General features: G+C 44.1%; 14 protein-coding genes and 2 long non-coding RNA genes across 38 annotated transcripts in view; 7 read left to right on the plus strand and 9 right to left on the minus strand.

Moving 5' to 3' along the window:
• Positions 1 to 8,159: 8,159 nt before the first annotated feature.
• On the minus strand, positions 8,160 to 264,293 carry LOC139103462 (synaptogenesis protein syg-1). 4 transcript variants are annotated; one of them, XM_070658153.1, is made up of 16 exons: positions 263,973 to 264,293; positions 259,610 to 260,119; positions 225,205 to 225,243; positions 79,445 to 79,574; positions 53,840 to 54,048; positions 48,983 to 49,093; positions 46,899 to 47,105; positions 33,380 to 33,534; positions 25,540 to 25,684; positions 23,869 to 23,999; positions 22,413 to 22,572; positions 21,009 to 21,308; positions 20,479 to 20,778; positions 16,296 to 16,538; positions 13,511 to 13,677; positions 8,160 to 10,782 (listed from the first exon to the last, which is right to left on the minus strand). In XM_070658153.1, the coding sequence occupies exons 2-16, from the start codon at positions 259,668 to 259,670 to the stop codon at positions 10,393 to 10,395; spliced, it is 2,748 nt and encodes a 915-aa protein (XP_070514254.1). In that variant the 5' UTR covers positions 259,671 to 260,119; positions 263,973 to 264,293; the 3' UTR covers positions 8,160 to 10,392. The 4 variants fall into 4 exon arrangements, with proteins under 4 accessions (XP_070514254.1, XP_070514255.1, XP_070514253.1 ...); XM_070658154.1 differs by lacking the exon at positions 263,973 to 264,293 and having other exon boundaries at positions 16,296 to 16,520; positions 259,610 to 262,919; XM_070658152.1 differs by lacking the exon at positions 263,973 to 264,293 and having other exon boundaries at positions 259,610 to 262,919.
• LOC139103464 (uncharacterized) lies at positions 28,363 to 47,829 on the plus strand. The gene is made up of 3 exons (XR_011545894.1): positions 28,363 to 29,566; positions 29,682 to 29,725; positions 47,420 to 47,829. It is a non-coding gene; the product is annotated as an uncharacterized lncRNA (long non-coding RNA).
• Positions 71,343 to 133,789, plus strand: LOC139103465 (uncharacterized). 2 transcript variants are annotated; one of them, XR_011545896.1, is made up of 4 exons: positions 71,343 to 73,859; positions 73,955 to 73,998; positions 106,630 to 106,669; positions 133,461 to 133,789. It is a non-coding gene; the product is annotated as an uncharacterized lncRNA (long non-coding RNA). The 2 variants fall into 2 exon arrangements; XR_011545895.1 differs by lacking the exon at positions 133,461 to 133,789 and having other exon boundaries at positions 106,630 to 110,803.
• Positions 264,294 to 349,479: 85,186 nt separating the features above from the next.
• On the minus strand, positions 349,480 to 357,071 carry Dnapol-alpha180 (DNA polymerase alpha catalytic subunit). Its single transcript, XM_070657902.1, has 22 exons — positions 356,596 to 357,071; positions 356,251 to 356,454; positions 355,754 to 356,072; positions 355,330 to 355,663; positions 354,881 to 355,243; positions 354,461 to 354,811; positions 354,183 to 354,384; positions 353,815 to 354,083; positions 353,596 to 353,712; positions 353,309 to 353,492; positions 353,106 to 353,231; positions 352,854 to 353,029; positions 352,546 to 352,786; positions 352,341 to 352,480; positions 352,032 to 352,237; positions 351,676 to 351,940; positions 351,403 to 351,577; positions 351,156 to 351,322; positions 350,738 to 350,986; positions 350,573 to 350,648; positions 350,253 to 350,492; positions 349,480 to 349,742 (listed from the first exon to the last, which is right to left on the minus strand). The coding sequence occupies exons 1-21, from the start codon at positions 356,609 to 356,611 to the stop codon at positions 350,272 to 350,274; spliced, it is 4,401 nt and encodes a 1,466-aa protein (XP_070514003.1). The 5' UTR covers positions 356,612 to 357,071; the 3' UTR covers positions 349,480 to 349,742; positions 350,253 to 350,271.
• A 1,212-nt stretch (positions 357,072 to 358,283) lies between these two features.
• Positions 358,284 to 368,481, plus strand: LOC139103356 (G protein-activated inward rectifier potassium channel 3). The gene is made up of 7 exons (XM_070657930.1): positions 358,284 to 359,147; positions 363,611 to 363,725; positions 363,831 to 364,063; positions 364,200 to 364,473; positions 364,536 to 364,728; positions 364,813 to 365,034; positions 367,631 to 368,481. The coding sequence occupies exons 1-7, from the start codon at positions 358,882 to 358,884 to the stop codon at positions 367,678 to 367,680; spliced, it is 1,353 nt and encodes a 450-aa protein (XP_070514031.1). The 5' UTR covers positions 358,284 to 358,881; the 3' UTR covers positions 367,681 to 368,481.
• Positions 361,240 to 393,326, minus strand: Elk (Eag-like K[+] channel). 5 transcript variants are annotated; one of them, XR_011545870.1, is made up of 17 exons: positions 388,859 to 393,022; positions 386,235 to 386,345; positions 377,307 to 377,540; positions 375,700 to 375,831; positions 374,731 to 374,858; positions 374,025 to 374,253; positions 372,037 to 372,200; positions 371,157 to 371,370; positions 370,352 to 370,531; positions 369,933 to 370,132; positions 369,519 to 369,768; positions 369,045 to 369,304; positions 368,516 to 368,667; positions 367,670 to 367,838; positions 367,089 to 367,473; positions 364,864 to 366,300; positions 361,240 to 364,758 (listed from the first exon to the last, which is right to left on the minus strand). XR_011545870.1 is itself a non-coding variant. In XM_070657904.1 (17 exons), exons 3-17 carry the CDS (start codon positions 386,308 to 386,310, stop codon positions 366,098 to 366,100), a joined length of 2,976 nt encoding a protein of 991 aa, XP_070514005.1. In that variant the 5' UTR covers positions 386,311 to 386,345; positions 388,859 to 391,223; positions 393,223 to 393,326; the 3' UTR covers positions 365,725 to 366,097. The 5 variants fall into 5 exon arrangements, 4 of the variants coding, with proteins under 4 accessions (XP_070514005.1, XP_070514007.1, XP_070514006.1 ...); XM_070657904.1 differs by lacking the exon at positions 361,240 to 364,758 and adding an exon at positions 393,223 to 393,326 and having other exon boundaries at positions 365,725 to 366,300; positions 388,859 to 391,223; XM_070657906.1 differs by lacking the exon at positions 361,240 to 364,758 and having other exon boundaries at positions 365,725 to 366,300; positions 375,718 to 375,831.
• Positions 393,241 to 398,430, minus strand: Nop17l (Nop17 like). Of its 2 annotated transcripts, XM_070657916.1 has the most exons (5): positions 397,833 to 398,430; positions 396,570 to 397,763; positions 396,051 to 396,493; positions 395,477 to 395,884; positions 393,241 to 393,339 (listed from the first exon to the last, which is right to left on the minus strand). In XM_070657916.1, the coding sequence occupies exons 1-4, from the start codon at positions 398,355 to 398,357 to the stop codon at positions 395,491 to 395,493; spliced, it is 2,556 nt and encodes an 851-aa protein (XP_070514017.1). In that variant the 5' UTR covers positions 398,358 to 398,430; the 3' UTR covers positions 393,241 to 393,339; positions 395,477 to 395,490. The 2 variants fall into 2 exon arrangements, with proteins under 2 accessions (XP_070514017.1, XP_070514016.1); XM_070657915.1 differs by lacking the exon at positions 393,241 to 393,339 and having other exon boundaries at positions 394,343 to 395,884; positions 397,833 to 398,429.
• A 550-nt stretch (positions 398,431 to 398,980) lies between these two features.
• On the plus strand, positions 398,981 to 401,369 carry LOC139103362 (uronyl 2-sulfotransferase). The gene is made up of 6 exons (XM_070657940.1): positions 398,981 to 399,214; positions 399,715 to 399,915; positions 400,065 to 400,231; positions 400,312 to 400,386; positions 400,554 to 400,714; positions 400,828 to 401,369. The coding sequence occupies exons 1-6, from the start codon at positions 399,038 to 399,040 to the stop codon at positions 400,974 to 400,976; spliced, it is 930 nt and encodes a 309-aa protein (XP_070514041.1). The 5' UTR covers positions 398,981 to 399,037; the 3' UTR covers positions 400,977 to 401,369.
• Positions 401,282 to 409,156, minus strand: LOC139103357 (obg-like ATPase 1). Of its 2 annotated transcripts, none has more exons than XM_070657932.1 (11): positions 409,014 to 409,156; positions 407,153 to 407,334; positions 406,793 to 406,853; positions 405,541 to 405,668; positions 404,781 to 404,956; positions 404,094 to 404,171; positions 403,908 to 404,005; positions 403,691 to 403,831; positions 402,243 to 402,339; positions 402,011 to 402,133; positions 401,282 to 401,936 (listed from the first exon to the last, which is right to left on the minus strand). In XM_070657932.1, the coding sequence occupies exons 2-11, from the start codon at positions 407,331 to 407,333 to the stop codon at positions 401,826 to 401,828; spliced, it is 1,194 nt and encodes a 397-aa protein (XP_070514033.1). In that variant the 5' UTR covers position 407,334; positions 409,014 to 409,156; the 3' UTR covers positions 401,282 to 401,825. The 2 variants fall into 2 exon arrangements, with proteins under 2 accessions (XP_070514033.1, XP_070514032.1); XM_070657931.1 differs by lacking the exon at positions 409,014 to 409,156 and adding an exon at positions 407,674 to 407,823.
• Positions 409,157 to 409,196: 40 nt separating this feature from the next.
• Positions 409,197 to 566,069, plus strand: LOC139103361 (uncharacterized). The gene is made up of 16 exons (XM_070657939.1): positions 409,197 to 410,013; positions 413,519 to 413,961; positions 414,053 to 414,160; positions 414,277 to 414,322; positions 437,196 to 437,316; positions 437,487 to 437,526; positions 474,312 to 474,350; positions 507,167 to 507,205; positions 555,371 to 555,414; positions 563,903 to 564,251; positions 564,381 to 564,506; positions 564,580 to 564,690; positions 564,961 to 565,216; positions 565,316 to 565,507; positions 565,599 to 565,747; positions 565,828 to 566,069. The coding sequence occupies exons 10-16, from the start codon at positions 564,001 to 564,003 to the stop codon at positions 565,958 to 565,960; spliced, it is 1,218 nt and encodes a 405-aa protein (XP_070514040.1). The 5' UTR covers positions 409,197 to 410,013; positions 413,519 to 413,961; positions 414,053 to 414,160; positions 414,277 to 414,322; positions 437,196 to 437,316; positions 437,487 to 437,526; positions 474,312 to 474,350; positions 507,167 to 507,205; positions 555,371 to 555,414; positions 563,903 to 564,000; the 3' UTR covers positions 565,961 to 566,069.
• Positions 414,202 to 416,998, minus strand: LOC139103358 (ubiquinone biosynthesis O-methyltransferase-like). Of its 4 annotated transcripts, none has more exons than XM_070657935.1 (6): positions 416,478 to 416,998; positions 415,944 to 416,279; positions 415,555 to 415,643; positions 414,994 to 415,468; positions 414,747 to 414,927; positions 414,202 to 414,615 (listed from the first exon to the last, which is right to left on the minus strand). In XM_070657935.1, exons 3-6 carry the CDS (start codon positions 415,617 to 415,619, stop codon positions 414,485 to 414,487), a joined length of 852 nt encoding a protein of 283 aa, XP_070514036.1. In that variant the 5' UTR covers positions 415,620 to 415,643; positions 415,944 to 416,279; positions 416,478 to 416,998; the 3' UTR covers positions 414,202 to 414,484. The 4 variants fall into 4 exon arrangements, with proteins under 4 accessions (XP_070514036.1, XP_070514034.1, XP_070514037.1 ...); XM_070657933.1 differs by having other exon boundaries at positions 416,448 to 416,998; XM_070657936.1 differs by lacking the exon at positions 415,944 to 416,279.
• Positions 462,096 to 494,248, minus strand: Sp1 (transcription factor Sp9). 3 transcript variants are annotated; one of them, XR_011545871.1, is made up of 4 exons: positions 490,980 to 494,234; positions 465,667 to 466,690; positions 463,582 to 465,598; positions 462,096 to 463,510 (listed from the first exon to the last, which is right to left on the minus strand). XR_011545871.1 is itself a non-coding variant. In XM_070657924.1 (3 exons), exons 1-3 carry the CDS (start codon positions 491,064 to 491,066, stop codon positions 464,742 to 464,744), a joined length of 1,968 nt encoding a protein of 655 aa, XP_070514025.1. In that variant the 5' UTR covers positions 491,067 to 494,234; the 3' UTR covers positions 462,096 to 464,741. The 3 variants fall into 3 exon arrangements, 2 of the variants coding, with proteins under 2 accessions (XP_070514025.1, XP_070514026.1); XM_070657924.1 differs by having other exon boundaries at positions 462,096 to 465,598; XM_070657925.1 differs by lacking the exon at positions 462,096 to 463,510 and having other exon boundaries at positions 464,952 to 466,690; positions 490,980 to 494,248.
• On the minus strand, positions 544,584 to 561,520 carry LOC139103351 (uncharacterized). 6 transcript variants are annotated; one of them, XM_070657920.1, is made up of 8 exons: positions 560,580 to 561,520; positions 556,407 to 556,567; positions 554,260 to 554,417; positions 549,484 to 549,640; positions 549,105 to 549,401; positions 548,662 to 548,975; positions 548,245 to 548,597; positions 544,584 to 548,159 (listed from the first exon to the last, which is right to left on the minus strand). In XM_070657920.1, exons 2-8 carry the CDS (start codon positions 556,558 to 556,560, stop codon positions 547,409 to 547,411), a joined length of 2,184 nt encoding a protein of 727 aa, XP_070514021.1. In that variant the 5' UTR covers positions 556,561 to 556,567; positions 560,580 to 561,520; the 3' UTR covers positions 544,584 to 547,408. The 6 variants fall into 6 exon arrangements, with proteins under 6 accessions (XP_070514021.1, XP_070514023.1, XP_070514024.1 ...); XM_070657922.1 differs by lacking the exon at positions 560,580 to 561,520 and adding an exon at positions 557,246 to 558,828; XM_070657923.1 differs by lacking the exon at positions 560,580 to 561,520 and having other exon boundaries at positions 548,245 to 548,347; positions 548,423 to 548,597; positions 556,407 to 557,043.
• A 131-nt stretch (positions 566,070 to 566,200) lies between the features above and the next one.
• LOC139103355 (acetyl-coenzyme A transporter 1) lies at positions 566,201 to 570,480 on the plus strand. Of its 2 annotated transcripts, XM_070657929.1 has the most exons (10): positions 566,201 to 566,872; positions 566,964 to 567,253; positions 567,349 to 567,503; positions 567,800 to 567,993; positions 568,066 to 568,250; positions 568,324 to 568,441; positions 568,516 to 568,731; positions 568,815 to 568,990; positions 569,939 to 569,982; positions 570,122 to 570,480. In XM_070657929.1, exons 1-9 carry the CDS (start codon positions 566,660 to 566,662, stop codon positions 569,958 to 569,960), a joined length of 1,569 nt encoding a protein of 522 aa, XP_070514030.1. In that variant the 5' UTR covers positions 566,201 to 566,659; the 3' UTR covers positions 569,961 to 569,982; positions 570,122 to 570,480. The 2 variants fall into 2 exon arrangements, with proteins under 2 accessions (XP_070514030.1, XP_070514029.1); XM_070657928.1 differs by having other exon boundaries at positions 569,939 to 570,480.
• A 127-nt stretch (positions 570,481 to 570,607) lies between these two features.
• LOC139103354 (cationic amino acid transporter 4) lies at positions 570,608 to 575,737 on the minus strand. Of its 2 annotated transcripts, none has more exons than XM_070657926.1 (10): positions 575,613 to 575,737; positions 575,282 to 575,552; positions 574,780 to 574,932; positions 574,124 to 574,372; positions 573,601 to 573,933; positions 573,093 to 573,339; positions 572,561 to 572,951; positions 572,245 to 572,470; positions 571,996 to 572,157; positions 570,608 to 571,891 (listed from the first exon to the last, which is right to left on the minus strand). In XM_070657926.1, exons 3-10 carry the CDS (start codon positions 574,919 to 574,921, stop codon positions 571,707 to 571,709), a joined length of 1,935 nt encoding a protein of 644 aa, XP_070514027.1. In that variant the 5' UTR covers positions 574,922 to 574,932; positions 575,282 to 575,552; positions 575,613 to 575,737; the 3' UTR covers positions 570,608 to 571,706. The 2 variants fall into 2 exon arrangements, with proteins under 2 accessions (XP_070514027.1, XP_070514028.1); XM_070657927.1 differs by having other exon boundaries at positions 575,017 to 575,552.
• Positions 575,738 to 576,203: 466 nt separating this feature from the next.
• LOC139103360 (armadillo repeat-containing protein 1) overlaps positions 576,204 to 576,716 on the plus strand; it is a 2,191-nt gene continuing 1,678 nt past the window's right edge. The window contains exon 1 of the mRNA XM_070657937.1: positions 576,204 to 576,666. Within this exon, the coding sequence (XP_070514038.1) occupies positions 576,535 to 576,666 (132 nt within the window). The 5' untranslated portion in view covers positions 576,204 to 576,534. The remainder of the gene's footprint in view (positions 576,667 to 576,716) is intronic.

Raw genomic sequence — 576,716 nt, forward strand, 5'->3', positions numbered from 1 at the left:
AAACAATTTTGCACACTTAAAAATTAATTAATTATTTCATGCAACGTTCGGTATATGGTGAACGGTTACCATTTATTTAAGGACTGAGTTATTTAATTGTACTTAGGACTAGATTGTTTAAACGTGTAAGAAAGGGAAAAAAAAGATATTAATTTTGCACGCTTTAAATTTAATCTATTATTTATATAGATTAATTTTAAAGCGTGTAAAATTATTATATATTTTTTTTTCTGTGTAAGAAAGGGAGGAAAAAAAAAATATATATATATATATATATATATATTTGCAACAATGTCAGCTATTTCAAAATTAAGAAAGATATTTTTTCAAACCCAATTTAAAAACGCCGCTTCCTCCTCGGTCGCAAGTGTATCTTACGTTTTGCTTTGCAGTCTTATTTGTCGGGCTTCGGTCGAGCCGCGGAATTTAAAGGCTAACTTGCATAATTTGGAGCGTCCTCGATGTGATGGCGACATATTTCATTTCGGGCAAGCGTTCTTTCCACCACTTTCCTGCACGAATTATCGGTACTTCGCCGTACACGGCACGTAACGTGCAACTGGCTCGTGACTTGTGCGTATTTTATCTTGGCGTATTAATTAACTTTAGAGCGTCGTCGAGGTTTTTACACCGACCGGCTCGCCTCGCTGCCGCAAAGCATCGCGAAATTCACTTGAGCGATTATAAATGCGTCGGGATGAGACAAATAGAGGACAGAGGTGTTCTGCAGCATTTGCGAATGCCGCCGAGCTAGATAAGCGATTATCTTCCCCTTTATTTATTTCACGCGGAGTAACACGTAGATTTGTGTGCGCGTTAAATATTGTTCATTAAAATAAACACAACGTGATAACCGCATTGCGTTATTTCTGTGACAGTTGCATCTCGTTTTCATATAATTAAAGCAAAATGCAAACAATCAATGATGATAATCACTTTGCACCGGTATCATTAGAGCGATTCTTTGGTGTTCTACATTGCTCAGTCTATGAATAAAACTCGAATAAATCTAACTCCGCAAACAACAATGTAATCCATTTGCAGTATATCGATACGCAAATAACAAATTACAGTGGATATCAAATTCTACGTTGTTGTTTTATATTTAATGCGCGTTTGTATATTCGACAGCAATTTTTGAATACGTCAAATGGGAAACCCCACGAGAAGCTTGTTTGTATTTGAAATGTGTATTGCCCTGCAATATTATGTAATTTTTCGGTGATTCGTTACTCGTAAAATAAATATATTTGCCGATTACGCGTATAAAACGACACTGATATGATCGCTGCCGATTTGGAGGGCCGCGGGTGTAGCTGCATCAAGAAGCGCAATGCGTTGTCATCTGGCAACCCAATTTGTTGTTTTAACAAAATAAATTGCAAATTCGCGTAACGCGATTCTCTCGCTGAATTGGCAGAACCCCGCCGCCCGGTCGGTCCACCCTCGGGTGTGAACTGCTGTTCAAATTGAATAATGAATCGCGCCCTGCGCTGTTTTATTTTTCTTTTTTTTTTTTTTTTTCTCGCTCCCCGGGAGCGCGTCGCACTTCAAGATTAATTAAAAAGTGTCATTATTTATTTAGCGCGTAACTGCGCTCATACTTCGGACGCAATTACGTCGCGCGCGCGAGCGAGCCCTCGGACAGGCTGGCTGTGTTTAAAATCCTTTGACGCTTAATTTCTATACTCGTTGGTGGAGGGAAAAAAGCGCCCGGGTTTTGCTAACGCCCCGTAATCGGTGTACCGAAAGATTTACATCGATTTTGAATTGTACATCGCTCGGCTAACGACGTGACAGCGTCCGGTCATCGAGCGAGCAACCGTGCGCGATAAAAGATCGAAATAGGATCGTTAAATTGTAAGAAGTTTTTCGACTGCGCGCGGAACGAAAAAAAAAAGAAAAAAAAATGTAAAGGGGGAGAGAGAGAAAAAAATGTTCGGTATCTGAACTCTCAGGCAGGGAGCTGAGCTCGGAATAATTCGTTCTACTGCGAGCTCGGGGGTAACTTAATACCTCGTCGCGTTGTCGTTGCGGAAAGTAAAGAAATCCGACGTGTACTTAATAAGTTTTCGGTAATAACCGCGAAGCTCGGATCTCCGCGGCGAGACGCCTGACTTCGCCGACTTGCCACGTCGGGTGCCCTTATTACCCTCCCACTTCGCCAAAGCCCTTTTCGCGCCGGAACGCGCAATCTTAATAACTGCCGAGCTCGGGGCTCGGGCAATAACTATCAAGTGGAATTTACTCGAGATGTTTTTAAATTGCGAAGCGATAGCGAAGTTCCGACTCCGGCGAAGCTGCCGCTCGAGATGCGGCTCGAAAATCCAGCCGTTGGCCCTTCAATTCGGCCGCATCCCTCTCGACGGCGACATAATAATTTTCTTTAAGCAAGTGGCGCTGTAGACGTAACATATATATTCGCGATATTGACGACAAGCGGCAATTTAGCGCGAGCCTCTTCAGGATAAATTATTGTGGGAGTTACGTGGCGCAGATACGCGCCCGGCATCTATAGGGAAGAAAACTCAGGTAGGGTACGTAAGGATCAAAGCCCAAGTTCTTGCCCCGGGTAAATTTCAGCGTAACGCCGACTACGGCCGGCGCCGCGGAACAGTGAAATATGAATCTCGGTCGGCGAGCAGTCAACGAAACCGAGATAATCAAACGCCGCTATCTACCATTGCTCTCTGTAAATCCCAGAAGCAATAAAGTTGCGGTAGGACGAGACAGGGAAGCAGAGAAATGAAATGGCGTACTTCCGTTACCTCCTTCGTCCACGGTGGAATGGCTGCCGCAGCGAAATGGAAAGAGACGAACGGCAGGGAGAGAGAAAACGGGGAAGGTGAGAGGAGAGGGAGAGAGCGGGAACGGTTTTCTCGACGATTTTTTAATTACTCGCTCGCAATCTCGCGTCTCCGCTCGACGTAAACGCCATTTCGCGAGAACGGCCGGCAGACAATTGGCGAGAGAGACGAAAGGCCGAGCGCGGAGATGCCTGTCGGAACGATCCAGGATTTATGTTATCTCCGGAGGACTCGCGGGACGCACGGTGCACGTGTCGGGGAAACCGGATTGGCGGGAAACGGGGAGGGGGAGGGTGGAGGATAGGCGAGGGAGGAAAACGTGAAGGTCGTTCCGGCCGACGTATATACGAGAAGGGAGGAATCTCTTTCGGGGGCTCTGCGAATTCTCACCTCGTCCGCCGTCCTCGTAATCCTGCAGCCTTCCCGGGAGTCGCGTATTACCGCGCGTACGCGCGCATATAGGCACGATAAATGAAATAATGAAACTGAGCGTCTCTGGCTCCTCTCGCGCTTCGAGCGCCGCGTAATTAATAGAGAGGAAACACGACAAAGTATTCGTTACGACAGCACCGTTTCTAATTTCACCGCGGTGTAATACGCGGTATTAATTTTGCTCGCTTTATTATGGCGCGAGTTTTTAATAACGCCCAACGCAGATTTACACTGCGTGCATTACGTAATTGGCTGGATGACAGAATCTTGCCTGTTCGGGAAAGGCGTCGCCTCAAAATCGAAAAAGAATTGGGACGCTTGTTACAGAAATAAGCCGCGTTAATAATAAACGATGCCGATGTCACTTACCTGTAGTTAGATTGTGATAAATTTTGGGATGTATGTATATTTTAACAGGGAATTTAAAAAATTGATGTCTTGGCAATCTTTGGTTTGACTTTAAAAATTAAAAAAATATAATTACGAGCGTACAAAAATGACAGGAAAAAAAAGAAGATTCTTTATTGTAATTAGACTGTTAACTTCAAACGAGAGAAAAATTTTTAAAGCCATCCAAGGATTGACGCGGTCCTTTATCTCAGTTTTTATATCAACACGTTTATTCTGATTACGTTGAGGTGTGTATATATTTATAGAGAGAGATCTATAATTATTGTAGATACACGTAGTATGGTCGTCGCATTTCAATTTTTTTGACACACTCGCGTTTCTCTCGTCAGACTCGCAAAGTAGAATTTCACGAAACACTCGTACAGACATACGTACACTCATACACGCGCACGTACTTCAGAAGAACATACAAACGAACACGCACCCGTTCGATCGCTCAAAAGATTATATACAGTTTCAACTAAGACGCAATTCGCCAGTCTCATTGTCGCAATTCTCGTTACGCAAACAAATATAAATATAATAGTCATCGCTGTTCGACAAATTTTTCATCGTTGAGTTAGCGAGAGCATCATTCAGATTTAAACCATTTCTTACTTGATCGATGTTTTTCTCTTCTATTTTTCAATTGCCTGTCGGTAATTACGCCGATAATTAAAAACATAATTATGTCTTACGTAATGCAAATGAAACAAAGTACCCGATTCGCGAGGGACGTCCGGAGTGAACGAGCGAGAAACGAGCGAACCTCAAGCGTGCTCGAAAGTCAGGAGGGAGGAAATTTTGCATCGTGCCACGTAATGGACAATTAGTGTTCATTCCGTACTCGAAAATTCGGACACCGCGGTTAGGTACACTTCGATATCCGATAGATATTCAAAAAGAACTTCAATGGGATATTTGCGCTGCGGGGATTGCTCACGGATTTCGAGACGTCACGGAGAATTGTGCAGGGGTTATCGTGCCGGTGAAACGTAAGCGTCAATGAATATTCTGTTACAGAAGCGACTTTTTGATGTTTTATAGGGCTTTTGGCGCTTCCGGTACAAGCTAATAGACTTGTGCCGTAAAGTCCAGCCGTGGAGGCGCCGCGATGCGGAATTGACTTTCATATTCGATAAGCCGATGCGGATTTTCATGTAGGGGTTTCTTTGAAACTGGCAAAACGTGGCGGTGGGCAGATCATCGTTTGGCCCCAAGAGGCTTCTCTCTTGCGAGTGCATACATACCGCAATGCAGGCTCCGTACAAAGTGCAACTGGGAGGGCTGTGATGAAATCAAACGAGTCCGTGGCGAAGGCCACGTTCTTATTTGCAAAATTTTTCGTAAACGATTTACTCCCCCGTTTTTATTATCATTAATTTAAAAAAATATAATATAAAACAATCCATAAATTCTAATGTATATCACGCTAAAAAAAAGTAACAGTAAAATATATTTTTAAATAATAGACCGTGACCTGATTGGATTATTGGAATACTGGATTTCCGAAAATAATATTCAATAACTCAATAATGACTGACGTTTTAAATGTACATCCACCTACATTTTATAAAATCCGAATATAATATAGCATTATTAAGAATGTTTCGATCGATAAAAAAATAATTTATAGCGCGAGCGCAACCAGAAATTTGCGCACTCGAAACTACTTAACCGTCAAACTAACTAGTCGGAAGCACAAAATCGCACTGACGTGTATCAGCCCGTAATTGCTCATTACGCGCGTTCGTTCGTTTCGCCGCGCAAAATTGGGGCCGCGTCGCGAAACTCGCGCTCGTCCGTCGTTTCTTTATCGGCGTCAAAATTTTCGCGGCGTCGAGGGGCCGGCCGCATTCACACGTGCCCTCGGTATTTGACAGGAAACGTGGAATGTATTGCAGCATGCGAGAACCGGGAGTTTAGAGAAGAGGCGCGGAGGAGAAGCGTGCGCGATCGTTAACGGAGCGCGTGCTTAAAATACCTGCGAAACCGGAAGGACTCGGGCAATCGAACTTTTGTACATGTGTACAAGTACGCCGCCATACGTACCGGGTGATCCACTGCGGCTACTGCACTGCAGCTATTGTATTCGTCGTACGTGATGCGAGTGACAAGTCATGATTTTATCAGGTCGGAACTGTAATTATATCGCGATCAAACGTGTGCACGGATGCATAAATACTTGGCGCACTAGGACGTAAAAGATTTTCGAACCTCGTCGAAGACGAGAAGAACTTTAACTCGAGAGTAGACTACACGTCGTTCGCTGTCGCGCATAAATTTTTTTTTTCTGCCCGGAAGGAATACGTAATTACGAAAATAGCGTTGCTACAGGTAGAAATGAGAGATTACGCTTTATCTTCGGTACAATAGAGCGAGATAGGAAAAAAGGGAACAACAGTTTAAACGAGTCAATGTCTTACGCGTCGAGAGAAAAATCGATCTTACAGAGATTCAATTGGAGCACTCGAGGTATAATTCTCTTTTCTCTGTCCACTTCGATCTCGTTCGAGCGCCGGACGAAAAGGAAAGGAAAAAGGAATAAAAAAAAAAGAAAAGAAAAAGAACGATCTCGACTGAACTCTTTCGTGAATTCTTGAAAATTCTTTATATCAACGTAAATAACTGCGACACTCTTAACTGCAACGAAAAGAAAAGCGTGAGTTTCATTTGTCTGAAAATAGCTCGAGTGTAATGTCATTGTTCGATGGGTTGTGTGCGTTAGTAAGATATTTTCTTATTGAATTAAAATGATAAAGAAAAATCGGCGCAAAACTCTCTTTTATAACAATAAGCCACAATAAGGGACAAATGAGGAAACGACGGTATAAGCGAATATCCAAACATATAACATCTCATTTGTTTTAATTATCCTTAATTCTCGATCGCTACCACCACAATTACCCGCACGTACACGCATTGAGAGATTCGCGTGTTTGCGCTCGCACGCAGGCACACCCGCACGCATACACGCGCACGTACATATACATATATCTTTATCTTCTTGTCCGACCATTAATCGCAATTCGGTCGTTTAATTACACAGTTCCGCCCCACTCTTTAAACGGGCGCCCGCCTAATTGGGCGACCGATACTTCACGATATACGCGGAGGTATTGTATTACGCACACTCTGAAAAAATATCTCGGCGCTGTACATCGGAGCATATATCTTACAAATTACGAAGGGCGGGCGTTAACACGAAGGAGCGCTGTCGCGTCGCTTTTAAGTCGGCCGACCGACGACCGGTGACGATAGCCCCGCCGATTATATACGTTCGTCGATGCCGATGAGCCACGAGAAAGAACGGCGGAAGTGCAATTGGGAGTGAAGATGTAATTTGACGCGCTTGAATGGAAATGAGAAAACCGAGGGATAATCTATGGCGAATAATCGCGAAATTCGGAGCCACCGTTTTCGAGGGGAGGAAATTTAGCACGTGTCAGGGTCGTTACTCCTTTCTCGTGTACCGGCGTTATATGATTTCCCTGCGAGCGTACCTTGTAACGTCGTTAACGAATTCGTCGATAACGATCCTTCGTGCCTGTTCCGTCTACCCCTCAGACCAGTGGGGGGTTTAACCTCGGGTATCTCGCGAATAAAGTCTCTCTTTTCTCGATATCCCTATGTACATGGTATTTACACTCTGTCTTCGCGGCGTAAATGCAACGAGGATCTATATGTATAATATATGTATATATATACACATATGTATATATATATATATATATATCTCTAAGATGTACACGTGTGTACATTTGTACGGTGCACAGCGTACGGCGACGCGCGAAAAATACTCTTCGATCGCTCTTCGTCATCTCGACGGTGAACTCAATGGAAATGAGCGCGACATGGCAGTTGGGTTGTGCGCATTTTGGCAGTTCTAGGATACACATTTGTCGACAAGATTTCATTTCGCACGTCACGTCAGTCTGCGTGTTGAGGATTAAATGAGAAGCAAATGTTAAAAAAAAAACAGAAGAAAAAAAAGTATTAATAAATTTAATAACTGTGACCGCCACAAACGGTCAACGATATCGCGACTGTTGCTTCGCGATTTGATTTAAATTAAGTATGACATCGCGATGGCGAATTGCATTCAAATATATCCCCTTGTATATTTCCGAACGCTTCTTTTAGCAATGGATTTTTTGTAGAAATTTAAACGATGCATTGCAAATTTAGACAGTCGGTATCGTTTCAATATAAGAGATTTCAAGTAAGATTGTCTCGCCAGGGAGTATAAAAAACTCGATAGCCGATTAAAAAATGAAGCATTATTCTGGGATTGAGGTATTTCAATAAAATTCAAACTCCAGTTAAGTTTCGTGGAACACAACGCGATATAATTTACCGTCGGCGAGCCGCTTTCAATTTAACAGTGCTGCAACGTTATTGTCTCCGATCCCGTCGCAAAATATTCTTTAATCGAACGAAACGCAATTACGGATAATGCATAGATGCACGTCGCTATTGAACGATGCGCAATGTACAAGGTACGTTTGTTAATTAGAATTAATATACATATTTTTTTTTTTTTTTTCTTATTTTTCTTTTATTTTCTCCGGAGCGTAGCCGGCTCTTTATCAACGCACACCGTAATTTTGATAATTATAGTCTAAAGTTACTCCGTGCCCTCGTCTCCTCGAGGAAAAGTTGCTATTTACAGTGCCTTACGGGTACGAGGATGTACGTCAGGTCATCTTGGAAGAAACTCCTCTCGCGTTATTGTTAAAATTCGACTTTCCCTAAAATTCCCCTGCGCTAGTATCATTCCGCCCGCATGCCGCGCGGTTAAACGCGAAAAGTCGCGCAAATAGACTAGAAAGTTGTAACGACGGAGGAACGAAGAACGGATTCAGAGCGCGGAAGAGGAGATCGGTAGTCCGGGTAATTTTACAGCTAGGAAATTTTGTTCTTACCTTGTAAGTTTCCGGCAGTTTGCGGTGGTACTGTAAATGATTAAAAAAAATGTCGCTACATAGAGATCTATTAGTAAAATCAGTAATGTTTTATTCCCGTAATATTTTATTCTGGGCTTTTATGTATTAAGCACCACACGTATCAAAGTAACGTAATAGTTAAATAATTTCATACGTGCGTTGAAAAAAAAAAAAAAAAATAGAAAAAAATGAATATTGATCGATCGAACAGCAGCAGGATCGAATAGCACCTATTTACGAATATCGTTACGCTATGATAAAACCGGGGAATCGAATTGCTCGCAAAATTGTATTTTTCAACGGGGAATAAAATCAGATGGTAATGGAAAAAGGACGAGAACGTGTCCGACATTGAGAAAATCTTCACGTCGGATTTTCGTAACTGCCGTACTTTATACGGCGCGCTTGTTTCGCGTCGCGACTGCCGGCGCGGAAATATTTTGCGGATTTTCACGGAAATAAGTCGATCTTTCTCTCGCGGCTCTCGCGAATCTTCCTCCCCCCGTTCTCCCGAAATTTACTGTTGCACTTGGCGCGACGTAATCGGTACGATACGACATCCCGAGAAAAAGGGAAAAAGAGAGACGGAGGGAGCATATCGTCGATAAAGACGCGCCATTCTACGAAAATACACTCAACGCAACGATCTTCTTTATCCCGGTACCTACTTTGTAATACAAAGTATACTCCCGGGATAGAAAATCTACATTCGCCGTTACGAGACATAGGTACATCGATTTTTCCTCTCGCGGCAACGTGAAACGCGGAAGTCTAGGTTTTTTGGACATGTTTTTTTCTCCATTCCATCAGCCATTCAGTCAAATCGACGGAATCTCGGATAAATATTCGGTAGATTTTTAGACGCCAATTTTAGAATCAAAACGATAGCATGACGCGGCGATGCTCTGTTATAAAAATTTTTTTTACAATCGTGTAACATTTTCTATTAATTCGTCCGTCGGTACATTAACGCACATACATCTCCCTTTGGCTTTTTTATTTATAAATGTAAATTATAATATATATATCTCGGGAATGTATACGTTTTTGTTCTTGAAATCTAAAATTGTGCTGTAATAAAATTTCTGATTCGCTATAATTCACCTTTATTGAATTTTATTAACTTTTTTCTCTTTCACGTACTTTCATAATGTCTTGCCGAGGCTAAAAGGAATTTCGAAAAATCGGGCAGTGATAAACTTGATATATTTTAGTTATGGCTTTTTGTATCACATGATACATGTTGCCGTATATGCATTCGGAACACAATGGAATGTCGAAACGAAGGAATTTGGTTGGTGGTATGTTATTCGATATTGGAATCTTTCGATATGTACTCTTGAAGATTATTTGGTCAATACTGAACGTTTGTATCGTTAGCTATCTCGATAGGATCGTAAACCATGTAATAGATTTCGATACAAAGACATCCGGCTTTCTCGTTATTTTACTCTTGGTACATTGACGTAAGTCTTACCGGAGCGTAGATATTCGATCATTTTCCTCGTTGCACGTCGTCGTAGGTCACGATCAGAAGTTCGTCCATTTCAGACACGAGCGATGCCACTCGCCGGTCGCCGTCGAGCCGAAAGTCCGTCCCCGACCGACCAAAGGCGAGCGATCACGTCCTCGCGTCCGGACGAGACGCTCATAATTCACGTTAGGTATACCTTTTCCCGGAGAACGCTACCGGGGAAAAGTACCGCGAGTCCTGAAATCGAAAGGTCGCGCACCATAAGGACGCGCACGATCGCCACGAGTCGGCGGCCATATCAGACGTAGTACTCGTTGACGTTGAGCGCGTCGGTGTCGCGTCCCTATACGCAGCTCTCCTGGGTCGAGATCAAGGGTGTGCGGACGGTGACTACCTCTCTCGCCGGATGATGCTGCTTGCCGCTCATGACGGTCGCGACGGTAGAATCCTGGAGCACATTCGCCGTCGATAGAGGGGTGGTCGCGCATGACGGCGCGTTAGAGACGTCCAGCTTCGGTGGCCTGGCGTTGTGGTCAATGCAGGCGTATACTGTGGCTTCCTTCGTGTACGGTTTGCCGCCCACGATCACCCCGAGACCGCCGCCGTAACCCTGAAGACCACCCAGACCGCCAACTCCGCTGCCGAGACTAGCTAGCTTGGCGTCGGTCGCCAGAGTCGACAGGGTGGTGGGTCTCGCTAGGCACAGCTCAGCATACGTCACCTCTCCCGATAACTAAAAAAGGAAAATTACGACGTGCTACACAAAAGACACGAGAAAAAGAGACCGTTGGAAAGAAAATTTTGTCTTTTTTTTTTTTTTTTTTTTTTTTTTTTTTTTTTTAACGAGATTAATTTATAGCGGTGGCCGTTTAGTTTAAGCAGCTAAAACGCTAACGGGAGGGTAACTGCGTGTACTTGGAGTGATGAGTAAGCTGCGGCGGGGAAAGAAAGACACTTTTATGCGAACTTGAGCTGAATGAGCTTCGTTGAAACACTCGATAATCACCGGGTTCAACATGAGCCTTGAATCCGATTAGGGATTAAGTACGTGTATTGTTTCCATCGATCGAATTCGCCGTGTATTATGCAACAAGTCCGCTTGGATGTCTAATGACACGTGGGTAACAGGAGATTAAACCAATTTCAATACATTAGCGTTGGTTTATGGATGTGCGCGCGAGACGTAATCCGGTAAAGTAAATGCGGCCGTAATACCGCGGCGCGGACGACTGGACATTTATATAATCCCGCGTTCGTGAGACGAGTAACTTTCGCGATAGGGCCGGGACGTTTCCTAAGAAACCTAGGGCGGTTTACGCGTCGCATTTCCCTTAGTCCCAGGACTTAGATAATACGGACAGGTCTAACTTTCGAAATTTTCACTCTTGAATATTCCCGCGGGACCAGCCTCGACTAGTTGGCTCGTATTACGGAAACTTTTGACGGCGGGAGTTCCTTCGACTGTTTAAGACGCCCACTCGAGTGCTCGACGCCACTTCCTATAAATTGGACGCAAAACAACGCGGGGAATGTTTTCTCTTCGCGATGGAACGCAGGGGAAAAAAGTACGACGCGGACGAAGCTGTTCGCAAGCGCGAGGCAACTCGTTGGATTTTATTATGTACAGATTCAAGAAGGAGTTGCGAGTTCCTTAAATTTTCAAAGCGCAAGCTTGGTTTTCGCGCTGCGATTTTCTATGGAAATCTATATTTTATCGAGAGACTTAACGAACTCCGGCAATTTTCTAAGAGTCCTTACGGTTGCGAGGAGCTCGCTGATAATCATCCATATCGCCAATTCTAAAAACGTTTTAAAATTCAGCGGAAGGATTTAAACAATTGGCACTTAAGGAAAAAGCAACAATTATCCGAGGGGAGAGCGGAATACGAAAATCCTTAGCGATAATCAAAGTTTTCCACTCTGGAGTTTTGTTCCTGCCGAGGTTTTGCTAACAGAACTTTAGATCCCCGCGGTAATTAGCAATTAATTTGGTGTGAAATTGAGGGTGAAGTTCCAGCGAATCGTGACGAAAGGAGCTCGAAAGGAGGATCGGAGGGAATTTGAAAGGAAGACCACGCGGGTGTAACGAGAGGGTGGGCGGCCACGATTTTGACCGTCCGTCCTCGCGAATTGCCAATGTAAAGTTCCGTTTTTCGCGTTCGCAGTCCGCGAAATAATTTCACTCGGAAAGACCGATTATTTCCAATCGCGGCGCTCGAGTTTCTCCGATCTCACCTCAGAATGTTTCCCCAAAATCGAGAGGAGAGACGTGGACAGTGCAATTTTCTAGTTTCGAACTGTTGGAAGCGTTGCTTTCCGGTTGAAACTTTGCGCACTGCCATCCTCTCCGGATGGATACTGTTATTTCAAACTACACCGCTGCAGGACTTTCTTGAAAACGTCGGTCGAAGCTTTTCGCGAAGCTCGAAGGGAAAAGGGAAACGACGCGACTGTACGACAACGGCGCGATTCGGCGAACTGCTTCGTTTCTTCCATTTCTTTGCACTCCACTTCCTCAGTTTCCTATCTCATCGGATGAACCTATTAACTTTATTAAAACGCCCTCCGCTCGCTTGACTAACAAAATTTCCGTGATTTAAACTATCGAGTTTAATTGTTTAAAGTCCCTCTCTTTCCTGCGAGCGGCTCGTATTACATTCATTTCCCTCTCATGAAATCAGAACATTCATTTACACGTAATGACTATAGCAACTGTGCCATGGCGTATAGTCGTACCGGGACAACAAAGTATAATTTAACGTAGGTTCTGGAGGGAATTGTTAGAGTTTGTTCGAGAATTGGCTTTTGCATTTAGCGGCTATTCACTAAAGTGTTTGGTAGGATTATAATACGGTATTCAATTTTCACGTTATGTTTTATATATCTATTGAAATATAATTAATACTAAAGCAATTGGCTTTAAAAATCAGTAAAGTAATATGTTCTTCAACCCTACGCATATGCATAAAAAAAAAGAAACATAAGACAGTAATTCCGAAAATCTTAACATATGAATTTTTATGAAATTTTTACTGACATTCTCGATTTTCGTATTCGCTATGTTGAATTTGTCAATTTGGAATTTCATCATGTTTGACGTCAATGACCGTAAAAAATTTTATATATGCATTTTTATGAGATTTTGATAAAAAATTTTGTTTTTGCGTCCATCATATTGTCATCTGTCGTTTTGAGTTTTGAAATTTAAACCTCGTATTCGACGCCAATGCAATTTGCAAAATATTTATATGCATTTCTATAAAATTATAACTTCTATTTTTATTTTTTCTTACGTTTGCCATATCGCATTTATTTCTAAATTATATTTACCATTATTTATACATTTTTGTAATCAACTTATCATCGAATTTAGTTAAATAATTACAGCGCATTGTATATCATCGAATATCCTTTGGTCGGTGTAAAGCCGAGGAAATTAATAAACTTTCAACGGTACTTACCGGCAAGGTTGGATAATTGTTATAGTCGTTATGCGAATAGGCGGGAAGTCCTTGTAGGTGATTATTCGTCTGCTGGTTCGGAAGGGACGAGGGTGGAAGGCCATCCGGTGTATTTTGCGTTGCTAACGGGGTGCCGGAAGTCGAGCCGGTCAGCTGATAATCTGAATCTTTAATTTTAAATACATAAAGAAAAAAAGAATAACTTTCGACCTGCTTTGCAAGAAGATATTATCGACTATGGTCTCGAAAAGTTTACGTCTACTTTTTAAAGAGATCTTGACAGATCTTGACGTATCGATTAGAACTCGTGTATGTATATTAACGTGAACTTTTCAAGCAGCACGGTAAAAGTTGCACGAGGCAACTATCAGAAATAAAAATGTATTCTTGACATTTATTACAATACTATTGTAAAATAAATAAAGGCAACTTTTCTTGGCTTTTAAATAATATTTAAATAAATGTATACGTACATTTTTGCACAAGAATACGAAAAAACAAACCTTTTATCGTCACTCTACTAATTAATTATGACAATTGCATTATTTCTAAGATATTTTATTGATTCGCTTCATTAAGAATTAATTAGATATTGCAAAGCGCCATAGCTGTGCAAATTATTCATATGACTCGTTGTATCATTCATTGAAAAGAAAACTGCGGTATAATGTGATATTAAACTGAATCATTAATTCACATCGCAGTGATGACGCACTGAACTTTATCGTAATAAACTACAAGGCATTAGTAATGTACCGATACCTGGCTTAATTCATCGAGGAGCAGTATGCTAATGCGATATGTTAATTGAATAGTAATTTGTACATAATCAGATATCGTTTCGATCGTGATTAAATAATTAACTAAGTAATATCGCGTCCAGAGTAATTTTCTTCATTAAGTTAACATTATATATCTCATTCAGACGAGCAAATTAGCGTCGCGGATATATTTCGGTCTCGGTCACTAATATATAGTATAATGATAATTACAAAGGAACTAATTTGCTTTTTTTTTTTTTTTTTTACAGAATTCCGTGCTGACATTTTCCTGATCGTGTAGAGAAGTCGAGAAAAAGGTAAGTTAACCAAAAATATTTTGCATAAATAATACGTATACGATTTTAATAAGCCCACTGGCGCGATCACGATTGCTCGAACGTTGCGTATCGGTAATTCGCGTAAACGAGCGTGATGAATAAGTCTTTCCCCTTTCGTAATCGGTTGAGTAATTTATTAACAAGCCCGGGGTTAAGTTCGACGATTACTAGCTGTACGCTTGACCATAACCACGCTCGCCAATGCCATTTCCCCGCGATATTACTACGCGCGATGTAATGACGCATAGCGTAGCGTTGCGCGATGCCGTTAACGAATCGCGGTGCGATAGAGTCCGCCGAATTTCCGGTCTCGAGTACACTCGGTCAAGTGTTCTCGATCGCTGTCAATCAGATATTACGCTTGAAAGCCACCGGCGGGCAATGTAGCTGATAAAATTTCCATGTCGAGTCGAATGTGAAACTCTTGGCACAGCAACGGGAATCTGCTGTTTTCCTTCTCGTTTTTTTTTTCTCCCTCTCCATTTTTTATGTATAAATTTAGTTTTAGTAAACACGCAATTGTACATACAAGATTTATTCGTTACTCCGACCAGATATTATTTACCTTTATTGCATTGAAAATTTTTTATTAAAACAAATGAGGATTTTTATTGAAAAAATATATTTTACAAATTTAAAGTTTAAAACAATAAAATTAAAAAAAAATTTAAAGCAACGCATACAAAATTGTTTTATTAAAATACAGATAGATCGCAAAGTTGTAAAAGAAACAAGAAGATTAAATAGAAAATTCATTTTGGTACGACTGATTCTTTTTAATTACAATCCAAATTGGAAGCCCGACGTTTCCAAAGTAAATTCGCTAAAAACGTTTGCAAAGAAAAGTGAGATAATCAAACATCACTCTTCATTCGTATGATGAGAGTAATTAAGCGTTATCTAATTTTGAAGACAGAAAGATGAAAGAGAGGGAACTAAAATATTATTCACATGCAATTAGATCTTAATTATAGTACTTTGTTATTATCGACGGTACGAAATCGTAAAATCTTCTCGACATCATTGTACCTTATTTATTTCCGTCATTTACAGGGAAAATATTTAAGAATAAATTTAGGTAGTTTTTAACTTTGTACGGTGAGGAAAGCTGCGGATTACTAAAATTTGCGAGAAAAGTACGGAATTTATTTTGCACGAGTGGACGCTTTTGAGCTATCAGAAAGATTGTGTTTTCAAAAAATAACGCATCGACAGGCACGTATTCCCGTTGTACCTTGCTCTTAGTTGTGGAGATGCATATGTTGAAAAATTTAACGCGATTTGAGTGCACGGTGATCGACATATCGCGTAACGATATGTGTTACGCGCTATTCGTCGTTGTGTACAGCCGGGCATTGCGTTACTACACGCGATTTACGCGGCCAAATAATTTCGCGCATTGTCCGTACTCGCGCGAGCGTACCCTCCGTGTCGGATGCGTATAGAATACTTCCGAATTTTTTATTTACGCATTTCCCGCATAAAGCGTGCATCAAACGACGCAAATATTAAACAGCTCGGTAATAAAACTGGCAGGCGTGATATGTTTGATCAATGTTGTATAGCTTTTTATACGCGCGCACAAGCACCGGACACACAAAGCATTTGATGTTCGCTTTTTATTTTTTTTATTTTTTTTTTTATTAACCATTTACGGTGTCTCGTTTTATGAAAACAATTTCCTACCTTTGTTGGTCGGTACGACGTCCGGATTTCTGTCGTCCGCGTCGTAAAGGTCCTCCGAACTCGGTGCAGTGGCCTTCTTTAGAGGTAAATCGCCGGGCCTTTGAGCTCGCCTTTCGCTCCTCATTTTCAACGCGGCCAGAATGGCGACAGTGATGAGCAAAAGAGCAGCGACCACGCCGATCAGACTTCCGAGTAGCGGCGTGAACTCGAAGGGTACCGGAGTACCTGTGAACAAAACGCGCACTGCTCTCGTGTAAGTACGTCGATGCAAGGTTTTTTTTTTTGTTCGGAAATATCGCGATCATGTACGTATAACATAATAAATCTTTCTCGCGAAATCTATCCGAGCGAGATCGAAGTCAGCGCGACGAACGTGTAACGGCGGTATACGTTTAGAAATTAATACGGATACGGTCGATCTTGTTATACGGCGCTCTCGTGCCGTCGAAAATATATCATTCGCGTGAAACAATAAACCAGCACTCCGAGGGAAGTGCCGGGCGGAACAATTTTCCGGACGGGCTGCGAGGGCAAACGGGTTAAACGAGTTAAAGTCGCATTACGCCGTAAAAAGATTCGAGATATTTGGCCCGCGCGAGAATGGAGCCATCTGACTACCTGCCTACCTACCCATTTCTAAGATTAATGAATTCGAATCCTTTTGATATCTCTCCGCGTTTAAACACCGCTCCCGGGCGACGTTTAATTTTCCACGCGGCCCGTCTTCCGCTACGTCTTCCCTCCGTACTTGCGCGCCGCTCGCTATCGCTCCGCCCGTCCGTTTTTTAATCTCTTTCCTTAGCCCTGGACCCTCCTGAGAGACATCGCTCGTAATTGCCACTCGTTTTAGTCACGAGCGACCGAGTGTTTTTACTCCGTGCTCCGATGCACATCCAAAGTGCACGTTAATTTTTAATCAAGGCGAAAGTGCACCGAGGTACCCATGATATTTACCCGCCATCTACCTTCCATCGTCACCTCTGCTTTTCCCCCATTTCCGTTCTTAACTTGAGTTGATTTTTAAAGACACGTTTTTGTTTCGGCGATTTCTTCCCAGCAGCTCCGTCCGCGAAATTCATTTTGAGACGGATCTGCGATTCGCGCGACGTTCCAAAAATGAAAAGCCACTAAGTAATTTTGTGTCCACTTTTCGGCACCCTTTACGAGCGAACTTTGAAAAATTGTATAAAAATCATAATTGGAAAAATTTTTTTTATCTTTTCCATTAATTGGAGTATGTCATGTGAACGTAAGATTACCATTACAAAGATATCGCTAAATGCTCGTGAAACTTTGAAATAATAAATGAGTCAAGTCAGCTTGCACGCAAAAAGAAAAAGAAAAAAAAATGCATAACCAGTTTAATTGCAGGAATAATCTATTTCTTATATCATACTGTACCGAGTGTTATCGAGTTACAAAAGAAGATAAACGGGAGCGATATTTATTGATAATGTTTTTCTTTCTGTTCGGTCATCGTTTTGTTTTATGGAAAACTCGGTTAATTTAGTGATTCGATCAATTTAAATGGCTAGTTTTATTTGCAACCATCGTCATTTTGCCAATCGGTGTTTGACTTTCCGTGCGCGTGAATGTCGTACACCGCGGAAATCGTACTCGAACAACCTGCCGAGCAAATATCGCGCGTTATCGTTAAATGCCGATGACATTGCCGCGCGTGACGAATTACAAATTACATTTTGTCTCGTGGATATCGAATCTCGTTTGTTTTCCGTAACGTGAAAAAGAACTTTTAATATACACATTGCCGCCAATAATATTTGCCGAATCGCGCGATACGGCGCGGCGCAGTCGTAAGCCGGAAATTTGCACATCGCGGAAGTTTGCGTACGCGGTAAATGGAATTAAGCCTGGCTCGGCTCGCGAGTATTTGATCGTATCGCGGAAATAGAGCGCGCTCTTCGTTTTTTTTTTTTTTTTCTTTACCTTTACCCCCTGGATCGATCAAATTAAAAAGCGTGGCAGAGATCTCGTCCGGTTCTCTTCGCGCGTATATTTATATTGTGGGACCCGCAAGGGAAATGGAGCCCGCTCTGCATGCAGGTTAGATGCTAATTTGTATTTCACACCGCGATGCAATATCGGAGGAACGACGGTCCGAGATTTCAGATGTTCGTGCAATCCCGCTTCAGTTAGCACGGTCGTGCGCGCGTTCATGCGGATGCGCAAGATCTTTTCGCGTGCGAGGCGCAAGAGCAAGAGAACGGCGATGCATAGCCGACCAAGGTAGATGGCTGATCCCAGAATTTTATTAAAGTTTCACACTCGTCCGGCTCTCGTGGCGAGAGGATCGATTTTCGAACCGACTACTCCACCCGCATACGTACACCAGTTTATATACCCGTTATATATACACCAAGAATAGTGTGTGGCGCGATGGTTGCACTCGCCTGAATCGCACCGTGGAAACTGACCGAGAGAGCAATTTCACTTGTAAATTCGTCCGTATATATATATATATTTATATATATACATATATATATTAGTCTATATATATATATGTATATACGTGGGCGTACACATGTGTATGTACGCCTGAGTGGAGTATATCCATTCTAAAAGAGCAGTAGATCCCGAATCTCTCTGCGTCGGTCGAGATCCTACCGCCCAGAAATCTACGGAATGAATGCGACGGGCGAGGGATGAATTCGACGAGATCTATCCTCCCGGCTGTCTGGACCGAGATCAACCACGTGGGATTTACCGGGGTGGCGGCGGGTTCGGTCAGCGCGCGGCTCGCATTTCTTCCGGACGACGTAAGTCGACGTGCCATTCCGCAGTTTACGAAATCCCTTTGTCCCTGGGCGAACCACGCCGTCCGGCACTTACGCTCGGCCGCGTCGTAGAGTATGCGAATGATTACTCGCGAGGTTTGTTAGGAACTCTTTCGCGATCGATGTCTCGTAAAGCTCATATCAATTTTCCGCGATTTTACAGCGAATAATCGGCACGCTACGCCGCCGCGGAGGCGATTACGCCGCTCGCGGGAGCGGAAAGTTTCACGTTACTCTCGCGCTACAGATCTCTCCCACTTTCGTAATTACGGGTTGACGACGAGATTAATTCTCGTAATTACTTGCAATATACCTGCCTGTGATTACTCGCGCCCTGCAAATATTGTCCGTTTCCTCCTTTCTCTCAGAAGCGTGGAATTTCGCTTCGTTTTTACCGGGGTACCGGCACTCTCGCCTCCTTGGCGCGGTATCGAATCGAAAAAAATAAGCCAGCTCGAACGAGCTTCGTTTCGAAGGGGCATTCCGCGTTTCGAAGGGGGGCACGAAGTAAATCTGGCCGTGGCGTTTTACGCACCACCGGAACTGCCACCAATTTTTGGCCGGAGCCGTTTCGTGTAAGTGGATTGGAAAACGTAGGAATAGATTACCACTCGCGGCAGGCGGACGGCCGTTTCGTAGAACAATCCACATACACCGACGCACACGTGACGTGGACATAACTTGCGTAATATCCAGCCGGGTGATTGTGTGCGTATCCGTGTGTTAGTCTGCGTATATGCGCGCCGCCGATTGAATTTCTCAACCCAGATGCTCAATTTTCGCGGTGAAACCTTTCGTATGGTCCAAGTGCTCTTTAGCTGCGAGAAACGATCGGCCGGTATATCGAGTTCGACTCGGGGATTCGGATCGGATGAGCGGATTAAAACCGTTACATCGACAATCCGCGCGGGTCCGTTCGATTTAATTCGTTAATTCGATTAGACCCGTCGTTCTCCGGCCACTCTCATAATTTATGGAGTAACGCTGCACCGGTAATTCGTCCGTATACTCGTATCAAATTACTTATTTCGGCGATGCAGAATGCGATCGATCGCGCTGGACCCGATGCCCGACCAGCTGTCTAATTCCGGCATTGTCAATCATCATTAATCTCGGCCAGACTCAGTGTCAATTATAGATCGAGGTGACGTCGTCTCTCGTATTTCGCGGGAATAAAGATTTCTTGATGGATCTGTTGTCCCGTTATAAATTATACGCGCTGGTATTTTTTTTTTTTTTTTTTTTTTTACGTGCAAACTTTTCTGCGGCGGTATAATTTATTTCGCCATTCGTAACTAATATTAATCGAAGGACAAACTCTTGCCGGTTTTCGTAATTTAATGGATGGGAGGGAGGGGCGGGGGCGGAATATTTCTGGCACAACTTACCAGTCTGCTTCTCGGCGACTTTGAGCGTGAAGCCCTCGAGCAGCGCAGGTTCGCTCTTTCCCTTCGCGTTCACCGCGTACATGATCATATTGAGCACCTTGCCCGGTTCCAAACCCTGGACAGTGAAAGCCGCATTCTCTCTGGACGTTACGTTGGCCTGCAGGATCCCCGTGTGCTGATCGAACACTTCAAGGAGGAAGTGTTGAGGCTGACCACCGTCGAAACCAGCGGTGCATTCCACCGAGAGTGATTCGGTGGTCTGGTTGGTCAGCGTGCAGTTGTACGGCGCTTCCGGTTTGCCTACACGCGCCATTAACATTGTTTACAATTCCCCCTTCTCTCGTCCCGACTCAATGAAAATTATTTGAGAGATACTGATTTAGCAACAGGCAACGCGGTTCCGGCGCGGCGCTACGAAACGCCCGGCATGTAGATTTGCAGAACGCCGCGCCGCCCGGAACTTTTCCCGGAAATCCTTAGCGACTCGGGTAGGATGGCATTGCCGGTGTGCACACCGTGTGCGTACGTACCCGCAGGAATGATGTGAAATATGCAGGCATTCTTCTGCTGGCCGGCCGTGTTGCTCGCCCAGCAGAGCACGGTGCCGTAGTCCATTTCCGTGACTGGCCGGTATGTAAGGATGCTCTGGGTATGTCTGGTCGAGTTCTTGTAACGCGCCTGGGGCACGTCCTCCATCTCCTCGGTATTGTTGAAGGTCCAGCGGAAGCTCTCCGGCGGCGGATACGCCTCGACCCTGCATATCACCCGAGCGTCCTCGTGCCTCGCCACCCCGTAGATCCGTTTTTGATCCGGCACGCAGATCGGTTTATCTAGAAAACAAAAGATAAGATTTTATTAAACCCGACTGGCGCAAACCTTAGCCCGTTCAATTTTTAAAAGTATAAAACACTTTCGGTCAAGTTTATTTTTTTTTTTTTATAAGTTTTACTTATTCTTACATTTACGCTGATAATGAAACAATTTATTTTGCTGTTTTGCTTTAAAGAATATTTAAAGTCTAAGATATTAATACCACTGATACATGAAAAAGATCGAGCCTTGCAGTTGTACACGTCGGACGGAGACAACCGCAACGTACGATATGGAGATCGAGAACCGAGAAGTTTACGCGCATTTATTAAAAGTGCGAGGGGAGCGGCACGAAGCGGGATGACCGCCGTCCGGCTTTTCGCGAACGGGGGGGAGATCGATGGGCATTATTCGCTCGCCCGCTCGAATAGTTTCCCCATTTTTCGCGGCGGAGTGAGTAAACGATGGTAGGAGGAAGGGTACGGGGGAGGGGAATCCCAGTTTGCCGGTTTGGAATAATTTGTTGGCTCGCTGCGAATCGTCCTATTTTTCTTCCGCCTGGCCTCCCACGCCTAGCATTCCTTCCCCGCGCCTCCTCTCGACGTGTTTTTAATGAATAATCATGCCGACATCTTGATATTTGACGAGCAACTCGCGAATAATGTTTCCGAAGGCTCGTAAACCCAGTGGACGAATTGCGAGACTAGACTGCCGGCGAGATACCCCAAAGTCACTTCGAAGGCGCTTAATAACGTTGGTATTTAAATGTCAGTCATCGGTTACGTTACCGTGTCGTTTACATCGTATTACGGTGAAATATTTGCGACGTTGAGCACCGCTTTGACGGGCAAAATAATTACGGGGATTTCGAGCGGAAAACGGAGTAATCGAGGCTGGCTTTATAAAGAGCGAGCGAGGAGGCAGAAACGTTATTTTCGGCAAAGGAGGTCGAGTGCAGTGTCGGAGAGAAGATTTAAAGTTGCTCGAAACGAGATTCCTTTTCTGTACAGACGACGCGACCGGCTTACATCGGCGCTCATTTTTATCCGCATTTTTGCTACGCGACGAATATACTTTTACGCTCTACATACGCGATATCAATGATGGCGCGCGGGGGTACTCACACATGATCTTCAGCTCCACGATATTGCTGTAGCCGTCGCCTTCGACGTTGCTGGCAACGCAGGTGTAATTTCCGGCCTGGGACCGATTCACTTCTCTGAGAGCCAGATCGTATTGCTGGACTATCACGCCGTTCTTCGCGTTATTTTGAATCACGTTCCCCTGAAACAATACACTTTCGTGATTAGATCGAAAGGCCAAAGCTTTCTCTCGGCTAGTATCTTCATTTCCACTCAACAGATAATACCGTCGTCGAAGTATCGTAATTTTTCATCTCGCACGCGTGAAGGTGCTCGGATCGAGCATTAATTGTACGACCACTGGACTTCTCGAATCAACGTGGTGAACCGCGGTCTCGTAAGACACACATAATTAATTCTTGCTTGGATTCACGTTGAAGGGGAAAGTAGCTTCGTAATAGATGGGCTTTATTCGGGGACGAAATTTTACTTAATTAAATGGGCTTTTATTAATATCGAGTTAATTAACTACTGTGCCAACGACGGCGACGGTAAAGTTGGACGTTTCGCGTATTTACAAAGCATTTATGGACACCGTGCCATAATATAACGTACTATATTAAACAATACACAATGACGTCAGCGACGTGGAGAAAGGATGCGAAACGTGAATAGATATTGTCGGCGGAAAGCGGAGAGAAACGACGCGTAATGAGATCTGCGAATATAATGTCGATGTAAAAACGGCGTCAGCGGAGCGAAAGAGTATTAAACCGCCGTTTACATCGGTACACCGTTTAACGTCGGGACATCTTCGAAGACAATCTTCGAGAATGGAGGCTCGAGCTTTGCGTGCCGCGCAAAAAAATTTCCGCGATACGTCCGAGACGAAATTTATAAAAAATTGATAACTGCAAACGTTATTTTTATTCGGAAAATCACGCCGCAATCATTTTAAGTAAACATTCGCGAAATGGCGGCACAAAAAAGAAGCACGTCCACTGCATAAACAGAAATTTAATTAAGGTAAAGGATGAACTAATTTTATAGATGCACTTAAGATTACATCAAAAGGTACTCTTTTGCGTAATTGTGTTATGTTTGCGTTATACTTCGCGAGCCGAGTATTTAGAGAGATGGAAAGTGGTTTTAGGCATGCGGAAAGTTTGTTTCCTATTTGTTGACTGCAGGTGCAACGGCCGTTATTCTGAGCCAACAGTTTTAGAAACTGTTTAACCGTAAATATATCACTCGAGGGAATCCAAGGGTCATTGTTCAGGTTCAAACCTGAGCTTCCGCGCAATTCAAATAATGCATTTTTATCTGCGATTTCAACCCGTGCAAAGTTTCTGCTTTTTTTTTTCTTTTTTGTTTTTTTTTGTTGCATTATTGTACTTAAAATTTTTAACAACACATACCCGAGCACGGATTACTACACAGCAGAAAGCTTTTTGTACTTTGTATTTCATATTTGGCACACTCGACAGTGTTGACTTACATTGTGCTTCCATACGACTTTGTAGGCACCGGGATTCGCACGAACTTTGCACTCAAAGTATACGTCATCACCTTCCTCGATGTCATCCGGGTTCATGTTCGAACCGAGTTGCAGGTGCAACGACGGAATAACTGTAAAAAAGAAATCGTGTTTGACTGTTTCATGAATCTTGCTCGATGCGTTATTTCTTTAAATTATTTTAATAATCCGCTTAAACTATTTTTTTCCCACTACCAACGACGAAAATATATTTTCCATCAACCGACTTTAAACTTTTACGTGTAGGATATCTGCAGGCGTACAAAAAGATCAAAATGAGGTAATTTTGTTAATGAATTATGACGTGACCGTCGTTTACGAGAATTCGACACGCTCGTCAGAAATAGCGCGCATCGGAACTTGTTTCGCACTAAATTTTCAAATTTGCGAGTGTTGAGATGCCGCGGCGAGCAAATAAATCGGGTCGCGCTGGTCAGCCGCTGCCGTGCCGAACGTTCCATTTTAGCTCCCGTCGTTGACGTCTCGTTATTGTGATTACATTCGCGTTTGCGCGAACGTAATCTATATCGACGGCCTTGTTTCGGCCTGCCAGGCTTTTAACCCGTTTACCGTGCTCGATATACACACGGACGGCGTATGGTGCTTGCACGGTCAGCGTACACGTTATGTACACGTGCGCGCGTTGACGTACGCTGCACGCGAATTTTCCAATGTGTCGATTGCGCGAAAAGAGACGGCACCCGCGCGACTCCCGCTTATGAGTTTACGGCTCTGATGAATTATTGCCAACTTGTTTTTATGCGGCGGCGCGGACGGACGTTCATTGTGCGACAGTCTGGATTTAAATTTCTGAAGGGTGTGCATCCTCGACTACCCTCCCACTGAAATCTGTTAACGTCTCTCTTATAAAAAAAAATTCCAGAAAAATATTCGCAACGAGCGCTGCTAAAATGCGATGTTTATATTACGTATATAATTTTATCTCCAGTGGGCTTAATATTTATTTTCACAATCATACATAAAAAAAAGAAAAATAAATGAATAAATAAATGTGCATTATAATAAAATCTGCATATACATATACATATTTTTTAGTATTTGTTTTACGCTGAAAGATATTATTTATTCCTTCTTATCGCGCAGAAATTGTAAAAAGGAAAGACGGCTTGTCAGATCGCTTGTTATTATCCCTTAATACTGATCAAATACTATTGGTTCGCTCGCATAATATTGATGTCGGTGTGTTAATGAATAATGATATCAGTGATAATAATGCTGGCTCTGCAGAGCATATCGTGTTGCCATTACTAATATGTAAACTCGTGGTCTACCTCAGCCATCGGTTTGCGATCTGATATTATCCTCGTCCAATTTTTTATTACTGCCGCGCGTATACCAATCGTATACGTAGCGGATGGTAATTATTCCAATTATGCATACGATAACACACGCACACTCCCGGAATAATATCCGACAAAACAAATTATGTTATTGCTATGCGTTAGATATATTGCTATGTGCAAGACGAAATGTATCATTTGGCTAATTTATACAGCCGAATATCGCTTTCCTCACTGTGTCATCATTCTGATTGGAAATCGTCGGAAAATCTCTAATTCTCGTTTATACGTATGCGGTACTATCTCACACGTTCAGCTTGTATATACTTACAAAAAACGTTTAGCTTCCACGTGTCTTCTACTACGCCACGCTGGACTTTATTATTTTCAGCCCTGCACGTGATAACTTTATCGTGGTCCGATACCGTAGGCCGAAACGTTAAAATGGAGGTCGTCATATTGCCGTCCTGTGACACCTGCAACAGTTAAAACGTGACATACATTTTATTAGCGCAACTAATCAATGATTTTATTTATCATTGTCTGAAAAAATATTTTGCATATATTAATATCTGTAGATAATTTAATTATATTCTAATCTAATTTCACAAAAGCGGTTAAAGAGAGGAATTTATGTGGAAATTAAAAAAGAAAAAGGAAAATAATAATTTTACTTTAATTTAATAGCAAAGTAATTCAATTTGACTTCGTTATTCGAGATCAAAATTATTGGAACTAAATCTGTCAATTTCAGAAATTTTTGTGCTCGGTTTGTCAAAATTATTTAAGTATTAAATACGATCTTTTTATTATCGCAATGGTTTAAATCCTATTACGAGCGAAATAATTGATAAAAATTGTTAATTTAATATTATATTAAATTTTTAGCAATCTCGCGTTTAGTATCGGATTTATGAAAAATTATACCCATAATCGATACTAAAATTATAATTACATATTACGCATTTTAATGTACCTTATGTCGCATCCGTTAATTGCTTTCCCGATATTTTTTGCCATGGCACGCCTATTAAAGTGTGCAACGTACGCAAGAACGAGTAATTAAATCACGAGCACTGTAATATCGACTAATACTTAATATCAAAATACTATTTATTCGTTAATCGGAATAACAATAAATGAGCAACTTGCAACAACAGCATCTATATCCACTCGTTGTCAGTTACGATACGAGATCGGCGTTTTATCGAATATTTCGCGCATATTGTTACGGGAATTAATTTGCAGGCGCTTCATTAAAGTTTCGCTGCTAATTAGTGTCGGTACCAGGTATCGCGATATGATAAATGTGGAAATGCGATACATACATTTTAACGCGGGCTGCTACGTGAAAAGAAAGCGATTGCATTGAAATAAGCCGTTCCAAGCGCCTCTTTGCAATTCTATAAATTATGCGCGGCCCTAATTTTGTTAAAAAGGTAACTTTCGAAAGGATAGTTCTAGCGGGTATAATTATTCGTACTCGCGCGAGGCAGCGTGCGTTTGAGGTAAGAGCTTATAAGCCAAGCGTTAATCCGGCGATAAGTCTTAATGACCGGACGAGTCAGTCCAAGAGGCGTTTATCACCCACCTTTGCGGGCGGTGTAATAGGATCTGGCTTTCACGTGAGTATTTCACCCTTACCGCGGACGCAACTTTAACGTGCACGAAACCGGCTACTGTATTTACGCAAATGTACGCGAGCCTGGGTGTCTCGTCAGAAAACACGTAATTATCAAACATGTATGCACGATTATTCCTTTGATGCGCGATCTTGCTCTTCACATGTAAGAGCTCGCAACGCTCTGCAAACAGCGCATTAAACTTTTAATGTCGCACTTACCCGCCATTCGATATTCGTGTAAGTTACGAGGATAACACAAAAATTCATTAACTTTTTTTTTTTTTTTTTTTAAGTTAACCAAGTTAGGAAATGCTATCCTACATGACGCACGTTGCCTTGCGATGCACATGAGTTATGTATATATATATGTGTGTGTGTGTTTAGTGCAAACACTATTCGTGTGACGAAACTCGAGCATGTAAGATGATGACATGAGTCGTTCGATGATGTATCATCGCGTTACCCATCAAAATACGAAAGCGACAAGTGCCAGGAGGTACCTAGACATGATCGGTTTCTACGATCAATTAGCGTTTACACGTGGTTAATTAATTCTCTCTATTGGTAACTTGCGCCGATGCTATTTTTTTTTTAAGTAAATCTCTCGCTTCGCTTCAGCAACGCGATCAAAGTGCTGAAAGATAGGAATTATATATTATTGTTTCATTACACAATTTACAGATAATAATTATTTGTTTAATGATATTTGAATTCGAACGTACTTCGCATTCAGGCTCAAAAGTTTTCATCGATTCATCTCTGTAATTTGCCCGTATTTTCGGATTAAAAGCGCAGAGTAACGCACGAACCGCCGGATCGAGTTATTCAAGTAACAGAAAAGCCCTGGCGTATCAATCATGTATTAATAATACACGGGCATTCTAAATGCGCATTCCGCGGGCAATACTGGATTTTGATTGTGCATTTTTCGACGCTTTATTACGTCTTAATTAGCCGTGAGCTTTATTAATCGCGTTATATACTGCACGCGGTATCAGAATAAAATTGCGTTTACAAATTTTTCGGTCATTAACGGGATATCGAGGGTGTTGAATGGATCAGCTCCGATTTCAATGGTGTTACAGAACGTTTAATTAGCTCTATTGTAATTAACTCCGTATTTTAAATTTTGTCAATCGCGCACGATACAGCTGAGTTCGATGTTTATCTATCGGTAATTTGATAAAATTTTTCACTGAAACGCAATACAATTGTATCAGCAAATTTACAATCTGGAAATAATCGATACTAATTTATTTCGGTTCAGTAAGATGTACAAAGTTTGCAGTTGTGATTAAAAATTATATCGGCATTTCGTTTTTATGCAAAGCTAGATATTACAAAATGGGCGTCATTTTATATCGTTGCCTTCTAAGTTAAAAAAAAAACTCTGTTTTAACATTTATTAATTTTCGACAATAAATTGCGAATGTATGTACATCTTATGGTACTTTGAATGTTTTTGTTTTTTCAAATGTAATTTGTATATCTATATCGAGATAATAGAATTTTAAAATTGGTACAAAACAAATTTTCTAACTGTAAAAAAAAAATTAATCTTTTAGAGCTTTTATTCGGATAATAAATAACTTTGGTTTTAATTGATTAATTGAGAAACTTATTAGAGACGCGGACATTTTTTTTTTTTAACACAGCAAATATTTTCATCTCTCTACAAATAATATTTTTTATATTTGTTGCAGAGTCGTCACGGCTGTACAACTGTGCTACTGCGGATCGGTGAGTAATATTTTTTTATAATGTCATGGTGATGGGACATTGCATATTATAGATACATAGGAAAAAAAATATATAAATGTGTAAAATAATTATGGAATTAAAAATAAGCTATTTTTAAAATTATCGTAAAAAAAGGACGAAAGAAATCTGTTTAAAATTATTTTTATGAAATAAATATTTCTAATTTCCAAAAAAATTTTTATTCGAACATTTTCCCATCTTAAAAAATTGCTGTGTAACGTGTAAATTAGTAAAAAAACCAGGTCGGCGATTTTGAGGTTCAATTTAATTTTAATATTTAATTAATATGTCCAGGCAAAGACGGTCTTGGCGATTTTCGAGATCGAGGACGACCTAGTGGAAGTACCGTCTTTGTCTGGACATACTTATTAAATATTACAATTCAATAGAACGAGAGTAACGAATAGATAGTCGCGCGAGGGTGACGGGGTGACGGGGGGAGACGGGGGGGAGAGCGAGCGCGGGCCTACGTGCCGCGCGCTAAGTATATTCCCCCACTACTCCCACTCTCGCTCTGTCCTTCTCCAGCGGTCGCGCGAGCACACACGTACTACACACTGCGCAGCGAGCACGTGTCTCCGTACCGAAAGTAATTCGCATTTCCGTTTAACGAAAACCCATCCGGCACGATAACTAAGATTAAACTTGACATCTCTTTCTGTTACAGATCGACGCAGTTGCTGTCCGCTGTTCGCTGTCGTCAACGAGTGTCGTCACCGTCGATATTAAGAATTATACGAACCGCAGTCGGTTCGTCGGTCGTCCGGGAGTTCCGCTAAGTATTCGGACGGCTTTATTGTAAACGCGAGTGCCGAACAGAGTCGCGCGTAAGTGATTAATAATTTTCGCGATTTTAACTTTACCCGGTCGCGTTCGCGAGTGACTTGTGCGCGGAAGGATGGCTCGACACGTCCCATCTGAGAGGAGGAGCAGGCCCGGGACGGGCATCCTGCATCGGCGGAGCAACTTTTAGGTGAGCAGCAATTTTTTTAATAAAATCTTTAATAGCAAAAAATTTACTTTTTTATTAACTCTATTAATTGATATATCAGCATCTCTACATTAATATTTTGCATTTTATGTTACAGTCACCGGCAGAACTCTTCAACTCCGCTGAAGCTCATGCAGATGGGTAAGTCGCATAATTTTTTTGTCGTAGTTTGCAATTGCGGTCTCGTAAAAAATAGTGCGCGCATGGTTTCTTCTAGTCTCATATAAAAATCACGCGAGATTCACCATACTTTGAATTCTTCAACATTCTAGAATTTTAATATCTTATAATATTTCGGGAAAACTTAAATGTAATGCAAAACTTGGATCGGATTTATACATATACGCTAGGTTATACTTATCATATTAGTTAGATCGTTCCATTATTTATCCTTTTTAATAAAACTTGTATTGTCCTAAATTTAACGAATATATATCGAGCGTGTGCAGCACGAAGTTAGGATTTTATGTTCTAGAAATAAAAAAAGAGATAATGGTTTTATACATGTAATAAAAATGCTACCGGTTAATAAAATGACCACCTCATGCCATTAAAGGTATTAAAATTTACAATCTTGCAATTCTCTTAAGAGCGTAATTAAAATCATATTAATATGTTTTTTATAAAGCACGCAACATTTCAGCTATTTTTCTAGAAAATAGGCTGTAATAAAAACGTGTTATAAAAGCGCGAGATTATTTAAACAGAAATGAAAGGCACACCGGTATACCGTTGAATTTATAACATGCAACTGAGGCCCGTTCGCAATTCCGTACTTGCAATTCCTGGCGTATGCGATATTCTTCCCTCGTAAGAATACGGCGCTCATGATGAGCAACAGTGACATATTGGAGTAGATTGCTCCGATGAAAAGACCGAAACTTTTGGACCGTGTTGTACGTACTGGGCAAAGCCCAGAAACGAAATTGGCTCGAAATTCGTGCGACGGTCATAAATCGGCGAAGTCGAATCACCCACTGCCAACTGTACTGTCCACCCTCTCTTTCACCCCTGCTGCGATTTTCCTCCTGCGTTCCACTCTCGTCTCGTCACTACGCTCTCTCTTTCTCTCTCTCTCTCGTTCTCTCTCTGCTGTGCTGTGCCTCGATATGTCTGCCGGTACTGAACTTCATTCGACACCGCGATATTATGACGTATAACGCGAGATAGCGCGAACGTGTCAGAACTGGATGCTGGTTGCCTGGCACCGGCCAACAACGGTGATCGTTATTTGCGGCGGAAAATATCAGCTCTTTGGATCTCCGGTGCTGGCGGATCATCGTCGATCACGGCCGGTCGCGCGACACCGATCGAATCGGCAAAATCGTTATTGCAAAATCCACGCGTATGAGCTTACCCGGCGTAACCGGAGCTCTCGCGTACCCGCCGCTCATTTTTCATTCGGAAGGTTTTACTGCATCTCGATTATGCACGAAATAGCCGGCGAGAGAATAGCGTTACGTGAAATTCCCGCGCGCGGAGATTATGTATCTCTTTAACGTTTCCTATGTTGTAATTTATTGCGGGTTTATTTCTTTCTTTTTTTTTTCTTTTTCTACCCTTCGAACATTTTTCATTGAAAGAAAAAAAGGCTTTATACCTTCAAGATTGCGCAAATTATCATGTAAACGTGATAGGAAAACAAAACTATTTGTCAATGTAAAGTAACGCTCGCGAAATCGCGCTCGTAGAAAGCGTTGTGAATTTTTTCAAAGAACCATGGATAAGACAGTGACAGAGGAGAACAATCGAAGTAGATACGGTTAACTTTCCAGTGCTCGTTTCGATTTCATCTGACGAATTGCGTTCTAGAAGGATTTTCTGGTAAAAGCGTTCAACGGATATATAATGATAAATCGATGCTTTACGAGAGTTCAAGTACGATGGCAATTTCATCAACGTTGCGCAAAACGATCCCGGTAAAAACCGATGCTTTTCAATCGCATATTTTTAACGATAAATTAAAATGCGTTCGATAACGAAATGATTAATATGTAAAATAATATTTCCAAAAGTATTGTGTTCGAATTATGCTTTATTTTTCGTTTTATAAATAATTTAAAACTCTTTTTTTTTTTGTAAAACCCCGGCAGAGATTGATTGAATGTCAAACTGAAGGCACTTTCTGAACTTTAATAAAATTATATTTAGAAGTTTACGGAAAACAATGTTAGCGACCAATGTTAAATCTGAGATTGCCATCTCGCGTGATAACGAGCTAAAAAATTATTTGCGAAGGAAATAAAGGGCTAATTAATAATGAAACGTATCGTGCGTCTGTATTGTTCTATTCTCATTAATATACGCATACATATATCTCTCTCAACATTCGGATCTGTGGAACTATTGACAAGTCGTAGGATGATGGATGGTGGCCATTGCGCCATAGCTACATATGTACTATTATATATTGTCTATTAGGTAACTTCGTCCTGCTCTTATGTCAAAGAGGCTTACTTAACGCCATTTCGAAATCGCATTAGTCGTTGCTGGAACTAGCGTGATTAATTGGAACGGAAAGTTTTCGCTGTGAAAAACAATCGATTCGAATTATATACGTTTGCAATCCGGGAGAAACACTTAAAAACTTACGTATCCGCGCGAGACGGGCGGCGGCGTGCACGTCGAGATTCGAAACGCAGCTCGGTGAGGGAGGAAAGCGCGGCGGGCCAAAGAATCACGTTTCAGGAAGAGTTTCACCGCGGAAATGCAAGAAGGGCGTAGATCGATGTTCGTACGCCGGAGTTCGAGTACGTATAACGGAGGAGTTTCCGCGTCGTCTCGGGGCGAGTGAGGATCCGAAGAGCGAAGGGAGGAAAGGGGTGGGTTCAGCGCACGAGACAGGGACGGGGTATCGAGCCGGGGGGTAAGTCGGAGCGAGACCGAGAGATCACGAAAGCATCGCCGCTATCCGGTAATTGCGCCATGGCGTGTCAGAGGGGATGCTTAATGGCAACGATGCAAATACCGATACCGGCCGTTAATTCCAGTGATTTCGCGGAGAACGATCGAGGAAGAGACCCCTCGGACACGTAGACGCGCGGTTTTCGGAATTTTTCTTCTCCCGGTTAGACCGTTAAACCTTAACGGAGCGCTGCCCTTTTTTTTTTTATTCACCTCCGCGAATTGTTCGCACGCGGGGGATGCTACATGGGAGGCGACGTGCACCCGCCGACGTTGAATCATTCCGCGGCAGGTTGGCGTGACTTCCCCGGGACGAAACGTGAGATCCGCCAAGAAAGAATTTCATACATTCCAGATACGCGATGTTACAAATAGAAGATCGACGTAACACGAGGAAGAGATAATGGAGATCGATCGCTCCGCTATCGATGATACCATTAGCGTGGCGCGAGTTAGGTGGCGAGAAGGAAATAGGCGCAACTACGGCGGGGCTGTTTTTATTATTATTCTTTTTTTTTTTTCTTTCGTTCCGGCGAAGGCAGAATAGGAAATTATTTCACGGCTCGCGTCGTTTGTTTCCCCTTTTCTGCCCACCATTTTTCCGACGACACTTGTCGCGATATAACCTGGTTTCGACGGCGCTACCGTTTTATCAATCGAACCCGAAACGAATATCGAGTATCGAGCGTTTTTCCGCACTCGTACCACCGAGGATGGAAATAGAGTTGTAGCGTACGTAGAAACGCGAGTCAACATTTTTGCTTGCTGCGAGCAAAACCTTCAAGTGCCTTGAATTAATTACACGTAATTACCTGTATCTTAAAACAAATTTATAATTCGAGAATTAATCGCGTCGCGAGTATCGTTCTATTAGCAAAAATAAGTCCTTACCTTTTCCGTGGCGTTGTCGAGTCTTTTGCCGTCCATGTACCAGGACAGCTTTGCTGGCGGCCTTGAACCCACTGTCATGCAATTAATGTCGTACTTCCGATTGGCGCTGAGGGGCGCGTGCTCGCTGCTGAGTATCGTCACCTTCAGCGGCCTCACTGAAACAGGAAAGGGCGCGCGATCACAAAAGCGTACAAGGGCGAGTAAAGCGGTCGAGGGCGTTGATGGCGCTTGATCAAAAAGCACGAACAAGAATTGCGGCAGCTGCGGAATTGCGGTGCTTAGAGTGGCCGCGGACTTGTACCGCCGTCCGCCCCTGCCACCCTAATGCGTTTTAAACGAGTGGTACCGCTGCAGTTACCACCCCGAACGTATTGCCGCAAAACCTACACTCTGATAGCTTCGGGGGAGGGTAGTAGCGCGTTCGCGCGGACCGCACCTCTCATAGATTAAGGCTGGTGGGCGTACGTGTGACGTTTCATGTTGATTAATTGAGACAGGTATTGAATAGTGCGAACAAAATGGAGTTTAACATCAATCTTTAGCCTAATCGCGAGGTTGCAAAATCGTAATTGCCAGCGCGTAACGACGCTCGAATATCTGTCTTCAAGTTATTAGTAATTTCCGTCACGATAATACTAATAACTCTCCTTTTAAATCGATCGGAAGATAATTAGAAGACGGAGGTTCACCGAAAAGAAATTTAGATCAGATACAAATTGCGGGTAAGAAATTTTACGTAGATAATTAATTACATTAGAAACAAAAGTGACTCGATATCAGAAAATCAGCGTTTTCACTTTGGAAAAATTGAGAAAATTATTTGCTGAATATTCTTATAAATGAAGCGCGGCGCTAACAATGTTTACGAGACATTAAATTGCCCTTCGTAAAAACGACGCGATAAGTGGCGGTATTGGCAACTCGACGAAAGACGAGCGTGGATAAAAGTGCCGATGTATTAGTCGGTCGATTCAACCGCGAAATAAGTCTCGGTTAAATCACTCGCGCCCGGCCCTTCCATCGAATTTAATCGGCAACGCTTCGCCAAAGGAACGTCTTTCTTTGGCACGCCGGGATACGGAAAATCGCGAAAGCGACGGCACGACGGAGGCAGATAGGAGACGAGGGTGAGGGAGGGGGAGGGAGGCGGGATTGAGCGGAGGCAGAGGAGAGAGATTTTTCATTCAAGCCGCACCACGCCCCGAGAGTCTGGAATTAAACTTTCAGTACGCCGAACTTTTGACTCCAATGAAAAATTTTCCTCTCTTTCCCGCTTTTCCGCGTCCACCATTACCTTCACTTTCGCTACCTTAATCCACCGGCTACAATCACGCTCGCCGCTTCATCGTGTTGAATCGGCATTGGTGCTAAAAGCACGATTACCAGCATAAGCCGCCGGCACTCGAGCGTCAATACAATCGTGTTGCATATTCGCATCACGCAATTCCGTGCTCACACGGCGAGCGCGGCATCGTAATTCCGTCTTGAACGCCATTCAATTTTCCGATCTTCAACCCTGTTTAAAGAGCTATTAGGTTGCGCGCATACTCACGGCCCCTTCGGCGGCCGTGTATTATTCCCGATCGTATAATTCCCTGTATCCGACAAATTTAATTCTTCCGGGTGTAGGAGGGAAATTTTTTCGGCTTTAATTTCTGCGAGCTGGTCAGAAATTAGCGCTCCCTTCGTTCGTGCCTCCGGTGCGGTGCTTATTACGCGGGGGGTCGAGCCTTTTTATCTCGTCCACCTTTTTCTTCCATCCCTCCCCCTCGTGTTTATTATTTCGTTATTACGAGTAAAATAACGTGCGCGTTTTTTGCTTTCTCGTCGTTACGCGAATGAATGGACCAAGGGGAGAGAAAGAGAGAGACGTGACCGAGAGCAGCATTCTTCTCACGTTGTATAAACGTTCGTCAGCTTTTTCGCCCGTTGTATTGTATACGTTCGGACGGACGGCCATGACGAATAGCGCCGTGCGAAAAAGTGCGTCGGTGTCCATTAGATGACCACTGAGTGCCCCATCGTGCACGCGAACGCGTTGTGGTCACGCCGATGGTCTAATGGGTGTCGTCTGACGGATGATGTGTTTCGCGCGCGGATCGGATTTATATAACAAACAACGCTTCCTGCTCCCCGTGGATTCATTAGACGATTTTTCCGCCGACCGCCGGAGCGGCTAATAATTTCCACTTCACTTTTCGCGACGATATTTCACGGTTCGCGAACCGCTCGTGAGAAATTATTACGATTAAATTCGGACGACTGTTTAAACTTTCTGAACTACCTCGCCCTGGAGTTTTATAATAATATCGTACCCCCGATAGATTTTATTTAGAAGAGATAATCGCCAGGGCGCGCGAAGTCTAGCTTAAAAAAAAGAAAAAAAAACGGGTCTCTTTTAATTGTTGTTTTAACAGTGTTATACTTTCGATCGGGAAAATTCTGTATCATTTCCATAATGAATCTGTGTGTATCCTCGGCTAAATAGAAACGAGACGTCGTCGTCGTTTTATCTCGTGAAATAAAATTTTAATTGGAACTCGGTGAAGAAGGGAAAATAGACTATTACAAGAAACCGATAATACAATGGGAAGTATCTATCGGAATGCAATTTATTCGATATTAAAGAATACTGATAATTCCGATTCTGGCAATCATTGTTTTTACGATAAGCGTATAATACTTCTACGTACCTGCAAGGGTATCTGGGGGCTGCTTAGACAGACAAACTGAAAATAACGCCAATAAAGAACGCCGACGGGCACGAAAGACGATTGTTCTTTGGGATTGCCGCGACAGTCGCAAAAGGATTCGACACGTTTCGGGTAAGAGACACGGAACGGCGGAATAAAAACGATACTAACGAGATCGAGGTGCAAAAAGGGGTTAAAGAGAAAGGGTGGAGAGCAGGACGGAAGGGTGCGAGAGGGAAAGATATAGAGGGGAAAAAGGTAAGAGAAACAGATAGATAGATAGATAGAGAGAGAGAGACAGAGAGAGAGAGAGAGAGAGAGAGAGAGAGAGAGAGAGAAGAGAAGAGAGAACGAGAACGGGTGAGTAACGAATGAGCGGACGAGGTTGAACTTATTGCTATCGCGAATTGAAAATACGTCCGTGCTTAATCCGGCGGGGCTTACGGTCGCGTTTGCATATTCCGGCTGCCTACCTTCGCCCAGATATCCCGCACCGCCATCGGTAGTTTTTGGCGACTCCGCCGCGCCATCGCCGGTCCTTTCTCTCTGTTTATTCGTACTCGCTTTATTACGTTCCCGGATTAATTCAAAGTTACAGACAAAAAGATTGTAGGTATTAAATGTACCGGCGCGCACTCCGCAAAACAGAACTGCTCCCCGTATCTGAGCGAATAATGTTACGTAGATGGACCGAAAACGGCCCTCTTTCTCTCCCTTCTGGTCGTGCGGCTGCATATCGCGAGCCCGCTGGCTTTTTACTGCGCTGCGAAAAATGCAAAACGATCTCCCTTCAACGTGTGCCAGCAACACCGTGTGTCATCCCGGACAGGAAGCTGTCCTAACGTGACGCACTGTGAAAGATGCACGTTAAAATGCCGCCGTTCAACCGTGCTTTTTAAACTTTGCCGTTTAACCTGAGTCATTAGACGACGGAAATCGCTCTATAAAGCACAATTCACGGATCTTTTATTAGTCACAATTTTTTTTTACGCGATAAGCAAGCAACACGACATACGTGTTGGTAATATTAATTTCCATTACGAAATATCCCGACTCACGATCGCGGTAGGATTAACATTTTTGCTGATAAAGATTAATACCGGGATTCTTCAATGCGCCAAGATAGAAAGAGCGATTTTTTAATCATGCTGTTTTTATATATACGAACGCAATTGCGGGGGCTGCAATTAGCATCGGAGTTTGCGGAATTGCAATATTACATTGTGCGCATTGGCGCTCTAATGAGTAACTCCCGGCAACGCGTCGTGTAAATTTGTTGGCCGACTCGCGCGCATTAGTAGTAACGGACGGAGGGAAACGCTAATGAGTAGGCGAGGCGGGACCGCCTGAGCGTGGACGCTGTTTGAATAGAGTGGAAGACGAAGTTAACTCGAACTGGGTGGATGAAGAGTCCGCGAAATAGCGCCAGCGCAGCGCAGGGTGCGGTGCGGCGGCGGTCCGTCGGACAAATTAACAGCGCGGCGACTCTGATTCTGTTTGCAAGGAATCGCAATTGTAGACCTCCGAATCGCGCAATTTCGATCACCGAAATTTGTCCGCGCGCCCTGCCACCCCCGAGTCTAAAGCTCATCCGACGTGCTCCGAAACTCGTAGAGGGAGGAGGGGACAAGTTTCGCGATATTAACCTGGTCGCGACGAACGGAGCGTTTCACCCTGGCTGTACAAAAGCGCGCGTCGCGGTCGCGCTTTTATTTGCGTTCATTAGCCATCACGCGTGTTATGAAACTCTATATAACGCCGATCGAAAACGCGCGAGTTTCTCGAAACTTTGTTCAATGGCCGAGTTCGTAAACCAATTACTCGTTATTTCATCCGTGAAATGATTGCGGCCGCACTTGTGTAAGTTTCGCATGGACGCGTGTATCGATGTTACTCGTGTAATTTATTTATCTCGCAGTGTTTACCGGTACGCACGATACGTTCTGCAAATCGAGAAATCCGAGAATTTAACGTTACGCCAAAGTCCCGCCCGAGATTTCGTGCGAGTGAACGCTCTCGTAATTCACCCTCCCGGTAACGGTTATCGTTAGTATTCGCTTTCGGCACCCTGGAGTCGTTCTTGCGCGTGTGGCGCATAGAATTTTTGGGAGATAAAAAAAAATATTTACGCGAACTACTCTGGTGGCCGATTCGCCGGCGCGACAGTGACAAGCCCGAGGAATGTTCGGAGTATCTTGACCACTTTCCTTAATTCCGCGTTCCCTCTGGGCAGCATCTATCCCGCTCAACAATGATCGCCAATAACATTAATCAAGAACGTTCCTCCGCCACGCCCGCATGTCGCTCGGCAATCCCGCGCGGGTTACCCCGTCGGTTCTCGGGACATTTACGGCTCTCCCGTTACGTCGTCTCGACGATGAGCCGGCGACGAGGGCGAGGGAGGAAACCGAGGGTCGGAGCGTTTCGTGGGGAGGGAACATTTGTAAATGCACGGCCGTCGTTGTACGCGGTCCTACGACTGCGAATTGTTTGCGAGTAACGCGGCCTTGTCCCGGGGTCACACGAGACTCACTCGACTTCAGTCATAGTCTGAGAGGGCTCTCCTGTCTCCTTCAAGAGCACCGTCTCCGGTATACAATCAAGCTTCCCCCAGTCGAGTTTCGAGGACTTGGGCCTCTTTCATCGCTCTTTCTCTCGCCTCCGCCCTTATCTCCCCGCTTGCATCTTTCTCCCGCTTGTATGCGCTCGATCTTCGGGTGCCCTTTCATTCTCATCCGGTGGCTTTACTTCGTCCTGTCATCATTGTAGTCGTCAGTGGCAGTTGTCGTCGCGGGCTTATATCGTGTCACCGCGCCATGGATGTCACAGAGGAAAAGCGCAGAGGCCATCTTGTCGTGGCCCTTAACTATCTGTGTGCGACTCGTATTTCCTACTTTATCCTTTCCTCGCTACCTTTGCGCGGCTCCTTTCCAGTTCCTTCGCTGCGCGGTTGCGTCGCGCCGCCTTTGTGAATCTCTATGCATTTCTCGTGGGTAACGTCGTTTGCTACCAACGAAGCCGAGAACTTTGTAAAAGGTCGAGTTTTGATGCCGCGGCAATCTGATTTCAAAATGATTACGAAGTGTATTAAGCTCGGACAGAGAAATACGAGGAATTAGGAACGAAATGACTTTTAAGTCGATTAATATGTAGAAATGTTTATTTAGTTTCTACGTCTGTACAAACATAGCCCTGAATTTTTTATAAAGATTGAATTTCTAATAGACTTAATCAGGTTCGTGATATTTGATTTTATTTTTACAAAAAGTTGTTCGATAAATATAAAATTTGTAAAATTACATTTGATTGCAAATATAGAACGACGCTAAAATAATTATTTTATTGTGCCGTATAATACGATATTCATAAATTCGTTCTTTTTAAATGTCTATCTTAGGAAAACTTTGAATATGTAAATTTCGAACAAAACTTTTAATATTTCAAGCCAAATGTATGTTATAATTACGTTTAACCAATTTTATTTTATATTCCACTTTGATCGCATAACGATTATTTTTATGTGAAAACACAAAGTTTTTCTAGCAAAACCAAAAAAAAAAAAAATTGTCAGAACGGAAAAGAGGAAAAATTTCGAATAAAGAAATCGCGCCTAATCTCGGGAAATGATATCGCGGATTCTCGCCGACGTAGTGCGCCCGAGAGAGCCGCAAAAACGACCCGAACAGTCGCTGATCGGACGGGGAATAAAACGGCCACATCTCCGCTCCCGAGAGAGCCAGCTTTCCAGTGAACTCTTCCCCGAAGAGTTTCTCAATTTTCAATTCCATGAATACTCGCGCGCAGCGTCCCCTGCCCAAAATGACTACCGTGAATCCCCCATCGATGTGAATCTTTTTGTCTCGCGCGACTTATCAGCCGCGCTTCTAGGAGGAAGCCGCATTGAAAAATCGCCGATTCCATTAAAAGTTCAGCGGATTTCCGGGGCTCGGTGTGATTTTCACCCGCCTCACGTCACGACCTGAAAGATCAGCTCCGCGCAGCTGAATGCTCGTCCCGTGTCGTAGAAACCGACTTGATCACCACCGGCCGATCCCAAAAAAGCTCACGCTCATCGGTATTACCAATTTTTTTTACTCGATTTTTTTTTCGCCCCGTCTCTCTCTCTCTTTCTTCCTTCCTCCCACGGTCTCATTCGCAGCGAGCTTTTCCGTTCCGCTCGACGCGAGTTAGCTCTTCTTATCCTCATACTCCTCGGCGACCAATTTCCAAGTCTCTCACGCTGTAAATCAGGCCCACCGTTACCCAATTTCGCAGGCTGACTCCATTACTAGCCTGCCCTCTAATTAGTCAGGCTCGATTAGGTTGGGGGTGGGCTGGGTCGAGCGAGGTAGGTTAGTGTCGGGTTTGTTCTCCATTCCCCTCGAGAGCGCCGATTCAATCCCAAGGTCGTTCTCATCCTCTTCGGAACTTCCATCGCCTCCATATTATACGTTCTCAATCTCTTCTGTTTCCATTCTCGCTTGCGGTGGCGACTCCATTCTCTGTCGCGTGTAATTCTACTCTCTCTCTATATATACATACATATATATGTTCTCTCTCTCTCTCTCTCATTTGCTCTTTCTCTCCCTTTCACTATCTTTCCACCGTTTCACGTTTTAATGAAGCGATAAAACGTACATGTGATTTCGTTTCGTCCGCTATTCGCGTTTGCTCGCTTTTGATAATCCCTCATTTGTATTGCGCTCGCATCTCGACATTGCGCTCGGCTTTTTGGTGCAGTGACCGCTTATAGCTCCAGCTAATTAAATTTCCCCGAATATGTGTGTATATAGCAAGTTGGTGATCATACGGATGGTTAATATTGTTATTCTAAATATTCAGTATATCGTCCAATGTAGAATCGCGGAGGATTAATTCCGCATGATTAACTTCGTTTAACGCAATTGACATGTTAAGCGGGCTGCTCCACGTAAGATCTCCCGGTGGTATATAGCGCTCCGTCCGATCAGATAAAAGCTGTGCGAAATGGAAAAAGAATCGACCCTTGTTAAGACTTAACAAGGGTATCAACTTATCCTCATAAGTTCCCATAGGTCGGAATATCACGCTCGATTCACGGCAAATTCAATCAAACGTTAGTCAGACTGATTCCATTACATTAATCTTCCCAGGTTTCTCCCCTTTTTCTTAATAAGAGGTTGACTTTCCTTCCGCAAGCAAGATTGAAACCTTTCACCCCGTGTCCGGTTCCATCGATTCGGATTACAGATATGTATGAAAAATTGCCGCAAGAGGAAATTGCGAGATTTGTTACCAATTATAAGTACGGGATATGAAAGGGATGGTCGGACATATATAGATTTATACTACTTGCGTTTGGAACGCCGCGTGTTTGTTTCAAGCAATTACATTTATAATAAAGAGGAAGTTTATATTCAAAAAAAAAATACTACTTCCACAACCCAGAGAAATGAGTTTAAGAGAGGTCGTACTTTACAATTGGCTAGAAGAAAAAAGATACAGCTCAGTTGAATAGCTTCGAACTTCTCGACTACTCCGGCGAACAATAAATACGGCTTTTTTTTCCTCGCCCCTTAAAACCACAACGACGATGAGGAAGTTTTCAACGAAGTTATCATTACGAGAAGATTTCGCCGCGTGATGTCCGCGTCAGCGCGACAAGAATAACCGAAAAAAAAGAAAAATAAAAAAAAAAAAAGAAAATACTCGTAATTATTTTAATTTCGCGCCGCGTGTTGCATCGGCTTTCCCTTCGCGATTCGCGCGGTTTATTTCCATTTCTCACAGCTGCCAGTGAACGTGCGTCCCGGTGAAAATAATTCGGGCGATAAACCCCTGCAGGGGGAAAAATATGCCATTACCGGGCGCTCCATTTGTAAATGCGACGATTTTCGTGCGCGCAAGCGTTAAATATTAATTTTCTCGGAATAATGGGATTTCAAAACCACGGTACACAACTGAATGTGACACGCGATGTACCGACTGGCGGCCGGTACTTCGGAATTCGCGCAGAAAGACTCGATGAACCGTGAAATAATAATGATCCGCGATTAAACTGCGTTATACGCGGCCATCGTTCAGCGCGCCGTGCGTTTTGATAATTTATTTCGCAGCGTACGTGCGCGCCCTCCTGTCACGGCTCATATTAACGGCCGCGGTTTATTTATTATGAAACGTTTGCTGGCTGACCGAAGGGCCAGATCGATTCACTCTTCGATAAGCACGTCGAAAATGTGCTTCTCGCCCATAAATCCGCCTGAATCTGGTAGCGGCGTGCTCGCCTTGATTTCCTTCACAATATCGAACGTTGCATCGATGTTGATATTATATTTTGTATGGAAAACAATATCCATTAATTTGCTTCAACCCGTGAATAATTGGACGAATGTACAAATTGTATCAACGTTCGTGAATTTCTTGTAAGAAAAAGATGCGATTAAGAACAGAAAAAAAGGGTATTAATTCAATTTTTTTTAATGATTTTAAAATGATTTTGATACGAGAGATACAAGCCAATGTATATAAGCTGGGAATAAATGCGTAGCATTTACAACGTTCTCTACAAAACTCACAACCAGTTAAAAAAATATTTTTTAACCTTTTTTTTTTTATTTGGGCTTTATGTTGAACAGGTGGTACAATATCCCATCTATTTTCTCTTACCGGACAAAGAAAACCCAATCTATCATCAATTTAGCGCGCATAATTCAATCTGTTATAGAATGCCGGTAGATCTTTTCGTTGCAACAACGCGAGATCCAGATGAGTTTTCGCGGCCGGGAAATTGCATTTTCCGCGCCACTCCGCGCGGTGAAAGCCTTCGCGGCGTTAAGCGAATACTTTCTCGTTCGTTCGCGATTCGCAATCCATCCGGCGTGCAGTCATGCAAATAACGCTTCGAACGTATGTCCATAGGAATCGCACGACCAGTACTCGCGAAAAAGAGGGAGAGAGAGAGAGAGAGAAATGAGAGACGAAACGGGATATCGAGGGGGGGGAAGCTCGAGGGGGATGGTAGAAAGCATAAAGTCGCGTGGAAATCGCTCTCGTTTGTCGAGTCGTCCGTAAAAGGCGGCGGAGAGGCGGACGTAAGGCCGCATACCGATAATTCCACGGAGCACTCCGTGGAATTTATGAGGTTTAATCCTTTGCGGAATCCAAGAGAGGCGGCGTCCTCCCCCCTTGGTATCCCATGCCACCAGGGTAGACGACGGCTCTAGGGGGTTGGGGGGAGACCGGGCATGGCTCCGACGGCGGGGGCCGCACGCCGGAGACGCCGGGTTCAAAGTGCACAGGGAAGAAAGCTCGCGTTCTCCGCTTCTCGGCGAAAGAGCCCGGGGGCTTTAACGCCGGGCAATAAAACCCGTGAAGTGGCGTAATGCCTATACGAGTGTGATGCTCGTGAGTATAATACCTGGGAGATACGTATACTTCCTCAGCCCTCCCCCTCGCCCCCGTCTCTTTTTCCCGCGGCAGGTGCACGGCGGGGTTGATGCGCTTATTTCCTGCGTTATTCGGCAAAACGTAAAGCGGAAATTAAAGCTGATAGACCGGGTAACGGCCCAGTACGGATAATTATGTTCGCTCACATCTTTCCCTTTGGCGCGAATCGGCGGGAGCGCGAGGCTATTTGCATATCACCCCGAGTCCGTCCTGTATTTTTGACGTTGCGCCGGCCGCGCGTATTTTTGGGCGCGAGGGCAGACGAAAACGTATGATAATTTTAACGAATAATTATTTCCGACATCAAAACTGTTGCTATTAATAAACGGCCGTGACAAAAACGTGATGATTTAAGCTGTTGAATTATACCCGAGATGTGAGGTGCATTTTGGAAACGAATGGAGAGGGCTTGATGCTTTGTTCCTCCGCGTAGTTTCGCGTACTATCGTCGCGCGAATTAGCGAAACATCTTTTCCACGCGATCTCGATTGATATCAATAAGTACTGAGCTGCTTTCCACTTAACGGCTCCGTGCGGGATATAACTTTCCCGTCCGCGTGCATCGCAGCTTTTTTTCTCTTCCCTTCCCCCCCTTTGGACACGTTGCGACGCAGGCTGCAACTTCCTCGCCCAATTAAAAATAATTGAATGCAAAATCCGCTTTAATTCGCCAACTTTCAGACGGCTCGTGATAGGAGCTCGTAATTATGCGCGCAGACTATATAAGGTGTGCGCGTGCTTCGCTAAAAGCGCCCGTGCCCTCGCGTTTTTACCATCGTGCCTTTATACTTTTACGACAAGTATGCATCACTCGGCCATGACGGATATACGGCAAAAGATACGGGCGTGTGTCGAGCTTTTACGCAAAAAAAAAAAAAAAAAAAAGGGGGAGGATCGTGGAGCCGGCGCGATAAAAGCGACTCCGGGAAAGAGCGAAGTGCTCGTACGCGATTTATTGTAATCACCACTAAAACACGGTACGCAACAATTTGCAGTGACGTTCAACGATGCGAATTCGGTGCTTCATCGATCGCGCTCCCAATACGGGATCGGATGGGATGACGGTTACGGCGGAGTTTGCTGTTAATACTTCACGCTTCTTGCGGGTTAGAAAATAAAGTAAAAAAAGAAAAAAAAAGAAGAAAATGAGGAAGAAGAGAAAAAGAACTGCGATGCCTTTACGATCGATGGCGAGCCTATCGTTCGCTCGTCGCTCATTTACCGCGAGAACGGCCGCTCGATACTGCTCGCTTGGTGCTCTGCCAATCGCGAGGGTGATAAGGATCGGCGCGGGGATATCATTTATGTGGAAGACGCGCTGCCCACAATAGGCTGCACCACTGATGCGCCATTACTCGAATATTTCAGCGACATTGAACCGCGACGCACGTACGCCCGATATACGCATGATGGAAAATTGGGTCTCTCCAGGGTTTAATTGAACGACCGCCGGCGCGGTCTCCGAATGCTTGTCCGTAACGTGAAACGGCGAAATGATAATTGACGGCCGCTTATAGCGCACTCGTTGCGAAACCGTCATACGCGTAAAAAAAATTACGCCCGCTTTTGTGCCCACACGACGCAGTTAAATACACGCACCCTGTAAAAAGAAATCCGATCTTTCCCTCCGGCGCTTTGTCGCGAACAAAAAGAAGGATGGATTTTCGATAATTTCCCGAACGTAGATGTCCGCCAGCGTTCGACTTTGCCCGCCCCGTAAATCTCGTTTCCCGACGAAAATCGTACTTTCTTTTTTATAGGGGAGGGTATACATTATCACTTTGCTGCAGAATGCAGTCTATATTTTTATTACCTCGTTATATATGGCACGTATACGTCATTGTTGCGTCTCTTTTTAATTTTTTTTAAAAAAGGGTTACATTCTTTCGGCTGTTTCCACGACAAAAGAGATTTTCTCGTGAGTTACGGAACCGCGTAAAAATAAAAAAAGAAATTTAAGTAACGATACGAATTCCGCCCTTACACTCGCGCACCTTCGACAGATGGAAAGCTCTTTCTCCACCAGAGCCATTAATTCTTCTCACGGACGCGAGGATGGCTTTCCGCCGGGCTTGAAACATTGAGAAAAGCGGAAGGAATATCCAATTCAGAAAAGATAATAAGGCCGCGACATTGTCGATGAGCGTCAGCGAAATGGGGTGAGCCACTTTTAGAAGCGGCTCGTCGCTTCACGGCGAAAACGAGGTAAAGCGAAGGAAACCGCGATGACTTTCCGCGCGACCTCCGATGCCCCGAAGCCCCTCTTTCTCCTCGGAATTTAATAAAAATCCAAGAGAGCTTTCAGAATCGAGCTCGCGACCCGTCGCCGGGCTCTACAGGGGAACATTATGCGTTTCGACTCCCTCCCTCCCCCCCCATCTCTCCGGTGCATCGCTCGTCGATTTTATTTCGTCTTACTTTCCCTATCGCGTTCCTGGCTTTACCCATGCGTGTTCTTTTCTTACTTCCTCTTGTCTTCTCGTCTCTTCACCACATCACATTTCGTTGAGACGTTTCACCCATCTCGAGTAACTTCCAGACAAATTGCGTCGCGGAGTGGTGCTTGGATCGACTGTGTCGAGGGAATTGAAGTATTTGTTATATAACGTGTAATATTGGCAATACAACGCACGCTCCGCCGCTCGATTGATTGATTAATTGCACGTCGTAGCGCCAAGACCGAACGGTTAAATACATTGACATAAAAAAAAGAAAAAAAATTATATTAATCATCATTGGCCGTCTGGCAAATTTAAAATTGCTCGGCGATTTTTCTTCGCGACCCGAAACTGGAATAACGCGTTGTCTTCGCCAAACTGCCGAGAGAAAGAAGAAATGGAGAGCACGTGGCCGCGGAATAAACGGGATTGCAAAGCCAAAGTCGGGGCTCTAGGTTAAATACTTTCCCGCTTCGGTATTCAGCTTCGTTTACTCGACAACGCAGATTTTCCCTTTGGCCCGATTCGCAAATGCATTCCTTTTGCGCCGATTCACAGAGGAAAGCGGCGAGCATGGCTGGGCGGATCGATTGTACCCTTTGGATTTATCCTCCTGAGAGACCGCAGGCGGTGTTACACTTTGTAACTACGGCGCAACAACGAAACTACGAAGCTCCATGAGTTTCAGCTATCCGCCGGCCTTTAGGTTTTGCACGTAAAAAAAAAACGGGGGACGCGCTCACTCGTAATATTTTGCAAGCTATCTATATGAATTTAGATTACTTATGTACGCTATTATTCAAATGTGTTTGATTAGAATAAGTTGCGCAAACGTTAGAAAAAAGTTTTAGGAAAATTGCGTCGAATTAAATATTGATTTACAATTTATTAAAAAAAAAAAATAAAAAAATAAAAAACCTGGAAATATAAATAATTGCACGAGATATAAATATATGAACTTACGATGCATTTCAATCGCTACCGACGTTGACACGGGCTGACTGATGTTGTTGTTGGAAGCCTGACAATCGAACACCGCGTGAAGATCCGCTCTCGATAGTTCTCTGACAACCAGGGTGTTTCTGCGAAGAGCAGGAAACTCGCCTGGCTCGTCTTTAGAATCTAAAAGCGTTTCTCCGCGCCACCATCTCACTTTAGGCTCGGGGCGACCTGGAAATAAGTGCCATAAAATTTGTTAGAAATAATTCGTGATACTAAGCCGGTATAAAATAAAAGTCGAACTTAAGGCTAAACAAGTTTGGGTTATTAAGATTTAAACGCATATTCGCAAGTTTAATATTTATCACAACTTCTATTTTCTATTTTCGCTTACTCAATATTTTATCATCGACTCTTTACCACAGAATTTAAATCGTAATTTGATAAGTGAAATTGATTTATTTAACAGATTATAATGAAAACAATAAAATATGTATTTACTGTGTTTAAATTTTTGCTAATAAAATATAACTTATTTGTTTCAGATGATAATCCAGAGGAAGACTTTCGTCGAAGAAGCACCAGACTGAGAGGAGGAGGAGAGCCTAGGAAAGGCATCAGGCACCGGCGGAGCAACTTTTAGGTAAGCATGAATTTTTTAAAATAAAATCTTTATTAAAAAAAAAACTTACTTTTTTTTTATTAATTTTATTAACGAATATACTGGCATCTCTACATTAATGTTTTCCATTTTATGTTACAGTCACCGGCAGCATTCTGCAACTCCGCTGACATCATGCAGATTGGTAAGTCATTTAATATTCTTCTCGCGAGAAAACCGCGTTGCAATAGCATCGAAGAATTCACCACGCTCTCTCATGTAACGTACCATCGCAGGTTACTTTCTGTCTCGCCACTTGTCCGCAAGAGTTTGCCAAGTCCCGTGCATATACGTACATTTCGCCCCCTTTGCCCGCCCACATCGGCATAGGCTGCGCGGTGCGCGTTAATTCATAATTCATAATGGTCGTTGCGTGCGGATAATCCCCCGGGGGTGAATATCCCGTTAAAGGGAGGCGGCGAGTCAGAGGGGCGGTCTAGCTTGTACCGGAGCGACCTCATTATTTTTTACCGGACCTATTTTCGTTCAGGAGGGACAAGCAGAAAAACACGCGCGGTTGCGAAGGGCGAGGAGGGGGGAAGGGGAGGGGGGGAAGGAGGGGAAGGGAGCCGAGGGAGTCGCGCGGGCGGTGGCGCCGGGGGTTGTAGGAGTAGAGTGGAATTGTAGGCGGTGGTGAAGAGCGGTATAAGAGAGCACTGTCGTGTCCCTCGGGTGGCGGCATGCGAGGTAATAAAAATAAATTTATTATCGTTATTGCCTTCGCCTTGCCGACACAGCGGCGCGCGCCCGGATATTAAAATGTAATAGAATAAAGGGGAGCGCCGAACGAATGCATGTACCGCGATCGTTGTTAAAGCGTCCGACGTTTTGTCGAAGCGTTTAACGATCCGGGCAACGGTGTACGCTTTTAATTCCGTATTTACACGATGGTAACGCGCGCGACGGGATGAATGGCAATTCGAAAAATCTGTACGATAATAGGTTACAGTAATAGCCAAGCTTGATATTTATTCGTTCCCTTTGCGAGAATCTCGATACGCTTTCGTTCGCGACGGCAACATGTAATCGAACCACTAATAACTGTGAAATCGAAGAGAGAATTTTGTCAGACGCGATGAAGAGCGCGACGTTGAAAAGTCTTGCCGTAGGGTTTGTAATTTTTGGAAAATATTCGCGATCGCGCCGTCAAGAGCTTAGAGAAACGCTCTGTAGCCGCAACATCAGAATACGGTTGCGTGAAGTTTTAATTAGACGCCATAGCTAAGAATAACACGGCCCTCGGTCTACGGGGTGAATGAGATCGCGGGCTGTTTTACATGCGCAAGCGAGAGAACGGGTTATGGAACCAGAAAGGAGTCCATTCCCACCGGTCGTACCAATTATTCTACCGGCTCTTTCGCGGCGTATTTACGAGAGCAGCCTCGAAAGAGAATATTCAGGCGTATTTTCATTCGACCCGTCTCTTATTGTGGAAAGTAGGACTTACCCCCGGAGACGAGGCACTGCAGTCTCATGTCGCCACCTTCTTCGTAAGGGCCGGCCACCGCGGGGACAGTCTTGCCGCGTTCGTCGATAATGTTCGGCTTTTGTGGCGGTACTGTAACAGAAAAAAAAAATTTAATAGAATACTAATCTTCTAAAGAATAAGTAACTTTGAACGCATAAAATAAAGAGCGGAGTAATTATCTTGGACCGTTAATATTTGCAGAATTTTAAAGAAAAATTATAAATAATTTTAATTAATAATAAAATAATAAAGCTTTTCTTTTATATTTTAAGATCGACAAGTATTTAAGTATGCGCCGTGTGTCGTTTAGCAATGCAAAAAATCAAAAATTTATATAGAAAATATTGATAAGCTGACAAGAATTATATTGGACCGAAATAACTTTGCTTTCAATTTATTATTGCGTTTGTATCCCGCGATTCTATTTTGTATATTAACAATACTTTTCATTTGCTAAACATATAAAATATGTGTATAATACACTCCAATTACAAACTCATGGATGGATTCGAGCCGTCTAGCCTCGTGTATATTATACGTCAATCTAAAATGTAACAATATTATCTTTTATAACATTAACGTATATCGGTCGACGATAGATTATGTATTATACTGCGCCGCGTAATTATAATTGACGCGATGCGCGAATCAAGTTTTCATTTTCACGAGTTAATTTCTCGTCGCGAGTTTATCGCAGTGGAAAAACTGCTTGTATAAGAGATAACGTTATTTCGAGCCTCGACCGCTTTTTGGCGTGCGCACTCCAATCGAGATACAACGCCCGGCCGATCGTTGGAGCGGTTTCGAGTTTGACCGCCTCTGACACCACTACGAGCTATTTAAGCGCAGATAGGAAACTTTCCTATCTGTATGTAAGTCAGCGGCGTCCGGGGAGGAGTAATTCACGATACCCGTGCCACGCGAATAGTCGAACAAGCAGGTGTTACAGGTAACCGCTGGAAACTCGTGCGGACGAGCCGGGCACGAAGGTGCGATCCGGGATAGCGCTTTGACGAAAATTTTGCCCCGATATCCGCGAGACGAAGAACGTAAGCAATACAGGGGGGCCTTGGGGTAGGTCGCGTCCCGCCACCGTCGCATTTTCGGTGCGTTAATGATGCACGCTAATTAACAGAGTTTAAATTTTGCGCGCTGTTTTTCCCGTACCACTTCGGGTTTTGCGGAAGAAACGACAGGAGCGTTCTTCGTAATTGGATCGGTATCAGCCACGATCCTTCCGAGATAGCTCGCAACCTCTTATTATGTTGGTAATTCGTACACCTACCGCGCGGCAATAAAGCATTTTGCGTGCAAGGAAACGGCGCGCCGCCGAGGTATCAAAAGGGCACGTAAGGGGAGTCGCGCGGGAATCCTTCGGTCGTGTATAGTTCGTTCCGACATGCGGATGGGTGGAAGGGTCGGTCTATCGTGGCGTGTAAACGCTGGCAATTGAATATCGGAAATAGCGGCGTGTCGGAACGTCAGAAGGTGAGTGGCGAGCGTATTGCCTCGAAGATAGGCTGCAGTCGCGGTCGGGATGTCGGATGTCCGTCCAAACGAAACCGGCTGCCCTATGAAAATTCACGATAGCGAGGAGCGGGAGTTTTGGATAAATCGATGGTAACCCGACCTGATTCCGCGTCGCTGGAACAGCTTTTAATCTTCCAGCATTTTCAATTTTAACCGAAACCTCTGAAACCCGGACGTTTTTGCGAAGCATTTTACGTTGGATTGAATTTTATAATTTCTGAAGTGTTAAATAATAAAGTTTCTTTTTTTTTTTTTTTTTTGTACCTCGTGTCGCTGCGAACGATGTTTTTCATCATTATCATGCGTAATTGAGAACGTGACCTTAGAGGACATTAGCTTTTACATATCTCGGGCCAAAGTTCATCTGTTCCCTCTCATAATTATTCACACGTACGCATACACGTGGACGGTGTCCGCAGGACAAATTGAACCGGCGAATCGAATGGGAAATAAACTGGATTAACACGGATGCGCAAAGTTAAGCCGTCGGTCACGATATCATGCAAGTGAGAAAGCCTCGACGTGAAAACGTTACTCGATACCATCCGGAAATAACGACGAGTGAAGCACCTCTGAAAATAGGATTACCCGCACCCTCTATATTTCGTATCGAGTGTAATCGATATATTAGCGGATCCTTCGGTATTAACCGCAATCTCTCTTTCTCCTGCATACACATGCTAAATATCAGCTTAACATACGACTACGTACGCAAACTAAATTATCAAAACGCGTGCTGGGAAGGTACTTGACCTCTCGCGTTTGCAGGCGACGCGGATTGCGCCGTGGATAACGGTCGGATAATTGATTACGCGAGAACGTAATAAACTGGGCTGTGTTCTCGCGCTTTTAACTTAATACGTTATTATAGTATCGAATGATCCGGCGTCTTATCGCCGGTCGCTGAGGAAGCTGATTAGAAAATGTAATCCTCGACACCGCAACAGATAGAGAATTACGCATTTGCGGAAACGTTATCTTAACTCGTGGCAGGAGAATTTCGTCTACAAAATTAAGATTCTTTCACAGAGTATATTTAATTCTTAGATCGATGGAGCAATTAAACTTGTGTCATGAAATTTTTATTTATATTACAATGACTCTATTCTCGTGAAACGATGTAATGCGTTTTATTAATTTCTGCGAAGCTTGAGAAATGGTCTTGCGCTGGCGAGCTGCTACCATTGTTCATGAACTTTGTGGAAGAACGGGACATTTCCAACGAACATTTTCGCGTGACAAATGACACGGTGGAATTTAACGGGTTAATTTGTAGCACCTAAGTTTCACATCGGCGCGACTTGATGTGTCCTCGCAGATCACGTTTGGAACGTGACACGGGAGAGAAATTGTTAGAGCGTATCGCTCGCTAATATAAGTATTTCGATAATATAATACAAAGGTACGTTACGACAGAGGCAAAAAAACCGAAATTATTCCTGCGCTGCTTTAAACGGTATTTTAATATTTTCTTCGCAGAAATTTCTAACGTTGATATTTGACGTTCATCTAAGTTCGTTCATAAGTAAAAATATAACTTAGCACTTGTTCGTTTCTCCTGCATATTTTACCTAAAATTCGATACAATTTTTATCAAAAAGATAAAAGTTGAATTAAGTATGTTATTGATTAACTATGCGCACGTCAAATACCTATCAAGCTATTGGAACGGAGTGCATGTATAATCTTGGTAAAAAACTGAACGAATGTTTAATTGATCACGGCCGGCTATTGTCTCGACGTCAGGTAATTTATATAAAAAGGTTTTATCTGTTAATGTAATGGTAAGATTTCCCCAGGGACTATCCGTATTACTAGTTTTTTTGAAGGGGTACTGCGCGAAGTGAACGCCCAGTAAATTGAGGAATCATGTAACGAAGTCCTTTTCCTGGAGAAATGCGCTTTGCACGGAAAAGTATCCTTTGCCGAAAGAAATGTCCAATTCCGAGGTGGACGTTGCTTTTATAAAATCTCTTGTCTTTTCTTTCCGAGATACATTAAGTTTCGAGGTGTATAGTCGACGTTTTAAACGGAGATCAAACGTTCTTTGTAACAGATAAATGGTGTTGCGTCAACGACTATAAGAAAGAAGAGTAAAAGAAACATAAATTGTAATATAAAGGATTCTTTCTTACAAAGACTTTCTTACGGAGTAAGAGAAAAAGAAAGAGAAAAATAAAATGCGTGCTGTAGATATATATTTAGAAAACAACCAGCAAAATATATAATTACATTGCATTACATCTAATAAAAGTCACGTGATGGATCGTTGATTTTTCTGAGCGGCGAGGAAAAAAGCAAAAACCGACGTCATCTTTGTAATAAAAATAATTTCATAAAAATTAAAGTAAAATTCAGCAGAAATTACACGCGTTTAGGAGTCGAATAAGTAACGTGTAAAACAACGTAATGTTGGAACGTTGATTTTGCCAGATGAAACGCGGATATATATCACGACGCCTCGTTAATTGCACAGAGAAAATGCATTGAAGCTTAATTCTCGGGTCCGGTATAATAATAGTTGATTTTAACGTACGAGAAGTTAAGAAATACGAATGATGCAGCACGAAAAATGCGAGGCAGCGAACGAGGCAACGAGGATTGCGTGCTCAACTATCTTAACTATGTGAAACTGACTAGCGGAATTTGCTTGCACATTGTTTTCCGCCGAGTATGAATTTTCACGAGTGGCAGCGTAATGGAATTGTATCAAAGTTCTGTTGAAAATAATCGATAAATATTACGTCGCTGGTAATAACGGTAAAGCCTCGTTTTAATATTCTTTAATGATCGCGATATGAAGTTATTCGTTATTAGATACACAAATCTGTTTTAAAATATATCAAACAAAATTACATTAATACGTGAAATGCAATTTATTCGTGCGATCATTCGAGTTAATCGATTCACGTCGCGCTATCTAAAATATTGACACGGTGCTCTGCGCATGACGGTTGAATCAATGATATGCTGGCGTGAAAGTGAACATTGAAGCGTGATGAAAGTTTCGGCGATTGCCGCAGAATAAATAACGAAAATAAAAAAGATATAAATTATGTTAAATGAGATCAGGTCTTTTTAATCGCATAGAAAACCGAATTAATTAATAAATTAAAGTTTTATTATTTATGTAAATTTTGTAAATGTATTTAACTTTCGGTTCTCAATGATGTTCATACAAGTTACTTAAATTATTAAAAAAAAAAAAATGTAGAAGCTAAGAATGACACATTGACATTTTTTAAAGGAAAATTTAACAGATTTAGACTATCGCGCGAATTAAACTATTAAACGAGATATACGAACCTATCACCGTCAATTGAATTCTGGAGTTTCTTGTCGGACTTGTGGTAAAATCCACCCGGCACCTGAATTCACCTTCGTCCTGCTCCTGTACGTGGTTAACGCTTAAAGTTGCTGGTTCCGTTGTTGGCCTGAATAACGCCCGATCGCTGAGATAGTCCTTATCCTGCCAGTGCAATGGTTTTTCTGACTGCTTTCCGCGCACGTCATAACTGAAACAGATTTCATTTTCCCTTACTTACTTTAAATTCTTCACATTGTACGCGAAATACCAGACTTATCTTATCTATTTTAATTTAAATCTTTAATTTACTCAGTCGTACACATTGCAGTCAAATATCCGTCTTTGTCGTTGCTGTATATAAATTTATAAAAATAGTTTTTTTACAAGAAATAATTCCGAAAGGATATATGTCGCTTTACATTTTTTTTGCTATAGTGCGTCGAGAGTAGCGTGGATCACGATGAAAAATAAAGTGAAACAAATGCAAAACTTCAGAACTAATATCGCGACAGGAAGAGAATTTCGTTAACTCTCCATTTTTTTAATGCACCGAACGCCTCGCGCATATTTGATATAGATGACAAAGTTGGATAATAAAGAACGCGCGCGATATAGTAGAAGAGTATAATTTCGTTAATTAATTAAATACGATATGAATCCGCTTTTGGGAGATAAATTTCACATTTAAAATTATTTCAACTTTATTGTTGGCGCTAAAAAAATTGTAATATATTTAATTGAATACAAAGTTCGTCTCTCTCCTACGTAAATCGCATTATATTATTCTTGTCGCGCGAGATAATATCAGTAACAATATTATTTCAAACATTTTTTAGGAGATCTTATAATTTCGCGGCGAAGATAATGTCAGAAAAATAAATATCAGAATTGATTTTGCGTTCGAACAAATGTTGGCTGTCAATTATACGCAAAAGCAGCACAACAAAGATTACGAATTGCGTTGCATAATTTTTTTTTTTTTTTTTTACATGCTAATTAAGAATGTATCGGTCCAGCTGATCGTTTTCGCCACACTCGGGCGATCGGTTTTACAAGTGAGCTGCAACCGTTCCGAAGCTTCACCGCAGATCGCCTCGCAATGCGATCTTCCCTCGCATACCTCGCTACCCCTGAGACATCGGGCGAGCATCGAATTTGCGGAAATACCACGAGTACCTCGTCTGGTACCAGATTCGGCCACGCGTAGAGTCGAAACGGGATGACCGGAGCGAAACCGGGAGGGCCGGCCAGGGGAGGGAATGGTCGCGAAGGGATGAACGCGGTTAGGGCGTCGGCAGAAGGGAAGGGAGGGAAGGTAGTTGCGGCAGCGGGTGTACATTCCTCCGGTGTATTACCGGAGCCGCCAGCTGGCAAAGCGTATACCTACCGCGCGCGATTGCATGCCCTCCGTGTATGCTGGACCGAACAACAACAACCCCCTTCGCCACCGGTACTTCCGTGGACTACGCGGCGCGCATTCTCCCGTTGGTTGCATCCGAACACGTATGCGACGTAACACGTGTACGGGCACGTTTACACATGCGCTCGCGCGCATTTCAGTGAGCGGAGGTAGCGGCGGACGAAAGTTAACCGAAACGGGAAAGTTGGCGCTACGCAATGGCGCGAGCGGACGATATAGAGCGAGAAACCACCCTTCCGTGCACGATCGCGGGCAACGGTCGAGCACGAGGATTCCAAACAACCGTCTGTTGGGGATAGACCGACCGAAATGCTTACTTATACAGCCCGGTACGCCCGCCGTGCCTGCAAATTGCACCGCACGTAGCACGTCGTTCGAAAGTTACGGAGCGCCGTAAGGATAGTGCGCAAGCGGGTCAAGGGATAGCGTATATTACCCCTTGAATTTGTCAGGAGTACTTATGTACGCAACGATGGTTTTAGCTACATTGGCGTGGCAGGACTTTTCAATGTTCATTCTTCGTATTTCTCTTTAATCTACCCGATACTTGCACTTTAAGAAATTTTATGGTAAACGAATATACAATGTAAAGAAATATTTATAATAGAAATCTTCTGCAAGAAAATAATGGCAAAAGTATACTAAAATTAGTCTAGTTAACCATAAAAAAAGAAATACATTCTTGCGTGGAAAAAGTGAGAAATTAATATCAATTAATGGACGAGAAGTAATCGCTGTAATTAATACAGATGTAATATTTTTTGTACAGAAATTCGTAATACACGTAAGAGATGAATGCTTGATTATAGATATTGCAATGCATCGTGACGTCGTGTTAACGGCGTTGTATATGATACAGGGTATAACAGATTAGTGGTCGGACGTCCGTATCGGGACGTGGTTATGCCTGTCACAAGCCAGGGCGACCAATTATAGCTCAACATCTCGTGGCTCTCCATCAGAATGCACTATGTAACGTTTCCAGTTGCGCATGTACGCCGCGATTGTGCAAGAAAGTTGGCCGAGAGTTTGAGATCAATCCCTCGTATAAGCAAAATACAGAGAGTTGTGGGAATCGTGATGGTATGGAGGGACAAACCGCGTTTAAGCAAAATAGATTTTGTACCACTAAATGTTTTCCTCCCTCTCTCTTTTTCTCTCTTTTTCTCTTGCTCTTTTTCTCTCTGTATAAGTACGATCGTTATCCATTCGAAGAGAGACTAACAATAGATAATATTTTTTAATTAAAAAAAAAAAAAAATTAAGCCTTACGTGTCTTTACAAATTTTTTATTTAAATCTTTATCGCGCTTAAAATGAGACCACGTGATAACTTCGTCGTACATACAGGTGTACGGCACACTTTATACGCTTCGGAATATAAAATCAGTATGAACAGAGGAGACACGATAGCCACATAGCGTGTGATTACGGCGTGCAGTAAAAAGAAACAAGCGTACGTTACAACCCCGACGAACGTTTAACAGCGTGTCACGCACGATCGCTTATTTGTATAACAATTTACGTTAGATTTATGCTTGTACCGGACGCCTCCTGCATTTCATTCTCGAATCAATACTTTTTGCAACGGAGATTTAATGCCGAGTATAAATTAAAACGTTTCAATATTACGTCCGTCAAAATTATCGGTGGCGGAATTAGCTCATTATAAGAAAGTTTGGCGAAATATGCCGCGACAACTTACTCCCGAGAGGTTTTCCCCGTTTGAATTCAAGTCGACGGGAGGTCGACTGCGGCACCGGGCGCATTTTCCCCAAGAAAACCGTGTATGGTTCTTTAAAGCTGTAAATTCTAATTTTCAAGACGCCGGAAGTTTATGGCGCAGTACGCGCCATCGGCTCCGCGTGAAGTTTAAGCATCGCCGCGCGGCGTTACAAAAATGCGCGACTATTTAATGCGTATAAATTTAGTATAGCACGCGCGGCAAGAACTTCCGGCGGCGGAAAGTGGAGTCTGTTTGCGCGCGGCATTTCCGAAACTACCGTGAAAGTTTTGAGCTGACGTAGGAGAAGGTAGAGGGGGGGGGAGGGGGCGAAAGGGTGCAGTTTGCAATGGTACAGCAACGGCGTTGGACCGGATCGAGCAGTAGCTCTGTGGTGCCTTGTCGTAAATTCCTACAAATGCTGTAACAGGTCGGCTCGCTACGACGACGCCCTGACGCCCCGACGCCCCTCGTTCGTCGTTATTACGGCGCTGTACGTCGTTATGAATTTTATGATCCCGCGCGATATAAGTAATGTTGGAATTTATAATATCGCGCTTTTGAAAGGACCCCGCGCGGCCCTCGCGAAAATTCGTCCGCGCGATCATTATGCGGTTGAAAATTTTTGGGTTACACAGCAAACCGCTAATGAAAAGATTGCGCGTGCCATTCGACATTAATGAGAAGCTTCCATTCGAGCCGCCGGCTCTTCCGCAGCGCTTTACAAAACAGAGCGCGCTTATTTTCTAATTCATACTCTCTATACTCCCGGACTGTGTGTAAACTCGTTAGAAAATTTAGAGTAGCACTCATTAAAATTTATCTTTAATTAATTAAAAAGCAGTTAGTTTTGTCTATATAACAAAGTATCTATATTTTAAAAGGTTATCACATACATATATTCACAGTATTGTTTTTACAGAAAGACAAATATACTTTTTTTTACTTTTTTTATTAATATGAGATATAAAAATTAATATTACAGGATCAAAGATCTTTTCTATTTTAGGTCAATAATACCAAAAATATAATTAATACTTTAAGAAAATTTAATGAGCTCCGTTGAACATTTTTTTACGACAGGGAAAATAACGTTACGTATAATAACGATGTTGCATCGTGCAGCGAGGTGAAGTATCTATTAAATCAAGGCAAGGTAATCCGACCTTGTTCGAAATTACATTTCTCCCGTGTAAATCGTATTATTAGCCTGCAGTGAGACATACATACATATATCTGTCTCGATATGCCGCGATCCGGCGAGGGCCAGTTCCGTCAAAGCCGCTTGATCCCATCCGGAGGTATTAACCGGAAATCGTCGACAGATGCGTCCGGCCGGTTGGGTCGTAGACTCGCGCGCGGATTAATAACCGAAGATCCCTCGAGTTAATTAGCGCTTCAGCTTAATACGAAATGCCATCACGGCACGTGTCGCGATAACTCGCGGTCCCCGAGCCGCCGGCATTTGCAGCCGGTCGGAAGTCCGTTTTCTCTCTCTCTCTCTCTCTCTCTCTCTCTCTCTCTCTCTCTCTCTCTCTCTCTCTCTCTCTCTCTCTCTCTCTCTTGCCCTTTCCCTTTCTTGCTCGCTCTCTCATTTCTCTGGTCGCATGGGTTTGCGGCGTGCGCACCGATTCCGCACGCGTTGCACCGCACGGACATTGGACGTGACGATCGTGCATTCTCAGTGCGTGGCTGGTCGGTGCATAAAGGACGTGGCGGGTCTGCTGTCCGTTGTACCCGTACACCGGAAGCCAATCCGATAGAATGCGCGGACAATGAGGAGGGCTTCTCTACCGGAGGAAGCTGGCCGGCATCGCGCCGTCGGCTTCGACGCGCCCCATTGATTGGTACGCGCACGTACAGCCGGCTCCCTTTGTACCCTACCTTGCCGCTTGCGCAAGGTGCATTCACCTTGGTCATATTACGGTTTAATTGAAGTTGATGCCAGCCGCGTATAAAGGCCCGGACGACGATATATCGCGCTCAGGGATCTTGGGAAATGTAATTCGCGAGATTAAAGTGGAACGCGGGTCAAAGGGGATGTTAATCATTTTTAGTGCCGAACTCGATGTCCCAAATTGTCCCACTCTTTTTTTCGTACGCTCTCGAACTCAATCGCGGCGACCACGCCGATCAAACCAAGATTTCGCGCATGCAAGAAAACGCGAATTTCCGCGGCTACTTTTCTGCATGCGTGGTGCGAACGGATAAAACGTCTCCGGGTTCGCGTGCGCAAAGTGAAAGACGTTACGCGTATAGTAATATGTAAATTTTTTATTACCCCAAGTAATAAAATCTTAAACGCTCGTCGACGTTATTTCAATTTTTGTATAACTTAGTCCGTCTAATATTTGCGAGTTTTTATTATTTATACGGGATATTATTTGTCGCGATAACGATGGTCCATCAATGTAAAAAAAATTTTCACTAACGATTGAATACCGCATCGTTCAATATATGAAAAGCCGATTAAATCGAAAAGGTCAATGAATCAATTTAATCGAAATAGTGGAAAATACGATTGTCTTTTCGATTATCCGAATAATTCGATTTTGGAAACTGAACGGTTTTCTGACCAGTTATCAATCGAGTAATGGCCGCCTCTAAAAACAAATTCGGTAGAGCGTGAATAAATCCGTAACGAAGCGCCCATTTAAATTTTCATTAAGAACACGTTGCGCCTGCAAATTTATCACATTCCTACTATTAGTTCTCGTGTAATGCAACGTCAGCGGCAGACGATTCTCCTTCAATAAAGTCGGCGAGCTTAAAAACGCACGGTACAACAGTAACATAATTAAACGGGAGAAACAATTTCAGCAAAAAACGCGCGCTCTTGTATAATTCCGCGCGTGATGCATGACCCTGAAAAATTGGCAAATTTTTTTTTTTTTGAACGTAATTATTTTCCTGACGGCGGCCGGCGGCTTTGAAGCTCAAGATCTCATTAGTTTTCATTTAAATCCGCCCGCCCCTCCGCCTCCCCCGCGAGATGTACGGGCCGGTCGCGCGGGCGGAGTGGCCGTTCCCGCGTCCGGAGCCATTATTCTTGAAACATCCCTTCGGCGAGCTCGTAAAAATTGATCCTTATCGCGGGAGAGCCACGTTCCGGCGCGGTGCTACCGGATATTCAATTAAAGCGGCCCGTTCAAACGTCCGTACGCGTGAATATACGGCGCGCTTGGATGTGCAGACAGTCAACGGTCTATCCTGGCATCGCGCACGCATGCCGCCGCACACAACCCGCGTCTCTTATCGATTTCGGTGATATCGGCGGCTCGCGTTTGCCCCGCGCGCCGGTCTACGGCAATTTCCGCGTTCTCGTATCCATTTGAATAGCTAGGATAACTTTGGGAGCTAACGTCGACGGAGAGAGTGCATTACTCGCGCGCTCACTCGCGCGATCGGTATTTTGGTGCTCTCTCGGCCGAACTACTTCCGATCGAGAGGGTGGAGGGTGAGCGCGGGTGCTGCAGTCGGGGTGGGCCTTGGAATTCATCGACTGCCGAGGCGCGTTAAGCGTATCGCTTCCGCTCATCTGGAAACAGCCTCGATATAAATCGAGGCCATTTCTACCGAAATGAACTCGTTGCGCTCCGAATTCCGTACATATTTCTCGCACGTCTTCTTCGGAGATTCATATTTTTGTGAGATCGCTCGATCGGGTATGTGTTCTGCCGCCGCCCCTCCCCACGCCACGCTAGGGAGAAGTATTGCGGATAATCGCGCGTCAAAAGCTAGTTTTACGGGGGCGCATCCACTGCGAAAGCGAGATAACGCAATTTCGAGGAAAATGCCGTGATTTCAAGTATTAATAAAGATTCTGACTATTATTAATATACGAACGGTATGTTATCAGGAAATTGTGTATGTATAATTTAGTCCGATAGCAAATTAAAAATCAAATTTAAATCAGGAACGAAAATAAATATTACTAGAGTGAAATGGAAATAAAGTTTAGTCAGTAAATTATAAAATGTGCTACTTTTAATTTTATTACGTATAAAAAAAAGAATAAAAAGCGTATATATGGTGGAAAAAAAAATTTTTAAAGCTATGCGGCTATCATTAGAAGCACATTAAAATCTATCAGACATGCAAACGTGCTATAACCACAGTCGCGAGATAGGCACCGTTCGCGATGCCAATCTGAAAGGGGCGGAAGCATAAAGACCGCTTTTAAGCATATTGACATTTAAGGATGTTGCACGCCGCGCACGTGATCCGGCATTAACAACGCCGCGTTGAATTTTAATTCGCTGGTCAGTCAGATAAAGTGCTTCGATTTTTCCCCGTGATTTCCGCGCGCGAAACGACGAACAGGCGTTTAACCGTACTTGACTGCGAAGCTGCCGGGGCTGCTTGGTAAACGTCGAGAAATTTCAATTAAACCCAGTATTGGATGCCACCGCTGCCTTCGATCAAGGAGGTCCTATTGACCGTCCGTTGTGTCTCAGGCCAATCGCATTTGCTGTGTGAGCATTTAAAGTCGATGCGCGCCCGAAGGAACACGGCGAATCCAACCAAGTTTTCGACGACCTCTCCGAGAAAGGATTCAAGTTCGCTCTCCAGCGCTCGCTAGCTCGCGTGATTTTGCAAACAGCTGGCAAACCGAGATTTCTTCCGGTATAATTCTCCAGTTACTCACGTATAGTGCCTATCGCTGAAACGAGGTGAGATTCAGAGACAGTGCACCGCCCGTATATAAACTATGTAACGCGCGACAATTCTCTTCAGGACAATTTCGAGCATTCGCGTGTTGTCGGAGTGTCGTGTAGTGGCGTCGGGAATTTTGCAGGCGTCGCCGTTAGCGGCACCAGCAGCCGCCAGCCATTACCATCATCGTGTCACCAGAGGCAGTAGTAACAGCCAGCAGCAGCGGCGGCACCAGTAGCGGGAACGTCACTTCTATCTTCCCTCCTTCGGGCGAGAGCATGGCGAGCGAGGTCGGGGGAACGATTTGCATATTCATTAAACACCCGCGGAGCCTACATATAGGTGCCACTCGCTTCACACCCGTTCGTCTCGTGCGCCAAGCACTTTTGCATCGCCCGCGGATGTTCTCGTACGGAAGATGGAGAGCCCGCGTAACGGTCCGACGAGTCGTGGAACGGGCTGAATAATAAAGGTGGCAGGACCAAAGGGTTGTCGTCGCCGATAAGAACACCGACCGGTGGAAGCGAGCGCGTCGCCTGCCGTTAACGAGCGAAATTTAAGACGTATTTGCATTCGGACTGCTGCCACTTGGCGCAAGTTGATAACGACTCGATTCGCCGCCGCCAGCCCGGGCGCCGTTGCAACCAGCTTGGACGCGCCCATAACGTCGAGTAATCTATGTTCGCGGCAGCGTACTTGCGCCCAGGACGGCGCGGCAAGAACGCCGCTTCTATCTTCCGCGACCTGACGTTGCGAGGCGGCGCCTCCACGCCTTTCGAACGAACGCTCACCTCTGCTCGTAATTAATTCGGGAGGTTGCCGTACGTATCGCGTTCTCTTCGCCGGCAGCCGGAAGTAAGTTCGAAAGTGAGGCGAAGGAGCAGGGCGTACCGAATGGTGAACGTGGTACAGAGGCGGCCAGAGGGTGCCGGCGGGACGAGTAAACGCAAGATAAAAACCGAGGTAGGGAGGGAGGGAAGAGTCGACTTTCTGCCTGCAAGACTTCGACTACGACGGTGGTCGGCGAGTACCGGGGCCGAATTATGCATTTTCTTGTCGTCCCGTCGAATAAGAGCCAACTGAATATTAATGCCACCGGTGTAATAGTTTGTAAACTAGGTCTCCGGCTGTTAGGAGGGATCGTCGTTCGCGTCGTTAGTGCGCATAAATGTGCGCCCGTGGGCGCCGTCGTCTACGGAATACGACATCGCGGCGAATGACTGATATCATCAAGCTCCTGGAAATCCCAGGACGCATTGATTATTTAGATAAATAGACAAAAGAATTAACTTCGAACGTTAAGTTCTCTCTGAAATTTTCCTATTAAAAAAAAAGCAATGGTACGTTACATGATAATTAGCTGTTAATTGTTGCGGTTTTTTCGCGACGTTGATTGATTTTCATGCTTAGCTCACTTTATGCTAAGTGAGAGTAAACGTCAGTTATCGATGTTACTGTATGTGATTTTTTAAGAAATTTAAATTTTGTTTTCAGATCGAGCACGACTTGATGGAAGTAAAAATCGTAAAAAATCGCCGCAATAATCCACCGTCATTCTTTCGGCCGTTCGTCTCTCAAGTAATAGTGATTATAAAAAAAAAAACAGAGCAGCGTAATACAGTGTCGAGTAATATGAAGTGCTACAACACGTCAAGATAATCCAGAAACTGCCACGGAAGGAAGGAAGGAAGGAAGGAAGGAAGGAAGGAAGGAAGAAAGGAAGGAAGGAAGGAAGGAAGGAAGGAAGGAAGGAAGGACGGAAGGACAAATGGAAAATAGCCTACCCTAACCTAACCGAAAGCTACAAATGTAAGTAAATCAGCAACACGCCGTAGATTACTTAATTCTAATTTCATTAAAAAATTATTATAATTAATTAATGTCCCTAATTACAATGACGCGCGCGAATTGGAATCTTTAGAAAAACTGTGCGCGCACAGTTTTTTTTCTAGTCTTAATAACTTGCGACAACTATCAAAGATCACTACAGTATAAGTTGAAAAAAAGGTATTAATTTATTCTGTTATTAAAAAATTGAAAGCTATACTAAATACATTATTTCTTGTCTGTATAATAAACGTTTCGGCAAGCGATTCGCCTTGTACAACACCGCGACACGGGTCGTTGCAGCATTGTCGCGATAATTTCGACAAACCGAAGTGGCACGAGACACTTTTCCCGTCGCGTAATACATAGGTGCAATCCAGAGAGTGGATCTCCGCGTATTATGCTTCATAAGATAATAAGAGCATCCGTTCGATATGCGGGAACGATCGCGGCGGCCATAAGTACTCGCTGATAACGCTCAACCATGTTTTCGATCATGAGCAACTACGGCCTGTCATTTGCAATCCCATTTCCTACGCTTCCGCATTATCTATCTATTATGTCCTCCCCCGGCAGCCCTCCTTCGTCTTTCCGCCGGATCCCGACGGCGCTCTCTCATGTTTCGTTCCTGCCGACAGTCGAACAGCCCATACAGCTCGCGACGCCCATTATTCATACCTATTTCTGCATCGCCACTTTCCATCTTGCAAATGACTCTCCACTTTCCGACGACACATCCGCGCCTTTCTTTCTGAGTTTCTTTCGTTTTTGCTCGCTTTTCAAAAAACGTTATTGTCCGATAAAGAGAGAGAGAAAGAGAGAAAGCAGCGGGGAAAAATAATCGCGCGATGCGCTCGCTCGACGTAACATAAAAAAAAAAAATTGCACTCGAGAAGTGAATTTTGTATTATTATTTCACATTGAAATGCGTAACCAATATTTGTTCGTTAATTATAAAAGCATTAAAAGTTCCAATGTGCATAGGTTTTAAATTATAAAGCAGGGAATTTACGCGCACGTATTACGAGGCAAGATATGTATTTTATTAATATCGGCTGCGCTGTGCCTTAAAATCTCGAATTGAGTAACGCGCGAATTGCCGAGGTGAATTCGCTCGTCCGTGTGTTTTTAGGCCACGCTCTCTATATCGCGCGAGAGACGGACTTTACGGTAAAACTGGTGTTTGTAGTTAGTGCCGTTACCATACCACGCTGCATAATAATAATAGCACATTCGTGTGGTTCGTATTGTGTTTTCGGACAGGTATTATTACATCTGTGTTCTCTACGAGTGGCCGACGTTATTACGTTACCGTGACGTAAAAGAGAGTCCTTGTTTCGCCCGAGTTACGCGTATGACAAACGATTTGTTTCACATGTCGCGTATATTTATTTACATGTAATTAATGCACCGCACGCGGTTGACTCTCGGATACTTTACATCGGCCGTTTGCTCTTTATTCTCCATTATTTCACTTTGGACAAGTCACCGCCGCGTCACGTTGAGCTATCTGATGATGGAATATTTCTTCTTTTTGCGTCATGTATCGTGATAAATATTTTTTGCGCATGCCAGCCCTCGCGTTTGACACGATATACTTGTAAAATATAACCGGACGTTCCCTTTTCAATTTTACCCCGATATAACAAACTGCCGTACGTAATACAAAAACATATCCATTATTTTGAAAAAGAATACTCGAATAATACGCGATAATTGGTTAAAAAACTCTTCTTTTTTTAATCAAGATTAATTCACTCGTGCAAATTTATGTTTTTTTTTTTTTTTTCCTCTATAAAAATAGCACAGTATTTTCTGCGCTAAAAAAAATTTTTGTTTTTTAAATTTTAGCTGTATTATTAATTTTAAATGTAGAAGATAATGTAGCAGAGAAGTATGCAGGTGCGAGATTAAACTTTCACGAGCGGTTTAGAACGTCGGTCGTGTTTTCCTGCTGGCCGAGGCCCTTTTCGTGCGGTACGGAAACTGCAAGGGTTACTCGTCACGCGCGTAGTCAATGACCAGAAACTTATCGCGTGCATGCCGCATATGTGCTTCTTCGGAGCTTTCGAAAGCTCGTCGCGGGCTGCACGTTCGTGCGCATACGTTCGTTATACCCGTGGAAACGGGACGAATACCGCCGAGAGAAGGATTCTACCTATCGTCGTATCCCATTCCACATTGTCCTCGAGGACGATCGTTAAGCCGCCACTCTCTGGTCACATTAACACGTCGACTTCGGTTCTGTCATCAACCCGCGGAGTTGATACGTCCTCCGAACCCGTCCTCGCCGCGGAGAACACTCGTAATCCTCAACAACGAGCGGTGGAACCGTGATTAACCCTTCGTTGCAATCTGCAGACCTGGTTTGCAGATTCGAATTACCTCGCTCTCTATCTCCATCTCGCATTTTTGAACAGCTATCACGTAACACGTGTACCCTTAATCAAGATTGCGTAATAATTGTTTGAATTTCAAAGTTTATAATTATGAAAAGCAGAAGCAACATTTTATTTTATTTAGACTTAATCAATTTTATTTTTTTTTTTCTTTTGCTTTGCTTTCTTTCTTTTTTCGCTTACTAGATATACGTAATGATTTAAAAGTCAAACCGCTGCATTAATTGCGTTAATTAGCAATAGAAATCGATATCTCGAGGATTAGGAAATTAGCGTGATAGTAAGCTCCAATTACTTGTGTAATATTATTAAACCAATTTCTGGTTACTATACTCTGTGTTTAAAAATTGAATCACGTAATATAAATGTCCGTTTCTTTTTTCTTGGACGTTATTTTTACGCAACACGACGTTATTGACTCTCAACCGAAACAATTATTTTCATTAATTATCTGTGCATAATTAATCCATTATTTGGACGTGTACTGATAACAGTAGTAGCAGGCACTTGTGAAAATATTAAATATCTCATCCGCGATTGATGGTAATTTTCTATTTGATTGATATAAACATGAAATAGCATTTGATCCGCTGGGGGCTTGGAAAATCGGGCTATTTTCAATCATGCAATATATTTCCGCTGGAAAATACTCGCTTCAGTTTCAGATCAATCCGTTTCGCCGGGATATGACCGGCGTATTCAAAATAATCGGTTTGCGCGATTTTAATTCACACTAATAGCGGATCCGCGCTACGGCTCGGGCTCCGCTATATCACGGACGTTGTTGCGTCCGCGAGGCGTTTACCTCCCGGCGTTTACCTGTTGCCGGAAAATGCGCGCGTTCGGTTAATCGCCGTGGAAATTAGCCCCGAAATATCCCAAGGCAACAGCTGCCGGGAATGAGGCGTAAAGGCGCGATTATTCGTTCCTGTGACCAGCAGCCGTGTAGTTATGATTCCGGGCCAGCGTCTTCCCCAAGTTCGCGAGTACTCCGAGACCGTGGGAGGCAAGAAAGTGCGAGATGGTGGCGCGCGGGGGCGAAGAAGGGAGCGAGGAAGCCCTTTTGATCGTGGTCGGTATACCGAGCCTTTAATTTCGAATACGAATGGAAGGGGATAACCCGGAAACTTCTCCGCTCTCCCCTACTTCTCTCTGTTACTCTACCTTTCGCCATCCACTCGACCGCCTCTACCCATTTACACGCCTAATACGATGGCTGGTAATTAACTCACGAATTACGAGACCGTGACGCCGGAACTTTCGCGGTTGCAAGTCGACTCGAGGAGCGCGCGGGGTTTATAACTACGAGGAAAGGAGGCCGGGCGAGGCGAGAGCGGAGGATGAGGGAACGCTTTAAAGTCCACAGGTGCGTGCGTTTCGACGAAATGGAACGGAAATGTTGGTATCGATAAACGATTTGAAAATGAATCGCCGATTATGCGGGAGAAATTCTTACTACACTCCAAGAATCAGAGTCTTCTGTCGCGAATTGCCGTATGGCGCAGATGTTTGAGGGAGGGCTGCTCCGACTGTTAACCCACCTTTCGTTTGTCTTATCTCGCGCAAATTTACGCGAGGATAATGAATTATTAAATTCGATTTTAAAATCCGCCTTTCCTCTATCTTACGAAGAGAAACCGCCGTACGTCTATCAAACGATACTTAATTTTCACCGAAAAGTGGATCCGTTAATTAATTATGTAGGCCGCGCCGGTAAATATTGCTTCCGTTTCAATCTGCGGAAGTTGGAGGACGCGAGGCGTATTTCACCCGCGTGCAATTACGGTTTAAAGAGAACCGATGTCGCGGAGGTAATACTGGTTGCGGTGACGATGCAGGTGCAGGCAATAAATGGCGAGGAGGGGCGAGCGCGAGAAGCGGTGGAGAAGCTAGTTGTGCCAAACAAGGCGTAGAGACAGGAGCATTGTCCCTCGCCTGTATGCAACTAACCACCCACGGTATAATGTACTCCACCTCCCCGTCCTCTCTTCCCTCGGGCTGGGTGTCGCGCCAAGACGGGAAGGGGGAGGTGCACCTTACTCTCGCAACCGTACTGCGGATCCAAGCGCCGTTACCTTCTATTATACCGTTCCTATACCGGGTAGCGTCGGTGCGAAACAACCGGGTAAATGAAGACACATTGCTTTCATTATGAGCTACCTAGTATGCGACTCCGCCGCCACTGCCGCACGGCTGACATCGCGGCCGACCCTTTCCGTTCCCTCAGGCCTTACCTACGATTATCTTTAGGAATGAGCTAGCCGGCAGATACACAAACTCCTCTTGTTAGGATAGCGTCCCGCAGGGTGTTTCAGAACCGTCGCATAAATCTTCACCGACAGACCCTCGACTTGATGGCGAAAATTCTAATGCCGAAGTATCGCAGTCTGCGATAACAGCCGAGCGACAGGCGATTAGACGCGGACGTGATTTAATCGAGTCGCGAGATTACACGTAAATCTTTATATTGCAATTTAATTACATTGTTATAACAGAATCACAATTGCAGTCGATTTGATCACATTTATCGGTAGAAATGTCATAAAATTACGGGTCAAGAAAGAACTACATTTTTCACTCACAGTCTATGCGAGCGTTGGTAGGATTTGAGCAAAGATAAATTCGTAGTGTGCAGCGGCCAAAAAAGTGCGCGTCGAAACCTCGATAAAACCGCGAGCTGTCAGAAACAACGAATGTCTTTCGCAGACCTTTCGTCCGCATCCCTCGCGAGGGACACGCGCGCTTCTTGCTCCCGTCGTTATCGGCAACCTTTGTGCTCGCTTTCGCGTCGGCTCTCGTCAAATATAAACACGCGGGGTGTCCGCCGCTCGCCCCGGCATTTTGCATTTCCGTGGGAAAGCAATTTATTAACGCGCAAAAACGGGTCTTTAAGAACGGCGGTAAGATAGGAAGCTGCGGGGAGAAGGCCGCGAGAGGGTGGCCCCGCCACCGAAAGACATTTGTCTTATTCAAATGGCGGCGCGCGGAAGAAGTTGAGGAAGAAACGCGGAATACGAGCGAACGCGGTTGCGAGAGATTGTAGGGAGAATGTGAAACATCGCGATGCTCTTGCCGCTCGTCCCCCGGACCATTCCTCTCCGCCCCCTTGCGCGATATTCCTCTGGCTATAGCCTCCAGGTACCACTGGTTCCACCCTCCCTCGCCCCTTTGTCGTCGTCTCGTCGTCCGCTCGGCATACTCGTCGCTTACAAGCTCGCCGCTGGGACCGACTCTGCAGTTTCCACTGTTTTTCACGTAATTAGAAGCCGGATAATTTATTTAACAACGCTCGGCGCGCGGTCGCGGAACTTTTATTGTTTCGTGACTCCCGGCGGGGCCGACGGCCGGGGGTCGAGGACGCAAGAAAACTAGATTGCGACGTGGGACGCCATCGTGCTGCTCGGCGGTGCTTCGCGCGCTCACCCCTTTGGCATTCACGGGCGCGCCCGCCCTCGAGGGCGACAAGGTATACCGCCGGTTCAACCTGGAAATGATTACGAGGGATACGGCAATCCGGATTACACTCGCGTACCTGTGTAATACGTGTGGCTTTTTCTTCAGGGGAACAGTCACCGATTGCTGAATCGCGTCCGCTTTTAACGAGCTCAAAACAACGCGATCCGCGCGGTCTCTCGTGTATCTAAAAACCGAGATATTTCGCTCGATGCCGTTTCAACTTTTGAAAGCAAGACGGTGCGTTGGCGTAGTTTATCGGCCGTTCGTCTCGGCTGTACGCGGCGAATTGAAGTCCCTGTCGAAGATAATCGCCGACGTTTCACTTTTTACACCGCGGGTACGGCGTATCCGGGCCATAAAACGTGTGTCCACGCGCCGAATTGAGCAACGGGCTTAACGTCGACAACGCCGCGTCGTTACGCTCTTCTCAACCGAGTGTTTTCAGCGCGCTCGTTAACCGAGCGTGAAAATACACGACGTCGGTCCGCCGCTGGTGACGAGGCAACTCTCACGCCGGCCCGCAATTTTTATTGTTTTTTTTTTCTCTCTCTCTTCTTTTTTTTCCCCTGCAACGGGGCTCCGATTTCCCGGCTAAAGCCGGACTTTATAAATATGCATGTCGGAGTAACGCAGGCGGATATGCCGGCATCGTCAGATCGGTCGGCCGATTGTTAGGTCCGCACGGTGGCTGTCGGAAGTGCGGGATAAGGTGAATGCAATGCGAACGTCGGTAATAATTTGTCAACCCACCCCAAAAATTACGACGACAATTCTTGGTCCCGCGATTTTATTTCTCCAGATACGTTTCTCTCAGCGCTTTCTCTCTCTCTCTTTCTCCGTCTCTTTCTATCTCACTTCGAGAAAGCTTTGTCCAAATCCACTTAGCTTCGGCGATTACGTTTTCAAGTATAAGCGGTAATGGTTATACACCGCCGTTCCGACGTCGTAACTTTATTATGTCAAATGACCGCCGCGCATTTTATCTCGCGGGCGGCGATTACATATTTCGTCGCTGTGTACATTGAACGAACCACGAGATCGAGAGGTCCGAAAGGGGGAAACACGGCGAGTAACTATAACCGTGACTTTTGCGAAAGCCGTAATTGTGCCCGGCTGGCAGTGCCGCGATAGCGCGCGACCTCCGCCGTCTCCGTAATTATCCGCGAGGCAAACTGCCGGACGGCAGATATGGCCATACCAACGCCGACTTTCTCGGTTTGCCGCCGTTCTTACTCGCGACGTTCGGCACGCCGACCTCGCTTTCATCACGTAAGTGATGCGTGCGTTCTCTTCAATTTGCGGCGCTTTTTTCTTTTTTTTTTTACCGAGTGTCCGGCAGAGTCTACTTTTCTTTTTCTTCTCGACGCACGTGATGCACGTCACGTCATCGTCGCAATGCCGAGGCGGATAATAGCGTTACTTCCGGCGGTATAAACGTAATGCGAGTCGTCGTAAAATTACGATACGCCACCTTCGCGATTCGGTGATATTTCGCGAGGAATTACTGCGGGCGCACATTTTTTCACCATTACGCGCGAAGCATTTTATCAAAGGCTTTCAATAGTAAATTCAATCAAAATCCGTCGATCTAGAGCGACTGCGTGTACAGACGACTAGACGGGCAGCCTGGCAGTTTGTAGACGGACAAGCATGGCCGGGCTAATAGCAGTTACGAGGGCGAACCCGGCCCCGCGCAGCGTGACTGAAAAAACGTGATGAGACTACCAAATGACGTTAGAGAAAGAGTTAAGCTCGGAGTTGCATTTGAAAATATCGACAGGCCAGTTTCGCCGAGAGTTCCGAAATCCCGTGAGTTTGAGAGTTCAATTAAACGATTTTGTCAGCGATGACACTACAGATGTATCGGAAAAAGGAGAGACGCACCCTACCACCGTAATTGTCTTAATCATTATTTTTATTTCACTCATCTTCATGGCGGTATTTTTAATTATATATATATATATATTTTTTTTTTTTTAATTAGTTCTTCCCGTTTAAAAAATGCGTTTTTCCTGCACGTTTAGTAATGCGACTAATAGAAATAGAAATTAAAAGCGTTTTATTTTCGTCAATTTTAATCGGTTAAAAAAGACTAATTTAAAATGTAGATATTACAACGTTATTTGAGATGCGAGAACTTTTTTTCTTGAATTTCTACGATATTGCAATCCGGTGATTTAAGGCTCGATTCTACAATTACGTCTAACTACGTTTCGGTCTTACGTCGGAAGAAGCAAACATTGCTTGGCGCGGTCGATCAATACGCTTAAAGACTTAAGACTTACATTTTGCATTGCCTGGTGGACTTAACTTCGTCCAAAGTCGGCCTCTAACTCAATCCGTTATAGCATCCACTGTGTTTGCCTGACTACAAATTCGGTTCTAGTACTGCCGAAATCTTGACTAAGGTACACCGACGTAACCAAACTACTCGTGTATTGAACAAACATGCACGTTTGCAGAAAGATGAGAAAAAGCGCGTGAAAAATAACAATGTAGCATGACGTTGCGTTTTTGTTTAAAACTTTTCAGACTGGCGAGTATTTTTGTAATAATATACATACATATATCGTCCGAGTAGGAAAAAAAAGTTTCGACGATGTATGAAAATGACATGATTATTTATTTCTTATTTGTGCATAAAAATTGTACATAAAAATACAGATTCGTGCTGCGCGGAATTTAATTTTTATTTCCGTGCGCTCTTCGGCAAAATTCTCCGGTGAAAAATATTCAAGTACCTAAATTTTTTAAGTCTTAGACTCAAATATTTAAGCTGCTGAACAGTTTGGACATTAAATATAAAAGTAGAAGAAAAAATGATCAATAATGATTAATATATGTAATATCTTTGTCTGGAGTAAATATAACTGAAACGTATATAATGAGATCGCCGGACCTTTTAAAAAGCACGTAGCGACATGAATAGAAATACCAATACTTCTTTAAGTATCTTTCTCGAGTATGATACATTAACCATTACTTACATAATGAACTTGTAATGTCGATGTTAGCTTTTCGTTTTCATTATGAATTTCCTCTTTTCGAGCGTACACAATAGACATTATGTATGCGGCACTTCGCCAATTGATTTCTAAGTTATGAAGTTAACAATTTTAATTAAAGCAACAGCTTTTATGGTCCAAACTGGGTCTTTATGCTATCAATTATTATTAATATCATTAGTATGATTATTAATTATATTTTAACGTACATTAGTATCTCAATTTAGCGAGCTGCGCGACCGAACTGTTATTACTTAAATACAGCTGTGTTGGTATTAAAAAAAACTTTTAATTCGATAGCCAACTTTCGACGTAAGAAATGCTAAATAAAATAACAGACATTAGTATATTTAACATGTAACGTTGCAGCGCACGTTCTAATGTAGCAACGGCAATTCTTATGTAATATTTATGCATCGCGGAAGAATTATTACGTCTTTCGTTCAAAACGTCCCTATTCTGTCTACCGTGACCGCTGTTGTTTCTATTTTCAAACATTCAGGTGTATACGATCGCACGTGTAACAGCTAAGGAACGAGATCGGCGATAATTGCCGGTGAAATAGTAATGCAAATGTGCGATAGATTAGCATGTTGCCGTACACCGGCTGGGCGAGATCTGACGCTTCTTCCCCGCATGCACGATACGGTATAATGGCTTTCCGATATTTATAATAGACGCTTGGAAGAAAGCTATAGCCTTAAAAATTTTTATTTTTAATCGTTATATGGATTACCAATTCGCGCTTGTGTAAATTTTACAAAAGATATTAATCTCGTTAGAATTACTTAATCCTATTAAAAAAAAATCCGTGAGACGTTCTGAATTTTATTTAAATTAATTATAATATTTAATTAATATTTCTAGGCACAGAAGGTCTTCGCGATTTTCTTATATCACTCGCAACCAAAACGCGCGCGCGGTGCGATACACAATATGCGCTCAATAAGACATTGAACAGAACAGAATAATAACTGCAATTTTTCTGTTTCAGATAATAATCTACCAACGAAGAAGGACCAACCCGACATCCCGCAGACGTTTTGAGAGGAGGAGGAGGCCCAGGAAGGGTATCCTGCACCAGCGGAGCAACCCCGGGGTAAGTATCAATTTTTTTTTTGGAATAAAACGCTTTAAATTTTTGATAACATTTTTTTAATTATTATTTTAATTAGATATAATATCTACAAAATAATATTTTTATTTTTTTGTTACAGGTCAAGAGGAACTCTGCTGCTGTGCATCGTTCAGTGAAATAAAGTTCCGCACGCCGATATTAATAATTTTACGAACTGCAGGCGGTTCGTCGGTTGAATCGGGAGTTTCGTTAGTCATCGGGCGTCTTTATCACGATTATCTCTTTACGGGAGTGCCGAAAAATAACGCGCAAAAGTGTTCAGTAATTTTCGCGATTGTAACTTCACCCGGTCGCGTTCGCGAGTGACTTGTGCGCGGAAGGATGGCTCGTCACGTCCCATCTGAGAGGAGGAGCAGGCTCAGGACGGGCATCATGCATCGGCGGAGCAACTTTTAAGTAAGTATAAATTAAAAAAAAATTTTTTTTTTTTTTATTAATCTCATTAATTAACTGACATGTCTATATTAATATTGTTTAATTTTATGTTACAGTCACCGGCAGAATTTTACAACTCCGCTGTTGCTCATGCAGATTGGTAAGTCGCATGATTCTTTTATGTAGTTAGTAATTGAATCTCTTGACCCGATAACGCGTCGTCGATAGATAACTCAATTATAATGACGCGTAGGAATTGGGACATGGTTTGTTCTAATGTTTATAAAAAACGAAACTGAGCTTCTTGCGAATTATTTCAAGTGACTGGAAAAATAGTACAAAACTGAACAAAATTCTGTAGGCATTTTAATTCGATAAATTAACGTTGATATAATAATTAAAAAGTAAAACATGGGATTTCGGTCCATCGGTCAGCGGCTCAATTGCGCAGCGCGACTTTATATCGACGTCGATTTCAACACTCTTAAAGCAGGCAAGTTGATACTAGCTGTGATTACTAGATACATAACGAAGCGCGTCTCGTAATAACGCAAAATGCAACGATCGCCACACGCTCGTGCACGAACGTCGTGCGCATGTAGGAGAGATTTGACGTTAATGAAAACGCTCGCGTACGCCAATTCAACTTCAAATTGAATTCGTTTATGACATTTCGTGACTTCACAGAGAGAATGGCACGGCAACGAAAATACAACAAAGAGCCGGCTGACTGTAGCGAAATGGCCGTCGTGAAATGAGGTTGCAATATCAGAAATTGAGATACAACACGTGTTCGCACTAACGATAGGTACACCGGAAAAATAAGAGATTTACGGTGCGATGCGAGATAATAATTCCTCAACGTTGTTAAATCAAAGTTGCGCGACGATCGATAAGCAGCCCTTCTCCATTCGCACCTTTATATCTATTCTCGCGATTGAGAGTTAAAAATTCGAAATTATATTTTTCAACAAAAAGACTTTAATCAGATGAGGTAAAGTACCCGTATAAAAGATGAAAAGTTTTTAGAGGCTGCATGGCTTTTGCGGTTTTCAGGCATTTTAATAACATTAAAATAACGTTGAAATATATATTAACTGCGCCAAAGCGGCGCTATAACAAGGTGCTTTAAAAGTTTGTGGGTTGCAAAACAGAATTGTGCGGTCGCGTGTAATGTAAATGTAACGCGTAATGTGGTCGCGGTCGCTATAAGCTAACTTTATGCGAACAGATTTCAAGCCTTTCGACGTCATTGAACGGTGACTCGGGGAAAAGTCGCAGTTATCAAACGACATAATTGGAACAGTAACGATAGCAACGTTACGAAATTGATTGCTTCTAATATTCGTTACACGCGTGTAATGTATCTTTAATTGGTAACGATTCGTTTAAGCGATTCACGCGCGGCAATGCTAGGCGCCCTCACCTTGTCGAGAGATATAAAAGCGGCATCGAGATTTTGAAGATTAATGTTTATGCCTGCGGCACGGCGTACAGTTGTATCGACTTTCCGTTAATATCGTTTTAATTAAACTTATCTGGCAATCCTTATCGGCGTATCGATTTGTCGGCCTGTCTGAAGTAAAGTGACTGGCAAATTACGTATCCATGAATAAAGCCGATAATAGCTAATACAGAGCAATTTTCGAGACTGAAATGCATTAACCAGGGCAGGAAGATATTACCCGTTGACACGCTCGTTTGGTATCCTAGTTAACATCTAGTTAAAATCTAGTTAAAATCTAGCTAAAATTTTACTCCCGCCCGCGCTCGCTCTCCCTCAGGTCAATCGATCCGTAATAAAAGCAAGGGACATTTATCGTTTTTATGTTTCTGCGCTTAATGCGGAACGCCATTCTGATTTCTATTTCTCAAATGCGTGCAGTCGGATTCGATGTCGACGAAGGTGGATTAGCATTAAATTTACAGACGACATTTACCTTCAACTAAACGCGTAAGCGATGAATGCGTATATACAACGATCTCACATGTCTCTCTTTCGACGACCCGCTTCTTCTTCTTCTTCTTCTTCTTCTTTTCGAAACGTGCGATCGATACGACATACGGAGACGTACAATGTCATCGTCCGGATATATATTTATCGACTTGCGTCAATTTTACAATCTAGGGTGATTTACGAGGCGGATCCTCGTGACGTTTTCAATGCCGGGCGAAAGCTGTTGGACAGAAAATCGGTTACGTGACGAATAACGTACGTACCGCGGTCGTGAAAAATGACCGGCGTTTGACAAAGCGACTTCCCTTAAATCGCGCCTCCGGGCGCAAGATACACTATTATCTCGCGAAATTCCGGAACGTCCCGCGCCTTCCACGCACGCGGTATCGCCCTTTCTCCTTTACGTAACGCGCGCGATTCCATTATCTCACGGCTGCGTTTTAGCGAGGCAATAGCAATTCCGCAGGAGACGACACACTCGAGGCAAGTGGCTCGATAGAATTCATCAAGTGCATCAGCGCAGCCGCGCGCGGAGAACGTAGATGACGGATACGAACGGTTTACGATTGTCGCCGGAGTTAACGGTGGAAGTACATCGATGTTTACTTACGCTTTATGCGCATTGTAATTCCCACTGGCCGCCCCCGAGCTCGCTCTCCATTAGTTGATAGCGACGTTTGCATTATCGTAATGAAAAGAGCGTAGCGATCTTCCCGGCACTTCGAAACGCGTTTAATTGAATTAAGATCCCGGCGTCTTTCAGCGGCCTACAAATTAACGTATACGACCGGGGGGAATGGCCGATTAATGACGCAATAACACCCCGCGCGGGTCATCAGCGCGTATATCGGTGAACCCCGGCGTTTTCCGTGACCCCTTTCGGACTTAGACACGGCAAACAGAAAGTGCAAAACTCTGTCTGCACAACGAAGCGACATTGAATCTAGAACAAGCAACTGCAACTATGGACTCTAATTGTTGGTTTGAAAACGGTTACCTGAGAGAGTCAACCACTCTTGACACTGCAAACAGTAGATTCCAAGATCTAATTTGTATGTATATGCCCTACCGACTAATCCGCGGATGTATACGTGGAACCTAGTATTTACAACACCACTCGTGGTTTCCGCCACGGCGATTCGCAAGCTGAACTTTGCAGTTAAAGCTCTTCATCCTATCACCTCTGACAGACATTTCGTTCAACAATTTTTAATCAAATACAGCTCGATTTTTCATTTTTTTTTTTTTTTACTTTTTTTTTTTTTTTTGTAAATACAGAGTAAATCCTTTCTATTCAAATACGTGCTTTCTAATAACTATTCTTATTTATCATCGTCACATTGAAATTTAAATGTGCAAGAATATATAACGTTTCACATTTTACATTCAATATTTTAATTCTGTGAAGCTCGCTCATTTAAATTAATTAAGTTTTTAGACAAAGAAAACAGATTTTTAGCCTTTGAGGTTTTTTGATACGCCGCTATGAAAAATGTGTGAAATTCACATTTCTATATTTCTCTTATTTCAAATGCAAAGTATTTCTCCCGTTTTAAGCGTAAGAAAACACTGCGCGAAAATGAATGGAATTGACGTAGGTAGGAGCGTTCGTCTTGTCAGCAACCTTGCATGAACGATAGACAGAGAATTGCGTGTCGACGACGGAACATAGAAATCTATCTGACGAGTGAGCACGCCTGCTGATTTGATTGCGGTTGACGTATCGAGGAAAATGTAACAAACAGTCCATCGCTTTTTCATTCGGACTTTCAATTCCGCGTTGTGAATTGTGATCTGGCGATTTTATCCAACTTCGACGTACCAACGAGCAATCTTTTAGTAGCTCGGCTTTCACCCGCGTGCTTTTCTTTGAGCGATCGAAGAATAATATTTGCAGCATTTTCGTCCGACGAAATGGCCCTCAAACTGGTACTCGAGTAGTCGTCTCCGGGAGTGGCGTGCGTTTTCGAACGCGCACTTTATATTTACTTCATTATATATTTATGTTTAAATTCAGTTTATATAATATCAAAGAAGCAAGAGACATTTAGATCCGAAGCTTTCGTAATCGACTCACGGAAAGTTTAGGAAGTCCCAGTATAACCGAATCGTAACTCAGTTACTATTTGTTTTATGCTAACGTAGAGTTAATTACACCGATGCCGGAGTTGATGTTTGAGATGCTTGATTATATTTCGCGGAACTGCGTTTAATTGCATTTTCATGCGATTGCGAGGAATTTACTTTGCTATTAGGATGATGGCTTTTCGGGTGCGTTAATTATTTTCATAGATCTCGAAGAGAAAAAAAATATCGAAGGAAAAATATTTCAACTTAATGTTTTTTTATTTTTTTATTTTTTAATAAATAGCGGACTTACAATTCGAAATTTATAACTTGTTTCGGTTGCGCACACCCTCGTATATAATGTGCCCGCAATAATAATCCGACCGGTGGAATATTTACGGAGAGGTCGTAAATATGAAAGTCACCCTGGTCCTTAGCCACCCTTAGTTTGTATATTTTTTGTCCCGCCGGATTCGTGCACGGGCGAGCTCACATTTTCGCCAAAGCGACTGACTCGCCGCCGCCGGTATCGGGTGCTGCCATCGAAAAATCGACATCCAACCCAGCACACGAAAGCGAGGCCTCGGCTTCGCTCCTCTACACGCGAATACGGTGACCGCACGCGTGAATATCGCTTACGTGGACCAACCTCGCCCGGGACTTCTTCCTATCGTTGCCCTTATCGTGACATTTAACGAGCGCGGGTCACGTTGTATATCCAGAGCGCTTGCTTTTTATACGGCCGTATTGCAATAGTAAGTTAACTCCGATACGGAACGGGGAAGATAAGATAAGTGATAAAAGTAGGCGAATGAGCCGACGGGAAGGAATAATTATCCATCACGCAATAAATAAAACGCGACGGTACTCGACGACACGTCCAGCTCGTTACGATATTTGACAATTGCGCTATGCCTCTCGCTCGGAAGTATATTATACATTTAGAATATTGACTTTTTACACGATCCCACAATAATGGTAATTTAACCCCGATACGGACGGAGAAAAAAAAAAGGACGAGTGATAAAAGTAGACGAGTGAGTCGATAGAAAGTAATAATTAATCATTACGCTACTGAATAAAACATCGGGTCCTCCTCCGTTCCCTTTTCTCTCTCTTATTAATTTTCACACATTAAATCCTTAAATAAAATTACACGTTATACGTTTTAGGAGATAACATAAAATGCACGATACATGATACAGCTGACATTTTAACAACGCGCAAAATTAAATTAAATATTAATAATTATAATTAAATTATTTTTAAAAATGTCATCTGAGAGACCATTTTATCCACATATAAAATCCTAACTATATTAATACAATATATTTCAATATTATAATAGACTCCCAGAGTCTTGAGGAACGTTCTCAAAGAATTCGCTGACAGTAATATAAATTCATCGATTGCAAACTTATTATTGTTCTAACATTACTAAATTATCCAGCGGCGTAATTTAGAAATACTACGGTCTCTCACGCGCGTCTTTTTATTTCAACGGCTTCTCGCATGCGATGTACGTTAGTACTTCCGGAAAGTTTTACCTAAGAATCGTAAAAAGACAAGCTTAAGAGCTTACCTGTAAATTGGAATGACGTCACTCTTGTACCAGACGACCAAGATAGCAGAATCGTTACTGTGAGGTGGACGAGTGTCGCACGGCAGTTCGGCCGTTCCACCAAGGACCGCTCTCGCAGATAATGGCGGCCCTGTAACAATACGAAATATACATTGATTGAAAGATAAACGTCAGCGGGAATAAAATGAAATGGTTTTTCTTTAATGAAACGTACGACGGTTAATTTGATGCCGAGCGATCGCATCGTCGCGACACAATGAGCTTCATGTTTAATAAGATTCGCGTTGTTACCAGCCTTACGCTGCGTCGCCGATAATTCTGAGCGGTCATTTCCGCGACGTAGGAAATCCGTTTTACTTACAAATAATAGGGCTGACTGACGCAGGTGCGACACGGAAGGTGATGGCGTTTCATAGAGAGCCCCCGTTCTTTACCAAGAAACCGTCGTGTATTATCGTTATTATCGTCCCCGTGCACACAGCGTACATCAGCTCCGGTAATTTTCTAAATTATCCTCTCGCATTAATGCCTTCGCGTTACGCGACGTACTACTACGCAGATATGTATCTTAGAATTTTAGAAGATCGATTATTCAGTCAGTCGCTCGATTCTATTTTTAATAGCGGTCGTCTGCGACTACTAGTCCTCGCGTATCCTAAAACGGGTGACTGAATGCGCCCGAGATGAAACGGGGAAAGAAAAAAAAAATAAATCCAGAGAAAGATATCGGCCTTATGCAGAATGGAGAAAGGTCACGTCACAATTTCGCGCTCCAGAAAACGCTGTTTCCACCGGGCACCATCCTGGGCATTCGGTACGGGTTCAGGGTATTGAAGGATCGGCGAGAGTATTTGCGGAGGAGATGGGCGACGGAAGAGAATACCAGGGAGGACAACGCGAGCGGCCGGCCGAGCAGCGCGCCGGAAAACGGAAACGGATGTATATATGCCGGTTGTCCGAGCGTATTAAAACTGAGCGAATAGCGAATGGATTTCCTTTCCAGTCTGTCGACCGTAGGGGAAACGTGGATTCGTACGTGCCCTCTCCTCTCCTCCCGATTACTCTCTCTCTCTCTCTCTCTTTTTCTCTCTCTGGCGATTCAGATTTTTTTAAATTTTTCGGCTCTCAGTTTTCGAATTGAACGTCAAACAAAGAGACTCGTTGAGGTCCCCAAACGTTCTACGATTGATCAAACTTATTCAAAGTTTTATTTAAATTCCAGACAGAGACGGTGAATAAAATAAGCAGCGATGAATTCAACCGGATATTATTGATCCATTTTTTTTTCTTTTTTTTTTTTGAGAGTTATTGATTTTGTAAAACATCACTGTGGATACTGAACTAAAAATATTACTGAAGTTTTTGTAGAATAACAGTTGCGCGAATTGCTAGGAAATAAATATGCTTTAGCTAAAATATGCCTCAAAAATAAATTTGATTTTTGTTTACTTTTTAAACATTTTATTCCAATTTTTTTAATTGCGATATTTATATAGTTAATATAGTGAATCTTTTATTATTTTTTAGAAATTGTAACATGTAGAAGTGACTATAATACATTACATGTATAACATGAACGAAAATTATTACTTTACTGAAAACTGAATAATTTTAAAATTTTCCACTAAAAATATCTCGTGACATTTAAAAGTGGAGAGCAGTTTTTTTTTTTTTTATATTTTAAAAGATTAAAATAACATTTATTTTCGCAAAAGAGTTACACGTCTTCCTTCATTTGCTAAGAACAATGCGATATGCGAAACAAAAGTGGCGGGCATTCCATTATCAAACTTGGCGAAACCTTTATCTTACCTCGTCCAATTTCTGAGTTTCTGTCATAAGAGTCATTTCTCTTCCTTACATTTTCAGCCCCATGAGCGATAGTTCGCGCGGCGCGCATATTAGGTCTCTCGTTCCAAGTTTTGAATTTTTAAGCAGAATTTTCACTCTGTGCCGCCGTCACGGGAGGGAATATATTATGCAGTCCCTAATTTACCGTCCAAGAGCTGGTCGCTTCAGTCTCGCAGAACGGAGAAACGAGTTTACGCGGATGAACAAATGGAAAGGCTCGCCGACGTCTATTTTACCGTTTATTCGAGTATCCCACGGCTGACGATGATACGTCTGAATTTAAATTGGCGAGATCGGCGAGAATGTTGTTACAAGACAGGGCATTGGTTTTAATTAATATTTAATCAATTATATTTGCAATTGTAAGAGAAGAGGAGGCATACATTTTGTAATTACGTCGTTCCCTGCTATATATTTTCATTATGATAATGTACCTCTTGCATAACATTGACGCGGAGTGATAACAGTTAATTAAATTTGACTATCAAAATTTCGGGTCACTTGATGTGTATTAATTTTAACGCGCCTCACCGATTTGGCAGGATTCATATTTTTCAAAATTTTAACAAAAATAATTTTTTAATTAAACCGTAATATTCTTAAATCACAGTACGATTATGCACAAGAAGTGCGTAGGAAAAAATTAGTAATACGCGGATAAAATTACGCATACCTTAAAGATTTTCAATAAGAAGAATTTTTCCAAACAATATCTCAATCAAGAACTTTTATCAAAAGAAATTTAAATATTGGTACGTATAAAAAATCAGCGTTAATAAAAATGATAATCTAATTAGGTGCTCTCCACTAACTCTATTGAAGCGTCGAGACCATTAATAATAAAATCATAGGCTCGTAACTCAATCTCAAATAAGAGAAGGAGACGATTGCGATGGTCGCGAAAATTTTTCACGTCGAAATGTAAACCGAAATGTAAACCGAAATGTTCTAGCCGGTCCAGCTGCAAATAAATCGCTTAAACCAACATGCAGCTTGACACTACCTGTAGTCACACCATATGGGATTCTTCCTAGCTTCGAATCAAGGGCAGTATCCGGTATAGAAAAAAAGTGCATTGAAATTTCACTCTGTGGATTTTAAGCCGGCTCGCGCCGATAGACGCCGAATCCTTTGGCGAATTCGCGATACAAAGGTACACAGAGTCCGGGGATATTCGTCGCGATAGGATTTTACATGCCGCGTCGGCGGCATTGGTTTTCCTGATTAAATCAAAGCCGTATTCAAAATTTCTGTTAACCGACCTCGCGGGACAACGTCGCGAAATATGCCGCGCGTGTACAAACCCGTCTCATCCGGATCATTAGGCGATGGAGTAATCCCGCTGTGTCGGGGTCAACGGATCCCGCGAACAGAAACGCTAATTAAATTTGCAGGTAACCGAAGTGGTACGGCTCCGCCCGCGCGCGTGAGCTACCCTCTTCTTCTCTCTCTCTCTCTCTTTTTTTTTTTTTTCTTCTCCGCGTATTATACATTTATACTTGGACACGGGAAAAGTCCGCGCCCCACAGACATCTTTACCGCGCGCTCTTCCATTTTTCTTGTGTCTCCTCATAGAGTTAACGTTAACGGTGTTATCCGGCGCCGGGAGCGGAAATGCTTTTTACTTTCTCCCCTCTGCTTATCCTCCACCTGTCCCCCTTATACTGTACGTATTCACACATACGTACGTAGGATTCGGTCTCGCGTGTACGCCGGTATAAGCGTACAAAACAACGGTTTTCACGGCGTCCGCTAAATTTCCCTTGGGCTACCCGCGGTGCATTATGTGTCCTGAAGGGTAGCAGGCAACTGTGGATCGCCCCTGTCGTCCCCGTCGTACACCTTGTCCCCCGTGCCACGCGTGATCTTCCCTCTGTTGCCTTGCCGGGGGCAAACGGCGCGCGACAGCCGCGAATCGCACTGAAAAGCGTTTAAAAAAAAGAGAAGAAAAAAAAAAAAAAAAAACGAGAGCTCCTGTGACGCGTCCGTCTGCCTATTTGACATACTTTCGAAAAAAAGGGGACAACGCGGGAGCGTGAATAGCGAAACTGGTGCAATCCCATTCGCTGGTACGCGAGCGGGAATTCTTCCACGGGTTTCGCGTTTCATTGATGATTTTTTCAACGGCGGGCGAACAATGTGTCCGCGGAGATTTCGCGAAAGTTGCATCGTTATCCCGACGAGAGAAAAAGAGCGGGCTTTTGCATTCTGCATTTCGCTTCAAAATCATTTCGCGGTATTAAAATTAATACTTATTGCGAGGAGCGATCTCGTTGTTTTCTTTACGATCGACCTTTATATCGAAACGTTCTATCTTTTCGGAAACTGATTCGAAATTGGGCTTCTACCTCGATGAAAAACAAAATTTTCGTTCCGCACACGTTGTCGGCATGTTGGAGTAAATTTCCGCCTCGACGAGAAAGAATAACATTGCGTACGTGATACCACCCGTCTCTCGCGCGTGAGATAGTTTCTTCTTTTTTTCTCTTTTTTTTTTCCCCCCTCCGCGGGGATCCAATTTCGAAAATTTAATACACCGCGCGCGGCAAACTAGCTCGCGAAGTTTTCAAAGTCGCAGCACCGATGATTAAATTTCGGTAGCCATGAATCACGTCATCCAAGATGTAATCGCGCGGATCCGAGCAAGCCGCGCGGAATAAAAAATTATTTTTGTATCTGCATGAAATGTGTTTTTAATCATTCGGTCGGAATATGCAATACAGAGCATTGATGTGCAAATTATTACGGTATCGGTCGTCTAGTCACTGTCCGGCGCGGACCATGTATCTAAATAGATATCTAAAAGTTTTTTGCCGCATGCTGTACTACGCGTCCTGACCTAGCTAACGCACGCTCGACTGCCGAAATCGCCGGGCAAACCGGTTCTTGCTGTCCGCTGCCCCCGTGTCTTCCACCTCGCGAACTTGGAATGCGAGGACCTGCCGGCCAGATGTAAACACACGCACGTACTTACACTACCGCGGCGGTCGACTGCCGAATTCGCCGGGCAAACCGGTTCTTGCTGTCCGCTGCCCGCGCGTCCTCCACCTTGCGAACTTCGAGCGCAAGGTGCTGGCCAGATATCAACACACGCACCTACTCACTCTATCGCGGCGGTCGGCAGGAACCGGTTATCCTAGCGAATTCGACAGTCGAGATAGATCGCGTTGAGATAGATCAACACGTGCAGTAGACTAGTACGCTGCGAAAAACGTTTAGATATCTAACTTTTCTAGCTCGTTATTAGAGAGCAATAATTGTTTAGTACGTAGACGCTTTGAACGTTACATTTCTAGAATTGAAATCAATTTCCACTCGGATATATAGCTTTCAGGTAATTTTAATTTTTTTTTTTTGTGCAAAGTATACGACTGCAAGAAAGATATCGAGCGGCCACGTATTGCACAACATTCCTACTGCCAATAGGTGGTATCGCGTACATGTATTATGTCAAAGTGACGATTTTTTTCAAAGAATTTACGTCGGAAAAGTGTGCACCGCCAGCATAGATATTTACTATGTAACATGGCCCCCGTCGGGGAGGAAAGTGATACCGTTGACGCAGCGGAAAAGCCGCTCTTTATGAAATGCTGCTGAATCGACAGTGCGGTTTTTATGTACCTGGCACACGGCGGCGGCGAGAGTTTACACAAGTTTCGTGTGCCCTCGACGGGAAATGAGTAACAAAGAAAGGTTGCCAAAATCCGAATGGACGAGATCGATGGCGAACGGATAGAGAGTTCCTTCGTGCGCGGGGGAAAAATCTTTTATCCGTATGAAAGTCTCTCGCCGACCTACATCGAAATCGCGACGAGAAAATAACTCAAAATTTGATAAGCCCTACTGATTGAAGTCCAATAAGTTTATCTGCGAAACCGGGTCCCGCGTGTTATGTTATGTTATGTTACGTTCTGCAGCCGTAATGTATTCGAAGCGTTAATTTACAAGGGTCTCTCTCAATTTACACGATAGTTTCCAAAGCATTAAAGCAGCAACAACGCAAATTAAGAGCTATTTGTGAGCCGACGATCGATATGTGCGTATAACTCGCAACTCGTGATAATTATCAAATCACGGACTATCATTATTATCTCGCGATGTAAATGTCGATCGCGAAATAATTTGCCAAACCGAGAACAGATTTTCAAATAAAAAAAATTAATTTTGAGTCTTGCATAATATTAACCACCTTTTATTGTTAACGAAAAATACAATAAAAAAAGAAAAAAAAAGAAGAAAAGAAAAAAAGTATTATCGCGTATAAATGGAGCTTTGTGTGCACAATTGAAATACGATCGAGCCTAATGATAAAGTCACTTTAATACCTTGTACAATTTCCTTAGATATTTCACGGCTACTAATTTATCTTGCTTAACTGATTAGCGTGATAGCATATTTCGCAGTCTTTACGTTAGCGGAAGGAGCGAGATACGCGAATGTCCCGCCGATAAGGAATACAGGAATGCGGTGACCGCGCGCTGCCGAAGCTAGAGGCCGGAAATCAGTGTTACGGCTACCCTCGTCTCGGCAAGCCCTTACCGCGCGCAGAAATAACCCAAACGGGGGCTATCCGGCTAAGCCGATAATCCGCGGGTCAGACAGTGTCGAGAAGCCGTACAACTTTGCTTAGTTTGCCCTTTACCCCTCAGCTGACCGTGCCCCACGGCCGTTCCACGGAAACCTGCGGTTAGCTGGAAGCTATCGTTTCTGCGCTCCGGCCACACCTCGTAGAAATCAATTTACTCTCTTGGGCGATTCTAAGGCGGATCGGTGGGGAAAGATCACCGCTGAGCGAAAACGAGGATTAAGGAAAATAAATACGAGGATTTCGCGGTATCTTTAATAATCGTGAATACGTCAGCGTCGCGGCTCACGGTTTGCAATTTAAAATTAATTTCGGAGAGCAAGACGCCTCGCAATCACAATTCGGATATAAAGTTCGTCTAATTTTAAAACCCGAAAATTTCGTCATGTTAGTGACCGCTTGTTATTTTTGTTCCAATTACCTTAAGTATTTCTATAACTTCTTCGCGTTCGGACGACGCGGCGACAAGTGAGCCGCAAGTAATTCGTTTAATCGAGATTAATTGCTCGAGCAACCCCTCTGCGTGTCAAATTGTCGGGGACAAGCGTCACGTGTGTCACGTATCGCGCAAGAAAAAAAAAGAAAAGAGTATTTTCTTCTGATCAAGTTTCATATGATCAAACCATCTCAGCGTATTCGAACAATAAAATTGAAAATATTGACTCGCACGCGCGTATGTACGTGTGTGTGTGTGTCTGAACGCGGTCGGGCAAAAATATATACCGTTGTTCCGAGCGTGCAATATCGTCGAGTTTTAGGGTTTTCGCAGCTGTGACAACGGCTGGCCACAAGACGGTGCCCCGATTTCCCCCAAAACTTTCGCCAATATCATCATAACCGTAATTCCACGATTCCATTGGGAACTTTTTTCCATTCGTACCGCGTGGCTCTCGTTGTCGTTCTCATCGTGGGAACACGAAGTATCCTTCGCGAGGGATTTTTTGCGGACAGAGAAACGCGGTACTCCCTGCGGAAGACAAATTATTTTACGAAATTTATCGCTTCCTTCTCTATAGACCGCAATGCATTAGTACATTGGGATACAAATGTCCCTTTCGGCCGTTAATCAATTTCACAAAGTAACAACAATTATTTCGTATCGAAAGTGAATATCCTTTAATTTACGTTAAATAAAGCTCCGCAAAGCTGCACGAGATTGAGTATGAAATAACGAAATTATTCACGTTCGATAAGCGGAGTCCATTACTCGCGTCGATTATCGTAAAATTGTGAAACGCGAAACATTTGTCTTCGTTCAGACATCTGAAGACACGGTGGCGATTTCATACGAGCGATCAAGTATATATTCAGCGTCATGCTTTTTGCAATCTGATTTCCTTTCGCTCGGTGCTCCACTTCAAAGCGTAACGTTTAGCCGCTCTCGGTCGGCAGTAGCTCCGGATACCGTCGAAGGAAAACGCGAAACGAAGGAGAGAAGAGAAGACAAAGGTAGGCAGGCGCGCGATCATATATCTCACATAAATTGATGGGCGCACTTGATCTCGTAATACCCGACTGTTATCAAGCCGAATAACGTTCAGGTTTAAAAGCGTTACGATAAAATGATTAATCTTAGAAAGTCTATTTATAAAGAGCTTATTAATTATTTTAAAATTCGTCGAAAAATAACTCGGCCCTTTCCTACACCTCTATACTCTTCCACTTTTATAAATCTGTAATAACTTGGCAGATTAATTATTTTATTTCGATCATCTCGCGATATATTTTGAGCTGTTTCGCAGAGAAGGTACAATACGACCGTGCGCGATAGCTAGTTTTATTTCTTTTATTTCGCTGGCTTGCTACTCGACATCAAAGACAGCTTGGGCAATTTCGACCAACCTTGTCGTTTACGCGTCGAGTTTACTCGAGGGAAATGTGATGGAGAAAGCGGCGTGCAGAATACACCCGTTACTCGTTGATCCGCTATGCAAAAGCCTACGGAACTTGCGGTATCACAAACTATCGTGTACTTGTTTTCGCGCGTGCCAAACACTGACCTGTGATTTGCGTAAATTACACGCGTCTCCCCCAAGAAACAAAGGACGCCGCACCGTTTCGTCAACATTTTGCTAATAGAAAGCAAACACGGTAAAACAGCAACGGCGTAAGAATGCGCTGAATGACAAGCCAATCAAGGTAAAATAATCGTAGCCATTATTATGTACGCGATATATTTTTCAATCGTAAATAAAATATTGATATTATTTTATTAAAAAAAAAAAAAACGTACGTATTTAAAACAAAATGTAAAAAGTATTGATATAAATCTTTTTAAAAATCTAGATTCAATTATTACATTTGAAATTGTTGTTAAATATTTTGCCGAATACGTAATAAACTGGACAAAAGTCCCGATGGAAGTGCGTGTAGAGATTGAACGTTGATTGAGTGTGTCAATCTGGTTTCTATTCGCATTTTTCAAGGAGGACAATGGATCGGGAGGTCCTCCGAATGAGTTTACGGGAGATTCATACTCGATTCACCGCCGATAAGCTTACTCGTAAAGATAAAGACGAAGATACTAGAAAATACCCGAGGGACTCCGGATGCTTTCAGGATAGACAAGGCAATACGATTTCGAGCGTAATGCTTTTGTTTTAGCGCGAAAAGAGAAAAGAACGAATGCACTTAATAAAGCACTCTATTTTTTACAACTACTCCAGATACTCGGCTTTTTAAGCATTAATAATTGTCGACTGAAAATGCAAAAGCGATGTAAATGCTAAGAAGATGGCTTTAAATAAAATTATAAAAATAAGAATAACAGAAACGAAAGAACGAAATTCGTACAACGGGAACGTATAACGGTTGCAGAGTAAAAAAAGGGAAATCGTGAAAAGCGTTGAAATCAATTATGATTAAGTCAATTTCTAGACTGGAAATTAAGTATTTTGTAACGTAACTTAATAAAGTGTATCGACAGGTTTTTAATTGCAAGGACGAATAGCGCAGCAATTAGCACAGATAATTGCAGGCGTGTTCCGAAGTTTATCGTAAACATCTCGCAATCAAAATTCACGGAGTAAGCTCAATCCACCGTTACATTTTTACCTTTGCCCCTTTCATTATTTGCATGGCGGACTTTGTCAAACGTAAATTTGCCCTCTAATGAGTAACGAAGTTCTTTATCGTTCACGGCGCTTCTTTTATCGCCGACGGTGAGAAAATCTGCTTTCCGCTCTTCTCACCACCCTCACGTATATTCAGTCCTTTGTCTGGTACGAAATACCGGCTGTTGCACGTACTCGCACTTTTTCCGTTCTCCCCTTGTTCACGAGTATTCTCTTAGGTTCCGGAGATTTTCCTCCGTTAAAGCCGAAGGGCCGTTAATGGGGTCGTTAAAGGTCTCATTAACGTTTCTCGCAAGGTGGTCGCGCAGGGGTGGATAACGACGAAGTAATTAAAATTTGATCAACTTCTTACAAAACTGACTCGTCACTTCTTTTTTTTTTCTTTTTTTTTTTCTCAAACAGCGGCACGCAACACGGTTATCCCTCCAGCCTGAATTCCTCGACAGCGTCGAATTAAATATTGAAGACGCAGGGCTGGGCGTAACGATGCTATTTTACGCTATCTCCCTTTCCGCGATGTTTAAGAAATGTTACGAAAAATATCTCTAAAACATTTTCCCGGGTTATTTTAGCCTCCCCCCTTAGCTCGTAAACGGAAGTAATGGGGAATATCGAGCGATTCGCCAACGGCTACGAACGGTTCCTCGGCGATCAGCGGCATCCGCGATATACCTCGGCGCGATTTTTCGTTCGGCAGTTACTTATGAGCCAAATCGGAGTTGACTCTCGACGGCTCGAAAGAGAAATGCCGTAGGTGAGGGAGGATGATGAATAAAAAGAGCGGAGGTGAGAGAGAAAGAGAGAGAGAGAGCAGGCGGAAGGTGCCAGGTCGTAACTGTAGAACGATCTCGCCCGAGGGAACGTCCTGCGCCGTATGTCCTCTGCATACAAATGCCTTTCCTATAGTCGTTCACCGAAGCCATCAGGGTTACCGCGGGGCGGAAGACCGGCTTGCCAATTTTAAAGGCCGTTTGTGAGTGATGTACAACGTCTGCGCACATCTAGCTCGTGGCGCCCGGTTGGTTCATTCGATTCGGTACGTATCGGCGAAGGTATATATATCCGTCGCGATTCCGCGTCGGCAATAAAGGAAAAAGAAGAAGAAAAAAAAAAAGGAGGAACGTATTCTTGCGAATACGCGGACACGGCGATACGGACCAGGTTGTTTACGGTGGAAAACGCCATGTAATAGTTTCGTGCAATTTATTGGCAGAACCGTCTGACCTGGAACGTAACAGGCAATAAATCAAATTCGCTCTTGATATTGGATTTAAATCAATTACGTCTCACTCGTTTAACTCTTAATTTCGCGATTGCATTAAGTGGACGAGTTGGGCAGGGGATATGGGAGTATTAAACCAGATCGTACTTGCGGCACCAAATGTACCTAAAGCGTAACTAGAAACCGAAGTGGCTTTACGCCGCGATTATTTTAAATTCAATAAAAAAAAAAATATATAAAAAAAAAAATTTGATGTATTTTTAAATGAAAAGCAAGAGCGTGCGTAAATAGCGCGCCATATTATTATAATTACTTCGTTTCACTGGGCAGTCAATTATCTTCGCGCGTGGTATAATATGTAAACGCAGAGCGTTATATAATTCGGACATAAACTATATGCGTTAATTAGAGATAAAAATGTTGCTGAAAGATGCATTATGTGTGTCCAAATGCATTACCCAGCTAATGCGCAAATTAATAAGTGATTGCTGCGTGTTGGTTTAATAATTGTAATGATGGCCGAACGTTCCTGATCCGCTCGCGTTAATGATCCGTATCCGAAAATATTTTGCTACTCCACCACGACGGAAGTTTAATGTTTAATTTGGCAGCTTTTCAGAGCTTATTTGATCCGCCATGCGGAACAATATCTATTGTGCAGCGATGTTATAAAATTCGACGTCCCCGGCGAGGGACGTGCTCTATGTACGCACATTTCAATTTTATTAATTTACTAATTAAAGCAGTCGATCGCAGTCGCGCGGTCACGTTAGAGATATACCCGCCCGGATACGCTAGATTTAATTAAGGCACGCATTAATTCGTTTGCACGCCCCGGGAACTTCGGTTTTACAGCTTTTGTTATAGCGCAAATTAAACACGTTAATGATAGTAATGATAATAATAATAACAATGATAATCATTATTATTTGCATAATAGGTATCGATAATGAGAGAGAGAGAGAGAGAGGAGGCGCGGCAACATTTACTTATAAATTCGGGCTTTTAATAGTAATATTTTCCCGGCGCGTTTCCCTCGTCGTGGAAAAATAACGGCGCGTAAAAAAGGATGTGCATGAAACGAGGAGAGTTTGGGCACGCGAACGTAGCGCAGCTGCATCAGCCACACCTGCATTCGCCCCTTTAGATGTCGCGTCATATAGCTGTTGCGACACATTAGATCGCTGTGGAAACTCTCAATAAGAGCGACGTGCACTTTCCCGCGACGGGCGGGGAAGGGATGCGAAACGTCTTGCGGTTAGTTTCGAGGCGTTTCGGAGCTCAAGTTCTCCGGCGTGCACGATATTCACGGCGAGGCACACGGAGCACTCAAAAAGTTTTGCCAAGGACAAGGGGGAAGGCGTTTCAAAGCCGCTTCAAAGTGAAAACGGCATTTCCGAAAGCGATTAGAGTTGCATGACAGACGGCGCGAACGTCGGCTGAGATAATTACTGTCGAGTGCACGCCCGGGAAGTGCGCTGATTTCTTTTTTCGGGTCACGCCCAAAAACTGCTTTTCGTCGTCAAAGTGCAAGCTTTGCTCTCGGCGATTTATTATTAACAGATGTGCGAAGTGATCGCGGGCGTTAGATCGTTACAATTTATTCCGACACGCGCGTTTTACACGCAACAAGGCATTAAAATACCGTCGAGCTTGGATTACGGATCGGCGACGGCGCTTTTATCAGGTGAATGCATTTCGGGAGATGATTGGCCCTTATGCAGGCGGGGCGACGTACGGCCGTACGGAAGTTTGAAGCACGTCGAACTTTCCGAACTATCAGCACTTAGACGATAATTCTCTTGAGGGACGAAGACCGCTCTCAGCGCGACCCTGCCTTCGTGAAAATTAATTACCCTCGTCGATCGCTTTTCATTCTCTCTTTCACCCCGTTCGTGTCTCGGCTCTCTCCCTTTTCACCTCCACTGATGCACGAAACCCACCGTCGGTGTTAGGAAGTTGTATATGCGGGTGACAAGAACGAGAGAAAGTAAGACAAGAAGGAAGGAAGGGAGAAGAAAGTTGCCAAAGTAAAAAAAAAAAATTGTCTTGTCTATAACATGGCATGCGCTAGAAATCAGAGTAGTTTCCCGAAAGCTAACAAATTCTATATGGCGTGATATTCCACAATTTCCACGTACTTGGCGCACTTTGCGTTCTTCGAGTAATTATCCGCGAGTAATTACTCCGTCCCAACTGATATATTTGTTATGCACGCGTTCTTAATATACATATATAGTGCAGATACTTTAATATACATACTGTATACATATATACGTTTGACAGTGTTGAGGTAAAATGTGTTAAACATTCGAATTACACGCGTGGTTGAATATTATTTTTTAACGATTTCTGTACGTGAAGAAAATTATCGGTTTACAGGCTCGGTTTTCGAACAAAAAAGTTCACACACCGAGAAAAAGTGAACTGCTTTATTAGTACCGTTTATTTATCTGATGTTGCCGCCGGGGACTATTGTGTTCCCAGTTAGACAGTATGCATTGTTGAAAATAAGTCAGTTAAACTTTGATGCGTAATGGAAACAGTTTAGAATTATTTCAAAATAGCAACAAGAATCAAACTTTAAAATAACATTGCTGTCAAAACAAATCGAGTTATTACGTCAAAATATGCTGCACTGCCGTCACTTGCGAGCAAATCAAATTACAAATGTGGCTTTACATATTTTTGGAACAACTGGCGTACAAATATTCCTGATATTTGCGATGACATTTTAAACAATACACTCGCGCCTTTTCGACATTAGATTTTAAAAATATCACTTCAAAATAAAATTTTGATACGTTCTCGAAATTAATTTAATACTATAGCTATTGTTTTGAACGCAACTAAAAAAAGATTCGTGGAAAACTTACTGGAATAGTCTGATATAAAAAGAAAGAAGGAGAAAAAAATCATTAATTGCGAATTAATTGCACGTAGCTTCGGCAAAAGTGTTTCAATTAGGACGACGCGAAAAATAGCCCCCTCAGGTTAACATGTTACTTGAGTCATCTGCAAGATTAGATATCGGTGGCTCGCTATTCCGGCTATCGGACGGATCGATTTACGATGTACGGGGAATATTTGGGGCATGTGGCTCGGCCCTCTCGCGAATTCTAATATGCGAATGTCCTCCGGCCAAGAATTCTCGTCACGCGGGTAAAAAACTGCTGGACCGCCGGAAACAATAACTTGCCGCTACGTGACGTCCTTCCCGCAGGGCGCGCGGTTTGGTTATATAATAAATACTTCCCTTATCCATCCGTTTCACTGGGGGCTTTCCTCCCTTCGCGGATCATCTTTCGCGTGGTACACGTAGCGGCGGAATGAAACTAAGAGCCACTCGCCGCCATCGGGCGGAATCATGCTTCTCTCGCGGTTTCGAGCGGACGGCTACGAGGATTTCCGCGAATAATATCATTTCCATGTACCGTCTCTCATTCGCGTACCACTCTGCACGCTTCCCTTTTTCTTTTCTCTTTCTACCTTTTTTTCCTTCTTTTTTTTATCGCATCTTCTACTCTTCTCTTCATCCACTTGGAATACTTATTGCCTCGCTCTTTAAAGTCTACCGCTTTTTTTTTTTTCTTATTACATCATCCTTTCTTCGTGGAAAATCCATGGGAGACTTTGGATTATATTTGGATTACGGGAAAATGAGATAATCGATATATCATAAAAGTCTTAACGAGTGCTCTGCGTTATATGCCGTTCAATTCAAGAACGATGATATAGTCATCGCATAAATTAGAAATAAAAGAAATCGATTTTTTTCGAAATGGTCGCTAAAAAGGCGAAAATAGTTCCGATATAAACGAGCAGAATGGGCGGAAAAAAAGAAGTCTGGCGCTGCGCGTATCGTATTGTAAAATTTCTGGATTATCGGCAGCTTCGCGCGTTTATCAACTTCATAAACGCGTTGAGCTACATCGACACGTTTCACCTCATTCCTACTTTTTATATTTCATCGTTGAATATAGAAAAAAGGGTGACAGCTGAACAAATCGATCTGAACGCCACTTGTGCCGAGGCCACAAAAAAAGGACACGCAAATGAAAGAAAACTATTCTTGTTATTCTTTTCGCTGCTGCGAACTGTCCCGGCAAGTCGCGATGCAAATTTTTCCTGCCGTAAAAAAAAAAAAAAAAAAAAAAAAAAGTCGGGCATCGGTCCTGTATTCGTGCCCGGGGTTCTCTTAGCATATCTTTCGCCTCGTTTCTCTCCTCTTCTCTTCTTTCAACTTTCCAACGTGCTTTTCGAGTGGATGAACCATTATGCAAGTGCATTTTGCGAAGAATCGAGAATAGCCGAACAATAGCCCGGGACTTTCGCGCGTGCAATGACGCAATTACTAGAAAGCCAGACGCATTTGCAGCTTGCCCGAAGTACAGAGTATTAACGCGCAATTTTTTTTTCTCCTCCCCCCGTAGAGGAAGAATCGCATCTCTTAATTTCGTCGGCCAGCGGCGCGAGGCGGGATAGGGTCGTCGAGCGCCAAGATGTGAAATCTGTCGCGGATTGCTCGTCGCTCATTTTTCTCACGTAAGGGGATTATCAGAGACGGCGAAACGCCGGTGGCTGCCGCCGAGGGCGGCCGAGCGCATAAAAACGCGACGGCGGAAAGGCTGCGTCTCTCAAACGGCAGAGCGAGACGCTTCGGGCGATGATCCCGGTAAACAAACAGAGACCGCGCAGCTCGCGCGTCGCGACGTTATCGCCGCCGCATCCCGAATGGAATTACTACCTGGCAAGCGCATTCCCCGTGTTTACTCCGCGTCTACCTTTAACCTTTCGCTTTAGCCGGCCGTGCGCGCTGCTCCTCGGCAGCTTGCTTTGTTTCCCGGCGGAAGCGCCTATTCACGCGGCAATGGGCAAAGGGGCACGGGAAAGTGCCGAATTCCAACTTCGAGTGGTAACAGGGCAGACTATTTCACCCGGCCAGCGGAAAATAATTATCATCGCTGCCTCTCGAAATGCGCCCTAGTATTGTTCGCTTGGGCGACGAAACTCGACGTCATTAAAGTTCTCTGTGTACGCGATTAATTTGTTCGACAATTTTGCAAAAACTCGATTACGTATTGCGCTATAAAATATATAAGGAGTAGCTCGGTCTTTTCTCTTTTATAACTCGTACGATTTTATGTTTGAACTGTAATTTTGTTTTGATTTTAATTTCTTCTTTTTGCGCGTCTCGCGTTTTTCTCGTTGTTTTTTTTTTTTCTTTCTTTTTATTTCATTATTTCTGCACGAAATGCAAATAACCAGAGACGAATGCACCATCGCATTCCTTTCTCAAGCTCGAACCATACTAGTGCCTTTGTATAACGAAAGTGTGGAAGGCATCGCGAATACAAGATGCGCTCCCGATATATGGTAGAACGTGCCGAGTCACCGCAATAACCTCGCAAACGATGATCAAAGCTCGTATGGAAAGCATGGCATGGCACGGCGATCGTTAAATGACCTCTGAAAGTTATATCCTGGAGGTTTCCTTCTACGTTCAGAGGAACCAAGTGACCAGCCGCAACTCTGACTTCGTAGCTGTTCTCGATTGGTGACAGTGTGCCAGGAACATAGAACGCTCGTGCGGAATTAGAAACAATCCACATGATAGAAATAGGAACGAAGAAAGAGAAAAAGAGAGAGAAAGAAAAAAGAATAAAAGGAATAAAAGCGTGGAAATAATATAACAAAAAAAAAAAAATAGAAAAAAAAATGAAAAAAGGGGAAAAAAGAGAGAACGATACGATAAAATAACAAACAGCAGTAAATATACCGCTCATGAAAGTTTTTAACTTTGAATCTGTGTAAGTGCAATTATACATTCGCTTTCGTGAATATGTTTCGGCGACGGCCGGCTTATCGAGCGCGTAAAAATGTCACCTCGTAATTCAGGAAAGTTTTCGCGCGCGCGCGCGAGGGAGAAGGGCGGTAGTTATAATGGTGTATAGGTCGGAATAACAGATTGCTAATTACGAGAACGACGTGAAAACTACCGCGACGTTCATCACATCGGGCACGCTGAAACTGCATCCAAAGTCTAGGTAGTTTTGATTAAGTTTCTAACGGATGGCTGGATTCGTTCTAGGATCCTGTCAGACGTCAGGGAGGTATTCGCGCGTTCATTCACGGCCGACGAGAAGGGTGAAATTGGAGTTGAAGTACCTTCGCGGGGCCGGACAAGTCCGTCAAGGGCCCCCATAGGTAGATGGAAAAGGTCGCCCGGGATGAAAAATAAGAGGCGGGAATCTTTCTTACGTACCTTCACCGTGGCGCGCCGCAGACAGAGGAATTCAGTTCGTCTTACTTTCATTTATCGTTCCTCTATATCTTTTTTCTTCTCGAAACGCGCGGCGTGCTTTTATTTTTCGATTGCCGTATATATTGAGTAAGGTTCGAGGCGATAGCGCCGCATCGATCGCATGGAATTACGATTGCATTGCGGAAAATTTCATAAAAGAGCGAGTACTTATCGCGGATTTTACAATTTTTTTTAACGCTTCTTGATATTTCATAATGGCTTAATGATAGCGTAATAATATCGAACGAAATCTGGCGCATCAATGATTTCTTCCTAAGGAGAATCTCGCAAAAACAGGTTAATGCGGTTTTATCCGATAATCGCGAGTTTACTTTCTTTCAGTCGTGAACCACTCGTCAGTCGAAAACGAGCCGGCGATATATCTCTCGTCAGCATAAAAAAAAAAAAAAAAAGCGATAATTCTATTCAGGTTTGTTCCAAGATGAAGTCCCGTGCCATTTAATTATTTTTCCTGAAGGAAACGGTGATTTTTCGTTGTCTGAGATTCGCGTACTCCTCAATCGCAATCCGAGAACGTCGGAATAGACTCTTGATGGGTCTTGAGAACAGGATCCCGGGCACGGTACGTACAACGTTTCTCGAAAGAGACTCGTGTCTGCTCATCTATTGAGGCGACGTCGATGGTAGAAGCGCGCCGAAGTGACGGAGGGTGAAGGGCGGACAGGGTGGAGAAGCAAGAGCGGAAGACTCGGCGGGGTGGCACGCTCGAACCTGGGACAACGAACCGACGGGATAGACTCTCGCAAAGACAGAGGGTGGGTGGAACGTTGATCGATTCCTCCTGCGGTTTCGTCTTGGGGGAGAACTTATTGACTTTCTGAAGACGTTCTCGCGGAGGATCACCGTACATCGCTGAGGATGCACAGTACGCGTCAAGTACGCAGTTTCCCGCCCGAGTATGCGCTGCCACGATCCCGTAGGTGAGATCACCCATTGTTTTCCGTACTTCTCTTCTTCCTCCCTCCCTCACGTCCCTTCAGGCTGATGTCTCGATCTTCGATTTCGAGTGTGCTCCCGCGACCGATCACCGAGATCCGCGGTGTATACGCCGCGCGAGTGGATCGAGCTTCATCCCTTGCGAGGACGACGCGAGCACGCGCCACCGGATGAACCGGCTAAAACGCAGGAAGCGTAGCTTCCGGGGCGCATTCAAATTCCGCCGTCAAGATCGAATTAAATCGACAAAGCGTCGACGTATCTGCGCGCGACGCGAGAACGCATTGTATTTTGACGAATGGAATTTCCGTGTCGCGGGGGCTCCGCGGACGGCGCAATAAAACGGCGCGGAATAAACATTGAATCGATCAAGAGGGAGACCACTTTCATACTCAGACGGGCTCACGTGTCGGAGTCATTTATCACGAGCGGCGCCCGTGCATCCGCCGCGCGCGCGAAATGCACCGACAAGAAAAGTCATAAGTCTTCCTCCATTGGGTTAATCGCATCCTTCGTGCTACAGCTGAAACGCGCGGCGTTATCATTTTTCCGCGGAATTATTATGATAACGGGCGGAATGCAGCGTGGTAAGCGAGGAGGGGAGGAGGGGCAGAAAGGATGAGCGAGCTGCACGACATGCGAATGTTTCCGCGTCCGTTTTAATAAGAACGTACGACTTGTTTTGATTCACCGTCGGTGGTCGAACAACGAGCGAACGCGAGCCGAAATAGGAGTGCTCCGAGCTTTCAGCGGCGGCTCCGTGTTACAAGATCGTAAAAAGGGGACCGACAGGGCAGAATTAAAGGAGCGACCGCAAAAGCGTGGTCCGACTTGATACCCCGATAATTTCGTATCCTCGCGCGCGCGCGACAGAAAAAGAAAGGTAACATCGCGGCGGAACAAAGTCGGCAGGCTGTACGGCGGTGCCAACGTCGGTGTAACCGGATACCTTACTCGTGCTGGCCGACGGCCAAGGCTCGTAAATCCCAAATTACAGGACGAAAGTACAGATTTCGTCTGTTCGCGTCCACCGTGGGAATTCTTGGCTCTTTAACGTAAAATCCAGTCACCGCTCACTGGCGTTGCCGATTATTTAGCTTCTCGTGATCGATCCACGGCCGCGTGGATATCTACGAAACTTGTTGCAAGCATTATTCTTATACCTCGCACTGGTGGCTTTTATCTTTTTTTTTCTCGCGATATCATCGCGAACCTGCCGTCTTTCATTTTAGTCAGATAATATATCGTTTTTAAGCGTCTATTACAGTCTTTATGCGCATTAATAAAAAGTAATGTAACTCGCCGGCTTCGCTATTACAGAGAACGATCAATTAAGCTTGCCAGGTTTACTCCGGGAAATCAGGTTATCTTGAGAAACAAAACGTGTAAAGAACACGGTAAATGCAACGGTTATAAATCTCGGAGTATTATTTCCAGAATTTCGTAAAATTATCTCGATTATTTCGCTACTCCGCAGGTAATGCCATCGAAGAAATTGTATTTGTATTTCTAGTCCCACGCAGCGATTCATTTTGAGAAATATTCATTATTACGCTGGCAGCGAAAATGAGTAAGAGAGAAATAAAGCGTGAATAACATTCCGGTAGCGCGAGTCGTCGACGTGGAGTTGACGGGAAACAAAATCGGAATGGCTACACCCGACTTGAGTCACCGCATCTAAACAGGAAGTCGGGGAAACAGATGCCGAGGGGATGAAGGGGGCGAGAGGGGGGAAGGCGAGCTTTTCGACTGTACATCAAGCGAAGCGAAAACATAGGAACGCGTTGAAATGATCTAAAGAGCGGGCTTCCGTTTGAGTTAAGCTCACAAATTCGCCTCCAGGTCGAAGAAGAAGAGGAGCCGGCGGATGGGGCGAAAGAGGGGTAGGTAGGTAGATAGGTCGGAGAAGTGTACCACACTTCAACGCGGGGTGACACAAAGGAGGGAGCCTTCTAGTGGTTGAAAGAGGGCTCTGAAGGCACCAACGGCCATTATACCGAGGCGATACATCGCGAACGTACTTCCACCCTCCACCGTCTGTTTCTTCTCGAATCGCCTGCGGATAGCAGCGGAGAATCCTAGTAGATCCCGGTACGAGGCTTTCCAAATAGATGAGGGTGAGCTCTATATACTTGTATAACCACGAGTACGATTGAGGGAGAGGGGGAGAAAAATACCGCGAGGCAGAAAACACTAAAAGCCAATAGCTGTATCGCAAATATGAATTTCTGCGGGATAATAAAATGACGATAAAACGTCACCAAGATATATCAGCGTAATCGTATTATTCAACAGGAACGGCATATGTTCGAAGGAGAAAAAAAGAAAGAAAGAAAAAGTGTATATCTCTTCACCTTTTTGTTTGCCACGCAGCAAATAATTTCCGATCGCGGATGCACTCCGACATTCGGAATTTCCTTTTTGCGAGCGGGAAATCTTTCGCGAATTGCGGAATCGGGCGCAAGATGAAAAGCAAATAGATACGAGATAGCTCGTACTCCTGAGAATACGATTGTTAATATAGCAGTTGGTGTGTAATCCCGTTCGAGCAGTGGAGGTTAATGGGAACACGGATTACCGATTACCGGCGTCGACGATAACCATTACGCCACGACCGAATGACGAATAGTCAGCGTATCGAGATCGGCGCGGGATACATTATGGATGCTGCGCCCATGACGCCCCGCGCGCTCGTACCACCCGTCGCTGCTATTTCCGTTTTGGTAATTTCGTTTCGTTTTGTACGTGGCCAGCGAGGAACGCGGACGGTTTCGCGGCGTGAGAAACGCGGTGTCAAGGAGGATTTCAACATCGTACGCTCCGATATCTTCCAGAGAAAGCTCGATAATACCGCGCGAAGGAGCCGCTAAAGAAACATTCTGGAGATATATCAGCCGACGCTCAGAAGCTGGATAGAATGGCGGCTTTAAAACTCGACGTTCTCTCCCCTACCTTGTAGTTCTACCCTCAGCCTAGACAGTTCCGTCCTCCTTTTCAGACAGATACCTACGATAACCTGCTGCTCCTGGATTCGACATTATAATGGGCATCGTAGGCGTTCCATTTCCGTTGCTCTTAGAAAAATCCCGTTTTTCTTTTGAGGAAGACGTCGCTTCTCTCTACGTCGGTATCGGTGCACTTTCCCCGTTCATTCGGCGAAGCGTTCTCCACGCAAGATACGAAATTCTATTACAATCATTCGTCCACGGATATTCGCAAAAAATTATGTCATTAATTAATCTCATATAAACGATATTTTTAATTATGTAAGATAGTGCTTATCGATGACAACGGTATCTATTGTTAAAAATACGTATTTTGCAATTTGCTTGGGTAACGTTACGTAATTACATAAATGACAAACGGATCAGTATAGAAGGAAGTAACGCAGGAATTTTCAACATTTCCAGGCATGTTATTCGCGTACGAAAGTTTTGCCTGTGAAAGCGTGGCGGGTGCATTTTTCTTGATTCTTGTCTTCCGTTATAAGGAAAGCTTGCTTCAATATACATACATGTTCTCATTTACCTTTGCCCTTTTTGGTCTCCATTCTCCTTGCCTCTTCTGTTCTTTTCAGTGGAGAGATAAAAGGAAAGAAGTTTCTTTCCTAGTAAAGTTTATTTCTATAATTCTCCTCCCGCAAAAAAAAAAGAAAAGGAAAAGAAAAAAGGAAAGAAATGTAACTTTGAAGAATCGTTATTGATGACCAACGAAGGAAATTAAAATCGTTCCTGGATGAATAGTTCTTACAATGAGGTTAGTTAAATCTTCAGCCTCCGATGGTATGTAAATTCCCGCAATTGGCTTTAACTGACTGTGGCGCGTTCGATATGTAGATTTCGTTTAACCTCTTGGAGCATGAATTATGTTCGAACGATAAGAGCACGCCCGCAGTTTGATACTCCACGAAGATTATATAAAGACGATAAGACCGGAAGTTTGTTGACTTACGTATAATAATCGTCTGCTTTTGTTCTAATTCAATGACGTCGCAAATACATGAACGTATAAAGTAATAACCACTACGATTTTAAACCACGTTCGTATCGCGGAAAATAATTTATCCGTTTTCATATTATAACGTTGGTAAAAATAAAATAATACCGTTTTTCAATATAAAAATATTAAATAATTTTTGTGATAATAACGTAACAAAAAGAAAAAAAAAGAGTTTGAGTGTTGTTACAATTTATTTCCTTTTTTTTTTTTGTTCATACGGAGAAATGTACCTTAGCACGCCAAATGTCGCTATTTTATGCGGCACGTGTGAGGCAAAGTTCACGTGCCCAAATGAATTCTGCAACGTAGTGCATTTTGCAGCAGCCTGATTTCCAGTCACTCGTTATATCGCAGCTTCCTTCCGTGTCAGGAATATTCCGAACGTATATAGCATTTAGTGTAGCAAGGCTGCGGCACCTGTCCCCTCCGTTGAGAAAAGCGAAATAGAGTTTTCCTCTGCGTTACAAAAAATAATGCGGCGAAAAACATCTGTGCACTTGTGTGTAACGCCAACGTACTATTTTACCGATGCTGAAATACATTACGGATGTAAGGCAATTAAGATCGTGTAATTTGAGATAATGCGTCAAGCTTTATTATTCTCTTAGCAGTTTTTGTGTATAAATATGATTAAGTTCTATAAAATAGGAAGCTAAATTTACATGACGGACAGAATGGGTTTGCTCGTATACATATTGAACGTTTATTTTAGTGCATTTGTCTAAATAATTTTCCGCTAACGTTAAATACAGGTATCCTCTGGCGTCTGTATTACTATTACGCGGTTATTTACTTCTGTGAGAGTAAATACACCACTCACGATCGTACATGCGTAATGAATCATATTCGGTATGCCATATAGACGATGTGCAATTAGCGCGAAATAGAACGCGAGGTTCAACTATTCCAATAAGCACTTACGGAAATTTTTCAATAATTAACTAACCCTCGTTAAGAATTTTAAGAACGAGAAGATTGAATAAAATTAAATCTTGCATTCGCTCGCTTCTAAATTAAATGAGTGATTCCAGAGTAGGTCGCGGTGATCTCGTATTCGCTTCTTTTTTTATTTTCTTATTTTATTTCATTTTATTTTATTTTTGTGTTTTTCGTGACAAATTCTTCCCGAGTAGAAATTTATTTAGCTATTCTGATTTTACTAGTCTGATCGCGCAAATTAGATTTATTCCTTAGCATTAGCTAGCTTGGTATTAGCCATAGCTTGTAAAAAAGTATATTATTGCGCGTACTGATCAACGTAACGCGCGCTCGACTGCCGCGGCGGCTGACCTTCGGGCCCACGCGTCCACAACCGCGCGGACCGTGCAACATGATAGCCGCCGACGAAAACAGATTCACGTGATCACGGTGCGCGAGGCAGTCGACGGGTCCGGCGGGTGACAGGTCTGGCGCCCAGCTGTCTTGCACGTCGGCCGCCGGACCCGCCGACTGCCTCGCACGTCGTGATCACGTGCGTCGACGGCCATCATACCGCACGGTCCACGTGGTGGTGGACGCGCGGGCGGGCCCGGAGGTCAACGACCGCGGCAGTCGAGCGCGCGTAGAGATAGCTCAGTACGCGTAGTACACTAGTTACGCGGCGAAAAATGACGAATTGGCTAGCTAATTATTAAATAACGGTAGGAATCAATTTCCATTCGTGTTCTTTCGCTGTAAGCTTTATCGCAAGACGCAACATTACTATTTTAATTAGTTCATACAATTTTTATCGCTATTTATTTGCGTTCCAATTTCTTCAAGAAGAATCAAACAGTTTTTGCCGTTTCAAGAATTGGGAACAAATACAAAAGAAAATTTTATAAGTAATAAGTTATCGAGTGATAAAATTAGAAGATAAAAAAATTGAATTAGGGTCATTGTAATTAGTAGATATTGTTCCTTATTTTCGTTGACGACTCTCACGCGCTAATTAATAATTTTTACAGCCAACATTTCGTTCGGAATACAGAAAAGATGTTCTGGCAACCGAGAAAATATAGTAGCTTTCCGATACACCGAATTCTGCAGCGTAGTACATTTTTTAGTGGCGTCGCAGACTATAACTTAGTTTTGCGATTCCGTGTCGAGAATATTTGAGGTGCATGCGACACTCCGGACTGCACGTTATTCGTGCATTTGTTTCGAGGAACGCGATGTTAAATATCAACGTCGCGAGAGGCGCGAAACAAAACACATTGCGGCAAATTATAAATCGCAATCTCACGCGCTTTGCAATCGAGCACACTTAGTCGCGCGTACGTCAACGTCAGTTAAGCAAGAACGAGGGGAATAACGGAGGCTCGCGAATCCGCGTGGGGTGACAAGTTCGGTTTCAGGCTTGTGCTATAATTTGCGACTGATAATGTCACTCCCCCGGTGGAATCAACTTGTTAACCCATCCCAAACCCCCCCTCAAATAGATCATCTCTACTAGAATCGTAGCGCTATACCTGCAGCGCACCGTAAATCTATACCTCGCAAAGATTATGCCGCGCGTATTCAGTAATGCGTAAAGAAGCACGTCAAGTACTTATCTGAGGAATTTCGCGAGCGTAGCTATCCCTCTGGGAAATAATTTTTTATTTATCTTGTTATTTCCCTTCGTGAAATCGATACTGAAATCTCGATACAAATTTCGTTCTCGTGACATTTCTATTTTCAAGTTGTTAAAATTTTTACACTTCCCAAGAGACTGTAACTTAATCGATAACACACTTTTTGCAAATATAAATTGTTCGCGATAGAAAAAAAAAAAATTAAAAAAAGAAAAGCAACTTTTATTATTACGATACGTGTGTCCGAGAGGATTACATTTTGAATCCTTCGGAAATTTGTAGAATATACTTCTTACAAAATTATTCACACGAGAATTTCAATATGCATACACGCGCGTGTTTCGCGAACAGATCACCTGGGTAATTAGTAGCTGGGTTAATTTGTGCTAGTGTCTGTATTGAGGAATTAGCTTAAGAGGTAGACCACGAATAATTGTTAGTTGAATTACAGTGCTATTCTACTGGGCGAACTTTCTGAGGTCGAGCAAACCAACTTTGGAAAGCACGTTGGTTACGCTGCTGAATGCGCGCGTCGCGTATTTCTCGTCAAACGAAATAGTTGAACGGGTATTTTATTTACCCGGTAACGCAATAAACACAGGATAAAACACGAGAATGTCCGGGAGCAACGCAATTATGTATACGAACTCGGACATGCACGTAACGAGACCTTTAAACAATAGGTTGTATTAAATGAAAAATATCTCTCGCTAAGATTTTTCGATTATCGCCACCTTCGATTTGTTTATTCCTTCGTAGCAGCGCCGTGAACAAACAGGTGCAGCGCGACAAAGCCCGGCGAAATAGAGAGATCATTTTTTTATGAAACCTCAAGATAACGCACCTCGTAACAACGTACTACTACGGACGACGATGCTGTACATCCCGGGCGAAGTGGCGGCATCCAGTTATTTTCCGTAAAAAAAGGAAAAAAAAAGAGAAAAAAAAAAAAGAGGAACTGTATTTACGAGCGGCGCGTATAAAGGCCCAATATCAGCTGAAATATCCCTTTTCTCGCCCGGGAGAACGGCCCGCGGCGAAATTCCCAGCTTTTCGACCGTACCATAAGCCAAGCGCGGTTGAATAGCTCGCACGAAGAATATTCGCTGGTAATTGGCAGTTTCGTCGATTGCTATTAGTACGGACGATTATACGTTTGGAGAAGGAGTTGAGTGCACGAGAGAGATGATTGGAGCACATGTCCGCCCGACAGGAATATTACCATAACGACGACAATCGTCTCTAGCCAAAGCAATTACCGGGCGCAAGTTATGGCCGCGTGATACGGTGGATGTACACGTGAGGTCGAAAGCCCCGTACCTACTGGAGATTATTGATCATCGATCGGGAGGTCGGAGTGACCGGGCCGTCTCCGGCCGAATCCGCAAGAACGTCCCGCGCTACAGAAAGTTATTACCCGAGGCGTTCGTTACGAAAATTAGATTGTACGTGTATTTGATCGAGCGGATAATCTATTGATCGGCGTTTATTCTTGGCCCCGACGCCGCGCGAGTGGCTCTCCGTTCGAATCGATAAGATTAAACCGCGGCTGTCGTCGTGCGAGTTTAAAATAGGTGATTTCAGAGCTCGTTTTAATATGAATTACCTTCGATCCGGCCGTACCTTTGGGAAGCTTAATTTCGGAGAAAACTCTAACTCTCCCTATTAAATTCGACGGAGAGGGACTATTAATTCCTTACGTTTTCCGCGAGATACCAAGATAGACTGCGCAAATGTCACGGGGGCGTAAAGTAACGTTTTTGGAGACACCGTGTATCCGCCCTGTGCATGCAAATGAGCACACGCACAGATCAATATCTCAGGAGAGTGCATTCTCGCCGGTTGGGTGACTAGGCGAACGGCGGGGGAGGATTGGGGGGGTGGGGCAGGGATGCATCCTATCCGTTAAACGTCTTTTCTCGGTCGACGATGCCGACGTGGCATCCACCACCTCTTCGTCTTCAGTCTTAATCCTTCCGCGGCGCAAACAGGGGTAAGAGACGCTTATACATCCTGTTAAACCGCATTCAGGCGCCGGCGGTTAAGGCGGGCGGAATTATTGCTGCGAATTAGCTCCCCCTTGCCGTAAACTTCTTCCGACACCCAGCCGTCGCCTCTCGGCGGAAGGAACTTGCGGGCGAAGATAATAACGTTAATGCCACAATGTGCAAGAGGCGAGATACGAATTAATACGCCGCGCGAGTACCGCGCGGCTGCAATTTTATCGGTAACGTTTCGTCTTCTCGCGGAAGTGACCGCGATGCCGATTCCCTCGCGCGTGCATCGTGCAGTTTACATTGCGAACGGCGGGAGTCACGGTGCACTCAGTTAAATTGAATGAATGGAAATCTCGTTGATTGAAACAGAGCAACGTTGAGTTTTACCGAGGGATCGAGCGAGGGCCGCGCGCTACTCTTCGTGCAAACTCCTTTTTGCTTCTCGCGTCACTTCATTACGGCTATCAGAATGTATTTCTATCTGTATTAGAATGCACCGCCGAATGAGTTTATAGCGCTAAATTAATTCATTGCCATTAGTTAAAGAACTAATTAGATTTACGTGTAAACTTAATTTTCTTAAAGTGAACATTATTGTGAACGTTTCTTTAATTAATACATTTTATTTTTGTATGTTACAGATTATCGCAGATGTACGACTCCGCTGTTCAGCATCAACCGGTGAGTCAAAATTATTTTTTCACATTTTTAATGTTACCGGGCATGATACATTGCACGTAAAATAATAATATAAATAACATTTTAAAATAAAGTAATTAATATAAGTAATAAAAAGCGAAATAATAAGAAAGAAAGCAGCGACAACTAAAAATTACATTAATTTAACACTGTGAGTTCAACAGTGCATGGATTCAATTCAGAATGCTAATCTTAGATAGTTATTTCTGATTGTAGGTTACATGCGAGCTAATTATTGTAGATTAATAATATTATTGATTACATATTATTGGATATTATATATTATTGATTATAGATAATGGATTTGCTAATTATTTTGGATTGCTAATTAATGGCAACGGAATGCGATGAAATCCGGCTGTAATTAGTATCCAAACTCAGGTTCATATAATACATTTTTTTCCATACTCCCGAACTTGTCAGCGATTGTGCTATTTCCCGCGGTTTAATAACGTTAATCGAAATAGTTTATACCCGACTATTTCTTTGATAAAATCTCATTTAATCCAGCGCTATACTTAATTATGACTGCGATCATATAACTAGCGATCATTCACACAGCTTGTCGACGGTAATTGACTCTCTGTTTGCGGGAGAGAAAGAAAGAGAGTACAAATTGTATATGAAGAGAGGTATAATAACAACAATGTTGCAACACGACGCACAATTAGCGAACAGAATCGTGCAATATATCTGTTTAATATTTGCAACATACGCATCAAGCTCACTCGCGGTTTCTGCACATTAGTTGCCGCCTTTAATTTATATACATTGTTTTGCCGGGCGCGTATTTTACATGTGCGCTATCGAAACTCGACATCCGAATACATAAAAATTACCCCCCCCCTCCCCGCGCGCGCAGAATTTTTCTCGATAATGTCGCATAAATCACATGCATAAACCTGAGGTCATGCGGCCCGGCGTGTAAACCGATGCGTTATCGCGGCTCTCGAAGGAAAACGATAAATCAGGACGAGTGGGTGGAAGGACCGTACGTAATTTCGTTGGATGTCCAGGCGGGTAGAGGAGACAGGGGATGGGAGGGCGGTGGACGGAGCAAACGCGCGGCGTATCGGTCCATCGTCCCATCCGCTATCCCGTGGTCCTAAAGGTTAATACGCGTCCCTCCCCTTTCCAGACTAGTAGGAATTTCATGGGACTCGAGAATCGAGCGTGCGTCGCGCGCCATCGGGCACGAAGTATCGAGACGCCCGTGGATACGGGGAACGGGAACGTATTAGAAGAGATGAACGTTCGAGGCCCGGAAGAGTCGCGGTCCGTCTAACGGCGGCGTATAGGTCGTGGCCGGTACGCGATCGTCCGGATATAAATCAAAATTGGCAGGTCTGGAATTGCGACGGTTCGCGGAAAAGAAAGGCCGACGATGTGCCGGCAGGGTAGGGGAGTGAGGAAGGTCGCGAGGGCGAGACGGGGAAGGTGGAAAAGATGGTGGAGAACGTCGTCGTGGTATGCGAGAGCAAGGAAGTACGGTAGGCAGTAAATCTCGAGAGGATCGTCGAACGGCTCGGAGAAAAGAGTGTCGGAAAGGTGGCGGTGGGAACGGTGACGGAGGGGATCGAGGGAAGCGAGCGAAGGTGTAGCCACCGGAACGACAACGAGATGGGGTAGAAATGCCACGATAAGTGCGGCACGTTGCGGCTAAACCGAGAAATCGACGTCGAGGGGGTGGTTTCTAAATGAAGGATCCGAAACGGGAAGTAATGACGGTGGCGGGTGTCGGTGGTTTAAATCGTGCCGCATCTGAGGAAGATTTAGCGCCGTCGCTCGTCCTACATGTTTAATACCGGGGTATGTTTTATGCTCCCCTCGATGACGCGAACGCGACGCGTTTCCTAATCCGAGCGCAGATTGTCGAGATAGTGGAAAAACGCAACTTTCACAGACGCGGCGCAGTAAAGGCACCCCCCTGAGGGTCGGTGGTGAATTTACGACGGGGATGGAAAGCTCCCACCTCACATTGTTCCTCTATATATCCAACCGTTATTATTATTTTATTACGGAGCTACGCCCCCGTTACAGGGCGACGACGCGGCCCTATTACACGAAGCATTATGTAATTGGTTTTAAACTTCGCGTACGCTGCCGTTAATCGCCTCTCTGCATCCGTTGCATCGCTCGGTAAGCTTTTTCCGCGAGTAATAAACGCCGCGATAGAAATATATCGCTTCGCCGTACATTTGTATTCGAACCGCCGATTGCCTCGATAATTTCACGCCTTGTATTTGCACTCGTTTCGCTTTCTATTTTAAGCATACCGAAATACGTCAACGAAACACGATACGTTTAAATAAGCGACTAATTTGTGTAACAACGATTTTGACAATAGCTCGCGCTGTTTGCACGCGGGGTAGAGTGAGGGTAAACATTTCTCTCGAGTTACCGATTCCCGAAGAGAATCGCTTCGTTCGCGACAATTTACCGAAAAGCTCATGGAGGCCGCCCGTACCTACTTCCCGACAAGGAAGAAGCGTTTCGCATCGCCGGCGTCGTCGTCGCGCCGCGGCGCTTATGCGAAATTATTCGCGATGGAACGCGCGAACGAGGAAACGGAGTGCAATCGGACGCACAAAGAAAACCCATTAAGATTGCGGGGCGAGCTTTCTATTAAGCTCTCGACAGGAGGTGGGCATTGAAATAAATCGAGCGTTAGAGCGTGCTGAGAATTTTAACCGGCAACGAGGGGGGAGGGAAGATTCCATCCCCCGTCGAAATCGCTTAATTTTTTTCCGCAACACAGGAAATGGCCGTTCTAACAACTGTTTCCTGGGCGGCGGCGGGCAACGTCGTCGCCAAGGACGACGAATCGCGTAATTTCCCGGCGCGATTTGGCTCTCAGCATCCGGAGGCCGTTCTTTACCGTTGATATCGTCGACCCGCCGAGCATCTGATCCCGGGGACACGCGAAGTCAGAACTTAAATCTGGCAGGCAAATGAACGACGAGCATAAATCCCGTACGTAGCGCACGTGCCGGAAATGCCGCGAATATATTTCGCGTCGGGACCCGCCGTCGTCCGTCCGCGGCGAATAAGAGCCGGCTCATTCATAATTAACGCGGATAAATCCGAAATGAAATCAGCCGCTGCGACACCTAAGGCAGCGGGCAATTTGTCCGGAATGCAATCCCGAACCGTTTAGAAAGTTTAATATTTATTTCGCGCGTGGCGCACACATATACGTTGCGCGATAATCAGAATGAACGGAAATCAACGTACCGAGGAAGCAGATTGTCCGATTAAAATGTTTGTCTACTTTGTAAGATATATCTCGAGAAGAATAATGTTTTAATGATTACGCGTAGCGCGCAAGTAAGTAGATTTTGTGACATGAAAAACGAGTAAATGTAAATTAAAGATCATTAAGCAGAGCTTGCGATGCAAATGTGCATTCGCGTTTGAGTGTGGACATGCATTTGCATTCGGATTAAATCTTCATTGCATTCGGCAGTGGCAGAAATATTCATACATTAAGTGGTACGTACTTGCGCTATCTTTTTAAGTCGGTGCAGTAAAATAAATAATTCCAGCGAAACGCTGAATGACTCGAATATATGAAACGTTAAATAGAATTAATCGTAACGGAACATAAAATTGCATCCTGCGATAAGAAAAAGGTACAAAAGAAACCGACGTATTCCAGTGTTTTACATGTAGCTCATTATAATGCACGATTCCAAAGCTACGCATTCTAAATAGAGGAAATTGCGTGGATTACGATTGTTTTTCTCTTACCAACTGTAATCTCGTCGAAAATGCTGAGATAAAATTTTACAATAAACTGCAAAGCAATTTTCCAAAGTTCTTCCACAGAACTTTTTCTTATACCGGTTAATCGCAATAAATTTTAGCTATACATTTATAAAACAACGCATCTTTTTAAATCTATCGATCTCCCTATTTCTCGCGCACTGTCTAATATGTCGAAGCGCGAACTATTCCGATAACCGAGCGATGTAATCCGACGGAACGTCGCAAAGTCCGAAACTTAAAAAATACAGCTTATACGGCGGCTCTCTTATTTACGTGATAGCTCGCGAGCGAAAGGTTGAGGTATACAAAGGGAGGTCGCAGTGATACATTCACCAACTTTTGATGAAATGCACCTTAACTCTTCGCCTTTAATGAACATCCCGGGCAAGTGTGCTTTAATTACGCCGGCCGATCTTCGCAGGCCTTAAAGTTTTAATGACAGCGAAGGGGAAAAAGAAAGAAAAAAAAATAAAAGTTTCCCTCCGAAGATTACAGACCATTGCCTTGAAAGTTTTTCGAAAGCGTGACACGCGGAACTTGGCTTACTTCTTATGACGATTAAAAATTCCGACATGGTAAAAGTGGTGGCTAAACAACGGGTAATAGGGCGCGAAGCAAGCTTTACAGGCTCATCGATATAAGCCGATTAAAACTTTGTTAAAACAATGATATCTTCCGCGGGACGCGCTGCGCGGTGAAGATATCCAGCAAGTTTCAACTCGATCATAAATTTAGCGCGTCACTCGTTCGCATCCGTTTCGTCGTCGTCGTCGTCCTTTTTCGTGTTTAATTAATGTGCGGCCTGTCCCGCGATTTCCGTTACTATAATCAATTAACGATAAGTGCTATCACAATTCTCGGCCGTCTTTTCTACTTAGCGAAAAATAATTCCAAATAAATTATCGGAAAATGAACTTTTCATTTAGTTCTCACCGGGGCGTAGGTACGATCGAAGCTCATTTGTCGCAAGAAAGATAACGCGCCGATAGCGCGCAATCGAGATGCATATTTGCCAGCGAAATAACGCGCAACTTTACTTGCCGAGAACAACTTGGCCAAGAAGTACGTACACGATCAAGCTAATTGACGTTAATCAATTATATCGGCGTAATTTATACACTCTTTCGGAGCTTCGCGGGCAAATCACCGTATAATACAACGGGCATGCTTTCAGAATAATAGAATTTGGTATGCAACGTAGAAGGGTAAATTTAATTTTTCCACGTTTTACCGTCGCTGCTCTATGCTGATTCGACGAATGCGAAACACACGGTACTTTTTTTTTTTTTCTTTTTATCACAGGGCACAGAGCTCGGGCTCGTATATTGACCTTTGTTTCAACGACACGTATGCATCGATGATGCATTCGGCGACATCTGCGTCATTCGGGGGATAATTTCAATTCTTGGAAAGCAATATCGTCCGATCCGTATGCATCCGCTATGTAAAGCAGATATATATATATAAAAAAAAGATATCCATTCAATATCCCGCTGCGAACTCAAAACAAGCAAACTGCACGCGTACGTGATGCAGTTACCCTAAAAGTAACGATAGCAAACAACATGACTGTCCGTGCGCGAAAAGAGTCGTAGCTTTCGTATTTTTCCGTCACGGAGCGTATAGCGCCGCCAAATATCCAGTTCGTCGAAATAAATAATTGTGCATTTAAATTACGTAGAAATTAAATCACGCTCGGCCCGGAGCTTTATTCGACGCGGGAGAATGGCTCGAAAGATTAACGCCTCATTAAAGATTTCGAAACAAATTATCGGAGTTGGCGTTCAATTATGCCACGAAGAAAGTAGCGTGCGAAGAGGTGCAGCGAAAGTAAAGCGTTGGCGGTAAGTGGAGATGTTCGCGAGCCGCTCCATTTAGAAAATTAAACATCGGACGGCAACCGAACCGGCGAGGGAAGCCTCCTCGATGCTCCCGCGATTGTACACTCCGCGCGCGTGATAACGCGAAATAATCGACGGTGTTGTTCGCTTGAATAATGCTACGGCACAAATCGCACGTTTACAAACGTTCAAAGGACTTCCCCAGTGGCGCGCCCCCGTCGTGATTACGCCTCTAAATAGCGGGTGAAAACTGGAGAAAAGCAACGTCGCGTTATTCAAGGCGAACCGGCACGCCGCTCTGAAATTGCTCATGCGATACCGTAAATTAATTTTATTCTCATAATTAAAACCTTTCGCGGCGGAAGCGCGACGGCGGTGTGTGCATCCATCAGCAGAATTGCAAATTTAATCCCACCCGCGTATATTCATTTTTTATTTTTTTTTTTTTTTTTACGGACGTTTGCAGTTCTGTGCGAAAAAAAAGAAAATCACGGGCTTTCCCTCGGGAAAACACACTCAAGGAACACGCAATTATGTATATATATACATCTCTCTCTCTCTCTCTCTCTCTCTCTTGAACTGCTTATACAACAATCGTCAAATTCTACCGCGATGTAATTATCCGCCTGCTGCGTCCCATTTTATTTCTCTGTTCGATAATAATACGTGAGAAAATTACCTGATTGTCCTAACGGTAAGCGCGCCGTGTAATGATCCGCGCGGTTCGCTCAGCGTCTGTCGGATACAATTTTGAAACAAAACATATTATTAACGTAACGTATACGTACGATGGGTACGCTTAGAGAGACTCTACCTCCGCGAGTTTTCAGCTATTTACACCGGTCTTGCTCACGCCCGCCGAGCCCTTAGCCGGCAAAACTTCGGTAGTTGAGACACGTTAATGCTTGACAAGTAGATCCGCGTAATATCCAGGGAGCGTCGCGCCGCCCGTAACCGCCCCAGGGCGTACTCCGCCACCTGGAAATGCGGCTGCGGCGTGTACGCGAGCGAGGCCGCGGAAGCGCACCGATGGCGCCGGCAACACCAAAGCGTTGCAGTAATTCATTGAAATTACCTGTTTCGGGAGCACTCTGTTCCGCGCGGCGCAACAACAATAGTAAGGAATGCATAATGGAGGGAAGCGACGCCCCGCGGCGGCAAGGGTTGCCACCGCCACCCCACGGGGAGTGAATTTTAACGCATGGGGAGCCGCAAAGGGAGAAGACGTCGGCGCGGACGGGGGACCCTCGGATTCCGCGGGAAAATTCCGCGAGGCAGCGCGCTGTCTTATCGCCGGGCGCGCGTGACGAGGTCGAAACGTGACGGGAATCACCGTCGACCGAGATAACGAGGGCTTTTACGTCGCGCCGGTGATACCCACTGCCGCCTTATGAATCTCGCGTTAATTACGACGGATTTTACCCGCTCGCGAGCGCGGGATATGCGAGCCCGCCGCAATTTTGTCCGCCTGTCCCGCTTTCAACGGGTATATTCATTGCACCGGCAAAATGCCACGAGTTTCGCATATTGCGCGAGGATGTTCAAGAAAAGCGTACCTTTTTGACTCGAGGAACGATTTTCTTCTCTCCCGAAGACAACGGCGCGTGTACCACGTAAATCTTACCGTCAAATAGACAACGCGTGGCATTTCATGTAGCCCGCCTGTGCGTTCCATATCTCATATCTTTCCGGTTTGTTCCTTGCCGCGTCTGTTCGCGCGCGATAAAACTGAACTGCCTATCACGGAGAAACGAAGATTTGTGCCGTTTCTCAGCGAGAAGATAAGCCGCGGACAAGCCACTTCGGTCTCCCGAGTAGCATTACACGCGAGCTGCGTCGCCGAGTGCATTGTTATTTTCCGCTATACATATACCTGCGGCGTCTCCGAACGATCGTAGCGACAGCCCGATAGTATCACGCGCGCTTTATTGGAGGAGGGCGCGAGTTAACTTTCACCGAAGGGAAGAATATCTCAAACGTATATATTGTCGTTGTCGCGAGGCTCGCGGTTCATCGAACACGGTTTATCGTATCCGCGTCGTAACTGTTCGCGTCGAGCGAGAAATTTCAGCAAACCCCGATGCGCGGGCACGCGAGAGAATCGACACGAAGCCTCAGAGCTCTCGCGATCTGCCTTCGGGAGGCGAAGACGGAAAGCTAGGGATACAAGGACGGCTGCGACTCTGCGGCGGAAAAAGGGAAGGGGGGTGAGAAGGCGAGAAATTCCTCCAACTTTCAGCGGAGGTCACCATCGGCAGCTATCTTTCGGGAAAGCCAATTCGGGGAAACTTGCCCGATTCGCCACCAAGCGACATGCCTCGAGAAATCCCACGTGTTTTCTCTCAACGCCCGCGCTCGCTTTTATCCTCCCTCGGACAATCTTTCTCCCCCGTCGCTCTTTACTCCTTCTCTACCTCCCCTTTTACCGCCGGCGCTCTCTCGTTTCACCTGCAACCCGTTCCCTCGCGTCCCTTTACCACGTCGCGGGCGACGTGGCTTTTCCAGACCTCTTCAGACTTTATGGATCTTCAAGGCGGAGATACCGCCGGATTGTCAAAGTTTCAGGCGACTGGGTATTCGGCGGAATCGCACCGGCGTCTTCCGCCTTTCGATCGTTTGATCTCTCGGCGGGATGCAGATCACCGCTGAGAAACGGGACATTACCTAGACAAACAAGACTGACACCTTAATAAACTAAGTCGCGCCGGGGAAGCTCGTAATGTCAATTTTATTCTAACAAACGCCGAAATATTCGATGAGATAATAATAGCTTCGGAAACTGACGGCGCACCGTCGAAATCTAATAGAAAACTTGTAGTTGTACTCTAAACTCCGTAGAATGGCAGACCAAAAGATAGTTTATCCCGGAGCTATTTCGAAACTACTTCCAAACTTGATTCGCGAATCACTGATCCTCCGAAATACCCTTGTTCGTTCAGCATTTATTCCACGTTCTAATATTTAAATAATAAAATGTCCGAATGGCTGAAGGTGCTCTGAAAATAGAATTGCGAACTTCCACTAACAGGAACACAAATTTACGAAATATAAAAGTAATCGCTAGTTAGGAAAATTATAAATAAGTAGATGGATTAGTAGAAACGAGCAGATGCGTTTAGTTCAGAATTAAATATACAAAAAAATCTTTTCTCGAGCAAGTAAAAATTCAGTGACAAACATGATCCACAAATTGTTTCTTTTTTTCTGCTTACTGCTGTTTGAACAAAACTTAAATTGAATCTTGTGGAGGAGAAGAAAAAAGAAAAAAACAAACAAAAAAAAAAAAAATAGAAATATCTTCAATATATTTTTTAAAAGTCCATTCCTGCCGCAGTTAAAAACCATTCGCTACGGATACACTGTGTTTCCGGTCAGCGGCTTGATCACAACGGATGGGCCATCTCGCCGCCCTTCCGCGACGTGCACTCTGAAAACGAACGCGCGAAAGTACGTTTACATAACTTTACGCGTACGATTTTCGTTGCGGTAGGTAAACCGCATTTCGCAACGAGAGAAGCTATATACGGATTGCGCCACGCGGTCGGAGGTAACGAATAAAACTTATGCGGGATAAAAACGAGCGGTAATGAGCCCTCGTTGCGACGCGACGTCGCGCTGAGAGAGAAATCAATTATGGAGACATGCCAAAAGTCAGTAGCGCACGTTTCCCGAAACGCGACCGGAGGCGGGGACGATCTTTCGTCTAGCGCCGGGTACTCCGAAACTCGATCTCGAACGTGTAAACTTTCGCCGCCACTTCTCCGCCTCGGTCCCGCGAGTTCGCGAGAAATCATTATCGATACTTCGAAAGTACCGTTCTCGTAATTCGCACTTCAGGTTTACTCTCGCACGGCGTTACGCAGGACGCGACTTTTCTGCAACACGATGCCGCGGAATGCTGGTCATTTTTCGGAGATTACTATTAATTTTAATAACTGGCCCTCGAGCCGGCAGTAGAACTTTTAAGGCTCTTGCCGAACGTCTCCGTGGTGTGCGTGAAAAGTTGCGCCGATGTGCTACGAAACTGCTTAAGGACTCGTTATTTTCAATGAGGTTCTTTCTCGTTTTCCGGTGCAGGTGTTGTAGTTGTCGAGTCGGCGGCGGTGACAACATCTGCATCGATGCAGCGGCAACTTGGGAGCGCCGGTGCCGGCGCCGGAGCCAATAGCCAAAGGATTTTCAGAAATGGTTACCGGGTTTATTGCCGTCGAGTTTTACGAAACTTTCCGCGAAGTGCGGAGAGGAACGCGCGAAGGAGATGTATTAACTTAGTCTCGAGAGAACGGACAAACGCGAAGATTGTACTCGCTTTTAATTAACAGAATCCTTCTTTATTGCACTACGTCGCCGGAAGCGCTCCATCTTTCTGTTCTCTGGCCGTATAATAATACAGAATAAAATCGCGGACATCACCTGAGAAATTGTTGGCCGACGGTCAACGGATTAGACGATGGGGTTAAATATAAAATCGGACGTGGAAATAAAATGTTAATTAATTACTTCTTAACTATTAAATGTATTCGTGTAAAAGGTAATTCGAGATATTTTTGCGCGCAGTAATATTTCACGCATATGTTTCGCGTTACAAAACGCGGGGATAAAGGTTTACTGCAAATAAGAGATTGGAAAATGTTTTGATGAAATTTAATTTAAATTTTATTTCGAATTAAATTTGCGTTTTTTAAATCTAAAGTTCGCCTGAAAATGTGCTATTGAAATTAATACCGCGGCAAGAAATGATATACGAGATAACGCGTTAAATAATAAATTTATAATTAATATTAAATACATTAAAGTGGAGTAAGATAAATGGAAATACGCGCAAAGAAAATACGCCGCGGTTGAAACTCGAAACCGATTGTGTGTCCCTCGTAGAACTGCATATACCGCACGTCATTCTCCGTACAATCGAGGGATATCAGGTACTTTCAGGTATGATAAATCGCGCGTGTACTCTCTTCAAATTGGCCGTGAATATTTAAAGAGCAAAAAAAAAAAAAAGCAGGACAGGTGCACGTCACGATGAAAGCGTAGAACGTCACGCGAGATCCCACTGTTACTTTTACAAGATTCGTCGTCGCAGATAGCACCCGGTTAATATTAGTTTTAGGCCATCGACATCTGGCGAGGTGGATGTCCAATGAACATTGGCAAGTATCTAAGGGAACTACATAAATCCACGGGGTTATAATGGCTTTTCGATAAAGCCCGGTAAAGGTTGCTCCAAGTTCCATAAATCATGATATTCCACGTGATACAATGTTCTCTCTATCGCCCTTTCTCGCTTTTTCTCTGTCTCTCTCTCTCTCTATCCTACTCGTGGTAAAAAGTAAACAGCACACTCGGCATGCGCTAACCCCCGGGTTCTCTCTTTTTGACCGTAGGCGTGATAACTTACACGAACATTGCGTTTTGAATATAAAACGCTTTACTACGCCCCGGTAATGAAGTGCAGCCCTTATTAGACCGTTCTTCTCTCTGTCCCCTCCCTCCCGTGTTGCACAATGAGATTTCGTTTTTGCGGCGTGACAAGCACTCGCATACGCGCGCGCGGCAAGGCGCGCACGTGATCGCGATTGCGTCCTATTTATACTCGTCTATTGTTTCCGCTTATCTACCGCGGGCGAGATTTTTGCGCGAGATGATTTATCGCTTTCGGAGCTCCGTAAAAACGGCAGCGGATCGGGCGAACGCCGCGAATGAATGTATCGGCATAATCTCGAAAGGGGAGGGGAGGGGGAGGTTTCAAGGCGAAAGGCACTACGTACTCCCTCGGCTTCTCATTAACAACCCTTATTTCATTAGGCACCCTCTTCTTGCTCGGTATCTATCCGGCTCCTCCTTGCCACCATACCACCGCCTGCTTCTTCTTTTACACTTCCTTAACTCCATCTGTTCCCCCTCGCCTTTTCCACCTAAGCCGCCCTGGATTTTCACGGAGGCGAGGAACGCCTGATTTATTTCCTGTCGGCGGCCGAGTAATTTCACTCGTTTGTCTCGCTAATTATTTGCCGCTGCGACTGCGTAAATAAGATCGACTGTCATTGTTCGCGAAGATGAACGAACCCGTCGCGAAAAAAATCTTCCGAATAAAAGTGAAAAAAAAAAAAAAGAAATTTCGTCGTCTCGTCTTTTCATCGAAATTCGCCGTTGTTAAGTCGCAACACTATGATTTAACTTGCAGCTTCTGGCAGATATTACTGCAATGGATAATAAAATACGTCTCGCTTATCGCAAATAAAATATATCTTACTTTCTCATTTATAATTTTATTTTATGTCGGGTATAAATTTTGTTTTTTTTTTCCTGACATAAATGCATATAAAATAAAACTTTAAGAGATTGTTTTACTACATTGCTACATGTCGCGAGAAAGAACGCGCGCGCTTGCAAACCTAAACTTCGGAAAACTCGCGTTTCGCGCGAGGAAGCGCGCGATATGAGAGGACCGTCGATTTCGCACTCGGCGTTTCCGCATGGCTTCGTAATGTATGCAGTGAACGCACGTGTCTGGCGGAAATTTTTCGTACGTCAGGGCGAGCGCGCGGGTTCATCGATAAATGTTTCGCACGTCGGAAACGGGAATATTACGCCGAGACAGTGGTTTTCCCGGGGATCCCTTCTATTCGCTTCAATTCTCCGGCGATGTCGCGAGATCTTCACCGCAAAAGTACTTCACTATCCCAGATATCGTTCTTATTTACATCATTTAGAATACGACTTAAAATACCTGTCCGCTTACGGCTCAACGTTATTCTCCATCTGCGTATCTTTCGTCTCGAGACTAATCGTTTTGAGGCTCTCTTTTGTACGGTGTATCAAAAAGATTCGGATGCCGATAGGTGCGGTGAAAAAAAAAAAAAATTTACATTGCGAATAGAACCTTGTATACATTACGCTCGTACGTAGGCATTTCCGTGTTTTTCTCTGCCGTTCTCAGCGAGTGATTAATCGAATGGCGACGGCCCGTTTCGTGAACTCGGAAGTTATCCCCAAAATGGGCGAGATGCAAACTTACTTACGAATCAAAGGTTCTTGCCTCGTAGCGTGTCGTGTAAAGCGAGAGCAACTAATGCTGAAAAAGCCTCTTTCGGTCGACGCTGCGAAGGGTCGATAAATCCCAGACCCCCGAACTGAACTAATGTATCGGAAAGTTACGCTAACCGTATTATATCTCACGTAATTTATTTTCGCTGAAAGTAGTACCTTTCAGCGGTCCCGATAGATATGTATACGAACGTTGCCTCGAGTCCATTTCAGATATGTCCATTTCAAGTCGCGCACGTGCTCGTTCCAGAAACGGCTTTGGACTCCGCGGCACAGATATCTCAATTATCCTTTTAATTCCTCATTCTCTCCTTTCATCTAGTTATCTTGCTTAACGAAGGCGCCCGGCGCCCTTCCTTCGCCGTGAAACAAAGGGACCCGCCGTCCTTTCTAATTGAGCCCGCTGCCGTTTCGCAGTATGAAATTGGTCGCCGGGGAATCGGCGCGGCTATATCGAAATGACAGGAGAGGAGGACGGAAATCGGTATTGAACAAAAACGAACGTCGGCACGTAGCCCGAACGGAATTTACACAAGCTGCTTAATTAGCCGCTTAATTGACGAAAGGATCCCGCGACTAAGTTACGCGACCTGAATCATTGATCCAATTATATCGCAGTTCACGTCACGCTTTGGCTTTCTTACCGATGCTGCGTCGCGCACATTTTGTCAAAGCAAGACTTAAATCTCTCCGGCGAGATTTCGCAAATTAAATATTCGAAATCGTAGCTACTGAAATTATTAAGATACGTACGCCGCCATCGCGTGACACAATAATTATCCCCGCGCCAACGGCGGCAAGTGTAACGTTACGATATCAATTACCGTCTATTATTTCGGTTCGGCTATATACTCGGTAATAAGCATCGATCATATTCGTACGCTGGCAAAATATACGGCTCGTCATATAATCTATCATTTAGCTCAGCCAAGGGTAGGTGCGTTCCTTTTGTTGCGGCCGCTGACCACACACGATCGCGCCGCCGAAAGTTGTGTGTTTCAATTATCGCACCTGAGAGGGAGGCAAGCGATAAATCGCCCGAGATCGCACTGTGCCACCAGCGCGATAACTTCATTAAATCGACGTTTATCGTTCCCACCCGGTATATATTTATCAAAGCGCGCCCGCGCGCAATATACTATTTATTAATTTATTAATGACTTTAACGATGGGCTACCGCACACCGGCGAGAGCTGGCGCCGCCGCGCCGCTCCGATTTTCCATTCGCGGTAATAAACGTATTAAAACACCGCGGATGGAAGTCGTAAACATGAATCGTGCGAGATTATAACGAAGGCGGAGGTTGCAATAAAATATTAAAAAAAAAAAGAATTAAAAAAGATGCGGAAAAAGCAATTTAACGACTCTTATATGAATTTATTTTCTACGTGTACGTTTTGCTTAAAACCCGCGGAAGAGATTTGGAGGAAGGGCTTTCTGATAATCTCGTATTCATCTTGAAGAGAACGCTCGCTCTTCATGCCCCGCGCGAATTCAGAAACGCGTTCTTCTCGGTCTCGTCTAATAATAAAAAGACAGAGATTATTGGAATCGCGCGCGGGGAAAGAATTTTGCGCGGCGTATTTCTTCGATTTTATAAATTCCATTTCTAATTGAATCCGCGTATTAATGCAGACAAATCGCCGAACGTGTCTGGTATATCTACATATTTAATTTTCTTCGATGACTGCGGAAGCATGTTTTTTACATACTTGCCGGCGCGTACCGCGCATTTCCCCATTTCGGTGCAGTTAAAACGCGAAAGCGCGCAGAGAAACAGCAAAAGTACGATGATACCCCTCGCAATCGTTACGACTACGAAACCTCGCGAGCACGCTTATGTTTTCTCTCGATATGCACGAGACTACACTCGGGCTATTTGCATGCATAGCGGTATGCATAAATCCGCCGCAAGTCGCATTTAACGATACAGATGCATCGCGAATAAGTGCCCGGAAGCTTGAAGTAAATTTCGCCGCCGCTACTTGAGGGTCTTTCTTACAGTACACGATGTGCAATTAGCTGGTAGACAACCTTTTTTCCATTTTTTTTTCAAAATTATACCAGTTTAATTAAATGTCAACGTTGTAACATCATTCCGTAATTAATATTGTCCCGTAGTAAGTAGTTTTCGGAGACTTTGATCAGATAGACTGATATAAATCAACTTCGACGAGAAAACTGTTATAATACACGAGATTCACATTTCTTCGATATTGAACGCTTATATGGCGAGATTTTTAATCAAGCTATCAAATATTGATCGATCGAGTCGCACGTATGTTGGAAACTGAACTCCAACCAGCTTACGTCTGTTATCAGACGGTATATTTAACAATCAATACCTTTTATATTCCGCTCGCTCGCGAAAGAAACGGCTAATTATACATATACGTATATTGCAAAGTTAATTTAATTGTCATCAATTATTTGTGTTATAAAATTACTGCTAAATTGTGACTTCCTGATTTTATTTCCACCTACTCAAGGTAAGCGACAATATAAATTGGAAATAACGTATCTAGATTTACTATCAAATGCGCAGCGAACGCTCAAGTGTCGGTATTTTTTACAATGAACATGAGAACGGATCGTAAAATTTAAACATGTTTAAAGCGATCAACATGCGTGCATCGGGCATGCGTGTAACATGCAATTACAATTTGCAACAGATGATAGATTGGATAGTGATGTTTACCTACGAATGTAGATATATATATATATATATATATATATATATATATATATATATATAGATAAGTATCACATTCTGTATTAAAAAGACATTCGTGTGTGTAGCATGATAGAAGTATGTTTAACACGAAGGAAAAAATATTCCATTACTAACTCGATACAGCTAGAAAGTGATTAGGGGGCCAATAAAAAACAATTTCAGAGTAACAAGAGAAAAAAAAAAAAAAAAAGAAATGATGGGCGCGAGAAATATTTTCTCGGAAGTTATAACGACAAGCGTGTCTACGTATACGCGAGTCACTCGAAACTTTGAAATATCGAGTGTCCGCGGCCACTTGACGTCTTCGTAACGGAAGGAACGAGCTACAATTTATGGGCGAACGAGAACAAGCGCGTGGTTGCAGCCAGGAAGTTCTTTCGATAACGATTTCCCGGGGACAGGCAGCCGGTCTTAATCCCTCTCCCCCCCCCTTCCTCGTCAAACGCGCCGATCCGGTGGACCCGACGGTTCCCTCTAAATTAAAGACGTTTGATTTTTGGGTCGGGCGTAGCCTGGAATACGGGAGTTTTACGTTTCTTCTCCTTTGGAAGTAGTTACGCCGCCGATAGCTCAATAAACTCCGTGGTGCTCTCCTCCAGGGAGATCTGATTCCAACTTTCGCGCATAAAGAAAACTTGGGGCGGTTCGAGGACTTTAAAAGATTATATTTTATAATCTAACATTCTCGGGCCGGCGCGCGTGATTTCTGCGCGGTCGGGAAACTCGGCCCTTTTAGTTTTCCGCAAGATAGGACGCGACGAAAATTATGGATCCTCGGATTATTTCACAACGTAGTGGCTCGACCGTATTTTAAAATGTCTACACGTTTGCCTCGCATATTTTCCTATGGCTTGCCGATTCTCGGTCGTTAACGCGTTTCTAATCAAGTTTTCCGCAAGAGAGACGCAAGCCATTTTCGTAGCTGGTTGTTACAAAACGCAAACATAATTCACGAGGTGCAGAATCTCACTTACATTAGCGGATTTATTATTCACGTCGTTTTGCCAATATCAAGTTAAAGCCGATATTACCAGTACGAGTTGGGTAACAGTATTTAATAATAGTTCCCAAGCCGATGCTTAAATTCATAATGTGCTTTCTCGGAAATACTCGGTAGCGGCACATTTACGGAAAATGTTTGCAGTGCAAACGTTTATATTGTAAAACATAAAAGTTACAAGCATACGTGAACGATAAAGCTCAGTGACACACATATTCATCGAACTTATTTTCATATTCAAAATTTTTACATAAGTCCTTTATCGTAATAAAAGTGCGGACGACGCTGTGAAAAATGAAATACGCAGTTGGAAAGAGTTATATTGGTTTCTATATGTAGAGAGCTTCTGATATTCAACGCGTTGAAAATAATTTGAGAAGTAAGTTTCTCTTATAAAATATTATTCAATCACTCTGGCAAATGTTCGCAAATATATACTCACACAATACTTATAACCTAATAATATATAAATATATTTTTCTATAATTCTACATCTATCTAGGTAGAACATTAAATTTACAATTTAACGAACTTGACGGGAGAAATCAACTTTAGCTCGATAATCGCATTAAGTTTTTAGTTAAGTACATTCATGTAGTCTATCAATTAAATTAAGATTGACAATTTAAAATAACTAATTAATTCATTGCGCTCATTAAAACCACCGACTGCTGCATAAATATCACGGAATTCTATTTGACGTTTATATGTCTCATTACGTCATTGGTTTTTTATTTAATTAATTTATAAAGTACAAGCTATACTGTTCTTATATTCCTACGAGTACGCAAAAGTACATTACGTAAGTTCTTTCGAACACATGAAGCACGTACGATTAAAAAAATTAAAAAATAAATAAACTAGATATTATAGAGCGCGCGTTTTGCACGCGTCATTAACTTTTGTTTCTTCGATGTAAAAATAAAAATAGTTTTACGTGTCAAAAAATAATTGTATTTTTATATTACATTTTTTAGTTTCATTAAAATAACGTTTTTAAATGATTACGTCCAATATTAGCGCATTTTTTTATATTAATGAGCTTTAGGGAAAAATAGATAACACATTCTTTTTTTAATAATAATAAAAATTTATTTAAAAAAATAATAAAATAATAAGTATAAAAAATAATTAAAATGAAATTAAGATTTACTATCGCGACACGAAGTGAGTCGAGCGAGAAAACAAATTATGAGATAGGAAAATAGACTAGGTTCTGAAGTATACATAAAAGCATTTACGACGTTAGCTATCGCACGAATAACAATATTCGTGGTTTCATTGAACGACTCGAGGTGCTTTTAGCTAACTTGCATGTTTCGCTATCGCATTAAACTGGTAACGAAAGCAGAGCGAAAAAGGGCAAACGCAGGCTCGCGCGAATAATTGAAACTTTACGGTGGACATTATCGATCTCCAATATTACGCAACGGTAAGGAACCTTATTTCGAATTCCGTTTTACTTCTACGTTTTTCAATTAAATAGAGAGAGAGGAGAGAGAGAGAGAGAGAGAAAAGGGTGAGGGCCGTTAGCGTGACTTCTGTAACAAACACGCCGTAGCGAAAAAGCCGTCCTCGTGAGCATCCTGAAATTTTGACGAGGTCTGTGCCGCCACGAGAGCCGGCTGGCGTCATGAAGCCACTGCCGAAAAGTCGCCGGAAAAATCACGCTCTCTACGGAAGCCGAGCGGCGACGTACCGTAAGCGGTGGAAGGAAGCCGGAGAGAAGGGTCATAGTGGCTTGGACGTGTAATTTTTCAGAAGCGCCCCGTACACCGACGCGACGGCGAACGAAGCGGAAGAAGGGAGGCGCGCGTAAAGAGAGAATAAAAGGGAAGAGCACGGGCGAGAGAAAAAAGGAAAGAAAGAGACAAAATCGCGGAGATGGAAAGAGTGGAAACAGTGGTCGTAACAGTAATATCGCGGTACGAAAGGGAAGCTGCTATACCTCACCTCCGTCCTCCCCTGCCAAGTAACAAGAAAATAATAGAAACGAGCGGCGCGTGTCTGTATAAACCAAGAGTAATGTGGGCTTCGCGCGCCTAGGGATACACGGATTACCACGAGCTTTCTTTCGGCGCGGGGATTCATGCCGGGGGAGGGATAGGGGAGAGAGAGTATCACCCTTTTCTTATCTCGCGAACGACGATAGCCTCGGTTTTTCGCGTATCTCGTTGACCCAAATGCGCGCGCATTTAATACACCCACAGCTACACCGGGACGCGTGCAAAGCTGTCGAAAGATTCGAAAGTATGTTTTTGATCACTGCACACTTGCTTCGATATTACCAGTTGTGTATTGCCAAGCTCGTTTTCTTTTATTTTTTTTTATTATTCTTTTTTTCTTTTTTCCCCTCTCGTCTTTCCGTAAAATGAGCAACAACAATTTTGTCTGATAATCCGCGACGAGATGTGTAGGCAGATACATATAAATATCGCGTGTCGCGTATATTTCATTTGCATAACGCTGCGTAAGCTAAACTGAAAAATGGGACAAGGAAGACCGGCGCGGTGTTTTTATTCGTACCCCTCTTCCCCATCTCTCACACTCTTTCGTATCGTAATAACAGAGTTTCAAACAAAAAGTTACGGCGTGCGGATGTGATGAAACTCGCGCGTACGACACGGTATTTAATAAAATAGGAAGGGGAATGGAAAAAATGCTGTTTTTAATTAAAATTAAATTCTAATGAACATAATTAAACCAAAAGCATACAGGGGAGAAAGGGGGCTATGCTGCGTACAGCATACCGGAATTGAGAGAATTAATTAAAACGCCGTCGGGAAGCATCGATGTTAATCCACACAAACGGAATTTCGTGCAAAATCAGGCAATTGTTATTTGAAATCTCTGGTAGGGGCCCGTGAATCAGCCGCAGAGCCGGTGTTACACCGATCGTACATTTTTCGCTAATCACTACTTTCCGTATCAATCCAAGCTTTACGTGCTCTCGACACCTCTCGCTGCCATTTCCGTGTCAGCGCGCTCGCGCGCGCCTCTTCGCGTTTCACCCCTTTCGAATGAGAGGAGAGCTTTTTGCCCGCGGTGGATTTTTGACCTACTGCCTCGCTTTAAGCGTAGCACATTATCACGGTGACGCTGATTTCTCGCGGTCGAATCTAGGGATGCGATGTCTGGACGAATCGAGCGCGGGCGCCGTTCGGCGATCGCCGGAATTTACGTGAGAGGATTTCAAAGAAATTGTGACTGCCGTCGACTACTAACGCGAATACCTCATGCCTTTATCGGCGCCGGTGGGAAAAGCGAAGGCGGGGAACAGCGGGCCCCATGCACTTGCATTAAAATTGCCACGCCGTTTCCGTGGACAACTCTTTTGCCGGGGGGAGGATGCCTTTTATCGCCGCGCGCTTCCAGCGAGAAAAGGTAGAGCCGAACGCTCTCGCGTGCGCGAGCGACGGAGCCGGAAAATCAGCGAAGAGGATGAGAAAGCGGGAGAGGCACTCCCGGCGGAGAAGAAACGAAGGGAAAAGCGGCAAGTCGGTTTAAAACAGCACGAGTATGCGTCCGTCGTTGATTGGGAAAGAGGAAGCGAAAAAGCGATATAGTGAAAAGGGAACATTCAGCGAAAGAGAAAAAGAGAGAATGAAGAGAATGGAGAAAGAAAGAAAGAGAGAGAGAGAAATTGAGAGAAAGACAGGCAAAGAGACTACGGCGAATGCGGATAAATGGCCAAATGACCACGGAGGCTTAACTCGCGTACTCTTTCCGCGTCGAGGGCCGTAAACGCCAATATTTAGGGGATGTTTTTGCCGTGTACATTGTGCGGTCGAGGCGGGAATGGGAACGGATGCGGTGGCATTTTTTTTCCCGCGGTATTTTCCGCGCGCGCTTCGCACACTGCGCAAGAGGGAAAGAAAAGAAAAAAGAAAAAAAAAAAAGATCCTGGAAATGGGGGAGGCAGAGTATTATGGTGCGACGCGCCGTGATCCATCCGCGGTTAACGGCCGTATGCCGGGGGGCGAACCGCACCGGTCCCCGGAATACTCTCCGCGTAATTATTAATGAAGAACAACGGCGACGCACGGGGCGATAAAACTTTCGACCTTACGTCGTAGAACGGATTTACGTCCCACCGGGCCGGCGGTGATTGTAAATCGCCGGACCCTGCGTAATTGTTCACGAGAGCGGCTCGTTCCGCCAGGGCGAGCCGCCGCGTTTGCCGCTCTTTAAGCTTGGACCTCGTATAATAATTTTATACGCCGTGTATAACGCTCCTTCGCTGTCCGTTGTGGCGCGGCCTGGAGAGTCCGCGTGAGATCCCGAAGCGAGTCCACCTACCTATTTTTCTGGACTTTATTATAGTTATATAATTAACTCGTTGGAGAAGCATTCTCCCGCACCTACATTCTACGATTATCTGCGAAAGCATCGTGAAAGCTTCGAGTAGATTTCATTACTTTATATCTTTCTAGCTCTGGGAGATGTTTGTAAAAAAATTCAGAGAGGTAAAAATAACAAAATTCAAAGGTAAAGATAAACGATCCTTAAGAATAAAATCGCAGTTCAATAGCGACGTAGGCGATGCCGTTCTCTTTCTTTCTCTCTCTCCTTCTTTCTATTACTTCGTTCACGTTTACGTATGTATGCACAAGCACGCGCTAAGGCACGCTCCAAACGACGGATTTAGAGCTCAAAGAGGCGGGAAATACGACGCACTGGCGCACGGAGTCAATTACCGCAAATTGAACTTTCAATTCGGCCTTTCATTGAGTTCAGCACCATGTACGCTTCTCTATCGCTCCTCGGAATTCGTTTAAGTTCCACTCAAGTATCTAGATATAAAGGACTTCAGGCTGCGAGAATATCCCATACGCTTGCGGTTAGTAGGTCGTAATATTTGTTCGACTCCGTTTTGGTTTAACACTCTTTCGTAAGCTATCGAACGATGAGCATCAATCGCTGGCGGTTTTTACGGCGAAATATATCAAATGTATTAAAGTGATTAATGTGATACGCATTTCTTAATTAATTGACGATAATTAAACTCCCGCTGTGGACAGCCAACTGCTCTACATTTTTACAATATATTCCGCTGCGTTTGCATACGTGAGATTTGCTTATGTACTTTCAACGATAAGAAATGCGCGTGCATCAATCTACTTCGGGCTTCCCTGCTTTGCAAATTATAGAACGAAGTGCGCCAGCGTCGAATGCAGCTTGCATTTAATCGCGACTTCGGCGCACTCCCGGTCACATAATTGACTCTATGAATAATTCCGGAATAAAATATCGTTGAATCCGTCGGCGGGAGCCGATGAAGCGACGAGAAAGGAAAAGTAGCACCAAATGCGACGGAACGATGTTAAATTGTGATCAATTACGATAAGAGTGCAGGGAACGAGTCGCGATCCAAGACACGTTACGAGAATGTCTGAGAAAAAGGAAAAAAAAATACAATTTCCAGGTATACGTATAATGCAAACGTTACTATTTTAATATGTAATAAAATATAATAATTAATGTGTTCAATCTGATGAATAAGTTTCCTCGATTTGAACGCTTTGCGTCAGCGAATATTTGCTTTCTTCCTCTTAATTAAATTAATTTTTCATCGAAGTAGCTTACCCCTGCACCGCAGAAATCTTGTACAGTTAAACTCGTCTAATTATCTCGTTCGGGTTACTACTTAACCACCAAGTTCACCAACATAACCGCCGCCTCCACCGTCACCTCAATTGCGGGACAGTATGCCAAACCGGAAACGAATAGGAAATTTAACGTATTACTCAAACCGAACGCCTTGTTTTCTCTCGAATAGCACTCACTTCCAGCGAAATAGATTGAAACATCATTGGCGTAGCAAGATAGCAATAATATTTTATTTAAAACCATTTTTTGCAAATTCTCGTTCTCGTTTTATTAAAAAAAAAATGTTTAATACATAAAAAATAAAAAATGACAATTGGTCGTTACTTAATTGCGCGCGAGGTGGATTATCTCTCATACAGAAAAATATAATCAATAGAAAGATTTAAGAAAAACAGTCGTAATGGTCATTTGATCGCTGATAAGCGGCGGGAAACTATAAAAACGTAAGAGCAAAAAGGTGAGAGGGTGCGATTGAAAGACTTGGTCGAATCGTTGCGAGCGGCTTTCCGCGTGCACGTTGGCTACGCCTCTGTCGGTCATGTACGTACCAACCTGGGGAAATGCCGACCCTCCGCGCGTCTGCGGCAGTCTGCCGGGTAGTATATCCCTTCTCGTATCTACTCGACAAAGTACATACACGGCAAAGTCCCGGGTAGTCAAGGCTGGCTTAAAGCTTCCGGCCGAGCTTTCTCCGTACTTCCCGCACGCTCGCGCTCTCAGCCTTAGCCCGGCGCCCGCAGCATCCCTCGTTTCACGACTTTTCTGTCGCTCTCCGTCTCTCTTTCCGGCCCTTCCTTCCTCTACCGCTTTGACCCGTTCGCCGACTCCCCGGCTTTCCACGCGTAGCCGATGCCCGCGTGTGTGCACACGCGCCCCTTGTAATTGCGCGCGCCACGTGTACGAGGCGCGACTCCCACCGAAGGCGAAACGTTGGACACGTGGAGGTTTCACGTAGCATAAAACGTGTTTATGCATTATAATTTGATGTACCCGGCAGCGATGTACCGGGACGTTTACGCGCGCACGCTTACTTGGAGTTATTTCAGCACACATGGCTCTTTCTTGCGATGAAATTACGTCTGCAACAGTTGCTCGATGACTTTATAATGACCGACGGTACGACCGCGAAACGGCCATCCGTGACCGATGGATATTTCACACTTTTACGTACTCTCCGGGATCTACGTGAGACGCAGATAGCTAACTTTCAAGTATGCGACTGCCGGTGCATACGTATTCTTGAATACCGCCCCGGTCGTTCGATTACTACAATCGCTCGCGCCGCCTTGCGACTGCGTTCTCTTTTCGGAAATGATTTCCACCCGATGGTTCCCGACAGTCTGAAAGGATTTCAACTTGATTTCCGAGAACAGTCAGAGCTCGTACATTCGCATTTCGTGCTACCGCTGTGCACAGCGCTTTCGCCGTTGCCGCGCTCGCTTAAGCGAAACGCGAAGAGGAAATTTCGCAAGAAAAACGAATACGTTGATAAGAGGTAAATTCACAGGCGGCGGGAAAGCCATTGACGCTTTTTCGCCGCGCGGCCGAGTATCACGATGAAAAAGTACACGCGATTCCGCGAGCGTGAAGTTACATCGATATCTTTATGTAGGCGCGAGGCATTTTACTTCGCGGAAGTCGAAAAGCGGTGGATTAAACGCGAGACGCGAAAACAGGCCCTCTTATGATTTTGGATATCGATGGGAACCATTTTAAAACCCGAAGAAAAGAATTAACGCAAGTTCTCGTATAGGTACGTACGTATACGCGACACCTTCGACAAGCAATTACTTTAACACTGCAAATGTAAGCCATCTCTTTCTCGCCAGTGTTCTAATCACGCTTTACCTATCCGTTGCGCATTCCGTATTTAGTTACCCTCATTCCGTTCCTTTAAAACCTAAAACTCTTGAGCAATAATATTTTTAGACATTGTCGTAAGTTCGAAGAAAACGTTGCTAAACGATTTCGCCCGCGATCGTTCCGCGATTTCGAAACAGCGTCTTAGTCTTTTAATTTCCGGAGGTATTTGGATGAACGGCATATTACGATTCTCCATCGACCTCGCGGCTCTGCGTCGTAAAAGAAAATCTTTCGAAATATCTTCGCTCGTAATGTTAACTTTAACGTGGACAAAAATGAAATTTTCAGATGCAAATGTACCTGGAGGCATTACCAAGTGATCCGTTGTATTATTCACAGGCTCGAAGTTCAAAATTTAACAAAGGAGCTGTTATGTAAAATGCACGATTTTAGAAATTTATGACAAAGTTTAAATTTAATTATCCATTGTCATTAAACATACCTACATGTTCAATTCTTTATTCCCTTTCTTACATTTTAATTACATTAATAGATACTTCGTTTAAATTAAATTCATATAGAATTTCTAAAATATAAGATCCAATTACATGTAGGTATAAGTAATCTTAGCCTGCTTGATTGACACATTTCTGCAGTAATTTATATTTACGTAGGTATTAATTTTATCTCGTTATATGGACAGTGTGATAAAATACGGTTTTGAAATCAGTATTTCTAATTAATTAAATTCACGAATCAATCTTGAAAAAGGATTTTCATCAAATTATCTACATTTTATTTATAATTTTACCATTTATTATTGGATTATAAACATGTAGCGCATTGTTTTTAAGCTCAATATTTGCTCTCAATAATAATAAGTATAATAAAAATATAAATATACTTGTACACGAAGAAAATTGAATTTTCTTCGGCTTATTATTTCGGGACGTGCTGCCGCGAACTTCGGCTGTAAAAGTATCGCATCTGGAAGTGCATCCGATCAACGGCGAGACATTGCCGCGCGATATCTCGGGGGAAGCTCAATCGTAAAGTGCATAAGGGCAGCCTTGTGTCACCGGTGGTACACAATAACGGGTGCGTTCGCTCGGCGTCGTGAAAGTCAACTCCATCGGCGTTGGCCGGCGTTAACGACGCCGCGTAGGCTTTACACTTCGTGCAATTGTTAACGACGACGGCCCCGGTCTGTCAGCCCTAGCTACAATCGAAATAATTCACTCGCTCCTATAACCGCCGTCACGTATCCTAACAAACGTGAGGCACCGATGTAAACACCGAAGCTGTCGTCTCGGAGCGGATCGATATCCACGTCGCCCGGCCTTCACCTATCCGTTCTGTCCTTCTCCGCGCCCTGTCCGTCCTCGACGCGTCGCTAACATTTCATGCAACCGTGGCGACTGGCGATCATCTTTTGAGCGCGGCGGTCAAATTACAAAGGATTTTCCGGAACGTGGATGTCGGTTAAGGGACGGATCAGACGTCCCCGAGGTCCGTATTGAGCTTGCGATAAAGTCATCTTCCGCTTTATGACGATGACAGAGTGTTTTTAAAACTTTTCCCCAACGCGACGACTGGACGTTTCACGGTTGAGCAGCTAGTCCTTCGATCTTTCGTTAATATTAATTCGCTCGCAAGACAATGTCCGTTTCATATCCTCGAACCGATGAGGCATTAGCCAGTCTCTCGTCTCGCGGTTTATGGAGAGCAAAGAGAAAGAGAGAGTGCGAGATAAATAGATAGAATAGATAGATGGATAGAGAGAGAGTGAGAGAGAGAAAGATAATCATTACGCAGATACAAACTTACAAACTCTGCGGCCATGTACCGATGGTTGGGATCAAACTGGCTTCCGCCTCGCGGAGATTGTATGTACCGGGATAGAGGAAACGACGGCCTAGTAGTATCTTCTACCATAAGATTTCGAGGTACACTGGGGAACCCTAAGGAAGCCACCGGTAATGGCCGAACCGTCGACAGGGTAATTTGTGAATCGCTGCCGGAGGGATATATACGAACGTGACTTCTTATCGAAGCCCCCCTATTCCTTAACGGAAATACCACCTTAGGTGCCGCGCGCCGGGCGCCACGGCGAAACGGATGAAGCGACCGCGGAAAAGAATCCAGTCTCTGATCCGAGATAAATGGGAAAATTTATGATCGCCGATGAGATCCCTCTCCCGTTAACACGGAATTGTCGGGTGTTGCGTTATCGCGCGATTTAAGATACATCTTTAATGCCGCATTCGCGAAATCCAATCAATTCTTACCCCTCGAAAGTGCTCTTTCAACGCGCACGAACGAGATGAAAGCTTTAATGACGCACGTGGAGACTATCGCGCAGAGAGGTGAATTTTATTATGGGTAATCACACAGTTACAGCGAAGAACGAATAAAAGTCTCACTTTCTTAGTAAAAAGTCGGTTCTACTAATTACACATCTGTTATACCGGTCGAGAGAAAATATGAGTTTAATTAAATTACATTTATTTTAATAGTTATATTAGCCTGCGTGCGGTTTTTAAATCATCCTCATTTAACTTGATAGATTTATGTTAACTTTTTATCGCTAATGAATAATGAAGAAAGTTAAATTAATACATTTTATTAATGTGTATTCCGTATTTTCAAATAGAAAATTTTCGTTTTTCATCTTTAGTACGTCAAACAAAAACAAAAAATTAAATTAATGTTTAATACGTTCATAAGAAAAGTATTAATTTAAAATGGAAATGTATGTGGGACTATTTAATAATGTAATGTTAAAAAAAATCATGTTTTTTATATATTTACTTTTTTATTTAAATAATCGAGAGACTATTCATACATTAACTTCGAGGAGAATTCGGCGGTCGGATGATAGAATCTTAGCGCGCCGACTAATCACAGCGCTCCATGATAACCTGATCGCGACCGCGTGACTACATTAATATTTTTCTTTTTATGTTACAGTTGCCGGCAGAATTTTATAACTCCGCTGAAGCTCATGCAGATTGGTAAGTCGCATAACTTTTTTTCTTTATCTTAATGATGGCAACGTTAATTTTTCGTAAAGCGTATGTGACAATCATAGGCCGCCGCCGCCTCCGCGCGCAGCTGCAAAACGTGAAAGCACGCGGTTAAAAAAAAAAGCCGCGAAAATTTGGCACGGATTTAACGTCGCTCGGTGAATTGGTAACGGGCTGCTCCAATTCCCAGATACGCACATGTGCGCTTGCAGTTACTGCTAAACACGAGAGCGAGCGCGTATATACGTTACAAACAAATTAAACCCTTTACCTACAATCTTTTCAAAAACACTTTTAGCCCTTTCACGAACGGGTCAAAATGTTTTTATCAATATATCGTTAGCGGATACCTATCGTAATTACAACCCTTCCAGGGAAAATAAATAAAAAGAAAAACAAATGTATTTTTACTTGTAAGGTAAATTTTTTTTAATTTATAAAAATTTATACATTTTATTTTGTTTTATATTTTGTTACGATGAACTTTATTTTTAATTTCCCAGAAAATTATTTAAATTAATATTTTCCAATTTGCATTTAAATCTTTTTTTTAATGTTGCTAATATTGAACGTAATCGTGTTTTTAAACTCAATTATACGGAAAGAAGGATTATTTCTTAATGCGACATTTTAATATATTTAAGAGACAAAAAATGACGAATTAAGAACGGTGAAAATATTTCTGCCCGGGGCGTTTATAAACGTATAACGATTTGGAACGAAATAATAATCACGATGCGGTAGGCGAGAAAACGAGGCAAACAAGGTACCCGGTGGTTTAGCCGAAACTCTCTCTCGCGCGTCACCGATCGCTGACGCTTAAGCGCACCCAAGCACGTACGAAATTCACCGCGCATTCCAATTTCTAAGTCTCATGAAGGATGCAAAACTCATTTGCGTAGTAATTAAGAATTTACCGCAGCTGGATATCTCCCGGGTGGTGGAAAGTCGGACGAGGCGTCGCGCCGAGTATAAACTCGACTACGATTTGTTCGCTTCGATAAGCTAAAATCTTGCCGCAAGTGTAAACGCTTTCCAATTGACGTTCCTTAAGGTTTCAATTGTTTTCATTAGCAATAAAATTGGCGTTTTTTCTATTTTTGTGCTGCGCATGGAAAAATGCGAAAATGCAGCACTATTTTAATTGTAAGAGTAAACGTTTACAATTTAATTATACATACGTATACATATAAATGTATGTGTTATATTTTAATGACAGTATATTTTTTTATTTTTTCTTTTTTTGGAAAAATACAAAAGAGATTTTCTACGAGACTATATTTCGACGTTGGTAAAATAATTTATACTTTAATTAATACTAATAAAAATCTAATAGATTTAGAATTGATTTTTACGTTTATAGTACCAAATAATAAACTGACTAAATAACAATTATATTAAATTACCAATCCGAGTTAATTTGCATATATATGTATACGTTATACGTTGAGAATTTTTTTACTCTTAAGTATTTAAAATTTCCAAATCATTATTGACATACGATTCGTTGAAATTTATACGGAAAGAAGAAGAGTGTATAGTAGTAATTGGATATCTTGATTAAAAATGGTAGAAGGCGTGATTAAGAAATCGAAATTAGGGTCCAAATGGAAAGTCGTTAAATGGGTGATAACAAAATAGAAAAAAAAAGGTCTCCCATAAATCTCTCTAACGGTATCGACAGGTATCGACGAACTAAATGTACGTGCCTCTGGTACCGGCTTGTTATGGCTGATTACGGTCGTAAACAAGTCGATCGAGAGGCGTGGACTTATTAAAATATTGAATAAGACATATTGAGAATGCACGATGAGTAGGAGAATAGTACAAAAAATAAAGCAGCGCCGGAATTCGGTTTAAATGTTCAGCTACACAGTCAACTTTGAGCGCAGCGAATAAATTTATTTTTAGGCCATATCTTTTTAATAACAATATAAAATAAATTTCAGATATAATTTTCCAACAAATAATTTTTTAAGCTATTTAAAAATCAAATAATAAAAAAATTGTTCTTTTTTTTTGTTTTTAAAAATGCCGTTACGTAATATCATGAAATATTCGTCAATCTGTACGTAATTATTCCGCACCGTTTAATGCAATTTATCAATGAAGATCCAATTAATAAGATTAAAATTATATACCACCTAAATTGTACCTATGAATCTGTTATTATCGAAAATAATACATTTATAGCGCCTGTATTAAGTATTTAAATCCATACGATAATTAATTTCTCGTTAGCTAATTGATTGTTCAATAGCCGTGTACATTCTCATTTCTGTTGCACGTAACATGTACCGCGTATTACGGCTAGTTTATTATTTCACGCGAAAGCGACGATCCGGCGAGAGGCATTCACGCCTTCGCGCTTCCGTTACTTGAATCGTGACGGAAGTGGCGGCGACGTATTCTCGTCACCGCCCGTCGGCAGCGGGCAAGTCATGTACCCTCGTTTCAAACACCTTCGAAGGAGAGGAAACGGCCGGAGAGTTAACTCCTCCGTCACTTTCAAAAGTCAGATAGTAAACCGGTGAACGAGTGGTTACGGAAAATGAGACCGCCCACGATGTCACGGTGCATTCTCGCGGTGCGGGTGGGTTTCATGACGAGAAAATTTCCTATCATTGAGATTTACGTTACCGCCATTGTTCTCGGTATACCTGAGCGACGAGCGAAGACACGGTTCGTACAAAGTCCTTCGTTTTCGCAAGTGAGCGAGGCGGAGTAACCGACCTGGGAATTAATTTATTTAATGCTTAATATAAAAGGCAAATAACTTCCGCGTTTCCCGTTTACGACGAGACCGAAAGAGGAAAATTGATACGCCGTAAATTGTTCACTAAACGTCTGACAATATTATAGTTTTTGCCGAGCAAATCGTTCTCAAAGTTTTCGTCATCTTTTCACCACGGGGGTTTTTTTTTTTTAAATATATTTGAAGTACTCCGTACTAACGACGAGATTCTGGTCGCGCCTGAGAAGAAACGTCATGATACCGGCAGGATTCTTTCAGGAGTGGTACCTACTTGAATATGAAGTTGCGGTCGGAGTTTCAATTAACTCAAGTTTGCGTCGTAGTAAACGATCCCCGATCGCGCGATCGTCCAACTTGCGGTTAAATTGATTAAACTTTTGCCGAAACACCAGGTGTTAAATTAATTAATAAGCGATAAGCAGGTTTGGCTCATGCCGCTCAGTGAGCAGTGTTAAGTCGATAAGCGACTATCAAACTTGAACGATCTGATTAATTGGTCCGGTCCTTCTTGACAGACTGGTTATTAATTGTAGTAATCGGGCCTCTGCTTTAATGAGCCTGACAGACGTAACGAGCAAGAAACGGGCGCGTGTTTGAATGATAAATTAGAAAACAGCACGATGACTCTAGGCGTATCGCGGAGGAAGATATTCCCTCGAGAAATCTGTGCATCGCAGAATGAAACGGTTTTTGGGGGACAACGACGTCCCTTTTCTCACACGCGGGGAAGCACCGCGGCAAGTCCTCGCTGCTCTCAAAGCTTCCGTCGAGTATCGTATCTCGCGTCTCGCCGTCGTTGCGCGCACAATATCGCGATGCACGCGTCGCGCGCCATAATTTGACGTGGCGGATTCCAAAATCGGATTGCGAGTTTTATAAAGTAAGAAATGGAAGTAGGCCCGGATACGCGAGAATGGATAAACTTTTTTCCCAGCCGCCCGACGAACTTTCCCGCATTACTGCCGGATAACGGGAAGAAGCAGAAGGAAACAAAAGCGCGGAACTATCACGGGGCTGAATTCAGAGCGTAATTTGAACTTACGATGTAGAGGTATTTCATACGTTGTTACGTTCGTGCAGCCGCCCGGAGAAAATTTGTCGCGCTATTTCACGATCTTTTCGGCAATCGCGTTTATTCGAGACACAATTCCCGGTTAGAGTGTATCTTAATACGATTCAGGGCGCCAAGTTTCTTTAGGTGAGGGTGATGCTTATCAATTTTATTATTTTTACTTACAATAAGATTTATTAACTGGCCTTTGTTTTTTATATGAAATTTTTTGTAGAAGGGGCACGCATATATATGAACGGTTTTTCTTTTACTTTCCTTGCAAAGGTATTTTTCAAAGGTACGCCTCCGTTATTTTCCTTCGCGTCTCGTTATTGCTTTCTTCCATTGAGATGCGAGGTATTTCTCTCTCTCAGTATAATTGCAACAATTACGCGCAAATGCTCCTAGCAAGTTTGATCCGCAACTTCCGAAATTGCGTCGTGAAGCGATTAACTGCCATTTTATCCTCGAGTTGCGACGAGTCGGTGAATGAAATTTCGGGTAATCGCCGGATCGGCCGGTCAGCGCGATGAAGTCCGAAGGGAAACGTCAGCCGGCGCGATTCTGCGTTGAAACTTGCCGCTCGAGTTGGCACGAGGAATCGTGAAAGAGAGAGAGAACGAGAGAGACGACAGGCTCCGCAAACCATGCCCGTTGGATCGTAATGCAGGAATTACGCGCCGGTCTCTGAGAGATGCGACATTTATTTCCCGAAATTCGCGATTATCATTCTTGTAAATCCCGCTTTCCACGTATGACCGAGTGACGCGCGCGTCGCTAAACTCGCGAAAAATACAATATATAGCAATTAAATATCCATGAAATTATTTAAAATATTAAAACTCTTTCTATTTTGCGACATTATTTGAAATATTAAAACCTTTTCTGTTCTAAATCCGCAAAAGTAAATGTGTACTTTTCGTACAAGAGATCCAGAAATATCAGATATTATTTTAAGCGAAAGAGAGGGTACGTAAACGCGCGCGGGCGTACAATTGCATAATTGGTAACAATACGTAAAGCTCTTGTTTCCGTGAGGAAAATAACAGCGTTGCAAGAGAAATAGAGAAAGAGAGGGAGAGAGAGAGAGAGAGAGTCAACGTATGAAATTACGATTGTAAACGAATCTCAGTAATGCCATCTTATATATTTTTATCGCTGAGACACCAACATCCCCGGGATAAAATCAACGCCAACGACGGCGAGAGGTGTCTGGCTGGGTTACCGGGATAGGGGAAGGATGGACCAACGTAATCTTGCCCGAAGGAACGGGCGGCGGAATCGGATTGCGGCGGAAAAGCAGGGTAGTACTCGAGTAGCAGTGTGTTCTCCGACAGGGTACATCGGGGAGCTGTAGACGAGCGGTGAAGCCGTCTCGGAGCTGGTGCAAGAACGTACACGGTCATATACATAAAACAGGACGGTGTCCTGTGGGGCATACGCCGCCAGCGTATTCCTGGCGTAACGTATTATCGTGAAAGCTATGAGCGCGGAATGGTAAACGCGAGCCCGATAATGCGGAATAGAGTTACGATCGTCATCGTATCGACACAAAAATCGTAACGCGAGATACGCCGAAAAAAAAAGGCACGAGTAACAGCGGAAACGTTAAATTTTTTTTCTTTTTTTTATTCTTCGATCTAAATGGTAACGCATAGTAGCGTTGTTAAATTTCTGCAACACGTAAGATCCGTATAAAGTCTAAAATTGCACGGGAAATAATGTTATGAGAGGAACCCTTGAGAAATCAAGAGAAAGCTTCACCTTCGGATAATCCGAAGCAGATCTGGTTCTAACGTATTGACAGATTAATAACCCTTACAACTGTCGGCGGCGGTACTCGGGGATAATACGATCCAGACGCGAGAGAGTCGGAGAACCGCTGGCGCCGGGGAGTGGACGCAATCATAATCTGCCGCGTACTCGAAACCCCAGTACCCCTGCGCACCCGGCATGCCCCATATTTCCCATTTCCTAACCCCGTCTCGCCCACCGATCTCGCGCCATCCCTCTGTCCTTTTTAGATCGGGCAGGCGGCCACCTTTGCCGTTTCTTTCTTACGTACGACGACGCTACATGTATCCATCCGCCTCTGCGACGCCTTTCGCAAATACCGGCGCATTGGGTGTGCGTTTACTTCGCACATATACGTGCATATACGGGCTACGTTCCCGTACACGGGGTGGCATATGTGTGCGCACCACATGACTGCGCAACAGCGAGGACATAGAACACGGCGGTTGAGAGTCTTTCCTCGGGACACGTGTGTCGTGAAAAATCCTCGAGAAAATTCCATTCCGGGTTGGTGGTGCGATCCTTCGAAATTGACCCCGACAAACACGAAGCTGACGTTTCGATTTTCATGCCCTTCATTCGTAGAATTCCTCCGCGGCGCGGGGGCGAGGCGGACTTTTAAGTTTGAAGGCGAGCTGCAGGAAGAGTCTCTCTCGCTGGGTAACGCTAAGGAGTATTTTGAGCGCGATTGAACGTGCACGCTCGCTCCTCGAGACGTGCCATTGACGTGCGGAATTGAGTTAGAAATCGTTAGAAATATCATTTTATCCTTTAAAAGGACGGACGCAAGGAAATATCCCTCGAATGTCGATAACCCCTTCAATGGCGGTCTTCTGTTCATCAATAGGGAATTCGAATGAGCGCGTCTCGTGAAATCTACGTGGATTTTGAAAATCTGATGAAATTACGTGGTAAAAGTCACAATTTTTTTTTCCTGCAAAATAAAATTAACAAATGCGATTTGATTATATGAGAATTATAGAATGTCGATATCAGTCTAAATGCACACGCGACAATTATATCATTAATTTATTTTTACCCGATTTCTATATATTTTGAAATTTATAATTTATTCTTCATTCTCTTCATTCCTTTTGGTTTTGCCAAGGCTCCCTTCTTTTAACGATCGGGTGCAATGTGGTTTGAGGGTTTTTGCAACCTTATTTTTGTGTGTCAAAGGGACTTAAAAAAATTGCAGCAATAAAAAAACTAACATACGATGTGGCAGCGATATTCATATACCAAGAGGGATTAAATAAGACGACGATAATAATACGGTCGCGTGCGCTACGCAAGTTTTTAACGAGTACGCGCGCCGCTCTCGCATTCGCCCGTTTCCCTTGGATCGATGATCCTATCTGCTTTTTATAGGCTTAACCCCCGTCTCATTTCTACGTGCAAGCCTTTACGTCGTTTTTATTCCCTTTGCCTGCTACTTGCGACGAAAGATCCCCGAGCGAAAAAACGCGGTTGCACCGACGACCGAGTAGACGGCAGACGTTGTCGAAAAAGCGAGTGCAGGGAGGATGAATTGATCGTGCCATTGTAGCAGAGGATTTTGGAGATTCCCGAGGGTCTTTTAAGAACACCGCTGACAGATGACACGCAGATTATCCTTACATTGTCTAAATTACGAGGCATTGCATCATCCGCGAAAGGAAAAAGATTCTTTCGGACGAAATTTCGAGCGACAATACTTGCGATCAAACTCTCTTCTCTTTAGAATATTTAATTAATTGCAATTAGCAGATATTAAACACATTTAGCAGTTTGTTGGATTCCAGCTCGCGTCAAATAATCGAAAACATTAGTATTCCTAAATACACATTTTTAAAATATTTTTTATACTTTAATTAAAATATATTATTTTTAATTATTTGTATTTTTTTTACGTTTGAAAAATTGCGAGTGCAGTTTTTGATTAGGGAAAGATGTGGGGAAGCCAATTCTTTAAAGTGGCGTAGCTTTTGAGAGTCAATAGGAACGGTAAGGACAATGATCTTGCACCCTTGAATGTAAGCCAAGATTTATTATCCCGAAGACCAATATCGTTAGCCTTTTGGAGAATTTCGAGCGAAACAATATTTACCATTGCATTCGACACATTGGCGCGTGGCGTGCAAACGCGTGCAGGTGTATAGCGCCAACCATACTAAATCTATACAAGCTTACTTTGGTATTCCTGTTTGACATAGCTTAACTAACTAATCTATCAGCTGTGTCTATATCCGGATTTACCGAGCATACTGTTTGCAGATTAGACCGAATATGGTGGTAAGTGTATCAACCAGCCGCGCGCCTTGCGAATCGCTCTCGTCCAAGACCACTTTATATTTAAATACGCGAAACGTAACAATCGCGGCGGACTGCTTTTTGCGGTGATACACTCACATCGATTAACGTCGCGTAAGCTAATGTTGAACATTCGCGTCGAATGTAAAAAAAAAAAAAAAGATTTTAACTCGTGCTTATGCGAGGCGTTACATATGCTCCGTGATGTACGTAGTGACAATCATTAAATTGTTCAAATAAATTAACCATTATTTTAATAATAAAATATAAAAACAAATAAAGTTACTTTATAATACTGAACAATCGGGGAATAAAATAAATTAAATAAGCTAGCTGAAAAAAATGTTATAATTATGTGTATGTGTTTAATTTTACTAGATAAATGTGTGATTTTTTTTTTAATTTATTGTAATAAAAATAACGGGCTTTTTTTTAATAGTATTTAACTCGTTTTATTATAGTCAGTTTAACTTAGTTACAGCAATTTTCCAATTGCCGAATATAGATGTGGAAAATAAATATTTTTTTAATAATTGATCGAAATTAACTGAAGAACAGAGAAAGTCCTGGCGATTTTAAATATATTTACGATTCTGATAGCCCCTTTAAAGCTGTAAATGATAATATAAGTTTAATAATCAGTCGCAGTTATATTTCGTTATATCATGAATATTAAATGTCATTTTCACATTTAACCGGCAGTTCAGTTGAAAATTTTAGACGAAAACGTCCAGAATTTCATTAAAATGACTGTCAACCTTTACAAAATATTAAGAATGTATGAAATGTACATAAATATGTATTGCAAGATGCCCCCCTAAAAAAGGATGATAGAATAACTTGACAATTTACTTGATTCATTGAAATATCAGAAAGGGACTTTAACCGACGTCGTCGAGATAAATCCGAGCCATTCAAAAAATGGAAACGGGATAAATTTCACAAAAAAAGAAAATATGCTAATATAGGTCTGCTTATTGATTGCGTAAATATGAATAACGTGTTTACGGACATGAGATTGTCAAAGTAGCGGGCTGGTAAGACGGTCTTTACTGTAATCGTTTGATTCGCTTGTCGTGAAACGCAAATACGAAGCGCACACAAGACGCAATGGATGCGCACATATACAAAGGGAGAATCAGACTTATCTGTTCGAAGGCTACGGCTTCGATCTTTCGATAATCCGGTCGGGAGTTGACAAACACTCACCTGCAATCAGAAAAATAGAGATATTTCGTTAGTTTAAACCTTGAATAAGCGTGGAAGAATAAAGTTAATGCGATACGCAATGTAGGTACATGCAAAATAATTTAAAGAACTCGATCAAACGGGACGATCGCCGAGGACTGAAACGCTAGGAGAAAAGTATAAATATCGGAAAGAGGAAACGAGAGGTATTGACAGTTTGTTGCTCGAACGTCGCCGCCGCCTGAGAACGAGCTTTTCCCCAGCGATTCCCCGAAAGATTGCTTTCGCTACATAACGACAAACCTCGTTCACATATCCGTCGGTCGCGACGCGACGGTGACGACTTTAGAAAATCTTTTCCGCTCGACGAGCTTCGTTCTCTATTTCCTTGTCATTGTATCAAGAATTCCAGCGTTTTCCCAGCTCTCTCTCTCTCTCTTCTTTTCTCTTTTGCCGTTCTCGTTGCGGAGCTGTTCGCTGATTCTCTTCGCTCGTGTAATATTATATGCTATGCGTATGCAGCAAATAAACGAACGCGTGTCTTCTTTTATGGAGTTTCCGTAACGCGGGAGGCGCGCGATAGTCGATTATGAATGTTTGCAGATTGCCGTGCGACAATTTACGGCGGTATTAGCAACCCATTGATCATACCCCAGGACAGTTACCTGCGCGACGCGGCACCTTTGATATTCGCCGCTACCGCGAGACGCAGCCACCTCCCCCAGTCGGTTCGGAAGTCCTCGAAAATTGGTTTTCATCCCCCTTGATAAATGTCCATCGCTTCCCGGAACGTTTATTTCGCACATTGTCAAAATTCCGCTGACGCATTCGCTGACGACCGCTCGTCCGACGGCTATTTGTTTAAGAGCGAACGGAGTAAGTGAAGCGGGAGGTGCCTTTCTCCTCCTCCTCCCTGAAACGGGCGGCAAACTCGGTTTTCATAGTAAATTGAAAGCGTTTAAGTTATCAACGCGTGGAATTATTTATGGCTGTATTACGTGCTTTCGCCGCAATGAGTTATTTCATAACTCTCGCCGGGCAGAAATACGGTCGCGCGGGTCACACGTAGGTGGAACACGCTCATGTACGTGTGAGCGTTACCTGCAACGGACGCGCAGATTTTACATACGTCACATGCGATCGCGCCGTATCTCGCTCGGCGCGCGTAAAGCGCCGAGCCAACGCGGTCTTACCGAAAATATTTTCCCAACGGGACGCGTCGGGTCCCCTAAAAATCTTTACAAACAGACAGCGTCGCGCGGCCGCTTGATAAAAATTCCTCTCGAAGCCTCGCAAACGTGACGTCATGCCGGATAACACCGGGCGCGTGCTCTTAAATGCGCGAGCGCTCAAAGGACGTCAGTCTGGCGAGCTTCAGGTCTTAAGCTCGTTCTGCATTAATCGCGAGCAGCCGATTGCGACTTGCGACAGGCAATCAGGGTGGAGTTTTATACGTAAAGCTCGATTGGTTGTAAAATGAGTCTCACGCGCGGAAAGCACGACGTTGAAGGGTGATAAAGGGTGAAGCGAGATTTCTCCCGCGGCGGGAAACGGAGAGTCGGGTTGCGAAAGGGGTTGGATCAGACCGCGTCGGGTGCATCTGTATTTATTTAGCGTTAATAAACGGCCGCCACGAGGAAGGAAAACAACTAAAGCCCCATGCTCGAAATTGGCAAATCAATTTAATTTTCTCAGCTTGCGTCACGTTCCGGCTCTCGGGGCCGGTTGAATTCTTCGAACAAATAACGGATAGTCTCGGACAGATACTCTCTCAATGAACGACAGCGGCCACGAGCTGCTAAAATTCTATTTTTCGTGCTTTGTTTGGCGTATACATCGCGGCCGCGCCATCGAAATCAATTTTCGCATGCGCTCGACTCGTGTAACCTACCTCTTCCTCTCCTCCCCCTTCCGCCTCTATTTTTCTTTTTTTTATATATATATATACACCTCGGATTAGCGAACTACACTATTCGTGCGTGTCCGCTCGGCACAACGAAAACGAGGAGCGCTGGATTTATAGAGTTTCAATAAAATAATCAACTTCTCGTCGAGGTAATTCAGGAATAGCGAAAAATATCGACGAACTACCGAGTTCTCGGTGGTTTACTTTCATTTTTTTTTTTTTTTTTTTTTAGTTATTTTTTTCGGTTGCATTGGTGTTGCATTTACAGCTGTAATAAACCGGAGCCGCGAACCGATTATCCGCCCCGGCCGCGCGCGAGTATTATTGCGGGCGTAATCGCGATTACTTTCAACACAACCGCGCCGAGTTAATTTCGATAAATCGGAATAGCCGGGGCGGGTGGAATTGTTGCGGCGGCTTATTTTTATTCAGGAGAAACGAGTTCTCGTGCGAGCTCTCAATGTTGAGTTCACACCGGGTACGTTGGCGTTGCGCAGTTAATTTCACCGCGCCCGCCCTTCGGAAGCGAAGGGACGACGGAATTCTTTTGTAAACGCGTTATTTCAATCCGGGAAATCTCAGCATTGCGGACGGAAAGAGCGAAATACATCGCGTGCTGATCTTTACGGGTTACGTAACGCGCTACCGCGCGGAGCGAGAACGGGAGAACGCGGGCGCGCTTAAGCTGGAACTTGAAACACGCGTAACGTTATCGTGACGTTTCCAGATAATACACATTCTGAGTTAATGTACGATTATGATATGGTTCATTCGTTACGACGGCATTTGCGAGGAAATACTTTGAATTACAGAGGAACGTTATATCGCGACGAGTTTTTCTCCGTTGCTCTTATTAACTGAATATCGTGCTTGAATTAAGCCAGACGCAAAATAAAATTAATATAATTTTGCAATTAACGTCGACTCGGTTCCTCTCTATATCTTTAATTGTTGCCGCTTAAAACCGATGATTAGTTCTCTCTCGCTTGGTTTGCTTCACGCCAAGCGAGAGTCAACGTCGGCTGTCAAGTAGTATAATAATAAAAAAAAAAAACGATCTCATCCTTTTTCATCGGTGCCACGAACATTTAAAGTGAGACGTCTGTCGAGTTTCACGACAGACGATTTAATCTGAAACCCACCAAAACTCGTCTTCGTGAGATATGTAAATAATAAGAGCGTGTTAGGCGAAGTCGTCGGAGTTGCGTATGAACGTATATTTCACGCGGGACTTTTCCAGCATCTCTCGGCACGTAAATTCACAGGATCACAATGATTCGCAGCGGCGGCTCGCGAGTCAGATATTAACCCTTTAGTCGTACTTCTCGTAACGAGAATCGATGTGCTCTTTGAAAGAATCTAATATAAGATATAATTTACATTATTTGCATTAAAAATTTAAAACAAATAAGTTACGCACTGTGAATCCCGCGGGGCTAATTTTCATCTCGAACATTATAAGTCTATAAAATTAACAATTTAAATAAAAATCTATACTTTGAAGACCGCGTTTCATTGTTCGCATATAGCTTGGTTGCGTATATTTTCCAAGTAATATACCTTTCTATTCGAATTTTAAAATCGCTCGGATTAATTTAACGTCGCACGCCTCGCGGAAAGTTAATTAAGTTTTCGATTTGAGTAGAAAACCAGAGGGAAAAAACTATGAGAAATAGTGTTGTGTTGTAAAAAAAAAAAAAAAAAAAATTTCAAGCGACTGCTGGAGGGCTGAGATCTTGTAACGGATTAAGAACTTACGAAAGAACGAACGAAAAGACTCGAGGAAGCAGTATCGATGCCTTTCGCGTTTTCCGGAAACTACAGCTGCACAATCTCATTCGCTTCCTCCCTTCTTGCGTCCGTGAAGTTATTAGTATTTATTCGCAAGGTGCACGCACTGCGGTGAACGGAAAAACTTTTTAAGCTCTCATAAAAGGTCGTTTATAGAATTGCCACGATGTTTCCCGGGCGGTCATCGGCGATCGTAAACTCTCGTTATTCTTCCTCAACTTTTCCGCCCCGGAAAACCCCTGCCCCGATCTTTCTCCCCCTTGCGCCACTGTGTTTAAAAAATATGTATAAACGCGAGTACGTGCGTAATGGGAAAGTACAACGTCGCCGAATGTATTTACGCGTCTTTTTTCGTTATCGCGGATTTCGGTGTGATACGCGATGCTTCGCTCGGTAAAAGCGAACGTTGCACGAAGATATATCGTGGCGCATCGCCCGGGATTTGATATCGCTGATTTGTCGGTTGCAAATTCGTATCATGTCGAGGGAAAAAATCGCGGATCGGACGATCGCGAGATAGCGCCGACGTTTCCATTAAATCCGATGGATTCATCCCGTCGACGTGCGCCCATTCTCTTATAGCCGAAGTTGAAATTGGCGCGGAATTACTTCATCAATTTGCTGTACGTTTCGCGGGCATCGCGGGCTATTTGTCCGAAATCCATTGGACCTCTCGCTGGGAGGAGATCAAAGCGCCGGCTCTGAACGCGGCTTATCTTTGAATTTCCGAGATCTCTGTTTATCGCGCCCGTGTCAAAGTGCCGTACCGCGGGGAGGGAAAGGTGCGACCCGCTTTCGCGGTTAATCGAAGAGAGCGCCAATTTTCGGGATAATTTCATCGCTACCGCGACACTTGGAGTAAACCCTGTCCCGTCGCATCTCGATCCCAACTTTGTCGATTACAGCGGTGATTTCACGTGCGCACGCCAGAGCAGCGCGAAGCGGAGGCGCGTCGTCGCGCGTCGGCTGGATCGGGCTGGTGATAAAATCGGCGTGCGGGTGAGCCTGGACGACACGAAATCGATTGTCACGCGAGCAGGAACTAGCCTTGTTGTCCACAGCAGATCATATCTTCTCCTCTTCCTTCCTATCTCACCCTCTCTCTCTCTCTCTCTCTCTCTCTCTCTCTCTCTCCTCATCGCGCCGACTGGTCCATCATCGAACCCGCTGACCGATTCGCACTTTCGCAATTGCTTGTTTCGGACATCCCACAATAATCAGATGAGCTGGGCGCCGCGCTTCTCGTCAGCTAATAGCCGTGAAAACGCGTCACGCCAAAGCGTTTGCTCGTGTGTTACCCCCATTTCGCGCAAATTAATCTCTGCTCGACGTATATGTATAATCTATAATCGTCACGGCGAATCAAGCGCGAACGTTGACCGCCGCGAGAGAAACACTTGAGGAACCTGGTTACCTGCAGCATTCTTCTAAATACATTAAAGCGCCGATAAAACTAATCGATCCTTAATTCTTGGAAAGTAATGGCTAATCTAACTATAATCGCATTTCATTGGCGACAGTTTCATGAAACAAAAGAAAAAAAAAAAATGCCGCACGAACTGCGCTGTGATATCAGATACGTATAGCAGAGCGTTTTCCAGGGAAAACGTAGTAACGTAAGAACACATTTTACAATCCGCGTTTTCGTGATCGATGAAAAACGCGAGCTCGACCTAAAAATCGGAAGTTCGCGAGCGCGTCGGCACTTTTCAATGCAACAAAAAAAAAAAAAGAAAAGAAAAAATGCGGGGCAGCGGCTTTAAAGTGCGTCGGGTAGTGTAAAATGTAAGAGCACGTCGATTCGAATGTTCGCGGAGTCTAAAGCATCAGCCTACATACCAGTACGCATCGGCTTACGTGAGACTCGTGGATCGGCCGAGAGATTCCAAGCCGATAAATCCGCGTGGAATTATTTTCGCCGGGGTGATGGCGTCGTCGACGACGACGACTGTGGCGGCGGCGAGTCTCGGAGTCATCGATGCATATTCATATGAATTAGCATAGCCTCGCCTTGGGAGGTTACACGACGGCGGAACGCTCGCAAATACGTATGTACGTACGTGTATGGTCGCGCGAGAGTGTGTATACGCGTGTTCTCGGATGCAATTCCGTAGGGATGCAGCCGTAGACTGGCACATATATGCAAATTCTCCCTCTCTCTCCCTCTCTCTCTCTCTCGCTCTCTCTTTTCATCTATTTCTCTTTCTCTTTCTCGACTGTCTCCAACGTTCTCTTTTCATACGCACTTATATCCAAAATACATACACACATCAAAAGCCGAAAAGCTGGAGTCGGCTGGAGATGAAAAGTTGGGCGGATGCTGGATATATGTAAATTGAAGGAATATAAACCCCAGTTTCCCACGGGCTCAGGTGTTTCTTAAGAGCTTTTGTAGACGCTCAACATTTACCCCGTCGATCCGTTAATTGTAAACGATCGTCAATTAATTAGCGCCGTCGAAGGGACGCGTTAAGTTCAGCCGCGATCTGTCAGAACGCAAAGGAAATTGACTGATTATGCAAAACGCTAATATGTTAATATGTCAGCGGCAGGCAAAGTGCGCGTCAGAAATTGAATTAGAAAGCCTGGACGTATGTAAATAAGTGAATTATCATAGCATTATCCGATTGCGTTGGTTATCGCGCGTCTTCGAGGAACGACGTGATTCTGTAGGCTCTTCCCTAACTTCGCGCAAGTCTCGAATTCGTGACTCTCGAAAGGGCATTTTATTAGGCCGCTTGAATCGCCACGAACGATTGACTTGTATTCGTGACCATATTCTCGAATCACATTGTTATGCTCGCAAATTCAAGTAATTATTTATAGCCGTACGTACCCGTACCGAGTTATAGTTCGTTGTCAGTGATTCTCAAGTTTTTCTTACTTCGTATGTATAATAATATCAATATTAAATATGTAAGATCGCATTTACGATACTCACTTTACAGACAATTTAAACTCACGCAGCGTATGTGGCGAATCTTTTGAGCACCGCTGTCACAATTTTCCGCTGCAAATTTCAATTTTCAACATAGACTGACACGGACGGATACCACGGTTGATATCGACTGAAAGGGGTCGGATACAGAGGCGGGTAGGGTGAACCGCGACAATTTTCGAGGAACAGAAACCCGCTCGCGAAATTACAAACATTTTCGAGATCGCGTGTATGGACGCGTAATATGATTATAAATCTAGGTACGTGTACCTGTTGCGACCAGGTAGAGCACCGGGCGCTGGGCAATTTGCATTTTTACCGTAGCTGCAATTTCGCCCCTTCCTACCGTCTGAGAGGTTTCGCGTCCATTACAGGATTACGTTGTTATCGGCTTCAGGGTAATTGTTAGTAAACTTTCGTGATACGGATGATGAAAGTTGCATATCTTTGCTACCTCGCGCATGTCATTTTCCCGCGCGTTCGCGTTAAAGGGCTGCTCGAACAACGAGAGGGAAAAAAAAAAGAAAGAAAAAAGACCCCCTTCTGCCTGTAGTTATGCGCCAAGCACCGCGATAGCGAACCGCGTTGGGTTTTAATGAATAAACATCTTGCGCGTTACAACACATATGTTGCAGAACGCAATACGGAACTCCGATGTATCGCGACAAAATGTAGCATATCGCGTAAATTGTGGCATTGTAATACAGTGAAACTAGAGCTGAATAATTCTTTTAGATAAGTAGATTATTAAATATATTTTAGGTAAATTATTACATAAGATATTTGAAAAGGCTGAGAAAAAGAACTGTTTCCGAATCATTTATTTATATCTCGCAAAATGCGGAATATATTTACGTCTGCGACTGCGAAAAGAAGTAGTAATATGTTTAATGGGCGCGACGATTGTGAAAAGAAGTTGGGAGACTTAATCCAGACAAATGATTCCCGCGTCACTCTGAGGCACGTCGAGGCTTACGATCCAATCGGTTCCCTCTCGACGGAGAAAATCCCGTATCCTTCTTTGATATTCATAAGATCTATCTTCGAGGTGATTCTCCCCTGTAAAAACACTACCGATCGATCCCGGCAAATGAGCGCGACGGTTGCTTCCTTACAGTTGAGGGCGACGGCAGAAAATTTTCATCGCGCCGCCGCCCGCCGTTTGTGGCTCTTGAAATCGACGTGACCTGACCGGGGGATTATCGGAATCCGACAGACTGAAGATATTGAATGAGGTTTAATCCGCAACACAACGGTTTATTGAAATATCTTTAGCCGTTCGACTGGAATATTCATTTTTGATATTTCACTCGCGATTTTCCCTGACGCGAAATGTACGATGGCAAATAATGACTAGACCCTCCGGTTATCCCGCGCTCACGACACGCGCCGATAATAAAAACCACTAATAAATAATTGACAAAAAGGAATAAAACGGGAAGAAGAATTTTATGTCAATCAAACGCGCGTCAATTAAATTTGTGAAATCTAACGGATATCGCACGAAGGAGGAAAATTGAAATCGTAAATATAAAAGGTGGAAATTTTACTTCGTATGCGAATTTTACCTTCGCCGCTCTGCGTATTCGCACTTTTAACATGGACAATTCGAACTGTACTTCAGATTCTAGCGGAATAAAAATTGAATTTTTGAAATACAATTTCAGTCACAAAAAAAAAAAAAAAAATGATGAAAAAAATAAAGATAGGAATAAAATGGTGTTATATTATAAGAAACCGTTCGATAATATAATCGTATGAATAATTTAGATCTTTAATTAAAAATGCGTCTTATTTTTCGGCCAATTTGTATTTTATCAGTACATTAATGGAAGGTACAAATCAGTCTTCCAATCATGGATACGCGCGTATCCGACGATCGTTCATAAATCAAGCATCTCGAAGACAGTAAAACCTGAAAGACAAAATTAAAATATCGTGGATTCGAGCATGCCAGGTGTTCGGCCCGATTAAATCCAGATAAACGATCCGGCCGTCGTTCTGACCGACAGGAAGATTTATCGGTTCTTCTTCAAGATCCATTTTCCCATAAAGAAGGATCTATCTATGGATACCTTTCTTTCGCATCTCTTTCTTTTCTATCTCATGTTCGCCGATTTTCAATAACACGCAAGTGGAGTGTCTACCGTCCCGAGGATCTAAGAAATTAATTTAAACAGGAGATCCGAGTTGTAAAACGCTTACGGGAATTATCGCAAAAGCTCAATAGCACAAACATGAATTTATTAATTTTCTTCAAATTAATATAAATATATAATTTTAAATCTACGTAAGTTAATATTACTTTGAAATTAAAAAAATAAAAGATTAAAAAGCTCTCTCTTTTTCTTTCTCTATCTATCTATCTCTATCTTAAATAATAAATTTAGTTTAATGATGTACAATTACATTTAATGATCTAGTTTAACATTTGACTTGAAACACGAGTTCCATTATCTCGTAAAGGATTTTATTCCTGCTCTTAATTCGCCACTTGACCCCTGCACAATGTAACAGTATCCCGTGTAGATACCATTTCGGCATGTTGGGAGAATTGCATATCGGGTAACATGACGCACGCAGTGCCTGACACGTGTGCTTGTGCGTGCTACCTAAGGCCGCGAACGGCAGCGGGCAGTGTTAATATCTCGCGAGGGCTCCCCTCTGCCCTGCCACTTCAAACGTCATCTCAGATACATCAGGCTCGTGCCAAATCATCGATCGTGCATTCACGGTGGAAATTTACTGATTATGACAGATATTCCTTCCGACGTCGAAAGTGATACCGTTGCTCACGAGACCACTGCCCACGCCGAAGGTTCATTAAGCCGGAAACGGCGCGCTTGATGAGATTATTTGCGCCCCTATGAGATTGAATAAGACAGTGCGTCCGTTAGCACGCAAATCCGGTTTGTTTCTCGAGTCAGCCTTCGATTCAACCTCGCCAGATTCGATACTAACGATGAAAAGGTGTATCTTTCACCTCAGCAAACGCAACAACTGCAGCCTCGCAATTATCGAATTTACAATTTTTTTTTTTTAATATATTTGCGAAAAAGAAAAAAAAACAGCTTCAATTTCACAAATATTTGTTAAAACCGACCGATCATGCAATAATTTTTTATTGGCCTTTTCTCGATAAAGAAATCGTTATTTCCATATTATTTTATAAATTGCCGCAACTGCTGCTCTCTCGTTAATAGGACGATTTATTTTTTCAATACGTTATTAAGCAATTAATTTTACAATTTATAAATCCACACGAAAAACATTTATTAATATTTTGACACTTTGAATAATGGATACTGTCGAACGGAAAATACTAACAATGCACTCTCGCATCGATTACTATCAAACTGCGAGATCATCGCTTTGCTCAATCGCCATCGTGCTGCATTTTCACTACGAGAGTGCGCACGAACAATTCGGGGAACAATATGATTCGGAGAACGAATGCACGCGGATTTCGAATATGCTGTACATATATTGAAATTATGGAACGCGAGTAATTCTCGTAACAAACAAATGTGCTCAAGTTACAAATTATCAACCCCGTGATATCAAGTGGGATAATTATTGTCTCGACAGTCAACAACCTCTTCGGCATACGAGCGCCCAATTAGAGTAATCGTCGCTTTTCGTGAAATATTTAAATGAACTTCGGTGCATAAATATTCCGTGTGGATTCAGAAAATCCGCTAGTGACATTGCAAATTGTGAGATTAAAGAATAAGTTTTATTGTCAGTCGGAGAGAGACCGCGAAGTGTACTCAAGATTTATCGTACGATACAGCTTCCGAGCGACATACGAGACGCAAATAACGACACAAAAGATGAAGGAAAAAAAAAAAAAAAAAAAGAGGCATTAAACGTTGTACGGATGTTGGAAAGCGAGGGCTCGCATTGTGTCACGTGCGGCGGAGCCGACAAATCCAGCTTTATCCGTGTAGGAATTATGTGCGCCGCTAAGTCTACCGCGGGCTCTTAAAATTTCCCACAAAACGGACATTTTACGGACGCGGACCGCCTTTCCGCGAAATAAACCGCTAACTCGGCCGGCGTGAAGCCAGAGTGACGGGAAAAGCGAACGAGCGCGTTGTCCCCCCCCATCGATCGTCGCGCGGAAAATGAGTCCGCGAGTATAAGGTGGGTAGGTAAGAAAGACCACGTTGACCTTTCGTTTGAAAAATATCACCCTCTTTCGGCGGTCTTTCTCTGGCCCTCCGCGCCGGGAAACGAGACCAAGGGGGAATGGAAAATGGATTTGTTTGCGGCGGTCGGCCGATACCACGAAGGACCTCTCGCAGAACGGCGTTTCCGTTCGCCGCGCGGTGGAAAATCTCAGCTTACGTAAACGCCGTCCGGTCGGCTTGGCCCGCGCACTCGATCGTGTCCGCGGCGGGCGTGTGTGCTTCGCGCGAGCCAGCCCCTGTACTCGGCGCGCTCCGGGCGTCATAAATCATGCGAGGGTGAGAGAAAACGCGGGCGGGACAGAGCGGGAGGAAAACCTCTCCGGAGGTAACGCGCGGCATAAAACATACAGAGCCGGTGGGCCGCGCGCGCGGCCGTATATCTCTTCTATACGCAGCAACGCAATACGTATTCCGCATATACACAACGAGATGCAGGCACGGTCGCTCGCGTTTCGTCTCCTTCCATTTTTGCGGTTCATCTTTTTCGTGCCATCGATCCTCCAGCCCCACTCGGCTTCTTTTTTCTCCGCTTTTACCCGCCGCGATCTCTCTCTCTCTTTCTTTCTTTTTTTTTTTCTTTTGAGAAAGCACCTTGCCCTTTTCTTTTTGCACTTTGTAATATTCTCTGAAATTCGATACCTGTCCCCGCAGCGACGGCGCGCCTCGCCTTGCCAAAGTCGCGGCTCTCATCTGAATCTGAATGCGTTTCAATTTTATCGAGGCGTCAAGACTAGAAAATTTCGCAGCTGCCGCAACGATATCCGTCGACCAACGGCAACGCAATGCTAAATCAATTGCGGCGATAAGTTACTCGAAGATTTTTCGAAGTACCGTTCATATTTTTCGTTTATTTTTACACGAACGTTTCTCGCGAACGACTCGAACATCGACCAGCGTGGCGTTGAATTTCGCAGACTGTTGGAGCCATCACTTTCAACGCGAAATGCAATTACTGTTTCAAGGATCCGGGATTTTAATGAAGTCTTGTGGGCGTCTCAGAAATCGATAAATTAAAACATCCGTTAAAAATAAAAAAATAAAAATTTATTCCACAGAAATACAGGAAATAAAATGGTAAAAGCGTACGGCGCTTGTTTGAGATCTTATATCTAATTTCAGTGATATACGGACGTTGCTTCTTCAGCGTGCGTGCCTATTGTTCGCCGCTTGGCTCGATTGTTTTCGCTCGACGCGCAAAGTACGGACTGCATTATTCCCGCATTTACACAAACGAGCGTACGTCGAGCACCCGGTGGTACAGGGCTATCGACGCGTCGGAACTCTCGGCGAGGGATCGGCAAAAGTACAAAGCGGTACGCGCCGTCCGTGGCATCCAACTCCTTCGAGACCGTTATCGCTATCCTCATCGATTCCCCGGTTAACCGCCAGAGACTGTACCATTCGACCAGAGAACTAGAATCGGTTTCCAACTGCCTCCAGGTAGTGGTATCGGGAATTGAAATCGATTCACTACGACGACCATAATGGCGTCCTCGCTGCTAATAGCATGCTCTCGTTGGTAATTCCGCGAATGTGCCAGCACTTTAAACATACAGAGACTCCTTATTTCCTATCCCCGCGTCGCAGGAATCGTTAGGAATCATTTATCGCGACATATATCCATCTTCCGCAAACACGTAAGTAGAATTGTTTATCGTGCGTACGCGTTAAAAGTACTTTGAAGAAAAAAATTAGTAGATAATTAAAAAAATACATGCAATATATGTATATATGTATCATTTATATCACGTATGTATATATCATATATGTACGTATGTGTAAAGGGGAAAGAAGCATGATAATTTCATTTTTCTAATTAAACGAAATTTCATTAAAAAATGAAAGCACATCGTGAAAATTGTTAAATTAAAGAGCATAATATTTGTGCAGTACGTAATAGATTTTCTCCCTTTTATTACGACTGTCCGTATTAATAACGTTATTAGTATTCCCTTATTGTTGGAGATATCTTAGTATTAATTTGTGCACGTTCGATATACAGAAGAGGATGTTCGTATCCAGCCGCACTCGCATAATCCTATAATCTCCGAGAACGATTTTGTACCGGAATTATATCGGGAATTCTAATAGTCGACTCCAAGCGATATCCGATATAACTCAGGCGCCAATACGCCCGCGCGATCAATCGTAAAATAAGCTTCTTTATACGATAGATTGCCTCTCGAAAATACCATCATATTTAGATATATTTCCGTGGAAGGATTTAATTTATCTCCGCTTCTGATGCCGGTACAAGTGCGGGAATTATTTCGTTTCCTCGTCCTCGCGCTCGAGACTTTGTTATTTTTTTTTTTTCGTTCGCCGTTTAACGTGAGTTTGCAGATCGTGAGAAATCGCCGAGTTTTGACTTCCAGAATGGCCAATTCGTAATTCCAGAGCGTAGTCGCGATGTAAGTACAAAGCGCCGATAACAACCAGATTGGTTTCGGTCGAGGCGACGTAACTCCAAGCGGCTGTAACTCTCGCGGGGCAGCGATCGAACCGTGAAGCGTACCCGCGAAGATACGAACTTGAGCACGGCGAAGTCGCGTTCGCGCGGCACGGAATTATACATCGCGTCCCGGTGGTTGCGTGGCACGCTGCTCAATACGAACAAATACGTGCCTACGCGCTAACGAAGTTATTGGATTTCGATTAATGCCTCCCGGAAAACGCCCGGGGGCTACCCGGACTAGAACTCGAGAGTCGCAACGGCGATGGCGGTTAAGGGCCATATATGACGGTTAGGTAAACGGATCGAGGGTGGATATTGCCGAAGGAATATTACTGCGCTAATAGCTTTGCCGTTGCTTGCTCAGGTCACTCGGTCCACCTGGCCGTACCTAGGAGGGTCCGCCGTCGTCGCTGGGACACGCGACCGGCGCACGCTGTGCCTCTAAGTGAAACATGTATACGTTACCGGCGTAGTGGCCCGCGCACAAATATACACGCGACGTAAAGCGAGCAGTCAGCCGTAAGATCGCACGACGCACATATTATAGACCCCTAAGCCTTACGACTTTATTACCGACATATTTTTCGCGTTAATCGCATCGACCATCGACCAGCGTTGACAATAGCGAACAAAGGCCAGCGTGAAGCCAAGGGGAATGCCTGCCACTGAAAGTTTCATAATGAACGGAGCCCTCAACTTATGAAGAAATTTATGTATTTTGTACAGACAATGAAGAGCGAGAGAGAGAGAGAGAGATAGAGAAAGAGGCGCTCTTTGAAATATTTGACGCGCCGCACGTAAAATGTTTAGATATTGTAATTTTATGCGCGCATGTGGGGACAAAAATTGCACAGTAGCGTCCAGATCCGATAAAAACATTACTACGTGACAATTTGAAAGTATCTGATCTTTACGGTCAATTTAGTTAGACTTATTATTTTAAAATAGATAACAAGTTCAATCTTGCATATTTTAATTTTTGGTTATTTATCATAATAACTACGAAAAACAGATTTTTTTTTTGCTACATTATTTTGAACTCTTTTATCAGCGAAACAAAATTTACACCTAAGTCGTAGAAAAATCCGTGTACGTGTTCGTTAATTAGCACGCCAGTTCAAGCTGCTAGGAGCGTTCTCGACGAATAAAGGGACCGGGCAAAGAAAGAATGCGGGATTTGGAAACGAAATTTTTCGTGTCGCTCTCAGTTTCGGAGAAGTCGTGTTCCTGACAAAGAAGAAATGTAAGAAAGCAAACGGAAGAGAGAAAAGGCGGGCCATGAGCGAGAGACATCAAAGAGCCGACGCCATTGTAATGGTCGATGAGAGGCGGACTTGGCAAAATTGGCTCGCGAAACTCGGTCGCGTTCCTAACGCTTTAATTATTCAGCCCGAATCGCTTTGGCTCGCCTCATCTACACCGGGGTCGACTAAAGCACCATTGCTCTTTCTCATTTCAATTTTAATCCCCTCGGCACCGGCCCCGCGCAATGCTGGAAAGAGCCACAAGCCGACGTTTATTAGCATCTAACGAAATGATGAAAATGTCGCGAGCGTAACGGACTGGCTGGATCGTCGTAACTTTAATGCCATCAGCGATAATTCTCGGCGGCAAGTTGGAGAACGGTTGATGAGATAATTGAATTTTGTTCCTCCTCGCCGCTGAAAGATTCCCCACCCTCCCCCTTCCTCCCCCCTTTTCTGCTAATTGAAGGGGTAAGTGGATGGAAGGTGTATATCGTGTTACACCATTCTCGCGAAGTCATCGATTTAAAAGTTCAACTGCGACGCGGCAGCGCGGCCGCGATAAATGCGACGAATCACGAGGATTAGCCGGATGAATAATTTGCGAAAATCAAAATTGACGTGTACGCTATATGCGACCGCACGTCTCCGCATTTACACGTAACGACTTTTATATATAGCCCCGTCCGAGAAACGTAGGCGACGCTTCCGAGGGATCGAAGCGACATGAAACGGATATATCTGTGGTGTTATCAAAGTAACACTTTATCTTTAGATAATAGCGTCATTAATTTCGTAATATCCCCCCCTCTCTCCCTTCTCTCCCGTAAGTAATGCGCAAATTAACTTTCCCGGCTGCTATCGGTTTAACGAGCTGAGTTTGGTACAGGGAGGCGGAGCGTCAAACTCGTTACGCACGTTGCGCGCGATATATCTGCTATACGCTTCTCTCTATGTGCAGACTGTATCAGCCGGGCTGCGCGGCTTTGCAGAAGCTTGTTAACACCATCGCAGACACGGCCGGGCGTACCTCGTTCACAGAGGAGCTTTTGATTTCGAGTTGTTCGTGACGCGCGGTCGCCCGTGATCGGCATCCAACGTAAAGGTAGATCCAGACCGGGCTAAGAGCCCGAACGAGCACGAATGAATGAACGAATTTGCTTCAATGAGCGCGGATAATGCGAGCACGAATGAGTTTGAATTTACGTCGACGAGTACGTTTCGCCTTTTGTACAGCGAAAGAAATGCGCTGCCCGCATTCATTCATCCCTCGTCCGTGAATGTTCTTTCGAAATCGCTCGTCTCTAGTTTGTCTCGGATTCACGCGACCAGATATCTCTTCGAAATTTTCTCGAAATAATTATCGTAGCAATTACAACGACGTAAATATCTATTTATACAAAATTTTGATACTTGTTTTCAGGATGATAAAATTTCGTGATAAAACGGGAACGATCGTCTTCAATATTTATTGTTTCCAATGTTCATTACCGTGCACTCGTCATTCACTGTCTACACGTAGCAAATTGATGACCCCTCAACAACGCGGCAGCCATCATCCGCTGTCATTTCCGGTAACCGGGCATCTCCGCATCGGTATCGACAGCCGCGCGCGTATCTTGGATATGCACAGTTGTTCCCGATAATCAATACCCGAGCATACGGTTTGTCATCTTTTTACGAGCGTCGAAAGACACTGGCGTGTAGCGCCGAATGTTGTCCGCCGAAGGGGACACGGCTCGACACGGACGGTGTAATTTCGGACAGGAACGGCTCGCCAACTGTCGACGGCGGTCTGCCCTGGCCTGGCCTGGCCTGGCCTGGCCTGGTCACCCCCGTGGGACTGTGGACAATGGTGTTGCTCTTGCCACCCTGTCGGCGTTAACCACCGACCATTACGAGTCGCCTCTTAAACCCCCGTCGCGAGAGAGAAAGAGAAAATTCGCGGATACTTTGCTAACAGTATTCCTCATGTACAAACAAACAGTCTCTTTATTCCTGCTTTTCTTTTTTTTATCTCTTCTTTTTTTTCCAACGACGGTAGACGACGGCAATCTTTCTTTCCCTGGGGACGGCCGAGAGAAATTAATTATCACCGATGAATTTTTGCTTCCGGCTCGTCCCGCCGTGACGTTAACAGAGCACCTCGTTGACAGGCGGGCGAAATAAGTAGGGACGCGTTACACCGTACCGCGTAATGTGCAGTTTGTAGCGTATCGAAGGGCGCGCGCGCCATCGTGATAACCTGACGCGTCGAATTACCGTCCCCATGTAACAAAATAATTGTATGCGCTACATACATATATAATTAATACGACATACGTAATACGTGTCATGCGTTCGCGTCGCCAGTGGCGAATCAATTTAATTTATTCGCTCGCACCGACAGCGCGTGAAAACGTTTACAATTGCCCGATACCGCAGCTGGGATAAATGATTTTACGCCGGCGTTCTTTGACAATCGTCAGCACGTGCGGGGCTTGGGTGCAATGCGATTAACTTAGGCGTGGCCGGTCTCCTTTGTCGCGCTTGCACAATTGGCGCACTCGAAATTTGAGTCGCCCCGACGCCTATATACTAAGAGGGAATAGTTATCCCGAGCCTTTTCTCTTTCATCGCGTTGTTCTTCTTTGTCAATCAGTGACGCTTAGATCGGTCATTTAGGGCTTGCTGAACAAGATTGAAATTGCACGAAAACTATAAAGATATTTATTAACGGGAAATGTTAAAATATAAGTGTAATATATTTAATGCCAATTACATAATTTAATGTAATTCTTTTTTATTTTAATCGATTGATTTAATTAGTACGTTATTAAATTTGTATTCACCACACGCTATTTCTCTTAATTTTATATTAAGCGAATATTGAGCGTAAAATATTTTAAAGCTTATAAATTTCTTACAATTTATTATATTATTATTAATTGTATCTGATGTATATTTGACATATATTAATAATTATAAACTTCGCTCATTAAAATTTTCAATATTAAGCTATAAATATAATTTAGATTAAATTTTAAGCAAAAAATGTGAGGGATAAATTAACATTTAAATATTTAAAAGATCCCATTTACAGCTTCTTAATTCGCTATATTATTATTGGCATCATATATAATATTATCGTTCGTATATTCATTTTTCATCAAATTATAACAGTAATTAAAATCTACAAAGAAATCGTCAAAAGTAAAATACTCTGACGGATTTCTCTCTTCAATTATTTTTTTACGCTATTATTAGTTTCGTATATTAATTTCACCATTACATTTATATCATACTTTACGTTCAACTGTATAGTAATTTAGATTAAACTTTTGGAGAGAATAAATTGTGAAACATAATTTTTACTTCGCGCAATGGGGATAAAACATTTTTGAGATATGAGATACTCCACCAGTTTTGGCTGTCAAGTATTAAAAAATTTTTTTTATGCATTTGCATTCGAGAGGATGCCATTGTAGGAACCACTAGTTTGTATCAAATGCTCGTCGAGAAGCAAAAAACGAAGTGGCGAACTTGTGAAATTAATGACGACAATATTTTTGCCTGGCCAAGCCAAATGCTCGGACAATGCGAATAATAGCTCGACGGGGTGTCTGTAAAATGTGTGCGCGCGTTTATATACACATACGTGTTGCGAGTCAGAATCTCAAGAGAATAATTTCAACGTACAGAGCATAAACGGCAGCTATCGTAAGAACCTAGGAGTGTTCGACGAGGTTTTGGCGCCTTTGTGCCACGGTTACCCTCCGCTCCGCCCTTAGTGACATTTAACAGAATTTACGAGCCAGAAATATCGAATGCCTTATTGTCACCGCTCGCACGAGTAGCGTTGCATTCAGCACTGCGGTTCCGTGCATTATATCGCGCCGGCAATGTCCAAAGACCGAGTGCGAACCGAGTGAGATAAAAGAATCAGTCTTTCTAATCGCTATCGCATCGTCATTGTCGGGTGCCAGAGACGTTGGCATCGATCATGTATGCAACATTTCGGTGATTGCGCATTACTCATTGAGATTACGAATTATTTATTTCTTCGTCACGTTTTATAATTTCGATAAACACGTTCAGGCGAGAGACAATTACTGGTCAATGAAACAGTCTCGTGAGTTTGACTTTTGTAAGCTTGTATATTACGTCAGTATTAATAATCACGTAATCGAAAGATATTGCAGCACCGGTTGACGACTGTAGGAAATTTTGGCGACAAAACAAAGACGTCGACATGTCGCCGAAAGTTCGAATTAATATTTCTTTTTACGGAGAGCGTCCGCATTTTCGACTCGAGGTCCAACAGACAGGGATTCATCACGTACGCTGACCCTTCGTGGTTTATCTCTTCTTTGAGGCGCCGGTCGTCTCTCCTCGGATTCGCTCGTGGACGTACGTGAAGCGAGATCTCGTTTTAGGTCGTGCCAGGTTTTATCTATCCCAATCCTCCGCCAGCCGAGTCGCCACCGACGATAAAGACGAAGCCGGCATTCGCCAGCCGAGAGACCGAGCGCGCAAGGAGATGAGAAGAAAGACAGGCGGAAAGGAGGAAAAGAGGAACGGACGGTTTTCTCCCTTACTTCGACCGGTATCGTCGTGCCGGCGGTCGTATCGCGTGCGAAAGCATACCTCGCTGCTCCTCCATCTCTCCGTGTTTCTCTTCATTCTTCTTCTCTGTTCTCTCACCCTGTCCCCACGGCGGCTTGTGCCTCGTGCTCTATGGCGCGGAAAATTACGGAGCCGTCGATAGTGTTTTCCTTCTTGCCCGACCGGCGGAATTTTCGCAGGAGGGCAATACGCGGGTAATAGTGAGCTCGGACGCCGGTGCTCTCCCGACGAAAAGCCCCGAAAGAAAAAAGTAAACATAAAGTAGCGCCGGAGACTGCGGAATACCTGCCCAGCGGAACGCAATCTGCATTTTTCATCGCGGACGGCGAGAGCGATCGTCGATTACAATCTGATCTTCATCTAAATGCGAGGTGGCTCTTTCTGTTTCGAAAAGACGACGGTGATGAAAATGTAAAAGACGATCCATCGAGCGGGATATTCCCTAAGTTTCATAGTTGTTGCTTTCCGCAACGCTGTCGATCGTATTAAAAAAAACGCGGAAATTCGAATTGGTGATGAGATCCGTGTATTGACAGCTTGACATTTATCGGTTGAATATGCTCCGGAAAGTGATTGATTGAGAGCAAATAAAAAATAAAACATGAAAAAATTGGGATAAAAAAAAAATGCATATACGAAAAAAAACATAGTAATACATTCTGCGATCTTTCACTGCTTACAATAACTCGAGCGCGAACGGTGTAAATTTTGATTTCAAACGTAGTCCCCAAATATAATTAACTAAACTGTCTAAACCTTTTAATTCCCCGTCTCCAGACGAGCGGGGAGAGTCGTGAAACTTTAGTTAACTCTAATCACGGGAGCGACTTCAAGAAGCGTTAACTTCGAGTACGAGTAACGTTAGCGTTTCCAAGTGACGGTAAATAATCGTTCAAGAGAACGTGCGGGCTACGCGAAAAGTAAAAGGAACAATCTTAATGCCTCCCAGTGCTCCCGTATATTTTATAAGTCGACGCACTTTGCGGTTTCCAAACGTCGGCACGTCGCGCACGTTTCCTCGGAATTCGAACGATTTCCTCCCTTGATCGCGGTAAGCAAGGGCGCATTTGCAAGTACACGAGCCCGGCTCTCGCGTGCGAAGTCACGCGCTTTCACCTCGGATCTGTTACGTAAGGCCGGGCGCGAAGATCGTCGGGGGTAGCGTCAACGGAGAAAGGCCGCCGTTTATAGATCCTTGTAAGCCGGCGAGATGCGAAACAGCCGCGCCGACACGGTGATTCACGCCGCGCGAATAATTGTGCTGCTCGTCTACGCGCGGGTACGTACAATAGGTCGCCCGCAGATTCCTGCAGGATCACGGGAGATCCGCGCTAATCGCTCCTTTCCGGCGTTTCGAGGCTCACCTCCGTAGCCAAGCGTCACGCGAATAACAATTTATCATTGCCATTGAGCAAGCAAACTTGTACGTGACGTGTGATTTGATCGTACATTCGCGTTAAGTGAAGTACTCGGGGGTATTACGGTCGAAAATAAGGGTGCAAAGCCGATGGGCGCAGGGCTCGAATAATAAAAGCGAAAGACGACGGGAGCAATTAGTCTCTCGCGCGATTATTAAAACTGTAATTTGAGAACGAATGGTAGAGCCAATTGTAAACAGCGTATATATATGCATTTAATTTGTATTCGCGACAAGCGTAATATTTGCAAGGGGAACAAGCGTATGTCGCCGGAACATTTCCGGAAAGAACTGAGAATCGCGCGACACGAAAGAAATAGCCAATCCTACTGTACGCCGGCGTCGTGGCACCATGACGAATCAGAGTCACATTTTACCTTGACGTTCCCGGTAGATGACCGCCTTACCGGCAGTACGCTTTCATTATATCAACTAGGATCAAAGGAGTGGCGGTGATCCTCGGGGCGGAAAAGGCGGGGGGAGGGGAGATAAAAAGTGAAGAGCCGAGCCGGCGAGTTTGATCAGCGGGCGGTAATCGAACGCGAGATGAAGAATCGAAGAATATAAGAGGAAAACCCTGTACGAACAAGAGACAAGTATAACAGGAAGAGAGAGAGAGAGAGAGAGAAAGAGACGGGGGGAAAAAGGGGAGAGACAGAGAGGGAGAGAGGAAGCAAAGTGGAGCAGATGGCGGGCATGAGGAACGATGGCTCGTTATAATCTTCAATGTGCAATACTCCCAGGACACGGGCCATTGTGAACATCGCAAGCCCCGTCAACCATCGTTGGCGTATCGTTCACTTCGTGCTATCATCCCCGTCGCCCTTCTGTCGCTTTCTGCCGATGCAGCTCGTACGTGGTTCAGCTCGTACAAAAACGCGGTCAGAGACACGTTGACACCGGGCTATCGGGAAATTCGGAGATGAAAATTTGTCCCGTGCTGTAAAATCAAAATATTTCCCAAACAAATAATAATTGCTCCTGCAAAAATTATTAACTAAAGAACTAAAAAAGAAAATTTTAATTAATTTATTTTTGACACGATTCTCAATCTTACTTTGCTCGAACGTTTGCTTTTCAATTGCGGTATGTACAGGTCCTATTAATATGGAAAGAAAGTCGCACGGTTCGTGTACAACGGCAAGATATAAAAAGACGTATCGCAATGTAAGTTGGCGTCTCTCGAATTGGCACGATCGATCCTGCCAAAAGTGCAAGGGAGAACCCGAGCGTACAGAATGCGAAAAAAAAAAAAAAAAAAAAAAAAAAGAAAAAAGAATATATACCCTTTTATTGCGTTGTACGTCAGATTCACGGCGGTGGTGCGATAGAGTGTGCGATGCACTCGGAAATCGAAAAGACAAAGTCGAAGCGGCGACACTCGCGCTCCTTCCCGCTTGAATTGTTGAGCGTGGTAGCGCGCAATAGAAAAAATTTACCATCACGCACGAAGGTGTACTTTATGGTACGGGGAAAATTTAAATATTTTCACTCTTCGTTTCCCGGCGATATATTTATATTTCCGCGAAGAAAGTGCAACCGCGGTAGGAGCACTGATATTCGGTCGTGCGGAAAGAACGCGATGTCAATGACCCAAGCGAACAGGAATCTAGTGCTCTCTCGTGCAGTCGACGTCGTTATCCGGCGGCAAGTAAAGTTGCGCGAGGTGCGTCTCGGTGTCATAAAGCCAACGACGTCCCGCTGGTCCTTACGAGTCGTGAGAGCTTTAGGATCGCGGACGCGGAGGCTTCCGCGCCCCTAGAATTCATCGTCGTCGCAGGGCACATCGTGAAAAGGGGAATTCGATGATTTATCTATCGCGCTCACCCAGGCGGTTTTCCCTGATGCGGCACCTCGAATGTTTCTCGGTTTGTTTCGAGTGAAAAAAAAAAATTGACGGGCGTAAACGAAGTTCGTGTTTTACAAGATCGCGGACGTTTACGTACGCGAGAATCGCGGCGGTGGACGAGTATGTAAACACGCTTAAACCGACATACATCGGGCGTACACTTGTGCACACGTTACAACGCTTGGTACACCTGTACCGAGGCGGCGTGGAGCGGGCCGAAGCGCACCCGACCGTGAAATAAAGAAGGGAAAGGAGAGAGCGACGCGTTCCATATGTAAACCCCGAAGAATAGCTTATTTTAAAGCGATCACGGAACGCTTTTCATGCCCAGAAGATGATGGAATCGCGCTTTCATTCGTCCGCCCTGCGGTGAAAAATGATCCGCGCAAACGCTCCTTTTTCCTTTCCGAAATTTCACCGCACGCCCTTCTCCCTTCCGCTCTTTATCTTCGTCTTGCTAGAGTAGATAGAAGCGAGCACCGCCTGCGTTCGTTCCCTCATCCGACGCGTGCGTTTCATATAGATAGAATAAGAACACATCGAGGTAGAGAAGATGACTCGATACTTTCCCTTTTTTGTTCGAGATGGTTCAGCAATTTTTTTTTTTCTTTTTTTATTTTTTACAAAATGTGTAATACGCCCGTCGGCGTTTCGCACATTATTCAATTATAAATAAAAGCACAAAGATATTTGCAAATATAGTATAATTATATGTACATCCAAACGGACTATTGCGGTAAGTAAAATAACTTGAAATAGGTGCGGCCAATATAGCATCTTAGATGGAATTATAATGACGGATGGTGCTGCAAAGTGATGGCACATCGCTCGTAAATAGCGCAGGTACTATTAGAGAGGCGTATCGGTACGTCCATCGTGACACGTCTGTGTTGTGTCACTCCGTGTCAGCTCGACTACGTGACGTTCGGCTTCTAAATAAAATGACACGCCGTGGACAATACGCCGCGCGGATACGCTCGATCACTCGAGCGCGAGCTTCCGTCGCGCTGTATTTCAGATACCATATAATCCGTTCAATTTGGCGAATTGCACGGATCGCATGAATAGCATTACGAGAATCAAGCCCCGCGCCGCGGCATAAATCTTGGCCGATATACCGGGTCATGCGCTCGGGCGGCGTCGATCCTTTTTCCGCGATCGTCCGGCGTTCTCGCGGAACCGCTCGACGGATCGTGCGACATAACTGCCGATCGATTCCGCGGCTTCGATTCGGCCCAGTTCCTTCCACCCCGGTGTTTTATTTCCACGTCTTACGTAACGTACGGGAGAGAGCGGTTTAACGCTGTCACGTGAGGCCTCGCCGGTTCGTGAAAGAAGCACGGTGTACGAGCTGATACGGAAATTGCGGAGGGACACGGTTCGTTTGCCTTTACGGTCGGAAGTTATGACAAATCGTGCGACGCCGCGCGCGACTGCTGTATAAAGTTCCGACCGACTCGCGGACGACGTGGGGTGATTCCCGGCGACACTCCACGATTAACGACCTCCATTCGAGAGGCCGATTTATTATCGTAGTATCTGAGACGACGGGGGACGGCGATACCGGAAGTCAGCGCCGATAGAATCTTCGACTCTCGGCGAACCGGAGCTGAGAATACGTTTAATCGATGAGCAGTCTCGCCGCGGATATTAATTACTTTCAAGAGCAAGCGCGCGCGTCTATCTCATTATTGTTCGCGCAACAGAACGGGAATACACAATGCGCCATGATGACTGGACAGCGACATCGAAATTGAATCATTGATTGGGAAGGGAAGCGCGCGCGGCTTTCACTCTTAAGCTCAAAATGTTAGGTGGGAAATCGGAGTCATGTGAAACCGTCGGTTCTCTGCCTCTGCCGTCCGTCGGTTCCTCCTTCTTTAATTCGCGTTTCCCCGTGTCGTTTCGAGAGATGCGATGACAATACCCGCGAGATTCGTCCCCGTTTCGCAAACTTCGTTTTCGCAACGACCAACGCTTGCTTTCGTTCCCTTCTCGACTGCCACCGTTCGTTCCCGGCGCGGGGTGTTCCTGTACGCCGACTGCCGACAATTATTAGCCATTGTCCGGCGAAAAGCCCGAGAGACCGAATTACGTCGAGTTAGAACCTCGGGTCGTCCCGGTGGTTACCACCCGCGATGTGTTAGATGAGAGAGGAGAAGAAAGAGAAAGCGAAGTGAGAGTGTGTGTGAGAAAGAGAGAGAGAGAGAATCTAATGGCTATTGAGAGGAAAGCGTGTGGCCGAGAGACCGAGCAAAAGAAAGAGGAGAGATCGAAGGAAAGGAGAACCGAAGGGACCGAAAGGTGGTCACGAGGGGGTGGTTAAACCAGACTAGTGGAGGGAAGACCACCCCAAGAATTATCGCTTTCCCCGGTCCTCGTAAAGAGGACCGAGTGATTTACAACGACACCCCCGCCTCGTCTAACGGCGGCGATCGGCGTTATGTACGTCGGAATACGTTTTAATGGTATTCGCTCAGCGTCAATCGCGCCGGCGCGATTTATAATGCGGTGGCACCGTAACAAACGCCGCTGAATTTTCGACGAAAGCCCGCTCTGAGAATAGCCCCTTTGCCAATTCGCCCGCCGTCCGTCGTTCCGCGAGTGAATAATGAATGGCGCTTAAGCAGTCGTTTAACGTCTGCCCCGTTTTGCACAATAGAACGGCAATGTTCGATTTTCTTGCAGGCTGAACGTCTTGATAATTACAGAAGCTATTAACACAGAACTATTTAAGTGAGCATTTTAAATGCCAGATATTTGAATAATACGCGTAATTGTAAGCTAAATCAGTCTCCGTTCTGCAGTATTTTCAGCTCCAGACTTTTTTTTTTTTCGACGTTGAAATGCCTTCGCGTTAGGCCTGTCACATTTTATCGCAAATAAAATAAATTTCCTAATGCGCCAACGTTAAAATTGCGCCGTAGGGTAGGAGTGCGCTTTACCCTTGACACCACCGTCTCTCGGGGGCATTATCCACCAAAAACCATATACATGTTCCGTTCCCGTCTCGACGACGTTGTAATGTTAGACGTATGACCGACACGCGGGCGGACGACCGAAGGGGAGAACATTACGCCATGTCATCCATATTCATATTGCCGAAGAGCGGGAAGCTCTATCCCTCTTCCTTTGCTTGACAGCAAGCACATCGCGCCGAACCTCCAACGTATTCAACGGAAGAGGATATCGTTAATACGTAGGATCGCGGCATTCCCTCCCCAGCCGCAAGGAAGGTTTAGGGGGTGCGCCGGGGGCACGTGGCGAGGTGAGTCAGGGTGGAGGCCGCCTTCAGCCTGCGGTATTCACGTGTCCGTTGGCCGTACACGTAAATACACCGGGAAAGATACATGGAGCCCGGTGAACCGCGCTCAGCGCGGATATCCCCCTCGGGAAACCGCTAGGTTTACCGCTCGCCTCCGATTCAACGTTCTTCTTCTCTCTCACGAAGATCGTTTCTTCCTTTTACAGCCTGGGTCGAGCGCGAGTCCCATCTCTTACTAACGCTCCAATTTCCCGTCGGGCGCGCGCCAGGATTTTCGCGAATCGAAGGATCCGATCTCGTCCGCCTTAAGCCGCTTGTCCGGCACGAAAGAGCCTGGACTCTCTTTTCTCTTTTCCGCCGTATCCGCCGTCCTTTTATCTATTCACTCGCGGCTCGGCTACAAACAAGAAGAGGGCTGTTTCCTCCACCGAGCTTTTAAAACTGGCGGCGCCCATTGCAGGCGTACGTATCGCCGTTCGTGTGATTGGTATCGGTGGGCTCGTATGTAGGCGACTTTCGAAATACACGAGAGAAATGATTTTTCGGTACACAAGTATATAAGTATTTATATTGTATATTTCTATTCAATTTTATTTTCTTTCACTGTCGTCTCGAAATCCTCTTGAAAATCGGTTTCATCCTTCCTGCCCTTCTTACGTCGGTTAACTATGCCTTTAACAGAACCCTTGTTTTCTTGCCAAAAGTAGGATTAGAAAAAGACTAAAGAAAGTAAATTAAACTACGGTTCAAGTTAAGCTCGCGCAACAAGAACTTCCGAACTTTTTGCCAAGTTCCGCCACTCGATATCGAGGTTGCGGAAAAATGAGAAAAATGAGTTTAATTATTTATTGTAATTTTCCTCGCCGATAGAGAAACTCTCTTTGATCAAAGAGCCTCGCTTTATCGCACGTCGCATAAATAATTATCGCAAACACTAGAAATATTAATGAGCCGTGGATTATAAAAAGATATCGCAGCAATGGCATTCGTGATGTGAGGAGATAAACAATCAGCCGGTAAGATAAAATATTCACTCTGCTGGAATAAAATATTCCCTTGTACGTGTCACGAATTGCAAAAACAAATTATATTTTAATAGTTTGGAGCGAAGTTTTAGTGATTAGTTGCAATCGCCGAGCAGGTAACATCCAATATATCCGCGGCATCTATATTTTGTGTAACTTTGACGCGTCGTCGAGTGTCGAAACTAAAAGTTTTTTTTTTTTTTTTTCGCAGAATGCATCCTTTTGTATGCTGTGCATCATAAACAAAGAATTAATTGTATACAGAAACAGAAAAGGGGTTGATCGATATTCTGAAAAAAAGTGCCGCGGCACCGTTCACTCCCGTTATTAAAGGCTCGTGATAATTGAATCGGTACGCTCGTGAGAGATATTCAACCTTCCGATATATAACATAATATCGATGCATAATGCAAAGAAAAAAGTGGAAGACGAGAGAAGACTCTCCGCGGGAAAGTTTCTTTCGCAGAATTCAAAGAGTATACTTGAGATATGTTTCTCAAGTATCCTCGTGTATAAAAGAGAAGAGAGAGAGAGGAGGGACAAAAAGAAGAAGGAGAGGGCCTCCGTCTTTTCCAATATACTTTTAAATCTGTTATTGCCACTTTTAAAGAAATAGACTTAGGGAGTGCCGAGTGTTGCCACCAACGTATACATTTCTTCTCCGGTCTAGAGTCCGCGCCTTTACTACATCGCGCCTTTGATTCACTATTGATGGCGCGCACGCGAAGAAATTCCGATCCCCTTAATGTTTCACGATCCGCGTTACGCGCCGTGTTTTCATATCAGCGTGGCTTAAAACTATCTCAACTTTTGATGCTTCTATTACGAAAACTTTCGAATGCGGTGATTGATGTTTACATTCCACCGGTGGAATTTATTATTTTACGCGTCTTAAGTAGCCCTCGAACGACGTTAAGTCCTACACTTTTTCCGAAACTTTTAATCAAAATTAACGGCAAGTTCCGAGAAAATTCCCGTGTTTTCCGCGGCACGGGGGAGTGATTTTTATTTTCCCCTCGTTCCATCGGACGGGAAATGTATTCGTCGGCGTAGACGGCAACTTCTTGTCCTTTTCAGCGCTAAAGATAATTTGCAGTCTATACATATAGTCGAGGAAGAGAAGCCATTACCTTTCGGCTAGTAATTAAAGTAAAATCAGATCGAGAAGCCGCGCTTCTCGAGCGTTACGATATGAGAGGGTATCGATGTGACCGTATCCCTTTACAATGAGACATAAAACTTTAATGACACGCCCGCGACAACTTTTATAACAAATTTTACGGCACGAGGCAACTCGCGATTTGATATTTTTCGCGATACGACGACGGTATGCCGCTCGGTCTCGGAGTAGTGCCATGGTTCGGCGCGAACGCGACGAGAGCTAGTCGAGCGTTTACGGTCGTGTCGATATTCATGACTCTGCCCGCGCCGTTTGGACGACGACGGGAAAGAGAAGAGAGAAAGAGAGAGAGAGACGGATTGGTGTTGGTGGCGGTTTGCGGAGGTGGCATCGCCACTCGGTATATCCGAGTTAATAATGCGCGGCCTCTCCGATCGTATCGGGATATATACAGCGCGCCGAACGAGCATATACACGTGTGTCACTCGAAATCATTACCTCGTGTACACCATCCGTACTTCGTGCAACCGCCGGCGCCGAATTCCGCTGGAATTCTGCTGCCGCATCTCGCCAATGACCGTTGCGGAACGAGAGCACGGCGAAAATCCGCGCGGCTCGTAATGGCTCGAAATGTGACGCACTTAATTGATAATCGAGTTAAAAGTGTCTCCTCGATTCAGACGATTACGTATATTTCGAAATTAAATTAATAAGCCACATTTACAAAATGGCATAAGCTGATTTGCTAATGAAACGAGAGGTGTTAAAAAAATAAGGATGTATCTGTAAAATATATCTCTTTTCATTTTTTTTTCCCCATATTTATACGCGAACAGATAGATTCTATATTCAGCGTTTAAATGTGTTTCCGCAATGTTCAGATAGCAGGATGCACGAGATTTTGGTTGATGATAAAGATGTTAAGTCACCTCTGTTTTTAAAAATATAATTTTTGCAGCCTTTATTAAATCACCGTACAATTAGAAGGCGTATGGAACTACCAGGATAGATCGCTGCCGAATCGCGATCGCCGCGTATACAGAGGCCGGAATTGATAAATTAAGTTTCACCTACTAACGAAATTATTTCCCTCGTTTAATTATACTTTATACAAACAGTGTAAAAGCGTTTCCTATCGATAAGAATTCTACAACTCCGCTCATGCAGATTCGTAAGCCGCATGGTTTTTTCTAGTATAATTAAAAAAACGTTTCCGAGTATTTCTTATTTTATAAGTGCAAGTACGTAACTCGGCAGCAAGTTCTTCTTCATTTTTTTTTCCTTTTCTTTTTTTTTTTTACACAAGTTAATATACTTAAAATACGAAATGTTAGTTTAAATGTACGTGTACATTTGCGTCTGCACGCCTCTTAAGTCAACGCGCTTTAAGTGCACGTCTGACCATAAAATCAAGACTTAATGTAACCATCGTGAATGCTATCTTCGTAGTGGGATCGCAAGGATTTGGCTCACTTTGTAAGTCATGTCCCGGCAGCTAGAACTTGTATACCACGATTATCTTCCTGCTCGAGACAGTGTGATAGCTGTTTAAAGAACGAGCTCGTGCATTACACGTGTTCGCCAACAATTTGCACGTACAAAACAATTTTCGCACGATCTTTATACGACTAGAATGAAATATTTCAGATAAAGACTTATTGCGATCAGAATACCATAAATGTGAATTTGCGTAAAAGATACTAAAAAGTAAGATTGTCATTAAAAAGAAAAAAAAAATGTTTAATATCTATCAAGTCACTGTTCAGCGCGGAGGTAGGGAGACAATTATTTCGGGCTAATAACGTGCCAGAGAAGCTAGATACCTAAACGTTTTTCTCCGCGTGCTAGATTATTGCGCGTACTGATCAACGTAACGCGCGCTCGCCTGCCGCGGCCGCTGACCTTCGGGCCCGCGCGTCCACTTCCGCGCGGACCGTGCGGCATGATAGCCGCCGACGAAAACAGATTCACGTGATCACGGTGCGCGAGGTAGTCGGCGGGTCCGGCGGTTGGCAGGTCTGGCGCCCAGCTGTCTAGCACGTCGGCCGCCGGACCCGCCGACTGCCTCGCACGTCATGATGACGTGCGTCGGCGGCCATCATGCCGCACGGTCCGCGTAGTAGTGAACGCGCGCGTGGGCCCAGAGGTCAACGACCGCGGCCTTCGAGCGCGCGTAGAGATAGATTAGTACGTGTAATATACAGCTTTATTTTTTTGGATACGTGTATCCGGGTTGCGAGATAAGTTTTAAATAAAGTTTATTTCGCAATTTTAGACAATCAGATGACAGAAATTACATGTACGAATATTAGCACAACGAATAAAATCGGATAAAAGAGTAAAAGAGAGAAAATGAAAAGTATTTCTATATTACAAATTGGTATAACTACGTAAGTTATGTGATAGATTTTTAATCTTGCGCTTTATTATTAAACGTGCTAAGAGAAAATTTTCCGAATAACGAAAATTAGATCGCGTCGCGGTTTTGTAACAGCTCTCGTGAGCGGAAGTTTAACGTCCGCTCGGCCCCGCCGATCTGCGACGTTCGGTGTGAATGCGAAAAGGCCGCACGACTCGACTTATTCAAAATGGCCCTTTAAACGCGCTTATTTCCGCACTATATCCTCGACATTCGAGAGGAGGCGAAAGCCATCGCGGCTGCGTGGCACGTGCGAGACGTAATATCCCGTCCCGCGCCGAGCATACGAATCGTCTTTGCTATTACGGAAGGAAGCGAGGAGTCCTGATCCTCGCGAGGCCCTTTGGCACGTGCGTAACCGAAGGTGCGGAGTCTCGTGACGTACGATGAGAGGAAGAAAGGTGTCGCTCGCACCTTTGGAATTCAAGCCGCGCCGCCTCGTTTATGAAATATTCGATGTATTCCGAAAGCCGAGTGAAATTTCTGACGGCGCGCGATACCTTCTTGAAGAATCCGCCGGCGAGCTTATCAAACTCGGTGTCGGGAAACGCGTCCGTCGCGAGAGGATGTAACGTCCGAGGTTTAAAGCGTGACCTTAGATAGAGAGTTCTCGTTAGACAGTGGGTGTATCTCGCAAACGCAGATTTGCATCATAATCGATCCTTAACCTGGCGTAAAACGGTGCAGCATCCCCGTAATAATGGATTTATCTAGCTATTTTCTTGGCCGCGTGGAGTGCGCTATGAATTATTCAGATTGCTATAGACTATCGCGGAATTCCTGTAAGTATGCTCCCGAAGAAATAGAAGGCGAGATAAAAGGGGAAGGACGGTGATCGCGCGGCAAAAGGAGACTAAGAAAATCGCGTTGCCGAGGATCTGAAGAAGACTCCGCTTGTTCCGCGGGGTAGATTAAATCGTCGCGCAAAACTTCTGAAAGTGACGCTGTACCGCCGCGCTCTTTCCCCCATCGGCTTTAATGGTAAAGACACCTCTCTTGCGGCACGGCTATATGCACTAAGGTGGTAAATATTTATCAAGATTAGTCTCGGGGAATGGGTGCTGCGGCTTTTTGTATTCGTCTGCGAGTCCGCCTTCCTCGCTTTGGCGCCTTTCAGGCTCTAACAAACACAAACTGCTTCATCCTCGACTTCGACCTCACGACTCACCATTCACTTTTCCTCCCCCTTTCCTCCCCCCGTTCCCTATATCGTGCTTCACCATTTTGCCCCTCTATTTTTACTTCCCTCCTGCGGGTAGATCATTTACAACGCTGGTTGCGAGAAGTTGAAGCAGAAGGCGAAAACTTTAACTTCAGACAGGCTCCCATCCGCCTGCTTTTCATCCGGCGCGGAGAGACTACAAACGTAGATGTCGTAAAAATCTCCGCACAGAGAGAAAGAGAAACGACGGCGATCTACGGGCTACATTGAGAAGGAGTTTCGCCGCGACGAACGAGAATAGCGTGTTGCGAGAGACGCGACAAGGGATTTATTCCGGATAAATAAACAGTGGCGAACACAAAGATTTCAAAGTGGGTGAAGTAAGATTTAACTTCGCTCCTTCTCCAATTTTCTTTTTTTTTTTTCTTTTTTTTCACGCTCAAATAAAGCAACGGAGATAACCAGCTTGGCGCGATTCGCCGCAAGGCTGAGAAATCAAACATTATTTTTCAATTACGGCCCCGGAACTAAATTGCCGCTGCTGTCTCAGACTCGGTTGTTTGCGCTGCGTGTTCCGCGAACGTCACGTCGGTTTGTTCGCGCAGTTTGTTGTAACAGCCGCGATACGTTTCGCGGGAAACGCCAAGATTCAACGGTCGAATACGCGACTTCGCCGACGGCCGGCGAGACTTGACGAATAGCCTGGCTCGACCACGCGGGTAATCCACTCGCCGGAAGATCCGAGATCTCATCCATTTTAAGCAACTTCGTCCTACTTCCACCTAGACCGGTGTACGACCTTTCCAACCGGTTCGAGTCCTTCGTCTACGTATAGATATCTCGTGGAATATATCCGCCGGCCCTCGCTCGTTCACCTCCACCCACGAGCTCCCGCATAGCTAGCTCATCCCTCATCCCTTCGTGGCCGTTAGGTCCCGGCAATCCTGCGAGATCCCGACCGGCCTCTCGTGTATCAACCTTTGTCTCGTGGTTGGCGACCACACGGGCGACAGTCCGTACATAGAATTCGGGGCAAACCATGTGACACGAAGGGAATCACTAAGGACATGTTCAATCTGAAGGGATAAGATTAACAGTGATTACCGACTTTGGTCAAAAATCGTATATTATCTCTTTTATTTTATCTCGTTATTTGGGTTATAACATCATTCTTTTTTTCTTTTTTTCTTAATATAAATCATTTATATATTATTTAATCATTTAATGCACGTATAATAATATATATATATATATATAACGATGTGTTACAATTATTAGTAATTATAGAAATGTATATTGAATATTTTATTTGCGGAACAAATACAGATGAATCGAGATCTTCATATTTAAAGAATATTCAATTAAATAATTTATAAATGCGGAATATCGCCAAGTTATATAGATAGCAGTTAATAATAAAGTAGATATATGTATAATGGACTAGACTTGATCGATGAATGAAAGGGTATAATTTTATCATTTGAGAGATGAAGGCAATTTATCGTTCCATCATCGAAGGCAGAGTGTGATCGCGCCTGACATCGTGCCCGGATGTCCATCTCGTACTCCACTATTTTATAAATATCTCTTTAATGTCAAATGTGGAATTGTCACGACGCAAACGCAGCGTCATCGTACAATCTTAATGGAAACGCGAAGGCTAACGTATGAAGGCCGAAATATTTGAACGATAAGAGAAGGTTTAACGTTAAGTGGACTCTTCGTCAACCCCTCCTACCGCTAATATTCAATTTAAATTCTGCCCACGATACACGTAAAACCGGCGAGTCTGCGTTTTGCGTTGTACTCTCGCAGGTAGGTCTCGACCCAAATTATATCAGAGGACCTTACGTTTAATTTAGAAAAAAAAAGAAAAAAAAAAGAGAAAAGAGAAAGACTAATAGGAATCTTAATTTTCTTCGCTGTCTAAGCAAAATATTTCAAAACCGGATAATCAGAAATAATGAAAGAGAGAAAGGAAAAATATCATATATATAAGCGATCACGGGCAGGTCCTTCCGATTACAGCCTAAATAATTTTTAACGAGTCTCCGGGAAAAAAAAAAAGAAAAAATTACAGAACTTGACGGTGCTTACGGTCGATTGTTCTCGAGCGGGAACATATTCCCTCGAAAGTATATTATAAATGTACGTGCAGCAATGTAATAAGGTAAATCGAATATCTGCCAGAGAATCGACACCGAGACATGCAAGATGCATTTCGCTTATACGAGGAATATTGCATTATGCGGAACGTACCGCGTTACAGCATTTTTCGGTCGAGTGGAATTCAGGAAGGGAGGAAGATGAATTTATGCGATCGATAGAAGTATCTCGACCGCGCTCTACTTCGGATTCAGGCTGTGCTTCTCAGCCGCCTTATGATTTTATTGAATCGGATAATACGTCATATCTCTCACGCTCGGGGCGATATGTCAATGAATATTTTCTGCGTGAATACAATCGGCGGGGGATTAATAAAATTATATAGATACGATCGCGTGGTAATAGGTACAGATGGGAAAATCGGACAACGAAATTGAGCGTGGTTGGTACATGAACAGCGCGTGTTCGGTTCGTGAAAACAAAAAAAAAAAAGGAAAAAAAGAAACCCCTTAATTGCAACGCCATAACAATACTCGTTGAAAAAGAATCACGTTTATGTATATAAATAATTTCTAGTGCACGTTATACATGTTGGCAAAGAAGCATGTTACGTTTTATGGTATAATGTTGCTTTCGCGTGCGAAACCCCGCAAGGTATAGATATCGAGTGCGAGCTCGCGTGGTGTGAAACGAGAGATAAATCGCCTGAAGCGGCAAAAATGGTCAAAAATGGAAAAAGAGCGGTAGGTAGCCGTGCGAATAGAATATCTCCAAGAAAGTCCATAAAATTTTGAGGTTTATAATTCGGACTGTGATGAGAACGATTTATCCTGCGCGCATCTAAACTCGTTTACTTTGGAAGCGACACCGTTTTACATCTGTTTTAACGCGCATTCGATATTAATACATCTACGAGCTGTCTTGGGCCGTTAAATTGGCATTAAATATTACCAACAGCATCCGAGTTAAATTTACGAAAATACGTACATACCGGCGAGAGGGGAAGCCGGCGAAGGGGGAGGAGGAAGGGGGGGAGGGATTGGTAGCTGTAGCGAATAATAATTGGTTACGGTAATGCCGGCGTAAATTGATAAATTGAAGTAATTCCGATGGCAGCGAGAGCCACGTTGCTGCGCCACAGCCGCACCAGCCAACGGTACGAAATGCATCTAATTGGTGATCCCGAAGGCGCGAGCAAGCTCGTAAAGTTAGAACAGGAGCAGGACGTTATTCGCAAAGTCGTGCTCGCTGTTCTTGGCAGATAGCCTAATTTATCATTGTTACTGTCTCGTCTTGTTCCTACAATGAGTCGCGTGTGAGAACGCGCTCGAGCATTTTCTTTCCCACCCCTGCTCTCTCGATCCATTACCTCCACTCGGCGGTTTCGTATCAATCAAAAAGATATCATGAGAACTTGTGATTATTAACACACTTTATGTGGCATATTAATATAAATTTCATAAAATTACCAATTGTCATAAATAAGCATGTCTTTTACTTTTTAATTTATTTGTGCACTCACGAAACGTGTAATTTAAATTGTCTGCGCTAAAGTTAGTATGTTGCTTCGTATAATTTTCGATAATTATACCTCGGAGTGCGATAATAGTTCTCCCTTACCCGTGTATCTTCTTCCCTCTTGCCGGCCCTCATTTTCTGTCAATACTTTCTGTAGTCCTTGCGCTTGTTCATGATCTAATTTTCCCACATTTACATGCCCGATCGTGCATTTCTCGTCTCTAGCTGTTGATCCGTATTAGTTACACGAAGGATTTGTTAAAACGAACGCAATCCTCTGCGTACATTCGTGCAACAGACATACCAAAGCTTACAAACGTCCGGAATGTTCAACGAGTCGGTCGGTTCTAATTCACGTCTCTAATTTAGTTTTTTCTATCTAAACTTGGAAAATTGGTTAAGCGGAATATTTGTAGGTATCTATTGGTTGATGCAGTCTGCATTCTATAGATGCGGACTGCAATCTGCAAATTCGGCTAGTCATAAGAAAAAAGAAAAAAAAACCCATGGAAAAAAAAGCAATGGCGTGCTATTAATACAAATAGCACATTGCGAACTTCTTTTGACAATGACATTTACGTTTTAATGCGGAACATAAGAACGCCCCGCTATTGTTACTGTCGTCGTCGGAGCCGAAAAGAATTGCGCGAGTCTGCGATTCTGGCGTTAAACGCCCGGAAGGAATCGACCGTCCTTCTCCGTCCGCCCCCGGTCTCTTTTCACCGCAGAGTTGAATAAAAGAGAAGAGACGGCTGGCGCGGAGGGGTGAGGCGGGCTGCGCGAAGAATGCAGAAGCGGGACGGCTCTTATCGAGCTTCCTTCTGTTTTTACCTCTCGCGGATTTTTGTATCTTTATTTTAGATTGCTGCCAGGGCACCGCCGGCGAAGCTGGTGCAGCCCAGGCTCCGTGTAACTCTCATCTCTCTCTTTCTCTTGCGCGGGGGGATAAGCGGCGAGGAAAACCCGGGGGGATGGGTCGAGGGGAAGGTCGACGAGAGAAAAGCGTCCGGCTGTGTTGCCCCAGAACGGACCGGGCGGCGCGCCGGTGGACGTGAGAAAGGGGAAACGGCAAGAAAACGAGAAAGAACAAGTACCCGCCGGGCGGGAAGGAGAAAGCGGAGTGCTACGTAGAACAGCTCTCTCTCAGAAAGAATGAAGTTTTTAGTTCGTCCCGAGGGAATCACGAGGTAATAACCTTCTTCCGCGAGACGGTTATGTTCCATAAAAAAAGAGGAAAAAAAAAAATAATAAAATAAATAAATATATATATATATGTTTATCGAAAGGGAAACTTGCACCCTAGTGTTTCCACTCCTCGCGAAATAAATACGTGCGATTAGCGAGCATCTCGATATTCGCTCGAGGATATTCTTCTTGTTCCGGTTCACATATTTATTTCGGAGTCTCCACGCTCTCCACTTGCATCTTCTTTATCTCAAATGTCATTCTCGCGCACGGAGTTTAGCGTACGTATTCGCCTGGCGATCGAACGCGCTCTGTCACGCGATCTTTCCTCTTCTGTCTCGCGGTTCTCGCCAATAACAGAAAGCCCAATGGCCTTTTCTCCGCGAGCGGCAAAGCGATATGCCGCATTGTTCGAGGGAACGTACCTATTGTGCGGAAGTCTTTTCGTGGCACGAACTATAAATCGTGAGAAAAACGCTGCCGCTTGTTTGATCGCGGGTGAAAGATAAATGGCACGTGTACGTCTTCATTCATTAATCGACAGTTTAAAGGCGCAATAATAAATGCGGCGCAATTTAGCGCGCAATCTCTCCGCGCGTCGTTGGTTCGGGAGGAAACACCCATTGCCGTGAAAAAGAACGAGGGGGCATCAAACGCCACTAATACCGAGTGGAACGAGCAATGCCTCTCGATACCTTGTTTCGATGCCGATAATACCCGGCGCGGGGTATTACTGGCGGCGGGGCACGACAAAGAGGCCATCACGGCTCGTACAATGGACGCGCTAAGTGACGATGACGGGTAGGCGCATCCCGTCGGGATGGCATGGAAGCGAGCAACGGAACGCCGGTATTGATACCGGTATTTCTCGCGTAGCTCAAGCTCGACCGACAGAATTCAGAGATTCCATTTGGCATTCTCTAGAGACAACGGCCCGGTTGCCGGTGTATGTACGCGAACGTTGGAGCCATTTCTCTCTCTGTCTATCTCTCCTCTCCTCTTCTTCCCTCGTACTCTTCTTCTCTGTCCCTCTAATAGTTGTGCGCACATCCGCGCAACATCCACACATTACATATCTATTCGTCCCGTCGGAGACGCGCACTTACATACGCGTGTCCGAGCGCATGTTCCGCGAGCGTTCCCGTCTCTCTAATGGCAGTTCTGGTTCGTCGTCGCGCGGCCTAGTGCATAGATATACGAGGCGACCACACGTTATAGCCGCGTAGGCAACAATAGCCGGCAGATCCCTGCATATCGGATGATCCAACGGCGACGATTCGCCGCTTGACCGATGCCGTTTAACAGTCGGAAACGGCTTTCTTAGTGTTAGTCGCGGAACCGTCTGCTGACCTCCGTTTCATGTCTTCCGCTCGTCGGTTCGCAAAACGACGTCTAAATGTTCTCCAATACGCGACCTGAGCTTCTGTGTATGACTCCTTGTATCTCCAGCGTCTCCGGAGGCCAGAACTCGCGCGCGTTCTCCATATGCCCTCCAGTCAGAAACAACGGTCCGGGCATATTACTACCATTAATCATACCTCTGTATTGAGTGGGAACACTGGTGTGAGTCTGAGAGAGAAAGAAAAAGAGAGAGAGAGAGAGAGAGAGAGAGAGAGAGAGAGAGAAAGAGCTTGCAATACTCGAGAGGGAAGAAGAGAGATGAGAGAGTGGACAAGTAAGTACCAATCTACTCGCGCTCTCTCGACAAGCGCCCGGGTCAGGTTATCTCATTAATTATTCCAACGCTTCTTTTCCCCTTTCCTTCATTACCGGATATTACAGAATGTCATCGTGTTTTTACACGAGAGCAGAAAACGACGGACCCTATTGCAACGGTGGTGCGACGATGTCGACGCAATATTACGATTGCACTACGTGCTCATCGGCATTGACGGTGAATCCTCCGCCTTCCGTTCAGCTCCGGTAAAATAAAAACAGCGAATTCAGCGCGACATGTGTGTACGTTTGAATTTCACCCGAAAAAATATTGACAGGCCTGCATCGTATCGATATATGTGCACGCGCGTATGATAGCGAATCAATAAATAAGATAACTTTTGGTGCAGCAATCTGGCAGGATTGTTGATTTTACAATTTACTCTCGGTGAATGATCTATCGTCGATTTTATATGGAAAATTCAGGCACCGCACGCGTTAATGGATAGGCGAGTGTGTTATTTTAAAAACTAAAGATAATCGAACGCTGAGTCGCATGCTTTTTTCACAAAGCGTTTTGGAATATAAAATATATTACACGGGTAAAAATATTAATTATTAAAATCTATAAAATAATAAAAATTAACGGAATAATTCCAACGTTAAGCTGATATTTAATGAATTAAACTAGAGAACAAATTAACATCGCGGTAAAGCGGTGACAATTAAATCTCTGCATCTCTTTATTTTAAAATAGAATATACTTAGGTGTAAAAATTTTTAACATATTAAATGCTTTAAATTTTTTAACGTTTCTAAGGAATTTTCGAATGACGTTCTAGGTATTCGGAAAATGTTCAAGTGCTTCAAGCATTCACATAGCTTTCAAAATTGTTTGAAACTTCTAAAAACCACCAATTTAAAATCCACATTTCAACCAATTCGAACCTTTATATGTTATCAGATTGTAGGAAAAAAAAAGAAAAAAAATTAAAATACTCGTTAAAAAACAAGTTCAATTTAATTAATATCCGTTATTACATACTCGTGTAAAATTAATATTCCGCGATCATTTGTCCTTCTTTATGACGATGTTCGTCAACGATATATTCGGGTCGACCTACGATTCTTTGGACACGAGAACCGGTCACGTACGGCACGACCTGGCAAGATGCCGAAATTATGAAATCAGCAGTACGTGCAGGGGATTTCCGGATATGGCGGAGATGAGGATAGCGAGCTGGATGAGGAACGAGCGCGAGAAAGAGGCGTGCGCGCAAAGGGGTTGAAGGCTGGCAGCGCGGACCGAGAGAGGTAAAGCAGTGACAGAGAGGTAGACCCGGGATACCGGGGAAAGACGTATTAACCGAGCTCCCGAGAGTGCCGTAACCCCTTCTACAACGTCACCGCGTTGCGAAGCGCGTATGTACACAGAGCGAGCGTTATGGTGTCTCCGGGGCAGACCGCGTCTTATCAAGAAATATGGAACAACCGCGCGGAAATTGGAACGACCGCAGTCGAGCCGCCGTGCCGCTCGAGAGCTGCGTAATTATTTCTATTCAATTACGACATTGACTCCGGAGCGTCGTTGGTGCAAATTGAATGAGACGCGGCTTCCGTTGCGAGTCGATAATTATTTAGCGCTTCATTTTTTATTTCCGCCTCGCTTCAAAATAAAATAATCGAAAAATTATCCCGCTTAATCCTTCCGGTCTTGTTTTAAATTTCAGTATCGAAAGAAATTGTAGAATAGGCAATTCTATTATTTTTTTTTTCTTTCTTTTTACGAGAGAGAAAGGTATGTTGATAGAACAAATCGTCGATTCGCCGTAATCGAATGCGCAGATACCTTCGAAGCCACGTCGCGAATGTAAATAAAGAAATTGGATGAATGCAGAGAATGCGAGAATAATTAAGGAAAACCGCGTCCAAGTATTTTGCGGGCAAGTGTTATTCGCGGTGGAATATCAACTTCTCTCTGACTCTCTTCCCTCCTTCGTCTTCTCCCGCAGATAATTAACGGTCTTGCAGCGCGGCGTTTCTTCGCGGTAATTTTGTCGCGGCTGAAACTTGGTCTTTGATCGACCCAATACCTGCGACGCCGCGGTAAGAACACCGCCGTTTTTCGGCAGATCGATCTCTTTGTTTCGATAACGGGGGAACGGGAATGGAAAGGATTGCGTCTCGAACCCCTGCGTTCCTATCTCGTCCTGTTCTACATTTAGAGCGAACAAGTTTCGTTGGTAGCCTCTTCAGAAAATGAAATCGAGCGCTCTCCTCGCACTCCAGGATTGTTCCGTCCGGATTGGACGGACGCGAACGTCCCGAAATGTTTGTCGCAATCATCATTTGTCTTCGTGGCCACCGATACAAGCGTGTCTCTGCCCGTATATTCTCCTCCTTGTCTTTTTTTTTTTTTCTTTCTTCCTCCTCCTCCTCACACAAGGATCGTGTTCTTCCTCCCCTGATCCCACTGTTTTGTCTCTTGGTTTTTCTACCTTGATTTCCTACTTGCCTGGCACGAGCCTCGTTCTGTTCCTTCTGCCTTTCGGCGAACGTGCGCTGAATTGTCCGGTTGCGCGCTCGACGGGAAAGACGGAGGAAATCTTGGAGCAGATCGGAGTCCGCGCGAGGACAAACGGGGAAGGGCGCGAGGGCTCTGGAACGTACGTGCCCCGAAGCGCACGTTCCGGAAGCAGGAGACAAACAAGAGCGAGATAAGGAACTAGTTTTAAGGATTGGCTCGGTCACGTAAGATGTTTGCATCGATCTTCTTTACCTGTTCTCTCCTCGGAATAGACGCGCTTTCTCGTGTACCTTTCGCGAAAGTAAGAAACACGTCAGGATGTAAATTGTCACGTTTCGTAAGATCCTAACTTTATTTAAGTTCTAATAAAAAGAATACAAAGTTATTTTTTTTTTCAGCGACACATAGATTTTTCGTCCGTGATTTGTTAAAAAATAAAACATACAAGCATGTTATATATACTTATACTTTGTTAGGATTAAAATTTTTTCAATTTTTCGACATTTTTTACTCGGCCGTTACTCGTCTGCTCGCATTTGTATATATTTTAGTGTTTCGATGAATTAAGATAGTATACGACCGAATTAAACCGTCAATCTTGAAACGTATAACGGAAGCAACTCGAAAAACAAAAGCTAACGATCACCGCGAAATAGGCAGCAATTTTCCACGTCCGACGTGGAAATGGAAAGGAAAGGAGGGGAAGAACCGGACGCAGATTCAACAGATAGACGAGAAACGAATCGTGAATAGCGGGCAATAGAAACCACTCTGGGGAAAAATAGTTGGACTGTAAAAGAAAAAGACGAGAAAGACCGAGGTAGGAAGAAAAAGAGACACCCTGGCTTCTCTCAGGGGAGATAACGTATTTATGCATGCACTGCCAATGACGCGGCGGTGGTACTCTCGTGATTATCGCAAGCTCACGGAGAGGAGAATATATTACTCTTCCTCCCAACCATAATTTTATGACATTTCCAACAATAAATACAATGGAGTCAATTATACACGTAATTGAGTTTATGTCCAAAGGTAACTGTATTTTTCTCTCGGTGCAGTCTCGCTGTTCCGACAAAATTCGAGACCCCGAACGAATTATCGCACTTATTTACACGCTGGGTACTTACATAATTAAGCGCGTAATGCTGAAAAATTGCTTATTCGTTACGTTATAATTTGCGATCCTCGTGTTTATCTCTCTCGAATAATCTCGATTAATAATCCTAATAGTCCGCGCAGTCCGACGCGGGGCGGAAGGCGGAAGGCGGAGAAACGAATTATGTGTACATTATACATGTCGCTATCATATAAATTGCACCGCGCGTGCTTATTACTTCGTAACTGGCGAAATGACGTTATAACAGTGAATGATATACTCGTAAAGAGTATAGCGCGAGGTAGGAAAGTGGAGCCCATTAGATTATATCTTCTCCGGGATCAATACGCCGGCTTATAAGCCGGCTTTCGACAAAGAATAATACCCCGCGATTCCTCAGTTTTATCGTACCTCACCGTTACGTCGTGCTTACACGCGCATAGTACACGCACACGGGCGCATTATTTACGTCGTCAAGTTGCGCTTGTGTCGTTGCAGCCTCTCACGCGCGACAACTTTGTCTCGCGGAGAAACTTATCGATCTTAAGGCCTCTTAGCGCCGCATTAAGACTGCATAATATCTCGCCGCGAATTAATTATATACGTAATTATGCGATATAATAATTATTCTATAATTTAAGGTAATAAAGTGATCGCTAATCACGTTGGGAGCGGCTAATAAATGATTATCTCTGTTTGCGATACGCAAAACGTCATCGATGTATGGCGCGGAAGAGCTCAAGTGATTTCTGGCTCGGATGACGTTCGCGAGAGCTTCACAATGTCGATTCACGCGGCCGGATATAGAACGCGCTGTCGTAAACCGCAAAATCGTCACAAAAGAGAAGCGGCGTGACATTTCGGGGTGACGTTCATTGGGGGTGTTTCAGCGTAGTGCCAAATCGTGCACGCGAGTCAACTTATCACTTATCTCGACAATTGTGCAAGACTGAATCGACAAGTGCATTTTATCCTTTATCAGTAGTCCGAAAAAAATAGCGCCCGTCATATTCGTAATAGTTCGATTGTAAACTTTTTTTCGCGACCATTCGCCTAGGCTACTTCGGATCCATTAAGCATCGGTGACTATCGATTCCGCGGTGTTTCGGTATCGCGTTATCTTTCCAATAACAATCTCCACGCTGGGCTCTTTCCGCAAACGCGCTAAGTTTGATTGCAAGCGCCGGTATAGTTGCGGCATTAAAGCGGCAGGAGATATGCGAGATCTAAAAGCTTTAGATGCGACGATATACACGACCGGTAATAGATGCTTATCCTGTCCCGCGTTCAACGCGAGACCACCGTTTGTCCGGTCTCACGGTTAGTAATCGATTGATTCCTTTGTCGCTTCGCGAGGCAACCGACCGAGCAGGAGAACGTACGTTGGAATGATAAATAAGCAGCGTCTTCCCCTCGCAAACGTCGACACGAGCTGGCATTATACCCGTGATGACTTTCGCGCCGGTAATTTTCGAGAGAGAGAGAGAGGAAATCGAACGCGTAGGAAAAAGATCGTTTGAACGTGGGATTAATTGACTTAATTAAAATCATTTTGCGACACTAGACCCAATGACTTTATCGGGCGGATATACACATAGTGCAACGCGTATCGATTAACGTTTGCGTGTTTAAAAGCGGAAGTATATTCAATGTTCAATGCGATGTTTATAAGCGAACAAGGCGCGTTTTATCTAATGAATCGTTCACCGCTATTCCGAGAGGGCTTTATGCGACACGGTATATTTTCGCGCTCGAAGTACAATGGTAGAAAATAAACGCGCGAGCATAATTAGCCGTGCGAGTTCGCTGAATAGCTTTCATATAATAATTTCATAAATACAGGTTTATTAACTTAATAATATTTTTTGCGGGCTATTCAGCGCGATGTCACCGAATAAACTATCCGTCTGATGAACACGTCGTAAAATCGTGGTAGGTATAAGCACACGAGTAAAGGGGGGATTCTCTTCTTTTTTTATTTCTTTTTTTTTACACGACACAAATCGAATGAGAAAAGAAAACGAGAAATGTGAGGCGGGAAGAAAAAAAAAGAAAGAATTTAGAATGAAAAGGCTCACGCGCCGTTAGGAAACTGATCGTCCCTTCTCTTCTTCTTCCCTGGGGACCAGTTTTCTACCTCCGCTAAAATCGACGGGATCTCCACAGGCAGCTGGACGCCTGTAAGAACGACGTCAACCGATACAGCTCAAGATTGGATGGACGGGAGATGATATTGTACGGCGCCGCTCTCTTCATCGTCATCTCGGATCCTTGGACAAATAAGATCTCCGGGAGGGAAGAAAAAAAAGGAATGTGATATTGGATAGCCAAGCTACGGATACCTGAGCGACGCGAAAACGCGCCTTGTCCGCGTCCACCGTAATATACCTGCCTACGGACGAGTGACTCCGTATTACGCGACGAACGTAGGAACGCCGCCGGGGTTCGTCGACATCTCCGTCATCGGCACGTAACGCGTCGCGGTGCGATAAAGCGGGACCCTGCTGTATGAATCTCGTCGGGACTTAGTTGCCTCCGCGTGGCCAAGAAATTCAAACGTAATATAGTTTCGAAGCCCCGAGTCATTTTGAGGACGATCTCGGCTGGCTGTCGCGTTACGAGGAGATGAGCTCGACCAGCGCGAAGAGGAAATCGAGGCAATCACGAGACTCCGGCGAAGAAAGATCCACTTCGTTTAAAGTATAAACGCGCGCACACATACGCGCGCGAGGGATGCACACTCTTGTATCGTTGGCCCGTCCATTAGGTACGGTTTACCGAAAAATATACGGAATAGTAAAGTATGTATGTCGAGGGTTATCATAGTTTCGCGACGACGATAAATGCGCGAAGGAAGGATGTGAGAAAGAGGAAGGAAGGAAGGAAGGAAGGAAGGAAGGAAGGAAGATAGGAAGGAAGGAAGGAAGGAAGGAAGGAAGGAAGTTAGGAGGAGAAGATGTAACATAACTAGACCATTGCTTTAGATTTCGAAATACTGTTCGTAGCGGCAACGAGTGGCTGGCTCGTTGTTTTCTTCTCCGCCATCTCTCATGTCCTACTCCTGCAAGTTGCAAGCCGACTCCGGCTACCTTCACGAACTTTCACCTCTTTCTCCGTAGCTCTCCGTCTACCATTTCCTTGTCACTCTTTCTTTGCTTTTTCTCTTTCCCATTCCCTCTCTCTTCCTTTTCAGCACTTTCTTCTTTTTACTGTTCAGCCATGTTTCTGCCGTGCGGAAAATTTAAGACCCTGTGCATTATCGTGTAATTTAGGATACGCGAAGGGGCTAAAGCAAGGCAGACGAGGACGGATAAATTATTTTATTTGTCGAGTACGGTGTCTTTGTTATATACCTGGAGGGCATATAAATCGCGAAGACTTATTACGATACGGTGACCCGTCTGAAAGGGCAAAAGCGTTTCTCAAGGCGCCACGTCGTAGATTACTTGCTCGAGATGGATAAAGGCAGGATCTAAAAAGGGGGTGTCGGCGGAATGACTAGTATCGAGGGTATCGAGAGGCATTATGGATATTATCGAGCCCGTGCCCGTAATCCTCGTACCGAAAGCTATAGGGCTCAATATGCGAAAGCTACAAAGTGCGCTCACGCAACCTTCATATTACAATCTATTGTTGAACGCCGCGCTAAAGGTTACGCACGTCCCGATTAAAAATCGTAGAAGGTTAATACATGCAGCGCTATTCGCAGAATGACGTCGAGCGTTTAATTAAACGCGCAAAATGAAATAAAATTTGAAATAGATCCGTTCTCGATTTACGGACTTTTGGTAGACTTTTACTCGACGGTATAGAGAGCACCGCGCGAATGGAAATTTCTGTCGAGGGCGAATCAATGTCGAGCGATATAAAGAATTCGTCATCGGGATACTGTGTCCATCGATTTTGAAATAACCGCGGTACAGAAAGAATTTCGATTGCGCGTTACTTCGTTCGCGGCAACGTAGCGCTTTGTGACGTGCCCAACGGCAAATAATTTCGCAACATCTCGAAGCGAGCCAACGAGCTGGCGAGTGACCGCAACGCGAAACGCTAAACTGTAAACCAAAGCGTTTTATTCCAACTCGTACCGATAACTGTAACGTACGCATCCTCTTACTTCTCGTTTACGCACAAATGCAAGTGCAGAAACGCGTTTACCTCTCTCTTTTTTTTTTCTTTATTAAATATAACTGCTATTGATACTAAAACTTGGAGATTATCTTTAATCAATATTGCCGCTGATAATCTGATATTAGATGTAACATAGCAGGCCCGGTACGAGCTTCCTGCATCGGCGGAGCAACTTTTAGGTAAGCATGAATAAATAAAACCTATATTTAAAAAAACTTTTACCTTTTTTTTTAATTAATTTTATAAATTAATATATTGGCATGTCTGCATTAATATTTTTCATTTTATGTTACAGTCACCGGCAGAATTTACAACTCCGCTGAAGTTCATGCAGATTGGTAAGTAGCTTAATTTTATTTCCACTTGAGCAATATGTCCGAAAAAACACATCCCCTAAAATCTATCTGCCTTTACTGTAAGCACGAACCAGAGAGCGAAATTAGGACAGTCCACTTTAGAATTGCCTAATGTCCCAATAGTTCCGTCGTGTCTCTTTTTATCACGAGCGAACCGGAATCGTCTTATCGTCGGGTGCAACGATAGCCCTGTCATCGTGTTACTTGTGGTCCCAGAATACGATCGCGTGTCTCGTGCGATAAATGAGGTCCATGGCGACGCGTCCTTGAGCTTAATCGTCACGACCCTCGTGTCGTTGGAGCATACTAATTTTCCAGCGACGATACCGATTCCGCTATGCGAAAGCACGGAGGCGGCACGCTCGTGTCCGAGGGAATTTATTTGATGGATGAAGAATATAATATACCTTCTCCCAGCCCTCAAAGATTATAATAAGACGGCCAACAGGCGGTGAACGCCGTCTTCGCTGTCGCCTGACTGCGAGTGCAACAATTTCCCCGAGTTACGACACGCCACAAAAATAACACGATAATGTCTGGAAGGGAAGGAATTTGTTTGCTGGGTAAACATCCACGCGAAGCGTATAAAAACCTAACACCGTAAACGGGCAGATCGCAGAGGAGAGAAAATAATTATTTCGAGTTTATTAAAATGCTACACGAGATTGTTATATCGTCGGCAATTACGACGCGAAAGGAAAGTGTCACGCTCGCATTTAACAAAAGAAGGATCCATCAAACGGGCGTTCAAGGAAACTTACATTAGTCACGCGAGCGTCGTACTTTTACGCGAAAATTTCGGTTAGAATTCTCGTAGCTATCGCTCCGCGGCAATATAGTAATTCTCCGTGAGCAGGTCGCAAAATAGTAAATAAGACGGGTTTGGTAAAACAAGAAATGCAGTTTATACAACCTACAGTAAAATTACAGTTCCATAAAAGTATCGCGACGTAAACGTTCCGGGCAGGCTGACGTTCACGGTGCGCGACGCACACGGCGGAATCGCATCACGTAGACAGATTAACGCCGAATTGGCTAAACGAGCTTCGAAGCGACTCGGCACTACCGGCAATAAAGTCTCGCCGCGTCGACATTTTTATTTGCCTACGTTGTTACACGGCCGGCTATTTCATGCGCGTTTGCATTTTAACTTTCGCCCGTGCCTTCGCGGACACTACGTGCCGGCTAAAACACGATATTGTGGTGATCATGCCCGCTTTGCGAGAAGAATGGTCATTATTCTTTGAAAGCACCGCAAATTTGCGTGCACGCAAGAGAAAGAGAGAGAGAGAGAAAGAGAGACACCGCTTATCCTGTGCAAATCGCACATTGCGCGCATTACTTCTAAATTAAATTATAATTCAGTATATTTTACGTATTTCGCATTCGCGAGACAAGTCCGCCAAATAAAATAATTTAACGCAAAATTTTAAATTGCGGAATACATCAATATATTTGCGAGTAAATCATCAGTTTCAGTTTTCAACGTAAATAAATACTTCGATACGAAACGAAATAATCACGACGATTTCGCTAAATATATAAAATAATGTAAAAAGAAAATATAATATTGAAATGTGCAGCACATTTTGGTATAAAAATTATAAGCGATATAACGATATTTAACATACTTAATTTTTATTTAGATATTAACGATATTGTTCGTAAATCAATTAGGAATCTCTTCCGGTCGATTTCTTATCACGGCTTATTAATGTAAGCCTAACGATAAAGCTAATGCGCTCGCGAGGCAAGTATCCGAAAAATAGATATACGAGAGAAAATTCGATGAGCTAATTCAGCTGGACTCTTAGAGAACGTTTAAAACGAGGAACGAATGTCAACGACAGTGTGTTTTGTGACAGCTCCGAACGAAATATCTCCTGTAGCTACCGCCCGCGCTGGCGCGGCGCGGCGCGGTGGTTTAATGGATAAAACGATTCGTCCAAAACGGTCGGGCGAATCGCGTGAAATCCCGTCACAGATCAATCCGGGTAAAATCTGATTGTAATTAAGAGACGGGCAACACGGGCCGGTGATGGGTGCACGTGCCTTTTGATTAAACGCACGCGGCGGGTGTGCGAATTGAAACGGGCGCGAGGCACGATTTTCTGTTTCTATCAATTCGGGAATCGTGAAAGTTACCTCATCTCTCCACCGGCGGTATTGCGGCAGTTTGATAGAACGCAGCTCAATCCGCTCGATTGAATCTTCCTCCGCTCGATGTAGATAGACAGAGACATCGTTATTAATTCTTCGCAAATCCTGGACGGAATTGGTACCGTGTTAAGAAAGTAGAAAAGACTCGGGACTTGAAGAACTCAAAAAGTTTTCTTATCTGCGAAGTTCGTTTCTTGAGAGACAATACTCGCAATTAAAATTTCATTCTCATCCCGCGACCGATTTTCCCGTCGTTTATTTATCTCACTGCGGGCAAACATATTGTTAATTACAAAATTTCTTCCCAGCCTTCCGCGGCAAGTCGATCGAAATGTAAACGTCGGTTTTAATTTCTTGTTTCTGATCAAGAAGCAGAAGCGTACGGAGGTAAATAGCGCCGCGCGTTGCGTCAGCCGCATGCCTGTTCCACTTACAAACGAGATGAACGCGTCGCTCTTGGGCCCAGGTATTATTAATATCGTATCGTATTGCCGTCCAGTCAACGGTCGGACGGGCGTGTGACGGCAAAAGCGATTGCCGCGGCTATTATAAACAAGGCTCGTAGTAACGAAAGCGCGACACTTAGTCAGTCCCGCAGAAATGCGATTAAATGAACGTCGCGAGCACCGGCTCTGCCACGCCGCCGTTCGCGGGTTTGTCCTACGGGTTGGGTACAACATTGATGCGGTTTCTTTCGCGTAATCCACTTTAGCGCGTACACGCGAGACAGAAAACAGCCGACGCGATGTATGCGCAAAGTGCACTGGCGGTCATCTGCATATCTGCCTGGCCGACAGCGGAAGTATATTTTGTAAAAAAGTGCGACGCGCGCGGTCATTTGGGATCGATTTGTACAAACGAATGGCGTCGGGCTGGCAGGTTTTACGTTGCACTATTATCGGACGCGGCGGAAAGAAGAACAGATAAACGCTTAATTGGTCACCGCGGCGTTATACCAGTATATCACGATTAATGATAGCGGGTATTTTTCTGCGCGATACAGAAATACAATACGGACCGCTTCTGATCGGATATCGCGCGTTTCACTTAATTCGTTCGATAATATTTTTGACGTTGAATTTAACACGCCGCGCAAATTTGTTTTATTTATTATAAATAGTTTTCAAATTGCTCCCCGCGCGCGCATAAAAGTTATTTCATAAAGAAAAATGGAATCGTATTGGTAGAGCGATTAACTGGTTTCCTATCATCCATCTCGAGTACCAGATTATAGCAACGTCGGCTCGATAAAGCCGGAAGATGAATCGGATTAGAGTTAAAACTTGACGCCCCCGCAGAAAGTACAGCGCGCCTGGTCATAAGAGTAACTGCTTCCTGGCGACCAGGTGGATTAGTGAAGTAAGCCCAAGCGAGTGGAAGTGAATCAATAAGAAAGTTTTTAATTTAAAGTCCAATTTCTTCCGCAATTCCGTTTCCACCGTGTACGAAAAAAAGGGACTGATTAACTTATGCTCCCTGGCAAAAAGAAGCCTTAAATTCCCATCGGCAATTCCTTTTCGCAATCTCACACTTGCCCCTCATTATTTGCTTGTAAAATCGGATAATACGAAAGTTTGCCGGAATGAGAATCGCGGAAGGCAGTTCGCGCGCGGCTGGCTTTACATTTTCCGTTACTATCTCATTTCGCGATTGTCTCTCCCTTTGCTCTTTCTTCGCTCTTGATTTCTCTTTTCTTTTTTTTCTCTCTTCTCCCCGTCCCTTGGTCTCTTTTCCTCCCCGTTTCTATCGCGCCGACCTTTAGTCCCAGTTATTGTCTTCCCTGCATTTTTAACGTCTCTTCTTCCTTTTCCGGTGACCGCGGAAATGCGCCGGCAGATTATTACCACCGCAGAACGCCGCGCAAAGCGCCGCGCTTCATTCCATTATTCCAAGTGTTATTCCGGTATAATTTATCGATAAAAACACCGCTAATCGAGCAGTAACTGCGATTTGAAATTCCAAACAGTACATTGCAAAAGCGAGATAATTGCTGTTCTTATTGGCGTACTTTTCTATTAGCTCAAGTTTCATCGAAATAACTTTTTATTTTGCTCGCAATATTTATTCGCTCATTTCGCAGCTTCACCGGCCCACTCGCTGTGTCGCTAGACCTTAGGGAAACTTTAATCGACGCTTCGTAAAACGTTAAATTGGTTAGAAATATATTGCGCAAAATTTGCTGATGTGCGCAAAGAAGCGCCGTTAGACATTCCGATCGTTACGTGCCCCGCAAGAAATTCATGCTACGGCAAATATGCGAGCCGGCTCTCCGATTCTTCGGCGGTTTCGATTTTGCGAAATCTTCCTCTTTGCTCTTGCAGCGCGTTCGAAGCCGCGAGCCGAGTTCTTTTCGGTGCGAGATTAAAGATTCCTGACCCCAATCCCTCGGCAAAGGATTATCCTAGAGATATTACCGTCATCGTCGACTTTTTCTCCTTCACTAGCTTTCATACCGCCTTTCCCGCGGATGGAAGGCGCCCTATTCCCTTTACGTTTAACTCATATTTTCGATATTCTTAGTTCTTTCTCACACTATCCGACTGTCATATGTGATACGGCATCACGTGTGCAATCATTGACCAGTGGCATTATAAAAATTGGAAGAATTTAGCATGAAAATCGTATGCTGTAACGGTAGCAAAATATTTTCTCACGTGGCACAAAAAAAAAGGGCAAACGAGAAAGAGAGACGGTGAGCAAGATATAAAATTATTTTGCAGTGATATATGTATGCGTCGGTTACCTCGCTCGTGATGACGATGAGTCTTTGGCAAGCAAGTCCGTGATTTGCATAATCTTTGTCTTTATGTTGCCTGTCTACATTTACATTCGCCTTTTTATTCCCGTGTATAAATTCTATCTCAATTTAACGTATAATACACATATATATATATATATATATATATATATATATATATATATATGTATAAAAGCATGAAAACAACGTGATACTTTTAAATAGCAAAAGGAGTAAAAGAAAGGACTCTCAATAAACAGCATTTCCCGTCGCGTTTAATGACGCCGGAGTAACGAGATTATCGACAGACGTATCAAAAATAACGGGCATCGCGCACATTGATACGCCGCAGAATAAGCAATTTTTTTTTTATAGAGACGCCTCGATAATAGCGTTAAATCCTATTTTTACGGCGATCAATTTCGGCTGAAGAGAAGCGCACTACCGCGAGGGAGAAAATTCCTTTTGCGGCGAGCGTGGCGTTTAACTTTATCATTTAAATTTCTAAATAATATCAGCCAGCCCTCCAGCCACTCGGTTATACTCGCGGCTTTATCGTGACACTGCGCCTCGGGCTCATACCGTAAACGTAATTGTAAAGACGCCTGGCAAGTCACGCGAATTGCCAATCCCGCTTCTTTTTGATCTATGATCCCGAGTTTGATACGGGAAACTCGCGAGAGGTGAAAAATGAACGTCAATTCATCGATGGCACTAAGTCACCCTCGTTGGAATTCATTAACATTAATCAGCATTATTCTTGATGTTTTTAACTGTGAATAGAGTCCCCATACTGAATTTGATGAAACTGTCATTGCGAGTAAAAAAAAGGCGACGAATAAAATAATTACAATTAAGTAAGCTCGACTTAGTAATTTCGCACAACGAGCGGCTGGATGATAAGATTAAGTGCACGATGACCGGCGGTAAATAACGTGCGGGCTTAATTGGCATTAATTAATGTTTTGTCGCGTGTGCGACGGAATGCAACATCCATTAACCAATGTCAAAAGTAAATTCAGGCTGAGGCTGACGGGCTATCGATTAAGAGCCGATAAGACAGTTTCATATTACGTAAGTTCATGTAATGGATGATTAATGAAACGGAGTGCACGGCCGCCTCCATGGGAGTGGCATTAGCGAATCTTTCCAAAAATCAGGCTCGCGTGCCGGTTGGCCATTCCGATATTAATAACCCGGTAATCCACGGCGATTATTCCTCGTTGTTGCTGCACACGTGTGCGCGATATCTGACAAAGTTTTCATCTCCTTAGTCAACGAAACAACTAATTACCCCGTAGATAAGGATTGCGATCGCCGCTTGCGAGCTCTAATTGTAAGAAAAACAAATGCCCCCGGAGCTCCTGGCAATTACGCGCGGCGCCCCCGTTCCGATGTAACAATGGGCTTATTGCAGCGTAATGTTGACGAATGCTTGAACGTCATTTTCTTTGACGTGTCCGCGTGAGATATTTCCTGGCGGTGGCGCGCGTTGCTCGTCGGCAGCGACGCTGGTATAATTGGCGACTTGTATTACGGTGACGTAACAGCGCACGTATCCGCCCTTCCTGGCCGGGTAGACACGGTATGTCGGCAATTTTGACGTCTGCGCAGGAACGCCGAAATGGCCCATTCGCAGCTTCGCGAATTTAGGTCACGTTGACACAAGATTCTCAGATATTACGATCGTTGGTACCCGCAACTAGGTGCGACCCGAACGAAGCGAGGAACTTCTTGCTTACGCTACGACGAAGAAACGACGATGATTTCTGACGATTCTCTCGCGTAACTCGCGAGAATCGTAAAAGTAAAAGTTTCAAGACGCAACTTCCGCTCTTGCGAGGTCAGACGCTCGTTAACGCTAACGCCATTAATCTTTCAATTAATCTTACACTTCCGCGTCGAAGACTCGTCCGCTTATTTCTAGCCATCAACGACCCCGTGCCGTTCAATTATTCTCACGGGACGTCTAACGGGATAACCGTATCTTCGGCCGAGCGTTCGATCTCGCATCGCCTGATTAAAAGGTCCGCGATGAAAAATAGATTAGAACGCGAATGGGGAACAGATTGCCCGCGGGCACGATTGTGATTGCTTTCCGCGGAACGGACGACAGACGTTATCTATATCTATTCGCACACGTAACGGGATCGCGCGCGAGCTGTCCTCGAAACCGAGTTGCAGAAACTCTCTCACGTAGCCGCGGCGGTTTAGAACGGCAGTTGGTTTTAGCGATCAACCCGCGATGCGGTCTAAAACGTAGGGTAACGGGCTCGTCCGTACGCGAGCTTTCGCTTCCGGTAAGTTTGACCAATCGCCGCGGCTGGCCTTCGGCCGCGCCACAATTTCCGACCGCGAGCAAGGCGAGGAAAACGCCTTTCCTGAAGTTTCCTTCCTCTCCCTTGCGGGTACGCTGGTTAATGCAGGTGCATCGTCGAGATAGGGCGACGGCGCGGAGCACAGGTAGGTGTATTTCGTGGAAGAAGTACGTGCGCCGCCAGAAAGGTAGCTAGCTCCGGGGCACAGCTGCGAGCGGCTACGACCACCATCCCCTTGATCTCCCGATCCTCCGCCGCCGCACTCGTAGTCTAAATTACGGGACTGGGTGGTAAGTGGCGGAAAGTGTAACGCCGACTCAAAGCTTAAAGTAAACTTTGGTTTTCATGGCCGCGCATTTGTCCGGCGCATAATTTGGAGTTCATTCCGCGCGAAATCCCGTCGTATTTCCGTGCGAGATCCGCCTGTCTCCCGAGCTTTCCGTCGATTACTTTCTTTACCTGCTAATCCAGCGCAGCTCGGCCCCCGGTATTTGCGTGGCGGTTGCTCGCTCGAGCGTGTACCCGCTTGGCTTATCATTCGCCCGGCTTAGCGTCGTCGGTCAACTGTGCGAGGACGCGATTAATGCCTCAATTCCCAATGCGATATGCAGATAATCGAAACTTACGTAAGCGCGTTTGGGTCTCTGGACGTTACGGTCGATAGCGCACGTAGACCTTATCACGCACAATAGAACAATGCGTTCAAATGGCCCACGCGCATTGAACGGATCCCTCTGCAAGAAGATAATAAGACAGCGGCTGGGTCGCATTTCGAGCACGTGCTAGCGGATCGCCGTAAACCATTTATTGTTTTATCGTTATGACGAGTGTTCGAAAGTGTGTCGCGCGATTGTGTATCCCGCGGATGTTTCACGCCCGTCCCATGCTTATCCCTCTCACGGTTTGGCTCGGACATACGTCGCGATACATTTCGCATTCCCGGCCGGAGGAGTCGAAATGAGAAAAGTTTTTGCAGCGTAATAAGCGACGGCCAGATCTAAAGCTTCCTTTTTCTTGCGCCCCACCAGTCTTCTTGATCCAGAAGCTGCCATCGGGATTAACGCTCCGAAATGACGATACAGCGCGAGAAATAATAAAAGGTATAAAAAGAGCTGGACGCCGGGGGAAAACGCGGCTCAAAGGAGAATGAAACTCTTTAACGACGCTTCGTAACATCCGGCTAGATACATGACGAAATACTCGCGTTTCATATCGACGCCTTCATTTCGTATCGCAATCTCCTATCGAGAGACGTGCGACTAGTTGTAGAATCGTATGAATTTCAGAAGCCGCAAATCGCAGGTTTTAAAATTAGGTCTTCGAAAAATTTTCTCGCAGGGAATATGAATCACTGTTAGGATTTCACTTTAAAAAAAAATGCAATTAAGAACAGTACTTATTAAAGAATCGCTTGATCAAATACTCTTTACAAAATTAAAATTTTTTTCAAGCATTATAAATATGCGTAATAATTGTAAGAATAAAAAAATTAACGAACGTCTAATGCTTTGCGCTACCGAGAAATCAGACTTTGCTTGAGAACGGAATCCGCTCCGAACAGAACTGAGCGATTTTGCTAATTAATTCGTCCGCGGTGTCCCATCCTAACGTGACTCGCGCGCAGAATGGACGTCTCGTCCGCTTACATTGATCCCGTCTGTAGAAATAAAGAGTCGCGAGAGCAGGGAGAGAGGCAAGATAAGGTAGGTCGCGAGGTAACTACCCGTATACTATATATTCTCGGAACATTTACCATCAGGATTTCCCCAGGTGGCTGCTGTCACGTGCCACTAGGACACGTGCCAGGCGTACGTCCGAAGGGGCTAAGAGCCTCCTCGCGCCTCCCGTTTCCCTCATCCGCTCCAATCTCTCGCTTTTTTTTTTTTTTTCTTTCTCCACCTCCCTATTCGCGTTGTTCTCTTCCTTTTCTCGCGCCGGGCGCTTTCCGCGGCACAGTATCCCGCAGGAGAAAAATGGCGGAGACGGAAGGATGTGCGAGCCGGTAGAGCCGTTCGCGGGTTAAAGGGGGAGAAAGGGTTCAAGTCACCTCGCGCGCTTCACACCCCCGTGAATCCACGTTCATCTCGCGTCCAGCCTTCGCGATTCCACGTTCCTCCGTTCTCTGACTTGGAGCCTCGGACGCTCGTAACGTTGGATTAACGAGTAAACCGAGATTAACAACCGAATCCCCTGGAAATTTATGCGCCACTCGAGTCGTCGGCGTTTTCTTTAACTCGTAAATCAACCGCGCCTTGCCGTAATCTCGTGCAAAATGTCGCGCGTCGATACTCTCGATTGTCGTTCCGATTAAATGACGCGATACAGGAAACGCGTTAAAAAGACCGCGAGTAGCGGCGACGCCGGAGAATACAGATCCCGCGGAAGAAAGAACGTCAACGTTAAGTGACGCATAAAGATAACATTGATATGCGAATATGTATTTGAGCCGCGAGTCCGAAATTCATAAACTTCACGCATGATGGAAACCCGATAATTCTATTCGCGCTTATTCGTATCGACAATCAACGTAAATTTAGATGCGCGCACGATTAAATGAATGCAAGGAAAAGCAGGAAAGGAAAAAAAAGAAGTCGCGGAATCGACTATCGGACACGAACCAGATGTGAAATTTCTACAATATCCCACAGCGCTACGCTTCACCCATATCTCCCCCATGCGGAGAGATTTTAATTAATTCTATCTTTGCTTTTGCCCGGCCAATATTTAGTCAGTAAAATCAAAAGGAACAAATATATCCAAATATTCCGGTTCCGTCGGAATAAAAGAGGCTGCCAATAAAATGACGGGGCTCGTTCATAGTGTCCGACGTTCGCCTCGTGGCGCAGATCTTTTTATCTAATCCGTTTAGGAATTAAAAAACTTCCGCATTTCTCTCCCTTTCCCTCCCCCTCTCACTTTCTCTATCTTTTTCTTCCTCTTGGCGGTGGACCCGTCGATGTGTCGGGCGGCGGCGGTTGCACGATGCACGCGTCAAGAAGAATCGCGAAAGGGTGGAATCTGCGAAACGCCAGGCGGCCGTCCGTCTGGTAAATTTACGGGCGGCGTCGAGCTGAGAGCGCGCGCTCGAGGCGAGGTCCGCCAGAAAAATGGCAGGTAAATGGAACGAGGGGAGGTGGGCGAAAGATTGTTCACGACGGATAGAAAAAGTGACCCGTCTCCAGGGCGCCGACAACCACCTACGTCTCCCTTTCGCGTACGCGCGAGCAACTCTTTTCTACAACCTCTCTTTTGTCACACTCGGCGAGTATTCATATCCCCCTTTCCCCTTTCCGTCGTTGTCGCGATACCGGATTGAGGAATCGGGACATTTTTCACTGCTGCTGTACGAGTAAAGTAATTCTTTTCGCCTACTAATGCACACGCAACGATCAAACGCTCGTGTCTCTGTTACGCCTGACGGAATATTGCCGACGATACGTGCAGCGGGCAGTAAAACGTATGTCTAGAAATTATATCTCTCGAAATATAATCATTCGATGGGATGAGATTTCCACGATATTTACGTATGACAAATTGCACAAATAAAAAACATGCAGAAGTCGTGCTTACGAGAGAAAACGGAAACGAGTTATATATAGAGGAGAAGCGTATCGTTCGAAATGCATACGCGTTTCTCTCGATGCGTATCTTTCAATTTCGCGCGCTTTCTCGCCCCATCTGTTTTCTTGCGCGTTCGTTTCGCGTATCTGTATTGCCCTCACGCTGAGAGTACTTCGTTTCATGCTTCTCAAACTCACGGAACCCCAAGCGAAAGCTGTCAGATTAAAAGTGGGTGCGCGAGTGCACCCTCGTCGACGGGAACTACATCTGCATGGCTGACCCTTTCCCTTCACGATTCTTTCGAAGCCCTCATTCCTTCCATCTCGAGAGATTCAAATAAGCATATCGTTGGGTATAACTGTTACGGCGAATGTTATGACAAACGCTGTAAGTATTATCATTCCTGTCAAGATGTATTCGCTGAATCGGAGAACTTTTGCGCATTTCTCCCGCGCGCTCTCGAGAGATTTCTGCAGAATTACTTAAAAAGAGTAAAGAAAGATATAACTTAGAGGATAACTCTCGCTCGAGAGCAAACTTGTTGGAATTCTCGCTAATTTTATGCGATAAACGAACATTGTTTTCGAGAAATGATGGTTTCAAGACGGATAATGGTAATGGATAAGTTCTCTCTCCCTCTACGTAGTGGCCTATTAGATATTTTATATCAACTCGTTCCGATAGTTCCCATAGTTCTCTTAAACTATGTACCGTTGCGCGCCAGCTTCACCCGTTCTCGTGATCTACCGCGCACAAATTGGAGTCGGGAACTACTTTCCCGAGACCGCTTCCCTTATTGTGCGCGAAGCGAAACTCTTAAAAATGCTTTGAAAATTTGCGAAGCGCGCGCGCGAGAGAGAGAGAGAGACGCCGGCGATGAGATTAATTCGGAGTACGTCGTTTGGCGAGTCTTGCCGCGCGGGACTTTCTTCAGAATAGTTTACGAGCGTGTGTTCAGCCTTTTGCAAGCCTTTAAACGGATTTCACGGTGCGCCCGCATAATCAGATTATTTGCCGCGGTTGACCGTACTGTTTCGCGAAGATCTTTTCCACGGAATTGTGCCGCGAAGACAAACTCGGCGTACGACCCGACCGAGAGCTTTTAACGATTATTAAGGGCTAACGTTCTCCTTGTTTTCTCGCCTCTCATCGACGCGTTTGTCCCACTTGGCGACGAGCATAAAAGAGAAAAGCGAGGAAAAGGGGACTCTCGAACGGATCACGTATTTACTGGATAGCTATCAGCTATCATCACAATTTAGAAAGCATCGTTGTTTAAAACGCAGCTTCGAAAAGATTAATATGTAAATAATTTAGTATTATCGAATATCGTATCACAACTTTGATAAGCAAAAAAAAAAAAAAAAAAAGAAAAATGTAGACGGTGTGATTTTCAGCCCGTTGCGTGTTACATTATTTCATGAATATTTCATCGAGCTGCACCTGTAATGTTGCATCATCAATTATTTCCCTTTCGCACGAGGTAGCGCGCACGTAAAAATAACTGATCAACGACATCAATTAGACGCGATCATCAAGCAATTAAAATTATACGTCGATCGCTGAAATTTCGTCGCGATGTTGAAATACGTTTTAATTCGAGCGCTGCGATTCGCATGTCGCGAGAAACGTTGAATCACCGCCTCAGACAAGCTCCTTCCAATTCCGTTTCGAAAGGAGCTCGCTGAAAAGAGTCAATAATAGGTCATCAAGTACCGTGGAGTGTAAGTAATCGCGTCGTCCCGCCTTTTATTCGAAATTGCGACATCTTCCCGGGAAATGTGAAATTTGATTCCCCCGAGGGCGAGAAAAAGTCTGCCGAGCGCCGTCTTGCGAATCACGACGCGGCGCGAGAAAGGAGAGCCGATGACGCAAACTTTTAAACTGCCAACGTGTCCCGTTTGCGCCCGTCCGTTGACAAGTCGCGGAAAGTCCACGGGGCTTCTCTTCTCCCGCGGGATGAAGTTGCCGGCGGACTGGCGACGAGGGCCGGAAGCGGCCACCGCGATGAAAGGCGATAAATAAGGCTCGATTGGATTCCTGCTGGCGGTCGTGAAACTTTCGCCGCGACTAGGTAGCCCTTTAACTTGCCCCGTGGTACCCGCGCGCTCACCGCTGACTCTCTCTCTAACTATCCATGACTCTCCCCTTCTGTCCATTCGGCCGCTAACTACCGGACTAACTGGATTAACTGACCTCTCTTCAGGCGGAAACGAGACCGCACTTCGCCGTCGCGGTACGACTCGACGCTTATCCGTATTACTAGGCCGCTTGCCATAACGATCATTTCTCGATGCGCGAACGTCGACTTTACGTCTTAATTCCATCACTTTGAGCTCTTCTAAATGCTCCCAGGTTACAAGGAATATGCAATTGCGCTCAGAATTTTTATCTTACGGTATCTCTTATTTCACGTGTTTATTATAGATCAGACTTTTATTTACTATAAATAACATTCTATATCTTTTTAGTATTTCAACAAAAATTTTATTTTTGTGGCAGAGAATTACATATATTTTTTCAAAAATTCCAGTTTTCGTAAATAAAAATAAATTGTTGTATCTCCGTCAGGATTGATTTGCGACCTATATCGATTGGACATTTTTGTTCCGTTCTATTTTTAGCACTACGTGCTTTCTAAATTTTTAAACTATTTTTTAATTATTTTATATAAAAAATAACATATAAAGGTAAGAAATAAATCGTATAATATAAAATAATAAGAATTAATTTTACAATAACTTGTATAAAATTATGTATGTATTTTGAAAAATTGATTTTCTTCTTCTTCATTAACAAAAGTAACAAAACCAAATAAAATTATACCCGACGTTCTATAGAAGCAATTTAATTAATTTTTATTCGCACAAAGATATTTAAAAATTGATCAGCATTATTTTGCATTACATCAAGAATACAGCGTAGGTAACAACAAGAACAAAATTATTCCTCATAAGATTCTTACTCTTTGAAGTTTAATACGGCGGGTTATTTAGAATTACGGAACACGACAGTTGAGTGCCCTGATGCGAAAGTGATGGCTAAGTATGCACTCATTATTTCGCAAAGAAAGTCTATAATTTTGTCATTATGAGAAAGAACAGAAGCGTTCAAGTTTATAAAAATGCAAGCGCTACGACATCCTTATTTCCATAATATACTACCGCATCAGCAATAAAGATAATCGTACAGTTAAAAACAAAAGAGAAAAGACATTGAAAATTCGAATAATTGATTTCTCCGATCTTACGAATAAAAATATGCATTGCATTAAAAATTTCATTACCATATTCTCTTTCAGATTTATTGCAGAACATATTTATTTGAGACATTATTGTATTACGAATTTAATAAAAAAAATTAAATAAAACGATTTTAATGAGCTCTTGATCCCCTGAAAAGTGATTTTAAAGAAGATATTCAGACGTCTGAATATACTTTTCAAGCGAAAGCGTAAGAAATATAGTCAGATCGTTTCGTCCTGCGGTGGGCAGACTCTCTTTAGCGGAGGATTATGACTTTTTATGCGTCGCGAATCTCCCTTTATCGACATGCTCTCGTAAACCCCGGAGCCGACGCGACGTATGAATAGCTCTATTTGAGAACGCGCGAATGCAACCGCCAACGACCTTGAGCCCTTGGAAACGAGCGTAAGGGACGTCGGGGTACGGCGCGGCGGTCCGAGTTTCCATTTATCTCGAGCATCCATTCCCGAAGGGGCCGTCAACGTCGTCAGGAGGATCTCCCTCGAATTACAGCCGCGGGCCCACCCCCGTATAAAGGCGGAGGGCCTCCTAAGGATTGACCGCAGCCAGGATCCCCCGGCATAGAACTCGATCAAATATAAAACGCGAATCCTGGCTTACCGCTCGTCCCATTCTTCGATATCGGAGTCAATCCTAGTTTACAGCCGCCGTATATGTCGCGATAGATCGGGAAAGTCTCGAATCCGCAATGCGATACATACATATTTCAGGAGGAACCCCGGCTCAGGATAAAAGAGTGGGAAAGGGGAGGTGGGATAGAGGTGACACGGAGCCATGATACACCCGCGGCGAGCAACGGCGGACGACGTCGTTTCTTCTTTATCGAAACTTCACGAACGACGGCGGGTTATATGCGCCCATTTCAGTCTCAGCGGGGAATATTAAGCTCGATCGACAATAATATTTCGTAGCGTAAACAAGTTTCCGAGCAATCCGTATCTCGGCCGAGGCGGGATCCCTGGGTTATTGCATTTATAGCCGATGCATTACACGCGAACTCACGAGCCGTTGTCTGGCCGGAATTGCCACTGGCTCGGATGATAAACGTCTATTGAAACACCATCGGATTCACGAGGGATTACTATTAGAAGAGCTACAAGCGCCGGTTTGCACGACTTGCGGAGAATTTGTCTCATAAAATGTCTCTCTCGTAAAGAAGCGACTACATTTCCCACTGATGTATCGCAAAAATAATCCACCCGTGATCCTAAAAACGAAAAAGTCGTACGTGACGTTCGAGATAAACGTATCTTGCGAGATGCCGCTTATCAGAACATTCTTTCGTTCTCTTTTTCCGGCCTCGCCGCGGAAACAAGCCACGTCGAAGCGTTTCGGAAATCCAATTTCATAGTTGAAGGTCCCGGCGACGCGGCCGATCTACGTTCCGCACATGAAGACGAGAGAAAATACAATGTGCCCGCGGACGAGCTGGATTTCCTAAGTGTATTTGGAATACACCCGTGACCCACTGCCGACAGAGATTCCACGTACGAGGGGTACTTTCGCGGCGACACATGCGAGAAAAATTCCGTCAATACCGGATTCTTACGTTGTATTATACATATATTAAATTCCTCGCAGCCACGGGCGGAATAATTGTAAAATTACAATTCCCGATGCCTAGAGTCGAGATTGCAACGCAAAAATTGAAAAATTGAAAAACAAAAAACGATTTATAACCTGTAAAGGGCTTTTTGATAAGTATTAATATCCCCGATGATAACGGTAATAGAATAAAAGATCTCTATCTCTGCGTTTCAAGATAAATCCGTTATACATATAGCTACCATAGAGCTATTATTGTTCTTAAAACTTTAATTTGCTCCGTAATAGCCCCGGGTATTTTTCATCATACATACATTGATGAACGAGGTAATAACGCTCGTTTGATGTTTTGCATCTGGCGCTTTTAAAACGAGACAGGTTTCGGGGAAAAACACTCGCACGCACGCATATACACACCTACCGACAAACTATATAACGCGAGAAATATGACATGTGTTTTTCGTTCGCATAATCCATGTAAATACGAGTTTTTTTTTTTTTTTTGCAATACTATTTCTATTAGTCGGTCAAACGTGGCAAACGCATATAAAAATTTATCTCCGACAGTCTTTCCTAATTGTTTAAATAATGACAAATATTGGGAAATTGATTATTTTACACGGCACGCTACGATCCGTACACAGCGGCGCTTGGCAGTCATTAAAAGTACGCGGTATTTGAATGAGAGCAAATATAAATAGCGGATATGAGCGAGCGGAAAGAAAAAACCGCGTTACTCGGCCGTTTTTGCCGCGAGTACTTTGCGCTCGCAACGGCGCGTTATCGTCTCACTTTTCAACCCTCCCGCCTTACTCCACTTTCTGCGCAACGTAGGCTCGCGTGCGGGGACCAAGCTGACGTTTTAACGCCGACGCTGGAACGGCAATGCATTATTACGCAATTACGCTTCGATAGCGGAATAATCGAGTCGGTTGTCTGAATTACACGACGCTACTTATAACGAGCGTCACAAAGGATAACGTTATCCGCTCGCCGAAAAAAAAAGAGAGAGAGAAAAAAAAAAAGACAGCGTTCCGTCTACGTCGGGAAGAGAACATTCCTCGTGTCGCTCTCTTTTTCCGCCTTGCCGTTCATGCATTCATCGTCCCCATTCATCACGATGAAACATCATCAGCGGAGTAAAGGTAAACTATCCGCCGACGCAAAACCGAGCAGCGCGCGGCGGCGATGCTACGTTGCGGTAATAATTGAACGGTCGTCCGTCATCGTCGGAGCACACCTGTTTTTGTGCCGGTCAGGATATGTCAGCGCGGAAAGGACAACGCGTACTTGCGACGATTACGAGCAGGGCTGTCGGCGAAGGCCCGCCTAATGAGACATATCCGCGCTGTAGCGCGCTTGTATTCCGCGCCGTTGAAATCACCTTCTCCCCCGTTCTCCCCCGCGGACAGATTCGCGCCTCCTGGTTTGCGATTCAAATGCGGTCTCCAACTCCAAAGTGCACCGTCTCCTGCATTACGCCGGCTGTGTGTAACTCGAAACTCGCAGTAAAATCTCACGCAAGAATTACTCGTGTTCTCGGGATCCCGGCGCAAAGGGATACAATCGCGCTCGAACCCACCTCTGTCGGGAAGTGGGATAAGGTATCCCGTTTGTAGTCGGAGCTGAAGAAACTGCAGCCGCGCCTCAGGTCGTATGCCGTCCTTCATCATTCTCGCTCGCGCCCCCAAGTTTGTGCTGACGCCTTAATATTGCGCCGACTCGCCCGATGCTTTATTACACGATTACGTAGCGATGACGGAATAATCAAATGGGCTCGCTGGGAAACGGCTTGACGTAGGAGGGAAAAAGAGAGAAGAAGGGAAATGGAGGAAATGGAAAAGCGAAGCGACACAGAAAGGGGAAAAAAGTGGCGGAGGAAGCGGGACCAGAGAATAGTAAGGAGGTAAAAAGGGACAGTTGTGCGGAGAGAAAGAATAGCCGCAGGGAGAAAGAGGAAGGACAGAGAGGAACGTAGACGACTAGCGGGGTTTATCCAGCGAAATGGAGGGATAGAACTCGTAGCCTGGGATAATGCTACCTGAGAAATAATTGCGGGGCACCCCGACGAATCGGCGATGAGATTCCTCGCCGTCGGTAATTTGAATATATTCTAATGAAACGATTCCTCGGCGCGACTCCTCTTACCCTGCGCTTTTCGAAAGAAAAAAAGAAAGCGCGTCATCGAAGGGAGAGAAATGATAATTGCGAAATCGTCGACGAGGGCGGTGACACGCGAGAAGAGACCGGGTAAAATCTCTTTGTAAAAACGACGTGTGCATCGTTGATTCTCTCTCTCTCTCTCTGTCTCTCTCGTCTCGCTCGTAGACCGGTCGATTCAACCGATCGTTTGGCGAACAATAAATTCGCTAACACGGAATTATTGTCGGCGATAAAGCTCCATCGGTGCCACAAAAAAATGGTGACAAGCGAGAGAAATTATTTTCGGTTGACGGCTCGTTGGCGCCGATGAGACTTTAACGTGAACGCGGAACTTGAAACTACCTGCCGCCGATGTCCCAGTAAACGATTTAATGTCCAACGTAAACGAACGTTAACGTTGAATATTTCAGAAAGGTGCAATGCAGATGCCCTTATATAAATTCGAAATTGTAGAAAAAAGTTATTTAGAGAGCTAAAATATAAGCGCGGTTATTTTGCAAAAGCAACTGTTAATGTTCGAATATAATGGATTTTTAATTAAATTGAATGTCCCTTTTTTTTTTTTTTTTTTAAATTCTACTGAATTGTTGGAGCGCATTATTGTATCGCTTTTATGTATTTGAATAATCAAAAAATTATTTAGAGAGCTAAAGTATAAGCGATATCCATATCACCCCCTATAAACAATTTTACAATTGCACGCCGGTCCGAGTGAATATATGTTAAATTATTACGCACCGTTCAATTGTAATAACGCATTATTGGCGCAATAATAATTTAACATCTATTTGCCTCTCGTGGGAAGGTCGGCGATGGGTATACAATGCAATATTTACAAATCTTCGAAAAGCTGCTAATCGAAATGGTAGACCAGTTTTGTTTGCTTTCACGTTAAAAGCAATTTATCCACGGCAAACAATGAAATTGATATAAATTTTCACGTATCTTCACCTTAACGTCCGGAGCACGGATAAATGTTTAAACGCCACGGACGGCAACGGTTTATTATTTAATATTTTTCACGCCGTCGCAAGTAATAAAACATTGGCAAGAATAAAACGTTGAAAGTCGACGTCCCCCAATGTTATTTCAAGACAAAATAAATGTTCTGTTATACAATTTCGCCAAAATTCAATGGACAGAAAATACAGAGGAGCATAAAATAAACAGCGAGACGCGTTTCCCACAGTGCCTATTACAACGTCAAACAATTCTTGTCACTAAGTTAACAGTAAACGCGCCGGCTGCACGCGAGCCCGCGCCGATTATCCCTCTCACAATGCTCTATTAACTCTCTATATGATTTTCCACCCGAATATGTACTCGAGCGAATTAAGTTAATTTCACGTCGGTTCTTTCGAATAACATTTGATCTCACGGCGGCTCGCACGCGCTTGCACGCCCAAACGCAGGCTTCGCCCCCCGTCTCCACTTATACAGAGTATTAATTTTTTCGCTTTTGGCCTGGAGATCGGTAACGCGCGGCGCATTAAAAACCCCACGAAATACGCCCCGATTATTCGCAGATTCATTAAAACGTATGAACTGGATAATAACAATATTCGGTCCACTTTGCCATTTTTGGCTTGTTCTTGCGACCGCTCGACCGCAACGCAGTCGTTATTTATTAGCATTATTTGCTTTGGCCCGCGCTGCGAGGCCCGCGTCCGTCATTTTCGCCGACGTGCGACGTCGGGACGGGGGAGGGAAAATCAACACTATATCGCGGCACGACGTGCTGACCGTCAAAGTTGCCGATTATTGCGCTAGTTTCGCGGTGGAGCGCAAAAGCGGCGCGGTGAAACGCACGATCCCCGGCAAATCCGCCGTCAATTATCGATAGCGCTGCCACGTTGAAAGTGACACAACCGCCCAGCGTATACCTACCTCGGCGATTGTTTGCCGTTTTCAATACAATCCCGATCTAATTTACAGGCGGACGAGTGAACTTGGCCAAATAGCAAATACACCGCGCGACAAAGAAAACGGCGGAATGCCCGCGGAAAGCGAGGCCACGAGAATCAAGGGTTAAAAGGGTTGTCGAGACCGCGACAAAGGCCGGCCACCGATTAGTTCTATACACAGCGGTCCAGATGTGTTTGACCAACGACCGACGTTGATAACTCTTTTAGCGTTTAGTTAAAAGCGTTATTATTTCAGCGACAACGGCGGCACGTATTACCCCTCGCAATAAAAATTTATAGCGGATATTTACGATCGTAATGAGGTAATTGAATCAGTCGAAATAACATTCCATATCTGCAGTTGCGACACTTCCCGGGAAAAATCGATTAATCAAATTTTTAACCGGATGCATTTAAATTTCTCACGTGAGAAACGGCATTAATAGAAATCGCGGAGACGATTGACAATTTCCTCAGACACTATCAAGCAATTCGATTTAGGAAATCACATTTCTGCCTTAATTATTCAAGCTATTCGGTGTAAAACAAGGACAAGAGACGCGAGACAAACGGTGAGAGGAATGCAGGGAAAATAAAAGAAAACGCGATTAAGGCACGGCTTATATCCGCGAGAAAAATCGCGAGAGAATGCTAATCGAAATAACGCGCTGAAAGCACGTTCGCGAGGTCGCATATCGATTTCACCGTCGTCGGCGCTCTTCGAGACGCGCGATCGCGCGAGAGCAGACCTGAGAAGCCGGTGGAAGCACGACAGAGCCAATTAATTAAAAGCCAATCGACGACGTAGGTGCCACTCGACTCCAATGCGAATAATCTGGGTGAAGTTAGTAGTTAGCCGCGCGTATATACGTACGTACATACGAATTCGCGTACGTATACGCCCGCGCTCCGTGTATTGCACATACATATAAGTGTACCTAACGTAGGTACTTTTCGGACGCGGACAAGTCGATTAGCATAGAGATTGAGTCGCGGCTGTTTATGCAAATGTACGACGATAATGGTGGTAGTAGCAGTAGTTGACGTCGGTGACGACGACGGAGTCGCCGTCGGTCGTCTTTGTCTCGTCTTTGAGCCGCCTTATGCGCGCGACCCTACGGATCATTTTTTTCTCCACCCCTGTTTTAAACACGCCACGTTCTAAGACGCGCTTCCGCCCCGAGCCGTTATTATTATACGAGCTCTACGCCCGTGGTAATGAAAATAGCAGACTATCGCGAAATTACATCGACCAAATTTAATAAACGCTGACCACGGCTAATGTGTTATCATTGATTCGCAATGACGGCAAATTATTATGCCACGTAAATCTCGTTGTTACGTACTGCTCGTTCGCATACTGGCACGCCGTGCTATTTGCATTGTGTTTCGAAAGGAGTAAATTTCGCAATCCCACTTCGAACGTGTTCGCGTTGGGGCGTTCACGACCAATGTTTCGATTTAAATGACGCGAGATTATTCCACACTTATTTCATTTTCTACTGAAAGAATGATGCGAGTGAAATTTTATTTATGATTTAGCTCTGCTCTATATAAAAGAAGTGGTAATATCAATAAATTTTTTTTTAATACATTAGCATATATCTTATCGTCTTATTTAAAATTTTTTTCAACTTAATTAGCTTTTTTTTTTCTTTTTTTTTTTCGCTTACGTTGCGGGCAAACTAACGACAGATTTCTTTCGTTTGGTAACGCGGCAACAAGACAAGCAGCTTCGACTGAGACTCGCTTATCGGGATAGTATTAAATCGCTGATAATCAATTACGAACGAGAACGCGGTACGCGCGCCTGTCGGCCAGTCCATTCGCGAACGTGGATCGCGGCTTGTGCCGAACGACATCGGCGCCATTAGCATTGACATTAGCATTAGCATTAGCATTAGCATTAACGCCGACACCGGCAGTAATGTTACCCACCCTGTCGTTCCCGTCCTCGCGGGCCGTTCTCTATGAACGCCTACATACAGGTCCGCAATATCACTGTCTGTCCTTCAGTCTGTACGCCGATCGTTCCTGTGTACACTGAAATTCCTCTACGTGTTAAATCAGAATTGAGATATCACCCGCGCGTGAAAACGTTAACATTAATTTAAAATAAAATAATCACGGTGAGTGCTCGACGAGATCACCCTTGACTTTTTCAGCCAGCTCGGTAATCTGGTTGTTAAATTTTCACCTGAAATATGCGTAAAAAAAAAAAAGTGCAGAAACACCTCGCTTTCTAGATGATAATTCGTACGGTCGTCGATATCACATGTTCGAATTTCAACATTATTATATATATATGTATAATAATATCGATCGCCACCTCCAATTCCGATGCTCGCGAAACTTATCGCTCCTCTAGCCGGCAGCAACTGCCTCGACCGCACGCGATATTAGTCCGATCGGTCATTTCGCGGTATACTTCGCTTTCTTGTCGGGAAGAGAGATTTTCCGTGGCGTCGAACATCAATATACAAGCGCGCAGAAATAATGCACACACTGCACGCACGTAAAAATTGGCCGACGAGGGAATTATCCGGCTAACAGTACGGCGCATTGTTCAGCCTGGATGTGATCGGAAGCTGATGCTTTGCGACAATGAACGATCCCGGAGAGGCAGGGCGGCGGAGAAACGTGCGTTTGAAAGTGACTTTCGAGCGAGGCTCTATTGTCATGCTGATTGGAAAGCCCCTCGTTAACGAATCGACCGACCGCGTGTGTGGCAACTCCCGATTGGAACTCCTGATTTTTCAAAGAGAGTCGCGTGCGCACCTTGCCGTGAGCCAAAGGAAAAGAGAAAAACGATCGGGCGTAATCCGAGCCGAAACCGCGAGCGCATAAATTAGTCTGTCGTTAACGTAGGTGTTTGGTGTACGTAATCACAAGGGTGTCCCTCGCGCGTTATCGGCGCAATGTGCACGGTACGATCCCGACGTGTGCACGCGCGGTGGCGGCGGAAATAATTAAAATCGCGTATAAATAAATAATAACGTAATACTATAAATCAACCCGGGGACGACACGCTGGCGGGCTCGATTATATTTATCGTCATTATGCGGTATTTGGCACGCGTCCGTGCCGCGAACGGTGCGGCGTATCTTTGATAATCGCGCGGCGCGATTACGATATCCGAGCCGCGACGAAGCGCGGCCGGCGAGCAGTTTGCAGATTATACAAAAGTGGAGCGCGCCTGTTAGCGATGTAACGATTTAAATTATCGTGACGTTTGAGAACGGACGGGGCAAAACGGAGATTCGCGGGCTCCGATAGAGAGACGAGCGTAAAATTCCAGACTGTTCGTTTCCGAGTCAGATGTCATGCTAAATAGCGCGGGACACGCGGGAAAGCACAGTCGCGCCCGTAGGATCTCGCAGGGTAGGTAACTAACTTCGTCGAGCCGCGTTTCGACCGAATCGGAGTTGCCATGCGACAAGCCCGGCAGCGAACGTGGATGCAGCGTGCGCGCGTAAGGTGAGGAGGGTCGTTGCCATTGTGTGGCAAGGCTGGCGGAGCGTCGCGACCATATTGTACGCGCGTCAAGCTCGCCCGTATTGTTTTGCAATATTTCGCGCACTAATTGGCCTGGAAATTGCTATTTCCTGAAATTACAACCAAGCCCCGAGGTCGCCTTCATTCAGAAGACGTAATAGCACCTAGTTTCTCTCTCTCTCTCTTTCTCTCTCTCATCCCTATCTCTTTCTCTATATTTCTCCTTGTAATCGTGGACCAGTCAACCGGCTAACTCATCCTACGGCGACTACTCGTCGTTCCGATGCCAACTTTTTCCTTGTCTCGTTGATCTCGAAAGGGGTTTACGCGGACAAGTGTCACGTTCGTCGGAAAGCGGAGAATAACGGGGCTAATATGTACCTCTAGTGACGAGTCTGATGAAAGACGATTAACTTACGGCCGTGACACGAGCGAGAACGCTAAGGAACAACGGACAGTTTGGTAATATCACTCGGCTCTCGAGCGAAGATTTGCAAAATTCCTTTATGACTCAACGGGAAAAGTTTATGTCGATTCAGCTTGCGCAAGCTGTCACAGATCACGCTTCGCGAATCACCGTTTATTACTTTACAAAAGATTACAAGATTAAACACGTTTAAAAAATCTCATTTCTTACTAATTAAGCATCGAACGCTAGTAGATCGGATTTAATAATAACCACGCTTTATCGAATACAACGGTGACATCAATAAGGTGCGCTGAATTTTTTCAATAGTCTTAATATTCCAGCGGAATTTTTCATATCGAGAATATTCGCTTTTCTCCTGACTCTCGCTATTAAAATAGGCGAACGAAAGTGGAAGGTATCGCCGCGCGCCGGCCAGCCGACGTCAATAAAGGAACACTCGCTCGACGCGACGACGGTGTTGCCCCGAAATCAGAGCGAAACGAACGAAAATGGACGATAAATTTCATACGAATGTCGTTCGGCGCGGCGCGGCGGAGTTGTAAAACGGTGATTTATTTACAATGCAAGCTAATTGATTTACAATCACGGCTACACACCGGCAGAACCGTTTCGCAGCCGCGGTTTGTCCAATCCCTGCTGCAACTGAACGCTGCGCGCGTATGTGCGCTTGTTCCATTTTTTTTCCTTTTTTTTTCTTTTTTTTTTTTTACCTCCCCCTTTCCCTCATCATTTCACTATAATTACAACTAAGCGCGATATCTGTGAAAAAAAGCAATATCGACATATAACAGATGGAAAGAGCATAATTTTTTATATTGGCTTTTGTTTAAAAAATCTTCGTCTAAAACAACGCTCGCAAGTGACGTTCACGAAGTTTACTGAGAGACACAATAACGATTAAATACACCGGCTCGATATTTCCAGATTTCCGTTATTTTAACCTACTTTCTTTCACCTCCTTTGCGATCCTCCCTTTTCTCTCGTCCGCCCGCTCTTATTCTCTTTCTCTTTCTCTTGCAAGATTTCGTGCGCAATCATAAAACTGATATAAGTATATCTCGCGGATCTGACTCGCGTGTCCATCATCATCGTTTGTAAAAACCAGGTTTTTATCTCACACGCGAAATTATAAAAACGTAAGGTAATCGCAACGACCGCATTGTGCACCATTGATGTATAATCACGTTTAAAAACGTTAATAATGTTTTTACTGACAATTTTACCGATAATGAGTTCTCCGTTTATAATGCTGTAAACAGAATTTGCATCAAAATTGTAAAAAAATTCAAAGATATTGATAGCATGAACTAAAGTTCAGAAATAAATTGAAGAAATAGATCGCGAATTGTGTTAAATAAAAATAGGAGGAACATAGAAAAAAACAAATATATTAGTACCGGAAATTAAATATTTTATCGTAATTGATACTAGAATGAGGTCTCCCGATAATAACAAGAATTACATCTACCCATTACCCTTTCTGTTCAACACATATTACTAGCTCCCTTATCAAATATTAGTTTAATCAAATAGCATTTCTTGCGACTGACGCTAAAATTAATCTTATTATTTTATGAGAGAATCGGAGTAACTCGATGCTATCGCCAAATGGAAATATCAAGCTTCGATGTCAATCCCCTGTCGGCAAATGCAAAAAAATTTCATTGTATTTTAACTTGTTCAATCTTTAAAACGGGGTCTCACCCAAACAAGCCTCGGATTATATACATACAACGCAGTCACGCGATCAATATAACCCCGTTCCCCCGATCTTGTAATTAGCGACATACTATGTCGCCGCTGTGCTCTTTGACTCTGACGACGTATAATCTCTTTATGTCCAGGCACGCGAATACGAATATCAACGCGCAGCTCTCTGTGCATTCGAAAAAAAAAATTGCATTACTAAAGTATGCACAACGAATTATGACAATATGATCTTCTGAGAAAATAAATAAAGGGAGTAGATAAATTCAAAATGTACATATTCCAGACTGCAAATGCAGTTTGCGTGAAGTACGGGAAGCTCTTTTTGTCACGCAACCAGACTTACTAATCGCGACTCCGTCAGCTCTCAGGATTAAGCACATTTAAATTACAGTGAGTTCTTGATGACGCGTTCTCGACACGTTTTCAGAAAGCCCGCGACTCGGATTCTTCCCGCGGGACTCGCGCGGTTACGTGACAATGAAACGTCGCCCTACGTCCAACGCCTTAGTTCTGGTTAACGTGTACACGAATTCTGTCGCGGGCTTGTGGCAATTTACAGCCAGGATCAGTGTCCTTTAACAGACAATCGTACTACTGTCGTCCCCTAATCCTCATATATCTCGGCAACTTCGCACGCTCATCCCGCCGTCGCTGGTGAATGTAAGACGACGCAGGTTCGATCTAATCAATTAACCAAACAGGGTAGGTCATTTAAAAGCTCCTAGTCTTTATTAAATTTCTAAATTTCTGTTTCTGGAAAAAATCACGCGAGCATACACAATATGTCTCATTACGAAATGTATATTTTTTTATTTTTGCAAAAATTATTCGATAAAATAAATCACGTAAATTATAAGTTGTTTAGCTTTTATTATTATTATTTTATTTTATATATTTTTTTTTAGTTAGAGGAAAACATTAAAATGTACCTGCGTACACTTTTCAAATGCCTCAACTTTAAATTTATGTCTTTTAAATGACCTGAAACGTAGCTCTCACATATGTATAAGCCGCTGTGCACAATATATGCTTAATCGTAAAGCTTTCCGCCATGATTTTCGCTTACGAAAAGTAATGCAGTTGAAGGATTTTCCACGAGATGAAAGATTATATGATGCACCATCGCACAAAAGAAAAAAAAATATAATAAAATAAAATAAAATAAAATAAAATGATTAATACTATAATTTGCACAATACACGTATAAAACTAATTATAAAAAAAATTAAACGAATACATTTTTTTTTTACAAATTACAACCTTTATATTAGCTTTATATTGCTTGAATTTCTACCAAATTGATTCATATTAATTTTTACAGATTTAATTCATATTAATCAATACTGAAGCCATTAATATTTGTAACATTTTCATCTTCTAAATGAAAAATACATATTTAAAAACCTATACCTTTTTTTAAAATAAAATATAAAAATATATATATATATATAACAAAAACGTGTAATATAATTCTATCGGTGTCAGAAGTTCAGGTTTAATGCGATATTCGATCAAAGTATGTTTGAACGATGTACGTTCGAACGATCACACGAAAGAGGTAATTAACGGAATCAGCACGCTACTAGGGCTAGTGATTGACAAGGCCATTGAATAGCCCGGTCAAAAGTGCATCGGAAGAGCTCATAATGAACCACGCGGCGATCTGAGGGACAGCACGGTTATTAATATCGATTTTAAAAGGACGCAGCCCACTATCTCCGTGCTAGACAAAAGCAGTAACTGGATCACTCCAGAGTGCAAGGGTACATAATTTTTCGATCGGAACTTCCGCTCTTGCGGTTAAATATGTAATGATGAATCGCGGGAAAGTGTATCGGTATATTGCATTATAATAATATAATCGCTGTAGTTTCATCGCGCGCGTTATAATTATCTTCCCCGTTACAACGAAAACTTTGAATTATTTTACCGTAACACCGGTCGAGCTTTCAATACTTGGCGACATTTTTTTAATATATCGCGACCGTTCCGACGTTCGATATTTTAACCGCTGGTATAATTATAACAAACCCGGCGGCGTGCAGTCGTTCAAATGTTCCGGGGAACTTCAACGGTAACGAAGAAAAGACTTGAATTCACCAAGACTAAAATATCTCGCTGTCGGTGGGATAATGGAAACGCGCTTCGTAAAAGTTATTAGTTACGTAAGGCTTCCACGTCTACGAAACGTCGAGATGAAGAGAGAACGTACGAGGAATACTGCATAATCTTAAGCTCCACGGTTAACAGCTTATTCGGACTCGTATCCCCCGTCTGTTGATACTTGAATCAGATGTACGTGAAACTTCCTTTAACTAATCTTTGGTTCACCGCGTAATCCCGCGGAAACTTATCGCGAAGTTTCTTCCTCGCTCATTTAATACTAATTAACGCACAGCCGTCTAAAACGTCGGCGAACATTAAACGTAAAAGTACAATGCCGATCGAACGTCAGTAAACAGCAATCAGAGCTGCAAGGATTTCTACAGTATCCGGGCTCGATCGTAAACCGGAAGAGCTTATTGCGTATTCTCTGAGCAAACTAGATTCGCCGTGTACAGCTAGACCGTCGTCGTAAATAAAAAAAAAAAAGTCGGAAGGGGATATAACAAGTTTCAAAACTTCGATAATACCGGTATTACGAGCGTTGTTTATTACTACTTGAGAAGAATATGGCCTGATATATTAATTTTGCCTTGATATAATATATTCTGACAGACTAAATAAATGCAGAAATAGAAGAAGTAGAGATGCAAGTTTCTTTAAATAATTATTATTTAATGAACAATAACTTTTAAATAAACGTGACAAGCTGCTGGAAATATATTATATTATTTGTTCAATGGTAAATTATATGGTAAGAGAATTAAATTTACTTTAATATTTTACGGATATTCGCTAAATAAAAAGTAGATTTTTAATTTTTCAATGTCTGCGTGTAAGGAAAAATAAAATCAGTAATACGAATTCTGTAATAATAAAGAAAATACAATGAGAATATTGAAGTAAATGGTTTTTATGTCCATTATAGGAACATTAATTTTCTCGTTGTACATTCTATTTCTATCAGTGACATCGAACATTTTGGTGATTGGAATAGCTGACAAAGTAGAAACTGGGTTACCGGATGCATCCAGTCGGCTAAATCGTTCTACGAGAAGACAAACGTATTCCGTTACCTGATATCTAGAATTCTACATAGGTAAGCGTCATAAAATCGTAATAGCAGTTTGCTAAACGTTGCACGAGATCGATCGTTGACGCGAATCGTAATAGCAAAGCAACCAGGGTTATCAATGCTCCAAATCGCGTGACAGATTTATCAAATTATGAATATCGCGTCATTCAACTGGAAATCGCGATCAGGCAGAAAAATTTATCAGCGTGTTGCATATAGACTCTCCTACTCCCCCCCAATATAGTTTTTCATTAAATTGAATCATACATTTTAATCTTATATTTTAATTTCAAAATTATTAAAGGAAAAAAAAAAAGTAATAAGACCAAACAGAACAATATCAGAAATATAGAAAACATTTTGTTAAATAAGAAAATTATTTATAAAAGTATTCTCACAAATGCTATTTAAATTGCAATTCCACGTCAAGTTTTAATTCACTTCCCCTTTAAAGAAAAAAAAATCGGGCCTCAAATTCGATTTTTTCATTACAAAGTTTCATACTCACATAAAAATTTCTATTTAAGCGAGTTTCACAGATATAATTTAAAAGTAACGCTTTTACAAGAAATTTAAGAACTTCTTGTGTATTCAATTTTTATTACCGTAATACCTCAAATGTACGTAAAGTGAAAACTTTGGAAATCAATTTATGCCAATCTCTACGGAGGAAGGAAGAAGCGGGGATCTAAAATAGAACCACATAGTCTGATACACGACGAGATTCGACGGGTTGAAAATCAAAGGTTGACCACGAGATGCCGTGTCTCGGACCAGAGGAAATTCGAGCTCGAGATTGAGGGTGTTCGCGTCTGTCGGTCCGTCGCTCGGATAGTTGGCCAGTCGGCCCTTTAGCCCTTTAGTGAGGCACAATAGCCGGTCATTGAGGGTTCTTAGACGAAACCGAGAACCGGCGCGGCCTCGTCACCGTCTGATTCACCCTCGCAGATAGGTAGAAGCCATCGCTGTCCGCCACTGAGAGCATCTCCGACACTTAGAAAGGGGTGAGAACGCGTTAGCACTCGAGCTCTCGAGCACAACCATCGAGAATCCAGCAGTCCCTCTCTCTTTGTGCCCTCCGGCATCGTACTTGGTCTGGCCGGGTAGATACCTTTACTCGTAGGGCGCCCTCTTATTTTGCACACCCCTTCGGGCGGGTGTGTATCTTGAGCGGTATTGTGATGGAAATTCTCGCCGCGCACGGCATTCACCCGCCAATCATTCGCCACGAAGAAAACACTTATCAGGGGAGGGTACCCGCCACGTCGACCGTGAGGCGCTGAGAATGGAAGAAATCGCGTCGGGCGCGCAGTCCGACGGCAATAAACGGCGCGGTTCAACGATAAAGCTCGCGTTCATTGTCCGCGCTATCGATACCGCGCGAATTCAGTATGGTAAGTTCGCCCGTTTGAAAGAACTTGAGACGGTAACGAGATGCAAATTGACCCTCTTCGAAGACCAGCCTATTAAGCGATCCGGTTCGAGTCTCAGTCGATTCTCGCCATCGTCGCCGGGACGCTCACGTTCGAGCAATAAAACTCAGCCCTGTCGAAGTAACGGTCGAACAACGCGATGGAAATGTTGTTCCGTCAAGTATTGCAGCGGGCAAACTGTATTCAGCCGGCTATTCAGAGTGGAACGCAAAATTAAAAGTTAACTGTATAAAGCTTCAATAAAACGTTCCGCGACCGTGCTGACAGAAGTAAATTGCGCCCAACGAAATCTGCTCGCGACCGAGCCGAGTATTAATTTATTCGCTTTGAATACGCTTCTCAGATCGCGATGAAATAAATTTGCCGCTGCGTTTGCAGCCGGACAAACGTGGAAATACGCTATCCCCACATCCCGGGAACGATATTTAAGCAATAAAAGCTATTTACGAGATGTCGTTGCGCGAACGACCATTTCGTGGACGTGTTCGACATTTGTACAAATAATAACGTGTGATTAAAACATCAATGGAGGGGGGTTTCAGTTACCGAGACTGGCGAGATTGACGACGTCCGGCGGGGCTCGTTCGATTTTACGTAAAATGTAAAAACTCGCCGAGGAGACGCGTATGAATTCGGGTTGCGATCAAACGGAACGGAGTCATATGAATGTCCGCCAATTACCTTTTAACGACGGGCATCGGCGCGGGATTGTAAACATGCCGTCTCCCGCGGAAATTATGTCGTTCAATAAGAACGATCGGGTCGAGTGCCTACTTTCGATGCTGAGCGTGACTCTCGAAGGTACCGCATAAATCCAGGAAGCGTCCTTTACGCGCCGATTCCTCCGTGCTAAACGCCCGGCGGTCCAGATCGGCCGTGCTTTATGGAGCGCAGAAGCGCACTCCGCCGGACGGCGGCAACGGGCGAACGTGAGGCCCCATATTTCCAGCGGATGTAGAACGATCGTGAGTTGGTATCGCAAATGAAATCACGTACCCGACCGTTGAGCACGGTAGGCGTCCTCCCGTATGTTTGCGAGCGTGGATACGCACGTATACACGCCCGTATGGCACGATACGCGAAAGCGAATACGAATACGAAAACGAAGAGAGATGTAGATTGTGACGACTTCGAGAACGTCCGGCGCGGCGCGCGACCCCGGCTAGCACGCCTATCTAAGTGTTTTTATAAGGATTCGCATGACAATACGATTTTTCTTTAATAGCACAGACATTCTATTATTTCCAACCAATTTTTCTTTCTCCCGTTTAATTGTAAAGATAGCTAGATTGCGAGGATAATGCGCGCGAAAGTGCAGTGACAATCGGGAAACCCTGAATAAATATGCGACGTTTATAGCACCGGAACTACAAATATCCCCATATCTGGGCTAATCATTAATGACCGACAATAACGTTAATAAAGGAGGATCGAGATTACCGCGAACTGTCGTACAGGGTCGACCCAGTTTATCTCTTTTTTTTTTTTTCTTTTTTTATTACGGTAAAATTTTCACGAAAAAACGTATATGTGCTACAACTGGGAAATTAAGCGCGCTGACGTTTCGATATTCAAGAAATGATTTATGAACTTCTCGGACGCCTGTCGCCGATACTCCAAAAATCACCGGCACGTCGGCGCTTGTCCGTGCATGTGTGCAGAAGCGACTCGTATGCGCGAATACAGCGGAAAGAGCGGGACGACAATGAAGCAACGTCCGCTCGCCGGTGCAGCGGCCGGGTTTCACCTGCGCTCGGACTAAAATCAATTGTAATCAACACCGATGTATAAATCAAATCGTCCGTAGGGCAGGCAGCTAACGGAGAATAGGTACAGTAGGAACCGGGCAGAGCAGCGCGTTTCCCTTCGAATGATTTGTCGATGGCACGCTTTACGCGAGCCGCATCGCCGGAGGAATGCTCTCATACCGGGAGTCCCTCCGTAACCCTTTCGCGGCCGATGTGAGAGAAGGAGAGAGAACGTACCGTCGGGAAAAGTTTTACCATATCGACGAAAGTTTTACCCCGCTTATAAGGAAATAATACCTATAACAGACAACGCGCGTATCCCATCGGAAATTTTTCTTTTTTTTCTTTCTTCTTCGATAAAAGTATTACTGCACAATGTTATCGGCTTTCTTGGTGGCTCGAGAATTTTTGCAGTTTTTTTTTTTTTTTTTTTCTGCAAGTATAAATATGTGTTGAATAGAGATTAGACTTGAAAGCAGTGGCGTTCGTTGGAATAAGCACGGACATAAACTCGTCGATTAGGACTTAACAGTCACAAATTTATCGCGACATTTTAACGCAACTGTTCAAAATTTTATGTAAAAGAAAAATGAAATAAGAAATTCTCGTTAAGAGTAACGTTATTCCCGAGAGTAATGAGATTCTCTCTACTTTTTTTCATAAAAGAAAGGAAAAAAAATTATTTTTTAAATTGAACACATGACGATACAATAAAACTAACGCGTTTCAGCTGTAGTTTTACACTTAAAAATTAGCTTAATACAATAGAACGTCGGTCCATTAACTAACCACGTACGCCCGCGGTCGAAATTCTGCGCAAATGCAACTTGAAAATTTCGGCGCAACACCGTATTATGAATATTTATTGCGACTCGTTACACGACAATGTGCATTTTACAACATTTGCCACACTAGAAGAAATACATATTCCCGGAGGCATTGTTGTTAAAGTCAGTGGAAAGCAGCGCGCCATACAGTCCAGTCCAATTTAATATCTTCGTGGCCGGTTATTCGTCCGTAAATTAAACCCGCTTATCGCGATGGACTCCGCATTGTACATGAGGTAACGCACAGCCGAGAGATTATTCAAACTCGGCACGACGATGATCGGAGTTGACAGAGTCTCCGGGAGTGAATTTCGCCCGGCGGAACAATGCGGCCGTGTTGTCTGCCGATGCGCCGCCCGCCTCGCCCTTAACGTCGCAGCAGCCCGCTCCCGTCGGGCGCACACGTGTCGCAGTCGCGTGTGTGCGCGATGCGTACCGCTGCACCTGTCCGAGGCTGAGTGCCGTCGCCACGTAACTCGGTAATGCAGTTTTCATCGAGGAAGTTACGGGCGCGACGTACACGAGAACCCGTACTCGAGAGTCGGAGAGTTTCGGTGGAAGATGTCAGGTCCGGGCGACGAACCTGTAGCTTCTCAAATCTCGACGCGGCCCCGACATCCCGACTGCGAAGCGGAAAGCTTTACTCGGACGCAGGTGTCTCCGGCTTCGACGTCTCCCTTCGCCCCGAGAATAAATCTATACCCTTTTCTTCGTTTCTTTCCTCTTCCCGTCTGTCTTTATCCCGACGGCCTGCCTTACGTCCCACGACGAGAGAGAGACGTTCGTCTTATCAATAAATCGTCGAGAAATTACTTCACCGCCATTTCGTTTACTGCGCTCTTCGGAGAGCTACGTTTCCTTCTCCCCCGGATGAAGAGGGTCCAATTATCCTCACGTCTAAACTACCGATAGCGTCCACGTTCTCTGTTTAATAAATTATCGTTTGCCGGAGGGAGACGCCAAGTTCTCACGGAGTTTCTTATGTCAGTAATAATGATCCAAGAAAAATGGTAATGTTGCGTTCGGATAAATTGTATGAAACGCTTCAACGATGTAATAACGTATACGGCATTTGTAAAGTTATTTATTTTATATATAATTATTAGCAAATTTGAATTAATCTTTTCTTAATGCGAATTCATCGTAAAAATAACAAAAATCATATACTTTAATAATGTTAACAAAATAATAGATAACCGCTTAATAATCTATTATTATAAAGGAGACTAATTATAATTTGCACTTCGATTAGGTCACACGTGCAATTTAATTAATGAATAAATTAATAGAAAAGCGAATGTATGTAATTTGCCAAAATTAACCGAAAAGTATGAACACACAGTTGAATGAATCATAACGTGATTACATCGCGTAGTACAATAAAATATAATTATCCACGGGCTATTTCTAATTTCACGTATGATCGTAATATTCCGCATTAATTACTGCCAATTTCCCGCCTAATACTGAAGCGTACCTATTCGCCGGGGCCCTGACAATTAAACGTATTCATTGTGGGTAATTATAGAAGAACCGCTGTCACTGCGGCACGATGAAAAGTTGCGGCATTACAGTTATTTCGCGGGAACCTAATCCAGAAATTCATATCTGTCTCGTTGTTGTATCGTCAGGATTTCGCGGAGCGTATTTTAAATATCAGAATAATCCGCCCGCTCGATGTCTGCCATCCTTCCTCTCAACCTTTATCTTTGCCCTGCCATCTTTGCGGTCGTACGTCTTACCTCGTAAAACCGAGGCGGCTTATAAGCGTAAGCGGGAGAGTAATCCAAAGCAGCCACCCATAATTTAATGACGTTTAATATGCAGCCGCCACGCGACGAACTATTATTCTGATCTTTCCGGCCCGGTGCAGTTATTCCAGAACCCCCCGAAATCAGGTCGCGGCATTATTATGGGTCCATCCGCCGTTCGCCGTTATTACCCCGAAATTTTAAATCGCCGCGAAAGTTTCGGCGACGATGAAACATTCGTTCGGATAACGCCGGCTAATGAAATACCCCGACGAATTACAAAAATTCCATCACAATTTTTATTGCGTTACATTTTACTCAATATGCAATGGGAAATAAAATTTATCGCGCAAATTAGCAGACTCCAAATTCGAATCAAAATTCATGCGGAACTAGACTCAATTATTTAACGTGCCGCATGTTATATCTTCTCGCATAACGAATTCCAATATTTTGTTAACTAGAATAACAATTCGACGTTAACGAGTAACGTATCTGTGGATTGATGCAGTAAAAACCTGTCAGAAACTGTGAAAATTGTATATTCAGTCAATCTCTCGCCTTCCCTTCTCGCAGCGGAGAGATCGCAACGCCAATTTGAATCTTTTCCAAACAAATAAAGCATTTCACGCCTTTCACGGGCGATAAAATTCTGTATTCGAGGTTGCATCATGGAAACGCTTCGTAGGGGATGTAGAGTGCACGTCGGCGAACATCTTCGCCACCGACAGCACCATCGACGGATGTCGTAGATTCCACTCTCAACTTTCGAGACGACATGAGACGAGATTCGATACTCGAGACGTCAATCCGGCAAAAAACCACGTCGTTGTCGAGATCCGCTTCGCGGCGTAAGTTTTTACCGGTCGCCTCGGAGGCGACTTTAAGATTGCGGTATTAACTCGATAACTCTGGACCGCTAATCTATTTGGCCGCCATAAGTAGAGAGATATTAATTCGACTTGTTCCGTTAAAGTGATTGTCATTAGACATTGCGAATTGATATGAAAAAGTGAAACTTGCGTCTAGCATCGCAGATATAAATTAGCAGCTCGATAACAATTTACGGTGCGCCGCTGTTGAAACAATTAATAATTTGTAAAATGTTGGCTGAAAAATATTTTAGCGCGTATCATTTTCTACAGCCATTTAGACAGCTCGATGACAGCGGGAGTGTCATTCTGTCGACGCATACAATTGTCGCGAACATCGTAAAGGTAACGTTTCGCAAAGAAAGGTAAATTACGTAGATCGAACGCAAGTCGTCGCGCTTTGTTATTCGTTAACGAAGCGCAACGTACCTACATTGAAATGAAACTCGTCTACTTGGTTTCTTATTGCGATCGCGTATCTTACCACAAATATACAGCATGAAGGCGGTCGTCCCTGCCTCTTCACCGAGCTTCACCTTAGTTCAATCGACACCTGATGAATAAAATATTAGTTCTCATGCATTATGATAAAAATGTTTAGGCGGCGAGCTCGTTAGTCGCGTTCCTCGAGTATCTCAGTCCAAACATCGGTGTAATAGTAATGGTTTCGATCAATGGAACGGTCTCAAAGCAGCATACGGACAGGTGTATTCGTCTCTCTGGTATTGTGCAGTCGTTCTTGAGAAAACATTAAGACTAAATATTCAATCGGCTATCTAATGGTCATCATTACAGCTAAATATTGAGTATCAATAAACCAGAACGATCAAACATGACGGGATTGCGGGTCATCCCTACGCAACGACACGAACACGTACATACACAAAAGGGTGGAGACGCGCGCATTGACAAGGCACGCACAGATAAGGATCATATCTTAATCATCACATATCTAAACATCGATCAACTAAAGCTAGAGATACGGACCTTCGACAAAAAACGTAAAAAAGAAAACAAAAAAAAAAGAAAAAAAAAAGTAACAAAGAGAGAGAGAAAGAGAGAACAAGTCAATCGGTGTCAATCGAGTCGGAGTGGTGGTAAAGTCACACACTGCTTGATACGAAAATCAATCGGTATATAATCGAATATACACATATCCATATATATGCGTATACATACATCTTGATACGTGTGAGTCTAAGTACACATATGCAAGGATCGAGTCTGCATGTACGTATGTATAGATATATATGCTACGGTTAGTAACGTTCAAAGGTGGTGATTGGTGTTAGCATGGTCGAGCGACGATCGAGGCATCAAGAGAATAAAGGGAGAGGTAAATAGTGAAAGACAGAGATATAGATAGAATATATATAATATATATAAAGAGATAGTAGTAAGAATACAGGGGAAAGACAGACGAGTATTATGTATGTAAAAGCGAAGTCTATACGCGTGAAGAAGAAAGAAAAAGGAGAGGACTAGGGCTTTTAGAGAAAAAAATCTACTGACTAATCCTAATTGCAAACCAAACAAACGAACCAACCTCCTCGGTAAGGCCTAGCCGAAAATGTTCGCGGGGCCCCTGTAACAAAAACATATATAAATCATAAGAAATCATAGAAGAACAAAAAGAAACAACTACTTGACTGTAATGAGTGGCAGACGTTATGTTACAGTATCACATGAGATCGAAAGATGAGGAGAGATCGGCGATCAGGGTGTCAAACGCCGCGCCGATGCTTCACCGACCGAATCGCATTAACTCGCGATCCGTCTCCTTCCGTCACGTCGAGCATCAAGTATATCCGTTACGACAATCGACGTCGCACTTTTCCTCGCTCTCTGTCATTTTTATTTTACAATGACCTTCGTCCAGAAAAAAAAAAAAAAAAAATTATTGCAATGAAAAAGTAATAAAAATCTCTAACGTTCACGCGCTTCCAAACGTTTCCTGCGGAACAATATTAGGCGGGCAATGGCGTAACGTATTTGCCTGTAATTGCGAACGTTTGTGCGGAGAGTTCACGCCGGGCACGAATACGAAAACAAAACTGCTCCCGTTTGACACCCCTGCAGATGCACAGTCAGCTATATACATTTTTTTTATTCTTCTTTTTTTTTTTTTTTTTTTTACGGCCATTGTCGGCGGCGAAGGGTGCGATCGGAGGAAGGGTGGTGCATTGTGGTGGCTGTTGAGCGCGAAATAAAGTTTGCACCGCAAACCCGCTTTTCGCCCGCGATTAGCTGCTATCGAAAGCACGGTCGGTTGACGAATAGCCGGCTACGCTTTCACACAACCGCTCGGTTTAAACCAGCTCAAATCGAACGCGCGATCGTGCAATCTTATTCAGCACGGCGAAATTGGCACGAAATGAATGCGAATTGTTGCGCATCCCGAAGGGGACGGGAGGCGGGAAGGGGAGGAGGAAGGGGGACAACGTGTCATTACACAGGGTGCGTGTGTACACGCCGTCCACCGCGACAATAAACATTGCGCAATGCATAAGTATTTCAATCCCGTAAATGCAGTTTCGACGTGGATGCATAAATAAATTTTCCGGCAAATTGATACGAAAATGCGAATAACGCATCGTATTTAACTTCTCGTGCCGAGATGAAAACGAAATGAGTGGAGGTATAATTATTTTAGCGTTAAAATCCGGCGGTCCGGGGTGAAAGGGAGGGATGGCCGGCCGGCGTGTAAAGCGCGGATGCATTGAGAATGCGACGAGAAATACGGACGTGTTTGTTTCCATCTACATATTTTCGCGAATGCTGAACCGATGATCCCTCTGTTTCGCGTCGAACGATGCTGCGCGCGGATACGCTTGTCGTTCCAATTACTCTCCGATGCGTTAAAAAACTGGAGTAAACACGTGATATACTAGTCTCTATACCGGCGTTACAGTTTTACATACGGTTTGCGGAGCCGGGACGGCGCGCGCGCGCGCACGCAAACGCGAAATATTGCATAATAAATCCTGTCCTTTATTTCCGAACGTACGTACGTCCGGGGGTTTTATTTTCCCTACCGGCGCGCGTAAAGCGATCATCACCCGTTCTCTATCAAAGATGTATGCGCCGAACGGTTACGTCGCGTGTGAAAATGGCGGAAGCGATAGAGATGTACGGTATCGCGCGCGCAATATCTCTCTCGCATCATCGTCGCTACGCACACGGAAATAAGTGTCGTTACGATTTTTTCCTCTCTACGACGTAATCGTACCGGTAATACAGCGAGTTTCTAATTTACAGGCGGCCGCGATAAGAGACCTGATAACGGTGAGGGGAAAAGAGAAAAGGGAGGAGAGAGAGAGAGAGAGAGTGCCTTTTACCCTTTCTGTATTATTCGCATTCATTACATTGCAGAACGCGTTCGCCGGAAGATTAAGTTTCTCCATCCGTTCGCTGCTGCTACGCTTTGTTCCACTCGGCATTACGGTAGTTCATACAGAGAAGCGTATTACTATCGCCACGATGGCGCTACGTAGTAAGTTATACGTAGGAGAAAGTCGATGGATAATGGCCCCATTGTAAGTGGTACACCGAGATAACGGCAAAGCGGATGTGAACCTTTTTGTCGAAAAATTGTACCTCCCGCGAACGTTACGGGGATCAGCGATTCTCGATAAGCTCGCGATTATTCGGAAATTGTTTCTTAATAGCGGCATGAAAGATTCACGAAATAAAAGCAAAATGCCGAACGAAAGTCGGCGGAGCGCTCACGGGGGGTCGGCTTTATCGGGAAGCGCGGCGCCTCCGCGGCCGATTTCCGCTCGTGCCTTTAACGTGAGGCAACAAAAATGTCGATCTGTTGTTTAAACTAACGTAACGCTGTCGAAATGGCTAGGCCGCGCGACGTGATAAACGAGAAAATATTGCTAAGTGCGATCTCACACGGGAATACGGTATATCTCGCGGGGAATAAATCAGACTCGAGATTTCAGACGCCGGCGATAAATACGTGCGCACAGCTGGTTAGAACCCTGCACGACGATCGATACTTATTACGCTCCCGGAGCAGTGCGACTTCACTGAATGTTATGAGAACAGCTGTGCGTGGGCAACATTTTAAAACTCGAGGTCTTACCTGTTGTTTAAAGACGCGGCATACGAGCCGCCCCCAACGTTCTCGTTAGACGCCGAGTCTCTAACGGACGTGTATCTCTTGAGACGAAATTAAAATCGGACATTGGCAGTAGTATCGGAGGGACAGAGGGAGTCAGTCCGGCGGACGTCAGTCTCGTTTCTTAATCGACGCGACAAAACTGCGCCGAGCCGAGCGTTAATTGAGAATCTTGCCGGGACAGTCGGCAGTAACCTCGTGGTGTCCCGAATGGAAAGATCCAGCTAAAGGACGTCCTCGCTGTGGCAACATAATCTCGGAAATCCAACGGGGGTAAAGTGTGGCGACGATGGGGTAGATTGGCGGAAGTTGGTGTTAACGGAGGTGTGTGCGGCGAAGACTGCAGAGGGTCCCAAATGTGCTGGCTTTCTCGTGTCCGCGCTGTGTGTTATACATATGCAGCATACGAAGTATACGTGGAGGAGACACAGGCGTGACCGGCCCGAAAGTCTCATAACACTTGGAAACAGGTGGCGTACTCTCGTCTTATTGCCTCGACTAGTTTGCGCCGAAGACAGACAGAGAAAGAGCGAACGAGAGAAAGGAAAACAGGAGTGGAGAGAAATGAGAAAAAATAAACCAAATAAGAAAGAGAAAGATTAAAGGAGCCAGGGACAGCAGTCGATATTCGCGAATGTAGGGAAAAGGGCGAGAATGCGAGGGACGAAAAAGACGCGCGACGAGCTGCCGGTCAATGGGCAACCGAGGAAAATTACCGATCCAATGTCAATTGAGAGCAAAGGAAAGATGAGATGCACACGAGAGACGTTTGACTGACCGCTCCGGACGTCTCCTTCTCTTTCTCTGGCCGTTTCTTAAGCTGCAAGCTCGAATGTAAATCCCGCTGTAGGAAAAGATGTTACTACTGGAAGTTTAATTAGTAAGACATACCTAACAATCGAGATGTGATTACCTGTGTGACTTTGTAAGTGATACAGGGCTACAATTTCAGGAAGGTGAGGTAATTTGAAATTTCAACACGTTCACATTAATACGTTCCACGCATGCCAAAAACTGTGTTTGCACCAAACGTAACGTTGTGTCGCGTTTCATCACGAGAGTTTTCATGTTTTCGTGTTAATTACGTAAAAGAATGTCAGGCAAGTATTTGTAAAACAAGTATTCGTTCGCATCGCTGGTATGTAAAAAAAAAAAAAAAAAAAAAAATTTTAATAGAAAAATATGCATGGAGCTTCGTTCATCTATTATCGTCGTTGGCTACTTGGCGGCCTTTTGATAAGGTTTTTTCTTGCCAAGAAATCGGAGGACAACGAAATCAAATCAATAAACCGAGATACATAACGTAAAATGTCATCGCATTGTTATGACGAACACATGCCGGCACTAATACGTTTCTGATCACTCGTTTCAGTAGAACAACACCGATGATACGATCAGCCGTCGAATGGCGGCGTCTAGTAAAGCGCCTTTTTCACACGAATCAGTTTCAACCGCGACACTGTGCGCCTGTGACGCTTCGCTATCTGAAAGCTCTCATTCGTACCCGTGTACTTTCAAACGAGAATTTTTTCACAGACACACGAAACAGTGACGCTGTTAAAACTGGTTCGCGCGCGAAAAGTATGTCTACTGCGCATAACTATTCGACAAAGCGACTCCGCAATTTGCCACTCCACGCGTCACATTTTGCCTTCATTTTCGCATTTTGTTTACAACAAAATGGAATCGCAAAGGCTAAATGTGAAACGTAACGCGGCAGACTGTAAAATCGCTCGTGAAATGTCACGTCAATCTAGATACAAAAAAATATATATTAAAAAAAAAAGAGAACAGAGTGATAACAATAATTATTGTCAATTACTGCGAAAAACTGTACCAAAGAAATGTGATAACGATGTGACAGGATGCAAAAGAATAAATATATCGATCCCGTATTTCTACGCGTAATACGCGTCGTTAAATAAAATTGACGATACCAAATATATATAGATAGATATATATATATATTGTATATCTCTCGTGGTCCGCAAACACAAGTACATTCAAGGGAAACATGCTACGGTCAAACAAAACAAGGAGGCAGGCGGTAATCATGCCGAAATATCGGACGGGAGCCGAAATAAAAACAACGGGGTGCAACGACACAGCGACATGCGAAATTATAGCGAGGCACGACGAACGGGGACGACACGGTAATGCGTCAAAAGTGAAGCGTCTCTTGCGCGAGCCTTTGTGCGAGCTACCGTTACACATACAAGCATGCAAGTTGCACCATCTGGCACTGCATGCAAACGCATTTATGAAAGTACGTATGCTCTACCGGTCGGAAGAAAGCGTCGCGCAGCGAGTGCTATGAGACGCCGGACGTTGGCTGTCCCGCCAGCTCTCGAGTGTGTCACACCTGCTCTACTTGAACGCCGCCGGGGGTATTCTTTCACCGAGTACGAGATTTTTTTTTCCCCGCGCCTTGCCCATTCCGCCGACACGCTCGTCATCCAGTCGTCGTTCGCAAACGCCCTGCGTGACTCGATTAATAAACGGCAACGGTAATAATTCCATCGGCGTTCATTCACCAAAATATTTCTCGCTCCCGCGAAGAGGCGGAGAAGGTGCGGGATCGATCGACGTGTCGATACCGCAACAACGATCCCGTCGGCTCTCGCCCGACAAGTTCGATAATTTCCAACCTTTTGCCCCGGCTCGCACTTGGGTGCAACTTTGATTAATGATACTGCCGCGGCAAACTCACTTCGCGTCACTTTTCTCGTTGCGTTACTTCCCAGCCGCCATGTACTGCACGTCGTTATTAGGAAGCCGCATTATCGAGGCGCGAACAAGCCTGTGCATCGAACAATGGCGCAAAGACGCGTTTAGTAAAAATACCGGGATTTTTATTATTGATTGTTTAATTCTGATAAGCGTACAATATAATATACACCCGTTTCATTCGATCAACATTCCCCGGTACATCGCGTATATTCGATTTACGCGAGAAAGGAGATCAGATTTATCAAGGAGGGAATGCAGCGAACGAGGCAAAACGTTGCGAACGAACACCGACCGCGCATTAAATTTCTTTCCGCGAAATAATTGTGCAAACCAATTTTACGCAAGACCACGCAATCAATCAGCGGACGGTTCCGCAAACACAACTTAATTAATTACCTTTCACTTTGCCGTTGTATCAATAGCCCCCACAGATTTGTTCCGCAACAGAAATCAATGATTATGCGCGATATATTAAGAGAAATTTCATTAGTACGCTCGCCAAATTACGGCCGCCGATAAAGGCAAAACTTTCATTACAGGCACGTAGTAATTATTCTATTAATTAGTTAACCTTGACTCGCGTGTGCGCGCCTACGCGCCTGTGTGCGAGCGTTATAAAATTCGCCGGTCATTAACGGTATGCAAGTTTTGCATGCCGCCTCTATGAAAACGCACGTTTTCCTCGTACATTTTTTTTCACACAAGATGCTCCGATAAGTTACGTGAAAAATGGCAATTCGCCTCGCCAAAAAAAAAAAAAAAAAAAAAAAACCCTTTCGAAGTAAGAATCTGCTGCATCGCGCCGGACGCGCCCTTGACGATCGTCACGCGATGTCTTCGGCCATGCGAGGGCGTCGACCGCGACGCGTAATTCCCATATCATCCTCCCACAGCCATCAAACGTTTTCGCGATCGTTACCGACGGCGACGATTCGCACTCGCGATCCCGGATCCTGGCGGGTCGCCAGCTACAACGATAATCGACGGAAGAAGGAAGCGTAGAGTAATTTCACGATTGGCTAAATACTTTGCTCAATTCTTTCTCAAACACTCGCGCTCCGCGTCAGCCCGTAAGAGCGCGTACGTACCTACGTACGTACGAGGCACGTCGAATGTAATCCTGCAGACGAGTGAACTTGGCGGCCGCCACGATGAGCCGCCCTTGTTTTCAGGAAGGTTAAACCGCCAAGAGGTTTGCGTCTCGCTTTTATCCCTCTCGCCCCGCGGCGCCGTGCTACTTGAACTCGACGTTTCTAATCCCGACTCGCACCCACGGCTATCATTTTATCTCGATTCAGTTTATTCCGCTCGCGCGCCGCCAAATGGTAAAGTTTTTCGATTTAAGTAGAGTACATCGATATATGCCGCGGAAGGTGGCTAGGGCGCGGCGCGAGACGCGCGGAAGAGGAGACAGGAAATAGAGAACGACACCAAACGCCCTGTCACAGGACATTTTTGTCCCGCGGAGTCGTCCCAAGTGTCTCTTCACGTTTAACGCGAAGAGGGAAAATGACAAAGTGCTCTGTAATGACGGGACAATAATTATTTTACGCGTCTACAATAAGGCACGAAATGTTTGTTCCGTTAATTATTAATTCGTCATGTTACGCCAATTCGGCGTGCATTTCATCGTGTACGCCGCGAGTTTATTTTGTACGTGTTTTGTGCGTTATACGCGCCACGGTGCGTACGTAAAACGCGCACAACGACCAGCGCGCACAGTAATCCGAAATTCGTCAACCGTATCCGCGTAAATACATCTGCAATTGAAACTCTTTATTCAACGGACTCGAATGACTTCGAATATCATTTAACGTTTATAACGAGCCTCGTTTCATTTGTAATGCGATCTCGCGAGCTAAAAACGAACGTTTCACTCTCACGTCACGGCTGCCTGGCATCGCCGGTTCTCCCATAACGAGCACGTTAGCGCTGGAATTACCATCGCTGAAATGATTGCGCTGATTGTAAATGGACAAATTTCATAAATATCGATCGACGTAACGTACAATGCGCCGCTGTCTCGACGTCTAATCGATCAACCTGCCCGCAGACGAGAGACGACCGAATCTTTCCTCGAGACTTCACTTCAAAGGCGGCACTTGAGGAACTTTTGAAAGAGAACTTTAAGAACAATTTATTTTTATACTTTCTAACAAACTGACAAAGACCATTGCGGTGTGTCGATCGGATTTAACGCTAAATGTATCACGAGACTGTCTTACGAGTGGTAGATGAGTTGAAAAAAAAATTGAACAGTCGTATTAACACAAATCATGTGATACAAACGCGAGTGAAATAATATTTCAACCGCATGGACTGCATTGTTTCGAGTTTTCTTTTTTATTTTTATTTTTTTTTTTTTTTTTCTATCATCACCCGTACGGATAAATGATTAATTAGGATTTTCACAAAAGCTTGTTTGCCTCGTGCATGGTTATTGTTTCGGTTTTCGTTCGATCGTGGAGGCGCGTAGTTTTCTTCTTAAATTGATAAACGCATACGTTTTATTCGTCGAGATAACGCACGCGTTCGCAATCGCGGCTCAATTGAAGCGACAGGCTTTCTCTCGCGATGGACTTGAACCAACCGGCTGGCGTGGAACATAAATCCGGGGGGCTAATGGTAACTTATCGCAAATCCTTCACGGTTTGATTTACGCGGCTTTTACGACTATCTAAACTCCCGCGTCGAGTCATTTTCTTACGTCACCGTTGCGTGTCGCGTTTTATCGCCGCGGTCGCCGAAATATCCGGGCATAGTAGATCCCGCCGCGTATCCGTGGATACGTGATATCAAACTCGCGCGATGTCTTCGCGACGCAAAGGCCTTACACGTCGCGTAAAAATAATCTCCGCGGCAGAGCTTTAGGGGCGCGATAAACGTGACAAGTGTCTACCCCGCGCGACTATTCTAATGGCGCGCCTAACAAATACAGGGACAATGAAAAACAATATTGACTATGAAAGCAGCGTGTTATTCTTGTTCCGAAAAGTTTGTCCGCCCGCGCGCTGCCCTCCGAAAACAAAACTGAGAATCGTATGCGAAATCCACCGTGCAGCCGTCGTGGAGCGGAGGGCGTGTGTGTGCAAATGTCGCGCTGTTGGCTGAGCAAATGTCATTAGACACGGCGATTGTCGGTTACCCCTTAATCGCGGCAAGTACGATTTTCCACAGGAAATCAGTTGCTCGTCGCTTCGGGCGACGGGCCCGGCGGGAGATAAAAGCAGATCCATATGAGAGATCCGGAAAAGACCTTCCCTTGTTTCCCCCCGTTCCCCCTCTTGCCAGCCGCGATGTTGTAAAGAACGATCGAACGCGCGAACTCGCAACTGAAATAAGCTGTCGTAAAGTTTACGATCGTTTTGCGCCATCGTGCACGAACGCTTTGTTCCCTCGCTTTACTGTCAATGATTTAACGATAATTTTATCCCGGAAAATCGCACGTTCCGCTCATTCTTATCTCGCGAAGGCGGACTGTTCGTTAAATTGACTTTTTATTGGCTTTTTCATCTGAATCAATAACGATCGGCGTGAGCTTCTTAAGCGACGGAGTTCCATCCAACACCGATTGTTCGACGGCGATTATTCCATTTCATTAGCCTGCCGTTTCAATGCGACATGACAATCCCGTCATTGCGAACCGTTTAAACAGACACGAGTTTCGAGTAATTAGCCGAGATTACGTCGAACGTCAATAATTATATTTTTTAAAGCAATTTAACGTTTTAAGATTATTCGGAAATATCGCTCTTGTACTAATTTTCGAAACGGCTGTTCAAAACGGGCATTTTCAATGCCGATTATTAAACGTTTCTGAAACGATATTAATATTTGTAATAAACGTGGAATAAATATTTCGGGAGTGCTATCTGTATCTTTTGTGCAAACAGGGCTACCCAACTAATGACCAAATATCCAGAATTAGTGTGACACAAATTTTACAAACGTCCATCGATTTTATATGCCGGCGCTATCGAAATCCAGTTATCCGTGAACAGCCAATTAATTACGTGGAATATTGTATAATACATTTGGCCCATTTTATCACCGGCTTAATAACGCGGTATAATACGCCAAGTGAACAAAGTTGTTGGGAAGAACCGAAGATTGAAAGGTCGGTTAAACCAGAGAAACATAAATTCATTTTTCATGCTCTCCAGCGGCACCGCGGGGTCGCGCCGTGCCCAAAAAAACATTTCAGAGATATTACGGAATTTAATACTGTTTGCCTTTCGTTCGCACCGCCGTCACCGAAACTCATTGTCAGTGACAAAATAAACTCGCGCGAGCGATTACCTGCGCTGAATATTCGATTACCCGCGGTTACCTCGATCGTTATCTCGGCGGTAGCTGTTTTTGATACTTTCCGGGCGGCGTTTTCGCTCGTTTTTACAACGCCGCGAGTTACGCTCAAGCGGCGGAGCAAAAATACGCGCTCTTGTCCTCGTTCTCGTTACGCCTCCGACGCGGTGGGCCTCGACGACGAGCAACATCGAGCTGCCGGTCCTCCGTCGCTCTCTTCGTATAATTAAGGCCGTTGGCCGCGAGGTCGTCGAGCGAAACGCCCTGTTCGCTTCTCCCCCGCGCGCCCCTCACGACCCCTTTCTGTCCGTAGATGGGGCACGATTAATCTTAATTTTCGTCGAGTTATAATCTTTAATTAAATCACCATTGATCCGCGAGCGCCAGGACTTGCCAATCAGAAACTTGGTCGGTGACGAGGAGCGGCGGGGCGCAGAACAAGAGATTAAAAAAAAAAAAAGACCGTGTACAATCCGGAGAATCAATTTTCTGGGCAATAGGGACGACGCGGACGGGACCTGATTATCAATTTACGGATATAAATAACGGGCGGCGCGGTGTCGAAAGGCCACTTTACGAGCGAGACTCTCTCGCCGGAGAGAACGTTAGGGGTTTTCGACGCCTGCAAATTATTTCCACTTTAATCGTTCGGGAGGTGATCGATTCACGGGCCGGGTGTATACGCGCGATTTCTTAGCGATTGTCTAGATTGGGGGAGCCTTCTAATCGGCCCGTCCAGGCACGGGCAGCGCTTCCACCTCGCCGATAAATAATTACTCGTGCTAGCAGCGCGCCCATTATTGGATGAAAATTGAAATTAAGCGCGAGAGGAACCGGGTATTAGTCGTATCTCAACGCAACACCAAACACCGCTTGGATTACGGTCAGATCGGTTCTCTCGTCCGCAACGGCCGCGAAATGAGGGCATGATTTAAGGGAATTTGAGTAATCAGCGCGCGCCCATGAACGTTCGCGGAAACACGAGCGTCGGAGAATCATTATGACGTATAATTTCTCTCAAGCGCGGTCTAATCGCGGTAGACCGAGCGAAGGGGTTGGATGCGAGGTTGACGGAGACGAGTGAGGACAAAAAGAGTAAAATGGAAGGAAAACTGTAGGAGAGAAGGCTCACCGGGGTGTAAGACGAGTAGAGAGCATACCTTCGAGCGAGTAACGGTGCAGGAAGTGGCGAAGCGGCCGTGAAATCTAGAGGGACGCCTTTTCGATCGGTCGCTGAGTGGTCCTTGAAAGGAAGTGTATCCGAGGGCGTGCTCATGGCTTTCTTCACCATTCTCTCTCTCTCTCCCTTTTTTTTTATCTTTTTTTTTTACGAAAAACAACGAAAGCGCCGGTGATTCGATTCTCGACGATCCACTCGTGTTGTATTAAAGAAAAAATTAATTCTCACCATTTCAAGTTAAAGCTCCCATTTCAACTTTTTCGCGAAAATTGCATTACGAAATCATTCGGCTTCGATTGCGGTCGCGTATGAAACGATCAATTGAATGTCGCAGTGCTAATTCTTATATTCACGGGTGTTTGAAAATATCCACGGCATCGTGATGGAAAATGTTATATTTGCCCTGTAATCGCATTTTTGTACGTTTTCAAATACGCGACCGTTTTCCAATGCTGTTACATCAGTACAACGACCCCGAAAAATATTGCAACTTTAATCCTCATAGTTTTATATTTATTTAATATTTCGTTTTTATTGTAATGTACAAACAAACAAATATTCGGGGAAAAGAACTACTGGACAAATACTTTTTACGTATTGTCGCCGACGCAATGTACAAAATATTAAAATAAAATAACATTACCGGGCACAGACTAAACCTTTTATCAATATAATCGGATGATGGTCGGTGTAAATGTCACGTTCTTAACGTGGTAAAGTAACGTGCGAGATCGGGAGACCCGCTCTGTCGTCAAAGGTAAGAAGAGTTCCAGGTTCGGCGCGAAGGGTGCACCGACTCCTACCACTTCGCTCCTAAAAGCGTACAAACGCGAACGCGATATCCTTGCGGTGGAACGATTCAAAGGCCGGATCTCGTTGCCGAGGCCGACGTTGCACTCCAACGCAAGAAACGGAAGCGCAGGTGGAATGTAAGCGCGTGCAAGCGGCACGAAGCTAACACCTAATCCAACATTCCCCGTCTGAAAGCGTCCGCGGCCGTCTTTACCACCGGATACCGCGTCGAGAAGGGATCGTAATTAAGGCCGGCTCGAACGTGCCGCGCTCGCGGCACGATGAAAATCTCATTCCCCCTCCCCTCCCCCCCCTCCGTCGCCACCGTCGGGCCTGCCTAACTCGATTAAGCGGTTACCTCCGCGATGAGAAGGATAAATCTTGAAAATTCATCGCGCGCCCGAGTCCAGTCACGTCGCCGCTCTGTATCGTCGATCTATGCGTTCTCGCGGAGAGTTACGTCTAACTTAGCCGCGCCGAGCCTTCGTGCCTTTCTTCGGAAAACCCAAAGCAAGCAAGCTAAGATTATATTTCGTATTTAGAGACATGCTCGGTGTATTTTTTCACCACGCGCCCATTTCGCATTAAAAACCGTAAGTATCGGCAATCTTTCCGTACGTCTTCATCCGCGGTGTCAAGAGGTGCATCAATTCCGCGATACGTCGATCTAAATTAATCCGACTTATACGACGTGATTTATCGCAAAATAATCTCGCTCACCCTGTCACTATTATTCCGCCTGTCCGAATAAGATTTATAAAAGAAGCCCTCGCGCCGGTAATCACATTCGGAGCGATGAACGTGCACAGTTGATTCGATTTTATCCCAAGTCAGCGGCGACATTGTATAAAAGCTGATTGGACTCGCTATTGTTTTTCCTCCACGCGATACGATATTAACACTCCCCTGTGCGCAATTCGAGTGCCAATTTAAATAAAGGCCGGGAACACAGCAGGTATGTAAATTTAATAAAAGTTCCCTCCGCAGGTGGCAGAAGTTAGAGGTGCGATATTATCGACAAATCCGAGTCCCTGAAGCGACTGCATAATGGATATTTGTCCCGAAAGCTTTATCGTTTCAAAAAGCTCTCCGCTTTCGCCCCGGCGTTCATCGCGACGGTGCATTCGCGCGACTTGCGACAGAAAAAAGAAATTAAGTGCTAAACGTCGTTGCAAAAAAAAAAAAAAAAACAGGATATACGCGATACAAAAATACTTAAAAACGCATTAAGGCCGCGCAAAAATAACGTCGCGACGTGGCAGTTTTATCCTTGTATAAGTATCGCACCCAAACTAATCGCATCATCAGCCATATTATAGGATTAATGAGTCTCCACGAGAAAAGCATAAATGGCATTTAATAAAGAAAAGATAGGGCAGCAAAGCAGGAACACTATTATAGAGGTCATTTCGTCCTTAATGCGAAAAGTTTCGGACTCGTAACAGCAAAATGGAAACGGGTGGCAAAATGTATTTCAAATAGAAAACAATTTCGTTAAAAACAAAAGCAGAACAGCGACATGTGCATATTTTTTTTTTTTTTTATCAACGACGTACCGTGACCATTTCGTACGACAGGGAGAGCTTTGAATTATTACATCTCCCTCGTAAAATTATTATTTGGTGACCACATCTATATTTCATCCGATTAACCGAGAGAGAGAAAAAAAAAAATCTATAATTATATAATAATTCTCGTATCGCCATAAATTTTCGACGAATTCGCGCTTACGTAAAACGCGATGGAGAATGTCGGTCGCGCGCGCCAGGCCGAGCTCCTCGTGGAAATATCGCTGGCGAAACGCGGCGATTACATCGAGGACCATTATTCCGGTTCGGCCGAATGAGCGCGCCTCGAAAAAGGGAGAAGCACCGATATAAGAGAGCGCCCGAACAATGGACGATTAAATATTGAGTAAACGGGGTGTTCGATGGCGTCCAGCGGCGGCCCTGTTATTTATTCAGGCGCCACGGCGTATAATTCGTATCGCGCTCGAACGGCAAGAGAGGAGGGCCGAGAGCGATCCACAGGCCGCTCTGTATAATATAGAAATGGCTTAATTATACGACCGTGCGAGAGAGAGAGTCCTGCGGGCATATCGGGAAACAGTTATAATTTGTCGATGGAACGTAGAAACCTCGGTCGCGCCACGAACCGACAGATCGCGGTGCGCCCGACGGACGAGCCCTCGGCTGTGAATTCGTATAAATAGGTTGCGGTGGTAAATAGGTTACTGCTAGCCCGGTGTATCCTTCACCCCCGGATATGTTTACCGGCGTCTGTCGATGTCTCCTCTCGCCCCCGCACTAGATACGTATCGCGGCCGCGCGCCAAGTCGCTGATGAGAAATTAATAAATCAAAACCGAGCCAGCCGAGAGCGCCGCGCGCCGCGGCGAAATTCCGAACGTAAAAGCACTATCCAATCACGGCCGGTTTAATAACCATGTGGCTTTAATATCGGCTCGCTCTTTCCCTCTGTCTCTGTCTCTCTCTTTCTCTTTCTCTTTCTCTTTGGTTATTGGGTGCTGTTATCACGATCTTCTTACAAACTTTTTTTTTTTCATCCCGTCGAGTCTTTGCCCGCGACGTTCGCGTCGTAGAAACGATTCTCTACGTTTCCGATTGACCGTACTCTCGGTATGTTTACGAGAAGATCGAAAAAGCCAGACGGGGAAAGGGGGGAATAGCGGGATAGCGGTGGTGTCGGTGGAGGCGGAAGGTGTCGGGGTACTTAGGGTGTACACGCCGAGAACTGGAACGAAAGAACCCTTCCTCTCCTTCGCCTTCCTGCCGAAGGCTCCAGTCCACCTGACCCGTGACACGCGAACCTCTCGAATCCTCATTCGATCGATATGCACTGCGCCAGGCCGGTTCTCCGAGAAGGAACTCGGTCGAACGACCCGTCGAATATCTCGTCACGAGCGCGGAAAAAAAATATCTAAACGCGAAGAGAATACACATTGGTTTTCCCCCAACGCTTGCGTGAGTAAAACGGAATTACGGCAACAAGTCCAGATCTATGGACTTAGCACGGCCAATTTCCGGAAATTTTTCCCCTCGATTTTTCTCCAACTAACTGGATGAGGCGGAAGGGCTTGCGTCCGATCACGCGCCGCGGTCGCGAGATTTTTGCGCCGGTCGATGAATCGCGGACCGTATTTTGTCCGGCGAATAATCACAGATTATATTCACGTTGACCCGCTTAAGCGCACGCGATGGAAAAGGGACATTCGATATCGCTTCTTTCGGCGTTTAACCCAGATTTTCATGCGCCCGCTCTGTTTGTCAAGTACTTTGAAGGGTCGCGTGGACGATTTTCGGTACCCTCGCAATAAACGGATTAAACGGATTAAAGGGGAATCGTCAGTAATGGTTGTTGATTTATTATCCACTTTGATATCCACTTAACAATTTCCGCGTGCTGATACATGCAGCAAAAAAAAAAAAAAAAAAAAAGACACATGATTAAAAATTCTAAATTAAGGTTATCGGCCCAAGATATTAAGTCGCTTCAAAATTCGATCGCAAAAATAAAAATTTATATCGCACGTATTTGCCCCTAAACGACAATAGATGCTAATAATATATTGATTTTCCAATCAAGAATTTGACGTGAAATAAGTAAAAAATATCTTTTGCCCGCTTTTCGAAAAAAAACTTGTTTAATATTTAACAGAAGTTATAAAGAATGAATTATCCATTTTAAAGTTATTCCATCGAAACCTCGATAATTATACGCGATGAATAAAACCGCGAAATTTTTTTTTTCGGCGGGTCTTATATCTAGCGGAACGGCAGAGCGTACGTAAGTGATTATGTAAATAGGAAATAAATTTAGTCTGACTCGAGAACAAACGATTCGAACGACAGTTAACAGACGTTGCGAATACACAGGGCTGGCCGAGGGGCATTCGAATTCGCATTCGCGGGATATTTACTCGGACTTCCGATCGTAATTAAACAGTCGCCATAGGGAGCGCATACTTGATGCGGTTCTCCGAAACGGTAATGCGATACAACCGGCAATATAAATGTCTAACGTTCGCTTTTTGACTGCGCTGGACTGCCGATCCTTTCGTTCGATCGTCTGAATAATGCACGCGCCTATTGACAAACGACCTGCGTCGGCTGGCGAAGGCACCAAACTCCACCGAAATGAATAAGAAATGCGGCGCAACGCGGGAGATGCGCGCCGGAACGATAGCGTCAATTACGTGACAGCCCGCTGGGACGATCAAAGGAAGAATCCATCGCGTGGCGTACGCACAATTTATTTTCGTCCCTTGCCGGCGAGTACTTGGCAAATATTTGCGCGAAATGCTAGGAGCCGTCATTTTGATACATAAATTTGTAAATCGTCGCTGCGCGTCAACATTGAAACTTGAACCGGAACTTGGTGAGAGGCTGCCGGCCCGGCGACGTAAAGCCGTGGTCATACTACGGGTTGTGGCATCTGTTGGCGGTTGGAGTTACGTTTGACTATTGTAAATCTTCGCCGAGGTTGTAACCTTTAATTTAAAGCTCGACGTATTACCCAATTTTAGAATTCCACCCGTAACCCCAATCGCAACAAACTCCTCACTCCGTAGTGTGATCACGGTTTGAGGCTAAATTCGTACGACGAGAGTACATCTTTTCCTACTCTTATTCGGAGGTAAACCGTTTATGCACTCGGTGTATGCATATCTCTCTCTCTCTTTCTTTCTCGTAATGTAAACGACATTTATGTATATTAAACGGATTGCATTCGCGAGCTCGCTAACGAAACGAAAAACTTGGCGATCGCGCTCGCTCGGAGTCATGACGAGTCGGGGGTGAATAACGTGGGTAACGTAGCGATACGCGGTCGGCGACGATCCGCGGATTTTCCCCGCTATATTTCCCAAACGCCACGGCGAAGAACGAAAAATCCAGGAGCTTTTGTCGCGTCACGTACACGCGGGTAGTCACCTTCACGTTGAAAAAAGCTCGTCTTTGACGACAAACATCGCATCGAAAGCTTTCACTCGCGGTCGATGTTTGCGCATCCGCGTGTGTACCACGTATGGGTATATAATACACCGAGTAAAATATGGTTTGTACATGTATCGGTGCACGCGCACGCATATCCGCGCGCTCGCTCGTTTATTTGCGCGCGTCCCCGCGTGTGACGCGGTATATCCGCGGTATCGGTCGTGTGACAGGACTATCACGCGAGAAATGGAAGAAATTTATCGTTTGCCCAAGAGCGAAAAGAAAATAACGGATCTTGTAAAAATAGAGGCAAAATAGAGAGCCTCCGTGTCGAAAACTAGAAAAGTAATAAACTTCTTTCACTTATTTGCGCATAGAACGACGCATCTTCCACGATACCCTGTGGACAGCGTCAGAATTAATCTTTTTTTCAAAATTATTTTAGCTTCCATAAAATAAAACTACGAAAAAGAAAAATATATTAAGCGATCTTTTCATTAAATAATTGAAATGTGCATAAATCTATGTTGCAAATGTAATTAAATTTAAAGGTGTAATTTAAGAAATTATGCTATCTATCCTCGTTCAATCAATCTACATAAAAAACCAGCTTATTGAAAGAATCTTATTAAAAGAAGTTTCAGCAGGAAAAGTTTATAACTTCTACGAAGATTGATTAATTCCCCGATAGCCTTTTTATCAATGACTCGAGATACATCGGGGCAATATTAATTTCTCGAAATAAAGTTTACCTATTAGATAAGACTATAATATCGTTAGTTAGATGATTAAGCGGATCCGCGCGCATCATTTATCGCGAAATAGATTCATCGGTTTCGGTGTGTCACGGGTAAAAGCAGGTACCTATCTAAGATGTGATGCAGATAAATATACAACGAGCAACAAAATTGAAAGATTAATCGAGATACCAAGGTGAGGAAAATGTAAATTCGCTACGCAGCAGTGGGAAAATGTAAAAGTCCGACTCGACTTGATATAGGTAACCGATAACTGTGCGGTTTATCCTGCGAATCCGATAGAACCGCCACCGGGAGAAGCTCGAGAGGCGTTGCCGCGGTACTTGGCCAAGTTCTCGCCACGGTCCGGTCGTCTAGAATTTACCGCTGACGCCGACGTCCGTGCCGTCCGCGAGAAATACCGTTTACGCCCTCTTTTTCGTTCGATCGTCCTCGACGAATGGCCGCACGTCCGCCGTAGGGACAAACGATTTCCACGGCGCGAAAAAGACCGGAACGAGAGACCGGCGGAGAGTCGGTTGCGGTATGACGCGCCGGTTGCGGGCCACCGGGAAGAGAAAAGGCGCTGCGAAAACGGGACAGCGGGTCAGAAAGGTCGAGAGAAAGAGAGAAAGAAAAGTGGGTCGCCTGATGTAAAGGAGAACAAGGGCGGCGGCGGCGGCGGATGGTGGCGGTAGCCACGGCACGGTAGAACAGGCGAATAAGGGTGAAAGGGGAGAAGAAGGATTTCCCTCTGCGGAAGGAGTGGCTGTTGTGGGAAGAGAAAAACGTATGACTCCTGCGTGTGACACACAGATTTCTGCGCGCCAATAACAATATTTATGAAACGCACCGATGTGCGCCGCGCGCCTCGGTACTTGTCATCTTGCTGATAAAGTATCTATTGGTCTTTCTCCCTTGCGGAATATATCACCCTCCACATACGATTCATTCGATTCGTTCCGGGCAAACAAACGGTAAAAAAAAAAACCAATTCCTCGGCTTCTGTAATTAACCTGACAGTGATAATGTGGAATTAAGCTCGTCTGATTAATATCCGATAAAAGAATCCGGAATAAAAACGATAACTTTGAAAAACAAAAGAATACAAAATTTTGTGCCCTTTTTTTCAGAATTTTATTTAAAATATACCTCCGCGTGAGCACGCGCACAACTTAAATAATATAATTTTACTAATAAAAAAATACTCTTTGTAAATAAAATAATATTTAATTACCATATTGTGTTGTCATAAAAAAATAATTAAATTTGAAATCAGTTGCTAAAAAATAAATTTTTATATTGATTTTATTATTAGATAAATCTTAACGTCACTCAAATCAAATATTTTAGAACTGTTTAATATATTAAGTGGATATTACTCATAAACAAGTTGGAAATCAAATTTAATTCAGATACATCAAAAATATCGCATATTAATTTTATTAACAAATAGTCTGCTCTGACAGCTTTTAAAATTAGGGATTTATTAAGAAACAAATAATTCATAAAATTTATTAATGTTTAGCGATTGAGCAAAATATTGAATAAAATATCTGTTTTTTAAAAGATTATTCGTTTTGCATTTCTAAAATAGAATATTGTTGCGTGTAGTTATTTGATTTATTTTCAACAAAAAAAAAAAAAAATCTTTATCGCTATTTGTTTTCCGCTGGAAAACACGCTGCCACTTTCAGCTGTAGAAAAAAAAAAAAGCGGTTATTGAACAATATTAATAAACATCATTTAAAGCGATGGGTGGCTTAAATGGCAAATAATGGAGCTTATACCATTCCATAGGTATCGTTTATGAAGCAAACACTGAGAGCCGCATTATCACAATCAAACGTTAATTAACGGATGTTGTTCAACGTAATACAAACTATTGTGTTCCGCCTGTAGACTAAAGTAGGGAGGTTTAATTGTATAATAGCTCGTACACACGTATACCGACTAAATCATTTAAGGGGTTTTAAGTTTTCAAACCCACGGGCAATGCAGAAAAGGAAGATATAGCAGTACATATTATAATAGAAGATATTTCACCGTTAAATTATCCCGTCGTGTACGCCAGATCGGAACCGGTCGTTAACAAGAACCGCGGTTTCTTCGCTTTTCAATCATTGACCATGCAGAAAATGCAATATTTCTATTGCAATAAACGCGGTATTTCTATCATAAGTCTTGGTTCGCTCGATCGATCGGTAGTAGTCAGTTCCAAGCGACGCGGCACGTTCCTTGTGTAAAAGACGATGTTCCAGCCGACCGTACTTATTTCCTACCATTAAAGGCGCGCAGGTTAGTCCTTAGTCGTGTCGTTCTCGCGGAGAGAAATGAATGAGAACAGGTTCGACTAGTTCGGCGTACTCGCGTATTAACTCTTCCCGCGCAATTACAATCACGCGCATTCTCGCAGTCGCAAATCGCCTTTCCACGAACGCGATACCTGTCCGGCCACGTTCCGCGTATCAAATGTCGCCGCTCGTTAACGCGAACGTAATGGGACGAGGGGATCTTTCGTCTTTAAAACTATGTGGGCAGTATCACGTTGCGTCGCGTCGTCTGCTTTAACTTACTAGAGGTGACAACAAAGTCGCGTCCCTGTTTCCATCTCTCTCCCATACTCTCTCTCTCTCTCTCTCTCTCTCTTACCATTCCTCTCGCTTGCGCTGCATATCGGATAATTATCACCTCGCTAGATCGTATGATTATCGATTGCATTATACTATACACCGCGCGAGAGAAGCTATCCACGACGCTTGCGGCATTTCAGGAGCAAACCGGTGATCGACTGATAGCAGCATTACTGAAGGTCGAAAACACTATCGATGAACGAGATTAAAGGGGAGGTCAGGTGCACAGAGCGCGCAAGGTATTAAAAAGGACACGGAGTATAAAAACTGCGGGTCTAAGGAAAAAAGTGCTCTTCTTCTCCCTTCTCTCTCTCTATCTCTTTCTTTCTCTTTCGAGCTAGTAATAAAGAGCAGGCCGACATTTAGAAACACATATCACTAATTGGCGGAAATTAATCAAACGTGCCGCTTCACTCATTAACGATAGAATAGAACGGAAGTCTTGATGTAAGAAAGGCCACGAGCGTTTAAAATAAAAGTTTCATAGAATTACGTGTGCTCGGTTTAACGATATTCCATTCGGTCGCGTCGCAACGCAATAATTAACAACGTAATAAATGTAACGTCATAAACTAAATAAACTTGTAATTTTCGAAAAAAAAAATAAAAAAACAAAAAAAGGTTTACAGCGCGAAATAAGCTATCAAAAAGGAAAAAGCACAAAAACGACGAATACATAAAAATTCGCCTGAACAATGTTCCTGCGAAACGGGTCGATGGGGAAAAATAGGAATGTCTCTATTTATACGTCGCAACATTCGAGTGAAAAAAAAAAAAATAAAACAATGCCGCGTATCAAAAAGTAAAAAAAAAAAAAATATTTCAAACGTGTTCTTAGAGCGGCGTACCCCAACGAGCGATTTTTAATCCGCGCAAATATATTGTGAATTTTTATTGTGGCGATCGGATGATCAAAGCGTACATATATGTATATATATACTATATAGTACATTATAGTATGTAGTATATATTTCATGTATATATATATATATGTATGTATATATGAAATGCACTTCGTTAAAATGAAACGTTAAAATAAAACTGCGCAATTGCTGCTGGGCTCTGCACAATTTCAGAATACGCTGGCACAAATGCGGTATACGTTTACCATCTGGCTTGCAAAAATTTGAATCGGTAGAAATTTGAGTTTCAAGTAAGCCAGTTATTTACCGATCACACATATCGCATTTACGCGATATATGCGAGTTAACAATTTCAATTGCACACCGTACGTACGGAAATTTCAAATGATAAAATGACACTCGATATTGAGGCGTATTTACGAAATTTATAAAAATTACATCGCTACATACCCAATCACCTTACAATTTAACTAAAACCTTTCGACTATTGAATTTATTTTCAATTTACACGCGAAAAATTTTGTCTTACTTTACGTGCAGCATTCACAAATAGAATGTAACTTACGGAAATAAATTTTTGTTCCACTTTGCTCATATTTCTTAGCTTATCGCGTCCCACTTACGAATTCGAACAACTGTGTCCTGGAATAATTATAAATCCGTAATTCCGAAATTACCACGTGTTTCCAAATGCAATACGTGATAATGCTTATCCGATACTCATTGTCTACGACGACGATGGTAATAGATACTACCGGAAACCGCAATACCCTTTTACGGTCCGTACTTGCCCCGGGGCAGTGCTGGATACGCCCCTTAAAGCCTCGGAATCTTCGGTTCCGGGTCAATGCGATCTGGTCGATCTGGCATCAAGGTGGATTTCTCAGCAGACTTTTATTGATGAAAGTAACGCATCAGGGAAGAGAACGAGGGCCGCAGATTGGATATATATATATATATATTTTTTTTTTGTACATATATGTACACAGGTATATACATATATCTCCAATCCGGATATATATATGTTTTCCGTACGTATCATTCATTTAAGATCCCAAAGCGTATCGCGGAACTAACGTACTTGACGTTCGTTAAGCCGGGAGCTGTCGATACGGCCGATTTCTTGGGTCTTCCAACATGCTCCGGCCTTGGGAATAACGACAACGACGAGAAACCAGGGAAGCCTCCATCGGATGTTGAATTTCCAGCTCGCTACGCGACAGCTCCTCGAGAAGGCGAGGATTCGATTTAGATCGTGGCGCGATGCCGATATACATCCGAACGAAACGTGTCCAAAATTCAGCTTCGCGGAACGCTCTCGCGAGCTGAACCGACACGGCGACACAAAAATCATTCCCCGCGAGCATCCAACCGTCGAACTTTGCGCTCCGACCTACTTCGCATTAGACACAAATCGGCAAAGTTTCGCAGGTAATTCACGGAAGATGCGCGAAATCCAACCCAATGCACCTGAAACGGTGGAAGAACCGACGGACGCGGATCGAGAATTAAATCTTGAACAACGGCGGAATAAACGAAACGTGACGGAGTGATATTCAATCGGTAAAATGAGTAAGCCGCGACGAGCCACTTCAACGTGTCATCGGCAATAAACTGACGTTGATCGCGCCATATACGATAGATTGATTTATTTCCGTTTGCTAGGACATTGTTTCAACAATATTCGCGATTCCAAAGGCAAATGGATGCGTCGGCTGGCCGCGCGCGTCAACCCGTTGTATAAAATGATTAATATAATTTATCATGGGAATTTCAACGGCCACGTCGCGATACTTTTCGCGGTTTGTCCTCGTTCGGGGCCGCGTACAATTCACTCGGCCGTCAGTTTGGCGAATTGTTGGATAAAATATTTATGAGCCGATATTTGAAATACCTTCTCGTCCCTTTTTTTTTTTTTTTTCTGTAGAAGACAGACAAGAAACGCGCAAGACGTGACAGTGAAAGACTGCCGAGAGACTCCGGGTTCGCGTCGTCTTCGCTCTTTAAAATTTATTCAGTCATATTTGTGCGCCTCGTGCAAACGCCTGCTCGCAACATTGTTGACGGTGACGAGAGCGATGAGCACGTCAACGGGGAACGACGATAGTCGGCGAAGGTTTCGTCGCGTGCACGTTACCGCGCTCGCTCGCGCGTGTACAGGTATACGTCTACGATATACGATATGATATACAGACACACATCGTACCCGTACACCTGCCAGAAATTTAATTAGACGTAGTATACTTGAAACTGGCGGCGGCGGCGGCGGCGCTGCCTGCCGCGCACGATAGATTTTACTCGGCGGCGCCGACTGTCGAAGAAACTTGGTACGCCCGCGGCATATCGCGCGCTTCGCTGCTTATAGCGTTCTTTAATTAGCGTGGGAGTACTTCGACTTTCGCCAGCTTCCCTCCGCTCTCGTGGAGCAAGGGCCACGGGCGAGAAGGACGCCCTGCGAACCGCCCGGCGTCGTTCCCGGCGATGTCGACGCGGCGCAACGCGATGCATAAGTAGATAGGAAAACGAAGAAGAAAAAAAAAAAAAAATATATATATATATGTAGTATATATATAAGAAAATATATAGATATATAAGAAAGCTCGCTACCTCAACGAGAAATTCAATGCGGTTTATTCCCCGAAACCTTTATAATGCGCCGAGTAGCGGAGTAACGGTAAAGAAGCCGAAACTTTACGGCGAGATTCGAAACGAAAGTTCGAGCGAATGTAAGGAGCCCTACGTGACTTGGGGTCAGAACCGAGTAAATAAATAAATACGCCGAGAATTATACGATGCGGTCTAAATCAATTTTTGTAAAATGGTGAGTATGTGTGGGCGCGGGTGCGTGCCGGAACCACCACATAAAACTAAATCCTCTTCTCGTAATACCACGTCATTGAAATCCATTCGCTGCGTTAATGTTTGAGGCATTAATCGCGTCATTAGTTGTTCAAAAGCGGAATATACACTCGATTGTCATTCGGTCAATTGCCATCTTTCGCGTCAAGCGAACGTGACGATTAAACAGCGCTGCCGATTGAAATCGACGTTACGACGAGCGGAATTTTTCAACGCACAGCGAGAAAAAGAAATTTATCCCACGTAAATAATTATCAAGTAAAAATTAATGTGTCGATTTGCCGGCGCGTTCTATCGCGGAAAAATACGTTTCTATCACTCATAACTACACGACTGCCTGCATCATTTATCGTAAATGCTCGCGCGGCTTGCATTTTCATGCAATTACTCCGCCCCGTCCGCTAAACGATACATCGGTTGGTTGTAATCGATGGATTAAAGGTCAGGTAACGGACGCTTCGTAAGGTACGTCGAAACGATCCCGGCTTCGTAGGTGGCATGTATGCCGATGCGGCACCAAATCGCCGGACACCTGTACCGCGAACGCAACAATACCTCGAAACCGAGTTATGGATCGTAATTCAAGCCGCCTCAAAGCCGGTGGTCCGCGATCGAATTTCTCAAGTGTCGGCGACCGGCCGGGAAAAAGACCGCGTGTTCTCGCGAACCGAGGTCCCCGAGGAGCAATCACTTCGACCCGACGGGGAGAAAATCTCGCGGAGCCGGCGCTCTATCCCTAATTGGACGCCCACCTCCCGCGCGCTTCCCACGATCGTAAATGATGCGCACTGAAATGCCGAACGATCGATTCGCTCCAAGTGGGCAGGTCGAGACACTCACGGTGCTCATTCGGCGTAATTGTGCCGCGCAAACGCACGCGTGGGCGACACAGCTGATAACTCTGAGCTAACAACGCTTGTTTACGTTAGTCTTGGCCCGCGGCAACTCAAAAGCATCCCTTATCGAATGTTTCGAGAGAGAAGTTCAAAACGATCTCTGATTTTTCCTTTCACGCGTAAAGTAAAAGTAGCTTTTGGAAGAGCAGGTTTTTTAGCCCGATTAAGCAATACGCGGCACAGTTGTAGAGTGAAATATCTTCAAGTTAGATTGAAAAAACCATTACGTAAATCCGGTAATTAGGTATCGACATTGAATCGTGTAATGCAACCATAACTCGAAGTCTTTTAAATATCACATGTACTTATCAGTTATGTACCACATGCGCGCGCACGCTCGCTGACTGATCGGTAATAATTCACGTTGATTAATTAATTAATCCGCGGTAATTCCTATTTTGCGCCGGAAAGCCTCGCGTCCTGCATACACGCGGTATTATAAATTCAAGAGGTGCCGCGTGCGAGAGGGAGAAATGAATTAATCTTTGCAAATCATATATCTCAGAGATACGCGTCTCTCACTTTAGAAAAGAGATTCCCCTTGTCAGTTTCTAATAATTCATTATCTGGCGCGCGTTTCAGTATTTCACGTGGAATCAGGCGTAACAAAAACCCGTTATCTTTCGAGGGGGAGGGTCCCCCTTTCCATTTCGACAGCGGGAATCGGCATGTCGGAGCGGACGTTGTCGCGTCGACGTCGGGAGCGAGGCAAACGGGGGATGACAGGGGGCGGTCATCGATCGATCGCGGGGGTGAGGTCCGCGCGATTTATCGTCATCTTCGTCCCGATAAAGCGACAGAGTTCGTTACGCCGCGAAATTTCATCCCCGCGGGAATAAATTTCAACCTTTCGTCGGCGAACGATCTTATCGGGACTCACAACCGGCCAATCGGCCCACCGCGCCGCGCCGCGGCGTTAAATTATGAACCGGCGCGCGAGACTACCGATATTCCGCCTTCGCCGAGGCCCGACAGCAGATAGAAAGCGAGACGGAAAAAAAAAAAAAAAAGGCAAACCCGTACGGTTAAGGATTCGCCGTTACTGTCCATAGTTAAATATGTATGACAGAGAACAATCGATGGGAATTTTCACTTCCATCGCCGAAAACGTTGGCGCGCCAAACGCGGCCGCGTAAAGGTAAAGCGCGTCCATCACAATTTGGCATGCGAAATGTCCGTTTTGTATTTTGAACAGGCGCCGTCATAACTAACTTAGTAATATTCGATCTAATCTACGTTATAACAGGGGGAAAACGCATGGAGCGGAGGAATCTGTCAATAATTTCATCATAATTCCGCACGTCATTCCCCCGAACAGCGTTCCCACCAACAACGTTATCTAATACGTTACGTTGAATTCACATAACGCGCGGCCCGTATCGTCATAATGTTTCGACGTGAAATTCCGCGGCGCCGAGAGTTACAATTATCGACGATTGTGTACTCGCTGACAAGTGTAATGCAGAAGTAATTAAGTCGGCCGTTGTGTTTTATTGGCGCCTCTGCCGTTGTTTCCCGACCGAGAAGATCGGTCACGCAGGCTAATTGGACTAAAAATTAAGCTCAACTCCATCGATTAAAATTGTTCCGTAACTCACGAAGAGGACCGTGTAAACGTCGGTCGAGGGTAGTTGGAAAGACGTCTGATTAATAGTGAAACCCGTCCCACGCACGCCCCGGGGCCGACCCCGGGTTTTTGCCGGCCACGTCCGTCCGTTTGTTCCCTCCCGGGAAGCTCTCGCAACTATTGGGTCTCGTTAATTAAAAGTTACCTAATAAACCGAGTCGCGATTTCGCCGCGAGACGTGCGCCGAACCTCCGTCGCGGAGATATTCCTCGCGCCGTAGGAAGAAAAAATTATCTGTTACACGAGTGACTTAAAAGTGACGTTTCGATTCCAAGTTCAAGCGTCGCGAAATACAAATTGATTGAACAATTAGAGAAGAATAATCTCCACAATTCTCAATTGTGAAATATGGTATTGAAATAAATCATAATCAATAGCGAGGCCTCGCCGATTGATAACGCCTTTCGGTACCGGTACACGAAATTCTAATGACGCTGGAGCAACCAAAGCAAAGCGCGCATGAAAAATACATGAAGAGCGCCGCGTAACAATTTGAATCGTGACAAGGGATAAAAGTACAGCGGCGCCGACCGTAAGATCTCCGTCGACTGCGGCGGTGGTTACAGAGAAAAGGGTAAATTGAAATGCGACGCCGCGCCGCGAATGTCGCTACACCCGGCTCCAACGTGTGGATGGTTCGAGCTATCTAAGTAGCTACCGTCGTCGTCGGCGGGCTCGTGCCAAACAATTTGCAATGCTGAAACGAAAAGTTGTCGGGCTTTAACGCAGGCGCTAGCTCTCTTCCCGCGACAAGTGAAAAAGAGAGAGAATGGAGACCGGGAGGAGATGGCCATGTAGACGGAAGTCGTCACCAACGAGCTCGGAGAATAGAAGGTGGAGGCGATCCCCGTTAAGTAGGCGAAAGGAAGCGGCACGACGAAAAGAACCGGAAGATAGAGAACGGGGCACTTCCAATACGACGATTCAAATTCGCTCTGATACGGCGGTTTGCTTTCCGCGTCGACGTAAGAAAAGTCAGACTTGACATTCTCTCTCGCGTATTCTATTATTCGTTTCCCTGGCCTCTTCGACTTCTCGCGTAGTCTCTATACGCGCGTCAATTTTACGTTTCTCGTATAAGTACGACGGTGCTTTCGATCGCACGGCACGAGAAGTTCTATTCAACCGTCAACAGCTTCGGCTGTTACATCAGAGACTGGATTAACATCATTTTGTCATTTTAATATAGATGACTGACCCGACGATAAAATAATCCCGAGTGATAGGCGCCGTGTATCGGCGCGCCGCATCCTACGCGCTAAAAATAATACACTGAAAGTCGCGTGACCTATCAATTTGTTTTCTTCTTTCTGTTCTCCATTCAGGTTAATGCCATAAGCGTAAGTCGCGGAAGCGTGATCGAGCGCCCCGTAACGCACGGTATATGGCTCGTAAAACGCGAGGAAACGCAACGGCGAACGTACATGGGAATATAGTGCAGCAACCGGGAGCTCGCGTAATAAAGCGGTCGGCATTTTCTCATTTAACATAATTTTTCCGGCTCCGCGCAGGGTGTGACAGAATGTCACGGTCGAGCTTCCGCGAGAGTATTTAATCAAACTCGCGATTAAATTGAAAAATTATGCATCCAAGAGCAAAAGCCAACGGGAAAGGTAGAAAGAAAGAGAGAATTTAATCGCAATAAAATACACATCCAGGGACTTAAACAAAATATAATACTTCTCGGCCGACTGAATATGTCGCCAAAAATACATCGCGCTCGCCCAAAATGTGGGAAACGACTTGAACGATACCTGCCCAGAATATACTTGTCATAATTACACGAAAATTATCCTCGTAATTGATCCAATGAGTCCGTTATAATGTTCCCGTTTACAATTCGCGTATGTAATACACGGTGATATTGAATACTTGATGCAAACAATAGGGAAAATTTAGCTACGCTCGCGCATTATGTTATGCAATACGATTACCTTGCTCACGGCGGATATTAAATTCTTACCGAATCAAATGTGAATTTCCAATTAAATATACGTTTACAAACGTACCTTGCATTTATTTAATCGCCGCGAATAATTTCAGGGGAAAAAAACGCGACTGCCGCTCGAAAGAAAGGTGCAGCCCTTAGTAAATCCGGCTTACGTTCTGTCCTGCAATTCTCAAATCACTCGCAACGTCTCTTTGACGCAAACTATCGATAGAGTAGGCTCCCGCCGCGATAATCGCGCACGTGTAATGGGTCGATTCTGTAGTTGGCGTGATATTTCCTATCGCAATTATAAAAAATGTCGAGGGCGCGCTATCCGTTGGCCTTTTCCTCCTTCGCGATGTCTTTCGGTCGCGGCAACGGCCGCTTTACTTTACCTGTATCGGACTCGTATAAAGTGCCGTACGCGATCGGTATCGGGGCGATTTTCTACGTATAACGATCGCGAGTGGAACGGCGTTAATACGTGTACTTTATCGGCACCGATCGGTGCCACGGAAGGGCTTTAAACTGCGGAAAACTGGAACGGCATACGGACGGAGGGTATACGTGACTGCCGGCGGTGCCAGTAACGCGCATACGTGTACAATTCTCTCCTCGATTAGTTTAGTCGCGGCGGGAACACGTTGGCCGCGCGCGGCGGCTCCTCGGTGCTATACCTTCGCCGAGGCCGAGGTTGGTTCGCGCCGCACGCGTATGCAAATTCGCTGTCGATCACAAATCATTACCGGTACCGATTCGAAAGTTATCCCGGTAATCGGCGATAACCTCCCCGAACCGGCCGTATGGGCGCGGAGGAAATTCACGATGCACGCGGAGCTGTATCGAATCGATACAATTAACCCCGCTAACCACAATGGGGTTGCGCGCCGTTGTGTCGGCCAACACGGCGTTATAATTGCCGGCGCCGTCGCCGTCGCCGTTGACGAAATAGTTTTATTCGCGCGAGATTTACGACGTCTAATTCCGTCATAAAACGCGCGCGTATTATTCCATTCGTCGCTGAAATTAACCGTTTCATTCCGCGAACGTGATGGACGTTTAACAGATTGGTTTTACGAGGATCGACGCGCTTATTCGCGACGTGCGTCGAGTAACGCACGTTATTTCCCCGCTGCACCGGAGCCCGAGCAATAAACGCATCCGGTGTGAAGGAAAAATCGAGCCGCCTCCGCGCAAAGTCCCAATATCGATACGACTTTCGCGAGGAGTTGTACATTAGTTATCAAGTTTCGCGATACGTTACGTACATCGCACTCGGCGGAGAAATTCACCGACTTTCTTCCAAGTAAGAGTAAAAAAACACGTTAATAAGGAAGCAAGATAAAAAGACGGATGCGAAAGAGGCGGGCGCGGATGATACACGTAAATTGGAACTCTGCGACGCGCGCAAACGGCGCTCTCTGCGGCTCGAATGTCGCGGAAGAGCCTGCCAAAGACCGGCGCGTGCATCCCGTGCCGAGCTCTTTGAACACGAAACTTACTCCAGGTATCCCGGAGCTTTAATAAGGCGGACCCGTGCAATGCGCGACGTGAGCGCAACGGGCAACGCCCATCTCGTCCCTATTTCCTCGCTATCATCCGGCGCGGGCCGGCGCAAGGGAAGAAGATCGGTCCACCCCTGCACCGCTTCTCGCCACCCCACGCGCGCGTCTCTCCTGGACTTAGGTACCTCGCACCTGGGCGCCGCGAATCTTGGCAAAATTTATCGAAAGCAATTTGCATCGCTCCGATCGCGCGAAGAGCATCGTCGCTTAATGCTATTTAAACGAAGACTTGTTGCGAATCCATCCTATTTTATTGTTCGATACTCGAGAAAATTTTGCCAGTTTTTTTTTTATGCTCTGCGGATGGCCGATCCAATTACTTCGAGGCGTTGCTCGCACAAGTCGGAACAAATTATGATTATCGTTACCATAGTCGGGTCTAATCTACGCGTAGCGTTGATCCAACAGCGGGATCATCCTCTCGCCACTTTCATCCCGTCGTAACTATTTATCTAATGTAAGACCCGCGCTTTTCTAGCTCGCGCCTCATTATCGCTCGTATAGGGTGAGGAAAAGTCGCGTAATCGCTTAATGGCCGCTCGTCTAAAACTCATTAGTTCCCCGCTTTCCGCAATATATTGGATACTTATGCGCAACGGAATTCAAATAATGATGCGAGAGATAACGATCGGCAAGATCCCTTTGCGAGAACCAGTCAAAAAGTGATGGGTTTATTCGCTTCAGTTTCATGAAATGACGGTGCTGTCGAGTTCGGCTAATTGCCGAGCGATTAAATAAACCAGACGAGAACGGCGCGGGCGTCTGTAAGACGTCACGGGTGCAGCAATTGTCTGGATTTTCGGTAGCTGCCACTATATCTGTATCCGGGACGGCATATCCGATACGTACTCGCGAATAATCCGAAGCGTGATATCTGAGACGGTTACTGGCGGTTATAAACGGCATCACAATTCGCGAAACGTAATAGCCGGCACGGCGTGACGGAGCGGCAAGGGGCGCGGGAGGCTTTAAAGATATATCGCGATTTTACACTGTCGTTGCGTCGCGAAACGCGATACCGGCTTTCGGAGTTTCTGTAAATAACGCGAGAGAAATCCCGTGCGCGCCATTTCACGCGCGCGAATCAAATCCGCGTCGCGACAGGCGTCCGTTATTTGACTTTTAACAAATTACCCATTTCGTCGGTCGGTGATCTTGACTATTCCTAAATCATACCCGCGATACAACGGATCGTATCTCGTTCCTCTCATTTCTCATTCCCACGTGGTTCACGCGCGTTAATTTCACGTAAAAAGGTGGTCCGATCTTCGAATTGTTTCAGGCAAATGTCAAAACACGCGTTCTTTGAAAGAGTCGACGATAAAACTGCATTTTTTTCAAAAAATTAATTTAAAAAAATGTTTACCACCGAGAACCATTTTTTTATAATGCTGGAAATAATTAAAGCTTAAATAATAAGACGACATCCTGCTTATTATATTAGTGTAACGCGTCTAATCGATCGTACTTCCGACGGGATCATCTCGCTGCGGCCCAAGCCAACGTTCGAACATCGAGAGAAAGTGAGAGAGAGAAAGAGAAAGGAAGAAAAAGAAGAAGCGTACAGCGGATGCGATACTTTACGCCATAAAACGTTGCGCTCGCGAAAGAAACGGGATGTCGCGTGTCTTTTGCGTAACAAAAAAAAAAAAAAAAAAAATTAGAGAATAGAAACCTGACTTTACCGGACACGCGTACACCGACAACCTGCCGAGAAACCCTGCATACGTGACCGTATGGTGGCCGGAAGATCCGCTGGGGGTGCGCAAGAAGAACAAACGGAGGGCTAGACGGGAGCTACCCAAGGGGACACATGTCGGCGACACGTAATTCACCAGCCACGCCTCGATGATCGTGCGGCACGCACGCGGGTGACACACGCACGCACCGCGCACGCACGTACGCTCGACTCGAATTCGATTACACAAAGGGGCCATGCGACTCCGAGCGGTGATCTCTCGCCGGCCTCGTCGAAAGAGGGAGAAGTGAAAAGAGAGCACGAGGGAAATCGCGAAGACAGACTCCCACGCGATTATGAGAATTAACTGGAATTAACCGTGGGGGTCGGCGAAATCGTGAATCTGTCCGATATTAAATTCTTCCTCGCCGCGAGATCGACTTTTGTAATCTTCTTAGCCTACTTTCGGCGATTTAAAAATCATTACCCAAAACGTACAAGCGCGAATTGTAAATACTCGCACCGCGGAGCGATTACGAAACTAGATAAACCGAAAAGCGGAAGGCCGCCGTGGAAATTACGAGTAATAATAAGCTGTTTCGCCCGGTATTATCCATTAAAAGCCGTAGATTCGGCCGTAAAAGGAAGCACAGCGGTGGTGCACCCGGCCAGGAATTGATGGGCATTACAGTAAAGTTATTTTCGACCAAAAATTGGTGTCGTAAAAAGTTAATGAGCGCCAGGCTGCATTATTTGCAGGGCAGGAATAATGCCGCGCATAATTAAACGTGCAAACAGCGAACGAAACCCCGGAAAATCAATTTGCTGAAAGCACCGACTTGTGAATGCCACCGATAATCTCTCCATGCGTTACGCTATATACGTATAACAAAGTGTACCAAAGCCACCGATATGTATAATAATTTTAATTATACGTAATATACATATTTAATTATTTATTTTTTTTTAATAACAGACACTCTAAAGGCAAAAACAAGAAAATAATTGATGTTGAGACAATCTGCAAATTATAAGCATTTACTGCCTCTTTAATTATTCGTTACAGAAATCTAATAGAAGACTCGTAAACTACTGTCTTAAATCTACATAAGAGTCAAAAATCGGGGGAGGCATAGGACTGGCAACTGACTGGTCGTTATTCCAGAAAATGCGGTCTACGAAAATTGAAAATAACGAGAAGGGAAAGAGAGACGGCACTCGGTGTTTATCATTTAGTGTATAATCTGTGAGAAGTGCAGCGGGAGATAATCGCTCGTGTAACTGCCGGACTCGGCCTCTACGAAAATATGCGGCTGTTATTTCTAGTCATCTAGCTCGCATGTATTATCGATGGCCGGCGATTAATTCGGCCCCCTTTTTATGGGAGGGATGTAATGATAATTGGCCGCGAACATACTCGTCGGCGTCATAAAATTTTCATCCGCGTGCTTGACACCGGAGAAAGTTTCGTCCGATTTGATAGGCATTCGGATAAAATACAACGCCGTAAAAAAAAAAAAAAAGAAATTTGTACTAAACAAACGACCGCAGGTTAAGTGCATCGTAAACCACGGCGCGTTCGCCTCCCTTATTTCCGTCACCGTTTCCGCGTCCTCTCGGCCTCAAAAGCGGGCAATTAAAGAGCGGAGCTGCGCGAAGGGAAAGGGAAAGAAACGACGAGAAATACTTTACTGCAATATTGCGCGTAACGCTTGTAACTGTAAAAAAAAAAAAAAAAAACTTGGTTCGGAAACGGAAAAAAAACCCGCCCGGGGAAAACCGCGCGACACTCCAGTAAAATAATATTGTTGTTGCTTTTAGGAAGCGTCCTCGCGCGTGCGACGATGATTAATGGCCACCCGCGACAATGGGTAGACGTCAGCAGATACGCGTGAAACCACGGCGTTACACGCGAAATGTCGGCACGTGCACCATTGTTAGGGAAATGGACTTGAATGGTGTGTTAAACAAATTTCACTCCGCGAACGAAATATCCGACAAGGATGAAAAGTTGCGCGCCGCGCAAGATTCTATACCGACGACAAATGTGATTTATCTCGCAGCGATAAGCCCGTACGTCGTAATACGGGAGGATCCCGGTACCATCGCACGCGGAAGATTTTTAATTTGCGCGGAGAAAATTTTCAAAAGAAATTGCCGCGAGTTCTAAGCGTTGGGCGCGCACACGTCGCGCCGCTGCGAGATACTTAATGACGAATTCGTAAGGAATTTCAGACTGCATTCAATTTAATGTGAAATTTTTTCCAGGTTAGCCATCGTGTGTTAGTTGCGACGTGAGTGTTTAAAAAACGTCGCAATTAATAGAAAAATTTTTTTTAAGATTTTTTTATCGCTTATTAGGAGGTTTGTAGCGGTATATATCGCGCGAAAAGAGCAACCGTTTGAAAACTTTCTACAGAGCACGGGGGCATTTATATAGCCGCTCGCATGACGGAAAACCGTGTAATTAAAATTCGCGTCATCCTGCGCGCCCGCGCGCAGATCCCGAATTCTACTTCGTGCCAGAAGACCCAGCATGTGTACGCAAAAAGTTTGACAAAAGCAAATAAGCGCCGCTTTTACGGCCACATTATGCCGTAATGCAATATTACTGGGGCTCAAACTTTGCAAAACGCTACGTACTGCACAGCTTACTCACAACATTTTTATACGTCAGGTAAGTGGCGCCAAATTATTAAACTAATTCCGCGGCCTTCACTTTCATCGCCGCGCGGCGGTAATTTCCCAGCTACTCTGACTGTCGCGTAAATTATCATTTCGATAGTTACTAAATTAGCAAAAAGTCTTTATCAGAAGAGTCAGAAGTTTAACATTTTACGCGACGAGAGACGTGAATCGCGAACGCGAGATCCTAGAAATATTTTGAAGAAAGTACCGCGATCTGCGAAGTCGGGAGATCCACACGTGATCTCTCTCGCCGTACAGAGATACCGGCGAAGTGAAGGAACGGGGCGGAGGTCGGGGAAAACGCAAAGTAAGACATAATTGCGCCATAATGGGAAACGAAGAGTAAGAATAAAAGAAGATGAAGGATGCCGGGCAACACACTGACCTTGAGCACGGACGACGGTGAGCAGGCCGGCGAGCAGAACGATCGGATGGCACCGCATCATCTTTTTTCACCTTCCTTCCCTCCTCGAGGCTACTACCCGGCCGTCCTCCAGCTCGTCTTCACTTTCCTCGTCTTCTGCCGCACGCGTAGGGCTCGCTTTCCTCACGCAACCAAAAAGAACACCCAGCTATTACCGCGCTCTCGTCCTTTTGCTTTATTCTCGCTATTCCTCGCGCGACGTCCGGTCTTCCTCGCGTGCCAATCACTCGATGGTATTTCCTGCGAATCGCTCGCCACTCAATCGCCGTTTAACGTCACGAAAGATCCTGCGTGCAACACTCATATCACTCCTTCCTCGTCTGATCTTTGCGAGATCTCTTTCCTTCTCCGCGCCAAGTCTCTTTACGTAATCCCTTTTTACGATAAAAGTATCTCGTATGAATCACGTCATCCGTTCACTGATGACCCGTTCGCAAATCGCTGCGATCGTCGGCGATCCGCTCCCCCGTTCTGCAAGTCAAAACGAGGGCCGTTCAAGTTTTCGCAAACCACTAGGTTTGCGAAAACTCACGCAGCAACGCGCTTTAACGCAAAGTGATCGTGCGTCTTTCTTTCTCTCTCTCCCCCTCTCATTGAATGTTGAATCAAATTCTATCTCCGACGAGGACCCGCGCTCCGGATTTAAACGGGATTTCTCAACGGGGCGCGGAATGTTAAAGCAGCGGAAATAGAGTCGCGACGAAGATATCACTTGGGATAAGGGGAGCAGTGGACCAGAGCACCGGGGCGAGCACGAATAAAACGAAGGGAAGAGAACTTGGGCGAGGGATAGGCCGCGCGACCAACTTCCGCGGGTGAAGGACTGATGGAAGAAATTAAGAGTCAACGCGGGAGACGAGGCCAAAGTTGTTCGCCGTGAGAAGTGGGATATACTGAATACGGTTCTAATGATGAGCTAATTCGTTCTGCTGCGCATCGCTGGTCTTTATCGCGCGTTACACGCAGATTGTTCCTCGCGGCGCGTTTTATCGCGGTCGACGATTGACGAGAACTCGAGGCTCTAAAGAATTGTTAGGTGGGGTATCTTCGGTTGAAAGCGCAATTCAGGCCGTTGCGGTGGACCGATGGCTTTCTCAAGAAGCTCAGCTCGAACACGATAATTCGCCGATCGACGCCATCCTCGAAGCAACCCAGCGCATTCCGCTGCCTTCAACGGCACTCCACGTTTTCGTTCCGTGGTGGAGAGACGTAATTGAATAAAACCGCTAAGTGATTAATTGCCGGAGCCGCCGCTGTGTTCCTCCATACCGCCGAGCTTAAACTTGGTGTTCGAGTTTAAAAGATCTCGAACCCGGCCAACTTTAAGGCATCCGCGAACGAAGCTGCCTTCACAATTAGCCGGATAATCTCGAATTTTCGCGCGACGATATTGCATCGAACACGTTCGCGGTCATACGTATCTCGACAGTAAAAAAAAACAAAAAAAAATTGAAAGAAAGAGAAATATAACCGGTTAGATATAAATTTTCCCAATGCATGAATGCATGAATCGAATAAACAAATTCTATTCTCGCCAAGTCCTCGAGAAAAACATTTTCAAAGGGCAAAATAGCGCCGTGGAAAAATATTCCGCGAAACTTATCCTCCCGATAAATTAGAGTTTTGTGGTCAAGGCGGATCGATCGATAAGAAATTGCGACGGCGAAACGTTTCCGCGAAGCTACGTCATTTTTGTACGAATTACCAAGGTCCGCTTCCTCGTAGAGACAGAATTCCGACGACGTTGTCATTGCTTCTACTGCATTTCGATTGTTTGTCGAACTATAAAAGTCGCGTCGGTGTAACGCGAAAACAGTCCCGATGCAGCCCCGTGGACGTTGTTTATCGAGCCGCGCGAGGACGCGTGCCGTAATTGCGGCAGAATCGACTGCGAGTGCTCTCATCTCTCGACTTTCTTCGCGACTTTAAACACGACCTCGCGACGGCGGTGGCACCAGAATTTTCACGATCCTTGGTCTTTTTTTTTTTTTTTTTTTTTTTTTTCCCATTGGAAATTTCGTCGGCAAACGGCACATCTGGCGGCACCCTGCACCTAGCGAGATCCCTCGCTCTGCGGATGTTATGGTTGCTCGTGTGTTCAAACATTCAATACATCACTCCGCGAGAGAATCGAACATTTCTCTCTGATATATATCTCTTGTAGCCGACTACAAGGAAGCGTGTTATCGCGAGTAACAAAAGTAAGATACTTGAAAAAATGGCTTGAAATGTAACAACAGCGAAAGAGATTTGTTTTACGAGAGATTTACGCTAATTCGCGAGAGACCAATTAAAGGAAGATGACACCGTTCACAACTTCCACCTCGTTCGCCTCGATACGTCGCACGAGCTGCTTTACTCGGAAAAGTGAGAGACCCGTCGGAAAATCGATTCCGCTTTAATCGTAACGTATGATCCAACTTACGCTATTAAATCGAATCTACGTATGCCTTTCTTTAGGCCCGGCGAATCTTCCCGGGGTTAAAACTTGCGCGCACAAAGTGGACGACGGAGAAAAAAAAGCTGTGCCCCGTCGTTATCGGTTTTCGCGAAAGTTGAAGGTCCTACGGGGCTCCGGCGAATAATCTCACTGACCTTGCCGCGAGAAATGGGATCGCGCTTTTCCCTCGCCCTTTCACCTTTGTTTCCTTCTCACGCGTTAATTGACGTTTCCGCGAGAAAAGTCGGCGCTTTTTCCACCGCCGCGTTCTCTCTCGGTCGCAAACGCCCCGGACGTCGTCGATTCGTCGGTTCCTCTTTTTCGCCGGGTTTTGTTTCCACGTTTAAAAAGCGGACAGCTCCGCGCACTATCACCCCGAGGCAACGAGCGAAGAAGTCGCCGCTAACGATAACGTTTCGCCTTCTCCTTACTTCGGAAGATCCCACGGCACGCCGACTCCAATTTGTCGGGCGAGAAAGGCCCGGGGAGAAAAATCGTTAACTATCCGTTTCACGGTTAAGAGCCGGAGCCGCCGCGACAAATCGAATTTGCTAATAGGGTTCGGCGAGCACCCTTCTCTCGCGGGAGTCAACCTCGACGCGTGGCGGACATGTGGGGTAAGCGTACGTTTCGTATCGGAGGGTCGCGAAGAATGTCGCGTTAACCAAAAACGCTCATTAAAGCACACTCATCAGCGCGGATTCGCGTCGCGATTAACCTAAACGCCGCGCGTCGGCGGGGAAAGGGCTAACGAGGGGAACGGCAAGGCGATACGTTTTCGTGTGGCACTCTGCATTTTTTTTTTTTTTTTTTCTTTTTTTTTTTTTGAGTGCAAATTTTTACCAACTCCCAGTTCGATTTTCAAGCCGGGATTTTTCATGAACCGCATACGCCGCGGGACACCCGAGCCGACAAGCGTGTAGCCCCGAAAAATGTTTGTGAAAAACGCCATGGACGGTGTTTGACAAAATACAGGCTGGATTAATTAAACGAATATCAAGTGCCGCGGCCGCGTTAATTATCGCGAAAAGATCGCTTCCGAGATTGGAAAAAAAATAACAATGGAATATTCGTGATTAGAACAACGAGAAGCGGTTTGCACGCAGCACGTAATTACCGATTTTCATGTCCATTTCTCGTCGAAGCTCGAGAAGTATTCGATTCGTACTTGAAAGAAACTCTTCTTGGTGCTCGCGACGCGTTATAATTTTAGGAAATATTGCTTCGCAAGGAGAATGAAGATTTGGTCAAGCGCGGGACGGTGCGATCTACGTTCGTTAGGAGAACCCGTCACGGGACTACGTAATTCATCTATCATTCGGCCAGTTGTGCCGTGTTCACTTAGCAAAAACACCTGTCGGCGATCTTGCCGCGCTCTTTCGCTCCGACGGTGGAGGCAACATCGACACCGTCGCACGAAAACGACGAAAATCCGGCCGGGACAGCCGGGGACGCGGATTCCAATCACCGAACGGCCGGCCGATAAAAAGCCGCGGAACTCGTTAAGCCGCCGCGCGACTGCTCCCCAATCGGATCGCCGACGAATAAGAATCGAAAAATGGAGAAAAGCACGAGCGGACAACGCACGAGAGGAAGAGACACGCGATTATTATCGAAGCTACGACTAGAAAACCCCTACGATGCCCCGGGAATCACATCACACCGTGACTCCGCCGACTTTCCGTGATTTACAAGGGCTCTGGGCAAACAGATACCGAGGGAGAGGAAAGGCGCGACTAACGGCAGAAGTCAAAACGCGACTTTTTAACGACGATAAAGGATAGGGGCTCGGAGGAGAGACAGAGAAGACGGTAAACTCGCGTGAGAGAGAAAGAGAAACGCTTCGGAAAGATCGGTCTCGAAACTCGGCGTCTTCGAAATCACCTTTGGGAATCCTGGAACGGTCAGTCGGAGCAATTTGCTCCTGAGGCAGCCGCACGTCCGTTCGCGGGCAGGACGGCGCAACACCGTCGATTTGTCCACGCACGCTTACAGTTTCGCTGGCAAACGATTCCGCGCGGATCGATCGATCGCTCGTTTCGCGTACGTTCGCACGCGGCACGCATGAGAGACCCGTGCTCGCCAACACCGCACGCGCGCGCGCGTCACATACACGGCACGCCACGAGACACGCGTACGCTCGCCACGATCGCGGGCTCGGCACTGGCGCGCGGAGGCGCCCGGACTTTTAGTTCCTGGCGCTACCGAGCAGCGTCGCGACGCCCGCCGGCATCCCCGTCGCTCTTGCTTCACCGTCCCCTCCATCCCGTCCGCCAAGGGAGCGGCGACCGTCCACCCGGCGACGCGACGCAGGGCCCCGCTGAATATCCTCGTGCCCCCGCCTCGATCCCCCGATCGACGATGCCCGCGATAGGTACCCCCGGCCGCACGTACTGTCAATCAAAAGAACGCGAGATAACATCCGCGGATAAAGGACTGACAGTTCGCTTTATCTGTACTTTAGATAATGAAATCCCTAACTTCATTTTCCCGAACGAAAATGCGCAATTATTCCAACCTCGATTGATATATGTATATAAGCTATTTATAAACGACACAGTAATAAAGATTCGCTCCTAACTCTCCATTTTACGCAATTTTTTAATTTTTTCTTTTTCTTTTTTTTTTTTCTTCTTTGGACAGAGCTTTTCCGCGCTGTTTGGTAGTCACTTCTTTTTTCTTGCCTTTCGAGAGGCTTTGCTCATTAAAAAAATACAACTGCTGTAATTGACAATTTTGATCGACGCGTCATTAATTATGGTAAACGTTTCTCGGTGAAAATAGTTCTTCGTTTAAACGTATTTTATTCTATTTCTATGATATATATACTTGGTCTAAATGTAAGTTTTCAAATATAAAAGAATGTTATTTCACTTGGCGATAACAAGTCAAGAATACTGCTACAAATTATGCAAGTTGAGAATAAAATGGAAATACGTAAATGTCTGAAAGTACTTCTAGATAAAAACAATAATAAAAATAACTGCACCGTCCATACTTGTACTTTATTCACTAATTCCTTTCCATTAAGATAGAAATACTACGAGACATTGAGATAATGAACGCGATGAATCACATTTGACTTCTTTCCCTGCGTTATTTTTAATTTAATGTAAACTTCTCAACTCGCAACTCACGGGCGAGTTCAACTCAATTTCTCCTTCGTATCAAGATAGACCGCTAAACGTTGCTGAAATGTTTCACGTACTACGTGAACGCCGTGTCGCGGAAAAGAGGGGTGGGAGAGGGAGGGTCGGGAGGGAAGAAAAAGGGAACATTATAATCTGCTTGAAACGCCGCCGCCCGAATATATACGCCGCGCGAGATCCATTTAAATTACGCGAAGCAGGAGATCCCGTAATCTCGGTGTCCAAGACTGGTCTCCTAATTAATCTAATCGCTCTATAAAACAACGCGTAGACGGTACGAGAGTGCACGCGAGCCAAAGAAGAGCCCAAAAATACTAGTTTCCCGTAAAAATTAGATTGAAGAGCAAAATACGGTCACTTTTCTACTTGCCGACTATTTTTATGATATTTCTAACAATAGACGCGATTGACTCGATAATATGTAAAATTGACTCAATTACATTTATCGTTAGAAGTATAAAATCGCGGCTGGAAACTATTTTTCTCTCATTGTCGGGGTGAGCTGCCGAATATTCAATGAATTAAGATTGAATCGCCACAATCTCGCCGTAAGAATAATAAAATAAAAGAATAAATAACGTCGAGTTATTTACATTTATTGGTTTAACGGGCGAAGCCGTTCCCTTTTTGAATAAACAACGGTTACGTGAGAGAGGGAGATCGCCGCGTTAAAAAAATCAAAACGAAAGACCGCTGTTTCGCGCGCCACGCACTTTATATCAATTGCGTTGCCATGGTAAAGGGAAGCTTATAGGATTTCTCGTTTCTATCAGTGGTTTACTATAGTTTCCACCGAGGGTGGAAGAGCGGTAAGCAGCTCTTTTCCCGGCGCGTGGCTCTTACCGAGGTGAGATGGTTGCCTTTCAAGAGCATCTTGTCGAACGTCTCGGCGACCGCAGGAGTAACCGGGAGGAGCAGATAGTAGAAGAAGTGAAAAAGAATATAGCGTCGCGAGGGGAAAGGGAACGGAAAGAAAAGGGAAGTCGCGAGTGAGAACGCGTACGCGCGTATACGTCAATGTCGGTAACGTACGATCAGAGGTATTTCCGCACAATTGGCCGTGATAACGCTCGCAGCGGTAACTTAGTTGTCGTCGCTATCTAACGATTCCCGACTAGATATCGACGTGAAAGATAGGGAAGATCGTGTTCAGAAATCTTACCGCGCTCGCTCCGCCGAGTCGAACGCGGTTTCCAACCAGTTTCTCTTCGACGTTTCGGGCGGATTGGCGCGCTCGTTAATTAATGCAGGAATTAACGACGGCCTGAAGAGCCTCGTATATTTTCTTTAATTTTTTTTGTAAGCGTAATGAAAAAAATTGATTCGGAATAATACGATAGTGTTACAAGGATATAGATTGCAAAGGACGAATCAATATATCGCGTACGAATAGTACGTAGCCTTTTGCAAATTAAATTCCGCAGAAAATTTCAAGAATGTTCAAATGCCCCGTAGCCCTTGTAAGCTGCACTTTACGCGACACATTTCGTATCAGGTCGCTTCCTTTTTCGCCACTAGATCGCCTTGAGTGGAGACGAAAGTTCACGTCCCCGCGAGAGGATCGTAACGGTAAAACGAGCGAAAGTAATGCTCGGACAAAGCTGCAATGACTCGAGAGCAAGCCGCGTAACTGCAGAGCAAACTACACCCGCGTGATATTGTAACAATTCAAGCGTGCGTTTTTAACGATAAGTGTATTTAGCTCCGACTTTCCCTCGGAACGAGTTAACGGCACAGATAGGCGATTTATTTTTCCGCCGCAAAAACAAGTTGGAGATAATATTTAAACGGACGGTCGAATTCTTCCGCGCGAATCAAAAGCTTAAAAATCGAATTGAATTGTCACCGAAGTGAACTTTTATCCCATCAGCGGTGTGATTTAACGAGTGCGATTTCATTTTCGATTCTGAAAAAAGAGCCCGTGAGTCATATGCGCGCGGCATATACGCTTAATATACACGTATAATTTATAATACTAGAAGAAATCACGCGCGTGCTATTTTTTAAAAAAACCCCAATTTCGAACTACGAAAAAAAAATTATGCGACTTACCGGTCTGCATGAACTTCAGCGGAGTTGAAGAGTTCTGCCGGTGACTGTAACATAAAATGTAAAAAATTAATGTAGACATATCAATATATTCGTTAATAAGATTAATAAAAAAAAAAAAAGTAAAATTTTTTTTTTAATAAAGATTTTATTTAAATAATTCATGCTTACCTAAAAGTTGCTCCGCCGATGCAAGATACCCGTCCCGGGCCTGCTCCTCCTCTCAGATGGGACGTGTCGAGTCATCTTTCCGCGCACATGTCACTCGCGAACACTTTCGTCAATGGATGCAGCTGCGTCTATCTGTAACAAAAAAAAATATATATAATTTAGTTGAGAATAATCACAATCGATAATCACAATATAACAATAATTGTGCCGCTGCACGAAATACTAATGACGCGAGCCGAGAAAAGTAGAGTAGTTTACAGAGGGAAATGATCGGAGACTTAAGGATAACCCGTACTGACATGTGCGGGCGCATACGCGCGTACGTACACGAAGAATGAAGAATGAGGATTGAAGAATGAAGAATGGAGAGCCCCTATCGAGCGTCTGAATTCTGAAGCAGCCAATTCCGATCTGCTCGGATAACTTAAAGCGGTATGTACCAGTTTTCGCGTAACGCCAACTCTTTCGAGCGTCGAAATTAGTTTCGCCGACCATTACAGCCCGGCCCGTATCATCGATCATCGAGGATATATAAAATGATTCGAGTCAAGGCGAATTACGTACGGATTGGCCGATATTTTACAGGATCGCCCTCCGTTGCGACATGTTATTAATTAGCCATTAATCGACAAATTCCGGGATAAAGCGAAAACGTCCGATTGAATGTTTTCGGGATACGAGGGATCGCAATATGCGCACAGTGGAATGCAAGCCGCGTGAGGAGGGACAGCTGCCGGTACACGCGAGAAGCGAGAAGAGGGTGGAAAAGGGGATAAACGCGACGAGAGCGCACGCAAGCTCCAGCTGCACGCAATAAACGTGCATTAAGCCACGCACATGTGGTCCGAAACCATCGGGATTATGGCGAGAGCTAATTAACCCTCTCAAACGGCCTCCCTCGCACCTTCTCCCTCTCTCCCTCGCTTCTGCTCTTATCGCCTCTCGTCTATGTTGCGCTACTTCTCATCTAGACGCTATTTTGACAAGCCAACTAAATTGCGCGATGACAGAATGGACCTTGCTGCTCGTCGGCCCCAACTAAATCCTTCATCAATTAGCGAGCCGCATGTGGAAATCATATCGGAAGAAGTGTACGCGTAAGAAAATAGACGCGACAAAATGCCAACGTCACATAGCTGTCAGCGGCGAAAGAATTTACAGCGAAACGATTCCGTCGTTTGATCAACAACCAAACAACAAAATTTTCCGGTTTTAGGCGCGCCACGCGAAAGTTGAAATATCCGAAAAGCGCAAGCACTTTTTGTTCGATCCGGCTCAATGCGTGCGCGATAATCGGTCGCGGTGCAGCGGCGAACTAAACGAATTGCTATCTGGCAGCCAATTGGAATTTCGGTGCATCGAGTCGCCCGGCCGCATTGTTGCAGGGCAACCGTCGTGGATACTCTCCCTCTTCCGCTCTCTCTCGCTCTCTTGCTCTCTGTACGTCGCCCAACAGCAACCACGATTCGGGGTGGGCAGCAGGCGCGAGTCAACGCGAAGCTCGGCTGTTTGCCTTGGCGAGGCGCTCGATTAATTTCTCGGGTAAAGCCTGCGGGCTCGAAGGACATTGGCACCGATTGTTTTCGGCTTTGTCGTAGCCCGGCGCTGAGTAAACGTCCGGCAGAAACCCTAGTCCGTTTCCTAATTAAACCAGCCCCTGTGAGACAATCAAGCCGGGAGAGGAAAACCGGTGTGGCAAGGGACCTCTCCTTTCCCTCCGAGGTCACGGCGATCGCGTTCGCCGTTTACCACTTTGACGTATTTGCCTAAACGATAACGTGTGTTTTGCGTGAAAGCGAAAATACCGCGGGCACGACGACGGCGCAATTTAACTTTACGATCGGGGCGATTATTCAGGTTTAAGGCGACGAAAGTAATCGGGTGTTGTTACTCCCTCGGCGCCCCATAAAGGCGAAGCATTGCAGCGAGCGAAATACATTATGCGGTCCTTTTATCTCATCCTTATCTTTTAAAACACTCCGCAGACACGGGTGCTCTTGCTATCTGACTATAGTATTCGCGCCAAGAGTACTACGAATCTTTTTTTCATTTTTTTTTCTTTTTCTTTTTTTTTTTTTGTGAAAAGCAGCGAACATCTCCGATTTGATTAGCGATAGAAATCTCTCAGATACGTCTTCGTCCTTTGTCAGCGTCGCCGCTTGAAACGTCGCGGGGCGAGATGGACGGTGAGTTTTTCGATCGTATCGATATCCGGCGCGAGAATTTCATCTGCTGGGCGCGCGTTCGTCCGTTTGCTCTCTTTCGACAATCCCGTGGAAACAGGGTCGGCGGAACGAACGGCGGTGCGTTGAAAGACGAGAAAACGATGAAAAGTGGACAGTGACGAGGATTCCTTTCAGCCGATCCGATACCTACACGTCCGCGAGCGTGAAAGCGCCGACGAAAATCGTCACGTTCTCGCTCTCTTTCTCGTTCTTTTCTTCTCTTCTTTCTTTCTGCCTTACGGTGGGTGTCCCGTCATCTCTTTTGTTACTCTATCCGGATGTACGCGGCAAAGACATTCGCCGCCGTCGTTGTCGGCCCTTCCGACGCAACGGGTCGTAGGGCGTCGGACAACGGTATAATAGACCGCCACGTTCAACCGACAACAACGAGGGTGATCGCGCCCTTTTGACGAACCCGAACTGTCAACGGAATTCGGCATACATGCGATCCCGATCAACCGCGATTCCTATTCTCCGTACCACGTTGCGCCACGTGCGCCAAACTCGTTTTGCAATATGCATCAAAATGGAATCTAATACTGTTCGAGCGCGCTGCCGATATCGGGCATTTTCTAGTATTTTAACGCCATCGCGAGAAGAAACGTACGAGGAATACTCAATGCGGCGTGTGCATGCGTAATCGGGATCCTCGCCGACGAAAAGATCGCAAAAGTCCTGGGAAAACGACGAAAAGCTCGGCTGAGAACGCCGGGCACCGAAAGAGCGACAATCGCGTGTCGAAGAGGATTAACAAGAGTCCAACTACTTGAAATTGTTTTTTTACACGCGACCGCGTGTACAAAGCAACGGGCTTTCTTAACCCACAAATGCGCTCGTTACGACGTACTCAATGTGCCCATTGGCGAACGAAAATGTCGGTAATTTTTTTTCTATTGAGCGTTGGGCGACGCGTTTATTCCTCGGCTCTTATCGCGGCGTATCGCTCACCGTACAGAAGGATCACGCTGTTATCCCGTTTGCTCTTGTTTTTATTGTGCGCGCACTCCCGTCCGGTAGTCGCAAAACGACGGTATCATCCCCAGTGATTCAATACTCCACGCCTATCTCGCAAAGAATATACCTCTATTTAACTGCGTATTTCTATGTAATGCTCATTAGCGGTAATAAGCGTTCGTCGAACACGACGCTGCATTCAAAGACTTAATAATACTCGATAGCGCTCAAATATTCGGTATTCAGCAGAATAGCTTCAGCGAAGCTGACGAGGCTGACGAGAAACGGCGGAATAACATCGACCAAAGATACTCGATATCAAAACTTTTGCGTAGAACTTAAGTCTGGGCGAATTAAAAGTAATTGAACGAAAGAAGGAGAGAGAGAGAAAGAGAGAAAGAGGGAAGGAGAGAAAAAGAAACGGAAAGAAAACGCGACGATAATGTACCCGAGTGGAAATTGATTCCCATCGTTACCTAATAATTAGCCAACTAATTCGTGGTTCATCTCGTGACTGTCTAGCAAAACTATCTAGCACCGAGCGAGAAATGTAACATTCAAATCGTACTAAGCACGAGATAAAGCTAAATATCTAAACATTTTCCGCCACGTAACTAGTATACTACGCGTACTAATCTATCTCTACGCGCGCTTGAAGGCCGCGGTCGCTGACCTCCGGGCCCGCGCGCGCGTCCACCACCACGCGGACCGTGCGGCATAATGGCCATCGATGAAAAACAGATTCACGTGATCACGGCGCGCGAGGCAGTCGACGGGTCCGGTGACCGACGCGCGAGACAGCCGGTCGCCAGACCTGCCAGCCGCCGGACCCGCTAACTACCTCGCGCGCCGTGATCACGTGAATCTGTTTCCGTCGATGGCCATCATGCCGCACGGTCCACGTGGTGGTGGACACGCGGGCGGCGGACGACGGGACCCAGCTAGCCCGACGGATTCGGCAGTCAAACACGCGTTGGCATAAGTGAGTACGCGCAGTGGGCTAGTCGCGGCGAAAAACATTTAAATATCTATTTAGATACATGGTCCGCGCTGGACAGTCACGACCGATACTAGACAGATTTTTTTTTTTTAATGACAACTTTACTTTTTAAAGATAGTCACTAAATAATAAATACTTTCTTATAATTTATGATAGTACCAAGCTAGTCACTAATTAAGAAATATATTTAACCTGCGCGATTCACCACTAGCTGCAAAATCAGATTAGCTAGATAAATTTCCACTCGGGTAATCGTGAACGTTCGCGGTATTTTTCGAAGCGTTCGACGCTCATTAAAGAGTCGGCCGTTTGATTATCGCCACATCAACAGCGGTATCGGCCGATGACAAGCCCTGACGAGGCGAAGGGAAAATTGTTGAAATATCTGATTATTTACTTGGCATTATACGCGTGCACGCGCAGTCTACGCGTGTCCGTGTTTAGTGTTCGGCTCAATATTTAACGATAGCGCTCGCCCCAAAACGACATCCATTAAAAGCGGACGCTCGTAGCCGGTTTTCCGCTTTTCCAATTGTTACGCGAATAACGGTAAATTTGTTTAGTTACATTTTTATATATGTATGCATTGCACGACCGTGTGGCATATAAAGATGCCACGAGTTAATTCGAAACACGTCGATTTAAAATTCAATATCAAACGTGTGAGGCCCTGCAATTTTACAAACCTCGACAGCTCGCGTAATTCATTGCATTTATACAATTTAATACAAAGTTTGTGGCTAAAGAGACACGTAAAATGAGAACGCGTCGTCATACATGAAATGTAGAACTAATCGCGAAATGGTTATTGAAACAGAGGGATTTGATGGTGAACCAATCAGGATGATGAATTTGATGATCGACATCAGAGTACTGTTCGTATATATTTTCCGTTCAAACAGGTTAAATTAACTACTAACAGTACTAAATATTAGTTATTAGCAAATTATAACTATAATTATATTTAAAAATGTAAACATTTGAGATTTATTTTCTGCACAAAATATACTGGGGAAAAGTGGCAATGAATTTTTTTAATAGCTGCTGAAAAAAGCGAAATAAAAATTTTACTTCTGTTACAATTTTTCTGTTCTCTTTTTTTTTTTTTTGTTCAACAAATTTGAAATTGTTTGTAAATATTTTTGCTATGTGAAATTACATCGCGAGAGGGTCGGTCAATCGCGATATACACACGCGTGAAATTTTATCAATTAATCTTTCGACGCTTTTTTTTCCCGTCGCGACCGACTCTTTGACGGCTTGTGTGAGTCTTTCGCACTTTTCCTCCTCGTCTCGCGAGCGCTCTAGGTGTAAGTTGGACACGAGTTGACTTTGGATTATTTGCTAACTTTTAACGAGACTGATTACCATTTTTATTAATCGATCGACAGCTCGCTGGATGCGCGCGGTCGTTGACAGCGACATAACAACTCCTCCTTGACGGAGGACTTACTTCGATCTCGTATTCACCTGCCTGTGTCGATATACCGAACATCGTCGTTCCGACGACCCTGAAAAATTCGCGAGTAAAATGACCGTTAACGACACCGATTTATTTCTACCGCAGAACTGCATCCTCACTCGTTATATCCTCGACTCGCGCTCTTCTAACCGACGTAAAAATATCGCCGTGCCCCATTAAGAAAGCTCCGTGGCCTAATTAGTGTCTGATATTCCATTGAAATTCCGAATCATTAAGTCAGGAAGCGAAACCTAAATATCGGCTTCCTCGATCGTTAAGAAACGTAATGAATAACGACAGCTTGCATCACATCCTTCTCCTCCCTCTTACAATTATCCAGGAGTTCGTTGGATTTACGTAATTGTACCTACACAATCATTATTAATCACGTTGAATTTGTAATGCACAACGGTGCATATTTAAGTTTATAATTTTAACGTTTTCATGCGGCGCTTCTGCATATCTTTGTAGGAAGTAACGATTAACGGCGAGCGAAATAATGAGTTTCCGAAATAATTTTATCATTAAATTGAAGACACACCAATTAGTATAAAGTCGTCGTAGATCAGGGTGTTCTCCGTCAATCAAAATATCACGTCTGGGGTGGCGTACGCGTGCGAGATTTAATAATTCATCGGCGCGCAATTGTTGTGTAATCTGAGCATTTGCGGGGCGTAAATGTTTGAACGAGCCGGTAATAATAACAAATCTGCAAAATTGAGTGGCGGGATCGATAAAAGCGCAGGCGCTCGATTCGACTCGCCGAGGAGCACCACGCCCCAATCGCGAGGAAGGACGCGCGTAACTGTTGCAAAATACTAAAATCCGCGCCCAACGGAAGATCGCTCTTTGACGCCCGGAAAACGGGCAGCTGGAAATATGCCGCACGCGATCGCTCCTACGCCGCGGGCGCGCGACAAAGGATCGCGCGGCACAATGATTTTGCAAAAATCATTCGCTGGCACTAGGAACGGTTCAAATTTCTACCCGGTGAAAACGAGAGAGACATCGGGATAACGAACGAACGCGCGGCGGCATTGTCTATCGCTCGCCACGCGACACCGGGGTGACGACCGGTTTCGCTCACTGGACAATTGGTAAATGGTCGAAATTGAAACATCCTGATCAATTCCAACGATCGATTTCTCGATACCGCTGCTTGCGTCCCCGACGGCACAAAAAGTTCGATTTAATTATTCGCAGACGGTTAATCGCGAATTGCATTTTATAAATTGGAACTTTAAAATACCTTTTGTTGTATTTCTTGGTTTCTTTTAAATATCGATATATAAATTTGTAAAATAAAATAATGTTATCTTGATTGGAAAAAAGGAAAGCAATAAATTAAATTTAATACGTAATCTGGCCTTAATAGAAGTCTGATATCGATTTCACGTAATCAATATCGTAATACACCACGTCAGATTTCCATCAAACAGTTCCGCGACGGTTGAAGCGCAAATAAATATCTGTGTACAGAGAGAGCGGCTCTGCCGCGTGCTACACTCCGCATTTGCCAAAGAGCAATTCGAATTTCTATCCAGTAATTATCTATTAAAATGTAGAGCACTTAGGCGAAGTTGCAAACTGAATAAATTCGCTTCTTGAGAACGGGGACGGAACGAACGGTCGGGCGATGCCGCGGCATTAAGGGAGAAGGACACGGGGAACGAGGCTCCTTGCGAAATTACTTGCCGCGTGCGTTTCGATTCGTTGCTTTACCAAGTATGACGATTTCCCGCGGGACGAATTAATTATTAAGCAATTAATTAATTGAACGACGACTTCTCCGATCCTCAAACTGAGGGTAGCTCGGCATCCCCGACACTATTTCTACCTCGCGACACTCATAATGCGACTTGTTATTTATGCTTACCCCGTTAACGTCTAATTGGCGCAATTGACGCGTAGCATTCTAATTCCCTCAACTTGAATCGCGCCCAGAATCCACCAAGTATTACTTGAAGCGAGTTACTCGCGATTACTCGATATTCAATAGATACCTAAGAAGATACGCGCACGCTTCCCTTTTTTTTTTTTTGCGCTTTACGTGACTTTAATGCAGGGGGATTTAAAACCGATAAAAAAACGCACATATTTTGCTTCGCTCGGGCGACAGTGAATACGAAGCGTAACGAGATAAAGCGCAAAGTAAATAGGTGAAGAAGGAGAGGAGGTACGCGAGAGCGAGAGTGAGAGTGAGTTGTGTGCGCGAGTGAGAGAGGGAACGAGAAAACGAGAGCACATCAGAAACGCGGAAGGGCGCAGGGCGCAGGGAAATTTGCAGCCGGGGACCTCGCGACCCGGATTCCTCAGTCGGTCGATCATTCGCGACGCGCCGAGCTTTCTCAATGCATCATGGGGAAAATACAGTCACTGCGAAATCACGTGCTTCTACACGAAAAGCTTATATCAGGCGGATGCGATTTATCACTCGTTTAACGCGCGTCATCGAGCGGTTTCGCTCGAAGCGGGTTCGCTTCAGTGGACCAGAAGGTCGCGTAATCTATCCGCGAGTCTCTCGCGGTCGGATAATCCGCGCTATACGTGGACACGGTGGGGAGGGGGGGTTTTTTACACGTTTATCATAATTTTATAATTGTTGAATCAGCGCGTTATGCCAATTTAAACACTCGCGGGCGAGCGATCAATTTATCTTTCGACAAATATACGGGTCCGGGGGTCGCGTTGGACATTTTCCAGCGGGTATGAAATTGCGCTCCATCTCATTGGAACGTTTCATTTTCAACAAATCGGATTGCATTACGTTCCGCGGTAATTTCCTCCCGATCTTAATCTCCTTGGCGTATTCTTGCGCGTCTCTCTCTCTTCCTCTTTTTTTTTTTCTATTTTTTATTGAGAGACAATATATATATATATATATATATATATATATATATATATATATATATATATATATGTATGAGTAATAACAGCACCAAAATGAGTGAAATTCATTCGCCCGCACGAAGGCTGAAAACTCTCAAAACTCGTCCACTCACGTCCTTGGCAAGCGTTATACATTTAAAAGCGTATTTAAAAGTGCGGCGCCATTTGTTATGAATAACAAATTAAGTTGGCGAGTCAACGTGACGTTCGCTGTTTCGCAATTCGGTAGGTTAACGAGCTAGCTTGTTAAAAATGGAGCTGTCTCATCGCCGGTGCCAGCTCGTCGATCGCGGAGAACTCGGCGTTTTAAACCGAAACCTTTTTTCCATTTACACGCACATATATAATCTGTACACAGATTTACAACGGCCTTCGTCGGCGGCCATAGTTGTAACATTGATTACGATCGGTTTACGTGTTAAAGCGTATTTGCATAAAAGTATACGCTCTTCCATCGGCAAGTTTTTAATGTCATTAAAATGCGCTTTGCATATTAACTCTTCGACAACAAAGTGCCCGCAGCTTCCGCCGTCTCTCCCGAACGGCAGCGCAGCGGAGCCTGAAAATTGCGCTTGACGCTTAGCGGGAGCTTTAACTGGTGTTTTTCTTGAGGAAAATTACACGTAAAACGCGTCTGAATAAAGCGCCGGAACATTACATTTTTCATGACAACAAATCCCTTTTGCTCGAAACGTATTATTGCAGCGCTTCTCTCATTATATGCGCAATGGTTTAACCTTTTTGCGGAAATCCGCGTAAGTGAATTACACCCGGCCATGATATATAAGATGTCTCGCTAATTCGCATCCGTATGCTGCTGCGGGCGCGTAATTCATTTACACCGATTCTCGCAGAAAATAAAACAACTGTGCCGTGCTCACATCGAAACGCCAGTGGAAAACTGGAATATTGCCGCGCGTTTCTTTCGATTTCACCAACGGGAGAAAAAGAGCCTTGTCGTTCGATTTAAAGGCGCGAAGATGTAAACGCTAGGAAAGAAAAAAGAAAAAGAAAAAAGGTCAGGCACGCAGAAAGGAATGATAAAAGACACGATCGAGGAAGGAAAGAGAGCTGAAATGCCGCCGCCACCCCCGTTAGGCATTTTCAATTACGCGAAATTACCTCGGGATATTAATAATGCTAGCTGATATTTACGCTGTTGGCGTTACCGTCGTCGACACCGCGTTGGTGTGTGGTCCCACAGTAAATAAAGTAGAACACTGGCAAGTAAAGATTATTAGGCAGTCGCGTGTGCGGAAAATATGCGTCGAGGGTGCTCGCGGCCACGTAAAACTGCAAGGTAATACGAATTCATATCGTTTCAATACTACGTTCCAATACGGTGCAAATGCTCGAATTATTTGGCAATTTTAAATATAAGTAAGTCTCTTGTTGAGTTTGCTCGAACTCGAGAGATATTTTTTGACAAAGAAACTCTTTATACGTGATATAATTTTTTAATTGATATAATCATTATTATACACGTAGATATTAAATTGTTTATGAGCGAATTTTTAAAGGTTTATATTTTTAGTTAATGGAATATTGTACGAATACTTTACATAGTATTGAATATCGAGGATGTTTTTGTAAACTAAAAGTTTTTTTTTTTTTCTTCTTATTAACTTTCAGAACAAAAACTGTAGAATTATCAAAATATGGTTTCACCCGCAACCATAATGTACCAGTTGCAATTAACGCGTTTATTTATAGGAGAATTTATTCATTTATATTATATTCACTGATATAATATCATTCGTATGAATAAATTTGTTCGAATAAATGCTTTAACACATTGCAAATGGTATATCATATATATTATTACAGGGCAAAATCATGCTTCGATAATTTTATACCTTTCATTGCAGAGACAAAAAAAACGATAGTTTGTTGTAAAAATATTCTCACAAAGGTATATCCGATACTACATAGAATCTAAAGTATTCGCAGGATATGGTCAAATAGATTCTATTTACGTAACGCGACATTGCTTTCTCGTGTCTTGCATTTCCGTGGTATTGGGTTATCGAGCGTTTGATGTACCATATCCGCAAAAGAACACATCTAAAATTTGGTAGCGGTAATTTTACTAACGGTTACGAAAATTAAAACTGGTTAGCAGCGCACGAATACTTGTCTTCTATCGATCGCGCCTGATATTTTGAAGATACTCTTTTAAAAATTTCAGCGTCGAGTGTCGGGCATTGTTTGATATTATTAAACTTTGTGAATAAACGACGTGGCCTCCAGAGTAATAGCTTTCAAAGCCGCGATTACTTATTCATGCTATAATATAGGCGAGTCCACGGCGTGCGTGCGTATACCAGCCCGCACGTTCGCACGCCTATGAAATAAGTAATTCGATTTCCGCACGGTTTCGCATTTCCAAGAGTATTACGTTCAAAAGAGGTTTATTCGTTGACGGGCGAATCTCGCGACTCCTCGTATCATTGGAAATTTTCGACGAGCAAATCTCAATTTGATTTTAGCTTCCGTCCTGCCGCGCGCGGCGCGCCAAGACGCGATATTCCTTTAATCTCGGTTTCGATCCCTTGTACGGCGCGCTAAACTCCCCCAGCGATACGAGCGCGCAAGATGACGATTTGCGCGATATTCCGAAGGTGTTGAGCAAAATCTCTCATGCGGTCTTACGCGCTAATTGCTTTGCTTTGATTGCGCGCAGCTACCGAAATTCAACGGATTTCCCAAATTAACAATCTTCGAGCCGCGCGTAGCCTTCTCTACCGGGGATTAAATCCCGCCGCTCTTGATTCGGCGCAATTAACGCACTAGCTTGTATAAATATTACATCCAGCGAGAATGCCAGGTGGGTCTAAAGTGATTAAGTCCGCCAAGAAGACAGGAATGAGTTATTACATCGGCCATAGAATGCAGTCAGCGGTAACTTTTGCGCGTTAATCTTACTCTTTAGACACGTTAAAGGGGTGTAATTTGCTTACATTCGAGAATTATCGAGCTAAGAGTCTATACCTTCATCAGAATACGTGTTCAAAAGTATATAATGGCTGCAAGAAGAATATTCTTCGAGCTCCTACCTTCCAATCTATCTTTCAGGAGATATACAAAGATGGATAAAATAGCGGATATCATGCTCTACTAAAATTCAATGAATTATTCATGAAACTAAATCAATAATACGCACGTATTGTTATTAAATGCATAGTCTACATATATGTATATCACCGTGTATATATATATATTGAAAAATATTCGATATTATCCTTTTCGTCATTTTAACATAATTTACTTTCTTTTCTTAACTGAAGTAGATTGCGTAATGTTTGTGAAAACTTTAATTATTTTACATATGTAAAACTGTGCAGAAAAGATTGCATGTGCCTCGTGGAAAAATAATTCGATTTCAAAAAGTAATTACTTCCGATGCATATAAATGTTTACACGTGTCGTTTTTAATATATCCGCAACCGAAACACAATCTAGCGTTTCCCATTGTATTTTAATCACGGCGATGTACAGGCAAGCAAATATATTTTACAGTATTAAATTATAATCTAAACATTTCGTTTCATCGCTAGCTATTTCGATATCTGCTCTAACGAGGAAACCAAAATAACCACTTATTTTATTAATTATCCGCTCGCGCAATTAAGCGAGTTAATGACTGGAAATAGAAAAATAAAAGACTAGTTGAGAGCCGATTCGGCCTGGCAATACTATTCGCTTATTGTGATCCAATTAACCCCATCGCGGTGAAAGTTACATTATGCAAATTTAATCGCGACAGATTAAATCGCGTTACATTTCACAGAGCCTGCATTTCGCAAAAGCGTGACGTGAAATCCGCGGCTGCCTCCGCAAAAGGACAAACACGCGCAATTTCGCGGAGAGTGCGTCAGAGTTCGCAGATACGCGTTGAAAAAGTTCACGGATAGAACGACGATGGAGGAACGATACAAAAAGGTCCCCGGTGGTTTAATTACATTTTTCGCCGCTTCTGTATATCAATATCAGTTTAGACTTTGGCGATTAACGGGGCCGCCGGGTTTGCCCTCCCCTTACCCCCGGAGTTGGTTGCGGTCGGCAACGAGGAGGCGGTAGGGTCGGTTGATTGTGTAACTCTAATGCCATCTATCACGCCTTCATTCCCCATCCTCGGACCTTCCTTCCGCCCGGCAGAGCCCGGGCGGGACGGGATAAAAGCGAGGAAAAGTAGCGTCTCGAAGATGAATGGTCCGGGCATCGATGATGCCGAAAGCGCGGGCGCGCGCGCGAGGGAGAGTATCGAAAAATTTGCTGGTAAGAAGAGTGCCAGGCGGTTGGCGAAAAATCGCTAATGGACCATTCATTTTTATTTGCCGCTGCAGCGTTACTTCTTGCGCATCCGGGAGACGTTGCAGCGGCACCTCGACTTTATCTCGAGATAAAGAATTTATGCCCGCGAATGGAATTCCCGATTATTCCTCTTGATGCAGAGTACTGTTATAAGTAAGAAAACGTGTAGCAGTTCCCGAGACGCGTTCTGTCTTTGGAAATGGCTAAATGCCCTCTCGTTCCCTCCCCCCGCGTTTCTCTTTCTCTCTCTTTCTCTTTCCGTTTTCATTTCGGTTACTGTTGATGCAATTTATATAGTATACTCAATATTAACACAAATATCGTCTGCAACTGTATCAATTCGTTATATTTTTACCTACAAGAGCGAAAATATCACGCGCTGAAATACTTGGCCTCGATTCTGTTTCGCTAAAAGGGCCGTTACCCTTTTTTTTCAGTCTCGGGAACAAGCGATATTCACGTCACGAGGCTACATCTGGGTCTAATTATTATTGATCGCATCGACGTTGGACACGACGGAGGACCGCAAACACCGTAATGCGGGTACGTCGCGGGGGACGTCCGAGAAACGTTTGGCAGCGCCCGGGCTGGCCACGTTCCGTCGATATTTCTGCAACGTAAAGCGGGGAATGCGGCTTACGCCGCCGGAATGGAATAACGTGGTGGAAAATGCCGCGGGATGATGCATGCGCCAACTGGCGCTGGGATACGGATGAGAAACAGTGTCTTACGAGGGCAGAGCCTTTGCTCGGTTTCTTCGGCCGTTAGCTCTCGTCCGACACGGTCGCCGGAAGCATCCATCTACCTAACATCTTCTCCTTTTGCTAAATGCAAACTTCTCAACCACGCACGTTTACACGTTGCTTCCGTCCCGCGGAGGAAAACCCCATGGGTTCTCACAAACGCGCGCTTTGATAGATTTTTGGCACACCGTCATTGAAAAAGTTTCGCAATTTCTACTTTAAAAAAAAAAAAAAAAAAGAAGCGTTCTAGCTACTACTTATTTTGCGCGAAACTTCGCTGATTGATGTGAAATTATTTCATTTACCGCGTTGTCGCGACGATCGAGATGCCCGTCCGCAGTCATAAGCGTACTTTTTACGTCGGATGATCGTCAAAAACCAGACTGTATCACGTCCACGCGGCGCGCGCGAAAGTTCAATAGCCGATAAAATCAGCTTTCGACTGCCGGCTGCGGCCATTAGCGATAACCGAGAATGTCATGTAATACACACGTAACATTATTACACGTGTATATATTAGATGTACGGACATGCGAGTCATCAATTGACGCAGCTGAAAATCTCGAAAATACGAGAGCGCGTGGTACGCATTTGCGAGTGCATTCATGCATTCTAATATTTGTTTCGTCACGCCTGACGTGATCGCTACGTCGATTAATTACGACGCAACAAGACTGCGAGTGCCGGAAAGCCGAGGTGAAAATTTCGCGGATTACTAGCTCGATAACAGGCGGGCCGAAGGCCGGTCGCTGATAAAATAAATCCTTTCCTCGTTCCGCATTAACATTTATTTCTCTCGATCGCAGGAACTCGTACTTTATTTCCTTTTTACAGCCATTGATTGCACTTTCGCCGCGCTTCTCGCGCCCCTCGGGTATCGCTAATGCGATTATTTGTACGCGATAACGGCCCGCGACGACGTGAGCCACTCATTGTCGTTACGAGGATCGTTAGAGCCGCGAAGGAACACGGGATAAGGAATCCCCGCTGGATTATGGAGTCCCATAAACGCGCGTACATACATACAAGTGGCTGCCAAGCACCGTTTGTCCCTCGCCTCCACGCCCTTTCACTACTTATCTGCCCCCGTATGCCATTCTCATCGACAAAAATGCAAAAATGATAATTCCTACGTATTACGAGTCGACGTAATCTAAGCTCGTGTAATCTCATTGCGGTTTTACTGACGCTTTATAGACGAGTTCCGTTTCGTTCAAATTTGCTTCGCGAAAACGAGCAAATTTATTCTGTAAAGCGGGATATCACCGGTAGTACGACGTGGTTTATCGACAGCAAGCGTAGTAACGAAACGTCATTTTCGTTTTGTTTCAGATCTTTATGAAGTCGTAATGAGCTCGATTTATTTTACACATATCAATGGGCATTAAACTAATGGGAACAATGAAAATATAAATAATTGCGCGCGACGTCGTCATGACAATGGCGTATCTTCCCATCATTAAGGGAAAGTGATTATAACGCGGAAGGGGTGGAATATTCTGCGCGACGAATTTGACGTTACCCGTCTATTGATGGGGCCAGAGCTCGAGCTCCGGCTTGAAATTACCAAGGGGATACTTATTGGATATTAAATGGACATTCTCTCCATAGATCTTCCACGTCACTTCGCGCTGTCATAATGACAGCCTTTGGAAACTCGAAATACCGTAACCCGCCAGTGTCCATGACTAGCCAAGACGTAACCATGCAATTCCCTTGCTTCGGAATCTGCCGCGGAATGCGCCCAGTATCGATCTCCTATCTGCAGCCAAACTCTAATAAATTCGAGATAGGACTGCCGACGGGCGGAGACGCGCCAACATTTTTTTCGCGCCCTTGTGACCGTTTTTCACATAAAAGTACCGTAAAACAAGACTAACCTTCGTAAAAATAAAACACGTTGCGCAAAAATATTTCAATAAATCTGTAAAAAAATCAAAAATAATATTTTTGGTTGTGATGTATGATGGTTATTAAAAAGCCGTTCGGTATGCATTTTATTTAATTGATTTCCGACCAAATGTAACAAAACCACGGTTCTGCATGTGCGGCGTGCGGAAGGAAATATATTACAGAATATTTCAAACGATAAGTAAAGAGAGAGAGAGAGAGAGAGAGAGAGAGAAAGTTTCTCTCTCGAGAGAGAAGAGTTTCTCGTAGCATACTTTGATGAATATTTCATCATCAATAAAAATAAAACGATGCGCTATTAATTAACTGTAATGACGTTAATTGATTTAATATAACTTCGGCATTTCTTCCACTTCCACGCTAATTGCATTATCTCATTCTATTTGGTACATAAAATTAACACTAAAATTATAATCTCTTTTACATCATGCTCTTACATGTTCAAATTTGAATATTTTAAATATTATTTCTAAGTTGTAAATAAATTCAAATTAAATCTGAACTATATCAAAATTCGTCTACACGCAAAAAAGAAAATCTTGATAGAATAACGACCGAGAAGACTGATATCTCTTTAACTTCGGGATCGATCTAAAGTTGGTGGCGTACTCGATGACCTGTTATCTCTGATTTCGGTCGGTACGCAACGCACACTCTAGGGCTGCTCTTGTCACCTTTTCCTGCTTCTGTTCCTCCTATATTCCCTCACCCCGTCCTATCTCTTGCTTTCTCTCTCTCTTTCATTTTCTTTTTCATTCTCTCTTTCGTTTACTTCTTTTATCGACGACGCCGACGAGAGGCTCAGAACTGTGGGAGAAAGAAGGATCCACCCTCCGACCCATACTCCAAAGCTTCTGACACCCACTATAAAAACATTCCACGAGCAGTATAAAAGATTTCCGGCGTCAAATAAAAAGCCGCAGTTGATCAATTCTTTGGTTCCTTCTTACCCGGATAGTCTACGAAAATCGGTGAGAAACTCCTCCCCAGTTACCCCCAAAGGAAAGGAATTTCATCTATAACGCGTCCTTATATCTGCGCGAATCGGCCCTCGGAACATATTCGAATCGCGATGAAATCAATTTTAAACGCCGCTTTGCTCACCCATTCACATTTTTCCCGCGCGCCTTATTCAGCATCAAAGCTATTTCACATAAAAAAAAAAAAAATTAAGATTGAGAATTTTTCGGTTTCAATCGGAAACGAATACATTCAAGCTATGCCACAGATATATCTCAATGTCATAAACAAATTTTTTTAACAATGTAAAAATGTAATAATCCGTTCAGAAAAAAAAATGTAAAAATAAAATTTCTTTCAAATATATTACTTTTGACGCCTAATTATTTTTATAAAAATGTAAAACTTTAACGTTCGTAACATTTCAGAAAGATGCATACCGCAATGCTTTATACATAAAAATGTAAACTAAAAAACAAGATTTCAAACTAGATTTTATTGCAAAATTTTTGTATTTAAAAAAAAAAAGAACGATTCATGCAATTGTTCTGCCAAAATGGTTAAAGAGCAAGCTGTATTTTTAGTCTACAAATATTAAGACGAATTTTTATGCAGATGTCTATTTTCATTGTTACAATTTTGCGGTGCATCAACATACTAATTATTTGTTACTCCGTGAAAATAAACCCCACTTGACGTTTAAATTAAGTGACTCACTAAAGTTGGACATGCAAATGATATACGTTTCCGACGAGAGTGTGACTTTTATGAGCGCATTACAAAACGACGTTTCACTTCTTTTCCATGTTCGTCGTCCCCTTTGTTCTCGCAAAAATAAAATTTTTTTAATAAATGCAATAAGCTGGGTTAAGAAATAAACCAGCTAAGATTATTTTGCAATTGCCAGTCGGTGTGGAAATCAATATTTTTTACTAAACTCAACAATTCCCATCCGTTCAATAAACATTTATATCACAAAGTAACAGAATTTACGAGGATAGATAATTTACCTGTATTTTTTTTTTTTTCAGCGGTAACGAAGCTGCGATAGTGGGTATTAACGAGTAAATAAGTCGCTTACGAGTACTAAAGTGCCAACGATTATTCTGAGAATACAAATAAGCAATTCCTAGTAGCCACACCAGAGGAAACGGCGATACTTTGCCTGATTAGCAGCATTCACGCACCGTGACCGAAGCCCTTTCAGTTTTCTTTTTCTTTGTACTTGCAATTTGCATCGACAATCCAGATTCAAAACAAAGACAAATTTTATGCAAATCTAAATGCACGTATTAATATCGCGTAAAAATACATTTTCTAAATATAGAAAGCATTTTTCAGTAAAAAAAAAAAAAAAACTTAAATATTTTACGCTATTCCATTTCAAAATCAAAAATTGATATCGTGAGTGAAAAAAACTTGTATGTATATACTTATATATATTTATACATACACATATATATAGAAGGCATTTATAAATAAAAATTTTTAATATTAACATATATTCCAGTTTAAAATTAAATAGCAGACGTAAACTCGACTAAAGTATTTTGAGATTAACATTATCAATAGTAATTAATAGTAGGTATATAAATAATCCTAATCGTTGCTCAAGTTCCCTCGATTCTAACTTTATGAAGTCACTCGATACAGATCTCGGCAAAGCACGTTAACTCGCTCGCTCCTTTCCGGATTATATTGTGGACAGGGGTGTCCTAATTCCCGTGGCGTAGGACGTGGGTCATAACGCCCGGTTCGACGTCGATTCGAGCGAAGTGCAAGAGGTTAAATCGAAAGGGAGGATTATTGCGACGGTATTTCGAATATCGCCCGGGGCGCGTAAATTCCCGTGGGCTCGCCTATAGGAGAAGCTCTGCGAGGAGCTCTGACTGGTTTGGTTCTCGAAGTGGGTGTAATCGAGGCTCGCGGAAGGGTAGTGAAATAGAGGCTGCGAAGTAGGATGATGATGGTGCAGTACGGAGGACGAGGAGGGGAGAAAGTGATTTCGACCATAACAGCTGCGCTCTCTGCTTGCAGGCACGACTGGGTACCCTGAATGCCGGCGCCGGAGTTCCTCTGAGAGTCGCGAGTGGAGTTGGCCAGAGTGATCCAGAACGTCTAAGACGACGAGGTTAAGCAAATGTGTGCTCTCCGACTTGGGAGCGTCTAAGATTACCTCGAAAAGGTCGAGAGCCTATACGGAGAGCGCACTCGTGGCTGTACGTCGGGAACTTTGACACAATTCCGTACCGTGGAATCGTTTCGCAGTGTCTCCGATTCTCGGATTCGAGTACTTTTCAAGTCAGCCTTGCCCCTTGGGAACGGGAGAAGAGAATAGTATCGAGTGTACCTGTGCGAAAACGCCCCGCATTGATTTTACTCTATCCACGAGCTGGATCGCCTCACTTTGCCGCGCGCAATATCGCCGCGTGTTTTCGCTCAAAATGCTGTTTTTAACGACCGGCTAAATTATTTGCCTCTCTTTTTTATCATACGTAAAAAGCAGGCAAATATTACACGAGTCAGTGCTATTTCAGAAAAGATATAGGGCACGTACAAGCATTTTCATTATCTCCATGAATGTGATTTACGAGAAGATTTTCCTGAGCGCGGAGGAAAATATCTTTATCTATTACCGTGATTCGCGTAATTTAACGGGCAGCGTAATAACGTCGAACATTATACACAAATCTATTCGTAGCTCAAATCGCCAATTGCATTTCATCTAGAAACGAAAATTTTCTCTCGTTTTGTATGCCAAGTTCTTCTATTCACGGGACACAGATGCGCGAGGCGAGAGCCACCGAACTCTCCTGCGGCTTGCTTTAATTGGGACAAATTACTCGGTGTACGTGAGCCGCGATCGAACGAACTCGCGATCTCACGATTCAAACGCGAGTTTGCATTAACCTCTATCTCTTTGACGCGAACGAGAGTACTTTGCGGACTAAATTAGATCGATCGACCGAATAGCTACTTCCTTCCCAGCCGTTAAAAAAATTTTTTTTCCCCTTTTTTTATCCCCATTACATTTATAATTCCGCGTTGCGTAATCGCGATAATAATTTCCAAGCTATTCGATCAAATATTCGATATAACGCCAAATGAAACGCGCTTGTTTCTCTTGATGAAAACGCGACACGTGACATATCACAAATCACTTCCGTAAACGTCTCGATAACATTGGTCTATCATCGAGATATCAAACGTAGACGAGCGTCGGGTTTCAGTTGGATCAAAAGTTATCTGGGACGAAGAAAAGAGAAGAGGGCGAAGAGCGAGAGGATAGGTGGTAGTGAATTTGTCGCCGGGCGAGATATACCATGTCTCTGGTGTCTCATAAAAAATGATGGATCGAACGGCAGCCACCGGCTCGCCCGCGACGGACGATTGAGTTCGACTGGGCTCGAGACGCCCGGATATTAAGAGGCACGTATCGATTTATAAGAGTGGCTCCCCTCGCAGTTAAAAGGCCTAAAACCCGACTCCCTTTTGACCTCCCGTCTTATCTTACATTGCCAACCGTCGAACCGGAGGACGTCCATTCGCTCGCACAACCATTCAAAGTCCCATTCTCGATCCAAGATTAAGAAACTCGCGTGAACCCAGGGGTGTCAGCGATGAAGATCGAACGCGAGTTCTGGATGCCTTCGATCATCCATCACCGGCGGTAGTAATTTGGTGTCAATTTTTCGCGATTAAGTGAAAGACAGGCGGGTTCAGAATCGAGGGGAAAAACCGCGGCAGAGAGAAAGAAGAACGTATTCTGGAAGATGAGAAGATACCTCGTTGATATCGGCAGCGGAAAAAAAGACACTCTTTCGCGAAAGTTGTTTTAGTTACGGCGCTACCGAAAATTTACCTATTACCCCATGCCATTAGCGGAACGAATGAGCGTTCGCGTCTCGTAGCCTCAACCCTTGGTCGGAACTTTGAAACGTGTACCGATATTAAATATTTAGCTCTCACTCGGTTTCACATTACCGACTAATTACCTGGCATTATACATATAAACTAACTCGATATTTCCGTCGTTAGGGAGTGATCGACGAATTATAATTATTTACCGGCTTGAATGCTTCGGCACGTAAGACTCGCGTACACGTATACAACTCCGAGAAAAATATTAATCAGCCTTAATGAAGGAAAATACCGTCAATTATCGAGATATCGCGAATTGTTTCCAGCGTCGCTTGCATCGATCACGGGACGCCGTATCGTCGACATCCACCTGGGGTCCCTTGGTACACGGCACACGCTCAACACGATCCTCGCCCTCGCCCTCGCCTCGAATGATCGCTACGGCGCAGCATCAGTACATACAACGTCACGTATTTGTGCGGCGGGTAACTCGTGAATTGAACGAAGCAATCAGTACACCTCCATTATCTGGTTCAGTTTCGCTGCCGGCGCGTCGGCAGGATCTCGCATTTATCTTCGTTTTCGAGAATTTATGATAGTCGCCCGAGTACCGAAAGCTTATTTCGTTGCCAACTTTTTTTCGTCGCCACTGTCGGCGAGACATCACGGGACGTCAGTTGCCGACAAGGACGGCAAAACAGAGAAACGTAAAAGAGAGATTTTCTCACGTTACAAAAACCTGTAATATTTTATCGCGAGAAGGCGAAAGTTAAACGGTCATTTCAAGTCACACGTTTGCGCGGCGATACGATTGCACGCTCGAATCTGTGGCCGCGTCATATCGCGCTTAATATCACGGAGGGGAAACAACTAATTCGTTTGCCAGTACGGGTCGAATAATGCGCGAGTTTGGAAATCCATTCGAAACAAGATAGGGGACCGGCCGGAACGAGCCAAGCGTCGAATTCAAGTCGAACCGAAGTGGCGCACGGTGTTAAATGTTTCCCATGTCGCAGTTACGTCGGCGACAGTAGACACATTAATTCGATGGCGGCGCTACGCCGATTCCCGCATTCATATTTATGTCGCATCCGGCGATAATTATTATCGGAATGCCTAATTGTTGTTTGTGCCCGTGCGCCTACCTGCCGCCCTGCACGCAGCCACCGCCCTCGTCGTTTAATGCAATTTCCGGTGTCGCGTCTGCACGTAAACGCGAATATGCGAGTGCGCAGCGCGAAGCCCGCCGGTGGTGGCCAAATACACGCGGTCGGCTATGACTTTCGAGTGAATTCCCCGTACAATAACCCTGGGTGTATTGGGTCAGTGGTTCTCGGGGCGTTTTACACGATATCCTAAACTCCGGTCCATTTTTCATTGCCGCGGCCGAAAACATCGCGACGATAAATTTCATCTCGGAGTTAGAAACAATTTATAAAGCCGCCGGCATCGCATCACGCTTCGACGCCCCGCTTGAAAACTTACTATTGCAGACAGATAACAATATATCGACGGAAAAGTACGGACATGAAAATATATAATACGAAACGGTATCGAATACGTGTGCGAGAGTTGTGCTGCAAAGCGTTACGTATTTGTAATAATCACTGAACGATTCCGAACGACACGTACGCGTAAAATGCCAACTTCCCGCTCACGTATCTTTATTAATAAAAATTAATTATTAATAAAAACTTATTGAAATTTATAAAGTTGACGGGGTATTACGTCAAATTAATAAAGCTTAGCTTAAAAATACAGAGCGTCATATTTCGCTTTGTAATCGGGGAGCGTAATGTATATATTTTACTTCATGTAATCGAATAGTATGCCCTGCCATCAGGAAACTCCGAAGCTATTGCCGGTCTTTCTTTTTTCATTTTTTTTTTCTATTTTTTTCAAATACAATACTCCTGACCTACCAATCGCCGTCGTTGTTCCATAAATTGAAAATGGAGCTACGTAATTAATAGCGCGTACTACATTGTTCTTAATGCCAGTAATATGCGGTTATATAATTACCAATTCAGGCACAGAACAATGTAGTCGAAAGCGGTGAATCGTAAGTATACTCCACGCGACTGTATTGTTGTATTTTATCGAATCGTAATGTATTTTCGGCACGAATTGCGACGCTTGTATTTCATAATAATGAGCTTTCGTTGGTCATTCGAAGGCTCATAAGCGCTATGATCCTGCATCACGGAATATTTATTTCGATAACGTACGCGGATATCGTTGCAAACATTACCGTATTACCTTTCACAATAGTAACGTGACGCTATCTGTTAAATCTGTTGGCTTTATTAATTGTTTATTTACTATTGCAAATAAATAATATGATTAATAATATGATTTGGTGTCAACATGATGCAGAATCAAATTAATTTCAGTAATTTCCAGTAGCCCACACTTTTTCATCTGAAACACCTATAGTAAAATTTCCTCATTTTTTAAATAACTTATTTGTGAACAGCAACGATACGGTGACATCTTAAAGGAATAATGCACAAGTGGCACTTTGCCACGTATGAGATTCATCTACGATGGTGCTTGTTACAGGCAACAACTCACTCCGAAAATGCACGCGTATATGACCGGGATGTTATTCGCATGAAAGATGAGGAGGAGAAACGGTCGAGAATGCTGGCGTCGTCTGGAGCCGCGGAACGGTATTTAGAGAGGAGGCCGGTGAGACATGGAGGCAAGTGGATGGCGGTTGAAGGGTTGCGGTGAGTTAAAGAGAGGGTTGAAAAATTACCAACAAGGACGAGCCGGCATCCGTGTTACCCTCCCCTGCAACTCGCCCTTGCGTCGAAACAGGATGGCGAAGAGCTCGAATCGAGCGAGTGAGAGAAAGAGAGAAAGAGAAAGAGAGAGAGACAAAGAAAGAGATAAAGCGTAGATGCGGAGAGGCGGTGAAGCCTGAGCCTCTGCGGTCTCTCGGCACATTTTTTTCCGTTTAAAGCAATTTTTCTGCTCGTTTCTAGCCATCCACCCCTCGACTCCCCGACCCCATTACAAACTCGCCCCTCATCCGCTCATTCTCTCCGTAGAGACGGATATCTCGGGCGCCTCGCGGTCTCGCGATAATTGTTTAAGATTTTCTCTCTTTCCGCCACTCGGTCGTCCATTTCCTTAAGCAAGTCGATTAGTCACCGTGTCCCCGGCGTTCTTTTTCTTTTGACCTTCTTGCCTCCCCTGCTCTCGCGCGACGATAATTGGTCTAGTCCGAATCAGCCCTTTTTACCTTTCCTCTCACCCGCGCGTTAAACTTGTTCTTGAACGGATATCTCTTCAATGTTTCGCGAGCCTACTTCAGAATTTATCATTTAAAATTGATCTTCATGTTCTTTTAAATTGATAATTATCTACAGTTTATGCAAGAAAGAGAAAAAGAACGAGTAAGAATTGTTAAGCCGGAAGTAACAAGTACAAGAAAGTACGAAGTTCCGATTGCCTTATTACGTCAGATTGGAAGGCCAAGCATTTTGAGATACTTCTCTAGAGGATATTTTTTTTAATAGTTAATACATCGAGAGGTTCTACGATATAATTTTTACCGTACAAATAAACGAATTTCTTTACGATATAAAATAGTAAATATATTTTTTTGCTCGCACTACGAACAATGCAGCAAATAGTAATTTACTTATTTTGCAAAACGATGGAAGAAGCAATAAATAAACCGCGATGTTTTTTCGCAAGCAAAAATATTAACATGTCACCAATTAGACAAAGAGACTCTTCGATTTACTGAATAATGTAACATTCATCCCACGCGGGGGAACGAAATTTTATTCGTATACGAGAATCATAATCCTTTCCCGTTGTCGTACGTTCCCTTCTACATAGGGAAATCCGTCGCCGCGTGACGTTTAATTGAAAATACCATCCCGCCTCTCGGACACGTCGCGTCCGGTAAGGCCGTGTTCGACGATCGATTAAAGTCCAGCACGTCCGACGACGGGTAGCTTCGCGCCGGAGACATATCGGTTGCAGTCCGGCAAACCGGGCCCGATAAAGTGTTAACGAGCAGCGGATTTCCCATCTGTCGCGTTGTTGCTGGAACATCGTCGGAACAACGGGACGGAAGATTGGTGGAGGGAGGCCAAGGGCCGGATAACGTCGCCCGTGGAAGGTCGTTAACGTTAATGAATAAGTAAGGTTAATTTGCGAATGAGTTTCACACTACGTGCTACCGTTGCTCCGCTGCTACTTCTGCTTGGCTACCGCACACCCGGGGGCATCCATTTCATTATCGAGACCGGCAACCGATGCTTCTCTATCCGACCTCTCCTCCTCTTTCACTCAGTCCGTCACTCGCTCTCTCATTCTCGTCCTCTCTGTTTCTCTCATCTTCGATCTCTTTTTCTCTCATTCACACCTTCTTCAATTCGCGAGTCCTCTTTTTAACAACTTTCGCATAGAATCTTTATCTAATTTGCATGAACCCCTCGATGGAAAATATGTGTGCTACTTTTCGTTAGCGTATTAATGCGTATTAATATATGATTTTTTTTAAGTCGAAAAATAAAACAAACAAAAACGCGGCAAGAGAAATGTTTTCAACGTTTATATCACACCGCGTGCAAAAAAATATTTAAAAAATAGCTAGAAGCCAAAAATATGAACTGTAATAATAAATATATTTTATGTGATAACTTATAAATGCATTTATGATGTAACATGTAATTTCCAACAGTGATATAATGGATAGTACTTAAAGTAATAAATATGCAATAGGAATAAACGTTCAAATTAAAAAAAAAATTAATAACAAAATGAATATTTGTATCTCGTATTGCTTTACATCAATTTCCTATATAAAATCCTGTCTTTTTATAGAGAAAAGTTTGCACGAACGTCAACGTTTAATTGTCCAGCAAAATTACGAAACTTCATACGTCTGATATAATTATCCTAATCGGCGAGCTCAATAATCCGTCCAACCGGTTGTGCTTTACGAACGTCTGAAGCTTTTACACCGGCCAAACTTAGCGACTGTTCTCTATATCCAAACGCGCCGCTCCTCAACGTCATACCCTCGCGCCAACGACATGCCAAGTTTTCGGCGTCTAACTTTCTTCTCACACGGAAGTTTCGGTCGGAACTTAATTCCATGCGCGAGATACAGGCGTCAGCTCGGAAGTTCGTAGAAATTGGTCCCCGAAGAAAGACCGGCGGATAGACATATCTTACGGTCGATGTACCGAATAATCCATGGAAAAAGAAAGAAAGCGAAAGACCTTAAAATAAAAGACGCGAAACAATAACGGCAACTTGCGGACGATAATCGCGCCATTAAGGCTAATGAAATTTTATTATCAGAGATTCACGTTCGCCGCGTAGCACATTATTTTCTACAAGTGACAGCGGGATACAATATGGCGGTTTACTCGATAAGCCATAATGCCTCACCCGTCAGCATATCGTGCAGAAGGTCACGCAAGAATTTACACGAGTATGCGAGCGCGGTTCGCCCACCGGAATATGCGGTTGCGCGCTTCCAGCATAAATCACTTCTCGCAATATCCATCTAGGGCCTTCCCAGGAGCCTATTCCTCAAGGTGAATGACTTTCGCAAACCTCCGTTTGAGAGATTCCATTTTGGCCATCGACACATAAATGCCTATTCTCATTCTCTCATTTTACGTTTTCCTCTTCACACGTCATGTAATCACCCGCGATGATTATTGATCTATGCAAATTCGACTCTAGAACGGGATAGTTGACGGAATATCGGCAAGCTTTCAACGTTCGCTTTTTGCGCGATTCCCGTACTCGTTTTTTTTTGTCTTTTTACCTTTATAATTTTAATATTAATTGAAAAATGTAAGACACGTTTTATTTTCTCTACTTCGTTTTTCATTAAATAATGTCGCCGTTTTTATGATCTGTTTTTAGCAATTTTAAATTTAAGAACTTGTAAATGTAGTCTTGATAGCGATAAATATAGCGCTTTATTTTCGACCTACTATATGGAAAACTCTGGGCTTGCGAGCGAGCGCTTTATGTTCTATGCTCGATGGTCAATAAAAGTATCGCTCGTCCATCATCGTCATTCCGACCAGTTTCAACGCGAGTCTCTCTATCATCTCGCCATCGCGGTAAAAGTGAAAGCATGTTTTTCGCGGCAACACTTTCCTAACACTTTTCGAAACGTTTCGTCGCCACTTAATGAAACATTTTCGAAGATGCTTCTCGAACTGCACGATGTTCGTTACCGTCCATTTTATCGTAAGTTCGTTTAAGCCGGCTCTTCCGAATTTCGCGCTTACCGCCAGGGATACGTGTAATCTCGACGACGGAGGGAGATGAGAAGCTAGGAAGACGAGGAGCGGGAAAGAAGAAGGGAATCCAAGCGCGTCTCCTTGATGAGACCGAAGGTAGAGCAGACTGTGCCGCGGGAACGAGGTACTTCAAAGCGTCATTTACGAGTGAAATTGATTTAATTGAAGGAATAGTCCGAAACGGGAATCGGATGCGATCTCCCAGGACCGGGCGACGTCGCGATTTTACGCGCGTCTCGTCTTTCGTGTATTCGAAGAAAAACGATCCCCAATAGAGACTGCCGCCGCCGGCGAAAACGATTCTTTGCGGACGATCGTCTTGATTTGTGCGAACGTCCCGGGAAGCAGTGATTTGTTTTGGGTTCGTTTAATCGGGACGCGAGGCTGGGATTTGAGATCCGAGCGGGAGTACGAGCGAACGCCCGATGAGAGTTCAATTAAGATGGGTCGGCCGCTGTCGAACCGACCGGTAATATTAATGTCTTCTGTATAATTACGTTAACAGATTCTCCGATAAAATATGCTTATCTCGTATACAAGAAATAACTTTTTAAAAAAAATTGATTAATGCGTCACAGTGCGGTAGATAATTACTGGCCTATTCCATTCTAAATTTTTCTCATATTTTTCATCTATACCGCGGCTTTTATCAATGCGATAACTACTGAGCTATACTTCACTTCGTTCCTTTTTAAAGTCATCAAGATTCATGCATCGCATCGTCGTTACTGAGAAAACACGGTGAAAGTACGGTCAATGTCTTACGTTCACGAAGCATATACTGATAGTATTGGTCGTAAACGTCTCGGATAAAGTGGCCCCATTCCACTTTTTATCGACACGCTAAAACATGCAAACTACTGTTGTACTTATGTAGATGCATCGCGAGCGCAGAGTTACAGTAATAGATCCGTAATTTCTCAAGAGAATTTCGCGTACTACGCCCTTAAATAAGATCTAATGTAGCAACCCAATCATAACCCCCTGGGTGATTTTCGGACGCATCTAGCAGCTTACCGTCCACTAATCGTTTGTATCTACATTGATAATTGATCCATTTAATCCAACATCGTTGGTAGCTGTCGCTTTGCAGCCCGGCAGAGGGATTACGTTAGCGTCAGAGTGGATTAACCGGGTATTATTATAGTTGAATAAGATCAAGAAGGCTGATATAAACTATCGATTTAATAGATATTTATTAAAACTGAGTCATTCGTGAGTCAATCGTAAAATCGAAATAAAACTCGTCTTTTTAAGTCGATATGGTCGATAACCGTGCAAAAATAATCCAAGTTTAACGTGTAAATTAGAAATAAGATTATTTTAAAGTTCTTTGTATTAAAAATCACTAGGTTAAGCTGCTTCTGTCATTAATTCTAAAAAGGTGTTTAAACCATTTACGAAACGGCGATCTATTCGCTATCAAATTACAAGATGTCTGACACTCGACGAACTTCGGCATTTATAGGTACATCTTGTATAGGAATTTGCCAAGCGGGGAATAATTGACTTAGGAATGCATAGAGTTCTAAAGCAGTTGCGGTGGTCGAGTGTCATTGAATCGACTCAGGCTCGAATCGGCTCTCGATATGAAGACGAGTTATTACTGAAAGTCCCCGTCGAGCATCCAAGAACTGGATGTAAGACGGAACACTCTAGCGTCTGTAAGACGTGCCTCGCGCATCGCTGCTGCCATCAATCGCGCCGAATCGATGAGCAGGATGCGCGAGGGAAATATATGAGAATGTCTTTTAGCGTCTCTCAATTACGATCGACAAACTACGAGATGATTGGCAATCGCGGCCTGCTGGTAGATCGCTGCTGAACAATCGCCAGTTGATTGCAGTCCGCGCATCGTTTGCTCGCGTAAATATGGAACGTATTAACGAGCCCGGTACTAGGAATGTAAGAGTAATCGCGACAATTATTATTCATTGATTATCGACGTATCATTATTTACGCGATATATAAGCTGCCAATTTTGTAGCCAGAATAAAAAATAAATTGCCTCACAAACCTAACCATTGGGGATCGATCGAGGATAAAGAAAACGGGTGTTTTTTTTTTCTTTTTCTTCCACGAACATCGCAAAGCCGAAATGAACGGCGAAAGATTTTGCGGATCAAGCTTCGCAAATGCCGGAGATTTTCGGAGGACAGTTGTCTGCGTATTAACTCAATCATAACGTGAATCCGGCCAGCATTATTGTGCTGTACAAATAGTTGAGTAATAAAAGATCGCATGTCAACCGACAATATCATTACACATGATCGCGCTTTATGGAGACCGTTTTCCTTTCTGTTTTGCTGTTTGTAATTCGTTTTGAAGATACCATTTTATAGATAAATACACACTTATGAATGATTCACGCAACGGTGATTCACATATCTGAAATAATTACATTACCAAAGTCGCATTATAGATTTATTGTCGCTAAAAAATTCGAAAAATTAATTTTAGATAGAAATTAAAGAAATAACCGAAAAAAATATTAACAATAAATATAATCAAGATATTAAAAAGTCGTGCAAACATGAGAGTAGGTCGCCAGCGCGTTAGCTAATCTACCTCAATGCGTGGCCTGTTATCTGTGAATCTAAATGCATCATGCCCGTAAGGAACGATCGCGCGCGCGAGTCACGACGCCGCCCTCCCGTTACGCAGTGGTTAACGCAATACACAAACGCACACGGTCTGGTCGCGGAAATTTCGTGGCCGTTATTGAAAATTATTAAATGTAAAATCGTCTTCTTTTACGTACAAGAAACAGGAGTAAATGACGCGCGTACTATAATATCTAATAAAAGAAATAAAAGTCTCAGAAATAAGTGAGCGAGCCGGGTTATCCTATTTCAACTTGCGAGTATAACGTACAGGCGATTATCCAGCTTATTTCCGCGAATAAAAAAGAGGATCGGCGCCCGAAGGCTTAAGAGGGTGTTGCTCTTATTTTAATGAAATATCGTTCTTTATGATTAAATCCGTATGAATTCCACTTGTACCGCGTGAACGAAGGAAGCAGCGGTCTCGACATCGCCAAAGCAGATTACGTGGTAAGTGATAGATAACCGAAATGTGGCGCGTCCCGTGATAGAGGGCCGAGCGATTCGTAACAAAATTCCATCGAAGAGCCGGCTGACTGGCGCGGCGGCAGCAAACTGAATTCCTATCGCGCTTAATCAGCATTACTGTCGGTTAACTACTTATGACAGTACATCGTCGCTCTCCGCCTCCTCCAATTACACGACGTGCACACCGTTTCGACTCATCCGGCTGCGCCGCCGGCAATCGGGCCTTGACGGGCTACGCGGATTAGCGTGATTCATATCTACGCCTGCGAACCGACACTCACGATCCGGCGATTTTATACCGCCGCGGGAGAAAAAGGGATGTTAATATTATCATTGTTGAGATGAACGCTTTGATACCTTCGGCGATCGTAAAACACGGTGTAGCGTGAAATGTCCATATTTATTAAATAGTACGTTTCACCGCATGTAACAAATCTAACCTTAATATTTATTATTGCCAATTATATAAATTTATTATAAATCACTATTAATTTACTGTAAATCTCGTAATTTTATATGCCATACACATACTTTAATGCATTAAAAAAAATTTTCTACGTCGAAATATACCTGTATATGAATATATTTCTCACGCGACGTGCAGAATAATAAATAAAGTTCTTTCCTGAATTTTTTGGATCGAATCGGACCGTCTAGAATAATCTTTACCGTACTTTCTAAAGACACAATTCAATTAACAGCTACATCAGCATCTTATTTTACATGGAATATTTACTCATTGATACTCCGCGCGCTGTAAGTTTTCCCTTTAAACCCATAAGAAGATTCATGCGAACGGAACGCCCACCAAACAGATATATCTTCATAACTATTGGAGAACAGATTCATGGCGCAGTATTATGGAAGCGATGTAATTTCCACCCGCGTAATTAATGCGTAGAATAATTTAATCGCTTTAAAAAGCGGTGTATATACGCATGAGAGGGCAGCCGAATGGTTTTTATTATTATACGATCCGGTATATAACTGACCGCGCAGAAATATAACCGAAGAATCGGAACGGCGGCGGCGGTATCGGCCATGAAATATTTCCGCTGCCGTAAAATCAATTCATCCAACAAGGAATTCCCTCGCGAGCGCTTATTTAAAAATTCTTCGGCGATTTATCGCAAAGCATTCAGTTTCATCATCCGGAGTGACGCATGAGTTCAGCATTACGCGGCGGCGCTCTCGAATGGAATTCATCAATAACGTCACGTCGGTTTTGCGCGGTTCAATTTTGATGACAGCTCATATTCGGTATTTAGCGCGTCGCGAACGTACGACTAGTTTCATTTGCCACCGAACAATGAGGCGAAAATAGCGGTCGGGGAGGGGGGGGAGGGAAAGGCCCGTGAAAACGAAATCGGGAGAAACCCGGGGAATGAGAGTCTGAAACCGGTCGCGTAATTAGTCCCTTTAATTAAACTGCAGGGAAGGCGAAGGGGTGGAACAAGCGGTGAAACAGCGAAATCGGAAGGGTGCGACCGATAGAGGGTGAGTCGAAGAAGGTGGAGACGGCGAACAAAGAAGAGAAGGTCGGCGAATGTTGCACATCGCGACGAGAATCAAGCGGGGTACGCCGATCGCCCCTTTATTATCACCGCGTAATGGAGATTCCGATAATACCAACTTCATTTCGCGGCTCGAGCGATTCACGCAGGCGGTTCTACCTCCCCTTGCGCGTTCCCGGTTCCTATCTTCTCTCTGATTTTTTTATTTATTCACCCGCTACATTGAGTGAATAGACACAACCTATATAAATCGCTAAACATAATTGTCTCATCGTATTTTGTTCCTTTCGTTGCTTTTTCTCTTTTTTTTTTTTTTTTTTATTATCTCTAATTTCCGTGCGGTGATCAAATCGCGGATTTTTTTCTCTATTCAATTGAATAAACTCAGAAATAATCGCTCATTAGTTGCGAACGAAATACCAAAGAGTTTGTTATCTTGGCAAATTGTTTAAAACGTTCATTCAGTGGCCATGATCGATTATGTCGTACAAACCGTGAACAATACCTAATGTTACGCGGCACGAAAACCCATTATCTCAATTCGAACTGACCGCTATTCGCGTCCCTTTTAACTTGTCTTTCATTTATTTGTCGTTAATAAATATTGTAAGAACGGGCTAACGTCGAGAGTAATTTTTTTTTTATACTGTCTCATGTCTCGGGAAAATTCGAAAGATCAGTTTTGAATAGAAAATAGTTGCGATAAAACGGAAAACAGCAAGTCGCTTATTGTATTTTAGTCTATCAGGATATATACGTCATTTGTTCAATTATTAAATTTTAAATATTATTCATTATTTTCAAATAATAATTTTTTTTTATTTAACTTAAAAAGATTAAATGTGTTGAATGTTCCACATGATCGTGTACGTGAGATTACAAAATCTGACCTCTTGGACCGGCGAATGCGAATTTCCGAGGCTCATAGCCGCGATTTTTATGCGGACAATGTTCAACGGAATCCGCTCGAGCACGCCGGTCAACGCCGCCGAACCGTTTTTAATCTTCCCGTCTCTTGTAAAATTATGGGCGGGGAATATAATTTTGTAAGGAATCTCTGTCTCTTAAGTTCCTCTCTACGTAGCAGTTAGTACGTCCGAAGCATGACAAATGTAAGGAGGATTTAAAAGCGCGGAAAGTTCCAACGCAAATTCCATCTTTCGCGAGCGACGACGAACTGCCGCGGCATAGAAATGTCTTGAGCGGCTCGGCTTTACCATCTTTCAAACTTGTACTTTCTACACTTCCTAATGACAGATTTCAAAGCCGATACCATGAACGAGGAAGTCCGCGCGCTAAGGTAGATTTTCCAAGATATTGTAACCGGGCGTTACAATCGTAATCTTATAATCAGCGCGACACGAATCATACTCGGCAAAGATTTTCCCGCGGAAATCCCGTTGTAGTTGATTTTCCCTCACTTAGAAAAGCGCATTTAACGATCGCAGTCAAAATTATCAAATTTCGAGGTTGTCGATAAATACGTAAAAGTTATTTCTTAATTTAGAATAATTCGATAGTAATAGTTAAAAATATCGTGCGCGATTTAAACACATCGCATAAATTATCATAAAACTTGTAAGACACAATAACGGCAATACGGCAGGCTTTAAATGAATCAAATAATGACGAGAAAGTGCGAAAATTTATCATCAGTTATTGATCGACGTCGCGAAATCGTCTAGCGAAGATCTTTGAGATCGGGAACGCGATTTTCGTCTGGGTACGGGACAATCTCGTGGTACATCCGTGCAATCCTGTTCCTCTCGGTCCTCGCGCATAAGATTACGGTATTTCGTATTCATGCGGTAGGGTGCGACTCGGTATTCACGGACGCAAGTACGAACTCTAACTGAAGTTTACACGGGCCAAACTAGCGCCAGGCCGAGAGCACACTCCGTGCAGCTTAATCGGGTCGCAACGAATGGGACATAAACACCAAGTGTCTGTAAAAACGCGCGTGCTCTTTAATTTTACCCTTTAATTTTAATATTTTGTGTACAGCTGCAGTAAAATCTCCAGTAAAATTTACATGTACGGTGGCTGCGCGCGTATTGCGGGAGAAATTTTGATTTTATTTCCGCAAATAATGTAAAAAGTTTCACGGTAAAAGTTTTTTTTTTTTTTTTAATATAAAATCCTTATTCCGATTTTAACTTCGGAGATATAAAATAATATTCGAATGACACTCGACTGCGGTGTCTGTCAGGAAAAAAGCCGACGTATCGATCGGAATTCGCGGCGGATAATGGCATCGAAATATTAAATCCCTTCTACATAGTCTATAATTCGTGAGAAAATTTACGATAGGATTACCTCGTAATCTCGGGGGTGATATTATGCATAAAAAAGTTCTGTTTTATACTGACCGGGAATTTAAATTAGAAATTACCGTGCAAAACCGCACATAAAATCGCACAGAGCATCGTAACTTCGAGTCACATTATAGAAATTTGAAATCTTTCAAATTTCGCACGGCAACGTGAGGACTACGCGCGAGACCAGAGAGAGGAAGTTTCTTTCGTCGGGAGGCTTAATACAGCACGCCCGTGTGTTGTTGGTTTCGTTTCATACAACTACGCGAGTCGACTCGTTGCAAGATTTTCGAGAGCGAATTGACGCGCGCGTCGCTTAGTTTCTTCCTTTGCGCTTTCTCATGGCCCCGCAGCCACGGCTGAATCCAGAGATTACACGTGATCCGGCATAGAACGGGTTAGGGGTCGTGTGCACACGCGTGCGGGCCCGCTAAGCGTGTAATTCCGGTCGTTCTCCCCCGGAATGGTTTTAATGTCAGCCAGTTCCGACCCGCTCCGTTCCGAGTCGCTTGCGGAACCGCCGCGCAAGTTTTGCTTTCCGCTCGTTGATTTCAATATCGTTCGAGCATTCCGCGGCCGAAACGCCGCCGCTGCGAAACGCGATAATTCACGATAGTACGCGAGATGCATATTTATAATGTTCTCTTACGGATGCACCTACAACTTTGAGTTTGCATAGCTCGACAGAGAGTACGCTTCTGTAGCCTACACCATTAATGAATATTCTCCTGCGAACACGATGTAACGTAAGACGAGACTTCGGAGCTCACGGCGACTTTGCGATGCTCTTCCGACGTACCGGCGCGATACCTTGTTCCAGAAGTTCGTAAAACACGAATCATCTGTCTCGTCTGGATAATTAAGGTGACTGTCAAACTGAAGACGTCATTATGCATATAAAAATATGTTATTGCTCTTGGTAACCCAATTTACTTACTAGGTTATCAAATTAGTTCGTGTTATTGCGATAAATGATAAACTTTAATTCGAATCCGAATTCTGAAATATTAAACTCCTCTATTATTTTCTCTTATTTTGATTTGCATTTTAAACTTTTGATCTAAAAAAAAAAGAACTAAGAATACACGAGTTGCATTTAATATAAATAAATTTAATCACAGTCGACGTTATCTGATATGAAGAGTACAAAAAATACCGAGAGAAGACAAAGTGAATTAAAACGCGAGCGGTAATGTAGTTAACCATCGTTTGTCTAGGCGCGTAATGAGAAATATACATATATATGTAATAGTCGCCGTGCCTTGTTTTCCAGTCGTTGATTTCAATTCCCTAGCATATTCCTCTCTTGGTTTTGCCCTCAAACACTAGCGCAGCAACTCCGAAACTTTGAACTTGGACAGTCAAATCACTCCCGTTAAGTTGTATCAGGCAGCGGATGTCGCGACCGATGAATTTCTCGATATAATGGACATAGAAATGGAACAATTTCCAATGCGCTATCGTCATTTCTTACGCGAACCAGATGCAGCGAGTATTCACTGCTCTGAAAGTGAATAATGTGGTCCAGTTCTCGGTTCGAAGCTACGTTTCCGCAACTAAGATGCTTAATGATTATCTTTGACCATTATCTCGGCAACGCGCAACGGCGAGCGCCAAATATCCGATTTGTCTTGCTACATGCAGCACGATATTTCCGATCTCCGAGGTACATTGACCCATTTACGGTACGGCGATAGTAACGAGAGTGGAAACGCGCCATGTATCGATTGCGTTCCGTGAGGGGTACGAGGGTAAGCGGGATTCGGCAAAGTGAAAACGTCGAATGTTTACGGGGGATGTTTCGCGCTTTGTCGACGCGGCATTATCGTTCGCGATATACAACGGCGAGAGATGTAAGAGGCAGTCCGAGTATACAACCTCCCCCCCGTCTACCGAGCGCGGTACCGGCTTGCCGCTGTGTTTCTCATCTACCGCGCGTGTAGCCACCGGACAGGGTGGGCCGGTCGGATTCCCAGCAGGTTCTCCCAACTAACCTATCGGTTTCTAGCCGGCTGCCCCGCTTAATGGGAATTGAGAACTTTCGAGTTGGCTACGGGCCGCGATAATTCATCGTCCTCTCGCTCTCGGGGCACTGGTCGCCTCGCGTCCTGAGCCCTTACCATGCCGACCTACGACTCCTATATGGCCCTCCTCCTTTCCACCCCCGTGCCATACGTACGACAACGATGAGAAGACAAGGAGAATAGGAGGGAGGGCGCCTGGGGGATGCCGCCGACGGAGACGGCAAGTGCAAAGATACGAGCCAATTGCGGAGTCAGAGTTCGCTTCTCCTGTTCTCCTCGACATCCGCGGATGCTGCCGGCAAACGAGTTTACCGAAGCGTGCCCTACCTTCTGTCTCTTTCGTCTCTCCTCTCGTTTCCACCCGCGTTCGTTTCCCTCGTTCTTAACATTCGTTACCGCGGTAGAAATGCGTCGGTGTCCTAACTCTCCTTGTCTTCGCCACCTTCATCGCGTACTTGTATTATAGCGCGCGTTTTGATATTAAACAGAAAGAATTTTTTGTTTGTACCTTCGAGACATCTCGGTACTTACTTTACTTTTTTTCAATCTTTCTTTTTCTTTCTCCCTCTCATTTTTATACTTTTGATAAAATTTTTCTCTCCCTTCGAGTCATAACGTCGAATTTCAGTTTTCTAACTCAATCTCGCGAATTTACCTTGCTCTTATCCCGAGAATCTTCATTACGAAATTATATACTCTAAGATTAAATCGAAAGCTTCCTTCTCTCTCCACCAGCAAAACTTGTAATATATTTGCATGCTATTGCGAGGTAAGATAGCACCTTACAGTAACGATGGGACGTTGCTTATTGCGGAAGACGTGGCAGCTTGGTTTTAACATCCTGTTTACATCGGACTTAACGCAACAAATGCACGAGTTCGCAAAATACCGACGGAATACCGTGTTTGACATCGTGCCGCGACGCGCGGGCGGGATTCAGGAAATCACGCGAATCAAACGACGCCGGTATTTTATGGGACGCGATGCAAGTTTTATTAAGAAAAGCCGGAAAGCATACGTCAAGAATTATTGCGAGTCGGATGGGCCGTTACCACGCGCGTTGACGTCGTTTCGCCTGCTTTATAGGCCAAATAACGAGGAACAACTTGTCCGCGTTTACGAGCTTCTCTAGATTCTATTGCACGCCGGCATTTGTTGCAGCGATGACCGTAAGTTTAACGGTATAATTACTCGCTCGATATTCATCGCACGAATACCTTGCGAGATTACAGCCGCATTCGCGGGCATTAACAAATTAACATATTCGTTTTGTTCTAACGAGGATGATTATACGCCACTTAGTAGTAGTACTTATGAGATCAAGAGCGGTGAGGACGCGGATGTACGGTTAGCATGAAAATCTAGTGAGAGTTAAGAATAATTTTGCTCAGAGGGGCATTTGCCAGCTTTTCAAATTATGTATAAAATATAAAGAGTAAATTTTTTTTTTTATTAAATTTTTTTAGTTTGTTTCTATAAACAGTTTCGCGAATCGTGAATTAGTTTTAAGCGTAAAGCTCTGTGAACAAAAAATACGCCCGACGTTTTGCCTTTCCGTCCTCGCATTAGACAACCCTCTCACGAAAACTGCGGGCGTTATTTCCTTCGGGTCGAACGTTTCCCGGTGAAAGAAGCGATGGGGCGCGATCTGTCGCTGATCGAACTTGGAAAAGGCGAGCAAAAGCGACTTCTTTTACGCGCGGACAGCTTTATTAAAAGGGACGCGCAACGAGATTATTGCGAGTTACCTAGTTGGTTAGCTCGTCTCAAAGTTATCCACGCGGCGAGCAGGCTAGATCCGCGGGGAGCGGAGGCTCGACCGGGTAGGGTCGACTTTACTCGTTAAGCAAGCCCCGAGGCTGCTCGGCGCTCGGTGCACCTAAAGATTCTATACCTGCATCCATTTCCCGTCTACCGCCCCGTGGTTGTATCGTTACCGTCGTCGTACTCCGTCAAGTACCTTGGCGTCTTCACGTTTCTCCGAGTCAAAACGTTCCCCGTCCTTCGCGCCGTCTGTGCTACGAGTACTTCGTCCTCGCGAGCTAACTCCTTCTCGACGATCGACCCTGCATAATGGATGGCGCAGGACAGACGGAGACGGAGAATACGAGGGGCATCGGAGGAAGAGGGGGAGGGGAAATTAATTCGGTGAAACCTCTATCCACGCGCAGATCTCTCAAGCAGGTCCGGATAATGTATCGGCGCGGATAAACCTTGCTGGTTTGAGTGAGTCAATTCATCGTCCGAGCTACCGAGCGAAACGATGTATGCAAGCCGGCGGAACACCGCGATGTGGTAAACGGTGATAATAATTAATAATTTAAAAACGTGATATTGTAAAGTTAATCGTAAAACTGTCGATATGACTATCGCGGAAGAAAATAGATTTTTATACTGCTAAAAAAAAATGCACGTTTAACGAATTTAAAAAAAAAAAAAAAATTTTGAGGCACATTTAAATTCTTACGATAGGCCTGGTTTTCTTAAAGAAGCGTTAACGTAATCTTTCTTCAAAAGGTATTGAATAAAAAAATACTCGTCAAGGAGGCGCTCTCATGTTTCAAAGACTCGCGTATCCATACATGGCTGACGCGATGCTTAAATTCAGGAGGAACGAACGCGCCGAGATGATATTCCCTTAAACGTCGCGATTCGATTACACTTTTACGAGTCACGAAGAGCCTTTCTGATTTTCCGACGGCTCGACAAACCAAATAATCTGGTATACGGAATGGGGCTCGCTTTACCGTTTTCGCTATACTTTTACGAAGAGCACTCGAGTGACTCCCTGAGAGAAATCATAGCGGAGTACGACACTCGTTTACAAAAAAAAAAAGAAACTCCGATAATTCGCGGAGTTATCTCTACTCGCGAACAACATGCGTAATCTCTCATTTGTGCGGCTCGAGAGATTCAAGCGACGGGTCTTTATCATTATGTGTGCCGAAGTTAAGGATAACATCGCTGATGAAACGATATTTCTCATAAGTCGATACCGGCGAACGGAGAATACATCTTAACTAGCGTGCACGCTAGTGCACGACCATGGTCGAATTTAAATTACCGTGAGCAGACAAACTCGTCATAATGTAAACGATAATAAAAACGGACGGCTAATAAAGACATGTCATCTAGAGCCTCGTACGGATATAATTGACACTTTTGCGAAATGAAGCCAATGCCTACGACCGCGATGAGTCAAAAACATTCGACCGATCAATCGATCGTTCGCCGGGAGTAAAGGGTGATGGAGAAAGAGAAGCGGAGAGTAATAAAACGCCACGGCTTTAAAAAATGTCATTTACCTTGCGCACATATCGCCAATTTCCATCACCGCGTAATAAAATAGTCCCATGTTGAAGACCAGGACAAAGACGGAGAAAGAGAAGGGAGAGAGAAAGAGAGAGAGAACGTCGTGCTTAAATTTGCGCAGATTTGTCGAGGCGACGGTCACCGTCGACGATGTGCCGTGGATGGCGTAGGCACGCGATAATTGTGGATAATTCCCGGCGTCGCGTGCCGCCCGCATCCCTCCGTTCCCTCTAATTATATGTCTCCTGGTCTTCCCGGCAACGTTCCCGCGTACTTCGCATACACAGTCAGATCGCACATTGTGCACGTATGCGGACACAGACACTCGGAATCGACGTTTGCACCGACAGAAACCGCGTCGACGGGTGGGAACATGTAAGCCTCTCGGCCCGCACAAACGGGAGGGTGAACAAAGGGGGAACGGGATGTAGGATGTCCTTATCGACAAGAGCGACCAATATAATCATCCGCATTCCATACACGTGCATACACGTTATGTATAGTGCATCGTGCGATTCGAGTATCAATCAGGGACATAAGATTTGTCAGACAAAGTAGAGAAATTATTGCCGGAATTACATTAAACATTGCCGATTTAGCGAAAAATAAAGGCGTTTATAAGCTAACAATTATAAATATACAAAAATGAAACTCGGGGAACTTTGAATATAGACTGATATACTTCGCATAGTTAAATTTTGACGTATATTCCCTGATTTATTCACCAGCGGTTATCGCAGAAATAACACATTACAAAGGTATTTGAAACGGCAGTCACTGTCGGCAGTGGCAAATGGTTTCTGTCACGAAGTCGTCTGTCGCGGCGAGACGAGGCGAGACGAGAGAAATGAGACGGATAACGACTTTAAACGTGCGGGAAGTCAGACGATGTCGCAATGGCTAATTCGCGAAATGTAAAATGTTTCATTAGAGAACGGCACCGCTCGCGACGGCTGCTCGAGCGAAACCACGAAGGAAAATATCTCGCGAAAGTTAGCAGAAAATCTGTTACCGCTCTGTAAATTTTATTCTCTAACTAACCGAGTCCGAGCGAAGGAAGAATAGACGGCCGGTCGAAGACCAAGACATTCTCTTTCGAGTACATCGCGTACGATACGCGTACATATAGTTCACTAGTAATTCCAAAAGTTCTTTCGTAAAGACGGCACAAAGGATTCGGAATGTCAAAAAGAAAGAATGGCGAGGCCGCTTCTTCCTTTCGTCCGCGTTGTGGATTTGTACATTTTGCGCGAGATAACAGATTTGTCCAGCGCATTCAATCTTTTTACCTTGCACCAGAGCTTCGTCATACGTTGACGCTACGTAACAAATCACGCAAATCACATTTTGACTTTGTGCCAACGATGTCTCTACGATCCTTTGATAAATCTTTAATCCAATGTTAAATACAGAAAAGCAATGCATTTCGATATTAATAAATAATAAAAAAATTAATGTATAATATACGTATGAATATCAACGAAAAATTTTTGATATCTTTCAAGCATTGAAAAATATAAATCTGGAACCAAGATATTTACTATTTTTTTCCCTCTGATATCAGTTTTAAAATTTACAAAATTTACGCTTCCTAATATTTTCTTTTACTCAATCAGTTTTGTTTTTCCGTCTATATATTTGCGCATATCTCTCTCGTTTAGTAATCTATCTCTTTCGTTGCTATATCGTTAACTCACTATGCGGGTTGAACACACATACATACGAACGGCCGCAGACCGGTGCCGGTGTGCAACTGTATGTAATTATTCTAATTCGTGGTGCGCGAACCGGGAGCTCGCATTCGAATGCATTTGCTGTATCACTTTTTGCCTTTTCTCGCCAATTCCGGAATGGGCGCTGAATGGCAAATCATCGCCACACGTGACCCTCCTCGCATTAAATTAACTGGCGGACGACGCCGCCATTACGGTATAAAAGCAGAATTTTAAAATCAAAGCTGGAAAAATCCGTGCCCATTGAACCGTCCCTCAAGATCGTTTACGCGCAACTCGAACTGCTGCAGATTTCCAGTTCAGTTTTAGCGGTCCTCGAAACTAGTGTCCGCTTAATACGCGCGCGAGTTAAGCTTAAGGCCGGAGTCGATATCGTACGTCGAGCAATAAGAATAAATTGTTTATAAGCAGCGCGTAATATGTAATTACCCGCGGACAGGGATAGCTAGGTAACGTTGCGTCCGCGAACATTTTCATTTCGGCGACGCACACGTGCGCGGCCCGGCCGCTCGGTCTAATGGATTTGCTTTTACCTGAAATTGAATTATAACGCTGTAGCAGTTTGCGGCTTTGCCGCGTAACAAGATTTAATAAAGCAAGCCGCGTAATAATATGGTGCAGTAATAACATATGCAGTACATTACTGCGATATACATATCCCGCGCGGATATATATCAGCGGCGTGGACGTCACGGATATGGAAGAGAGATATTACCGTTGCTGCGGCGCGGCACGGAGCACCGTTCCCGAAATTGCGACGCATCGCTCGCCTGCGAGGCATGCAGGACAACCTTTCGCGCTTTTGGTGAGCACACTTAGATCACGCTATCTTATTTAACGTGCGATTTTATTTCCACGAACATTCGACCGGCCGTGTATTCCTTTCTCCGCAAGCCACGTACGAGCGGCCGAGCGATCGCCGTGCCGGCGGTTCTTCAAGACATAACGTATCCTATCCCGTTTTATTTGTACGAACTGCACCGCGATCCTTAGCGTAAAATAAGAAAAACCAACAGACGAGCGGAAAGAGAGAAAAAAAAAAACGACAGCAAAAGGAGAAACGAAAGAAATTTGCGATTCGTGGAACACTTTGACTTACGATTTGATTTGGTTTCGCTGACCTCGGATGCTACGCTTATGTATAACGTCCCGGAAGCTATTCGTGTTCCAGCAAAATTATGTCGTCATACTTTTTTTTAACAAAAAGTTTGTACAAGATTTATTACTTGTTTGTATATAAACGTTAAAAAATTTACTTAGACAAATAAAATAAAATATAATTGAAATCTATTGAGTTTTGAATCGCACAGTTACCAATATTTCATTAAATAGCGACTTAAGTTCTCAAAGTTTTTCTGTAACGAGTCCGCGTGATTGAACGACATTTTGCACTTTCGTCGACAGCCTGTATTCAGGTACCGGACACCGTAGAAGAGACGGATGGATTCAGACGGACGGACAGCGTGGCAAGCCGCAAGAAAAAGAGAAATCGAATGGAGACAAAGCGGTAAAGAGGGAGATGCGGGGGGTGAATGGATGTAGAATGGCGGTTTAGCGGCGACGGGTGGTGCAGGAAGGAAACGAGGAAGGAAGATCAGGAAGGAAGGAACATGTAATTCCGGAGGGCTTAGCGCGTCCCAATTTTCGGGCCAGTAAATTCCAATAACGTCCGATGCCCTTAAACTCTTCGTACATCACGTCCCGTGAACCGACGACCGATTTATAACCGAGAAATTCGGGTTATCGATACCTATCGGCACCCCGGCGTCTCCCAACCCCCGCGACCACGCGAACGCCGCAGCTTTTCGTGGGGATAACGATGCGCCCCGGCCCCGAAGTCTCGGCCAATGATTTATGAATCATTGAGGGATCGCCCGGCGTATATACGATCTTCATCCTGCAAACCGTCCGCACCGCGGCTTTAATGACGCGAATACACGAAAAGCCGGCGGAAGAAAAAGCCCCGAGTCGGCGACGGCGTGAGTTACCGATTTACCCCGTTTTTGTTACAAACAACTAAAGTTTTCAAGCTCTCAAGTATTGTCCCTTGGAACCTGGGTGGAGAGAATCAGTTAAACCACAGTTAACTTTAACCAGTATTTATGGGAACGGCCTCACGACTATCGGTTAGCACGTGCGGATTTCTCACCACTTTTTACGATCCGGCCTAACTCTCACACAGCGGCTACAGCAACTCGGGGGAGTTTCATAAATTATAAGAGCTACCTACACACACGTAGTCGAGAGATTCTTCTTCGGACGGACCTCAGCCGTAGAGTCCTCCGTCAATGACCGCGCGAGATCGCATTTTCCGGCGTTTCCTTCCTTCCGATCGAGAGCACGCGTCACCGCTTCCGAAGAAATCGATTTAGCAGAAATGTCGCAGCAACGGCTGCGGTAGAACGCGATGCGCAGTTGGCGGCGACGCCGGTATGTGCAGGACACTGTGATGCCGGACACATCGTTGCGAACAACGCTAAAGCCAATAACTTACGCCACGCGGCTTTGAACGGTTGTCCGGGGCTTGCGGTTTCATGACTAAATAGTAATATCAGGAATGCCGCGGCAGCGATACGTTGTTTCGTATTAGCGACGCTCACCGTTTGCCGCGTCACAAGAACGTGAATACGCGAATCAAAGGTCGTCACTGGGGTGCGATCTCGGCGGTGACCCGCACGAAAGTGATGCCAATTCGACGATAAGAATCAAATCGATGGAGCCCCCGATCGGTTTGCGAAGCGATTCATCTATTTGGAGAGCTACCAAGAGTCAAATTTCGGGTGACGTTAAGCCCCGTTAAAAGATCAAGCGTTCGACAGTTTGATCGCAAATATATATTGACGTGCGGCAATTACAATTGTAATAGGTATATATGAATTATTGCGTGTTGTATTGTTACAGTATCGTATGCAACATAAACTTGATGGTGTATTCGAAGTAAATTCCAGTGGTACAAATGGCACAGCGCGCGATACCATCCCTACTATTAATTTCCTGTACCGTGGTTTAGCTAGCCAGAGGTATAATATAGAAGTCTACGATATCAATGTCTCTCTCTCTCTCTCTCTCTGTCTCTCTTTCTCCCTCTCGTTGTGTGCATATATGCATGTGTACTTGCAGCGCGCAGCAGGCTACGCGACGCTGTACAACGCAAATCATATCAACCAGCGAAGACAATAGAAGACCAATTAATTGAATATAGTTCGCTAGACGATTACATTCTCAGCTACTGCTCTGATACATTCGTGCACGTCGAACATAACCAAGTATTCTCGCTCTGAAATTACCGCAAGAAGGAAAGAGAGAAGTTGAAGAGCGGGTGTTGAGGAAGATTCAAGAGGAAATTGGACAAGTGACAATCGCAAATAATGACGACACGCCCCTTGACGAGCCACTCGAAATGAATTATGCTGTCGTGACCTCTTCACGCCATAGAAAGTCGGTTAATTAGAGAATTACACGCGACAACAATTGCGTCCCTTTATTGTCACAGGCGCACTCGTCCCACGTATGGCATTCGCGTCTCGATTGCTTTCATATTCTCTGCTACAAAAATATGTTTCTCAAGCAACATTCGCACGTGATGTACATACATACATATATTACCATACGCATAGAAACGGTAACGTCATAACTCTATTTTAGAAGCCCCCTATGCTTGCAGTCGCTCGCGCGCCCCAGCAAATAAAAAAATATTAAACGCCTAATCAAATTTTGCTCCGCTTGAAATTTTCTGTCTTATGCTGAAGCGTGTATTGCGCACTGTCTGATAACGGTATCGCACAAAAGACGCAAAAAAAAAAAAAAAAGAAATGTATTAAGTTTTATTAATCAGAAACTGACAATGAGATCTACGCGATGCAAAATCAAACATATTTCCTCGCCATTTATTAAATGGCATTTTTACGTTTTAAATTAGATTTCTAACAAACCCATGCACGCCGTCTTTATCTGCGAGGTACCTTACGATTAATGTTGTGCGTAATATGAACCGGAAAAAAAAAATGACATTACCCTACCGGCCCGGCGAAAACCGCGGTCGTTATTTTCGCACCGCCGACTTTATTTACGATTTACTCCTATAGATGAGACAGCGGACAGCGGACATCAGCGTTATCTTTGTTCGCGCGGCACAAAGCCGCGTTGCGGAGCGTGTGTGCACGCGGCAACCCACACGAATAATGAAATTTCGTTACCGCAAGACAATACTGTCATGCATGCCTGACCAGATTCTACTACCTGTCCACGGTCCGCCTGGTGAAAGCTACACGAGCCGAACAACTGTTATCGTGGCAAATTGCACGTTCCTTGTGTACCATTACGAAATTCTGCGGTAACATTGTTTCTGCCTTCGCTTGTAGCTTATTTGCAAAAAAAAAAAAATACGCGTGCTTTACGACGGGTCGGGCGCGCTTTTCATGCTAAAATTCAAACGTTATTTGAAAGCGCATCATTACCATTCGATTGTCATAAACGAAATCGAAAGTGATCGCAAAGCTGCTAGTGACCGAAGCGAGAATTATAATTGCGCGTGCTAAAACCGACGAAATGAATTTACCGCGAGGTATTCGAGTAAATTGGATAAGATATTCAAGTTTGCGATTGCCCGTTTTATCATTCGTGTCAAGGTTTTTGGTGCTCCTGCAAAAATATCGCCGCGAAAGCTACGACGCGGGGGTCGCCCGGGGCGTCTACGAACCACTCGCGTTCGATAGCTCCCTCGCGCGTGATAACTTAGTTTTATTTACCGAAAAGACAGCCTAAATCAAGCCAGTGTTTGAACTGTACTCCGCCTTTGTTGCTTTTCTCCTCTCTTACGTTCGTTCGTGCGGAGGAGAAAAAAAAAGAGCCGACAAAAGAGACGTGGGGAGCAAAAGAATCAGACAAAACGAGAGGAGAAGATAAAGAGAGAGGGTTGCTAGGCCGGGAATCGGTTCGCATAGATCGTCGGCGCGGACAACCGCGCCATTAGATACGCCCATCTCAATCACTGGCGTGCGGAGGGTCATAAATTCTCGCGTAAAAGTGGTAGAAGAGCCCCGGCGGTGACGCACGTGCTGCAGATGCAGCCGGCTGTTTACAGCCGGTCCATTCTCTCCGTTCGTACGTTTCGCGGCCGTATTCTCGCTCGGACGCCTCGAACGGAATTAGCACCGCTGGCTCCGATACACTTGTGCAAAGCAGCGCGCGTTTAGAACTTCCCGGCGGTTCTCTCATTCCAGATGACAAACACCCAGGACTACCGATCGCGGTGGATAATTCCGCCTAATGTGTGAGAAACGCTAATTAATACGCAGCTGTGGAGCTGCCACCGGAGTTGCGCCGTTATCGGCTCCTTTGCCCCTTAGCTAATTGCCTCAAGATACCCTTTAAAGACGTGATAAGTGCGTGCGAATGGGGAAGTAAATTGTCCCGTTCGCGCAAAAAGAGGAACAAGTCGCGGATCTAATAATTGCGCCACGGCTTTTATGAATGTCAATTACACGCGACTCTCGCTTTGTTTCGCATTTGCGGCACGTGGACGTAACGGTTATTTCTCTTAATGAATGTAAAATTTTATAAACGCCGTCGTCTGCGTATCAATTACAGCCGTTGCTTATACAGCGACAGTTTTGTAGGTCTAGTCGTTTCATTAGCGGAGAGTTAACGACGTAATCAAGTTTCAGTAATCAGAACGACGCATCTTTAACGTATTCTTACGCTGTAGAAATATTTTTACGTAATAAAATCTGCTATGCAATTTACATGTAAATTAATCTATATTGAATTATATGAAATATATATATTATGTAATTATAAAATGTGCATTTTTAAGAAAAAAAAAAAGAGGAAATTATAATTGAACGTTAAATACGGTTAATTGAAAAGCCAGAAAGTTTAATTAAGCTAGATTTCCGGATGCGCCGATATTCCGGCAGTATTACGACGAGCTCTGACAAGCTCTTTAACGAAGAGAAGTTTGTATCCTTCGCAATATTTTCATACGATAAATATCACGGTTCGCGTTACACGATACTTCAACGCTGACATTTATCTACCAGAATTGCATGTCGTGTTCGTATGCGCGCGCTCGCGTTGACAAATACCGCCCGATGTTAGCAGATACTAATGAAAACTTCATTTAAACAGGATTATGCAACGTTAATATTAATTATATTATAGCGGAATTAAACCTATAACTGGAAGAAACGAGAGAGAGAGAATGAACGGCGGCTAGATCGAAGTTACCTTCTTTCCTACACATCTTAATTAACAAGGCTACCTTTCTTGAGCTATATATCTCAATTATCTCTTGGATTTATATATTTCGCACACATTTATTTCAAAGTGCAATCCTATGGCGTCGTTCGCATTTCTGTTAATAATAATCATCTCGTATGAAATAAAGATAAATTATTGATTCTAGAAAACGAAATAACGTATACTTCAACAAGTACCACTAAATGTTATTAAGAAGAAATCCCGCTGTACTCCCAATCGCTCAATTAGCGGGATAAAGAACGTAATACGTCGGAATTGACAGAAAGCTCCGATTTACGTACGCGACTTCCAGACGTGCGAGAACTTTAGCTTGAGGAACGGGGTGAAAGGTAGCCTGAAAGCGGAGATGGCGGTTATGGGGCCTGAAAGTTGCCGGTGGGAGAGCGACGGTAGGCAGTGATCGAGCGGTCGCGACTTAATGAAACTCTTAAGTGCCGACTATTAATATGGCTTCCAAGTTACCGGGTGGCCCGCTGCGCCTCCAACCACCGCGCTCTCGCATTCCCTTCCTTCCGCCTCCTTGCCCGGTTACAAGCACCCCAAACGCGAGGAAATGGCCGTATCGCGCAATTTTACGCCGAAAAGTGAGAAATTAACGCTATTTATTCCCGTATACCTCTCCCCACCGGCACAGAAATTACATCGAGCGATCAGTGAGATCTACTGCAATCTGTCCCTCCTCCAACTAATCTGACTTTTTATTCACTCAATCATGCATGCTCGGTAATAGTTGAATGATACCACGTGCTACTTTACGACTTATTTAATTATTTCACATATATCTCAAATATCAACTGGAAAATTTGCCGTAATATTCGTATGACATTTGCAATAAGTAATACACGCGTAGAATTGTATAAAATATCTTCGTCGAGAATAATTGGCGCATAAAAAACGTAATATGCAATTGTAATAAATATTTTATAATAAAATAACTAGAGTCATTACTAATTGTTATTGATAATTTAAAAAGTTATTAAAAAATTATTTAGTAGCTTGCTTCGAAGCAGTTTATGAGCGCACGTTTATTCGTGTGAATTTACGCAAGGGGCAAGGACGAAAACTACAAAGTGTCGCCATTATCCTGATCAGCTGCCCGGAATCTAATAATTTACGCGGATATCCGCCAAACGAGCCTAGCCAGCAGCAGCGCGCTAAACCGAGTTCACGCCTTGTCGCGCTTTTCGAACCGCTGTCACGCAAGGCGGTCGGCTGCCGGGCTTCACGTCCACGTCCCCGTCCCCAATTTGTCTTTGAATGAAAAATTGATCCGGTTAGGCGACTGTTGTAGCTAGTCGGAAATTGCGAGCGTAGGAAACTAGCGGGCGGGGAGATCGATGGCGAGCCGATACTTTATCCGCAGCGAAACCGCCGACAACCAGCGTCGCCGCGATCCAGCCAGGTAAACTGGATCGCGCTCATTCGTGTGTTCGAATAATTATTTCCAATTTCACGATTCAATCAGTCGGAATAGATTAAATTCAACAGGACTCTCGAGGTTGTCGTCGCTTTACCTGCAGCCGATCGTCACCTAATTATTAAGTATCGCGAATCAAGAGAGTAGCAACTTGTAACGAGGGTATTACACGAATTTAATTAAACCGAACAAAGTACAAGTTCTCCCGTAACGCGGCGGAGGGCAAGATCGATCTCTAGTAAAATTTTTAAGCAGCAATATGCAATCATGGAGATTCGAATTTTACTATTAAATTTATTTGCGGGAAAAATTCCCCTCTAATATTCCCAGGGTTCGCTTTTTTTAATCCTTCAATTGTTTTCAGGCTTCCAGTCCGATGGGAGCCGTCGTGACAAACATTTTCGGATAATAAATGGCGTTATGGCTCGTACGCGAGCCGTTTATCTCAGACTGACGACGCACGTTTTCAGCTCACTTTGCAGGTTGTGCATTTTTTCGCGTCCGCGAGTACGTAGACGCGCCGCAAAATTCGTATCCGTTGAGCATCGGTCGCTTTGTCGCCTCCCCTAGTTTTTCTTTTCCTAGCTTTTTTTTTTATTCCTTCCCCCTTCGTGTTTTCGGTGAAGCGCGCGCGTTCGTCCGTTTTTCGATTCGACGGCGAGACAATGAAGTCCTTATCGTCAATAGCTATCGCCACGAGCGCCGGCCGCAACCGATGCGCACCAACTCCTTTTTCCACTTTTATTTCCCGCTCTATATAAATATATATTTTTCTTTTTTCCCCGTTTGCCTCTGGTTTACGCCGGAGCGGTTTTTACCGTGAACGCGAGCCACCTTTGACCACGACGTGCTGACAGCGGCAACGCGCTCCAGCTCGACAAAATTTCCCCGATACTCCACAAGTGCCATTGATAATTTTGGTTTTCCTCGATTTTAAAAGTTATTGGTTTCAATTCGGAAGTCACCACTTCGCCCGCGACGCCATGAAACAAATTCAACTCTATTATCCGAATTGCACTTTGACTTTCTTCAAGAACCCGTATAACATCGCGTCGCGAAATTTAAATTACACGTAAATAAGTCCTTCTCCTCTCCAGTCGCGACTAAGAGCTAAAATCTCCTGGTTAGCTTGGAAAAGTTTGTAATTCAATTACTTTCGAAATTGTAAGTTCTGCTCTACAAACTAAGCGCTTGTATTTCGTGTAAATGATTAATTTTCTATGCGCGAGTATACGAAATTACTTTACGTTTCTTTTGTAAAAATCTCCGTCAGTTTTACTAAGTTTTAACACTGCGCGCTCTTAGAAGAATAGGTATTCCCTAACGCCATTGGGATAATAATTTTTCCAAAATTACAGAAATGTATGACGTTACGTTATCTCTCGGAGTATTACGTACGGTGTCTCGAAATAAAAAAGAATCTCTCTCGAGCAGTGCGTTTTTCCCTCCCAGAATTTTTAAATAAGAGTGTCAAGATAAAGAGTAATCTCTCGGGCTCGTCTCCGAGCAAGTATACGTATAAACTAAACTGTTTAAACAACAATTTTCTTCTCTTGGCGATGCTAATCATCTTTTAACAAGTACGCGTAAGTTGAGCGTGTGATTACTTCGTCCGCCGTCGACGAAACACGTGTCGATCGATGTAAGTACACGCCTCTTAGTTCCAGAAATAGTCGCGCCGCATGTTTAACAAGCCCGTTTAACTTTTAATAGGCTCGATGGCCTAATTATGAGCCACCGCGAAGTAACGAAGTCTGTCACGTTTCACGAGCGGATATACTGGGTGTGAGCAACAGTTCTGATGCTTGGTTCTATAAAGCTGATTGTGAGTAAAGAGATTAAACTCTTTAGGCCGATATCGTTGTTGGCCAGCGATTAAATATTTTGTTAATAACGATTTTTGTATTATAATATTAAATTAATTTTTGAAATGTCCCAATTCGCACGCGTTATTATAATTGGGAACATTAATTAATTATAATTTCTATATATTAATTACAATTGAGTAATGTATCGACGATCGACGGCGTGTTACAGGTTCAAGAGACCTCAATTCCAGACTACGAAAAAATAATCATTCGACTTACCAATCTGCCGGTGACTGTAACATACAAAAAAATAATTAATGTAGACATGCCAGTATGGTAAATAAAATTATTAAAAAAAAAGTAAAAGTTCTTTTTTTTAAAGATTTTATTTTAAAAAATTATTCTTACCTAAAAGTTGCTCCGCCGAGGCAGGATGCCCATCCCGGGCCTGCTCCTCCTCTCAGATGGGACGTGACGAGCCATCCTTCCGCGCACAAGTCACTCGCGAACGCGACCGGGTGAAGTTACAATCGCAAGTACAAAGTATTTAACACTAATTCGCGCGATAAGGTACGACACTCCCGTTTATGAAATTCGCGGAACAAATCACACGCCCGATTACTTAAACGAATTCGCGAGAACGCCCGACGAACCGGCTGCGGTTCGTATGATTATTACTATCGGCGGTAACGATACTCGTAGACGGCAGTGGATCCAGCTGCGTCGATCTGTAACAAAAAAATATATATATATAATTAAATTATAGAAATGCTACAAGTATTCAGTCTTTAAAAAAGAATGCACGCGTTTCTAAACGGTATATTAAATAAATAATTAAAAATAAACTTTTCCATTACGATAAGCTATTAGTTATATGTTTCAATAAATTGATTCTTACCTCCGGGGTTGCTCCGTCGATGCACGATGCCTTTCCGAGGCCTCCTCCTCCTCTCAGACCTCCCGTCAGAGTGGCTAGTTTCCTCACAGATCGTCTGGACCTCGTCCTCGCACTGGATACCTGCAAACAAAAACCCCGGATAATTAATTAAAACTGCACGAGTCCACGCAACACTTCTGAAATAAATAGATCACTTCCGAGAGACGAACGCGTAAGGATATAACTTACTCTAAGGAAAGGTGTATTCACGCGTGCTCTCCTCACACGGGGAATCTCCTTACACATGGAGAAGAGAAGATACTTCTCGTATCGCGAGCTTTTCGTTATACGTAATACGCAAATGAATATTACTTCCGGTACCGACACACGTGGCTGCCGTATAGCGAGTAGTGAGTACGTGTGCTGCGCGCGACCGCTGGAGAAGGACAAAGCGAGAGTGGGAGTGGTAGGGGAATACACCTAGCGCGCGGCACGTAGGCTCGCGCTCGCTCTCACTCTCACCCCCTTCTCACCTCTCCGCCCCTCACCCGACTACCTATCCATAACGTAATTGTAATATTTCGGATCGATCAAAGAATCAAAATCGCGTTACATCGTAGCAGTATCTTATGTCGAGATTGAGAACGACTCGGAGGAAGCACCGTCATTGCCTGGACATACTAATTAAATATTAAAATTAAACTAAACCTTAAAATCACCGATTTGATAGCTGACGCATTAACGCGACCATTAAAACCAAACGAGAGAACTAATCAGCGCCGGCTTTTAACCGGCGACAATAAACTGCAATTATAAAAACGATCAGCAGCTAATTCAGGCGTCACATCGATTTTTTTTATTTAAGCTTTTAATTTACCGCCAATGGTACGAAAATCGAAAAGAATATCTGGTTGCAATCTTTAACTTGTAACAGTTCTACCCTCCGTTCGTCGATTCGTGCTTGGTTAAACCTTCCTAGAGGATGATACATAACTGGATTGAAAGCTGTTTTGAAAATATACGTGAATCAAATTCGATTACTACATTGAATCCTAGGATTTTGCGTTATAGGTATAGTAAGCGCCGTTGTCGAACAAAGATACGGCAATATCTCGGTCTCGACCGAGGGCGTAAATATACGTAGCTTTGACGAGAGGAGTAAAACACGTCCACCATTTTCAGAAATTGGTCGAACGAGCTTGGTCGTAACAAAATCGCCGCGTGGAATACACGCGGTTCTCGAAACCGTGGAATCCACTGAATCGGCGGTCGATCAGTCGGCGATACAAAGTGGCGCGCTAGGCGATATTGAAACTGCATCAGCCTTGAATAGCGGTTAAAGCATCACTCGCAATCGAACACACACTCTGTACTCGATCGCTCACGGCGTGGGACGTGAGAGAGAGCGGCGGGGCACGGAAGAGATGAATACGGTGGAGCACCTATTAATTAATTAGTCTCCAAATCGGCCAATCACCGACGAACGATCAATGAACCGAATCGACCCGTCGCTGATTACAGAGGACGTAACGTACTCTTGCGCGGCGGATCAAACGGCGATTCGATGGGCCGACGAGATCTATCAGAATCCACGAGTGCCGCTCGCGATGGGACGGATAATAAGACCAAGAATCTCGAATCTCATTCTCAGAGCGCATTTTGTTGCCAAAAAAAAAAAAAAAGCGAATTAATCGAAACAGAAATTTCGGAGAAATTACGTGGGCATTGTTGAGAAATTGTTGAGTACCTCGCCCGTAAAATCCTCGTCGAATTTTCGGTGACTTGGTAATTAACAAATGACAGCGCATTGGATTATTCAATCTACAGCGGAATAAATCACAGCCCCGGCTAATTATACATAGATGAATAATAGAAAGTTAGCAGCTATTAACATCCGGAATTAAGTGACGCATAACTTGTTACTAAATCTGAAACTAACCCGCCTCCACTGTGTAACCGACGCTGGCTAAATTCATCGTAGATCTAACTCGAAGTTAACCAATCCCAAGGTAACCGCTATGCGGCGGTCTGGCCGTCCACAAAATTGTTATTCAAAGATAATTTTAGAGCTACGAAATTTCGACAGCTAGTTATTTTCAACGCGATTGTTTCGACGGGAGTTACGCGCAGTCATCGCGACAGGAAAGTAACGTGGACGTTACAAAGTAAACTCTCCTGAAATAATATAAACGATAGTCAGTCAAACGCGAGAGAGAATTTCCGTGCTCGTTTGTGGCATTTTGCGAAAAGTCGTGCTAATTACATCCAATAGCTTATTTGAACCCGAACTTTTCAAGAGTTTACCAATTCTGTGTGTGTACCATAAAATATTTTCGCTATTTACAGTGGGATTTATGCAGATAAAAAATTTTCCGTCGGTTTTTCCGATTTATTGACTTTAATTATATATTTATGCAGCTTTCAGTAAAGTAGAGCATCGCGTATATATTCGAGATGATCGCGTATTCAACCTTCGGCCGCGATAGCAATTATGAGTTAATCAGTTCCACGATCGACGGAGAAATTTCTGCGACTCGAGTCGAGATTATGCACATGGATATGCGACGCCTCTTGCATACGTAATTAAAGCAATACTTATCAGAGACGCTGTTACATGTGAAAATGCAGAACTGGCGAATTCGAAAATTCATTAAGCTCGTCCGTCAGACCTCAATTATTCGAGCCTCGTCGTGCGCGATATTATCTCCACTTCTATCATTCACAGGAAAGTCCGACGACTTATTATTGAATATTCGACTTCATCGGTCTGACAATTCTGCCAATTCGGCTCGTGGGCATCGCTTGGCATCTTTCCAAAAACATCATGCAAATAAGCTATTATATTAACAAAGTCTGCCGATGAATTATCCTCGCGATAAATAATGCTGAAGGACGTTTCGCGCGCAGCCGACCGGCTGAATGCGCATTAGGTCGTATCTCGAGGGCTTTCTATTCCCGTAGAGATTTATTATCTCGATAACTTCTTTAAAGAGATACGCTATCTCGCGAAGCGCGACTGTCCCTTTTCCGTTTTTTAAGCACCAACAAAATGTACCGGCCAAAGCCGCACTTGAAAACGATTTATACAGGAGCCGATATCGTAAACTCAACGACGTGAGCAAAGTTACGCAAAGTAAAAAAATATATATATTAAAAAAACAGATTAAATTCTACCATAAATGTAGTATTTCGGCCAAGGTTTGTCCAATTAATCCTTTCATACCTAAAGCAGATATTATTTTGAAAGTCAGACCAACTGTAGAAAACCCTCACGATTTTGGAGGAAAAAAGAAAGAGGATTATACAAAAAATATAAAAAGACGAACGTTTCGCAGTTTTAAAAAGGACTGTTCATACATCGACGTACTCATGTAAACCTGTACGTTAACAGGAAAGAATCAAGCTGCCGAACGAATGACAGCGTGACACAGATGGGAGAAAATATCTGGCGCAAAGTACCGGATAAAATTTATTTTTCGCTCGAATTCTTCGCTCTGCTGTACGTGAAGGGAAAATTCTAGAAATCGATCAGTGGGAACCTTTCACACGACAGGGAGATGCCGCCGTCGCTGACGACAACGGCGACGACACGGCGATGGGAAGGTAATAAGGTGGCCGTTTGTCGCTCGAAGTGTCAAATAAGCGCATCGAGGCACCCGTTAGCAGCGCGCGACCCGATCTTTTTCTCAACGCGCCCGCTGGTTGCTGACACATTCCAACCGACCTGTCTTCGTGCCTTCGACCCTTTCGCCCACGACGTCACGCATAGAATAATAAGACCGGGCAGTTCCGACGTATGTTAAACAAGAAATGGGAAGGCGAACGTATCCACGATCGAGCGGCGATGTACATCTCGAGTTGGGATGTACATCGCAAATATTCAGTTTGATATCTTTTTTGCAATACTATCGATTTAAACGGTAAAAAAAAATTGTGAACGAAATGCGAGTCGCAGCGATAGCTGAACAATAGTATCCTGCCATCATTCATTTAATATGTTTTTTAATAGACGGTACGTTATTTAATTCAATTAGTAATTAAAAAAAAGTTCTGAAAGTCATAAACGGCGGAGTAAATAAAAAAGAAAAAAAAAACAGTTTTTGGGGTGCAAAAATAAGCACTTGAAGTGCGAATAATTGATCCTCCCTCGCTAGCGGAAGTACTTGGCGTGTTTGCACGTGCTAGCCGGGGATCGTTATGGAAACGGGGACTCGACGTATCTACATACATTCGACATCGTGGTCCTCCCGCGAGACAGACGTTATTACTATAAAACCGCGGAGTCTTCGTCGTTACCGTACCTAGTTGCATATGTACATTGGTGGGTGCATTAAATGGTCGAAGTTCGCGCGTCGAGTTCCCGAGAGTTCTTCTATCTAAGCTAAGTTCGCCGAGTGTGTCGACGCTCGATAAAAGTGTTTCTTTTTCCTGCCCCCTTTTACCCGCCGCTGGAGTTTATACCGCCGAAGCCACGCCCGACGAACTTTCGGCTCCTTGACCAGGCGGTTACGCTTCTTCTTCTTCTTCTTCTTCGCTCTCGTTCTCGAGACGCTCCCCGCACCCGTTGGTCTCGCGATAACAGAGAAATCGTGCGCGCGCGCGGCCGTCTTACATCCACCCCCAGGGAGAGACATTAATAATCCAAGCCAACTATGCCAACTTACTTTGCCCGGCGTATCGCAGTTACTTCTATTTAAATTATTATGCACGTATGGGCAATTTATTATAATAATTGCAATTTATAAATTTGTTATAATAATCGCGAATAAGCGCAACATGTTATAACGCCGTGACAACTACTCGTCAATTGTTCAAGTTTGTAAGTTCAATCCACGCTATCCCGCTTTGCTTTGACGGAATATTAATTTCAAACTTTGTTGCTGTAAAAAAAAATATTTTTAAAGCCTGTTGTTAACGAAGTGCGAAACAAGATAGTGATCAATCAGATTTTCCTTAAGTAGATGCTGGAAAAGTGTACTTGGAAAAAGTGGATTTCAAGTTGATCAAAGAATTCGCAGATGCCTTGAAAGAATTACGAAGGGTACCTCGTGTACCGGCGCGATGGTCTATACGTGTTATCCTCATTTCGCACTTATAACTTTTTCGTGCTGCAAAATATTTCATGAGCTTGTATTAAACCTTGGCGGCGTGTTCTCTGATGAATTTGTAGACGACCCTTTTCTCAGTGAAAATTTTATTGGCCGACCCGTCCTGTCCCTCGGAACTCTCGCGTTTTCTCAACTCGGATACCTTGGTAACAAACTCGGATTAAAATTCTGAGATGCCTCGCGACACTCGGATACGCTATTCGAACGCGGAAACGCACTACGCATGACTTCCACAGAATAAGAACGTACCCGGAAAATCTCGATGTAGAAGGGAAGCATGGGAAAAGGGCTGTGCTTCAAAATATGTGTAAATCCTACTTTTTCCCTGTCTCTATTTACGGCATTTCGACGGTAACACTCATATATATATAAGTTCACACGCGCATATATGTGCATTGTGTACGTACGTAAACCCATAGAATCGCGCCCGAGAAGCGGTAAATTAACCGCTGCGCGTCAAGCGGGACTTTATAATCCGGAAATTAAAGGTGTATTATATCCGGAGAACGGACAGGGGGAGGAGAGGAGAGAGGGAGAAAGAGAGAAGTTGACGAAGGCACGGGAGGACAGCGGGAATATGGGCTGCTAGCCAGTCTTGCGAGGGAGAGAGAAACTCGGCGAAGGTGCAACCGACGCCCATGGCGATGCCCCTGAAATGGAAGAGCGAAAAAGAAGAATACGGGCGAGAGAAGGCTCGCGATAGAGGGTTGCGTGTAAGAGGGAGAGCGCGGTAGAAAAGGAGAATCGGAAGGTATACAAGAGATAGAAGAACCCGGGCGAACACGACGTGGCGGAGAGCGGTAACTTTTCTTATAAGATCTAAAGTTTCCGCGTGCGAAAGGCCTGCTCGCTCTTTTCCATCCCCCTTTTCGCCGTTCACCCCCTCGACCGCTCATCGCAACCGCGTCCCGCCAACCGTTTCTCGTTCCCTTGGCCCCCAGCCGCCTCTTCACGAGGCGAAGCGAGCTCTGCGGCGGGAAATATTAGAGCTTTTAAACGTCGTTATTAGTTTGCACGGTGAGTCGAATAACTTTTGAGCTACCGCGAGCGGCTGCGATACTCGCCGAGACGCCTCGCCAAGGTAACGGCTTACGCTGCCTTCTCTCTGCCGCGCCCTGGAATCTCTTCGAATAACAATTTGAGTGCCGTTTACAACCGGCACGAAGAGAGAAAGAGAGAGAGAGAGAGAGACGAAAGTGGGTTTGGGTGATTAACGTGATCCCCGATAAAACAAAGTCGGCGTCGGTATCGCGCGACCAGTTGTATTCTCGGGTCGAGCGAGGGTTGGCGCGATAACGAAAATGCCGAGGATTTGCTTTTGTATCAAATACATTGTCGGCGATTATAAAAGGTATTTCTTAAATAAGGAAATAAAAACGCGAGCTTCCTGTAAATATCTCGTTGAGATACTACTGTTTTTCTTCCTACCCACGAATTCGACCGTTCCCCCGCGAATGTAATCTGTTGGAGCGTTCTTTAAACGCCGCGAGAACGAATCGGGTTAATTTTCATCAAGTTTACCTCGGTTGATTAGCAGAACGGCGCGACAATAGACTCTTTCTTCTCCCGTTCTTCTCGCCTTCTCTCTCTTACTTTTGCCCAGACTTTCTTTCTCACCGCGGAGAGAGCGAAATTAATTTTCACCAGGGACAAAAGCACTTTCGGACGCGATTTCTTGCATCGCGCCCACTTGGAAAACGATATGCTTTCTCGTAAAGTTTACTAACGCTGCGGCACCGCCCACGGGTCCTTCGATTCTAACTCTTGGAAAATAGTAGACACCAGTAACGCAGTAGCAACTTTAAAGTAAAAGTTATTATTGATTTAACCTGGATTGGGTATCCGGTTTCCAATCAGCACGGGAAAGAGGTATCGCGAGAAAGAAGAAAAGCAAGAACAAACAAAAAAAAAGGGACTGGGGAAGAGATAGAGAGAGAGAGAGAGAAAAAAAAATGTATGTGTGTGTGTTTTGAGAGTTGATACCAACGCGTTTCGCATTGATTCGACGGTGGCAAATGCATTAAAAGCGCATTTAGCATCTACCGGAAAGACGTACCTACGACGTACGTGAATTATTAGCTTCTCAGAAATCGCAGTGTGAGAATTATATTTTCGCTTTACCTGCGAAGGGAACGGGCACGACGCGACGCTAAGTCCGCGAGAGTTCGCGCGAGGAAGTAGCATGCGGTACGAAATAAGCCAGCTCGCGATGTTAAGTTTTTTGCCGATGTGCGCGAGACAGATAGCACATAAGCGTATAAAAAAAAAAAGAACAAGAAGAGAAAAAGAGAAGCGATACGTTCGCTCGTCCATTAAATCGCATTTTGCTCGTTTGCGCTCGGCGGCCGCTTGACGAAAATATAAAAATGTATACGGTCTCGTGAGAGCCGTCGGTCGCATAAAACAGTTGGGAATTCCGCGACGTCGAGCGCTCATAGCCGCCGCACGCTTTTGCACACATAATAGTTACAAAATTACTTTATATCACATCGTATTACCCTATTGGGACCCCACCGTTTTACCCCGGCGACGCATTCAGGATCTTGCACCGTTGACACGAAGCTGAGTAATGTGTCCGTAATCGGGGACACGTCGTTCACGCCCGTAAATTGCGGTGCCTACTTGGAGGAAGATTTTTACTTTGTAACAATTCGATTTAAAAATCGTAACATTTTTTCGGGAGCTTTATAAAGGTCATTACGAAGCGCGAGTCGCTACGTTTCACGTGAATGTAACCGTTATCATTTCCGCGAGATACTCCGGCAAAATTATTAAGGAAGGGCGTTCGGTGTATATCGAATTATACTTGGAAGCGTGTCCAGCGTACGGTGATTAGCATGATACAAGATAGCGTGTGCGCACGGTATAGATTCGCATAGATATGCGCCGTGTACGACTGGTCGCCGGCCGAACGGCCAGCGCATGGCGGTACTTTATATATCGTGAACGCTCATGGACGACGACGCCCGGCGCATTCGTGAGTAACCAGAGAATGAGGTACAGTTAATGCTTGCCAGAATTTCCCATGTGGCACACCACCGTGTTCCTGCATCTTCTAGCGTGCCTACGTGCGGCATTCTATTCGGTAGACGGATGCCACTGTGTGTACGTGTAACGTGTGTGAAAGGAGTGCGAAGCGCAAACGGTGGTGATCTTAACTTTTTTTTTTATCTATACAGGGTCTCACCACATGTGGAAAATCTCTCGGATCTAGATAAATATCCTGAATATAAGTATAAAAGTCCTATACTATTTTATAAAATTGTCGACCGTCATCGAGGAAAAAAAAATTGAAATTTATAGCGTAAGAGTGACGAGCAAGTTGTGAGTAAGTGAGCGCGACAGGCGACGGCGAGTATTTTTTTAAAGGGAATAAGCGGCGTCAGCATGTAGAACAATTTTCTTTCACGTAAAAGAAGCAAAAAAAAGTACAGCGCGCGCTCTGCAATTTCTATAATTATATATAAAAAAAAAGTAATAACTGTACAAGATGTTATTAAACTACTATTTTACATTTTTGAAGGGAAACGTTAATAGAAAAATGAGGGAGAGGGGAAGGGGAAGAGAGAGAGAGAGAGAGAGAAAGGGGGATGAAAATTGGTGAGGCGGGTGGAAAAGGGATGAACATTGCGGTGTACCAGCGGCTATTATTCGGGTAAATTACCGCGCGGTTTCGCCATTCGGTGAACTCCTGATCCTGACTGTGGGCCGGCTGCGCTCGTTAGACCGATCGCCCCTTAATCCCATCGCGAATTTATATCACGACCGGGCCCCTTATCGCCGCACAAGCACGTCGCAGAGCATAGAAACGGCGGGACGATGGAATTTGCACGTCACTTGAGTGCAAAGGTGTTGCCGACGACTACGACCGTCTCCAAATACACCGTCGATATCCCTAACAGGGCCAGCTGGAGAAAGCGGCGGCACGCCTTGCGTTATTTCCAACTGGTGCTCGTGCATATTTCGCAAACGTGTTAAGAATACCGATGGAGAGAGACGCGGTTGGCGGTACTTTCGTTTCACCCTCGTGCGAAAAGTCGATTCGCTAATAACGCAACGTTATTACGAAGAGAAAAAAGAAAAAAAAAATTGGCCGCGTGGGAAAAGTTTCTCTTCCTCGTTCTTTCACCATCGTTTTCACCTCGAAAATGTACGTTTTGTTTGATTAGTTTAACTCTGATATTCGCGCTCCGCTCATCGCGACGTTTTTTACGACAAATGTATACCGTGTTTCCCGTCGCGCGACTGTTCCCACCGGCGCAACAGGAAAATTATCCGGCAGCAAATCTACCGTCGATTTTTCAGCGATATCACTACTGTTCGGAAAAATTCATAGACGAAAAATTCTTGAAGAGACCGCGCGATAATATGGACGAAGCTCTCTCGCAAAATATAAAAACGGTCCCGCGATATTATTACCTATAAAGTAGCCCCTTCGTGTTACTTAAAAAAAAAAATAAAATAAAATAACAAAGTTAATAAGCGAAATGTACCGTAATTCTAACGTGACAAACACGTCTTATTTTAATGCGTTATCGTGAAATTCATCTGGAAGAAAATGATCATTCGATTGCAATCGAACAGCGATATTCACGCTATCGAAGATCTGCGAAATCTTTCTCGAAAAGCGTCGCGTGCACGTACACACTCCTCTGTGTTTTCGTGTTACAGGAGAGATAAACTGGACAATCCATATTATCCGGCTTTTATCGTCGCAGATATTATCAAGTAAAACCCGACGCGTTCTTACAGGCCGGTCGACTTTATGGACGCGACGCGTGACATTTATAGCCGCATGATATGCGTACGTTTTATCGTTCCGTGCGTAACATCTTAAGCACTTAGCGCCACATACTCGCCTCAATTTGATGGCTTCAATTCACGACGTTGAAAGAGATAACGTGCGCGATTACACGCGTGCAACTCGCGCGAGGTGTGATTCATCGTGCGGATGAGCCGGCTGTTAAATTTCGTTTTAATGCTAACCTATAATGCCGTGACCAATTTCTTTAGCGATCAATGTTAAAGTTATTGCCGAAGATGACTTTATAGCTATTTATAATCTTACTTGCAGCTAACCGAGTGGAAATTAATTCCCACCGTTACCTAATAATTAGCTAGCCAATTCGTGATTCATTTAGTGGCTGTCTAGCAAAATTGTCCAGCACTGAGCCAGAAATGTAACACTCAAAACGTACGAAGTACTTAATAATTATCGCTAGCGTTATAACGAGCCAGAAAAGCTAGATATTTAAATGTTTTTCGCCGCGTACTTGTATCTATTTAGATACATGGTCCGCACTGGACAGTGATTAAACAACCGATACTAGACAGATTTTTTTTTTTTTTAATGACAACTTAATTTTTTGAAGACAAGTTAGATTATAAATAGCTACATATATGTATATATATTTGCCTTAAAATATAAAGAAAATGTGATTCAATCTTTGCTATTTTGTCAATAAATTTTTACGTGACGTGTAAAAAAAAAAAACTAGTCCATTTTTTAACCTGTGAACTGAATTAATTACTGCTTCGATTAAAAGACTACTTTAGTAATTGTTATTAAATTCAGATGAACTCTCAGTCTGCTGTTGAGATAATTGCTAACGTCAGAGCGCATATGCGCTCAAGGAGTAAAGGTGAGATGAAATTTCCATTAAATTCAAACGTAAACCTCGACCCGGCGAAGTCGCACAGAAGCATTTTCACGCTCGATCGGGCGAGTAATTTTGATCGCCTCCGTCGTCGTTTCTTCCGTCGTCGTTCCGTGTCGTAAACGACGTTATCCACCCCGTCGCAAAAGAGCCCGAAAACGGTTCATCATAAACCGCGACGGCGTATTTCGAAGAGGGCTGTCGATCCACGCTTCCCCACACTGCGGAATTCGCGGAACGCGTTCGCTTTTCACGGGGGAAGGAAACTTAAGTCGACTCCCGTGATAGTCGACACCCGCGAGATATTTTCCACGTACGTACGGAGCACCGGCGAAACCGGCGGCATCGCAATAGCAGAAAAGAGCTTTTAACGGAAGGAATTCGAGCGAATGCATCGCCGAATAATACAGAGCGATTTGTCGTCGAGTTTCATCCCTGCTATCTTTAGGAACTTTTCGATGAGGCGATGAAGTTTCGCCTCGCCTTTCGATAGGTACGCGCGTTTTACACGTTATACGTTTCCATCATCCTTAAGAGAGCGAAGGAATGCACGCTCTATAATCAGACCTATCTACGGCTCGTCTGTAATTAGATATTCGCCTCGGTAATCGATGTGAAAGAGCAAATTTGCGAATAATTATTATTGTCGAATGCACACGTGTGGAAAATTATAAGGCCTCCTTCTCAGATTAAATTAAAATCGCATGGTACTTTTTTTTTTTTTAAGTTTTATGATAAATTCTGCACAAAGCAAAATAATAAAAAAATAAAACTTTACAACTGTATAGTCGCGAAATAAAAATAATTAAATCGACGTGCACGATAATCCTTTTTTTAATTTCGATTTAAATATCGCGACTACCAGAAAAAGGTGAAGTTAACAAGTACAGCGGAACTTTAATAAAAACTGGCTATGAATGCCGGCTTTAGGTTGAAATTTCTGACACGGATACGCTCAGGCATCTTAAGGAATATAGTACGGTGTACAATTGCGCCTAACATTCTGTTTGTCTGTCTATAGCCGAGAATTCGGACCAACGAGCAATATAGATGGGATAATTGCAGATAATTTGCAGCGACGATTGCTACGCATTTCCTACTTCAGCTACCCTTCTCTCGCTGTTTTGTCGTCTACCCCTTCGTTCTTCAATTATCGCTCCCTTTACTTCCTGCCTTGAACGTTCGTCTCCCCCTTATTCCCCTTGATTCATTTACTTCACTAAGGTGAATAAAACGCGCGTCTTTACGGGCATTCCTAAGCAAGATGGTTGTCAAAATTGTTCGATCCTCAAACGAGCAGCATTTCGCAAATGTATCTCTTCAAACGTCTAACAATAAATGTGATTGTACCCTAGGTGTGGCTGGTTGTAATTTATATCTTATTGTTAAGTTAAAAAAGAAAAAGAGAGAGAGAGAGAGAGGAGAGGGAGAAGCTTAAAACCTGTTTTACATTACAAAAATTGCTTTCAAGAGTAACATTGCATAGATAGCGAAAAGAACTTATGCAGTTAACGATTTAATGCCATGTTGGAAAACTTTCATTAGGTAATTCCGAAGTAAAAATACTATCTTGCATCTTATTTGAAATAATATATAGAGGTAGTACGTATTTAATTTAATGTACAATTGCGATTAAACAGCATAAAAAAAAGAGATATAATAAAATTTAATGCACAATTTGTTGCATTTGTTCGTGCATATATTTAAAAAAGATATCAATGGATATAATCCCTTTGTGAATTTATTTATTCATTTATCCGTTTCGATGTCTTCGGGAATCAATAACATCTGATAGCCACTTTTAGTTCGTCTGTAGTAAAACTAATACTGGAATCCGAATTCGAGAATAGTCGGGTAAAATTGCCTATAAGAGCGCAGAGAAGTCTTCCGTACTACTGTTCGCGCGAGCTGCGACTTATCGAAACTTTTTCGAAACTTTTATGAAAGGTCTTTTTCTCGCCTCTCATCACGCCGGGTTCTCTCCCTTATTGACTTTAAGCCCAGGTTTGAAAATCCTACTTCTCCCCTCGTTTTTCTCACCAACTACCCACCCACCCACCGTCTCTTCCTTCTGCGTTACATCCCTACGACAGGATTAGACGCTTCATGACTTAATTTGTTTACACATCGTTTAATTTGTCAACATAGGCTGGCAAATTTACTATTGCCTAAAGCGACAGAGAGAGAGAGAGAAAGAGAGAGAATTCCTTACAATAAAAAACTAATACTGGAAACATATAAATTATTTTAATAAAAAAATTTTTTTAAATACGTAAAAATAAAAAAATTTAAATAACGTTTTTCGAACATTTTATATATTAAAAAATGTTTAAAATCGTTAAGCCTGAACTTTGGTAGATCACGGTTCATCTCTGCACGAAAAGAGAGAATAGGGCGCATAAATGTACCTACTGCCCATCACGATAAACTAAATAGACCGTGCCAACATACACACACATGGTCAATCTCCAGCTTATTGGAGCGCTCTCATTCTTGGAAAGTCAAGATTTCATTTACCGCCGTCCGCTCTCGACGATACAATGGTTATACGTTGCTACATGGGAACATTGACTTGACCTTTATTTGAAAGAAAGTTATAAATTCGCGCAAATTTTCATGCAGCGCGCAAATTTCGATCAATGTAGCGAACTAAATCGGACCGTTTTAAATTTAATATCTTTTATCGATATTCTGAGTTTTTTCTTTTTCTTTTTTTTTTTTAACTCCTTGCAATGTAAAGTTAGAAAAAGTTCAGAAATATAGTAATTTAATATAAAATCAAAATATAGCTGGCAAATAATTATTTTTGACTTCAATTTTCCCCTTTTCTTCATATCGATAATACAGAAAAAGAATGAGATATAGAGTGAAATGTTGACAGAAATAGTTAAGGAATTTGCGTCAGATTACAGAACAGTGGTAAATTCAAGGAGCTAGTCTTCAGCAGTTCGCGCAGTGCGTTGTCTCGACCTCCAGTATGTAGATGTATAACCGCGCTGCCAGCTGTAAATTAGTGCCCCGACTAATTGGGGCACGAAATAGGATGATCAAATATGGAAAGCTAATCCGGTATTCTCCGCAAGATTTTAGTACTCCGCTTCTCTCAGCGAATGGAAATCTTAAGATGTAAGACGTAAACGTAATATGTACCAAAGATACATTTTTTACGTTATTTATTCGATTTTATTTTATTTGTTATTTTCCGATTGTTCGTTTTGAAATTATAAATCCTTAGAAGTCATACGACCATTTCCCTTTGTCGCAAGCTGCGACTAAAATATTTATGTGAAACAGTGCTGCGAGAGAATGATCAAAAGAAATTGATAAGTCGGTCGAAACGACGTGATTATTATTTTCGTGCGAGCAATTATACATGGCTCGTGCTAAGAAGCTGACAGTCGAGCTTCGGCACGTTAATAATAAAACACTGTTTACCCTCTTTCGAATATATAATCTGAACTCACGGGCTGTTCGAAGATTGCAGTCGTGCGAGACTCCTCTTTATCGCGGAGAAACTCATGAAAGAGCAAGGGGAGAAGATAAAGGCAAACGGCGGTGGAAGAACGTGGCGAAACCCACGCAAGGCGAAAGATATGATTCAAAGGGGGATAAGAACAATGTTGGATTAAGGTTGCAACAACGAACCCTGAGCGAGTGTGTATTCATGGGCGGGTGCAGAAAAATTTAATATACAGGCCATCGCGGTCGAGTAACTCGCTGGATGGACTTTATAAGAAACAGCACGAGCTCGTCGCGCCCACGAGAGCACAGAGAAGGTACGTGGGAGGATTATCAGACGAAATAATAAGTTGACTTGTCATCACTCGCTAACTGGTGGTTATATATTCTTAGAAGCAGATCATTGTCATTAATCACATAATAAATGGCACACAACCACGTAAAATTGTATCAATCAGCTGCAACGTAACATTATTTGAGATAACATTGAAATGATTATATTAACGTTGCGCAAAAAAAAAAATTTTTTATGTAAGAAATGAGATAATTATTAACATTGCATTACGAACATTAGCACGTTAATCATATCAATTAATTAAAATTTAACGCGAGATTACATTAAACTGATTATATTCTATAATGTTTTTATAAAATGACGTACAAACCGCTATTTATACTTAATGTAACACGATAAATCAAAAAATAATACTTATTAATTGTCAATATAAAGATAATGAATCCAGTTCAACTATTTAAAAAAAAAAAAAAAAAAAAAGGAAAAAGGTAAAGTGCCATGTAAGAAACGTAATACTGTAAAGCAGTAAAAAAACGAGAGAGAATCGTAAAAATGGAGAAGAGCCGAGGAGAAAGAGAAAGGGGAGGGATCCGCTCGATTCTCGAAGGCTGATAATTTACGGACTAGCGTGATCAGGATCACCCTCTCCGCGATTTAGGGGCCAATTTCCAAAGTGCGAGGCGTTGCTCCTACTTAGTCGTTACTCGCTTTTAGAGAGGATCGAACGGCATGACGGAGGATAAGAGGAAGCAGCGTCAAGTAACCGCCAAGGCCGCTGATGGAAACTTCAATTTCAATTTAAATAGTTTTTACCCACGGTCAGCAGTCTTTCGTTTCGGCTAAATGCGCTTGCTCTTCCGAGCGCGTGTGAATACGCACCTATCGCTGTTTGCGTACGTATCGGTAAAAGGAATCGTGATAGAAAATCGACTTCAGACAAGCGGAAGGAGAATAAAATAGCGGATAGAGCCACGCGGAGTGCTGCTGGTTAAGAACCGCGTGATAAAGAGAGGCAAAGAGTTGGAGATGGAGAAAGAAAGTGAGGACAAGAAGTTGAGAAAAGGGTTTCGGGAAGAAAGGAGAAGCACAGGGGAAGCGAGAGGGAACTTGGTGCTTTCTTGCCTCCGCTGAAATCCAATATTCGGACAGCGAGAGGAAGAATTTCGGGGTGAATTCCATCTCTCTACCACTTAGTTCTTAGAAATTTATATCGCGCCGCAATTTATCTCGCGTTACGCGTCCGCCGCCGCGCTCCTCGATACAAATTTAATAAGGTGGTCCGGCAGGAGCTATAAATCAGATCGCGTTAGCTTCAGATGTCGTCGTGAAGATCGTTACAACCGATACTCCAAAAGGCTTAAAAATCATAACGCACATCTGATTTGTATTTTAGTAAATTAATTTAATACCACTAAAAGATGATAAAAGATCATGATGTATTCTTTTTCCGCTCTTATTAAAATAAACTCATAAGAAGATAAAAAAAAAATTAAAAAGGGATATGCAAACGTGTTTTGGCGGGCGGCCTTATTTTTCATTTAAAGTCGCGATAGAGTGCTGGTAGAGAATAGCGCGCGGCGAGATAATAACGGGGCACCGACCGCGAGCTTCGGTCGGTGAAAGTGGCGAGGAAGAGGGAGTTAGGAACGCTGCCCCTTCGCACCAATTAAATCTAATTACTCCAATTCCCATAAGGGTAACGTCCATCTAATTATCGTTTGACCGAAGCACGTATTAATGACGGACATCGCGGTCTCCGCGTACGCGTTTATGCGTAGGAGCGAATGAAATGCATGGTTTAGCGCAAACTCACGCAGCCGTCTTTTTCTTTCTTTGATTGTTAAAAATAAAAAAAAACCAAAGTATTGTAAAATCAAGTAGCGATAAAGCATGAACCGAAGAAACAAAGAATAGTATAAGTAATATTTAAAAGTAGACGTAGAAATTTGCTGTTTGTATTGAAATGTAACATTCTTTTTAGATATTTACAGCTAACATTTTTAAGCACAACTGTCTGTAATATATAATCCGAGACATTTACTTGCGTCGTAATTCATTTTCTGTGAGATATGAGTTTCGGGTATACCGTTTGAGGATGATTCATCTGAAATAAACGTCAAAAGTTGGTCGTGAGACTCGGCTTTAACTCGTGCATGATGCGTGCACGAGGCATATTTTAATGAACAAGGAAAGAGGGCGACGCGCGCGTAATATCGCACCGGTTGCTGGCGGGGGCAAAGTCGCGAGGGTCAACGGGGGTTAAATCGTTTCTATAACGAGGAGCCGGCCGGCTCCTGCTACAAGAACCTGTGTCTCATAACTCGATGTAGACTTAACATGCGGCAATCTCCGATTAGCATTCCTTAATCAAGACGTTTGTGCACGAGGCTACATTTTTGCACACGACAAGTCGCGACGTTACTAAATGTTCAAATTAAGCATCATTAAAAGAAAATATTAAATTTGTTTTACGTGTGTACTAAAAACTTATAAAAGTTTTACTTACGTTAAATGTACCAAGGAGCGTTTGCGTTCAGCAAAGCGTTAAACGATGTAAAAAATGGAAATATGCGGAAAGAATTTTAATTCGAAATAAAAATACTTAGAAAACAACGTACATACGTAGTTTTGATAGAATAATAATGTGACAGAGCGAAGGAATAATTTCACACTCGAGCGGTCTTCGTTTACGCGTTAATGTATCGTTCTCTCTCCGGCTTAACTATTATAAATAAAAAGATACCGATAATAAGAATCTGCCACTCGCTCTCTATAAACCAGCGTTAAACATCGGATGCCTCGATCAAGCAGAAATTATAGCTACACCCGCACTTTCCAGCCCTGCACCATGCGCTCCCTTCGTGTAAATAAGAAATACGTCGTTTGTCATCATTACAGCTTATCTATTACAGTGGCAAGTAGAATAGGGCCAAATAATGAGCGTTGTGGGGAAGTGTATTTTTCCCAGCTGTACGTATCATTGTCCGAAGAAAAATACGCTTATTTCATTCTGCGCATGTCTATTGTACGAACCACATTTATTTATGAGCTATGAATAAATATAATGAAATGCAAGAAAATTATTATTATTATTAAACCTTTTGTAATTGTCCTCACATTTTATTCGAATTACATAAATCGATCAAGATGCAAGAATTTGATGAAAGACAACTTTATCTCAGCCACAGGCGCGAGCATGCGCGAACGTTTTCGAAGTCGATTAATATGTTAATTCGGCTACTTCCGCGAAAGTTAAATGCCCGACGTCGTCAAGGGCTTAAAGGGATACTTATACAGGGTCATAGAGATTAGCGATTATAAGCCGGTGGATGGTAGCTAGTTATTAATACTAACTCAAGTCAATCCTCGGCACCTTTGCAAACTTGCTCTCGGACTTTCGATATAATTGATAGACTTTTAGCTTCCCTTCCTTCCCCTTTGAAAATTATAGTTATCGATACATTTCAAAAAGACCTTCGACAATTAGATATAAAAAATCTATGAGAGTCCGAAGAGCACTGCGAGAAATCCCGTGGTTTAAAATTTATTTAATATCGCGATCGTCTCTCTCTCTATATTTCGATTACGGTCCGGTTCCTTCAAATATTCAAAGGGCACAGCGGCCCAAAAGGAAGAAACGCTTCACAACGGAATCGTTACTTAAAACGCGCTCGGAAAGGCAAACAAATAATACTCAACTATTCATATCACTTCTCGCCAACTCTACAATATTCTAATTACCGTCGACTGAAACTGAATTCCGCATCACCCTGGGCATGAATATTCTTCTCTCCAGCAACCTGTCCGACCGTTCCTTTCCCCGTCCCGCCGTGCCATCAAGCCACCCTCCGTCGACCCTCCGTCGACCTTCCACCCCCGTGCCGAGCGAATCTCCGGTCGAGCCGTGCTGCATAAATCACTCCGTCCACGGCCATTACGGACAAAACCAACGTTATCCCCTTTCCTTCATCCCGACGAGACTTCGAAATATTTTCTGCGCCCCGGATGGGAATACGGCTTTTATACGGCAAGTAATTCCCATGTATACACGCAACATGGCGGGGTTGAAAAAGGAAAAAGGGCTATCAGTCTACTCGTCGAGCCTCCTTGACAATTCATCGGACCACGAAATTCCAAAACGAGAATGTAAGCCTGGGCTTTATCTCGCCTACGCATGTGTACATTGCGCAGGCACGCGTCTTTTCGCTCGTGGTTGTTCTTAAAACAACACGAGAATAACAATGTCGAATGTACAATCGTGACTATACAAATTCAGATGGAGAGATAATGGCGTACAAAAGGCACGGTCTGATCCAAAGCTTAATTCAATTTTGAGCGCCCAAGATAATACAGAACGTAGCATGAGTTAGATTGAAACTCTCTCTCATGGGAATATCACCACATGGCTTAGTCTCAATCACGAGCATACGCTCAATGGCACTAGATATCCATCAATTGTGACATTATAATTATTGAAGATTACGCCCGTGCGTATTTTAATCATCTAACATACAAGGGCGAATATAATCGTTTTAATAACCATTAAAATTTATCACTTTATTAACGCAATTAATTTTATTAAACAATTCCGTGAGCTCGTTTTCGACATGTTGATTTTGCTAAGTAAATAACACGTTATTACACGTCCTGCGTTAAAAACACGCGACGCAATAGTTAGTCTACTTTACATTCTTAAATCATTATTAGTTGCATTGATCCAGCTTGGCACATATCGTCTCTATTTCTATCGCCGTTAAATTTTATTTATATAATTTTTTTAGTGACGCTTTTTGATTGATGCTGTTTCTTTACATCAAGAACACAGCTCACAGTGGCATTCATATCGCGCCGTAACATATTACGAGTTAAAAGTTAAAGAAAAAAAAAAAAAAAAAAACACGAAAAAGAAATAGCCAAATGACTCCCACCCAAACTTTTTCAGTGATATTGGCGCATTCTCATTTTGAAAATAACGTGAGCCCAAAAATGTGTTTTAAGAGTCGGACATTTCATCGTGGAGATGCGAAAGCTAGAAGGTAAAGAACGAAAGTAGTCGAAATTATCATTGAGATTTGCCAAACCATACCAGAAACTATTTCAATTTATACGACAGCAATTGTTAACGATATGCGCAACTTTCAGACTTTTTTTTTTACTTAATTTCCGCACACGATAGATAGCCGAAGAGAAGAACGGAAAGCGGAAGAATATCGGCATTTCGATGGAGCGCAAGACGCGTCCTCAACGTCACGGAAAACTGCGCGTCAACCGGAAACTGGCGCGCGAAAGCACATGCCTCCCGCGGGATAATCGAGCGGGCCATGATGAACGACGCGTCTCTTCCCGCGGGATGTACGAACGAAAGATCTGGAAAGAGACACCGAGATCCGGTCCTATCTTCACTTCAAGTATTCCTTCTTTCGTCCCTAATACGCGATGTAGAAAGTGACAGCGGCGCACAGGTGGACGGAGCGAGAGAGAGAAGGCCGAGAAGCGTATGGAAACAAAGAGAAATGAAAAAAGGAGGTCACCGTCGCGACGCATACGATGTAAGAAGGCATCTCGGCGCAACATAAAATTGCCATTACCGTGCGGATCGTATGGCCGAGTTACGAGGTGGTGCGAACGTCTTCTTACACTCTCAATGGTCCTATAAATAAATACGCCGTTCCATCTTACCGTACTTCGACGTTCGCTGTTTTCTAGAATGCGGCGACGGCCGCAAAGCTCCACGGCGGAGCTGCTGGCATAGTTCCACGACGAAAAATCCCTGGGCGACACCTCGTCCCCGACGACGTAGCGAGAACGAACGACAATGCGTGTCGGCTTACAGTTATCGTACCACAGACGATGCCATAAAAGACTCCTTCATCGAAGGGCGAGATTGTCATTTACCGCCTGACACCTTACGATTAATTTTTGGCCGAGAACGCGTCCCCAGTTGAACTCGTCCTCGTAATGCCAACATATTTAATAGTTGTTAGAACTCGTTTTCGTTGCCGCAATCTCTAATGGTCCCCGGAGGAAATAAGCTTCGGAGAGATTCTATCCGCAGGCGTCTACGATTTTCCTTGTTCAATTAAACGCGAATGACTCATTCGTAATCTTACTCCGAGGTCGGTCAGACGGATCCGGACATTGACTCTCGATATAGAACAGCTCGTCGAAACAAGTTCCCTTTAGTATCAAAAGATTTTCGGGACTGATAAATTTAATCCGGAACATCTTGGGATCGATTCCGCGATACTACGACGATTTAATCCCGCGTTTTCGCTGCCGTTACATTAATTGCGCAGAAACGTCTGCGAGATGTAACCCGCAATTATTCGTAAAATTATTCAAAAACTCGTTTCCTGCCGTGTTACTGTTTACAGATCCGCGCACGAGCATTTAAGAGGTAATGGAATTTAGCACTCCGGAGGTAACAGGAAGGACTCGAGTTGCACCGGAAGAAGATTGCACAAAGAGAAAGTTCCGTGAAAACAATTCGTAATATTACGCCCGAGGAAATTACATTAACCAGAAATGCTGATGCATGAATTAGTAAAATTGCGAGCAGTCGTTTACGCTTAAGCGTATTACCGTATATCTGACAATCATAAATAAAACCCAAATTCTAGAGCAGCTGGAGAACGGAAAGTAACCAAGTTGTACGTATACCTTAACTGCTAAAGATTGAGTTATTCTTCATTTATAAAAATATATCAAACGTTTATATTACTCCGAGAAAGCTTTAGAGAGTAAGCTGAGACAATCGCGAGAGCTTCTCCAACGGCGGAAAAAAAAAAATAAAACCGACAAAAAAAAAGAAGACATTATGAAATGTGCTGTTGAAATAAAAACGATAAAAATAAGAAGATATTACGAGAAACACGGAGTTACGGTCGTTTAGTCATGTCGTAAAGCATCTCCCATGTTCGGTCTCTCTCACGTCGCAATTCTATTCGAAACAGATTCCACTTTTGTTCTCACTATTACTTTCTCTCTCCGTTTTTTATCATCGCCACGTATCTAGTAACTAAGTAAATTTCTCACTCAAATATTAATCAAGAGGTACGGTGCCTTTTGCCAAGTATAGGCGCGAGATACTACCGAGACTTTCTTACGCAAATACCGGCAATACCCACTAAAACATCTTGTTACCAGACGTAGAGTCTAACACCGAGAACGGTTGCGAATTCGTAGAGATCTCGCGGTCTCCTTCGTTCGAAAATAAAAAGACCGAATAAAAATACATTGTCTCGTAACTAGATACGAACGTGCGTGTCATCAGACACAGTTGATACTTTCGCTAAAAAACAATCCTGACGAAAAAATTTCACAGATTGTCAAACTTTTTCCCCCTTCGTCATTACATGTATTTATTTTTATGCAGACGGTGAAGAGCAGCGTTTCGATTATTTGCACGTAATTTCAAAAGCAATTAATTGTTCCCCAAGATCTCACGAAACGCGTAGATCGCACTCTCGGTTAACAGCGTGAAAGGCAAAATTCGGAAAGCGTAAACGAGGAATAAATAAAGGGCCACGCGTAAACATGGGGATTGCATAGAATTCGTGACGCTCGTGTCACATTCTGAACGATCTCGCTGTTTGCATAAAATCCTAACTCGTCCTGCCTCAATCGTCGGGGGAATACGAGTTTCGTGGAAATTTTCTAGTAAACCGCGCGACTCGACTAATGCCCAGTGATTCATTCAAAACGATATTTTTAACGCATCCCCAAAGAGGCAGAAAAAAAAATTTAGCTGGCTTAATGAACGCAAAGACTCGGTATAAATACTGCATAATTATTGCACTCGGCTGGTTTCGAAAGTACGGCCGGATTTTTATGCAAAAAAAAAAAAAATATGCCCAGAAAATCTGCTGAGAGATTTAGAGATATAATTACAAATGCAAATTTTATATATACATGTATATACTACTTAGGATCAAACAGAAAACTCTTGGTTGTTTAAATATATGAGATATTTAGAGATAACAAAATTTATTTTCGGAGGGTAAATATATGAAAAAAAAATAGGAATATTTATACGGGTTCATTAATAAGAGAATTTAATATATTCAGTCGATTAATAAGACAATATTATTTTTGCCGAGATAATCTCAAAGAAATTTTTACCTGTTTAATTAATTTTAATTGTAAGATTCAATTTCAAGTTTATGTTGCATTTGTAAAGTTTTTCATTATTGTCATTTTTGTAAAAATCTCTATTACGGTATATTAACTAACCATTGATATCAGCGTTTTTTTTATTTTAATTTAAATATATCAAAAAGATCAGAATTATTGTTGCATTGCTCTTTAAATCAACATTGCAATTAAAACTTCTGGCATGCTAATTATAGATACGTTGTTGTATATATGTTTAATTATATATATGTTGTTATTTCGACCGACAACCGACTAATGTACCGACATCAACTCAATTAATTGTCTCTAATATGTGCAAGCGTGTTACATGGAAATTTAACGTATGACGCATCGTTCCTATCTCGATTTGACGAAGATAATGAGTCAAGAACGAGGAGGGGAGACAATCATTGACACATGTATATATAGTGTGTGTATACAACTTAACATATATGTATATATGCATGTTCCTATGACTCAATGAGAAAACTCGCATACATGGGGTTAGTCAATGTCTCGATATTCATGAGATCAAAGCAGCTGTGCGAATAATTCTAAAGAGCGCCGTAAAAAAAAAAAAAAGACTTGCGCAATCAACAATATAATTATTTGATATTAAAATTTTGTCTATCTTGCACGTAAAAAGATTGTTGCAAACGTTTCGTTAAATTAAAACATTTTTAACTACGTGTTAATCGACACAAATGCCCCAACAATAATTGCACGTTAATAATTAATATTAAAAGCAACTATAATGCAATATAAAATAAATGTTGAGAATTACTGTTTGCGAGTATGATTTAAGCATGAGGAGGAAAAGAGATTATTAGTACATGGAATGGGGGCATTATAAAGTTGTTGATACAATTCCCTCGTGCATTTCAAACTATTCGTGTCTTATACGGCCTTTATCGATGTTAAACAGCCGGCTGGTTGTTACTGATCAAACAGGAACTTTCATCCTGTCCAACTAAGCTAAGCACAGGTAAGCTTTCATCCCATTAATGGTTACCAACGTCCACAAATGCCCGTCGGCGCGGCGCGGAGAGCAGATGGATGCGCGCGCGTAAAAGGTCATTGTAGCAATGTACGCTGACCTTTAATATCCGGTGTATAGCACGCGCAGTGTGACGACGATGCAAGATTCCTATAAAGCACTATCGTCCCTTTGAGAAATTTAATCAACGTCAAGAAACTTGATCTAATCTCAAGATGGTCTCATAATAAATTTATATGCCCCAGCGACGTCAATCTAATTAACTAATTTTTAAATAAGTTACACGTATGCGATTCATACGGTCTGATGGTGCAAGACGATAATTCTGCCGTAAAACATTAATGAATATTAAATCTTTATTTATATTACATTGAGAGAAATTTTTCTTTCAATTTTCTCATTGTTCTTAGCGCCATATTGCGTTTTTAAGTCCATTAACTTCTTTTTCACATTTTTCCGGCGCCAAAAAAAATATGGATCTTATAATAAAGAATATCGCCTACGTAATCACAAAAAATTTGATGCAGATCATTGCAGTGCGGCCTACGCGGTTCATGCGCTGTTCATGACCAAGTAATTTGCTTTCAAGTTGCGTGCGCTAAATAGCGTAGCTTTTTTGGTTCGCAGACACGCACCGGTTCGTTGCCGCGCGCACGTGAAATGTGTAAGGAACGGTTGCATTTTGCATTTCCTATAGTCAAGATAATCAGGCTGAACGGTGGGCTGAATCGGGATGGTCGATTATGTAAATACATGCCTTGCCATTTTGTGCCTTAAGTCGAGCAATCGCGAAATGGATGTGCGCGCGAGAAGCTCGTTCATTATGCCGACTGCTCCAGTTACATTGACCGAGCCGGTTACGTAAAGTCGATGTAACTTAAGTTAATACCGTTTAAACGAACGTTTCAATCGCTCGCGCGACGTAATAACGAAAATTATTTATTGATAATATACCTAACTGCGAATACGGCAGCAGATCTCTCTATGACGCACGGATCATAATTCTTTATGGCTATATTGCTAATTCACGGAAATCTACGCGCCATCCCGTCTCTGCGTTAAGTGCTTCTATGAAAATATCCCGTGGGATACTCGTCTACGATATAATTTTTTTAGAACCGCTCAGATGTAACAGATGGACTGGGACACTTGAAATTAATCTACGGCAATGTATACGTCATGCAACCTCGTTAGAGATGAGCTGAAGATAAATATCCTAATCTCAAACATAGATGCTGCATATTGCAAAGTAAATCATCATACATCATAACAAAATGTAATGATTCTCTGTACTATTACTTTTACAAAAAAAAAAAAAAAAGAAAAGTAAAATTAACACTTTCGCGTGGAAATTTTTTTTTAAGACAAGCGTTTCATATCAAATTGTGCACAGGATTAAGGGAAGTTTTATTGGTACCGTCACGAAACGTTCTGTAGATATATCTCGTTTAGTAGTTCCGGTTTAACGTCAAACGGACGGTATTTATAGAGCTGTTTCGAATACGACAGTCGAGAGTGCGATGAGTCAAAGTTCTCGCGTACGGGTGCGTCCCTCACCAAGTTCGATGTATCACCCCCAGTAGACCGTTTTTATTTCCGTGCGCATGGGAAGGCAGTGCGTACATATATATATATACATATATAGTATTTATGATAGCGTGCACAGGCAGCTTAATGAGCTACGGACAGACAGCCGGTCGCTGAGTCACCGGCGGGGTACATCGCGCCGAGCGTTATAGTGCGGGCTCGACGAGCCCTCAAGGGAATATACCCTGAACCCCTTCCGCGAGAAAGGTCCTCCTGTCTCCCGCGCCCTCATCAGACTCGTAAACAGATCCATAGACGTAATTAAATGCGCGTAAGCGTCTGCCAGTCAGGTGAAACTAAACCCTCGCGCCTAATCCCTCCTCGTTCTCCGTTTTCGCGAATTATGCTTCTCTTTGTATCCGCTACGCGACATTTATTTACAACAACGCGCAAATCGCGTCGAAACAAGACTACGAGAAAGGAAAGTGTGACAGAGCGATAAAAAAAATAAATTTTTTATTATTATTTTTTACTTTGTTTTTTTTTCATTAAAAACCCTATACCAAATTTTTACCTCTAAAATTCAGTTGATCGATGATAAACAGATTGTCAATTCGCGATTCATCAAATGACCGCGCTGTAGCATAAAATCACTGGCGTACAGATGGATTACATTTTATTAACAGTGTATTTTTAACTCTGTTTATTTTCTATCCGCTTCTCCCGTGTGTCCTCATTATTACCATTTAATTGCTATATTCCGAAATTCACGCATCAATTATCTATGGCTCGATGGGCAGTATTTTAATAATTGAGCAAGGTCTACTTTCGAATTTGTAATATTCGACGCGATGTTTATCGAAAGGTATTTAAAAACCGTCGTAAATTTACATAATGCATTGCGTTTTGTAGATCGGTACACGCAATTAAATCAAGTGGCAAATGCCACGAGTGATGCGTTTCGCCGTATTCTCGCACATTTTGCTCATGTCGGAAAATTATTCTACCGCGCGTGCATATCAATAAGGACCTAAAAGTGTATCCTTCCGTGATACATAGACGCGTACGTTCGTTTCGCTTTTTTGCGGTTATTTTTCAACGCCGGTGAGCCACGCTGCTGCGTCGCGACGCTAAATCAACGACGCGTGGACCGCGAGAGAAGACCGGAAGATAAAATATAGCTCCGCCGGCGTAACTACACCACGGTTTCCCACAAATATATTTCCAACTAAGATTGAAAGTGAGTCAATAAGGGTTTATGTTATCGTCGGGTCGAAAAGACTTGCGAAGGAGACAAGCAAGAGAATAGAACCCCTTGGAGTGAGACTGTCTGGACGAGAGACGAAGACGACGATGAAGAAGAAGGTGAGAGACAGAAAAACGGAAAAAAGGTATTTTCTACGGACTGTACTTAAGGCGACAATGGTTGCGCCGATTACAAATTTTACGATGCACTCCGCGACATGCTCTTGCGGTCGGATTAAGGAGAGCTCTTGAACGAAGAACGCGATTTCCCTGGGACGTTTCAGAAGCGTTGCCATTGCGCGGGAGAATCGTAAAAGGATGAGCGAGTCGTGGATGGCACTCTGCATAACCGGCGAGAAGAAAACAGAGATCTCCTAGCGGACACACGCCGTGCGATCCTCTACAGAAAACTCTCTAAAAATCTCTGACAAATTAATAATAACTCGAGAAACGCAACGTGAAAGACGTAAAACGCATTTTCTTTTTTTTTTTCGCGGAGAAGCAACGTCTCATCGAAAAGAAATCGGTAACAAATTGGGAAATCTCGGCGGAGTTCTGCAAACGTACCCTTTTGCTCTTTCGTAAAAATGGTGTGAAACGGTGGTTTGCTTGTCCCTCTCTTTGGAGACGGGCCAAAATAGGAATTGGCTATTGACCAAAGTAATAGTACCTAAATTACCACCGGCGCTTTGCACACTCCACGCTGAGAGATGCTCGATCCTTGTTATGCGTCCTGTATTCGATTATCTACGTCATGCTTTATTACGGGCTAATGTCACGACAGTGGTGCATCTGCGACGATCGCATCGCCGTGATAACCGTCATCGTAACTCGCGTCACTCCGCGCAAATTCACGAGAACGAAGAGAATTTCGCGTAGACGATCATTTTGATGCGTGAGTGAGAATCGAAATGAGATACGCGTCTCGCGATAATATATTTAATTTTAATTTTTATTAAAATAAATTTTTCAAAACGCTATAACTCTATCTTTTCTCTATAAAAAATATTAAAACACACTGATGACTTAAAAGCAAGTGCTAAATTAGAAGTAAAAAATAAAAATCTCTCTAAAAAAAAATGTAAAAAACTTGAACTTTCAGACAAATTTAGAATAGAATTTACTGTACTAAAATCTCAATTTAAGGTTTTACAGGTTAAATTGATATCCGATAATTACAAAGCGAAATCTATTTCCATGTTTTTATGAAAAAAAAAAATTTGTCGTCAAGAACGAGAATTAATTAACGAAACGTGAAGGTATAAGTTGTCTTTTGTAAACAGCTCAATTAATTTTCTGTTAGAAAATAACTTTTATGTTCGCGACACATTCGAAAATTGATCATAGATAAAGAGAGGTGAGGACGTTGTCCGTTGAATAGATGTAAAGCCGTGGAAATGTCGAGAAATCTAGAGAAACGGATGCTGAAAGCGAGAGAAAGGGCGAAAAAGAAAGAGATAGAGAAAGATGAAAGAACGATGGAAAAGAAGAACGACGGAAGAAAAATAGAAGCGACGACAACGGCGAACGGATTCCTTTGGGCGTGAGAGAAATGCCCGCGAGAAACTCCACCTCCGGTCCCCTCCTTTCTTTGTATATTCGAAGGATTTCCACTAATGAAATAATTAAAATTACAAAGCTCTCCGCTCGACGAACGACGAGGACGACGACGACGACGACGACGACGAACGATCGTATGCGCCGGAACCTCTATTTCTCCCTGAGTCCCCGCTATCCCTTTACCCAGGAGGGCGTCTTTGCACCCATCCTTTTACTCGCGGAGAAACCGGTAACGGTTCAACGGGAATCAATGAAAATTCCCGACGGTGGAGCTTTGAAATTCCATTAGAAAATCAAAGACGTCCCTCGTTCTTCTTCAACTGTTGTTTCGCTCATTGCCTGTTTCGTGAGTTCGCAGTCTCGCCTTTTCACGTTGCCGAACGCGAGTATATTCCAATTGAACGTACGCATACGCGAAACAGATGGAGTTCGAATTACTATCGTTTGCTTTTCCGTAACCCACTTTTCTAAAAGTTCGTTAATACGAAATTCTTTATTTAAATATAATAGCATAGAAGTAAATTGACCTGATATTGAATCATCCGTGCGAAAATAACTGAATGGCTCGACGTAAGAATAAGAAAGATGAATCCATTTTAAGTCGCGTCTTCGAATGAACCGTGCGAATTATCGACTCGTTTTATCCTTATTTCTGAACCTTTCAAACTTTCTATACGCATGTATGTAACATATAGGTATATTTTACTAGAAACTAGCTTCGTTACTCACGAAATGCGAGGACGCGAGATTATCTAAAAACGCGTGGGCACGTGGTAACACAATCTATGTTCAAACACCCGCAGGATCCCTAGTATCGAGTTACTCGCTTTAGGTGGCGTTATTTGAGACAACCACCTGGGGCACGTATACATGGGACCGCCGGATGTGAAGCGGTAAAGCATTTTGAATACTAAACACATCGAATGTGTGCGTTGCCATAAAATGGATATATCCAAAGTAATGTTAATTTTAATGACAAATTTATATGTGAGAAAAAAATATTCACTTTACTGACAATTGTTTCGTGAATAAAACCGATTCCTCTCAAATGTATTCCCACCCGTCTTTGGCTTTTAAAATGTGTATAAAGTATATGCGACTTACCGATCTGCAGCATCGACGAAGTTGGAGATACTGCCGGTGACTGTAACAAAAAGATAAAACAATGTTAATGCTAAAATCTTTGTTAATAAATAGGTAAAACTAGCAATTTTATGATAAAAAATTGATCCTCACCTAAGAGTTGCTTCGTCGATGCAGGATGCCCTTCCTGGGCCTGCTCCTCCTCTCAGATGGGACGTGATGGGACGTCGAGTCATCCATCCGCGCACTGGACATTTGGCGTGCGACACTACACGTTAATTTCTGAAACACACAAAATTATATATAAATTAAACGATTTATATTACAATTGTAGATATCTCAGTGTTCATAAAAAAAAAAAAAAAAAATAGAAAAAATTGTACATCTTAATTTCTTATGAAAAAAGGAGATATTCACCTTAGGATTGCTCCAACGGTGCAGGATTCTAATGGCACTCCCGACGCAATTGACGAACCGCTGCGGCTTGTATAATCACATTCGGCGAGCGATACTCTTCAAGACGGATTGGGCCTCTGTCTCTCAGAGAGCTTTACATGTCGAGTTGACTCTCCTTCAATTTTCTCGATCTTCCTCTGACTGAATCTCCATCTGAAACATAGAAAGATTTGTCAGATTATCAAAATTACAATATTAAAATATCTATCACAAGATCGCATGCAACAAATTATTTTCAACGCATATTATTTACTCTACCGCGTGCTCGGCGCAGAAATACAAATACTGCGCCGCTCGCGTGACCGACCTTTACTTGACTCGCCCGCTACGCACTAGTAACGCGTTACAGAAAGAATATTGTATTTACTACTCTTTACGTACTTTACTACAAATGTACCCTTACCTGATATATCGCGATGCTCGTCAATCAAACCTCATTTTCATCAAGCTCTGACTGAGCTGATTGACGATTAATTGTTAGATATTTCTAACGTGTTGAAGAACATCCACGACTGGCAGAAACGCTGTCGGCAGCATCGAAATTAGTCGTCGATCGCCTCTCACGAAGCTGGATTGAAACAGGTCTGAAACAATTATTCGGTTATTACAATACAATCGTGCACGGCGGTTACATGATTACTCCGGAAAAGTGAATTAATATACATATAAATAAAGATATATCTTACTGTATAGGAAAAAGAGATGATAGTGATTGCTTTTCGCCTATAGAGGAATGACGGGGGAAAAGTAATTTACGCCGAATTCCATCTTTGAGTTCACCGATTCTCTTGATACGACGGAGCGTCTCCTGTATGCGTGTGATCTGCTCGAACGCTGGAGACAGACAGAGAGAGAAAATGGCTCTCCCACTCCGGGCTCCCTGCGCCGCTCGCGCGGCCGACTCCTGCTCTCGCTAGTTACGATGTAATAATATGTTATTTCTAGGCATTTTTAGACCTCTCACTGTTTCGCGAACGTATGGCTAACGAATTTATCGCGATTCGCGTCAGTCAAACTTCCCCCGAGCTCTGACTGTACAATTAATTTTCTGCCCGAAGACGCAAATTTAATGCACGTATAAATGAGAGTCTAACTTACATTACAGGCAAAAGAGGTGATTGTGGATGCTGTTTCCGTATGGAGAATTGATGGGAGAGGATAAATCGCGCTGGATTAAGTCTTTCAATCTTTCAATTCCGCGAGATTCTTCGGATAAAGTCGTAGCGTCTCCGTTACGTGTTAATTATTCGAACGCCGAGGCAGGAGAAATGGCCGCTCTCCCGTACGCCACGGTATGCTCGTACGCCACCAGAGTCCGTTTGCATCACCCGCACGGTCGGCGCCAAATTCATACCAGCAAAATCCAATTTATGTTACAAAAGAAGTTACACGCTGTATAATAATTTTATCAAATATTAATTTCAATAGATACATCGCGGTATTCGTCGATTAGATCAATCGTTTGTATTTTACGCAATTTGTTTAGAGAAACGAGTATATTTAATATTTAAATTTATATATAAATTACATTTAGAGAGAAAAAGCTAAAATAATTAATGTGTACTTTATTATGTCTAGTATTATAAAATATTCCTAAAATTTATTTTTATTTTTTATTAAAGAAAATTTAATTATTGTTAACAATGGAATATTATATTATTTGTAAAACCTTTTAAATTTAATGGTAATTAATTTTACAATAAATATGCGATGAGAAATAAAGTTGAATTTCTATCTTTATATTTTGTCTTAAATACAAATTTGAAGTTTTTATCGATATCTTATTTGCTTGTACCACTCCAATATACCAGATACATATACCTGAAAAGAAAAAAAGAAACTATTACTAAAAAAGGAGACTTTTACATTAAAAAGTATATTTATTCTCAATATCAAAATATTTCTAATTTATTCTTTATTATAGTAAACTTATTTTTTTATAATAAATTAAAATTATTTGATGAATATATTAAATAATTAAATAAAACTAATTTTGAGAAACAGTAATTTATCTATTCCAATATAGTAAAATATTATTTTGATTAAACATTTAAACTTTATATTTAAAAATCAACTGATTAAAATCTAAAAGTTAATTATCTGTAGTATTCAAGACAGCTAATTTCTTTTTAGTGTTTGGTCTTCGAAGATGCACCGAATGGCGTGCAAGCGGCACTTAAAGCTAGCATGCAGGTTGTCATGGTGCTAGATCCGAATCTTCCCAAACAATATACAAAAGAAGCAACTCTAGTTGAGCAATCTCGAAGAGTTTCAACCTGAAATGTTTGCCGCTATGTGCGAAAAATAATGGGTCTTCTATTTAATTCGTACCTTATCAACATGATTTTTCTTAAATTTCTTTATCCGTATCATCAGATAAATCTTCCAATTCGTAAAAATCTTCGCGTGAACTAGCACTAACAAACATTCCTGATGCATTGGTATTGCCGCTGCTGAATATTTCTGAAATATTTACACGTGAGAATTTGTTTCGCTTCAATTGTCTGTCAATTGTTTCTTTCAGTGTGTTATATGCAGCTATCATATCCCGTGGACATTGAGATACAAAATCTGAAAACAAAATTAAAGCATTTATTTTCATATTTCTCTAGTTATTGTAGTATGTAATAAAAGATATAAAAAATTATTACGTTTGTAAGATGGTTCACTTATGTCAAACATCTTATGATAATAGTACAACTGATTGTACAAATCTGTCCCAGAGTACTGAAAATGTATGAACGTGTATTTTAATATCATGTAATAAAATATAAATTTCAAAATAAAAATATATAAAATTAATTCAATTAACTTACAACTCGACTCATCGACACATCCTTGCATATTGAACAATCCGGAAACTTTTTTGCGAAATCTAGAGGTAGTCGTCTCGTTCTGTTAGAACAAAGTGGATTTTCACACTCCAACCAGCCATTATAGTATTTACTAATTGCTTTTCTTATGGCAAGTTGAACGCTATTTTGTATCACATTTGCGTACGTCCAGGGTGCTACCTTACAATCCTCATTGGAACACATACTTAATGATAATTGCCGACCAGAATGCTGCAAAAAATAACATATGTAATATTCATTAAATATAAATATATAAATATTTAAAATTATAAGTACCACAAAAAATACACGAATACGCTAAATTAAAAAGTTATATTTAGAATCTTAAAATTATAAAATAAAAAATGTATATAAAAAGAAATATATAAAAGATACTTACAAACTCTGTTATAGTATCCTTAATTATTAGTTCTTTATTACATCGTTCATTTTGGCATTTAAATGTTAATGGAAGACAATTATTAAACCTGTTATCATTAATAGCTAATGGTAAATTCAAAGCTGCCTCACAAGCTATCGCTTTAGGTTTGTAAACGAATTGTAGACCTGGCAAACAAATTCACGCATGAAGTATTATGCACATATTTTACATACCATTATTAAAGGTTATAATAATTTTTAAGTACCTAAATTGTTAGCTAAGAAAACATCATCGATACCCTCGATTGGTTCGCAAATTCGTAACACGACAGGAAATATTTGACTCAGTAGATAATAATTAACATCTACTTTTAATTTCTCGTTATTTTTTACTTCATCAATATGATATGCTCGTTCCGTTGCACTTACTGCAGTTCCGTCCTGTAAATAAACTTTATTTCTATTATCTTTTCACAGATATTTTTGGTTTTAAAATATTTTTTTTATTCGTAAAATAAAATTGTAAAATGAAATAAAACCTCGCATATAACATAAGGTAATGTGTCACCAGCTTTCCACATCCGACCACCTGCTTTATTTAATCTAAGTGCCACCATAACATGAGACAATTGTTTTTTATGTGGATATGCATCTGGATTTTTTGATAATTGTTTAGTGATAACAAATGATGACAGTGGTGCAGTTCCTTCTTTAACACTTTTCGCAACGTTTTGCAGGATTTGTACGACTTGTTCTAAACGTGTTTCGCTTGAGTGATCACAAAGAAGCACATCTAAAATTTTTCTAAAAATTAAAAAAATAATAAAATAACTCATACATTTAAATAAAATACATTAAAATAAAATTAATTTCTGAAATTAGTGTATATACTAACTTTCCAATGTCACAGGCCAATGGACACCAATCTCTTCTTACAATATCTAAACCTTTATGCTCCTGTGTCATTTGTATTTGACCATTCGGTAGTTTAGACATCGTAACTGCTGCATATTTTTTCTTTTGCAAGAGTAAGAGATATCGAAATACTCCATCGATATCTAATTCTACTTTCTTATATCGATTATTCACTTCACGCATAATCTAAAAAGTATGATTAGGTAAAATCACTAATAAATATATGTATATGATACAAATGTACTTAAATATAAAATTACAAAATTATATAATAAAATATCTTATTTACCTTTCTACCGATCGTGAAAACGTCATCATATTCCAAAATGTTGGTATTTATCATTAAAGAATCAGTGTCGCCATAAATTACTTCATATTGTAATTTCTCAACTAAGTGCTTTGTATCCTCCAGAATTTCACGACCCTTAGCTGAAAAACAGTAAATGCATCATGCTGTTGATACCTACATATTTTAAACATCCTTCGCATTTTACCTGTTACTAGAGCAGCGAGATTTTTAGCGTAAAATCGACAATGTGTCGCTCCCAAACATCCATACATGGAATTAGCTGTGAGCTTTAATGCCATTTGTCTTATATGATAATCCATTTTCTGTTCCGGTGATAGATTCGGCGTTTTCATGAGCTGCTTTATTTGCTGCCTGCTTTTTACTAACTTGTGAATCTCTGTTGGAATCACACCTGGCTCCATATTCGACTCGGGAATACTTAATTGCTACACCATACAAATTATGTTTTAATCGAGATATTCATTTTTCAATGTTTGTATCTAAAAAAATTACCTCAAGCTCAGCATATGCCGCGCCGGGTACGGTGGTAAAACATAAATTGTACTCTTGTATAATACTTGGATACAGGGAATTGAAATCCATTAACAGTACGAGTTTATCATAAAAACCTTTCTTCGGATCAAGCACGAGACCTCCAGTGTACGCCGCAGCTTTTCTACGTGGACCATCTAATATACGTCTAACATTAATATAACCGGCAAACGTAACTTCGTAATAAAATATAAAAATATATTAAAATCTCACCATCGTCTCGTTTCTTTTCAATTTTTTTATCCGGCGTTATATAATCTTTCAAAGTGAAAGCATGCAACAATAAATATTCGTTCCTCTCTGCTCTTCCGCCTAATAGCGTTCTTGATAAAATATTACCTATATTTATTTAATTTGCAGAAATTATATTAATTATATATTTTTTTTTTTTTTTGTAAAAAAATATTAAAACGTACCTGCTAAACAAGTAATTTGAAGCGCGAGTGGTATAACGTTCAGATCCATTACTATAGTTATAATGTATTTTGCTTCCTTCATTGTTACATGAATTAGATTTTGTATTTTATCTACTGTATTAAAAAATGATGGTGTTTCCGCTGGTGTGATTTCTTTACATTCATGTTCACTCGTCTTCAATACCTAAATGTTTGTCAAAATTAAACTTAATTGACTTCACACTACCAATGTTATAAAAATGTTTACTTATGAGTATTGTACTCTATATATTACGAGTATTACTTACTGCACTGCAAAGCGATTGCAAATCATAACTCCTGACTTTTAAATTCAACTCCTTCGCCGAAACTTGTATATCACAAATTGGACGACCAACAAATGCTTGATTAAGGATTATTTTTCCCTGCATAAATATTACATGTATTAATATATTAAAAAAAAATTTTATTTAAATGCCATAATTGTATTATTTTTATCGATTCAAAAAATATAAAATGTATATTACCCGTAATAGCGGAGGAGTTGTTGATTTTAATCTTCCCATTCTGTTCCAATTAGATACCTTCAACGTAAACATTCTCTGTATTAAAACATCAAATTGAAATGCACAGTCGTAGCCTATTATTAAATCGGGATCCACTTTTTGCATTAAAGTTAAAAACTCTTCGAGTAAATCGCTTTCAGTTTCACATTTTATTATTTCGATATTCGAGATTTTCAAAAAAGTATCGCGAATTTGCCGTGGCCACGGAATATCTCGTGGATGTGTAATAACTGAAAAAACAATGCAAATAATTTGCACTTTATTATCAATACCTTAGTAAGCAAAAAAAAAATTAAATAATAAATAACATTATACAAAAGCAGACTTACAACAAAATTGACGTTCATAAGGTGGCTTTGGTGGTTCCTTATCAACGTTATACTTATGATGAATTAAGACAACAACCATCACGACTTCATTCTGCAACTTTGCATTCAAAGACATTCTCACGTTTAATGTCGCTATCACCATTGGGGGTTTGGCTTTCTCTTGAGAACACACCGATATATTGTCCATGTCTGAAGAAACCACCTGTTACATTTTAGTGTAAAATAAACTGTATCAAATCACTTTCTATTGCTATAATATTATAAACGCGTTTACGTACTATTTGTGGACACCACGCAAATCGTCCTGCAGTAGGGGATATATTTTTAACGTCTAACCAGCAAGGCCCCTTAATCTTTCGTTCTATAAGTAATAATTCTAATGCATTCACTGTTGTGCCAAAAACCCGTTCTATCGCCGACCCAGAGTAATCGGAATTGATAGCTGGATAGCGTGCATTATATTTGACTTCCAAATAGTCTGAAGTTTTTGGTGTACCTTCCTTTTCAAAAGAATAATGCTTTTTCACTTCTTTGCAACTAAACTCCATTATACGCGTTTTATTAGCATATTCATCAAATTCTTTATATACATCTGCCATGGTAGTTAATTGCGATTCAGTATCTTTTATCTGCAATTTATGACCAAAAATATTAGTATATCGATAAAAAAAATATACGTTTACAAAAGATATACGCACATATTTTCTAGGCAAAAGATATATTCTCCTTGGTATACAATGCACCATAACGCAACACGAACAGTATGTATCAAGACTTGATACATATACCTTGCCAAAAAGATACACAGTTCCAGGATTTTTATAAGAGTTTTCATAAGCATCTAAATAATAGAATCTAAATACTTCGTCCTTATCGTTTGTCTTAATTAATTGTGGCGTTGATTCCATTAAATCCACAGCATTACCAATTTTCATGCTTTTAACAGAAGTTTTGCATGTAGCAGTTCTTACATCTATTCCATTTTTCTTAGATTTAACTTTATTATTTGACGATGGGAAATCAATGTCCATACTTCCATCATCAAAATTAATAGTAGATAGCTGCAATGTATTTTATTTTTATTGCTTTGCATTTTATTATATACATAAACTAAGATAACAGAAAAAATATAATAATAATAACTTACATCTCCCACACACTCGTTAAGATCCATTGTAGAGCTATTCTCATCCTCAATAATCTGACTTGCACTTTGGTCAACATTAGATTCCACTGTTTTCTTAATATTTTGATTTTCTGACGTTGATTTTTGTTTCTCAACTTTTAAACAATTATTCGAATCAGCTGGTTTAATTTTGTTACTTTTTGAGGGTGCATCAAACATTGCAGTATCATCCTCTTCAATTATTGGACTTTCACTTTGTGCAATAGTATCAGATTCTAATATAATATTCTCATCAAATTTTTTAGATGCTTCTTTGTCAGCTGTTTGATTTACAGCTTGAGATTGATATGTTTGTCTATAACAAATATATGTACAAATCTATAACAGAATTTTATAATTTTGATGTAAAGTAATGCAGTAATATAAACAGAATTCATTAACTTACGTATTGGAATGAACTGTGTGGCAAAATTTGTTCCTATTGCCTCCTGATTTAGGACTATTTACAGTCTTTTTACTTGAAGAAATTTCACTAAGCAATTCTCCCAAAATATCATCATCTTTAATCTGAACTACCTTAGCATCTTTCTTAGAGGGCATATTTCTTAACATACTTTGAATATTTCCTTTTTTCTTGTCATCTTCTTTCTTTCTTTTTCTAGGACCAGCCACACTATGCCTTTGTCTTTTTGCTTCTTGAATGCTTTCTTCATCTAGATCATCATCAAAAATTTCTCTTCCATCTTCAACATAACCACTTTCCCCTGTAATGTTAAATTCAAATTAAATATTCTTTTTTATATTTTCAAGGCAGATTTCAAGATATTAAAAAGCATCAAGCAATTATTTTTCCAATATAATGTATTACTATTTAAATTTGCTTCACAAAGAACTTTAAATAAAGCATTTTTTTAGCAACTAATAAAAATGAAAACTTCTTACCATCATCAACTATCCAATCATCCCGTTGACGCTTTAAAACAGTGTTACTGTATTCCTTCTCATCTACTTCATCGTAGACACTGTCTAATTCTTCAATCTCATATTTGCGTTTGCCACCACTTCTAGCCTCCTTCAGTCTTTCTAGAGCTGAGAGCCTGCCAGTCTTATCGATCTTCTGGCGTTTGGTTCTGCCAGATGTAGATGCTGAAACATTATTCAACAAAATAAGACTAATTAGTTTTATAATTATGTTGTACACAGGTATGTCATACAGAAAAATGTGAGTGTATTCTGCTGTATAGTAAATAATTTCTGAAAACGTTTTTTTATACAATAACTACTTACCTTGCGAATCATCCATTATTCTTCCTTTAAATTGCGTTTATTAACACGAATACACATGCGGTATTTCACTTTGTGATACTCGCGTGTTTTAGCATGTTTTGGCGGGAGATAAATTTTTTAGCTGGCAGAGTACGGCGCGCGCAGTGCAGGTTAGTGCAGCTAATTCAACTACAACGAACATTGAATGGTCTGAAGACAGATATGCAGAAATAACTTTGCTAACGGTGAGGTTTTCTTTCACTCATGTACGTTGGAAAGCACTTTAAATAAAGAGAAAAGAAGCACGATATTCGAACACGTTGCAACTATAACTTATCGCCAGTTCTATTTTGTTTTATTTATCTGTGATAAAGTAAGCGATATATGATAGTACCAACAATTACCAACACCGTAAGATTGAAAATTCTTGATGTTTTAGTTTCCTCATTAACCGTCGTAGCGTTGATAGACCAACATTTGCCACGAACGCCGCGGTGCCGCCTATCTATTACTATTTATTTATGGTTCGTACGTTTTATAAGTGTCGTTTTAATAAGGTTAGATAAGATTTTTTTAAATAAATTTCAATTCCTTTTGCAACCATAAAAAATAATAAATAATTCTTTCATATGACATACATGTATACTTTTTTCTTTTATCCAAACCGTCTTAAAAATAATTTTACACCTTATAGTATGCCCAGAGTTGCAACAAATGAATTCCACCCTTCGGCCGAGGTTATTTGTTAAGAAATTGCGTTATTGGCGTAATTTATCGATGCAAAAGGATGACGAGCCTCAGATCGGTCTCGCAAAAGATACTTCAATTGATGATTTGGCGGAGCCGACCAACTGCTGCATGTCAGGGTGCTCAAGTTGCGTATGGATTAAGTATGCAGAGAGATTGAGTAATGTGATAGAACATTCTGACATGGATTTGCAAAAAGCTATCTTTGAAAAGGTACAAGATCCGAATATGAGAGCGTTTCTTACTATGGAATTAAGATGTAGGAAGTTGATAAAATAGTAGGAACATTACATAGGAAAGGGCAGATACATCAGTTGTATTAGTCTAAAACTTAACTTAAAATTTAAACTGTTAAAAACTAATTGCTGCAAATTGCCTTGTACATACATAGTCGTTAATATTATCAACATATGTAAATAATATTCTCAATATATATAAATGCATATGGACATTACATATTTAATATAAATCTATGTATAATATATGATATGTATTATTTGTAGAATAAAAATTAGAAATTTATGTTATTTTCATGATTCTTTTAAAATTAATTATTTAATTTATTATATTAATTTTTTTTTTTTAGGAATGTTAAGAAAATTTTTTTTTTCTACTTTCTAAAGAAGAATTAAGATTGTTATGAGTCAACTTCCAAATGTTCTTTCTCTTCTTTGCAATTTAAATTTAATCTCTTGGATTAATTAATGACACCTGCCTTCTACGATTTAGTCACAGAAGTGCAAAGTTCACAAAAGATATCGAATTGAATAACATGAAATAGCGTTAAAGAATACATAAAAAGAAATGTTAAATTAAAACTATTTAACTTACTTAACAACGGTATATATTACCCGATAATTATTTTATTATAAAACAAAAGTTACCATAGGAATTATTTGGAAATTGATTCGGGTTTATTATTATGCTAGAAACCGCAAGAGAAAAATTAATTGATAAAATTCAACGCAATCTTATATCCCATGCAAAGTAGTCTCACACGCGTACGTCACGTCACGTTCCTCTTTCATGATGACGTGCGTACATTAGTCGCGCTCACACTCACGCTCGCCCACGCGCACTAGCGCGATTTATTTTCGCTTGGCGATTCTCGCGATCGCGTTTTGCCGCAATCTCGGCGGAGCCTCGGTTGAACGTGCAAAATGACGTCCGTCAATTCTCGAATCCGTGGATCAATAACTTCTTGCTACTTCTATGTTAAAGATTTCAATTTGTGATTATATTCTACGCTGTGCTCGAGCGGATTTTAATTATAATTATATATCTATTTTGTGAAATGACGTCAGCAAGTGAGTTTGTGAGTGACGAAAGCAAATATAAAATGCATAGTGGCGAAATCGGTTTGATAAAATCGCTCATCGTTTGGTAAACGGGAATATAATTAATAATCAAAGTTTAAAAGAAGGGTTTAATTAATGTTTTCTTTGTGTTAAATTGTTCTTAAAAGAAAAATTTAAAAGTTTAATTAAAACTTAATCTAACTTGATCGACCTTATGAATTAATTTCCCAGAAATGTATATATGGATTGAGAGAGAATTAAAATGAAGGTAACGAGAAAGGAAAAAATGGACTACATAAAGGAAGAACCTTCGACTATCACAGATTCCCATAATGTACCTTTAGGCGACTTATTGGTGCACACATCGATACCGGCGGCAGCGGTTACAGTAAAATTATGCGCTGAAGATTCCATGGAAGAGATTGGTGAAACTATCAGTCAGAAAAAAGAGGATATTTTAAGTACATTTAAAAGAAGAACCTTTAATAGAATCAGTTTTAAGGGCGAATCAAATCCTTTGTTGAACAGGTAAAAAATTAATTAATTACTATCATTTAAAAATATATCTAATGGCATAATTTCAACTAATGCAAATTATAATAACATGGTCAAATTTTATAACATAGCGGAATGTTTATAGATCACAAAATTGAATTAAATTTTGAAGATATACATTTCATTTTTTTTTAATTATTTATAGACTGAGTACAGTATTTTGCTAATGTTGATTGGCGATTATTACGAACATAATTGTGGTAACTTTGTGATGTGGCAACCATAAGGAGTTGCTATTATACATAAATATTGTAATTTAAGCTCATTGTTCACTTGTTGCAAAAAGGTTCTTTTAAAACAAAAGTTAGGAATGTTGGTTAGTTGATTAATTTCTGTTACACGGCTTAGACCTAAAAAGAAACCTTAATAAACGATGAAGTTTTCTTGTTATGAATGGTTGTAAGTACACAATTATTTTATATTATAATTTAACAATAATTGTAGATAGGCGAATTATTTAAATAATGTGTTAAAAATGATTCCAAACCTTAGAGAATAGATAGTTTAATATATTTCAATTGCATCATACATAAATAATTAATATGGAATATGACTGATTTTATTACAATTAATTTCATTAAAAATAGAAACGCGATTTTCTACTTTATTAACATGAACAACTTTTAGTTATAAAGTTTGTGCATACATAGGCTTGTTTTATTTAAAGTAATTTTTTTTCTTTCAGCTAAATTGCTATATAAAAGTGTTAAAAACATATACGTATGTCGTGTAATTAATCGGTTTAGATTGGCAAACTTATTACGTTTTTTCATCATATTTTATTAACTTTTATGCGTGGATTAGTTTTCTTTAAATGTAAAAGGCATATTTATGAATGCGAATAAATATTTCTATGAAATATTTTTATGAACGCTAATACTATTCGAAACAATAGCCGTAACCTTGTATAAATATGCATGCATTACATAAGTCGATAGAAAGAAGCTTATCGCTTCCGCATAAGATAGTACAGCAAAGAACTTCGTCACGATGATTGTTTAAACTCTATTTATTTCTTAAGGTTACTTACCATACAATAAAAAGCAATAATATGCGAAAACTGCATACTTGTAAAAAAAACAAAAAAACTAAGGGAATTAGATAAAGCAATTATCAAAAAGATTGCAAAATTAAGATTGTTAAAGTTGTATTTAAAAAGATATCGGAAGCTACAATATGAGATATTATTACTAAACGATTTAAAGTTGAGTATTATTATATTTTCATGTGGAATTCCTATTAACTTTATCACATACTCTCGATGTTACTTAGTAACAGTGTTAAAATAGACAGGACGATATAAAATCTGAAATATAATGCGAGCTTTTATGAGACTCTAAAAATAGCGATACGTACATTGTTACCGTTTCATTGGTAGTACTAAAAAAATCTTTTTGTTCTTATTTTTATTGAAAGTAGAAAGTGCGAGCCTAAAATTACGGAAATTAATTAATTTTTTAAGGAAAAGAGTTATATGTTATCTTCCTTTTTATATTACTAAGATTAATTTTTAGTCACAAACATGAGTTCGCGCATTTGGAAGGCATAAAGTAACTTTGCAACTTTGAAATAACAACATTAAAATTTAAATGTGTGCTAAAACGTGTACTATTTTTTTTCTCAACTTTCTGATAAGAGGCACCTGTTTTTAAAATACTTTTAGTATATTTTACATTTGATAATTTTTGCATGTTTTTCAAATACAAAAAGAACATTTTGTACAACTTAAAAACATGTCATAGATTCACTTAACTAAAATTTTAATATATTAATTAATCTTTAAATTATTCTTTTAATTATTTATTTTCATTATTTTTGTAGTGGAAAATTTTAAATTATTAAATCCCCTCTTTATAACAGTTCAGTAACGAATTCCACAATTGTGCCAAAGTGACAAAGAGAAACCGCCAAGGACCGAAATTACATTTGCAGTATTCGGCCAGCCTCGACTCTTTAACGAACGATCTTGATTAACCGTGTTAGCGTCTACGGTAGTTAATTTAGGTAAAAAATACGTAAAAAAGTACACTACACCGAACTTTTTATATAAAAAATGTACAAAATGTTTCAAATAAGTGCTTTAAAATTTATTAAACTGCAGAAAAATATTTAGTCAATATAACTTTGTTGTTAAATGTAAGTTAAATCCGCATTTTTTTTTTTTCACTTATAGTGTAGTAGATCGAAAGATTGTCTATTATTGTTATAGCACAAATTTCATTATTTTAATATAGAGAAGTAATTGACATGCATTTATGTTTTAATTTAAATATCTTAGCTTGTATTTATATGTAAAAACTATTTAAACAGTCTAGTCATACATTTTTCAAAACACCTTATCAACAGTTTTGTCATGCCGCTCTTTTTGTATTTACAATAAGTTTGCTACTACAAGCCAACCCAAGTTCGATAGCGTACGTTTTGTAAGAAATGTAACGGAAATCTTGAGACTTACTAGACTTAAGAGAACTACCTCAATAGCAAAATTGCAGTAAATATCTGTCTTACTGTCCACATTGTTCAGAAAGTCTTTCAGGTAACGATCATTGTGCGAGCAAATTTGTTTTACAGATGTAGACATAGAGCCATTTATTTTTTTAAATAAGCAACTAGAATTTATCAATGGTTTCTTTTTTTTTTTTTTTACGTGATGTTAATTCGTCTGTCTCTCAATTTTGTTCATAAATTTAGATTTATTTAAATAAATAAATAAATATTTAATTTTTGCAACATAAGGGAACAACGTATAAAAGAATGGCTGATATTAAAATTTATTGATCTTGCGCCGATCGGAAAAAAATGGAAATGACGAATTTAAAACGTCTTTGTTCGTCGGATGCTGAGAAAATATATTATTTATGTGAGACGGGCAGGTTATCGGGACTGCGACGGGTGATCTCACAAACGTCTATGACGATTGTCAAAGCGACGACATCCGGTGAAGCAACCTGGCGCGAAGATTTGCTCAAGTAATCATTTTCAATAAGCATCCTTTTTTTTCTTATCTCCCTGTTTCACATATTGTGCGAATTCTAGATTTGGGACATATTTAAAATCAATTAAAATTTCTTTGACGTTATTTTACTATCCAATTAGAAAAATTTCTTAAATGAGTTTTCCTTCAACAAAGTTATAATTAATCGCTGCGCTGTAAAATGCCGTTCAAAAATATTTGTTAATAATTTAAAATATTACAAACGAAAAGGTAATTCAATTTGTTTTAAAATTTAATTAAATATTAGAATGACAACCTTTTCGTACAAGTATACAAAAAATTAAAAAATCTTATACCGTAATTCCCAATATTATTTCGTTTTCAGCCGAATAAGCGTGGAATTTATAAAGCGGATATTTTATTAAGATTGTGTGCGAGAAGTATTTCTTGTTTCAAAATAATCGCCTACGTTTCGTCGAGACGAGAAAGTATTCGCGATTATAGCAATTTATGGCAAGAAACTTAGCATAACGCCGAAGAGAATCTCCATTGGAACATCGTGTCAAACGAGTTTCACGTTTCTAATTGCAAATTTTTCTTTTATTTGGTAGGATTTATTTTTCATTAACTTTTTTATTGGAAAATTATCATGCATGTACGCATGTATACACTCGCGCATATTACGCACGCATTATTTAATATTAATTTCTTTTTTTTGTCGGATTAATTAAAATATAAAACACATGAATAAGGAATGCAAACCTATTCTCTTCCCCAGATTAAATCTCAATTATCTAATATTTCACGTAGATTCAAAATAATATCACATTATGGGAAGATTAATTTCATGATTACATAATTTAAAAATAAGATCTCGAATTAATCGGCCGTTACTTAATTTCAAGTAATTACTGTCTGATTAATAGCGCTCTAAATTCGCATGATTTCGCGTAACTTTCAACCCTGACATATTGACCCGTGACGCAAATAGATCGGCGGCCTTATACAACGCGCTTTTTGGCATCGTGAATATTTGTGAACGACACTTTGAAGTCTATTTACACACTTTTGCAGACACATGTGTTTGTAAAAATGCACTGAGAAAAAACCATTATTTTACGAGAATTTATTTCATTTATTTTATACTAAATGTCTTCTTTATTTATTCTAATTAAAAAAAAATTAATTAGTTTAATTAAACTGTATCAGTATTAAATGTGGAAATCCGAGTTTCATAAAGCAACTTCTTGAGGAGTACCGTGGTAATATACATATACGAAATCTCATACTTGACATTTTTAGTCTTTGATCTACAGACTTCCGCAAAATGACGAATTCACGTAATAACATATGTAAATTGTTATCGTTTCATTGATCAAAATTATATTTCAGAATGATCTCACATTACTTTCGGCATTTATAATTTGGTTACAGCACGATTTTGCACGATTATAAAATTAAAAGCGGTTTATAAATTAATTTAATCAACGTTTCTTTTAAGGCATCGCCAAACCAAATTTAGCTCTAGAAGAATTCGCAAACGAGTTGTTTTTAAACACGGCGACTGTAACGTTGTTCAAGGAAATGTCTCTAAACGACGTCGACGGTATCTTCAGGTAAATATTTTAGGCATTGTCAAGATATTAAAAAAAAGTGTGATTTAAATTTTAATTTGTAAAATAAAATAAATAATAAAAATTGGTCAATTAATTTCTTTGCAGGACATTTTTACAACATTGGTGGATGCGCAATGGCGATGGACCCTTCTGGTGTTCTCTTTGAATTTTTTGTTATCTTGGCTATGGTTCGCGCTTATTTGGTGGCTGATTGCGTACAGTCACGGTGATCTTGAGTCTCATAATTATAATAATGACACTTTTATACCTTGTGTCATGGAAACTCGCAGCTTCGTAAGCTGTTTCTTATTCTCCATCGAAACGCAACATACAATTGGGTAGAGAATTACTCATATCTTTTTTTTTTTTTTTTTTTTTTTGTCACAACTATCAGTATGATTTAAATCCCTTTCTTTTTTATATTCTGTTTATAATTTAATAATTGTATTATGGTATTATATGAAAATGATATAGATATGGAGCAAAGCATATAACGGACGAATGTCCAGAGGCAATTTTCATATTGTGCCTTCAATCAATGACTGGAGTGATTTTACAAGCGTTCATGGTTGGCATAGTCTTTGCCAAATTATCACGTCCTAAAAAGCGCACCCAGACCTTACTTTTTTCACGTAATGCTGTCATCTGTCAACGAGACGGTCAACTTTGTCTAATGTTTCGCGTCGGTGATATGCGTAAGAGCCATATCATCGAGGCTCATGTTCGTGCTCAAATGATTAAGAGAAAAGTAAGATAATTGTATTATCTTATTGTCTTTTTTTTCGTTAATAAAAATAATATATGTTTCAGGTAACTATGGAAGGTGAATTGCTGCCTTTTTGTCAAACGGAACTAAAAGTAGGAGGTGATGGAGAAGAGGATAAAATCTTCTTCATCTGGCCCACCACAATTGTTCACAAGATCGACCAATATTCACCTTTGTACAAGGTATCAGCCAGCGACATGCTGCGAGAACGGTTCGAAATTGTCGTAATATTGGAAGGTAAGAATATTGTTACGTCCTGGTGATAGTCTGGAACAAAATTCAAATTTTGTACTTAATACTGATAATTATTACCACTGATAGGAGTGATCGAATCTACCGGCATGACGACACAGGCGAGAAGCTCATACTTGCCATCGGAGATTTTATGGGGCCACCGATTTCAATCCATCATTACTTTCCGCAAGGAGACTGCCGAATATGAAGTTGATTATACTCTATTTAATAACACTTACGAGGTGGACACCCCACTTTGCTCTGCCGCTGATCTCGATCGCATTCGGACAATGCATCGCACAAGAACTGGTAAAAATGAAGACTATTTTTTATTTATTCAAAAATTATATGTATATATATATAACATCTGTTTAACCCTTGAATGCACTCTATTAAAATTTTTTTGTTACGTTTTAATAAGTAAATCGTAAAAATATTAGAAAAATTTTGTATTAAAAAATACGTTTTACTAGAATATATTATCTATTTATTGATTTGTATATTAATTAAATAATAACGTAACTTTAATAAATTATGTATTTTCTGCTGGACGAGATATCTTAATCGAATATTGATACGTGTATTCATATCGTAGACTTTTAAAAATATTTTTTACGTATAATACAACATTTCTGTCTAAACAAGTATTGTAAGCATGCTTCGGGAAAGAGAAGAGGCTCTGATATGCATATTATGTCAGTCTTAATTTATCTCGCATCTTGTGACCGAAATAGACCAGATGCATTCAAGAGTTAAATATTACAACGAGATCACGAATTGACGTTAACGGCGAAAGGAAACGTAAATGTCAATTTACGAGTAATCTAGTATCGCGTCAACGAACGATTGTTTACGTTACGCTAAACGATTACATTACGGGCCTGAATATGCATGTGCATTACCAGGTCGTGATTTTGAAACAATCAATTTTTCCATTAATCTCGCAAATATCATCGTTCACCCATTTCTATTACAGACCGCGATCAATAGCACCAACACTTTTCTACGTTCCGGCTTTATTTTATCAGAAATTATTCCATTCTGTCTGTGACACATTAAAGCGCCGGGATATTTATCCCAATGAATGTTCAATGGTTTGACGATATCGTGATTAACTTGCCAATCAAACATTATTGCCTCAAGCCTGCAGCTTTGAAATTATCGTTCGGACCGATCAACGCTGTCAGCTCCTCGCGAGCCCCCAATTGCAATTTTTAAGACGCTCCTATTAATAGCACGTATAAAATTAATTCATCTGATAGATTTGTTCGCTCGCGATTCGTAGCCTTCCGCTTTCGTTCTGGCGATCTCTTCCTTCCGCATTTACATCGATTGAGATATGAATTTTTCACGGGCTCGTGAATTAATCAGCTCAGCTATCGAACGAATCGAACTTCAATGAGCGTGACTCCGGAAGATGTCGTAACGCCTGGTACAGCGATGCGTTGTCGGCGTCGCCGGCGCTGAAGCGATGCCACAGCTTGTTGTTGGGGTCCCAAGCTGAATTGGGCGGTTTGCATAATCGGAGCATGTGCCGAGAGTCGCGAGCAATTCCATAAACGTAGCTGTTATTTCCTGAAAGCGGTTTAAAGATATTTTGAGACGTTACAATGATTCTCCCTGACGAACGGTAGACCGAGGCTATGTCAATGTGGATACGATGCGTGGCAGAATTTTAAATTGCGATTATTGTCACAAGGCAGATTCATTATATGACAAATCAATTAATTTATCATGATAATCTTTCGCGTAAAGATATTTTTGCCAAAAGAAAAAATATCTCCTGGGAAAACACATGTGATTAATTTGCATGCAAGGGGATGTTCCGTGTGGGACGGTAAGGTGAAAGGTATCTCTTTGCAAAGTGCTTCTTCGGCAGTTTAAGTTCGCCACCGCGTAACCCTTTACTTCTTATAAAAGTGTATGATCAAGGGTGGCAATCGCCCCCGCAACAAGGTATCTCTGCCTTGTAGAAAAACTCTTTCCTCGTAATGGAAAAAACTCTCTTTCGACAAGAGAATATTTCCTCCCTTGAAATAACATCACTATTACAAAAACACTAGAACGTATGCTCGCAGTAACGTATGAATAACTATCCTCCGTATGATGAAACGTATATCTTTCGTAATATATGAGGATCTCTTCTACGAGGGAAAACATTATATTTATTCCCTAAGAATGATTACTTCTCCGCGCGCGTGTATCTTACTCACCCAGGAGACTTGAAATCCAAAGAGATCTCTCTTTCGAGTGGAAAATCAAGACATTGTTTTAATAAACACCTGGCAACCCCTCGCAACTCCTTTTTATACGCGAATTTCACCGACGCGTTAACAAAAGTACACCGCTCGGGATGAAATTACCTGTAGTCGGAGATTGCGAAGGCGACTGTTGCGGCGAGCCTGCCAAGGGTGATAAGGGCTCGTAGGGGGGCGGTGGAGGTGAAGACGGTGACGGGGTAGGTGACGGCGGTGGTAGCCTAAGAACAATGTCCGGATCGAGCCCGAGGGCCTTCAAAGCCCTTCGGGGATCCGCGCGCACCCACGTCTCGAACAGGTCGACCGGCCAATCTGTCTGCGTCGACACGTCGATCAATCTCGCCGGTGGATTCCAACAAATAGCGTCTGGGGGATGAGACGAGCTCCTCGCGAGGACACCGCTACCGCGATTTGCCGCCGGGGTTGGTAGATTCGGATTACTCTGGGGTGAGCAAGCAAGCATCTGCAACGCTTGGATGGCATTGCGCACCTGTCGATCATGTCAATGTGTCATTTTAATCCCGCGGTCTATTTCCCATCGATTAATATCATCGTTTTAAATTTATGTAAATTTATAATACAATTAAAATTATAAAAAACAATAAAAAGCACAGGTAATTAAAGACGTTTAAACCATTTTTGCGCAGTGTCTCTGGGTCAGATTGAAGGATGCGTATATAAAGTACCTCGCAACTGAGCGTTGCAACGTCCTGATGCAGCGTGGAAAACTGATTATCGAGTCTCTCAACTGATCCTCGAATGTGCTCTTCTACGGATTCTTGGGCGACCACTTGTGTTGTCCTACCTCGCAGCAGACCTCCTCTTCCTACCCGTCTGACTTCTCGATAATCATCCCTGAAATTTTACAAACAGAGTTAACTCTATTCTTCATTACACAAGAATCTGAAATATCGAAAACGTTCGATGAGATGACGATCGAAATCGCGGTGTAAAAATCCTAAAAAGCAAATACCAGAAAAAAAAGATTATACATTTCGCAATTCATACTGCCGTCTAAAGTTAAACTAACTGCAACCTTGGGATATTTTCAAGTTCTCCAAGTAGAAAATCACGTGTTGTACACTTGAGAATTTTTCCTTAAAAACTTTTATTCTCATACTTCCTCATTTAAATGCTACTTAATAAAATAATTCAAATCTTTATAGAAAATGGAATCGTTTTTTGGAAAATAATATTACAGTAGATATCGATATTTTATTCAGTAAAATAAGTTAAACATATTGAAGCTATTTTTCGCAAAAGAGTAGTTGACAGTAATCGAGTTGACGTAAGAAAAAAAAAGTTTAATGAAAAAATGGAAAGGCAAAAGGTCCTAAACCGCTTGATTAACTTTTTTCTTTCACTCTCACAGTCCAGCCATTATCTCTGCCTTTTTACGCTGTTGAAATTTTTATCTCACTATCATTTGCTATCTATCGTCCCTTTTTTAACTTTTTATATTTTATAAGATATTAAAGTGATCTCGATTTCTTTTCAATATTAGCGTCCTCTTTTTTTCGGTAGAAACTTACCGAAACTTGGCGTGTCGAGGACTCGAAGAGGTGTGAAGTGGCGATTTGTTTGCAGGTGAGAGGGGAGAAGTTTCACCCTCCTCGGCCAGGTTCTCATCGTCCTCGCTGATGGAGGGCAGTGTCAATGACGGGCCATTTACATCCGACTCCTGCTAAATTTTACGCAACAAGAAGGCTGATAAATTTTATACTTGGACAGTCTAGCTGAGTGATTTATATCCGGACAATTTTTTTTATGAGTAAATGTTCAATATGCAGTTTTTTCTCATTTATCTTTCTTATTTCTCATATATATCAAAATCATAAAATATCAATACACAAGATATATGCATAACGTATATTAAACCTCATTTCTTCTAATAAAAACTAAAAATTGATATTTTTAAAAAAATATTTAAATATTTTGAATTCTTTTTAATCGTACTCTAAATATGTCTTCAATAATTAAGTGACATATAATGCTTACAAGTTATTTTGCCTTCCTTTCTTTCTTCCTCTTTCTCTTAAAAGTATACATAAAGTTAATTACCTCTGCTTCGTATCCTTCGCGTAAGTTATACGTAAGATCGTGTTGTATATCATGCGCAAACTCCTGCTGGTACTCGGGATAGAGTCGGAGGACCTCGACCAAACCCTGCATGTGTATGCACTTCAAATCGCAATATGTTAACGCCTTGACATCGCAGCTGGATTTTACTACATCAACCGAGCCCGATCCAGTTGTGCCTCCGCCATTATTTCCGTGTTGCAAATGAACGTTTATATCGCAACCCACTAAATCTCCTTTTCCTTAAAAAATACGCCAGAGATGAGATTTCCTCGCAAATTAACAGCCATATGCCTCGAGTTGCGGATTTAATTAGACAAATCTTAACTGATCTCGAATTAAAATATTCACAATAAAATAATTATAATTTAATAATTGTTCGTAATTTTACAATTTTAATAATAATGATCAAATAATAATAAACTAAGTAAATAAATTAATATTTGCGTTTGTTACCTAAAATTGCGACCACCATGCCGTTTTGCACAACTTCCATTGATCCATTACACAAATAATAAATGTACGAAAGCGCGTCGCCTTTGTGCATGAGAAATTCGCCAGGGGCGCAGAAGTTATTTCTGATATGCAGTGAGAGTAGTTTCAGACATCCTTGTGAGGCAGATTCGAATATCGGCAAACTTAAAATCTCTCGATGAAGATGCATTGAAACATCTCCTCGCAGTTCCTCAGGAAATTGTTTGAGGGTCTGCAAAAAAATTATTACGCGTTGCAATACAGACGTGTGTGTATGTACATGTAACGAATAACTATTGTAGCATATTTATCTTTTAAATTTTTTCAATATTTTTACAATATAAATAATAGAATAGATATTTTAATTAAAAAGAACAAAAGGCTACGTTCTTTTACCTCTTGTACGTCAATACCGTGGTTTAGTGACCACATAGTCTGAAAGTAATCTTGCATTCGCTGTTTGAGCTCCTCTGGAATTTGATGTAGGACTAGAAAATCTTTGAGATCCCGCAACTTTGTTTGATATTGGGATCTTCTAGAGTACATCCTTTGAATGATTGCAGTAACATTACCGAATACCACAGCGTGCATAAGAGCTGAAATACAATTCTCACTCACAATGTGCACGCGATACCACGATCGAGTGCATTAAATATACATGGAATACGATCGATTTTACGTTATATCACCATCGGTATCGGAAAAGAGATGATTTCTCGACTAATTAGCGTATGATGAAATTCATGCTTCAGTACCGAGCCATTTTACACGCAACACGTCATATTCCCGTTTCTCGTTAATAAATCAAAACTTACCCCCAATTAGCATCGTGCAGATGGAGAAGAATTTCTCTGAGAACGTATTTGCTGAAACGTTTCCAAAACCTACAGAAGTGAGACTACTACAAGTGAAATATAATGCAGTTATGTAACTCTCAGTATGCGTGACGTTTTGCACTGATATCTTCAATTTCTCAGCGAGAGTGTGTATCCAGCCTGAAACATATTAGGGCAGTTTCAGCGTTTCAGTTATTGTCTCGATGAATTATATTTTATCTGCCTCAGTCTCGCTCATCGAAATACGAATTATCGCGTTTTTATACAATTTAATAAAAATATTATCTGCATGCGTCAACATTACTTTTTACGTTTCTAAACTTTCTTTTTCTACGTTAATATTTTTATTTCCACGCTTCACGCTTGACATATAGAATTTGCGTTACCCTGTTGCTTTTATTTTATTTCCACAGCAAAACGATTCTTATGCTGAAACAGTTTCTCAATAACTATCGGATAACAATCCCTACAAATCTCATGCAAGAGCTTCCACGTCGATAGGATCTTTTCTGTAGATATATAGATCCGTTCGCGCAATTCTACATCGGATGTGTAGACATCCTTTAGAAAGTAAGATACCGCCGAGTGATTTTTATAGGTCACGAAGGCCGTTCTTAGATTGTTTTTGTATAGATATATAAAAAGCTTTTGTGTGCGTTCTTGAAGAGATTGGCAATCTAGCTACTTTCATGCATATGACGTCTCGCATTTCTCGTAAAAATTCCATAAGGCATAATGCGGCGTAATTTGTAAATATTAAATAACGCTGAGAAAAGAGACTTACCTAGATCCCAATCTTTGTCGTTCCGCAAACGCTCTTTTTCAGCGATCACGTACCAGATGCAAGCTAGCCAGTGGGCCACCACGATGAAAAACAGCATAAGCATGGTTAAAATTACCGCGCTATATTGCGAGTATCTATCCATTTTTTGCAGCAGACGCGCGAGTCTCAGTAATCTTGTGAGTTTTACTAAGTGAATATTACTGTGCGCCGAATCCTATAACAGAAATCGAACATTTATTTAACCCCGATATCTTTTTGATGCTATACATCAGGATCACGAATCCGCGCGGCGTCTGTAGAGATATAAAATGTAATTGATATAATTTTAATCGTACATTTTATTGAAAAAATATTTATTTAATAAATACTGTTGTATTTTATTAAGCGAGTTTACTAAATGAAATGTAGCCGCGTTTTGATAAACTTATATTTTTCGTGACGAGATTTAATAATTAATTTCGACATAAGACATCGATTTTATATTACACCTGGGGCAAGTTAATTACTTTAACGTCTCCTCATTGGGTCGATGCCTGACGGAAATTGGAAATTACCAATTACCGCAAAAGTGATATTAGAACCAAAATACCATTCTATATACATTGCTCTGTCACGGTTTCATATTTCGGCCTTTATCCTGTTTCGATATCTCGATTTACTTTAAATTTCGTATTATCAAAAAAGTAGGAGAGAATTTTCTTATATTAAATTAAAAGTTTAGAAGTGTTATAAAAAACCGATCTAATTTCTTGGAAATTGTAAGACAAGACCGCAGATTGAATATTATCCGAGAAGGGAGCTTAAAAGTTACCTGCTCCTTGTTAGAAGATAAATTGAACTAACTCATAAAGCTATTTGCAAGCAAACCGAGGATACCCACCTCGCCGCTGTAAACGTCTGAGGCATAGAGAAAATCAAACGGCAATGCTGCTACGAGATCAACAAAGAACCAGCCTTTCACGTAATTCACGGCAATACTTTTGCTGTTGCTGACGACTTCGCCCTTCCTGCTCACGTACGTTGTTCTGAAGTTCAAAACGATATCTAGGGAGAAATAATAGAGCACACATACATTTACAATGCGTACGGAATAATCAGGATTTTTCCACGTCATAACTACGAAAGTTTCGTAAAATCCCGAAAGTAGGGCTCGAAGATAAAATTTTAATTTAAATATGTAACAATTATAATTTGACATAATATTTAACGTTCCGATCAGTGATTGCGAGAGATTGCGAGTTCCGCTGAACGAATGTTAAACAATTATAGTTACGATAAAGCGATATCCCCAGCGTGTGCGCGCGAATTGACTTTAATTAATTGTTTTTTATAGAAAATGTCAGTTGGGCACGTTTTCGCTGAAACGGAAAACATTGTTTTCAGCCCGGGGCGTGACAATAATCGTGATTGCAATTGAATGTAAACGCAGACTCTGCATGCACATCACCTAACTAAACGAAGAGGAGAAACTGGCTTTCCCGCTTGTTGTCCTGTCGAGTCTATCCCTACAAACGTATCAAGCAGCTGAGCGAAACTTTGGCTTTGTACGATGAATGCCTTTTAATCCCGTTTGCAAATTAGATTTTAGCCGCGAAATTCGCGTTCCGCGTCCACTTATCCCAGAAGTAACTTCGTTTAAAAGTCGCGAATATCCGATATTTTATACATCGCGCGTCGATGTACACGTTAATCTCGCATTAATCGTAACGTCATACTTCAATATTGTAATAACTTTATTAAAGGGCCTGTCAAAAAAAAAAAAAATGTTTTCTATGCACAAAAACCAAAAATAAAACATTCGCTTTTCCAATTTATAATGCGAACGTCTTTTAATATAAATTTTATCTGCCTCGTTCAGCTTCATGACAGCGCAATTTCGTTTGACAGTTAAAAATCAATGTAAAACTAGCGGTTTACCGAAAAATGATTGTTTATCATGGCTTTGCAACACAATATCGTGTTCTACGAAAATGCTTGCGTTAAAATCGGCCTGCAGCTTTCAAGCCGCAAACGTTTAAAAAATAAAGTCAAAAGATTTGATACTATTAATGGGCGCTCGTCGTTAAGCTGAGGGTTTTCCAAAGGCAGATCGCATTTTCCATCGTCATTAAATCCCGTAAAATTGACCCGCTTCATTATTTATAATTTTCCTTCCGATGTTATCGAAAAATTAAATCTTCATTTATACGACGCGGATCTCGACATGTCCCGCTATTCAAAGCTCTCTGAATTCTCGTTGCCTCGAATTAGTTAAAAGACTCCTTTTGAAACCCTCGTGTATTTTATATACTTTTATTTAGGGGAAGCTTGGAGATGGCCGTGCGGGAGACAAACCAAAGTCACTCATTGTCGGGCGGTATACAAAAGAAAAGAGTAGCTGATTACTCTTCTCTTGGTTTCGGTCTAACGAGCTCCACGTGTTGCCAATTGAATAATGGCTCGACTTTTCCCATTTCCTTCTCGGAAGCATTATTCCAAGTGGGCAAGAGCAATCGATTTCTACTACGATTTTTACTACGATACCAACGACTGGATCTCGATTTATTTTCCTACATGGAAAGAACGCGTCCGCTCACGCAATTATATATAGCGCGCGCTGTTTAATGGGCCGATATACGTAATTTGTCCATGTTAAATTGAACAACATCGAAAACAGCGAGCTAATTAATCTCGTTTGTTGGCGTGTCGGATTAAAGATATTGAGGCCGTATTTTATCTTTTTTTCTCTCTCTCTTATAAAAAGAGATCTCGCTTGCCTGGAATAATCTAGGAAAATTATGATTCGAGACGCGGATCTCGTCAGGATGAAGGGATAAAGTGAGACCTATAGGGCGCGAGGGTCGAAAATTGGAGGCGGGATATACTCACCGATAATGAAGAGCACTTCGACGACAACGTCACTGACCATGGTAGGCCTATCGGTGTTGATGAAGCTCGCGTTATAGGGAACGATTATTGCCACGTAAAAGGTCGCGATGAGAATCAACCAGTCCCAGCAGGATTTGAAACCGCCGTAATGGCTAAGAATAAATTGCGACTTTTTGACGGTTGTCGTTTTGTATTCCGGTAAAGGCGGCGCGGTTGAATGCAGAAGCGTCTAGAATAACATGTAATATGAAAGGAAGAGCTTGCGCCCCGAGTGTTATCAAGTCTTGCGACGATCGCATAATAATACGTTTAAAAACTTTGACGCTTCTTGTTCTTTTTTTTTTTTACTCTATTCCAGTTTCTAAAGAAGCCTTTGCTCAATATTGCTCGATATCGTTATTTAATTCCAAATGCGAGCTGACTTGCGAAATAATATTTATAAACGTTGATTGTCCGAAAAATTAATTCCCACTTGCTAGAGTACATATATCCTTGTTGGCACGTTACGTTACATTAGTTTAATCTCATTTGGACATTATTTAATCTATTTGGAAATAAAATGTAACAATCATTAACTTTCAACGTAACAAACGGCATATTGTTATAAGCTATTAATATTTAATCAATTATCGTTGCCGTTATAATTTAACTTTTCCTTTCTCATTAAAAAATTCACTGATTTTGAAAAGGGAATAGATGTACGTACATTGTTTAGTTTAATTTTGTGCTTATTGTCCTGCTTGTAATGGCCCGACAGTTGATAAAGGACGGCGCGACTTCTTCTTCTACCGTAATTGGAAGGCGGTGCCTCAGGGTCGATATTGCCATTCGAGTCTGGAATTGTAAATTGCGCTATTATTGGACCAGAAGAGAGAGATTACGTACAATCATAAAAATATCCAAGTGTTCTGAAAGATAAAAAATCACACAGAAAGCATTAATTAGAGAAAATGTAAAACGCGGACGTACACACACGTACACGTGGCATACATACGTGTACGTTACAAAAATGTCGCAATTAGAATAATTTTATTTTCTTAAACATTATGATTTTACAACGGTACAGCTACGTAAAATATAAAATAATGAAAAAAAAAGAAAGGAAAAAAACAAATTGATTCTATGCCTTTTTACAAAAATAAATTTAACTGTTGCACGTACTACAAATAAAGTTCTCTAGAACAGTGATACAAATTTTAATTGGTGAATTCGTGTTCTGTGGATATCCGTAAAATTTGTAACCGACTAATTCGGCCTAATTGGCATTCGAACTCGACCAAGTGTCTTTGATAACAAGTAGCACCATGTTGTAAGCCGGGGAAAAAAAAAAAAAAAAAAATATAAAATCCATTGACAGACGTAAGGATTACGGCAGACCTAAATCCTTTTTCTAAGCAGCGAACCGTTCGGTTACCAACTCTTACGAACGTTAGCATAGCGATTTTGTGCAGCGTATTGCGTGTTACGCGGTGCTCGACGTGTGCGGGCTCGTTAAAACGCGCCGTGAGAAAGACAGGCGTAAAAGGGCCAATTCCTACCCATCTTGCGATGCGAATACTCGTAAACGCCGAGCTCAAGTCGTATTTTCGGCACGGCGCCGTGAGAGAACGCATCATTCCTCATTAAAATCGATCCACTTGCGCGTATTTAGCAGCGAAGCATGGTTAGAACTCACCACTATCGTGCAACTCACAGAGCTGAAGATTCTTCGTGTGCGTGATGTCTTTGTGCGAGGCCAGGAACAGAACGACGTCGCCCTTTTCGTTCTTTATCGGTACAATGTCGAGTAGGCAATCGAATGGACTTCCTGCGCAACAGTCGAAAGAGTTTTCGTTTATGAAAACGTGCGAGATCGAAGGAGCAATATCGTTTCGCCATCAATTTTAAAGTAGTCGATTCGTCCTAAGGGACGCGATACGATAAATTGCTTGTCGCTGAAAGCCCTGCCCCGATAATGAGCTTTGTCATATTTGCGCTAGCTTGGATGCGACCCTCGCTGCAAATACCGCGAACCGTGCGGGCGCGTGTAAAAAGAACGTGACACGAGCGACGGATTATGTCAGGTTTTTTAAAGCAAGATATTTTTTTTAAAGAAAAATTGCAAACTGCGTTATAAAAAGTAGAGAGAGAAAGAAAAAAAAAAAATTATATGTGCCGGTCACGGCGCAAAGCGTGACTTTGCTTTCATAAAAATACAGCGTTTCCACAATAGGAGATAAGATGACGGTTTATTTGATGTTTCCCAATGGAAAAGTGCTGTGAACGCGGGCCGGTGTAGCTCGGAAGCGGGAATAAAATCCGTATACGGAACGGAATTTCTGTCACGTTCCTCGCGAACCCTTATTTACGAGCTGTCTCTTTCGCATTCGAACTAATTTCTTTTGTTCTCAACGCATTAGCGGTTATTTGCATTCAGAGATTACTATACTGAGCGCACGTTTTAGCAGAGGATTTTGATTTTCCAGAAAAAGCAACGGAGAGGCAACGATTTTGCCTTCCCTCGAGGTGTTACATCGGCCTTGCAAGTTCGCGAATTAACTTACTGAATCGCACAGCCGATAATAAAACTTAGTTAAACTACATCGTCGGAAAAAAATAAATTCTAGGTCAGGATAATATCGCGGGATATATTGCGAAAGGCCTCTCGATTAACTTTACTTTAGATTGATTTTTCTCGTCGCGCGAAGAAAAAACGAGGAGCGCCAGTCACCGCGACACGGGCACAAGATTACTTCATTTAGTTTTGCACAGTGACTTTCCTTGAGAAATATCGCATTCGTCCGAGCTCGGGAAACGTAAATTGATAATGACTTGGTACTGCGTGGGACCTCGACCTCTTCCGTGCTATTTCTTTTATTCGCTCTTTTAAATATGGATGCATCATTAAAGTTTTTTCATAATAAAAGGTAATTATTATCATTATTTATAATATGGCACTGCATTATTCATATTAAAATTATGCGATATTATGTCATATTTGGCTCCGGGCAGTTCTCTTTGTGACCTTTTCATATTTTAAGGGATTGGAAAATTGAATTTAATCAGACTCCGAGGCGGACGATTTGAATAGGGAAAGTAGATATGGACAGTAAAACCGCGAATCGTTACAATTTTCATGAAAGACCAGAATTGACGTGCGCGTATATAAACGCACTGCAAAATATGCATAAACCCCTTACGACGGAAGTGGAGGTAATCTTTTACGGCGCTGGCATATGATATTCGCGACGCGATCGCTCACTGTTCAGGAACATCCCGTTATCGGATATCTTGGAAACTCACCGTTCTTCTTATAGAAGACAACTTCCATTTTCAATTCCGTCTTGCTCTCGAGGCTCTTGTCGATCATGGCCTTTTCCTCCTCCTTCGTTTCCGGCCCGTAGAGAAACTTGCAGGCGCAACCCTTCTGCATGATTTGCGCCCGCGCGAATCCTGTCAGCTCGCAGAATCCATCAGAGCAGTAGACGATGGGATAGATCGACGGAACCTGCGCATTTCCCAGTACAAAGTTGCTGTCTGTAAACAGAAAAGTAGAACATGTATCGAAGATTGATCGCAATTGATAATGATAAAAGCGCGCTTTAAGAACGAGAAAATTAGTACGTCGGCGAGTACGCCGCGGTAATATTATCGGAAATTGCTCTGTAACATATAAAAATAATGTCACAGGGATTTTGCGCTCAAGTCCAGTTTGTTAAACGTAATTCACGAAATTCTCTCTTTAGCATTGTATCGAGAAAAATTGTTACATAAAATGCGCCAGCCCTCTTCATCCGACTTTACGCGGTTTTTTTCTCTCTTTTTTTTTTCTTCTTTTTTTTTAACGTCCCCTTTTAAATTCCGTTTTAAAATGTGTGTTTGCCTGCATTCGCATAGGATTGTACGCGATGCGAAAGCGCACCTAAAAATCTGACATTTTAATCAAACGCCCGTAAGGAGGAAGCTTTTCCCCAGAGGCATATTTTTAGCCGATAATCCCTTCACGGTTCAATCCCTTCACTTCCCCTTATTCGTGTTAATTCCTATTTTCCGCGTCGCATGAAGGGTGGCTATAATCATCGAACAATGAGCCACCAATTTCCGGATAGTTCCTTACGATCGGATTAGACACTGGCAGGGGACCAAAAGGGAGTGCGCGGCTTATGCATGGTCTGTAACATGGCAATTAATAAAATCGTTTCTGCAAAATGTGCGAAAGCTCTTGCCGTTAGTTCAAAAGAAAAAGACGCGCGCGTATGCATCGAATGTCTTGCTTTAAAGAGCCGCGCCGCTCTTTTACGCTTTTAAAGTTTTTCTGGCTCCGGGCATTTTGCGACCGCGGCTTTTTCCCCGCATCCTCAATCGAAATGACCTCGTTTTCCTACGAAATGCCTGCTTGAGAAAACGACGCACGTTTGCAAAATAATATCGCATTAACCGCTTGTTGTATTAATTAAATATTCCACGCGAGTTACGCATTTTCCACTTCCGAGAGCTCGTAAACTAAACTATAATCCATGAACAGACGCGACGTGATGGCTAACGCTACGTAATAAAGTATCTGAATAATATTTTACCTGGAACGAGATCGCAAGTAGCGAACGCTATTCGGTATGCAGAGAGGCGAGGAAAGAAATTCAAGGTTAAGCGCCACGTTAAAAAATAGCGCCACTTTTATCTTTAGCAGTCACGATGACGTCAAAATCATTGACAAAGCCCGTCGTCCAACGACCCGGATAATTGACTATGCAACGTTTGCATCACGCGTCTTTTTTTTTCACTCTGCGGAGCGTCATCGACTTGATTATCGGCGCCGTAATTAACAGCGACTTATGTAACCTGGCTCTCAATGCGCCACCGATCTCGAAAATGCAATAAAATTTTAACGTTGTTAATTTGCAAGCTGCCGCCGGTGGTAAATCGATCACGAACTACTAAACGATTATTAGCACAAGTGGCGAACGAGTCGTCCCGGGAAAAGTCCCGGGTATAGTTTCGCCCGATTGCTCCGGAGGCAACACCAAATAATTATCGAGATCCCACGGGGCTTCCGAACTCAGAGCAAATTGCGTAAGTTAGCTGGAACAACCCATCAAACGAAATAACTAATTACTTAGTATCAAAGTCGATCGAGCCGTTTCTTTCTCGTACGCGCCGCCGGACGTTCGGCAGAACCGTTTTTTCCGATCCAATTTTTATTCCGCGAGTCTCCAGCGTGCTTTTTCTACCTTAGTTACAATCGGACTTTCTCTCGAACGTATCTATAAAGAGGCGCATTAGATACGGCGGGAAAACGTGAGCTGCCTCCCGTATTCCCCGAGAATTCAATTACTTACAGCTTTAGCAGTCGACGTTTAAGTTTAAGCCCGAAGTTTTCAGAGGCAGATAGATTTTGCGTTGCGGAAAAGGGTGAAAAATCATACAATAATTCAAACTCCGAACGTGATTATTGGTTTTCGCACTCATTAATCCGACGCGCAGCAGCGTTTCATATTCGACGAACTGATGAAGATATCAGCCAGAGCGTATTAATTGTTATTTGCAATCTTCTTGCAGTAATCATTCGTTACAATTTCGCCAGACGGCGAAACAAAACGAAAAGTTATTCACGATAATTTCACAGGGTCGTACAGTCGGTTTGTGAGAGTTGCGAGAGTCGGAAAAGCAGAAGAGTGACGTATAATTTATTTAACAAAACGAGGATAAGGTGCATTTTGTTTTTCGTTGATGCGGAAGCGTGATTTGAGACTTTCGTGGCATATCAGTGACTTCGCTAATAAGCCCTTGTACGCGAATTTAATTAAAACAATGGTTTTAAGCTAATTATGGTAAATTATCACGAATATAGAGAATGGCACGCGATACGATTCGAACGATGCGCATTCGTTGGTATTATCTACTGCAGTCACGTTCTCTGTTGTCTTTGGCTCGTAGAATATTCATGGATTAAAATATACGTGATATTCAGCCGAAAATAATATTACTTCGCGCAGTGCTAGCTTCAGCCGCGTGTCAATGTTTAATCGCGACATCATCATGGCCATCACGGATTTACGGGACCAACAGGTAAGGCACGGGGTGCACGGCGACCTTGCGAGCTTTGTCACGTTTCGCGGATTTAGTTGAAAGTGAGTTCGGACCTGGGTAATTATGTCGCCAGCGGCGAAGTCTTCTTTTTCACGGATTTATATAAAAGCCGTTTATGTTAAAATTACAAAGCGTTATCCCGCGATTGTGCGTCTCCTCGCGAGGAGATTCTGAAAAATTGCCGGCGGTCGAAAGAGTTGGCGTTATCCGTTTGAAATCTACGTTTAACGATTCCGCTTGGTGAAGACGACGTCGTCACGGTTATATCCCCCCGACTGAAACGTAAAGTGGTCAAACGTCGAAACTCGTCTCGAAGCAATCTAACTTGGTCCAATATTCATCTTTAAACTTACAAAGCGACGCGTATTCTTGCGCGATATTCCCGCGGGGTTAAAACACATTATCGGCGCGACCGCGGGTCGATATTATATACATATAGCCTCCTCGATATTGCACGAACGGTTATTGACCCGCCAAAGGAAAGGATGCCTATTGTTTTCCGCGTTCAGTGCCGCATCTTCGAGCAGAGTGAGCTGCTCCGGGATGCACCGCATGCCCGGCGCGAATCGTGAACGACGTAGATTTTACATCTGCAAAGCTCGACCGGCATGAAACGGTGGAAACTGAACAATGTTACCCTTGGCACTTCCGATGTGCACCTGCTAAGAAACTCTCCCGGCTGGAATACAATTTACGAGGACTCAATTGTATGAGGTGGCCACGACGCGCGTTTTCCATTACGTCTTCTTTAGAATTATATTACAGGCGCGATGCATATACATCAGAAATACGCGAAACGAGTACAAAACGAATACAGAAGCAGATACAATACCAGAAAGAAATAAATGAGTTTTAATTAAGCAGGCATGACGATTACTCACGGCATTTTTTTAACGGACATTTTTAATTCACACATTATACTTGATAACGCTCCGTTTGTGTAAATTCCATATCCTGTTCAAATAAATTTAAAAAATATTTAACAACGCTTAAAATATTGAATATTATTCACGTCAGTTATTACGTTTTGTTTGAATTAAAAAAAAAAATGTACTATTTTTAAATACCAAAAAATATATTTCCCTGATATTTAAACGGAAGGGTTACGCTTGTATTACGAGATACAAATTTTCCGCTTATCGAGGTAATTTCGAGGGTGGCGTGCAGAAAGATTTATTATTCAAACAAGTTTGTTGCAAACGATACCTAGCTAGACCGTGTCTGCTGAGGGAACGATGAATCGGTGATTTTAATCGCGAAATTTCGAACACGAAGGGTCGAGGAAACAGGCAAAACGGTGAATGTATATATGTTGTGGTTTAAATCGATTTCATTTTCCATCATCGTGCCACGGTGAATTTTTCAAATCTGAAATTTCGCCATCGCGCGAATCTGATTCGCAATCGTGTTTAGTCTGTTATAAATCTTAAATACAGGCTGTGACCAGCGTGTATGTGTTGCAGTCAAAATAAAATAATGTAAAACGATAATTCACGAGTTTATAAATGACGTATATTGTGTTTTTCAACTTTGTTCTTTTTTCCTTCCTCCGCTCTTTTAAGAACATATATTATTTCAATATTCCTCAACGTTAGCGTTACATTATTAATATTATTTATAAATGTTGAATTTAATTTTGCCGAAGAAAAAAAATCAAGACAACACATACACCACTTGAAAAATAAACTGCCCTTTTTTTTTTTCTTTCAAAACAGAAAATAGCTTTTATCCAATCTTCCCAATTTCGTGTAACAATTTTAGTTTTTCTCTCGCAGAAAAAAAATAGCCTCTCCTTTTGCATTGTAATATTTTTCTAACGCGAATATGAAACAAACTAACCCTGGGAATCGTGATGTCTAAAGCTTCAGGAATCCCACGCGACCAACTTTGTTCAATAGTATCATCAAATATATCTCGCGAAGCTTTTTGGGGAGAAACAGGACTGATTATTTGCTACATCGGTGATATCGTAACCTTTCCTCGGTTATTTTTTTCTCCCCAACGAATAAGCACAAAAATAACGCCATAAGTTCAAATAATGTATATTTTTAAAGTAAGTTACCAAGAAGTAATTGCGAAGTTTGAACAGAATTTAGCGCTAAGAGAAATTATCTAACTTCTTTTTACTTATTTGTCATACGATACAAAGGTAACAATAACTTCTAGAATAATATCCTTTTGTAAATAATTCAAAAGATCAGTTTTAAAGATAAAACTTAAACGTAGCAAGCAGTAATAATTAAGATAAACGTAACTACGTTAAAATATTTATACTGTCGTTGGGTGGTACGTAAAATTAGTGCTTTATAAACAATTTCAATAATGGTTTACCGTTGTATCGAAAGCAAAATCCTGATATAATAAGTGCGTGCATCATTCTACGGTTATCTACTTGCGTCAGTGCCCGTTATTATTGATGATAAGATACTAGCTGTCCATATTTAGTAGTCATCATTACTCCCGCCCGGATCGATACGCGGATTATTCGCATGCATCTTCCATTCACCAAAGAAATAAGCAAACACGAAGGTGAAATGAGAGGGCCGCTTTATATATCGCAATACGCAGTAAATATGTACGGCGGATTAAACTTTCCACCGGAGAATTAATTATAGCGTAACTCCGCGAGCGGCATTTCGCGAGCTCCACGTACGCACCGAACATATTCTTCGCTGTTTACATGCAGTTCTCCAAGTTCTGATTGACGTATGATAATCCGGCGAAATCGCGCACCCGCGGAAATACAAATGCCACCTTAATTTTAGCACCGCGTCGATCACGAGTCTCCCGATTCTATATCACAAGACGTATAACTAAAAAATCGCTTGTAAAAATTATATACGTTTCGATAATAATAAATCTCGCGAGGTAATTCTTGCCAAATCAGATAATATCCCTTTGAAGAAATAGCTCCGCGTTAAATTTTTTTTTTTTGCTCTCGAGTTTCGGTAACGAAACTGACAGGCGCAGAACGATGGAATAACGGTTTATTCCATTACTCCAAATTAATCAGAGATTGTCGATATGTCTGCCTCGTCGCGGGACATGTAAGTTATCGCCGCAATTAACGCGCTGCATCGGCACTTTGAGCGCACGCGGAAACGCGACGCACAAAGCGTCGAAAATTAACGTCGCGGCAGCGTTCGCCTCTGTCACGGCGGAGTGAAGAGCGGAACTTTTTGATGTAGAAGGTAATGCACACAGGCTGGAACTCGCCTCCGCAACGCGCCGGTGTGCAACGTGCGTACAGAGGTACGTCGAAACAATTGTGACAACTATAGTTATTCAGGGGCAGATACGATCCGGGAGCGCCAAACGCTACAATGAAAGTTGGAAACTGCCGGAAACGCTGACCGCGTTCAGTGTACCTATCTCTTTTATTCAAATTCAAAATCCCGTGTGTCTTTAAAGTACCCTTCATCTCCAAGCCAAACGGCACGGTACGTTCCAGTTACTGTTATTTATTTGGCATTACATTTATGTAAAAAAAAAAAAAAAGAATCGCGATCCTCGGCGAGCTCTATATTAATTTTTTTCTTTTTTTCCTTTTTTTTACGACTTCGTGCCGCAAGTGCCTAAAACTCCGCGTGGTCCTCTTTGAAATTGAAAAAATAACGAGAAAGGATAATAAACGTGTGCGACATGTATTCCATCAATTTTGGAATGTAAAGTTTGCACGTATGTGTATCCACCGCCTACTTGTGTATGCGCGCGCGCGTTCGCTGAGAAAATAGGATTTATCACTGGGTAGAGAGAAGAGGTTCGAAAATTAAAAAAAAAAAAAACCCTTGCTTCGAGTTCTCTGGTACACACTAGCTGAATGTTAAAAATCAATAGAAATCGGGGCTCGAGTATTATCCTACCAGAGATGTAATAAAAATCTGTACAGTAATAACTACCGTATTTGTTGAATAACCTTTCTTTTTTTTTTATATATATATATTTTTTTTAACCGTCTTTCCTCGACAATGTGATCGTATACAATTATTGCAGCTTGACTAATAGCTTGCAAATTCACCCTGATATTCTTTTTTACAAAACGGCCAAATTGAGAAACTGATAAATATTTAAAACTCAATTACAACCACATATAACATTAATATTTTAAATTAGCAATAGATACCAATATGCACAAAGAATGTTAAGTGCACACTTTTACCGTACACGTTTGCAGATCATACAAACGTGGCCAATGTGCTCGCATATTTTGCAATTAATGCGTAATAAATGTAATGCGAAATGTAGTAATATCGATATATCATATTCCTTTGTTTCTGCAGAGAGAGTTTTATGGTGCAAACGCTCGGTAAACAGCAAATATTATTTTGGACTTTCGAACCGCGCATTTAATAACTGCTATTCGTGCAACTGAAATAGCCGCAATCGGATTTCACAAGTTACATGATACGTTGATGACACCAGGCGCAGCAACGATAACCGTGCAAAAGGACGTGAGCGCAAATTTATATGATCGAAATATACGACTTCGGGAACAGTATCGATTGACGTGGCACCGATGTCGAATTAATATTCCATGCCGAGGGGAGTTGCAGGGTCGACGGACACAAAGTTTTATCAGGTGTTCTTGCCGAGGGGTTGTCTGACGTTGCACGCAGAGCATGCATCATAATACGTCGCTATAACAATAGACCGAGAAACACAACGCGAAATATTTTCATTTTCAAACAAGAGAAGACCGCAAAGAGTAAGAAAATAATTGGTTCAAACGCGCAAAATGACTGGATGGCGGAAAAGTAAAATAAAAGGAGATAGAAGTTGTTGAACAAAGATATAAAAATGCATAAAGGAATAAGTAAGTAGATTAATAATATAAAGATATATAAATCAATGTATGCAATACCTTTGCATGAAGAGTTGAATAGATAAAATATTTGACCTTTCGCAAAATTGCCAATGAGATTTTTTTAATATTCTTGACGAAAGCAAAGACGCGAATATTTATTAAGGATGCAGTTCTAACTGTAATTCGTTTAACGATGACGACATCGGTAATCCATCACCTACTTCGTATAATTAGATTCCTCTTAACTCCAAGGGGCCAAAGTTTACATTGATACCGATGCATACAAAAGTTAGTCGCTAACTAACTTGCAGCTTCACGGGTCAGAGATAAGAACAAGGAAATTCGTGCGAACAAGCGGTTGAAACGGAACGTTGAACGGTCAATCGTGCGCGACGTCGGTATGCCGATCTACAAATAAAAAAAAAAAATAAAAAAAAGAACCACGGAAAAGTTATTGCTCGCGACTTCTTTAAATCGGTCGACGTTGCTACGGCAACCGCAGCTGACTCTGAATTTCCGGAAAAAGACTATCCGCGCTTTAATACCTGAACTTTTTTCCCTCGAGCTGCGAAACGCAAAATCGTGGCGCTGTAAAGCTTAATAAGAGATAAAGGACGTTTCGAGGGTTTGCCCTCGATTCGGTCGCCCGAGGGCTGTAACGCGCGTTATAATCACGATGCTGCACCGGCTGGCCTATCGGTACCGACGTTCTACGCCTCTCGCATCGTTAATGTCGCCGCAGTTAATGCCGAAGCACGCATCGACGCATTAGGGAAAGCCGCGTGGTACAGGGACATTAGGATTATAGGCTCGGTTAAGGCTAAATGAGAAATCCCACGGTGGATAAAACACAAAACTGCATCGGTTTGCAATCTAAAGCTCACCGTTTCACAATAAAGAAAGAGAGTATCGACGTATATACAATATTATCCTGCACATTACATTTTGTTTCCCAGCTGAGCACGCTAATCCGACGTAAGGCGACACGAAGTGTCGTTTTTTCGTATCCATAGCGACGCAGAGAGAACTCGGGGGTTCGCACCCCCCGTGGGGATCAACGTTAGCCTGCATGAAAAACCAACGACTTCGATATCTCCGCGCTATTACTTCTCAAAAGAAGCTACGCAGTTTTTATCACGAGAATAAACTTGATTGTTCGACCCTTACTGCACGTTGATTTACGAAAATCAGTAGAAACGAGGGAAAGAAGATAATTAATATATCAGAGGATCTCTCAAGATCTCTCTTTCTTTTTCTCTCTCCCTCTCGATCTGCCTGCGAGCGGTATAACGTTGTAACTAATAACTACAAGTGTATACAATAGAAGACAAAAGACTTACGGGTTCCATCGAAGCGAGTCGCGATAGTATCCAAAAAAGTATTTTGTGGAGCGAGAAGGCCCTTCCTGACCGGCATTGGGGCCGCTCCACCGCGCCGTTAAGGGCACGAACCTGTAAAAATACAGAAAAACACAATAGTTAAACAATCCGCTTTAATTACGCATAACATTTACAAAGTAAACGAAACTCGTAGCTAAATACGCGAGGAGTATTTCACGATTTTTTGCAATTTTACAGCGATATTTCCGAGCAACTGTCGAGCCTCGTTGCCGCGCATCATAAAGTATTTACGGAACAATACGACCGTGAGTCAACGTCATCTAAATGATTTCCTTATTACCCGGACAAAGTCCCGTTGTAGCCAACGCTGTTTCACGCACGATTCCGGGCCGATACAATAAATATTTTCTAGAACTAATCTAATCGCCTACTGTCTGCCCGCAGAAATCATTGACCGTCCGCGAATAACCGGGTTATACTACTGCAACTTTCATATCGCGAAAATATATATGCAAATTGTTTGCACTCGTTATCATTGACTTTCCCTCGCGGCATTCGAAGATAATTAATTTAATAGTGACAGAAGAACTATCTGCATATTTATTTATGCACATAATCAAAAATAAATTATAAACATATGTATGTGTGTGTGTAATGTATTCATAATTCGCACGCACGGCCATACGGTGCAATTTTTTTTTATTCAAAGGACAGTATGGTAATACCGTCGTTACGTTTCTACCTAATTCGTTAAAGCAATTTATTACAAGATTATAATAATATTGCATCAACGAAATTTTCGAAATTGATATCAAAATCAATATGTCATTTAGTAGAGGCAGCGAGAGTTTGCGCGGACAGTTTTGCGTGCCGTGGAACCATATTTATTCGTATAATTTTACATAATATAATTTCAACGTAAGATTCGAACGTGTCTGCTCAAACTTAAGCCGATTTTCAGCGATAGGAATAAACGTAGATAACACTTCCAATTTCCGCCGAATTGAAAGGTGAGCAAAGAAAAAGCGACCCTTTTAAAAAAAAGTTCTCTAACGGAAAAAGATAACCGATTGATTTCAGTTGATCAGCCCCGAGAGATACGAATAAAGCAAAGCCGGATTAGTCGGATTAGTAAAAATTAATGTCGAAAAGTTGAAAAAACGCGGAGTCATAATATAAAATAATCTCCAGGAATATAGATTAATGATAACGACTATAGATTAACGGTGTAAAAGGATAAAGTCTATTATTTCATTTATTATTGTTGGATGTAATTATGCAAATTATTAATTACCGCGAAGCTATGCAAATGTAAGAACAACCTCGGTTTAGTTCTAAGAACAAAGTTTTTCAGTATAAAAACTTACATGTGCAACAAAATATAAATGTGAAAATCAAGTAATAATTTAGTGATAACAAAAATGCTACGCAATCTCAGTATTCTGTGTACACTTAGTATAAATTATTCTGGTCCCGTGCATCGCGTGTATACGATGCTTTTTATTGCTTTCGAAAAGAGACTTATACAGCTGAACAATTGTTCGCAATTTTTGTACGTAAAAACGTAATACGGATTTTTAAAACGTAATAATTAAGAATTTTTTGTACTTCTAAAAAAACAAGTTCTTTTTTGCAAGAAACAAGCTTATTAGCTAAGTTTAATCTGTTTTAAATATAAACGAAAAATGTGAGAGATATGTAACGTCACAGGTAAATGTATCGCGCGAGCTGGTGAAACGAAATGAAATTCATATTACATAAATGACGTATAAATAAATTCATAAATCCGTGGACTTTTTAATTTTGTAATTAAGTTGGCAAAACTATTAAAGTACTTTTCAACGTATATAGAATACTTCAAACACTGTAAATTTACATAACACTTAAATGTGACGCTCGATAATTTATTAATGTTATGTACAATATAATTAATATAATGTTATATATATTAATGTTATGACCGAGTCACAGAATAGAAACGGAATCTAAATTTGGACATTTTGCACGTAATGAATTGTTTGAAATAGAAGATTAATTGTTCTTATATTGAGTAAGCTGTTTGTGAAACTATAAATTATCTGCAATAAAAGACACCAAAATTTTATCGAATTAAAAGACAATTAATTTTCACGGCTTTAATTAATAAAAATTTTTGACGCGACTAACGGTCGAGAAAATTGTTTTATTTTATAATATTATAGCAACCAGAAGGAGAACTTAATTTGTTTAAATTAAATGACTTAAAATGTTGTTCTATTTTACGCCGAAGAAAATGGTGCAATGAGCATCATTTATTTAACGAGAAAATGTTCTCCTTCACCAACAGGTTGCTCCAACGATTCACGAGAAATTACAAGCCTGATGTAAAATATATTACATTTCCTTTTTAATTGTACTATTAATATACGTATATTACATAATATACTAAAATGAAATATATCTGTAACTATAAACCATAACGATATTAATGCCATGATTAGTAACAATTTTACAAAGGGAAGAATTCATCTCTTTGAAGCTCTCAGAACGTGTCGAACGGCATGCCTTTTCGATTTCGCCGTTCCTTTCAGCGACGTGCTTAATTATAAAAACTTTGACGGATATTCATTCCTGATAGTACTAACCTTGTGGAAAAAGTGATTGCCTGCTCACTGTCCGAGCATCTTCGAGTCGCCACCACCACCTTCTACATCCAGACCGGTCCTCTCTTCGTTGCCTCTTGAGCTCGCGAGGTTAAGGGACGTTCGCGTCTCGTCCGTCAAATTCGATGCACTCAAACGGGATGCTGCGACCACTCAGATCGAAAGCCAGAGCGGTTAGCCAGCAGCTCTGGGGTACGCACCGGCCACGCGAGTCGTTCGCTGACGATCGCGTAACTGACCGAGAGCTGAGGGGAGAGATTCCGTCTATCCTGATGGCCCGGGCTCCTGGCTGACTTGCGCCCCTCGTACCGAGGCGCAACATGTGGTAAACCGTGGGAAGGCAACAGACACACGCGTTCCAGACGTAGGTGAAGACACGAGCGTGTACTTTCGATATGTGTGCGCCGCTTTCTCCCCCGCGACGTCCAGAACCACCTCACGGGCACCCTGCGCTCCTCCACCGATCGCTGGGGTTGTAGACGCGCGCAAGCGGATGTTGCGTGCGCGCGCGCACGTACACTTTAAAATCTCTGATACGGTCTTTAGCCGACCCGGTCGAGTTCGACACTCGAGAATTTTTTTTTCGACCCGGATGGTTTTCCGAACCCTTTCGCGCTCGCTTTTTTTGGCCGAGGGGTCGTTGGCCCCCTAGAATCGAGCGACACGTGCAATTTTTACCGCGAGACCTTTCAAATACGCGGAACTATTAGCATTTAAATTGTTATTTAAACAACCAGGCAGACATCGTTCAATTTGCATGATTATGCACGATCGAGATAGCCGTCGAATATTATTTCCCCGGGAGAGAATCCGAATACGGATACGGAGCCTTATCGCCAAGTTAAAACAAAATTCCATCAATCTTGACACTGACGAATCACCCCGCAGGGGCTTTTCCTCTTCTAGCATGGCTTCGAGGTGGCATATTCGTTATTTCGCAACGTCGAAGTGGCGCCTGTCCGACTAAACATTTCTACTTCGCGAAGAATGCGCTCTTGGTTGAGCATATTTTCGTTCATTCTGTTCGACGTTTTACGACACGCGTTACTGCGCTTTGACGCACGCTCTCTGAGCTTACCTTATCTTTTCACGGTCAGAACGCGAAGAGAACGTGCTTCTCTATAGCTGGAGAGTCAACTTTTCCAGCTGCGACCTTTCGAAACAAGTCTCAAGGGACACAGACCGTTGAATCGGCGCGTATGCAAGCGGAAGCAAATTGTTGCGCAACGAAAATAATTTGAAGCGTTAAAAAAATATTCCTCGGTAATTAGACGGGTTTTCGTTAATAGAGCCGCTCGTGCCCTGCGCCGTGCCGCATCGAGGTCTATATCGAATAAAACGTTGCTGCAGGTCAGTTTGATGGTATTGTATAACGCGCTCATACCGAAGAGGGTCGATGACTGTATTCGCGTGCCAGTACTTCATGAACAGGCCGCGCAATCTGCAGGCGTTCCCGATATAGATCTTCGTTGCAAAAAAAGAAATAAAAAAACGGAAAAAAAAAAAATGTTCGCAGAGGCGGACTCGGTTTTAACTGGCAACTAAGTTATTTTAAATCTTAATATACATAGAACTCGCGCGCTGATAACGTTGGAATTGGTTGCTGCGTCGAGAGACTGATGCGGCACCGTATCTCCTCACGTCGGGCTGCGGCAAAAGCTATCTTCCCGCAAATGAAACACCGAAGTTTCCCCGGTTTCCGCCGATTGGAACCCAATATACATCTCGTCTCTTCCGCGCGGTTGACCCGTTCGCGGAAACGAAATCGGGACGCTCGGGTTAATCAAGAATGATGGCGGTCGGCGGCCGGGTGTCGTTACCCCCGCAAATGGATGTTTATCTGCCGGGTCGTCACCTCGCACGTCGTTCACGAAGACCGATGCGTCGTCGTCACGTCGTATAACACGTCGAACGAGTCGGGGAAGAGGGAATTTTAAAGAAGCCGTTCCGCTCGGCCACGCACAACCGCGGTCTAAGAATATCGCCTTCCGCTACTTCGCGATTGCAAAGCCGCGACCTAATTTTAAAAGCTGCGTTTCCGAAGCGATGCCGGCGCATGGTCGAGCCCGTCCCCGGTGCTCCGCCGGAGGGATTAACGCCGGGAAACGATAAACGCCTGTAGTAATTCCGCCCCGTCCACCTCACGCTTGTCATTCTGGTGCTTTTTATAGGCACTCGCGCGACGCCTCTTTGAAATTAAAAAAGCTCCCGCGATGTAATAAAATATTGATTCAATACGCGCCGTTCTTTAATCTCCTCCGAGTACACGTAGTCTCATCCGTATTTTGTTTAAAAGCGTCCATTTTTTTTTTCCTTTCATCTGCTCTTCGACCGATTTTTCTTGCGACTAGAAAGGGGAGAAAAAAAAAAGAGAAAAAACATTTTTAACGCGGCGGATGATAAATTTGAAATGCATACATTCTGCATTAATAGGACTACAAAGGCTGAAAAAAAGACTGGTAAAAAAAAAGTCATCGAAACAATGGGAGAGAGGCGTCAGCGTTAGTGGGTTATCCGAACGGAGTGCGGATTGCGCGCGTAGTCACGAAGCACGGGGTCCATATAATCGATACTCTAGTGCTTCAAATGTCTCTGCGGGCAGATACGAAGGCGAGAACGAGAAATGGGAGAGAAAAACGAGACGCGGAACGCTTGCTGCTCTATTTAATAACCGAATGGATAAAAAGTCATTGACACGAACAGTTGCGACGTTAACGAGTTTCATCTTTTTATGATCCGTTCGTAGCTTTAATTGTTCTTCCTGTCTTTATGTCGCGCCCTCCCCTCTCAACGATAAATCTTTTATACACCTTTCGCTACACCGCGCGATTCAATCGGCAGATATTTATGGGCCACCGATTTTATCTATCTTTTACAACGCGACGCGACAGCGCGACGATTTATCTCGGCGCTCCGCGTTGGTTCGAGACCGACTCTGACGAAGTATTCGCAAAAGGAATATCATAATTTAGTTGTTACGGCCCCCCGAGATATTTTCCGGCGCAGAATTATCATTTCTCCGTGAAGTGAAACCCTTTCAAACGTGAGATTTTGCTACGCGGTGGGGCGTGTGTGCCGTAAATTTCAAACTGCCAAGGCGGGGTGATATGAACAGATACGGCGCCTCATACATTATTCAAGGGAGAACAGAAAGTCGGCACGATATGAATGGACGCGTGAAATCTCAGAAAATAGAGCCGCGTTCGAAATGATCGCGCTGTACTTGTTTACAGAAGAATATCGCGGCCGAGCGTGTTCGATTTTACGGGTAAGCGGCAATCCCCCTTTGATCGCGCGCACAATCGCGCGTAATCACAAAGTAACGAAACGCGTTCCGCGGAATGTGTTTGGCGTACATTGAAATTAGCGGTTTCAGCAAAATAGATTAGCGGCTTCAGTGAATTAAGCGAGAAATACCAGGACAACCTCGCCCGGATGGCGAGTTGCAAGATTAGCCGCCGCAGTCAAACTAACTCCGGTCTCGATTTTGCGAAATCAGGCGCTTATCGGGGCTCGTACGAGTCAATGTATTTGTTTCAATCAGTGTACACGAATTCACGAATTGAGATGCTAATGATTCTGTGCGCGCAGAAATGTTCCGTGCGACACGAAGGCGCCGCGACAATGACTCCAATCAAAAGCCGATTAACTCAATCGGTGATTAAGTTGTCAAGCAATACCCGTTTGCGGCGAGGGAGATTAAATTAGGGACAGTTTTATGGCTTTGCCCGCCCGACGTAATTCCGTCGATTGAATCGGGCTAATGAGTAACCGGAATCGGAATTCCGGGAAGCTGAATAGCATCGACAGCGCCGGAGCCAGAATTCGCCCTGAAAGAGAGGTCCCTGCCGACTTGGCCTTATCGCGCCGCGCTATCGTGATTCTCCCCGTCGGCCGCTCGAGATAACGCGTAACGATCGTTCACCATCGGTCTTTATCTACGGTGCCACGGGCCATCGATATCTCGCCCGCGTGTGCCCAATCTCGAAACCGTGTTACGCGGCCCGACGAGCGGCCGCGTCCTTAATATCGCCGCCACCCTCCCCCGTTCCAACCTGCGTTCACCAAGCGGCAAATGGTGCCAGGTGCAACGACTGGCCGACGTAGAGCGACATTAAACGTCGCCGGTTGCCGCATTGCCGATGTCGTGCCGGCCGTAACCGCGGCACGCGGGGGTACGTGCCCTTTTTCCTCCCTCGTTCTCGCCCCCTCCGTCTCTCAACCCGCCCGCCCTTCCTAGCCCTTGTGCACCCTCTCGCCGGTACAGGCCACCGACTTTCTGAACCTTAAGAGGTGGACGGCTTATCGACCTGCTAGTCAGGCCTACCACCTTTAATTCCACGTACCTTCAATCACACATTGTTCTGATAAGCACTCGGAAATTGGACCTCGCTGCTGCCTCCCTTATCCCTTCCAAGCGCCGGACAAACGTGTCTCCACTAGTTCGGCCGATAGACTGTCATCTTTTAAACAGATAATTGCACAAACATTATTATCTCGACGAGAGGAGTCTCTGAATGCATTAACAACTGTATTACGGATTTATATTTACGAAACACACGAGTCTGCCTGTGGGGGATAAATCTTTCGCGATCAGAGCAGAGTTTCGTTTCAATCGTTCGATCCAACGTATCAATGATTAGATACGAGAATTTTACTAAGAACTTTTAGAATTCTAAATAACTCGGCGAAACTAAATGATCGCAAATTAAGGGACACCAATCATTAAAGCACCTTATTAAACGTTATATAATGAAAGTTGGGGTTCAGGATCGTCCTCCCTGCCGCGGCGTTTCCCGTTCACCGCGTAGCAACGAGCAGCCCAGTTGAAACGAGCCGCTTCGGTGACGGCGATAGGTACGACGACAATAAAATCAACGATGGGAACACGATCGCGCGAAAATGGAGCGTCGCGTTCGCGTGGATCGCCGCGCTGTCCCCTTTGCCTGATGGCACATCAATAGAAATAACACGAGGAAATGCGCGATGTGGCGAAAGATACGTATAGGTAGACCGAGGGAGTTTAACGACCTTACAACCCCTGCAAGTAGCGGGATCGATGGTCTCCGACTCCGGGGGCGAACTCTCATCCGTAGCTCGAAGTGCGCGGCCCGGTTGCTTCCGCCGTAGGCCGTGCCCTACTTTCCGATCATCACGTTTCGCCGTTGTTGCCCTATGGTCCTGCTTTTCACGTCGGTGTCACGGTGCTGCACGACCCGACGTTTCGCGGATACGCGCCGTGACACACGATCGACGTAGCCTCCGCATTTGCGCTATATTTGGCCCGGCAGAAAAGTCCAACCCACTTTGGGCAACCGACATTAACACTTAATAACGAAAATCTGGAATAACTTTTGATTTTGGAGCATTATTTACGATATCACAAACTCGTTAACTAAACGCACGCACTTATTAATGTATCGTAGTTAATTACTCACTAAACCAAAAAGTGCAATACCTCGCCTATAAAACTTTATGCGTCTGTTTATTTCATTTTTGCGCTATATCACTACAGGAATACATTGTTGCATAAACATATTAATTTATGTGAATTGCTTATCAGTAAAAATGCTTAAACACTGTAATGTGGGAATGAAGTGTGCTGAGAGCGCAAACGTGTAGATATCTTTTCATCGACCAGATCAAAATAACTTACATATATTTTAATTATAAAGTATCAATATATAATATATAAAATAGATAAATATTTCAATTTCGTATCCAACAAAAAGTTTTTTTTTTTTTCCTAATAGACAACTTCGATATTTTTTATAATTAGATAACATTAGGCATCGAAAATTCTGCGTTACATGATCAACGATTTCGGAAGTAAAATCATATTCATTTTTATTTTAATATACATCATGATCTTTTTGGCAAGCGCTCCTTGCAATACCAATGCATCTGTATACACGTGCTAACTTCTGGCGTAAGCAGAGCATATATGTATAATAAGAAGTGTAAACGTACTTTTGCACAAAGTCGTACAAATGTTCATTAAAATTGTATGCACTTCTATAAAAGTATTTACGATTTATCATTCGCGACTTTGATATTTCTTGATTTAATTAAGCGTTATTTGTGAGTAAAATCTACATGCTCTACGTGGCAGTAATATTTAATATGTATGAAAAAGGAACATGTTTTATTTTTTTTTGGCTGATTCATCAAATCCATTTAATAGCAATGATTATCAGTTTTCTTCACGATTCTAATTAATAATATTTTACCATATGCTTCTAGTATATTATTTATATTATTTTATAGTCATTTTTTGACTTACTGGAATTTTTGTAGGAAATAAGATTCAATTTTTGAAAATAAAATTAGAATGCTAGAAGTTACTTTGAATGTTTGGCTTAATATGTACTTAAATAAAACGATTTTGATTTGTCATATTTCCTTGATTACTATTGGTCTGTGCTAATACACTAAAAAATGATTTCCATTTAAACAGCATCTTTGATACTAAATTGTAAAATAGTTTGTAATGCTACGTATACGTAATTACGTTGGTATCGTCAATTACCAGTTGCCAGTTATTAAGTTACTGAAAAAGTGTAATAACGTTATCGCGCCTATTACATTATGCATGTTTACCTCGTAGTTCTTGTTTATATATCGAGGTCGAAGATCAGATCATTCTTAAATTCCAATTGAACTGCATCTTTCGTAGCTTTAGTCGAGGCATCGGCATGAACATCTTCGGTGGATTTTTCTTCAAAGCTAGATTTATGTTTATGTAAAGAACGTTTATCATCGATGCTCGATTTTGCAATTTCGATATTGGCGGTTCTTTGTTGCTGCAAATGCTTATCTCGAGCAAGTATTGGTTTTACGTTCTCAGAAGTTTCTTCAGTCGGTGAACGCTTATAATCTACTTTATATTTGTCACGTTCTTCGGTTTCAGAATTTTCACTTTCGCTTAGTCGGCGATCATGCGCGCGTTTCTTATTGCGCAGTTTACGTTGATTCTTCTTTCGCTGTCCAAGAATACTCGAATTAGATCTAGAAAAAATAACACAACAAATTATACATACGTTTATTAGTATTACTTATTAACATGAGAATAAAAGATAGAATAAAATGCAAGATAATAGACTGCAAACAATTATAAATTAAAATTTCTTTATAATTTTATATTTTTTTTGTCACAAACTAATAATATACTTACCTAAATAACTGCCGTGAGACCACGTCGTTAAATCGTACCGTCTTTTTTAAACTAGAACAATCTGATTCAGAATTAATATCGTGTACGGAATCATAATGGTAATCTGTGCAAGATGTAGGTAGACTGTTTTCGTCGGCGCTCGACTCGGACATGGAACGCGAAAAATCACGAGCACGACGTGACTTTAATATTCCTTTCGAGTGCCTTACACTGCTACCGCTGCTATTGCTTGCCAGTTCATCTCCGCTGCTTTCCGAAACTGATCTGGCTTTCTCAATGACATGCTTTTTCTCTTGCCGCCGTTTCACAACTCTCGTGTCTTCTTCGGGCTCCTCTTCGTCATCGGAATCCTGCTGATTTGGGCAAATATTTATAACAACACCATCTTCTTGGTGTTGCACAGAAATTTGCCTTTCTGCCTGCGACTCGTCTTTTGCAGGGAACTGTAAAAAGATTTTATTAATTATAGTATAAATAATATCCATTTATGTATAATTTAATATATATTAAATATATTACCGTTAATTCTTTACATTTATTTGTAAAAGATGCTGCTGTAGGAAGATCTTTTCTCTCCATGAATTCTGTATCTGTTCCAACAAAATATTGTGCTATGTTTTCAATATTTTTTACTGTAATGTTAAAAGTAACATTATTATCCCATGGCTCAATTGTGAGAGTTTCTGGCTCGACACTACCACTTCCTATTTTAAGACACAGTGAATAATATTGCAAAAAGAATCCAGTACCCATAGATGTTAACAAGATATGTATCCCTACATTATTATTTAAAATTTTATGTTGAATTGTGTTCACATTTTTCACGTTTATAACAACAGCCAATTGATTATTGTAAATGTTACAAGTATAAGATGGAAGATTGTACTTAACACTAGGATTCATAAATGCATCAGCAATTTCTGTTGCATTACTAGTCCGTAAGGCAGTATCTTCACACCTATCTGTTATTTCACTCGTTTTATTAAAATCAATGACTTGGGTTGTGTTTTTGCACTCTTCCACCAATTGTATTTTGTTACTAAGTAAATTTTCTTTGTCATTCCTGGATGTTTTTATTGTATCACTGTTTTGATCGCCGTCAGTCTTACTATCTATCCTACTGGTCCCATCTGCTGGTACCAATGACCGAATGACTGGTAAAGTTACAATTAATTTTTTATATTTTGCATCAAATTTAGCATTTCCATTATCTCCATCTACAGAATATGGTAATGGAAGGTCTAGTAAATACTTTGCAGGCTTCTCGCTTTTTAAAGTAAGAGATCTCTCATGTATATCTAATGCTGCGTCATTAGCACTCTTTAACAAGGGTAAATCGATAGTAATCACTAATTTTTTAGGAATTGCAGCGAACATCTTGGCGTCTCGGCTTAAAACAAAGTCTTCCATTTCCACATCGGATTGATGTTTTATGGAAAACTTAGGAGTAGCATATTTTTCATCCTCAGGCTTCTCTTGTTTATCTTTATAATAAGTCGTGGCTGGTGCAGCACGTTGTGGTTTTTCTTCCTTCTCCTTTAAGTGACTCTCACGACTTTCGTCGTAACTCGACATTATCTTTTGATAAATCTCTGGCTCAATATCTAACGGTTCTGTTGGCGCCGTTTCCGAAGGTTTCCTAATCACAGTAGGGTGTGTCATTCCTTTGAAGTTAATCTTGGGAAATTTCAGATTCTTCCTATCCAGCTTCACCTACAAGATGCAAAAAAATGTATTAAAAAGTTCTAAGAATAAAACTAGCACAACAAGATATAGACATACTTTAAAATTATTTTCCACGCCGTCCAGCGCCGTGTTATTGACGATCTCACGAAACCGTGCGTTCTTAGACGCCAGGTAGATGGTGTCCGGGTGGAAGACCACGTCGTATACCACGCACCGCACATTTTTCTTATCAAGGTCATAGCGGGGCGGTACTAACGTGTACGGGATGGACCACTGCAGTCCTCGGTGACCCTGCTCGTAGGAGGGTTGGCTAGTGGGCCGTGCAACAATGTCATTCTTGCTGATGTTCAAAAAACACTTTCTGTCACCGTCCACGCTGGTCTTGATGACGTAACCGGGCTCGGGGTTAACGAACGTGACATCTACGCCCCGTTCCTTCTCGAGCTGGGTGATCTCTTTCTCGTAGAGCTTGCGGTTATCCGGGTCGGTCACCTCTTCCGCATATTCGATCAGCAGTTTGCGGAACTCCTCCTTCTTCAAGCAGTCGGTTATGTCCTTCAATTCTTCTCGCGACACTTCGAAATCTTCCCAGTTCTCTCTGCGGTGCTCGTACACGTCCATCTTTTGCGTCGCGCGTGTTTACAAATAGACCCGTCGGTAGAGAGACCGCGAGAAGCGCCGCGACACGTGGACCGCGGCGCCACCGCACCGGCCGGTCCCGACACCGGCTGGCTCGATGCGCCCGTTCGATCACTTTCCTATCGTCGAGGAACTGCGAATCTTTTCGTTTGCCGTACGCGAATCGATCGAAAATGATTCGCCAAATATCAGCCACTAATATATTCGACAAAACAAATAATTGACTGTGGAACTGAAATCTATTATTTTTTTTTATTTAACCCTTTTAGGTGACAGAACTAAAAATGTGAAAAAAAAATTAAAAATATATTAATAATTACACAAAAAAAAGAGAAATAAAAGAAAAAATGTTAACGTTAAGAAACGCTCCGGTTTAGTATAAGCCACGTCTATTTAAAGGTTAGGGATTATGCATTATGCAGAGGCGCGCAAATGCAGCCAGCTGCTGCGATATGCAAATTGGAAAGTGAAATGTTGCGTTTCACCCAATCAACCGATCGGTGGAGGGGTCGTAGGCTATAACGAGGATGTAGGGGACATGCAATTTACCGTACCTGACCCACTAACATTCTCCTCAGTTCAGTTACTCAGCGGCGGTCGCGATCTTCTTCTTATCCGCGTCGTTTCCGAGCACTTCCCGGGGAAAGAAATTAAAAAGAAAAATGCGACGAAATCACGGCCTCTTGCTGTCGCTCTCGATGTGCTTGATGATCGCGGTCATCGTTTTAAACACGCGGCTGTCCGCAGAGTTGTTCGGGTCAGCGATCGTCGAAAACCGCGGCGCGTTAAAAGAGCAGAAAGCGCCGCGTGTCGATGATCGATGGATCATCCGCAGCCAGGTGAAGACAACTAAATCACACGTCCTAAATTATCCGCGGTAACGGCTGAAATAGTTCACCGGTCTCGATATCGACGTTCTCTAAATTATCTCTAAACGTTCCCGCTCGAGTATTCGGTCTCAAGGACGCCAAATGCAGCCTCCGAGCCCATGAAGTCGAGACACGTGCCGCGAAGCGCGTCTAAATTTAATTCCGTATTTAATTAGCTTGCAATAGAGACGCGGTTTCGAGAAACAAGTAATGCACCGGAGATTACACTTGTGCTTGCGCAACAGAGAGTGCATTCCTCGGGCGTGAGATGTGTGCACGATGGAAGCTGGGAAGCACATCACCCACCTTGTGCTATTGCAGCAATCACGTAGATCGGCAATCTGCGGGCGATTAAATTCCGGGCTTCGGGCTTTACGTCGGGGAATAATTGCCAGCGCGGGATAATAATTCTAGTTACGTCGAGGCGCACGTTAATTAATTGTATAATTCACGATCGTTGTGTCAAACAGGTGCGCCGGTACGTCACCCCGTCCCTTGCCGAATTGAGCGACCTGCCGTATAAACACAAGCACGTGCTCATGCTGACCCGCGTACCCGGCGCCGGTGCCGAACTGATGGTGCTGATTCTGCAGCGATTGCAGGGATACAACGCTTTTAAACACATACGCTTGCCGTCGGGCGATCACGAGCTTTTATCGTCTTTACAGCAGGTTCGAAAGATTATTTATTCGAATCTGACATTTTACGAATAAGTTAAAGGGATAAAATTTTATTTGTTAAAGGGATTGTTTTTATTTACAATATTACGTTAAGTTTTTTAGGCATCGCAAACATCTGTAAGACACTTTCCATTCGACAGGAATCTCTGGTGGAGGAAATGACGAGTATTATCAGGCAAGAAGCTATCCCGTTAACTTTCGATGGGGACGTGAGATTTGTGAACTTCTCAGAGTTTGGCCGACAAGGGCCAACCTTTGTGTCTTTAGTGAGAGATCCTTTGGATCCGCGAACTTGGCAAAGGTTCATGTATGTACACTCTTTGAAAATTATCGAAAGAGTATTAAAAAATAATGAGATACTGAAATAACTATTTTGATATAATTCAGGAATAAAAATGGAGAGGAAGAAACGCTCTATTATAAGGCTGTACCCTATTTTTGCGGGCAGGATCCGCGTTGTACGTAAGTGATGACTTGTAATTAAAATAAATTTCATTGCGTTTTGCTAACATTTTATCGTATATTGAAACATCTCTGTTTAATTGATCTGAATGTTGGGCAAGGATAAACTATTTTGCAAAAGAAAAAAGGGAGTAGGTGGCTATTGATTTTTATATGTTTTCCTCTAGGGAACAAAATAACACGTGGGCGACAGAGCGAGCTAAAGCAAATGTTATTCGTTGGTATCCCGTTGTTGGCATATTGGATTACATGGAAGAGTCGCTAAACGCGCTCGAAGCCGAATTTCCCTATTTTTTTAAGGGCGCAGTACGCGTCTACGATCATTTTCGTAAGTACTGATATAAATATTTGCTATCCGTATATATTTATGTACTGTAATTTTATCGATTGAACGTTCCATCTCTGTCATTTTTTGTCCCACACCGGTTTCTTTATATGCAGGACCAAAACAAAAGTACCCGCTCATCTCTTCGACTGATTTAAAATCGCAAGTTCAAGCCGCGGTTTTAAAAAAAGAGCTCACCCAGGAGATAGAGTTTTATCAGTGGTTGAAATATCGACTTCTCGATAAAACATTCAGCAACGACTGACTAATTAATTTATGATAAATGGATTGACCATCAGAGAATAAATTTTGAATAACAATTTTATAAATTTTATACGTTAAAAAGACTAAGATAGAAAAAAAAAATTTTTAATTATTTCTCATTATTTTGATCGTAATTATACCAAAGAGGTAAATGTGAACTTTTCGTGCCATCTAAAGTTTGACTCTGTAACCACGTGCAGCATTTCATGTAGAGAATAAATTATCGACTGCGTTACACAAATTGCACGAATGTAATAAATTGTAGCGCATCGTTTCGTTGTAATAATTGTAATAACTCGATGCGCATGCAGAGCGTATTTGCATTTACGAATAATTTACATAAATGCAATTTAATATTTTTAGAATAAATACAGAAAAGTTTACAAAGAAATGTTTTATAGATTATCCTGCATGTTTGTTTTTTTCTATTTTTTTTCTTACATTTCCACATTAAAGAAAAGTATAGAACGTCATCTAATCGATTAATTATGTTCAAAAATTTAAATCAATAAACAAAAGTGTTATTTCTTTTTTTTATAAGTACTGTTCTTTATAAAAAAAATAAAAAAAAATAACATATGAATATTGAGTGCATATTTTGAGCAATGATATTAGATTATCTCAATAAAACATTTTGTAAACGCAGTGCGATTAACTTTCCAAGATTTTGCGGAAAATATAAAAATAATTATTATGGTCATCATTAGTAGTGTTACCTGGTTGTTGTGAATGAAAATCAGGGAGGATCGGGAAGCGAATTGGATTGATCACGTGGATGATGCATGCAACAGGATAACAAGATCATGTTGATGTACAGATGGACGAGCAACAACATGAGAAACGCGTGCCATCACTTTTTTTTTGCGTCTTTTAATCCGGCGCCTGCGTTAAATTTGAAGAAAATGATATCGCCATCCTCCACTACATAGTTACGTCCTTGCTGTCTGTATTTTCCTGCAGCCTGATAACAAAATGAACGATAATGTAATTAATAAAAACATACAACATATTTAATACAAAAATTGTTTTACGTACTTTTACTGCTGATTCCGAGCCCTCGTTTTTGAAATCCTCGTACTTCATTACTTCAGCCATTATAAATCCCTTTTCAAAATCTGTGTGTATCTTTCCCGCAGCCTGAGGCGCTTTCGTACCTTTCTACAAAAGAAAAAAAATATATATATATTTTTACATTTTAACATTACTATGCATTGATCAATTAATAAAAGTAAATTAATTTAATAACACTTTAAATTTTTATATGTACCTGAATTGTCCATGCTTTTACTTCATCGTGACCAGATGTGAAAAAATATTGCAGCTGCAACGCTCTGTATCCTTGTACGATGATTTTATCAAGTGCACTAAACAAAAAAAGAAAAAATAGATAAATTTTTTTCTTACTAACAATAAGATTAAGATATGCATTTACCACTTATGATTAACTCCGAGCAACAAGATGTACATTTTTTACTTTCCGCGAATCACGAAAAAATAAAATGCGTTCGCGGTCAAAGCGGGAAGTGTCGGAATTGTGAAATAAGATTGTCTCGGTCCAAATATCGTCTAATGACAGGTTAGCGCAAGTGGAGCCGTCCAACGCGTGGTGGGCCCTCGGACGAAAGTCTGGGAGTTCAGAGAATACACATAAAGCCGAACGACTTAATACCGCAATTTTATCATTCCGACTTTGGTCGGGGACCTATTCCCCGGCGCCTCAGTTATCTGCGGTCTCGAAATAAAATCACGGTATCTTTTGTCTTTTCCTTTATACTCTCCGATTATTAGGCAAACTTGGCGGTATCGCAAACTCTCCCCGCTTCCTTTCTGCAGCGAAAGTCTAAAGGATGTTATATAATAAAAATGTCGCAGAGAAAATATCAAACATATATTGTTTGCACGCCTTCTTCTAAATATTTCTCAACGTCCGCGTGTCTTTCCCGCTTATTAAAGTACTTTCTAATGTATCGTTTCACGATTTAATTCAATGTTATTCAATGCTCTAATCCAATCTTGACTTATAATTGCAATTACCGTACCGTATAGCTGGATCAAAATTTGCTCTAACAAGTAAACATAATAGAAAAAAAAAACAAAAAAAGAGGAAAAGGTGAGATCGTGATGCAAGTCTGTGTGACGTACCACGTGCAACTTACGCATTGCCCTAGGGTACAAATGACCCACTAACCAATCGAATTGCTGAACCACCACCGATTACTTCTCGCTCCACCCACCTCCTTGATTATGCCAGCGTGCCCGCGAGGGCGGGAGGGGTTTTTATGCAATTTTGCAAGAATTTGAATAGCCGTTCGTAAAAAGTATAATGCGCCGAGCCGACCACGGTTTTTATTAGCCGTCCCACGTAGTGAGAGTAGAACGGGGGTCTAGACGCCGACCGTGCCCACCATTATTATTACCGTTAGAGAATAACTCGGTGCATAGCTAAATGTGGGAACTCCCCGAACTCGGTCGAGGGAGACGCGTCCGCCGCGAGATTTTACGAACGTCCGACCTTCTTTTCCCTGCAATCTTGCGGCGCTTCGTCGCCAGCCGCCATCCAGCTATGCATGCGAAAGCCACACTACCGAATTTCTCTAAGTTTTAAGGCGGCGGTAAATGACGCGGGACCGTACCCCCTTATTTGTGAGCGCGACACAGCAACATTTAGAGGATAAAAGTTAATAATCGTTATAACGAACTGAAGAGATACCGTACCTGGTGACTTTGTGTTCCTCGAAGTATTTTGCGCGCTCCGCCTCGTCCATATCGAGAATCTTGTTCTCGAAGGCGCCACTGAAGGGAATCAACACCGCACCCGGATCGTTCTTGTCGACCCATTCCTTTATCTTAATTAACCTGTTACAAAAAATTGCGGAAGGTAAAAAAAATCCCCGCAAAGTGTAATTATTACATCGTTCTTTGACTCACGTACCACTTGTTCTTCTTACGTATGTAATCTTTTTCCGACAGGTTCACCAAATAGATAATCGGTTTCGACGTGAGGAACAGATATTTGTTCAACACTTCAATCTGAAAAATTTACGCATCGTTAAATTAAGGTGGACAGCTTTCAATAATTTACAATAAAATACAAATTAAAAATTGTTATTAAACTTACATCGTTGGCACTCCAATCAGCGAACCTGATGTGTTTTTTTTCATCCGCCAGAACACCTTTTACCTTCAGAAGCGTGTCCTATAAAAAATACGAGTAGGAAGTTTCTACTTAAACACAAGATTCGCTTTTATTACGCAGCCCTATTTCTCGACAATCAAACGTAACAACGTCGGTATTCGTCAATCTCGCCAGACATTCGGATGCACGAACGTGGGCCATTGAGTAGGATAATTTCGCGATCGAATCGTGATTAGAGGATTGTACTGGACTAGAGCCCGCGGTCCCATTAACTTCGGCGAGAGAAAGAGAGAGAGAGGGCGAAAAGGTAGCTTCGAATTCTCGAAAACTTTTGCCAAATTGCAAAGTCGAGAACGAGGGGGAGATCGGTAATTGCCGTGGGTCAATCCGCGGAAGGAAGGCAATCCAACGATCGACTCGTTCCAGGAAGCCTCGTTTCGCCCGCGTTCTCTTAATTTTCTTCGTAATTTCGTAGTTGGCCTGACAAAGGGGGCTGCAAATGTGCTCGACAGACGTTCATGCACCGCGTATTAACATCACAAACGATTCGGCATTTGCATAGTCATATATTAAATAAGCGTGTATAATGTTTAATACGTAACTAGTGTAGTTTTCTTGTTACAAGATCCACTGTACTAAAATACAATAATACAATAATCGGCCACTTACGTATTCAGGTTTCAGCTTTTTGTCGTTGCCACGTATCACAAGCTTTTCCAGTTTCTCGAGATGCACGTTGAGAAATTCTACATCTTTCAGACGCAACTCCTCGCTGATAATGTCAAGATCCCTCACGGGATTCACGTCACCCTCCACGTGGGTGACGTCGTCATCCTCAAAGGCACCTAAGAAAGTACAGGTAAATGTATTCCGCCGTGTGGAGGGTAACGCAATCTAAAGTTGTGGGACGCTTTTAAGTGACGCTCTCGGCTCAAATACGAAGCTCGCATGTCGACTGTTTAAGCGAGCCGCCGCCACCGCCACGCGAAGATTGCCGGGTTGGTTTAATTGAAAAAATTACCACCTGTCAGCCTGCCGGGGCGTATTAACCGGCAGAACTACCTCGAAATGTTATTTTCAGTGCGAATATAATATATACCTAACGATCGTTTTCTCAGACAAATCAGCGGCTGTTTAACGAATTACTACGTGTTACATTATCGCGATGTTAAACACGTGGATTACACTTCCGCGCTCTTTGCTTTGGAAACCAAAAACACTGAGTGCCGATAATTTTATTAACATTTACATGTTTTCTCGTAAATATTGCAAAAGAAATTTACTTTTTCACTCAGTAATGTTCGCACTTAATCCAAAAAAAAATATAATAAAATTGCAATAAAAATATAATGTATATTACAACATTTTCCTCACATATTTCAATCACGATAGACATTAGTATATAATTAGCAATTGACGGAACACTTACGACAAAGATGAAATATGCCGTCGCACGCACCGATGTGCGAGAGAAAACTGTTTCCTAAGCCCTGTCCCTCGGCGGCACCTTTCACCAGCCCGGCGATATCCATCACGTGCAAAAAGGCCGGAACTTTGCTGAAAATTCAAAAATTTCAATTATGGTCGAACAAGAAATAAATGTCGAACAATGTAATTTCTATTGCATCCTAAATAAGTTTGTCAAAGTTCAAACCAGGGAAAGTTGTAAAACGCTACATCAAGGGGTAGTATTTCGAGAATCCTCGATATCATCGCAACAGAGGTTATTTAATGATCACGAATTAAAGGTTGAATGCATGACGCACGCGCGCAGAATTGAAACTGAGGGAGAAGGAGAGGGACTGACGGTGACAACGAGGTGTATTTAAATGCTAATGCCAGCGGGCTCATTAAACAATTAGCCTTTGAAGGCAGGCGTCGGTGAAAGTGGACGAACTGACGAGTGGCGCAACGGAGGGAGAGACGGTGTATTAGCCGGCTTTCATCCACGGATCGTCAAATCATTCGACACGTGCCGGTAGTCGGGGTCGGCCTGGTGCATAGACGACGGGAACGCGGCGATAATAGGGCGGGCGATGAATCGGCCGCTCTTTGATCTGACACTGTTTCGCATTTCCAATGCCTCGATTCCCATCGAATCTGGCGCAAGACAAGCACAATTTACAATCAAGTATTCGCGTACAAAGAACAGGTCGGGGAAAAAAAAGAGTGGACTTTTATTAACTGTCCGATTCTCGTCGTGTAACGAGACTTGAACTCTCGCAAGTCGAATACGTTTTGTGACAATTGAAAACGATTTTCCTAATCGATACTTTACATTGTCAGAATCTCTCCCTCGTTCGCGATATCATACTTCAGCTATTTGTCCGTTGTTTTACGCGAGAATCTACCTGCGGCGACGCTGCCGGTATTAAGAGTGCTACATCACGTGCCGAGGCGAATAAAGAAACGTGTAGCGTCGTGACGAACGGGGACCTCGCGTTTCGTAGACGAATTTAGACCAATCTGCATTGCAGATCGCTCCCTCGTTCTCTGCCTCCTCTTCGCCCTTCGTCTTGCTTCGCGAATAAAAGCGAAGAAGTATGGAAATGTCCCCGGTTATTCCGACTCGTTTCCCTTCACGAGGGTGCATCTTTACGTGGTACTATGTGCTCCCATTCTGTTGTACACATTTACTCTACGTTCTATGTATTTTGGGAGCGTTCATCGCTGTTTCTTACCTAGCCGGTTTAAAGTATTCGCAGAGGTAGTCAAATCTCACGTCAGGCACCGGAACGCGACGTGCTGGAAAAGAGAACATGGGATAGCTTAAATTCTTGACAAAAGCGATTATTCTTTTAATGTATGACGACGTTCTGTCTGCGACAAAAGCCGAGATAATAAAGAAGCTAAATAAAATAGCAGAATAATCGTGTACAAAACTTAAAATTACAATCAATTATTAATAAAATAAAATAAAAACAATTAAATTAAAATTAATAATAATAATGTAGAAGCGGGATAAAAAGAATGAAGGATACCCGCGGCTTAAATTTAAGAAATATCGCTCAAGATTTATATAAGCGTATTAAAATACTTATTTTCATTAGGATCGATGGTGCAGAATGGAAAATTTTCAGCTGCCGCTTGACTTTTGGTGAGAACGTTGAAGAAGGTCGACTTCCCAACATTCGGTATCCCGACAATTCCCATTTTCAAATTGGTGCCGACACGTCCGATTAGCGGCCTCCGCTCGGGTTCCTCAGGCTTCTTTGGAGCCATGCTGAAAATACAGAAAATATTAGTACGCCAATATTTCTCGCCGATGTGTCCAGCGCAAAGCGACGCGGAACGAGTGCCGCGAAGCGTCGTACGCAACATAATCGGTTAATGGCCGCCGAAACATGGACGCGAGACACGTCGTGCCCGGCGGGTGCGATCCTTGTGCACTCCCCGAAATACTTAAGCGCGGCTGCGGTATTCCGTGCGTGCGTACGTGCATGCACGGACCGCCCCGGGCCGAGCTACGGAATCCGCCGGCCGGCATCGCTCCTCCGGAACGCTCGCGGTGACTAATTATATTAATGCGGACGGCACATCGCGGGCCAATTGCTGTATTTACCACGAGATTGAGCTCCTCCGTCCCGCCGGCATACGACCGGCTCGTCGCCGCCGCTGTATCAAAGACCGAGGTAGGTCCGCGCGGGGGAAGAAATACGCCGGGCAAGGGGGGTGAAAGCCGGGATTACTGGGCACCAGAGCCGCGAATCACCGGCATCACGCCGAGAATCTGCAACCGCGCCCGAGGCCGCCAATCCCGCCACCGTCTTCGCGGTTCCTGTTCCTCCTGCCCTCCAACGCCATCTTCTTCCTTTCCTCCCTTTCCTCCTCCCCCCTCTAACGCGTCCCCCGCTGCTCGCGCACTCGCGCGTCCCCCGCTGCCCGCGCACTCGCGCGTCTCAACGTGAAACCACGGCGCCTCTCGTCGTTTTTCATCGCGGTCCCGGGGAAATTTGCAAATTACGATAATGGAGGAGCATCTCTCGAAGAAGCGTTCCGCCCGCATGCTACTCCGAGCCTCCAGAGCTGCCTTGGCGCCGCGGCGTGACCGTCCCACCCCTTTTACGACGTCGCCTCGCTTTTGCAGATCGCTAGACGCGCGGTTAATGGACGATTCCGGAGGAGACGCGCTGTGCCGCCGTTGATCGAGACGCCCGGACCGATGATGGCCTCGAGGTAATTCGCTAATCGTGAAAAATCCGTAAAATGCTCTACTGAGAAAAGAAAACGTAGTCCGCGTAGTGTAAGAATAATAATTATAAAAATATATTCCTTAATTCATCTATCATATGCCGCAACTTGTTTCAGATCTTATGCGTTTCGTAGAACAGCGATTTCGCAAAGCAATAATTAATATTTTGTAATTTTTAGTGACTCGAGTAATGAAGCATCTGGCATATTCGTCGTGGTATCCAAATAGAAAATAATTCAATCTACAAAATTCTCGAAGCTTTCGGAGATGTGCGCCTAGCCACCGCGTAGCGGCGCCGTGAGCACCGTGAACAAGATGACCGATCGGTGCCGCCGCCTGACGTCCGGCGGACGAGGCAGTTGTCCGTACCGCACTCCCCGCACTCTGCGCCCGTCTGCGGTAACGTATTGTGGTAACTGCACTGGGAACTTAACCTCACCTCGCCACCGGGACGACCGCACGTCGACGGGACCGTCACATACGGATCTCTATGACTTATGGGTATCACGTCCACGTTCGTCGCGGGAGTATTAGCATCCCGTGCCCTGGCGAGCTCGACACAAGCGGCTCATCGACTCGCGTAGCTCTCAACGTTCGCGATTTTGCATGCAATCCCTCTCCGAGTCGCAGAGCCTTAGCGAATAAAAAAAAAAACAGGGCGACCTGCACTCGTTCCGCAGGTTAGCACTCCACTTCCTTTAAAATATTACCTTTATGCTTGCGTTTTGTGCGTTTGCGATACAAATATTAGGACGCCGTCGGATGCACGGATTACGCGAGACAAACGGCACGGCACGCACGTAGACGACGTCACGATTTCGACCGGCGACACGCGGGGTTGCAGGGTTTTCACTTATCCGCTGGAATCCGTGGCTCGGAATACACGTAGGCGCTCCGGTGGTAATGCAGCTTCGGTTGGCGCAGCGCGGATCGGAGATTGCCGGGAGGAAGAAGAGGGAGAAATTTCGCACTCCCGAAATAAGTTCGTTTACGGAAGGATTCAGAAGGATTCATTAAGCGCTAGTATTTAACATAATTTAGTTGTATTAATTAGTTGTATAAGTATCGATAGACTACGATTGACTTGTATAGACCAGTCGAGCCTTTGCGGTTAGGAGAAAGAACGACTCGCAAGTACGCAATGAAGTTGCTCATTAAATTGGCAACTCTGCGGTTTAAAAAAGTTGCTGCGTCTGTTTTAATTTAACGGTGCTCCTTGTCGATTGACTTACATTTCTTTCGCGATGTTGAGGTGATTGTTGCGTCGATCAGTGAGTTGATGCCATCAATGATGCCATCAATGATCGCCTATTGAAGCTCGTGTTGCGCCAAAGCGAATTTAAGGTAAAATACGGATGTAATAGACACTCACGATCACACCGCCGTGATTTATGTGAACAGTGCAGACTATAAGGTTATGGTCGCAATTTTTACATCGAACCTTCTAGAACATTTTCTTAATTTTCTTGACAAAAGAATCAACGAATTGTATCGGTGAGCGATTTTCAATGTATTATACGTACCTTATACATGTAATTAATGTTGTCATGTTGTTAATTTTTAGGCGCTAATTGAGAAATGCGGAATAATATACAGAATAATACAGGGTGAAAATAATGACTTGACAATTCATCGAATTTTGCACAAGAGAACATACAGCAAGCTTTCCTGATTAAATTATTTCATCGTAGTTTCGTCTTTTACTTATGTGTAAGTTGTGTTCGGAATAATATATGTAATGTAGAATATGTATAAGTGTGTACAACATCAGTATGAATATTTTAAAATGTATGCCATGATGTGTATGTTAAGTGACTGATTTTATCGAATTTTCATGTAAACTGCTGCAGTGTCGTTATCTCAAACTTTCATTATTCTTTTACAGAATTATATCTAGTGGAGGATTACCTTGACAATGATAGAGATGTTAAGCAATAATTTAAATTTTTGAGAAAGTTTCGCTGCTTTTTAAATAGTAATTTTTTACATAAAACATGCAGATACATTAATTTTTTTCTAAAGCACAAATGTAAATGTATTTAAATATTCTAAGATATTCAATCAATTAACTTCGTAGAGTTCAATGAAGTATTACAACTTTTATAAAACTTTAAGCTCGCAGCGCTTTATAGTTTTTACTGCGGCGATCGCTCGTGGACGTGAAACGGGCGTCGAATGTCGATGTCCATCGGTGCGGATAACGGATAACGATCGACGATGTAAAGTGCTCCGGCGTCGGTACGCCACCGCGACATGACGCCAGCCCGTGTTTATGAAGTGTCGCTATCACGACACGGCTACAAGTTATGCCGTGTACAGCCAGGTCGCTTCCTGCCAGAACAGGCCGCGGCCGACACGATACGCGTCGCGATATATGATTGCATTCCACGGACGAATATCACTTCGCGTCATTTCACCATGTCGATATAGCGTCGGGAGATTTACGACGGCGAGATCTCGTGACAATGTCTCGTGTGCGCGACGGATGGCGGACGTCACCCATCCGTGACGTTGCGAAATATCCGCGTGTCGCGTGGCTCGATATGAAACTTTATACGTTAACTTAGGCGAGTAATTATGAGCCATTGGCCCGACGGATAAGTGGGAGAATATTCGCAGTGGCGTGACTTTCCTGCTGGAAGTCGAAGGCATACAAATGCAGCTTGATATAACTGAGACGCCCGTTGCGCAAGCATAATGAGAATCACAAGCGATCGCCCCGTTTGCCAAAAGTTGCGAAATAATCCAGATGGTATCCTAATACCATCCTAACTTAACTATCTTAACGTTCGGCGAGGTGGACCGCTCCAAATTTCGTGCTTGATTATTAGAGCCGATGGCTCGTACGTGTAGTGGGAACGCATATCATGGATAACATTAGGCCCATAATTCGAAGGATAATATTAAGATTGGCATGGGGCAAAATAGAAGGCTACATGTGTAGCCGCGACGGCTGGATCGTCGGCGCCGCGCCGTGAGATAGAACGAGGAATGGGCAGAACACGACCATTTGCAGCAGCTTATACGAAGACGACTTTTATTCTCTCTTATAGAAATAAGCGGGAAGTTTTTTTTTAATGATTGTATGATACGAATTAAGTTTAGTTTAAGCGAGCGAAAAAAGTTACGTCAAACTTAAAATTGTATTTAAAAATTGAGTTTTGTATTGCGTGCTCAGATTTAACTTTACGTTTGCGAAGATGCGCTGCTGGAGATTCTGCCGTGTGACGGCGATTGAATAAATCTCGATGTAACGATCGGCGTCCCGGCAGAATTAGTAATGCAATCCTTCAATTCGCTCAATATCTAATTTGCCGAAATTCCTATAATTCGTCGGTCGCTAATATCCTTTTGACCAAGATTATCGGTCCACGGGGTGGTAGAAGGGTGGAAGGATTGCGCCGGCAAGATGCTTCGATGCACCGGTGACGTCAGGGGGTTTGCGGTTCTCCAAATTACCGATATCGTTGAAACACGACGGCGAGATCCGAAGCGAAACCGAGATGAACGCTCTTTCCGTTCGCCCACCCGCACTCGTGAAGTAATAGGGTTCGCGATTATATGCATTATGCGGATCAAGATTAAAAATACAATATGTAATAAAATAATTGATGTGATCGTATGTCTTGACGAACGAATCGGATACTAGTAGCTAGCGTGACGATGTGTATGACGAAATAATGTGCAATTGAAAATGAGCGTGTCTGACTAATATTCGGCGAATCTGCTTATTCTTCAAAGAATAGAATGTTAAACGTGGCAAGCGTGGAATTTTCACGTTCTAGCGGCTATCTCAATTAGGACAAAAAGTGAGGCCCAGTTCATTGAAACATAACGTGCTCGCTTACAATACACAAAAGCGGGAGCATCAAGTACTTGTGCAAATATCGCACACCTTTCACGGCTTCTATTTACTCGCGGGCGTAGTAGTGGACCGTAACGTTTCGCGAGAGAGGTATACTTCGTCGAGGTACTAGCGAGTATACTGAATGCTTTTATTGCTAGAAGAAATGTAGAAGATGGATCGTAAATGCGCGTTCGGATAATAGGGTACGGAAAATAGAGAGACGATACCTCTGTGAGCACTCCACTCTGTAATAAATATATAAACGATTATTTAATGAAGATCTTGTGGGAGTTATAGCCAAGAATGAGTCTTAAAAACTCATAAATTGCAATTCAATTATCTTATAAATTATATTGCATTTCTCATTCAAATCTGACACCACGTCATTGCACAATTAATTTTAGAATGTATTGGATATTGTTAAAATCGTTATTAAAATTATTTTAAAATGCATATAAATACAAATATAAAAATTTGTAGATAAATATAAAATTTACGAAAAAAATAATTAAAAATTAATATTTAATTTATATTTGAAATTTATATCGATAATACATTTTTATAATTTGTTTTCTAGTTTGTACATTGTGTTGGATAAATTTGCAAGAACTTGCATACTGAAGTTCTTTTTAACGATGCGATAGTAAAACAACATTTGTAACAACAGCGTTAATGTAAAAATTCTTATCTTGATTGTTAAACTACTACTACTTACAACATTGGTAATATTTCGCGAAGTGAATAATTTACGGTGAAGTGCTCACATCGTTTCTCGTTACTTTTCTTTTAAGTTTTTTCCGACTAGAAGTAAAGGGAATGCAAATGAAAAATAGATAAGCACTTCCGCGAAGTGGATAACGGATATTGATTCTCACATACATTTTATATGTTCGAAACAGATCAAATAGCATATACTAAGTAATTTCAATAATCTTGCGTATTATTAAAATAATTATTGAACAAGTTTGCTTTTTGTGTCTAAGAGATACAATTATCTGTAATCAAAAATGTATTTACGAACGCTGTTTGCTTTTTTAAACGTAATTTATAAATGCATTGAGAGATAAATATAATTACTTTATAATTAATCGAATTATACTTATAGTTAGAAATATAAAATTATAATTGGATCCAATAGTAACTATATTCTTTTCTCAATGTATATGTATACATTAATTAATGATTTTCATGCGGAGAGTATATCGAAGACAAATACTTTGCATATATTACTAATAATTCCGTATAACTCAGACTTTAATGTGTGTATTGTATCTATAAGTTTTCTTGTAGTATTACTTAATTTTATATTGTAAAGTGTGGATTTATCATCCTCAGGATTTTTTTTAAGTAAAATGTATATTCTTTTAGATAAAAACCCGGGGAACTTAACGTCGTCGTTGCGATGAATACCGAAATGGATTACAGTCGGTTCATTTGTTGTTTCCTTCGAGAATGGAGTTCAAGGAAACGTGCGAGATAACTTTTGTATATGAATATTATAAAACGGGAGTGTCGTTCGGTCTATTTTAATTAACCTTGTCGCCGATGGTCATCATTAAAGTATACACGAGCCGCAGCCGGTTCGTCGTCCGCGTACGTTTCGGTAGTGCCGTTAAAGTGACCGGGTTCGAAATTTATCATACAATTTTTATATACGGGAGTGTCGTTTAATATCGCGCGATTCTAAATTATCCGGACAGGGTTACGCAAGTGTGCCTTGCGTGGAGGACCTAAACCAACATCCCCAGCAGCCTAAGAGGAGGAGGAGGAGGCCTAGGAAAGACTTTATGCTTCAGTAGAGCAATGTTAAAGTAAGATTCTTTTTTTTTATTTATCTAAAACTGCTAATCTTTTAATTAAAAAAATTGTTTAATATCGCGCGATTCTAAATTATCCGGACAGGGTTACGTGAGTGTGCCTTGCCTGGAGGACCTAAACCAACATCCCCAGCAGGCTAAGAGGAGGAGGAGGCCTAGGAAAGGCTTCATGCTTCGGTGGAGCAACGTTAAGGTAAGATTCTTTTTTTTTTTATTTATCTAAAACTGCTAATCTTTCAATTAAAAAAATTGTTTATGGTGAATATTAATTTGAAAGTCTACAATATATTTTATATTTGCTTGTTACAGGATTATCGCTACATGGGTAAAAACTCTACCGCTGCGCATCGAATCGGTAAGTTCAAGTTGTTATTTTACTTTATCAAGCTTATCAAGAATTGCGCATGACACATAAAAAATAAAATAGTATAGAAAAGCTTATTCATGAGCTATATATCGTAATATTATTCTTAAATTTTCGACATAAATGCAAAGACTTGAATTTTTTGGAAACGATCTACATGCTTATTATCTTTTTTTGTTTGACTGCATGAAGTGCATAAAAAGTAGATGTTTTTGATGTTATAAACCACTGTTTTGTAAAAGAATTTAAACGTATGCCCTGAATCAATTTTGTTTGGCAGTCGTCTATAAAAAAAAGAAAATTAAAAAAGTATTATAACACTTATGATTATTTGTTTATAACTTCCTATAACTATACATATTTTAACGAAATAACTTTTTAATTTATTTCGAAAATTAATCAGAATAATACTCACATTTCTCTAGTAAACGTTGAACTTCTTGCGGGCTGATAAATTTATTCCATTGATGAGTACCACGAGGTATATTATGCAAAATGTACTCATTCAGTAAAATAGTAGACAGGAGTGATGTTAGTGTTTTGTTTATTGTCGTTATAAAAATTGACTTGCCAGGTTTCACAATTTTCGTACATTCCTGTAAAAAGCATAAAATCATTTATGAAATATTCATAGGAAAGTCTTATTTTCTATTACAATGTACCTTTAAAAATAGTTCTGGGCTCGCTACATGTTCTAAAACCTCTGACGATATAACAGCGTCATATGTTTCTTTCTCATTTTGGACGAAATCTTCTATGGTTGTGTTAATGTAATTTACTCTTTTTGACAAATCGTGATTCAATTTTACGTGGCTTTGAGCAATATTTATCAATTCTATCGAGGGATCTATTCCAGTTACTTGCGCACCTAGTTTGGCTAAGGCTTCAGTTAATATTCCTCCGCCACAGCCAATTTCGGCAAGCTTTAGTTCCTTCAATGGAAGATCTGAGTTCTGTAATTTGACTCCGGCATTTATCAAACCATCTTTTACAAATTGTACTCTTAACGGATTAAACGCATGGAGACTGTTTTTCTTTTCGTCCCACCATAGGTTTGCTAGATTAGACATATGTTCGATTTCGTTAAAGTCCACTGACGAAAATGATTTATTCCTTTTACTGATATCTTTCGATAACCTGTTATATAAGAAAACTATAATAACTAGAGCAATGTTATTACACGTTTACATACATTTATATTATGAGATATAATTTGGAATTACCCATTTCGAAGATTGTTCTTCCACGCTCCATTAAGAGATGTAATAATAATCTTTAAAGATATCATGTTAATGTTTAAACGCAATTGGATCTATAAGTAGAAGAATAAAATAGAATAATTTTCTCTTCAACCAGTAATGAAAGTACGCATCTAGGATGTACTTGAAACATTATTATTTTTTTATATTGCAAATAGAAATAATTTAATGCATAATATATAAAATATGATGAAAGAGTCATTTCTAAATTAAAAAAAGAACGTAAAAAATTAATTTAGGAAACGTATATTTATGCAAAGTATATTTATGAATATTTTATATCTTTTTCTTTACACAAACGAGAAGTTTTTTCAAATAGTATTTCAAAAGAGACACTTTAACTAAGTACTTACGTGCACTTTGAGTTACACTTTAATAATGAACAAACGTTTGTTTGTAAAAAAAAATGTAATTTTAAATAGTGTTTATAATTATAAAAACATTTTCAAGGTTCGAGCAAACGTTAACATAACATTAACATGATAACATATCATTAAACACTGTCTTGATGAATTTGTACCAGAAATCAATTAAATTATCACTGTAATATAAATAATTGTATCCAACGTGCAATATCACTCTTTCGAAACAAAAAATATACATAAAAATGTATTCGTTGTCCGCTCGTTACTGTCCGCACGGTACTGGTTTTCTTTGATCTACTAGAATGAATGTCTACATTCATGAACCTAGATAATTCGGAAATAATATATTATCATAATCGTGACGTAACCAATTATCATATTTTAAATTTTTTTAACACACGTGTCCACTATTCATACGCTATCAAAAAGTAAACAGCACATGAAAAATCTAATCTTTGTACTTTGATAAGATATTATAAGCAGCTTAAAAACCTTTATAGGTCTATGTAACCATCGATATACATTTTTTTCATCATCGTGCGTTGTTTCGTCGTCACCGAAGACTCAGTCGCTCGGGGAAAGTGTTAGGAAAGTATGGTCCAGTGCAGTAAGAATAATCTCCTTGATTCTCCTCAAGTCGTCCGTTTTTTATTAAAGTTGAGCAGAAGGCTCAATGCTCGAGAGACCCGTGTGGCCTTAGTCTGACCAACGATCGGCCCGCGTACAATAGTCGGAAAGCTTTAACAACGTATGCGTTATAATGATTTGACGAACTGGGGCGCTCAGTTTTTCCCGGCTTTTTATATGTCTCCCCGCGTGGTCCTCCGTTTTAAGCCCTACTCCGTCCTTTACATCGAAATTTAAAATTGTTCGTTTGTTAGCGGTTTTATTCGGATACATATTTTAACTTGTTTTAGACGTGTAATGTTTATCGCGCCTTGTTTATTACGATGATGCTCGCTCGTCTTTATTTTTATTGCAATATTTATCTTGCTCGCTGTTCGAGCAACGCTACGTTTTTAGAATTACATTTTATTTTACATTGTCCCGAAATTTCTCAAATTATTTTTAATTATCCGAACATGCGTCTTTTTAGAATCTTACATCATTATTCTTATAACATCGTAATGTTATTTTTAATATTTTTTCCGGAATCTTATGATACTCCTCGCAAGTAGGGCCACCTTTTTTTTTTTTTTTTCTTTTTGACCAGCTTTACGTCGTGTTCCGAATATGGGTATGCAAAAGACGGAAGAAAACGCGCTCTCCCGATCGTTATGACGGGAACTGAGAGAAGATAAACTCGCCGTCCCGCGATCTCTTATTTATCCGGTAAAAAATCGCGCAAGAGCGGATGCAACGTAGAAGCAGTATCGCGTTTTACGGGCGCGTAATACAGCCGATGGCTCGTCGTCAGCGTGCATCCGAGTCGTCGGGAAGTTATTACAACATCGTAATATACCGGTAATTTCCACTTCTCTTTCTCTAACTCATTCCGACAGCCGTGGAGCCTTCGGCAGTTTTTACGTCAGCTTATTCAATTTTCCAGTTTATTTTTTCCCCCGAAAAAAAAAAAAAAGAAAGAACGTTAGCACCGCGATTCCGCTACTTTGCACTCTCGCGACAAAGCTTCTGTCCTCGTCGATTATCCACTACACGTCAATTAATACCGTTCAATTTTGTTTTATTTGAAACGAAATATCAATCGAGTACAAATACGTACAGGAAAACTTTCATATTTTTTTTTTTTTTTTATTAATTGAAACAAGGTAGTTGCGTGTAACGTGTAATGTTCTCTTTTAATACGCTGAACTTGTAAGCGAACAGCGTTTAAAAACAAGCTTACAGCTGATTATGTTACGAACTTTACGCTAGAGCTGGTTATGTGTCTAATAAGTAATGACGAAGGGATGCAAGGAAGCCTTGATAATTCCTCGAGCATGTAGCTACGCAATTAAGGTGTAACGTTTTGAAGTTCTGGTCGTAAACAACGCGGGCAAAGTAGCGGAACCTCCGAGGCTCGGTTCCGCCCGTCAATTGTTACCAATTGTTGCCAATCAGAGTAATACGTGTCATTATGCCGAGAGAAGGCTGGCAACGGTACGCAGCACCCCTGCCCGCGTACCAGCCTGATTACACCGCGGGTAATATTAATTTGCCGCTAATTGGATAGTATCTGGCGGACGCGCGCGCTGGTCAAAATCAGTGTTTTACAGAACGATACGCCTTTGCCTCCTAAAAAGACCTAATCTCCTTTCGCCATGGGCAAACAGCTCGGTAACATCTTGCGCTATACGTCGCGGTTTTTAAGGAAAGTTTATCACCTCGGTATCAGACTCTGATAACGTCTATCGTATTAATTAATATACGAAGCTGCAATAAATTAAGACAGCAGAAATTTTTTATAAAAATAATCTTACGGCTTATATCGATTAACGAATATTGATTTTGAAAAGTCATTGTTATTCCGATAAAGCGTACCATTAAAATCTATCGTTCGTTAAACCCAGCGCGTGTCGGGGCGCGTTAATGATTTTATTTTCCGACGGTCGTTCCTCGCGTGATTTGCATTTATAAAATCAAGACGGAAAAAGCAACGACGACCGCGTTCCACAATAATTATCTTGTAAAGCGCGCGCGTATTAAAAGACAATTCGCGCGGCATGCAGGGGGTGCTTGGAGATTTATGTTTGCGACTTTCCCATCGCGGTGACGCAGATCCTTCTCGTAGAATCATAATCGTTCCACTGCGGCGGACACATTGACGACCGCTGATTAAGCGGCGTGGTGCACTTTGCAATTCAGGAATCCGATGGGCTAGACCACGTAATACTCCGCCTTTCGCCGCCGCCGCCGGTGTCGGCGGCTACTTTGTCCGTGTACCAGTTAGCTGGCATTTACATCTCGATGTGGGAGTAGATTTATTACGCGGTGCCAGCGGCGCTCGCAGATTGTCGCAGGATAATCGATAATTACCCCTTCACGTCATTAGGATTAATTGCGGCAATGTACCAACTTTGTCGGATGCTCATCGTCGTTTATCGCGAATCGCGAACTGGACGTCTCTATTACTTAATTGTTCCCTGCGTTACATTGTCTCCCGCGAGCTCCACCATGTCGCTTTAAACCTCTCTCGCGCCCACGCCTCGAGATCTCGGAACCGATAAAACACGCTCGATGCTTTTTACATCTGCCGTTATTTCGCGAACGGTAAGGCTAGTTAATGATCGAAGATTTTCGCCGACGGGGCGTTTTGTGCGATTTTAACTCGGACGGAACAGATTTTTTTTTTCTTTTTTTTTTGCACGGGTCGTGCTCGAACGCTTGTAAATTTTTTCGTGTAGGGATCCGCGGGTATTTTGAGTGCGGCGGGAAAAGGGCGAGAGAAGGCCCTCTCGTCACTGGCCGCAATTACGTATGGTTCTGGTAACTCGGCGCGATTAGCATACGCGTTGCCCAGGACACCGTTGCGCCCGGCGCTGCGAGACATGGGGGGACCCGAGAATGTCGCGGTGCATCGCACTCCTCGAGGAACACGCGAGGGGAAAGCGAAAAGGGACGCGGAGCGGAAAGGGGAAAAGAAATAAGAGGAAGAAAACCGATGCGTTCGTGCATCGCGTGGCTGAAAGTGAACCAACCGGGCGGCCCCGCCTCCTTAGACAGCCGCCAGCCAACAATTAAGATTTGATCGGCAAAAATGGTCGAGGTAAAATGGCGCTGGCCACTGAATACGTAATGTCCGCGGGAGAACGAGACGATCTCGATCCGCTGCGCTGGGGAAACCGGCGCATCGCGCGCCTCGTTTCGGGCAATGCAATTCGGACCGGTAGCTGCGATTAAGGCGTAAGTGGACGGTACACGGTAGCCCGTGTAATTTTATGCGAGATACCGCGGCAGAGGAAGGCGTTGTCATTCGTCGTAATTTCGCCAACGTGAGTCGCCTTTCGTCAGGTTCATATTTTATTTACGCACACGCGTCGTTTCGCAGAAGTGATTTCGACCGGTTCGATGTTAACTCATTCGATCGGTACTTTGTATACATCGTGATCAGCATGATACTCAAACTTTCCTGACCGTAACACCGTCAAACGACGTGAGCTGCAAATTATATCACAAATTTATTCGGCTACGTGAACTTATCTTTTGAGCCTCGCATATATTTTTAGCGCGTGACACGGCTGGAAACAGCATTAAATAAATTAATATTAAAATCAGTTTTCCGACGTGATAATTAAATTTTCGATAACGATTGATCAACTCGCCTTAGCCCTGGACGCCTGTAAATGAGCAACCGAGCGTGCTTCGTCGCAAAGAATAGAGGTAAAACCGCGCGATCAGACGTATCACATTTGTGGCACATATTTATTCCGTCGAGTACCGATCGATTCCCGTTGTTCGTTGTATTCCGCCTTTGTTCTCCCCGTTTCTTCCCGCGAACCCCGCGAGATTTTTTTTCCACCGCGGCGTTCTTCCTATTTCTTTTTTCTCTCTCTCGCTCCTCCCTTGTTCGCCGACTCGGGGGAAGACTGCGAGCCTGAATTAAAATTGCAGGAGCGATTTCACGAACTCACGATATCGGCGAAAACGCCACCGAGGCTCTAATCATGGCGGATACACGGCGCGCGGTAGCCGCTACCACGTTTTACCCCTTAACTCAAGACTCTCATTACACTAATGTCCCACCAATCATCGGCCCTCAGTCGGAGGCGCTGCCTCTCCCTCGCGAACCCCTCCCCGCATTTCTCAATCACTTCAATCAGAATCATGCAAACCGACAAGGAAATCAAATTCCTCGGCCCCGCCGCCAAGATTTCTGTGAAACGAACCGCCGTACTTTGTATTCTACGAAAGCAGCAAGTTTGCGCGCGATTCGGACTCCCCGATACCCTTCCTCGTATTACTCAACCGCTTTCTCCGATCGCGTCAGATCGCGCGGCAAAAGGTTCGCTAGGCGCGCAATTATTTCATTTGTATGGACATTATGGTTAAAGCGAGACGTTCCTTTGCCCCAAACGTCCGGTCTTTCTTGCGAGGCACGGACGGCCGCAACGGCCCATCGAAGTCTTTAACAGGGTACTTCGCGAAATAGCCGAAGAAACGCTCTTTAGCATACCGGGAGGGCCAACCGTTAAGGCGGTCGTTAAGTTTATGGGGGAGCGCGAGATGCGAGAGGTTGGCAATTAGATGCCTTCTGTGAACACTGTGATCTTCGCCACGCGAAAGAAAACGACCGCGTGCGCGCAAGGCTCCCGTACTCGGTGGTAGTCCCCTCGGACGGCGAAACCAAGTGCGTTTATATACACGCGGATGCGATCGAGAAAGGAAATTGAAATGCGCGAATGGCTCCGTCCGCGTGATTCACGCTTACCGGATTCGAACGATTTCACCCCGTCGCCTCGTTTAAACATCGAAGGACCAAACGTAGAGAAGACGCGATTAAAACTCGCATGCTGTGCAGCGACGGAAAAAAAAAAGAAAAAAAAAAGAGAAAACGGTGCGCAAGAGTCGATCGTGCGATTCGTTACTTCAAACGCAGCGATGGTTGGAACGTTGCTGTGTGCGCGGTATCCGCAAGATTATAATTTACATGGCTGCGCCCGACAATTTGCATAAATCGGCTGTAATGTTACGAAAGACCGTCGTTGCCATTAAAAAGAATGTTTGCTCGCGTACTACGTGTCACCGCGCGATACAGGACCAGCTTTGCTGATTTCGCGATTAAACTCGTCTTGGCGCAGCCTCGCCGACACCTCGTTCCCTTCTTCGGGCAGGTCGCTATAACCGACTGAGAGAAAATATTTTACGGCCACAGATAAACGTCGACGAGATCAATTTCCATAATCCGAAGTACTGAAAATTGGCATTTATTGCGAAAAGCGGAGGGAGAAAAAAAAAAAAGAAAATCGACGGACGCGGCGCGTTATCGAGCCTGCAATTTTGCGCGTTCGCGACAAGGTAGGCGAAGGCCGAGTTCGTTGACAATTATGAGAAAAGTTTCAAGGCAGCCTCGATCGGACTAAAGTAGCGTCGCGGATGAAAACGCCAATGTCCCAAATTACGAATAGCGACGTAATCGAGCGACATTAATGTACATGATCCGCGTTTACGGGCGCAACCCGCTATTTTGTCACATTGCAACATCCTCCGTATAAACCTCGGGAGAGAGAAAAAGAGAGAGGGAGAGAGTGGAAAGGGGGCGAGAGGGGTACCGCGCTTCCCTCTTACTTATCCGCGCGGTGAAAATGGCGCCGAGAGGAAGACGGGACCAAAGGCAACGCGCGGCAAAAGCTATGCTTCGCAGGCTCGGGAGAGCAACCAACCACTTATCATTAGCCGCATCTTCCGCCGGGCAGTCTGGGTAATTGTTTCCTCCGGTTTATAGTTTTATTCCGACTCACCGGCGCGATGATATCTCTGCTCGTTTTATATTCCTCGAGGCTATATCGGCCACATCATGGCCGCGCGTCTACCTTTCTCCTTCTTGGCCACGGCACGCTCGCCTAGCCCGCTCTTTTTGTCCCTTTCAGCATCCGTTTACTCCCCTGTTCGCCCTTCTCACCCCCTCGCGGAATCTCTTCTCCCCCCCCCCCTTCGTCGAATTCAATGGTGATCGAGGAAGCGACCGGGTGGCGTGCCGCGATACACATCTCGCGTAATTCGAATCGATCGAACGTTCGCACGCGAAGCGAAACTAGATCCGCCGAATTACGGCAACGATAGGGAGATTCCGCTTCCGACGAGCCGGCTTGTACGAGATTGAGCGATATATCAACCGACAAAATGGACCCCGGTTCTTTCGCGCCGATCGGAGAAACGGTTCTCTCTGGAAACGCCATTTCGAAAGGGAGGAGGAGGGCTGCCTAAGCTAGGGAGGGTCGAGGATTCACCGGCGAAACGACGCGCCCATCCCGCCGGGTCGCGGAGAGCACGAGGGTTAGGCGAGCGGTACCGCCGACGGTGGCATTAAAACCACGTCTAGCCGGCGCGATATGGAAATATTCGAGCCGCTTGTAATAACACGGCATCGGGTGGCCCGTCTCGTAAACGGCGACGAAGACCTCCTCACAAAGTATTTTCGTGGAAGCCGCGCCGCGCTCGTTCTGCCCTGGAAATTAAGAGTCTCGCGTACGAGGGCGGCGCTCGAAACGGGGCCTATCGTTTAAGTCGGATCTCCATGCGAGATTACTGCCCCCGGGGGTGGCCGTTGCGCCGGCGACCGCGGCGATGATGGAGGCGGCGGTGTCGACGATGGTGTGCCGGTACACCGCGTGTATAGCGTCAGCGGTGGTAGTTGCTCGGTGGAAAAGGCGGACTCCGGGGAATCCCCACCCATGCATAATCTAAGTAGCTTTTATATATGCACGAGTCTGCAGCCGCGATAAGCGAGACTTAAACACGTCCGCCGAACGGCGATACCGCGCGAATTTAACTTTCGGCGTGCACCGCCGACGATTTATTTTCCAAAGTACTCGACTTCTTTTCCTAAATATTGGATATTTCTTAAAGCGTAGGTGATTTTAAAGTTGCCAGGAGGACATCTCTTAAATGCATATAGCTTTTTTTTTTTCTTAAACATACATCGCCCTGCACTCGCATGTTCGTACGAGGCTCGCGCCACTTCTAGATTTCACGTGCGCGCAAGATCGATCGGAGATTGATATATTCCTATTGTGCCCCGAATACAGAAGGGAACGAATTTCACGGCAGGATACGGTTGCAGGGGTATTAAGAAGAATTCGACAACGCGTGCCGAAGTTGATGTGAATTTCTAGGCGGCCTGCCGTGTGGGCGTGAGGGTGTCGCAGCTGCTGCCTCTCTCTGTGCACCGTGCACGCGCCCCATGCTAGCCGCGTACGCACGTTCCCGCGTGTCGGATTGTAAAAAATCCACCACTTCCGAAGGGGAAAAAGAGGGGGGAGGGTCGGGATGCGAGAGTAAAATAGTCTCGAGTAACAGGAAGACGTAACGAAAGAAAATGTGCTTTGCTCTTCGCCGACTTCCGGATCCTCCAATTTTTTTTTTTTATTATTTTTTTTTTTTCCGCGCAGTTTGTAAAGTAGTCGATTTTATTAAATTTATCTTTGATTACGCGCTACATTTTTCATTTTATTTGTGGAAACATTGGTGTCAGTCTCGTGTCGGAAATAAAAGAAAAACGGGGCCGATGTTTTCAATAACGATCGCCCGCGCTGCTAACAACCTTTTCATTTTCGATCGTTACACGTCTTTATTTTTTCTCCTAACGGGCGAGCGCGCGAGTTGCCCACGCGCGTATATGTATACGCGCCGTGCCCGAAAGCGACTGGATCCGAAGCGGGAATAATTTTGCCTCCTACCAGCTCACAAATTCTAATACGCAGGCGAGCGCAGTAATGACTACAATCATCCGGGACCGTACAATGCTATCTGATCGGATCACAAAATGGGCACGTCGTTGTTTTCAAAACAGGAATGATTGTAGAGCTTTGCGGCGCTCGGCAGATGCTACGCCTTAAAAATCCCCCGTGTAATAATAGAAATTCGTTACCGCGTAAATTCCGTTGATTTTGACGCAACGTTCGAGGTGCGACTTCCTCGTCAAATAGAGATCGCTCGGAATGTCGAAAAGGACCTGTTCAAAATTAACGCGGAACCGTTCCCACCTCCGTTTATTTCCAGTAGAATATTTAGGACCCTAGGTGTGTCGTCGATTAAAAATATGTCCGTAGCGTGAAAATTTCCATACAGTCGTGCCCCGCTTCGCTTTCGGGATAATCTAGTCGGACATTCCGTTGTGTCGTTTCTACCATTGAGCGAATCGATTGACGAAATCGTGAGTCTCGTGTTACAATCCGGCGTCGCTGAAAGACCGAGGAAATGCGCTACAATAACGAAAGGACGGGGGCGTTCGAACGCGGAAGTGTCGAGTATTCGGGAAAAGACGATGGTCGAGGCCTCAATAGAAATCGTTACTTTGAAAAGATCACCCGCTCCTCGCCGTGGTCGCGGCGATCTGCGATCCAGAATCCGGCGAGGCACCGGCTTTGAAGCGCGCCGCCGCGTTGCGAATGCGCTTCTTCCTCGTTTCGTTTAGCCGCCTTCCAGCGGCCATAATGCTGACTTGGGAATATCAGATCCCGTTCGTCATTGTTACCCTCGATGCATCATGTGCCACGCATGATGCAGTGAAACTCCGGCTTCGCTTGTGACCGCCGATCGATCACTCTACCGTTATGCAAGAGTAAAAAGAACCGCTTAATACGTTTTTAATACATTTAAATATTTCTCGAACAGACCCATTTTTTTTTTTTGCAAAGAATATATTTTTAAAATTGTTTTAAGAGCGTTACTCGGTTTTCTTATCCCACGCGCGAGTCATTGCTTTCGATTCCATAAAACGGAAACAGGCAGTAATTGGTAAGATAATTGAAAAATTAAAAGGGCGGGCAAACGTGAAGATTCATATATTAGAAACGAGCTAACGTCGGACGTAAATTTCTTTTTTTTTTTTAATACTTTTGCAAGAAGATTCGCAAGAAGATCAGTTTTGGATACTTGGATATTTTTGGTATTTATAATGTCGAGGAGTTTTACTGCAATTTTCATCATCGAGTATTTATTGACGAAGTAACCTTCGCCGGCATTTTTCGTTTGAATCGTTCGAACTGCAAATCTGCAATTCATAGCTTCCTTGAGCTAGATCGTAATTACATAATTAATCCGTACACGACGAGAGAGGAAGAATACGTAATGTACGCGTCGCTTGCGGCTCTGTTCATTGTTGTCCTACAACCGCGAATTGCATACTCGTATTCATGACAGCATGTCCAACAGATATACGTTTCTGTGTACCTATCAATTCTTTTTCTTTTTTTTTCCCCCCTTTGTTCCATTTGCGTGTAAGACGAAAATTCTTTCAAATTAAATTTCGACACAAATACCGATGAGAAGCTCGTCTATTTAAAATTATTTATTTTCTATTCTTGACAAAATATTTGATACGTAGATATATTTTTTTACAACGGTGTTAATTTTCTCCTTGAAGTTACGATAATAACTCTTTGGAAAGTAACAGGAAGACAAATATGCGCTCGTTATCGCAAATACTCGATTATTTCCCTCGCCGGTAACAAGGGTTACGATATTTACTTCGTAATGACGGAGCTACTCGTGAATTACGATATCAAACGTAAGATAGACATGCGGGACGAGAGAACGGAGAAAGAAAAACGAAAGAAACAAAGGGGTGGGGCGGTAGGGAGATAACTCGAAGTGTCGATGAAAGGGAGGCTGGGAGCCGTCGTTGCGAAACAGCAATCGCGTAGTACGCCACCCCGTCCGGGTACGAACCAGGCGGGGAGTATTATACGCTGAAAACGCAGTTTGTCTTATCGTCCACCATCTAGCCACGGCGAGGAGCATTGCTTTACGACTAATGGACTTGCATCGGTAAATCACCGGATACAATGCGCGCCGGTCCGCACACGATTTACGAGGGTCCAGTTGCGCGCGGCCGAGTTCCGCGCGGTATAAAAGAATCAGGACGAAGTTAAAAGCGAAGTGCCGCGACGCTGGAAAACGGAACCGGGGGCAAGGGAAGATTCCCGAAGACGCGCGGTATCGATCCGTAGGATCTCCCGCCCTCCGCTCTCCTCGCCTCTCTTTCTTTCCTCACGACCATAAATACAACATCGTAAATCACGGCAAACTTAAACGGCATTCGGCAGGGTATTTTCTTAACACCTCGTCGGAAGGGACGCCTCCGTCGGCAATGAGTATCTCATCCATTGATAAATTTACGACGACTAGAAGAAACCATGCGCGCGCTATTTTTTTAAAGACCCCAATACCGAACTGCGAATGAAAAAAAATCGTGCGACTTACCAATCTGCATGAGCCTCAGCGGAGTTGTAGAACTCTGCCGGTGACTGTAACATAAAATAAAACATATTAATGTAGATATGTTAGTATCAAAATTAATATAAAGGTAAAGCTTTATTTTTTAAAGATTTTCTACAAAAGAAAAAAATTTATATTTACCTATAAGTTGCTCCGCTGATGCAGGATACCCTTCCTGGGCCTCCTCCTCCTCTCAGAGAGCACGTGTCGAGTCATCCTTCCGCGCACTGGACACTCGCGAACACCCCGACCGTGATTTTACAATCGCGAAAATTATTCATCACTTTCACGCGTTCCTGTCCGGCATTTGCGTTTAGAATAAAGCCAAAAAATTATGCCCGAATACTTTGCGAAACTCCCGAAATGACCGACGAACCGACTGCGACACGTGCTCTCCTCACACGGAGAATCACACGTGCTCTCCTCACACGGAGAATCACACGTACTCTCCTCGCGCGGAGAATCACACGTACTCTCCTCACGCGGAAAATAGAGAGGAGAAGATAGTTCTCGTGCCGGACAGTTTTCGTTGAACGCAAATGCGAATTACTTTCGGTACAGAGCACGTGCTCGCTGCACAGTGTGTAGTACGTGTGTGCGCGCGCGACCGCTGGAGAAGGACAAAGCGAGAGTGGGAGTAGTGGGGGAATATACCTAGCTCGCGGCACGTAGGCTCGCGCTCGCTCTCACCCCGTCTTCTCCCTGTCTCCCCCGCGGCTATCTGTTCGTTACTCTCGTTCGATTTAATTGTAATATTTCGGATCAACCGAAGAATCTTAAGGACCTCGCTTTACATAGTAGGCAGTTTAATGTGACACCCTCTTAACGACATTAAAGGTAAAGATAATTATTTAAAAGGCCTTCTATATGTGGATATCCTCTTTCCGATGTCATTATCAGCTAAATCGAGGTGGTATCGTGCTAGGGACGACACGGAACGGGAAGTCCATCGGATTAGTGGGATGGAAACGAGAAGAGTTTACTCGATATCATACCACGTATCATTCAATATCTAATTCGCGAGTGCATTAAGACGATTATTGCGATGGTGCTTCAATTTCAATTACTATTTGCTGACCGCCCGTCGACCTGCGGGATATACGGAGTTACCGTTGCACTTTGATATCAGGTAAAAGATGAGGGTCCCTTCGACCCAGGCGCGATCACATCTTGAAAAGTACTTTCGATATTTTAGAGCGAAAAGCACTTAGAAAACGCCTCGGGTACGGCGTAATAGTAATAATAATGTTATCGAGCTTTTATCTGAGCAAGAAATAAATGTTTAGCAAGGTAAGGGTTACGGCCGCGTAAACAGGGATACGGGAGGCGCGAGTAAATCTATAAAGAATTGAAAAGGTTCGCCTGAAGGGGGCATAAACGATCGCGTTTAGCGAGACGTAATGTCAACGATATTTTTCACGTAATCAACACGAGGATCGAGAAATTATAAGATTTTTGAAATAAACTTTTAATTGCAATCTAAGTTATTTAATGTGTGAGAAACAAGAGAAGTGGTACGCTGTTTAGAACTTGAAAATAAAAAACGGGACATTTATACGTTTAACATGGGGAAAAAATTCTCTCGCGATGGAAGTGTCATCTTGATGACACTTTCAAAGGAACTTCGCGCGCGCGGCTGCCAAAGAGGTGGCTAATTAAATTATTTCGTGCATCGATTCAACCGTCAAAGAATCCGTCGGTTACCTCTTCGACGAGTCATCGTTCGACTCGAGGGGCTATTGTATTCATCAATAGTTTGGTACATCTCATCAATTAAAGAGAGCTCAAGAGGCTGAGAGAAACGAATTGCCTTCTTTTGAATCGAACGTTAAATAATATGATGTATCTGTTATAATTCCCTTCTTTTTTAGAGCTCGTTATATCATATATCTATATCTTTCCTGCAACGTCGTTTTCCTTTTAAAATGCCCGGGAAAGAAAATTTTAATTATTTTCCGCGCTGCTTTGGATTTAAAGAATACGTATAAGATTTCGGGCGTATCGAAATAAATGACTGTGTCGCAAACACATTTAAATTAATTATATCCGATTGTGATTTGCATCACAAAGTACCTGTTGGTACTGCACCAAGTGACTTTTATGTTAGGCCGTGGTGGCTTCTGCCCATTAAGCGGATAAGATCTTCGACCGGTTGATCGGACCTTTACTCTCCCGACCCCAATTTGTATCTTTCCACCATCATCGACGTTGCCTTTACGAAGCCGGCTTTGTCGGAATGCGAAAAAGTGACGCTTGGCACTTCGATAAGATCGCGGCGATGCGTTGCAAGCCTTCGGGAAAAGTTGCTGAAAAGAAAATAATGATAGATGTCGAATGCAACAAAAAAAAAAAAAAAAAAAAAAAAAAGAGAAAAAGAAAGAAAAGAAAATTTTGTCTCGATACGACTGAGAAATCGTTTCACTCTAATCGCGTGTCGCACGGGACGGATCTGAATCTCATGCGCTCTACGTGAGTGTGATTGATATTCTCGATGATGAAATACATTTGTCATTCTACCGAGAAATTTTTGGATATCGTTGGCTGAATTTTGAAACTGAACCTCGCAGCATGATGCAGGTTCACCGAGAAGAATCGGGTAATGAGTTGGAGCAGACCTGGCGCCAGCGGCGGCGTCACGGCCTTATTTAGTTGAGACCATTTTTTGTCATTTCCCCCCCTGGCTTGATAGGACCACAAGAGTTGCCGAAAAATACAATCTCGCTTACCGCGCTGTATAAAATAATCGCCGAATTATTTTAGCAAATCCCGACAGTTTTTTTTTTCTTTTTCTTTCTCAATCTTTAATTAGTCTCCTTTCTTTTGCGGCTTTTACGTTACAATATGCATCAAGCGCACGTGTTTCTTGCGTAATGCCGGCATAGATCAAGGTTGCTTCACAACTTAGAAAAGAAACACGACAAATATATAGTTTGGGTTAATTGCGTAAAAGTTTAGGAAAGTTCCAAAGGTGCGTGCGACGAAAATATCGCGCGAAATGTTGCCGGACAGTGGCGTTCGATTTACGCTCGATCAAATTCAATTAAAACGCGTAACGACCCTATTCGAAGGTCATCATGGGACGGATATTGACGGGTCCAAGGGTTCGACATGTCCCGTCGCACTTTGAATTACTATTGGATTATACAGCCAAATTCAAGGTTTTGGCTTCGGGCTGCACGGCGCGGAGGAGAAGACGAGGGTCTGACTGCCGCTTTATTGTGTCGGCTTCTCTCCTTTCGCTTCATTCGATAAAGGATAGCATTAGTAATGGGTTTTAATTACTTTATAATGAGGCCGTGATTTGGCTTCCTTGGCTGGCGCCAAGGTTGGGTGTACTTTAGAAAAAAAAAAAAAAAAAAGGCATTGCCGCGGCTCTCGCGGTTTGCTGGCAGGTTGATAGCTTTATACTCGGTTTTATAGCGAACAAAGAACGCGCGTAATTCCGTTCTTTCAACGTACGATTACGACAGCGTCGCCGTTATTATCAGCGTTTTCGACAAAATAATATGGAGTTATCGTTTATTTCGAAACCGACAAATCCGCAGCGTTCAATTTAACAAATGCAAAGACAAGTACGGAAGAAACGATTAAAACGGAGAATAAGCGATATATACTCGTAATTGAGTGTGATTATCTAACGACGGTATACTTAAATGAAATTATCTTACAAAGAAGGGAATACACGTAATTACCAGAAGAGATTGCCAGAAGAGATACTCGATAATTAATCTCGCGTAGGGGATATAGGCCGATGTTTATTGGCGACGGTGACACGTGTTCATCCGAGCTCGTAGCCTATTAACGATTCTGAGCAGCTCATTTAGATACCTGCGTCTTTAGCGTCGAGAACGACGCGGGGAGAGGGATGAGAAAGGAGAACGAGAGAAGCGACTAATGCGTCTGTGGCTACCTGAAAAAGCGTCCGCGCGGCTGAGCATCAAAGGATTCTTTGGCGCCGGCTGCATCCTTCCGAGACATCGCGTTGAGCGCGTCGAGTTGCGGAGAGACTTTACATAAAATCACTCCGGTGTTTTACACGGCGGAATCGTGTCGGACGAGACGCAAGAAGTCGCGCGGGTGACGACACGTGGCTTTCGACGATTGCATCTGCGTTTATATATGATCGACAAATCTTTCTCTCTTCCTCTCTTTCTCTCTCTTTCTCTTCCTTTTTATTAATTATTTTTTATTAATTATTTAATTTATTTTTACAAATCTGTAATCCCTCCTCTCGCATTACATGCCGATTATAAACTCTGTGAACTTCCTCTTATCTTAAAATTGATAATTCGCATTGGAAGAACAAGTCTGTTTATCTGCGCATTAAGTGCAATTTTGCTCCGGGCGATGTGCATTTGAATTAACGCTTGGATTACGAATTGCGATATTCCCTTTTATCGCGGCATGCTGAACGTTCTCGGAACGCGTCGGCGATCATCGTCGGCTCTTTCCTCCTGTTAATGACAGTTACCGCAGGAACGTCGCGAAAACCGCGGCAGATCCCGGACGTGCCTGACCCTGAAGCGAGACGCGGCGCAATTTTACTTACCGTCTGTTTAATTCGATCAATTTGCGTTGCGGGTCGCGATAAATCCCGCTAGCAAATCGAATGCAAATTGCAAATAAATTGCAGCCCTACTCTCGTCATTTGCGCGGCATGCAACTGCTTCTATGAAACAATTTCCCTCTGGCACCGCGCGTCCCGGCGCCCCCATCCTCCCTCCGCCCCCTTTCCCCTTTCGGAATCCCTCTCCCGTCGCTACGTGTCCCTTCGTTGCCGGTACTCTGTATCAATCAGCTAATTACTCTGCCCTTTGGGCCAATTATATCATTATTTAATTAATTGCGTGTGCGTAATTCCCGCGGCCCCGACTCGCCCTCGATTTCTTACCGCGTTAATTACGACCCCCTCGATCGCCGTTGCCCCATGTGCGCCCGGCCACGTACGAGTCCTGCAAACGCGAGCACGACACGACCGCGGGCGATATTTGCATCTTCTTACGTTATTATCGGACGAACGCGATCGACGTCGCGTGTGTGCGGGCCACTTTCGGAGTCTCATCGCCGATACGAGCACCGCCGCGGATTACACGCTCGCGTAGCCATCCCCCGAGAAGTATTTACGTTCCGTTTGCATGGAACGAGATACAGAGGCGATTTTTGCCGTGATACCGCCGACGTAATTCCGCGAATTTAAAAAGAAATAAATAATATAAAATGTGACGTTCGGTATCTCGCGAGATTTTATTATCGACTCGATTTTTCGTACTCGCGTGTTACTCCGATGTTCCCTTCCTCCCTCCTGCCATTAATCGACGTCCAAGTTAACTCGCGAACAAAACTACATTTGCGAACTGCGACCGGCAACGGATCCACCGTACAATTACCCGCCATTTTCAAGTATACACACGGTGCGTGCACATACGCGACACGAGCGAGTGGCTCAGCGGGTGTACACCTGAACGTCGCCATGCCTCGACTTAATATCGATCGCGGATGCTCGGTACCGACAGGTAGCGATGCTACGAATGCATTATGCACGCCCGTACGGAAAAGACGGACTGCCTGAAACGACTCGTTTACTCGGCGCGACGCGTGTCAGTTGCGTGGGGTATTCTGCAAATTGGTTGTGCGAAGGGTGATTTCTCGATGAAAAAATAAAACCGGGCAATTTTGCTTTGTCATTTAACTATATAGAATTTAATGATTAATCGCCTTGGCCCGCCATCTGCGTCGCGATCACGTATATAAAAAAAACTGTCACGGTTTCATGCGGAATATATTATTAATTATGCGTGCGCCGAGTGAATTTTTAAAGACCAAGTTGCGCCTCAAAGATGTTCCGCGTGTCGTCGGCATTATTAATTAATTAATATTTAATTAACAATCGCAACAGAAACTGCGTTAAAGTGAACTTAAATTGTATGTTGCAAGATATCTTTTTCAATTTTGTTTCTATAGCTAAAAGAAAATCCGTGGATAAATATGCACGGTATAAGATACCGATCGCATGCTGCACTATTATTTAAGACCGAGCGTTCTCAAATCGTATCGGACACGTTCCCCCGTTTATAAAATAGGCGTATCGTTGCCGCTGTAAAATTAAGTGACGGCCCACGATTGTATCAGTTTTCCCATCAATCAGTCCCTTCGAATTGCAGACCGTTGCGTCTGTCAACGACACGAGAAAACCGCTAATATGGCATTTCGTTGAGCACTGAAATTACGCCGGTAACTTGTAATCGTTCGTTGGCCCGTTCAAAGCTTAAGAGACCCCTTTGCCCTCGCTTTTTGAGCTTGCGAAGTTTCTGTTCACTTTTCACGCAGTTGTATTCGCTCGCCCGCGTATTTTACTCCGCCGGTTTCCCGCTGGACTCCCGCAAAAATGTCGCGCAATCGTCAACCGCAGATGGCGAACGTGACGGACGATAAAGGCCCACGTTTCTGCCTTGTACGTGGAAATCGTTTTTAAGTTGGGAGAAAAAAAAAAAAAAAGAGGAGACTGAGGGCAGATGAGAGAAGAGAAAACGTATTCCTCCGGGATGTCCGCGGGCTTTATGTCTCGTCGTAAACCGACTATACTTTCGCCGTTTCGAGGAGGGCGGTGGCCGCTGCCACCTTCGGCTATAAAAGGCGATCGACCCTACATCCTCCCGCGGCTAATGAGCCGTGTGTGTTTATGCGAGCTACGATTCGGCTACCGGGTTCCTGTGGCCCATATAACCGCGGTCGTTAATCGGAATTTATATATAATGCCGCATGACGGACGAGTCTGTCGGCAATGGCCGCGCTTATCTTTATTTCGCGTCGGCCGTTTTGACGAGCTTTGCATTGTTCGCGATATAGTATTAGAGAAGGAATAATGAATAGCGCAATAAAACTGACATATTTAAAATTTATTGCTTGGCGGTGTAACAAAAACTCGTTTGATTGACCGCGCTTTAGTAACGCAACTATACGCGATATTCATGCGATTCGGAATGCATTTAGATAAAGTAGAGGCAAAGATTTAGGATAATCGGGATTTAGAATAGTCGAAGTGAAGACATAAGGAGACGTGAATGGCATACTCGTATAAAGCCGCTGGCAGGGAACTCGACTGGAATTAAAGCTCCAGAACCACCCAGCGACGCCCTGGACCACCTAGGGGTCGACGGGGGCGTTAGCTCGGCCCGTCCTTGATACGCCTCTGCGTGTGCTGCCGTTGAGACCTCTTCGGGGGCCAGGAGCCGCCGCACACGCGCTATTCCGCCGTTACTCTCAAGAGCACACGCGTACCAGCCGGGCTCGGAATTATCGCGGTAGGGGCGTGGACCGGGGTCTCCCTCGTCGACCCCCGAAATCCGACGACGCCGACTCTGCGGAACAAAAAGTTAAGGGTGACGAGCGCGCGCTTGGTCGGAGAACGAAAAATAAACCGATGCCCGTCGATTCGTAGGCGGGTAAACGTGACTTCTGAAATTAACGAGCGTTTATTAGTTCTCGATACTTTCGATGCGATAGACATTCACGACGTCTTAACGCTAGTTACCGCTTCGCGCTTAAGCGATCGCGTAACGAACCTCGAAATTTAATTGCTCGCGAGGTTCGGTTAATTGCGAATCTTAACAACTCCCTTGCGAGCAACGAGCGTGGGGAAATGACGCGCGATAAAGCGAGACAGAAGTCCGGCATATGCGAGTCCGAACCTTCCCTTCGAGTAACAAAGATCACGAGCGATCGATCGGCTGTCTCGGTCGGAAACCAAGAAATGTATTTCCCCATTTTTAGAAATCCGTTGCCGGTCTAATTTGTTTTCAGCGGTTCGGTCGGATCTTTTCGAAAGCTAATCTAGCAGCCGGAAAAAAAGTTATAATAACGACTGCGTGGGCGGGGTTTTTGTCCAGCGGGAATATCTAGAAGGAGCACAAAGGATTTTCCTTTGTTCCACCGACACTTTCGGGGCCCAAGTCTTGATTCATTTGGGAAGCGAAGCGTGGGCTTGGCAAGATTACTGTTTGCTCAACTCATTAGGAAAGCTGATATGTTATTAAATTCGTAACAGGTTCCAAGTTGAAATTTTTTTCATGAGGTAAATGAGGTATCGAGAGTTCAGACCAGTAGCGCTCGCTTTATTATCTTTTGCGGGATTTTAGATTTATTAATATAATTAAAAAAAATTTTCAGAGGATATTGCAAAAAAAAAAAAAATTTACCGCATGTAAAGACTAGCAACTCCTTGCGAACGCGGCGAGCGCGATTTAGACGTCGAGCGCGTGAGATCAATCGAGCGGCGATTTATCGAGCAATCGATAATTGCTCACGCTAGAGAGATCTGTGGTGGGAGGTAGTGGGAGAGAGACGTATGCTCCGGAGAGTTAGTTGGTGAGAGACGTACGGAGAGCGAAGGTTGCCTCTTGCAAATGATTTCATAATTAATAATTTGGATCTAGCGATTCGGTATCTTATTTTGTGCCCTGCTGGTTGTTACACCGCGATATTCTTTTGGTATTAAAAAAATGTACAGTAGTTTTGTACTCCTAGATTACATTACACCTTCGATTCTTTCTCGCGATTCTAGACCTTCTCTCGTTCCTTGTCTTATATTTCGAGAAATTAAAATATAAAATGTGAGGACCGTGAAAAAAGCACTGTCTGCGAGAGTGAGACGTGCTTTGAAAGTCCGGCGCAATAGGTCGCGGCGACGCGGGGTCGAACGTAGGTACAAAGCACGAGTTGAAACGGTCACCCAACGTACGTTGCGTTCTCGTAATCGGATCCGCGCACCCCTGCATCCTCAAAAGGTAAAGCGTCCGGGCGTCGAATTCAGCTGTTTCCGGTGGGCGTTAACGTGGAAACGGGTTCGCGATTTCTTTCGGTGCCCCGGTGCAGAGATCGTGCAATGAGAGACTTCCCGCTATACCTGCGATAAAGCGCGGAGCGCCAAGTACAAAGGGTGGCGAGGGTACCGCGGGAGCGCGGTGCGTGAAAGACGCCGAGCGAAATCGCATCCCGATGGGTGCGGAAGCGACGATGGTCGCGGCGGCAAAGGGTGCTGGCGTGTGCCCTCGCCCTTAGATCTTGCGCCTTCAGAGGCGTATCCAACAAACTCCCGTCGCGGAGCACCGCGGGGTACCCGGGGTGCCCCTCAGACGAATTATCGTCCCGGGAGGTATGTTCTCCCTCGTCCCTCTGATGACAGACGCCGCGATGATTACGGGTGTCTCGGATTTCCTCGCACTATACGAGATGTCGCGGAACACCGGCGTTATTGTCTCCCCATTTGGGCCTTGGAACGATGCCGCACCGCCGCTCGCTCAAGTTTTCATCTAATCAAGAATTTAATATTTCGCCAGGCGTTTTTTTGCGTATGTATGCGCAGGGAGGCTGGACTCTGTATTCGGCATCTGTTCACACGATCGTTTATAGAATTGTTTGTAGGCCGTTATATCTACAAAGATTGACAATTACAGTCTTTATAGTACAACATAATTAAATGAAAAAATACTTTTTATAGTTATTAATTATAGGCATTTCTTTAAATTACGTAAGCTACAAGTAATTAAATTAATTGACGGACACCGCGGTGTATTCTATAGATACATGTTTGTCGCACGTTAAAGTGAATATTGGACATAATGTTCACTATAATATTCAATATAATGCTTTAAAAACATGTTCAAGATTATACTCGTAGTGCGCGGGATCATAAACAAAGTTCGAGGTCGGGCGGCTCGAGGTGTTATTGTTCGCGCATTCCTTCGCTAGCTGCGAGCAAACGCGGTGTTAACGGTGCTACGCACGTGGCGAACAGTAGGTATATTTGATGGACAGGACTATCGGCTATCGCGAATTAGTGTCTGTAATTAATAATCCTCATATGGAGAGTACGTCGACAGCGAGTACTGTGCACTAGTATTAGTAATTTCGTATAACTCGAAGACTTTAATTCTGCTCGTCGTATCTATACGTTCTCTTGTAACATTACTTGATTTTACATCATAAAGTACTTCCTCCTATGACGACCTCGTGGGTGGATTTAACATCCTGAGGACATTTGATCTAAACGAGACTTTTCTTCTGTTCAGAGTGAATCCGAAAATCCTTGTCGCCTTCGTATTAAGAGATAAACTTGATTATTTCGAGAGTGCCGTTTAAAGAAACGTGCGAGATAGCTTTCGCGTTTTAATATTACAAAACAGGAGTGTCGTACGGTGTTGCTCGACTTTGATCAATCGCGTCGCCGATGGTTATCATTAAAATATTACACGAACCGGTTCGTCGACCGCGTACGTTTTGAAAGAGTCGTGTAACAAATCGGTCGCAATATTTATTCTGATTTTTTTATTTTTTTTTTCTATGATAATATCTTTCGATTGTTAGGTATCTGGGTGCGAGTTTTGAGTGTCGCGAGTGTGGAAGGAGACCTGGACCAACATCCCAGCATCCTGAGAGGAGGAGGAGGCCTAGGAGAGGCTTCTTGCATCGGCGAAGCAACCCTTGGGTAAGAATCACTTCTTCTGTACATAACATTAATAACTTTAACGTTTCGATCATATAAAACTTTATTTTTAATTATTTATTTAATAGACAAATTAGAGATGCATACATTTTTTTTAACGATATAAATAATTTTCAGCATTTAAAAAAAAATTTTATTTTTGTTTGTTACAGATCAACGTAGCTGATTAACTTCGCCTCTGCACATCGATCGGTAAGTCAAATACTTTTTTTACGGCAGCGGTATAAAGAACCGCTGACTGCGCTTAAAAAATATTAAAAAATTGCTTAAATCGAGTATTATAGGAAATTTGCGCAAATTCGGTGTATTTCGCATACTCGCGTAAAAAATCTAATTTGGATTCGTAAAAAATATCATCATTTAATTCGTCTTTGTATCGTTATTCCCCCAATAAAAATTAAATTTAAACAAAAAAAATACTAAAAATGAAGCTGATATTTACTCTTGTAACACGAAGTGAGCCAAACGAGAGAATAAGTCAGAAAAAAAAAACAATTCAATTCGATTTAATACGACAATTTGCGACTTCGCGTATGACAGAGCCAGTCCTCCGACGAGGAAGACATTTCGCGTTCGGCGTTAATTGTGGCGTCAATAATGATTTTACAGCCGTGGTGAATATCCACGCGCCGAAACTGCAATTGCCAGTAGTTTGAGGGCCGCGATTAATCTTGAGATTAAAGTGAGAGACTTTGTCGGCTGTAATTGATGTTGAGGGAGCGAGAGCGAGGGGCAGCGAAGAGATAGCAGGAAGGACAAATAAGAATGGTAATTATTGTAATCTCAACGCGGTGGGAGGACAGCTGGGAGGTCCTGCTGCTCTCTTCGCTCCAGCCGTATCTAATATTGGAGGTTACCGCGAAATTATCTTCTCAGGAGGTCCATTTCTTTAATTTGTATTATTATTTAAGACGTCTGTAATCGAGATTACGTTTTCAACGTCACGCCTCGTATCTGTTAAACAGACATTAGGGAAGAGACATCACTTTTTAGCGCCGCTTTGGGATTAACGCGATTAATGAGATCGTGCGAATTCGAAATATATAGATTTCCAATTAAACGAGTGACCCACGTTGGACATCCCGAGTAATTAATCGTGCATGCCGAAGTTTGTATTCCGCGAGATTTTACCTTGCAAAATACTCGTCCGCGTACAATTATCTGATCTTCAAACGGTAATCGAGACTGTCGGAAGTACATTTTGCGACCGACCGAATAGATATACTAATGTAACTTTCGTGCATCACGATCGGACGACATTGCATATTAGAAATGGTAGGAGATGCGATCGCTTTAACGTCGGCATTCGCGATTCAACCGTTTTGTCGCGTTGCGCGTTAACGCGGACGTATCGCGGCATATCGAAGAGTTGCGCGCGTCTCAGGTGTGCTATCAGGTTGTTCAGGTATCGTCCTGCCCCGCGAATACCATTGGTGGAGGGCAGACCACGCCTGCTCACCTGCAGCTAGCACATTTCGTGGTGGGGTTCGAACTTACCTGTAGAATGACGTCACCGAAGTCACGCAAAGTCCGCAGGTAAATGTCTTCCTGCATTAGCCACCTTCGCGGTATTCTCTCTCGTTTATCGTCATATCCTTTCAAATCACATCGGAAAGGCGTTGCAATCCTCGAAGTCTCGAGTAAAAGTATACCTGACTTTTTTTTTTTTTTTAATAAACACTTTTATTAATGACCGCGATAGAAAAAGAGCATAATTAGAAGCCTGACGAAGGAAGTAGAATGATAGGAAAGCGTAATAAAACATTAACCGGGGAAGTACTTCTAATTATTACAAGGTAGGTGTTAGAGACATCTCGCATCGCGCCAGACAAAAATTTAATCGGGAGGGTTGAAACAATTGTTATTAATTATTAATCAGATCATGTTTGCCGTCGGGAGTCTTTCGGGCACGGCGAGAGGCGCCCGTTCTCTCGAGTCGTAATTGTCGGGCGAAAAAGAGAGCGATGGTTGCGGCCTCGGCGGGTTTCATGGCGCGCGGACGGACTCGCGGAGCCCCGGACGCGTATGAAAATTCATGAGCGCCTGAAGTCAAAGGCAGGTTGATATCCATATTCAGAAAATGGCGTCGTTAACATTAAACGGGCACCATTATGCGTAGCTACCAACACGCGCGGGCGCGCGCGTTTTACGAGCTCGCGTGCGTGTGTACGTCTCGCACGCCACGAGAAACTCCCAGGGGATGCCGTGCGCGTGCAATGCGCGTTACACGCTCGCATTCGAGGTTCGCGCGCGTTTCCCGGCGACGGCATTGCTCCTTGGCATGCGACGACGTGCGATCGTCTCTCGCGCGCCGTCATTTTCGAGCTGTTTTCACGTGGAAAGGGTGTGACGTGGGGTGTAACTCGCGGAGGAGATTTCACAGAGATTGTTCCGTAAGATACGACGCCGTTAGGGCGTTTATCTTTTCTCACGGTGCGTGTATCAGCGAAGATATACGATAATTATTTAGCGCCCCTGAATAGAACTGAGTAAAATCGCCGCGACCGTGATGTCGACCGATCGAATTTATCTCGTTCTTCTATCTCCTTCCGATTGCGATTATTTTTTCCGCGATCATAAATTCGCCACCACCGCGGTTCCAACTTCGTCGCGATTTTCTTTTACGAGCACTAAGTACACTTTTCACGAGCCGGGGATGCGTCGCGTTCACCGTTGATGTAACGCACGGTCGGACAGGTCTCCCGAACGTCGGGCATTTAATCTCCTCGAGATTCAAATACTTCCTGCCGGTTCGATTCCCCGCTCGCTTTCCTTCGCAAAGTGTTCAACATCAGAGAACCCCGGAGCCGAGCTAATATTGACGCACGTAGGATAGAGATAACGGCGATATTGGATGTCCCCTGGTTGCGAGGAAGCGTGACGATCGGCGGCGCCCCTCCGGATTTGCCTTCGTAGTCGCAGCTTCATTGTGGCATGTTCGATGAAGCAAATGCACATCGGCGGTGCGCTCTTCGGCGGGACCGCGTTTCGGCGGGCGCAGCTTCGGCCTACATATATATATACATATATCTATATACGCGGTGGACGCGCGCGTGTGCGCGCTGCCGGTACACGCTCCAAGACACCCTGCGGCGCAGGGTATTTACATATCAAAGTGACGATGGCCTCGCACCACGGTAGAACTCTGCTATCCGTCGACAGGCCGCGCGAGGGGACGCGAATTTTCCTTGCATTCCGGTCTACCGTCGATTCCACTCGTTCGCTATCGAATCGATGACGAAGCGGGACCCTTTTACGACTTCTCTTAGACAAATGTTTCCGTTTAAACCTCACTTTTCACCCATCTCTCTCCCCCGTTTTTCGAATTTTATTGTAAGCATTGATCACTTTTTGACAAATTAATAATTGAATTTATTTAATTTTTTATATTATTTTTTTTATATAAATATATGAATATCAATGACAGTGCTCGGTAAGTTGAACTCGAAAATTGTTTGAGAAATCAGCAAGTGTCTCGATTGAAAAGACTTTTATTCGATCATCGCGTGTCATACCCCGGCTAGATATCAACGTGACATCCATCACGGCCTCACGAATTTGTCAACAGGGGATAGCTCCGGGGTATTTCGGTTCAGGGGGTCCCCTAGGGCGCGCCTTCCTTAGGATTCCCACGTCGGAGGGTACGCTGTCACAATACGCTCCCCGCGTGCCTTAATTCATGGCTAAACTCTGTACTAAAAGCGGCTATAAACTTACGGGATAAACCCGTAACGCGCTACATCGATCGCATTGTCACGTTGCAAATTACAAGATCGGTAAAAGTTTTACGCGTTGAAATGTTTCTACAGGAGTGGTTTCAGATTTTAATTCTTTAAGGGGCGATTAGGTATTCCAACTTCCTGAAAAATCAGATAAATATGTGTTTAGTTTTATTTATTTAAAAATAAACATGAAGTTAGACGTATGCTTATTCTATAAAAATTAAATAAAGTTTAAAAAAAAAAAATTAGAAAGTTGGAACAATGAATCTGCATTGAGAGAAAAAAATCTTTTTTCTTTTTTTCTTTTTTACTTTGAAGTACATAAATGCACCTCTTATCGTCGTAATGAGAAAGTAAATGAATAAACTGATCCGTAACCAGGGAGCAACGTCGTAAGCGAGCTGCACGCGCGTACGGTGGGTTTATCTTGAAATCAGATAGGATCGCAAATCACATCGTCAATTGCAGAAACGAGCATTGTTCTCCCTTTCTGCCTTCCCCCCCCCTCCGTGGAATTGAGAGCCTTGCCGCGTGCACGGCGGCTACTATAATAGATCCACCGTATGATTAGAGCTCGCGAACTCCGCGCGGTAAAAGTGGAATGGACGTGGGTATCGAGCGACACGTCTCTTTAAAACTTGTCCTTTCGTAACTTTATCCGCCGGTTATGGACGTGAGAATGTGGGAGGCGGGTAATAAGCCGGAAACGATTGCGTGCCGTGGCATCAGGGAATAAATTATTTTGTACGCTCCGGAAAGAAAGACTTAACCCCCTTTCACGATTTTTCTGGTCTGCATTAAATTCCTGTTCTCTGCATATTTCACGATCTGTGGAAATACGCGGCATATGAACACGGGTAACTTCACGTTCTGAAAAAGCATTGCCAGGTTTCTTAAGCAAACTTGCCGCACGAATAATTAATTCGACGACGAACGAACGCGCTCGGTTCAGTGCGACTTGAAATAAAATTCTTCACCACTTGCCTTCTCAATAATATTCGGTAAATAATGTAGCGTGAGTACTCGCGGCCGTTCGAACGTACGGTTTTTTCTCGCGGTGGCGTTGCGTCAATCGAATTAGCGGCGTCAGAGCGATCTCTCTACCGCGCTGTGCATCGCGTGGCGTCACGCCGTCGCGGCTTCTTCGACGCGGTGGCTCCGGATCACAGGATGATCTCGATGACCCGCCGCTTCGGGGTCAAGGTAGGACTCCTCCGCCAATAGGTTCCCGTGGATCGAATACAGAAAATCAGCGGAACGACTTAATAAGGCACGATTGCGGGACGATTGCTTCACCCGGCCGCTCTGTGACGATTTGCATACACGATTATAGGCCGCGGTAGGCTCGAACGGAGGAGAGGAAAAAATTATCGAATTCCTTCGCTAGATAGGTGGGTCGGGGCGGGATGCCAAAAATGTTCGCCACATCCGTCTGCATAGAGGTATCGTGCCTGCACTTACGTGCTCGTACTATTACCGCGCGGCAAAGACCGGTAACCTTCTCTTAGCGAGCGCACCTTCCAACAACTAAATGCGCTCGTTATAATGCGCGGGGTCCGTTACGATTTCCACGATCGCGAAAGCGTGAGTTCTCGATCCCGCGGTGCTACACTCTGATGAATGAGAGAAAGAAAAAAAGGAAAAAAAAAAAAAAATACAATGCAGAATTGCGCATTTTCTTTCGTACTCGCGACTCGCCCAGCCGGCGACTTTTAACCTTGCCGTTACCAGACGATGTTTTACATTTGCGGCGTCATCCTGACAGCGGCGGGCCGTCAACCGCGAAGTGTCAAGTCGTTCCCCCCGAGTTGCTCTCGATTAGTTTTCGATTTTGCAATAGCGCGAGACGCGCAATGTCCAGAATGACAAACGTTCCCGTCGTTCCGGCGGATACGTACATATCACATAAATTAGAGATAGAGTACGGTCGTTTATTAGATTCGCCAGCGGGGTAATAATAACTTGGCAATAATTTCGTACCGAGAGACTACAATGGCGACGGTAGAAAACCGGCCGGCACAGTTGGGTGCGCATCTGCGACATCACGCGACCGTACTTTTTGTAGCTTTTTTTTCTCTCTCTCTCTCTCTCTCTCTCTCTCTCTCTCTCTCTCTTCGTGGCAACGTTACGTCGAACGTGCTTTACTCCAGGTTCGTCAAAGGAAGACGCGAATTTCGTAGCATCGATCGTTGACACGAAATCAACGCAGGTATATCGCGAGATCAGCTCGTGCTTAACATTTTACGCGCGGATAAATATTACAGTAATAACACTGGCGTGTTTGTGCGCGATTACACGCGGAGCTTACGTAACACGCGGACATAGAAAAAGAAAGAAAGAAAAATAAAAAAACAGGGGAAAAAAAGGTATGCACTGGGGAGGCCTTTAATCATCTATTGCCAAGTCGACTCGATCTCTCACGATTGATCGTTGTAATTGATTCCGTAATGCTGCCGCTAGTGAAGTGACCGCGCGGTGTCACCGATACGCGATCGCGGCGGCGGAGATCAAAGGCGGGATCGATTCGAGCGCGGGACCATCATAAACTTTCGCGAGCGGTCCGATCTCGCCTCATCTCGCGCTTTGCTTCGCCGCGGACCAGAACGTGACGCGAGCGCGGCGATTTATTTGCCATTGCCGCGCCTCATTTCGCGCGACGTGCCGCCGACGAGGCGCTCCTCATCGAGAACGCGCCGCCGTCCACTCCCTGAAACCGTTGCTTTCTCATGTATCTCGTTTCTGCTTTATTGTTAAATTTATTATTTATTTGAAAATCGAGAAATCTAATTACGATCCATATGATTAAATTTTTTTTATTCACGTCAAGTAGTACAGCTAAATAATGAAGAAGAAAAAAATCGTATAAAAATTGATACCGCTTCGTTGAATTATGCTTAATTTTGTCGGTGGATTAGAGAAAGATCTTCGAGATTGTACACGGGTCATAAAGTGACAGTCAAAGGCTTGTCTCGGAGACGCGAAGAAAATTGTGCGAGAAATGGTCGGGGGAGAGAGATTCTATCAACGTTCCGCCGTCTGCGGCGGCCGTTTCTGAATCGCGGGGGGGATTTTTGTTGCCGAGTGTCGTCGCAATCGGGCGGCCTCATCGCACGAATTACAGGCTTGGCTCGTGTTCGTGGGTGCCTTTGAGAGTCGCGTGGATAGGCGGAGAAGCTTTGCTGGAGCATGCCGCAGTCTCCACGGTGAATCGGCGCACGATACCGACAACGGCGAGCATCATTGATCCTTTCCCTTCCGCTTGCGCGTGAAAGAATAAGAATCATATTTTTTTAAAAGTTAATTTATCTCACTGTTTGAAAATAGAGACTCCGAAAAGTTTGATTATAAAGAAAAATAGCGAAAAAATATATAAATAAAAAAAAAAAGAACGCAAAGCAATTTTTTTTTTTCGAATTAAATTAGGAATCGTCACGAATAGCTTGGCTTTATTCTTTCGTGTTTCGTATTACGTTATGTGGCGATTCTTCTATCGACCAGTGCTGCCCCCTAATCAGCTGGTCGGAAAGCCGCGGGTCGAGAGTAGCCGGTGCCGGACGGTCCAGAAAAGAAATTGCCTGCGCGTCGCTGTGGGTGCAATCGCTTGGAGAATGTTAATCGTGGGGACAACGACCCAGCCGGTGTGGTCCACCGGGCCAAAATTGCATTTTCGGTTCTGGAGATACTCGGCGCAATGTACATTAAGGTCATCCGGTTCGCGAGAGGCCGATCCTTACTTCCACGTCTCATCTCCCCGCACAATTTCACCTGCCCCGATCGCGCCGTGAATGCATGATCCGCGAGTAAATTGAACTGTAAAATAAAAACCCGAACGTGGATTAATAAATTTAAAACCGACGTATTATTTCGCAAAACATTTTTCAACGCAGCGACTTCGTAAATGAAAGTACCCTTTGAAAGCCGAACGACACTCGTACATCGGCGAAATTGCCGGTGAATTATTCCACGCGTGTATTCGAGCCGCTTCGCGGAGGGAAATGATTAAGGAGTTGTATCGTAGTCATTTCGAGGTAACAATATGTGCGCAAGCGAGTTCCAAAGTTCCCGCACATCGCTTTGCGGAGATGCATTTTCTTATAGCTTTTGCGAATTGACCGAGGTCTATTCTTCGCCGGTAACGATTGAGCGTAACGACCGCCGCCGAAGACGGGAGGGTCGTATTCCCTGCATTCGAGAGAGACCCTCGGAAACTCGTTCTCATCATTAGGGATGAGTGGCCCGCGTTTGGTTCAGGATCGTACTCAGAGATGCTGCGAGACGAGAACGCTTCCGAAAATTGTTGACGATAAACTGGACACTCGGCATCAGGTCCCCCGAGTGCTCGGAGCTATTTCCTGTTTGCTTCAGGTCCGACCGCGGCATAACCCCCGTGACCATAAAGCCTAATACATCCGTAAGAGGGGTCCGCGATTAGGGCGTCGCGCATCTTTCGATCCGACCGTTCATCCCTTCGGTCCACCTTCCGCGTATCGCTCGGCTCCCATTCATCGTCGGCACGAGAGGAGGATACACAGTTGAAACCTCTGACAAATCGGTCGCGTGTCGAAATCGTACGACACTTTAATACCGCGCTTAAAGCGGAAGGAAGCTATAACTATTATTGTCGTTCATTGTGCGCAATTGCACTTTGGATAGGAAATGGAAGGTCTTCTTCGGAATTAGCTGTAAAGATTGATACTTAGATTACGCCAGCGGGATAGCGAATTACACATAATATCTTTTAGCGTGGTTCGCACGAAATTTTATGTAAACGAAGGTAAAAGGATTAAATAAAAAAGATGCTGGCCGGAGTCATTCGCGGAAATTCCATGCGTCGTTGATGATAAGGAGCCAGTTTGATAGATATCGTTCTCGTCCTTCGGGCAGGCTATAAAGATAAATAGTCAGCCGGCAAATTTACACAATTTGTGGCGAATGGCGGTCGGCGCGGATCTCGAAGCGAAAAGAGAAGCGGGGTGGTAAGATAGGTGGTGGAGGGAATAGCAATCTACGGAAATTGGCAAGAGCGACGAACCAATTTCCGAAAGAGGCCCGCAAACACCGGGCCAGGGGTCAGTCGGGGTGAGGGTTAATCGTCGATAAAACGATCCTCGTTAACGCGCTTGAACGATATACGGCCAGGCTGCGAAAGCGAACGTCGCAATTGGCACGTCCGTGAACGTTGCACGCTACCGTCTCGATATAAAGTATGTGTTAACCCCTCGGTTAATCGAAACGAGATACGATTAGATTTTGAACAAAACTTTTTAGCACCGATATGCCACTTTTAATGCGCTTAGATATTATTTTTCAGCCAGAAGGCAACGCGAAACCTTAATTTTTCCACGTAGAAGAGAGTATACATACATTAACATTTCATATTTGCGATATTTCACAATATATTTTAACAGATAGTTACTCTTTTAAAAATTTTCATATCTTTTTGATAACGAAAAAACGGTAAGCAAACTTATTAGCGAACTGCATCTAAGATCTGTTATTTTTAAAGCGTTTAACGATTGGACTGTTTAATTTTCCAACAAGCGCAGTACTTAATTTTAGTGTTTGAGGGAAAAAAAATACCACTTAACGATTATTATCGGTCGTCTGAAAAGACTTTATCCGACGTCTAAAGAGGACAGAGGGCAAAGAGCGAAGTCTATGTGGGAAGTAGGGCAAACACATGGTGGCAAGCAGCCCTTCAAGTTAGTTACACGCGGATTTCGGGCAAGACCCGAGGGGGACCTTTACGCTCGAGTATCGGAACGAATGATATTTATTGACCAAGCAAATCTGCAGACTATCCAAATCCCAAGGGTGGTCCTTGCATCTATGTCCGCCGATAAATAATACCCGCGGGGTGATCATAAAGTGAAAATACCACCGGTACTTATCCAAAAGAACGACCGTGGCGGAATTGCGAATGCTACACGATTTCCGCGTCTATGATATTTTTATATTCCACTTGTATCTTCACATAAATACCAATAAATTTAATAAATTAACGAATTAATTTAAGTAAGTTAAATTATTCTTGAAAACGTTTCTTTTAAAATTATTTAAGATCACTGTATTTATATTTTTTTTTATCAATTTTATTTAACAATCGTTTTTTATTAAAACTTTTTATTTTTTTTTAAAAGAAAAAAAATAAATCTCGAATTTTGTTGTGACATGTTGAGATATTTTAGCTCTCTATAGAAATCGGAACTTTGATAATTTGCTTTGAGTGAAACTGAGATCGAACTATTAGCGTCTTACCTGAATAAACGAATAAAAGATCCCTTTTTTTGGATCCTAACAAGTCATACAGGTTGTATTCTGTAGTGAAAGACGTGCGCGAAATGTTAGCGGACAATGATCCACTGACATCCGATACTAATTGCCGTTCTCGTTCGATTGAAAATCTTTTTATTACCCAAAATCGCTAGCCACGTCCCTTTTTTTTTCTCTCTATATTGCAGTAGTGTCTCTTGATGCTTCTATTAAGCGAATACAAAGCGGCTGTAATGAGCGCTTTCTAGATGAGACGACCGATAATATTCACTAGAATAACTCGAACGAAGCTGCGCACGACGTGATGCATGTTTCGGCGCTATTTGTTAGGTGCATGTAACGTTGACTGGCGTGAAAAAATTCGTATGTTTTTCGATGATTTATCGTTCTCCATGTAAAAAAGTGCAGCGTGCTTTGCAGCTTGAGGAAAAAAAAAAAAAACGGAGATACCGGGCGGAAAGTGGGTTTAAAGAAAGAAAAATTTTTCTTATAAAAAGACAAAATGAATAACGTAAGCGCATAAAGTTAAACTCTGCCAGACTCGAAGTAAATTATGGCTAATTACAAGTTAGAAAAAAATCTTGTAGATATGTTGGATAAAAATGTAGACTGTAAAGAATTAATTAAAGAGAAGCATTTAATAATTTAACTTTAAAGTAACTGTCATTAGTCGCGGATTCACGCTTGCAATATTTGTTTAGCTTCTCACATTAATTATATTCCTTTCTGACCCAAAACACCCTCGCTTATGACGCTGGAAAAAAAAAGAGAAAAAAAAACACTGCGTATGAACATACTTTTATTTATTTACATAGTAATTACACTTAAAATTACATAGAATTGTTAATTAGTCTCGACGCGCGGTTACAACGTTATTTATTATCAGCTCTAAGTACCTCGCGACATACGCTCGTGGTTACCGTTCCGTTGCTACAGAAATAATTGAAATCGAAACAAAAGCATCACCGACGGCGCGCGTAAAGTGTCTTCTTCATCGCGAACTATAATTCACGCTTCTTTTAACCGTGACAGTTTCGAGGCGTTAATAAGCGCGCGCTGTTCACACTTCCAGAAACAATTATTCGGTCTGCTCGCGCATTCCGTGGCTGGACCCGAATGTAAATATATATCGGACGAAGCGCAGATATGCCATAAATACTCAGGCCAAGCAGTATATCTCTTTCGCGGTGCTCCACGCCCAGAGCACATGCTGTCGCAGGCACCTCTCGCGAGCCCCTTCTTGCCACCGTCGGGTTAAGCGTCTTCTTGGACTTCTTCTTAGATCCGAGCGACGTCGAGGCCGTAAACCCCGTTCTCGGATCGCGAAAAATCCGTCGCATCTAGGGCGAAGGCGAGTGCAACGTACCTCGCGATACCGAGCCGTTTGACACCTCGACCCCACGAGTCGTGCATCCTCCTAGCGACGACGCCCATTCTCGTCGACTCGTACGCAATCTCAAAGAGTAAAAAAAGGGCCACGCGTGAGTGTGAACAAGCGATCGATTGACGTTACACGGTACTTAATCGCGGTAACGTCAATGAGAAGGATATTTCTCTAAAGCGTTCGAAAGAAGTATCTGGTTTAATTTTTAAGTAGAGGAATAATTTATTTGAACGCACGCTGTAAACTGTTGCGATATTAAACGCGTTTTTTTTACGTTGGGATTATTTTATAAATACAGTACTCGCGTGATTTACGGCCTTTTTTCGGTAATTGCATCTTTCACTCTCTTTTTATATTTTTGAATGAGCGTACGTTAATTAAATCTATAAATATTTCTAATCAACGCATGGTCGTGCTATCGAGCGTTTTCCGCACGGGTCGCCGTAATAGAGCGATTCATTCTCCTAAACGGAATTTCTTAAAGGACCATAAAGCGCAGATGGACCAGAAAGAAGGACGGACTTCCTTCTGACGGTCGCGAGGCCCATAAAACAAGCTAACCGCCGACAGAATCCTGCGCGACGGTTTTCTGCGCTAGGCGTTACCGAGGGCCAACTTTATCGTCCCGTGTACTCGTAACTCTTGCGAGCGGTTCTTCACGCGGTTGTCACTTTCTCAAACCGAACGCCAGATTCTGTCGCCGCGTTTACGCGCGATCTCGAGATCGGTTATTTTCAGAGGCACTTTTCGCGTACTCTCCTCTCGCGTCGAGCAAATCGAGGAAAACGCACGCTCCTCCGCTGTGCTTTTCCACAAAATACGTGACAATTTCAAGCGAAAATATTACTCGAGAGGCGCGCATTATGCCGGATCTTTTTATTTCTCTCGCTCGTAAATCACCGGACTTCTCTTTAACGCGAGAACGGATAAAAGTAGCCCACTTGTGCGGCGTCTTCGGGAGCCGGCTCTATTATGCAACGCGATACGTCCTATTCAACGGTCAGATGTCGTTTCGTCAATGGCGACGAATTCTCAAGCTCGCGCGCTACCGTTCTCAGCGTCGTCAATTCCTACGTGTCGATTCGACAATTCTCAGTTTCGTGGCGCAGAGGCCGTAATGCGCGGAGCGGGCACTTCGCCCCGAGACACACGGTGAAAGGAGTTTTATTTTATGTTCGGTTATACGAACGATTTCTCGACTCGTCGATCGGCGCGCGTCGGATCCGTTCCCATTCGACGTAACAACGGTGACCATCACGAATGACACATAGGCTTTCCAGGCCGGCCGAATGGGCCACCGGGTGCCCATTTGTCATCGAGCCATATTGTGGCGTTGCCTCCGCGCCACGAAAAAGCGCCGCGGTTAAGAATCTTTACTCTCCTTTGAGGGCCGACAGCGATGCCCCGGGCCGAACATTGTTACCCGGTTTCGCATCGATACAGCTTGATTTATGCATTGCGACTCTCTCCCCGGGACGGAGGTACAACGGTGCCCCCGAGGGCCGACAATGCCGCGAAAGAAACCACGGAAATGTCGTTCTCTATTTTGGGGTGCGCGCCGCCGGTTCCCCTCTGTCCTCCCTTTCTCCCTCCGGGACGGTAATAAAGGCTAGGGCAGGATGGTCCTAGGATGTTTAGGCGACGGAGAGGAATTGCGGTCGCAGTCGGCGCGATCGGGCATCTGCCAATATTTGTCATCTATTATCGCTCTCTCGCCTCGTAAACAGAGAGGTGTATGATCCGCTTGTTAAACCGCGGCTAGCACGTGCATAATGGTGCACTCAGTGAAATATTGCCCTCTCGCATCGAGAGCGGCGCGGCCGTCGCTAGGGGTATCTCACTCGCGCGCCTTTACTTACCTTTTACCCCGGCTAATGCGTTTAGATACGATCGCGCGGAGCACTCGCGAGCGTCGAGAAAGTTGTCCGCGCTGTATCGCGCTTATCATTCGCGATCGGTTGTTATTCTTCGCGCGCGCGCGAGATAGACCGATAACCGGAGCCGGAAGGAGAAATTTGCGTCGCGAACGAGACTATCTGCGGTCGCACGCATATCCTCTCCGCGCCCGATGCCGAGCCGGCTATTATTCCCTCCACCGGGCATATGTAGGACACGCATTCAGGAGGTACACTTTCGAAGACATTGACAGGCCGCGTTTCTCCATCTGTTGCCGGTCGCGGCCACCTCGCCAGGCCGGGAACTACAGTTACTCATTGTTCGGTGCTGAGGCGTGCACCGAACAAAAACCTTCCCGCGAGATGCAAAACGCGGGCAGACGGGAGAAGCGGAGCGAAGGGGATGCGCGCTGCTGTCGGGAGTATCACGTAACTTTGCACACCGGCGAATCGATGGTGCCCGGGCACGCTGCACGCGATATCGGGACCGAGCATTGTTGTCGCGCGGAAATTACGTTATGTCCTTACACGTCTTACCATCTGACGCCATGTCGAGACCCTTGACAGTTCTGTGGACGCGCGACTTTCCGTCGTTTCCATTCTCGTAGATTATCTCGCGGACATTTCGCACGTTTCAACGTGAACACGGCCTTTTTTAAAAAATTTAGGGGGATCGACGCTTATCACAGACGCGTTCAGTTAATTTCGATTAATCGGAATCGTTAAAAAAAAAAAAATAAATAAATAAATAAAAAATTACTGTCTTTATCGATTGCAACGGTGCATGTTTGACATTCTTTATAATACGGAATGCACGTTTTAATTATAGCAATACCGGCGTGGCTCGAATCCCTCGGCTTTGCAGTATTTATACTTACGTTATGAGACCGTGAGATATGCCGGGTACCACCCTGACCCACCTGGGGGCGGAATCGCCCCCGCCCTGGCCGCCCTCGGGCGTATGCGAGCAGCATTTACACGCGTACCTCGGTACTTGGTGTAAGACATTTTCTGACGTCAAAATATTATAATATTTAATCTCATCACCTACGACATATTCGTATAAAACATCGATAAAGTTTTAGCGTAACGTATAATATAACTTTCGGGAGTACGCCGCGCGAAAGAAATAATCAAAGTGACGGACAGGGCAATCGGAATCTCCTGCGGAAGTTTCACGGTATGTTATAATCTAAGGTAGAACATAAGTTGCCGCGGAGCTGCTTCTCGCGAAGTTGCACGGTCGGGCGAAAAGATGCCGAGCGGAGGACACGTAACCGATTCTAGCGTTGTCCCACGGCGCGTATGCGCAACGCGGAACAATGCTCGTGGACTAGTAATGAACGGCTTCGTATTGTGTCCCCCGGTGCCGCTCCCGCTGTCCCGTATGTCACGCGTGAAACGTCGCGCGCGCCAAATCTACGCATCCAGGGCGAGAGAGAGAGAGAGAGAGAGAGAAAGAGCTTTCGCGCGCGCGCGTGCGAGATTAATACCGCTATGAATGCACGCGTATACGCGTCGCCGAATTGTACGCCCGATGTACGACGCAGCGAGGGTGCATCCGCGGGAACCTCTTGCATCGCGACCGAGAGGCGTGGTAGGTTCACTCCCAGGTGCGTCCCGTCCTGGTACAATACCACGTAGGAAACGACACCATCAGCCACGCCTCGATCTACGTGCCCTAGTGTACGCTCGCCCCACGGCAGATGCGCCCCCCCGACATACATAAAGAGCAAAGAAAAAAAAAAAGAAAAAAAATTAAAGAAAATAACGCGAAGGTAAAGGGAATTAATAACGACGCGCGAGCGGCCGTGTCTCTCGTTGATATATGTTACTTTGCGAACTTAGTGCTTCAAGCTGATAAATACCGTGGTTATCTAGCGCGATATGATAACGCCACTCGTAGCCAACTCGCTGAGCAAAACGAACGCGCGTCTCCCGGTTTGCTCGCTTTCGACACGCTTGCGGTGGCGGCATTCATCGGGGAAACCGCGGCCGCTTGTTCGTCGCCGATCGTCGAGAAATCAATCGCCCGGCGTCGGAAACCACGCGATCTCACGACAGATGCGACGTGCGTGCATCGCGTTCACCGAGTTGCATAAGGATGGAACGGGCGACAAAAACTTGGACGGACCGCGGACGTGTACTTGAAAATTCACGCGACTGCCTCAAGCGTACCGTTTTGCCGCGGAACTTTCCTCGCATTTGCATTTACACGGATCGGAGAGAGGCTGGCTCGACAAAGGTATCTCGGTCTCCGACGAAACACGCGCGCCAAACCGCAGACGAGACGAGATGGATCGCGATCATTATGCTACGCATTTAGGCTGCAACTGACCCAGTTCCCGATCCTGAGTTTGCCCGTTGCGGGAGAGAGATTCGTGACACGCGTAACCGCGCGCAGCATATCTCGTTGCTCTCGCCGCTTAAAAATATATCGAACGCATTTCAAGTCTTTCCCGATATACGTCGGTGTGCCTTTGTCTCGCGTAAAAATAATAATCGAAATAGAAAAGTTTCGTTAAAACAAAATTTTGCATTTTAATTCTAACGTGCGTGAAATAATAATGCACACGTTTTAAGGAAAGCGCTAGGGGAAAATGCGACGTGAAAAAGCGCCTCTTTCTCATCGCGTTGCTCCGGGTCGCGTCGCGGACGAATTGAACGGGATCTCACGGCGACGACCCGTTCCCCGACTCGTCGTCGTCGACCGAGCGAGCCGAAACAGCTCGCGGTTTTCCCGCGGTGCCCGTCGCTCGCCCTTCGCTCATCGTCGGGGCGCGCAATCAGCATGTGTATAACCGGCCGGACGAATCGTTCACGACATCCGAACGCATTGTAACGCAACGTGTCATTCCGGTAATGCCGCGCGCGGGGCCACGAGCGTAACAATGCCGGCGCACATAGACGTTTAATTATCATAGAGTAATGCATCTAATGACATATATTAGCCCGCGAGTCGCCATATGGAAACCCTTTTGTCCCGCCACTATATACGGTATATAATAATAGTCGTTCACGGAAAGAGCCGTGCACGCGCATGCGTACGGGCGGCGTGTACCGGCAACCCTCCACCTCCCTTCGCGGTTTCTCGCATCCTTTTCCTCCTCCTCCACCACCTCCTCCCGCCTGGTTCTCTTCTTCCTTCGCTACCACCTCTTCTGCCTGTCGTCGTTGCTGTCCTCCGCGCTCCTCCACCTTCTTCGCGGGGCGCGGGGCCCCCCTTCCGGACGTTCCCTCGGCTTCCTGCGCTACCGTGAATCATTCCGCGTGCGACTGCGTGCGACTGATTACCGTAATCAGGCTACTCCTGGTTCCGGTATATCGACCGCTAATTATAATCATCGATTTTTCCTCGTACGTCACTTCCTTGTTTTGCCGCTTCGTACGCGCGGATGTACGTGGCCAAACGGATTCCCCGTCGGCCCCCTCGCGCTCCACCGTTCGCGGGAAAGCCTGTCATTCGTAGCCTTACACCCGTGACCTGTCAGCTTCGCCGTGCCGGAAGTGCGATACGTTGCGAAACGGCGCGTCTGCGGCTACCCGATCGCGCCCTGATCGCGCGAGAGGCGCACGCTTTCGAATAGACAACTAAACGCACTCGCCGTAGCGAGGCGATTAATCGCGAGTACTTAGCTACGATAAATATTTCGAGAACGTGTCGATTCTCCCGAGACGTTCCAGTGCGTGCGCGCGGTTTTTTTCCGCACCCGTGTTGCGAAACGAGGAGAAAATTGAAACGCGGCTTTCCACGAAGTCGGAAAGTGCGAGCGCCCGTTGGCGGCAAATTGCTGCCATTAACCGAGCGCGAAATGCCCGACGTTCAATTCCCTGATACCTCTTTGGCGTAATCGGCTCCGGGAGCCCTTTACGCGGAATTCATATATCGCGCAACCCGTGCATGCTTATACGTGCGAACGCGATGATATAGCGTCGGAGCTCGATATAGCGCGAGCTTAACGGCCAATTGCCCCCCGTCCATGCCGCGAAATGGAAATCGACCGCTAATCCAGTTAGAGAAACGGGAGGTGTAGGTATCGTTACGAGTGGCGTCCGCGAGAGATATACGCCGGCCACGAGATCGTCGAAGTAATAAGCGCGCCGCGTAAGTAAAACCGCAATTATCTACAACACTCGGCCGTGCACGCTCTGCTTCTCGACCTCGCGCAAAATTAAACGGACGGAACCTGTTAACTTCTTTTATCGTCAAATTATTAAAAACAACGTTTGCATTTTTCACGAAGAATTTTTCTTCGAATGATATCGCTTGCGAACTCAGCCGGTTTTTTTTTTTTTTTTTACTCGCAAACTGAATTGTTATACAAGGCTAACGCGACCGAATAGTAGTCAACCGATCTCTTGAGCCGCTGTTCAGTCTCGATGAAGCCGATTCGACGCGACGTGTCCAGTGAGTCGCGAAATGCGCGCTCGGACGTGCACACTTTACCGCGAAACAAAAACAAAGCGGCAGGTGGCGGTGCACAAAGAGAAGCGCTTTTAATTGCCGAACAATGAGAGCGAGCCGCGCCACACCTTGAGGCCTGTGCGCCACCGCCGTTGCTTTTACGCGGACGGATCAGCGTGAACGCGCCGACCGGTAACGCACCGCCAGTAATTACCGCCGCGCCCATCGGTAGAAAACTTTAACGTCGGCGTTAACGGAACGACAACTTGAGGTTAAGCGACGCGTCCTGAAGACTTGCCGTTTTCCCTACGTCCCTCCCGCGTTTCTTTCTTCCCCGACTCAACTCGCGGTAAAATAATCGCGTTCGATCCGCGACGTCGAACGTTGCTCTTAAAGATCGATAGCGTTCACGTAACGGGGTCTTCATCCTTTTCGGCGACGGACCGCTCCGCGCGATTGCGAAAGAAAATGGGCCAAGCCGGGCCTTTTTCGACGTCAACCTCGCGGCCCCCGAGGCTTCGGGCGATCTAAATTCGCGCAAAAGTATGAATAAGGCATTGCCGCGGAGCCGGAACAACGGCATCGCACGTTGCGCCGACCACATGCGAAACATCTGGCATTTTTCACGTGAAAGAGAAAGACTGCGGCGGCCGAAAGACGAATTTCTGAAACGGTGCACGCCCCCCTGTCACGCTCCTCCGTAGTGGTCGCGCGGAGGCCCCCGGGGGAATTTATATTGTCGCGGCGCTTTATTGTACCGACACGCGCAATTATATCGCGATTGTTCCGATCTAGCCGTTAATTAACGATCAATGAGATCACTCGCGCGTAGACCGGCGAAGAAGGAATTTTATTCCGGCCCGCGTGAACCGAGGCGTAAAAGCTCTCGTGCGGATTCGCGCGCGGGTTTTTTGTTTTTTTTTTTTTCTTCTTCTTTTTTGTTTCGTCGCGTTATTACCACCTACCTTCGAACAGTATTTTGTACGAGCGACGGGCGGCCGGCGCGTGCACGGGAACTGGTGTCCTGTCCGTGGAAGGTATATAGTTTATTACACGACGAAAAAGTCCTCGGAATGCTCCGTCGTAAAGTTATATTTAGATTCTGAAAGGAATAAATCGTTATTACGCACCTTTTATATCGAGGAGAAAAATGTATGTATGTTGAAAAGGTAATTGCGTTGATCTGGAAAAAAAAAATTTAATTTTTTTTCCTGATAAGAAAGTAAGAGTATTCCTTTTTGTGCAATGTGATTTTCCGGTATCTCCCTCTTTCCCGAATAATGCGCGTGTTAAAAGAAGACGTTTCCTGCGCGTCGCGAAAGATTAAAGGGCATGTCGCTCGTTTCTATCCGAGGTTTCTTATTCGCGTGCTTATTCCGTGCCGTCGTTCATCGAACCGTTGTTATGCACGTCCCGTCTATCAGGATATATCGATCGGCGCTCGCTGCCGGTGGGCGTTTAGTTCGACGAAGGAGGTCTCGGAGATTGACGCGCGTCGGCCGACCTGGCGACGTATAACGCTTCAGATTTATTCAATGACGACGATCGTTAAGCGCTCCGAGAGGTGGGTGGAGCCCGGGTCAAGGGGTTCGTGGCCCCCTTCCGATATCCGACGCCAGACACGTGCTACGGCTCGACTCAACGCCAGGAATCCATGGCGTGATTAGCGTCCGCTCGTCGTTAACTCGAATCGCGGCGCGATCCGTTCGCGCTTCACAAATTGCGCCGATGACACGTGGTCGATGATGAAAATCTACCGGACGGTTTGCTCTCGCGACGACGACGATCCCCGGATCTTGAGATAAAAGACGGTCGATACGTTGAACGGTTCGCGCGCGACCCGCTCGAGATCGGACGAGGCGAGGAAGTCCCAGTTTCCGTCCAGCTTGAAACGACTAAGTTTAGCTCGCGGCGGCCAAATTGCGTCTCCGGTGAGTAGCGACGTGTTAAAGTCGTACGTCATATTTCCGTAACCGTAACTGTCGCTTAACCGACATTCGTTTTATCGTCCGCCGTCGCCTCCGGAAATTGTCAAACGAGACGTGCCAGAAGGGTCGCACTTTTTTTGGCACTTTATCACGGGAAAGCATATGTCTGGAGAAGAGTAGTAAGTATCCTCCGACGTCCGTGCTTTTATTTTGCATTTATTATAAACGATCGGTAGACGTGCGAGCGTAAAACGATTCGAAAATCTCCCGCGACGCAAAATAACCCTTGCGAAAACGACGTTAATATTGCTTGTTATTTTATCAGATTAATATTATAATATTAACCACCTAACGAAAAGAGCTCAATTTAAAATATGAAAATTTATCTCGATAATAATGCACTTTTTCGCATTTACGAATTCCGGAGTATTACTTCGTCGGAGAAAAGAAAAGATGAGAAGATAGAAAAGGCTCTCTGCCATCCACGGAAAGTGAGGAATAAAATTTACATTAGGAGAGTTTTATTCGTCCTATCTATCTCCTCTTCCGAGATACCGCGCATCTTCCTTTCAGCGTTTTATATACGAAATAGTTGAGATAAAACCGAGGATAAAACGGAAACGGGCCGTAATTATAATTAATAATTAAGATAGTCGAAAAAATTAAAGGGCGAGTATAAACTTGTAATCCTCATACACAGAAACAGATATACCTATTCAAAAATCATCTCCCCGTGATTGTGCTTCTTCGTTTCTCTCGCGTTGTCCTGCTCCTTCGTGCGTGCGCTTCTCGCGTGCATATAAGAACCGTCGTGAATCGAGCGATGACTGGCGAAAATCAATTCAATTCCGCCGTATATCTAATTCAATAATCTGAACGTGACGAGTGGGCGAGGAACAGGCCGGAGAATGTAAATGCGATAAATGAGCTCGAGGTGGTATTATAAGAAGGAACGAAAGAACAAAGTGTACCGCGACTTCCGGCTGCTCCGCATGACCGACTCGGCTGTCATAAATCGTTTCGTGGACGGAACCGACTGCGGCACGGCTTCGTCCGCCTTACGAATCTGACAAATGATCGTTTCACGAGAAGCCAATTAACACCTCGTACAACAGTCGTACAACAAGCGGTGGCGTGCGCTGGTTAAATAACTTTGATCACGTCGTGTATCAATAAGCGTAAATTTAGACTCGCCCGACACTCAGCCATTTCTCCATTTATTGTTTATTAATTTTTTTACTCGAACATTGCACCGATAAATAAATGAATGTGCAAGAGGAACGACGGACTTGTTTTATCGGTTAATAAAAAATTAAAACAATCGATCGGCGGCGGTTCAATAAATTAGAAAGGGAAACTCAGTCAACGTTCTTTGAAGGTATCATTTGTTACCACCGGCTAGTTCATACATTTTTCAGCGTTCAGTTTCGCAACAATAAGGTAACGAGGCAAGAGGGTAGCGCAAACGTAAAACGGGAGGGTTAAAATTCCGAGAAAGAAACGTTTAATCATACCAACAATTAGCATGATTCATGATAAATTGAATGATATTTCCGATGAGAAATCATTTACTGTTTATCTTATGTAATACAAACGTATTTAATTGCTCGTGTAATAGTAAAATAATACATCTCGATTTAACACGTACGTAAAATTAAAGATTCATAAAGATACAAGCTTTCCCTCTTTTTTTTTCTCTTATTTTTCGTTTTCTTTTTCTTTCTCTCTCCTCTTCTTATTTTTCTCTCTAAAGAATTACAAGGATTAATATAAAATTTCTTCGTAATCGACATCATTAGCTCGATCCTAAAAAAGCTCCGTGTCGCGAGCACACCGTTGGAGATAACCACGCGTTCCCTCTAGATGTTGCCATCTATTTGGCACATCCGTTGTCATGGTGGATTTCTTGCTGTCGAGGGGCGACCACTCGCTCGTGGCAAGATAAAAATACGGTCGGAAGGGTATTAGTCACTGTGCGATGGCCCGTAGGGTTCCGAGAGAAAGAGAAAGAGCTGGAGGGAAAGAGACGGGCAGAGGCAGAGAAAGAAAGAGGCGGAGGGACCAGTCTGTTCGTCTTTCACGCGTACTCCGTCACCCTGCAAACTGCACCAATACCCACACCGACGCTCGCGTGTGCGTACGCGCGTTAACTAGATCGCCGGGAAGCGAAGCCGTTAAATCACGCGGGACCCGGACAAACCCGGAATGCAACCATGGCTGCATGTATAACGTACGTCACGTATACGTGCACATGCAGAACGGCGCGTGTGTGCGCTGCGCGTATTCCGCCGCTTCGTCGGCCGCGCGGACGTATCAATTAACTCGGGAACTCGACGGCCATCTCAACTAATTTCCATCCATTCTCGACATACCTACCCGATGCGCCATGAAATTATCGGTCGATAGCTGCGCACGACCGCCAGCCACCGTGCCGCTCTCGCGTGAACTCCTCGCGCGAGGTCGAGCGCGCATTTGAATTATCATCGGGAGAGATGATTCGAGGGCTTCTTTTTTTTTTTTTTTTTTCTCTCTCTCTCTCTCTCTCGTTAAAACGCAAGCACGCAGAAGTATCGGTAAATTGAATTGCGATTTCTTTTGTAAGCGACGCGTATCTCGTCGAGACGAAGTCATTGTAATTGCAAAGCACGACCGCTCACCGGCGGTTACTTCTTATCCCGCCGACCCTTTTTTTTTTTTTTTTTTTTCAATCGTAACCACAACGTGTTAATGAAAAGCAAATGTCGACAAATGCAGTATAAGGGTTTCACGCTCGTTCGGGATGGTTAATTACACGCAGTCGCAGGCTCTTAAATCCGCTACGTGTGATTAAAAGCGACCGCGTCATAATCGCGATGTGAAAACGCGTCGCGCATACTGGCGGTGCCGATCGCGGACGAATAACGAATTGATATCGAAATTGACAGGGCTCGATAATTAACTGCGGCCTGTTCGCTTCAATTAGGGTAAGCTTGCGTAACGAGATGATTGCGAGAGCGACGTGATTCGTTAGCCGACCCAGAGGAATACCACGACGTTCCCCCTCGACGAGTGTCGCGTGAACCAACCGGATACTTTAATGACCTTTAACGACGAGCAATTAACTCGAATCGGACGGTAATGTTATCAGCCTTGCGTTACAGGATTACCTCGGCCTCTTGTGTTCGATGCGGCGCGGCGCGACGCGATGGCCGGCCGACGCTCGTTATGACAACGTCAAAATGTTCGGTGTTGTTTGCCCATTAGACTCGACTGTCGGACAATGTCGAACACGAGAACGCATCGATCGTTCGTGTCGGATGACATTATTTGCCTGATTTTCCGAGATCCACTACTTTACTCGCGAAAGACGCGAAGGAGTAAATCGTATCGCGTCACGTGTACAAAAATATAATAAAATATGATAATTTGTGGAAATCATGTAGCATAAATAATATGATTTACAAGAATACTGTAGGCCTTCGGATGCGCTCAATTCTTTAAATAAATAATTCAACTCTTTGAATTACGCTCTTAATTTTGTTTTTTCATTGTTAACGAATTCGGCGGTTTTTAAATTAAAAGAGCTCTCTCTACGTCCGAGCGTGAGTTATCGAGAAGGTTGAGCGAGATGCAAGACTTTTCCGGGTTCCCGAGTCCGTCTTTCCGATCTCCGGCTTTTTCGAGTGCGCGGCACTCACTTTGGTAACAGGACTCGCGTGCGTCTCTTGTATCAGCACGTGTACGTCGCGCGCGTCTGCGTGCGTCTGAAAACGGCGGCCTTTGAAGTGCGTGCTGGCCTCACGCATATGCGTTGCTCGGCTTTTCCAGCAAACTACACGTAACTGTGTTAACCATATGTCCATAAGTCGTCGCGGTCTAACCATAGCCTCGTTAGTCCTCTCTCCGCAGTCTTCCCTTGGCTCCGCAACCGGTTCGGATTAGCGTATTAATCTGTTCGCTCATCCGGTAAATCAATATCGTTTTGCGCCTATACGAAACCTATCCTGGCGAATCTAAACTGAAACATAATGCTTGCTGCGACAATCAAAACTATCTCGAAATGTGCATAAATTTTTTCAGCATATATACTTCTTATTCTTTATTAGAAATTAAAAAAAAATGTTTGTGGGAATTTATTTGTCACGTATCATTAATATATAATTCACGAAAGAAACCTTTTTTTTTTTTACCGTGCGAAAGGCACCCTTTTCCTTTTGAGAAAGAGGCGGTTTCGCTTTTGAAATTTTAACCACGGTGTCCCCCGACCGAAGTCGAATCGTTAGGATCATGAGATTTGTTAACAGACCTCGAACGGGCGAGAAACGACGAAATCTTTAGAGATCTTTAGAGATCCTTGTTCGTATTTTTTTACCAAGCACCGCCGACGTCACGGTGTGAAATTTCAAAGTGCCATTCAGTTTTCCGTCATCTCTCTATTAAGTGCTCGGCTCTCCGTCAGTCGCTAGTTTGTTTTTTAGGGAAACCGATTGCCCGAGCTGCTCGTTAGCAGCAAATGTTTAAATGTAAAAGAATCAAATAGAAGACAAAAGTTATTTCCCACTTATCTGTTACGTTCTGTAATCCTGTGATTGTTATTTGTAGATAAATTATATTATGTAATTATTTTTATGTCAGCGGAATGACTAGCAACGTATTCAATTTATTTCTCTCGGCGGCGTGCTACATTTTCTCTATTCGTAATCCATTTATAGATCGTGCGATGAACGCGATCTATGCGGGATGGTGTTTGCGAGCAAAGTGTCGTACCGCCGGCTTCATAAAACGCTCCCGCGGCTCCATTCGTTTCAATTGTATCGCGATGGGGCGCACCGCCGTGAAATTAATCGCACAGCGGTGTCTTTGTCTGGTGACGGTACGCGACCTTTATTATCGCAACGCGTTCGAAAGAACAGACGGATCTAATGACCCCGAGCCTTGAGAACGATCCTCGCAGCCGTGACACTCGCACGCGTCTAATTATTCACTCGCAAGCCGCTGGACAGACATGCGTAGCTCCCGAAGAAAGCCCATCTTTTTAATTTTATCCGTGCGCATACATTACATAAATCTGTCCGCGAATCATGAAAAAAAATTACGTAAAAAAAAAAAAAAAAAAATTAAAATAGTTTAGGAAAAATTTATTAGGATAATGGAAATGAGGAATTGCAATAATGATACAGAATAAAAATCAATCTGTTTTTTTTTTTTTTTCAAATTTGTTTTGCTTTATTTTATCACGTACGACGTGCATACTTGAAATTTAACCATTTGCGACTACAGTAATTCAAAATACAGCGTAGATTTGTTTGTCATTAAATGCACGCGGTAATTGCTGTCAGCTTCCGTGAAACAAATAATGGGATGGATGATAAAGAAGTTACGTAAGCGCGGAAGAGTTAAAGCGGCGTGGAATACCCGGCAGCGCGGTATATCGCGAGCGAGGAGGAACGCTTCCTGCATTAGGAGCTCACGGTCGTAAAGGCGCGATGATCTGTGGACGGGAGGGTGAGCAGTGGCTGGTACCGAGGGGGTTGCAAATTGAATAACAAACGTTCACCCTCCTCGGTTAAATCACCGAAAAAGCCATCCCCCGGGCCTGCACGCTCGCCGCTAGACGTTAACCGCACCCCCCGCGAATTGCTGCGACGCGACCCCGACGCGACCCCCTCCGACTGCTTTGCATAACGATCTTATTTCGTAATCTCTGCCATATTGATCCAGTTTACGACGGCGCGCTTGAAAATTGTTTATTGCCGTGTCTCCGTCAGGGTACGTCGAATCTGCAGCTTTTGCGGCCTTTCCCCCTCTTTCCCTTCAACCATTACATCTTCGGCGAAATATAAATGTTGTCGTTAAAGCAGAAGGTTCGCGTTTTCTTTATTCTTTTTTTTTTTCCTTCTTTTTTTTCCTTTATACCAGGTTCGTGGTACCTTTCCCAGACACGTATTTTAGCGATATCTGATGGATATTATCACTCGCCTGTAATTGCTTCATTAATTAGTTAACGTATCTATGTTTAAAAACATGCAATTGTCCCGTGACACGATTATTGCTTCTGCTGTCATTGTTTGAGGAATATTGCGCATGTTGTAATCAATTATGACCGGCAAGAATAGCCGGGGGAATCAACTTTGTAGGAGCTTAATGATCGCGTGACGCGGCTACTCCACTGTTTAGGCGGTCGAGAAAGGCGAGCCGAGTCATTCTCGCTAATAAGATCGAGAGGCTGAAGCACGTATCGGACGCATTTCCGTTGCACCCGCGTGCCGATGCCAGAACGATGCCCGACGCCGCGTAAATCGGCGAAGTCGCCGAACGGAGCGTTAGGTCGACGCGAAATCCTGGAGCGGGAAAATAAAGTGGCACGACGACAAGTGAGGGAGGCCTGATGTTATGACGGGACATTTCACGGTTGGCAGGATCTCGGATTTAACGGCCCGTGCGATAATATCGTCCCAGGAACTCGTGTCCCCGCTCGTGCTCCGCCGTGTTCTCAGCTCAGCGTCGCTCTTTGTCGGCCTGTTGATACATTGGGAGGGATATTCGCTAGCATCAGACTACGCGATTCTCTTCATCGCGAATCATTAGATCTATATGTCAAAATTAAAAATTATTATTGGCGAGCAAATTGTACTCGGAAAGCAATTGTGGAAGAACTTACTTTTCAGCTTGTGCGTAGGAACGTTTAGCAGACGAGGAAGGTAAATTAATCCAGGTTGATACGCGGCACAGGTAACACCTTAACAGCGGCAGCAAGAGCGCAGGATTTCAGCTAGGAATTAATAAGGATACTGGGTGTCTTTCGTAGATTGCGATAGGAAGCTAGCGGCCGGGCGGTGGGAAACGAGTTTCGTGAATGGAGTAGTGAAAGTCGAATAGAGTCTCATTATTCACAAAAGCATTATTTATTTCCTTTTTTTTTATTTTTTTTTTCACTTTAAAATGAATTTATAATTTTTATAATAATACAGTAATAAAGGAGAGTTAATAGTAATAATTAATAATTAATAATTAATAATAATTAATAATAATTCATTGATAATAGTGCGATACTACATCCAAAGGGTGGGCTGATATGGGTTATCGTTCTAGACCAAGTTCCAAACGTAATCAACAAATTGTCTGGAAAAAATTTTAAGTTCACTAAGGAAAAAAATTACTTTCTCGTCAGACAATGTTCAAGGCCCTGTGTGGTGTGAAATCGTTTGGAACCTGTCCGTGTCCATATTCCACGGTTATTTCTCTTTAAATCGTTCCGTCTCTTGTTCTCCGAAAATGAACGGAAGAAAAGAATCGGCAGGGCGCGTGTATGGTATCCGTGTATGGTACAACGCGACAGTGCTTTATATATATATTTATGTATACATATACATATATTTATATATATGCATATATATTCATATATGCAATACATGTATATATATATTTTTTTTTTGTATTTATATATATATATGTATAATATATGCATATATATTCATATATATTTATATATTTATACGGGTTACTTTTTTACACATCATTACACCGCTTAATTAATATAATATCTCTCCTTCTCTCCCTCTCTTTCGCGCCCTATATATATAAATATATATATATATATATATATTATGTACAAATAAAAAATCCTGAAATATTCGCGTGCGTGCGTAACGAGGACCATCTCCGTATTTAGAACCAGGACGGGGAGCCAGATTTGTATGTACCTCCGTGTATGTCTAGGTGTATGTATCATTAGTACTTTGCGTGTGAGAGAGCGCGGCGGACGGACGTGCGATGGATGGTGGTCGGTAGTCGGAGCTGCGCGAATGCGCTCGTAACCGCTTAGAGACTATGTACAGGCGCGGGGGACGAGGGTGAGGGAGTCTGCGCGGTCCCCGGCGTGCCAGGATTTTGTTGCACAGAGTAGGAGCTGTTTTGTCGCGAATGCTGCTGCTGGTGCGACGGATGATGGTGATGGTGGTGGTGATGGTGATGATTCTGGTGCTGCTGATGATGGTGATGAGGAGCGGAGGAAGGACTGATGGTCGAGTGATTCTGCATAAGGTTCAGGTTGAGGGGGTAGGATAAGGGGGAGCCCAGGGCCGTTGCGGCAGCGGTACTGCAGGCACCGGCTCCGGGCCCCACCGGGCTCAGTGCATGCTCATCCCCGCGTGCGGGTGGTGGGCCGCCGGGACGGAGGTTGCGTGATGATGAGGATGGTGCATTAGAGGCGGGAGATGCGGGTGGTGGGGATGGTGTGGGGTCAGAGGCGGCGGGGTCATCTGTATTGGAGTCATGGGGGTTGTCGGCTGATGGCCGAGGGTGGTGGTGGTGGTCTGGGGGGAGGTGGTGTTGCTGGTGTCCTGGCCCGCCGCTACCGCTGCCGCCGCCGCCGCCGCCGCCGCTGCCGCCAGCTGTTGTTGCTGTTGCTGCTGGGCCTGAGCCGGCTGCTGCGGCGGCTGCGGCTGCGGCTGCGGCACCGAGCTGGAAGTGGGACTCTGCTGACTCCCGTTGTCCTCGCTGTCGGAGCAGGACTCGGCCGACGAGCTCCCCGCTCCCCCCTTGCCCTTGCTGCCGCTGCTGCTGCTGCTGCTGCTGTGGGTCTTGACGTGCTTCGCGAGATGGTCGCTGCGCATGAACCGCTTGTTGCAGACCGGGCAGGCGAATCTCTTTTCGCCGGTGTGGGTTCGAAGGTGCCGCTGCAACTCATCCGAACGTGTGAACCGCTTGCCACAGAAAAGCCAGTTGCAAACAAACGGTCGCTCACCAGTGTGCCACCGTAAGTGGGCCTTCAGATGCGACGTTTTCCCGTAGACCTTGCCGCATCCGGGTATGTGACAGCTATGGATGTTCTTCTTCCTAAGGTGCACGCCGGCGGGACCGAGTCTCTCCGCTTCTTGACAATTCGGACAATCGCAGGTGGCACGGCCGGTGTAGCGTCTCTGCGAGCGCGGGGAAGGCGCTTGGCTGACGCCGGCGGCCGCGACGCCGACTCCGCCGCCGCTGCCCTGCGGGCTTCCGGCACCGGCGCCGGCGCCGGCCGTCGCGGCCGCGTGGTGATGCAGCCCGAATCCGGGCGGTCCACCCGGTAGCATTGACTTGTACGTATCTTGTAAAAGATTGTGTCCGGCTGTCGTCGCCGTGGTCAACAAGTGATTTCCGGCTAACGCTAGGCTCGTCGAGTAGTCCGCCGAATAATTTGCCATTTGCGCCGCGTGAACGCCGACGCCGACCGTACTGCTCACGTCCAGCCATCCTCCAGCGGTCGCGGCTCCGTGTACGTCCCACCATCCGTCGCTTGCTTTTATTCCGCCGTGCGTTGCGCCTGGCATTGCGTTAAACGGCCACGACTCGTACGGGTGCCTGCCGTACACCGAGCCCAGGGTCGCGCCTTCGACCTTGCCCAGAAGACTGCTTTGATGGTGATGCGGGTCGCCAGCCGGCTGGGCGCTCGCCGTCCCGGGGAAGTACAATTCGCTACCATATTGCGGCGCGGTCGAGGCGCAAGATGTTACAGGCGCCCTAGCGTAACCACCGCTCGTGCTCCCGGCGCTACTCGTCGCCGCCGGCCTTTGGCTCACTCCCGTCGTTGTGCACCCGCCGCCTCCCCCGCCGCCGCCTCCTCCGCCAGGATGCTGAGGTGAGCTGCCGCTGCTCTGCGGGCTCTTCTTCCAAGGATGAAAGCCCTTGCCCACCGCCGCGTCCGCCAGCGGCGGCGGACTCTTACTGCTTAGCTTGTTGCACTGCGCCGCCAACATGGCCAGAGGGGTGCCTCGTAATCCCGGATGATCCTGTAACATTAATTATAAAACTGCGCTTATTCTTTGCTCCCTGTATATAACTCGTGTTATAATTTTATACCGCCATGAAATTGTAATAGGATGTAATTTTTACTCTCTGACTTTTACAAATGACTTTAAACGTTACAAATTCTTTAGTTAGAAATATTTAAGTGCACGCACGATCTCGATTTGCAATATGGTAACGTCAGCGCGTGCATTACCAGCTCTTTTCGAAATTTCTTAACATCGGAAACGCTCGTTATGGCGCAATCTCGCCGGCGCGATTACGCAAATCGGTAATAACAACTCCGGAGAACGAATTACGGTATCGCGCGTATCGATTCACGGGACCATCGAGATACTTTTTCGTGTCGGCGCGGCTCGTAATATCGAAATCTGGCGGTCGGTGGACGCCCATAATTGAGCCCGCCGCGTCTAAATCGATCTAAAAAGAAGCTCCGATCCGTGCTTAGGTCCAAGGTGAAGAGAAAGAGGAAAGTTTCCCCCTAAGGGCGTATAATGACACTAAATTGCCGCTCCTATCCTAGAAGAGATCCGAGATTAGTTGCTGAAAGTAATGAGACCCGGATAGACCGACCGTCGTTCCACCTACCTAGGCCGCTTTCATGCAAATTGTTCTCGAATCAGACGCAAGGTCGACGTACGATTTCCATGACGCCGTATTTAAGTGACTCAAAATAACGTGGGAAAACGCCGCGGTCTCGGAAACGAATTCAAAGAAGATCAAGATCGAGATCTCGTTTCATATATCGCATAAATGTGGCGACCGCCGGTGAGATAAGGAGTATTATAATTTGTAATAAAAGCGGTGATGGGCCCTTGATGCAAATTGGGCAAATTCAATTCGGCACAATTTGCGTGTAAATTTCGACGGCGGATTTCAACGCGAGCCCTCCAATTTCGAGAAACTCGCGGGAGAGCTCGTGCCAATTGACGCACACGTGGCCGGAGGAATTAGAGGGAGCGCAATTTGTGCGCGAGTTAAAAATTAGAGCGAAACGACGGGAGCCGAGTGAAACTTTAGATAACGAACTTCATCAAAAGCAGCTCCATGCAAATCGCTCGCGGGGGTGGCGCGGGGCGGCGAGAAGACAAGGAGAAACGGGCTACCGAAGGGCCGGAGGCTGAAGAGAGGTCCCGAAGCGGATTTAGACGCGGAGAGGTAAAAGCGAGGGTCCGCGGAAGCGGCAGGAAATTAAGGTCTGGAGGGCCGCGCGGCCATTAGCAGCCGGCGCCATGGAGGCGACACGCCCCCACGTGGATTCAACCTTGCGCCAGCAACACCAGCGAAAGACAACGAACGCGCGCACCCTTCCAGGATGGAAGCAACGTGGGAGAGAAAGAGTGCGCAAGAAACGAAAGACCGACGAGGGAGAGAAAGAAATAAAAAAAAAGAAAAAAAAAACGGATCTATCCTTCGAAGATTCGGAGTCCTGCTCGGTTATCTACCTACTCGCGGATGCGATCGTTCATCAACGCGTACAACAAATGTCCCGCTCATATTTCTTCGCGATAACACATTGCTGTATATGTTAGCTTGTAAGAAGTTAGTATAAATCGTGCATGTGTAAAGCGTTTTGTCGAACAGTTTCGAGATTACTTAATATCTTATACCGTTACTTTTATAATAATGATAAGTTAAATTAATGAAGTATTAAAACGTGAATGCGATTTGTAAGAGCAATTACTTTGAGAGAAAAAGAGAGAGAGAGAGATAGTTATCAGTCGGAACGTCTACAGACTCGCGTTTGAACGAAACGTCGAAGGGCAATCGAGAGTTATTATTCCGAGAAAATCTCCGGACGCTGCGCGATTGCTCCCCGGTTACGACTGCTCTCGACGAATGGGAGAGCTCGTTGACGCGGAGCGCGGAGGTCGTAGAGGGTTGACGGCTGGCACGGGAGAATCGCGGAGGGTTGAAAGGACGAAATCGTCTCTCCCGCTTTTACGCCGAGAGGGAGGCGGAAAGGTTTAGCGCGGTGGAGATCGCAACGGGGTTGAGTGTCTCTCCGCCGGTGTACGAGCCACGCCCTCTTCAAGCTCGATGAGTGCAGGTTGTAGGCAGCCCACGTATCGATCCGCCGGGACAATATGACAGTGGCCTGCGGAGACAACGACGTCCCTCGATCAGCTCCCTCCAGTCTCCGTGACTGAGCCCTACGCGTGTGATAACACGCCCTTCGTCATGCGTACGCGTTACGTCGTTAACCATCTCGATCACGATCGACTCGCGGCGATATCGTCACCTTTTCCTTTATTTTTTACCTCCCGGGGCCACTCCTCGTAAACATCGACTGCTTCTCAGCTGTCAGCCCCGAGTTTCGAATTAATCGCGAGAGATCGTTCGGAGGAACAACCGCGTGGCGGAAGCGCGCGGCGATCGTATAGGTAAAAAAGTGCGTTAGGTACGAATTCGACGGAGCGTAAAGAGTACCGAAACCACTCGGGCATCGGCGAGGTCCGGGTCCCTCGCACCCTCCTGTCGGCACGGTTAAAAGGGAGCCGACGTGAAATGGGCACCGGTAGGATCCTTTGTTTTAGCCGCGTGACGTCACGCCCCCTCATAGCCAGCTAGGACTAATAATGCCCGAAGCTACGCCGCGCATAAATTAAAACGAAGAATCCTCGCTTGTCCCGTTCTCCCCGGTCCCGTCAGCGCCGACTCCGGGATCTCTTTCCGAGAACTCATTCGCGCCGAGGCGTCGCGCGATTGCTTTTCCCCGACCGGCAGCGGGGCCTAGGACGCGCCAGGAAGTATCGACCGCCGTGCCGAGATCGTTAACGAGATCGGTCACTCGACACCCGACGCGATGCGGCGCCGGACGGCGGAAAATAAAGCGGAAACGCCGGCGATTGTTCGAGCACGAGCCACGTGACAGCTGAACGCGAGGGAGGTAAAAGACCTGACAAGCGAGGGTGCGAAGCAACAAACCATGGGGTGTCTACCAGTTCGAGCTTCGTGGCGAACCGCATCCGACGTCCGTGTCAAACTTTCATTCCCCCTTTACGGCTCGAGGAGGAACCCTCGTTCGCGCGCCGAGCAAGACGCGCATCGGCGATCGGCACTTTACGCGTGCAAGCCGACGAAAACATCGAGATCCGCGTAAATTAAATCGAGTATATTTGTCCTTTAAATACAAAAAAAAAAAAAATTTTTTTCCTGGCAATTAAGTTATCTCTTTTGCCGCGGTTAGAAATGTTCGCTTCGGCGAAGTCTTTTGGGAAACGACTCGCAATTAGAACTTTATTTCTGCTATCAAGTCATTGTCGTCGCATTAGCCGGGCGAAGACAATTAAAAGAACGACGGAGCCGTGGAAAAAGGATTGCTTCGTGCTCTATAATGGAGCGCCGCGCAAAATTAGTCGGCGCTCTTTTCTGCTTTCGATGTAAAAAGTGTCGGCCGCTCTTGAGAGCCATTGACCGCGATCTTCAAGCACCTGCCGAGCCGGCATGGTCGAGTTTCTGATTGGATCCACCTGCATTGAGCAGTCCCCAGCTCAGAGGTATTGACCAACTACTTCACCGGGTTGAACTTTGTGGATTTTAATTTCTATAGCTTTGTATGTTAACCGATTCGTATCTCTTGATTCATCAGGCCCTCTCTATTACGCACGATTTTTTTTGTTGAATAAAATTTTTTGTAAGTTTTTACACACAAAAGAAATATCTCGGTCATATTTCAAAATATATTAGAAATTAAAATTATCTTAAAAAAAAAAAAAAAATAAAAAGAGTGAATCGATCCAACAATGTTTAACATATAACACGGTGCATTTCGTGCGCTACGAGAGAAGAATTTTTTTCGCAAAGCACGTAAACGTCGTTGATAAGTAATGTAACAATTATTACCATGCAAATTGTAACACGTTACAGATACGGCGTGTACCATCGGATTATAATTTAAAACGGTATTATTACGTCTGCCTGAAACGATCTCGTTGGCATTCTCTTTACAATCTCGATACGCTTACGCGAACACGCAAAACATTCCGGGCGGAGTAAGCGGTAGAGGGGGGGGGGAAGAATTGTACCTCTTAGATCGAGAAGTCGAATTGTTCAGCGCGATTTCCATACCGCGCGCTAATTGCCCCGTCCAGGGTACAAGTAGCAAGCGAAATGCGAGCGGGCGGCACGGAATGCCGTTGCACGTTGTACGTGGCAGGGCCAGGTCTCTTCGGGTCGTGCGCGGTGGATACGTACGTCAACGAAGGGTTACGCGGGCGAGCCCTTCCCTCGGCGGAGAGGAGGGCGAGCGATGGCAGCGATAACTCGAATGCGGGTTACTTCGAATGCTAATTATTTGTTTATCAGCCTCCACATGCAACCGCGCCGGCACGCAGCCAGTGTCCCGATAAGAAGCGGCGCCCCTTGAAGCTGTTGCGCGCTAGGGTTATACGCGGCTCGGCCTCGCAGATAATTGCGGCGATTATAAAAACGTTCGCTTTGCCTCGCTCGTCTTTCTCGTTATCGGGCCAGCCGTCGGACTTCGATATACTCGTTTCCTACGTTGTTTCCTACGTCGTTTCTTACGTTGTTTCGTGGCTTTCTTCCGCCCCCTCTCTTCTCTCTATCTCTTTATTTCTCAGCACTTTTTTCTTTCGCTCAACACAGTTATCTTGAACTTTAAACTGAGACACTCGATCGAGTTAAAAGTGTCTATAAAGCGTCCCGCAATAATATATTTTTTGGCGAAAAATTTGTTGTAAATTTTTATGTAGAAGTGTCGAGGTTGTACCTTTCATTTGATCGTATTTAAATATTCAAGTTGATTAATATGACGAACTGTCAGTTCCCGTCAAACAGCTTCGTTTACATTTTATGCGACGAGCTGTCCTTGAATACGCAAACTTTAGATCCCCCCTAATATTCGTTTACTTTCATTTAAAAAGTATTACAGCCTTGACATTTTTGTACCAAAATCGTCGTCGTATTTTTGGTTCAGAGATGTTGAAATTACGACTCGCGAGTTGCAGAACACTGTATATTCGTACGGTAAAAACGACAATATAAAAATTGTAAGAACAAGAGGTTTAGTTAACAGTAAAAATTTCCAGTTTACAGCAATGTTGCGTGACGCAGAATTGCACGTTGCAATGATAGAGCTCGTAAGTTATAAAATAAAAAAGAAGGGAGAAATAAAAACTTCTTTATCGGTTACAAGACGCGTTATCTGTGCAGCGTCGTTGCATTTATAAACGTTGATCGTGTGACAGCGCCGTCCACGTGGCGTTCGCGCGGGTCATGCAATATTCCGTAAATTTTGTGGCATCGAGGCAAAAATCAATTCGATAAAGTTTACAGTCGTGCGGTTTACACATCGCTCAAGTGCCGCTCCGTAATATAATATTCGCGAGGGAAGTTTTTTTTTTTCTCTCTCGCCTAGTTGAGAAAATCTTTTCGCGTTGGCGGCCGGCGCACCTCGTTTTCCTTCCGCTTCGTTTCTCCGGCTTCGCGAACGGACCCCTCGATCGACCGGCAGCGATGGAACGAAATTGTATATTCGCACGCAACGCGACTGCCATTATGTACGCGGGAGAGAAGCATAGCGGTCGTCGGTTCGCCTTTCGACAAAATGGCGCGGCTTTTCTTGCTCGTCGGTATCTCTCTTTTAATCTCACGCGCGACACTGACCGCGTCCCCAATAAATGGATTTTTAACTCGGCCCATCTAAGCGACCCGGGTCCACCCAGCGGCCATCGTCAGTGGCGATCAACTCGCCAAGCGGCTTGAACGCGGCGTATCGCGTTTACCATCGTCGACCGCGCGACCATTAACGAAATACACGTACGAACTCCGCTAATTTTTCACCTGAGATTCGCCGCGCCGCTTGCGCGCCGTAACCGCGTGCGCAAGACACTCTCATTAATTTCGGAGATGAAATGGAAGAGAATTAAGTAATACGTCTTGTCCGCCTGTCGTATCGTTCGCTCATAAATAATTATTAGCAAATTAAATTACGCGCGATAAATTTTTCGGAATATTAGGAAACGCGGGGAGAAGCGAGAGCGTCGGTAGACGAGAGAGAGGGTGGCTTTTTGCAAAGGACGGGATTAATAATCTTATTCATGAGTGACCGCAGGCCCCGGCGCCGTACAGCGCCGGGCACTGTGACGGAACCTCCGTTAGTTCCCACCGGAGCCGAGCTACCTGTTATCCTCTGCCTGTTAAATTATGTTTTTTAATTAAATCCATCGTAAAGGAGCGGCTCGCCTATATACCCTCGCTCGCCGCCCTTTCCAGGCCAGGTCTCCTAGTCCCTTCTCGCGCGCCGCGTTACGAAAGAACCGATCGTACGTCCGAGAGTGTCTACGCCGAGTAACCGTGGCTCGGGGCCAAAACAGGGAGCTATCCAAATTTATTCGGCGATCCTATAACCCGAGAGGCATCTCCTACTTTGCCTCCTCTTTGCTTCTTCATCCGACGGCGTCAAATTTTCTTATTTTATTTTTTATACCGTAGACCCTCGACAAATTTTAAATCACCCCGACGATTTCCGGGTAAAGATGTAAATCACTCGACGCTGTCGGCCGCATCGCAATTTTATATACTTCGTGCTAAGTCTTACATTGTCAATCACTGATTAGCTCTCGTAAAATCGATTATCGGTCCTCGTTTCAAAGTGTGCCGCGAGCCGGCACTTTGTTTTGGCTCACTGTTAGATTAAAGAGCGCGGCGGTCTTCTCGCTGGGCAAACAGTGAGAAAAAAGCGGATGGAAATAGAGGCGGACAGACGAGGAAGACTGCCGATTCATTAGCTCTCGTAAATCCGTCGCCCCCGCCGGGCGTTGAATATTAAGCGGGCATTACGTGATCCGGTTATAACTTGCGGCCAGTTAACACCGACATCATTTCCCCGACCTTCCGCCGTTCGCGAACGGTTGTTTCAATATACTTCCGCGCGAAAGTCTTCTTCGATTACCGGAAAGTGTGGTCGCAACGGCGAGAGTTTCAGTAACGGCTAATCGATTTCCGGTAAAAATCGCGGATCGTTTTTCAAACGCTGCGTCTTCATTAGGATAATGAGGACGGCGTAAATCTCGAGGAGGCACGTCGCTTAGGCGCGCGCGGCCGAGTGCATTTCCAGAATGCCCTTGTCGAGGAACGACGGAAGCGACCGCACATTTGCATAGAGTAATTTAGTGGTACATAAAATTCCGCAGCCAATTAGCGCTGGAGTGTCCGATCTATCGCCCGGCCGGCCGTTTTAGCGCGTCTGCTCGGCCGCGGAACGCTTCTAATTTGGGAAGACGGCAGGGGACCCCCTTAAGAGCAGAGACATTCCCGCCCCATTAAAAAAACCCCGCGCCTCTTCACGCAGGTTTTATCATCTCGCACGAATTTTACTGTCAGTTATTCCGCGGCGCTTTTTATGCCTCGAATTAATATTCAGGCCACCCGTGCTAAGATTCATATTCGCGGAAAAGTCTTATCCCCTCGAACGCGCGACACGCACGGTATTAATTTTATCTAAAATTACATCTAATTAAAATACTATAACAGTAAATATTAATTTTTTTTTTTTTAATCTTTATAAAAATAATTCTTTACTTTTACATTAACTTAAAATACTAACATGTCTACAATAATATGTTTTATTTTATGTTACAGTTACTGGCAGAATTTTATAACTTCGCTGTATGCAGATTGGTAAGTAGCATAACTTTTTTTTTCATAACTTGTAATCAATGTTATTAAAAATGTACTACTTGCATCTTGTTAAAAGTCTCGTTGCTATCCGACTGGTGTTCCACTTGCGATATAGATACGTTAACATACGATTTTTATGTGTAAAAGGAATCTGGCGCGTTTCGTTTGAATCATCGGAGCTTCATTTATTACTTCCTACCGGTTCTAATAAGATATCGCCGCGAGCGAGCGATATAACAGTCCGCGTTCATTAACTCCAAGTCCCACGAAATTAAGGGAGGGGGGGACCATTCGTAATTCTAGATCCCGGGCGAAGCTCGGCGGAGCTTCGCACGGAAGCGGATCAAGCACGGAAAGCGCAAAACGTTGTACGTCGGAAGCCGTGCATTAGCATATAGACGGAGTTGCCTCTTGGCGATGGTGTCGGGTAGGTAGGTAGCTACAAGGGGATCTTATTTATTAACGATGTATTCTTCGCCGCTACGCCGTATTTGCTCACTTTGTTCTCGTTAACCCTTTCCACCTTCCTGCGCCGTAAGGCCCGCACGGGACTACTCGGCTAAATAAAAGCAATTTGACCGGGATGGGGGTAGGAGCGTATGCGGTAGCGGTCAAAGGATGACTAAGCTGGGACAGGTTGATTAACTCGCGGATGCGCTATTCAATTTCGATCTGATATCTCAAAACTGTACACGACAAAAGGCGACGTGGTTCGCGATAAAGCTGTCGGTCGATCAAAAAAATATATTTAAAGAATTAAAATAAAATTAATGGCATTTGCAATAAAAATGTAATTATTAATAATTACTTTCTCTTTTTAATCGTACGAGGCGAAATAAAAAAGGATACTGTATTCATATACCGTCATCGAAGCGAACGGTGTATTCCATATTATTTTACGTTCGTCCATTAATTTTTTTTTTTGGTGCAATTTATGCTTTCCTAAATGTTCCTTCGATTATTTATACGCGTTACAAATTACATTAGCCGCGTCTGATCAATCGCGTCGTAAAGAGCGTATTATAATTTCGAAAATACTGGCCGCGGTCTCCATGTCCCTTGGTCCTGCCGAAAGGATGCCCCGGGTCTCTCGGAGCTTTTAATAAATTTCTCTATCTATGCGCTTCCATTCTCGCGGACGTTCACAGCTGTTTGTAGCTCGTGGGGACTCGTAGGGACAGTAATTCCCGAATAGCGCGCCCGGCTCGGCCTCCTTATTATGACGCGTGAAAGGCGCGCGGTCGTAAGCACGCCTTTATCAGCCGTTTCAGGTAGACTAGCAAACGGTCCGTCTCACGATCGTTCGCCCTCCTAGACGTGTCCGCCGAAAAACCTCCCCGTCCTCGTATATTCCGGATTTTATAGCCGCGGCTACACGGTGGTCCCGGTCGGCGGCTTTCTTTCAATTACGAAAGTTCCACGTAGAATCGACGTGTAAATAGCGTCGACGCCGGATTGCTTGGCAGAATGATAGGTCGATAAATTAGCCCTGTATTAGCATTTAAACGATGGAGCGGTCGATCGGCGATCTCGATGGCTCTGGATTACTACGAGAACCGCGAAATGAGAAGAGGAACGAGAGATCCCGCCATTCGGTGCCACCGATTGAATGAAAAACCCCGCCGGTTCGCCTTCGTTACTCAAAAACGAAAAAAATTTTATTTTTCCATTTACTCGTTCTTTAAAAATAATTGCATTCGCGTACATTTTGATTCGCATCAGAAGTATTATTCCGAGCGACGTTCTCACGTCGAGGGAGTACCCGCCCGAGAAAATTCTCACATATTCATGCGGAAATGCGGCGCGCCGCGTAACTTTATCAAGCGACAAAGCGTTCCTAATCTTACTATACCGCGCAACACTTTTCCTAAAGCTAAATACGTTGAAGCATTAACGACCTCCTAGTGTAATAGGGAATAGACGAGGGCCAGACGGGTTCACGGTGCGTACCTACATATACAATATTCGATAACCATCGACGTCCATGAAAGCACGCCGAAGTAATTACGTGCGCGCTCGCTCTCCCACATTCACGGTCCGTGAACTGAATTTTGAACTTTAAATAATTCATGGAAACGCGTACAAAGTAGTCGAGTTCGTTCTTTTGCTACCAACGAAGAAACCACGCGGGTAAAGCTCGCGCAGAATCGTAACCGCGTGATATTTCGCTTTCGTCTTCGCGGAATACGATTGTCTATCTCGCGGTTCACGCAAATTTGAAGACAGCGCTAGTTTTTTCGAGATCGGCCACACACGCCGCTCTTCCTATCACCTGCTTGCGAGCGGTTATTATTTATCCGGGGCATTCTAATGCGAGGGCAGGCGTCGTTCAGACGGCGGCGCCGTAATATAGTCGCGGGGACGTTTTACGAGACGCGAAAGAGCCGGCCGGACGTTCGGACGAGACGCGAACGCGGCGCGCGAGCTGATAAATTTACGCGAGGCGGCTCGCCCTGTGATCGCCGCAAAGTGGCCCTTTTACGACGGAGGGTTACATTGAAGCGCGGAATACACGTCCGGCCGATACGCGGCTTGCTTCTCGCGCGATCGCTGGGGCGGAATCTCGCGGAGCCGGCGGCCCGCACCTGCGAATGTTTACGTTCACTTAAAAAGTCATAAAGATCCGGCTGCTCCGGTAAATCCACGCGGCGCGCTCTTCGGGGTGATAACGAGCACCGCGAACGACACACGGCCGTCGGCCTTGAAGACGATCCGGATGCCGAGACGATCGACGTGCCGACTTGGGAATCGAGCCGCGACGATAGGGCCCCCGGTCCCCTCGGAGTGCTCACGCACGAGGCACACACGCAGCATACGCGCGCACGCCGGCAGGTTTTACTGCATTCTACGTGCAATCTCGGAGATAGGAGTAGATGGACGTCGTTTTCGGCAGAGCGGTATAAAGATGTCCCCGCGCGATAACGCGCGACACCCTGACGTGTACTTTCTAATATGACTTTATTACGCGTTTATTTTCTTATCTTCTCTCGCGGTCCAAGAGGATTACGAAGAGGATCGGTAGTAAAATTTGAGGATACGCGTATGTATAATAGGAAGTATCATTTTCCGAAGACGATACGATCAGTCGATGAATCGACAGGGCTCCGACGCACCTGCGTCGTCGCGATTATCGCTGCATGAGAAATTGGCGTCTATAATCGCGGCTACCGACCGCGTCAGCGTTTGCGGTAGGCGCGACAGGATCGTTGGCTCGGGAACGCGCGCGACCGGTCCGCGTGGCGATTCTGCGTTTAAACGTCGGCTTATCGCGCGGCAGTTCGGTAGGATAAACGAAAGCGCCGCCGTCGAGCCGACGAGGCAATTTAGCGGCGGACGACCCCGCTCTCTCGCCCGGGCGGTATCGCCCGTGTCTACGAGCCGAGTAATATAGCGGCGAGGCCACCTCGCCTTCGCCGAGCGGGGCGACGTGTTACCAACGGCGTTACGGCAACAAACTGGCACTAAATCACCTTTGGCAGACCACGTGAACCCGTTCATCTCTCGCCGGCCGGACGCAGCTGCCGCCGAAGCGGCTGAAGATCCAATCTCTCGGGGAGAACCGCGTTTCTCCCTCCGTCTTGGCGCTATATAATATTCCGAGTATAAAAAAAAAAAATTACAAAAAGCGCGCGGTCTTTCAGGATGAGCTAACTCGCGACAAGTCGCATGCCGCCGTCAACATTGGCCATCTTTCGCGTGCCCCTTGAATATAACTGCCAGCTCGCGATCTTTTAATCGTGTGACGAATATAGCACATAGCGCGGGGGAAAAAATTAAAGCTTGTACACGTAGTTATAATGATCGCTATATTGAATTCTGGGATGCTACCGGTTACGAACTACGCGGAGTTTCCACGGAGTTGTCACGTTTAAGTAGGTGACTATAGACGTACTTAACACGCCGCGGACGTAACTGACGCGACTGTAAATCTACCCAGTTGTGAAACAGGTGGCTCTATTCTCGAAGAAAGTGCGCTTTACACACACGCGCACACGCTTACCGATGAACGTCACCGAAGTCAATTCTGACGTTAAACGCATAAAATGCATTATTTAGCGTAATAATATAATTTCCAAAGTGTGTCTCATTGATTGATTACGTAGAAATGACGCGGTCGTCATTATATGCGGTAAATGTAATGTCGGCGCAGAGATCCCGGCCGTAATAGGCTCCGCGGTCGTAATGTCGAGCCGATAATGTCAAAAGGTTAACGTAAAAGATCATTGGAATAGATCGAGATGCGAGCTTCGCGTTACCTCGTCGCGGCGCGTATCCGATTTATCGCACGGAAGAGCGCCACGCGATAGGAGTACATCGATCGCGGCCGAAGTATACGTGCAAGACGGGGTTCGACCCTGCGTTATATGCTCGCGCGACAAAAGCGGTCTCCGCGTAAAAATTCAAATGATACATCGAAAACGCATCGCCGTGCTGCAGGCGGTAATTTAGGGGGGCCGCGGGTTAAAACGCAGGCGAAATTAAGCGGTCCTCCTCTTCGGCGTCCGCCAACGAGACGCTTTACGATCGGTGCACGCGCGTAATACCTATAATAATCGTTGCACGTGTAGCCCGTGGTCGAGAAGAGGGCCCGCGCTTTCTATCTCGTTAACGCTTGCTACAGGGTGTTTCAAACCGTCCGTCCTCGCGCTATTGAAAATCGAGCTGGTATTTCGTGTAGCCTGATACGATCGCGATTTCTAAAATTAATCTACAATACGAGTCGGTTCATAAAGGGAACGGAATATTGTAGGAAAAAAAAGAGCCCCGTAATAGTAAAAAAAAATATAATAATAAAGACAAGCCGGAAAATGGTAAAAAAAAAAGAATTACGTTTAGAGAAAGTTTGTTGCTCGTGTGCTCGTAATTGACATGACGTGAAAAATGCCTTTAATGGCACTGACCGACGAAGCGATAAAGTTTACCGACATGCATATCACTGTGTTATTAAAATCGACCGAGCACGTTAAAAATTATTTCTCACGTTGTCTATTACGAGAGATCATAATTCCAGATATTTTCTTATTTTATATGCAGCTATTATTGACCATTATAATTAATATTTTGTACTTAATGGAGCAGTGCGTTGATAATATCTATTTTAAAGGGTGAATTGATTTACGCGATTAAAAAATGCTGCTATTTATAAAATAGAAAAATGGTAAAAATTATACCAGATTGAAATTAATTATTCCAAGATCAACTATTAATATTAAACGTGCATGGATCATTGGAAAATATTGAAATATACTTAAGTATCGGAGCGAGTTTAACGTTGCATTGCTAACATCCTTGCAGCCGGCATTCGCGAAAATGAGCGTTGTGTGCTCACAGATATCAGTACCGGTGAATCGGCCGGATCTCGAACAAAATGGTTCGCGTGTCTTCCGCGCCAGCTTCGCAAAATTTATTGCTTCATCGTGCTTTCGCACGGTAGATCCGCGATACCCCTCGCTCGTTTGCGTTATCTCGCGGCAAATCGCGCGTTTTGGAATTATGCAAATCATTTTTCCCGTCGTAACATCTCGGGCCATCCGACGACTCCATAAGCAACGTTTGACCATAAAACGCCACCGATTTGTTCAACCGGCAGCCCGAGCGACGGTTCGTAGTTGGTCGTCAGGTATTTTTATCGGGAGACGAAGATTTACTATCAGCGAATTTAATTTAAAGAGATGACACGCGCGACCCTCGTGCGGCCGATTGAAAATTCGCCCGCGGGGACCGTGGAACAGCGATCACTGTTAATACGGTTCGCGAATGTGGGATCGGGAATGCGTGGAATCGGTTTATCAGATCGTCGCTATTGAATCGCTCCATTAGGAAGCGCACCTAATCGCAAAGTTGACCCTCGAAATGACGAGAGCCACCCTCGTTCTCGAGGACCGGAGCCCGACGGGCCGCCCTGCAACAGACTGTGACATATTAGGCTATCCCGGCCCTCGCGAAAGGGACATCATCCCCGACCGTAAGGACCTCGTAAAGAGGGTGAGCCGCCCCGCGGACGGATTTATTGTTTCACGATTTGTTAGACCGGCGAACGGCGGCGGCCGTGGGAGCGAAATCTGTCGCGGTCGGTTTCTCCGAGCAGCTTACGCATCGACAAGCCGCATAAATATATTATCGTCATCGCGCGGAAAGATTGCGGGCGATCGCTGAAGATGCCGAGGAGTGGTAATGTACATGAGCACGCGAATGGATGCTTACCGTCGCGCCTTTCAGCGATTTTATCGTCGGGACGGAAGTTTGAATAATCGTCGACCGTCGGGCGAATTACATTGTTCCGACCGCGTGATATGCAGGATACGTCTAGAGCACACTCGTAAACTAATAAATTAAATTCGTCGAAAATGCCTGCGTAATCCCGGGTTATCAGGTAACCTCGTTAGACGGCCCGCGGGGCGGCCTCGAACATTTAATTTATTGAAAAGTTGCTAACGCACACGCGTGTCGTTAATAGAAGAAAAACCAAACTGGTTGAATGTTAAGAGAGAAGGCGCTGCTGTTTAGAGATGATTATCCCGGCGCTCGATGATAGAGAGCTCCGTAAATAAGCGGTTAAACATGGAAAGCTGTGTGAATCCCCCTACATAAAAATTCATAAACGAGCGTACGAGAAAATGTTCCCTCGATTCTCGAGGGCGCGGCCATAAATCGTCGATAGCGTCGCGTCGTCCTTCAGCGGGCGAGGGATTCCGTTTTCCTAATTCATTGGCGGATGTCGCGCCGGAACGGAACACGGCGAGAGCGCCGTCCGATCCGTAAATCTAACGGTATCGGCTCCGACGACGACGGGGATCGTTACGCAATGCGCGGAGAGGATAATTCGTCACCTCGGGGCACGTAGGATGCGATGGGGATACCGAAATGCAAATTATCCGATATCGCCCGCGAGCGAGTTGAACTGTGATGGAAAATCGAAGCCGCCGTCCCATTGACCGGCCCTCACTTGCCCGAGTCCGGTTTTGCCATTTTCAACGCGCTATTTTTCCTCATTACGCGGACTACATAAGAGTTCCGATAAGATCAGGATCCGTTGGCTCGGTTTTGCGTCGCGAAAATGTACGAGCGAGGCCACGTCACGGGGGATTAATCTTCCGGGTCGCTTTTTTTTTTTTTTTTTTTTACGAACGCGCCCTTTTTTCTCTCGATCGTCGTCTCGAATCGTCTCAAAAATTTCTACATCGGATATTTATAGCGATAAAAACGTATTAGTATGTTATTTAACGTTTTATTAAATTACACGCGTCAAGTATTTCTTTCAAAATCCTAGCGCGACGTTCGTTTTACGACGTCGGCATGTGACCGAGACGGTGTTAAATGCGCGGTGGAAACACGAGTCATAATCTTTAAACTCCCGTCAGACATTTCATTTGACTTATCGCTCGCGAGTCGTTGTGAGTTATCGATACAACGTCCACTCATTAATCACGCCTCGTCGTTGGAAACAGGCATCTCTTATTTCTGTAATTTATTACGCCACGCACTGTGGAAAAGAGAGACGGAGCTGTCGCGGGAATTATTTCTTGCCTGACGAGTATATTCGTTTCCATCCTTTCGAAATGGTCGCGCGGCGTACCGTGCGTGCCGGCGTTCTCTCTCGTTGACAGATCGAAACGGTTCACCGCGGATGGTGAGATGTGTAATAATTTCACGCGGGATTCCGCGAAGGGCTGCCGAGGATCGAGCATCATTTCGCGTAACGATTATATGCCAGCGACTCCGCCATTTACTTTTTTCGAGTTAGCTTCGACGTGGCGCGAGCGAGGACGAAGATTATCTATAAGAAGGATCGCGTACTTGAACGCGGTATCACCGACCGCCGCGAGAGATCGACGACGAACGTGTAATACGCGCGACCGATTTAATGTCAAATCCGCACCGCACATTCCGCGATAATAATACGCCGGGCAATTATCCCGGCCATTACTCGAAACTCGTTGGCTCCTCTTTCGCACGCGAACCGCACGCAACGAACCGCGTGTGTGCCGCGTATACCCGGGGCGGTCCGGCGAACGCAAGGTGCGACCGTGTATATGCATCTGCTAAAGGAGGAAAATCGCGGCCGGTTTCACGTGCGGAATATGCCGGAAGTCGCCGTCCGAATCCCGGAAGAGGTCGTCGGCCGGCTTCCACGCGCGCGAAAGAGCTTTAAATTGCTCGAAAGAGGACGACGCTAAATGCGGCCTCACCGCCCAGCGAATAGAACTGCGAGGACGCGTCGAATATTCGTCACGCGAAGCGTTTTCCATTCTTCCTTCTCGGGGTCTCTCTCGCTTGTTTTTTTTTTTTCCTTTTTTTTTCGTTCTCTTTCTTTCTCTCGGGGAGGAATGGAAGCCGAGGCCGCGCGAGGTGCCAGCACGTCGGTCGGGAGACCGACAGGCCGACGCGAACGAGAATCCCAGATTGCGAGCCCGATTTTTATCTCGTTTAAGCGTGTATGCGTACAGTGGCGGCTAAAAATTCGCCGCTGACACGCCTTGACATCCCGCGGAGTGCTCGTCCTCGCGTGAGGGTATTTAACGACAAATTCTTTTCGATAACAATGCAACAATATTTAAAAACCTAATTGTTAGTCCCTCTGTTTCATGTATCTTAATGCACGCGACAAAATTTTTTATTCAACAGATGTAGATAATGAAATCGCTATGTTGTATATAATTATAGTAATTCCGAAACAAACGGTGGGAAATTATCTGCCTTGCGCTTTTTCAACGTGCATCACTCGTGCATAATTTTGCACGATCACAATTTATTAAGAACTTAATACAGGACTTTAAAAAATCACGCGTGCCCAAATCTCGCGGCCGTACCTGTTCGAATTATAAATGCCAATGAGAGCTAATAAAATAATTTAAAATACACCTCCAGCGTGAGATTAAGAATCATAGTAGACCTCGAGTTCATTGAGACGCGATACTTAATTGTGATATCAGAATTATTTCTTTCCCCTTACAAGCGATTGCGATCGGAAGGGCGAGAGCTGGAAAAAGCAAAAGAGCGCGAACCGAAAGAGCGATAAATAATCGCGGTCGACGCTGAACGCGTCCGTCGGTGTTTTGGTTTCGACGCCGCGGGGGAGACGGCATCCCGTGGAGGCGTCTTTTATTCCAAGGGCCGAGGGCCGAGAGACCGGCGGTGTCGGATAAAGGGTAGAAGCGTCTGCGTCCCGCCGAGCGTCGCCGGTACTTCGTCATTCATCGCGTTCTTTCAACGAGCGTCCGCGGTAACGATCACCACTCGCGTAGCACTAATCACTGGTGCTAATGCGTTAAACGCAGCAGGAAAAACGCGTCGCGCGGACAGGTGCGCGCGTCCGAGCCCGAAAGTTCTGTCAAGTTTTTCTATTTCAAGCGGTCCGTTCGTTAAATTGTCCGTAATCTAATCTAACGTCCAACTTCCTCGTACGTAAGCCCGTATTTATTCATTTATTTACTTATTTTTTAATAAACGCTATTGTTCGGGGCTACTTAACAATTCCTTGGAGAGATAGCGAGATCGTTAACAGTCGTTCCGGCCAACGCGTGCCCGAACGATCGTCTGTCGACGAGGATATTATTCATTCTTCGGCGGTACCGTGTTGTGCAATCGTACCTACAACGATCGACAGGACTATGGGCATGCACGTGCGATGTCGGGACCGCCTCCCCTCCGGCGGAAAGGAGCGCCCAGGCTCTCCCAGCGGCTCGCTCGAAAATTCGTAAAGTCGCGTTCTCGCCGCGAGCGTTCTTCATCTTGGCGCAGATACCCCCATTGTTTCAGCGATAAAAAAAAAAGTCCGCGGGGCTTAAATAGAATCGCGCAGCGAGAGTCGTTAATAATCGTCCTCCACTTTACTTGAGTGGTACACGATAAAGCCTCGAGGTGTCGACCGCAGATCGAGTATTGTTCGTCCTTTCCCATCACCGGGCCTCGGTGAATGACGCTGCCCCGGCGATGATACGTCACGATAATGGCCGGTAATTCGACGTACCATCGCCGGGGCTCGTGCGCGCCTAGGAGGAATATTGTTTCGCGGCGAGCGAGCGCGCGCGATGGAAGTAGAGAGAAGTCTTGGCTTTTCAATTATCGGACCTTGGAGCGATACGATGATGGCCGGCGGAAGGCACGTATAACCCGGTGCAAGCCGCTGCACGCGGCCGGTAAACCCACACGCACGGGCGTATCTACGCGAAATTGCAGGTTCGATCGGCCGCGCTCGATACGTACGATGCGCAACGGCATGTCGGGGCGCACACAACGCGTGTGGATCCCGCGAGTGGTCGATATATATCCTGGGATGCCCGCGCGGTCAACGACTATCCGCGAAATTTCACTAACAATCTCGATTATCGTCCGTTTAACGACGCCGGCCGAGCGATCTCTCCGGAAGGGCCGTAATTTTCATTAAAATTTATCTCCCCGCCGGGCACCCTCTGTGCCATTCTCGCGAAAACGTCCATCTCGAGCGACGAACGCCTCAGCTAGAGGAGAAAGGTTGTTTGGACCTTTCACGAGTGTCCTTCGCCGGTTTCTGTTCGCGACTTGATATATAAAACGCCGCACGAGTGGGACTTCTTTTTGCGCACTTGGCGATTTATCGGCAGACCAGGAGCGAGGCTCTATCATCTCGAAGGAAACGCGCCATTACCTTTACCGTCGTTTTCATCTGCCTCTTTACAGCCATAATATTCAATTTGTCGCGTACCGTGTACTTTTACAATCCGACAACGGTTTTTCTTCTTCGCGATACATATTCGCACGAGTTTACTTCTTCCCGAGCGGGGACTTTTTTCCCCAAAGGGGCATCTCGCGGAGCGAGAAACACGGACGGTGTACGAGACTTCGATCAATAACGCAACCATCGATCGAAGATTAACTTCCGTGGTGTTTTTTAGAGCGATTCACTTGGCAGATACGGCGCTGTTAATCGAGGCCGGGAAAGCATGGATGAAGGGTAATGGCGAGTATCGTGTTCCGCGACCGGTTTCGAGAAAGGCACACTCGAGAGGTTCTAATACGTTGAAACGCATAAATCATCGGCAACATAGACGGACTTTGAAAAAGCAATAAATATATCGCCCCGCGTAATATCCTCCAGCCTGCAATTTTACACAATTTATGTCTCTCTGAAATATATAAGCGACGTGCCAATCCGACTGGAGGAACCTCGTCTATCGCATATTTCTGCCGGTGTTTAGGATCGATTACACTTTCGGGCGACGTTTTTCAGCCGGCGGCATGCTTTCCAGCAATGGATCCCGCCGTGGCACGCAACGTTTTCCGTTTCGGGATATCGTTATCTCGCGCTGCGATTCGCTAATTCGTTATTTTTCAGGAGAAACGTTTCTTTCGAATTCGTCGACTTCCCGTGGCGCGACGGGGTAGAAAAAGAAATTGCCGCTTCATTTGTCGCGTCGCCTTTCCGGCTGTTTTCCCAGATGTCAGATTTGATGATCAATCGCGGCGTTAGGTGCGAAAACGATACTCACGTACGCGAGTTTTTTTCACGCGAACCCGTCGCACACATCCGTAGGCAAATTATCGCCGGCTGTTTTCGTACTTTTCTTGCCGAGGGACGACCGCGTGCGGCGGCGCGACGTTCACGTCGACGCTTAAACGACACCGAGATCAATCGATCACGCGTAATAACGGTTTCCTAAAGACGACTTTTCACAGAACGTCACCCGGCGGCCATGCTGTCGCTCCGCACATCTGCCAGTTTTGGGCCCCGTGCGATACAACGAGTCGAACGAGCCTGTACGAGCGAGCTTTCGAAAGGGTGTTTACACGTCGCGAGTTACGATGTGCTCGACGAAAATAATTCATTAGGGTATCGCGTTGGGCGTGACACAGGGGAGAGACCTCGAGAGATAGACAGGGATCGCCAGTATCCACCCCGAGTAATTTTTTTTTTTTTTTTTTTTTTTTTTTGCCGAGAGTTTTACTCGGCTTTGCCCGACGAGTCGTTAAAATAAACAAAAACCCCTGTGGAGAACTATGCGCGTAGAAAATTGATAAATTCTTACGGCTGTGAACCGAGAAAAGTAACAATCGACGAGCGCTTTTGTCAGGGCGAAAGAAGGGATCTTCATTAACCCCGAATTTTCAACCGCAAGCGTACGTTTCTATTGGATTCTTTCTGGCTGCGCCGAGATCTATTCTCCGGAATGCGAGGCGAAATTCGGGCGCTCGTAATCGCTCTTGGGATACGTACAGACGGGCTTCGTGATCAACGAAAGGCCGTGTGCATCGCGTGTTTCGCAAGAGATGTTGCGGTCGTTTAAGGAAACGCTGTTCCCTCCACTCCTCTCTTTCTCTCTCTTTCTCTCTCGCTCTCAAAGAGTACAAATTAGGACGACATCCTCGTGTGGCATCCGGTGCTTCAGGTAAATCCTCTTAGGTCACGTAAAAGGCCCCGCGTCGCCCTCGGCGACCCTCTCGTCCGCGCCCCCGGCGTGACGGAGGACGCAGTTTTCCGCACGACGAGCGTTGCACTGTCGCAGCGGCCGTTCGCAGTCCATTGTCGCCCTCGAAAATGTCAACGGGACGTCGCTTAAAGGGACACCTTTACCAGCCGAATCGGATTATCGGATTACCGATGTGGAAGTAGGAGAGCCCTTCGAGAGGGTGCTCGAGAGCGCGGACGACGTCGTGCAAAATATTGACAGGTGTCAACTACGAGCGCGTTTATTGGCGAACACGAGCGTAGGTTGTACAGAATGGAGCTCGAGGGTGTTGGTGCCGTCGTAAGAACGGCGTGTAGGCGCTTTTCTCACGTCACGATCTTCTTCGGTGATGTAACATATATGCGTGTAACAAGTCATGCATTTACGAAGACGCGGTGAAACATTCGGAAATTCGCCGTACGCGTACGCTCGTACGTGTGCATGCACGTCGACGCGCCGTAGGTTCACGCACGTTGCGAATTTTTTTTTTAAATATTTACAAGGCCGAGTCGGGAGACGGAAGTAGCCTAGTTCACTAAAAAATCGCGCGGCATTATGTCAACGCAGAAACCGACGGGGCGCGGCGGAGTCGTACGTGAATTAGTAACTCGGGGTTCCAGGGATATTCCAGGCGTTCGTCGGTTCGCGTCATTAATTATTGACAACGCGCCGAGGATCGATCGGCGGAAAGACAATGCTGCTGCATCGCGCCGCGTCCGTTCGTAGCGTGACACGCTTTGCCGTTTTTCCCTCGGATTCGCGTCTTTTCAATGTAGCGTGCCGACGTATAACTTTGCGAAGAAAATTCTCTCCGAGTTTTGCACGTAGTTTCATGTATAGTCCCGACGTGACGAAGGTTCTAACATGTGCCGTTTTGCGTGCGCCGCGTTTATTATGCATGACATTGGAGCGGTAAGAAGGTAACATATCTTTATACTCCTAAATACATGCATTATGCATCCGCCCTCTCCTCTTTCCTTCTCGAACGGCTATCGTAGCGATATAGATTTATTTGATGATTTTTCTTCGACCGCGCGAAGTTCCGATGGAAATGTTCCTCTTTCGCTTCTAGCGATGTCAAATAACGTTTAAGCTCGTGAGGCGCCGAAAAGAAATCGTAAGTTCGACGATTGACCCGAAATTCGCGGAGAGTTCTCGACATTTTTATCCAATCGACCACCGGGAGGGAAAAAAAAGGAAAAAAAAAACGCTAGTGCGTGTAAGCGACGAGTTGCCGTATCACGAGAGCGAGAGTTCTTGTCGCGTTAAGTCGAGCGTTCTAATCGACACGGAGTTTCGCGGCCCTTTAAGGGTAGTCTCCATTGACGACACGAGAGACAGGGCGCGGAAGAAAGAAACAAAGAGACGAGACCCTTACGGCGGAGAGTATCTTATTGGCGGGCTCGGGTGGCAAAAGGAAGTAGGCATCGCGTTTCCATCCCACGCATCCTGTCAAGTGGATTCCACCGGCGCACAAAAGAGATCGGACAAATAATTGGCTCCTCGGATACACAGGTAGGGCAGTCCCTTTGAGTCCTGAGAACCTTGCGCAAGGACTATTGTGCGAGGGACACTCGATACATTCGGATCGAGTGGCTCGACATCGCGCAAAGGAGCGTGGCTGTAGTTTAGAAAACGGGACATCTCCGATTTAGATGAAACCCGGTATGCGTTTTTTTTCTTTTTTTTTTTTTTTCCTTTTTTTTTCCCTCGACAGAAGCTGGAAAAACTCCTGAAAGGATTCCCGCGTGACAGGGAGCACTATCATTCGACAGAGAATTATCAGGGTGCTCGCAATAAGCGATGCATAATTTTTACGTCTCGAGAGGAAGACGCGAGATTCCCCGAAACTTAGCTGGTTCGTATTCTTCCCGATGTAACGTCAGAGATTTACGGTTATTCGCAAGCGCGAGGCGCGGAACGATCTTGAACGAGTTTGTATCACCGACGCCGTCTATGAATAATCCTCCCGCGGCAAAAAGCGAAGGCGGCTCGCAAAAAAAGGACTCGGAGCGACGATGCGACGGCAAGACGGTCAGCTGCGAGAATCACGCGAAACAGGTTCGCTGCCGCTTGCGAGGACGAGGAAACGCGCGCGAGTACCGAGAAACAAATAACGAATCGACGGAGGGCCGTGCGAGAACGTAACGAGAGGTCGCAAAAAAGTCAGGCCGGAAGCTGGGGACCGTCCGAAAGGCGATCTCGGTGTCCACCGACGGATACGCGAGTTTTCGCCGACATTAATACTCGCCGCGCAGGAAACTTTCTGCCTGACTTAATTAATATCCGCGCTCGCGCGCACGCCTTCCTTTTTGACGGCGGGGATTTAATTACTTTTTTACGTCGACTCGTAAATCATCTCGCCGGGGCCCGCACGGCGACCGCCGTCGTCCTTCCTGCCGAGTCATAAAATAAAGAGCTTTCGAGCAACGAGCCGCGTACGCGCCGCCCGGCCGCGATCACCAAAGCCGAAGGATACACATTCGAGTTTATCATCGTCAGATTATCACCGATATTTCGCGTCCGATGCCCGTAACGCGGTGCAAAAGGCATTTCTCGGCACATCAAAACCCAGGGCGAGTGCGAATACTTGCATTGCGCCGCGACGCGATAAATCATCGTCACCTTATCGCTGTTTGTAGGATCTAACAATAACCGACAGCGCGATTACCGAAAGATCGTCGGATATTAATACACGCGCGGAAAGTCACAGCTGGGCTCCGTCTCTTCGCGACGTGTTCTTCAAAGGTACAAACTTAATTTATCTCGAAGGGTTCATCTTCGTCTTTTCATTCTAGATCGACTCGAGATGCGTTTACGAAACCCGTCGCGCAATATGAATAATTGTCCGCGCGGTAAACTTTTTCGCTTTCAACGTCGATTGCTTAGAAACGCGTCAAAGGTTACCGGCGCTCCGTTCAAGAGCTTGCCCATTTGCATTTCATGCAGGCAGTTGATATTTCCAAAGCGTCTCCACTTTTCCATGCCGCCTTAACTCGAAATACTTAATCGTCGAGTAAATCAGAAAGTCATTATATTACATATAATAATAATAATAATGAATGGAGCATTGCCGCGTGCCATTTTTATCCGCGTTGATTATTACCGCCATAAATGTTGCTGTAAAAATAACTGCGTAAAAGTAAACTGGATTTCTCACACGGTTATTTAATAAAAGAAAAAAGTAAAGCTTTGACAGCGACATAAATATTGATAATTAAAGCACTTTGCTTTTTAATATAAATCACTAATATTTTAATTGCGATTAGAGTTATCTTGATTATTACAATGATACGCAAATAAATAATACGTTTTGCGGAATATTAATAATAATTTTGTTCTAATGTTCTAGATATATCGTGAATAACTAAGTGCCCGTTGCGCTACAGATAATAATCAACCTTTTCATTTATCATTCCTGCACGTGGGAACAAAAACGTCAGCGTAATCATGTATTAAATAAAGCACCGTTTATTTTATCCGCATTTAGATAATCGAGTCGTCTTATTGTAATAATTACAAGTAATAACTAAGTAATTCATTGCTAATATCCAGTTGTGCAGCATCCGCGTTAATTATACAGGAAGCGCTTATCAATTAATTTGCCGTTTATAATTAAAAAATATAATTCGAGAACATTTGTCTCTGTTACGTGTGGGCGGAATCTTCTTCCGTCAAATGTAAAGTCTCGGTAAATTGATATCGGAAATTGAAGACGACGTTCGCCTTGACGTTTGAATGATCGCAATCGGCTGCTCGAAAACGATTGTCAAAATGCACCTTCGACGAGATCTCGGTGATCTTTATCGGAGGTGTCAAAGACGCGACGGTAGCAGCTAATCTCCGGCATCGCGCTCTCTACCTGCTGGGACCAAGATTCCTATCTGGGATTTAACGGGGGCGGCCCGATGAAACTCGAGAATTCGCTCTTGTTCCGAGGAGCTTTAACTCTGCCAAGAAATTAACCCGACGGGAGTCCCTTTCACCGACGTCAAAGACCCGTTTCACGAGTCATAGTGCGGTGGTGGATACGAATTTTGCAGCGTCACACGTCACGAAATGTAGCGGTACACTTAGGTTCCCGGTAGGGTGGAGGGCTGGGTGATCGGACGAACATCACCACCGTGACGCGAGCGCGCTCGCGCGCGCGATATCGATAGGGAGGAAAAACGAGAAGAAGGCAAGGTTGGAACGGAAGACTCACCACGTGCCCGTGCACCGGCGACTTCGCGATTGATTGTAGCTGGGGATAGAGTTGACCAGCCGCCGCCGGTGTCATGTCGGTCAGCATCTCGACTCCGGGATCGTCGTCGCAGCCGGTGAGCAGCGCGGAATCGGCGCGCCGCCGGGGATCAAGTCACACCGAGACAAACGGAGTCCTCTCGCGCGTCGTTCGTGCCGTTCGGCTGTAACGTTTTGTTTCCGCACTACACTCGAAATCTCACGCGTGGTACCGGGCGCGCAGGGTCGCGTATTTAGACTCGCGTGTCAGGACGCGTTACTGCGACGTCGTCCTCGCGGGCCGACCGTCGTGCGGATGACCAAAAAAAAAAAGCGACTTTTCGTGGGAAAGGCCGGGATTACCGTGGTTCCCGTTCTTCGCCCCGTGACAGACTGCCGACCGTCCGAGCGACTTGGTCTCAACCAGACGGGGATATCGGGTGGAGGGAAAACGTCCAGGACTTCACGGCCCCTGGGCAAAAAAGGGGTCGGGTCCACAGGGCGGAGTTCCACTAGAACCCGTCGACGCCCATCACCGCCTATATGCCGTGCCAGGTTTCCTCGACTTCGTTCCCCCTCTGTTCTCTTTGCCCTTCCCAAGACTCGCTAGCCTCCACCACCTCTACGCAGGGCACAGAGGGCACCCTCGCTGTTGTACCGTCTCTCTCCCACCGCGACCCGCTCCTTCGACTCGCCTCTTTGTCGCGCCCGCGATCCCTTCGACATGGTCCCCTCCGCAACGTCCGGTCAATTCAGCCGCGAAATGCGCGCGCAGCTCGTGCTCGCTGGAAGGAGTCGCGCCGCCGACTTTGGTTCCTCTCGGCGTATAGAAACGAGAAGAGTTTCTCGCTTCGGCCCCCATTCTCTCGCTCGCTTACTCGCGCGTTTCCCCTTTCGCCGCTTTACGTGACTCTCCGAGTCGCGTCGTTTCGCGAGCTCGCGAGCTCGTGGTTTGACATAACGGTACACTACGGCGCTCCGTCGTTATTTAAATATCGATGCGAGCGACGGAGGACGTGGCCCCGAGAGCCCATCCGAGACGAGATATTCCGCCTCGCCAAGACGCGCGATTGACTGCGGCGACCGAAATCAGCTGATCGATTAATCGGCTCCTCCGCGTCCGGCGCTCGCGAAAAAAAAAATATCCGCACTAATCTACCAGGAAGGATTAAACCCACCGTCGCGTTTGACAACAATCGCGGTTCCGTAATCGCTTTTTAAGTGTTTCCAGGGTATTTGTTCGTCCGGAATTATTATCCAGGGTTATCCTTAATGCGTCGCGCGTTCAGAAAATTACATGCAAATTGTTTTGTACCATTGCTTACGACCGTGGTCCTTTAAAGAGGTATTATTTTGCACATAGTCCACCGATACGATTAAGTAAAATACGAAAAGATAAAATTTCCCGGCAATAGAAGGCTTCGAGCAGCATTGTTTTTATTAATTGCAAGCCGCGATAGTATCTTTTGTAATTATAAATTCCTCACGACTCGCGCGAATACGTCTTGCGTCACGTGATGTGACATGTGTGATTAGATTCTTATATTTGCGAATATAAATACAAATATGCGTAACTGATCGAATTAAAGTTTGCTGCGATAGGCGTCACTTTGAAATATTGACATTTCAACGTTTTCGCGCTTAAAGAGACAGCCGCTTAATCCGATGAGGTATCACCGTCTATTTTATTTCTGATATATTCACCGCACTCGGCGAATCGTTCTGCGTGCGCTCACGCGTGAACTCGTTACAACATAATTGTACAAATGGATTTCAAACTCGTGCAATTTCTCACGCCGCGTTACGTTAGTTGCGCGCCGTGGAAATCGATACCAATATTTGATCCGCGATAACACCCAACGACAGCGTCATTAATAACATCATACCGGTCGGCGAATAATTTTCAATCGTCGATCGTATCGCAAATCACGCCAACGACAAAAAAAAAAAGTAAACGAATGCAATCTATTTCAGATATGAATTAATGAAGGCGCTCTAGCGAATATGTAATTGCGAGGACGTTTAATAATCGCCCAGAAGAAAATGTAGCTACATTTGGATAACATAATTTTGTTATCTTCTTAATGATAAATGTGATTGACTCAATTATATTTATCGTTGAAAATAATTATATTTTTCTCACTTGCTTCTATTAAACGTCACCGTGCATTTTCCGCATCACGAAACAAGAATCACGAGCGGCTCACCGCACCTCGTCACTCGCGTGAAATTAGGTCTACATCGAACGTCAATAATTAGACAAGTTATCGCCGGTAATTTACTCGCTTTTTTTTTTTTTTTTTTATTTTCCCTCGTGCGGCTCAAACTTTGTAAAACAGGTCATGTGCGAAACAGGTAGGCAATGCAAATTCGCGAATGGCCATTAAAATCGCAAATATCACAAAGTTGTATACTGAGAACCTGGGATACGCGCAAAAAGCTAATGCGACTTTAATCGTGCAGTTTGAATTTCAAATACTATCGACGCCGTCTTGTAAAGCGGAACAAGTACGAAGGAGTATATTTTCAGTGGCGTATTCCCGCGGCTAGAGGCATTTTTATAAATTTTTGGAGAGAAAAAAAAAAGAAATAGCGCCAGATTGAACGCAAGGATTGTTAAAGTCAAAACAAATTAAGAGGCAGCGTTTATTCTTCTACGATTCGGTTAAACGTAATTTGAAAGGAATAAAATCTTAACATGTCTTGCGTCAGCGATATTCGGGAATTAAGGCGGGAGTTGTCATTAGGCTACCGCAAATTTTTTTCGTCACATGGCGAGCGATACGAGGCCGCTTTTATAGCGGTTTGCATCGCGGCTGTGATTAAACCGTGCCTATAAAGCCGCGTCGCGAGAGGTGGCTAACCCAACCGGTTGCTAAGAATTTCATAATTGGACGTAATTTCGTGAACGTGGATTCTCTCTTAAAATTTCACGCGACGGATCAGACGTACGGAACGACAGCTCGATTCGACGGCGAGCCGACGTGCTCGTTTATGCGAGCGAACGAAATTTAAATTTTCCAAACGTGCCGGCTTCAGGGCGCCGCGGTTTTTTTCCACTGTCCGCCGCCGTCCTACGCCAATGGTCGATGGAGACGCGAGCGACGGGTCGAGGTCGCATTAGGATCTAATTTTCCATAATGGAAGAAGTCCGTGGCGTGGTACGGCGCCACTACGGCGAGGCGACCGGCTAATCGTGGTCCATTCATAACCGTTCCCGGCCCGGCCGGGCGCGCAACCGGCGGACGATCGTGGTCCCGATCGAGATTGGCCCGAATAATTTAGACGTAATATCCCGCGGAGTTCAGTGGACAAGGTGGCCGCGAAGTCGGCTTAAACAACGCGAACGCGACCGATACGATCGCCTTCTCGAGCGATTCTGTACGAGATTTGTTTTTTTTTTTTAATTGAACGAAGACGAGGTCTCGCGTTGCAAGGTGGTCGGGCGTGATCTCGTATCGTCGATGGTATTTACCTTGGATGGTACTCGCGAGATGGACGCGTCCGAGCAATCGATAGACGAACGACGTGGAGGTGAGAAAGGAATAGATTCGCGGAACGAAGGGACGTTATCGGCCGCGCGCCACCCGCTACGAATCCCGGTGGCGATTATGCGTACATCGCGTGCCACCGGCGCACAAAAGGCGCGACCCGCCCACGCCCTTGCGTATCGCGGAGTAGGACGGGGAGAAAGAGCGCCGCGGGGGCGGAAGGGGGAGGGGGTGCGAAAAGGGATGTTTTACAATGAACGGAACCAAAGACGGGCGTTAACGCTCGCGGCAAGGACAAATGGCGCTGGGCCGCCGCGCGTGCATGGAAGCTAGTAGCTATCGGGTTTCCTCGTTTTCAGATTCCCGCACGAGAGAGCAGTTTCTCTTATTTATTGCGTCCGCGCGCACAAACGCGAACCTCCCCCCTGTTCCCTCGGACAACGATCTCGAGGATGAATCGCGCATCCCGATACTCTCCGAGGGTAGACGGCGACATCCGGTGTTTAATTCTCGACGGTAACGCGCGGCATGGATGTTCCACGCCGGAGAACGATTAGCGCCCATCGGCCGGCCGACTACCGATCGCGACGCCGTTCACGACAGGGCCGCGATAGATCGACGTAACCGATATCGAATCTCCCCGATGATGGATCGTTGATTGGCAGAGATGGGCCATGGGGTTGAAAGGGAAATAGGGCCTACGGGCCTCACGGGGGCGGATAATAACAGGGCGGCCTCGCGTGGCAAGGATGGTCCGCGTTGGGACCAGAGCCCGGCTCTCTCGCCTCTCGCACGGCCATGTGGCCATCGGGAGATGCTGATGGACTAATAATTACCAGGGGAACCAGCTCCGTGTGCGTGGCGGCTGGCAGCGTCGAAAATGAAGATTCACCTTACCGCGTTTGAGGCCCAGATCTTGTCTACTATCCGTTAACGGCGTGTGTAAGCCTTTGCCGAAACCGGGCCCGAAGGACGCAGACGTGGGACGATCGTTCATTGACGCCGCCGACATCCGCGCCGCGACGTAGTACTTGGTCACGTTTTCTACGACTCTGCCTAAATTCGCGGTCCGCGTTTCGAAACGTAAAATTAAAAAGTTACTCTTGCTCGGTACACGGAGATCGACGCGCGAAGAAAAATTGAAATTTTCTGAAAACGGTCCCGCGGAAGCTGTAACGTCGCGACGATAGATCTCGAATCCCAGCTGTTGTGCGATCGCCAATAACGAATAACACGCGCGCTACACGTATCGTGGAATCGCGCGGAAGGCTTTTAAGACCGAGTGCCGTGTCTCGCCGCGAAACAGGACACGGGGAAACGCGTCCGGGACTGATTTACGGACCCGTTGCCGTGGCCGATGCCGGGGCGTAAGTCGAGAGATTCTGTCTACATCGTGCTCGGGGATAGAGAGACGCCCGGACCGCCTGCCCCCGTTCTCCTCCGTCCGCCGGGCCAGATTTATGGGGTGTTCCGCGGGTAAAAGAGAAGACAACCCTCCCTCCCCGTAATTCACACGTCGCTCCTTTTCGCCGACCGCGAATGTTGGAGGAGCGACGCAAATAAGGTGCACCCTTCCTTTCAGGAGGAAATCGATCGAAATAAATATCTCCCCTCGATTTATCCCGCCGCCCTCGACGCTATTGCCTTCCTCCGCTCGCGCTCCGAGTATATTAGATGTAGATAAAAGATGGAGCGGAGAGGGATAATAACGCCGGACAAGTTATTGGATGCTGCGGCTTGTATCGATCTGTATAAATTTAGCTCGCGCACTTGGTACAAAATAGAGATGAGCTTTCGCGTTGCCTGCGAGTACCGAGTACATGCGGCTCGATCGGATTAGTTAACGGATTAATTGCGCGGCGTGCGTAAGAATGTCTACGGGACTCCAGGTTAAATTACCCGTAATTAAAATAATTTCAACACTAAGGACGTATGTGTAATAGATTTTTTAGTCTTTACGTAAGCAGCCGCTATGCATCCTTGCATACGTAATCGAAGTAAATTATGTACGATATTTAGCGAGGGCAATCCGCATGTTTTTTTTTTAACTATTCACGGAGAGAAAAAAATGAACAACACGGATTAATTATCGAGACTACAGTTCGATAAAAGATTTTTGTATCGTACGTGTCGCGAATATAAACGTAGACGGCGGCCGAGGTTGACGTACGCGCCGCTATAATTACCGATAATGCTGGTGATAATAACCAATTAAGCAAAGAGTGTAAGAGACTCGTAGCGACGTAGATTAACTATCCCGATCGGCTATCGCCCGAGACACATCGTCAATCGGCGCGGCGCTTGAAGAGGCTTGTAATTGACGTATAGCGTTGCAGATTTAATGAATCACAAACGGCAATCGATCGGTGCGAAACGTCGAAAAGCGGAAATAATCCTTGGTTACGCAAGATAATTTATTGGATGAGCGTTACGTCTCCACGGTGCCTCTTACGCCGTTAAGCGATCCTGCTAGAGAAGCGGCGGCCGATCTCGTATTTCTAACGATCGTCACGTCTCCCCCAGGTGCTGTGTCAGAAAGCGATCGAGAGCGGGACGGACCGCCGCGAGCGAAATGTCACGGTTTAAACGGCGACGTCCTTAAACGTCGAATATCCGATGCGCGCGGACCTTCCGCGGAGGCGCGTGTCGGGAATACGCTGCGGGTAAGCACGCGGAGGAACGGATCGGTGCGCGAAAGTTTGCCGCGAAAGGGGGAAACAATTAGCCCCGGCGAAGGACCCGCGCCGACAAATTCGCGCGCATGTTCGCTGGAAGTTGAGATCGCGAAATGACGTGCAAACTGAGGGACGCCCTCGTCCGCCCCCCGGCAATACGGTAATCACTATAATTACGTATCGAGCCCTTATATTAATATCCCCCAGCTACATCTCTCTTTCCATCCTCCTTGGCCCTCCTCCTCGGTTCGACGGCGATTCCCTCGTTCGTCACCTTGGGCCGCGCGCGAAAGCGGACCGTTTTTTTTTTTTTTTTTTTCTTCCTGCAACCACCCGCGCGAGTTCCGATCGACCGCGATTTATTATTGGCACGCCGCGCCGCGCGTTACCTCGGATCGTTAGCGACGAGTGGTTCAAGTAAATGTAGCTTCTCGTCCGTTCTGCCCGCCCGCGAATTAGCTCGCGATCGAAATTTATTCGCGCGGGATTGCATCAGCGCGGCGATTGAATTAAGAGCGTTATTGAAACGGCGATTGACGCAGCCGATATTCCTAACAAAATCGAACGGTATCTGTGCTTTCGTCCTCAACAAATTTAATCGGCCGATCCGATTGGCAATCGGACGAATTGAATTTTCCGCGAGTCAACGTTCAACGAATTGATCGAAAATGGCTGGTTACGGCGACCTGGTGATCCCGTATCGAGTCTCCCTCCGTGCTAGACGTCGGGAGATGAACAATTAACGAAGGGGGTGCTTTAGAACCGCCCAGGCTCGTTACGGAAGTAAGCTGCGTAGGGTCGTCGCGGGGCTCGAATCCCTCGCCGACCCGGCGAGACACTCGCGGACTTTTAAATCGCCGAAATTGCTCGTATTCGACGACCGTCGCCGGCTCGAGTCGAATCTCAGTGGCGCCTACAGAGACGCAACGTGTCTCTAACATCCTACCTCGAGGTATTCCGTTTCCTGTCCGGGGTGAAGACTCTGCTGCGGTGCCGTCGGCGCGATTGTCATCACGTTCTGCGGATGACCGTTGTGCGAATACTGATACGCGCAATTCATTTCCGAGTATCCTCCGCACGGAGAAGCGGGGTGCTCTTCAAAGATCCACCCGACGTGAATCGTGCAGGATTATCCTCGATCCCGTTCCCTCGATTCGGCGGGATCAACTCGACGATCGTGACTCGCGCGTGCAGGGAAGACGTTTCCCGGATGACGTCTCCGCAGGTGCATCGGCGTTCACGGCGGCAGTCCGCTCGGTCTGCTCCACGAACCCTCGTATATCCCGGTAATCACAGTAATTTCTGTGGCTGCCGCTCGGCCGCGGACGAGGTGGAGGAGGTCAGTCGATAACGAGGTCGGTCGAGGACGCAACAAACGCGGACGGTCTCGCGGCGTCCGCGGGTACCGCCAGCCACGCGGAAGGAGGCAACAATTATCGGAGGGACCCCGAGATGCACCTCGCGGCGTGCAACAATTATAACTGAGCTTTTTCGTCCCCCACGTAGGAGAGAAGCGGCCCCGGCCGCGGAGGCGAGCCGGATCGGTATCTCTTTCTCGCTTTTTCTTTTCATTCTCGTTCTCCTTCTCCTCCTCCTCCTCCTTCATTCTCTTTCTTTCTTCATCTCGTTCGCCGTCTAAGCTCTTTCTCGCTCGTTCTCTTACCGTCGGCCCCCCTATCGCGCGGATACGCGTTTGTATGCGTGGGCCGTGCGTGCGTGCGCGTGCCCCAGGAGAGTGCGTCGAGTGGCCGTTCCTAAGGAACCTCGCGAGCACGTTTCCATCCTGGAAGGTGTTGCTGGTGGGGCAGAAACAGCGCCCGCCCTCGCAACGGTCCTCCTCAGCACGACCTCGCGATCGTCTAATCCACGTTGCAACCCTAACGAACGCTGCTCTCCCTTCCCTCACCCCACCCCCTCAGCCACCCCCTCGATTCTTACTCGCTTTCCCCCCATGTCCCACCTTTCCGCTTGGTTTATCTCGTCCTCCCTCCACCGCGACGTGGAGGATCGCGTTCCTGACCAATTAAAACGCTCTACGATCACGTGGTTCAGCGCAGCGTCCACCGCTTCGTCTTCTTCTTCTGCAGCTCTTCTCGTTTCTTTCGCGTTCTCTTCCTCATCCTTTTCCTTCTGCTTCTTCTCTGTTCTTATCTCCTCCACCTGCGCCACCTTTCTCTTCTCACGATCTTATTGTTCCTCCCTCTCGATCTCTTATTCTTCTTCTTCTTCTTCTTTTCTTTTCTCTTTATGATTTTTTTTCATTCAGTTGATATTCGAGATACCAGATCATCGTAGGACTCCTATTTTCAATCCTCGCGTCAGAGAGATAATCGCGAGATTACAATGATTTTACAAGTTAATAATAATACAGCAACTAAATAAAATTACCTAATAAAGAATACAGATATGCAAAAACGCCGGCACGAAAAATAATATACATTTATCGTACCTAGATTTAATAACTCGAGACGTTCACGTGTATCTGCGTTTCTTTCTTTCACTTTATTTTTAGACGTAAAACCGATGTCATAAATAAACAGAATAATGCACCAGCGAGACATAAATTTCAACGATATAATTATCGTTAATGTGAAATTGCAGTTGTAGACGGTTAACCCGATGCATTATTGCCGAGTCAATAATAACGGTTCGTTGCTCGCTCACGTAAACGAGCGCACGCACGTTCGCATAAAGCACACGGATACCCTGTCGCGACTTTGTTACACGAGATAAATTGAAATCATTCGTGTCGTTTATCGCCGGAGGTATTATCCTGCGCTCTTAAAAAAAATTCTTCGTAGATATATTACTAACGCATTCGAGTGTGCGATGCGATTTCATCGTTGATATCGCTGGGAGAAGCCGATATTAATATCGAATACAAGAAATACGAATATAAGAAAAATGAATGATCGTTCGGTATACTTCTCGAACAAATTTCACGAAGCATTTGTCTTTGTCGGACTACCTGCGTACATTAATATAACTGTATGCAGTCGTTACAACGTTTCGCGTGATAGATGTAATTCCTTTCTTCCCTCCGTGCTTGATACTTTTAATTCTTTAAAAAACGTGCCAGTAACAAATATATAACGAATAACCCGGTCATTCTCGCACTGAATGTATTTCAGTTTTAATGTTTTTTGAATGATCGAAAAGCGAAATCTCTTAAGGCCACGATCGCCGCTTTAATGGACCGTTCTTTCGGACGCACAATACCGGAGGTACTTCATTCTTCCTCCATCTGTTTCTGGCGTTTGTAATTCGATACAGTGGGAACCGCGCATGATCTCTATTGAATCGCTAGAACGTCTCTTCGGAGAAAGGATTTAAAGGATTATTTCGGCAACGCCAAGGGTGCGTCGCCTGGGCGTGCATTATCTCTTTCATCCCTTCACATTTCGTCGTTTCTTTTCCAAATACAAAATCGTCGTTTTTATTCTGCGCGAGACAGAGCGTAACAATTAATCCGTAATTTGAAGAAAAATATGTAATTTATTAATAAATCACAGCTGAGATTTTTCGAGACGATAATCGGACGGGGAAATAATTTCAAAACGTTCAATTCGGACTTCCTCCAACGTGCCGTTCTAAAGCTGTATCGATCTACGAACGACAGTTGGATTCCGAACGGGAAAGGGAATGGAAAATGTTAGGGTTGATCGATGCACGTGGCGCGAGGGCCAGGTGGCGCCAATGAACTTTTCCAAAAAGAGAGTAAACGCCGATCGTGTTAAGGGATGATAAACGACGTTAAAAAACGGACTGTGGGTAAAACGAGCGGGGGGAGCGCGCAAAGGTAGGTTGCGAAGGGAAAGGGCGAGCGATCGGCACGAGATGCGGCGGTCAGGGTGCAGTGTGCGAGGGGCGGAGGGGTGAATGATGAAAAATTGTGTCGGTCAAGACTCGTGCGTTCTCCTGGATATGAAACTGCCAGACGGATGGACGGACAGACGGACGAAAAGAACGAATGGCCGTTTCTTCTCAAACGGAGACGGGCTCTCGACGGTCTGTTATTACATCTACCCCCCTCTCTCTTTCTCTCTTTTTCTGTCTCTTTCTCTTTCTTTCTCTCTCTTGGCCGTGTTCTCCGTGACTTAGGAGAGAAGAACGGCTCGCCGCGTTACCGACGAGAGAAAGAATAATAGCCTCCCCACCGTATCTGCGGATACCGTGGCCTACAATTAAAACTCTCGCGCGCGCGTCCGCGTATTTCCAAGGGCGGGAAGAGTTCTCTCTCGTCGCTGTACCGACTAATCGACTCGCGCGCAGAACGTTTCGCAGAATGTGCAGGCAAAATGGTTCACGGCCAGACGCCGCTGTTCGCTGGTCGATATACCGGCGCCTCGAGATGATCAAACGAGTCGTTCGATCTATTTTCTCGCCGGGGTGGGCGTAAGATACCCGCGACGCTCCACGTCGGGACGGAAGCTGCGTCCTTGAGCGTCAGGAAACGTCGTGAAACGCGCGCATCGTGCCGTGATACTCACGACCGGTCTATCCCGCGGTTAGCAGTTACGCGAAACGGAACGAAAACTGGAGGACGATTAGTTCCTGTCGGCCTAATAATAGAAATCCTTGTGGACGTCGGTAGCGTCGTGCAAGACGAGCGGAAACAACGGCGGGAGAATATGGGGGTCGACTAGGCCGCAACGGTGGCAGTTGCTCGGGTGGCTTCGGTTCGCATTACGAGTTACGCGGGCGGGGTAATCATGATGATTCCGACTTCGGGTGGGTCATCATCTCGTCACCGCGTCACCCGCGGCGAAAAAAAACCCCGGCACGCACACGGTACGGAACGCGCTCGCAGCCACGAGCTTAACCGCAGCCTCCCCGACTACCAGCACCTCCACCACTACCAGCAAGGCGCATCGGCGTTGATCGACACCACCGCCGGACCGAAGGAAGATTACGAGAGGAGCAAAGGATGCTTTATGGACTTATCAATCACCCGATAGCCCCGTGCTTGGATACGCGCGGCGTTCCGCGTTTCTTACCGGACGCGCACCCTGTTATTAGCGACGATTAAAAGATTCCGCGCGGCGGTCGGAATCGAGTGCCGTTTCCTCGATTCGTTTCATCGACAGGGATTTATGGTTTCCACCGCGCCGCAGATAGGTCGTCGAACGCGCCACGATTTTCGCCGGGAGATTTACGTTGTCGCCGCGTAAGGCGGCCGGATCTTTCTCGGAAGATTAGCCGCGGCGACATCTTCCCGCGGATGTGTATTCTGAAACCGTGCCCGAACGGCGTGGCCGCGGCGCGCTCGAAGTCGCTGAAAAACTTAATAACTCGGGTTTCGACAGCGGCATTGCGAATCGCGACCGCTCTGCCTCGGATCTCGACGGGTATAAACTTTCCGCCGGAGCTGGCTGGCCCGGATGTTTGGAGCCGGGGGTGAAATCTAGATAGCCGCGGCGCGATATACGCACACGAAATCTTAGTATCTCGAATCGGGATCTCGGTGCCGATCAAAATTGAGCGAGGCAGGCCCGCGAGCGGCGCGGCGCCTATCGGGGATCCTCGCGTCACAAGCGACGAGCCGGGACCGTCTCGCTGTTTTGTGGGTGGACTTTGGCGGCCGGAGCCCGCCGTATCTACGTGTTCTCGCCGTATACGAATGTACTCGCATTTCGGTCCGGGCGCGCAGAGGCCCGGGGACGGGGCCGCCGCGGCGGGGCCCACGTACCCGGTAATTAAATAGCTGTACCCTGCAATTAGGGCCACTAAATCGTGGCGGAGCCTGGACCCGGGCCAGCGAAGGGCCCGCCAGACACAAAAAACAACGTCGAAACGTTGCTTGTGCCGAGCGAGAGAGGCGCGCACACATCGTACCCCGTGCGCTTCGCGCGGGCGGATCTCTGGGATTCTTGGTGTGCGTGCGTGTCGCGGGGGTGGCTTTGTAGCATGTGGGAACCTAATCGGGCGAAAGAAAACAACGAGGCTGCCCTTCGTACCTAAACCTCGCTCGACTGTCGTTTAAGGTGCCTCTATTCGTCCCTCTTTCTCAACCCGTTCGTGTTACGTGGCGAACGACGACGTGTTCGCCATTATAATTATATATACTCGGGCACTTCTACGATAAGCGAGTCTAGACAATCACATTAATTGCGGGGCGTCGAATTGTCCGTCGCGTTAAGGCAACGGCATTGAAAACGAAGGCTACGAGCGTAAAATTAAAGCGCCGCGATAGTTAAACGCGCGCGTTTAATTTAAATCGGGTCGATTAAAAGAGATTTCCGATAATTGTCCGCGAGAGTTCTTTATTAAAAGTCAGCGTGCTAATTTTTGCGAATCGCCACGTAAATTAATTATCTTCCTAGCGTTGTCACGACAGCCGACGTGCTTTTAATCGGCGAAACGAGTTTGACGATCTTATCGCACGCTCAAAGAGAAGACTCGGTGAATTATATCATACGAGACAGAGCAGATACGTGAGTTGGCGTCTCCAGAGAGATAGTTACACGTGATTACCTTTTTTTTATGAATTACTACTTATGATTTACAGTACATACGAGCTCTGGTTTCTGCCGCTTTTGCACGAGCGGAGATCGCAGTAACGCGAACACTTTTTGCGGCGTATCTACCACACATCGGCACGATAATCAACTAATACGGTTAATTATAGAATTATCTGCACAACTCGGGATGTTTTGCATAATGCAGGAGGGAGAAAAAAAAATTGTATCACGGTTACGCGAGCTACAATTCGTAACGCAAGTATAATACTTAGCCCGGGGTGAAATTGCACGAGCTCAAAGCCCACTTTCTCGGCGGCGAGTAAAAACGCTAAATTATGTTCTAATTATTTCTACAAGGGGAAAAAAAAAAAATTTATCCGCGTTACGCTGTCAACTTTTCAAGAAACGTCTCTGTTTTTTTTTCTTTGTTCTTTTTTTTTCGCGCCGCTCGGGCTGGATTTCTCTCGGCGTTTTCCTGGCGTGTTCGTGCACGTCGGCCGCCAAGTATTTGCCGTTGCCGAGGGAATGGACGAGCAGGGAGCGGCCGGGCAAGCAAGATAATGGTAACAAACAGTCTTCCTTCCTGTTACAGAACGACAGTGTCGCTTTTCGCTTCTCGGCCCTCCCGGCACGTGAAATAGCGCGTCCGCCGTGCGCATCGCGATATCCGCGTATGCAAAATCGGGTATGCGCACGCACCGAGGAGGGAGCACCTCCTAGATGGATGACCGAGCATCACGCTCCCCGTCGTATTAAAATATCAGGGGCTACCCCGGCCACCCGGCCAACCCTCCGCCGCCACGGTTCCGCCGGTTCCCTCCCCCCCCTCCCCCTCGTTGCCCAACGCTGGCATTAAATCAGCCACCCACCAGCCCCTCGGGTTATCTAAAGAGCCTATCTGTGGACCGGCCAAGATATCGTCGCTGCTTTGTGAGAGAACTCGCTGCGTTCGCTGCGCGCCTACGTGATTCTTCTCTCGCCGTGGAAGTACCTTCGTGAAAAGAAGGAGAAAAACCGGAGGGAAGGAGATCAGCTATTCTCAGATATTACGAACAATATTCCTCTCGATACTCAATTTCGATCAGAAAAAAATAAAAAAGAGACCGCGTTCTTCCTATAATTTAGCATACGCTTCGCGCGCGATATTTATTAACGTGTTTTAAAACCGGAATAACGAACTGCAATACATTGTGGAAAGTAGTACTGGTCGTGGTTTTGTATCGATCGAGTTACTTAAAGGCATACGTTCTTTCCGTCGTCGTTCTTTTCGCGGGACATGAGAAAACGTCGTGTTCGTCGGTTGAATAGAGGTAAAGAAACGTATGGAAGGGAAGAGGAGACGGAAAGATAGGTAAAGACGGAGTGAGAAAGAAAGCGAGGTGGAGAAGAGAGTTGGCGACGTGATGCCGGTCGTGCATGCAATTCCTCTTAGTACCGGCCGACAATTTAATTTTCTAATTATCGCGACGCCGCCTCGATCGAGAGAGAAGGTATGCCGTCGTTATCTTCGCGTGGTATCTACGTATGTAGCCGGGCACTCTACGCGCATATAAAAGCTAATGGATCCACGCGGGGCTCGGCGAGGCTCGGCTTCTCTGGACTCAATCTCGACTAATATCCTCGCGGCGCAAGTGCATACAAGGGAGAAAGAGAGAAAAAGAGAGCACGCCCACGAGGTGAACGCAGGATCGCCGCGGACGACGAGGAAGACAATGAGCAATACGGGAAAGATAAGAATGGCCGAGTATAGGTGAAGTGGGAGACGCTAGCGTACCATGGTGCGGTGAATTAATTGATTACCGCGTACCCACGTACGATCGTTCTGACGACGGAGAACAATCGCGACGAAGAACAATTCGCGGAGGGAGAGTTCGCGAATAACAGCAAAGTTTTGCCACGATTGTTTTTCCTCGAACACATCGGGCTTCGTTACTCTTTTTTTTTTTTTTTTTTTTTTTTTTCTTTTCCACAACAGTTTCCGTTACGGGAGCGTATTCGCGCGCGTTGGACTTGTTTTTCTTTTTTTTTTTTTTTTTTCAAACGTCAGGCCGTGCATCCAGAGCCGGGCGCGAGCGTTTTCGTTGAATATGGCAAAAGGGTGGCGAAATTACGGTATCGACGGGCGCTATCGCCGGCGGTAATCAATATAAACCTCAACGGTTCGTTACGCAAGGTTTACAGTTTTCGCACGCCAGCGGGTAAACGTTGGTGTATCAGATCGAACGCACGAGCGTGACCCAGAATTATCAACGAATTTGCGGAGCCCTCGAACGAGCGCTTGCGTCCCGACCGCAATCACGGTGTCTAAGTAGCGTAAGGGGAAGACGGTCTTGTACACCAACAAGAGGTTCTTACGGTAGTTGGAGGTACGTGTCGGCGCGCGTTGCGGCCGGACGCGTACAACGCACGCGGTTCCACGGGGGTACGTTCGAGGGAACGTGCGCCCTCCTCCCGGAGGGGGGGGAGAGAGCCCTGCCGGCGGTTAAGGCCGCGGTTACCGCGTGGTTATCAAGTTAACCTTTTACCTCGGAGCCGCGGCTGGATGAGGTTTGCGGCCGACGCGGCCGGATGATTCGGGAAGGTAGCCGAGCGCGGGAAGGGAGGGAGGACCGGGAAAGGGAACGACGAAGGTGTGAAACCGCTCCAAAGCAAAGAGGCAAGAAATTGTGCGCGATTATCCGCCGAGCGGTAAAACGCGACCGGCCCAGAATGGCTCTCTCGCAGCCGCAAACGATTCGATGGAAACTTAAAGAAACGCATTATCGTCGAACGTATTTTCTTTATATTCTCGCTAGGAGATTTGAAAGATTAGTTTGGAATAAAAAGAAATTGCTAAAAAAATAATAATTAAAATAATCGAAAAATTAAAGGGACACGCAAAAGTGAAATTTAATATAAAGAAACGGGCTAACGGACATAATTTTTTTTTTTTATATCGTCGCAAGAAGATGGAACCTCTCTCGCGTATGTTTCGCGTCTCCTTCCTTTTTTGGTATTCTCTTCTTTTCGCCTCTTCCTCCGTTTCTTTCCGGTGTACCCTTTTCCGTATTACACTCGGCGTAACGGCAACAGGTATACGCTCTCATCTTGTTGCGATTTACGAAAAAGGTAGGCCTCGACGTCGGGAAAGGACAAGAGCGGGTACACGCGCGTACGTATACTTTATTACTTATCCGGTTTGTAATTCATAACGCGCCATTAATCGTCTTATTATGGTATTTACTTGCGTCCGAATAGCGAGTGTCCTGACGAAACTTGTCATTATGTCATAGCGCGCGTGGTAATTGGTAAGTTCCATGTAAAGAAAAAAAAAAAGTACCGGAGCTGCGCGAATACGAGAGCGAGAATACGAGATCAAGTTATCATTCGTGTCGATAAGAAACTTTCGCGTGTTACGGAAGACGGATTTGCATATCTTGCATATAATAGAGAAAATATTCAAGGATAAATATGAAATATTAATGGAAGAATTAATTGCTTCTGATTAAAATTCTACATATGTTTTATTTTACATGTCTACATATGTTTTATTTTATGTTACAGGCAGAACTCTACAATTCCGCTGAGGCTCATGGCAGATTGGTAAGTCGCATGGTTTTTTTTTTTTAGTAGTTTGTCATTTTATTCAAACTTTCTGATATTTTTCTGGCGCGCGCGTTGGCCCCGAGTCGTAGAGGACCGCACGTCGCGGAGTTGTACGAAAGACAAAATCAATTTCGGCCCGCAGTGTAGTCTTTAAATTCCTAGACTGGACGTTACCGTATCCGCGGCGCGTTATTGTTCGCGTAAACGCTAGCCCGTAAATCTCTCCCTGTTTGTAATACCTCGCTCGCGTGTTCGACTATTACGTAACGTGCACGACACACGCGCGGCGCGCATATTTCACGCCACTTTCCGAGAAACGGCTGCTCGCTGGCGTGCACGAGAAGATTGCCAACTGCGGATGATCCGCGAGTGCCGCGAAAGTCGATCCCGTCGCGATTATCAATTCTACGCGAGTTGTATCGTTAATTTTGACTGTCTTCTGGTTCCACTGGAAAACGATAACGCACGCTGAACCCGGGTAGGTATTTTGTGAACTCCGTGATCACGCTCGTTACAGACGATCGTTCTTTTTTTCCTCTTTTTTCCCCTCATCTGCTTTTTTCCCTTTGCACTACGCGTGCGATCGATCGAATTATCGCGCTTAATCCTTTATTTGTCATCGCGATAATCACGGTGAAGTGTCTGCTAAGCGTGTAACGTGAGCCGGGATCACGCTACACCTGCTGGTCTCGTCCCGCGATCGAACTTGGTGGGCGAGCGAGCGACGCCGGGAAGTCTCCGTGCGAAGGATCCGGCCTGTCCAGCGCGATGAGGTTCTAACATGAAAGTTATATTAATGATCGGCTGCTAATAATATAGAAGTAACTACGCCATGTAATGCAGAACCCTCGTAGGCGCCCCGGAGAAGATGGGCACGTGAAGCTCGATTATTCGCAGCGTCGGTTTATCGCGTTTATTTACGGTACAACGCTTCCGTAAGCGACAGTCACATATATTCTCGAAGAGCGGGGTCTCCTACGCTTCCCTCTTTTTATCTTTTTTTTTTTTCTTTTTCTTTTCTTCACGACGGGTCTCCTACGCCGAGTGACGGACCGCCGACTTCCTCGACTGCGATCTAAAGCCCATCGAGCGATACGGGGCCGTCGGTTAATCTCAATAACGCCGAGCGCCCGGACGGAAGCGCGGACTCGTAAAGCCCTGTCGCTTCCCCTCGTCGCTTTCGTCCTTTCTTCCCAGAGTCGATCGGGACTCAGAGTCCTCGCGAACGGGATGCTGCGATCGCCCTCTCACCCCTTCCCCTCCCCTCGAGATGCAGCGGCCGTTACGTACCGCGTCGCACCACGTTGCGCGCTGATCCTCCCGGCGCGTGTTGGCAAGAGTCTCGTAGTCGCATACATAATTCATACAATTAGCGGGCGTGTCTGTCGGCTCGGGCCAGAGCTTACGTCGTGCTTACACGCTCGACACCGGATTGGGAAGAGCCCCGTTAGCGGGACTTCGCGGCGTGGCCCACGGCGGGTCCCCGACTCGTGTCGTCCGCAATAGAAAAGAGAGATACATTGCGCCACTCAAGACGCGGCTTATGACATGCAATTTCCTCTTCAAAATGACGGCGCACTGTCAGCTACAATCGTCTCGTTACGGAAGTTAAAAAGAACCGTTCGATTAAAAAGTACTAATAAAATCAAATCAAACGCTAAGGGAAACGAAATCGTCGTCGCGCGCTTCTGCCTCGCATCGATGTCAGTAAGCGCGAAAAGGAAGGGAAGAAAAGAAAAAGTCGTTCTCGTTATGACACGAGTCGAAATGACACGTTTTCGTCCTCCGCGTGAATCGTAATAACGACCGTCGTGTGGAAACCGTGCAAGGCTGGAGGAAGAATGAGAGTAAGAAATTAGGTTGCAGATATCAGCGTCGCGATCAGGTACGCTGAATTTTATGCTCGACGAGTACTACCCTAATTATAATGCAATAAAGTAGACGCGCGGCCGTCGTTATCGGTACGCTCATCTCGCACCGGCGCTCATTACGAAGTTGCGGTAAATTGGCCGCCTCTCTCGCACGTGATAAATATTGATGCATAATTGCATTACCCGCGTACGTTTACAATACACTCGTTAACTGCCGAAAAACAATTCGAGAGTGCGGCGCCTGGCGCGATTCAAAACGGATCGTAGTTTCGACGCTCGACGGCAAAGCGGCGAACATAACAATGATACTCATTAACAATCTGTCGATAATTCTTTTTTTATTTATTTTTTTTTTTCTAATTACTGTTTGCGCGAAAGCGAGTCAAATGCACCGCGGATAAACGCGCGAGGTGCTTTCGACGTGCAGCGGAAACAAAATTGAAATAAAGCGGCGGATAAAAGTGGTCGCGGCACCTGCAATTAGTAGAAGCGCCGCGAATCTAATGCAACGCGAATCACAGAGCGATCGGCGTTGGGAAATCGCGCGTGCATTATGTTACACGAGAGGGATGAGTTTTAAATTTCAAAGTTGTCTCGCGCGTTTCGGTACGCGGACAAATATCATGGCCGCCGCGTGACAGCTGTATATATTGACGCACGAAGATCGATATTGCCGGGACTAATAAGCGCGACGTTTTATCCGCACGTGTGTTGAGATACGTGCTGTGCACGCCGGCGCTCGCCGGTGCACCGCGATGCCGCGCACCAAGCGGCGCGACGACTCCTCGTACTCGTCAACCGGCGCCTGCTCTGTAATTGCGATTCGCGCACTGTAATAATTATTACCCTCGTCCTGTCATCAGCGGCGACGTCTATGCGCGAGTATGCCCGTCGCCGTCGTAGTCGTCGCCGTGGCCGTCGTTGCCGAAGCTTTTGAAGAAGGTTAGCAAAAATAGCCGGGCGACTCTGCGTGTCGGTGAAAAACTCGTGCAACGTAAGGGAGAAAGAAGGCTCATTAGAGGTGTATTGTGCTGTGGTTTTATAATCGGGTTAAAGAGCGAAATGCCAAGGGGAGCCTCGTCGACATTCGAGGATTATCATTAGCCATCGCGACATCAAAGCAAACGAGATCGGAATTGAAAATAAAAACTAATTTTCGTATGTAGCAAAGTTCTGAAAAAAAAAAATATAAAAAAAATAAAAGAACAGCCCTTAATGCAATTATAAGGATACCGGATTTTTTTTTTTTTTTTTCTACGTCAGAATTCTGTTAGAAAAGGAAACGCAGACAGTCGTTAAAAAATCAGTGTGACCGATTGAGGGCGTGTACGCAGGGATATATCTGAAGAAGAATACAAGAGGAAAGCCGATGAGGAACAGGCCGGGGAATGAATGGACTCGGTAACGTTATACGTGGACCGGTAATTATGACTCCTCTAATCACCGGCAATTACTGCAGTTACCGGGCTCGCGGCGTTATCTCGGTCCATCTCGCGCCGCGGTGGGGGTAGGGACAGGGTAAAAACGACGTCAGAGAATTAACGAGAAGAGAAGAGTAAGGGACACGAATCGCGCCCAGTGGTCGGTCGGTCGGTCGCAAATGGAAAAAAAGAAAGAAAAAAAAAAAGACAATTTATTTAATCGATGTCTTTCCAGTCGCTTAACTCGCAGTTTAGAATTCGGATCTTAAAACTGGCATCTCACGATGCAGGAAACTGCCGGGCGGAAGAACGACGAATTGTTCGATGGCGCAAGATTTTAATACGTTTTCGCCAGTCATCGCGCTCACCCTCTCTTCCTTTCCTTCTCTCGCGCATCGTCCCGTTACGTCGTCGACGGCCGAGGTCGATATCAGATCGCCACGCTTCAACGTCGGCTACGCAATTCGCCGGAGCGAATACGCGCCGTCTGGCTCCGAACGAGAGGAACGCGCGTGACGTCGCGCGAGACGATGGGCACCGGCGGAAACGGGGGGAGAGGGGTATTCAAATGGCCCTACTCTTGTATGGAAATGCGCGAGATGTAAAGATGACGGTGGGATACGAAGCCCCGTCGCGGGGATATTACCAGTCGTTAACGCGACAAGCCAGCCACGATAACGCGTCTCGTGGCCCGTCCTCCTTGAACTCCGTGGCTTTTAAAGACGCTCAGCGCGCGAGCCCACGCCGATGATTGATAATGAGAACGATACGAAAGAGGGAGGGAAGCAAGCTCTGTTTAAATGTAGAGAGGAAGAGAGAGAGATAAGAAATTATTGTCCATTAATCTCGTTTACGATTTAGCTTGAACTTTCGTCGCGAAGTCTGCGAGTGATAGATGGCCCGTTCACGAGGCCGCGGAGGTAAATTGTTGATTTTTAATAGACTATTTTAACGCGAACGCGCCCCTTCTTTCATAGACGGCCGCACGATCGGCGGCGGGCGAGCGCGGATTCGTAATGATGAAAAGCATCGCTGCAATCCCGTGGCTCGCAACGTGTAATTTCGTGGGCCGTGCAAACGTCGAAACTTTCGCGGACCTACGAGGGAGATATATGACCGAGTACCCTCGTCACTTAAAAAATCGAGCGCGCCTGAACGCTTTCGAGTCAGTCCGAGGAGGCAGATTTGGACCCTTCGGGCCGGAACGAGATAGTCTTGCACTCGTCGTAATAGGCAACTCGGACGCCAAGGTGTTATTAAAAGCGGCAGAAAAGCCGCGCAACAATTAAAAAATTACTCTCACGTTTCTGCACGTGAGAACCCTCGAATGAGCTTTCGTGATTGCGTTTGCGGCCACCTGAAAAGGGTAGCTATTTGCTAGACCGTTTCTGGCGGACGCAAAAAAAAAAAAAAAAAAAAACATTAAATGCATCAAAAGATAAAAGATTAAATTGTAATGCCTCGCAAGCTGTTTTTTTTACCTTTCTATATAGGGACTATTGTCGACGATTAGCACAGCGACGAGCGTACGGAGCAGCTTGAATCGCAATCAAACCGCGGATCTTTGTACGTGTCAATGGCGTCGGTCAATTTCTGTGATAATTAGACGCGATACGCGAGAATACACGTATCCTCGAGAGACTCGACCTAATTAGGTATCGATCTGCCGGAGATACCCTCAAGCATAAAGTAGCATGCCTTCTGTAATTGTACGAGATACCCCTTGGATAAAAGCCCGGTGTACGGTTCCGCTGGTCTAGCGTCTCAATTATCGATCACGGCGATACGTCTGTCGTCAATAACTTCGCCGTTCGATACGGATATCGCTTAATAAAACTATTGTCTATCGGGGCGCGCTTTCGTAATTGTCATTCGTTGACCGGCGCGTATCATTGTTGTCGCAGATTAAGGCGAATAACGTTAGGAATATATGTATAATATACACGAGCCGTAAACGCATTGTTTCGATGCCTTCAAGTTGCCATGACGCCACGGCAAACGTATTCACACCGCTGATTCTCTCGCTCGGTCTAAAAGCCGAGAGGGAACCGGCGCGAGCGAGACGGAGAGGCAAATTTATTCTCCCACGCGAAGGGGGGAGATCTCAAAATTCCGGAGATAAAATCGCTCTCGCGTTGAATAGATCTGCCCAGCGTCTAAGTGCGTTTAGCGCGGCAATACGGATGCGATTTCGAGCGCGGGGGAATGATCGCTGATACCTACTATTCTTCAGTCAAACGTGATTTATCGCGGCGAGGCGAGATTTTTTTTCGCCGGGGAGCCAGAATTGGTGCAAAGCCAAACACGATCCGGCACATTGTACGGTAAGAAGGTAATAAGCGGCGGACCGCCGGACCGATAATCGGAGATTCACACGACGGGTTTCCGCGTCGGCGCCGTCGCGGATGCCTTTCGCGGCCGAAAGGAAAATGGCAGATCAGATAGGGCCCGCGGCCGTTTAGCATGCAACGATGCATTCATATCGATCGGCGCATGCATATGCAACACCTCGCCGCGCGTTACCGGTATGCATTTCGCGCGCGTGCAACGGGGAAAGGGAAGAGAAGACGCCGACGCATACATTTCACGCGCGTGTGTAGGCATGCGTTACGGCGCACCCGTTAATTACCGTCGCTCGCCTGCCAAAAATTAAGGGACCGCGATAGCGTCGATCACTCCGCTCGGACCTTCGCCGAGGCCGGCGCGCGGGCTTCGTTTAAGCTCTCCTCGATTTTGCACTTGTATATTTCTAATTACAGTTAGAACGGTTATTTAATTTTTTCTAAGCCTGAGACAAGCTTTCGCAAATCAACGAATCATTGTTACTTGCTCCGCCGTTGCGAAGTCTTCCTCCACGGGACGAGACCGGAAACATCGCGATCTCGCCGCGATAACGGAAATTCGTGTGTACTTTCCTTAAACGCAGCGAGGATGACGGATTTTGCTAATGGACCAAGTGTACCGTATCGCTTCTCGTTCGACATGAATATTCACAACCTGATATTACGTGCGCACGAACATTTGCATTTCGTGAAATCGCCCGCGAGCGATATTCCGATCTCGTTCGGCGTTTTCGTATTAACTAAGTAATAACAAGATTACTCGAGATGGAAACTGACGGTCGCGGATGTGGCGGCAGGCTGAAAATCGCGGAAACAGTTATCGGAGCGAGCTCTCGCGCGGCCAGCGAATTAAGCGACTTTGTTCAGAAAATCATTCCAACTTCCTAACGAATATTTTTACGGCGTTAAATGTACTCGTGTAAACGATAGCTGATAGTGCTTACTTGGAAGTTGCCGTGCGCGTAACCGGACAGCCACCCAGTGATCAGCGCTTGACGATCGCTCGCCTCGGCGAAAGAAGCATCGTGCACACTTACCGGCTGAAACAAAATAATAAAAGGACAAAACATGGAGCAATCGATCGTAAAAGACAATTACGAGCTTATCGCACGCTAACGACAATCCGATAATCTGCGATTGAACAAAGTAGAGAAGAAACGGTTCTTGTATTATACTTGCACTTGCAATCTGATTAAAAGTAGGTGAACTTCAGTCAGAGGGGCAATAAATTTGAATCTCGGCTCGGTATTGTTTCATTTAATTAAAAATATTTAAGTCGAAATTATTATACATATTCAAAGGAGTTAAGTTTTTTGTAAAAACTCGCTCATAAGTTAATATAAATCTGAGTAGTGCAAGACTCTTATAATAACTCGCCGCTCCAGTCAATCAAGATCTCGCGGCCGTGATCGACCGGAACGGCGTGCTGTAAAGTTTTTTAATCACATTGTATTGAAACCCATAACTTTCAGTACGTCCTCATCACGGTGCAGCGCGCGTATTATTATACCGGGATATGACTTTATTACCTGCCGGGAAACCGGATTTTTGTGAGAGAAAGACTTTGACGCTTCGCGCGGGGAAAAACCGAGCGCGATCTGGCCGCGAGCTAAAGCGACCTAGTTGGCAGAGTGTCCGAAGGCTCCGATAGTACAGCGACAGCTCTCAGACTAGTTATTACTACTTGTAAAGGCATCAGATAAATTTCGCTGCTCCGACTGAACTACTTAACGTCTGCGGAGATCGGTGCGCGTCATATACGAGTATCGCTCTCTACATCGCCGCGAGTTTCCGAGTTCGGGCAAGTCTTCTGCCGACGTGCTCCGTAATGCATCCTTTGAAGTATTATAATTTTGCTGCCGCAGTACCAGAACTCCATTCCGAAAAGTTGGCGACGCCGGTGCCATCGGGGACCGCCGAGGGGTGGCTCGCGCGCGTAAAGTGTAGAGAGAGGAGGAGAAAAAGGGAGAGAGAGAGAGAGAGGAAGAGAGAAAGAGAGACTGGAATTGAACGGAGAGAAAGAGAGACGGAGGCGCGGTGCGGCGCGATGCGCCCGGTAAGAGGAAGACGTGATCGATGCCCGTGGGATGCGAGGGCGTTCCTGGTGCGGGAGGCACCCGAGACAAATGGACGTCGCGCGTCTACCGACCACGCCTTACCGCGGGAGAAGAAACTCCGTTGCGTGTACGTACTATCTCGCTTCGCCACGGATTCCCCGGCGCGTCTTCGGCGAGGTTCCGCGGCCGGCCGGTGATGACCGCCGCGGTAAGGGCTTTTCCCTTTGAGTAGGCTCCGCCGACCCTATCTCGCCTCGCGGCGAACTCGGCGTATCTCGCCATCGGGAATCAAGTCGCGATCAGATAAGCCGCCGATTGTGTTCCGGTAATTAATGTCAATCACGCGCTGAACGAAAGGATCGGGTCCCGGGAGGGTTGATAATAACAGGCCCGCGCAAGTTTCGCGTAATTTTTTTTTTTTTTTTTTTTTTTTGCGCGCAATCCAGACGGGAATGTGTGCCGCGTTTATTAAGTGGTGCAAGTATCTCGCGAGTTGCGAAACTAGCATAAAGAATATCGGACTCGAGAGATGCATGTCGGACGAACACCCGTCTTCCACGCGAATGCTACGTGTACCGGCGATCGCGTCGAAGAGTGGGATGACTTTGCGGATATACGCGGATACTCGTCGCTTGTCCCGCTCGGCGCGCGAGAGAAGCAACGCGGAGACCGCGCGGCGTATTCTCGTCACCTTTCTATAAATAATTTCGCGAGGCGAGAAAGAATCGTCGCTCGCGAGGAGGAAAACTCGCGCGCGAGCGAGGGCATTTAAATTCAAGCGAGGCGGAACGGCGCACAAACAAGGCGAGCAGCGATAAATATTCAACGAGCCTCGGGAAGTTACGTCAATCCCGGGTCTACGAGGCTCCCCTCTTCGTTTCGCCGCGAGCTACGCTCGTTCGCCGACGCGAGACTCTCCGCTGGACGTCGGTCGCGATTGTCACGAAACGCCCGCGAGAAAGAGATCTCGGACGTGCGTCGCGCGGGCAGGTTTCGGAAATGACACTATCCTTTTTGCTATCGTGGTGGCAGGTATTTGAGATCCTGGCCGGGGTCCGAAGTCACGAACGGACCGTCCGCGGCGATGGAAAAACGCGCGGGAGGCGTCAAGAGTCGCGTCGAGATCGTCGGCGGTTGGGGACCACCCAAGGCGTTCGACAGCTATCGAGCGCGCGAGGCAGGGCTAACGATAGCGAAAGGTTCTAACAGCGGGATCCGCGAGATAAGGTGGTGAATGCAGGTGTTTAGCGGCCGCCCAGTCATCGTATTGTCATTACTTACGAGCTGACACCGCGAAGCGGCGGAGCGCCCGACGTCGTTGAGCGCACCGCGGGGGTCGGACACTCTTTTAAATTTCGAGAACACGCGGCCCGCCGCGTCGTTTTCTGTCACGTCATCGACTAGCCGAAGTGTCTCTCGCCGCAGCGGCGCGCGACTATCGACGGATCGCGCTATATCACTCGCAGACGGGCTTGCTAAGATTGAATGAATTACCGCTTCGAAGGGCAGGCAGAAACACTCGGACGGGAAGGTGAAAACACGTAGGTTGTATTTGATTTGATTAAATTTATTTTAATGTAAATTTTACAAAAGTTGTTTTTGGTGTCGAAAGATTGTTTCATTATTTAAAAAATTTGACACGCATGTACAAAGCGTTTACGGTTAATCACTTCTGCCTTTTTAGCGTCATGGAAACTTTGCAAAACCATAAAAAAATCTGTCTTCAAATCAAGCTCCATTATCGACGAAGCGTATCTTCTGTCACGCGTCGAATCGCGCGCGCGTAAAATAAACGCTCGATGTGTTTGCGAGCCCTCCGACGCCCGAGCACCACGCCATTTGCGGTCGCCCATCCGTAACGCGAAGCAAAGATGCAACGTGAAGGATTGGCCGCAGCCTCCCGCCGCCAAAAATAAGCGCGCGTCAAGTCACGCGAGAAACAAGACGCGCTAGGCGCGGCGCAGAAAAGATGTTGGAAGGCGGAAAAACATGAAAAGGCGCTCTGTAAAATAAAAGATTATGATCGAGCGAGCCGCGTAAAGCGACGCGACTGTGCACGACGTTCGTTCTTTACGATCCCGGATCACGGCAGCCCGACGACGACGTTGCATACGCACTCGCGCGCGTGTGCCATTGCAATTCGTATATCTAACAGGAATCAGACGCCCGCGCTTATTACAGTCGGATATTAGATGAGAAATCGACGCGGCAGATCTTAATTAGGTGCGGAACAATGGTGGGCGACAAATCTTTCACGGGTGTATTATACGTGCGGGAAAAAAAAAAAAAAAAAAAGGAGCTACCGCGACGCAGAGGTGCCGCGCACCTCTCGCCAGCTTCTTAGTTTTTCACGCGCCGGCACGCGCGCGGGAAATCTGTGAGCTACCGGGAACGAGCGAGCGGAGCTAGGGAGATAATATCGGGGGCGCGCATAACGATCGAACACCAGCAGCCTCTTCGGGGCATCCGCGCGAAGCGCGCGTGGTGTACACGCTGTATATCGGGCCAGGGAACGCGGAATCGGAGATCCCGGCGTCGGATGGCGATGGGGAATAATTGCGCGTTTGCGCTCGTTGCGGGAGGAGGATTCCGTGGGCCGCCTCCACGACTCCCGGTAGTAATTATCGAATCCCTCCCTTCCCTCCCTCCCGGCCGGCCATCGAGCCCCCGCGTAACCCCTCGCGTCTCGTCTCCGTGTTACTTGGATCTTACGAGCCCGCGGAACGCTCTCTCTCCGGCTTCTCTCGGTTCCGTGTGTTATTATTCGGTGCGCTCTCGCTTAGATCGGCGGCTCTCCTTCCGTTTACTGGTCAGCATCCAGCGCGGCGGAGCAGCACCCGCTCCGTTCGCCGCGCACCGCCGCGGCATCGGAAGCAACTCTGACGCGAAGATTACTGGAATTAAGGCCGCAGCCTCCGCGATCCATGTCGACGAATCGCCCGTACCCTCTCGCGCGCGTTCCAGGACGACACCTTTCACCCCTTTCTACGCGCTACGCGACTTCGTGGTCGTTGAATCGCGGCAGGTATTACACCGTAACGCGTTCCGTCGCGGGTCCGAGCAACGAGTAACGAGCACTCGCGTCCGAGATCGATCGGCAAGATGTTCGTCGTAAAAGTCCGCCGGAGACATCTCGATCTATTAACGATTGCGCGAGGGGAAAAGGCGAAATTTATTAGCCGCCAAGGGCAACGCCGTGATACAGATAGGCGCGGTTCGGTCTCGCGATGCGTTAATGCAATTCGAATCATTCTTAATTTTCTCGTTGCGACTAAATCTCACGTCGAGATAGCCGTCGCCGGTTATCGCGAGGTCTTCCCCGTCGGAGTCGCCGGTGGGACAGAAGACACGACGTTTTAATTGCTTAATTGGCGTGCGCGACTCGATGGTAGTCGGCTATCGATTCCGCCGTAGCGACAAAGGGTGTTACGCTGTCCTGTCCGCCGCGAGGCTAACCAGGAGATCGAAATCGCCGATGAACGACTCAATCGAAATAACCCCGCGCTCGCCGATAGTATCGCCTTTCCGGCCGATGTACATAAAACTCCCGCCGGACGGAGACGAGACTGCCGCAACTCTTTTTCCGTGATCGCGAATTCCGATTAATTCGCGCGGAATTCCCACCCCGAACTCGGGAACACCGCGCGGATTTGTATAACGCGCGCCGCATCGATCGACTGTTTTATGAAAGCAATGTGCCGCGCTTACGGCGCGGTATCGCTTCCGAATCGCATTAGAAGCCGAGATCCAGACCCCGAGGCGCATTAGGGAGCGTGTAACCCCGAGAACTCGCGCGTATACAAGCTATCCCCTAATCGTAGCCGGAGTCAATATCGTCGCCACGATCGACCTCGTTGGCCGCCGCTCGCTACCGCAAATGGAGTGCCTGTAAATAACGACGCCACCCCGATGTTGTGATTATATTACTTACTCAGGACAGAACGAAGGAGAGAATGAGATACCCGGGTCGCGGGAACGGGGGACGAGATTCGAGGGAGAAAGAGAGAGAGAGAGAAAGAGACGGTAAGAGACAAAGAGGCACGGAGAGGGTGGTCTCTCGAGGGAGTCTGCGGTAGATTAAATCTTCGCCGGTTAGCGTTTGATTAAACCCGGGATCGGGCTGGATGTTAATGTTCGTACTAAGGCCGATTGCGTACCAACGAGATTGTCGGCTTGAGAGTCACAACATCGTAACAGCGGCACGCATGCGATTTATTTCTTCCCCGGATGAGATTCGCGTTTAATCGGATTTTAAATTTAGGACGGGATACACGTCCGTCACGCGCGTCTGCGATCGCACACGCACACCGTCGCGTTTCCAATATAACGAACAAGAGTTAAAAAAGATTAAAATCCAAACTACAATAATTCTTCAAATACTTGTCGGCAAATTGGAAAGCAATATTTGAGAAAAAATTAATAAATTATAACACACTTGTTTTTCCTTATTTTAAAATATTAAAAAATTTTTTTTCTTTTTTAGACAAAGTTTAACAAAAAATGAGATATTAATAATAAATTATAAATAACTGTCTCACGTTACATTCAACGAATGGATGCGGATGTATTACGATGAAAAGTCAAGTATCTGTACTCCCGACGCGGTATTTCATCTATCCCTTATATTACTTATTAATCACCAGTCGGTTAATAATTACGTATGAATATCGAACGGGACTTACGAGTAATACGATCATACGTCTTTGGCAACGACTTTACTCCTTTCGTGCGTTACGAGTGATCGCGAGGCGTGCACGCACTCATTCGTAACACCTTCGACAGATTTGTTTAATTACTTAATTGCCACGCCGCGGGCAACCGATGCATCGTTCGCGTACCGACGTCGCAGATGTCGAAACCCTCGGGCAAGAAGACCGAGATAAAATAACTGTCCTATCTGCCGGTCCCCTGAAACGGAATTAAATCACGCAAGTCGGTCCTCGCCCCTCTTCCCTCCCCCCTCCTTCAAATTTCATAACACTCCAGCTACTATTACGTTTCTCTAAGCTAAGAAAAGTTTAACGATCGATTTCCCTCGGCGATACCGCTAAAGTAATAATCACCCCTGTTTCAATTATAAACCCAACTTGTCGCTAATTTATATTATATTTCTTCACGCGTCTAACGTGCAAGGGAACTCATCTCGCGTCGCTTATCGCCGATCATTATCAAAGGGAACTTGGAATATTAAATAAAAATTTCCGTCCGCGGCAAAAACTGAGCGAATACGCGAAGGAGGCATACTCTTCGACGAGGCACGTATATACGAAGAAAGAAAAAGACACCGCGGCGGAGCGGCGCGGGGGGGAGCGAGGAAACGGAGGGAACCGGGGCCTCTCGAAGCGAAGGGGCCTCACAATTAGCGCATACATCACCGCTTGAGAGGCCGCGAGGGGGGGAGGGGGACGAAAGAGAGGGCCCGGTGCTGGCAACCTGTTATTATATACGCGGCCCGAAATACGCATGTATCATTCACGTACACACGTGGGCGCGCGAGCGCGAGCGCACGAACGGGGCCCTGTCGTTGGATTAATTCACACGGGGCCGATCGCGACGATGGAAAAGGCCTCGCACGACGAAAGTCAATTTACGATCAACGGGCCTTGCATCGCCTATCGGCGCACCTCCGCGCGGTACCGAACGGCTCCGGCGATCAGTCTAGTAATCAGAGACGTTCGCGGGCGCGTATGTATATACAAAAAAAAGTCCCGGTGGTGGATTGTGACGAATCGCGCGACGGAGCCTAATGCTCTGACGCGGGCCGATTACGCGATGACTTACGGCCGAATAACCGGCCGACTAATGGCGAGACGAGACGAGTTTCCCAAAGGATCCGCGTAATTGATAGCTTCGTATAAATGAGCGGGCGCATGTGCGATAAGTGCGAAAGATATCGCGAAATAGTTATTAACTCGCGCCCCGTCGCGGGGTAAATAATCGGTGATGCAATCGCCAGCGTTCGATAGTTTGTCCGGGCTCAAAGATCGTTAACCCCGCGCGACCGCGCGATGAGCTCCGAATTAACGCGCGCCGATCGCGTTCGCCATCGCCGGGCGATGATTATAATAGCGACGATGTAGCGGTTCCGGCGCAGAACCTACCGCTCTGTTGCGGTAATCGATGGTTTGAAATATATTTTTATACGCCGCAAAGTATCAATCTTCCGGCGCGCTGTTGTCTCGTACATCGCGCGCGCATTAGGTTGACTTTCGTCCCGACGGGATGAAAGTAACGCCACTCGTCGTTCTGATAAATAATCGATTCGCGGTTCCCCGTATTAATAACGGCAACAGCATCGAAGTACCCAGACTCGTGTCAAGGACCACCCGCGGCGAGTCGTCCCGACACTGCAGGGGACAGACGACACGACACAATCAGGAGCTCCCCTTCCGCCGGCGAGCTCGCTAATAAATTATTAAAGGACAGCTTCTGGAACTGACTGTCCTAGCGGGTATACGAACGACCAGTTTCGCGCATTGTCGCATGGCTCGTACCTTCGATTCGTTTTGTAACAAAGAATGCACGAAGAGCTCGTAAAGAGTCAATTGCGTTTTGTGAAAGAAAACGATTAACGAGTCGATTAAATTCTACCCAAAACGGGGAATTCATTTATTTCCTCGACGGATTCGCGCGGAAACTTTTTCTTTATTTATTTCGCGCGTGCGATGCATTTACCAAGTTCTGCCGCGACAAATGTTATCGCTGGACACGAATCGCGCCGCGCAACGAGGTAGCGGTGAATACTAAACAATAGGAAAATCGCAGGGCAGCGCACGGGGGGTCAAGTTTCACGAGTAGAGTAACACGATCGCGTCTCGACGTAAATGTTTGATACCCCCGATGCGATTCGACGACGCGATGCACGCGTGGTACCAAATCCAAACTCGCCACTCATCCCTTTCTCTCCCTGCGAGGGGGTGACGCGAGGGGCGCACTGCGTGCGCTCTCTCGCGAACTATAAACTCCGTCACTATTTTGATTCCCAGCATTCGGCATGATCGTACGCGCGTTCGGCGGCCCCTTCATGCAATATTGATGACCCGCCGCGGATCAAATGCCCTATGATAGCCCCCCTCTCCCACTCAACTCCGTCACCCTAACCGGTATACTGATTGCGAAGCGGGTCAGAGCCACTGATTTTCAATGGATGGGATCCGAATTTAAACTATGATTATACCCCCGCGTCGCCTAAGTACCGGGCACGACGTCGGGCTAATGAAGCTTTGCCGAATTAGTGCCGCGAAAATTACCGTCGAGCTCCGCGATCAGACTCCAATGGGATACGTCATTGTTGCGCGGCCCCGTAACGTTATTCGTGGATCCGCCGCGGCGTCGGCGATACGTCTCTATCTCCCAAACGTGACCGAAGACGTCCGGAATTAAAGATGGGTTATCGCGGGACGCGCAATTATTCGATAGGCAACAATAAACTAATTCTCCCATTCGTAGCTCCGAACGTATTTTAATGAGCCGCGATAACGTCGTTGTGCAAGCCGCGCAGATAGATTTTGTTCTCAGAAGGCCGTAACTCACTCGCGATTCGCCGCGAGGGCGAAGATGCCTCGGATATAGCGCGTTAAGGACGAGAAAACCTCCGACGATGTCCGGAGATGGCGATCTTTGCGGTGCGCGGCGAGGTAAGGTGGGAAGAGATGAATGACGGCCCTCGAGAGCACGTTCCACTTGCGCGTCATAGCGTTGCGATAGCTTCGTCCGAGTAACTGGTCGGCCACCAGAGTGGAAGATCGGGCGAAGGGACGAGGGGGAAACGGGACGAAGAAGACAATTTCGCGGCGGCGAGAGAAAAGTCTGACGAGAGAGAGAAAAGTCGAGAGAAGAAAAATTAATGAGCCGCGGCAAAACGAAACGTTTCAGAGCTGCTCGAAATAGTGCACAATTGCGATAAATTCGGAATTTCCCACCTTGTCCGCTATTTAACTCGTATAAATCTGCGGATCTTTCCCGTCCATTCACAATATCAACGGCGTGATCGCGCGTATTCGTCCTTCTCGCCCTCTTCGTTCTTCTTACTTCCCCTCGCGCCTGCACCCTGGCCACTCACCGACGCGATGGCGCGGCCGGCATGGTATCCGTTCCTTCTTAATGGCAAATAAACCAGGTAGAGTGCAGTGGAGAACCGCTCGTGATTGCCGGATTAATTGGCTGTAGCGTGGCTGCAGCGGTAACGGAGAGGATGTACACGGCACGGATTATTATCCGGCCGTTCGACGGAGAGCTATCCTAAACGTTCTTTCCGTGCCCCCTGACGGCCACCCTCCGTCTCGTCCCGACGACCCTTTTTCGCTCTGTGCTTCGCGGCATCGATCCTCCGTAAATTCTCGGCCCGAGAGAAAGACGCGGGAGCGTGAAGGATGGCTCGATCGATTATCCGCGAGCATGTCGCTCAGCCTCGCGCGTCTCGGCGAGCGAGTTTTCGGTGTTTGCGGCAACTGGAATTTCGACGTGGTTATAAAAACTCTGACAAGCTGAAATTAAATTTCAGCGCGAAAATTATCGGGCTGGCGGAAAGAAAGCGAGACGGCGAACAATGCGAGACTCGGTAATTACTCCTTTATTATTAAAAATGTAAAGAAGGAGAGATTAAAAAGTCGACTTTTTTTCTCGATTTTTTTTTATTTTTCTTTTTCAAGTTTGTACGAATTATACAAATTGGATAAAGATTGCGGCCGCGATTCTTGTACACGTCGAGGTCTTATTCTTTCGAGAAAATTTCTCGATAGCGGAGGAGCGTGTCGTTCGTCGCACCGGAATTGCAAGTAAATAGGGTTACCGTGATCGCCTGCGTATATCGCCGCGGGTGGATACGCCGGGACGATTCCCGGAGAGTCAAACTGCTGACGCGGTAACCATCTTGGCTTTCCTGAGTGGCACTGTCGGCGAATGCCGTCGGGTGTCACGGGGTGGATTTGTCCGTGGATGGCGGCGGTGGCGGTGGAAGATTCGATTTCAGTGCGGTTAGGAGGGACTAGTGGGAGAAACGCGCGGCGAGAAGAAGAGGTCTGAGCGACGTGACCGCGGGAATCGATGCGGATATTCCGGTAAATTGTGCGCACGTTGCTGATGCGGTGTTTTCGTAATCCGCGAGATCTCCGCTGCATTGGTCATGCGGTTTATGTCACTCGTCGATCGCGCGGCAAAAAAAAACAAAAAGAAAAAAAAACGACGGAGAAAAAAAAAAAAATTATAAATCGAGCGCATACGTAATACGGATCTGTCCGCATTATGAATATCGTTTTGAGCATTAAACCGTTCGCGTTGCAATTCTGCAGCCAGTGCGCCTCGCGTTCCAGCAGCACCGCCAGCTCTCGCGAAATGCGTCGCTCGTTCAATGAAATTTTCGACAAGGCTCTCCTCGTTTCTGACGATGGCGGAAAAGCCGTTTCGAGGAAGATTGAGTCAATGAAATTCATGAGGGCGGGACAGACGCGTGCGCGGAAATCGAGAACATCGTATATCACTTTAGGACTCGAGTGGACTTTTATTTTTTGCCGGCAGCACGGTGTCTTCCCCCTTTGCGGCGGATTCACTTTACCATGACGCACAGTTGAGTTTTTATTACTCTGTTTGCGCTCTTTTTTTTTCCTTTTTTTTTTTCTCCCTTCTTCCGCAGGAAGTTTCGCGCGGAATCACAGGCCGCTCCTCGAAATAATATGGAATTTGTATCAATTAATTTGCAATCTGCAATCTACAATAATAGCGTTGCTCCCGAGAGCACCAGTCGGTTACTTCTCCTCTCGTACTAATACCGCGTGTCGATCAATCGGTGTAACAAACGCGAGCAAAGCAATTACGCTCGCGTACATACGCGAACCTTGTCACCTTGTTTTGCCACATTCCTGCAATGCAATTAGAAACGTGTCGAGGAAACGATGCCGAAACTCGCAATAGTCTACTGCGAATCGAAGATAATTATCCGCGATCGTTTTGTAATCGCGGTCGGTTTAGTAGCCGTATCAAATTATAATAACGATTATGCTAATCGCTTCTATTTCTAAGCGATCGCCATATGATTGGCCTATTATACACGAAGACCAGAAACGCGTTATCGCCGCGTAATATCCAAGCGATAGCTGGCCCCGTTAAATGTTTACGCAGAATTTTTCCACCGATCGGAAAATCCCGTTACGCCGTTCAGCGATCACTTCCGAGAGATATATCTCGGATTCGGTCTCGGTCTTTTTCCAACGTCGAAGAGCCGGTCGCGCCCTACGCTCGAATCCGCGAGAATGTGCGGGGCCCTCGATTCTTCCTCGTCGTTCCCCGTCCCGTCGCTTTGTCGCACGCTACGGATCGAGGGCATTCATAACGGCAATCACGCAACGGCGTGCGTGTGCGTCACTCAAAAGCCGACGAATCTCCTTCACGCGCGACCTACCTTCTCACCCGGACAGGCCACCATATCGTGGCCGGTGTATGCATTCTCGTGGAATTTTTAATGCCTCTCGACTGCGCGGGTTCGGGCGACGTTTTTCGTCGGGCCCGAGCGATCCTTTAGATACCGAGAAATCCAACGGCGTCGTTACGTCACGCGCCTCGGCTCCCTCACTTCTTCTGCTCGCGGCTGATGTTGCGTAAGTCGGAAGTAGAAAAATGCTCACGAAGGTAATTTTAATTCCGAGAAATGACACTAAGCGATGATGTAGGCGAAGGAAGAGTCCGCGAGAGAAGCGAGGAGAGAGGAGAGAGAGAGAAAAAAAATAGAAACTAAAAGAGGGAGGACCGCCGATACGTTTCCGACACACAAACGCAAGTGACCGGTACCGAGGGTGGGAATTAGTTCTGTTTCAAGGACGCCACGGGAAAGATTCGTAGATTGCGTGCTTGTCGTAAGTTTTCGCTCGTCGACATATACACGAAGCCTCAAGGTGTATAATGACGACGTTTTCTGTCGGCCCCTTCCAAGGCATTACGTTCAGACGGCGGCTGGTGGCTCTGTTACGCGGAAGCCACGCTCGAAAGTAGATATGTCTCGGTAGTTTTCCTTTCTTTTCCGAATTCATCTTGGGGTCACGGGCGCCTCTCCTCCGTCGCGTTCGGGCCGGCCCCCGTCTCCGCGAGAAGATCCGGACCCGGTGCGGGGAAAGAAGTTTTCTCCAAATTGCAAATTGATTTGCAATCGCCGTAATGCAAGTCGTCTGTTACTTCATTATTGTAATAAGCGCAGAAATCACTGTGTTTATTGAATTTTATTATCGCTTTAATTGCATTTGATTCTTTGCGCTCGCGTGCGTCGAGAGTTTCCGCTTTTATTAAGCGGCAGGCCTCTATAAATATTAAAATGGGCCGTTCAAGATCAACCTCTCACTACACGTATACGCCATTATCTCGTTCCTCGACCTACTGCCGTACGTACAGGCCGCGCGCGGCGTTAAGTCCGCGCTCGCTCGCACCGTAGAGCAATCTTCGCGAAAGAGCTGCGAAACAGAAGTATGTGTTTTTTTTTTTTTACGTCGCGGCAAGAATTTTTGTTCGTAATGAAGAATTACGCGAGGTTCGGCTGACCGACGTCCGACGACGGCGCGTCGCTTATCGTTTTGCATTACCTGCCCCGCTGTAATCGGTCGACAAAGTTGCAGAGCGAGAGATAATGGGCAATTACCAGTCCAGAAGGGGAACGGCGCGCGTACCTTCCTTTGCGTTCGGAAGAAAACCGGTCGCGATGATCGCGCGGGGCCCCAGCGCGCAATCACGGAAATTGAACTCTACGGCGTTTTCTTTGTCTTGATAAGCCGTATCACTCGACCCAGTTGTCGCAACGCAGGCGATGAATCGTCACCGGGCGAGTTTTCGCTTCGGAAACAGAACGTTGGCTGCGATACCGATCGGTACGTTTACGAGATCGTTAGTAGCATGGATTATTGCGTTGACTAATCGCATCAGGTTCGGTCGACTGGTATATGTATAAAGAAACGCGATTGTTACGTAAATCTAGCTCGTAGTTTAAGTCAGCGGTAATTTCCAATGCGCTGCGTGCATCATACATTTTTCTTTTCTTTTTTTTTTTTTTTTCTCATTAAGATTAGCATCAATCTCTCTCTTTCTTGGATTCTCTATCTTTATGTTCGACCGGATTAAATAACCATAACTTCACTAATTATTGTGATTAGCTAGACATTTATTAATTATTCACGCGTTTTCATTAATGATATTATCTTATTAAAGACGAACGGATGTTACTGTTAACTGTTGGATTTATTATAGTTATTTCCTCTTTTTTTCTTTACGTATTACAATTTATACTTTCTTTATTTTATTCGCAACTGCGACGGTCGTCCGTGTGTCTCATCCGAGTCTCTCATCTAGATCGTTCGCTGTTCGCCAGCACGGGTCGCCCGGGTTCTACCTGAAGAATCCTGGCGTCGATCGCGTGTCCATCCGCGCGCGACCTTGGAGCGATTAAAGTCGAGAGGTCTAAATTCGCTCGTGCGACCGCGCCGGCCTCCCTCGTTCGGCCGCCTCGGCGTGCGATCGGCGTCCGTTCGGTCGAAATTCCGCGAACTTTCCGCTACCTCCCACACGCAGGCCGGAGGAAGCCGCGGCCGGCATCCAGGTACGACCCGGTAAGGCACGATAATTGCGCATTTCGCGTCGATAACGGCAACCGAGGCGGCAATGACGGAAAACGCGAGCGCACGTCGCCGGCAACTCCGGCGGCCGCGAGGCCGCTCGAGACGAGTTCCCACGTAGTCAAAGTCCAAGCCCGAGCCGCGGGATCATCGACATGAAAACGGGGATAATTGTGGCCCCGTAAATACCGCTACTTAATACCCGGCTCTCCCCGTGCGCTCGGCATAGCGTTATATGCACCTTGTTGCGCCGCGCGTATTAGCCTCCCTTCTCGCATTCGTGCTACCGTCAATCTCCTTTAGAAAACGCTTTTCTCCTCGCGCGGCGCGCCGCGCGCGGCGTACGGCGTGTAGAAAACGAGGTAATTGTACGCGGCAGTTGCATACTCCGCCAATATGCACTTCCGCCGCGGATCTAGCCCCGTGTAATTTCACGCGATCCCGGCCACCGATTTCGTTCTCCCGAGCCCGTGCGCGTCGACGCCGCGATGCGCTCTTCGAATAGCGCAGCATTTCGGAACGGTCCAGATCGCGGCTATTCACGGTATCGAGGAACAACGTTAGTATTTAAGCGACAGACGCAAAGGAAAGTCGCGGAGTTCCTTGACGGTCGAATCCGTTCTTGGATCCAACGCGTGAGATCGAACGCTGGAGCAGCTATCGACGCCTGTTATCGTCGTCACCGCTTGTCTCAGTTTTATTTGCATCGGATCGTGATTAAGAGTGAACCGGCAAAGCGAAGAGCGCTCTTTTACGCGCGGTCAATGCACCCGCGTCCTTCCTCGCCGCGGCGCCGGCCGGCCCGCCCGGTCATCTTGATGTCATTCTGCATTCTGCCCGATGCGAAGAGTAATTAAAACGTAGTCAGCGTTATCTTAGATCCCTTGGCGGTGATTAAGCTCCGCCATCTGATGCGCACGCTCGGTCCGACTGCGTGTCCGCGTCAAACGTGTCCCCGTCATAATGTCCGGCACGCTGCCAGGTGGGATGGCCGATCCTCCCACGAAATTACGTGGAAATTCGGTCCATTCGGGACCTTCGGGCGCCAAGTATTTTTAACGACCTGTCACACAACACCGCGCGAAACGCAGCCGCGCACAGGGCGCGAAAAGTGCGTACTTGCAATGCGCGCCGCGCAATTAATTAATGTCGCCGGCTGACTCGAGCGCCAAAGTCGTGTATTATTAGCTTGATGTCTTGTTACGAGAACGCATTCCGGGAAGGCCGATCCTACCGTCGCGCATGAACCTCGGTCTCTGAATTTCTGGAATTCAGAGCCCGTCGGCTCGAGCTAATTCGTTAACGTGATGAAGTTACCGAACAAAGTGGCGACCGTGTCGTGCTCCGTTTTCTCGCTCTCTTTCTGCCTTCGAATCGACGTTCTCGCGGATAACGATTCCCGAATGCAGGCTTTCAACGAAGAGAATCGGCGTGGTAAAATCGTGAACGCGAGATACACACATGTCTGTGAGAATCCCGGCGGCCGATATGATTTCCTTCCTGGCGAAAGCAAGCGAGAAATTGCGCGTTCAGCCGCATTCGTAGCGATCAAGGAAACCTGCGAGAAAACTTCTGCCAGGCGGAAAACTCGAGTGAACGTAGGGCTCTCGTAACGCGCTTACATTAAGCCGACGCATTTAGAAAATGGCGAATGGCGGATAGTGTGTGCCTTGGGCCTGGCGATTACTCAGGAATGAAGGGATACCGGTATTGCCGCACCAGGAACACGATCCGGCTGTACCAAGAACCGCTGGCGCCTTCCTCCACACCCACCCCACCCCACTCTCACCCCCTTCACCTCCTCCACCTTCGCCCTCGCTCGTGTGCCCGCGATCTCGCTTATGTTCCTTCGGAAATTGCGTAAAGAGTTCGGCAACGCGTGGCCACGTTTGCGCGAAATAATCCCTGATAAAGTCCGCGATCGTAATCGTTCTTTGCGTTGGTCCGAAAATATTTACCGGCCACGTCGAGATCCAACGGCACTCGCGAAAATAATCGTCTAAAAGGGTGGGCAGGATCTGGACCTCATTCGCGTTATTACACGCGCGAATACTTTACGCACGTATTACGCGCCGTGTAATGCGAGTTTTATTACCTCTGAACGCAGTGCCACTTTTCTCGTTGCGTGCCAGCCACGAGGCTTTTAACCGCACAAGCCCCGGCCGCGCTAAACCCCGTAAACCACGGGTTTCAGAGGCCGTCTTATATCTTTTCGCGCGTGCAAAATTGCGAGCGCCACGGCTTCGCGATTGGACGCCCTCCGACCGCGTTATTGAAACGTTTGATATTGCAAAACGGACGCGGCGGTGGCAATCAACGACTCCTCGGGCTCCGGTAAAACAATACCTACGCGGAATGTCAAGGAAATTATCGCGGATTAAACCGGCTACGTTGGAAACGTAGGCGTCCATCGTTTGTCGCGGAGAGATAAAAAGGAATCTTCGCTACGGCTCGCCACGGTGTTACACACGATTCCGCGAGTCGTCCGGCGACTTGGCGTTTGTTTTGCGCCGCGCGACTAGAACTAGTATTAATTAACGCCGACGCCCAGCGCAAATTAACGACGTCATGCGAAATCGAGCGGCGATTCCACCTAATGCGCTGTGGAAAGTAATTACACGTCGTTGCCGCGGCCGGTGACGCGCATACCGCTCGCCGGCGTAGTCTGGATTCAGTTTGCGATGCGATTATATTTATTGTCCCTTCCGGTCGGCTTCTCGGAAATCTCGGAAACGACACGTAAGATGGCCACGCGAGATCTTGCCGATCGCCCGCTTCTCCACTCCGCCCTTAACGCTTTCGTCGCCGCGTTTCTTACGAGGCCTGATAAGAGCGCTGATTATCCCCGAGTTATTTCGCATACAACCGTCTTTCCCAGAGATAAATTTACGCGCGTATGTCCCCGACGCATTAAAATAAGATCGTAAAATTTTTAGCATTCAGATTTTATTTCGACGGCGGCTCTTTTAAATGATTAAAATTAAAATAACAAGTTTCTTAAAAAGTCACTCGATAGACGGTAAAGATCCCGAAGATTTTGGGGTTCCTCGGCAGCGCGACGATTCGCTATCAACAAAATTGCCTTTTCGCCAAAGCGAGCTCTTCTTTGCGAGGTCGTGCTCTCACGACTTAGCGCGATACGCGAGCACTTAACTAACGGACTCTTTCCACGAAGTGGAACGACGCTCGTCCGCTAGAACCCGCAGTTTTTCGAGCCATCGCAACGGAAAGTCACCCGGGATGAATTTGAAATGCAGCAGGACGAAAACGATAAGAAATAAGCCTTCGCAAAAAGAAGCCGTAAACTAGAAAAAAGATCTTATTTCCTTAAAATTTTTTTCTTAAATCGCTTTACATGTGTCATTGTTGGTAATACAGATGTCTTTCTGTATTTAAGATAATTATTTGGAGCAATATGTATAACAGGTTTTGTATCTAATTTACATTTATTAATTCCGTCTATATCATTAGTTTTTCTCTCGTACTCGTGCAAACGATATGACGTTACTAACGTAATCAATAGTTAATAATTCAAGGGACTGCAAATAATTCCAGAAAAGGACTTAATTTTTTTTTTTTCTTTTTTAACCGAATCGCTCTTGAAAATCACACGTGCAAGCGTTCTAAAACAATTCAATAGTAATAATATTTCTAATTTATTCTATTCTTATATTATATAAATTCAATAATAATTTGAAACGTTCCGTTACATTTTTTTTTTATGAAACTATAAGACGAGTAATAAATGTAGCACCGTCGTTTGTGCAAACGGTTTAGGGATCAAATTGCGATAAGTAAGAAAAGGAATTTCCGTTTCTTCGCGGTGCTTTTAACACTCGTGCATTTCTCTGAAGAAACACGAGGTAGGCTGATCCGACGATGGTCGCCGCGAGAAAATGCGTCTTCCCTCATATGGCTTGCATAACATTCTTCCGGTAAATGGTGCGAACTTGGCAACCGCAATTATAGCGTACCGCAAACTCGTTCGGTGATTATCAGCGATCGTCCTGCCGCGTTACTCCGTATTTTCTTTTCAGACAATCTATTTTAACGCGCGGTGTTGTCTGCCGTCATTATCCCCAATTTGAGTAGTTAGTGAAAATCGCGGCGTCAATCGGGCTCACTTGAAATTGCACTTAGCATGTCATAAATTTATTATCGAGCTTTAACGCACTCCTGCGCTAAAGGGAGAACTTCCTTCTGCTGATTCTCTTCCTGCTCTCCGAACTTCCGTCGGGATGGATCTCGGAAGGTCTTCGCGTAGAGTCGGAAACTGCGCTGGCTTGGCACACACGAAGTCGAAAGAGGCTTCGCAGGTAATTGCCAGGCCGGCGGGTCGATAATGAGCACTGGCTTCGGGGAACCGATTACGCCCGACCCGAGCCAAAAGCAAAGTCGGACCCCAAGAACCAGAGGGGAGCGAAAGAAGGATAGGGATAAAGAAGAAGAAGAAAACGGAGATGAAGAAGAAGAAGAAGAAGATGGGGAAGACCGAGTACAAGAAGAGCAGAGAGGATCCGTTGGGAGGAAGAGGATCAACTCGGGTAAAGGGCGAGAGGGGAGGAAGTGATGAAGGAGAGATTTTAAGTCGCTTATAATCCTCCGGACCATAGCTCCGCGAGAGCGGCATTCACGAGTCTCTTCGCGATCCGATAATTCAACGGGCTTGGAGTTCGATATTCCGACTAATCTCGCATGATGTGTGTGCAGAAGTTCTCCGGCGCGCGCCCTTTTCGGGGCACCGATAATTGCGCGGCTATGTCTTTTTATTTTTGCCCCGCGCAGCAAACTGTCTGTATCCCGACAAATGCCCGCGAAGCTCGCTCGGACGTGCTTGTATGCCATTAATCGCATTCCCTACCTCGGCCGTGTATAAAAATCCGCGGCGCATTTCATTACCTCGCTCTTTGCGATACGTTTTTGCGCCTGTTTACGCAGCCTGAATTTATTCTGGTAATTTTCCCGGCAGTTTAATTTTGTTTCATATATATACGTATACACAAATAATAAAAATGTTATAACATTCGACTTATTTTCTCGCTCGGCAAAAGCACCGTGAGTTAAGCGTATAAAATGTCTGGTAGCACCGATACTTATTGACAGCGATAACGGATTGGATATTAACGGTATTACGAATTTATCGAGAAATAGTGAGATCCAATGAGGACGAGAAACAAATCGACATGCCGATACGCATCAATACTAGCGAGCAAAAAAGGAGGGCAAAAATTTAAAAAAAAAAAAAAAACGAAACGTAACTAATTGCTAAATCACCGGTAACGAGTTGTAGATGTCAGGCGATCGCGAGCAGCCACCTGTGCGGCTGGAAGGAAGAGAGCATCGCAATGGAAAGTGGAAGAAATATTCCAGAGCGGGAGCAAGGGGGGGGAGGGAGGGAGAAGAGGGATCGAGAGGGAGTCGAATGAACAAGAAGAAAATGAAGCGGAAAAATGGACGAAAGGAGAATAAGAAGTCCTTCCTGTATCGCGCGATGAAACCTGCCTAGATCTCGCTACCGGGATGAGGTAGAGGTAGGTGATCTAATTTCCCGGGCAGTCGTGCAGAAAATGATCCAGGCCGCGATTACGAAACGGCTTCCAGTCTTCGCCGGGGGCGACGAAGGCGCCGTTTTTGCCGTTCTCTTTTCGTTTCTACGTGCCGTGTGCTACGAACGCGGACGCGATGTTGTCAGCTACCTCTACGAATGGCGAACGACATCCTGCGTCTGCGAGATGTTACTTCATACTCGGGAGACCTGTACTTCTTTTTTTTTGTTTTTTTTTTTTTGTTTTTGGAGATCGCGTTTCAGCGGTGGGAAACGTTGCACGTGGAAAATTCTTATCTGCGAGTTATCATATGGAGACGCGTTTTCCTCTCTTGAACGTTGCCAGTTTCGAAAAGAAAGCTTCGACTTTAATTTCAATGAGCCGTCTGTTCGTCTGCTCATCGCGGTTTCTCTCTCGTGACGCGCGCACCGTGTTTCGCAAGATAAGCGCAAGCTGCACGAAGAGCGTCATGTAGCTCGTGGACCGGTAGTGTGGCGGCGACGATGCGGTGCCCCTTCGTGGCCCCGAGGGTCGCTGATCCCACAATTAACATAATGAGGTAGAAAACGTAGATATTAGCGCGAGGTTAGTTAATAGTGCGTTTATCCGGAGAATGTAAATAGTCGGTGGTCGCGATAAATCTCTCTCCTTCTATCTTTCGTGCGGCGGGATCCATCCCTTGCCTCTTCGTGTTGACTCGCGTCCCGTGCCATCCGATTCTCCCTCACCCTCGAAACTCGCCCGCCACCACGTCGTAAGAAATCTCGTAAATCAAAAGTGACAAAATCGAATTCCCGTTTGCATAATTCGGTCGTTTCACTTCCCCGCGCGTGTCCGCGGATCGATTCGCCGGCCCGCGCGGCTTCCTAAACAAATTATTAATCAACGTTACCGTCAGACATTCCCTAAAATTAAGCGATACTTTCCCAACTTGCAACTGATGGCCCTAGATTGATCTTTCGATTAAAGAGATACCGCGAAAACGTAACGGATAATGAAGAAAAGCAAGGAGTAAAGCGCAACGAGAGAATTCTGCAAAAAAAAAAAAATTAAGATGTGGTCGAGAATGGTATTTTAATTAGTATCGTAATCAAGCAGTATCTTGTATGAATTAACCTAAGAGAGGTTACGCTGAAAGACAGATATGGCATTTGCTGCGACGAGCGGCGACGGCGGCTGGCGTACGTGACTTCCTCCACTCTCGGCCGCCGAGTACGGGGAGGTGTAGTAGGCCGCGTTCCCTCTCAATCCTCTGTGACCGGTGCTCCGCAACACATCTACACGCGGGCTTCGTGTGAGATTCGACGCACACCACGCCAAGATCACGTACGCTAGCCGCCGTCGCAGCACCACGTAAGCCATTTCTGACGGTGAGCATACGTAGTAGAGATAAATAAATTATTGCGTGCTATTAATCAGTATTTATTCGATAAATTAATTTTTTGCCAATAAATGTAAGAAGAAATACGATTGCATTTTCAATATTAATCATATCGTGCACGAATTTTCTTTCTTATCTCGTGTCGTTCGTTTCGCGTTCTTCTTTCCACGGCAGCCTCGCTGCCTCTTAGCGTTTTCAGTTTTCTTTCCAGTGTCGTTACGTCGTTACACCGTTCGCTCGAATGCACCGGGCGCATCTCTCCGCGGCCGATGGTATCGCCGTAATCTGCAACAGCTGCAACGGACTTCTCGCGGTTCGAGACTCTTATTCGTTGCATCCCTGATTTCTAGGCTCCTCTCTTTCTTTCGTTCTTCCTCTTATTTCTCCCCTTCTTCGCTGCGACTCCCCGCGCAAATGGCGGTAGCAATTTGCAGGTGCAAAGTTCACGATGGAGGGAAACCGCTAATGAGGGAGAGTGGTACGGAGCCCCGATGCGCAACGCAGGGCACGCGTGGATTTTCAGGGGGACGGGTTAATTATCCGCTCTGACTGTCGGAATTGTGGTTTACTCATGCACGGTGGCTTTCCGCAAGCTGTCGCGCGCATTTACAATCGCTAACTTGTCTCCGACAGCGTTAATCTCTCCCGTTCACCGAAACTCGTCGAGCCGTAGAGGTTTTTTTTTTTTTTTTTTTCTAGTTACAGATCGAACTAGCTGGTATTATTCCACTGCAGCCCGCCCTTTCGAGACCGTAACTGTCCGATGGCGCCTCTCACTGGCCATAAATTAATTAAACTGGCGCGGAGGTGTGCGAACGGGTGTCAGTGGCGGTGTTCTTCATCTTTCGTCCGTAGCTTGGACCACTTCCCTCCATCTTGAGCTGCCCCGGCTCGCGCTACGGTTCGTTTCATAATTTTCACGAAGGGGGTGGTCCGCGCCTCTCGATACGAAGAGAATACAGAGGATCGTTTTCGCTTACCTCGGGTAAAGGAATTTTTATCGGCTTTATAAAAACATTTGTCAATATAATTGCTCTATATAGAGCGCAGTAATGACATACATAACTTGGCGGTATAGCTTATGTAATTTCTTCGGTGCTGTATCGTGCCGCTAATTACACCCTGAACGGGTGCTAATCGCTTCCAAGTACGTATGTACATCGTTATTATAATTATTACTGTATAGTCTACGGGAATTTATCGTCATAACAACGTCATTTGTTGTGTCCGGAGACTTTTATCTTAACCTTTAGTTACTATTCGAGTACGGTCCCTCGGTTCCCCAGAATAGAATGTACAAAAGTAAATACCTTGTCATTACAACGAAACAATTAAATCTTTTTTTGCATATTGCACATGCTATCATGCGTAAAAAAAAAAAAAATAATAATAGAATAAAATAAATATGCACGTGCAAAGATTCTTGAACTCTCCTTATCTTCGATTAAAATGTAATCAATTCATGTAATCGTACGAATTTAAAGAATGAGAACTTAAAAAAAATCGTGCGAGCAGCTAAAAATTAATTATCTATTTCTACTGATGTAAGTTAGTAAAATTGAACAATTCGCGTGTTGCGGTCACTTTTAAGCTAGTCCACGAGTTAGTTATACTTGAAATAACTTGATATTTGTCTCTTTTTATCATCTCGGGAACTGTAATCCTGCCGCCGGCGTAATGAAAGCCGCGAACGCGGGGAGATGGTCAAATTTTTATCGCGTCTGCAGACCGTCTTAGAAACAACTTGTACGTCGACGCATAGTTGGCATAAATCGCTCTTCGCCCGATGTATGGCAGGGGGGCGTGAACGGGGCGTAGCAACATAGTAACGTTTATTACATTGGCTGGCAACTAGTGAACTGAGCGTTCTCGCCGATCTCTCTGAAGGACCGAGCGCGTTAAAAAGCACGCGAGATGCCCATACGCAGGACGCTCGTCGTTATTTATCGATAGCATTTCGTCTCGCGCCTGGCGCCGATCGCGGGACCGGCGCGGGGAACAAAGACGTACGAATGATTTAGGGATGCTGTTCGGTGTCGTCGCTGCGCCCTGATCGCAAATCACAACCCGTCACCCGGAAAAGGTGCGAGAGACAAAGTTCAAACGCGCACGGTCGAAAGTAAGACACGCCGGTGCTTAGCAGTTTCCCTCGTTGCAGGTAATGGCGGTCGGTTCGATTTGAAGTAGAAACGAGTAGGGAAAGTAAACGAGGTAGTCAATACGCTTCGCGACGAATGTTCCATTCCCATTGTTTCGCCGGTGTGCAGGTCACTTCCACGAGTAAAAGATCGATCGTGTGGCACGGGTAGCCGCATGGCGAACGCACGTCGTTTTCGCACAAGCTCTCCGCCGCGTTTAACTAGAGGTGACTTCGCTAAGGGGGGAAGACCGGATGTGGTAAAGAGACACCACCATGGACGACCACTCGCCGGCATTAATTTCTCACGACAGGCGGTGCAATTCCCTTTTACGTATGTAGGGCCATCAATTATATGCACGCTCGTACGTGCATCGACACATCGCACGTTCAAATATCATTTAGCGCGATTACCTAAGAGCATGCGATCTAAATTGGAAAGGAGCGAGCGTGGAATATTAATTCTTGATTTGACTACGCCTTCCAGCTCGTAAATGACGTTACTCTCACGGAGAAAAAGGTGGCAACGATATTAGGAAGTCGTAACGGGATCGAAATTATTTGTGAGATTCTCACCGAGCGCAGAAAACAAAAGCGGCGGCAAAGACTTATTTTCGAGTCTCGTAATAAAGGTGTGTATGCACTCGGCGAGCGAAAAGTGTATGAACTCAGCGGTCGCGACATTTTTTTTTTTTGTTGCAATTGATTCGTTTGGAAATGTTCCCATTCACTCCGCAATAGTAAATTCGAGAGATCTTTTTTAAGACCGGTCGTTAGATTCTCGTAATATCAGGATGATCGTGTCGGAACGAGATTAAACGCGATCGCGGAAACTCGAGGAAATTAAAGCGATTCTAAAGGTAGCCGTGGGATTCTCGTAAAATCATGAATAAGAGACGATCGCGGAATTCTCGTTAATTTAGGATGGCGCTATAAATGATGGCGAAGTTATCGTAAAAGCGGAATGTTATTAAAACGATCGTCGAACCTGTATAGGTTATTAATATTCGCGAAGCTTGTATATTCAGGGAAAATCAAGTCGGTGTTCACGCCCTCGGGAATACGATCGCAAGTGCAATTAAAGGACAAGTTTATAATTGAAAGAAGAAGAAAGAGAAAAAGACTTACGTTTATGCTGCTGAGGGGTGTCGGGCTGACACCCCTGCGGCCGCTGCCGCCGCTGCTAACCTCCGCGTCCAGTTTGGCCGATTTTCCTTATCGCTGCGCCGATGGGTGACGATCTCCGGTCGCTCGAGTTGCTTTCACAATCCTGAAAACGCGCGAAATCACGTGAAGAACGGCGAAATGTGCACACGTTATCGGTCGCGGGACGCGAGTACCTACCGGATGATCTCTTTCGGTCGGCGAAGATACGCGGCTCCGATCACGACTCCATCTCTCGAGTGTTTTCGAGTAATTTCGAGAGTTCTTAAGATAGAGAGAGAAAAAGAGAGAGAGAGAGAGAGAGAGAGAGAGAGAGAAAGAGAGAGAGGTCTTCTGCCGCGAATCGCGATACTGTCTCTCTTTTTCTTGAAAGCACGGGCGCGATATCGTAACTCGCGTGGCGATTTAAACTTCGGATGCCGATAACTCGCGACGGCTACGACACGTTAACGGCTGCACGTGAATCGCGCGGAGTAGCCTCCGTTGAAGCAGCCGGTTACATTCATAGCGACGAGCGCACTGGCTGGCTGAATGGCACTCGTAAAACGTACGCACAGTGCTCGTCGGGGCTGGCAGAGCGTCGACGCGCGGCGGGCCGCGCGCGGCCGGCCGAAGCCGCGAGCTTCATATTCACTGGCACGGTCCGGCGAGGGGTGCAACGCGAGACGTTAACGTTGATCTTCACGGACGCTGTACAGCCGCGACGGCTGACGGGAGCCCCCTTTTTTTTTTTCGCCGATCAATGTGCAACGACGGCGCATCCGTGTCCCATTTGGATCCTTCTCGCGTGGCTACTACCTGATCTCCCGGCATTCGCGGCGGTGACGATGACGTGATGGCGCCGATGATAATGATGACCGCGACGACGGTGGTGGTTAGGTTGGTGGAGGTGACAGGATCGACGCGGTAGTGGTGGTAGCCGTGGAAGCGCGCGTGATTAAGGCGGCGACGATGACGATGAAGGCGACAACCGCGACGAAGGCGAGTCGGCGTGCTGCTCGTTCGCCTTAAGGGCCGTTCGTCGCAGACGCATGCTCGCGGCACGTCGCAGCCTCTCGCACTGACCGCACGTAACACGTAAGAGAGAGGTGCGTACTGTACTTGTGTTGCCTACCCCCTCCTGCTGTCTTTCTCTCTCTTTCTCGCTCTCCTCGCGTCCTCCTTCCCTCCACGCTCTCGCCCTCCGCGCCCGCTATCTCTCCCTATCGCGCGCCCGTTCTCCTCGTCACTTTCTCGTCAATTACCGTGCGCGCGGAAGACGGCCAAGGGGAGAAGAAATTTCCTCGCACGTACACACTCGCCGGACACACACGCGCGCGTACGCGGGTGGAGGTGCGCGCGCGCGCGCACGCGCACGCTCTCACGCCGGGGCCCCCTTTGAATCCCGCTTTTGCGCGCCGGCTTCTCGCGGGTATCCTCGCGCGGTAACTCTGCAGGGAACGACGTCGGCCGCGGAGTCCGGAATCGCCGTGGCGCCACTCTTTCTCCCCTCCCGATACCGCCATTCTTCCACTTACTTGTTAGTCCTCGTCCTTGTCGCCGTCGACGTTGTCCTCCGCGAGCGAGTGCCGGCCACGGGGCTGCGCCCCCTTCTTCCCCGCGTGTCCCACCGCGCTTTTCCCTATAATTTGCTCGGCGGCCGGGCTTTTTTTCCTTCACTCCATTTTCGTATCCTCCTCCCTCGCGCCGCTCGTCGCGACCCTGCCGTCGCTACCCTTTACTCCTCCCGCTCTCCCCCATGCCTCCTCTGCCGTTCATCCTCCGCGACGTCTCTCTTTTTCCTCTCTGCGTCTGCCTCCGCAACCGCCGCTGCCTCCGTGCCTCTATCTCTGCCTCTATTCGTTTGCGAGCGTACCTCTGCCTCTTGGTGCCAGCCATGAATCCGCGACCGAACCCGGGGGGGGCCAGAGGGGACTGCGCGGCGCACCGCCCATTTAATAGCGCTACGCCAAGCGCTTCTTTTCATTGTGCCGCCATCTACCGATTGCACGTCGAAAACTCTCATCGCATTAAAAACTCACGTTTTCACTTTAAACAATCTTTAGTTAGGACTCTTGTCTCACAAATTAAAGAAGAAGATGAAAAAGAAGAAGAATCTTTAGGTTGCAATCGGGTAACGTTTGTTTAAAACCATTTATTAATTTATTTTTTTATACAAAAGTATTAGTATTTGAAACTGAAATAATTAAGAGCTCATCGACTCGCGGCAAATTGTTATTTGATTTGTTAAGAATGTTTATTGTAATATATTTTTAGTTCTTAATAGCCGCGTTAAAATAAAATCAATCGCTCGCGTACTGGCCGCCTAAGATTCAAAAGTGATCTCTCCGATAGGTAATAATTATCGATAAATGCAGCAGCCGAAGAGAAAGAGTTGACGGCGGCAGGGTAGGGAGAATAAGCTTAATCGTTTGGATTTAATTAGCGGATGAGGTTTTTCGGTTTAATTAGCGGTCCTGCGCGCCCAATGTCGCTTCGTTTAAAGACGCGAATGCCATCGTACGAAGCTTGTATGTCGACTTAATTATACGATAGCCAATGGTCGCTCTTAGCGTTGTTCTTTATTCCTTTCGCCGATCGCACATGCTTGCGTGCGTGTTTTTATGCGCGCAAGTATCCCAGCCTCCGCAAGACGTTACATTTTCATGGTCAAAGCGACTTAAACTTTTCGTTTGAGAAGTTAATTTCAGCCCGCATTCGATACGTCAGAGACAATTATATCAGGGGGAAAAAAAAACAATAATGCATGATGTTTTTTTATTTGCACTTGCAATTTTTCTATTTTAATTTTATCGAGTCAATTATTTGGACGTTACGTTAGATTTCGATGTTTGACGGTAATAGAATGCTGCCGTATTTATTTCGCGACAGACGTAGCAATGTGTATCATTACGATCCCTTTTCCCAACGATCATAGATTGCCGCATTAACTTGGCCTTCTCGAAGATACAGGTGGAGTTCCTTTTATATCCGACGAGTCGTAAAGCATGTAACCGCGGTTCTGGTGGCATTAAAACGACCCACGGGCGAATAGATTTCCAGCTAACTATAAACGCTTCTAAGTTATGTGGCAAACTGTCGGAAAGTACGCTTGTTCGGGCATATCGGTTTCTCAAAAATGAAACCTCGTAATGCGATCGAAAGGCCGACTGTTTCACAAAAGAGTGCCGAAAGACTGTTACGACCGAAAAGAAATATGTTATCCCCCTCGCCCTGGTCTCTCGGTCCTTCCGTCTGTCCAGTGGAGGGTCACTTTAATTTTTGACCGGCTGCTGCACCGACGTGAATCGCTCGGCGGTATAATTAAATGATCAGTCGCTAATCAGGATTTATCGAACTATGAATGGGAATAGCTTACAATGTAAATGGCTTCTTTCTTAAATATAATTTTACCTTTCATCAATAGCATTTTATCAATTTAAGTTTATCTGATTTTACTTATTATTATTTTTATGAAAACTTTTATATGTCGTAATTTATTAGTAAAGTTAAATATTACATTAGCGAAATTCTACTAAGCGTCTACGGTTTGCGTGTCGTCTTCTGAACGCGGTTGTGGCGGCTTCGTCTTCAGATGTAGCCGTTCGAATCTTGACAAACGTTCTCGCGCTGTATGATCACCAAGGAACATTTCCTATTTCCCTTGATGACGGTCGCTGTTAGGTTCGAGGGATCCACCGCAGAACAATTTTATACACGATGTACCTGTCCACGCCGGAATTCTGACTTAGGTCCCAAGTTTTCTTTAGGAATGAATTAGTCACGTGAAAGAGCGACAGAGTCGGAGACGGTAGAAAGGTTCCGCGAAAAGAAAGGCGCGAGTAATAATAAAGAGAAAGAAAAACTATTTGATTGTAAAAATTCTAACTGGACTTAACTTAACAATCGATGTATTGAAATTTTTATACGAGCACTCCTCGAGCACGTACGTACAAAGCTAAGCTAAAATTGCATATCGCTTGACCGCCGACAAAGGAACGCGAGAATCGTATAACGTCACAGTCGTGCGTATTTATTAATTAAATCAATTGATATCTTTTTAAATAAGCAATTTTATAAAATAAAACTCCCGGAGGAAAGATGCAAGGTAAGAGAGGAAGAGGAGGAAAGAGCGCAAGATTTTCGCGGGATCTTTGATGAGTGGGTAGATCGTTTCGGCCCGCCTGCGCATTAAGAAACGTATAACGAACTCATTAATCATCGCCCGAACGAGAAACCAAGAACAATCTTGGGACGCGCGGAAGGAGGTTGCTGTCGTAGATGGGTGGCACGGATCGGCGTCCATTTGTTACGCGTCGTTTACAGACAAAAGCCGGCCAGTGGCGCTAATAATCGACGGGAATCCGTAGGATACGTTCTCGATTCTATTACGTCGGACGTTCGATAAAAATCCACATAGGGCAGGAACAGTTTAGGGCCGAGGTTTCGTGAAACGATACCCGGCCGTAGCCTCCGACTTTCCACTCTCCGACCCGAGTTTGTCGTACGATCAAAGGGAATCGTCATTCGCGAAGCGGCCGCAGGTGGGAATTGTGTCTGACGCAGGTGAGCAGGTGTCGGCTTTGGAGGACTATAAATTTGTGTGTTCCTCGACTCGAGCAGGGCGCACGAATTGTATCGAAGGGGTGCCCCGGCGCGGCGCGGCGCGGCGCAGCAATTTTACTCGCAGAGAAACGACACCCTCGTCACAATACGACCTGTTGCGTCGAACATCGGCAGGAGAAACGAAGAAAGGCAGCGGCCGACGGTAGATTCGGATAGAATTAACGTTTCTTCTTGGTTCCCGGAGCGCCTTTTCCCAGCCGTGAGAATTGCCCGCGGTCAAAGCGTGCCGCCACCATTGTGACACGGCTTCATTACGCAAACTGAGCTTTGTGTACGTCTCGGGGTGAAAAAGCGTACGCGCGCCCCAGAGCGCAAATATTCCCTTAACGTCGACGGTTCTGTCATCGGTGGATCATTCAGCAATAAGAATCGGCGACTTTTGAACTAATTTCCGAACGACATTCGCTAGTTCTTTTTTTACGGGGAACGAATTTCTCCCCGAAATTTCGTGAGAATAAGAATTAGGCTCGTTAGAATTGCAAATTGAACCATTAAAAGAGTTTTGTTATTTTTTTTATTTATTTTATACATTTAATATTATTTTTTATGTCATATTTACTAGGATTAAAAACAAAATTTAGTGAAGGATTATCGTACGAGTTACGCGATATTATTTGTTTTATAGATTTATTAATATCATCGTTCTTTACCCTCTTATTTCTTTATTCCCTTAATCAGCTTATATTGGTCCCTTTCATATCAGTGGAACTAGTGCTGCAATCTTACGAGAATCAGCAGTATACACTTGTCCTGAACGAACACGGTTCTTAAAAGTCGATAACGTTATCATTTTTTATAAAATCTTATTTTTTTTTAATTAAATTATCATCACCGTTTAGTAGATCATATTATTAAGTTGTGAAACAGATTTATCTTTTTATATTGTAATTTAATACTCGACATAAATAATTAACAAATTTTAAACTGATCCAATAATGTCAGGCTTTTCTAACTCGTTATTAGCCAATAATAATTATTAAGTACTTAAACGTTTCGAGCGTTATATTTCTGACTCAATGCTGGACAGTTTTACTGGTCAGTCACGAGATAAACCACGGATTAGCTAGCTAGACATTAGGTAACAGAGGCTCAATTTTCACTCGGAAAGATAATGAGTAATGTTCGAAGTACAAGATCTCGATACGTAAAAACGTGCGACAAAGGGAGAAAGAAACGTACGATTACAATAAGCTGACTCGGTCTCGTATTATCGAATTATATATATAGTATATTTTCTAATCATAGTAATACTGTTCCATTAATAACTGTTACATTAATTACAATTGCAATAATAAACTAAACGCATTTACCGGCCGGAGATTAACTATGCAGGAACGAAAGTGCCGAGATTCGTCGGGCGTCTACCTTCGTATCGACATCCACCAAACGGGAGAGGAACACAATATTAATTATGCTCGCGTTATGCATTACGTATAAACACAGTCGCCCAATTCAACAGAATAATGCATCCTAGCTACGTACATGGAATTATTTGTGTTACCAAGCACCGAAATTCTATTCCTAACGAATTGGAATTCGGAGCCCGCGGGAATTCGGTCACGAAGTATCCAGTTGCTGCGCTTATCTGATCGTATGTGACATTTGTGGTTGCGCTCGCTGTCGCGATTTCAATGTACTTTGATGCTTTCCGAAAAATATGCATTCGTCTTTGCGTGTAATCAGTATTTTCGGTGCTTCGTACCACCGCGCAGTACATTTGCATATTTTATGTATATGTATATATATATGTATATATAATATATATTGTCTCGATATTAAAATGTACAGAAATAATTAAGGGCGAGAGCCATCGCTTTATCCAAAGGTTTCAGTTTCTGAAAAAATACAGCGCTCTGTAAATGCGAAACTCTATAGAGGAAGGATTTGCCATTTAGTTCGCGCGTTCGAAGCTCATACAAAGAGTATCGCTAACGTCATTTACTTCCGCCTCTTTGATTCCTACGCAATGTAAAATTTGTGGCTTGTCTCTTTTCCGAAACTAGCGTATTGCACGTAATCTCGTGTTTGCTACGTGCCCGGATGAGAAGGAACGCGTATGTGAAATCGTTGTTCGTGGTCGGGTGATTATCGTGAATGAAGATGCACGTTACGAAGTATATAAATGGCTTAATTTTGCTTACGATTAAAATGGATGACTCACTAGCCGTAAGAAAGGAACGGTGGAAAGTCGCGTAAAACGAAACATTAACGCAAGAGGGATGAAATGCCTATACGAGGGTAAATGCACAGTAAAGTGAGGAGAGTACGAAAACACATTTAGTTTAAATTTTTTTTTTGTACACTGAGATGTAATTGACTAGCTCTACGAATGGAAAACATTGATTTTTTCGGGTATCCGAGGCCCGAGACTAGATATCAGGAGACCCTTTGCCTAAAAAGCGACCTCTCCTTTGAGCAGCCCTTTGCGCGTCTACTAAACTTTCGTAATTAACAGCGATTGCACGTCCTGCGGCTTGCCATATGGCTTTTTTTTCACGTCGGCTAGGGAACGAAATAAATCTTCGTTTTTAAACGAATCCTCTCGCTTTAATATTTTTAGTTATTGCACCTGCCCGGTGATAAAATTGCGAAAAACTATCCGCCGTATTGCGTCTCGCGATGAGCGTGTGATATAAATGATATTGCGGCACATTAGAGAGATTATTTCGTACGTGTCACGTTGAAGATGGCACAAACGATACAAGCATCTCTCAATATCTAGCCCGTTGATAAGCCACGTCGACCTTAGCTACTTATGGATGGATTACATGTCTTGGGCCTTTACGGGCATAAAAATTCTACACGAACAAGAGAGCTCCCTTCGTCCACCGTCTGCTCTATAATATGCTTGCTAAATCTAACTTACTACGGCAATAAATACGATCACGGTAAAAGACTTTCGATTTTATCGATTCGCGATTCTGCAGTGACCGCTGACGTCAGCGTAACGACTATAGTCTCTTAGAACACAAGCCTTCTTCTTTCATACTTTTGTAGCGACTCTTAGATTGCATTCTGTAAAAGAATACTGTCTTAAAAAAATTTGTGCTCTACTATTTAATGTTCATCTTAATATGATACGAAATGAATAATAATACCCGAGTCGTTCGTGATTTCTGAAGTTCTCATTGCCGTATCTTAAAATCATCGAAATGTACTTTTGACGTATTAGTGAGCGATATTTAGGAGCAAATAGTTTTTGGCTGTGAAGTATTATTTTGGCATCTTCGAAACATATTACTTTTCCAAGTAAATTGGCGAATGAGAATTATTGCTAATCTTTTTCCGTCGCGCTCTTGCGCAGCGTTTTTTTTTTTTTTTTGAGCCTGACCACTCTCGCTTGCTTTTTCCTTCGCTGTCTTCCAATTCTAGAGAACAATATGTAAATTTAATTTGCCGAAAGAATTGCAGTCTACTGATTTATCTTGCGCATTGGAACGAGTTAACATTTTTTTACAAAAATTCTATTTACTGCAGAATGTAGAGGAATCGGTCATTAATAATCTCTATAGTGGAACAATCACGAGTCGATCGCAATCTTTAAATGATGCACAGATCGTTTTATAATTTACGTCTATTAACCATGTTACAGGCTATTTTTTAATTGATTATTTTTCTAATATCAAAATTAAATTCAAATTATTTTTTAATTTTTTTTTTTTTAAAAGAAAATATTGTTAAATAATTTTTATTTAATCTGGGTTTTTATTTTTGTAGAATAGCGTATGTATCGTGTAATTAACAGACGCGAATTATGGAATCTTATGCATCCGATCCTATAATACTTTAAGCTTACGCATTTGACATTAATTCTATTTTACGCACATTGAATTTTCACATTCGATGGCAGTTGAGCGCAGATCAAGTCAGTCGATTTCGCACATGCCATACTTACAAATAATACGAAAGTTTGACGATCGTAGGGCTTATCATAACCCGTGAATAAATTACACATTGTTCAGGAAAAACGATTGCGATAACAGATACAGGATTGTAACCCGACATTTTATCAATAAATCGCGCGTTTATTAGTAATCACTGAAGGCCCGTACAATCTCAGTGGCCGACTTGATCTGCGCTTCTATTTGAACATTCATCTTTTTACAAAACTCACATTGAAAACACTTGAATCGGTAGATTCAATATGAACTCGCGATTCACAAACTGTGTTTTGTGGCTTTACTTTAAACACATACATTTCACATACAGTAGGAATATTAATTTGACATTTGTTTTTTTTTAACGTAAGAAAACATTAATTTTTATACGAAAAAAAAATGAAAACCTGGAAGTAATAATTTTTTAATATTTCTTACGGCCACGAATTAGAAATGAATAATTAATGAATTAATTAATTCATATATCGTCATTGGCAAATTAATAACTCGTAGTAGTTTGTAAGTAACACAACCTACATAAAATGTACGTATAACAACATGATGAAATAATTTTCTCTAGAAATGATGATTTTATAGATACACATATTCATTATTATCTACTTATTTATCTATCTATCAGCACATTAAATTAAAAGTAAAGATCCTTATATTTTTTTTTACCTAAACAGCGATTACTGTAGATTACTTTCTGCACGATAAAATTTGATATATTTTAAAATGCACTTCTCTAAATATATATTGCGCATTGATACATCGATGGCATTCGCCATAAACAATGGCTACATTTTTGGCATGGTATACGATACTTCTCTCTCGACTTCGGCGTTGATAATGCAACGTAGAAGATGCGACTCAAAGTAATAGCAATCAGCAAACTTTAACGAACGAAAGAAGTTCAACAATTATAACGAAAGACATAATTGTTCTGTAAAGAAGAACGCAACATGTATAAAATTAACGACGTTTAACTTTAATGTTAATAATCAAATAAATCGGAATAAACATTAAAAGAAATAATCTCTTGAAACGTTACTTATATCACAAAGGAATATTTATAAAACAGTACGACAACTTGAAATTAAATAAAAAAAAACTGGACTGCACGCTTTCTTAATCATCAGTCTTCTCGTGCTTTTTCTTATCACTAACCGTGCGCGGATGACTCAGCTAAAATGGACCATCGGTCATTCTTAGAAGATATGCGGCGCCAGCTGTAACTTCCAAAGAGAAACCGGTCTGGCGAACACCGTGACTTGACCCTTTTCTTTGCCGCCAACTAAAAAAACGTACAAAGGCGCCGGGCCATAGGAAGATGTTTTAGCGTCGGTTGCATCCACTGCCGCCACCTTTGCCCTCTGTCTCTCAGCTCTCGACGCGCTCACCGCTCTTCTCGATGGCGAGCCCAGCGGCAGGCTCTTCGGTGGCGCACGCGGCACCCTTCTTATCTCCTGAAGCTCTAAAAGCTCGGCAAACGTCTGAGAAGCCGACCTTCCAGGTTCGTCTTCCAATACGCTATCGGGCGGACTGTTGAGCAACTTGGCGTACTTTCCGTCCTGCTGTTGCTGTTGTTGTGGCTGATGATGATGGTGGTGGTGGTGGCCAGGTTTCGTTTCGTCCAAGCCGAGATAATTAGGATTGCAAAAACCGAACTGACCCTCTCGTATCGTCGACGAAGTTACGATTGGCCTGTGTGGCTTCGATCTTCTTCCGGACATCCATTCGTCGTCCGCGAGCGGATCGCCCGGACTTCTCGCTTCGATGCTCGCGTAATCCGACGTGGATTCCTCGCCTTCCTCTAAGTCGGCGAATCGCACGGAGGCGGAAGTAGGGATCTTCGTCGCCGTCGGAGTTTTTGGCGTTTGCAGAGCGGCTTCGTAAAGATGCGAGCTGTAACTCTCGCCGCGAGTTGGCTGGCAGGCCTGGTGTATCGCCGCGAAATCTCTGCAATAACGGTATGACGGAGAAATTTTAGTGAGTCTTTAATAAATTAATTAAATGCATATAATTATTTTGTAAAGGCAATTACCGCCTTTCCTCTTGCACTTCGATCAATCTCGACGTGGGCGGTTCCTTGCGCTCTTCATTGTCGCTATTCTCATCCGGATCGACGAAGACCAATCTGGCAGCCTCTACAGGCGTGAGAACAGGAGTTGGTAACGTCAAAGCACGAAAGTTTGGCACCGATATAGGATCTCTGGTCATACCAGAAGTATTGCTAATATTGCTAACGTCAACCGTCCTTGCCGTTCCCTCCGATGCTTTTTGCCTCCGTCGGGCGAGCGTGTTGGCACTGCGAGATTTCACCATTCCCGTGGAAGGCTCGACCACCTCGACGTCCACTTGCTGGAAAGGATAATACGTGTTTGCCTGCATGCAGGCCTAACTGATATATAACAGCGCATCTATTTAAAAAATATTTCGCAACGTCTGTCGACACACATACCTCCTGCGGGCTCTCTTCGTTATCGTCGTGTCCGCTGAGAACTGAATAACTACACTTCGTCGGATGACTGAGCCTCGATAGGTTAATTTGCGATAACTTTGAAATTTCCCTGAGAAAGCTAGGTCTGGCAGACGGTGCTTCGTTTGGCGATACTCTGTTGCTTGAAAGCCTAGGCCTTTGGTTCCTCAGCCTCGGCTTTGAATTATCCATGCCTGCTCCGCGAATCAGCAATTCAGACACTGCGAGAGCGACGCTTTCAGCTCTCGGCTGCGGTTTTGGTCCTGCTACTGACAGCTTTTCCCAGGTTTCCGTACCTATCCAAATACGTCAACAGTTATTATTAAAAACAGTGCGTTTATTATTAATTATTTATTAATTAATAAAACATATTAATTAAAATTATATAACATTGCATTTAAAGCTCGTCTAATAGTATAACAAACCGAAATGAAATCTCCAAAGCTCGTTTGTCGCAAGCCCGCCGCTCTCCCCGCCAAATATTAACATGCAGCTTGGCAATCTGCATGCCGCGTGGCCGTGAAGAGGTCCGGGACCTGGTTTATTTTTCAGCATAGACCACGAAGCGCTGTTAACGTCCCATCGCCAGCAGTCATTCCTTTCTTGAAGGTCAGTCATCCCACCGTAAATGTACATCGCGTCGCCGTGCAAAACCGCCGAATGCTTGTGTCTCGCAGCCGGTCCGCATTCGCTCGACGAAAGTAGATGCCAGGACTCAGTTTCTGTTAGGTTAAGCAAGTATAAGTTAACTGTGCATTGCGCTATTATTGATCGATCCATACGTAATATACGAAAGGACGTTACCAAAATGAAACGCCCACAGTTCAGAGGAGCTTCCACGTAGATCTTGGTAACCGCCATATACGAGCATTTGCCCGCGATGAACCAAGGCGGTGTGACCTCTTCGGCCTCTCGGGACCACGCAGCCCCGTTGAGCTCTTACCTTTCTCCATATATTCGTCTGAAAATCATAATTATTCACAGATTATATAATTTTTCATTAATTACGTTATTTCTTTGCAAAAATAGTTATCGCGATAATAAACGAGCTCGTTCATCGTTCTATTTTTTGACACATTTATGAAGGCGGCATTACAATAAGACCGGCCAGCAAAAGACCTCTAATTTGTGACCCTCCATGTCTGAATAGGCTTGGTTTTAACTCTTGGGGCTGCGATAATCGTCGTTGGCACCGTCACTGAATAGAAACGCGAAAATTATTCTCTCACCAGTCGCGATGCAAATTCTAGCAAATGTTTTATTCGTCAAAACGTCCACGCGTAAAGTACGCGTCATAAAGCTTTAATTGAAGTATTTATTAAGCAAAAATATCTCCTTCCTTTATTACATTTTTTTTTAAATTTCTTTTTTATTAACAAGTCAAACGGCATTTCGAAAATTGCTGCCCGCAGCTTGTAAAAATATAGAAAACTGCATTAACAATTTATTCAACGTGGAAAATATTTATTTACACGAATCGAAACGTTCTTGCTGACGTCGAGGGCGTAGCGTAGCAACGTCGTCGGTATTCATCGGTGAATATTTAAGCTCTGTAACGCATTCATAACCCGAGCTTTCATCCAGGCACGAAAAGCATGCAGCCGGATGCAAGAACGTACGCGATATAATGTTAAGTCACTAGCAAAGCGTTATAAAACTATAATGTCGGCGTACTACGGGCCGGAATATATACGCGTTTATATAGACGAGTACATAATATGCAGAACTCGAAAAATGCATGCGGGATTACTGTGTCAAACGATGTATGTTACGTATGTACAATATTGCGCTTACGTAAACTAGATCGAATCCTTGAATCCGTCAAATCTGAGTTATTCCACGACGGACATGATTGAGGCAACGCTTCGACATTAACCGCGATATTAAAATGTGATGACCTTTTTTTTATTGCGATTAATATTCATAAAGAATATTTTGAATGTTACATAGACGGGTGGGTAGTTCATTTATTTTTACCGTATCGTTACCTTGGAACAATTTCCATGAAAAGTGTGCCGCAGAAAAAAGCATTCTTCGCGTGTCTATTATATTTACACGTATCGATGAAATCAATACGTTGTACGCTCTCTCTCCTCTTTCCCTCCGATCCCTTAGAGAGATTTATCGCTCGGTGTAGCGGAAAATTCGGGCGTGCGTATCAACGCGCGTTTTAAAATCGCGTTAACTTTCCTCTTTCGAAATGTCATGGTTCGCGGAATTGCAGGATGGAGATGAACAAATGGACCGTGTGACTGTACGGTGAACACACTCAAAGGGATCACTTCCCTTTTGCGCGACGAGAAATACGATCGGCACGAAGGCGAGACGCGAGTTTCTAACTTCGGACTCGCCCGAGAGATGATCGAGCCTCTCAACTTTATCGGCTTTGGACGCGCACTTTGTGTAATTACTTTCGACACTCTCAGCCGGCAGCGACTATTCCGTTCTTCGCGAATCAACACACATTTGTGCCACGGGGATATAGGAATTAGCGTTCCTCGCGATAGACGTTACCTCGAGGGTGAAAGACCCTGTGATTGCCTGGTATACATCAAAAGGACTACCGGTGGCCGTTCCGCTCTTTAAGGCAGCTGCGAGTCTATCGACTATCTCCGAAATGTCCTCGGGATATTTAGCTATGAATATATATCCATAATTTGCCACGCACGAGAAGAGATACTTTACATAATAATCATATATTTTGTAACGCGCGTATCTTTAACTAAAAGAATTATTTAGAAATTGCTTTTAGTATATAAAGCAGCGGGTGTTAAAAGAAATAGAAATGCGACGGCGCTTATATCTTTTCCACTTTCTATTCTGGAAACAAAGTAGTGTTTTAACGAAGTAACAGAGGGAAAGTGAAAGAGATAGGGAAGTAAAGCAAGTCGGGGGAGAACGAACGTACCGGGCAACCCCTCTGACTTAGCCAATCAGTTTTACCCGACGCATTTGTAACGCAGATTTCAATAATACACGGCGAACAGACAGAAACAGCGGAGGGATACACACGGAATTTCCTCCATGGTCCAACGATTAAATACAAATAGACTAAACGTAACCATGGTAACTCAGCCAAAAAATCTCGAAACATACGAAACAACTAGAAAAGAGTTAGCCGCGTTTTCCCGTTCGATACAATTTTTCCTCGCCAGTAACCAAATGCTTTTTTTCAATTTGTTACTTATAAAATTTTTAACTTATATACGAAGAAAGTAATGTAAAAAACGTAACATTTTTACTAAATTTAATACTTGAAAAGAAGTAAAAGTAAAATAAACACAATTTTAAACCATCATAAACCACGTTAAAAATATTGTTGAAAATAATGTGTCAGTCGATATCGTTTTATAAATTTAGAATTTATTGAGTAAAGAAGCGACATTTCAACCACTTTGATAAATAAGAAACTAGCCGATAGATGAGATCGATGACGCGTGATGCTTCGCATCCCGTGTTTGATTCGGGTTTATTAATTTTTAATGCCTCGCACGTGAGTGGTAACTACCCCTGGGAGAATGGAGCCCTGTCTGGTTTCAAGGGTACGAATCGGAGAGAAAGCCTGTTAACACCAGCTGCTGCCAAAAACCACCCTCGACTTAAATTGCTCTTGAAGGTCTTGCGAAAGATGTACCGCCTCTGAATATTGCATGAAATTAGAGGGCACGTCAGCAAATGTTAACTGTTGCAACAAAAATGAATGAGAAGCGCAACATATAACTTAAAAATATCCCGAGTAAAAATTTATTTTGCTAATCTGATTTTGCAGCTAGTGGTTAGATCGCGTAGATTCAATATATTTAACTAGTAGCCGTCTTCAAAAAATAAAGTAATTATTTAAAATAAAAATTTAAAAATAAAAGAACAAAATCTGTCTGGTGTCGGTCGTCTAGTCGCTGTCCAGCGCGGACCATGTATTTAAAATAGATATCTAAAAGTTTTTTGCCACGTACTGTACTACGCGTCTTGACCTAGCTAACGCACGCTCGACTCCGAATTCGCCGGGCAAACCGGTTCTTGCTGTCCGCTGCCCGCGCGTCCTCCACCTTGCGAACTTGGACCGCGAAATCTGTCGGCCAGATGTCAACACACGCACGTACTCACACTACCGCGGCGGTCCGCGGATTCGGCGAATTCGGCAGTCGAGCATTCCGTAATGTCAACACGCGCAGTAGACTAGTACACGGCGAAAAACGTTTAGATATCTAGCTTTTCTAGCTCGTTATCAAGCAGACGATTTAAGAGTTACATTTCTGGCTCAGTGCTGGACAGTTTTGCTAGACAGCCACGAGATGAACCACTAATTGGCTAGCTAATTATTAGGTAACGGTGGGAATTAATTTGCACTCGAGATTATACACACGTAATTTTTTTTTTTTTTTTAAAGAAAATAATTATGGTTTTCCCGTTGATTAATTTATTTAATGTAAATTATTTGTAAAACGTTGTTGTGATATTTTGTACGTTCCATTAAGAATTCGCTGTCAGGATTTCAATTAAATTTGTTATCAAGATTTAGTTAAGTGCGACCGGTGCGGTCTGATAAGATGAAACGACGAACAACCTCCGAATCGCCTCTGGGCAATAGTAATGGCTATTTCGGTGATCAGAAGGAAGGTTTGCACCCCTTCGATTTGGTAAACGAGACGGAGGGCAATACTGGACCACCGCGTCGAAGTTGATTGACAATATCGCGCTCCGATACCTTTCTCTTGAATTCAGAAATTTTGTACTATTAAAACAAGCAGCGTAAATAAGTAATTATATTTGACATTAAAATATACAATTTTTGCACAATTTATCTGATTACGATAAAAAGAAAAAAAATATAATTCATTAAAACGTGAGTCACCATTGCGCGTTAACAGCCTCTCTCAAATGAAAAAAGTAAATTATTAGAACAAATATTATCTCGGTAAACTGTCGATCGATGTCCGAACTAGATCACTCTTGTTTACGAGCATTGACGAGAAATGACATCGATCTCGAGCTCAGCTCATTTCGCGGAATTAGTTTTTCACATGCGAGACGACGTCTCTTTTATAACCGGAAGAGGCCAGTCACCCCGTGTTGCTCGTTTCGAGCTGTGCTTATTATTCTCCCCAAGGAGTACTTGACACCGCGTGAAGTGCACAATAGCAAAGATAGCTCTGAATTTCTACACAGGCCCGATCCGCGTTCTCATTATTAGCAGGACAAGCCCTGGCTTATCCCTTGGTGGCTTGTCGTTCGCTGGTAAAACTATCCCTCTATGTCAGTAGCAAAGAAAAGTAGCACGCCAGCGTGTTAAACTCGTAACCGTTGACGTTGCTATCGATTAAGCGATGTTTCGAGGGTGCGATTTTTCCGTCTTTTCTTCTCGCCGCCCTCTCGACGGGGTTCCCCTCGTCGCGGGGAAGATCATTAAGAGTTTTCTCAACGCTACGTGACGCGCTGGGCTTGGGGATCGTTATCAGAAGTGTGGGAACACGCCGGCGCTTGTCACCGTAAAAGTTCGCTCTAAGCGGCACTTACTCGCGCGCACTTCATCCCCGCGGCAGGCGACGCTGTATTCGACGCATGCATTTTGCTAGGCATTACCTTGACGTTATAAACCCAGAGTGGAGTTTCTGTTCCGGCGGAGAAGCCCAGCTCGCCGCCGAATACGTAAAGGCAATCCTTGTACGCCACCGCGCTGTGTTCTTGAAGAGCCGGCGGCCGTTCTCCGCCCGGATGCAATTCCTCCCACTTGCTCTCCGCTGAAAAAGAAACAGAGAAAAGCTTGTCACGTAATCTGACATTCTAGATTACCCTCCCCCAAGTTAAATATGCAGCTATTACGGAAAGTGTACGTACTACAAATACATGAGAACACAAAAACGTCGAGCTCTCCTAATGCACTCGTTGCATTTTCAAAACTGACTTTGGCTCAAGCAGAGTATGTATTATCATATTTATTTATGTCGCAAATTCTGGAGCAAAAAATACGATCATACGTTTAGCGCGATAAATCATCCAATGTATATAATACAAAAATAATTAATTAATTAATGGTAGCTCTCTTAGGATTAAAAAAAGAAAAAAAAAAAACTATTTAAATTCACTCTTTTCGAGAAAATTTCCCGCTCTATCATTTCACATCTTTCATAACGCGCATTTCTTTCATCTCGTAACCCTCGTTACGTCCCTTCCATTTCACATCCTCTTCATTCACTCAGAACCGCTTTAACTCCCGGGCTTCAAGGGGAATGATAATGTCCATAAATAAATGGAAGAACGAAATATGTGTGATTCGTGAGCGACATTCATGCCGAACACAGTATCGTCTAATTCCGCAATATCCGCGAAAGCTCTTCGTCGGAACGTGCTCGAGAACAAAGAGCTAGGTAAGGACCGTAACGTGCTAGGTGAAGCATTTCCGATGCCACTAAAATGATACTGGATGCTCGACATTGATTACGTAGTACACGTGTCGTATCTAGTTTTACCGGTAAAATCCCGCTTTGTATAAGAGCATGCATTGCGAAATTGCAACGCATTCGATGCACAATAAATTCCGAATAGATGCTCGTACGTGCGTCGTACAATTTGAGCTGCTAAAGCTATTATTTTCTTTTAAATAATCTCCAAAAATAATTATTAGAAAAATAATTTATTAATCTCATTTATTAATTGACTTGTCTACATTAATATTTTCTTCTTTATGTTACAGTCACCGGCAGTATTCTACAAATCCGCTGAAGCTGACGCAGATTAGTAAGTAGCACGATTTTTTTTTTTTCGTAGTTTATAATTGGGGTCTGTTAAACAATAGCGCGCGCGTAGCGGCCGCATGGTTTCTTCTAGTATATATAAATGGTCTTACGACAAAAGAGGATGAGACGAAATATAGATTCGACAGATTTGCTTTTGTTATTCTTCGAGTTATCATGTTTTTTTTTTTTGCGAGATTAAGTAACGACAAAGCTAGGGCTTTTAGAACGAGAGGTAGCCGGGAGCATTGTCCCAGGGAACGAAGCGCTATCCGCCAACCCTTTCGTTACTGCTTCAATATTCACCCGAACAGGCACACGGCCGAATAATACCCTCTGATTAAGAGACCCGTTCGTGCGAGCTACGAATAAAGCGAATTCGTGCTGCATCAACAAACTGATTTTTTTTATTAATTATAAAATACGCAGATCGCAAAAAAAGCGAAAATTTTATTTGTTCCGAAACAGATTAAAACGTTAAAATTACTCTCCTCCTTTCCGTATTAAAGATTAACGCGGATAAAAACGACGAAACCTTTTAGTCGGAGGAAAGCCGAACCCTGTCACGTACAACAATCCACCGATTACAGGCGGCGGATGCAATTAATTCATGTATGTGTCTGATCTCCGTGGAAACACCACGTAATTGTGGAGTATCGTCTGCGGATTTAGCTGATGTACGTAGGCTTTAATAATGGTGCATTATTGATCAGACTGAACCCCGTCCGAATTCCGTCGCGCACCCTTGTGTTCCATGGGGTGCGTCGGGAGATACGATGGGGTGCGCTGGTCAGAAATGTGACGTTGGTATTACACCGCGCACTTGAAACCTGCTTGAAATATCGCAGTACCGCTCACTCGACAACCGGCATTTTCTACGTCCCCGAAACAACGCTTAATTGACGGTTCAATATTTAAAAACGTAGCAATCGGTGCAAGTAATAGTGATTTATTTTCCTGGCCGACGAAGCGGCGGAGAAACATTTCAAGGCTTACCGAGGCTGTATCGCCAGAGATCTTTGAGAGGTAGATTTCCATTTCGGCCCCCGAGAAGGTATACGTGACCGGCAAGTAAGGTGGCACTGTGCTTACTCCTCGAAGGTGGTGCTGGTCCATTTTCGGTGCCAGCCGCGGTAACCGAACTCCACATTTTCTTCCTGAAACGAAACACAATGTGAGCCGTCATTTATCAGATCCGCTGTCTCGCGTCAACGAAAAGATTGTCGGACATGGAGGTTTATCACTGTATTTCTGGCAGGCTTTATTAAAACATCGGTAACATAGTAGCTTTATCTAAAGCCAATTAGAAGCTTAAGAGATTAAATGGCATCTTGATAGAGATGGATAGTCTTGTAATGGCATTGGTTTCCCCTGGTCTCCCGCGATATCTTATTCTCTCCGCTTTCTGAATGTTTCCTTCGTCTACAGAATTACTATCGAGAGAAGGAAGTTTCTCTCGCTCAGAAGCTGGGGATAAAATACGTTCGCCCGGCTAGCCTTCTTATCAGTCTTATACCATCGCACCGAACTTCGACGTCCTACTAATGCAGACGTTAATATATTTAGAGAGTAAATAAACCGATCGAGTTTTATTTTCGCTTTCACGATATTATTCTTATTTTTTATTATTTCAATATTTAAAGAGAATTATTTATGCCTTTCTAATCTAAATGCCGAATCGTGATAAACGATTAACCAGATTCGTCAAGCAGTTTTACCGGCAATTATCGCGCAGTGAGGCGTTTAGTTTGCAATTTCACCGGATCGATTCTTGGTGAAATTTTCAGGAAATAAAACGCTGATAGGATTCGGGAAAGGACCAGCAGTATGCGCACCGATTTTTAAGCGGTGCTCTTCCTAAAGCGAGGGATGCTGCTGACCATCATTGGCCGGCTCGTATTCCCCCGGCTCAGTTGCATTAGTAACACACCTCGCACATCTGTTCCAAGATAATCTATTTCCGTGTCCCTAGTTTCTTCACGCGATTTATCAGCGGCCACCTCGAAACCTCCGAGGAATTTTCCGAAGAGATTTTTAGCGCTAGATTTTAACATACAATTCTATGCACAATAATTTAATTAACAAATTAAATATAAATGAGCGTCGTGTATTTTTTTCAAGCGTACGTCGCGATATCTAACAATTGGTCCATCGCGCGCGAAAATCCAATTACTCGAAGAAGCCGAACTCGGCCTTCGACGTTGGCCTTAGGAGTTCCTGCCCGCGCTTATATCCGGCGCCGGCACTCGAAATTCAATTACGGCAGCTGTGAATCCGGCAAACGAATGCACCCTCACGCACGTCTCGAACACGCCTACGTACGCAAACACTTGTCTGTCGCGGTAAAATATAATCTGCTGTAGGCATGATTATTATTTAGCGACCGCGTTCGAAATAAAGACGAGACGGCATGTATACATCGGTATACATGCCTACATGACGTAGCCGTTCGCGGTGTTGTGACCGATCAGCATAATTTATAAACGTTAACTCGATGTCTCGAAGAGCGGTCGTTGACACGAGCGGTGTTACAGGCGAAAACTTAAAGCGATTAGGTTATTACGAAAAACGAGAATACCGGAAGATCGGATAAAAAAGCCGGCTCCTAAAGAAACTGGGCTCTCTCCTGTAAAAAGTAAAAAATAAAGCCACGCATCTCTGTGTCAATCCGTGCCTCTACATTTAACGCCTACACTGCCGAAGTAGGCGCCACGGTAATCGATCTTCCTTTATCGTGTTTGTGTAAAAAAAGAAACAAAAATATAATTTCGAGTCTTTCCTGTTTAAAAGATTTGGATTATTGAAAATTTTATCGATACATACGGATTTATTTTCATCTCGTATTTCTCACAGGATCGGTGAGCAAAAACCATTTCCCATTTACCCGTTATAAGATTTCTCGGATATGGAACGTACACTTGAAACGCGCGATCGCTAGTAAGGATTTTACAGCAGCTGCATACACGTGCCTGAACTATATCGACGGATTCCACCGGCTTCCGAGAGAGAGAGAATGCCGAGCGATAATGTCCCGTCCGCAGATTTTGGAGTACGAGCTGTATCGGCCTTTGCATCCCCTCGGTACGGAAACGCTCGATCCAAAAGCCGGGATTAAACGCGCGCCATGGCAATTTTTCAACGATTTCACGGGCTCGACTTTAGGATTTACGCGATATAGGCAAAATGCTCGAAGATCCTTTTCTCCCTCGAAAAAAATTCACCCGGGATGTACGAATGTCAAAATCTCAGTTTTCACCGCCGATCCTGCCCGGCGTGAAACCTTCGAGCGGTAGAAATATTTTTTATCGAATGCAAGTAATTATATTAAAAAAGGCATATTAGTTAAAAATTTTTAGTTCCGAAAAGTTTGTTCTGAAATATTTATATAAAAGGAGCTCAAAAAGAGCGATAAGAGCTACGGTTTTTAATCTCCTCTGGAACTGGTTCTAAAAATGCGATTACTTCGGCCTTCATCGTGTATTAAATAAAATAGTGGACACATTAAGTGATTAAAACTAAAACTTGGCAAATAATTACATTTGGTATTAAATGAGAAAAAAAGTCCGAGCGGTTTGCAAATAATAGTCCCTGCAATTTATTATTTTAAAAAAGTGTCCCGGAGGCCGAATAAACACGCAATATCTTAAAATATCGACAATTGTCACCGATGGAACGCGTCCCTCGTCAAAGATGTGTCACGTTATATAGCTGAGAACACCCTATCATCCCTGACGAGGGAACAACGCTTCGGCCGCGAAGAGAACAACTCGAATTCGAGATTCACGCGGGTAACAGGAGCATGGAAGACGCACGACTTGCTCCCTTTTCTACGTTCTAACCCTCGTGAGATTTAAGTTAAAGAGCCAGGGAGAGAGCCGGGGAGATCAAAATCTAGTCAAGCCTTTGCACATCGAATATTGTGAAAATAAAATCGGCGGCCGATCGATATACCGTAGACTTTTTTTTTTATCCGAAAAAGACGCGAGCAGAACGCTTCATGATTGAATCAATTTTATTAAATACGAAATTTTGTCGAACGAAATTTTTATTCCGTTGTATATTAATGCATAAAATATGTTGCTTGTATTTTGGTAATTTATTTTGGGAACCGTTCGCATAAACGTTCTTCTTTAAACAATTTAGTAGGGCGTCCCCGCGTAACAAGCAACCCACGAAGGGCCACGGGCGAAAAAAAGCCGCGATTCTTGTGCAAACACTGCGGTAGTTCTCATTACCGATCTCTTTGTGCCGCAAAGAACATTCTCTAATCCGCTGCATATCTTAAGGGTCGCTCGTCCATTAGTTCTTTATTTGAGTTTCAAGGGACCGAACACGCGCCATGCAGAAGTTGCAGAGTCAACTTTTACGGAACGATCGCAATATAATCGTCGATATGAAAAGAAAATGAATAAATTCATCGCGTTTTTTAACGGGGTACTTGTTAACCTCCCTTCGTTGAATTTCCCATCGGGTAAAAGAAAGAGATCACGAGTCCCTTACTTATTACATTTATTACTGTTAGTTCGCATGTGGAGCATTACTATTATAAAGATATATGAAGAACATTGATTTTCTGAGAGGTTAAGGACACGATAAATTGTAGGCACCTATTACTGCCACGTGACTTTTATCTCTCCGATGAAAATTTGTAACCGCTTAACGGCAAATTTTTCATTCATTGAAGTTCTTATCGCCGTAATCTGCGGAGTGAAGGCGTAATTAATGTTTGATTAAAAGAAAAACTCGTGTTTCTTTAAAAAAGAGAGATATTTTAAATAGAATTTTTGGCTGACGCTATATAAAATTATTCATTGTTTCAACTGAAATTAATTACAATTAATTACAATTTCCTTCGGCCAATAAATTTTTCCTCGAAGGTCCTTTTTTTTTATCTAGAATAAAATTAGGACAGGTTTAGAATTATCTAGACAGAGACTTTTTTTTTTATTCTCAAATAAATTGTAGTTTTAGCATTTTTCCTTTAATTAATTCTGAATTAATTAATTCTGAAGACAAATTTGTTTTAATCTCGTTTCGTGGTAAAATTTTAATTAGATTGTTGGTCAAACTTGCTTTTTTTGTACGCAAATCCAAATTTATTTTATTGCCGAGGCGCTTTTGCATCAAATAACAACTTTATCCGCCAGTAACGTCAGTTAACAAGCTTACCTCTTAACTCGGTGGATCTTTTATCTCATTAGCTGGGACGAATGCAACTCGTGACCCACATGCAATTGGTAATTCAAAAGCTAAACACACTGTATTACACAAAAGCCGGCGTGCGCTCTCCTTTCCTCGCTTCAAGTATGCATCTGCCGTGAATTTTTTTTTGGCATCACATCCAGGTGCACCGGAAACAACGTACACGCAAGACGGACGTACACGCGAGTGGGCAGAGATGTCGGGGGGGGTGCAGTCTTCGGCAATCGAAGGGGCACAGAAACAACAATATCCCTCCGGAGATATCACACGATGAGAATAATAATGTGACGCTCTGGCGAATATAGGCGGCGATTCGTTACGGAATACAGAATCCGCGCGTGATCACTCGACGCGCGTCGTCACCCTCCGCGTCGCCGGAATTCGACGCATTCCCGATCCCAAGCGCATTCGATTCGCATCAGCCGCAGCGGATCAGCACCCACGGATCCCCGAAAGGGTTCAACGAACCTAACGCGCGCCGTATTATCGAACGTCAGTTCTTTTTTGCGTTATCATATCCGCCGCGCTCGAGCTACGCGTCACCATCGCTCAGGTCCCACTTCGGCCAATTATCGCACCTTCACTTTCGCGCCTCGAGAACTACTACGATCACGTTGGCTTCTCGTTCGCGCCGTGCAATCTCTCTTGCTCGCCCGAAACAGCCTTGACTCGAGGAAAAAAGCCCACGTTACGCGGGAACGGCGGGGTGCTTGCCGCTTGTTTTCTCCCGACTGCGTCCGGGTCGAGCACCTACCTCGTCGAGTCGACATTGAGGACTCGACGCAGGCGCGTCGCAACGAATAACCCTCTTGCCCTTCGTCCCACCGGCTCCCTACGCCGTCGGAAGGGTGGCCAGGCCGAGGCGAAGGGCGAGGGGTGGCTTGAACGTATCCGTCGGATGGACGCCGCGAACCCCCACTGAACTCTTCCCGAACCCTCGACTGACGGTGGTAGAAGGTCCAAGATGACCGTCGCCGAGGGAACAATCTCGCACGGTTTGGTTGATCGTGCTTTAGACTCCGAAGACGCCGGTCGTTCCCGGAATAGCTAAAGATATCTCGGCGTTTGAGGCTGAATATTTCTCTCAAGTCGGGTTTCCTTGGCTTTTATGCTCGCCAGAAGAAATAAATTCATTGCGGTATAGAAAAATATTTTATGTAAAATTTTCGTTTCTATTTCGTTTCTATTCGTTACAATTTGTCGCAATATAAAAATTAAATTAAAATTTATTTGTAGCCAGTACGTTTGATTAGCAAAATGCTCTTCTAAATAACAAAATCAAGGCAATTATCAAAATTTTATTAAGAGCAAGATTAAGAGGACGATGAATATTTATAAGAAAGATAATATTATCTTAAAAATGTGGTACTGAGTGTTTTCGTCATTCCGCCGATCGCCGATCGTCGATCGGCGACGGTGGTCTCTCACGCATAGAATGGTTGGCGCGAGACTGATTCGGTTTGGACCTCTGGGCGATCTCGTGGGTATAGCAGCCGCTGGTACCGCTGGACCAACGCATGCGTAGGCGTCAGTTTCCATGGAAACCGGGGAACGCGAGGTACCGCGTGTGAATGCGTATTGATTACTCTCCTCCGCTCCGCGATCTCTCGCGTCTCTTCTCCGTGCTACCTCATGTTTCCGTTCTTCTCTCGCTTTCCGCGTCTCGTGCTGCTCTCGCTCGGGAGCAACCCTCCTTACCCCCTGCCCTAGCGAGGGGTCGCCCCCTCTGTTCTTTAAATTAGGCCCCTAATGTCCCATCCCCCAGTACCTTAGAAATGGACCCGAGCTTTCTCTCTTTCATCGCGGCGCCTCCGGCCTTCGCTTTGGCTCGTCGGCGTTGCTTGAATTAATCTCCGCGTTTCGTTCCGCTTCCTGCGGTTGATCGAACACGCGCATTCGGCACAACCGACATAGAGTACGTACACGCGACTCCACTCGCGTGCAGAGGGTTGAGGAAACGCCTCTTGCCGCCTCGAGTTTGGAGGTGCTTTTCGCGAGCCAAGTTTAAGCTTGCAATTAATCAATTAAAATTGATTAGCCGCAATCAGCTGTCGGCCATTTACATATATGCGTAGTTAGCTATCGTAGCAATTACAAATGCTACCAAGGTGATCGAGGAACAGCGGACTGTGTCGCCGCTGTAGATCTTTGACATTCTGACCCGAGACTCTTTCCTCTGTCGCAAATCACACTGAGCATAGGCTGAAACAATATGGATACGTAATTTCGGTCATTGGTCACACTAGCGACCACCACGGCGGAACAAATTGCTCTGTGCACATTTCGTAACGGAGGGCTTCTTAAAAAAAAAAAAAAAAAAAAAAAAAACGAAATTATGAAGGGGAGGGGAATTGGCAATCGTTAATTCCATGAAATATTTTCGGACTTAACTACTGCATTATTAATTTACTTCTGATCCAGATTTCTTAATTCGCCCGACAGGCAGTTTTTAATTTACCTTAGCTTGGAATATATTAGAGATTAAAAGAAATTGAGATTTTTAAGCCTGAATATTTGCCAACGGAAAGAGAGGAGGAACTTTCGTGATACGGAAAGAGCGAGGGACCGTGGCAAACACAAAGGGAAAGTGGAAAAACATGAAAGGAGTAGCATTCTATGAAATATTTCCGTGAAAATAAAATTAATTGGATATTTAATTATAAGAGAGAAAGCTAGCTGATATGGGCGAATTTCGTAAAGGGCCGAAATGATACATAAGGTGCGAAGTATCTTGAGAGTCGGTGGGACCCGCTGGTGTAATTCCGCCTCTCAAACTTCCGAATTTTCGCAAGTAAGTGATGAAAACAATAACGATGGGAAATCTTAATTAATGTGTTGGCGTGACGATTGTTGACTCACTCGCGACACTTTTATTTTCGCTAGCGCTCTTGTGACGTTTGGTTACACTTTATGACTCCAGGGACGCAGCCAATACGACATTCTCAAAAAAAAATATTAAAATATGAAACGGCAGTAAAACTTACATGTTAAAAATTTCATAAATTGATTATGAAACAAATAAAATCTGTCAAAAGAAAAAAAAAAAAACAGTTTATTGGACTTTGCATTTAATCTTTCGTTACTTAATTGAAATAAAGATATAAAAAGGTGTGAAGAAAATATGATTACAGCTACTTTAATATTTCCTGTACTTTACTGATTTTACTGCAGGAAAGTTTTACGTTCGTTCCTGAGGGGTGAATACGCGACAGTACGCCATGCATGACCGCTATATAAATAGGTGAAACTTGAGAAAATAGAGAGTTACTTTTGTGTCATCTTGACTTTAGAGCGAACATTTGCCGAACCTCTCGCAGCATTAGACAACTTTCGTACCACTTGATACCCGATATCTGGAACGTTTCAAGATCGACCAAGCTGCTTCGCAATGATGACGCATGTTCTAACTCTCTCTGTCGTTCTCATTTGTTGCGCGCTGGCGGAGAAAAGTGAATACGTGACAACGACCGAGAATCTGAAGGAACTTGCCAATTCGGAGGATCGATTCCTGGTGAACGTCATTCACAAGAAAAACTCGTCGGAATTTGTTCTCGATGACGTCGATGAAGAGGAACCAAAGAAAACGGACAAGAAACCGAGGACCGTTTTACATCGCGACTTGAATCTTGAAAGAGATAAGTAATAATTTATTTCTACTTTTTCGTTCTCTTCTTCTTTTTTTTTTTAATTTTTTTTTTAATTTTCTATTTGAACCGTGGCAGCTCTTTAACAATTCGAATTATTTCAATTAACATTTTTGCTTGCAAGCTCTAATTGCTGCGGGTCCAAATACAGTTCCAGCGGATTGACGCGACCTGATTATAATTACAACAAGGTCCCTTCGGAGACCGGGCGGTATCCCTCCCAACATGGTGAACGATATCCCATCGACAGGTAATAATAGACGCTGTTTTTCGTGCGTAAAAAAATATAAAAAATTCTTGAACGAAAAATTTCGCTTATTCAGATACGGCTGGCAGACTCAAGGTCGACCTCCAGGTGGTTCAACTGGAAGCAGCGGTAGACCTAGCGGAGGAAGCGGAAGCGGAGCTTACGCGGGAAGTCAGCTGGGGGACAGGTAAATTTACTCAACTTGCCGTGGCTGTAAATCTCTCGCTAATCTCCGTCGAGTCTTCTGTATTAAATCAGACAAGACTGAGAAGAGAAAGGAGAGAAGAAGAAAAAGACGGGAGAAACGAGGAGAGATTTTACTCCGCGAAATTAAAAGAGCGAGGAGAGGTTGGCGAAAGTTTAAAGAAATAATTTTTTTTTTTTTAATCGTAGAAAGGAGATGGCAACGTGATATTCTAACGACTTGTCTCTTACGTTTGCTTTCGTGAAATTAAAGATATGGACCACGTCCGGTGCACGCCAGTGAGACCGCTAATAGACCCAACACTTTGGGATATGGCTCGGGAGGTGGTGGAGGATACGGCTACGGCGTTAGCGGTTATGGGGGTTACGGTAGGCCAACCGGACACGGAGGTTCGACCGGCGGCTATGGGATCGCAGGTACACTAGCCGACGGCGACGAATTCGGTCCTAACGATCCGGCAGCTTATCCGGACGCGAGCATGCCGCAAGGAAACATTCACGCGCAAAAGGTGTGCATTCGAGGGAGAAAAGGCTGAATATTTTTCACCTAGAAATGCCGAGGAATGTCGATTAGAGAGGGGAATAAAATATTCTGTTCGTTCGTTAAGGCTATAGCGTTAAAAGCCTTGGCGGGAGTCGCGCTGATCGGGGCGGCCGCGGCGTTGGCTTCGAACCCGGTCCTTCTGCCGATCGGCATCGTGACCGGCAGGAAAAAAAGATCGGAGGCCTTTCTGGGAGAGGAGCGGACCGATTTCCAAATGGATTACATTTTACACATGTTGAAGCAAAATCTAGCTAAGGTAAAATCGAACTCGCGCCTATTTTCTCACCGATATACGTTCGCCAGGCTGCTGTTTTAACTCTTTTTAATTTTTTTATAAATATATTAAGATACGACGGGATGGTTCGAGCGACAGACTGATCGTGTCACCAAGATGCGTAGCCAGATTGACTTGCGAGATCCAGAAAGATTACCTGTCCGAGCTCGGAAAGGACGTCGAGGTTTTGAGCGCGAATCGGAAGTATCACCTTACTAATCTGTACGCTTCATTTACTATTTAAATTATTTTGTTAAACGCTTTGTGACGCGGTTTAAACAGCTTACCTTTCACTACCGTAGGATTCGAAGTAACGTGCTCAGCACAAACACAGTGAGCTCGAATGTCAAGGAGCTGATTAAGCTGGCAGTCGGAGTGGCCTCGGAGGATCAGAGCTGCGACGTATTCACCTGTAATTACATAAGAAAAGCTTGAGTCCGCTCAGTCCCGACTTCCTGTAACTTTCACTCATTATCGATATTCGTCCGGTACCTCGAAGGAGGCCGCATACACCCGCACGCAGAAATAAAATCTCTTTGTACGATCGAGTTGTTACAATCGTTACAATTAGTTTCCCTCCTAGCGTCACTTCACCTTCCGGAAGCTCGTGCGAGATGGCGTCACGGTTACCACTCGCGCTGACAACTTTGCGCGCACGTGACGTTGCACGGGAAAAAAAACAAAGTGTACAACTGACGTGTCCTAGTAAGAAGCAACGTGGCAGCACGCCACAGCGTTTAGAACTATCTCTTCGTACGTTATCACTTTCCACACCACATCGTTTCCGTCGTGACGATGCCGGTGTGAAGGGCTACCTGGAGAACGCGATTCAAGTAGCGAACTGTCACTTTGGCGTCCGGTTTTACTTCGTGAGTCGCGCAGGTGGCAGCGACAGGTTATGTATCCGCGATCGTAAACGCGTCGTTAGCAACGACTCGGCACAGCACGAGCTCGTTCGCCGTCGTCGTCGTCGAAGATCCGATCGCCGACGTGTCCCATCGTTGCCCCACGATATGCGGTGACGAGTGGCGATTCTAACCTACTCGACGGTAACCTTGAAAATAGTCGCGTCCAGCGGAAGCGTAAACGTGGCGCGAGCCCCGCGTAAGTGTTCGTTGTTGACCGTGGACTCGTATGGACGTCAGTATGAGGAGAAAACTAGAAAAAGAAGACCGAACGATGGAGGACGGGGACCTGAGCGGCGTCCAGGAGCCCTCCGACCTGCGAGGCGACGAAAAGAACATCGCGATCTTGTTCTTCTTGTATTTGCTGCAGGGCATACCACTGGGACTGTGCGGCTCGATCCCTATGTTGTTGCAAAATAGAGGGGTTTCCTATAGGCAGCAGGTTTATTAATTTACAAATTGATTTAACAGTTGCATGAAAAAAAATATTTTATAGAAGATAATGTAATTTTTTTTTTTATTTGCTAATGCAGGCAGAATTTAGTTTCGTGCAATGGCCATTCTCATTGAAGCTCTTCTGGGCACCTATAGTAGACTCCATTTTCTTACAACGGTTTGGAAGGAGAAAGACCTGGTTGATCCCTACTCAATATTTAATGGGTCTATTTATGCTTCTTCTCTCGAACTATGTGGTCCATTGGTTGGGCAAAGAACATGAGAAGCCCAACATTGAAATGTTGACTGTGCTGTTCTTCTCCCTGAATGTACTTGCTGCAACTCAGGACATTGTAGTTGATGGATGGGCACTCACAATGCTTAAAAGGTATTTTAATGATGAATTTTTTATTATGTGTTCGCGTATGCGTCTATACATATCCGCGTTTGTGTATTTATGAAAGTTATTTTATTATAATTTAGATGCAATGTTGGATATGCATCTACTTGTAACAGTGTTGGTCAAACAGCAGGCTACTTTATTGGCTATGTCTTGTTTATTTCACTGGAGTCTGCCGAATTTTGCAATAGTTATTTAAGATCAACTCCTTCTGACGAAGGCATATTGACTTTACACGGTAAGGACTTAAAATTTAAGATAATTATTTTTATACAGGATGTTTCGTAATAAACGGACACTTTTTCAGAAGTAAGTAAATCTTATTAAGACAAGAAAGAGTTCTTTGCCGTTTTAAATTTTTTTGTAATAATAGCAAAAATATAAATTTAAAAAATTTTAGTATTTTTGGGCGATACATGGCTGTCGGATTCGGCAACCGATCAACGACGAGGCGAGCAAAAACCCGCGGATCGCCTGTCAATTAAAACCCTATATATTTTTTTTTTTATTCTAACGAGCGTATTTTGTTTGCAGGATTTTTATATTTCTGGGGCTGGGCGTTTGTCGTTACAACAACGTTTATCGCATTATTCAAACATGAGGATAAAGGCAGAGTTTCAAAAGGAGAAGGACTAAATAAAGACATTAAGCATGCATATAAGCTGCTATGGGATATAGTTAAATTACCGTCTATAAAAACCACAATTATATTTCTCTTAACCGCAAAGGTTGGATATCATTAATTTATAATTATAATTTACGATCGATTCAATTACATTTAATTTTTTCTATTTTCACAGATCGGATTTTCGGCATGCGATGCTGTAACTAGTTTAAAACTTATAGAAGGCGGTTTTCCCAAAGAGAAATTTGCTTTCATGGCTGTACCTATGATACCATTGCAAATAATTTTACCATTAATAATCTCAAAATATACTGCTGGACCCAGACCTATGGACGTTTATATGAAAGCTATGCCTTATAGGTAATATTTTATTTAATCATAAATCATAAAAGGTTTTGATTTTGATTGTTACTTATAAATTTGTGTAATTCAGGCTAGCTTTCGGCTTAATAGCGGCATGTTTAGTATGGGTTACACCATTAATCGTAATTAATGGATATGTTCCACCTTATTATTTTGTGGTGTTGATAGCCCTCTATTTTATACATCAGGTAAATATAAAAATTTCTTTAACAAAGTTTTTTAATTTGGATGCAGTGCTTGTGACGTTATTTTTTTATTTTAGATTTCTGCAAGCAGTATGTTTGTGGCATCAATGGCTTTTTTTGCAAAAGTGAGCGATCCGGCAGTCGGTGGCACATACATGACATTACTCAATACTTTGTGTAATCTCGGTGGAAATTGGCCTGCCACGGCCGCGCTTTGGTTCGTGGATCCTTTAACATTTAGACAATGCAGTACTGACTATGCAAATGACTGCAGTACAATTACAGAAAGAGAGGTTAGTTGCAGTGCACTCGCCATCTTTTTAATTTTATTGTTATATAATAAAAAAATCATTATAAAAAAATGATTTATTTTCAGCTCTGTACAAATACCAATAACGGTGTGTGTATTATGCAGCTGGACGGTTATTACATAGAAAGCATTCTCTGCTTGATCATAGGTTTCTCTTGGCTTAGGTGGGGTCGTAGAAAAATTAATATTTTACAAGCGAAACCAATGTCCGCTTGGAAAATTGTACTTACCCGTAACAGCAGGTAACATGCCAGCACAGTGTTATAAATCTATTAACACTGGTACCTGTAAAACTATTAGGAAATTTTCTTCGATGCATTATTATTATAAATGGTGTATCCACTGTAGTTCCTTAAGTCAGATTTAATTATTAACTATTATTTAATCGTAGCAATTATTATTTACATTAATGCTGTAAAAGAGCCTACATTGATAGTATAATGTAAAAACGTTACGCTTAAATCAAGGAAACGTTTATTCTAATATATGTAATTTTCGCGTTGACGCGAATCGTAAGCATAGGATAGGAACTATATGGATACACTATTTACCCACATGTGGGACGTGTGCATGCGTCATTTCCTGTACGTTTACCAAGTGTTCCAGTTTTATGAAATTGCACTCGAGGTAAATCGATAACAATTCATTTACCTCGATAAGCAATATTGTATTGTATACTATAGAATATATATGTACATATATAATACAAGTCCCATGAAAAGAAAGAAGCATAATGTAATATTATGTCATGTCGAATGTCCATTCCATGCGTAATATATTAGTTAATGGATCTCTAACGGTTGTCATCTTTATTTTTTTTATTCAAATCATTATCGAGACATAATTTAGTAATATTTAAATAATTAAAATATATATCCAACATATTTAACATTAACAAATTGTTGTTTGTTATATACAAGGAAATATGTATTATATTTTCCATATATATACATATATACTTGTTATATGTGCATATTAATTTATAACGTTTAACGAGTCAGATGTTTTCCGAAATGATGCATTACAACAGAAGTGGAACATGTTATTTTTTTACAAAACGTTATTATGTATATTATTTAGATAAAATTTGTATTTATGCGCGCATCAACTTGCAGTTTGTTATTTTTCTCTCTTGCCCTGCGAACAGTACATTGTTTCAATGAATAATACTTTGCACGGAATACTTACAGATATTTCGTTGAAGTTTTGTAAAACAGACGAAGACATGTGTTAGGTATGTTCGCAGTTTCTATTGTAAATTCATCAAAAGTATTTTAAATATGTATAAAGAGAACGCATAATGAATATTTATATATACATACTATATAAAACGCAGGATGTTAATAAAAGTTTTTTTTTTTTTTTATAAAAAGCTGGAGCTGATGCATATATTTTATTTGAACTTGTTTCATTCCTTTTGAACGTCAATATAGAGAGAAATAAACACAGTCACAGCCAAAATGGATTATCAGGAATGAATACAACAAGTAACCAGGTATAGTCACATTTTTAAATATTTCTATGGACAGACATCGTAATAGATATATTACAACGGTCACTGTGTTGCATGAAAATATATCGTGCATTATGAAATTTAATTATGTGAGCGTTTGTGTATCATTGTAAAGAATTTGAACTTTTGGTCGCACAATTTACATTTACATGCAGTAATTTATATCGGTTTTTAATATTTTACTGGTGTCAAGCGTAAAGAGAATTGTCAAGAAATATTTTTGTAAATAAATAATTAAACTTTCAGTTGCTTATTTCTTAATATTCTTGTTTCAAATTACTCTATTCTTAAAACAGCTTAATTGTAACAAGAATCATCAGTTGCGAAATTATATGTCATCTGTATGTTGCTTTTGACTTGCTGATCTATATTTATTGTTTAATTTTACATTAAAATAATTAATAATTTTTAATAAGTAAATTTAACTTGCATTCTAAACTATATGTCGTTTAAGCATGTTTTTTGCGTTTTATAATATCTTGATGATTTCTACCGTTAACACATCGATATTACATATATTGTTAATACGGATACTTTCCATGTAACACCATGTGGTTATATTTATCACGCGCAACACGCGTGTTCTCAATATACATAAATTATGGACTGTAAATGATAGTACATTATTACGTAGATATTTTTGATATTAAAATAATTTTTTCTCGCGAATTGTTGAGCTCTGATTATCCTGGACGATTTTATTATTTCGTAAATCAATTTATGAATTAAGACAATAATTCTAGTTAATATTTAATCTAAAATATACGACATGAAAGAAATTATGAGTTTTCGTTGACAATTAAATTTGTGCGTAATGAAATATATAATAGATAAAGATAAATTACATTACTTTTTAAATTTGTAAGATAGAAGACAATACGAAACAACATTTCGTACAACACATCGCTTAATTTTGCGATTATAATCATCAAAAGAAAATTTTCGTTGATCGTAAGTAAAAAAATTACGAGCTTAAAATTATAGAAATCGCTATTATAATTATTTCAACGAGATAAAGCTGAGTACCAAAAATAGTTTCTTTGTTTGTACCAGACAAAAACTTGTTCAAGAAGACTTCAAAATATATGTGTTAAAAAAATCTTCTAATGTCTATATTTACAAAATATATTCTATAATCTTTGAATTTTAAGCAATATATAAAGTGCAGCCGCCGAAATAGGAAGTATAGTGAATATAAATAAAAAATAAAAATAGTTTTTACATATAAAACACGTTGACATTTAAGTAGCTAATTAATTATACATTAAAATTAATAGCATACTATTAAAGATTAAATATAATTTAAATTGCAGTCTTCATATATGGATCAACGTTTCATTGCTAACAGTCATGTTATTTTAATTTTCAAACATTAATTATTTCCGCGGCTCCACTAGCGAACTAGATAAGGATTAATAAACATTTAATTACTGAAAATATAATTTCTAGTCAACGACTTCCCTGTCATTCAGAATAAGTGCCTTGTCATTTTTTGGACTGATTCGTAACGTAGATCCCCATTTTGTGCCCTTTTCAGCTTCCGAAGTGGCCATTAAGACCGAATATGAACTTAGAGTATCAGCGGCTTCTTTACTATAATGTATGCCGTATAAGAAATAGATCATCAGCCCTGAAAAAGAGTCGAGAAAAAATTAGAAAGATTAAGATTCATTTAGAAAATTCATATGCAGTAAATTCAATGTTATGCGTTTTAAATTATAATAAAAAACGTACCGATTGTCATCCATACGAAAAACCGTAAATACGTCATTAGAGACAAGTGCACTATCATACCAACATTAAAGAAAATACTTAACGCCGGTATGAAGGGCACCAACGGTACTTGAAACTTTCCGGTGGGTGGATTTTGCTTGTGCGCATCGATTATTAAAAGACCTGCGAACAAACGACAACAATAGTTGAGTAAAAATAAACATTTTCTTATTACGCAAGGGTAAGAAAGAAAAATTGAGATATACTTACTCGCAATAGGTAGTGTGAGATAACACACTATAAAAAGATAATCGGACAACGTAAACGGGGCTGGCACTTCGAATGCCATTAACATAATAGTAATAGCGATGATGGTGCAGGCTGCTGTGTAGGCAAGCAGACAACCGACTATGACATCTCGAGTGTTGTAGTTTCCCAACCAATCCGCCATCCAGGCGTATCGCGCTTTAAGTTTTCCAGATCCTTCGCACAGTAGCTGTAGGATTATAAATAACTTGTGTTAGTAATTTATTATTCACCAGATAAAATTAATTAATATTTAAATTTTTTTATAAAGCGTAATTACTTCAGACGTAGTAGACGCGATACTGCTGGAATCCGCCTCTTCTGTGGGTGGCGAAGAACAGCCGCTGCTCGGCGTACCGACGTTCGTTTGTTCAGGCGGTTGTTCCTCGGGCAGGTACCTCAGCAAAATAACGCTCATCGCAACGATGGTGTACGCAAACAACGTGCCGATCGACATGAACTCCACCAGATGTTGCAGGTCGAACAGTAGAGCAATTAAGGCACTGAGCAGACCACTTATTATGAGATTGGTCACCGGCACTTGCGTGCGATCGTTGATACGACCCAGGAAGCCGAATAGCAGACCGTCGTTTGCCATAGAGTACATCGTCCTCGGTAAGGAAAACAGGGATCCGAATAGAGTCGTTGTCATTCCGCAAAGGGCACCCACGCTGCAAAAAAAGTTTATTTCTTAAAGAAAACTGTTTTATATTTAATATTGTAATTTATTTTTATTTCTGATATTTAATTATTAGGTTTGGACTTTGTCAAATCACAGTTTTATGAAATTGTAAGAAAATAGCGTTATTCACCTTATCACATATTTAGCCCACGAGATACCTCTGGATGAAAAAGCTTCCGGAAGAGCGGCGGTAGGATTAATTTCCCAATATGGCACGACCAGCGTCAGGGCACCGCTCACTAACATATATCCAATAGTTACTATTGCCATCGAGAGTATCGTCGCCAGCGGAATACTTCGTCCTGGGTCGCGAGCCTCCTCTCCAGAAGTTGCGATCGAGTCGAAGCCGACGTAAGCATAGAAACATGTTGCTGCACCTGAAAACGTGAAAAAGAATTAATAACAGCTTCGTTTAAAAGCTATAATTTACAAAAAAAAAAAAAAAACTTTTTTTTACTCTATGATGTGGTATTAATTTCCATGAAGTCCATTTAATTAGCAGATAATCAACGAACGATTAAGCGTTTATCTCGTGCGAAATCACGAGTAGGTGAGATTAAATTAATCCATCTGCTATATTTTACATTAATCTAATTAGTCTAGGTGAGATAACTAAAATTTATTGCAGCAGGACTTACCCATAATTACACCAGTGAAACCAAATGGGAGAAAGCCATTGTTTTGGGTCCAGTTTGTTAAGTCAGCATAATAAATGCCTAAAACGACGACCAGTCCCATTACCGCGAGATTGACGATAGTCAGCAGCGAGTTTACTCTTGCCGAAGTTTTCACGCCTAATCCTAGAAGCATCGCGTACATCAGACATAATCCGCTAGCTAAAACATCCGGAAAAGTGCCCAGCGGTTCTCCCATGGTCCAGCCACCCATCACGTCGCGAGTATAATTACTAATCGCACCGCCTATCAGCGAGTCCACGTACCCGCTCCAAGCTCTCGCCACAGACGCTGCACCTGATTAACACAGTAAAGTTATTAATTGCTTATTAATTGTAAATTTAATTTAATTTATTTCCTTATTACTAACTTAACTAAATCTGATACAATTTTTTCTTGCGTATTTATTTATTTATTACTTTACTTTTAATTTAGTAAATTTTTTAGGTTTTTTTGCGAAGGCCGACGACAGAAAATAAATTCATACCAAGCATATGCTCCAAAATGAGATTCCATCCTACGAAAAAGGCCCAAAATTCGCCGACACAGACGTAAGTGTAGACGTACGCGCTGCCCGCCTTCGGCACTCGAGCGGCTAATTCGGCGTAACAGAGAGCCGCCAAAACGGAAGCGACACCGGCCACGAAGAAGCTGAGGATCACCGCTGGTCCAGCCTTGTCGTGCGCGACCGTTCCCGTTAACACGTAAATTCCAGCGCCGACCATATGTCCTACGCCTGCAAATCCGATTCGTAAGTCGAATAAACTATTACTTTTTCTTAATGTCTACAAATGTCTAAAAAAGAAGTTTTCCATATTAGAGATGATATTAATTACCAAGTAAGTTGCATTAATTTTAAAGCATTGATTCGCTATGCATCGCTTTGTCGCTATCTATGCGTACAAATTACAAATAATGTTGCTGATGCGATATGTTTCATTCAAGGCTTTTTTTACAGAACTATTATTACGTTTATCATCACCACAGTAATGTGCGTGAGTAACGGCGAGCTGTGTATCGCTCGCTCTCATCTCGCGCAAGGCAAGTTACGAGGCGTATCGTCCGGAAACGTAGATTTATTTTTTTTTTTAACAGCTCCGTCGCGAAGTCACTTTATCTAAGTTGACAAATAGGAGGATGTACCGAGCAGCGTGATGTCGAAGGTGGAAAGGCATCTCTTCATTGGCGTCTCGAGCATGTCGCCCTCCAGCTTCTTCCGCCGGCACATCTTGGTGTACAAGCCGGACACGACGTGGCCCAGGATCATCCTGCGAACCGATGGCATGACAGTGGACCCTGAAACGGATTCCCACCTTATCAATAAGAACCTCACAGTTTATCAAATCATAAAAGAAGGATCGTATGGCGCTTAAATCATACGCTGATTAAACGGAGGGCGGTCCAGGATCCCAGAACGCGCGGGAAACTTTCATTGAGCAGAAATTAAACAAAAAATCGATAGCGAAAAAATTGTCATATGGTGTCCCGATGCAATATGTCACGCCGATAGGACAGGTGGCGGCGAACCTATTCAACATCACGCACACGCGCTTTCAAGTCGAGTGATCAATAAAAAGAGATGATCCTGTAGTATTTCAATGACCACGTCCGGACTGCGTATTGGAAATACCGCAGGTGTACTTACGTTACAAATCACACGGGCATTCGACGACGAGATCGTCAACTGCGTGTTACGACAGACCGTGCAGCCGATAGACGCCAAAGGGGGTCATCAGGCTGGCGATATATAAAGGCACATAAGGGATGTAATACTCCCGCGAATGCGCAGTGTAATCGGCCAATCCGAAGCCGGCACCAGGATGTTAAAAAGCAATATCAAAGCACTGGCATTCATGTACAAAGTTGGAATGAAGTTGCGAGAGAACCGAACGACAGATTATAATTGAATGTCGCACCTGAAACAGAAGGTTAGTTATAATGTGTAGTTGAAACAATGAAAGGTTAAACAGCCCTACCTTTTCCTCTCCTTTTCGCGAATTATTTATTAATCAAGCCCAAGAGAGAAATTATCATAAAAACTCTTAAGTTTTTCCTGACGATCAAAAGTTCTCTTTCTGGAAACGTTTGCTTACAATTTCTTTCGTAATTTCCTTTTTTTTTCGAACATTTTTTTTCTACTTTGCATTTCTGTGCCTGTATGTTAATCGTCGACCCATTGAGTCTTGATCCGAATTCGTAATAAGTTTAATTCTTGAAAACCGGTGAATTTATGACGATACGTAATCGGTGGGAAGGCGGCATTAAACAAACCGCACATATGATCGTTCAGGTATACAGTAACGCGCACGCTCGCGTCGCTCGCCCACATTATTCCAATATCGACGCGCTTGACGTTGCACTTTTCACACTTTGTTTATTGTCCCGCCACGAGTGCAACCCGTAAAACTTACGAGCGAAAAATTGTGACGGGCTCTTTTAAACTCTGTAGCGCTGCGATCTCGGAGCAGTCGAAGCACTCGGAGAAGTAAGAGGCTCGAGAAAATCCCTCCAACGGCCGGAAGGGCAAACAGTTTCCCCATCCTTTCCTCTCGCAGCTGATAAGCCCGATATCAGTAAATCACCCGTGCAACGTGTTCTCCAATCGATTGTGATCAAATGCCAAATGTGACAGTCTAAGGAATCTTCCGTCGCACCTCTCGGCGCGATCCGATGCTGGCCCATCCGTGGTTCTGCGTAGAAATAAGGTTAGACAGAATCTCAGGTTGACAACGACGTAATAGCTTGTATTCGAGAATATCGAATTCGTAAGATGGGGACAAAGATCTGCTCCAAGATCTAATGTTGCTTTCGCAAACCGCGCTGAGAGAATTCGCGTTCGGTCGCATACAATTGCAAATCTCACATATACGTTTGATGTCAACGTAACATTTGTGGACGATGGACGGAGAGGATTCCGTGGACGTGGACGTCGACGTCGACGTCGACGTGGACCCGCGGGAACTGCAGGAGACACTCCATACGTATCGGAAGCTTGCCGATGATTTTGCGAATCATGACACCATTCTAAAGGTGAGTGCTCCAGTTTTGAAAGCGGAGTCGGAAGTTCGAGCTAATACTTC

This window comes from Cardiocondyla obscurior, linkage group LG06 (assembly GCF_019399895.1).
Source record: "Cardiocondyla obscurior isolate alpha-2009 linkage group LG06, Cobs3.1, whole genome shotgun sequence".
NCBI lineage: Eukaryota > Metazoa > Arthropoda > Insecta > Hymenoptera > Formicidae > Cardiocondyla > Cardiocondyla obscurior.

Excerpts from the sequence above, each read along its gene's own strand:
- LOC139103462 (XM_070658153.1), bottom strand. The coding sequence starts at position 259,670 with ATGATGCGGTGCCATCCGATCGTTCTGCTCGCCGGCCTGCTCACCGTC. Across the intron at positions 79,575-225,204 it reads GGCTAGGCCTTACCGAGGAG|GGCCGCCATTATCTGCGAGA; the intron begins GTTGGTTCGTTT and ends GTATTGTTACAG. Across the intron at positions 16,539-20,478 it reads AGTCGCCGAGAAGCAGACTG|TGCGCGTTTTGTTCACAGGT; the intron begins GTAAGTTGTGCC and ends ACACGAGAGCAG.
- Dnapol-alpha180 (XM_070657902.1), bottom strand. Across the intron at positions 354,385-354,460 it reads TTGCGTGGTGTCCACAAATA|GTGGTTTCTTCAGACATGGA; the intron begins GTACGTAAACGC and ends AAAATGTAACAG. Across the intron at positions 351,323-351,402 it reads TTTCTTAGCTAACAATTTAG|GTCTACAATTCGTTTACAAA; the intron begins GTACTTAAAAAT and ends TTTGTTTGCCAG.
- LOC139103356 (XM_070657930.1), top strand. The coding sequence starts at position 358,882 with ATGAAGGTAACGAGAAAGGAAAAAATGGACTACATAAAGGAAGAACCT. Across the intron at positions 359,148-363,610 it reads TCAAATCCTTTGTTGAACAG|GCATCGCCAAACCAAATTTA; the intron begins GTAAAAAATTAA and ends GTTTCTTTTAAG. Across the intron at positions 364,474-364,535 it reads CTCAAATGATTAAGAGAAAA|GTAACTATGGAAGGTGAATT; the intron begins GTAAGATAATTG and ends TATATGTTTCAG.
- Elk (XM_070657904.1), bottom strand. The coding sequence starts at position 386,310 with ATGCCGGTCAGGAAGGGCCTTCTCGCTCCACAAAATACTTTTTTGGAT. Across the intron at positions 374,859-375,699 it reads CTGTGAGTTGCACGATAGTG|ACTCGAATGGCAATATCGAC; the intron begins GTGAGTTCTAAC and ends TTACAATTCCAG. Across the intron at positions 371,371-372,036 it reads CAGACGTTTACAGCGGCGAG|GATTCGGCGCACAGTAATAT; the intron begins GTGGGTATCCTC and ends TTTCTGTTATAG.
- Nop17l (XM_070657916.1), bottom strand. The coding sequence starts at position 398,357 with ATGGACGTGTACGAGCACCGCAGAGAGAACTGGGAAGATTTCGAAGTG. Across the intron at positions 397,764-397,832 it reads GCGTGGAAAATAATTTTAAA|GTGAAGCTGGATAGGAAGAA; the intron begins GTATGTCTATAT and ends TGCATCTTGTAG. Across the intron at positions 395,885-396,050 it reads GTCTCACGGCAGTTATTTAG|ATCTAATTCGAGTATTCTTG; the intron begins GTAAGTATATTA and ends TATTTTTTCTAG.
- LOC139103362 (XM_070657940.1), top strand. The coding sequence starts at position 399,038 with ATGCGACGAAATCACGGCCTCTTGCTGTCGCTCTCGATGTGCTTGATG. Across the intron at positions 399,916-400,064 it reads TTTTATCGTCTTTACAGCAG|GAATCTCTGGTGGAGGAAAT; the intron begins GTTCGAAAGATT and ends TCCATTCGACAG. Across the intron at positions 400,232-400,311 it reads CGAACTTGGCAAAGGTTCAT|GAATAAAAATGGAGAGGAAG; the intron begins GTATGTACACTC and ends GATATAATTCAG.
- LOC139103357 (XM_070657931.1), bottom strand. The coding sequence starts at position 407,705 with ATGCCGGCGGGACGGAGGAGCTCAATCTCGTG. Across the intron at positions 404,957-405,540 it reads CGGCATATTTCATCTTTGTC|GTGCCTTTGAGGATGACGAC; the intron begins GTAAGTGTTCCG and ends GTACTTTCTTAG. Across the intron at positions 402,340-403,690 it reads GAGGAACACAAAGTCACCAG|TGCACTTGATAAAATCATCG; the intron begins GTACGGTATCTC and ends TTTTTTGTTTAG.
- LOC139103358 (XM_070657936.1), bottom strand. The coding sequence starts at position 415,619 with ATGATATCTTTAAAGATTATTATTACATCTCTTAATGGAGCGTGGAAG. Across the intron at positions 415,469-415,554 it reads AAGAACAATCTTCGAAATGG|GTTATCGAAAGATATCAGTA; the intron begins GTAATTCCAAAT and ends CTTATATAACAG. Across the intron at positions 414,928-414,993 it reads GCCCAGAACTATTTTTAAAG|GAATGTACGAAAATTGTGAA; the intron begins GTACATTGTAAT and ends TGCTTTTTACAG.
- Sp1 (XM_070657924.1), bottom strand. The coding sequence starts at position 491,066 with ATGCTGACCGACATGACACCGGCGGCGGCTGGTCAACTCTATCCCCAG. Across the intron at positions 466,691-490,979 it reads CGCCGGTGCACGGGCACGTG|GATCATCCGGGATTACGAGG; the intron begins GTGAGTCTTCCG and ends TTAATGTTACAG. Across the intron at positions 465,599-465,666 it reads CCACTTACGGTGGCACACTG|CGGCACCTTCGAACCCACAC; the intron begins GTGAGCGACCGT and ends GATGAGTTGCAG.
- LOC139103351 (XM_070657918.1), bottom strand. The coding sequence starts at position 556,596 with ATGACGGCTCACATTGTGTTTCGTTTCAGGAAGAAAATGTGGAGTTCG. Across the intron at positions 554,418-556,406 it reads TCTCTGGCGATACAGCCTCG|CGGAGAGCAAGTGGGAGGAA; the intron begins GTAAGCCTTGAA and ends TTTCTTTTTCAG. Across the intron at positions 548,976-549,104 it reads GCTTTGGAGATTTCATTTCG|GTACGGAAACCTGGGAAAAG; the intron begins GTTTGTTATACT and ends GTATTTGGATAG.
- LOC139103361 (XM_070657939.1), top strand. The coding sequence starts at position 564,001 with ATGATGACGCATGTTCTAACTCTCTCTGTCGTTCTCATTTGTTGCGCG. Across the intron at positions 564,507-564,579 it reads GAACGATATCCCATCGACAG|ATACGGCTGGCAGACTCAAG; the intron begins GTAATAATAGAC and ends TCGCTTATTCAG. Across the intron at positions 565,217-565,315 it reads GAAACATTCACGCGCAAAAG|GCTATAGCGTTAAAAGCCTT; the intron begins GTGTGCATTCGA and ends TCGTTCGTTAAG.
- LOC139103355 (XM_070657928.1), top strand. The coding sequence starts at position 566,660 with ATGGACGTCAGTATGAGGAGAAAACTAGAAAAAGAAGACCGAACGATG. Across the intron at positions 566,873-566,963 it reads GGGTTTCCTATAGGCAGCAG|GCAGAATTTAGTTTCGTGCA; the intron begins GTTTATTAATTT and ends TTGCTAATGCAG. Across the intron at positions 567,994-568,065 it reads TATTTCTCTTAACCGCAAAG|ATCGGATTTTCGGCATGCGA; the intron begins GTTGGATATCAT and ends CTATTTTCACAG.
- LOC139103354 (XM_070657926.1), bottom strand. The coding sequence starts at position 574,921 with ATGCCATCGGTTCGCAGGATGATCCTGGGCCACGTCGTGTCCGGCTTG. Across the intron at positions 574,373-574,779 it reads CTTCGACATCACGCTGCTCG|GCGTAGGACATATGGTCGGC; the intron begins GTACATCCTCCT and ends TCGGATTTGCAG. Across the intron at positions 573,340-573,600 it reads TTTCACTGGTGTAATTATGG|GTGCAGCAACATGTTTCTAT; the intron begins GTAAGTCCTGCT and ends TCACGTTTTCAG.